At 37.9% G+C, this 495,718-nt stretch overlaps 2 protein-coding genes across 6 annotated transcripts; both read left to right on the top strand.

The window, feature by feature from the left end:
* Positions 1-82,505: 82,505 nt before the first annotated feature.
* LOC139698137 (soluble guanylate cyclase 88E-like) lies at positions 82,506-427,819 on the top strand. Its single transcript, XM_071597061.1, has 15 exons — positions 82,506-82,816; positions 388,058-388,265; positions 399,360-399,486; positions 400,885-401,039; positions 405,765-405,970; positions 408,381-408,504; positions 409,701-409,842; positions 415,732-415,858; positions 415,957-416,161; positions 421,084-421,230; positions 421,329-421,461; positions 424,465-424,572; positions 424,664-424,783; positions 424,907-425,284; positions 427,314-427,819. Exons 2-15 carry the CDS (start codon positions 388,098-388,100, stop codon positions 427,817-427,819), a joined length of 2,646 nt encoding a protein of 881 aa, XP_071453162.1. The 5' UTR covers positions 82,506-82,816; positions 388,058-388,097.
* A 1,279-nt stretch (positions 427,820-429,098) lies between these two features.
* Nf-YA (nuclear factor Y-box A) lies at positions 429,099-447,234 on the top strand. 5 transcript variants are annotated; one of them, XM_071596364.1, is made up of 10 exons: positions 429,099-429,167; positions 430,502-430,642; positions 430,749-430,904; positions 430,993-431,143; positions 431,843-432,021; positions 432,675-432,851; positions 438,689-438,783; positions 438,884-438,968; positions 439,159-439,211; positions 445,787-447,234. In XM_071596364.1, the coding sequence occupies exons 2-10, from the start codon at positions 430,544-430,546 to the stop codon at positions 445,812-445,814; spliced, it is 1,023 nt and encodes a 340-aa protein (XP_071452465.1). In that variant the 5' UTR covers positions 429,099-429,167; positions 430,502-430,543; the 3' UTR covers positions 445,815-447,234. The 5 variants fall into 5 exon arrangements, with proteins under 5 accessions (XP_071452465.1, XP_071452466.1, XP_071452467.1 ...); XM_071596365.1 differs by lacking the exon at positions 429,099-429,167 and adding an exon at positions 429,760-429,926 and having other exon boundaries at positions 431,843-432,023; positions 432,680-432,851; XM_071596366.1 differs by lacking the exon at positions 429,099-429,167 and adding an exon at positions 429,761-429,926 and having other exon boundaries at positions 430,993-431,134.
* Positions 447,235-495,718: the final 48,484 nt, after the last annotated feature.

Genomic DNA, 495,718 nt, shown 5'->3' with positions numbered 1-495,718 from the left:
CATTCTAAAAGAAACGTATTATTTAACACGTTAGGGGGAAAACCGCCTCCCTGAATCTAATTGTCACCGAGGGTTAAGCCTCTGCCCCTGTTACTATCATCCTTACCATTTACAGGTAAGGTAAATTTACATGTACCCGTCTACTATCATGTAAGGTACCTGTATATCATCATAAGGAGCATGATTCCGGCTCTGAATTGGTGGAGAAATATATTTTTTATTAGATCATCGGTAGCGGGTGTGAAAACGAGGCCCAATAGTGACAGATCCGGAAAGATAGCTGTAGCCAGGGTGCTTCAGTTTCTTATGTAATCGGATCCAGGGGGGCGAAGTGGGCTATAACCCCTTCGAGGCCCCTTCAGTGATATATAGTATTTCTTTCACCCGATTCCAGTAACTTTATTTTAACTGTTGAAAACCAAAAAATGAATAAATACTTCATTAACATATATAATACGAGTGGGTGAACCTAATATTTTTCGTAATTCATTCATGGAATTTAATCGCAATATCCATATTAATCGTTGTTTGTGTTTACGATATTTCGAAGTGAGAGAAGCTTCATAAATAAATTGGGACATATATCAAAACGTCGAGCGAAGCCGAGAGCGGACACCTTCGGACTAGCGAAATTCCGAGTTTTACGAAGCCTGGTATTAGGCGCGCATAACATGCGAGGAGGTATGCTCGTAGAGGGTGCCACTTGACTTGGGCTCCGGATACATTCCCCTCCTCTAATCCTCGCCGTCGTAAACCATTGGCCGGGTCATGCTGAGGGTGGAGCCATGCGAAGGAATTAATAGGCTAAGCTCATTGGCTGGGTGTTCTGACAGAGACTGAAGGCTCCGCGCGCACGTTACAGTATGGGCCAATGTGCGAGGGGCATGAGGGAACTTTCTCGCAGCTATGGTAACAGGAGTTAATGGGAACCTTCTACAAGGATACCTCCTAGCGTGTTATGTGCGCCTAATACCAGGCTTCCGAAACCCAGTTTTTCTCGCTGTCGCAGGAGCTCACAAGGCAACACCACCGCCAGGAGGGGTGAATACACACACCAGAATAATTTTTACCCGAACATAATACTACCGCGGTCGAACAATGTTATTATGATCCCTTCTAGTATTAAAAAGGACATCTTAAATATATCTGTTCTGCTCTAACTCTTTAATTTTATTGACATGATCTCTCCTACCGTAAGTACGATGGGTTAATGATACATTTTCAGCACCACTGCAAAAGAGACCTCCTTCCAATTGATGCAATAGCTTCAATATGTAATTTAACCTTCGCTCCGCGAGTGATTCCCATCCTAGCTGCTATAATATTTTGGTTACGCTACTAGGTTTATCACAACAACGTTTTACAAATCTAGCTCCTCTACGCTGCTCGCGATCCAATTCGGCCGAGCGAAAATTACCAATAAAAAGTTAAAATATAATGTATCTATAAATTACATTATACAAATCTCTGTACACAGCGATTTGTATACTGTTATTTATAGATACATTAAAGTGACATTAGTCGTTTGCGCAAAAGTATCAATAAAATTAATAATTTCTTTCGGAACATCTTTACAACTTTTTTGCTGCAATGTTTACAACGGCCAACTTACCTTGATCAGAGATTTCGCCATTATTACTAATAAACCAAAATACTAGGTCTAGAATTTCTCCGTATAATACTTGTAAGTAGTTAATAGGAACACTGCCAACCATGTTATTTTGAAGAATATTGGCATAGTTATTGGCTAGCGTTTACAAATAACCAGAACAAGTAATGGAATGACGGCACAATGACTAACCGTATAGCTTTGTCTTTGTTGAACCCGGAATGCTGCAATTTTGCCTTTGATGTGAAAGAAAATACTGTTTAATTATTTCCTAATTCCCTTCATGCTCATTATTTAACTGCTTGTCCTTCTTGTCACGATTCCAGGAGTGTGTGTTCCTCAGAGTTAGACGATTCATACGACGCCCTTTGCTTACGTTTGCATGTCACTTATCTCTGCTTTTTTTAAGTATGTTCTCACCGTTTATGTTCAATATACATTTGTCTCTGTGTTACGTAATATTAGTTCATACTCGCGCCATGCGTTTGTGAACTGATGAGAAAATCATTTGCGCTTATTTATCTTAAGGATTATTGCACATGAGAATATTATTTATCGTAATTAGCGTCATTGAAATTGTTAGTTGATATTTTTTGGCATATCTCAAAGGTACTTTCCCGTGGGAAGTCGACAAAAAATAAACAGTAAATAATATGTGGCCTTTATTTTTTATTGTTGATAGAAGGTACTACAGTACAAAGAAAGTTTCTAGAGTACAAAGAAACTGGTCGATATGCCAGCGGTTTTTCCTGAAACCATCACGCGCGAAAATAGTCGGACAACATGCTAATAAGATGACAATAGTAACGTGATGCTTGAATTTGTGGTGAGCGAGCATAGTGAACTCCAGCCCACCAGCAAGAGTCCCTTAGTTTGAAGAAGCATTGAGACAACACGACGATTCAAAGCTTGTCTGGAAGTTCTGACAGCAGTCGTTGCGTGGTGGTGTCCTCTTTCCACGACTCCGGAACGATCTTAAGGAGACGGAACTGCTTAAAATAGGTGTCCATGCACTGTAAAAAGAAGCCAAAAAGTAAGGGAGGATTCAGGTGATCGCAGACATCAAACAACATGTTTTAAAATTACCAAAAGAACTATCATCCTCGTATTAATAATTATTTGGGAGCTGTGACGTTGTGAAATGGCTAAACTGTTCGTGACGTTTGACGGCTCGTGATTTTGCATTGTGTAATGCTGGGCTGTTTGTAGCAATAAATGCATATTTTGTATCATCTTTGATTGTTTTTGTATTAATTAGCTTGAATTCCTTGTGAATGATATGCGATTATTTTGGTGATAGAAATATAGCATTATTTTTATTTGATTTCATTATCTTTTTACTCGTAAAGTAACAACTTCTTTTAGATGAAGTAAGATCTGGTGATTTCCCGGCGTATTTGCTTGATGAAGTTTTCTCTGGTTTCCCACTGGGTCAAGGGTTCCATAGTGACCGACGTTTCGATGCTCGACTCATGCATCGTCCTCAGGGTAGCGCCCTCACCATCTACCCTAAACCCGAGAAAACTTCATCAAACTTGTTTTAGATGATTGAGAATTTGTTTTAAGAAATTTCTTTTTGGGAAAGAGATTGTTGTTGAGATTTTTTCTGTTATTATTTAGATGGAAACATTTTATTGTAGTGATAACGATTCGTCTTCCACCTGGCTAACGTTTAGAGCAACATTTTTGGGCAAAGAAGACTTAAGAGACCCACTAATTGACTTACACGTTGACGTACACTTAAATCTTGAAAAGCCTTGCAGTACTCGAATAACCTACCCGCTACACACCTGACGGCCTCAGACGTGTAGTGAACACCAGAACGGTTCAGGGGTTTCCTACACGATTGGATCACCGGATGAAGCTCGACGAAGGACGCCTCGATATCACTGCAGGAATGGCACAACCACTGATTGATGCCTTCCACTCGGCTCCAAAACAGAGGTCCACGATCAATCCTCGGATCGAGAGCGTCACACTAACCCCATCGACACCACCCACCCGCTTCACTTCCAATGGAATAGGAGTTCAATTCCTTGAAGGAATTCAGAATCTCTTCAGATACAGGGTCGACGACATCGTTGACGCCAACATGAGCCACGACCCGCGGCCTGAAACAATTCGTGTCCGCAGCCGCCGTTCCAACCGCCTTCGTCACCTGGGGAACGCCACCACTAGGAGTGAGTGCACCATACCGTCAGGCGCTAGCTCACACCCTCATGGCCTGCCCTCCACCGCAATGGGAACATCACACGTCTGACGTTACTGCTGCCTATCACTAGAATCCCCCCGTCCTATTCTGACAGTTCCTTCTGGGTGGTGCTCTCATTGGGGCGAAAGTAAGGGCTGCAGATGCCACTAGGCTATCCTCCAATGGCACCTAATACCTGTTGGAGATAAGTAAGACCAATCCAAGCCCAATATCAAAGCTACGACAGGAAAATTAATAGCCGACGATGCAGGAGAAATGGAAATACCTATTATTATACAGTAGCTATCTGGGCAAAATATTTGGTCTGCAAGTTTTTACAAAGGAAGAGGATAATGCCAATGACATTTACCTATGTCCAGGTCAACTTCATTACCAGATAGAAAAGACAGTATTGGAAATGAAATCGCGCGGGGGTGGGGTGAAAGATAACATCCTTCTGAATGAAAGATGGCAGTTAAAAAAAAGAGTATTCTTTTTTACCGTGCACACTTTTTTCAGTCTATTTTAAATCATTAGATTTATATGTAATGCATATGCAATATAAGTTACACTGAGTGGACGCATTATTGCATGAGGGGCAGTCGTTGCAATTTGAAACATGTTCACTTCACCCTTACCTTCACCAGCTTCTAGTGATGAAAAAAGCTTTCCACGAAGGTGTTCATTCACACTAAAGAACAAAACAAAGCCAGATAGAGCTATTTCTGCACAGAGAGCACTGTATCTCATTGGTGGTGGATTGAGTTATATTCATTCCATCTCTCACGTCCAGTGTATTTTATGCATGTCTGCTCTCTCCATAATTAGCAAGACACCAGATGAGGGAAGTAGAGGATGAATATCAGGAATAATGAAGAATCAGCCAGAAATGAGGGATGAAGAAAATTAAAGCGAACAACATGAAGAATTCACCTGAAATGAAGAACCTGGTCATGGTTAGGTTTACTTATAGGATCAATGGAAGGAAAATGAAGCATGGTTGCAGTCTCATTAATGATATGCTTGGTTGTCCAAGACTCCTGCTTGTAAGTTCCCTCCTATTTGTAAGATGCATTTATTTCTAAGCCACCAAAACAACCTTTGCACTCATTTATTTCACCTAAAATTGATTGATTGAAATCTTCTCAATCCTAGTCTTTTCATCTGCAAGCACAAATTTAGATCTCATAATAAATATGATACGTTTCAATTCAAGACCTAAGAATTTATAAATTGTTTTATGAATACTCTTTTTATATATGGATCACCATTTATAATTAAATTTATTCATACCTTACATGTCAATGTATGACATATCTTTCCATGTTCTCTTGGGTGGAACTTTTTGCCTGTCATCTATTAAAATTTATTATATTATTTTTTAATGGAGTAATTAATGTCAGTTGGAGAACATTTTAATCTCAGTGAATAAGTCATCACTTTTTAGTGATTTTTTATTATCCTATATTATGACTATAAAATTGAATTTAATTGCAAAATAACCTTATTTTTCATGAACATATTTGAGAAGAAAGTTATATTACTATTGAATAATGAAATATTTAATCAGAGACCTTTTAAACTCCCATTTTTAATACTTTTTGCAACCACCTCAACTAATCCACACCCCTATCATTCACATTTTTTGTGAGGATATTCACTTTTAAAAATATTTATGTCATAGTATTCCCCACATTTGAATGGAAATTTTTGCTCGTTAGAGCCATTCAAAAACCATGTTTATTTCTATTCTAGTATCACCATGACATGTTTCATTATTTTTTATGAACATTTATGACATTTGAGTGAATTACGATATCTATGAAAAATTTAGTGCAAATTAAGACTAGCTTTTACACTCTGTTAACATGTTAGCATAATTAAAGCGCTTGTTTGTACATATCCAATAATGCAACGTGCCTTTACTACATTATAAAAAAAGTCTTAATGAGAATATTCATCGTTTTACATTTACAATGGGATATCATTGAATAGTTTGCATACTCTCTACACATTCTTCCCTGGCTATTTGAGACCATTTAAAAAATTATCATTTGGATCCTTATGATGAGTTTTATCATTGAGGTAGAGTACTTCACTTAGTGATGCAGGAGCTACTTAATTTAATACCCTTATAGTTTATATTATATTCAAAGTATTATCATATTCCGAAGAAACCCAAAAGTTTGACTTTCAATATTGCAAAAACCTGGGTTTTCTACATACCTTTTGGTAATTAACTTCTACATTCTTGCATGAGTATTGAAAAATCAGTGGCTTTGTCTTATAGTATTGTAGTAATGAATATTGGAACTAGCCAAATAAACTTGAGGGCTACATTCTATAAGGATAAAGTCAAGATTTAATGGTAGTCTACCAACTCCTCACAGACAACAAATTTTAATTTGGCAATATGGTGTTCATATTATGTGGTGGGGGATTGCTGGAAATTATATGAGCGGTGCTAGGAAATACTAATTAATCACATTTAAAGCATTTGAATAAACAGCAGAGTAATTCTGTGTGCTGTGCATAACAGACCAAGGCCAACGCGGTAAGACATATACCATGGACGCATCGTGCACAAGAGGGATGAACCCTCGGCTGGGGTTGAGATGTGACTGACTCCGCGTGGGTCAAGATGCCTCCTCCGTGGGCCATTCCTAGGGTGACATCTCACGGCACACCCCTGAATCGCACAAACAAATGAACCCCCACATGTGGCACTGTCAACTTATTTTAGGCATGCCATCATTTTAGGCAGGTGGCGCTGATGGGATATAATTGGCTTTAATGGGTGTGGAGAAGAAGAACTTAATCACAATGAACCTAAGAACCTGAAGAATTTGTACTTTTTATATATCTTGTAAATGAAATTTTGTACATGCTATAGTTTGTGTTAGATGTGAGGGTTCTAATTTTTTCATAATGAACACTTTCACAATTCCCAAAACACCGAGACAATCGCCATCACTTAGCATTAGGGAATCGTAGGGTATACTTTGTGTGCTCGGGTGAGAATATGTATGTAGGCATGTAGATGTGTTGGTGTATGACTAACAAGCAGAAATGTGGGTTTGATAGACATAACTACTGATTGTGTTTGTTATTAAGGGTTGCAATTGTAATAACTTAACTGTAAGAATGTTCATTGAATGAGTGATTCTCAGTGTGAGTGTGTATGAGTCACTTCAACCATAATTATAATTTAAACTAGTGACAAAGAGGTATTGACCAGTAGTCGATAGGAGATCTAGTAAACACAGCCGAGACACAAAAGCAACATACTACACATTGCAAATTGTCAGGTATGTAATGAGCTATGTACATTAATGACTATTGATGTTTCATGCCACCTGTGTCACCTATTTATGTGCACTTAATGACCATACATTGGGATTAGGCTCCATGAATATTCTATGCATGATAACAGAGATGCAGACTACAACAAATTTCCACTAAATTAAAAATTTTTTCACAATCAGTTTTGATTCACTGCATCATTTTTAAGTGAAGCTCTCACTGTACAGATCCAATATACTATATATACATTAAATATAGGAGGTGGGGAAATTAAGGTATCACCACGTGCTGGGAGAGGTTAGGCGAGTGGGAAAAAACCAAAGCTCTGGGAATGGGAGTAAAAGTGGGGGTGGAAGTTAAGGCTTTGTAGAGGAAGAGGAAAAGACAAAGGAATATGAAGACTCCACCTGGCCACAATATGATGATCACTTCTTCCCATCTGTACTTCCTACAGCATCCATCATCCCTTCTTCCCATGGTGTGCGGGGAAGGAGTGGCGGTGGCATCCCGTTGGGTGGGGTCCGTTCACCGATCGGTCTCCTCTGCTGGGGAGTGTCCGGGTGCAGAGAGTCAACTCCTCCATGGCTGCAACCAGTGGGAGGTTGGTGTCCTCCTGGTTGGGACCAAGCTGCTGTGTGAATGGCTGGTCTCAAGAGAGGGTCCACCCATGGAGGGGGATGGGAGAGAAAAGTCTGTCTTCCACTGGTGTAACTCCTGGCTTTTCAACGGTTAATTTTGTACGTTATTCTTTGGTTTGAGATGGGGTGAGGCAAGAAGATGGAAGGGGGGAGCCTAGGCCTTGTGCAACAAGGAACCTACACATACATGTAGGTTCCTTGGGGTGACAGGTGAGAGATGGGGCTTAATTGAATGTTATTGCAAGTAAAGGGGAGTGAGACTGAAATAAATTTTCATTTAACAACAGGTCATTTTGGATCTTGTGTTGAATTACTTCTAATTGTTCTATGGTGTCTCGTTTCTTCCTTTTCCCTTCGACGTGTAGAAATTTGGGATTGCAGTTGTATTCGTGATCGGCTTCAATTATGTGTGTCCTGACCATTGAAGATTTATCTCCTTTCTGTAGACACTTTCGGTGCTTGTTTTCTCTTGTTTTGAAGCAGCTGCCTATTTGACCTATGTATTTCATGGGGTAGGATTTACATGTCAGTTCAAATACTCCACTTTTCCGAATTCTATCCACTTTGTCTTTTGGATTGCTCAATAGTTTGGATAGGTTTAGAGGGGTGTAAAAGGACTCTCTGTACTAATCTTTGGGGAATCTATTGGCAATTTTATTTGACGGGTGGCCAATATAGGGGATCCTGTACCTACGTTGTGAGTTTTGGGTGGAAGGAGAGGCTAATGGGATTAAAGAAGTTATGCTCTGTAATGCTTTGGTTTTCCTCTTCTTGTATAATAGGGTGTCTGTTAGGTTTATACTGCATCCTTTGTTAATGGCTATACTTTTAATGGTATTTAGTTCTTTTTCGTAGTGGGAATTTTTAAAGTGGGATGTTGAGGAGTCTGTTTGGCATTGAGTGGAAACTGGCTGGTTTGTGTGCAATAGGGTGTAGGGAGTCATGTGATACAATTAGGTGGAAGTAGGCTTCGTGTAAATTGATAATTGGTGTTGAGCCCTCTCTTCTGATGGTTAGATCTAGTGCGTTAAATTATTCATTCTGTTCTGGTTCCATAGTTAATTTTTATTTAGTGGAAAATTGTATTAGTCTTCATCTCTGTTATAATGGACCAGTTCCACCACATCACACCTGAATCTGTAATTTATATTCTATGCGTGGTTATTGAACCTGTATGAAATTATGGAAATAATGGTAAACTGAATTATTAAGCAGCCTGTGAAGGATTTAATGGTTTTTCCTTCACCAAGGGCAAATGCCACTCCAGTTAAAAAGATAAAATTAAAATTCAGAAAAATGGAAACTATTTTCAATGACGGTTTTTTTCCTGACGCACATTGAATTTTCACTTTGGTTGAATTTATAGATATGATGACCAACACAATAATGCTTAAGGAGAGGTTGAAATATAGAAAACCATTTTAGGTAAGATTTAATATTTGTTTTTTAATCATTCAAAAAGAATTTCCTCACAATTAGAAAGACTTGGTAAACTAGAAACAAACTACATATATCAGATACGCAAGGTAAGGTTTATATACAATGATAGAGGAATTGAATTAACGTTTTCATTGTTGTTATTCAACTATATATAATTTACTTAATTTGATGCTCATCAAGTTGCTTGCTTGAACATTTGACAGAGTTTATTTGGTATCTGATTTTTATAGAAAGCATATTGAGAGTATAACACAAGGTATAAAAGAATAAGGCGACTTTACCCACTTGCTATATCATTCTTTAAAATAATCATCTCTGGATCAAGTAAATGTTTTGTGAACTTGAGCGAGTATTCCACACATGTTTAACACTAATATGAAAATATTCATGAATTAAAATTACTTTTAATTCACACCACTCAAGAAAGCACAATCACAAGGTTAATTTCCTGTTGCGGGAATCCACCTGATCATGACAATTAATGTTGGGATTCATGGCCTAATAGAAGAATATATTTATTTAATGAAAATGTAGATATTACCGGAAAGACAGAAAATTTTAACTTTCATTCATTTATATGGGTAAATGACAGTGATTGTTTGCAACAGCTCAGTTGGAGCAAATTATATGGATGATTTTATATCCTTTTGTTAAGCACATGATTAGAATGTGAAGAATTAATGCCTTTGATGCTTTCCTATAATGGTTAGTTCAAGACTGCATCAGTAAATGGATCAAATTAGTTCATGTATTGTTGATGAGTGATGGAAAGTAATGTAAAACCCATCCATGAGCATTTAGTAAATATATACATATAGCGTAGAAAAACAATTTTAAAGCAGAGTAAGAGAGTTTTATTAATTTTTAAAACATGCTCTAAAACTTATTTTGAACTATTTACGGATTGTACGCTGAGTAACTAGTAAGCATGACATAATCCATCTAATTTAATACATAGATATTACTGAAACAAATGCTTTAAGTGCTACTATTGTAACACTATTACAGCAAGTATATTTGCACACATTGTGTCAGTTTTTTAATGAGAACAACTTTTATTTCTGCAACATGTATCTACAATCCATATGCTGTTAGTCCCAAGTGACCAGAAGAAGATTTATAAAATCTTGGAGTTTCAATCTCAATTTATAATAAAACTAAATTTTCTACTACTACCGGCTTTTTCCGGCAATATTTTTTCGGGAAGTTGAAAATCCTATTCACTCATTTAAAATAGGCATCGAAACTTTCCTATTATTAATGCTATTTTTCAGATTGCTTTTTTCCATGTTATATTCATGTATATATATATGTTCAGATATTTGTAGGTGCATGTGTATCCTAGTTGCTAGTTTTTGTGTTTACATACCTGTATGTGTAGGGTGTAAGGGTTTTTGCATGAATGTACAGCATGTTTTGTCTATGGACTGTATACATTTGTGGCTTTTGCATGTGGTTTGTTTCTTAACTACTGGCAGTGCTCAAACACCCCCCACCACACGCCCTAGCGACAGCTTGTGGGGGATTAAGCAGATGTAGATATGTACTCAACATTGTTTCTTAGTTATGTTACTCTGTTGAAATAAAAATCAGCATCTGAACAAAAAATTAAATGTTAATATTAGTGTATCAATCAAACTTAATATTAATCTCTAGTCTCTATAGAGAAAGATCAATGTGCATCTTTTGGGAAACTTCAGGGTTTGTCTAAAAAGTAAATAGTAATGAGAACTCATCTCAAATGACTCAAAAGAGAGTTTTTATGTCAGAGACAGACTGTGAATGGTAAGCTTTTAGTAGAACTCCTTGAAAGTGTGCGGTAAAGATCGATGAATCAGGAAGGAGGTCTTTGCCAACTGGAGGCTGAACCATGACAACACATCATGCTGCTCCAGCCAAACACCCTTGACACTGATGTGGTTACTTTGGACTTATTTTTATTCCGAAGACTAAAAAAGAGCTTGAAAGGCAACCATTTTGAAATGCTGGATGATGCCAAAGAGGCTGTGATGAAATGCCTGAACTAGGTTCCCGTGAACTAATCCCATGAAGTTTACTGTGTCTGGCAGATACTTCAGTGTGTCATCGATTCACAAGGGTGATATTTTGAAGAATTTTTATGATATATATTTTAGTATGAAAAACCATAAACACAGTAATCAACCCGAAGGTCAGTCTGGTATGCGATGGTAGAGTTCACTCAGTACTAAGCCCGACGGCGTGTGAAATTCACACATCAGGGTAGGGGGGCCAGTTCCTTTCTCTGTGCCAGTTATGGTTTCCCAGGAAGATCCGATACCCAAAAAATCACATAGCTTGGGTGGAGCTGCAGGTGCCCAGGAATTGAACCCGGGACCTTCTGGTCATTAGTCCAATGGTCTACCCCCAGGACTACCACAACCCACATTTTAGTATTAAATTTAGTATAAATTTTTTTCCCTGGAATGTTGGTCATAGTGAAATCCTACTATCTAATGTACCTATCTAAACATGAACAAGTTGAATGTGAAACTTAAATAGAAGAAAATTATAGATACAATGCATCAAGTTTGAGTTATGGCTGTCTAATAAATTTCTATTATATGATAAATACACTTAAAAATAGATAGGGTAGCCAGATAATTTCAGCCAAAGTTCCATAATATGAAAATGAAGTTATCGGAAATATTAAATACGCATCGTAAAATCTCAACAAAACCCCAGTGCAAAATAATGATTTTTTTTAAATGAAAGACACTTTTACAGGTATGGGTAAAATAAATATCAGTAATCATTAAATTTTTTATAACTTTATACCTATTAACATGACTAAATTCAACTTAAGTGATGACTTCATTTTGGTGTACGCAATTCTAATTACATGGAGTAATAATTTCTATTATCCATTCTCATTTTGCCTTATGTACACATTGGTGTATTGCCCATGATATTCCTAGATATCTTTCAAATCTTATAATGGTACTGAATGTATCCTAAGAGGCAAAATAAGTTTAAAAAACTAATGATGGTTGGATAGTTGGCTTCATAAACATTGGATGTGACTGGGATACGTAATATAATTAAAAAAACCTTGAATTCGAAAAATGTGTACATTTTTCAATTGTTTTCAGTTAGGAGAAAATTATATCACAATACTGGGATTATTGATATTGAAACAACATTTGAGTTGATGTTGAGCTGACTATCGATGACATGAAATCAGTATTACCAATAATAAAGTCCCAAATTTTAATTCAAGTAATACTAAATGCTATCTTTAAACTTCAGGCCAATTATGTTGGCTAACATAGCCAAAACACAATACAGCTAAAACACAAAACGCTAAGACCAGTCTAACATTGCCAGGCTGCCAGAAAATATTTTTGCAATTCATACGAAAATCAGATTATAATAGAAATTTCCCAAATGGAAATGGCAAGTTTCTGCGAGTAACTTCCTTGAATTTTGGGTGAATAAGGCATTAAAATACGTGAAGCCATTAAACCATTGAAATATTTTTGTTTTCTTCTTCTCATAACTGGCCAAAATCTATGAACCCCTTATCCATACCAATTCTTATCACTGAACGGCGCTCTTGTGATTAAATTCCAACCCATTGGACAGGGGAGCCATTAGTGGATAGGAAAGGAATATTTTCTTCATTCAACATGACCAAAATTTATACTCAAACAAATGGTATTTTCTGATTTTTCTCTCCGCTCATGCATAGCGGAGGAGTTACGATATTGAAAAAAATTATTATCATTCATACCCATCGCGAGGAATTTCTTTTCGAGTTCTGAATTAAGCAGTTTTCTCCAACGATGAAAATGAATTTGATGCTAAGGGAAACGTCCGGGGTTGGCAGAGAATTACAATGCGCCACCCGAAAAGAATTCTTTGTAGCCTAAAATGGCTTGCCACGGCAAAGATTTCACGCATTGTTCGCCATCCAAATGAAGGAGAATGCCGATCGCTCCAGTCGATATTCCTTGCCTTCTCTCCAGAATCCGTTCTCTCAAAGCTCAAATAGGTTTGGGATTAAGAGATCTTCTCCTCCACAGATCGAGAATTCCACTCAATCTCTCCCTGAGTAGTTCTCCGAAGTCAATCAAGGGGGAGAAAAATAAATTAGTGAAGGAGCAGGAATGTATGTGGATTTTCAACTTCCAATTTGTGTTGCTTAAGGCTCCAAGGGGGACACACATACTCGAGGCTTGTCCGAAAAGTTTCCGATCTAAAAAATGAACGAGACATTTTTTCTTCAAATTAATTTTTATTTTTCAGCATAGTCTTTTTTTTAAGTCGATAAACGTTTTTTCGTCTTCGCCTTTTCCGGAGTAGGATCACCCTTTTTACCCCAGTGCTTCGACAGTTCTCTCGTCTTATGATTGTAGTGTTGGATTCAAGTTTCATCTACATTAATGAATAGACGCAAAATATCTTACTCGCTCCGCATAAACCGATCCAACAGGGAATTGGAAACGTCCATTCGAATGCGTTTTTGGTCTAAAGTAAGCAAATGCGGCTCTCAACGCGCGGATAGCTTAAGCATGTCCAATTCTTCGGTCAATATAATATGGCAAAAGTGTTCTTTCTTATCGTCCATAATCTCTGCCATCTTTCTAACCTTAATTCGACGATAGTCCAGTGCCATTTGGTGAACTTTTTTTCGGTTTTATCGTTGATTATCACAGTTTTTGGCTGTCCCGAACGCTCATCATCAGTCCAGTTGGTATAGCAACGTTTAAATTAAGTTTCCCGGAATTTCTTGGTCGTAAATGATGGTCTGTGGAGTCACCGTACACAGCATCCAACTAGTCTTTGATTAGCATATGCCAATTACCTTTCAAAACCAAATATTTAATGACATCTCGATTCTCAAGTTTCACCATTTTCACTAACCCCTCACTCAAACGATTCCCAAGCAGCAACAGTGTGTCCAAAGCGACTAAAATCTTTGGAAGTACCTTTCAACGCATGCGCAAACACATTCCCTAACTATTGTTGAAGAGTGCTACCATAATCATGCTGAAGTCGGACACTTTTCAGACCACCCCCATAGATATTGCGTCTTGCATAAACTGGATTGGTTTTAGGATAAGAAGGGGTCTCCAAAGCGATTTAACGGTAATTTTACCATAATTTTTCGAATGAGCACATAAATTTTCTTACGGAAGGAATAATACTCGACGTATTGTGTGTCCGAGTTTTAATTTCGTAAAAGACAGCAATTTTTGCTGTCGATAAAAACCTGAACAGCCAAGTTTTTAGTACGCTTAATTATTTGCAGAAACTTTTAAATATTGATCACACGCTGCACTTAGGTTGATACTGACTAAAAGATAATAATTTGTATTCTCTTAGTAGTAGCAGTATTTTGGGGAGGCCACCGACAGCTGAGGTCATTTGCGCCATAGGGGATGGACAGGAAAGGATGAAGGGTAGAGAGAAACCCGGCGTCGGCATTAGCCTACTCTTTACGAAAGGCGCCAAGGGGTCCGCAGCTTAACGTCCCATCCGACGGACGGCGTACTCACTCAAAGTGCCCTCCACAAGTAGCACCTCAAGTAGGGATCAAGATTCGAACCCGGGCCCTCTGGGTGGGAAGCCAGTACGATAGCCACCACGCCATCTTGATCCCCTATACATATGTTCTCTTTCAAGACGTAATTTGGAGAAGCATTACATTAGGAACATCCTTTCTAGAATCGTACGTATATTCCGTCGGCTACCCCTTTTAACAAAGAGAAGAGGGGAGCGGATTGTTCCACCCCGAGGACCCGGGTACGAATCCCCATGGAGTTTAACAGATTTCAAAGGTTACCGTCGACGCCTTTCAGGTAGCGTACCGCGGCTGGCAGAGGCGCTGGCATCGGTGCGTCTACGCACAAGGGTGCTAGTTTGAATGATTTTAGTAATTTGTACTTTGATCTGCATACATACATTTTCCCCCTAATTTTATCTACTTGTTTCTAGGACAGACTACTAATTAATAATACGTCTAGTAGACTTTGAAGTAATAATAAGGAGGAGAAAATGAGAAAAAATAATCCTCCCGTGTCTGACCCCTCACTCCCCCGAGGAAGTCAAGAGAAACCTTATAAATCCCATGGACCATAAGGGTGGGGAGGAGAGTGAGAGGGAGTGATTACGGGGGGGCGGGAGGAGATGGGGGTTAATTCGGAGGAATAGGGAGGGACGCCCGCCGCCACACTGTTACCTTGGCGAGTCACCTTCGCTCGAACCGGAGGAGGGGGTATGGTTAGGGAGGAAAGATGGGAGGGGTTTGGTCTACGTGCCGTAGCTCGCGTACTCTCCGCCGTAATCCCTTGACCCCGCGGCGTCCTCGTGACTGGAAATTGGTTGTTCCTCGCACCCCGGAGAGGGCGAATATGAAGGGCGACGGATGGAATGATTTATGAAGGGGAAACGCATCGCAACCGCCACGTCAAGCGTGTCCCAAGTAAATGGAAAAATTATGTATTTTTTTAGCCCGCAAAAACCTAAATTAGAAACCTTGAGTCGTTGAGAACAAATGAATATCACCATTGCGCTCGCAAATTTTACCCAAGTACGAAATTCTATGCATTGATTTTTTTCTACGGTTGAGTTCGCGTAATATTATACCGTGTTTTACATTTAAAATAAAATCAAAATCATAATTAGAAGTCTTGCAGCTTAAGGGAGATTTTTGATGAATCGCTACACACTAAATCTACAAAAATAACCAGCGATCCACTAATAAGGTGTGTGGCAGGGGGTGGAAGAACCTAAAGGCATGGTTCAGGTATAAGGGAGTGGGAGGGTGGTTAAATGGGTTAAGAAAGGGGAAAAGCATTCACCGAAAAGCCAAACAAGACGTACAAATTCACAAGCATGCTAGAGGAAAGCCTATTTCAAAACAAGTGTCCATTTCACCCGCTGTCAAAGTTCTCTTTTTATGCCAAAAATGAAAACATAAAAATGAGCCACATACACTTAAACGACAGACTACCATACCAAGACAGGTCATACAGAACTGGAAAGTAGGAAAGGGAATGTTCTATTGACCCATGGGCATGCGAATTAAGATCCCCGTCCCTAAAGTCACAGGTACAGAATAACCCGCTGTTGGTAGCGGACGGCGATAGGAATTAACCCCATGGAGAGGGACAAGGGATGGAAAGGGGTGAGTGAAAAAAACAGGGTTCCAAGTGTTGTAATATGAACTAAATTAGTTGTATTTCAGTCCCATGTGGTCATACAAGAAGGAATTTGCCAACAATACGCATGAGATAAGTGTAAAAATGCATGCATCCAAGTAAAAATAATTATTCCCTGGACACTATGGGTGGCAAGTTGCATTACTGTTATTGCCAACCCTACAATTACTATCCCGTAGTATCTGGCGGCTAATTTTTCGAATTTTATTTTGATGACCCAAACGACCAAATCGCGACTACTGTACTGTACTTCACAATACCACACAAAAATACTTTTACCCTGTGCGCGATATTAAAATAACTCATTATTTACCTCTGCATATTTTCTAACTCCATTAATTCAACCCAATATGCCTACTTTTTTCCTCCCTCTTCCTCGCTTTACAGAATTCTCTCCTTTGCAACACTGTCTTCAACATTTCTTTCTCAGTATCTCCTGTATCCACTTTTTCTGCCTTCTTAGAATTTCTCTTAATAACCATTTTCTTTCCCTCAACATGCCAAGAACTTTAGAGTTGATTTTCCTTACTATTCTTTTTCTTTTACCCATTCTTTTCTACATCCATATCTAAAAATCATCCAATCTACATTCATCCTCTTGCCTCCACGACCAATTTTCCGAGCTATAAGAAAACTACGCTCCATATGTAAGTTTTCGCTTATATTTTCTTTACATCATTACGTATTGGTGCCCGTCATCAACAACCACCTTTTTGTAAATGTTTCCTCACCTAATGCGATTCTTCTTTTGATGTTCCTACTACTCTCCCCACCCTCTTCCAAAACACTTCCGAAATATCTGAACATATTTAACTGTTTCAGTTTACGCCCCTTTATTTTAACGTTTACCTCAGCCTTCATAGCCCTTTAAAACTTAAATACCTTCGATTTCTTATGATTAACCCTAATCTCATTCTTATCACTGTAATTCTGTAGTGCACTAAAAAATAATTGTAACACTTTGGCTCACTGCCACTTGATCATCCACGAATCTTTCAGTCCAGCCTCCAGAGGGTAAGCTCCTTATCTACAACCACACAATACCCCGCAAGCCGTCGCAAGGATGTGTGGTGGGGGGTGTTAGGTCACCAGCCATGCATGCACAATCCCAATCATGTTACCTTTACACAAGTACTAGTTTGATAATGCACTGGAACAAAGTTAATCACCCGAAAGAAGATACTCCAATGGAACAATATTCAATAACAGGATACGGATATTCAAATCATGCTGCAGAACTGTAAAAAGATGGGTCCATTCAATAAAAAATATAACATACAGGATATCAACAAAATACATACACTGCCAATAAATTCTTTGTCCATGAAATTTTTACCCTTCCAACACTGCCATTTTCATTTCCTCAATGATCTTTCCCTACGCTAAAATAGATTATAACTGTTCTGATATCTCATGAAGTGGCCTATGTATCGAAGTTTCTTTGTTTTGATTGCATTCGTGATTTCTCTTTCCTTAAACGGTATTGCGGTTTTACAGGAAGAGAATTTCGAGTAATTATTTTCAAGAAAGAAAAAATCCGAGTACAATATTAAAATAGGAGTTCATAAACTGGCGTCCAAACGCCCCCATCGTGAGCCCTTGCGGGGTGAAGGCGAATGTATATAAAATATACTGTATTTGCGCATTGTCCATCCGGAATATGAAGAATACTAGCCGGTAATAAGTGTCTAAATAAATAAATCTCGTTTAAATAAATCTCTAAATAAATAAGTCTCTTTTAATGTATTTCTTGTTCTCTTAATGTAGATCCAGGAAAAGCTGCTAACCATGTAATGCTCGTAATATATGTAGGCATGTTGCTTGATTGGTGTTCGGACATCCCCTTTCCACGAGGTTTTTTGGTGGATTGCGGAGTACCAGGTGCATGAGGAAATAGAGGGAATATATGTAGAATGGCTGGTGACCTACCATCCCCTACCATACGTCTTTGCGATGGCTTGCGAGTATTATGTAGATGTAGATCAAACTAGACTGTTTACTTCTCTCGAATAAGTTATGGACCAAAATGGTCAAATTAGTAGGATCATAAGAAGAAGAATTGTGTTGGGTAAAGTAGTTTTCACAAGAAGGAGGGAATTGAATGCAACATGGGTGTTGAAGAAGGATGTTAAGAAAAGGCTTGTCAACATTTTGACTTGAAGCGTGGTTTTGTACGACGTAGAAACCTGGTTGTTGAAGCGAGACAACAGGCGTAGATAGGAGGCTTTTGAAATGAGGATGTTGAGAAAGATGGAGAAGGTGAATCGCACAGAAAGAAAAACAAACGATGAAGAACTAAGAATGGTTGTGGAAGAGAAGGGATTGTTGGGAGAAATCCAGAGAAGGCAGGAAAGATGGATTCAGGACGTTTTGATTGGTGATGGGATGCCAAAGTTGTGATAAAGAGGAGCACATTAGGCAAAGGGTAGAAATAAAATAGGGATGCTGGACGGGATGAAGGGAGGAAGGAAGTGCAAGGAGATGAAGAGGGACTTTGTTGTCGAGTTGGTTATTGGGTTATGTTTAGCTAGGAGAGGCAAAGTAAATGTATCACTGTACCGTTGTGTAGTCTGTGTTAATCCAAAACTTACTTTGACCAGTAGAATACCAACAATAACAAGAATAATTCCAGTAATAATAATAATAATCATCATCATTGGTCGTTCAATCCTAAGAAGGGTTGACTACAGCTCTCCATTCTACCCTATCTGATGCTAATTGGATTACTTCATGGTATTTTTTGCAATGTACTTTCTTCTTTATTTGTCCCATGCATTTATTTATCCCTTGGCCTTCCTCTTGGAATTTTCCCTCTATTTTTCCTTTTATTATATTCTTCACGAATCCATTTTGCCTCAGGGTGTGGCCAAAAATAATAATAATTTTAAGCAGGCAGGCGTCGAAAAGGCATTGGATATGATAGAGGGAGCGATAGAGAACAAGTTGCAGCTGCAAAGGGAAAGGATAAGGGTGCCGCAATTGGCAGGTAATACTTTACTTTAAGTGAACAATGACCAGGATACTATCCTGTGTTGAGGAGAGTTCGAAAGAGTAACAGTAGAATGAAAACATTTCAAAGTAAACAGATGCACCAAATTGAGTCATTTCAGGCGTAATGTCGGGGAATTTGAACATAATAAAGAACAGATAGCAACGATTTCAACAAAGTTGGAGGCCTAACCACAAAAAATATACTAATTAATTCGAAGAAAAGAACGGTGAAGTGCTTTGTTCGGAGATTGGTTCTTTATGGGTCAGAGACTTGGTACTATTATGAAGAAATATGGAGGGTATCTCGAAAACTTGGAGATTTACCAGTGGAGGAAGATGGAAAAGAATCAAAAGGGTTAGGAAAGATCAATTATTATAGAATGATAGGAGAAGAAAGATGTCTGGCGACAATGATAGCCAAGTTGGGAAGTGTATAGTATATGCTAAGACATGATTGCTTAGTGATAGAATAATTGAAGGAAATAAACTGGAGGGAGTAAAGGAGGAGGAAAAAAGAGATATGGAATGCTGAGGGACGCGGAAAGAGTAAAGAGATAGAAGATACCTCGAAATGTAAGAAGAATTTACAGGACAAAGGAGGAATGGAGAAAAGTAACCATCTGATACCTCTCCAAGGTTACTTACACTCAAGGAGAAGACTTTGCTATCAAATGAGGCATGGATGGAGAAGTTAAAGACAAAATAAAGTTTAGTGCAATCTATTTGGTCCACTGGCGAGAAAGTCAAGTCAAGAAAGAGAACAGTTTCCCTCTAATCAATGATTTTTTTCTGCTTTCATCAGGCCTTCATTTCATTACCGCTTGAGCAAATTCGAAATGGGGGACGCCAGCTCGGAAAGCAAATATTTTCCTATTATTTTTCATGTCGGTTCGACAGTGCCTCTCCATCTTTTAATAAAGATTTTGGAGAGAAAGGGAAAAAAGAAAAATATTCACAAGAAAATCTCAAATAACATGGAAATTTATATAAAATGCTGGAGGAATACTTAATCCAAAACACTTGTTAATTTTACCCAAAAAAATAGTTTGTTAAAGTAGTCAATCTCCAGGTCCCGACGACATTTGCGTCTGCGTTCACAAGGCAATGGAAATAGCACCATACCTACTAATAATTTTTAGCATATCTTTGGCGGAACACATGGTACCGATGGATTAGAAATTAGTTAACGTCAAGCCTGTTTTTAAGAGTGGTGATCGGGTAAAAAACCCAGTTTTACAGACCAATCACTGTGAAGTCAGTTTCATCTACATATACACAATACCCCACAAACTACCGCAATGGCGTGTGGCTAAGGGTGTTAGGGCACCACCCGGAAAACAGAATGCAATCACATGGAAAACAAACAAAAGGATTCCATTTCACACCCAAAGAGTCGTGTATATTCAAGGAAAACCCATTTTAACTTAAACACATGTAAATACATATACTGGAAACTAACATACACATGCATCTATGAATGTAAAAAATGTCTACGTGGCGTTTAATCTTGCCATTGCTTGTAATTTGAATGCCATTGCTATTTCTATCATGACTTTGATTTCTTACTGTTATGAACTCTGATTGTCAGGGGAAAGAACAAATATTTGTACCTATATGTACTGGAATCTAACTCCCTTGTTTTATCTTTGTGGTCTGACCTACCGAAATAATAGTTTGGGGCCATAAATATTCCTCTTGTATCATTGTTAGAATCGTTTTTTTTGTACCGTGCTAAAAGTCTAAGTCTTGCTTGTTCTCTTCGAATCTCAAGCGACTCCTCGCCTGATTTCTCTAATAGGCCTGTCACAATCGTCGAAAACCAGCAGCAGCAGGACAGAAGACGCAGGAGAAGAAGACCAAATTAGTTAGAATAGGAACGTGGAATGTTAGGACAATGATGAGGACAGGAAAACTGGATAATGTTAAGCGAGAGATGGAAAGGGGAAATATAGATATTTTAGGTCTATGCGAGGTGAGATGGAAAGATAGCGGGGATTACTGGAGTGATAAGTATAGAATAATATACAGCGGTGGGGACGAGAGCCAACGAGGGGTTGCCATAATATTAAATGAAGAGGTAGGAAGAAGCGTAGTCAACATAGAGCAGGTAACGGATAGAATACTACTAGTGGAGATAAAAGCAGAACCGACGAACTTAGTTATTATTCAGGTATATATGCCACCGAGCAACCATAAGGAAGAAGAGGTCGATAGGATATACGATCAGTTAGAGGACATGATCGCGTGTATTCCTGCAGGGAAACATTTGATAGTGATGGGGGATTGGAATGCGACGGTAGGCGAAGGAAGAGATGGTGATGAGGTGGGCGACTACGGTTTAGGCACGAGGAATGACCGCGGGGAGAAAGCAGTTGAGTTCTGCAGGAGACAGGGGTTAGTCATCACCAACACTTGGTTTAGACACCACAAAAGACGCAGGTTTACATGGAAAATGCCAGGTGACTCAGGAAGATATCAGCTAGATTATATCCTGGCTAGACACAGGTTTAGGAACAGTGTGATAAATTCCCACAGCTTCCCGGGGGCGGATGCGGACTCTGACCACAATTTAGTTGTTATGAAATGTAGCGTACGTTTCAAAAAGATAAGGCAGGGGCGGCGAGTTAGAAAATGGAATGTAGAAGCATTAAATGGGTTGAAAAGGAAGGAATACAAACAAGTGATAGAGAAAATCATGGAGGATGGTAAAGGGCTTATAACTATCGAAGAAAAATGGGAAAGTTTCAAGAAAGGGTTGTCTACAGCCGCAAAAGACACTATTGGAACCGTTAACGCTAAAAGGACTAGGAAACCATGGATCACGGATGAGATGATTACAAAGATGGATGAGCGGCGAAAATGGAAGAATATAAATACAGAATTAGGCAAAATGAAGTACAAAGAATTGAACAATAAATTGAGGCGGGCTACAAATAAGGCAAAAGACGCATGGTGGAAGACGCAGTGCGAGGATATGGAAAGTCTGCAGAGGAAGGGTGAAATCGGTGCGCTGTACAGCAAAGTTAAATTGTTATCGGGAAGTAAGAAAGGAAGAGCTATGCTAACAGTTAGAGATAAGGCGGGTAAGGTAATAGTTGACGCAGGAAAGATCCAAGAGAGATGGAAGGAGTATATAGAAGAACTGTATAGTAAAGAACTCAGACCAACAAAGTTAGACATTGAAAAAGAAAATGACGTAGAGGAAGACAGCTTAGGTCCAGGCATACTAGACAATGAGATAGAAAGGGCATTAAGGGAGATGAAACTAAATAAGGCCGTGGGGGTAGATAACATTCCCGTGGAACTTTTGAAATGCTTAGGAAAAAGTGGGAGGAAGAGGCTATATGGGCTGATCCGTAGCATTTATGAGGAGGGAATCTGGCCGGAAGACTTTGTGAGAGCAGTTTTAGTTCCGATTCCGAAAAAGGTAAAGGCCACGTCATGTGAGGACTATAGGACAATTAGTTTGATATCCCACGCAGCTAAAGTTGTTCTCAGGATCATAAACAAAAGGATAGAGAGTAGGGCAAATGATTACTTAGGGGATGATCAGTTTGGGTTTAGAAAGGGGAGAGGTACGCGTGGTGCCGTTGCAGTAATGAGATTATTAATCGAGAGGAATATAGAACACAACCAGGAGGTATTTGCCTGTTTCGTAGATTTCGAAAAAGCGTTTGATAGAGTGAATTGGGAAAAACTAATGAGTATATTGCAGAAAATAGGAATAGATTGGAGGGAAAGGAGGCTAATCCGCAACCTGTACATGTCTCAGACTGCTCAGGTGCGGGTGGGAAACGGGGAGTCAGAATGGGCAGTGTTAGGAAGGGGTGTAAGGCAGGGTTGCCCATTATCACCGTTGCTGTTCAACCTGTATGCAGAGGAAATGATCAAAGAGGCATGGGAAGAACTCGAGGTAGGAATGAAAGTGGGCGGGGGATTTGTAAAATCAGTTAGGTTTGCTGATGACCAAGCTTTAGTTTGTCAGTCAGCCAAGGGGCTGCAAGCATTGCTGAGTGAATTGGAAATTCAGTGCGACAGGTATGGGATGAGAATCAATATTAATAAAACAAAGGTTATGCGATTTTCTAGAAAGAAAAAGGCCAAGCTTAACATTAAAATAGGAGGGCAAAAACTAGAGCAGGTAGAACAGTTTACGTATCTCGGTAGTGTTTTGGACCAACACGGTCAAAGTAGTAGGGACGTAAGGAGAAGAATTGCGCTAGGCAAAGAGGCTTTCACAAGGAGGAGGGAGTTGATGACGGGGACTTTGAGTAAGGATGTTAAGAAAAGACTCGTAAAAACTTTGATATGGAGCGTAGCTATGTACGGCGCGGAAACGTGGTCATTGAAGCAGGAGGATAGACGTAGACTGGAGGCTTTTGAAATGTGGGTGTGGAGAAGAATGGAGAAGGTGAAATGGACAGAGAAGAAAACAAATGAGGAAGTACTCGGTATGGTGGGCGAAGAGAGGGGTTTGTTGGGAGCAATCCTATGGAGGCAGGAAAAGTGGATGAAGGGGGTGTTGACCGGCAGTGGGATGTTGAAGACTGTGATAGAGGGTAGAATGTTGGGCAAAAGAGGAAAGGGAAGGAACAGGATAGGGATGTTGGACGGGATGAAGGGAGGAAGAAAGTACTCAGAGATGAAGAGGGACCTGATATAGAGTAGGATGATGGATTTTGTGTTTTGTTAGGAGTAATAAAATATTTGTTTGGTAGTTGTGTCCATCGAAAAACCTACCTTAACCGGTAGATTACCTTTAAAAAAAAATCGTGATAATTTTTGACGAATCTGGCGGATTTTCTATAGACTTTATCTTATTCTTTTAGCAACAATTTCTCCCAAGGATCCTATATACTTGCGACGTATTCCAAATACGGCATCAATATAAAGTGAAATAACTCCTCTCTTAAATATTATGATTGCATTACATTTTCCATTATTGAAAAAAAACACCGCGCAGAATTTGCCATAATAAGCCAACAATTTTTCGCTAGTTTATTGACTAACTTCAGGCAATTTTTTGGACATAACGGTGAGTGATTGGCATATGGTTTGGAGACATTTTTTCCTAAATGATATGAATACTTGAGTAATCTTTTTTCCAGGCTTAAAGTCAAATGTTATTCACAGACCTTTTCACCGATAATCCTTATGGACTTCATAAGATTAATTCGGTACGGATAAGGAATAAGAACAAATAAGTACTCGAATACTTGCATGTCTTACACCCTTGAAGTTCTTCACTTCGAATTGCAATAGTCAGCAAAAAAGCATTATTTTTTCATTATGTTCAATAAGAGAAAACTAATCTTTAAGGTGGAGAAGCTTAATATTATTCCTTCCAAAATATCATTTTTTATATCGGCGTATTATATCGGGGTTTAATCAAATAATATAAAATGGGAGGGATAAAACTAAGAAAAATCGAAGTTTTATTCGGAACGGACGTACTCCTTGTGAAGCAGGACATCCTGTTTCTTACAATACATTATAAAATGCATTTGAATTCAAACCTGTGAGTTTTTATGAATGTAAGGTAAACCAGGACTCGTTTATTTAAATTGAGAATTCAATTTAAAATGATTTTCAGATTATCATCAAGGGACTTCCAATTACAATGAGCCAGTTTATACCCTTAAGGTTTTTATAACACAAACAGGATGTCCTGTACAACATTTTATATTGCGCATATGATTTTCAACAGGACTCATACCTTTACGTGAAGATATAAGCCGATAAAAAATACCGCGTGAAATATCAAAGGCTAAAAAATCACTCGAGTTACGTCACCACCGTTGTCAATATGACATCTCCCACTAATTTTATGCATGCGGTTGTCGCCTGAATTTTGATTTCGGTTCGTCCAGGTCATTCCTGATCATTAATTGAGTTGAACACAAATAATTCAAGTTCAGGTTCATTGCAAAATCTCGTCCCATAGGTTCACATTCTCAAGGGAGGTCCCCCGACGTTTATTCGGCTATCACTTATTAAAATACGTGAGGTAATATGCTGACCTGCACGGCAGATCAAGTCTTGTTGATTTCGAAAGTAGTTTTCCGATAGTGACATCGCTGAGCACAACCTTATATAAGAAGTCTAAGAAAAAGCAAGTCACACTGATCCATTTCGACTCTTGGCAGTGACGAAAAAAATCTCGAAAATGATGTAAGTGACTAAGGGCCCTCAGAAAAAAACTTTATAGGCTCGCAGGACCCTATCCTTGCAGTCTTCGAGTTTCTCATGAGAAATTAACCGATTTTTAACCATTAAAATCAATTTTTATCCACAAATCGTCTTCAACAGGCAATGTTAAAACTTTTAAAGGGCGCAATTTTTGTCCAAAACTTGCGGAATACTTATTTTTTGTCGATGTATTTGTTCGATACCTCTTATTTATTCCTTGATCTCATTAATTTATTTCTTAATGCACACATTAAATACCGACTCTGTCTCACTCCTTTCTTTTTTAAGCTTCTTCCCTGCTTTTGCCACATCTCACAGCCACCTTCTCTCTCGTCTATCAATCTCTTGTCGTTGTAATTGATCCCAATTCGTTATAGGGCACATCCTGTTCCAGCCCATGTTCCCGAAAGCTTTCTACAGAGCAAGATATGCAATATGCGTCGCATAATCTATTGGTGTCCTCTAATTTATGAAGCTCCCTTTCTCTGGATGATATCTGAATTTCGCGACGACTTCAGATTCTTATTTTTAATGCGTGGCTAGTAATGATTGTTTCACCTCAAAAATATTAGCAGAGAATAACAAGATGAATTACGCTAGGGAAAGAAGCTTTCGCAAGAAGGTTAGAGTGATGAACGATCAATAAAGAGTATTACTTACAAGTTCAGCGCCGTTTGCGTGAAGCAATACGAACGAGTGGATAGAGATGGCGCGGTGGCTAACGCACAGGCTTCCCACCGAGAGGACTCGGGTTCAAATCCTGGCGGCATCGAATATTTTTCAGTGGTATTCCGATCCCTACTTGAGGTGCTTCGTGGACAGCACTTTGAGTCGGATGGGACGTTAAACTGCGGCACCTTTCGACAAGAGTAGGCTGATGGCGACGCCGGGTTTCTCTTCACCCTTCCTTTCCCATCCATCCCTAATGGCGCAAATGACCTTAGCTGTCGGTCGCCTCCTCTATACACTACTACAAAGAACTTGAATAGATATTTTGCACAGATGTAGGATAAAATAGTTTGGGGCATTATGCGTTTGCATCGATTAAGTAGTACCCACTATCTACGCGCACAGTTCATCTGGGAACTTACATGAACCACTTACAATCTACAGATCAAAAAAGTATAAAATCCTCAGTTTTAGGCTTAAATTTGTGGTAACTATTCAGTCTACTGTAATGAGACACAAAATTGGTTTTTCCTCAGAAAATGTTTTATTTCCTCATGGGGCTTGAATAAAAAATTAAAACTACATTTTTTAAATTTGGTATTTGTACCCAATTTCAATAAAACTAGTGATTAATTTGGACCACGAAAATTTTGAATGAAATGCGAAATGCTATCCCACGATATGAAAGAAATATGAAATATGATAACGATGAATGTTGCGGAGGAGTCGATATCAGTTTCCGAGTCAGATTAACTGAAGCATTTATCGGAGTTGGAAATAGATTTAAAGAAAATATGTCAACATTTTAATAAGTTATTGGGATGAGAAACATTTAGGCCTGCGGATGGTCAAGCTTTAGTTAGTCAGTTAGCCAATGAGTTACAACCATTCTTGAGCGTATTAGAAAATCAGTGTGATAGACACGGGATGAAGCTGAAAGAAAGAAAAACAATAGTTATTAGGTTTGGTAGAAAGAGGAAGTCCAGCGTTAAAATAGGAGGGCAAAAACCTGAGCAGGTAGAATAGTTTACCTATATTAGAAGTGTTTTAGATAAAGGTGGTCAAAGTAGTAGGGGAATCAGAAAAAAGAAGCTTTTAGAAGGAATTGATGTAAGGAATGTTGAGTAAGAACGTTGACAAAAATTTATTGCAATATTTGACATGGACTTTGTATTGGACAACTCAGAAACTTGGTCATTGAAGAGAGACTAGATTCAGTTCAGAGTCTTATGAGGTGTGGGAGTGGATAATGATGAAAAATGTTAAATGGATGGAAAGAAAATTCCAAAAAAGTATTAGGTAAGGTGAAAGGGGAGGAGTGAGTATTGTTGATATATGCTTTGATTGGCTATGGGATTTTGAGGACTGTGATAGATAGGAGAACGTTAGGCAAACAAGGCAGGGGTCAGAACGGGATATTCATGTTGGATAAATTATGAGAGGTAGAATGTACGTATACGATATCAAAGCAGGGTGTCTTATACGAAGTAAATAAAAAGTTAGGATACATTAAAAGGCTATTTAAGAAATGTAATGAGAGGGTCAAGGAATTTTGATTTTCTGTATTTCACGTTAATTAGGTCCCATTTAGAGTATTCTGCGAGTGTATGGGATCCTCACGAGGTAGGCTTAATTTTGGAACTAGATCGAGTGCAACGTCGATCAGCTAGGTTTGTGAAAGGTTCGTATGAACAAGTTAGTAGGGTCACGACAAAATTGGAGGAATTAGGATGGGAGCCACTAGTTGACGGTAGGCCGAAAAATTTAAATCTGCATCCCTTATGATCATAGTGATTTTAGGCTTTTTAAATCCTTAATGAAATGGGCGCACGAAATTTTCCCTTAATAAATTCTCACGTTAACTTCACCTCAAAGACTTGGATCACATCAAAAACATACTTCAGCAACGTCATGCGTGAAACCAAACGTGCAATCATACGCAAATCGGGACGTGGTACCGATTTCTCACCTCCATCGAGACAACCTGCATTTTTTTCTAAAAAAATATGGTTACAAAACCTTCTTGTACGCAAATTTGAATTTCCGGTAGAAGGTTCCCTCCCTGCCAAAACCAATGTAAAAAATTAAAGAAGAATATGTATGCATCAAATATGCACTCATATAAAGTTTTGTATTTCATATATATTTCTTATGAATGCTCGGAAACGTGGTCGTTGAGAAAAGAGGATAGGCATAGATTGAAGACTGGAGATGTGGGCGTAGAGAAAAATGAAAAAAGAATTGATGGAAAGGAAAATAAACAAAAGGTTCTGGGCATTGCAGATGAAGAGACACGGCTGTAGAAGGTTATTCGAAGAAGGCAAGACAAGTGGATAAAGGAAGTAATGACAAGTAATTGGATGCTGAAGACTGTAATAGGGGAAATAATGCTGGAAAAGTAAGGTGGAGGGAGGAGAGGGATACGTATTTTCAATAAAACAGAGAGGTAGAAAGTATAAAGAGCTGATGAACGGATTATTAAAATATGCAGTTAGAATCCATGGATAGGGTGAGTCATGTTTGTGAATTAGCATTATAGTAGTGTATAGTGTCAGGGTTCATCGAGAACCTATCCTAACCTGAAAAATATAAATTTCTTATTTTCTATGCGTATGAAACCGCTGATAAGTTACAAGGCATGTACAGCTGAGGTGTGGATTAGACTGCGAGCCTTGTGTGGTATTTTCCTGGAGTAGTGACTCGAATTTATGTCTTCTTCCACCGAGTCGTATTCTGTGACCGTGTGGAAGAGGATGAGACTAAGCCAATATCGCGAGTCTCGGATGCATGGCTTCGACGGTCCCGTGGGGTACCTTACCTATCGGCAGAGCGCCTCACGTCGATTGTGGAACAAGGGCATTAGGGTCACCCGGCGCATCGGGGCGAAGAGTAAAATGTCACGGCCGACGGAAGACCCCCTCGCCAATTCTTCTACTATTTCTCTCCCCCCACCCCCTACCCCTTGGGTCCACTTCTTCCACCCTCCTCCCCTCCTCCCATACTCCTCCCCCTCCTCCTACTCTCCACTCCCCCCCTGCCCCACCCCCAAAGCGATAAAAGTCACAAATACTCATCGCGCAAAAGCACTCGGGGAAAAGCGTCGCCCCAGCGGAATTCCATCCATTTCTCTCTCAGGGAAAAGAAGGTGGGATGGGAGAGAAGGGAGGTGGAAACGTACTACGGAGGGATAGCGGATCGTGGGTAGGTGGGTGAGGAGGGTGGAGGAGGGAGGGATGGAGAGAAAGAGAGAGGGTGAGGGGGACAAGGGGGTTGGGGCATGGCACAATGTGCGTCGGTTCATTGGAAATGACACTTCTGATCCTCCACCCGTCCTCCAGGTCAAAAGGTCATGACGAATCACCCCCCTCCCTTCATGCCCACCTCCGTATCAACCCTCACTCTCCCCGTCCCAAGCCCCATAACCATTCCTAATCGCGTGGATATGCAGTGTACATCAGATATCGCGTTCCTCTCGGGATGGACGGCATTTCGTGAGACAAAACCCTTCTAACTAATGCCCTCCTCCATTTACAAACCCAGTTTCAGGCAGTCCCACTCCTTCTTGCTCCACCTCCTACCCCTTCAGCTCGTCTCCGCCCCTTTCTCTTCTCCTCCGCACCCCTTTCCCTCAGAAGAGCGTCTTAATTCCCCACGGAGTGACCAGAAGGAGTGGGAGTGCGTGGGGGTGGGCCGGCCGCCTATTCCTTCCTTCCCCCTTCTCTAAATCTTCCCCCTCCCAATGCCATTGGGGTGAGGGGGTGGTGGAGGGGACGCGGGAACCTTTAGGGAGGAGGCAGTTGGAATCTGCAGAGGAAGAAAAGCTCAAATTTTCTCTCTCCGTTCAACCGGCGAAAAAGATGAAAACGCGACGGGAATGCTTTCAAACGATTTAGTGAGCAACAGTGGAGGAAAGAATAGCCCATGTCATGACTCTTTTCAATACTTACTATTTATGGACATTCGAGGTATGTCGAAAAAGTATCCGACCGTGAATTTTCCCGCGCACATCAGTGATGTTATGGCGGCGTCACTGCGCATAGTGGAAGGAGACAGCTTAATGTGCATTTTTGAATTTTTTTTCTCCACCTTCGAGTGAGCCGGTCACTCCCGGATGGCCGCCGAGGGAGGTGCTTTCATACAGAGTCTGTCTCATAAAAATAAATAGAATGAATCGGGGGAAAACTTAATCGCAGACCATAGCACAAATTACTAAAACTCATCAAAACAGCACCCTTGTGCATCAGCACACCGATGTCAGCGCCTCCGCCACGCTTCTGGTACGCTTCTTGTAAGGAATCAACAGGGCCCTCGTTCAGGCACCTCGTCGTGGTATTCTTGACATAACCCAGCGGTCAAAAATGGTAATGGAAGGGTTTGTACTTGGGTCGTACTCAAAGGTCCACGTGTCATCACCAGTAACTACCTATCCTAAACAAATAGGGTCACTGTATAGGATAGCGACGCGGGTCGTGTTGCTTTCCTAAGATCTCTCACCGTTTTTCCCGCTACAAATGGTCCAATTCCAGTCGTCCGCTTCGCCAGGAAATATCGTTTTACTTACTTTCTGGGACAGACCCTGTACATGTTCATCCCTTTTTGATTTCTCCCAAGATGAATGAACGAGTTGGTCAAAGATAATGCATCCAATTTTGTCAAAAGCTTGGCGATTGTCAAAGCGAAACAATGCCTAAGATTCAGCCCAAAATTAAGAAATTGAAGGTACCATTGGAATGATCCCGTTTTGAGAGAAGAGATAATGTAAATGGTGGAGACGAACACCATTCCAAAAGGAGCTTTTCAGAAGTGTTTCCGGAAGCGGAAGATTGGGCGCGATTAGTGTGGAGGCGCAAGTGATCTACTTTGGAGGGGATTAGGTCATCATCCCGTCATATAAGTAATATATTTTTCTCGACCAAAGGTCGGATACCTTTTAGACTACCGTCGTACCCATTATATTACGTTAGTTCATTTTCGACTTTTTTGCCTCCCCTTATCAAGGATTTGTGTGGTTTGTGGACACCCTCGCCGTGCATGGTTAGTGGATCTTACGTAGTTGGTCGCTTGGGTCATCAACATAAAATTCGAGAGGTAGATGTTAGAGCTAGCAAACTCAAGGACTGCTTCTTCCCACAAACAATACGGGATAGTAAATGTAGGGTTGGAGGTATCAAAAATCCCACTTGCCACTCACAGCTTCGATGAAATAATTACTTTTGCTTAAACGCACGCATTTTCATTAATTTCATGTGTTTTTGATGGCAAATCTCTTCTGTCATATAATTTAAGTAGTGTCCGTTACACCATCCCTACACTTTTTTGCCGTTTTTCTAGCTTTATCTTCCATGTCTCACCCCTCGCTGTATAGGTGATGCCTCACGATGTCCGCTGCGGACAGCGGGATGTCACATTGCCTACGTGTGACTTTAGGGGCGGGGATCATTAGTTGCATGACCATGCATTGATAGAATTTCCACTTCTTACTTTCTAGTTCTGCATGATCTACCTTGAAGAGTTTATGGTTCATTTGCATTCCCTCCTTTTTCGTACGCCAAAGAACAATTAAATTGGGTAAAGTTAACATTCGTTCTAAACCAAGTCTTTCGCGAATATGTATATAAATTTGTACGTTATTGAGGTTTTTAGTAATTATTTTTCCCTTATCCCTTACCCTTCCCACCTGGTGCCTGCATCCCCCACCACACACCTTTTTGGTGTATCGCGGAGTATTTATGTAGTTGTAGTTACCACCGCTATAATTGATATAATAAACACGCACCTTTTTCTACAAAAAGAAATGTAATAACATTTAGGTATGACGGCAGCGTTTACCACTAAGGACACCTACATTAATTTTTAAATTTACTGGATTCAGAATGTGCACAGTGAAATGAAAGAATTTTGCCTGCCTTCATGCTATATAAAAATCCTACTCTCTTCCTTCCCTTTTCATGCTTACCTAACATATAGTATTCTCCCATCTATATCATGGCCTTACCATCATCCAACAACCTAACAATATCTTCTCTATCCACTTCCTCTGCCTTTTCCGCATTTCCCACAGTAACTTCCTCTGTTCGTCGAACATATTAAAAACCACAGAATTTTTCTTATCTGTATACCTTCTTTTCTCAAATCTTCCCCACACTCATATCTCAAAAGCCTTTAATCTGCGATCATGTATGCCTCAAAGACCAGATCTCATATCCATAAAGGACTTACGCTCCAAATCGAAGCCTGTTCTAATCTTTTCATCACATTTTTACTCCCTTTGTCCCCATGATCTATTCTCTTATTCTCGCAAAACCCTTATTCGCTATCGCAATTCTCTCCTAATGACCCTATTGCAATGCCTCTTTTCTTCTAAAATGATACCCAATCATGTGAACTAGTTACTTCCTTCTATTTTAATGCTTGAGCGACATTTTGAATTGAAATTTTTATTAATGAACGTTTGCAGAATGTGGAACTTGGCGATTAAGGATATTTAAAATTCTTTTCGCGTAAAACATTGCCAAACTAATGTTTCTTAACTAAGATACAAATTAAGTAATCGAAAAAAATGTCAGAGAAAATACGATATACTTGTTCAAAATGGTGACGAGAAGAAAATAAGCCTGAACGGTATTTTGGAGGTATTAGGATGGGAACCCCTTTGATGTTCGAATCGGACACGCAAATCTACGCAACGTCTGTATGTCGGTACGTTACGCATGAAGAATACGATACTATCAATTTCAAAACTTAAAACTTAGTACAGAGCAAAGTTAGGGATTAGATAAAGTAAAAAAGTAAAAGTATTAGATAAATTAAAATAAAAGAATTAGATAAAGTTGAGAGAAAATCTACAGCAGTTGTTCAAAATTGTAACGATAAGAAGAGGATTTAGGCGGAGAGCAGCTTGAATCGCGAAAAGAACAAGCGAGCCTTCGACGTTTAGCAAGGTTCAGAACACACGAGTTTAATTATGGTACAAGAGGTATATAGAGGTACATAGTAATTATGGTATGATCCCACACTATTTGGATAGGTTAGACCACAAAGATAAGTTAAGGGAGATAGACCCCAGTACATATAGATATAAATATTCGTTCTGTCCTCGGAAGATCGTTAAATAATGATAGTAAAAAATCAAAGTCATGATAAAAATAGTAAAAAATCAAATTTAAAGCGAGAACAAAATTAAACACTGCCTAGACATGTAGTGCATTCATAGGTGCACAAGTGGTTGTGTATACTAGTTGTTTTAAATTTATTTGCATGTTTGTAGGTTAAAATAAGTTTTTCGTGAATATATTCGTCTGAATGTGTGTCCATTAAAATATTGTTTTGTTTGTTTCGCATGAAGTTTCATTCTATTTTACGGGCAGTGTCCTAACACCCCCCTAGGGATATTGTGTAGACATGAGAACTTTCTCATCTTCAATTGGTATCTTTCCATTAGCGCCTCGGGTTCTGCGAAATTTATTTTACTTTCTCCGAATTGGCCTCAGTTTGCCTATGAACAGTTTCGTTGTTTCTATTCTTAATGTTGCCGTTGATTTCTCGTTAGCAGGCTCTGTATACTCATAGTTGGCCTTCTTGCACTCTCCAATACGTTTTATATGGGGATTGCTCAGTTCTATTGCTTTGATTCCCGTATTTTCTTATTGCCTCTTTGAATTTTACTATTTGATTGGATATCTTGTAGGATAACGTCTAATGCTGAATAAATTTGTATTGGGTGTACCCTTTAAACTATTACAATGTGAAGCCTGAAGTAGTAGAGTTTACGATATGTATCATATCGTGTGTTTGCTTACTTAAACGCATACACATATATTAAAACGCTGAGGTACGTACACACAAAGCCATATATATATATATATATACATATATATATATATATATATGTATATATATGTATATATATAACCATAAACACAGTAATCAACCCGAAGGTCGGTTTAGTAGGTGATGGTAGAGTTCACCCAGTACTAAGCCCGACGGCGTGTGAAATTCACACATCAGGGTAGGGGGGCCAGTTCCTTTCCCTGTGCCGGTTATGGTTTCCCAGGAAGATCTGGTACCCGAAAAATCACTTTAGCTTGGATGGAGCTGCAGGTGCCCCGAGTGCCTTGCCCGGGAATTGAACCCGGGACCCTCCGGTCAGCAGTCCAGCGCTCTACCCACTGGGCTACCGCAACCCACACACACACACACATATATATATATATATATATATATATATATGACCTTCGGGTTGATTACTGTGTTTATGGTTTTTTATATACAATTTTCGTGAAATCTACAAAGTTTTTTTATTCAATCTTCGCGAAGTGATCGATACACAAAATTAAGTTCACGGCCGTAGAATTGCATAATAATAGAAAATACTAAAAAATTATTGTAATGATTAAATGAAAAATAACTAGCGTTACCCTGAGAAAAAGTTCACTTATCATGAGTAACTTTCACAAACTGGAAAACCTTTGAGGATGACGCAAGTTATCATGATTAAATAATATCTAAACAAAGCACAAGGTTGGCAATGGAATACTGGAGAAATATGAAGAGAAAATAAGATTTATCACGTACTTACACTACTGGGAGCCACATGGGTAAGAACTTGAAGTTTATCGAGTGATACTGTATTTTTTTTCTTGCATGAGGAACATATGATTATTGGATGTTGTTTTCTCATACTCTAGTAGTAGGGCTTGTAATTAATAATTGAAAAGAAAATCTGCTTAATTACTTGTGCATACTAAAGCATAGGAGGACAAGTCATTGTCGGTATAATCTTAAATATACTATATGATATGTACCCAATAACAGATAAATTCTTTTTAAGGTTATCCCCAAAAAAAATAAACTGTCAAGCGAATACCGATTGATGAGGAAAATGAGAAAAAGAATAACCCAATTTCGACAGAAAACGGTCCCGATCGATGGAAAATCAATCCCGGCCCGTGAAACTAATTTGTTATGGGCAAAACCCACTCATTCATTGTGTTTCGCCATTCGCCAGTCGCCATTCTGTGTTTTGGAAGTTTTGTTACATAAGCATTGATAAGTTGGGAAATATGGAAAGAAATGACCCAGTTTCAACATTACATTTTCAAATTAACGAAATACGTTCCTATATTAATGAAAATTGTATTTTACCTGCATGCGTGCCGCGGCAAGACATAAGAGGGTCACCGATGGATTGGTTAAGCGGCTTTTCGCTGAATTTCCTGAAAATAGTTACCCAACCGGTGGTTAGTCAGGTGGTTATGCCATCAGAAAGGAATAACATGCTCCTTGTTTATTGCCGCAATCCTCAAACAAAACACTGAATGCTTTCGGTTCCGTGAAGGTTGCGCGTTACAAATATCTATTGTCAAAACAATGGACAATAGTTAATGGTTGACAGGCTATTACGCATTATTTAAACGTTGAATGTTGCCCAACAGTATAAATAAAGCAGAGGAATCTGCATTGAATGATAGATTCTAACCAAAGTTTATAAGGGAGCAAAGAACCCTGCGTAAAGGAGTACATAAACACGGTATTACCAGTCATACCATCCTTTAGAATAAGCGGAGGAGTAACTAAGGAATTGGACAAACTAATTTTCCATCGCACAAAGCAAATATAACATTTCAGTACGGCAAAGGTAGCATACTGTTTTACAATAGTGACTGTGATTTTGATTTCAAAACAATCAAATTTTCAAAACAATTTTGATTTAAAAAATCAAAATTTAATTAATCAATTTTAGTATTATAAACGCTTCTATTTTCAATTTCTTTGTACCAAGCGCCTATTCTTAGATATTTAGAGAGAAATTTGACTTTTTCTGGCTCACAATTCCAAAATATTCCGTATTCAATGCCTTTCCCAAAAGATTTCCCCAGCGAACAAAATACCAGCGAAACACTTGACATCCAACACCTATTGACCAGGTTCGAATCCCGATGGTGGCTACATTTTTCATTGGTATACCGATCCCTGCTCGGGGTGCTTTATGGAGAGTAGTTCACATGGGGTAAACCGTCCTTCGGATGGGACGATAAACTGTGGGTAAAAGGTAAATGTAGATCTACACTTTAAGTTTCTAATTCTCGTTGCATAATCGTAGTAACCTTTTTTTCTGAGCTACATGAGGAGAATATCCTCATGCCCAAAATGTTAGTCCCGGTATATCTAGATCTACTTAATACTTCGAAAGCCGCCGTAAGGACATGGGAGTGTTAAGTCACTACCAGTATATGAAATGGTAGAAGTTTTACTTCATATTGTTCTCATTGATAATGGAAATATGCGTAATGGAAGAGATTTCGTAGTGGAAATATAATATATGAAAATGCTCAAATTTGCGTGCATATCATAGGTTAATTCCGCTAGTGTTACTGTTGTGGAATTTCTCGGAGCTTCTTCGATTAAAAACATAACTATTGGAGAATTGGACGTTTTAACTTTGGGCTAAGGGTGTGTGACAATGTGACGCATGGAGATTTTTCCAAAGCAAACCACAGTGGTCAACCCTAAGGCTGATATTTAAGCTTACCAAGTACTACCCTGTAACGGCGAGGGAAGTTCATATATTAACAGCATAATAAGGGGGACCAGTTCATTTCCTGGGCGAATGTGGTTTGCCAGGAATAGTTTGAACCCGTCGAGGCCATGAGCCATAACAATCCGAGAATTAGCCCTTAAAGTCCGGTACAAATTCAGAATTGATACCAAACGGTACAGCGACAATTGTGTTGTCTTTTCTAACAAAACACGATCCAACTTCCAACACAATCCTCTTCTCAATTCCACATTCTTCTTTCCTCCCTTCATTCCGTAGTAGTAGTAGTATTTAGGGGAGGTGACCGATAGCTGAGGTCATTTGCACCATAGGGGATGGACAGGAAAGGATGAAGAGAAACCCGGCGTTTCTTTACGAAATGCGCTAAGGGGTCCGCAGCTTAACGTTCCATCCGACGGACGGCGAACTCACTCAAAGTGCCCTCCACAAAGCACCTGAAGTAGGGATCGGTAGCTTAAGTGGCTAAAGCACTCGACCGGATATTAAGGGATCTGGGTTCGAGTCCCAGTCAAGGCGAATGATTTTTACGCTCTGAAATTGTTGCATCTAATTTCCAATCAAAATGCTCTGCATTCATCTTTAATGTCTCCTTTGGATTTCTCCCAACAATCCCCTCCCTTCCCACACCATGTCTAGCACTTCCTCGTTTGTTTTCCTTTCTGCCCACTTCACCTTCTCCACACCCACATTTCAAAAGCCTCCACTCTACGCTTATCATCCTACTTTAATGGCCATGTTTCCGCGGCGTACTAAACTACGCTCGTTATCAAAGTTTTGGTGATCCTTTTCTTAAAATCTTTAATTTTAAGACTTTAAAAGATAAATCGCGATAGAAGAAGATCGGGGTCCGAAAATACTGAGAAGCGAGACCGACCAAGCATAGAAAGATTTGAAGAACAAAAAGGCACCAGCAGTTGACACAATATAGAGAGAAATAATCAAGCCACTCAGGGTCAAAGTGAAGGATACCCTCTTTGGGATAATCAAAGATAGCTATGACAGTGGGAAACTGAAAGAGGGTTTCGAGACGTGTGTGCTTATTATAATACCAAAGAAACTAAGTACAGATAAATACAAAGTACACAGAACATGAAGCCTGACTTCTCACACATCGAAAATATACAGTCTAATAATCAGCCGTAGAATAGAAAGAAAAATAGAATTAAGCTTTATGGAAAACCAATTTATGTTCAGAAATAACCGAGGAGCAATAAGAGGGAATGGCGGCAAGCTAGACGGCACTGGCCGAAAAAAATGATACGTACACGTAAATAAGGCAACAAACAATCATTTGTGGCCATCGCGAACTTGAAGGCCTTCGACAATATTGAATGTTCAAGGTACTAAAAGCTCTTGGACTGAACTATAATTACCGAGGAATAACCCATAACCTCTACAAGAATCATGCAACGAACGTGAAAATGAAATATGGAAGGAAAATAAAAGCCAAAATAAAGAAAAGAGTGCGTAATACGAGGTTTCAAATTCTCGCCTGCACTATTCAACGAATACCTGGAAACGGCAAGAAAAGAAGCACAAGAATCGGGTATCAAAGGAGTACAAGGTCAGCGGTGAAGAAATTAACATGCTTCGGTTTTCAGGTGGCATCGCAGTAGTAGCAGTAGCTAGAGAGGGCGTGCAACTAAATTCCAAAGAAACTCTTGCGCAACTAGGGCAAGTATGCTTATAATTCATCTACCTTATAGCTGTGTAGCATGGAATGGAAAATAATTCGACTGACGTCAAGTGAAGAACATCTCAGGGGAAGGAGTCGTTCAAGAAGAAGATGCAACTAATGTGTTCAAAGAATCTGAGGTTGCAAGCAAGAAAGCAGTTCATCCAAACGTTTGTATGGAGCATGGAACTCTACGGATCAGAGACGTGGAATATCGGGAAAGTGGAATTATGGAAAATAGCAAGAAGTCTTGGAAACATTGTAATAGAGTAACATTTAAAAGCCTAATGGACAAAAAATGTGAGGAATGAGGAAGTTTATGGAGGAGTAGAAAGGCAAAGGACCAAAGGGAGAGAAATATAGTATACGGCAAATACAAGAACTGTAGGCGGATTGGATACACTTTGAAGCCCAACTGCTCAGTTAGAAACATAATAAAAGAGAAAATTGAAGGAAAGATCCCAGGAGAATAACCTGGAGACATATACAGAGGCCAAATTAAGAAGGACGTAAAACAGAAAAGCTATGAGGGAATAAGGACATCAAAATAAATGAAATATAAAAAAATTGATGGCTGTAGCCCTTAGATCTTAGATCTTAAGATTGAAATACTGATGATGATGTCATCTAAATTTGAAAAAAATGTAAAGAAATATTATACAAGGTTTCCAGAAAATTTCAACACTTCATAGGAAAATGTTAATCAATGGTCTTCTCGTAACTGGTATAGGGGTAAAAAGAAAAAGAAACTGATGTCAATAATACTGTACGGAGAAGAAGAACTGGATGCGTTGGGTACACCTTGAGGTATAGTGTAGAAAAGCTATCAGGGGGTGAGAAACTTAACATTTAATGGGGAAGAATAGTGCTTAAATCTTTGTACCAGATGATTCCGTAAACCTGTACATGGCGCCGTGCCAATAAAATTTATTTTCTACTGGACAATGGAATAATCCTCTTTTAGTGATCAACATGCTTTCAGACGTGACTTCTCAGAATAAGTATACTCATTTAAATTATATGCTGTATTATTCCAAACTAAAGATATACTTTATTGAACTCTCAACGCCATTTGACCGCTTGAATTGAATAATATAAATTTAGTAATGGTAAATTACAATTTCATGCATCGTAAATGCATACTTCATTTCAAATGATTACTTACAAATATGAAAAATCACGCAAAATATCGGTTGTTTGGTAATTGATTTATTTCTTGTAAAGCTAATGTAAAATATTTATCCCATATACTTGCAGCATATTCCAAATATGGCCTAACTAAAGTGGAACAACAAATCTCTTTTACTTTCGAAATACATTTCCCCACTCCCCATTTAATGAAGTCATGTTCCTTTAAGGCAGATCCGGATATTCTGGGTGGTGTTGGGACACTGAATCTTTTATTCTATAATTTATGTCCTGATCATCTCTTATGTTTCCTCAAAAGTTCAAAACTGCGCATTTGCTTATGCTGAGTAATAATTCCCATTCCTTAAAAGAATCCTATATTTTGCCTAAATCGCTAGAGAGGAGACCCGCATTCTGCTTAGGGCCTTATCTCCCCTTGTACCACCGTTTCGTCTGCACATTATCTAAGGTTGACAATAATGCATGAGTTTAAGTCAACAATGCACATGAAGAATAGAAGCGAACCTATTACGCTTCCCTGAAGGACGCCCGTCAACTTACTCTCTGGCCGCATGATTATGACTGTCATGGCATAGCGATGTCAGCAAGGTCAGTTTTGAGTAAGATACTACCTCAAGAACTGAAACCGTGCCCTCCTTCCTACACGTATCTGAACCGGGATCGGACGACATAGCCTCTTCGCTTAGACTTCCCGGAAGAGGGACGTTGGCTGTCCGTCAGCTCCGGCGTAGTCGAGGTATGGGATGGCAAACGCACGTATCGCTGACCCCTTAGAGCGTAGTAGCATTCGCCGCCCGTCCGAGCCATTAAAACACGCACGGAGGTGGCGACCGTGCCCAGAATCATATTAGGAAAGGCGCCCCTCTCTTCTGGGAGGAGGGGGACGAGGGGCGGGATCGGGGGGGAAGGGTAAGGTACCAGGTCGCACGGCTGATACGACGGTAGTCGACGCCGCAGGGAGAGATAGGGGAGCGTCTTTATTAAGCGGGGAGAGACAGGGAGAGGAGGAGAGAGATATAGAGAGACATCTGAGAGCGTCTACCGCCAAACCAACCCTTTATCACGAGATATAGTATACTAAGTAATCAAGTGGAAAACTGGGAAAAGACGCTTAAGTACAGAAATTAAGATTCTCTAAGGAGATTAGGAACGTTTATAAAAAGCAATATCCATTTTAACATTTATGAAATTCTCCATTTAATTAAATAAATGAAATGCCAAATTAAAAAATAGGCAATTATATATAAACAATTACTACACGTGTATAATAAATACTGACATACTAGCGGTAATGACCTATTTCGCCGGACCGATTTATCTGTGGGTGACTTTATTTTTTCAAAATGTCGATTTTTTCGATCTCAAAAATTTCCGGAAAAGTGTGTATGTATATCTAAAGCGGACCTAGCCGATGTTACTCAAATGTATGTTTGCCCTATTTATGCAAAACATTAGAAGCCCTAACCACTTACCGTCTTGGCGTGATGTGTCCCTAAAAGAACAGACCATCGAGTTAATTTTCAGTTTTATAAGTAATTAGGATAACATTTCATTTCGCTATAATCACCAGTTTTTAAAAATATCAGTGTTCTTATTATTTAAAAAGGTAAGTTTTAGACCGTCCCTAACAACTCTCAATTTCTAGTCCACTTCTAAAAATCATTTTTATCTTTTCTTATGTAATGAAACAAAGAAATACAAACAGAAATAAAGAATAAAATCGAAATTCCTTTCTTACTGAGCCAATCAGATGCTGGATTAACAGTGGGTGCCATATAAACAAGATGACATTATTACAAGATATTAAAACATATATGTATAATTACATATTTTTTAAAACATTATTTAAGTCCAATCCATTAAACAAAAGCATATCTACTTTCTATTTCACTTCATTCATAGAATTTAATGGTTTTTAGGATAAGCAGAGTACAGGTAATTCAAATTTTCTATTACCATGATCTTTATATTATTTGTTCATTTATAACTTTTTATTATCTCGCATAGTTAATTGACGTTTTTGCGTTCCTTGTATTTTATATTTATCATTGAATTAATTTACTGTTATAATCACATATACTACATGCATACAGTCTGTCAGTTAATACAATTCACAATTATTGAATGATATCTCTCATATCTAACATATTTATATTTTTTATCTTAGCCTCTATCATTATTCTTCAGGATTTTACTCCACTTGATTTTTTTAATGTACATTTTTTTAACCAGTAGATTTCATGAAGTTATATTGTATCATAAAATACTCTCAACAAAAAAATTACACACTACTTTAATCACATTCAGACTAACAAAACTAATAATGCAGTGAACTTGACAAAAGGATGTAATTTATATTCTTATTTATTCATACGATATGTTCACCAAAAGTAATACCTTGATCAATACTGACCCCAAAGTAATTATATTCTTTTACTTGTTCCATTACCATTCAAGAGCCATGGGCGTGGTAGTGCAGGTAGTATGAAAGTACGCAGGCAGGCTCAGAAGAGTAAAACTGGAATTTTATGCGAAAGGCACCTACGTGGGTAAGAGTAAGTAGGAGGATTGTCTATGGCCAATGAACGTAGGCAATTATTAATTTAGATTAAATGCACGTACGAGCTTGGCGATAATACAATCACTAAAATCATCAACATTCCGGTACTCTACGCTTCTCTACAATCTTAGTGTCATTTTTGATGTCCGTTGCTCATTATCCATGAGCAACAAGTTATGAAATCTATAAAAGCTATAATGTTTGAGGCAGCTAGCATATAAAAACCATTATTGGCTACTGACAACCCATCCCCCTAAACTTATTAAAATTTTAATTGAAATGATATCTCAACATCATGTCATTCCGAAGGAAGTTCCTTGAAGATTAGGACGTCAGTGGGAGGGATCACGGAGGAGAAAATGACGGAGGAATAGCCTGAGCTCCGAATAAGCCATTCAGGAAGGTTATCGCGGCCATTACATCCTTCTTTTATAGAGTTCCGCAGGAGGAGGTGGCGTTTGCAATCGCGCGCGTCGCGTCCACTTATTAATCGCTATTGCGATGACCCATTTGCTAATGGTATTGTTACCTGAAGGTGAGCGAGTCTTTTACGTCCCGGCTGGCCGGCGGAATGACTAGCTGGCTCCTAAGAGATCGTCTTTGGTCGGCCGTGCTTCCATCTATTATCCCCTTCGGTTTTAATGGAGACGATAGAGGCAGGCGTTCTGTTCAGGGGTTTCGGCGGAGGGGGTGAGGATATCAAAAGTCGGAGAAATAGGCTCCCGTAGCAGATTAAGTGGGTGACTTATTAGGGAGTTGTAAAACTGTTCTTTTCATTGAAGCCGGGTAATTAAACTGCGTTTAACAGGACCACAAATTTCATTAATTCCCACGCGTCTCAAATCACCGGTTCCAACAAAAGGTTAATTTATTATGATACAATATGGTTCAGGTGCTAGTCAAGTTCTTCAATCCAGCGCTAAAAAATTTCAAAAATGACGCGAACGATCAACTTCGATCATGACAATGTGCACAGGAAAATTTTTTATCTCTACATTTGTCCGAATGAAAGTTTTTTCTATTCTTTTCCTTTTCTATGAGTCAATCACGACGGTAAATTGATTTTTCCAAGGATTGAAATTTATCGACTTAATCCCTCGCCAAAATGAAAATTACAGTTCCCTCTTCAGACATAGTGGCATGTCTCGTTAGAGCAAATGCCTGTGAAAAAGAGTAAAGTAAGGAAATAAAAGGTTCACGGGAAAACGGTATTAATTTGGAGTTTTATTTTCACTAGAAAATGTTTCCAGAGCGCCATTTTTACTTAAGATGCAGTTGCCAGGAACGTCGACACGGTTAAACATAAAATAAAGTAAAGCATCTTAAATTTCATTCAAATATAATCATTAAACCCTTAAGATATGCATGTACACCAATTCAACAAATTGATATATAAATATCCATTAAATGCGTCAATGGTAACATTGTAAACGTGCTGATAAAAGTACAAAAATAACAAAAAGAAGGCTAATATGATGCCTTAGCTGATTATTACAATTAAAAAATGCCCAAAGACTGAAAAAATGCTCACAGAAACATAGAATCTGGAAAAAACTAGGTTTCGACCCAACTGAATGTAAAGAGTTCAAATTGTATTGGTCTACTTTTATCACAACGAGCCGTAAGTTATTATGTGCAAAATGACACTTGAGTATGAACTCATTTTACCATCTTATCAAAATCAATTTAGAGTCTATGAAAAACCTGATATTCTACGTTTCAAGTAGGTAAAATTACCAACGCAACACCAATATTAAAAAACGGAAACAAGCAGGAACCGAATAATTACAGTCCTATTTCCCTCACATCCATTCCGTGCAAGGTTATGGAACATGTAGTTGATAGTTCGATCGTGAGACACCTCGATAATCAGAAGTTATTAATTGAAAAACAGTATGGTTTACCAAAGGGTACATCCTGTGAGACACAATTTGCACTTTTTGTTCATGATATTCTTATTTAGGAAGAGAACAATGTTCCAGTGGAAGCAATTTTTCTAGATTTTAAGAAAGCCTTCGACAAAGTACCTCATAATCAACTACTCGCAAAGCTAGAAGTATAGAGAATAGATAATAATATCCTGGGTTAAATTAAAGACTTTTTGAATGGTCGGGTTCAAAGAGTAAGGATAGATGGAATTAGCCCAAATGCAGTAGAAGTTACTTCAGGTGTTCCCCAGGGAAGTTTCATTGGACCTCTTTTATTCCTACCTTACGTCGACGACATTGACTCCGTAGTAACTAGTAAGATACGTTTATTTGCTGATTATGCAGTGATTAACCTTGATACCCGTGATCCTGAGGACACAGCAGCTTTGTCAGATGACCTTAATGCTATGCAACGCTGGTGCAATACTTGACAAAACTTATAAAAGAGCGTAGTAATAAATTTTTGGGAAAAGAGCAATTCCCACCCGAACGCCTACTGCATTGGAAACATTGAAATGGAATGTGTAGACTCAATTAAATCCCTAGGCGTTACCCTCACTCACGACCTCTCCTGGGTGAAATACATACGGGGAGTATGTGGACAAGCTGACAAAATATTAGAATTAATTCGAAGAGTGCTGGATAAATTTGATGGAAAGGTAAAAGAGAAATGTTATCTTTCGCTATTTAGGCCTCTTTTAGAATATGCTGCAAGTTTATGGTCGTCAGTTGGCTACGCGACGCGGCGGGAGAAAGGTACGACGCCGGTATTAAAAAGCTGCTTACAAGGATGCAAAAAGTGATTGATCGTCATGGCGACTACGTAGAAAAATACGTAACTGCTCAAACTTTCCAATGATATACGCAAAGTCGAAAATAAATTTGATTTTTCATGAAAAAAATAGGAGACCTAACTTTTCGAATCGCCCTAGTATAACGTTGAAACTACCGTAGCGTATTGAATCAAGTGCCCAAATTGGCTGATTGTCGTTCTACTGAAATTAAATACTGTCATTATAATGGTAATCAAGTATTTTTACCGCCTATCGCCCAAGACGCTATGAAGATTTTGTTGAGTATGCTCCAGAATAAGAAACACATACGCACGAAGGTTTAAAAGTGTTGTATACGTAATAACTCAGAAATAAACAACCAATTAATTAGTTTGGATGCAATGGAATCTGAAATCATAAACTAATACTTCACAATGCGTTTTATGCGGCATCAGGGTCGTTCTTGTGTGAGGATAATCAACGGAGTGAATCAAAAAATCAATTTAAAATTCTTTCCATTGGTCATCTCACGTAAATTTAGAGCAAGATAACTTAAGTGCCTTGTGAACTCCCTCGTGCTATCTAGTTATGAAGTTGGAGTGTATGTACACAGACGACTTTAAACTAATATGAACCATAGAAAGATTACACGCGTGCCGGCTAATTATCCGCTAGCAAGGGACTCTTCAAATGGTGCTACAAAACCATTTCATGGTTAGGTTTGTAAGAATCCCCAACCTCATCAGAGGAGGATTTATTATCCACGAAATGAAAAAAATAGCATGGGTTTTGCTCTCCTTCCCACTCCCAAGGGAAGAAAGAAGAAGATTCTGATAAGAAACGTGAGTTTATTACCATTTCTTTTTCTTATTTTACCAATGTCCTCCTCACCTTAGAATACCAAAGAGGTTGGAATTCACAAATTTTCAAGAAATTTGAGAATAATTCCTTTTTAATCTGCTGTAGTTAAGGAACTCAAAAACAGACAATCCAATCTCTTCGCTTTCAGTTCTGGTAGATCACGTCTTAACTTCACAAAATGAGACGCGGATTAAGCAAAGGTTAATGAATGCAGCATAAAAATATTCAGTATTCATATACGATATCTAAGCGATATATTTAAGCCCTGTACCAAAATGGAACAGTTAAATTTTACATTACATCGATGACAAAAGTTATTAAATTTTTTCCCCTCGACTCCTCCGATGACCCATGAGCTCCTTGGGATTACGAAAAGGTTACTTTTTCTGCGGTTCAACTAACATTAGCGCTTAAATCGTAAGTTCTATCAGCAATGTAATGATGCTACAGTGACTTCTGAGAATTGCTGCCCATTGCGAGGCTCAAAGGTGAGTTTTCTAGGAGTCATTAACTCCTTACCAAATACTACAAAGACTCAGGATAACGGAATTAAGACAAATTAGTGGATAATCAAAAATGGTACTGTAAATACATAAATTAAAATTTAATTCAAAATAAATTATGTCAGTTAATATCAACATCTTAATTAACATATATGCTACCATACAAGTTACCGGTACGGTATATGGCAGGAGGTGATTACACACCAGACAAATACTGACCCGAAATACTTTTCCCTCCTAGCACGGTCGGACGAACGTTATTTTATTCTGATTTCCTATCATTTGTGGGACAAATGACATCTGTCCTACTCATGATCTCTCTAATTTTATTTGCATTATCTCTTCTACCGTGGTACGATGGGTCTAATAATACATTTTCAACATCATCACTAAAGAGATATCTATCCAATTTACGAAAGATATTTCATCTGGAATTTAATATTCACTCCGTGAGTGATACCCAACCTAGATTCCCTTATAATTTGTATACGCTACTAAGTTTATCATTACAACGTTTTAAAAATCTAGTTCCTATCTACGCTACTCGCAATCCAATTCAGAAATTAAACCAACTTCATGAGAATTCCATATATTAGAAGCATATTCTAAATGAGCCCTAACCAGCGAAATACAACAACCTTTGGTTTCCCACTCCGAGGTCCCTGATTCTAATCACGGAGGTTTTGGAAATTTCGAGAGGCATCCCGATCGTTACTTTACACTTACGAGTATCTCTCCACCCTTACCCCATACCATTAACATCCTACCTCGTCCATCATAACTATACCTAGAGGCACAAATAAACTCAAAAATCTGTTTGTCGCCACCTCTAATGTTTGCTCCTAGTTTTGCGGCACATTTTCATGGCAATACTTGTCTGCAGTGAAACAAAAGTAGTCGTCTCCGAGAGGAGGGCGTTGACATTCGCTCCTCCATTATGACAGAAGTTGTCTTAAAATCTTTCAAAGATTACGTCCAATCCATAATTTACGACTGCAGCAGGAAGAACCAAGTTAAACTTATTATTTTATTTAGCATTCGTAATCACTAAGAAAAAAATATTATAACTTTGGAAACATTACACTCCTCTTTGGATGGATCCCTCTTAAGTCTTCACGATTCACAAGATCAAGAACTGTATTCTTAATTGCAACGCTTGAGAGTTTAAGATTTGGACTTTTAGGAAAAGGAAAGGAGAGTAAATGCTACCAGAAATAATTTCTGCCAGTTTTCATTTAGCCTTTTGGTGAAGGCCATTGAAACAATCGTTGGACTAAATGAACCACTCACTGTTGAATTTTTTGCGACATAATTCATTGTCGACATGAGAAATTTATATCGACAATATACATGAGCACTTCTATAGCGTGGATTTAACCAATCTCAGAGGTCGCACCTTTTACTTCGTCCAGGTGGACATAAAAAATTCTATAACAAGAACCATTGCATGGGAATGAACGTTTTAGTCCCCACGTCCCTCGATAACTTCTCGTCGCAAATTTTGAAAAAAATATAACAGCTCCAAAAAAGGATTTCCTCCAAGAATAATAATCATATCCTCTTTGATCGTCATACGAGAGGGAGCGGAGACACCACCTTCCAATATCATAAAAGAACTAAATAGCGTCTGTAAGGGCCTTTGGATTACCCTTGAGAATAGGAATTGCCCCATCAAGGTCGATGAACCCTTGAGCCCATTCACTTCCTGGAAATACAGTTTTCTTCCTGAAAATCGGGCCGGAAAAAATAGGAGGGGATGGGAATGGTCAGGACACTGTAAGGAGAATGGGAGCTAACAATTCTGAGAGGAAGATTTTTCTTTGGCTAAAATATATGGAGATAAGATGGTTAAGCCAAGCGTGGTGCTTGAAATTGCTCAGAATTTCATATTGCGTAAAAATTTCTATTTTTCACGACGGTGGTAAAAGCTCAAATCCTCTACACTCTGCTATAAAATTTACTAAATTCAGGCTGAAATAGCTGCCTAGGTTTGCACCCTGTGGGGCAGTGCGCGTCTCGAGTAACCTTCACGTTCCAGCCATGACTATGAAAAACCACGGACGCTACAAAAAACACTCTGAATAACGGTGGTGAAATTAAACGATCTCACAATATTAATTTTACTACTGATATGGCGTGCGAAATTCAAAATTTAGATGAGGGGAGGGTTAAGTTCATTTCCCTGTGCTGCTTTTGGTTTCCCGAGAAAACCTGACACCTAAAAAATGACACAGATTACATCTACATCTACGCAATACCCCGCGATCCGCCGCAAGAGTGTGTGGCCGAGGGTGCTAGGACATTGCGCGTAAATTAAAATGCAACCACATGCAAGGGCAAGAAAAAATTAATAATGCACACCCACACAGACATAAGTTGTATGTATATATATATATATATATATATATATATATATATATATATATATATATATATATATATACACACACACACACATGTACAACCTATTTACTTATTTACTTATTTTAGTTTACACAAATGCAAATGCATATACAAGCAACTAATATACATGAGCAAACGCACCTACGAATGCATATCACTAATGTTTATTAAGAATAGTAACGGCCCTATTACCCTTCCCTAAGGGACGTCCTCAATTACACATACCTCAGTTGAACACAACCCTCAACATATTGATAGATTATTCTGAAGGGCTTAATCGACGGCTTTTTTTAAATCCAAAAATACTGCATCCACCTGTGTATTGCTTTCGTCCGATTTAAGGATACTGTGGATAAAAAGACCCAATTGGGTTTTGCAAACTGTTCCTCCGTGCTGGTCATGGCTTATTATCTTCTTGCTGCCGAGAAACCTCAAAGCGTTAATAGCTGTAATGTGATTATATATTTTGCATGAAGTAGGCGTTAAACATAGTACGGGTTATATGTAGGAAACTCACTATCGCCGTCTATATAGATAGGAGTAACGTGAGCTAGCTCGCAAGGTATTGTCCAGCTAGTAGTCAAATTCTCTACGCACTCGAAAACTAGACCCCTTTTTCATCAATTAAAAATAGGTTCTCCTTTAATCCTAGGACACGAGTGTCTTTCACGGTTTGCATGGTACTACGCAGATTTTTTTATGTGACGCTCAACGCCGGAGATAGTTTTGATAGAAATCATTCTAATCATAGTTCCGCTAGGTCAATTATAAATCAACAATATCAACCGATGCAATTACAGGATACCATAAAGCAACGAAAAAAGGGGGCGTAACTCAGAGGGTGGTGGGGTTAGACAAGATTTGTGGGCTGAGAATACGTAGAGGCGGAAAGAAGAGGTGGAAAGAAGAGGTGGAAAGAAGAAGGGCTAAAGGGATGAGGGAAGCCATAAACGAAAACACGCGTCCGCTCGTAAAAGCAAAAAGGAATTGGAGAGGATCGGGGCTGAAGAGAAGTATGAGGGAAGGTTTTGAAATGAGGTGGAAGGGTTAAGGGTGCCTACATATGGGCCGGGGGTTAAATTGGGGGTTTGGCGTAGGGTAAACCCTTTGTAAATCGAGACGACCCTTGGATTCCACTAATAAGGAGGAGAAAATTTGCATCCAAGGGTTCAGCGGTGGACATCTGACGACCTTCAGAGAAGAGAAGGGGTGAGGGTGGAGATGATTATGTCGCGAAATTTCTTTTTATTTGGAGTAAAATTTTTCGGAGCACTTTTGATAGAAATTATGATATTGAGATACAAAATCGGATATTTTTTACAGTAGAAGACAATTTGGCACACGTAAATATTGCCGAAGAACTCAAAGTGTCTTTGAAATGTTTATCTAAGAAAATTCCTCAAAAAACGGCACTGTGCTCTGCAGTCATTATTGTAAAATGGGAAAGAAAAGAAATTATATTTCGATTTAGAGGGGAAATGTTATGGGGGAATGTAATGAAAAAGTTAAAGAGAGGTGTTATTTTGCTCTAGTTAGACCTCACTTGGAATATGCCCCAAGTATTTGGGATCCTTGGGAGAAAATTTGGCAAAAAGAATTAGATAAAATTCAGAGAAAATCCGCTAGATTCGTTAAAAATTGTTATGATAAGAACACAAGTGTGACAGGTCTTGTAGGGGATTTAGGCTGGGAACCACTTGAAGTGCGGAGAGAACGAGCGAGGCTTAGGCTTTTAGAAAGATTCAGAACAAACGAGTTTAACTATGACACTGAAGGAATTATAATGGCCCCCACACTACTTAGGTAGATCAGACCACAAAGAAAAAATAAGGGAGATAGATTCCAGTACAGATAGATACAAGTACTCATTCTTCCCCCGAACAATCAGAAATCATAATAGTAAGAAACAAAAGTCACTTTAGAAATATTAAAAACATCGAATTTACAAGTCGGAACAAAATTAAACACTGCAAAGCTGTTAGGTATACTTTCAGGTGCATGTGTATGTAAGATTTAGTTTGAGTATTTGCATGTGTGTGGGGTGTAAGTGTTCTTGCATGAATGTATGCCATGTTTTTTTGTGGATGTATGAATTTGTGGTTCTAGCATGCGTTTTTTTTCTTTTCTAAATTACGTGTGGTGTCCTAACACCCCACGCCACACGCCATTGCGACGGCTTGCGGGGTATTTAGTAGATGTAGATGTAGAGAGAAGCAGACAGCAATCATAAGGGAGGGATGACATTTTCAATTTCACAGCCATGCGGTGTTATCTCAATACATACAGTTTTCCATTTCCCACCCAAAGTCAGGCATTTCAAACCGCACGCACACATCTAAAAGTGAAGTTTCCAAACAGTTTTGAGGTTAAAACCTAATTCTTATTTCATTATATATATGGGCTAATCCGTAGTATTTATGAGGAGGGAATCTGGCCGGAAGACTTCGTGAGATCAGTTTTAGTTCCTATTCCGAAAAAGGTAAAGGCCACGTCATGTGAGGACTACAGGACAATTAGTTTGATATCCCACGCAGCTAAAGTTGTTCTTAGGATTATAAACAAAAGGATAGAGAGTAGGGCAAATGATTACTTAGGGGATGATCAGTTTGGGTTTAGGAAGGGGAGTGATGCCATTGCAGTAATGAGATTTTTAATCGAGAGGAATATAGAACACAAGCAGGAGGTATTTGCCTGTTTCGTAGATTTCGAAAAAGCGTTTGATAGAGTGAATTGGGAAAAACTAATGAGTATTCTGCAGAAAATAGAAATAGATTGGAGGGAAAGGAGGCTAATCCGCAACCTGTACATATCTCAGACTGCTCAGGTGCGAGTGGGAAACGGGGAGTCAGGATGGGCAGTGCTAGGAAGGGGTGTAAGGCAGGGTTGCCCATTATCGCCGTTGCTGTTCAACCTGTATGCAGAGGAAATGATCAAAGAGGCATGGGAAGAACTGGAGGTAGGAATGAAAGTGGGCGGGGAATTCGTAAAATCAGTTAGGTTTGCTGATGACCAAGCTTTAGTTTGTCAGTCAGCCAAGGGGCTGCAAGCATTGCTTAGTGAATTGGAAATTCATTGCGACAGGTATGGGATGAGAATCAATATTAATAAAACAAAGGTTATGCGATTTTCTAGAAAGAAAAAGGCTAAGCTTAACATTAAAATAGGAGGGCAAAAACTAGAGCAGGTAGAACAGTTTACGTATATCGGTAGTGTTTTGGATCAACACAGTCAAAGTAGTAGGGACGTAAGGAGAAGAATTGCGCCAGGCAAAGAGGCTTTCACAAGGAGGAGGGAGTTGATGACGGGGACGTTGAGTAAGGATCTTAAGAAAAGACTCGTAAAAACTTTGATATGGAGCGTAGCTATGTACGGCGCGGAAACGTGGTCATTGAAGCAGGAGGATAGACGTGGACTGGAGGCTTTTGAAATGTGGGTGTGGAGAAGAATGGAGAAGGTAAAATGGACAGAGAAGAAAACAAATGAGGAAGTACTTGGTATGGTGGGCGAAGAGAGGGGTTTGTTGGGAGAAATCCTATGGAGGCAGGAAAAGTGGATGAAGGGGGTGTTGAACGGCAGTGGGATGTTGATGACTGTGATAGAGGGTAGAATGTTGGGCAAAAGAGGAAAGTGAAGGAACAGAATAGGGATGTTGGATGGGATGAAGGGAGGAAGAAGGTACTCAGAAATGAAGAGGGACCTGATATAGAGTAGGATGATGGATTTTGTGTTTTGTTAGGAGTAGTAAAATGTTTGTTTGGTAGTTGTGTCCATCCAAAAACCTACCTTAACCGGTAGATTACCTTAAAAAAAAAATTATGATTCAATCAATTATATTTTACTTCAAGAAGTCAAATTCTCTGCAAATAAGTATTCGGGAGCATAAAACCAGAGGAAATTTTAATTTAGGGGACCTGAATTCAAGTTTAAAATTTGTTAAATTTGGCTGTTTAAACAAAACCTACTACTACTACCCATGTACCACAACCTTGACTTGGTGCGGTAGGGTTTGCGTGTTCTGAAGAACCTTAGTGCAGCAATGGAAGGAAAATTGATAAAGGCTTTTGGTAGGGTCATCCATGCAAGACAGGTCGAAGGATACGAGAAGCAGTCTGCGCAGCGTCTGCTCCTCAGTGAAGCAGCCGTGAAAGCGTCGGACTCCAATGGCGCCATCATTTGAGTGATGGTGTCACGTTAAAATCCCAATTGAAGCAGGCAATCAGGAAATTACCTTAATTAAATATCCCATGTTTTTATGATAGACAAAGAACAGAATAACCAAAAAGTGAACTATGGCATAATTTCAAATTTCTTAAATTAGTACCAAACGATTGCTTTATGACTTTTGAGGATCGGAAGAACAAAAAAATGAAACGTATAATGCAAAAAAGAAATCTAAATGTGCTTGGACGATTTCTTTCGCCAAAAATTAGCATTTCAGGGCTTGAAATTAACCGCCTGGATACATTCTTATCCATTTTGCACCCTAAATTCAGACTTCAACATCATAGAAGTTGAAAATATCTATAGTTAAAAGACGGAAAAACGTAGACATAAATACAACGTTACTATTTGGTCACAATGCAACAATTTTAGAGCGTAAAAATCAATCGCCTTGACCGGGATTCGAACCCAGATCCCTCAAATGCCCGGCCAAGTACTGAAGCCAGTGAAGCTATCAAGGCCTCGATAGCTTAACTGGCTGAGTGATTTTTACGCTCCACCAGTTACCGGGATCAGTTTCTTGCCCTGTGCCGCCTGCAGTTTTCCTGAAAGGTCTTGCCCGAAAGACCATAGAGCTTGGACGTTTTGGGGGAATATGATAAAGAGAAACAGGTGGTGTGCACAAGATATTAAGACGTGAATAATACCTAAACTGGTCAGTCTTGCAAAAATTACGATCAGGTGCTTATTTTATCTAGAATATGACTATTTGCTCCTTTAGTTCACCAACGGAAGTGAAGCTAGTTTCTGACTGTAATTCAGTTTATCGGCAAATTCTCCAAAGTTTTTATTTGCTATGATCGGAAGTGGGAGTTAAATAAAAACGCGTAGAGGACTGGTTTGGTAAATCACCTCGGGGAGTTATATATCGTAGTATATAAGGATGAGAAATGGGCAGGGACTGCAAATTCTTTTAGAAGTTTTTCCTGTTTTTGACCAATCAATTTTAAACGTGTTCACGTGATCTAATATTGCACGTCTGTTTGGTCAAAATTATTGGGATAGGCAATTGATGGTGCTAAACTTTGATCTATACAAATAATCCTATTCCGTTAATCGAAGTTTGGTAGCAATATTGTTTTTCAATCCATTAATGTATAGACCAATACTTTAAACACAATATGTTTTATTGAAAAATTACGAATGCTACTGAACCAAATAATAAATATTATGACAACCTTTTGTAAGATCTACAACTACCTCTCACGCCGCCGCAAAGGCTTGTGGGGGATTTATGGCCCTAACCATTCATTCACAAATTTTAATCTGTACATAAATATGAATGTGTATATTTGAACAGATGCACAAACATTTGTTCGCATAAACGTGCACATTTCTATATGAATCGAGCAATAATAATGGGTGAGTTTGAGTAAATCATTAAATTTTATTCATACGGGAAATATGTGCTTCGATTTCCTTGCAATTGAATATCGGGTGAGTATTTGAAAGTGTCAGTGACAGCGCCTATCCCACTTATTTTTTCTCGGTGGTTGAATACATCGTTGTAATTTTGGTCCAATGATAATTCCCTGGGTGACTTGGTGCTCCTTGTGTTAAAAAAATAGAAAAAACTTTGCCCAGGAGTGGATTCTTATTCTGTTTTTAAGTTCAGAGCACCACAGGGAAAGGCATGGTCCTTGATCTCCAATTGTCACCTTCTTAACACAAGGGTGATTTTGTTGAAAAAGTTGAGCCAGGTTTGAGCGTGGGTTCTCCATGAGGGAATAGAAAACAAAGGCGAAGAAATACGAAATAAAGAGGGCACCTTTCGACACTGTTCTGGCCTCGCATGTCGCGGTCTATCACCTCTCTCCCCTTTTGCACCTTACTCAATCTCATCTCATCCATTCCTAAACTCCCCCTCCCCGCGCTCCCGCGCCTCCTCTGCCTGCTTGAGCAACCCCCTCCCCTCCATCGATCTACTGAGAAAAAGAGATCCCCGGGAACTATGGCATGCCCTATCAGGGGAATATACGAGGATACGAATTTCCTCGTAATCCTTTAAAATTAGGAAATCAAGAAAAGTAAAGCTGGAAAAAAAACTTGTCTTTTCACAACAAAAACAGCCAAATCAATGAGAATTTTCATTTTTATTAAACTTCACAAGAGGAGAAAAAGAATGACAGTTTGAATCTCGTATATTTTATTTTAGACAGCCGATACAGTCAATATGGGTTTCATGAACGAAAGACTTCGTGTTAAATGGTGTTCCGAAAGCTATCTATTAGGGAACTTATTACGTAACTTACTTTTGGCTCGAAATCAATCCAGTTTTATCTTAAACTAAAACGAAGGAGCGTTTGGTTTCTGATCTCAAAATCTGGGTGGTGTCTCTGGTCACTCAAAATTCAAACTAAGCACGGTGTGATTTTAAGATAACAACACTTTTTGCGAGAAACTGAAAGTGATAAAGGGGAAGAAACTGGTTCTCCAATCCTGACCCTTGTGCATTTTAGGACTCTTAAGGAATTAATATGGTAGGGGGAGCATCATGAGTATGAGTATCGACATCAATTTCGTGCTTGATTACAGCTTTGCATTATGGTCTATGCTATAAAGACCGCCAAAATAAAATATACCAATGTTTGCTCTGTGTATATGTTATCTATCTATTCAATGAATAAAGTGCGCAAATAAGAGCAATGTCACGAATATAACTCAAAAGCCCTGGAATGAAAAAATTAAGATGAAGTATCATGCATAACTAAATAACCTTTAAATATGTTTTATAAGAAGGTCAAATCACACCAATATGTTACGTAATTTCGAAATATCCGTCCAGGTTTGCCAGTTGATTAACGTATCCGCCTGTCAATCGGAAAGCACGTTGTGTGTTGTGTAAACTCGAGTGGTTAGGTTCCTTGAAATTCCAATGAAATTTCATTAGAGGTACTCATCGGGAATCCAGGGGGCCCAGTGAGATAACATGGATACCTCGAAAGCAAAACAAAAAGATTCATGGAAAGTTAAGTGCACTATCGGAACTTAACCGGCTGGATATTTCGCGAGCGCCTTGACACGCGCCTCGTGGACACGAGAGTCTTATTTAACTTAAGAAGAATCTTTGTGAGTCACACTTCTTTATTCAAATTGTGCAAAGGTTATATTTCGTAAGACCATGATGGAGTACGATAGCCAAGAAAAAATTGAACTCCGCAATTACCCAAGGGCTGAACCTGATCTAATTGCAGGTATGAATGCTAATCGTACCCGAAAAATGTGGGATGGCATGAACAGAGTAGCCAATATAACACATGACACTTACTTTTTTGACATGTAATCATAAAAAAATGATTCATGGAAAGCTAACAGCACTTTCGAAACTCGTTCTATCTTCCTGATTCAACAACTGCTCACTGGTTTTGCGCCAGCACTACATACATTTTGCGAAGTCCTCACCGTGCTATGTGACGGTGCAACTTCGGGTTAAAAGGGACGGCGAGGGAGAAGGAATATCTCTCTTGTCACGATCCTTCCTCCACTCTTCGTTGATGGATCGCAGGAGGGTGGATGCGGTGGAGGGTCTAAGGGGGGATGTGTAGTGGAAGGAGGGTGGTGTTTTGGGCGGGGCGCAAGAGAGATTTGCCTGTTGAGCGACATTCTATTATACTCGAATCTCCTCACGCTGCTGCTGTCACGTCACACGCCCCTGAGGCAAAAAAAAAATATTGTGGGTTGGGGAAAATGGGGGGGGGGGAGAGGAGCGCACCGGGGGCCAAAAGGGTCACCCGATAATAAAAAAAGAGACCCCCCCCTTAATATGTCCCCAAAAAATGTTAATAAAACCAAACCACAGCTATCTATCCGAAATCCATTCGTTGTGTTAGGTTAGTGTTAAAATTTGCACTAACCCTCTTACAATATTGTAATTTATTCGATATATTCTCGTGTCAACAAAAATTTATACATCATTTTGATCAGACAATTTCCAAATAGGGTGTCTGCCGCAACTATCCTGCACTGTTCACAGAAATCCAAAAACATGTCACCTCATTTCGGTTCGTGAGTTTCATTCCTATCTGTCTTCTTCTTATGTGTCAACCTCTGCAGGATCATACGAGTATCTCCGTTATTGTTTGGTTTTCCTCCCAAGAACTTCTTCATCCTTTTCCCTCTCTCACGTTCTTCCTCTTTGAGATTTTTAGTTTCCATTTCTATTCTTCCCCAAACTGGTGTTTCCCTAACCTGTATCTTTTTTGCTTCCGTTAAAAAATTCCAATATATCAGGAATATGAATTAGATATTTCTCTTTTAACATTTCCACGGTCACTTCTTGATGTAATCACAACGGTTCAACCTCGTTGGCTTAGTTGCAATTTACAGGCCTTTCGGCATATATAGCAAGATTTTTCAAGAGTTAATTGCGACATTCACCATGAAGATTCTTCAGGTATGTCGAATAAGCTTCTCCCTTCTCTCACTGTTTTAATTTTCCACCAATTTACCACCAATATGTGGCGTCCACTTTATACAGCGGGTTAAAAAAATCCATCGCTTAAGTAAGGCCATTTCAAAAGGCAAAAGCCACCAATGATCGATATGATAAATGTGAAAACCCTTAAATTAACATCGTAATCACGGGTTATTAGTCTAAACATTGATTTATAGTAGCTCTCCAAAATGTCCTGTCCCCTTCAAATCTCTTCATTTCGTCATAACTCCCTTGAACTGACGTTTCCCATCAAAACTAACCTTTCCAAAAATCAAGCAAAGCCAATTTCAAAAATTGGGGAAAACATAAATGTGGAGTGGGCAGTCAATTTTTGTGTACCACTAACTGGTTTCTCTTAAAGATCTGGTGCTCATGAACCCACCCAAAAAAGAGATGCCAAAAGGATATGAACCCCGAACCAGGGTTATACCTGTAAGCCTAACGATCTACCGACTGGACTACCAAGCCGCTCAAAGATCTTTATATATTTCAGGTAAAGTTAATTCGTATAGATATCTCTAGCAACGGACATGGCTTTTACTTCCCTATTCATCCCACAGGCTCTTCCAGCGACATCTGAAAGTGGACGCCTTCAACTAATACAACGCAAGCATTCATCTTCTCACCTTTTACTATTAATCGAAAGGTATCAATATTTCTTTTTCTTCATTTTCTTATGTAGTTAAAATTGCTTTATTTGCTGCCTTGTATACTGGTAACCTCTGTTTGCAATTAGAGATTGCACAGTTTTTCTTTGGTTGCATAATCTCTCTGTTTTGCAATGATCCTTTTTCAAAAAATATTGCGCTCATACGTATTTTAATTGGATGGAAAAAGGTAAAAGGCATGAAAAGTAAAAAAAACGAAGATACATTAGAAATTGTGGAGGAAGGATATAGGAATTGAGAGAAGCAGGTAAGGTGGAAGAGGATGCTTTTGATAGGGGATGGTATTATAAATATAGAAAGGGGAGAGTGTAACGCAAGGGAGGAAGAGGGAGGAAAAGGATAAGCATGTTGGTGTAAATGAAAGGAGGAAGGCAGTATGCAACATTTAAGAGGTGATTAAGGTAGCGTTCGAGGTCAGGTTGTATCTTGGATGAGGTTAAGAAAGGTAGTGGGGCTAATTTTTGGCTCCACCCATAATCTATCATAAATGGTAGACCATTGAATATTAATATTGATTTCATTGCGTAATATGGCAGAAGTGACTACCTGAAGTTCGCGTAGGGCAAGTAAGAAAAATGTTCGTGCTTTGAGAATGCATGGTGTGAATACACCCCCCTGCCACATACCATACCAGTGGTTTGCAGGGAGTCATGCAATTTTAGATGAGCGGGAGTAGCCATTAGCTATCTATGCACAAAAATACTAAGCATATATGCACCGTGCCCTGCATTGTCCACCTCCACATGTGGCAAAGGCAATTACACAACATAATACTTATGACACAAAGTACTGGCGAAAAGGTACACAAAAGGAACGCTAAAGAAAATAGTATTTTGATCTCTTGTTTATTTATCACCAACCCCCGTTTTCTTCTTTGAAAGAAAAAAAGTTTCTGATCAATATTTTTTATTAATTATTTTTTAGTGTTAAATCTACCATTCTCAATTAGTTCTACAAAGTGGGCCGAAATAATTGAAGCCGTATATTATCGTTATCATATTTTACGATTTGGATTCAACCTGAATGAAACTCTTTACTATCACGAATGAGAATGTTCTCATTACATTGGGATGTTTTTTTACTTAGTTGGCTGAACGTTTCCTAGTGAGGTTATTCTCGAGCATGAACATGTTGAAAGTATCCATAAAATGTCTTAGAATTGCAAATCTGAACGACTTACTAGGTTATGAGGAAGAAATCAACAATTCGTTTACTAAAAACCTGTACTGGCCATTATTTGAGTTTACAGCTTATGCATAATTTCAAATAAATTATAATATCATGTTGGCATAGAAATATGTTCCGTACAAACACATATTTTGCTACGAGAGGGAAGGATAACCTCCTTATCTTTGTTGCGTTCGTACATCTCCTGTTGTCATCGAGTGTAACGCGTTTTGCGTAATGTGTATTAGCATTAAACTGAATCGAGGCAGCAGTCATATATGCAAAATACTACTTTAGATCATGATGGAACCGTTAGAGAGATTGAGAATACTAAATAAAACAGTTTCTGGCGTGACTTGGTGGAAAATATTCATATGTTAAATTAAATATGTTAAATTGAACAATTTGGCTTTTCCACGTAGAACTCTACGTAGTATTTTCCACGTAGCATTCTACGTGTTATTTTCAATTTTAATTTTCAATATCGAGAATATTATTTTCCTATCTTTAAAACCGCGGATTTTCTCTTAGCTTTTATGTCCCCGAATTCAAATGAGAATGCAGTTGAGAATACGTATGCAACATATTAAAATGTGTTGGGAATGAGCCAACGTGTGTTCCCGTCACCTTATGCGCTACTGAAAAGTGAATAAATTTCCTAGAATCGCATTGGCTATTTAAAATAATCAAACCTAAATGAACATTAATGTTAACCTATTTAAATACTGCCGACAAAGTTGCAGACTTTCAGCATCTCCCTGTTTCAGAGTGGCAACATCAATTTTGGTTGCATCAGCCACATTGTTGAATGGAGTAGAAGAAGATCGTTCCTTCGTCTGATTAGCGAAAGCTTGAAGCGGAAACGTTTTCGCATATTGCGAGCCAAATACTATTTATAGATGATAGAGGAGGCTTCTGATAATTTATAACGCTGAACACATTGAAATCTCCGCGGCTATAATCTCTCAAGAGTTTCCCCGATTATTTCAAGTCACTATGGACATTAAATGCAAGTAAATGTGTTTACTCGAGCCACAAAGACGCATAGGATATAATTATTTAGCACAATTTGTTTGAATCAAAACTTTAATTGATCCGAAAAGTAGGCTAAAAAATGAAAAAATAAAATAATAAATAATACAGTAATGAAGAACATATCGTAACAATTTTCCACTAGATATTCTTACTATCAGTTCTTTATTGTGTTCTAATTCCAACAAATCACGCCTGAAACTACTCAAAATTTTAATAAACTAAGATAGTAAGTAAGTTGATACTTACAAGCTAGAGAAGACGAGAGAGAATTTTCATTTATTTTTTCAAAGTCAACCCAACAGAAAAATTTCCATCGACGATAGAGCCGGTTGTATATGAACTTGAAAAATTATTTAGAAAGTGAATTTTGGATTTGAATGAGGAGAAGTAGATTAGGGGAGAGGAGGATGGATAGGGAAATAGTAGGGGCGGTATAGGGTAGGGATATGAGAGAGGTAGAGACGGGGTAAGGGAGAAAATTAAGTATAATGTAGCATCCAAAGAATTGATGAAAGGGTGAATGCTGGGAAAGTGAGAATCAAGGTTTTTACACTACATAGAAGAAGACGGGAGATACCAGAAAGTACGATGTCGATTGTACAAGTGCAAAAATGATAGGTTGCTGCTGGTTATTGTATTTTTTTAGGTTCAACGACTTAAAAAAAGTATTTTCTCATCTCAAAAACAATAAAGTATCGAACAAAATTACCAATTACAATTAATGCAATGGGACACAAGAACTTGAAGATTTTAAGCGAATCTTGAAAACCTCTAAATGTAAGGGGCTATTTTCATATATAGCTTACAAAACATGTTAAGCGAACTAATCACACTAATTTAGAGACCTACAACACAATATTCGGAAAATAATTTGATTCTCGGGGAGAGAGGAGGTATTCAAAGTTAGTTTCAGGGGCATGGGCGATAGTTATTATTTTTTTAATTTTATTAAAGCCAGAAATGTTCCCCAGGGAGAACCAATGACCCTCCTAACTTCTCCATCCGTACCTGTTTGGACGTGACCTTAAAGCGTGTTTCCTTAGAACTGCTGTGGTTCGTCAACTCTGTTAAATACGGATACTTCGGTATTTTGTATTCTCTACATTGCTGATTATAACCTAAAAATAAGATCTGTAATTGCTCTAAAACAAACTGTTTTCTCTTTTAGGAACACGAAATCAGAGAATTAAAATATGCAGTAAACAGACCAGCATTAATTGATAGCGCTACGTAATTGTGGTAATCCTGCCATACCCTTCGGTCGCGCACATTTTTACTCCGAAAAGTACTTTCCAATTTGTGGAAAGGGAGGAGAGAGGTACGACTCTTCCGTCGTTGGGAGTGAGCTCTTCGCCCAACTGAGTTGATTTTCTCATGCTTTTATGCGCCATGGTGGGGTACACTTTAGTACCTCACGTCCGCTTTAACGGTCTCGCGCTTAGTCGGATCTTGAAATACGTCCCAATAACATCCTTTTAAGGGTGTATAGACGATGAATTACGTCTGACGGGTAATATCCTCTGCACTAATCGAAACCTCCAGAGTTCGAACCCTCCAGATGCGGGGATGTAAAGAGGCGGTCCAACGTCTCCATTCCGGAAAACATGTTCCCATGCCAACAACATTATCTTGGTCATAGGCAATCTACTCATTTCAAGGTTAAGTATCGGACGCTTCCGAACAACTATCGCATATTACACGTCTATCGTCTGCTTCTTTAGTCCATATTTTATCTCCCTCCCTCCATGGTGTCCAAATAGCCCATTCTCCTCCTTAATTTTTACTTTCATCGAGGCCTTCAGAAGCCCAATACATTTCTAATTATTTCCTCCTCCTCTTTTAATTTCGCCTAGCAACTTTTTATATTCCTACACAATCACATTTAATATTCCATCCTCAAGTTTTCAATTTCGCCCATTTCATTTTCGGAATTCGTACTTTCACCCGCATTCATTAGCTTCTAAACAGCGCTCGGTATTACAAGCAAAGACTTCGGATCCATGCCGTGCAATGTTCCATGTTGCATTGTTAAGAAGTCTTTCATTTGCTCCTTTAATCAAACCACCCGCCATTAAATGCCTTGTTTTTGCAAAGTCTCTTTGTACAACCTATTTTGGTGTTAATTTCATCACTAATAACCTCATTTTTCCCCAAAACACTCCCGTAATGCGTCAACTGTTTCACCTGAACCACTTTATCCCCTTGTATTTTATTTTTTAGCTTAGCCTTTCTTGTTTTTGAGAATCTCGTACGCTTGGCATTCATATACATCTAATATCTATCTACACAAATACCCCGCTATCCACCAATAAGATGTGTGGCAGGGGGAGGTGCAATCACCAAGTGCCATAAGTGCAATCACCAAGTGCCAAGTACCAATAGGCATAAGAGGGAGGGAGGGTGTTTAAGGGGGGAAAAAAACCTTCAATTAAAATGCTTGAAAAGGACGTACATGTAGGCACACATACCATATTCGTTAGCGAAAAACATTTTCAAAGAAGGCTTACTTTTACCCACTACCGAAGCTGCCTGGTGTATTCAAGGGGAGGGAAAAAAATGAACCAATTATAAGATACCACCACACAAAGACGGGTCATGTAGAGCTGGGAAGAAAGAAGGGGAAAAATTCTATTTATCCACCGCCACGCCACTTAAGGTCATCTCCCCTGATGTCACAGGTAAGACAAGTGGTACCGTGGTGATAGCAGCTGATTGCGTGAGGAATCACCCCCTAGGAGAGGGACGAGGGGTGAAAGGAGGAAGATGGTACGTGTGACGGAAGAGAAAAATTTTTTTGAGCGTGTAGTAAAAGATGGATTTATGCTGAAATGCACTCAACTACAACAGATATTCTTTGGTTGTCTGATTAGGTATTGCTTGGCCATTGGCAATTTAAAGTGACTTAATCACCACGTGGCACACTTTCATTCCCCACTCCATTCATTTCAATGCAACCCTTGATATATCCCCAGCATACCTGTTGAAAAGCCCTAGTGATAACGGGGAAACCTGTCCACCAATACCAATCCCGAGTGTCCCTCCGCTACCATTAGTCAGAGTAGTAATTATTAGGGGATGCGACCGACAGCTGAGAACATTTGCATCATTAGGGGTAGGTGAGTAATTCGGTGGGGGTAGAATGTTCAGGAAATGGGGATAGGTGGAGAGAAGCTTGTCACCGGCATACGCCAAGGAGTCACACAATTTAAAATCCCATCTGATGGACTGCGTACTTCACTTTTAGTCCTCTCCATATACCCCTGCCCCTAGACCCCTATTAGCTGGCCCCGGTGGCGGCGGGGTAACGTTCTCGCCTGCCAAACCAGAGTTCGTGGGATTTATTCCCGCCAAGGTGGATTTTCCTCCCCTTAGGGCTGGGATGTATGTAATTGTCTTCAATGTAATGTCTAAGGGTAAGATGGAAGAAGGGACTATTAGTCTCAATCTCGCCCATCAAGTCGATAAATAAATAAATTAAATACCCTGAAATTCTTGCACTCAACTCCTTCTCCCCCTATTCTTTCTAAACCCAAAATGATTGTTTGGATAGTTTCATGTTTGATAGAGCTAGCCGCATAATGTAATATCCTAGTGATGATTCTCAGTAATGTCTTTGTCGCATGAAAATACCTGTAATATACCTAGAGTTAAGTTGCTTTACCTTTTTTCTGGATGGGGATCAAAACTGGCAAAAAGAACCCCAACCAACCTACTTCCTCATAACACATTCATTCAAGTCTATATTTCATATCCTATTTCATAACAAATTCATATCCTACCTTAAATTGAACCAAAGTCTCAAACTTGAAGTGATCGGCGAGATCTTCTTCAGCCATCTTATCCGCCTTCTGATCTATGACAAACTGGTTGAGAGATTTGGGGTGAGACCACCTGCAAAAACGAAAATTAATTTTTAGACTGAATCTCTTTATTAAATTGGAAACCGATCAGTTTTCCGAAGACGTCCAGCACATTCTAAAAATATCATATTTCTATGGAAGACACGATCATTCATTCAAGATTAGAGAAATTACAGGAGAGAAATGTTTAAGATGTTTTTTTCCGAAAAAATTAGAGAAGATAAAAATTGCTACTCACATCAACTATCGCATGTATGGGCACATATACTTAAAGTAGTTGAGGCTTTAAATAACTATAAACATATCACTTCTTGCATGATTTTACTATAAGTGCTGGCGTTACAATGCGCATTCCTCTTTGGTTCCGTAAACCGTTATAAGTTCATCTGTATTTCGATATAATTTTCTGAAGTTGTGTCTAATGCATAGTGCGTGACTTAGTCTGTTCGTGTGGTGTGCATGTCTAGTTTGGATGCATCCCCTGCCAAAAACCTTCCCGGTGGCTTTCAGGGTATTATGTTGGTGTATAAATCCCGAAAAACGTTTTTATTATGTTACAGAGCATTTCAGAACCAAAGCTATGAACGAGCGCATTGCATTTCCTTTGATGTATCTAACATAGCTCTCCATCCTCTTGCCATAAGGCTCTTTTAAAGAAGTTCTATTTCTAACTTCCAGGAGTCTCTTTCGGTTCCAGTAATAAGTCCTTGTCTTATCTCACAAGGGCAGTATAGATTTTTCTTTACAGCATCCTCACAATCCTCATATGAGGAGCTTATATTTTTCCTTCCCTTTATATTCCTCCCCATTTTTTTACACAGCTATTTCCACAAAGTTTCCCTGGATCTAATAGTTTTTTGATTGAGATTTTCATTTAGTTCTCCGTTCATGTTCTTCTCGTCTCCAATTTAACTATCTTCCAATTGTTTCTCTCCTCTGTACACACAGTCCACTCTCATTCGATCGATCCGTGCTTTCCTGATTATTTTCATATTTACCGTTTCTATTGGTTACTCGGAGGATCTTGTTATCCTATTTTTCAATATCTACCCACGTTTTCCCACCCACAGTTATATCTAAAGTGGTAATTGGTGATTCCATTCCATTCAATTCGATTCCCGTTAGCGTTTCCACATTCCCTTCGGCACTTTGCCACTTCATCTACCCAATTCAAGCTTTAAATACATTAAATAACAGCTAAACGATGGTTTAAAACAGTATCAAATTACGGAAGACTGTGAATTATTTACGCTGTTCTTAAAACAACATGATGCAACAATAACGTAATCTAAATGTTACCTACCTGATTCTCCCGGAATTTTTCATGAGTGATCATTCCTGCGACGGTGTATGAACCCGGTGATCTACATATAATGCTACATAAAATTTTGCAAGCCACCAGGTAGTTGTGTGGCAGATGATGTACCCACACCAGGCATGCGCAGTATTTTGCGTTAATTATTACCAAACCATTTCTCCTAGTGTACTCGACTCTGTTCCATCTCTCGCCTAGCCTACAATCGCATTCCAATCCCCCATCGATATTAGGTGTTTCATTACCTTGCATGTTTTCAATCATTTCTTCTAATTGATCGTACAAACTTTATAATTCTCCCCGAAATTACTCTTTGTCGGAATTATTTGCACCTGGATCACCATTGAATAGGTCGAAAATAAGTTTTGTCCCCAAAAAATAAATTATATCACTCATCAGTTGTACACGGGGTCTGTCCGGTAACTATCCATCCATGCAATATTTTGAAAAAAATATCCTACGGAGAGCAATGAAGCCTTAGTCTCCATCGAAGTACACCCTTTGGTACCTCACACACTTATCCCAGTGTTTCTTCCGCTTTTCAAAACAATTGGTTAAGTTCTTTTTGGGAATGGTCATCAGCTACCTCGTCCCTTCATTCTCCTTTATCTTGTAGTATTATTATTTACGGGAGGTGATGGACAGCTGCGGTTATTTGCGTCATTAGGGAATGGACAGGAAAGAATGAAGGGTGGAGAGAAACCCGGCGTCGGCATTGGCCTACTCTTAACGAAAGGCGCCAAGGGGTCCGAAGCTTAACGTCCCATCCGACGGACGGCGTACTCACTCAAAGTGCTCTCCACCAAGCACCTCAAGAAGGGATCGGGATACCATTGACAAATATCGACCGCCGCCGACATTAGAACTTGAGCCCTCTAGTTGGAAGACCAGTGCGTTATTTGTTTCAGGATCATAGCCGCAGACTCATAACTCAACTCCAGTTATATCCTTTTTTTGGAAAACCTGGGTCATCCTTTGCGGGTTAGAGCAAGTCCCCTGCAACTGCAGCACGACATTATTGACATTGATGAAATTAAAAAGAATGCGTCGAGACAGCTGATGACTATTCCGAAAAAGGACTTCACCGATTGTTTTGAAAAGTAGAAAAGACGCTGAGATAAGTGTGTGAGTTCCCAAGGGAAGTATTTATAAGGGGACTAAGACATTATTTATCTAGGTAGGCTATTTTTCCCAAAGTATTGCATAGCTGGATCTTTTCCGGACAGACCTAGTATACACTATCCACCCTCCTCCAAGTGCTTATAAACCACTACGGTAATCCTCACTGACTATTTTCCACCTCTGGAATTACTTAGTTTTTTAGTATTGTTAAAGTAATCACCAATATCTTTCAATTTCACCTCTCAAACGCCAAATATATCTATTTTTCTTATATTGATGTCTCTCTCTTTTCTACCTAGCTTCCATAACATTTGCAATCTCCAAAAATTCCCATGTCTCTACTCTCAAAGGCTGCGTTCTTCTTCTGTCATATTTTCCACTGCTTTCAATACTGTTGAACAACTTTTACGCTATACGTTAACAGCTGTCACTTCCTTTTAGAAAAATTAAGGTTAAGTCAATGAACGACAAACTCTTTCTATTATTCTAAAAGACTGCTCAAGAATATTTAAATAGAATGAATTGTAAAATTAAGGATTCAATGATTTTAAAACTTTTGACCCAATGATACTTCGAGGCAGTGAAACCATTATCGGTGATAACTTAATTGTGAGTTGTGGATTTGCAGGATTTCTTCGAACAATTACTTGGAATACGGAAAAATTTCACATAGTTTAGCCTAACACAGTCCTATACCCTATCCCCCACAAACTAACTGACCTAGATATTCTTCAGAGAATCTCTTTAACAAGAGCCCCTTCAGTATGGCAACGTGAAGGCTACCAAAAAAAAGGTCATTCACATCTAAAGAATACCTAGCCATTCGCCGTCGAGCGTATGGTAGGGTGTGCTGGGGCACCAACCATATGTGCAATAATATTATTTCATGCATGCATTTGAATATATATGTATATATAATTGATAGGTATTTATAATAAAAGGGCCTGGTACTTTTAATATGGATATGAAATACTTCCACGAAGTGAAGCCTGAAACAGTAGAATTAAATTAATAGGTTATATATCGGATAAAGTAAGTTTTTGATGGACACAACCTGCCAAACAATTCTCTTGTCTCTCCCAACAAAACACAACCCTACATCCTGCAACACTGCATAATACCTTCTTAATTTGTTTACCTTTCCGTCCTCTTCACTTATTCAATTCTTCTCCGCATTCACATTCCGAAAACCTATAACCTACGTCCATCGTCTTATCTATGTGACCATGTTTCTGTGCCGCACTAAACCACGTTTCATACCAATGCTTTGACAAGCCTTTTCCTCACATCCTTACTTTACGTCCCTGTCATCAATTTTCACCGTATTAGCTTAGGCTTTCTCTTTCTGGAAAACTGCATGACCTTTGGTTTATTTTCATTTATCCTCTTCCGTATCTATATCATTTAATTTCCAATTCACTCAGCAATGATTGCAACCCTTTCGCTACCTGACAAACCAAAACTTGGTCATCAACAAACCTGATTTAGATTCGTTTGATAGGTGATGCTCACCTAGTACTAAGCTCTATACTGCGTGTGAACTTTCACTCACCAGGGTAAGGGGGGGGCATTTCCTTTCCCTTCGCTGCATATGATTTCCCAGGGCGATCTGGTACCCGAAAAATCACAAAGCTAGGGTGAAGGTAAGAGTACCTAGTGGGAATCGAACAGAGGACCCTCCGGTCCGCAGTACTACGATGAACCCTGTACTGCCACGTTCCCATATAGCAATCTATATTTTACTAAAAAAATATTTACCACCCACAGATATAGTATCTAAGACAAATAGTTACCTGGGTGCTGCAAATCCTTTGATCAGTAAGGAGATGAATAAAGTTATCTTTCGGGCAGGAAAACTACTCGACTTAGCTAGAATGAATGGATTGTGGGCCCGCATTAAAAGCGGAAGAGGTATTTTACCCAGCTTTAGGGAAAAGTACCATTTTTCCTCATACAATATTCTCAGGAGAACCCAAGTCCTTTGCCATGTAGCAAAAACATGAACACCCGGATGACATAGAATGAGAAAAATATCACGCGAGTAGGGCGGCCCGTCGCCACCAAATTAAAAAGCATGGGTAGTCAAGAAAAAATTATTGCAAAAAACTAGGCGCAGTTATAAAACTCCATGGCAACGCCCTAGAGCTCTCGTGCCGAGTAACCTAAGCAAAATGGAAGAGCAGATATGTGTGGGCACGTAAATATAGTTAGGGGATGGAGCACGTTTACCTTTCCCTTCGAGGCATTCGACCTATTAAGGTAGAGGTTTAGGATCGTTCCTGACGACTATTATTTATTTTGCATTAGTCCTAAAACAGTACTTCGGCCTTTAAACAATGATATAACAATATTAAAATTACATACACGCAAGCCCTAGGTGTAGGAAAAATCACCTTGGCGGGAATCGAACCCGCGACCTCTGTATTGGCAGGCAAGGACGTTACCCCACCACCTCCGGGGTCGGCAAACTTTAACCTGAACTAATCAAGAGACCTTAGTTTTGATTGCCCTACATTTTTTCCTTCTTAATTTCTTCTAATCTTCTAACTGTCTTCCTTTTATTTATAAAGCCTCTTCCTTTCTCTACCACCATTACCAATCAGTCTCCCCTTTTTATTTTCATTAATTAAGTAATTATGTACAAAGAATGCACCCTTGATAAAGAATGACTTTGAAGAAAAATGATGATAAAAGAACCAGTTGTGTGAAGATATAACAAAAATCAGGATTATGCGACTGAAGTAATGAATTATTAATTGATATGACCTAAATAAATTAATAAAAATATTGTGTCTGCATACTAGTATATCCACCGTTTCCTATCATCGAGAAGCACATTCGAGCCCGAGTTTTTAGCGCTTAAGTTTGAGAACGCTGATAGTTGAGCACTTTTCACTTAAAATTCCATTTTTTTCACAGTAATTCGGCAAATAAATTCTACTATGAATCACTAGTCTCAATTAAGAATACATTCGAAAATTTTACCAGATTAGAAATATATACGGGAAAATACTAGAATCAGCCGGAATCCAAGCATTTGCAGGCAGACACATCTGATGACTAGCAGAGATAAGGCGAACAGTTTTCGTTGATGAACGACTCTGCGTACGTGCACGGCAGAGCGTAGACCACCGGAACCAGAAGGATAAAAAGAATCCAGCCATTCGGATTCGATAGAGTCGAAGGGGAGAGAGAAATAAGACACCAAGAGGGAGAAGGCGAGACAATTTAGCGGACGGGACAAGACTGCAAAGATGGGAGGTCACGGAGGAAAACAAATAAGGTATAGAAAAATTAAGGATGCGTGTTGAAAAAAGAAGGCCGATGGAAAAATGACGCCGCGGGTCACTAAGCAACGACTTACTATTATGCTACGACCCTTTAAAAAAATAAATCGACATTCTTTAGGGATGGTGGTGGCATTTGGACGAGAGAGGGAGTGAGAAAGGATAGCTTGAGGCATCGCGTCCAGTTTGACGGATCTCATCAATTCCAATATCGGGGTATCTCTCGAAAAAAGCAACCACGACACACGCACACAAACACAATATACCCCCCTTCCCCCATCCCTTCACATAATACCGCCAACTCTACCCCCCCCCTCTATTCCCAGATGACGAGAAACCCTTCGCCCCCTCGAATTCGCCACAGGAATCCATCCCCCACCCTTTAAAAACGGGGCTATCCGGGGGAAGAATGGCGTATTAATTAGGATGATGAAGGGTAAGGGATGTTGATACGAGGGATGACGGAATTGTAACGAAGGCGGGTATCGGCGATTGCGAGAGCTGAAGAAGGGGAGGTGGGGCTTAAGGGGTAGGGATGGGAGTCTCGGGAAGGGGGGCGGGGTGAGTTGGGAAGTTTTTCGGGGTGGGGGAGGAAATGAAGGACACGAGGTTATTGGGATCAAGGGGGTTGGTTGCGAGGACGGACAGATGAACGAATTTGCCTGAGTGAGCGTCTTAACGTCAATTTCTTTATCTAACCTTTCGACAAAACGATGAAAGAGCAAGATAGAAATATCGCAAGGATTAGTCCAGCCTTAAGTTTTGAGTTAACGCAGATGACATGGAACTTAGCTTGATGTCCAAGGTGAATACCCAAATACGAAAACAACAACGAAGATAAACACAGAAGAAATCGATTTCTTAGGAAATACCTCCAATTTTGGACCTTTGTTTTCAATCAATTCTCAGAAAGCATTTGCCTTTTTGTTTTAAAATTTGTCTTGTCAGCAGGTGATGTAAAATTATGTAAAAGAAATAATGTTCTAAAGATTGCATCAACCTAAGGAAAACCAAAATACGAATATATAAACTCGTAAAACATGTACTCCGAAAGCCTCGGAAAATATAAATTAAGAAAATGTCCAACAAATAATGAACTAGTTTTTGGAGCCAGTGCTACATTACGTTACTTATGAGAAATAAGTGGTTGATAATTCTAATATGTCATGCAAGATGCAGTTCTGAAATTAGTTTTCAGCATTAAGGCGTTAGTGTCGATTCTGACTTAAGCATGGATTTTATACAAGAAATAACAAAAGAAAGATAAATTGCGAATAATAAGTGTTTGAAATATCATCACTGTCAGTTTTACTGAAGCTATCCATCCTTCTCCATTCAATTTTAATTTTCTCACCTTGATAGCTTCTCTGTTATAAATCCTTATTAATTTGTCTTAATCAATTTGTCTCATGGCCTTTCGCGCGGGATCTTCCTTTTAAATTTTCTACCTATTATGTTTCCAGCTAATCGATTGCGCCATAAATGAGTGTCCAATCCATTTTTTTCTTCTTTGCTGCCTGCGTACTGCTTCATATATTATTTGCTCTTCTATATACTTCCTTGATCCCTACTTTTTCATTTCATTTGACCTAGGAAGTTTAACGGGACTGGCAGATGCACTGGCATCGGTGTGTCGATGCTGACAGGTTGTATTTTTTTTAACTTTTGACTTTTAATTTAACTTTTCATTTATAACTATTCATGTATAAGTTAAAAGTGTAGTATAATCTTCATGATACATAACATAAAAATAATTAAGGCAATCAATTAAACATAAAATTACAGACAATTTTTTTCATATAGCATTGTGATAAGCATATCATATATATCATTTAAGCATTGTGATCTTCATAAGATACAATAGTAGTCAATTAAAAATTGATTAATGGAATACTCTCCTTCGTCCTGCTAAGCCAGTCAGTTCTGGCTTGAAAGCAGGTGCCACATAAATAAAAATGATAGCTTAAATTATTGCAATTATAAAGCTACATATATTGTGTCACGTTTTGTTCTAAACCATTATCAATTCTGTACAATAGCCAGTCTTTCATTCTCCCTAGCATACGCATTTACTGACTGTAATATTCTTAAATCTTTAGGCATTTCATTAAAAATTAGAGGCACAGTAAACTCCAATTTTCTTTTAACTTGATTCGTATGAAATTCGTTTGTTACATACTTCATATTGTCCCTTAATTGTAATTAATTTTTGTTTAAATCAGATATTCTATATTTTGCCATAAAAATAGTTTCCTATTATGATGGCAAATTTATACAGCTTGCCTACAGACAGAATCCTAATTTTTGAAAGATATTTCTTCCATCTAGTATTATGAGTAATTTCAGTAATTTTTACTTTGATCTGCTAATAATCGTACACTTTTTCCCGGATTTATTCCACTTATATTTGGGTCAAACCTTGCATTTGCATAACGAGGATGAATTGCGCAAATTTGTTAAATAAACGTATTTTATCCCGAAGGTTCAAGATCTAGTAAATACAGACATGATTTATATTCCCAAGTCAAAGCCTATTCCGCGCCTTCAGCGTAAATATAAAAACTGCTCGACCATCTCTCTCTCATATTTAATTAGACTTTCGACCAGGTAAGAATGTAACTCGATCTCAAATATATTGAAAATAGTCAAATTATATTAACTTGTAATACTATTAGCCTCGGATCAACCCGCAAATTAATTGGAGCAAAGAACGGATTTATTTAAATTTCGAAACTCTTTCATTAGTTAAACCTCTGCAGGGTGAGAGGAACAACGAAATACCCTCGTCTCTTTCAATTTCCATTTCAAAAATATAGATTGTTCAAGACGAATTTATTGATTATTGAATGAATCAGTTTTTTCATTCAAATATATTTCAGCAAACCTTATATTAAGTATACAGAAGAAATATCCTTTCTCTCTCACTCTCTCAAACTGCCTCTCGCCACAGTTCAAATGGCCATTAAGTTAAAGGAATTATTTTTTCGTTTTAAATGCCTCAAGCTGTGAGGTCAATCTCCTGAAATGGACATTAAAAGATCCGAGGTGAAGCCGGCCGATTACAAGGATGATTTTCTCAAGTGGTTAAAGCAGAAATATGCAACCTTTTTCTACTAGCAGCCCCACCACAACATATTATATGACTTATCGGGTAGTATTAGCAAAGCTGTAGTAAATATAAATTTGATTCCCCAATTTGAATTATTTTTCACACCAGTTAATACAATATAAAGTGACTAATAAACAGATATTTTATTTAATCTGCTTATATTTTAATCCATATTTATATAAGCGTGAATAAACTAGTAACATTGATGGAGACGTTAGGAAAAGCTCGGATAATACGAATTGTGTTCAAGGTGGTCACCGAAAATGCTTAAAGATCAACACAAAGAGCAAAGAATGTTAAGTGGACTAGTGCTTTTGGACCGCTATTGACAAGACAAAGATGAGTTCACCTCGCACTTATCAACCATTTTATCTTCGGGCACTTGAAACTATGGCTTGGTAGACAAGGGTTTAAAGAGGAGGAGGAACTTAAGACCGCCGTTGTCAACTGGTTCGATTCCCAGGCGGCGAACTTCTACACTGAGGGATTAAAGAAGCAGGTGCAGGGTTACGAAAAGTGCTTGGAAGTGAAATGCGATTATATAGAAAAGAGTTAATAATAGGTTTGTAAAATGAAATGTAGAAAAGAGTTGATAACAATAGGTTTGTAGAATGAAATGTAGAAGAGAGTGAAAATAGTAGGTTTGTAAAATGAAATGTAGAAAAAAGTTGATAATATGTTTGTAGAATGAAATGTAGAAAAGAGTTGATAACAATATGTTTGTAGAATGAAATGTAGAAAAGAGTTAATAATAATAATAGGTTTATAGAAAACTAAACCCGACAGTAAAAACGTTCACTAAGGGATATATTTTTATGACCAAACGGCTCTTACTTTTTGAAATAAGCCTAGTACTTATTTTTAAATCGTTTTTTATCATTTCTTTTTGATACTTCTCCGTTGCTCGGCTATTACCTCTGCAAATTATGTGGAATGTTTTTTTTTTAATATCACAACCTTCTCCGCCAAGCAAGTGGAGTACAAATTTCAAGTTTCAAGTTTAACTTTGGGTAAACTGTTAATTCTACCGTGAAGGGATACAATAACGTTGTTGTTCAACGCACAATGTTTTATCCTCGTGGTCAAATAAAAAGATAAAATTATTTTTGATTGATGAAGTTTTTATGCCTGATTTAAATTGAGCTAGCAATCGATATGGACCGCGAATATTTTAATAAAATTTAAAATGTTATCCTACTTTCTAAAATAAATATCAAGTGTGAACACGGTGAATTCTATGAAGGAATTAACACAAATTTCCAAGTCAGATTAACTGAAAACACTAGTTGGAGTAGAAATAGAGTTCAAGACATAGCTATAAAATATTAAATTAGGTTGTGAGATCAGAATAATACATATTTACGGAAGATCAAGTTTTCGCTATCCAGTCAGTCAAGGGGTTAGGCTAATTCTAACGTTAAAATTGGAGAGCCAAAACATGGGCAGTTGAAAAAGTTTACACATCTTGGAAGTGTTTTGATTTAAGATGGTCAAAGCAGTAAGGACATCAGGAGAAAAATTACATTAGGGAAAGACGTTTTCACAAGGAATCAATGACAGGAATATTGAGTTAGAAAGTTCAGAAAAAATGAGTGAGAACTCTGCTATGTAGCGTGGTTTTGCACGGGTTGGAAAATTAGTCATTGAGGCAATATGATAAGGGTAATATTGGAAAATTGTTAACTGTGGGATTGAAGAAGGGTGGACAGAAGAACGATTCAAGAGGTAGGTATGGTGTGGGTTGAGAGAGGAATATTTAGAGAAATCCAAATAAGATAGGAAAGATGGATGCAGAGCATTTTGATTGGCGATGGGATGTTAAAGACTGCGACAGAGGAGAGAGTAGGTTAAGCAAGCGAGGAAAGGCAGGTATAGGATATGTATGATGGGCGAAATGAAGATAGGTAGAATTTAGACGAAATTAAAGAAGTATTCATTGCAGTGTGGTGTTAGGTTAAGCGTAGGCTAGGCTAAGAAATATATGGGTGTTACGTTTGTGCCCATTCAATATCTACCTTACTTATTGGCAGACTACGAAACAATAATAGTATGGTTAAAATACGGTCAGAGAACTTTCGGTTTTACGGGGCTCGCTGGTATATGGACGGTATACATTTCGGTAGCGTTCAGGTTTTGGAGAAAAATTCACGAAATAATAGTTTACGTCGAAGCAGGATAGACCAAGTACGCGACAGTCAAGAGGATATTATGCTATCTCAACTCTTAGCTGCCTAGTTGAGGAAACTCCTGAGTGAATTTCGTGATATTTAATATAAAAATTCCTATCGGTTGAGTTTTATGGGATCATCAATAAAATATTAACAGCAATACGAGAAGAAGTATCGGCGTTAAGGTGTGCAGTGAATTTTATAACTTTTTAAATTAGTATCTATTAATGATACGATTTTTCATATTTTAAATATCATCGTTGGAACACTTTTAATTATCCGTTAGCTGCATATTCATTCGTTATGTTGAATGAACAATAGATGACTGTTTTGTAAGCATAGTCTTACACAATACTCCGTTTGAAAAATCATACAACGCCGATTATCACGCCAGGAAGCATTATCATTCAAAATATTCAGCAGTGCAATTTTTCGTCGGGCGAAAGGATGGTTTTATCGCTCGCAATTGAATCAATACTTGTGCTCTTCCCCGTTTTCTTAATACTCGCCTTAAACATACACTACTTTGGGCATCCATATGACGAATGGAAAATCTCTTTTCGAATCAGTTCAACGAATGTGTGGAAGGAATTCCCGCTGGCAATGGAGTGCGGATTAAATTTGGTCCAGAGATAAAATATCACTCCCCTCCTCTCAAGACATCTATTCAGATTCCAAAATTTTGGCTCATTATTGTATGCTCAGATTTCTTATCACCAGTCTTTTCACATTTTAAAAAGGAAACTCGATATATCAAAATATTGATGAGAAAAGAATGTAGGAAAAGAATAGGATTTAAGGTCAATGTATGATGACGACTTAAGGAGAGCCTAAATCTCAAATCTGAAGTACAAAGAAGAAAGCTTAGCTGAATTCAAAATAACAAGCTTTCAGTTCAAATATAGCAGTAGTTTTTTTTTTTTGAAAAATCAAATAATAATGAAAAATTTATCTTATCATTTGTTCTTGTGTTTCGCTCCTGATGGCATATAGGATCGTGGACGGAGAAGATAATTTACACATTAATACAGGCTATATACATATATATATATATATATATATATATGCATATATATATATATGTATATATATATATGTATGAGGAAATGATCAAAGAGGCATGGGAAGAACTCGAGGTAGGAATGAAAGTGGGCGGGGAATTCGTAAAATCAGTTAGGTTTGCTGATGACCAAGCTTTAGTTTGTCAGTCAGCCAAGGGGCTGCAAGCATTGCTGAGTGAATTGAAAATTCAGTGCGACAGGTATGGGATGAGAATCAATATTAATAAACAAAGGTTATGCGATTTTCTAGAAAGAAAAAGGCTAAGCTTAACATTAAAATAGGAGGGCAAAAACTAGAGCAGGTAGAACAGTTTACGTATATCGGTAGTGTTTTGGATCAAAACAGTCAAAGTAGTAGGGACGTAAGGAGAAGAATTGCGCCAGGCAAAGAGGCTTTCACAAGGAGGAGGGAGTTGATGACGGGGACTTTGAGTAAGGATGTTAAGAAAAGACTCGTAAAAACTTTGATATGGAGCGTAGCTATGTACGGTGCGGAAACGTGGTCATTGAAGCAGGAGGATAGACGTAGACTGGAGGCTTTTGAGATGTGGGTGTGGAGAAGAATGGAGAAGGTGAAATGGATAGAGAAGAAAACAAACGAGGAAGTCCTCGGTATGGTGGGCGAAGAGAGGGGTTGCTGGGAGCAATCCTATGGTGGCAGGAAAAGTGGCTGAAGGGGGTATTGACTCTTCCTCCCACATTTTCCTAAGCATTTTAAAAGTTCCACGGGAATGTTATCTACCCCCACGGCCTTATTTAGTTTCATCTCCCTTAATGCCATTTCTATCTCATGGTCTAGTATGCCTGGACCTAAGCTGTCCTCCTCTACGTCATTTTCTTTTTCAAGGTCTAACTTTGTTGGTCTGAGTTCTTTACAATACAGTTCTTCTATATACTCCTTCCATCTCTCTTGGATCTTTCCTGCGTCAACTATTACCTTACTCGCCTTATCTCTAACTGCTATCGTTGATCTCCCTTTCTTACTTCCCGATAACGATTTAACTTTGCTGTACAGCGCACCGATTTCACCCTTCCTCTGCAGACTTTCCATATCCTCGCACTGCGTCTTCCACCATGCTTCTTTTGCTTTATTTGTTGCCCGCCTCAATTTATTGTTCAATTCTTTGTACCTTATTTTGCCTAATTCTGTATTCATATTATTCCATTTTCTCCGCTCATCCATCTTTGTAATCATGTCATCCGTGATCCATGGTTTCCTAGTCCTTTTAGCGTTAACGGTTCCAATAGTGTCTTTTGCGGCTTTAGACAACCCCTTCTTGATCATTTCCCATTTTTCTTCAATAGTACTAAGCCCTTTACCATCCTCCATGATTTTCTCTACCGCCTGTTTGTATTCCTTCCTTTTCAACCCATTTAACGCTTCTACATTCCATTTTTTAACTCGCCGCCCCTGCCTTATCTTTTTGAAACGTACGCTACATTTCATAACAACTAAATTGTGGTCTGAGTCCGTATCCGCTCCCGGGAAGCTGTGGGAATTTATCACACTGTTCCTAAACCTGTGTCTAACCAGGATATAATCTAGCTGATATCTTCCTGAGTCACCTGGCATTTTCCATGTAAACCTGCGTCTTTTGTGGTGTCTAAACCAAGTGTTGGTGATGACTAACCCCTGTCTTCTGCAGAACTCAACTGCTTTCTCCCCGCGGTCATTCCTCGTACCTAAACCGTAGTCCCCCACCTCATCACCATCTCTTCCTTCGCCTACCGTCGCATTCCAATCCCCCATCACTATCAAATGTTTCCCTGCAGGAACACACGCGATCATGTCCTCTAACTGATCGTATATCCTATCGACCTCTTCTTCCTTATGGTTGCTCGGTGGCATGTATACCTGAATAATAACTAAGTTCGTCGGTTCTGCTTTTATCTCCACTATTAGTATTCTATCCGTTACCTGCTCTATGTTGACTACGCTTCTCCCTACCTCTTCATTTAATAAAATGGCAACCCCTCGTTGGCTCTCGTCCCCGCCGCTGTATATTATTCTATACTTATCACTCCAGTAATCCCCGCTATCTTTCCATCTCACCTCGCATAGACCTAAAATATCTATATTTCCCCTTTCCATCTCTCGCTTAACATTCTCCAATTTCCCTGTCCTCATCATTGTCCTAACATTCCACGTTCCTATTCTAACTAATTTGGTCTTCTTCTCCTGCGTCTTCTGTCCTGCTGCTGCTGGTTTTCCCTTGCAAGGGTTTCGTGGGATGACGACCGCGGAAGCCTTGCCTCCCCCGCTGCCGGGCACGACACACGGCCGATTGGGCCGAGCCCCGTGGTTGCCAGGACTCAAAATATCTCTATTGTCCATCATATTTTTCTAGGGATTGATAATTGAGGTGGTTTCCCGTTGCCTTCCTCAATAGTGTTTTTAACGTGACACCATCACTTACTGGCCGCCCCACTGGGGTCAGACGCCATTGCAGCCGCCTCACTGAGGAACAAACACTGCGTGGACTACCTTTCGTCTGGCTCCTAACCTTCGACCTATCTGGCATGGGTGACCCTACCAGGAGCAATAATTATTACTCCCGCCAGCACAGCTCTAGGGGTCATCGGAACGCACAAGCCCTTCCACCACGTCAAGGTTGTAGTCCGGGGAGGGATATATATATATATATATATATATATATATATATATATATATATATATATATATTTGTATATATGTAAAAGCTTTGATATGGAGCGTAGCTATGTACGGTGCGGAAACGTGGTCATTGAAGCAGGAGGATAGACGTAGACTGGAGGCTTTTGAGATGTGGGTGTGGAGAAGAATGGAGAAGGTGAAATGGATAGAGAAGAAAACAAACGAGGAAGTCCTCGGTATGGTGGGCGAAGAGAGGGGTTGCTGGGAGCAATCCTATGGTGGCAGGAAAAGTGGCTGAAGGGGGTATTGACCGGCAGCGGAATGTTGAAGACTGTAATTGAGGGGAGAATGTTAGGCAAACGAGGAAAGGGAAGGAACAGGATAGGGATGTTGGACGGGATGAAGGGAGGAAGAAAGTACTCAGAGCTGAAGAGGGACCTGATATAAAGTAGGATGTTGTGTTTTGCTAGGGGTCACAAATTATTAAATTACTAATTATGTCCATATAAAAACCTACCTTAACCGGTAGATTGCCTTAAAAAAATAAAAAAAAAATATATATATATGTATATATATATATATATATATATATATATATATATATATATATATATATATATATATATATGTGTGTGTGTGTGTATGTATAACTATTACTAATCTTTTGAGTCTAATATGAAAAAATAAGTGAAATAATTTTTTAAAATGTTTTTCATGTTGTTTTATGGTTGGTATTGGATTTAAATTTTCCTTAGATTTTCTCATTCATTCGAGACAATTAATTTTTCAATTATCAACTTGAGTGATTTTTTGAACAGCATCTCTACAAAAAATAACTTTCTATTCATTTTATTCCATGACAAATGGGCTTGAATCCAGCACTCTTAAGATATTTCAATTCGTCACATCCCAGTTAAATACTCCATCCATGAAGTATTTCGGGGAAGTATTAAATGATTAAACTTAAACTTTGTATTTGCCAAATATATCACCTCGTACTTTCTGTATCTTTGGGTAATTTCCGATTCTCATCACTGCATGGGCTAGGATAATTACTGCTGACTAAACAAAAAAGCCTTGGAATGTCAGAATTAGTTTGAACAAAGTCTCCTTTCTTACTCCCTATGATTATCAAATTTTTTTTCACAAACGCCATCTAAATATTAAAAATTCACGTAACTTGGTTGCGATTAAATATTTATTACGTGGATACTGCAGCTTTAATTAGTTAACGATGAACGTATTTTTGTTATAAGAAGAAAAATTCTTAAACGACATGCGTAGTAAGAATGCAAAGTAGGTTAATTTAGAAATGACTTAGCTTTTAAGCACAAATGGAGTTTGGATCAAGGCTTTTATGACTACCTCTCCCTATTAATACGTACCCTCGTTGGCTTGGAGTCCTAACATAATAAGTCCACTACTCTGCAAATCATCAAGAGATAGTAAAGAGATAAACCATAAAGGAAAACATATAGTGCCACATTAAAAGTTAAGGTAGCTTAATTGGCTAAATCACTCGGCTTGACATCGAGGGATCGAAGTTCGAATCCCGGTCAAGGCGAATGATTTTTTAACTTAAAGCTTTGTTGCATTGTAATGCGCAGTAGCGGATAGCTACGTGTCGCGACATCTCCTACAGTTTATTTGAGTTTCTTTGCCGTATGAACGTATTTCATCCAGTTTTTTGACATATTTCATTCTGATTTTATAATTTGTGGATAAAAAACTAGAATACATTTTATCTAGTGAACACAAATACAAATTTATTGTTAATACAAGATGAATGTTGACTTATTAGACTTTAATTTCCACGTTCACGGCAGAGGCAAGTTAATCGGCATTTTTATTGCAAAAGTTATTTTTCATTTTTATTCCCTCCCCTAAAGTATACCCGAGAACTTCTGCAGTCGATGAAATTAACCCTTGTTTATAACTAAGTTTTTCGCTAGCATAATAACAACGGGTTTTTGCCACCAATCACGTCTTTACACGAATTTTGAGTGGATGTTTTTAACCCTTTAAACACTTTTCTTCTCCCTTATCTCTTACCATTCCTACCTAGTGACTGCACTCCCTGCCACACATCCGTTTGGTTGATTGGGGAGTATTTATGCAGCTGTAATATTATTTAAATTTGAATCCCAAAATAAACGGGATAAAAATACGGAGAACCTACTTGAAGGTGGCAGCAGTTTTTTTCTTTTTATTTCCCTCCGTCTTCTATTGATCTGCTACTATATCCATATGCTTTGCTTGTTGCCACTTGATAGGTCAACTCATTTTTCACTTCATTTAGATTTTTCACAAATTATCCATACTTGATAATGGTTCTCGGTATTTAGAAATTAAATTACCAAATCAGAATTAAGGTCAGTGGGTCGCGGTAGTCCATGGGGTAGAGCGTTGGACTGCTGAACGGGCGATTCCCGGGCGAGGGCACTCTGGGCACCTGCAGCTCTACCCAAGCTAAAGTGATTTTTCGGGTACCAGGTCTTCCTGGGAAACCATAACCGGCACAGGGAACTGGCCCCCCCTCCCTGATATGTGAATTTCACACGCCGCATGGGGCTTAGTACTGGGCGAACTCTGCCATCACCTACTTAACCGACCTTCGGGTTGATTACTGTGTACATAAGGGTAACCCTAGTTGGCTTCTAACTGAACTCTATGAGTCTATCCATTCAGTCCACTTATGCCTTTTTGCATCCATCAACTTTATTCCCCAAACCGTGAGAGTAAAACGATCTGCTTTCAACCTGAATGACGCAAAAATTATTAACGTGTGTAATTCAGGAATTTCCGACTGTACAAACATTTCGTATAACCTATTTATATCTATCCCATTCCAAATATCCTACTACAGGTATATTACATTGCCGCACCGTGTAAAACCCACGCTCCATATCAAAGTTTTAAGTGATCTTTTTTAACACCCGGATTCAACTCAATTTGTCATCAACTTGCTCCATCCGACACATGCAATACCAAATAATTGAATGACGTTACCAAATATTTTAAGATATTTAAATGTACTTTCCTGAAATCTGAGAAGTAGTTTCACAATCTTTACCTTTTGTGCTATAAAACATAAAATATTGTGAATTCATGCCCTTGCATTCTCTAGTTTGATTCGCATAATATCAAATACTCGGTTGAAAATCAACTTTAATTTAAAATCACAGCTTATTTCAAGAAATAAATTTTTTTTGAGAAAAAAACTGAAAAGTAATCGTATTTGGTACATTTATAAATACTTCATTCTTTCCCACACTTTAAATTATCATCGGGCCAACAAAACAAAAGGTATTGTTTCTCAATCCAACCGAAAATTGGCTTTTATCTCTTGGTAACTACGCGTGTCACTGCCCTTCTTCCGTCAACCATTTCGAACCGTGCCACACATGACCTCGCAGCCATTCTTCTCCACCCAAACGTGGGTCAACACGTGAAGACAGTCCCTTCTAAACCTTTCGAGAAAGGGTCCGGTGGATACGATCCTCATGGAGGTATGAAAATGAAGTACTCCCGCGAAGAAACGACAAACGGAGCTGCGATAATGCCGCGGACGATGGAGGAGAGATGAGATAAGAGCACGAGGGGAGAGAGGGGGTTATAGGTTCGGGACTGGGATGAGGGGCAGGAGCTCGGAAGCAACAGTTACCGAGGAGAGGAGTAGGAGGGGAGGGCGGAAGTTGGAGTGGAATGAGATGTGACGGGGGTGGGAGGTGGGAGGAGGTGGAGGAGGAGGGAGGGAGGGATAGGGGCGGAGTTTGTTTCTCTCGCATCGGATCCTCGCCAGTCGGCAGTTCACTCTCTGTTCAGTTGGTGACTATGTGCGGCAACGGAGCGAAAGCGATCCTTAAAACACACTTCTAAGGTTCCGTGGCTCGAGGCACCCTTGACCTAACCCCCTTCTCCATTAGGGTGATCCCTTATTTATTACACACTATCCCCCAACTGGCATCGGACAACAGGTCACCGGCGGCAATGGGATCCCAGCTGCTGGGATAAGCGGCGGCTGAGAGGGCGACGGCCTGGGATAAATCTCCCGCAGGAAGGAGCCGGAGAGACCGCAAGGGAAGCGGCTAGGACCCCGGAGTCTGGTGATTGGGAAGCTGTTTTTAAAGGTAGGGAATTCATTCGTCTCAGCTTGAAACCATCACATTCGTCGCTGCTCTTTCTCGTATGACTTTGTTTTTTTCTATTTTTCTGCCTTTTCTAATTGAGTAAAATATTTATACGACTAGATCGGCGTTTAGATACTAATCTATTAACGTTCTTCCTCGTCATCAGCAATATAATTTCTCCATTGTGCGCCCAAGGTGTAATTCGTTAAGTTATATTCACCAGGCGCGATTTCACTTCAGAATTGCGTCGACTCGCTTACTTGTCAAGATTTCCTCGGAATAGTTTCAATGTCCTGCATTTATGTTTTCAATCACTTTAGACACATAGCTGCATAATAATCTTAAAAAATGATTCGACGAATGTATTGTTAAGTATTGAATTTACAAGCGGTCCGGCTCGTTTGATTAATTTACCAACAGGTTCATTTGCCAAAATAAATAAAGATAAATTTTACATAAGTTTCACAATTTTTTACATAAATTACTGATTTCGTTTAACGGCCGTCATTTACAGATTATTCGTATTTGTACGTTTTAGAGAGAACGAAATAATTAAAAAACCGGTGTGTTGACGGATATTTTTCCTATAATATTTTTTTGATATGGAATTCAATGTGATATTCTAATTTAACTACTTACCACCGAAGAAAAATTATGCGTGAATGCAAAAAACATAGAAATTTTCAATTTTTAGAAATAAGTGTTCTTTTCAGCCTTACTTTTAGATATCCATATTTCTATCTCTCCAACGCTCACATCGGCCATTAAAGACTTTCAACTAGTTCTAGCTGACTTTCAACCCTTCGCGCTCATACTAATACTCTACTTATATAGGTAGATTACCCAAACAAGCAGATCCCGTCCAACTGCCAGTTTATTTAGGCAACGTATATTAACTAAACAAGCAGACCCACTTTTTAGGTAATAATTATTAATTCGTTAAAATTATTATTCTCATTTATCATCACGCAAATTCAATTAATAAAATTGCTATAACCATTAATACGCAGAACGATTTCTATATTTCGGAAATGCCGAGGTTGAATTCAACATACTTTTCTTCCCGATGTGTTTGAACTTTGCTGTGGTTTACCTGAACATGGGTAGGTTGAATGAAGAAATAACTTTTCCAGGTATTTCCTCTCTGTGTCTTTGTATAGTGAAAACAGTTTAAAACACTCTTCCGATTGAATTCTTCAAATATAATGCCATTAGTTTCTCGACATAAGTGCTCACCCTACCAGTTGAAAAACTATTTAATTAAGTGAGTAATATAATGTCAGTTCTGTCAACTAAAATATAATTATGGACTGACTGTGAAACAGATCCATCGATGCGTACATTAAAATATCCACAAACTTACCAAAAAAGGAGCAAATATGTGCTTTTTCGTGAAGTATTTAACAGTGGTAGTTTGTATAAGAAGAATAATAAATTTAATGGTAAAGGCATCTCGATTTTCTCAATGAAAGGCTGAGAATAAGCAAAATAAATAGCCGGTTCCCACCATAAATACACCCGTCCCCGCTTGTCACTAATCCCTCAATAGAAATTGTTTTAATTTAGAATCAAAACACAAAACATCGATTAGCGTTTCTTGCATATCCTGCCACACGCTTTTCGGTAGATCGCAGGGTACTTATATTGATATAGAAGAGTTTGCTTCAACTGAACTTGAAAATATTCAACTCATCAGGAGAATTTATGTCGTAAAAATATTTATCGTCCTTTGTTAGAGCATCTCATTAATTCTCGTTACACACACGTACCTCTTATTCAAATGGTTTGAACGATAAATGTTATCATCATTACGGATTGGAACTGTCATATAATTCTAAAATTGAATGCTCGGCGTTTAAATTAATTTTTAAAAATCAAATGTGCTTTCAAGTTTTTCCTATTGTATCTTTACAAAATTATAAGTTGTTTCTCGAACACCAATAGGAATTACATCACAGGAGTAGGGGCAACATCAACGGATAGCATTTACATGAGGTATTTTAAAAGGACGAACACCTGCAAAATATTTTTACTGCGCATTAATATTGAGTCCACTGAGCGTAGGGTCATCTCCTCTTTAGTGCGCTTCCACGTGCTCTTTAGCGCGGAATCAACAAGTTCAATACCTGTTAACTCTTAAGCCATGTAATGTAGATATGCATCTAATTACGGAGGTATATTTTATTTTATAGATCATTTCCGCATACAATAGTAGAAAAGTAAGATGTCCATTTCCAATAAAGTGTCAAGAGGAATTCATGCAGCTTTTGCTACAGTTTTCAATTAATTCACTCCTGCGTCAGTTTCCGATATAAAAAAACGGTTGCCGCAACAGCTATAACACTCCACTTCAACAGTAAAGAATCCGTACTCACGCCACAGTTTCGGTGGTAGGCTTCTCTTCAAGTCTTTAATTTATGCAGCATATTGTATTATTATTATCCATGGTATTAATGCGTTCAAGTCAGTTGTTGGATGGACACAAGCTATACAGCCAAAGAAAGATACACTTTTATTGATATCATTACAAAAGCACAACCTGACATCCCACGCTACATTTAACCCTTACTCGATTTCGCACACTTCCTTCCGAATTTAATTTCATCTAACATATATCTTCATATTCCCACCCCTTCCTCGTTTCTCTAACGTTCTCTCCTCAAAGTCATCAGCAGTACATCACCAATGCACTCTGAATCCATCTTGCATGCCTCCTTTGGATTTATTCAAGCAATGCTCTCTACATGGCTTGAATGCACTTCCTCGCTTGTTTTCAGTTCCGTTCACTTCACCTTCTCCCTCCTCGGCACCCACATTTCAAGAGCGTCCAATCTAAGCCTACTGCCTTGATTCAACGACTATGCATCAGTGCCGTCAAAACCACATCTCATAGCGAACTTCAACGATCATTTTCATTGCATCTTTACTCAACATCCATATAATAAATTCTGTCCTCCGCATGAAGAAAGATTCTTTGCCGAACGCCTTATTTTAATGCTTCCACTAAATAGGCCATTTTGGTTCAAAACACTATAGAGATAGGTAACTGATCCACCTGCTTTAGCTTATAGGGTCTATTTCAATGCTTAATTTGGTTTTCCTCTTGCTCGAAAGCTACAATGATGACGATGGGCAATAGATGATGACAAAAAACAATGCTGAAAATTGGTCTGAGTATATTTTATAGCTACGATCAAGTAACAGGAACAGTTGTTTATTACAATTAGTCAGTTGTGCAATGCATTTTCCAGAATTGGCTCGGCCGCCGGGTTAAAGATCCTGGTACTTTCAAATTACACACTGGGCATTATATTCGCTGCTGATGAGAATTGTGTAGAAAATTGCATTTCCTGACAATTATTATTAACGTTGGTATACTAGGTTACATGGTAGTCACACTTCACACATATCGACTTACTAACACCCTTCATTGATCTTCTTATACAAAAGGCTCTGATTACCGGTGATTTAAAAGTTTTTAGAGTTGATGGTCATGCTATATAAATCGAATATGATGACAAACCAGACTAATCATGGTGCTATTGAGTTCTTTCACAAAACAACCACTGACTAAAATATCCACTATCCAAGTACAATGCATGCTGTTATTACACCCTTCATTTTCATTTCACGAATGCTTTTACAGTCTTGGCATTTCCGCTAATGTGATTTGCTTGTTGAAAATTAAACTGCTATTCAAGACGGAACTGACTCTTTACTTCATGAATAAAGTTATGCTGTCACTTTGAAAAAACGAAGCAAGGGTAGATGTACCCACAATTACATGATGCACTATAAATATATATATATATATATATATATATATATATATATATATATATATATATATACATAATTATATATTAATACAATGTATAACACTTAGCACTAGTGGGCACAGACAAAAACAGTGCTCAGTTCTGTCCCTCTCTTCCTTGATAAAGGTGGCCACGGCGACCGAAAATTCGAAAAATAGTGAGTCTCTTTTTGTGTGTTTCTGTGTGTTTTTGTCATTGTCCACTAGTGCTACGTGTTATACATTATTATTCACGTCCATGAGACTTTCAAAAAGTATTATATATATATATATATATATATATATATATATATATATATATATATATATATATATATATATATAGTGTATGTATATACATTTAATTATATACATAAATCGGCCTTCTCTTCATGCATATATATTTTTATATAAGTATATTTTAAATATGATATTATATAAATATATTATAAGAGAAGCACGAAAGCTTAAAGCATCTTAAATGTGGGTGTCTCTTGCGTATTTTCTATTCGTATTTTTGTATTCTATAATGCCGTCCAAGTGTTATATTACTCTAATGAGTAATTCTAATATATATTTTTAATCACTACAATTCCGCAGAATAAATTTTGATTTTAAATGTAATTACTAGGCAAAAACCCGTACGAAAAATCAAAAACTACTACCTCCCCAAATTTTTTCGAAACATGGGCGAAGAAAAAACAAAATTGATCGTTCGGGCAGCTATTAAGCAGGAATTCACCGAATTAAATATGTTTTCAAGGATGAGGCGTCACTACCAATCCGCCTGAAGTGAGCTGATAACCTGTCTCTTCAGACTTTAACCCTAATTTTCAATTAGAGACGTCATGATTTATCACATCTGATCTACGCATTAGCTATCAAATTAAGAGGCTGACAAAACATGAATAGACACGGTTGCTGGAATCACTTCAGACAATGATACTGAGCCATGAAGAACGTTTCTTGAACCTTAAACCTGAGACAGAGGAGAGCGCGAAGGCTGCTGAGGCAAGAAGAATGATTTCCTTTAAATCCTACTCACTAATTACAGTCTTCTAGAATAAATCTAAAAGCAATACCCCATAAAGAGCGAAAATGGCGTGAGCGGGAATATTAGGGCACCAACCTAAAATACAAAAAATAATCAATTAGGCTAAATATATTTGCATGCTTTGGCACTTTTACATGGAACAATAATACAAGCCTACGGTAGAGTGCGCGGCAGTGGGTGATTCACCACCAGGTATTTCCATATATATATATATATATATATATATATATATATATATATATATATATATATATATATATATATATATATATATATGCGGGTGCGGCAACGTGGCAACGCCGTATTTGGCCAGGAGCTGCCTGACGACGAGCGCGCCATGGCAGAATTTTCGGCACCATCTTGGCGCACACCTTGCGCATGGCCAAATCCTGTGAAATAATGCGTTGGACGTTGGATGCAGACAGACCCAACTGGTCTGCAATTTCTTCACTGGTTAAGCGTCGGTCTGTGTTCAGCAGTGTCCTCACTCTGTCCACATTCGTGTCGGTTCTTTCCGTCGACGGCCGTCAGGAGCGATGGTCGTCTTCAACGAACTCCCTGCCCTCTTTAAAAAACTTGTGCCACTCGAATACTGTGGAACGGCTTAAGGCAGTGTCCCCATAAACCTGCTTGATCATATCGAGGGTCACAGCTGCCGTCTTCCCGAGTTTCGCACAAAACTTCACGGAATAACGTTGCTCTAAATTCAGATTCATTTTGTTTTTCGACGCGGACAAAAAACTTGTTTCACCAAAAACGGTGTCCTCACTCAACGACAGCCCGCAGGCGACTGAGGTTGGTGTCGGTCTGTTGCTAAGAGCCCCCTCCACCTTACCCTGCCAGGCAGACCCCCCTCCACCGCTCCGTTCGCACTTTGGCGCGGGTATATATATATATATATATATTATATATATATATATATATATATATATATATATATATATATATATATATATATATATATATATATATATATATATATTCATATACCTTTTCAAACTGTTTCTATTTTGAAAAATTCAAAGAAACTGCGGGAAATGCCACGACATTAACTTTTAAAGGAGGTATCCGTTAATGCGCATTGCAACGTAAAATTTTCAAAGTGGAAAAATCATTCCCTTTAACCCAAAGCGAATGATACACTTTGAAAAGGTTTCATTTTCTTTCCATTGTTTTTATTAAGCATTTCTGACTATGCCACTGACTCTATCACTAAAATTACTGCCACGCAACTTATTCTGGGGAAGCGGAACTCTATACGTATTATGAAAAAGTTAGCGTAAATAAGCGCTGTGAGTATTTGGGAGTAGCTGAGGAATGCTTTTGGTAAAAACGTGAAAGATAAGGTAGAGAGCCGAGTGGTTCGCAAAAGAAGAGTAATAATTAGATGTACTGGCTTTTGGCAAGACAGGAGGAAGCCTAAACGGATATGATCATGTGGAGAGAATGACTGGCAGTCCATTCAACAAAAATATATACGAGGGTATATATTTTTAGAAGAGAAAGGAATAAAAATAAAACCTAAAAGTTCATGGATGAAATTGGATGAAGAGGTAGTTAAGAGACAAGAACACAGAAAGATTGATTGTGACTAATGCGACAGAGGCGAAAAAAGAGACTATCTAATGAAAGTATGGGAGAAATTATTAGAGAATTATACTTGAGTGAGCTAAAACGAGGATTTTCTTGAGAGATACATTAATCTCAGGAGTATTAAATTTGTGGAATATAGGTGGGAAATAAAATGAAAATATTTTAAACTTTTACAAAGTTTACTTTCAAATGCACCTAAACTGATGATTTTTAACGCTTCCGTATCATTATCCGCCTACCCTTTCTGTAACGAGCTGTTTTTCTGCCAACCCTGTTTTCCCCCCTCTGGTCTCCTTCACTTAACCAACCCCACCTCTTAATTTCAGTATACTAATACGATATTCCCGAAAATACGCATGTACACCTCTTGATAATGACGCGGAAGCTTGGAAAGCGATTGAGGAATATTAAAAGTGAAGTGTGGAAATTAACAAAACATATTTTATTTTATCACTCATTTCAAGCAAATGTTAGTTTTTTAGATTTTCGTTTCATCAACCGTTCTAGGATTGTTTTCGGCAGGTTTTTGCGACGACAAAGGAATGAAACTAGGCGTTTGTTAATTCTTTGATCGTTTTAATTTAGATTTTGTCTTTCTTCGAATTATTCCAATGAGCGTGTCTCCGAAATCGGTGCCTAAGAGCAAGCCTTGTAGAGAAGACTATGTTGGGGTGTTTTTACCCATGTTGCCAACTTATAGTCCTTTTTTTTTTGAAAGGATCCCGCAAAGTTAAAACGCCAGTAGACGGATAATGGGAAATAAAATATCGGTTTAGATTTTCTCTGCGTATATCCCAATTTCAATTCAATTATTTTGACTGATTAGGGGTAAATCAAAATACAATAAGCCTCCATTATCCGTGCTAAGGGATGCATAATGAATCACGGGTGATCGAAAAACACGGATAATCAAAAACACGAACAATCGAAAAACACGAGTAATCGAAAAACAGGACCAATCGAAATACGCGAATAATCGAAAAACACGGATAATCTAAAACACGAACAATCGAAAAACACGAATAATCGAAAAACACGGATAATCGAAATAAACAGATAATTAAAACTTGCGGAAAATATGGTTAGGATTATTAATAAATTTAATTTGAATGAACCAAAAGAGTTAAAAAAAGAAATGAATGCGATAAGTTAACAAATAAACTATTATTTTTCATTGCTCGCGTTGATTTTGAGTTTTTTTTGAAATGGTAAATACAATTTGTTCCATTTTTCAGTCATTTTCCTAAGGGTAGAATTATATTTTTTACAAGAACAGAACTATCATCAAATTGAATAGCAGAGCGCATTGTCATAAAGCTAAAGCAATCACGTAGCCAGGAAATAACAAAAGACTGACGAAGGGCGCATATTGACAAATGATTGTTGATACGTAGTCATATGTTACCGATTGAAATAATGGAGTGTAGACAATTAATGACTTATTTGCGGCATAGTAAAACAATGTACGAGTATTTGCTCACCTTGAAGGAGAATATGGAATTCTAAGGGTTAATTTATGCAAGGAAAACTACTATGGGAAAGTATGGAGAGCGTAAAGCGTTGAAATTAAAACATTAAATACTATTAACAACTTTTGATTTTGTGATGAAAATGAAAAAAAAATTAGTAAAGCCTAGGTACTTCAAATATTTATTAAAAAAAAAGTATATGGAAGTTATAAGAAATTAATTATTTGTAGGATTGTAATTGAATTAAACTTTGGAGATGCAGGCCAAAGAGATATACTCGGATAATCCACAAAACCGAAAATTCGCACTAGTATAATCGAGGCTTAACTTTTAATAAAAACCTCTTCCTTAGAATTTTATATGTTTAAATTACCTAGTTTTATTGAAAAGTCACAGAAGGACTTCCAAGGTCAATTAGGTATCGGGATATTATGAATTTCTAGAAGCACAAAAGGAGCCAATAAGAGTGAAAATAAAACCAAAAGAATTGATAACTACGTATAATGAAGACCGTAGAATAGTCAACGATCAAATATTACCGTGAATCATATTTCGTGTTGCCATTTTTAAATTACGAGATAAAAATGTATTCACCCATTTAATGTTCAAATGAATTTTCTCAAACGTAGTTTGGTTATTAATGTAAAGGTCTTCCTCGAGAAACTACAACTAAAGTATGCATCAATAATTAGCAAGTAAACTCAAGTATTGCTGGTAACTCTCAGGGTAGGACTGGGTGGTAAGTTATACAGGGTTCTGTTTATTCGTTGAGTGTTGCTCTGTGGCTATGGCTCCAATAACCCCTGCCATGATTCAGTCTTATTTGTTCCAGCCCTTGGTTGTCTATACTACCCCTTACCATATCCTGCTTGATTTTCTACTTTATTTCTTCAACGCCGTCCGCACATTTCAAGACTATATTTTTACCATGTGCTCTCTTCTGTGCCTTTTGCTTCACGTTTTCCAACACACTGTGTACAGATTTCGTGAAATGACGAACATGGAGGCCTTCCCTATTCCTTTATCATCAATGACCAAAGACTTAGTCACTCTGTTCCGGTAGTCATTATCTATTTTATTTACCTTCCACCATGATATGGGATGCATACATATATATACAGGGTTCGTCCGGAAAATAAATGTACTGAGCTCAGGAAAAAAAATTTATTACACTTTTACATATCTTAAGCTAATATTCCTCAAAATAGAACCCTTGTGAGTCGATACACTTGTTCCAGCGGCGTTCCCATTCCTGGAACGCTCCCGTGAAGGCATCATCGGGAACCTCTCGAAGACACGTCGTCACGGCCTCTTTGACGGCGTCCAAAGTCCCGTATCGCGTTCCTTTCAAACTCCTCTTTATCTTCGGGAACAGAACAGTTCTCTAAAAAATGTGGATCATTTTGCAGTGATCCGCAAGTTGTGTCGCGATTTCCAAACGATTGAGTCTTTGATCATCACTGAGCACTTTCGGCACCAACTTTGCACAAATTTTTCGCATCTGTAATTGCTCCCTAATAATCTCGTGAACTATTGTTTTTGGCACATTACACTGCTCTGCTATCATCCGAACACTAAGAAGACGATCAGAGTTCAGTACATCGCGAACTTTTCGCACATTTTCGTCGGTGAGTGTCGTTGATGGGCGTCCAGGCCGTGGTTCGTCGTCGACCTCTTCTCTGCCTTCCACGAACATCTTGTGCCACCGAAAGATCATGTTTCTGGACATGGCTGACTCCCCGTAAGCCTGGTTAATCATACCGACAGTTTCGGTAGACGATTTCCCAAGCTTTACCGCACATTTGATGGAATAACGCTGCTCCAAAAACTTCGGCATCGCGTTCCGTGACGTGGGTCGAGCGTGGAGGTTCGCGTTAACAGAGCTCCTCACTACACCACAGCTCAGAGCCGACTGCCTTTTTTAGCGTCGCTTGCCAACATACCCCCCTCCAATCGCAGCCCGTCAGAGCGGTGCTGGGCGCGCCTGGAGCGGCGGGGAAAAATCAGTACACTTATTTTCCGGACGAACCCTGTAATTAGCTTCATAATATTCCATGGAGAAAGAGGAGGGAAACTCGACGTCTAATTAAGTCTCATTGTTGACATCAATTCCATCCGATGGACGGGTAATGGACCAAACCCGAAGTGATCTCCACCATGACAGGAGCCGGTATCGATACTCGGGAAACTAATCCAGGAAAACGGTCCACCAACAACTCCTGGGGGAAGATCCAAGAGGAAGCGTCGAGAAGATTCTTAGTACGACACCCTCCATACCGGTGATCGTGACGCTGGAACCTCACTTCCGCTGATAACAAACCGTCCCTACACTATTGAACCTCATGCCCTACCGGATTAAGAGCGAGGCCGGATCCTCGAGTTTATTTTCGAATCAATCCCAGCACCCCACTTTTATTACACCTCCACACATTATCCCACGTGAAGTCATCGCGCTGAAATTTCGATCAACATAAAGCGTACAGGTAAACTCCCTTCGTTGGCACTAGAATACGTGAGGGGGAGGCGAAGGTCGTAGATTTTAAAGTGTGATATCCCATCCCTCCAAAAAAAAAATGAATTTTCAAAATTCCGCCGTAGTTCAAAACCGTGACACACTTACCTATAGTAAGTGCCTCCCGCCGTCTGATATACGACGTGAATATAGACAGGTGTCTTCCGGAACCCTGTCCTGTTGATGGGAGCACTCAGTATTCTCCGTCCATCGGATGAGACATCAAATATCGTTCGGAAGTGCTTCACGCTGAGAGTGAGCTGTTTTCGGTGTCCTCACCGTCCCTGAATCTCCTTCTTTCCTCTATTCCCACCCGGTCTCAAGTACGAGGATGCGCAGGATAGACATAAAGCAAAATACGGGTCAAAGGTAAAGCAAAGAAGCTTTTATTATATCTGTGGCGGGAATATGTGACGAAAGATTAAAAGAGATAGATCATACTACTATCAAGCAAACTTGATCGTCTTTTATAACAATTGATCATAGTAACAAAACAGCGTGTGATTATCTGAGTGGAATTATTTGTTTTAAATAATTTACCAAAATATATTACCCGCGCTCTCGCGCAAACTGTTACCACTTGTTTTTCGTTTGTGCCCAACTGAAATAAGGGTGAGTCTCGTGTACCGCCGAGTACGGTATTTGTATTTATGTGTGCAGGTGAATATTTCTACCTGAATAGCTAATACCCAAGCGCGCCCTACCTTACTGCTGCGTGTAGGGTGTTGTATAAATTTAGATGTACCATTGTATTTTTCCTCGGTGGCCATATCGGACAAGATTAGCGGGAGGGAGGGACAGCGAGACGGGCATGCGAAAGAGAAAGAGTTGGCGGAATAGCTCAAAGTCGCCTGGTTGGGTCTTAAAGACCGCGAGGGCCTTTCTCTGCGCTGGCTAATTTGCGTCTAGTACCACTCTCGCCGACCGACCACCCCAATTCCCCTTCCTCGCGTCACGTAAGTTAATTTTGGAAGGCAGAGAGAGAGAGGGAGAGAGGGAGAGGGGGGTGGGAGAAGAGGGCTTGAGCCAAAGAGGTGCGCTTTTCCCTCACGGTCCAAAACTTCCTCACCCCTCTGAGCCACCCTTACTGGTCCATCGCGAACCGCTCTCCGTCTTTATATTCTCAATCGCCTCACACCACCCGCCATCACTTCACCCTCCTTTCCGCCCACATCTGGTTGTCCTCCGCGATCGTAATTTCTTCGGTAAAGATTGAATTCCGGTTCCTGCTTTCTTCTTTTTCTTTGGTTTCTGAGAACCGAATTTCATTTTCTTTCCCCGAGATGAAGTTGTGTTTCACGCAGAGGGACTATTCGCTTCCGCTTGTCAGACACACGACTTGAGAACCGTTTCCATCAAAGTTACAAGTCGGCTTAAATTTTCTTTGAATGATTCGTACAGAAGTACATGAGGGACCTCGAGAAGCAATATTTCACAGCAGGATGGCAAAAGTGTGGCACGCAGAATAAAGAAACATTGACCACATCAAAAAAATTCCTTTTTTGTATTCTCTGTGTTTGTTCAGAGAATCTCGCTTCTTCCATCCAATAATATACAATTATACAGTGATATATATTTATATTGACCGGTAGAATACCTATATATATATATATATATTTATACATATATATATATATTTATTTATTTATTTACTTATTTGTATTTGTGTTTCCAATTCAAGAGAACAATTTATCGTCGCGTTAGGAAGTACTCAGATTGTGGATTCATAAAAGACCATAAATCTTCATCCCTAAGCTACTCTCATTGCTAATTATAAAAATAGTGTTTTGATTATTTTCGTAAGAGTATTTCAAGAATGCATATCATCTCATTTTTCATGATCCATTGTTGCATCTATGTTTTCACATTCAAAACTCACTTATTTTTAGGAAGAGTCTAGATAATTCCGTTCCTATATTTAACGCAATCTTGTTTGTCTTAATTGCTATAATGCTCGATAAAATCTTAATGAAAAAAACAAGAGAGTAAATAATATTTTAACGAAGCATTACCCTGACTTTCAAAGACAAATTATTTTTACCCACATACAAAATATTTTATAACATACAAAAAAACGAACTATTTCCGTTAAATCGACGTGTTAGGTAAAACAATCGTTAATGATGCAGTATTAAAGAATAACTTCCTTAAAGTCTGTGGTAGAGCTATTGAAAACCTCCAGGCATGCGAATGCTTGATAGATAATATGGAGTGTATATCTCCATACCTGTGCTCTAGTGGTGTTTCGTTTTCATTTTGTTGGGTATTACTGCACAGGAATTTAGAAGTGAGCAAAAAGGAAAATAAGAAATATTTTAAAAAGAATGAAAATGTGTCACGTGAATATACATATATACTTAACTATACAACCGCTTATTACAAGAATGAATATTAAAGGAATGTTAATCGTATTAATTGTCAGATGGAATAATCAATTCTGACCAATTTTTTAAAGACTTTGCCAATACAAAATTTCACCCTTAATATCTCTGTCAATTTTATCCAGCTTGCTGGCGGTTAAAACTAATAATACCTTCATCTTTGCCAACAGCCAAGGTGAAGAAGTTCGAAAACCTATTTGGCTAACAGCCCAGTAACGTTCCCCAATTCATTTTTGGTTACCTCGGTGTAGTCAGAGACAGAGTCGGACCCACGCAACAGTGATCTTCTTGGTTAATGATCAGCGTTTCAAAGTTATTTTTCCAAATAATTTTCTAATATTGTGAACACGTCGACTTTCGATTCACTTGTGTTCATGGGCATAAATTTGCGTGATTAACACAGGTTACTTTTTTAAAGGGATCCGTACAGAAACCATCAGTGCCAATAAAATATTCTGTTTAACTGGAATTTAATTATTTAAAACCTCAAAGAAGTATATTCATATTTTTTTAGCATTTAAAATATAAGAAAGAGTCGCCGATTAAATGTGATATCATGGTTGTCAATACATTCAACAGTAAGCCAAAAACTAATTCAAATTCGAGTACGTATAAATAATGAGATTCGCGAATAAGATAAAAACTGAATTCAGAAGAATTGCTGAGAGAGAGTACTCGAAATGATCGTGGCCCGCTACTCTTTATTCCTCAGCGGTTCTGGCTTTCTAATCGATTGATCATGAAAACATTTTTCTAACATCCGATATCCCTAAAAACTATATTAGAGTAATATTTCTCTACTCATTTCTTCTTCCATTCAAAAGTACCTTGTTTAATTGCTCCTTTAAATTAAAAACATCTCGCATTGGTGTAGGTCATGACAGAGTTAAAACGGCAACACCTACACTAAGTAAACAATTTCGCCTTGTTTGATCGCTTTTAAAAGTTCAAAAAATAACATTCGGCAGTTACTAAGAGACGAATTTTTTAAATGTTAACCAAAAGATGCCTTGGAATTTTCCACAAGATCACACATTTTCGGTCAACCGTGGTTTAAACGTATGCATGTCATTTCCTGTTTTCGATAGTGACTTCTAAACATTGAAACCGCGATCGAGTGCATATCATATTCTGAAGAATCAACAAATAAATTTTATTTAAAAACATGAAATTCCACAAAGTTAAGAGAGAAACCAGAGATGCTTTTAATGTCCATAATAATGACTGTAATGGGTTTCTCATTTTAATAATTTTTTATCGTAAATTCATATCATAGATATTTTTTTATTTTACACAAAATCAATTATATAATTAACTCAGTAGTACATTAATTTTCCAAAATTAAGTACGATTAATTGACAAACCAAAACGTAATAATGATAACGCAATGATGGAAGAGAATTTACCGAATGTACTCAATTTAATGTCAGTCGTATACAGGGTCTAACGCAAATATAGGTAAACTTTTTCTCGTCGTCATTTTGGACTCAAATGGCGTTATTCAAAAAGAGTTTATGCCCCAGGGACTGACAGTATACTGTAAGTTATACGCAAAACTCCTCAAAAGTCTGCGGATGAGAGTGTGACAGGTCAGGAAGGAGATCTTTGCCATGGCTTTCCCAAGGCTGCACCACGACAACGGTGAGTTTCACACCTCCTTCCTCGTGACCAAGGACCTCCCTCTAAAAACATGGTGGCACGCAGCCCCAGCCGCCCTGCTAAAGAACCGATGGGGCACCAAAGGGGTTCTCTGTGCTCCAAAGAATAAACAGGAGCTTGAAAGTCAACCATTTTGGAACGCTGGATAGTGCCTAAGGGGCAGTGGTGAGGTGACGAAACGAGGTTCCCGTCAGCGCTTTCCAGAAAGCGTACCACGACTAGATCAGGTGCTGGCATTAGTGCGTTGTTGCACAAGGCTGATTTTTTGAAGAATTATAGTAATTTATACTTTTATCTACAATAATTATTTTTTCCACCGAATTATTCCACTTATTTTTGGGACAAACCTTGTATTTGCAATCAAGGATGAATTGTACAAATTTATTACAAAAGTGTATTTCATCACGCAAGTCCAAGATATAGAAAATGCAGAAATCATCTATTACTCCGATTAAAAGCCAATAGCGCGACTTCAGCGTAAATATAAAAACTGCTTGATCATTCTCTTATATTTAATTAGAAAGTTGACCGAGTAAGACTGCGTCCCGAACCCAAATATATTGAATATAGTCAAATTCCATTAGTTGATAGTAAAAATAGCCTCATATCAACCCCGAAATAACTTGGAGCTGATAACGGATTCTTTAAATTTTGAACCTCTTTCATTAGGCAATCCTCTGCAGAATGAGAATAACAACAGAATATTTCCGCATCTCTCAATTTACATTTAAATAATTCAGATCTTTAGAGAGGAGTTAATTCAATATTGAATGAAACAATTTTTATTAAATAGAAAAAAAATCAGCTAACCTCATATTACGAAAAAATAAACAAAAATTCTTTCTCTCTCAATCTTCCTCTCGACGTATTTTAAATGACCATTGACTTAAAAGAAACACAAATATTTTTTCGCTAAGGATGCCTCGAGCTATGAGGCTACTGAGTTAAAATGGACATTGAACGTTACGAAGTACAGCTGGCCTATAAAAAAGCCATTGTTCTTGCAGGAATGATGACGAGAAAAGATTACCTTTCCATGATGGGTTTTTTTCTGTCAACAGGCCACCACAACTTATTCTTTTTGCTGCCCGTGTTAAAAAGCTGCAGTAAATATCAATTTAATTCTCTCATTTGCATTATTCTTCAAAAGAATAAATACTACATAAACTAACTACTAAACAAGAATTTTATTGACTCGATTTGGTTATTTATTTATGTTTTAAACATTTAAAACTATTTATTTATTTTATTTTCATTATTGATTCATATGTTTTAAACATTTAAAAAACTTTAACCTGTTTATTAACATTTGCTATTTTTATACGTTGCATTTCACTGGATTCGATGCAACTACTATTTTAAGAAATGTACTGAAACTCCTATTAATAATATATTTTGATTCGATTTTTACTAACATATATTTAAGGCAACAAATGGTAAGTAGAACATTTTTCAAAATAACGAGCAGGCAAGACAAATCCGACATGCATTACCACCAATTGCAAATTTATTTAAAAAATCGCACTTATAACGCAATACTCTCGTCAAAATAAAATGCAGTAGATTTTATGCGATGGATAAAGAAAAATAAAGGAAATCAGTACGTATTTATATGATTTAATGAATGAAAGAAAAAAAACCTTGCGATCTGTAAAGAGGAAATCGCTTGGAGGCGTATGATATATTCCTGGATTCAAACTCAGGCTTCTACGGAAACAAAAATAGAATTCTAAATACATCATAGCATGCTTAAAACAACGAGCCAATTAATTTATACCATTAGATCAAACCTTTTCTGATTTTATTGGGGGGGATGGGCATGGACAGATGGGCACTTCAAAAGATTATTTTTAACATTGCTGGAATTCCAGCTTAAAATTATTTTTACTGTCGTGAACATTCTAATTTTTTCCAATTATCACTTGCGTTGTAAAAACCAAGAAAATTTAGTACAGAAGTCAATCAAATTAGATTTTTTCTTTCCGTTGTGAAATCCAATGGAAATGGTAGACGAGATGAACTTTTTTAAAAAATGAATAAAGGTTAATAAAATTAAGAATACAAAGTATCTTTCCACTGTCTTTTATTTGCGTACAACCGGTTTCGGTACAAGCGTCATCATCAGGTACCTGATGATGACGCTTGAGCGTTGAAACCGGTTGTACGCAAATAAAGGACAGTGGAAAGATACTTTGTATTCATAATTTTATTAAAATGAATTTCCACAAGGTTGAGCCGGGAACAATTGAATATGAATAAAGGTTGGTTTTTGATGAACCCTGCTACACTATTTCACTATTTATTGATCTCACTCTTAATAGTGCATCATTTGTAAGTACTGCTTATGGTACACCAAACACTCGTAGTATAAACATTCGTATTTTAATACACAATTTTCAGTTTCAAATCAATTCCAAATAGCGAATATATATATATATATATATATATATATATATATATATATATATATATATATATATATATATATATATATAATGGGCTGACACAATATAACACAAATAGAATAGAATAGACACATTTAAAAGAACACTCACACGGTAAATTGTTCGAGCTTTCGGCCCTCTCAGAGGCCTTCTTCAAGAGAGACTGACATATATATATATATATATATATATAAATCGGCTCCTTAATAAATTAATTGATACGACAAGACAATTCAATAGAGGGAAAAAAACATTCTATGATATACCTATTTGGACATTACTAGGCGGGTGTACGTCTGTGCGTATACACAAATAATGAAGTTCTAGACATTGTGAGCGAAGGGGAAAGATGGCTGTTCCAAGAAATTCGAAGTAGAAGGAAAGGGTCGACATTGGTGATATTGGAAGGCAATGGAAAGCTAAAACCTGTACTACTAAGGGGAGAATTATGGGAGAGAGAGGTTAGAGGGTGGGAAAGAGTATACATTTTGGTTTGAATTAAGGGCAGTAAGAAGTATGCAACGCCGACGAATGAGTTATTTTAATGCATTTTGCGTCGTTTTTGTTCAATGCACTTTTGTGTGAAGATAGGGTTTACAAGTACAGTATTATGTAGTCCCAGGGTATATCAAAAACCTAACCTAACCCGGTAGGATTTTGATAATAAAAATAATATTACTTTGTGGTCATATTCCCCCAAGTTAAGCTCTCCTCAGTGAGTTTAACATACGTGTAGGCTACATCTTTAAGGACTCATCGTAGAATTCTTCATTTTTCGTCTATTATTTTCCTTATTCCTCATATAATCTCCAGATCTTCTGTATTTCCCCCTCACCCCGCAACACGCCATTGCGGCGGTTTGTGGGGTATTATGTAGATGTAGACTTCTTTCACTTCCACCCTGTGCTGTAGCCCTCGCTTCGCACCTGCAATTTACCATATCTTCCGCACTCCATTTTCCGACCAGAATCGAAAATTCTCTCGTTATGCATCCCAGAAAGGAGTAGATGACCCCGGAGTAGGACAAGATAGAGGAACCCAAACTCAGCCAACGTACCCGAAGCTGTTGTCCTTTCCCCCTCTTCACTCCCTTCGCCCTACGGCCGCCCTCAATCCAATTCCCCTCTCAAAGATTTCTCCCGCCTTCGCGATCCCTTAAAAATCCTCCTCCACCACGATCCCCCATTACTCTTCCTTTTTACGTCTCCCTCTTTTGTTTACCCTAAGACGTCGCGGAAGGTCGTTCCCCTCCTACCCTCATACTGCTCTTCACCCTTAATCCTCTCCCCATCCCCATCCTCCCCCTAACTTCCTCTCCCCTCTTCAACCAGTATCACCCCCAACCTTTTCGGAAGGTGCACCCCTTGATTTTGCTCCCTCCTTACTTCGATTCTCGTCAATTTCCCATATCTCTCAATTCCCCCGTCCCTCAGCACTTTTTCTCCATCGAACCTATCCATTTTCTTTTTGAAGCATAGAGCATATTGATGGAGATTACTCCTCAGATTAATAGAGAAGCGAAGAAGTAAGTGAAAATCGAGTTTTGGACCAAAACCACTCGTGCTGAAACACAATTTTTACTTTCCGGGATCGTTCAGTCAAATAAAAAGCGTTAGGATAGAGATTGACCCCTAAGGGGTAATATTGGCTGCAATACAGGTACACATATGTGTTCCCATCCCTTTTCTTTATATCTATTTCCACGTGAATTGAATATTTCGCCATATAGCGGGTTTTCGGGGTTTGAATGAGTGTGTGAATGTATAGATATTCTTATATTATAGCCTTACCCCTATGACCACTTTTACGAGCCGAACAAAAGGACCATCCAAACAAAAGTTTTCGCCAGTACTTTCTGAACATTTATAATTAACATCCCTGACATAAATTTGCTCTTTCTTGTGAACGTTTATTTCCCTAACTCGATTCTAATATGCGAAAATTCGCATTTAGAAATCACAATAGAAGAAACATGTTTCGGTGACACCGTCTTCACATGCTACGACTGTAATTCCACATGCCTTTTCGTCACATCTTCTGGACCGGAAAAAGGCTTATTAATCTGAGCTTCAGAGACGATTTACTCTCAAGCAATTGGGTGTTGGCCCATATAAGTTTGGGAAGGATTGTTGAATCATCAAATAGCGACTCCTCACTACAAAACTCCGCTTCCCTCTCTTTCGATATCTATTCCCTCGCTGCCACTCCTCGCCTCGGTAACATCACCCTTTTCTCCTGTTGGAGGCTAGAATGCAACAAGTGTCCTTCAATTGACTCGTTGCCGGAGCGGCTAGCGAGAGGACGCATCAAAATGCACCAATGCTACATCCCGCGATCGAGTGCTGAATAGATAATGCTAATGGATGTGTATCGGCTAACACCTGGACACATAAAACACCATTAAGCACATATTGCCGATACCCTACCTACGTCATTAAGTGTACGGACAGGAAATATAAGTGGTGTTTTATGGACCTCGGATGATTCCCTTAAAGAATCTACAATCCATCTTGGACAAGAATTAAAATGGTTAACTGGAGAAATAAAAACTCCATAATCCGTGAACACTGGCAGGGAATAGTCACATGATTAATTATTCATTAGAAATGGAATTGTGTACAAAAATCATGCTATACGAGGACGATTCGAAAAATAAGGTCTCCTGTTTTTTCATGAAAAATCAAATTTATTCTCAACTTTGCGTGCATCGTAGGAAAGGCTGAGCATTTAGCTTTTTTCCCACATAGTCACCTTGACGATCTGTCACATTTTGCATCCTTGTTAGAAGCTTTTTAATACTGGCATCGTACCTTTCTCCCGCCGCATCACGAAGCCAACTGACGACTGCTTCTTGCACTTCCTCGTCTGACTTGAATTTATGTCCTCCAAGGTGTTTTTTCAAAGCAGGAAAAAAGTAGTAGTCGCTGGGGGCAACATCCGGGCTGTAAGGAGGGTGTTCGATGATATTCCAGCCGAATTCATTGAGTAGGGTGGTCGTTTGATGTGACACATGTGGACGTGCATTGTCATGATGCAAACACACTGCTTTAGTGAGACACCTTGTAGTAACCGAGGACCACCAACACAATATTCTGCACGGAGAAGTAGTCACTCTCTTCATTAAGGCCTTCCTGTATCTCATAAAGGGTAATTCTCCAGTTATTGCGCAATATCTCGTCAATTGGAGCCACTGCTGATTCCGGCAAACTCGGCCGCCCCGAACGCTGCTCATCATGGACGTTTTCCCGGCCATCAAAAAACTCTCTGCACCACTTCCGCACGTTATTGATGTCCATACACTTCTCAACTTACACTTCCACTAAATGTAGATGAATTTATATCGGGGGAGCAGTCGTCAGTTGGCTTCGCGACGCGGCAGGAGAAAGGTACGACGCCGGTATTAAAAAGCTGCTTACAAGGATGCAAAAAGTGATTGATCATCAAGGCGACTATAAATTAGATTTTTCATGAAAAAAAGGAGACCTTACTTTTCGAATTGCCCTCGTATATCATATATATATATATATATATATATATATATATATATATATATATATATATATATATATATGCGTATGTATCGATGATGTAGAAGCACTGACGAGAGCAATATAACTTTTGGACTGCACAAGCGAACATAAAAATAAAATAGATAACACGTAAGAGGACACTCAAATTTTAGAAAGTTTGAGCTTTCGACCTTCTTTAGGTCAGACCTTAAGAAGGCCTCAGAGAATGCCGAGACTGACAACATACATAAATACTACCATAATTCGCGGGACTTATACTCATGAATCTTTGTTCCTGAGACAATCGTACGACATGACCTTAATTAAATTTAAAACTGTATGAAAATCACCAAAATTTCAAACAATTGTCTTTATAGGCAACATAATATATAAAAGGTGTCTGTCCATTTCAATAATCTAGGCATTATATTGACGGCTTATCAAATACATCATCTTCCTTTTTCAAAAGTGGGATGGATTTCAGTCTATAAAAATCTCCTAGTCAATGTAGTTAAAGATAATGCTCCGAAAATGAAGTACTTTTTTACTAAACTACTCCTGATTTTCTTTGGAAGATTTAGCAGGGACAGTAACGCTATTAATGAAGAAAAATCAAAATCTTTACTCACTGAAAGGTTTTAAGTTTTAGGCGATGAAGGACTAGATTTTGAAGGACTAGAAAAACATTTCTGTGTGAACATTTGCTCCATTATCCAAATCATATGAAAACTTATGGCTACAATGCATCCAAGGAGGATGAGAGCATTATCCCATCCCTACCCACACTGCTTCCCACGACCAATATTTCGATGACTACTTCTCTGTTTCGGTGATGAAAACCCTTCCCAAATCTGCAAACAGCATAGAGGTGAGAACCCACGAGATGGTGTGTATCTGGGTTCTGCAGTCATTTCAACCTCCCGGACGGAGTTCAGCCCACTGAAACCATTCAATAGTCGCCTACACATCCCCTCCCACCCCCTTGTCCGTTTCCTATTCATCCCTTACCTCTCCTTACCTCATCCCCCCACACACATCCTCTCGCTCTTCCCTCAAGAATGACATTCGGATGATGACGGCCGTGCCGTCGAAACGTCAAAACTACATATTTGAGGGTCCTTTCTTTGTGTTTTTAAGTTTAAAAGTCTTAATCTGAGTTTAAGTCTTTAAGGCCACTCGTGTGTGTGTGTGTGTATATATATATATATATATATATATATATATATATATATATATATATATACACACGAGAATATAATTATTCAATTGGAGAAGTGAATTATCACCAGCGAATAAAAACACAGAGAAATACATACAAATGAAACTCACGCGTATTCAAAATGTTCGATGGCTAAACCCCCTTCTTCTAGGGACAGAAGGAACTCAGAGGTGAAGTGGAAGGTGCTTTAGCCACCGAAATACGGAATACTTGAGAGTTACATATTTATGTGTTTTCCTGTGCTTTTGTTCACTCAAGCTATCTCGCTTCTCCGTATAAATTGTTAGTCACATCCGTGAGTCTTTTCTTTGAGTGAGACTGTTATTTTTCTGCAGCTTAATCATAGTTCTTCAGCGTCGGCATTTAAATTGGCTGGAACCTAACACATCTCAATTCCGTATTCCGTATAACCTCAATAGAAAATAGCTATAGCTTTAAACAAAGTACGTGCGCGACAGTCTAATGTTCTAACGTCCACCATGGTGGATCAACCACAGCTCTGTATCGAGGTCACTGGGATAGGCAAATTGAACGCGAGTCCGCGGTTTTGCCAGGTCTAACACCCTCAACCCGTCCATTCCGTCATGTTCCCCCATTCCTCCCCGCGGGACTCCTTACACGCTTTCCCCCACCCCGGACAGCCTCTCGCCCGCCACTCCAAACCTCGCCCACATGAGAAGCGAGGCTCGAATGCAAATCGGCCACTGTACCGCGCGGCGTGATATAAATAGTATCCCGTCAGTGGCGATTGCCGGGTGGGGAGAGGGAGGGCTAGAGAGGTGGGAGGGCGAAACGACAATGATTCCTTTAGAAGATCGCACGTGGGCGCACGCCCTTGATCCGCGCGGTCGAACAATTTCGTATTTCTGATCCTCTTTTGGACATGGAACCTCGCTTTCAGCCGTGGCGGACGCGACAAGTAAAGTAGCTCCCTCTTAAGCCATCCATCATCGATGTCCCCTTCTTCCATTATTGCATCTTCCCAAGATTTACATTAATGTGAAATGACAGATCTCTCCATCACTGGAGCAGTATTTGTTAGTATTATACTTTTCCATTGCATTACTCACAGAGAAAATCCAAGTATATAAATATAAACACACATATATCTATGTATGTGTCTTCGAAAAATACGCTATTCAGGGACGAGGCAAAAATATGTAAAATTTCATCAAAACATTTTAGCACAGAAACACAAATAAATGACACATTTGGTTTTCACTTTTAGACGACACGACCGTTATCATCAGATTCAGAATATTATTTATATTCATGTATTTAATTTAATAGAAGGAGCGATTGCGGTCGTCCACAAAAATAAAGAAGAACATATTAAGAAATAACACTAACGTAAGAGTGTTACGAAATTTTCGATGGCAAGACCACCTTCCTCTGAGAAAAGAAAGAACTGAGAGGCAATACCACCTTTCATTGAGGAAGATTATCCTGCCACCGAAAATTTCAGAGTGTATTTGTTGTCCTTTTTTGGGTTATCTATATTTTTGTAGGCTAACGGCATCTCTCTCCTTCATTTGACGAAGCCCTTTCTCTAGCAAACAGAATTATTTCGAGAAGTCATGAACTGAGTTATTTCTGTTCGCAGATGAAGGTGGTTAGGCCACCGAAAATTCCGAAATATAGTACGAGTGGGAGTCATTTTTTGTGTCTGCCCTTAGTTATGTCAGCAAACGCCCTCTCGTTTGATTTATAAAATAATTATATGTATATATATATACAGAAAAGGAAGTACAAAGAGATAAGCAATAAACCCAGGCGGGAGACAAATAGTACATAAGAAGCAAGGTGAAAGATAAAGAAAGTTTTCAGAGAAAGGGTGAAGGAGTCAGGTTATGTTTTGCTAAGGGATAAAAAAGAAATTTTCTCTATACTTTATGGAAGCTTATGCCCATCTAAAGTTACATTAACTGGTAGATTACCAATTATATATATGTTTATATATATATATATATATATATATATATATATATATATATATATTATATATATATTTATATTAATTGTTACGACATCCCACTGCACTGAATCGAATCCGAAGTCATCAATTGATTACAATTTTTTCAGCTTTCATATCTGTCATATAGATGTAGAAATGTTTGATACTCAAATGGCTCTTCCATTCTTGTTCTTTGCACACTTATAATTCCGCAACTGTTACTATTGACCGAGTTACGCAACCAGATAGCGTGACACCGACAGAAAAAATATCGTGGAAGAGAATTCCAGAATTGGATGTGAAAGGACCGGAGGGAGGACCGTGGTGTGTGTGTGCCCGCGCGTGTGTTTGCGCGTTGGTGCGTGAGTGTGTATATATATATATATATATTTGTATATATATATGTATACACACTTGTATATATGTGTGTATATATATATATACCTATATATACCTATATATATACCTATATATATATATACCTATATATATATAGTATATATATATATATATATATATAGCAGGAGTCAATTGTTGAAGGTCCGTTTTGGATGGACATACAGAGTAACCACTACTACATTTCAAGCTCACATAACAAGACAACGCGACCACCTACATTAAAACAAATCCTTTTACAATTACATATACTTTCTTCCTCTCTTAATTCCGCCCATTGGCCTTTTCCTTTCCTATTACTGTCTATTTCAACTATTTTTCTCCCTTTAATCAGTCTTCAATATCTGCTGACCAAATTCCCCGAATACTTTTTTATTTCCTTCTTTGGACTATTCCCGAATATTCTTTCCCATCCCATGCCTAGTAATTTTTATTTTGATTTCTTTTTAGTCCTTTTTAATTTTTCCATCCATAGCCACACGAATATTTCAAGAGCCTCCAATACACTCCATCTCGCTTCAAAGTTTCCACGACGCACCGAACTACGTTTAAAATCGGACTTACTATGAAATTTTCTGAGCACCTTTTCTCAGCGTTTCTGTTATCAAGTATTTTCTTGCCAAAGGTTGGTTAGTTGAACAAGTCATGATAATTTCCTTGAATGTTGGGAGAATTTGCAATCATAAGAACCGTTCCTCTACCCTAAATATATCATATTCTCCTTAGCTATTCAATTGACCAACACAAACATTGATTCAACCATATTTATTAAATGCCTAATTATTTTTTTGAAATTCATGTTTGAAATGCTAAATGCTTTTATTTATGCTAAGTAATTTTACATATTTATTTTAAATTTATCCTCCACTGGGTATGAACTATATATAACGATTGTACGGAAAAACTCACACGAGCGGCACAATAATGGGCTGACACAATATAACACAAATAGAATAGAATAGCAACATTTAAAAGGACACTCACACGGTAAATTGTTCGAGCTTTCGGCCCTCTCAGAGGCCTTCTTCAAGAGAGAGACTCTCTTGAAGAAGGCCTCTGAGAGGGCCGAAAGCCCGAACAATTTACCGTGTGAGTGTCCTTTTAAATGTTGCTATTCTATTCTATTTGTGTTATATTGTGTCAGCCCATTATTCTATATATATATATATATATGATAAATAAAACCCTTAATTCTCCAGATAAACCCCTGAATACCCAGATAAAACCGTTAATTCTCTTTAATAGTTCTATAATGAAAGATAATTTTTCATCATATAATTTTGAATTTAGGAAAAACTAAAATGTGCTTCCTCACACATAATTCAAAATTGTTCCTGTAAATTCAAAAAAGAAAGAGAAAAAGCCTTTTCTGACTTTTGCCATGTTCACACTACCGTGTTCAGTCTAGTTCGGATAGTAAACTTTGTACGCTGCTCTGAGGTTCTATGCGAAAAGGCAAGTCACCTATCGCAGTTCAAATGAGCCAGCGTGCCATTTGTTAGTGACCCTGTGCGGATTTCCATTCGAACCAGTTTCGCTCGTGCTTTTCTTGCCATGCTTATCAGAGCTACGTACCGTTGCCAGGGGAAGATCTTGCCTTTGCTGACGTGAACGAGAGCAATGTGTGCGCGCGCATCAAGTTTCGCAATAATTTCCGGAAATCAACAACCTAAAATCTTGGAAGGCTTCATTAGGCTTTTCGGAAATAGAAAATTTGGTCGTATGCAGTGTTTTGATCGTGATTCGTGCAGCAGTGGCGATCACACCAGGACGAGTTCTGAAAATTTCCAAAAAATTCGATAAATCTTTTCGAGTTTTCATTTTTTCCCGGCGCCGCGGGCTCTACCCTTACATAAGTCTTCAAAAGACTCCATGAATTACGGTCGCCGACAAATGCTGTTACCCCTTATATATTTTGGAAAGTGTTCTGAGATATGAAATAACGTTATAACACACTGAAAGATAATTATGTGGATTTCAAATTATTTATTGAATAATCAGCAAATAATTGCGGGTATATATAGTATTTAGGTAGTTTCAATGATGTTCAAGGTTAATAGCCAAATGATATCCTTAATAGGAAATCTTTCAAAAATGCTTTTATAAATTATTAATGACTAATATTAATCCTCAAATTCATTCACAATTTTTAGGTACTCAATGTCAGTGGCGGTCTCTTCTATCTGGAATATATTGTTAAGTACATAGCCGTTTTTACAATAATAGGTCAGTCAGTTGATGTAAAAGTATAAATGCCATTATTTGTTCATTGAAGGTGAACCTATTAAAAATACTAAGGTAATGCTATTTAGCAGGCTAATGCTTCTCTTAGTTACAACAAAGAGCCAATGTAGCAATCCTATGAGCTTACACAGAAATAGTCCCAAAGCAAACGAACAGAAATGATGGAACATGCGTCTAATTTCATAACCCAAATTGTATCCTTTAAAATTAATATAACTTAGGACACTTCATTGCCAGGTTATCAGGTGTTTAAATTTACTTTAGGAAGGTGTTTTTTGCATTCCGCAAACCGATCGGCAATTAACCTTCCTGATTTACAATCATTAGACATATCTGAGAAAATCTGGCTTGCATGCTTATCTTACGCTTAGCAAAACGAATTAAGACCCCTTTTAAACCAATCAGCTCCAGCACTGAGAGCAGGCAGGTAAGGGGACAGTGATAGTGTCCCATATTCATTTAATATAAATGCCTTTGAAAAATTAACTTAATCGTCCGTAGATAACTAATCTTAGCTAAACTTAATCTGTTTTAAAATTTGTTGTCTCAGGCGTAACTTTATGGAATTTGTACAACATATTGAAATGAAATGAAATAATTTATTTTGTAATTCCACACATAATAGCGTAAAATTACAAAGTAAATTATTTCATTTAATTTCAATTAATTTATATTACTTATAATATAAAATAAATTTAACCTTTATGAAATAGGGACTTTAACATTTGCGATATAAAAAGCCCAATAGCAAGAAATATTCAGAAGAATACATTCAGAAAACAACTCTCGCTCATCTAAAATCATTAGAAAGAGCATGGTGGACTACAGATAAGATAGTAGCTATAACTTAAAAAACAATTTTAAACAGCGACTTCGTACAACAAATCTAAACCTAAACCTGTTTTCCTAAAACATGGAAAAATGAAAATATATCAAGAGAAATTAGGGGAATATCCAGTTATTGCCCCGGAAAATGGAGGAGTTAGTGTAGGAAAACTTTTACACAACAAATTCCAAAGAAATAAATACACTCCACCAGGAATTAGTGAAACACGCTGTTTCATTTTATCATAATCTCATTTTGAGCCGACAAACCTGGTTTGAAAGTGTACCATAGTGTTAATGAAGAGAGACAGAAGGTTTATAAAGGTAAAGACTAATTTTGGGTAACTTGAAATAGATTTCCTGTTATTTGAGAAAGTATCCTGATTTGAATATTTCCTTTACTACCTAATTTTCAGACATCAGACCAAAGGAGTTCTTTCTTGTGCAGGACCGATTACAAATAGGTTTTTTCGTGTACAACTATTGCGTGGGTTTCCTAAGTAATTCCAATAACCATAGTTCAACTGCACTTTACTACCTTATTCGGATATAAAACATTATACTCTTCTCAGAGCAGTCCAAACTATTTAATTCCTCTTCATCTCATGCTCAAACTATCTCTTTTGTGTAATGTTTTAGTATCCCACTGTCTATCATTAAATAATCTTGCTCTCAACACATTTTTCATATTTATAGATGAGATTATTATCATTAATAACGGTCCACCGGTCAAAATAGGTTTTAATTAATTCTTTAATTAAGCATTGATACATTCTGAGACCCCAACTCAGCATTACACTAAATACTCGTAAATACTATCAATAATAGATTACAATGAACCAATATTCATCTCTATATACTTCATTCCATTCAGTCAAGTATGCATATATTTTTCTTGCTTCTACTTCGTTCACCCAACATTCTATCCCTACTACAGTCTTCAATATTCTAATGCGAGTCAATATGCCATGCATCCACTTCACCTATATATTTCTATTTCTCCCCACCACATTCTCTCCTCTCTGCTTTTCGTAGAACTACTTCGTTTGTTTTCTTTCCGTCTATTTTACTTTTATCATTCTTCTTTAAACCCATTCATTGAAAGCCTCCAGTCCCAATATCAATTGATATTTTTTGATTGCACAGATCCTTGTTCTATTGAAAGAACTAGAGATTTAAGTTTCTAAAATACTGAAGAGCGATATCCACTGACTGTTAAAAGTAGTCTTCGACCATTGAAATAAGCTTCATTTCCATTTTCTCTCCTCCAATTTCCGAGATATGCTGCAATCAGTCAGTCAGATTTGGAGTAATACATAAATATTGGACGATTACTCACGGAAAGAAGTAGTAATTATGAATAACTTATTGAAAAATATAAGTAGAGCAAGGAAAAGGAAGAATTCACGAAAATTAATTCATAATATTTGTGAGGGACCTAACTTTAAAAGGTAGATGATGATCAATGACGGTGACGAGAAAACAAAAAGGCATTGATTTAGTTTCCAAATAGTAAAAATATTTACGTCCGTTTCATTTAATTAGAATATAACTATAAGCACGTATTAAAAGAATAGATGACAAATATAAAAAAGACATTTCATCCCATAGCTCTTCCACCACATTAAAGTATTTCCGTAAAGTCTCAGGAACACGTGCCCCATCCATTTTGTACAAATTTTCAGTTCTCCTTTCCTTCCTCCCTGAGGTATCGTCCCCAAACGCTGATAATTTACACGAAAACAAGATTCACAAGCGAAAATGAAATAAATGAGCGGGCAGCAAGTGCGGGTGCTAGGGAGCGAGTTGGTCTCTAAGGAGACCGCTCAAGCTCTCTCCAACCCTCAATCCATAGTTACGCGGACGGCAGACTGGCGGACCACTTTCCTTCCCCACTAGGGTTACTCACACCCCACCCATCGTCTACGACCAGCTCTTTCTCCGTTTTGCCGTGGGACGTTCTCCCGACGGAAGATAACGAACGGGAGCGGCTGCAGGAATTGCAAATTGGAGTGAGAGGAGAGACGAAAGCGAAACGGGTGAGATCCATACTTAATTTCATGAACCCTTCCAGTTTTACGGCATAATGTGAAAGACAGCAGTTCAGTACTAGGCATCATTTTTGCAACGGTGGATGCGGAAGTTTCTGCCAGGGAAAGGTACATTCAATCCGCAGAAAAGCACACCACAGGCTGCACTATAAAAGTAATGCGCATTATCTAGGAAAAGTAGATTTATTGAACGTACTTGTACAAATGCTTAAAATTATTCAAAATACGCTCCACCTGTATCAATAAACTTGCGGAGACGGGTCTGCCACTCCTGGAAGACACACTGAAACTCCTCGAAGGGAGTGCCTCTCAGGAACGTTGTAACATACTTTTGTTTTTCCCCCAAGGTCTCCGAGTGCTTTCCTTTCAGTTATCAATTTAGTTGAAGAAACAAAAAAAGTCTCACTGAGCCAAGTTCGGACCCTAAGGGGGCTGGGGGACAACCGGGGTGGTGCCCCGAGCAAGGAAGTTGGTAATAATGAAGGACGTGCGGCTGGGCGCTACATCGTGCAGTGTTACAAAGCCGAAAAACACACTTCACGCGGAGACACGTGCTCAGACTGCTCGGAGCAACCTGGCGACCGGTCGTGTTGAAAGGGCAGACCCCTAACCACATTTCCCAATCGGTTTCACCATGATGCCATGGATAGTAGCGTGGCAATAAAAGCATGCGCGCTACTGCCATAATGGGCCATGCATGTATAACTCTGAAAGAATCGCTTCCTAATGTTTATGTTGGGGTTGTTTGCCGTTAGTGGTTGCTTTTCATAATAGATAGCCTTATTTGAAGAGTAGGCGAGTATGAGTAACCTATAGAGGGACCTTAAAAGAATAACATTAAGAAGAGGGAAATTGATTGCAAGACATCCTGAGACATGATAGTGTGCTGAACACCATAGTGGAGGGAAACATAAGAGAGAGGAAGCATTACAGAGGAATGACTAGGATGAACTAGGGGAAGTGCATCACACAGTAGGGAGAAGAAAATAGAGGAACCTTTTCGGAAACATTTGAAAAAGCAATACAAATGCTTTGTTTTCTCTTATGCTAGTTTCTGTTTTTGAAAATTTGAATGACATAATGCACGTGGCATTGAACGTGAATGACGGGCCACGGAATACGCTCGACAAAGGACTATCTTCGTGATCAAGATTTAAAAAAAATTGCATAAATAATATATCGTCTTATATACGTGTATATTAGGACCACCTTGATTTATTTTTTTGGAAAGCACTTAATATGTTTGGGGACGTAAGTAGAGAGTTATTCACTCGCAATCAGTTATAGAGAGAATGGAATACTGAGCGGAGAGCCCGGATTCGATTCCCGGGCACTCCTCTGGGCAACGGCCGTCTCACTCAATCTGTTTGATTTTTTGGGCACCAGACTTTTCTGGGAAACCATAGGTGGCACAGGAAAAGGGACTGGCCCTCCTTCCCTGATGCGTGGATTTCACACGCCGTTGCACTTAGTACTAGGTGAGCTTTTAACCAACCTTCTTGTCGATAACTCTTTTTTTTGTGGTAATAGGTATATGAAAGGAGCCGACTGAGGAGAAAGACTTGGGTGAATATGACCAAGTATATTCTCAAAACAAGACAAGGATAATTGAAAGTACTGGAAACAGGAGAGAATGTATGAAACAATATAGGAATGTGAGAGAGGAGAAAAAATATACGGGAATAGGGCATTAACTTTTAACATAAGCTAAATAACTAGCTTTTAGCATATGACACTAAGTTTCCTTTCGTAACATAAAACCAAGTTTTTCAAGAAAGTGCGCACGTCGAAATAAAACTGCGTCAAGGATACTTATGCCTGCATGTAACTGAAACATCCTACATGTAACTGAATCATAAATACTTTTTTCAGTTACATACTAAATTTAAAAGGCACTTCCTTAAAAAATTAAATTACGTGCTATGCGTATCATAAAAAATGTAATGTCCAAAACAAATACAAATCTGCTCCGCCTTAAAACATTCATCAAGAGTATGTAAAGGCACTAATAATAACGTCGAAAATTAACATTCAAAATATTAAGTGCCGTAAAAAAGTAACTACCTCAAAAGAAACCCTTTTCCCGAGAGAAAATAATAATATGAGGAACGAGGTTTCCTTTTTCTTCATTACATTCGTTCTTCTGTTTCGTGTTGGGACTCACTACACGAGGGCTAACACTTTCCATTCCTCAATTCCTAATGGACAAAATATATCACCATATATGGTCGTATGCGAGGAAAGCTTGATCCACCGGCGACTCACTGTGTATGGATGGCTGATGCAGAACGACTTTGACAAATAAGCGAATTTAACCCGGAAGAAAATATATCAATAATTTACGCGACCTATTACGTTATTAATAGCAATTAATCGATCAAGGATTGCTTTTGATCAATTCAGTATTTAAGACCTTTTACATTTCTAAGCCTCGCGTAATAATCAGTAATGAAATATTATAAAATTGCACTACTGTAAGCCATTTTAAAAATCCGCATTCATGTCTGTCTTCAATCTCAAACAAAATACTTATTCATTTAATGACTCCACATATCATACCTAGCATTCTCCACTCTATATCACAGGTTTCAAGAACCCATCGCCAAATAAATCCCTCTTAAGCCAACTTACCTGCCTCCTTTAGATTTCTCCCTACAAAACTCTCTTTCCTCCCCGACCATGCCCAGTAATTATTCGTTGGTTTACATTACGTCCATTTCTATTTTGTAATTCCTTTTCACTCCCACGTCTCAAAGTACTTCATGGCAGACATATCCTTTCGCCTATACGACCTAGTTTCCGCATCGTTTATTACCACGCATCCACATAAGATTTCACTATTTTTTTACCTTTTGCATTGGTATAAAGGAAGGCAGGAACTGTACTCAGTACCTGTATGCCATCACCTATCCCTGGATTTTGTAAAATCATACAACCCATACGGGACAAAATAAATATTTGGATAGAAGTCGGAAAGGTTTCTTACACAAACGCTTGCTTCTTCCCGCAAAGCGAGCTTTGTGGACGAACGAAGACCAAGTGAAACTGGTGGGACGGCTGGGAGGCCGGGAATAGTCCCGCACGTATGGCAGAGTACTAAGGAAGTAATTCAAGACAGTTTCCACCTCCGCAGGTTGGGGTGTGTTTACGGTTATAGCTTCTTGGAAGCGCATTCGAAATTCCTTCCGGAGAGTCGGTGAGAGGTTCTGTGAATGAGACGCGCCGCGAAGCGACGGACGAACTTCCTCGATAGTCGATTCACCCTTGAAGAAATTTCGTCAGAAGAACTTACGACGGCGATCTGAGTTAACCAACCACCTCGCGAGAGAGTGTCTCCTCTCATAAATGACTGCTCGACAATTTCGTAAAAAGATTGCATCGAATCGAAACGGGGTCACCGGTGAAATCGCTCCGACGGCAATTTCCATTCGTTTTTTCCGGCATAGGATTACACCGACCCACAGGTGGTATTCTAGCGTCAAATCAAAACCTATCATGGAAAATGAAACGAAATTGCTTTGAAATATATTTAAAAGCGTCAATTTCCGATCTATGATACCGTCTTATTGTATGTAGTATGTGGCGAAAGGACGAAAAAAAGAGTATGGATGGCCAAATTAAAATAAAAGAAAGTATACCGCAGAAATTCAATCCGGGTTAGTCGTCTAGGTAATGCATTTTAAGTTACGTAGTGGGCTATGGATGTTTAATGAATCCTAATGCTATTCCAAAGACTCTTGGAGAGCAAAATATACATTGACTCGTAGAAACTCATAGCAATACGCGTAGTAAGTCCATTATAAAGAAAAAATGTAAAATTTCAGTTTCGCGAACCACGAGGAATGGAAATTGATATCATAAGTTATATCCTCCCACACCTGACCTGGAATCTTGGGTAAATCTCTCATTCCTCCCTGAATATCTAAGAACCTATGCCGATTAATGACCAAAGTCCTCGTACTTTCCTCATGCCGCGGTCAGATATATATATATATATATATATATATATATATATATATATATATATATATATGTATATATATATATATATGTATATATATATTTATAGTATAGATACGTAAACTGTTCTACCTGCTCTAGTTTTTCCCCTCCTATCTTTATGTTAAGCTTAGCCTTTTGCTTTCTAGAAAATCGCATAACCTTTGTTTTATTAATATTGATTCTCTTCCCATACCTGTCGCGCTGAATTTCCAATTCACTCAGCTATGCTTGCAACACCTTGGCTGACTGACAAACCAAAGCTTAGTCATCAGCGAACCTAAGTGATTTTACGAATTCCCCGCCCACTTTCATTCCTACTTCCAGTTCTTCCTATGCCTCTTTAATCATTTCCTGTGCATACAGGTCGAACAGCAACGGTGATAATGGGCAGCCCTGCCTTCCACCTCTTCCTGACATTGCCCATCCGGACTCCCCGTTTCCCACTCGCACCTGAACAGTCTGAGACATGTACAGGTTGCGGATTAGCCTCCTTTCCCTCCAATCTATTCCTATTTTCTTCAATATACTCATTAGTTTTCCCCAATTCACTCTATCAAACGCCTTTTCGAAATCTACGCAACATGCAAATACCTCCTGTTTGTATTCTATATTCCTCTCGATTAATAATCTCATTCCTGCAATGGCATTACGCGTGCCTCTCCCCTTCCTAAACCCAAACTGATCATCCCCCAAGTAATCATTTGCCCTACTCTCTATCCTTTTGTTTATGATCCTGAGAACAACTCTAGCTGCGTGGGATATCAAACCTATTGTCCTGTAGTCCTCACAAGATGAAGCTTTACCTTTTTTGGAATAGGAACTAAAACTGATCTCACAAAGTCTTCCAGCCAGATTCCTTCGTCATAGATCCTACGAATCAGCCCATATAGCCTCTTTCTCCCACATTTTCCTAAAACTTTTAGTAGTTCCGCAGGATTGTAATCAACCCCCACGGCCTTATTTAGTTTCATCTCCTTTCTATCTCATCGTCTTGTATGCCTGGACCTAAGCTATCTTCCTCTACGTCATATTCTTTTTCAATGGTTAACTTTGTTGGTCTAAGCCCTTTACTATACAGTTCTTCTATATATTCCTTCCATCTCTTTTGGACCTTTCCTGAGTCAAATATTATCTTACCCGCCTTATCTCTATCTGCGAGCATAGATCTTCCCTTCTTACTTCCCGATAAAGATTTGACCTTGCATATATTATTTATATAAATAGACACAGCTGTAGATTTTTATATATTTTTGCGCCGCCGAAGAGCGTTCCATTTCGTAGATATATATATATATATATATATATATATATATATATATATATATATATATATATATATATATATATATATATACACGTATACATAATGGAATGTGTGCTTATATATATATACGTACTCATTCACATGGAAATAGATATAAGTAAAAGAGATAGGAACACACATTAAAGACGAACACAAGAGAGGTGGAAAGGCGTAATCGGGCAAACCATACGCGCAAAAATATTTACTCTAACCATTTTAGCATCGGCCCGGCAAGTTGATCAATGGTTTAAGTCCCGGTAGTGGTAGTAGTTTTAGGGGTGCGGACCGATAGCTAAGATCATTTGCACCATTAGGAATTGATGGGAAAGGAAAGGTGGAGAGAAACCCGGCGTCGGCATTAGCCTACTCTTGTCGAAAGGCGCCAAGGTGCCCGCAGTTTAACGTTCCATCCGACGGACGTCGAACTCGCCCAAAGTGCCCTCCACGAAGCACCTCAAGTGGGGATCGGAAAATATATTTTTTTTCTCCAGGATTTGAACACGGGCCCTCTCAATGTGAAGCCTGAACATTAGCTACCGCACCAACCCGTCAAAGAAATATGATACATCCCTTTACCTTATATCTATTTCTATGGGAATGCATATATGTTCGCCACGTGATAGGTTTTCGTGTTCGAATATGTATGCATATTTATATTCACATCGATATAGGTATAAGGAAAAGGGATAGGAACACATAAAAGACCATTACGGAAATGGTGGGGAAGGCAGAATCGAGCAGATCACAAGCGCAAAAAAGTATCCTTGACCGAGACTTGAACCAAGGATTTTCGACTTACCGGGCCGACGGTCTTGACCACTTAATCTATCGAGGAAACGTAAATTACACTTGAATCTGCGGGGGGGGGGGGGCAGGCTACCAACTGCCCCAGATTCTTTGGGAAGTAGATGGCGTTCGGGAGCAATTTCGCCCATGAAAGGAGAAATGGATGCGGGACAAGAATAAAGAATAGCAGAGAAAGCAATCATAGAATGCCATAAAGGATAGAAACAGTCCGCTTTACGGCACTCAGAGCCAGAAGAAGGAACCGAGCCATATTGGCCAGCGCAAACGGATAAGTGTATCAAACTAATCGGGAATTTCACATGCACTCAAACGGTCATAAGGTACTTATGACACAAAATCAAGGGCATCTCTCGATGGATAGCAGTCGAAAAGGTATCCGAGGGACTCAGATCCCTCGGATACGAAATTCGTAGCGTACGTCGCCTTACGGTCACGGAGGACGGAAAACCGGTCCCCATAGATCGCCACGTACCGAACGTGGTAAAGACTCCATCGGCCATCGCCCCCGGGGACATCCGCCAGCTCTGCCACTGCTACGTCACTGTGGAGCGTTACCGTGGAGACAGAGGTCCACTCCTGTGCAGCAACTGCATGCGGTTTGGACACATCGGCATAGCTTGCTGGTGTGCGAAACGCTGCGTGCGCTGTGCTGGAGCACACGCAGTGGAGGAATGCTCCCGAGGAAGGGGAGATGAGGCCATCTGTGCGAACTGCGGAGGACCTCATACGGCCGTCTCTCGCCGGTGTCCCGCCTTTCAGGAGGCTGAGCGGCGACAACACGCCAACGCACGCAAGCCAGCACCAGGGAAGCAGGCGCCCAAGAAACCGGCAGCGGAACCGGGACAAAAACCATTCCGACAAGTCGATCACGCTACAACCTACGGAGCAATCCTGAAGGGCCCTTCTCAGGACAAGGTTCAGGCTCTCTCCGGAGAAGAGGGGAACATGGAGGTGGATATTACAGATCCACCCAGGGATGCTTAGGCGGTCCGAGAACCACCACCAGCGCCAGCCGTAGGAGAGGCCAACAAGGGGAACTTGTCACCTCCCGACAGCCTCCCTCCGAAGGAAGCGACCCTTCCTTTTTCTTCCGAAGGGAAGAAGAAGAAAAAGAAGCAGAAGAAGAAATCCCCGATCACCACTGGGGAAGAAGGAAAAGCCATTACGAAGCCAACCCAGAGGGCGCTTGGGAACACCCTCCGAACGGCAAGTGAAGAAGGCGAAAAACCAAGCCAGAAACAGGAAAAACGGAGAGAGGGGACATCAACTGATAAGTCTCTAGTTTCCGCAGAGTCCTCGCTGACACCAGACAGAGAGGACCAGGAATTATGGCAGACCATTGCCGTTATTGCATGCACCTTGAAGAAACTCGTCACCTCGACGCAGGGCAAACTTCTCCTCTCACTCCTGGAAGAGCTGGTGCGCAGCAGAATCGGAAATTCAACCAACCATGGCTGAGCGACCCGTCCTGCTTGCGCAATGGAACGCCAACGGAATTCTTCGCCGACGCGAGGAATTACGGGCGTTCCTCCAGGAGAAGGGAGCCATAGTCGCCGCTGTCAATGAGACGCACCTTCGGCCAACGGACGCCTGGAGGTTACCTGGCTGGACCATCTATAGGGCGGACAGGGATCCCAGGCGACAACGACTTAGAACATCAGGAGGTGCGGCCATCCTCGTCCACAGGTCCATCGAGCACCGAGCATGTAGAGAGATTTCTCACCCGCATGCGGAGGCTGTTTCGGTGGACGTACGGACAAGAGGAGGATGGCTCCGGGTCTCATCTCTGTATTTCCCACCCGGGAAACCTTGGGATCCGGATCTCATCCAGTACCTTGCAGGGGACAGCGGACCATCGGTCATCTTGGGGGACCTGAATGCCAAGCATCCTACTTGGAATTCACGGTCCTCGAACCCGAGAGGAGAATCCCTGAGTCAGCTAGCAGATGCAAAAGGCCTAACCATCTTAGGACCGGCGATACCCACGCACGAACGAGGGGACGTTTTAGACATTGCGATTGCTCACAATGTAAGGACGTCCCTGAGTTTGTACACATGCGTGGAACTGTCGTCGGACCACAACCCGATCATCCTGGCAGTGGGGAGCCGAATCCCAGTGCTGTCTTCCACCCGGCGATTGGATCTGTCGTCGGCCGACTGGAGCAGTTTCCGCAACGTCGTCGCTGAGGAGCTGCCAAGAGAGCCACTAGAGCCGACTTCACCGGAGATGGCCGATCAAATGGTCAGCCACCTCACCTCTGCAGTAGACGGCGCAATGAAGGCCTCGATACCGCTAAAGGAACAACGGAACTCGTATCTTCGGGTTCCACTTCCAGCGGCGGTTAGAGGCCTCATTGCGCGGCGAAACAACGTGCGGCGCCAATGGCAGAAATATCGTACAGCGGATGTGAGAAGGCAGCTCTCAGAGCTCAACGTAGCGGTACAGGATGCCCTCCGGGAGGTCCGATCGGACCACTGGGAGGCGCACCTGCGGGAGGAGCTCCTTTGGGAAGACGGCAACGAGGACCTGCCGTCGGTGTGGAAGATATGCCGGAGGCTGCGGGCCCCTCAAAGACTGGACCCGATTATTACCGACGGAGACAGGGAGGCACGATCTCCCATGGAGAAGGCGGAACTGCTCGCTGATCACTTGGTCTGCAGCTTTTCACCCAATCCTGGGAATTCCGCTTCTGCCGAGATTGAAGAAGAAATCGAGGCGTTTGAAAGAGCCGGAGACGCCGATCTGAAAGACGCCTCGGAAATTCCGAGATTCGACGAGAAGGACGTCAAAGAGGCAATACGTCGCCTCCGCACGAAGAAGGCCCCCGGAAGCGACAACATTCCCAATGTGGTCATTCGGGAGCTTCCAAAGGCGGCGGTGAGGTACCTGACAAAGCTCCTAAATGGCTGTGTGAGGATTTTCTACTGCCCGACCACTTGGAGAAGAGCGAGAATCGTCTGCCTACCGAAGTCGCAAAAATTGGAGGTGGGTCCCGGAGAATTCCGGCCTATCTCCTTGCTCGACGGCTTCGGTAAGATATTCGAGCGACTGCTGCAACAGCCGCTGACTGATTTCATCCGGGAGAATGACATCCTCCCGGAGGAGCAGTTTGGTTTCCGTGCGCAGCATTCCACAGTCCATCAGCTGGTGCGAACGGCGGATTTCATCACGGACAGCTTCAACAGGAATAGGGCGGTTGCTGGGGCCTTCTTCGACGTCAGTAAGGCGTTCGATCGCGTCTGGCATCCGGCTCTCTTGTTAAAGATGAGACGACTCCATTTCCCACCTTGGATTGTTCGGATGGTTCACTCCTATTTGAGAGACAGGACATTCACCGTGCAATGGCTCGGGGCGAATTCAGGGGTGCGTCGGATCTCCGCCGGCGTGCCCCAGGGATCAGTCCTCGGACCACTGCTTTACAATATCTACTCCCACGACATTCCAACTCCACGTGGGAACCTCGAGATCCTGTCTCTCTATGCCGACGATACGGCCCTCCTGTGCTGCTCCTGGCAGAAGGTGACCGCGGTGCGAAGACTGCAGAGCGCTGTGGCGGATCTCCTAGAATGGTACCGCAGATGGCGCTTTGCTGTTAACGCACAGAAGACGAAGGCGATCATCTTCCATCCGGGAAATGGTCGGCCGCCAGGAGTGAACCTAACTGTGAATGGAGTCGCCCTACCGTGGGAATCCGAAGTTACCTACCTCGGAGTGCTGATGGACCGGAAACTCCTTTGGAACGCCCAAGCGCTTCGTGTACGCAGAAAGGCATTCGCGGCGCTTAATCGGCTCCGGCCGATTATCCGCCCGCCGGTCCTGAGTATGGACACGAAGCGTAGACTGTACCAAGCGTGCGTGCTGCCTGTCATCACGTACGCTGCTCCGGTATGGTCAGGAGTGTCGCGAACGAGTCTCGCTCAAATTCAGGTGGTGCAGAATTCTGCTCTTCGTGACATCATGGCACGCGGTCGTTACGCCCGCGTTTCCGAGATGCACGAGGACGGAAAGCTGGAAACCCTGGACGTCCTTCTGCCTAGAATATCTGGAAAATTCTTCAGAAAAGCGGCAGAAGCGGAAGTAAAAGTAATTCGCCGGGTTGGCGACATAAGGGTCTGGCCATGGGACCGCTACAAGCGCCCCATAGCATCCCAAGACGAGCAAGACACCCTTCCGGCAAAGAAGAAGCCAAGGCTGCTCTGAGCGGGAATAAATCAAACGACTGACAACGCAGAAGAATTCTTCCCGCCTTAGTAGCCTTGGAGGCTGGAAAGGCGCAGTGTAAGGGCTACGCAAGAGCCCTTGCAAGAAACTGCTCTAATAAAGCTTACAATTTGAAAAGTCTGAGTTCAAAATACATGCCTGCTAGGTTATATACTTGAGTAACCTGATTTTGGAAGTCTCCACGACGCAAAGTATTGAGTGTTGCTCAATATTAACAAATTTTGCACAAGTTTGGAAAAGAAACTCATACGTTTCCGAATTTTTGGTGGTCCAGCCACCTTTCTCAAGGAAGAGGAGGATGGAGGTGAGCTCATCAGTTACATTATTATTCACTTCCGTGAGACTTTCACATTAGTTATATAGATATGAGGGAGTCGGAAAGAAAGCCTAGAAATGCTAAGTTACAAGTTTAGAGGGTTATGGGTAACTGACCCTAAGGGAAATGGAATCAAGGTAGGCTTTGATTTTGAACAAACTTTCAGGCAATAATCTCACAAAATTCCTGGATTGTCTAGCTTTTCGCTACAATCCGGCCAGTAGCATTATTCTGGTAGAAAATGTATGTTAATCGAACCCATACAAACATTAAGAAAGTGATTGTTAAAAATTAATGGCAGTTATTCAAATCATTTTCCTTCCCATTTATTTTTCATCATTGTTACGTAGTCATTTCTAACATAATAGAGGATAGAGGCTTCGACTAAAACACGCTATATATTAATCACGCTGATTAATGAATTAACGTTTTATATTAATGACGATGTATAAATGAATGGGGTAACTGTGTCAATACTTCAAATTAATTTAAGTATTAGAAAAAATAGGCAGAGATAAATTAAAATCATTAAATTGGAATAAAAAATAAATTTAAAAAAAATTGGCCTGTGAAGCGCCATATGCACATAACTATTTTATTCGCATACATTTTAAGCATTGAGCATCCTTTTTCTCGGGGTGAAACTGTGAAATAATTAAAGAAGAGCTAATGAATGAACGACATTTAAAATAACGAAGGAGATAGTCGCAGAAGACTTGGAACGAGAGTTACCATGAATTATTGAAAAAAAACGTCCATAGCAAAGTTTCTTCTGAAAAAATTCCTAATGAAAGTTAAGTACAAATTTAGTTTCATCAGAGATCATGATGAGCATCCACTCGTTCATATACAAAATAGGAACGAAAGCTATAAAATCCATATAAAAATACATTAAATTCAATGCTGACTGTTTGCTACCTTTAATTCTAAGAATTTCCTCGATATTTTTCTCATACTAGTCGGACACCACTCTTTGATAACTATGCACATTTTGTGATGCCGTCAGGCAAAGGCGTTCCTTGGTTCTACTTCGTAAACAATAAACAAACCTGTCATTTTTTTCGAATATATTGAAATTATTCCATGTGACATTTACGTTGCCCGAAAAGTAACATTAAAATTAAAAAATTCCTTTCACGTCTGGCTTAAGATGCTTTTTCATGAGTTTTTCTGACTTTTGACGCCGGAAAATGGAATTTGGTCTGTCATCTTACATCAGATTCTGGTCGCTTATGAGACCACATCAAAAATACTTTTCCAAAGCATTTTCATTTCAGTAGGACTGCGATCAGCTCGTGTTTACCCAGTCTGTCGCTGCTAAGTAAAAATCGGACATTCCTTCGATCACGAAAATTTTAGTCAGTAACTTGCCGTGTTCTTCGTGTTTCATTATTAACCGACTAAACGGAATTTGGAACCACCTTTACCGACCGTGAACCATGACACTATGATGAAGTTGGAATAAAAATAGAAATTAAATAAATCTAAAGATATACATGTTCATATATATTTATGTTTACATATTGGGATTAAGTTCGGCTTGGAGTATGATCATTCCGCCGATGATATAATCTTTCATTCCAGCTTTAGTGAGAAATGACATAAAAATCAACGTCAGACAGTCTCAACTGCTGCTGGTGAATTCCCACAGAGTCAAAGTTGCGTAAACGAGAGGAATGGGGTTCGATTGATTTCTTTGGGTAGGTTTTCGTGCCCCAGTATTCCTAGAGGTATTTTAAGCTGTTCAAATGGAAAAATATTCAGGGTATATAGGATACAAATCAGTAATTGCCCTTTCTCGTCGAGCCTTGAGCACTTTCGTTCCAGCCTTGGATTATATAGCAATTACACGAGACTTCAACTGCCTCTCGGTTCAAACCAAATTTCAAGGTCTTATTAGAGTCGTCATTTTGTTCTGTGCCCACCATATCACGCAACAATGAAAGTAGATGAAACACTCAGATGGATGTTTCATGAAGATTCTCAAAATACTCAGGTGGGACTGAGATAATCAATGAAACCACAGTAATCAATCAGCCTAAAGATTTGTTCCTTAATAACATTTCATTGATACCCGAACTTGGTACGTTACAGTGAAACGATATGCCAGAACGATATTATCTTTTGTACTAATGGCATAAAATCAAGAAACCAAGAATTTTTCAACTGAAAAAAAGTATCCATATTCAAATATTTAGCACTTGTCCAAAGAATTCCAACTCAGTGGATAAGTACAAAATCTTTTAATATGGACATCACTCAATTCCACCAAGTGAAGTCTAAAACCGTTAAGTATTGAACGAAAGTACGACTCGTACTTTACACTGAGGTAATTCCTTATTTATACTTTTAAAATTGGCTTTGCTTTGATTTCATTGGCGAGTTGATGAATAATTTTTATCCTGCATAACTCGGGAATTAGAGTTTAGAAAGGTGAAGGTAGAGCTCATATCATACTAATCCCACAAGAGGTGTGAAATTCCCAGACATTCAAAGGTAATGAGAGAGGCCAGTTTCTTCTTCTTTATGTAACCTGCTTGACTTTCCATGAAGATTCGGTACCCGAAAAATCACTCACTTACAGCTTGGGTGAAGCTGTATGTGAGATGCTGTATGTGATATGGGCGTCCAAAGAAATTACTCGGAAATGAATCTGTGTGCTCCAAATAGTAGCCCGGAGCTCTATCCCCTGGACCTCCACGCCCAAATTAATGAGATATCTTTTAAAATGATGCCGATCTTCGCCGAAGAGAAGCTCTTTACATCAAAGTGGTCCATTTGACAAAGCACTACGTGAACTCGAGAGGAGGTTGCTTATACGTGTTTATACCCAAGACTTTAACCCTATCGATGAGGGTTCGACTCAGACTAATGAACGGTATTTTACCTAGGCAGGCTAGATAGTTGAGCTTGTGAAACATAGCGGTCACACCATCGGACCTAGACTCTTCTACACATGCTAAATGATTCTTGGAATTTTTTCTGAATAAGAATATTTCGCGAGATAGAAAATCAGCATATACGGAAGATTAGGGTTGCCATGCTTCTTGGAAAAGTAATTTAGAAAATGTTACAGTCTCATGATTATTCGAGCTTTGTGATTTTCATTGTTTTCGTAACCCGTAAGTCACTATAACGTAGTTTTGCGGTTGTTTAAAAATTATTACCACGCTCGTATGACATGTTGATATTTATTTCACTAAGACAATACCGAGAGAGAATGATATCACAGCTTCCTGTTACTCTTATCTCTCAACCTATGTCACGCAGTAAGGAAGCACATTTTGAGCATGAATTTATGCAGAAATTCTAACTCAAATATGGAAATGTGGGATCAATATGAGAAGTTAGCAAATCTTTGAACTGAAAAATATGGACTATAAAAAAATAATTTTCCCATATTTTAATGAGTCCTAGCATGGGTTTTGTGGAGTTAATATTTATTGCGTACTCATTTTACGCTATTGCCGCAATCTGGACGCTTTCAACCATCTGGCTAATCAAATTATATTTTTTTCGAAATTTAATTTATGCAATGTCCGAGAAAAAAGGGTACCGTTTTCATCATAATTCTAAATTTCAATTTTCTATGATGTGTCCTCACAGAATTTTCCTTTGGAGACTCAAAATTGAGAAAATCATGAATTTATTGATTTGAACTCATGGATACAAAAAAATTAATGCCTCACGGAATATTTTGTGATGAAAAGGAAAGGTTTTCGAAATATTACTTCGTCATAATTGGGTGAAATAGGGATGGAATGGGAGGAGAGGCTAAAGTTATCTTAAGTAATTCTTAAACGACCCCAAAAGATAAGAATTAATAACATATTTATGATATATTATGGCATCCAACAAAACTATACTATGTACTGTAATATGGAGCGAAAATGCTCCCAAAATCTCTCCTGTCACTTGGATGCAATGTTGGAAATATTTGCAAGTATGCAAGACTCTTAAATTAAATTCCCGAGAGCATAGTACTAGTAGTAGTATTTTCCTTTGCGCGCTTCTAATAAAAACATTTACAGATTCATTCCTTGACTCAGATAATGTGAGTCACGAAAAGTGTCGAGAGGCTTACCCGGTGACTAAACACGTCCTGAAACAATAAAATGCAGAAGTCATTTCCTCGGTGTCACAAGTAAACAAACGTGTCAATTATCTTTCTATAAAATAATCTAGCCTTTCTTCTTCTTCACTTGCCCTCTTCATTCTTTGAAAACCTCCCATCCAAGTTTACCTCCTGTACTACGTGAGGGACACGTGATTGCTGAGATTATATCATGAATTAGGATACACTGAAAATGTATCCGTAGTTAAGATGGACGGGAAGGAAACAAGGCTTTCGGTAAAAGAATTATAATGACTTTGAAAAGTGAATTTAATTTCTGCCGAAGAAAATAGGTTTGATCTATCTACTATGAATATACTTTACACTTGTTATCCTACCTAATCCACACCATAACAGGGTGAATTGAATGATGCCAAAGGAATAATATTTAACTAATATTGCTGCTCCTATTTATTCCCGACGTATTTCATTTCCAAAAATGAGTGGATTTCAGCTCCTTGCTGTCCCTCCACGCCAAGCCAAAGGCGACATGTTGCTTATCCACGTAAGAGGCACGGAGCGTTGGGATGAGATAAAGCAATCAATTTGCCCGAAACCACCCGGGAAAACCCATTCCCTCTCACCTCCCGCTTGTCCTCTCCCACCCGACCCCTTTTGTTTCCTGACCTAGCCGTGCTCTCCTCAGCGTTGACCCAATCCATTAGCCCCTCCTCAATTTATCATCACCGCCAAACTTCGTTTCGTCACCAACCCAAAGCTCTCCTCTAAAAGTATTCCTACGTCTCTGCAACATATCACTCTTTCCCGAGCAAAAACGCCATGGAAGCCCTTAGCCAGTCGCGGGAGCGGGAGACCGTCCGCAGCCCACCGCAGAGCCGAATTTTGTTCGCCTTTCCCCCAAAAGGTGAGACACCGCGTCGGTAATTCGTCGTCTTTCTTCTTGGAAAACCTCTCGTTACTCCCGCGCATGGACCTGGTCTCTTCCTGTGTTCTGATAACAGAAGAGCAGCGAGACGGGAATATCGTGAAAATTACGTTAAAAGTAAAGGAAGACCGATGTGGTCATCAAGACTACCTTCCTTACACTTTTCGTGTTTTTATTTCATACTATGATCCCACGTGAATAAGCAATGAACTAGTGGAAATAGGCTACTTTGACTGAATAAGGATAAGTGCAGTACTTTTGATAAATCTATCTCATCGAACGCTTTGTAGCTCGTGCTTAGAATCGCCGTTCAGAAAATTTAATACTATTCCATCTGGATGAAAAATAGCATGATTAATTCGGTTCAAAATGTATTCCCATTCCAAAACTATGCAAAATAAAAATGAAGGAATGTCCAAGTTTGAATTTTCCTTAATCGAATAACGATTATGTGATTGATTCTGGAAAAGAAAACTTTATAAAAAACAGATGATGATGAACTGACGTATCATTGAAAAGAAGACGTTTCATAAGAGTATATAATTGATGAAACAGTTTCAGGCGTAACATGGCGGAAACCCTTCATGATGAAAGAAGACATTTGGATTATCCGGCAACCAAAGGATAATTGGAGGAGAGGGGAGAAAAAGGCTGGGTCGGAAGACGGAAGTAAAAGGTTAAGAAGTGAAGGGAGGAATGCTCAAGGAATGTCATAGAATGGTCTACCAGCATGTGATGGGGAATTTCTGAGTGTTTTTCTTCCTAACTAGTACTTCTTACCACCATGTAGGTTGAAGCCAACAGAGACATTGACGAAGAAATGGCCGACAAAATGAAAGGACTTAACTTTAGTTCAAGGAAAATTTTAATAAAAATATTTTACCTAAGATTCCCGGACGAAATGATAAAATATAAAGCGATAAGTTTCAACCAATGCCATAAATATAATTATTTCATGATCTTCAGCAAATTTTCGCTACTAATTAGCTGATTTTGTGGGAATTGAATTGTGGGAATTGTTCCTTCATTTTCTGGTAAGTTTAAGCATAAAATTAGCTTTTAATCAGGTTCTTTTGATTAATTGTGTCAGATATTATCAATTGCACATACACAGCCAGATATACACGGAAAGTGATCAAAATACGGGCACGAAGACCATTTATCAAAAGGGATTGGGAGCAGAAGAACTGAATATTGGTGGTTTAGGGGATAACAAGACAGTAATCCTGCCCCTAGGACCAACAAAGAAATTAAGTAACTTACCAGAATTTCTAAATAATGTTACATTCGGAGGTTATAATGTGATTTTTTTCATGTATGCTTATCAAATTCATCAATAAAATATGACATTAATTGCCAAAAAATATGTATTAAAAAACCCGATGGATCAAGGAAAATCCAAAGGCATTTAAAACTAAGTATCTTATCAAATTCTAATGCTATGTTCTAATAATTACTAGAGTTAAAGTTTGGCTTACCAATATTCCGAAACTCTCTTAGCTCAGGCGAGTGCTCTTTATGGTGTAGAAATCACCGAGCCGATGGAATGTCTTCAACATTTATCAAATTCTGGAACAATGAACCTGTAGACAATGAGAAAGATACTTTAGGGATAGATAATTAAATAAATATAGACCATGCTTTAATGATTATAAAAATTCTAACATTAACAAGGTATTGCAGAAAAAATACCAATATTAAAACGGAATATATTATACAGAGATACGAATGAATAAACAACTTTTATTATCACGTAATTATTAAATAAAATATAGGGCAAAATGTTTCCACATGAAACAATTCATAATGTGATGAAAATTGGGTTGGTGACTATGTAACACTTACTTGAAAATTTTACAAAAAGGTTAGAATTGTATTAAGATAAATATTAATAATGATTGACCAAGTTGTATGGCATTTGGATGTATGAACTCTGAATATCGTTACATTAAAATCTGGGGAAAATAATTTCAAGTTAGTCTACTGATATTAAATATTTACAACTATGATAAGAATAATTAAAGGTGGAAACAAAAGCTGTGGCACACGTAAAAGTATATTTGTAGCTATGATCGATTTTTTGATATTCTAAGATATATAAAGAGCATTTTTACCTCCCATTTCGTTTTGTTACCTTGCAACAAAATGACAACGTAGAGTCAAAATCAAGTTTTATTTATCAGGAGAGGTGACCGACAGCTTGGGACATTTGTGACATTAGAGATAGGTGCATTATTTGAGTTAGGATGCTCAGGAAATGGGGATGGGTTGAGAAAAATATAGCGCCGGCATTAACCTATTTTAACGATAGTCACCAAAGGGTCGTATATTGGACCAAATTTGAGATTTTTTTTCGCTTTACTATATCTTATCCACAGTAGGTTTTGTTCGGAAACTTCGTATACTGCGTAGTCTATTTTTACTTATATTACGAATTAATTTCGTATTACCGCAAAAATATACCTAAATTACATGATAGGAAATCCTTTACATGAGTTTCTTATAAAACCTGAGTCTTTTTTAAGAAGGAGGTCCGGTCTAAGAATCTTACATCATTCTATCTATCATATATAATGGATTATTACAAATGGAACACGGGATTCGCGAATGAGTTAAATATTGTACGCAAAGATTCCCATCAAATAGGAGACAGACACGGTCACATACACTAAAGAACTCTTTCTTTTCTCAGACAATGCGCAATGATACCGAAATCGAACCCAGGCGCCCGCAAAAATTAACTTAATGACAGAAATTGAATGATTTAGTCGAACGCAATCATTACTTCATGATGTTTATACCAATTTTTATGTCCATGCATCCGAGTTATTTTGCATATTAGTTGACTGTGACATTTATTCATAAGGATGTATGAACAAATATTTGCAATTGCATGACTGGTATCCTAACATCCCCTGCCACATGTTCTTGCGCCGACTGGTGAGATATTGTATAAATATATTGATATACGAGGTGTGTCCGAAAGCTATCTGATCTGCTTTCATATCTCCGTATTGATGCTATTCTTAGTCATCCGCGCCGTGGTATCCTTCGAAAGTAGTCCCCATTCGATTGAACCACACGCTCCCAGCGGTGCTTCCACATCTTAAAGCAGTACTTGAACGCAGATTTTGTAATGGCCTTCAGCTCACGCGTCGCATTACTCTGAATCGTCTCGATGTCGGTGAACCGCTTTTCTTTAAGCACCATTTTCAATTTTCGGAACAGTAAAAAGTCGCCGGGAGCTATGTAGGGACTGTACTACTACTACTAGATTTCACGGCTTTCCTAATCGGGGAGGCGACTACTACTACTACATCAATACCCTGCAAGCCACCAAAAAGGTGTATGGCAGGGGAGGCTGAAAAAGTTGTACAATCTTGTGTTTTGCCAAAAATTGCTGCACAAGGTTCGATGAATACGCTGTCGCGCTATCGTGGTGAAGAAGCCAGTCACCGCTTGACCAGAGACGCGGTCTTCTCACGGCTTCACGCAATTTTTTCAGAACTTCAACGCAATATTCTTTGTTGATCGTCTGACCTCTTGGAACAAATTTGTAGTGGACAATACCCTCACAATAAAAAAAAATAATTGAAAAAAAACGCAGGCCGGATACTTTTCGGACATATATCGTGCGTAACTACTGACTGGCATCTTGTGGGACTAAGAGAAGTGATCAATTTCGTGATTTTTTGGCACACCTAAGTTCTATTTTGAATTTTCGGTGGCCATAAGTCTCTTGAGTCACTCCACGTAATCCAGCAATAGTTACTCCGCATTGACGCTTTTATCTCCAATGACCATGGCCAAATAAAAACACATGGAAAGATAATGGACGTACAAATAAAGAATGCTCAAACGCTAGGGTGAAGAGGGAGTCAGCCGTAGCTCTTAGAAGGTGGAATGCTTTGTCATTTTTTTTTAAATCGATTTCTCACCTAATACATCCCGTCCTCCAGGATGTCCATTATCTCTCGAATCGGTTGTATGTGATTTACGTCACTGAGTGTCCGCGGAACAAAAGTGAGATAGGGAGAGTATGAGAGGAGAGTCCGTACGCGAGTTTAATGCGGGACATAAAAGTCAAGTGTTCGGTTATAATTATCTCCTTCTATTCCCACTTCGAAGTTTGGAATTGCCCGTCGGGGCACGGCGAGCGATGGGCTGAAGTTGAAAATAATGGGCCTGCAAGCACCAAAAAACCCCACGCCACTTCATTTGACCGGAAACGATCCTTTCAACGTTCATACGAATTCAAAACGTGTCCTCGGCAACGAAACTTTTCAGTCGCGCTCCGACTTTCTTTCGCAGGTGTAGCGGTGTCTTACCAGGTGTATCCCTCGCGCGTTTCCTGCCGTGAGACGAAAAGGCTGATTCGCATGTTATATCTAAGTGGAATTGGACGCGTAAGCCGTCGAATTGTCCACAGAACATCCACCATTGAGCAGAATTAAGGGAAATAATGCTGTTGAATTAGCACAAAAACATTTGGTTATTTTGCACAATATTTTTAATTTAGAACACGATCTGCTTTTGATGTAAGATATCATCATTTGTCAAACCCGGTTCGTATTCTAAACAAACGCACTCTTTGAAACAACCAAGCATTCGTACCATATTTCATTATGAATGGATTTCAAATAATTACGCCAAAAACCTTGAATGCCACAATTAGTACTAAATCCTAAGTTGTAACATTGTAGATGTGTTGGAAAATATCTCTAGTAAGTTAAATTAAAGTTTTACTCAGGGAACATTACGTTTAATCTGGAATTACTTCAGTGTATACCAGAGTAATTATTGGAGATAAATGATTATTAACAGTTGTCATTCCCACTTTATTAATTTTATTCATACGGCCCGGATTTCAACCTTTCGTGTCATTTTCTGGCTCATTTTAATTATGATAATAGGTAACTTAAGATGAACTTTGGTGTTAAATTTAGAGATATCCCTTTTATTTTTGTCCGCCAAAGAAACAAGTATTTTAGTAATACCATGGATGAATGTTAGAATATGATGAAGCATGTTATGTTTGCATCACATTTTGAATCAGAGTCAATCACGGTATATATATCACGGAATAATTATTACTATCACGGCAAAATTATTATATCACGGTAATAATTATAATCAGGGTAACTATTTTAATTTCTAGATTTCATAAGCGCTAATGATTTAATTTGTTTACTGCAGCATGAGAGCCAAAAATAATTTTCTTTAAAGATAAATCATTCTTTTACAAAGGTATTTAGATTTTAAAGAAATGAATTAAACTTAGTGCATTTTATTCAAGGAAATTAATTCATGATTTAAAAACTGTAGACTCTTTATATGTTGTTATGTGTAATTACTTTCTTTCTGTGAGGATTAGGGTTAGAATAATCCACCATTGAATTACATATCGCTGGACAAAACATATAACTACGAAACTCTTCAAAAAAGCGGATGAAAAATAATTTATTAATCTAGGGACAAGGCAGTGTTAAACTTACCCCGCTCTGACAATCCGCCATAAAATAAACCATTCTTCATCAGAGCATACCTATCGCTTCCGTTCATTCCGTCCAAAATTCCCAATAATTTCATTTCGCCACCTACCTTATCGAAAACTCAGAACCCTATCACAGTCTTCAGCATTGCTCAATACGGTCGACATCTTGCTTCTTTGAATTTATTCTATCAACCATCTCTCCTATACCTTAACTCGCGTAGAACTTCTTCGTTTGCTTTCCTTCTGCCATTTCACTTACCTCACACACCCAAAACTCAAAATCGTCCAAAACATGTATTATACTAATTCCCTTGCCTCAATAACCACGTTCTTTCGAGCTGCTTAGCGGTATATTTATTTATAAGTCTTTACTATGATGCAGACAAGTATTTTAATGATATTCTCACGAATGAAGAATGCACGCAGTAAAAATTCAAGCGGAAGAAAATTCATCCTACATAATTAAAATTAAAAACGTTCCGACGCATTTATTTTCCATTCTATTAAGTTAAGGTGGCTTTGAACCTGTGATTCCCACGGCCACGAATAAACATTATGACATATAGTTCCCTCCTTGCTCGAAGAATGATCCCACCGGAGCCAAATGACTGTAAAAATATTCCATAAAAAGATTGAACATAATTTTGAAACAGCTTCAAACTTCCACTTATATTTTCCTTTTTCCTCCAAGTCTAATGTGAAATTTCTAGTATGAGCTATGAGAGGGAAAGGATAACAGTTTCACCCTAGAAGTATTTGTCTTAGCAGTAGGTGCCACATAAACAAGAAAAAAATCACAGGATGCTACATGGTTTATAATTACAAATTACGTGTAGGAAAATTTATTCAACCCATTACTCCCTCCCATCTAACAAACAAATTTTCACTTTTTAATTCTTCGAATATTAACCCAATAAAATATTAATGAATTATTTCAATGATCTTTCTCGTGTATCTGTGAACAGAAAGATGGCTGTGGTGTTGGGAAGGCAAAGCGAAAATATTTGGCATATTGCACGACGGTATATCGAAAAGGACACTTACCAACAGAGTACTTAATGAATTAGGCGTCTCATCTCTGTGTCCTGTATCCATTTAAAACAAATTCCACTTCCTTAAACTAGCTCACATTAAGGGCTAACATACGTTATACTTTCTATATGCTATAACGCTATACGTTATACTTCCACGCGGGCCATCTGATACCATTAAGTGGCCAGAGTTCAGGGTCACAGAACTGTAACTTATTCAGCAACGTTCATGAAGTACGAACCCAAGTCTAGCTCCTTTCATTCCACGACCAGTTTCAAGCCACGTTTAACCGTTAGATCATTCTGAACATATCGTTTTGGAGGGCACGAGAAACAACTACAACACCGAAATGATACATACTTTTGGTTCAAAATAATATTTAACACGACAAAGAATACTAATTTAAGAAATGTTATACCAAATATATATCCAAGAAAATGTAAAAATTAAAAGATTACAATAAAGTTCTTCACTAAACACAGCATGGCCGGGGGGTTTTGAGCAACCCAATTCCTTAAATACCTGTATGAAGCATTTGAAGCATAACTGTCACATAACGGTGTCACTCATACACAAAAACACGTTCATTCATGTCTATCCACCACTTCTTTAAATAACGGATGCTTGAATTAATCGTCACATTTTACTTTTTTAATGAAAAGTTCTTCGGTTCGACTTTATTATGATTGCTCCGTGCAAGGGTAGGCCGAGTATTGGAACTTGTCGGTGATGTTGTCATCTCTCTTATTTTATCCCGTAATCCAATAAATTTTTGAATCAATTGGGCTATCAATCTAAGTCCTTCAACATACTCGCCACGCTTACTCTCATCTCAACGCAATTTTGAACAATCGACGGCGTCGCTCATTCGGTGGAAAGGTGAACTTTTTAGAGGAAAAAGACAATTAGCATGGATAAAAAAGGAGACTTCCGTCAATGACTTCGCTCATCTGGAAGAAAATCAGAGTGGCATCTTCGGAGGCTCACCCTTATTCTTTCTTTCAACCCCTATCTCCAAGATGCCACAATCTTTCCCTCAAACGTTAAGTGCACATGACTTGATGGCTCCACTTTTTACGTACGTCTTCACTTTCCCCGCTTTCCCTTTATCGTCGCTTACTAAGACTACTTTTTGACGTCCTCGTAAGATCTTTTCCGAAAGGAATGATCAGCACTTGATTTCCTTTCACTCCCCTTGAATCGAAAAATTTTCCTATTCAACTCATCCTAGAACCTAAAAACCATTTTACGTTTCATCAATGGTATTCCTTCCCCATCGAATCTCACCAGCCGTTCCGTGACGTTCTTCAGTGAGTGAACTATATTTCCCTCCCTTTTCTCTTTCGAGAGATCTTTGAAATGCTTTTCCTCTGAAAGCTTTCTCCTTACGCGTTCCAATAAAACGTATGGGTTCCGATTATCCATTCGTCCGAGAAACGCGCGTTGTAGACGTGAACAAGACTCAAATGTTCCGAATTGTTAACAGAAACGTGAATCGAGTTTGACTCGCTGTAAACTTCCTCCATTCTTATCTCATTGAACATTATATTCCGAGGATAATCTTGTATTCGTGAAATAACTCCGGGAAGTGCGACACATTTTTCGACTGATCTAATTTTGAACTAAGATTTCCTGCATATCATATTTTAGAAATTCTCTTTTTTATCATTTGTCACTGCCTGATGCCCAACTGATCTCCCCGCCTTCCGATTGGGTAAAAATACTGACGAATGAAAGCATTATTTTGTTGTCCACAGTTTTAGGTAGTTTTTGGATGGACACAGGCGTAAGACTCCCACATTTCTAAGCCTTGCCCAAAAGAACTATCCTCACACAACGATACAACTCTCCTATAATTCCTCATACATTTTACCTCCTTCCATTTTCACCCGAACATGTTATCATTTTTCCCCTTCTCCTTTGCTTGCATAACATCCTCCCCTGTATCACAGGTTTCAACATCCCATTGCTAATCAAAAAACTACTCATCCACCTTTTCTGCCCTTTGAATTTCTCCCAATATTAATCTATCTTCCCCTACCTAGGATAATACCTCATTTACTGTTTTCCATACCATTCAATTTGCATTTTTCATTTTCATTTACACTCTAATCACAAAATCTGTAATCTGCTTCTATTATTTTGATTGAATAATCAAGTTTTCACGCCGTACAATATCAAGATCCGTAGCCGTATACTCAACATGAATGTTTTAACGATTATTTCCTTTACCTATTCACTCAAAGTCCATGTCATCGATTCCCTTCTTCTTATATAAGCTTCTTTACCTCACGCAATTCTTCTTCTGATATCTTGACTATTTCGACCATCTCGATCCAGCTCTCTACCTAAATGGGCGAACCGTGCCACCCGGACTAGTTTACGCTATCTAATTTTAACGTTCAACTTAGGCATCCCCCTACTCCAAAACCTAGTTATCTTCGTTTTATTAACGCTTATTTTCATCCCATAACTATAAAATTGATTTTATAATTAGCTTAGCGATAGTTATAATATACATTGGCTGAATGATAGGCCAAAGTTTGATCATCTGCTAATATAACTGAATTTATGAAATCCCAATTAATCTTCACTCCTGACTTAGGTCCTTACCAGGAAAGTACGTGTTACTTCACATAACTATGCGATTGATTAAGTGATTCAGCAAAATTATAAGGCGCTTTATTATGCATCTATGTCTTTCTTTTAGCAATTAAAATTTAAATAATGGCCTAATACACTTCATGGATTAAGAACGCCTAGAGAGTACGACATAAATCACTTTCATGACGTGTTTTGGTGAAAGGTGTTTTGATGACCCTTAGATCTTTGCTGGGGGAGCAGGAATAAATACTCCTAGTGTACAGAGTCCGAAGGTAATATGACAGACAAAAAGGGGTCGGAGCTTCTATATTCAATGCCGAATTTCATTTCAAATTTTCAAAATTAAAAAGGAGCCTTAATACTAGGTAATTTGAATTAATGGTACCATGCAGGGATGTCTATCATACACAACACCCTACAAACTGATATAAGAAAAAAAGTAAACTAGAAAACTCAATAAAAACATAATATAAACACAGGGTGCGGCAACATAACTTCTTTTTTTAGGGGTTTTGTTTTATAAAAAAAGGAAGTTATGCTATCACACCCTGTATACATATACATACGTATGTATACATTCAAATACGAAAATTCATTCCCATTGAAATAGATACTAGGAAAGGGGATAGGGACATTTATAAAGACGATACACATGTATATATACACACATATACATATATATATACTCGTATGTGTGTGTGTATGTATATATATATATATATATATATATATATGTATATATATAGTCTCAGTCAGTATATAGCCTCAGTCTCACTTGAAGAAGGCCTCTGACAAGCTCGAACAATTTACCGTGTGAGTGCTTTTTTAAATGTGCCTATTCTTTTCTATTTGTGTTATTTTGTGTCAGCCCATAATTGTGCCGCTCATATAGTTTTTACTTACAATCTATATATATATATATATATATATATATATATATATATATATATATATATATATATATAATAGAATACGCAGGGTTCGTCCGGAAAATAAATGTACTGATTTTTTCCCGCCGGTCCAGGCGCGCCCAGCACCGCTCTGACGGGCTGCGATTGGAGGGGGGTATGTTGGCAAGCGACGCTGAAAAAGGCAGTCGGCTCTGAGCTGTGGTGTAGTGAGGAGCTCTGTTAACGCGAACCTCCACGCTCGACCCACGTCACGGTACGTGATGCCGAAGTTTTTGGAGCAGCGTTATTCCATCAAATTTGCGGTAAAGCTTGGGAAATCGTCTACCGAAACTGTCGGTATGATTAACCAGGCTTACGGGGAGTCAGCCATGTCCAGAAACATGATCTTTCGGTGGCACAAGATGTTCGTGGAGGGCAGAGAAGAGGTCGACGACAAACCACGGCCTGGACGCCCATCAACGACTCTCACCGACGAAAATGTGCGAAAAGTTCGCGATGTACTGAACTCTGATCGTCGTCTTAGTGTTTTGATGATAGCAGAGCAGTGTAATGTGCCAAAAACAATAGTGCACGAGATTAAAAACATCTGGCGAGCGATCAAAAACATCTGGCGGCTGCATCACGACAATGCGCCGTCTCACACCGCGCTTGTCGTGTCGGACTTCTTGGCCAAGCACGGCGTGGCAACGCTGCCGCACCCGCCCTACAGCCCGGACTTGGCACCACCGGACTTCTTTCTGTTCCCGAAGATAAAGAGGAGTTTGAAAGGAACGCGATACGGGACTTTGGACGCCGTCAAAGAGGCCGTGACGACGTGTCTTCGAGATATTCCCGATGATACCTTCACGGGAGCGTTCCAGGAATGGGAACGCCGCTGGAACAAGTGTATCGACTCACAAGGGTTCTATTTTGAGGAATATTAGCTTAAGATATGTAAAAGTGTAATAAATTTTTTTTCCTGAGCTCAGTACATTTATTTTCCGGACGAACCCTGTATATATATGTATGCATCCCATATCATGGTGGAAGGTAAATAAAATAGATAATGACTACCGGAACAGAGTGACTAAGTCTTTGGTCATTGATGATAAAGGAATAGGGAAGGCCTCCATGTTCGTCATTTCACGAAATCTGTACACAGTGTGTTGGAAAACGTGAAGCAAAAGGCACAGAAGAGAGCACATGGTAAAAATATAGTCTTGAAATGTGCGGACGGCGTTGAAGAAATAAAGTAGAAAATCAAGCAGGATATGGTAAGGGGTAGTATAGACAACCAAGGGCTGGAAAAAATAAGACTGAATCATGGCAGGGGTTATTGGAGCCATAGCCACAGAGCAACACTCAACGAATAAAAAGAAGGCTAGTGAGGGGTTGCAGTGTTATTAAATGAAAAAAGAGGAATCAGAGTAGTAGAAGAGGAGGTGAATTATAGAACACTATTGGTATAATTAGAGAAATATGCAAAAAATATGGATCTTATTTGACATTCATGGTGATCATAGGGAGGAAGATGAGAACACTGTTTGCAGGCAATTAGAGGAAACTATTTCTAGTTTTCCAACCAGGGAAACACGTAATAGTAATGGAAATCCAGAGCACTGAAGTGAGAGAATTTAAGGGTGAGATTGAGATAGGAGAGTACAGTTTATGAATGAGATATTCCAACGGAGAGAAAATAATGAGTTTTCCGAGCAGCTTCATAAATTCTCACATTTTCCGGGAGAGGATGAGGATTTGGGGCATAGTTAATGCTCGTAAAGAACAAATTCCAATTCAAAAGGGTAAATATGGGTGTATGAAAATGGAACAAAGAAACGTTAATTGGAATGAAAAGAAAGGAATACCGGGAAGCAGTTCATAAAAATACTGAATGACAACAAAGGGTTGGCGGCAAAAGAAGAAACGCAGGCTTTCCTCAAAACATGAACGCGCAAACGCAATGCACAATGGTCGCTACAAACGAAACAACTGGACTGGCGTTAGATTAAGTTTAGGAATTCAATTATTACAGAGGAATAGACGAAGAAGAGGGATGGGAACAGGAAATAGAAGAACGTAAGGAAACAATTATGATGTAGAAAATACAAATAGACTACTCAATAAGCTATGAAAGAAACTAATAGGGCGATATAAACGTTTTGAAAGAAGTTGTGTGAAAGTATGGAAAGAATTTTAAGGAGAGGGTGGAATTGGTGCGCTGCATAGGAAGGTAAAAGAACTATAGGTAGTGAAGCAAATAGCAGACGTACTGCAGGAAAAAATATTAATCTAATGAAAAGAGAGTTAGTGAAGATGGAAAGAATTCATTGGAATAAAACTACATGGCCAAAGCATTAGGCTAGTAATATTAGACATAGATTGAGGGAGTTATGTCAATAATAACAACTAAGGCAAGGTATACTCAAAATATGAAATTAAAAATAAATTATATGACAAAGCTGTAAGGATAGGCAGAAGTAATAAATATAGGAAAACGTGGTGTAAATATGTTTTATGGTCTCATCCCTAGCATTTACGAGGTATGAAGTAAATTCAGGATGAAAGGAAAGAAGTCAGAATGGAATTGGGATTATTTGTTCGCTTTGTAGATTTCGAGAAGGCATTTGAAGGAGAAAATTAGCTGTAATTATGAAATTTTTCCTGAAGATGGGAGTACAGAGTGAAGGGATAGGCGACTTCTCCGAAAACCACACGTCTCATGATTCACAGAATTAGATGGAGAAGACCAAAATGGATAAGATAGGTAGGGGAGTAGGAAAAATCTTATAACCGTGTTTTACAAAACGCGGAAGCGTAGAGGGAGATGAAATATTATAGCTCCTATGCATGTTCGTGACTATGAATAAATTACATTATTCTCCCCGTTCATATAGGCAATATCACGACTTGTATAAACCGCGTGTTGCATATAGTTTTAGGATAGAACATCTCGGCGTGACTGTGTAATCCGCCAAGACAGGATACGAATCGAATGGGTGAATTAAATCCACGAAATCGAATCCTCATCAGAATACGTTATTTGCATCTCAGCTTACCTAATTTTAAGAATATTACTGCTCTTTAAAGAGTCTAGATTATGCCAAATTAAACAAATCGGGATAAAACCAATGATTAAAATTTTAATTATTACCAAAATTCAACCCCGTTCACCCCCTACTTGCACCACAATACTATCATCTCTAAAATTCAAATTTTGAATTGAATTTTTGAACGTCACCAGGAATGCATCAACAAAAACATCGCAGTTCCCTCACAAAATTTATGGCAAACTTTTCAAGGCGTAATGACCACATAGTTCTGTTTGGTTTTCATTTAATTTCATGTCAAAGTTACGCGTTCAAGTACTTTTATTACAAGTATTAGATAACCTATTTTACAACCCATTTTTTAACACTAAAAATATTTTTGCATTTTAATAGTGCTAACAGGCCACTTGCTTGTGTTGAAGAACGCGCTAAGTCCAATTCTTCTTCATTATACAAGAATATTATTTACCATTATCTCCCGAACGATGTTTCCTGAATTGTCCTTGATTCAATGCCTCGTGAAGGCATCCCATAGATTTTTGACCAGAGAACTTAACTCTGCCACAATTAAACAGGATAAACATGACCTTGATTATTTACTTGCTCGATAATAATTCTCCGGAACTGTGCATCAAGAATGGTGATTTTTGCACTCAACAATAAGCATTTTGAAATTCACTTGTCCTACAATTTTACGTGTAATGCCCAAGGAGGTAAGGCAAGATTAGGTTTGCCGCCAACAGTAAAATTAATACGGTGTTTTTACTGCCTGGAGAGTTCCTGAATCACTCCATCGACGCTCACCCAATTCCACGGAGTAACAGCAGTTTCGATTTATATTTCCTCAGCCCCTTACGTGAGTTTTCACAATCCTTTTCCTCTCTCAATTCATGCAATAACTCCGCCGGCTTATTTTTTTATGGTCACCACTTCCTTCGTGGCCAATTTCTAAAAGACAGAGAGGCCCAACTCCCAAAAGCGCTGCTTCCAGAGGCACGCGAAAGAGATCAAGCAATCATCCGGAGTCTCTGTCCCCTGCTCTCTTCCCCTCTTCTCCCTCCCTATTCACCCTCTAGCCCACCCTCTACTTCCCCCCTTGTGCATCGACTGATCCCTACTCACCAATCCAATGCTACCGATTGAAACACATTCTCACAAAAACCTGAAAGGATGTACATACTTGCATACATATTTACTTGTGAATATTTAATGTCCTCTTCCTATCTCCCGACATTTCTCAGATACAAGGCATATTTGAGAATTAAAGACTGTTTGGTCCTGATAAAATTATGTTCGAGAAAAAGTTTTTTAATAGAAAGTTTTAGTTTCCTAAAAAGCTACTTCGTTTTTCTATTTAATCGTTGTTCACTTGAAAGCAGTCTTTGTAACCCCAGAACCAGCTTGTCTCAATTTTTTAGCATTGAGTATATTCTCAAGTATTAAGTCCAAGCCCAACGTTAAAAATTGACGTAATGAAAAATATGAATACCACTATTCACTAATAAATGCCTATTCACTAATAAATAAACATCTTTCGAGAAAGAATAGACCAATACAGAAATTCCACTTTAAATCAGCTATCGCTTGTTTAAATCGTATTTTTCTGGGGTAAGCAAAATTAACCCCAAGCAGTGTGCATTATTAAAAAAAATGCGTTTAAAATATAAAATGAAATTTTTGTTGAAAGAAGAAAAAACTACATGCTCAAGTGTATTTTTACAAGGATAAAAGTTAAGATCCATAGAAAAAACTATTGAAAACCAGCCTTTGGGTCGATTTTTATGCTGGTAGAACCTGCGATCTTCAATCTATTGTTTTAAATCTATAGCAATCAAGTTCGCTTGTAGCTATTCCATATAGAAACTTATAATAATCTTGTGTTAAGCAAAATAAGCAAGTTTTTTAAGATTGAATTGCAAGAGTACACGTAAGGTCTTGATTAATGATTCTGAAGCCTTTAAATATTTGGAGATTCAATTAAAATTGAATTTGCAAGGAATCTTTGATGGATAATTTATTAACATATTTTTTTACTACATAATAAAATATGAGTGAATAATTATCGATAACCTGGGATTAATGCTAACTTTGATTACTTAAACGAGTACTAATATTTTCCCGTTTTCGGATATTTCGCTACGAGTAAAATAAAAGAGATGACTCATAGCTCTCTACTGTAAAAGCAATTTTATAATTACTCAATATCTTAACCAAAGTTCAACTTGTGATTAATTTTCCCTACTGCTTTAATAAACTCATCAGTGCAATTTCAACGCTGAGTAGATAGTTCAAGGGTATGAACAAAAGTAAGCAAAATAGAATTAAAAAACTTGCGATATAAAAAACCTATCAATTCCGTTATTTTTGCGAAAGTTAATCATATAAAATAAAACTTCATGAAACCGCTGCATAAATAAGCAGGGTTAACGTGCGACAAAGTCATTTAGAAGTAAATACCATTCCTGTCTTCAAAGTTATTTTTACTCAATATTTTTTCATATTTATTTCAAAAAAGCCTATTATTATCCTCCAAAGTTTTAAGAAGAATAATCATGATATAATTTTTACGCTAATCATTTGAAAACGATTTTCAGAAACTTAACAGCGTAAAAAATCATTCCCCTTGGCCGCGAATAATTTTCATGGGGTAAAATCTTTGCAATTCGATGGGCATCAGCACATAACACAGTTGAAGTAACCATCGTGGCAAATCCAGTAGTTATTACCACTTGCAGAAGGACAGACCGTGTTCCCGAGAGAAGGATTAAAAAAAATCATTACGACAATTTGATCTCTATGATCTTTTTATGTGACTTTTGGATCAATGCCAAAGTCCACTTAAATAATTTGAAACGCCTGGCCGTTCATTTCAGAAGGTAACGCACCTACACCCACTGCCAGCTCGCGAAAGAGACTCGGCCTATATTCTCACGTCTTCACTCCCACCCCTTTTCCCGTATTATCCCACAGGATGTCCTGCTCTTCTCGAGAGCACTCTCGAGGGGTATCAGTCCGTCAAAAAAAGACACAGACGGGATCGACACAAACGCGAGTGTATCAGTAGCGTCCGCTCCGTCCAACGACGGAGGTTAACGTCCGATAGTCTAATGATCCTCCCCAGTGCATTCGAGGACCGATCATCCGTGTGACTTTTATTGATAAGCCCAGAGAGAGAGGACGCCGGCGCCTAATTCACCCCGTCTCTGTTCCGCCGCAGCCGTACCGTTACTCGAACCATTCGATCATAGAAGTGAATCCGTATCGCCCACCCTTCTTTTCTTCATCAATTAATCCTGTATTGTCTCTACGCACCCAACATTCCGGATTACGTTTAGAACTACGTACAAAATCCTGATGTGGCTTTTACAAAAATTTCCTTTGAACTTTGGTAGTTAGAGGCAGCTGTTATTAAATAAAAAGATATTTGTTTAGAGACAAACGTTCAGTCTCTGAAACTAGTATTGGCGCACAAATTCTAATTTAAAGAGAGAAGATAAGCCAAAAAGATAAATACGAAATTAATTAAAAGGGTAACTTGCGTTAATTACATTAGGATATCTCTCTTCTCTCCAAAAGGGTCACCAGGTGTCAATTGCACTGCCTTTCCCATTGTTATTTACTTTTCTTCGTTTATTTTGCCATGATGCCCAATGAATCTTTTTTTCTTGCTTCGGAACACCTCGGTTCTATTCTTTTATCCACCAGCTATTTTAGAATTCATTCAAATTCAATAGTTTATCCCTTAAGGTTTTCCTTTCGGGCATATCTATTTATTTTCTGTTATTTTTCTCGAGACCTTATTTAATTCTAGGATCCAATTTGTTGTGTTTTCTAATTTTCTAAAAGATATTTGAAGACTCATTTTGTTCTCCTGCATTCTTCTATTCTTTATAGATTCACAAAATATATCAATAACTTTGTATTGCCACGTTTTAAAAAATATATTTTAGTATAATTCGTATTAATACTTATTTTCAACACTTCTGTAGTTTTTAGTAAACGCAGTAATTTCCTTATGATCCATCTTTTTAGTATTTCTAACTGGTCTAAATTAGAGTTAAATGCTATAAATTTCCTTACACATAGGCCATATGAAAAAAATACTGCTTTATAATGTCTTAAACCCGCACTCTTTGTTATACACTTTTGGTGATGAATGCTTGTAAAATATTCTCATTGAATTTTTTAAATCCGTTTTTCAATAGAAGATTTTGCGAAATCAGTTCCTATTCTTCTACATATTTGCGATTTATAATTCTCTCTAATTGTCCGATGTTTGCTATTATAAATTTTGTAGAATTTTTAATGATCGTATTCAATTTTTTTTCTGCGGAAATTCTTCAACATATCTTGCTACCTATCTCCTCTAATTTGTATTACTTTATTTTTCAGATTTTCAGTAATAATGAAAAAATCATTTGCAAATGATAGGCAATTTATTTTCACGCATTTATTATTATTTTTACCAAAATTACTGTGGATATTTTGTTTCTCCTTTAATTTTCAAAGAAAAATTTCACTAATTGTTCAAAGCAGCGTTGAAAACCATAGTTAAAAAATCATTAGTTTTTGCTTACACCTGCGTTTATTTTGAAATAATTAGACATTTTGCACATGAATTTTGCTTTCCAGAAAGCTAGCAATTTTATAGAATTTTTAGAAATATAAACTTTGGTAAAAATTCATTGGGGTTTTAATTTAATTAAAAAATTAGCTCTCTCGAAGAAATAGATAATTCACTAATAAATATTGAAGAATACCTCCGGTAATAATATCCGGTATCTTTCTTCCATATCACATAGGCATACATAATATAATTTTTATACAGTACCTATCATAATGCCTTCTGTTAAAACGGTGAATCAGAAATGCGAAATGTTTTGTGCTTTTGGTGAACTGGATGCCAGATGATAAAAAATTCTATCGGGAATCCAAAACGATAAAATAATGACCGCAAATTCTCCAGCGGAAAGCAGTTACGCTAATCTATCTGAGCGGGATAGGATATATAAAATAGCATATAAAGTACATATCCTATTTTATCTCAAGATCCAATCTGACGAAATGTTCAATGGTTTCATGATTTTATCGTCGCCAGAAATAAACTGAAGTCACCGTATGGTTCATATGGTTTTCCTTCTTACCTAGATCTTATAGTGAGGTGGAAACGTCCATCCCAGTAGTATAAGTATAAAAGTATAATATTAGTATAGTACTGTATAATATTTCATCTTTTTAAATGACCTCTGAGTATATATTTTTAAAATACTGCTACAAAATCACATAAAACTCAGGCACAAAATCTTTTTTGAACGTAAATTGGTTGTAGTCTCTTCTTCGCTTATATTATTCTAATATTATTAATTTTTCGTTTTTGATAAGTAACAAATGAAATAAATTGATATTTATACTTTCATTTTCCTCTTTATTTACCTATCACAAGTCAAATAAAGAAAATATTCTTTGGGTAGCTCCATATAATCTTTGCCTTTCTGATTCAATGACAGTATGAATAGTGGTTCCGATTTGAAAATATTAAATCCCTATTTACGTAGGTTCATCACCTTGAACCGTTTCATCATAGTTCTTAATGAAAAACCGTTTCGCACCCCATAAATTCTCAAGCAAGGAATTCGGATTTGAAAATTTTTCTCTTTTTCTCTTTCATGACTGAAATTAACTTACTTTCATGACTGACTCTGCATTGAAGTACCACCATTTCCTAGGGCCAAAGTAATTACTCGAACTTGTCGTATAAAGTCATCTCAGTAGAAGAATAAAACAAAAGAGTTGATGAGTGGAAGGGTTTTCATTAGAAATAATCTTCAGTTTAAATTTAATTTTTACTTAAACGATTAAGAACTATTTTCCTCCATGACATTTGAATATTCTTCAAAATATAACCATGATGAGAACTTTTGCAGATATTTTGCGGAAATAAAAACAATTACCAACTTGAGCTTAGATTTTCATACCTCTACCCAAACCTCGCCAAAAGAATTAGCAAAAAATTAGCATATTTTGAACTGTGGATTTGTACCATAGATCCGTAAGAGTTAGTAAATGCGGTGGTGTTTGGTGCCAGGATCCATTAAAGGTCTGCCCTAAGCCAGCCGACTAATACAAATAATAATCTCGATACTAAGCCTATTAACAATATGCTGGAAGCAAAGCATCTTGTGTGTCCTATGTTCATTCAAATCTCGAGTTATTTTCATTATCCTTTTCTTTGCTTAATCTAGAATCGCGCACCCTTTCTTTCAAGATCCAGAGGCTTCTTGTGATAAAGGCACGATTCATCGCTTCAAACATAAAGAAAGCTATTTTCCTCTACTGATAATAAAGAATTTTCCTCGGATAATCTTCCAACAAAATTTCACAAATGAAGCATTGAAGCACATTAGCAAATATAGAATCATTCACAATGGAAGAAGATTAATTCGTCTTATAAAATGCGCAGTTCAAAGGCTCTGGGGATTAGGGAAAATTCGTATGCATTATGAAAAGTAAAAAATACATAGCTTCCAATTGTTCACTGTAAAGCTTCATCTATCCACATTACTGTATTAAGTCATTCAGCCCCATTTTATATCTTCGGGCATTAATATTTTTCTATCCAAATTTGAACGTCCTTTTATTCTTACTCTAAGTATTCTCTCTCTGATGTACGACTTCCTCTTCTTCTGGTTATCTGTTCTTCGTCTCTTTTCTTTTTATTTTACATTAATCCAACCCTCCATTTTTTTAATTTTTAAGAGAAAAAATTCATTTTGTTATAATCTTATGTTGTACATTTCTGATTCAGATATTTCAAACCAATGTTTATGTTCGTTTTGCGGACATTTCAAAATATTTAATGAAAACGTTTGCTTGGATTAAAAGAAATTATCTTGAATGTGAATTTTAGGTGATTTCTATCTTATTATTTAAAACCGATCAAAAGAGTTATTTAAAATTATTTCAACAAGGTTTTTATACAAAAAAATATTTATGCTGTATCTGTTTTAACATATTCAAATTATGCTCAAGGTTTTCTAATAGAAATTTCGTATAAAATCTTGAAACAACGTTAGGATCACAGCCATGTTCAATTTGAAACTATTTGAACGAATCATTTTCCAAAATATTTCTCATTCAGTATCCCGTTCGAAAATTTCTTGCGATACATGATGCCTTTAATAAACAATAGACAATCAGAAATCACGTCCTGGCAGCACGAGTAGTGATACGCAAGTGTAGGAATGGAAATGCATGATGGTAATCAACATTAGCTCTTTTCACATCGTTAAATCTTTTACTTTGGGACACATCCAAACTAAATGAATAATTCGTCAATTATTCCCAATGTTAAAACAGCAATTTTATGTAAAGCGTGAGCTTAAAATTGTTTAAATCGAGAATCATCACGATTTATTACAGAATCCATGAAATTACATATCGTTTACTGCGAACTATTGGTAGTTTTAATGATTGAAACAAGAAAGTTATTGAGAACGATATTATATTTTCACATTTTTCCCTAAAGCTGATGAAGGTCCAAGTAATAAGCAATCTGATGAAATAGGTTTTCCTCATGTCATATCCTATATCTTGTCAAAGTGATGGTTCAACATGCTAAGGTAAAACCTTTTAAACTACATTTTCCTTCGACAATTTTTTTACAATTTTTCTTATCAAGGTTTCATTCTGTCGTCTGAAAGGTTGAATCGTAGTATTTTTAATTATATTTGAAGGCATGGTGCCAACGTGAATAAAGGAAAGTAAGGAATAGAAAAAATCAAGGAACGTAAATTTTCCTCATACACTTCACTGCCCTATTGCCATCTAATGACAATTACGATAAAATTCTTTGCCATGATTAGGCAGACTGGTAAAGGCGAAGATATATATATATATATATATATATATATATATATATATATATATATATATATATATATATATCTTCGAAATGGAACGCTCTTCGGCGACGCACAAATATATAAAAACACGGATGTAGATTATTGGAATATAGAGACACAAAGAAAGGACACTCACAATATGTTATTTGACGTTTCGACAGCTCGGCTGTCGTCTGGAAACGTCAAATAACATATTGTGAGTGTCCTTTCTTTGTGTCTCTATATTCTACAAATCTACATCCGTGTTTATATATATATATATATATATATATATATATATATATACACATAAATATTTTCATACATATATCCTTTTTGTGAAAAATCTCTATCAGTGTTTTTATATATTTGAGCGTCGCCGAAGAACGTTCTACTTCGAAGATATATACATATAAAATATTGTACAGATACGAGAAGAAAACAACATTTTTAAAAAAGGTTAACTCAAAAGAAACTAGCTCATTTAATATTTCAGTGGTTCCAGCCACCTGTACAAGGGCACGAGGAGTCACTACGAGTTACCTCGTTTGAGTTACACCTCGTACCCTGATGAAGATGCCTGGGAAAATCGAGTGATTTATTTCCTTTTGACTTATTCTTTTTTCAAGAATTGTTTTATTTCATCTATATAATATATATTATAGAAATATATGTATTTATATATTTATTTATATTTATATCGGGTATATATGCCTCGGCTGTCCTACCGAGGCTTTAGATCGGTCTTTGAAACCCTTTCACGTTAGACCATGGAATACGCATGCGACTGTTTTTACAACGATTTGACCCAACATCTTTCCCAGGAATACCGTTTCCTTATTTTGCATTCCTAGTGCGTAAGGATTCCGTAACACGTTGGTCTTGGCCTTCAATACCCTTCTCCGCTGGATTTGTACGAAAGTGGAAATGAGTAGGCATAGCACGACCATTTCTTTCCCTGCTACGCCCTCCCTGCGTAACGCGCGCGATATAAAGATAGAAACGCTTCCCAAATCCTTCCCTTCACCAACCGAACCGATTCCCCATTCCTCTCCCGCCTTTCAATATTCCCAAGGTCGTTCGTATCCTCGCGTGACCCGAATGGGTTCAACATATGCGGAGTGGACGGTTGGACATTTACTGCTGGAGACCTGTGTTTCTATCACGCACCACGCACCTCTCCTCTTCCTTTTCGTTGCCTTCTGTAGTTACAATTATCTTTTGCGTTTTTCAAATAGCCTAGAGTTATCAGTTTTTATGTGATTTCCATTTACTCCAAAATTATATGACAAACAAATTTACATAATTGAAGACATTACAAATATTGGTAACCATATTCAAACGATAATTAAGACACTAGGTTTTTGATTTAATTTTCGTTGTTAAAAAACTGTAGACTTAGCATCAAAAAGAAATTTGACTGATACTATTCGACCTAAATTACGGATTCACTGATCTGAAATAAAATATAAAGTGACCGAACGATAATAGTCAACGTGAAAACAATACTCGAAAGTAATGAAAAATAACATCTATTTGTAGGAAAGTATTACACGAATATGATACTTAAAATTATTAATTAATACTTCCCTAAAACGTTCCTTAAAAAGAAATAGTTTACCTCAATGACGCTACAGACTTCTTACCAACAATTTTCGCCACTCTGTTAGTAAATGAATGAAAAAAGTTTTGAAAACACTTCGCAATGTTTTTTTAGTTTTTCTATGTTTATTATTCGTATATTATATCAAATTTTTCTATAAGCTACGTTGCAAATCCGGAATGTTGTATCCCTTCTTTGATGTTTAATGCAAACTGCGTTCAATGATTTGTATTACTTGTTAATATATCTAATCACACTCAAGAATTTTAAGCATATACGCAGAAAAGAGAAAATACATTTCAATGCCTAATTCTTAAAAAAAGTCATAGTGGTAGAGTGACACACTCTCTCTTTCAGCCCAAAGTATGTGCAAAAGAAAACTTATTATTGCTGCGAATGAATGAGTAGTCAAGATTGATTAATCATTTCAAAAAAAACTAATAAAAATAAACTAACAATAAAACTAATAACTAATAAAACCCTTGAAGATTTTACGATCCAGGTTTCGTTGCTATGTTTCATTCAGGTGAATTACGGCAATTTCAATAAAAAAACCTGGGTCGTGTAATTAAGTAATTTATGCGGACAAAAAAAATCTGTGAGTTGTTTTAAATCATGAAGCAGTTCCACAAAACCACGTCTGATACAATTTCCTAATTTCAGTTAATACTTTATCACACTTGACGCATCAAGTATTTAGATTTCAGTATATGAGTTCCATCGCATTTCCTGACGTGTTTACAATCAAGCAATTGAAAAAATCCAATGCAGGTCAACGTTATCATGTGAAAAATGGTTCTCAAATAAAAAAATTATATTTGGAGATAAAATACCAAAACGGATCCCGTCAAGATGTTGTGGCATTTTTATCATTCAAGCACCTAATTAATTTGGCAACACAAATAAATAAATCACATCGTGATGAAAAAATCTGTTCCTGAAGAAATTTACTGTATTTACTGTTCTTTTATTGAGTTTAGATAATATACGTCCTTTCAGATTCGAACCGGAATACATGGATTACGCAATACAGACGGTTACTGCCTATTTTATGATTACTGAAACGTAAAGCGTTTTAGCACCGCGTTTCACATATCATCTCCATGGTTTATCGATCAGAGATTTGGCTTGTCAGCAGCTCTTCTGTTACCTGCTAATCTCTTTGTTTCCTCATAGCTCCCGATAAGACGTCCTCCATCACCTGTTCCTCTCATGCGTATTCTTGGCCTTCTTCTCAAACTGTGTACACACTTCCATTCTTCCTTCAATCATGGCCTTCAGTATATCTGCTAACTATCTTCTGTACTAGGTATTGTGCCTCAGGATTTTTCTAACTTAGCTCACCTGTTCAGTTTACAAGTATCCTCTTGGTTCGGCTTCACCGCAAATGGAACATGTTACCTTATTTTTAAACCTGTCCCTTTCAATTGAGGAGGTTGAATCGAGATGACAAGTATCGGTGATCTTGAAGAAATTGCCTGAATATGCAGTATTTATAGTGCACTCAATTAAAAACCCAATAAATTTCTATAAAAATTTACACTTATGAAAATTCTATGAAATTGCTTGCTTCCTGGAAAGCAAAATTCATGGTTAAAATATCTAAATATTTCAAAAATAAACGCAGGAGTAAGGCAACGCTAATGTTTTCTTATCTATAGTTTTCAACTGTGCCTTTGAACAATTAGTGAAATTTTTCTTTGAAAATTCAAGGAGAAACCAAATATCCACGTTATTTTGGAAAAAAAGAAATAAATGCATGAAAATAAATTGCCTATTATTTGCAAATGACTTTTTCATTCTTTCTGCAAATCTGACAAATAAAATAATACAACTTAGAGGAGATATGTATCAAAATATGTTGAAGAATTTCTACAGAAAAAAAATTGAATAGGATCATTGAAAATTCTGAAAAATTTATAATAGCAGACATAGAATACATTCCCCGTTTGCTTTCTCATATATTTCTGGAATTCTCTTCCATAATCTTGTCTTCTTTCGTTGTCACGCCATTGTCGGTTGTGCAACTCGGTCAATAGTAATAGTTGCGGAATTATGGGTGTGTTATGAACAAGAATGGTTGAAATGGTGTCTCCATTCGAATTTCTACTATTTCTGTATGTGTGCAACATATTCAAACTGTGGGAATTTCGACTAATTTATTATTTTGGGCAGGATTCAGTTACGCAATGAAACGCAGTCAATTTCGAAATCGAAAACATCAAAAACCTCTCGTAGTGTCATTCATTTACTTACACTCATTTAAGGTATCTCTCGCATTGCCGATGCTCAAACAACTTGAGCTATCGACGAAACTTAAATTACACTGAATTCTGCGGGGGTTTTCTGCAACAAAGCGCCCCGATAATATGACCAGGAGGTGGCGTTCTTTTCCTGATATCTCTACCCATGTGAATGAATATTTGTTCGCCAGATGACAATTTTTCGAGTTTTGATGTGTATTTGACCAAAGTGTCTTGCTTCCTCCTCATGGCTATACGAAACCCACTATTCCTATCCTTTATGACGATTTATGATATCTTTCCCTACTATTCTTTCCTCTTTTGTCCTCGTCCAATTCTTCTTTAGTAGGTTAAACTGCTCCCGAATGGCATCTCCTGGCCATATATCGTATATATATACCATAAACACAGTAATCAACCCGAAGATCAGTTTGGTAGGTGATAAAATAGCTCTTCCAGTACTAAGCCCGACGGCGTGTGAAATTCACTCATCAGGATAGGGGGCAGTTCCTTTTCCAGCGCCGGTTGTAGTTACCCAGGAAGACTCAAAAAAATCTCACACAAGTATGTATGTATGTATATATGTATATATATATATATATATATACGTATGTGTATATATATATAAATGTATGTATGTATATATGTATATATGTGTGTATATGTGTGTATATGTGTGTGTGTACATGCATTGATCATATGTGCTGGTATAAATTACGGCGATATATAATCATTGAAAATCCGTGCTTTTCACGGAAGAGAAGATGTCATATTGTATAAAGTATTTAAATTACTCAAATAATATTCATCGATAGTTACAGGGCAAGAATGCCGAATTTTTCGATTTTATTTCAATTTTTTATATAATTCAATTAACAGGGCGCTATTTCAATTTTCGCTTAAAGGGAGGCTTTCTGGCCTTCAGGTTCTCAAGTCAACAAACCGCAAAACCCTTGCGATACGACCCTACATCGAGCATATTTGCTTTCGAATCAATCCCAAGGAAGCATTCTCTCCAGCCCTAAGGTCAAAGGGCGGTTGATGAGCACCACCAAGAGTTTCAAAATGAAGATTCCAAAATGAAAACTTATGCGTTGAGTTTTCACTTCAAAGCGTTTAAAACAAGAATCGAAACGCAGGCGTCGCCCGTAGCATTCATTACTTTTTTTCCCTCATAAAAATTTGTATATCATACAAAAGGTTGGCATGGAAACTTTGATCCTCAAATATTCGCAGAGAGCGGGTGTTGTACATTTTTTTGCAATGTAATTATTTCACAATAGGTTACCGTATAAAATAAAATAGAATGTACATCATACGCTGACGCATAAGTCTAATTTATTTTAATACCCTGCTATAGCAATCTTTTGCTGGGATATTTTTGATCGATTTACATATAAGCTCATGAAAAAATATGCATCAGTCACAAATCAAAAAAATGTTTATATCAAAGATCTATGTGCATTTTTAATTAGTTTTATTTAAATGCCACGTGTTCGCACGAAGTAAAGGTGAACAGAAGTAAAACAAACAGATTGTTTCAGAGAAATATTTTCAAAAATGTAAGGAGATATGCAATATGGGATAACGATATGCAATATGGGAACGCTCGGATAACGACCGAAGGACCCTGGTTCGATTTCATGCTATCCCTCTGGTCACAATCAGCTTCACACAAGTTATGCGAATTTTCAGGTACGAGACTATTGTATGGGATAGCTTATAGAAGAAACGGGACAGTTGGAATGTTAAAGAGAATATATGGATTGTGCGTGGTGAATGAGGCATGGTTGAGATTTATATGTAAAAACAAAATCCAGATACAAGAGAGGAAGGGATATTATGCGCACAAACTAAAATGGCTCACTTAAATATGGGTCATTAGTATAATTTCCTTTCTAAATATATGAATTATTATTTGTAACAAATTAACTTGATGTACCTTTTCCTGTGAGCGTTGGGAACTTCCAAGGGTTGGGAAGAATGACTGGATACCTGGACTAAATTACTATTTATTTCTGTTACTTCAATTTGACTGGTTACCTGGCTCATTTCCATTCATTGATTTGTTTATCTGTACCTTACCACCTGGCTAATTGTTAAATTTCATTGTAATAATAATAATTGAGACAAATAAATATTATTGTGAAACTTCAGGTGGCACAGGATAAGAAACCATTACCCAAATACCGATAAGTAGGTTTTAAATATCTCAGAGGAAAATTATACCAAAGGGAGGGAAAAAGAAAGCGCAAGTATTTCTTTACGAGTAGTAAAAAGATTTCATTGAAAACAATCTGTATACTGAGATTGGAACGCCGAATTGAATTATTTAGATCCTTTCGTGAAATAATTTCCCAAGAGCATCAGGCACACAGGGCTCACTCATAACTAGACGAGGGACTTAAGTGATTTCAGGGAAGGGAGCACATGAAACATGTTATTAAGAAGACAACCTCCAATATGTAGTGCCTATAATGTTTAATTCCTAATACCACCCTCGGCACTAAGGTGACATTATAATACTGGAGGAAGAACCAATCGAGTCTCTAACATGAGAAGACCAAAACCTTTATAGAAATTGCCACAAATGAGGAAAAAATGGAAGTTTTCCTTATATTTATATGACGTGATATTCAAGAAGTCTGGTAACAAAAAAAAACAAATCTTAGAAAGCTGGCGGAAAAGAAAATTCGCTGATGTCCCAGCAATCAACTTAAATTTGTCTCCCATCAATGTTTTTATCCCTTGCCCAGTAAAACAAAGTTTGATAAAGGTGACTAGGGCTTTCATCGGATCGTAAAACATTTATTTCCAATAAAACCATGAGGTGTGATTCCTTTCACTATGCGTTTAGATTTCCTCTAAAAAATTGCAAATGGTGAGGAGCCATGTTTTTCAACAAAAACACGTTTGTGTATATATCCCCATCTTCACACTTTGAGCATTTAATTTAGTTCGATACGACTTAATGGAGCACTATTGATCTTCTGGTACTCCCAGCGAAAAGAAGTACGTCGGTAATCATCTCTATACAACTTAGTGGAAAACAAGGTTGCCGCAGAACCGTCACTGGGAAGTTTTTACGACTTCCGAAGTTGATTGGATTACTGTCCACTATAGCTGACTGACCAAAGGCATCAGAAATGTGAGGAAATCATCGCAGGAAGACATCCAATTCCGATTATATAAATGCTTATTTCCTGAGTTTCCCGGGAAAAGATACATTTCACAATATGTTGACCCTGTTACACACAAAGAGTTTCCTTTAGACACGCACCTAATGAAAAAATTATAGCTTCATCTGATTGAATTAAATAAATGTTTTACTTTGGAATAAATAATTACGTAATGTTTGTTAAATACTTTCTAACGCAGACAATACATTAGGTAGATATTGATATGAAATCGTTAAATTCTCATTCACACACACATATACATACGTTGTGTTTGTGCGTATACATTAACAATTTCATATCAATATCTACCTAATGTATATCCTTCATTATAATATATTTAGAAAATTTTACGTTATTATTTATTTTAATGTCTGTATGTATGCATATATTTGTATTTTTATACACACATCCATATAATTATATATATATATATATATATATATATATAAATGTGTGTGTGTGTGTATGTATGTATATATAAACTTATAAACCGTTCAACAATTGAACTAACGTTCTTTTGATGAAATTTGACGTATTCTGACAAGTAATGCAAAAGGGACTCATTACAATCAACTCGGCTGTTACATTCTGTATTCAAATATTCCTCACAGGATGTTGATGTAGAAACCTTTGCATTGGATTTTTATTTCAATCTACCATAAGAAATGATATTTATCATCATGTAATGACGTTGTAGATATAGATGACCGTTTTTAATATAAGTTTTTATTTTAGTGTTTGCCATCCGTAAAGAAATATGATAGACGGCCGAAAAAAGATTGGGCAATAAAACTGCCTCCTGGGAAAAGGAGGGCACATAATAAAACACCCACAAAGCTTCAACATCCGTTATAACTTCTGATGCCTGCTACTACCGTGGTGAATCAGGATATTTTATTGCAATGAATAAAGTGAAATGAAATACCTCTTACCACCATAAAAGGAAAGAGCTTTCACCCAATTTCTTAAACCTGTAAGAAGGTATTTAATGATCTGTGGCACATAAGAAGCACACCTCTACTATCCAACCGGATTTATTATGGTTGGGTTTCAAAGAAATAGATGGAAAAAGAAGCCAATCGGGATGAAACCGAAGGCTATACATGTATATATATATATATATATATATATATATATATATATATATATATATATATATATATATATATATATATATATATAACTTGGACACCAACAAACAATATAAGAACAAATAAAAAGAACACTCACACGTTATTTCTTAATAATTTCGACGGAATTTAGCTCCGTCTTTCTCGGAAGAAACGGGTGTACTGACAGTAGTTAATTAAAACTTATTCTAATATAGAAGCAAAAAGGGAAGACAATCATAGATGTATGTGGCGTTTCGACAACAACGATGCCATCTTCAGAATGATGTATTCGGGGAACGAGCGCAGATGGAATATCGGGGTAATTGCCTTCAATGGATATTTTACAATTCATTTTAATGAATTGAAATTGTCAACAAAAAATTCAATGCTGGTCATTGAACCATATTTTGTTATTAAAAGCGTTACTTGGAAGCAATCTGCTTACATACTAACAACAATACTCCAGCAAGTACTAATTCTAAAAGATTATACCGAATTATATTCTCGACAAATAAGTTTCGAGCACCACAATATAACCAATTCTAAGGAATTACTCGTTGAAGTTTATTGAAGTTTAACTGTGATAACGTGCAATTCTCTTTGTAGTTGATTAAGTCTGTGATAATATCTTTGGGTTTCATTTAGCCGCGAGTCTATAGGCATATCTTCACAATGGTTTAGGGCGCCGACCTCTAAGGATAGACATCAAAGGAAACGAAGTAAACATCAAAGTTGTATCCTTTTACCTATCTCAATCATAGGTTTGTATGAAGGGCAAGAAATTATCTCTTGGGAAATCCTATCATCCAGAGAAAGAAAAATGCAAGATTTTTTCGTAATCAGATAGCGGGAGATAAATGCTAGATTTCAATTTCATGACATGGTTTCCAAGAGAAAACAATGCAAGATGAAACTTATTACTTGCTATGATCAAAACCTTTTTCTACTTTATATCACTATTATTGGAAATAACAAATTAATTATATCAAAAATTGAGGTATCTCTAGTAGAAAAATCAAAACTTGTGAATGAATTTTTTTTTCTTCATCTTTTTTATCACAATTAATTCACCTGCGTCATCAGTAATTATACGAGATAGGTATGAATATTAATTTCTCGGAAATTTGCATTCCTAACGGCAGATAGGTCAGAAATACTCGATCGACCTTTTTGGTCTGTACCTTTAAGTGACAACGAGCTTAAAGTGGAATGTGATAAGAAAATTATTCATAAGCCAAATAAAGAAATTTAAACTTTTTTTGATCTAAAGCAGGAATGAAGAGCTCGAACAAGGGAAATTAAATTAAAAAAGCAAACACCAAAGATGGATAATTACCATTAAGGAGGTTGCATCGAGATGCCAAATATTGATCACGTTTCCGAAATTCGTGGTCCTTAGCGGGTCCAACGTGTTCATATAGCAGCAACTATCAACCATTGTTTGATTGATATTAAATAATTTTAGGAAGTGCAGTCTTTAGCGCATAATGTTAAAAAATGGAACCTCGGAACTGGACCAAAATAATTTTAGCACTTTAAAAAAATCACAAGAACAACTAAAATATATATTCGTAGCGTATTAGTTTAAAAAACTACGCATGAATGGATATTAAATTAATCTTTATCAATTGACGTCAATGTATGAACTAAGGTGACAAATTGAATGGTGAAGTCATGATCGAACCTTCAACACATCAATTAGAACTATCCTGAATTTTAATGAGAAATCATACAATCTTGCGCTACAACTTTTTTGCTATCCTCCACGTCAGTTAGTCTTTTCGAATTCAAGACGTGGGAATAGCAAAAATGGAGAAGATAAAATGTGATGAGTGAGCAATATGATGCTAACCCATCTGCTAGCTCCCATGGCCACGCATGCTTGCTTACTTACAATGGATTAATGTGAATACTTTTTTTTCACATACCACTGAAGTATGTTACTATATACCCAGAAGTTAATACCTATCTACCCATCTACACAAAATACAAACATGAAAAGATGTAATTCGGATTGATTTCCGAACATAAATAACCTTTCGGAGATGAAATCAACTTCATTTTCAATACTCGTGTAGACTGAATTAGAAAGTAACGCAAAATTCATCTTTTCCGAAGGCATTTATCAGGTGACTACAAAACATTTATATAGTTTTATATTATATGGGCTTGTATACTGCCTACTGAAATAAAACTAATGAGTATAACCTCTGAGTTCTTAAATTGAGAGTTTTTAAATATCGTTTCGTTACTGTGCGAATATAAAACTCATAATATCCATAATTTATGCTATGTATGTAATGTGACTACGGTTCATTTACAGCTATGTTCTATGTATTCATCTCTTTAGAACCTCTCAGCTATTGGTCTTGGTTTTATTACTTAGAACTATTTGTTAAATGATAAACATAAAATAATAACAGATACTGTATATCCTGTATACCCTCATTTCGTATTTGTATCTACGGAGGCGAAGACGTAAGTTTAGTCGAATGATACACAAGTAAATTTGTAAAAAAACTACTGAAATCTGCCTCCCAAAGGTCCACTTATAATGTTGCAACATGTCGCGAATTACGCGAAGGAAATTTGCGATCCGATACCTTCATGTCAATAGCTGCCACCCATCACATACAAAACGCACCATCACTCCTCACTCTCAGTCCATGGCCTCTTTCTCTGCAACAAAAATCCTTACCAATAGAAATACATAGACCAGCTATATAACTCTCTCAGGAAACGCGGGTACCATGAAAAACTACTAAACAGTCAAATTCATAAACTGTTAACCCAATAGACTCCTCTCCCCAAAACATCCCGCCCATAATAACCTAACCTAATCAGCACTTTCTTCCCCAGAACCCACAAAATTAAACATATAATCCGTCAACTCTTCCCAATTATTAATAAAATTCAGCCACATCACTTTTTTTCCAACATTCTCCCTCCGTTTCGTTTAAACGCCCTTCGAACTTGCGAGACATGTTAAAGTCCACAAGACCACCTGTGGGAACCCCTGTCCGCACCATGTAACCGCCTACGCTGCAAATATTACTTTCTTCTCAGATCCGCCACTTCTCCTATACCAATTCCCAACCCCACGCCACCTGCACCTCAAAAAACATTACATATCGCATCTCCTGTAACTTCTGCCCTGCCTTCTACGTGGGTGAATGCACCGCCAACCTTTCCCTCAGCATGAAAAACCACCGCTATTCCAACTAATCTCGCATCTCCCTTAAATATCCCATCCCTACTCACACTGATTCCCTCGACCAATCTTTCGATGACTACTTCTCTTTTCCGGTGATTGAATCCCTTCCGAAATCTGCAAGTAGCATAGAGGTGAGAACCCGCGAGATGGCGCATGTCTGGGTGCTCCAGCCATTTAAATTTCCCAGGTTGAATCAAGTCCACTGAATCCATCCAACAGCTGCCTACATATCCCCTCCCACCCCCTTGTCCGTTTCCTCTTCGCCCCCTACCTCTCCTCGCCTCGCATTTTCCCCACACATATCCTCTCCGTTCTTCCCGCGAGAAGGTATTTAGATGATGTAGGTCGTGCCGGCGAAACGTCAAAGGTACTTATATGTGTCCTTTCTTTGTGCTTCAATGTTTTAAAAATCTAAAACAGTGTTTTTATATATTTGTACGTCACCCAAGAGCGGACTATTTTGAAGATTTTTAAATCAGCAGTACTTTTTTTCTGCCGAGGAAGACGGAGTTAACTTCCGTCGAAATTATTAATGTTTAACGTTTGTCTTCTTTTTCGTGTACCTATTTTGTTTGTTGCTGTCCGATTTTTTCATTCAACACTTCCGTGTTACTTCAACCAGATCATACGCTCATATGCATATATATATATCTATATATATATCTATATCTATATATATATATATATATATATATATATATATATATATATATATATTTTCACGTATTTGGGTGTCAGTGTAATAATTTACGATTATGTACTTAATGCCGTCTTTTGACCCGAAGTGGGAATTTCTTATATCAGCCTCACGATGCCATGACGAGTTGTATGGGTGGTTTTTTTCAATAATCAATGTAATTGTTGAAAAACAAATAAGATGGATTTTGCATGCATACAACTACTATCATCGACTGCTTTGATCTATGTATCCGTATATTATATCCACACGAGTTTTCCAGGTAAGTAAAACGTCGCGTGCTTACCCAAAGTACACGAGATCGAATCTCCTCTAGGGCATAATCCTGTTGTTAATTCTGGGAATTCAATCCTAGAGAGTCTTGATTAAAATTTAAGGTCTTATCAGGGTCAAAAAGGGTTCACGGGACACCAGGGACGTCTGGAGAGCAGAAAAAAATCTTTACATTTCCTCACGGCGCTCATTACAAATAATTATTAAATAAGTGAAGCTCGAAATCTTGCTTCCGTTTCAGCTACATCCCTAATCAGCAAAATAAAGTAATGCTATAGGACCACTAAGGTTCCAATGACCATTTTGTTCCCTTGAAAATTATAAACACGCCATTTGTTAACGGCCGAGCAGAATAAGTTTCAGGGATTGATAGAAGCTGCGGACTGGCAATAGAGATCGTAATGATGCCATCTGTCTTAAACATTGCTTAAAAGAGTTTTATTTTCTTTAGTATGCATTTATCATTTTTCATTTCCATATTTTCGATCAATTATGGTTTTGATTAATTCATTGCGCGTATTTATGTCAATTTGGGAAAAAAACAAAGCACCTCACTGAATTATGGTTAGTTAACCTGAACTCGGATGGGATGAAATTCCATTTCTGGAACCCTACATCCAGCCTGCCCTTCCCATTAGATCCGCCATTAATTACTTCCCATCCACTCTCCTGCTCCTCTCCTACTATGTTTAATGTGATCTCACCCTTTCTCTTCCTCGCAGCCTCTAATCACACGCAGATGGACGGGTAGCGATTTGCTCCATCTGACGGGACTTGGGAGAACTTCGTCTGGAACCCCCCCCACCCATTTTTCCTTGCCCTTACCAAATTTCTTGACCTCCGAGACTTGCGGTAGAAGCGTACATTCAAGGTGCCCACCCACCCAAGTTCCATCCCTTCGCAAAAAAAAATTTTTTTTAATTCCTCCCTTCTGATATGCGTTACGTATGACTTTAAATTTGAGGTACTCGCAGTCTCGGAATACTGATGAAGGCTGGCTCGAGCGGCAGAAATAAAATAGGATATTAAATTCACGATATATCAAAATTAATTGAATGAATGAATTATTCTAGCTAGGAAGACAATTAGAAAAAAGCCTAATTAGGTCTCAGTATATATTAAAACAAAATAAACCTTGATTATTTTGGGAGTATTTCTCACTATCACCATGCAACCACACAGAATGTATCTCAATGTAAAGTTTTCGACTTTAGTCTATCCTCTTTAATATGACCGAACCAGAGAGGTTCTTTCATATTAACACACTATTAAATCCTCGTACTAAAATTATATTATTCACCAGGAATTAAAGTAGGTTTGAAATTAATGAAATCAGTTGGGTTTGCGCATGATCAAGTTTGTCTGTCAACCAATGAGTTAAAAGCACTTCTGAGAGCACTGTAAAGTCAGTTCGAAAAATATGGAATGAGAACAAAATTAAAAATCAAAGGTTATGCGGTTTTCCAGAAAGAGAAAGGCTAAGGTCAATACTGAAATTGGAGTTCATAAACTTGAGCAGATTGAACATTTAACGTATCTCAAAAGTCGTACTGACCAAAATGGTCAAAGTGATTCGGGCATTAGAAGAATTGCATTAAGCAAGAAAGCGAGTAGGAAGGAAATTACGAAGGAGACGTTGAGTAACGATGTTGTGAAGCGGCTCGTCATAAGTTTATTTAAGGGGAAGTTGGGCATTCTGATTGATGATGGGATGCTGAAAACTATGTTAGAGGGGAGAACGTCAGATAGGCGAAGAAAGGGTAGGAATATGATTTTTGTTTGTTGGACGGTATGGCGTGAGGTAGGAAGTATGCATAACTTAGTAAGTTTTCCATCCCTGAGTGAGGGTTGTCAGTTTGAGTTTAGTTATGGTATTCAAAGAAATACATTTTTTTACGGTTGTTTAGTCTTTGTTAATTAAAAACCTATATGTATAATGTAGGATATCGTTTAATTTAAGGTTTTCATCGCGTCATTTGGATTGGAATTATCGGTTGAACAGCTTTACCTGCATTTCAGCTGGTCTCTTCAGGTCGAAAGAAATTATGGCTGGAATGCTGGCAAAACTGTTGGCAATCCAAGCCAAAAAAAATGATGAAAATCCAAGAAATATACAGAGTTCAACAAATACACGTGGCGAAAAGCTCTAAACGAGCATTGGAACATGGAATTTGTGAAAGTAAGAGAAGAAGAGAAGGGTGGAGGTGTAACTCATATTAAGAGTGACCGACTTTAGCTTTGGAAAAAAGAATAACGGATAATGATGCGAACAATCGCTCACCGAAGGCTAAGAAGATGGAATTAATCTACATGAAAATTTCCCAAGGTACCACACCAAAGGAGGACCAAGACTAGCCAAAATAATTTGAAATGCCAGCACAAAACTGTAGTAGTTTATACAGCTGCGATAATTCAAGAAATGCATGCAATTAGCAAATTTTCCATTAAAACCAATCCTTATTACATAACCATAAAATTTCCCACCCAGAACTTCTGTTGAGTACGTGAAACCCTGTATTCTCGATTTTTATCCTTCCGACGAGCCGGATGCTCAGTGATTTATTCAGGTCTTGAATCAAAAACTTTCTGCAACCCGTGCCAAGTTTTCAAGGAACGCTCAATTCGAAGTCCAACCGATGGAAAATACTATCTCTCCTCTTTCTACCCTTTCATTACCATCTTCCACAAACTTGAGGTGGAAAACTTGGGAGTTTATTTCTTAGACCTTAGATTCGTCTGCACCGCAGCGCGGAGAATGGACCCGCCGCGTTTCCGAGTCAACGAACTACTCTCCGGAAAAAAAAGAAAGATGTGAGGAGGGCAGTGCCAGAGACGCTTTGGTCAAAACAGTCAATTTCACTCGTGCAGTAAGAGAAATAGAGAGAGAGAGAGGTGTAGGGAAAGAGAAATGAGAGGACGGCCTTTCCTTTGCTACCCTTCCCGATTTTTCTCCCATATCGTCCGACCCCTTCAGCCCACCCTCGATCGCCCCCTCCTCCAACTCCGATTTCTTTCGCTTGGCCGGAACTGATGGCTCGTGGGTGGTCAAACTGCGCAGACTTCGTCCACAAACGCGTGGGCATTGAATCTATCGACTATCTGTGACTGCGGGTGTCCCTTGAGAACGGAAGAGTGGGCGGAACCGTGGCCACTCAGTGTCTTTCTTCGAAGTATAAAAAAATAAGATATAATATTTACGTGTTCACATCAAAACTGAACTCGTTCGCGAGAATCTTGGTTGATGCAAATGAAGGCAGCATTGACCGGGGAAAATGGTCGACTTTTTCTGCCTCCGTGATTGGTTCCATAATGATGGAAGGAGGAAGTATGTTTCTGTATTAGAGCTGAATAGAAAGGCATCTAAAAAAAGGACGAACATGAGAGAATTCTATAATAATAGGATAATTCCGGAATAAAATAACCGTTATTTTCATGATATTACTGACGTGATTCTCCGTAGCGTAATTAATGAACAGTTATGTAAGCAGTCCTTGGACATTTGAAAGAAATTGAAGCAACTACACGAAATGATAAAGAATATATAAAGAGATGTCATAGCCAAGGAAGGTCCTGTGTAGATGAAACTGTACGAATGAGAGTGACATTGTTCCTTAATGAAAATAGAACTATTAATCTCATGGCAATAAAATCCTAGATATTACAATCTCCTAAAGACATAAGCAGAAACAAAAATGAATGGGATGAAGAAAAATTAAATTTTAACCACATTATCCTACGCCCATACTAGCTTTTAAGTTTTGACTTTTCACAATCTTACATCTGAAATTGAGCCATGTCCGTCTTGCATTTGCCACCATAATAATATTCTTGGAAGAGACGATTGCGCGTCAAGCATTGATGCCTATGACATACAAATTGCCATAATAATAACTATAGTGTCAATTGACGAAGGTGAATGTTGATATTTCTAGAGATTATTTTAATCATTCCTCGTAATATCGTGGTAAAGGGTACTAATTGTTGGGAAGCATTATGTTATTTGGTTCATTTATGAAATTCCGTTGACATCTTTTCGCGTGAAAGCATGTGGATGTTTTTGATCGTTCTTCAGGGTCACTGCTGCTGAATTTGTGAAATGGGACTCCGTTATATATTTATTTTGTCAGTATTAATGATATCCGACGACATGTTTGACCATGTATGTGATGAGCGATGGTGATTTTTAATCTCCCTGTGCCTGATTGAGAGCGTGGCTACTGCTTGAATACGTTTAGGGGGAATTTTGGTATGGGATTTTGAAATTCCGAGCAATTTGCAAACCTTAAGGCAGTATCATTGGATTAGCTTCGGGACGGAGAGAGAGGAATGCGACTCATAACCCAGGCTACCACCATTTGACCGGGAGTGGAACTCGGCCAACTTAACAGGCTAAATAAAAATAGGGGAATGCTGCCACATTCACGGTCACCTATTAATTAGGTTGCAATATTTCTCTTACAGTGAACTCAATTTTCAAAAGCGGAAACACCTCGGTCATGTACTCGTGCAAGTCTTTAACATATACCAAGAAATGGGAACTGATTGGAAATACATGGGATACACATACACACACAAATATGTATATATATATATATATATATATATATATATATATATATATAGCCTATGCCCTGCCTTTTATATTGGACAGTGTACCATACCCCTCAATATTAGAGTCAATAACCACCGGGCCTCAAGCGAAATTTCTTCCCTGATTGGAATGCTCCCTATCCGAAAACACGCCTCCGAACACAAAGATCCCTTTGATAAACGCTAAAGTGTATCCATTTTATTATCCTTCCCACTTTATGATCTCCCAGTCAAACTGAAAACAATGGAGCAGACGTTTACCTGGCTCCTGGATTCCTGGAATTACCCACGTATTAATATTAGAACTTAATTACTCCGATCTTCACATATTTTCATCCCCCCTTCGTTCCCTACACCTTTCCCCAACTTCCCCTTCCATCCAGCGCATCCAGCCCCTTCTGTTCTATCCTCTTCCTCAGTTCCTTCCTTCTCTTCCTTGAAAAAGGTGGCTTGTACCAGCGAAAATTCGAAAACTAGTCAGTTTATTTTTTGTGTGTATTTCTATGTTCTTGTCTTCGTCCGCTAGTGCCAACTTTATTTACAATGGTATTCACATCAGCGGGAATTTCACATAAATTAATAATACATACAATAGACTACATAGAAGGGACTGCTAACACCTCTCATAATTGGTTTCAAAACTGAATAAAAATATCAAATTTCTGAAAAATATTTCACCCTCTAATTGCTTATAATTATTATTATCTTCTCGACGATAATAAAAGAACAGAATGTCGGCTTCTCCTGATAGGTCTCGAAGGGCATATTGTTGGTGCATACGATGATGCCCTAAGGCAATGAAATTGGCGGATCGGGAGGAGTTTCAAAATCAGAGACCATCGATCATTCCCTGAGAGCTGACAGGACGCCCTACGTGCGCTCCTATGCTTGATTAAACAATGCGGACCTCTCCCGTAGATGGGCGATTAAAAAAAAAACTTAACCCTTCCAGTTACTTCGGGGAAGAACTCCCGAGATTATGAATGGGATCTTGGCCACGATGTAACGGTCTTCAAACCACCCGGAAACGTCTCTTCAGGGCGGCATTCCCATCATTTCTTCACGCTATATTTCCCCGAATGATCAAACCTATTTTAGCTCGCTGGAAAGTTTTGGTTCACAAAATAATTCCTTTTACATCCTGCAAAACTGAAAGGTATGAATGGGAATCTCGCCATCGATTGTTTTACGAAATAACCTTGTTTGCAGTTTGCATCAATAGGGATGCGGTCTAATTTTGGAAAGGTGATTAGCTCGGAGATAATGCTAGAAAACTAAGTTATGTCACAAAATCGGTATTTAATACATTTTCAAAGGTTTTCTTTCTTTTGATAAGAGCTCAGGAAAATAAAAAATGTAGTACCTACCTGCATAGAAATCTATGCTAGGTAGCAAATTATTTACAAAGCTTTTACGATATTCATTTCACACATATTTACATCTTCATCTAGAAATCCCAGTCGTAAATCTCTTCCTTTGAATGATGTGAATGAGATCAAACTATGTAGGTAGTAAGAATTGCATACTGAAAAGTTTATATTGACGTCACTTTACTGTTTAAAACGTAGTTTTCTATGGGGAATAAATCCATTGATTCGAAAACTCTCTTTATGAAATATTTCACATAAATTTTTATAAAATATTCTTGCACTGGTCTACTTTGCTTCTTGAATTCATCAAAATATTGACACATAACTATCTGTCATATGAAAAAATATTTACTCGTATACTTATTCAAATTTTAAGACTTCAAATCACATACAAGTACTTGTAGATCTGGCTGAATATAATTTTTACACGTGTGTAGTTTTATATTTAGACTACGAGAGGGGAATACTAAACTGTTATGAGTATCATCATTTAGGATATCAGATTCAGGGATTGATTCAAAGTAAAAAGATTGAATTATTAAAAAATGAATAGAACAAAATGTATGCCTTTTACTGGTTTATTCAATAGACCAGATTTGAATCTATCTGTTTCGGGTCCAGCTAAGGAAAATAAAAAAACTCAAATTCTGGAAAAAGGGGATATTTTGTTTGATTAAATCAGTACGATAAACCTGTAGACCCAAATGAGAGAAAATAAGTTTTTTGTCGTTCACAGCTGATGATTCCAGTAAAAAAAGACGAAACGCCCCGAATAAACCTATGAAATTGTAAATCACGCAAGTAAAACGTTAAATGCGTAATATTTACACTTCTGTTGTCAATTTAATCTCACCACAGAAAAAAAATTAGATCATTTAAATCTAATGTGGCAATTACTAACTCATGGAAGTGGTATTCATCCTCTCATGGGAGTTAAAGCCTTGTAACTAAGCACCTTTTTCTCTATGAAATATTTTAAATGCATTTTTAGATGATTTCCTTAATACCATATTATTTTTGAAGAAAGCTTTTGCCCGTGCATCACGATTATACGTTCAGTAAATATTTTGTGTCACGATAGTTGACGAATAAGATAACTTTAAGCCACGTCTATCATTTTACCGCTTTTTACTCTACAAAATATCTTTATAAGTAACTTTCTAAGAAATTATTTTAGCAAGGCTGCATCGAAATAAATAATTTTACAGGTTCTATCGGTTTTTCACTCAATTTCTGAAGCCAAAACTTTGTCTTTAAAGGAATAGCCTGAGCTGAAAAGAGAGGAAGAGAGTATTTAAAAATAAGGCAATGGAGACAAATGGAGAAAACTTGGATAGGGAGGAAGTTAAAGTTTATTAAATCGTGGGGAAAGAGAAGAAGTTTCTCGGTGAACTTAAAAGAAAGAAATGGTTGGACCTGATACTTAGAAATAGAAGGAAGTGAATTATAGAATAAGATTTGGTACGCAGGGAGAGGATGAAAGGATATACCTGTTGGATGGCACGAATAACTAAAGAAAATATAAAGAACAACAGAAGAAAATAATGTAAGGCAAAAGAGATGTTAATGCGCAGGAAGCCCAGGTTATACGAGTATGTAAAAGTTCTAAAGGTCCGCATGGAAACTTCAATTCTTTGGTATACTGCTCCTGACAAGAAACACTCACAGCAGAACGGAGAATGGAATTGACACATTTTATTCCCTGTCTGGTGGCAAAAAACCTCCCGCTACAATCCCCTGCGGCGGCATGTGGGATATTTACGTAGATGTAGACATTCCTGCAAGTATTAGCAGAGTTTATCACTGACTAAAGTTTGGAGGTTCTATTTGAGATGCCGTACTTGTCTTTGGCTCAAAATTTGTTCACTACTGGACCATAGAAATGATAAAATACTACGTGACGCATGACATCACCCGAAGCTAGAGCAACATAATTTTCGAACGGTACAAATGCCACGTGACATATGTTAATTAGTGTACGTGCGTTAAGAAGAGGAAAGGATACTAGGGAAAGCAATCATACAATGGCATAAAGGATAGGAGCAGTGAATTTAATGTTACGTATAGCCATTAGAAGGAGACGAGCCATATTGGCCATATAGACATTCAAATAAAAAACCCACCAAATAGGGAACACATTCATTCACATTGAAGTAGATATAAGGAAAAGGGAATGCAAAAATGGTGGGGAAGGTGGAATTGAATTGAGCAGGCATTGTATGATTGCTTTCCCTACTGGTAATTCCACTTGTGTCCTAGTCCATTTCTCCTCTAATGGGATAAATAGCTTCGTAACGCCATCTCCTGCCCAAAGAATCGGGGCTGTTGGTTGCATAAACCCCCTGCAGGTTCTAGTGTATTCAGATTTTCCTCGATAGTACAAGCAGTTAAGAGCTTCGGTAAGTCAAGTTCCATTGTTCAACTCCCAGTCAAGGAAAATTTTTTTTGCTCGTAAACTGGTCGACTCCACCTTCCCCACCATTTGTGTTCGTCTTTGTATGTCCCTATCCTTTTTCGTTATATCTACGAGGGTCATCCGGAAAGTAGTACCCGTTCGTGAAATAAAGACACAAAAGTAAATATTAACAAACATAAAAAATTTTATTTGAAAGAGGATACTTTAAACTACTTCTCAACATAATCTCCAAGCAAATTAAGGCATTTGTCATAACGTGTGACAAGTTTCTGTATTCCTGCTGCATAGTCCTTCGCCGCCAGCTCATTGAGATACGCGAGGGACCCATCTTGCACAAATTTTTGCATAATGCAGATGGTGTTTAACAATTTCATGAACAATTGTTCGAGAAACATTGGGAAAATGCTCACAGATGTCATCAATTGTGACGCGCCGATCGTTCCTCACGAATTCGTCAACTGAGCTCACCAGTTGGTCTGTAATGACAGACGGTCTCCCCGAACGCTCATCGTCGTGTGTGTTCCCCCTCCCCATGTTGAAGTTGCGACACCACCGCCGAACAGACGACTCGTCCATTACATTGTCTCCATACACCTCCTTTAATTGGCGATGAATATCACATGGGCGAACGTTTCTTGCATTGAGAAATTTAATCACTGCCCTCACTTCACAACTGGCGGCGTTCTCAATTTTTTTAAACATTGTAAACAATCACAGAAACAACACAGGCAATGCTAGCGTCACGCAACTTGGCTCAGAGAAGGCAGACAAGCCACTGAAGCTATCTGACCTCGTCCAGCGGCTACTCGCGTCGTCAGCACTTCATGCGGCACGAACGGGTACTACTTTCCGGATGACCCTCGTATTTCCATGTGAATGAATATGCGTTCGCCATTTGGTAGATTTAAATGTTTAAATGTGTTTGTATGTATATTGTATTATCCTGGGTAAGTGGGAGTAAATATATATATATATATATATATATATATATATATATATATATATATATATATATATATATATATATATATATATATATATATATATATATATATATATATATATATATAAATGCACGTATGCATGAGTGCGTACATATTTTAGTGCTGGAATATGCATGCATGTATGCATCTGTGTATGTATAAGTATACACACATATGCGTACATATTTTTAAAGTATTTGCTGCTATATATAAAAATAAATATATCATTCCAGTTGCATGATGATTTTACTAGAAATGATGGAGATAAAATGTACATTCCACTTGAGTCCGAACCATTCCACTTGTTCTTGGAAAAAATGACCATTTAAACCTCTCAGTCTTGCAGTCAATCTCTCTAATCTTATATTCGTGATCCCTCCACCCGTAATACGTAGGGGTTCGTATTATGTTCTTGATGTCATTTTTCTCTTCCCTAACTCAATGCGGAACGGACACCTGCCCCCTTTGGCAAGTCGTAATGCGTGGGAAACCCCTAAAGAATGCGCACTATATCTCTCATATCGATGGTGGAGAGGCCAAGGAGTCAACATGTCCTTTGGACCACCTGACCAGGAATACTGCAGACTTCCGCAGTTGGAGGAGGTGGAGTAAAGAGAATACCTCGGTGAGGCTGTCACTACGGTCACCCTTGGGGGAATTAATTCGGAGTTCGGTCTGAATCATTGAGACAGTAGGGCAAGCGGTTGCGGAAGGTGGGAGGTGTGGTGTGGGGGTTTGTCAGTAGGGTCACTCAGGGTTGCGTTCACGGTTTACCCCCCCCCCCCAACCCCACTACCGTCCGACTCTGTTGGGCAAGCGACCCCCAACTTGGGAGACGGGCGGTGGATTTATTATCATTGTAATTGTATTTCCTGCCGAACCATTTTCCCTCAAGGAGTGTGTCACCCGAAAAACCTTGAAAACATGAACTACCGAGTTGAAGTGTTGCATGATTTTTTCCCAGGTATTCTTTCGATCGAGGTCACTCAATCGCTATCCGGAAATTCGGTTTTCGAGAGTGATGAGTCAGATTATTGCGGAATCTGAATTGTTTCGCAATACATCCTCTGTCGTGTGAGTTTGAATCATTCGAAATGAGAACGGACGTATTTCTCGTATTTATTGAATAATTTCTTTCCGCGTGTTGCTGCGATTCTACCTGGAATTTCTGGTGGTAGTCCTCCAATGACATAAGAGTTGGTATAAAATTAACGGTATGCGATGTCAATTTCCCTAAAAAATAACGTGAGAAGGTCATATTTCATCATCGTTATATTATAGAGTGCACACCGGACTACAAGTAGCGGACATTTCATCAAAATTATGTATATTATACCTATCGATGTGACCTCCTTTATGTTCATTCGGTACGCTGCAAGCCACCACTAGGTTGTGTGGCAAGAAGTGACGGGAATACACCGTAAATACTAATTTTGCTTATTTGCTAGGGGACGTGCTATGTTCTGCACGCGAGAAGCGCTGCTTACTGCAAGAAGCGCTGGTTACCACAAGAAGATAAATAATATATGGAAAACGTATTGAAAACATTCTAGCTTACTTGGAATGAATAAAAATGTTAATTAACTCTCTGGCAAGGTCGTTTACAGAGTTTCTCATCCCTTATATTTCGCGAGAAATATTGCTTATTACGCCTGTTGGCACTTATACTTGATCCATATGATCTAATTTTCATGATATCTCCAACCGTAGTATTGAAGTGATGATAGCATATTATCAACTTCATCGCTGAAGACATGGGCAACATTTTAGACGACAATTGTTGGAGTGGTAAGGATATTTGGAGAAGTATTGGTAAGGTAGTATTGCAAATTACTTAAGGTATTCAGTGACGAAGTATGGAATAAATGGTCTAACCTCATAAGTATTGACTTCAATGAAGATAAGCAAAGGCTTAGGAGGCTCTTAAGAAGTTTGCTCTCTAAGGAGGTGAAACTGGAGGCTTTTAGGACGTGGATACGCAGAAGAATGGATGGCAGAATAGAACGGAGGACAAAGAGAGAAATGTTAAATTGAGTTGCGGAGGAAACCAATCCGAGGGAGAAATTGGATCAAGCGAGAAATAATGAATTTGAGGAGATGCTTGGAGGTAGTTGGATATTCGGGGTAGCGATAAAATGGAGAATGTCAGTAGGGCGATGAAGAGATTGAATGGGAGATTTAAGTCAGAACGAAATGGAGTAGAAAGTAAAGAGAAACGATGGACGACAAAATATTTTCATGTCCTGAAAGAAAAGTTATTCCGATGTCTACATTGCTAGATAATAGTTTTCATGATATCCCCATCAAACCTATAATCGGTAAACTGCTTGCAGTAAAAAAATAATATTCATAAAAAACAAATTTAAAAAAGAAGTTCCTCGAAGCTGTAGAAGTTGGGTCATGAGGAACATGAATGGGATGCTTACGTGAATAAAGGTGATAAACTCAGCCAACTGTTCAATGTCAATATCACTTTTCCGTCCATGGTGGATAATCAATATGAGTCTCTGCAATGAACATTTGATATATCCTTTCCATGGGAAAATTGATATTGCAAGCTCACCAATTCACAAGGCGAGTGTTCATCAAAATCAGGACGAGAGAACGTGAGCATTAATCAAGCTCTTCCTTTCGTCAGGGGGAATAGTGGGATGAGCTTCCGGTTCATTGGTTTACCCCCTCCGGGCGGATTAATTGAAACTGAGCGTCGTTACGAGATAATTTCAATGTTCAGGGTTAAAATTCCCAATTTACACCTCAAATATCTCCCCATGCGTCTCATAATACTCAATTAATTTTATTTATTTACGCTGAATATATAAGTATTACTATTACTGAATGATATAAAAAATTATGTGGTAGGTTACTTTAACCACCACTTACTTCGTAGTGCCTTTAGCCGAACCAATGATAAAAGTTTAGAGTATAAAGTTTAAAGAGTAGCGAAACAGAAAAATCATTGAGAAAATTCGTTGTAAAGACAAGACCTATTGCGCGAAAATGTGTTTCCTATAACTATTGAAGCAAGTAGTTTTTCTCTGAAGGCATAGTTCGGAGTTTGGACACTGAAAATGATATTACATTTCATTTGTGGACCGCAGAACTTTAATAATTTGTGGACCGCAGATAATTAATTTTCTTTATCCTTCATCCTTGGAGAAAAATGAATTAAATTAGATATAATGATATGATTTTTTAATTGTAAATAATGTATGTAAATACGTACATTTTATATAAATATATATACTATTTGTGCGTGTGGTTTTATAAATAAATAAATATATATATAGATAATATATGTACACGTATAATTATTGTTATTAGGTAATCCACCGCTTAAGATAGGTTTTGGATAGACACAACTACCAAATAAATATTTTGTTTCTCCTGATAAAACTTAACCCAATTTCCTCATCTATAACAAGCCCTTCTTCATCTCTGTATACTTCCTTTCCTCCTTCATCCCGTCCAATTTTAGCTGAAGTAATATAGAAGACTGATAGAGGGGAGAACCTAAGCAAAGTATATTGAGGACAAGTATGGACATGTTGGAGGATTAAAAGGAGACAGAAAATAAAAGGAATTCAGGAAGGATAAATTGTAGTACATAATGACAGGCTTTATCGTACTAGGTGAAGTTTGCAAATGTAGACGTGGTTATTCTTTAACGTGTATTCTAAGCCCTTCCCTAACTGGTAGATAAGCATTGATAAAAATATATTAATATGTATATTTATACTCTTTTCACTTTAAGGGAATAATAAAAATATTTAAATCGGGACCAAAATTTTCAACTGCTTCCCAACTTCAAAGGTCAAATGGGAAGGTCGCATGGGATGGGAAGGCAGCGTACAGTTCACAGGACGCCCACACGCAAAAAAAAAGTTCTCGTACAGTTCAATGGGATATTTTGCCAGTCATCCGGTACCCGCTTCGGCCATTCACTCCTCTTCCACTTCCCTCTCTCAACTGCTTTTGTCAGCTGTTCATTCTAGATCCCTCCACCTATTTTCGTCTCCCTTCACGCCGACCACATTCTCCCGCAGTCTCTTTAGAATGTAAAATAGGGCGAGAGAACGGAAGACCTTGTCAGGAACGCACTTGGGGAAGGGATAGTGAATAAAGGACGGAGTAGGAACGCAAATATTCCGGAGAGAGAGTTCGTTGAAGAACCACCGCAGAAATGTCAAGAAAAGGCCTGATCTTTTTTAGGAAAACCTCAAAAAAAGAGTTTAAAGGATGGAGTTTACCTCATGAAGATAAATTCTGGTGATAACGGTGAATTTTTGAGGCAAAAAATTTAAAAATATCAGTTGAACCGGAAAAAATTAACAAAAGTTACAGCACGCTGACAGGATTAAACATGGTTTTAATAATTATTCGCTTTAAAATACTTATGTAGTAGAATGAAATTCAATAATATTCATTACTTAAAATTCGCACGCACATTTTAGTTCAAACTTTTCTCAGTGCTAATGAGACAACGCCCGTTATGATTCCAATGCAAAGTAGTCACGGCTACAAAGAGAAAAAGTTCATCTGTAATAAGATTACTACCTTGATCAAAAATTTCCCGGAATTTATTCAGAAAATTAAAAATACAAGTTTATTCATCTAAATCTATATTGTCCCCTTCAAAGTAATCCCCATCGACTGCAACACACTTATGCCAGCGCTTGATCCAATCCTCGAAACATTTTTTATATTCGGTTTTCGGTATGTCCATCAGTGCTTCCTGCGATTTTTCCATTACTTCCTCTCGGCTGCTAAAACGCGTTCCCCGTAATGGTTTTTTAACTCGATTGAACAGAAAGAAGTCACAGGGAGCCAAATCAGGTGAATTCGGTGGCTGTTGGATGGTATTTGTTGCATTTTTCGTCAAAAAATTACGAATAATGATAGCACTGTGCGACGGTGCGTTATCATTGGTGCAAAATCCACGAGTTTTCTGCCCACATTTCTGGTCTCTTTCGGCGAATTGCTTCACGCAAACGTCTCATAACGCCCAAATAATACTCTTTGTTTACTGTCTGGCCTTCTGGCAAAAATTCATGATGCACTACACCGTTGTAATCCATGAAAACCGTCAGCATTGCCTTCTTTTTTGACTGAAAACGACGTGGTTTTTTTGGTCTCGGCTCATTTGGTGAACGCCATTCACTTGCCTGATGTCTGGATTGCGTGTCGTACTCATAAACCCACGTCTCGTCTCCAGTAATGATCCTTTTGATGAATGTGGGATCGGATTCAGCCTCGCAAATCATGTCTTTTGCGACGTCAACACGGTCTCTTTTTTGCATGAAATTGAGGTCTTTTGGCATGCTACACGACGGAAACCCAAATCATTAACCACAATGTCTTGGGCGGATCCATAGGCAATGTTCAAGTCCTCCGCTATTTCTCTGATGGTTAATTTGCGGTTATTGACCAACATTTCTTTTACTTTATCAATTTTTTCACCGACTTTCGATGTCGATGGTCTGCCACTGCGTTCATCATCTTCGATTGACTCACGACCACTTCTGAACCGCTCGTGCCACTGGTAAACGACCGTTTTTTTTAGAGAATCGTTGCCGAAACACTTGTCCAACATTTCCAACGTCCGTGCGCCACTAAATCCGTTTTTTACGCAAAATTTAATACAAGTTCGTTGTTGCAAATTTAAATCCATTTCTGAAATTGTAAAAAATCGCCAACACACACAGAGATAGATGTACTCTTGGCTACGTAACTTTTGCAAATGTCAAGTTATGACACTAAGATTTAAAGGGAATATCAACAACAGATGTACCAATTTAACAAAAAAAACAGAACTCAAATCGGAACGATGGGAGCGCCACACGGTGGTTATTCCGGGAACTTTTTGATCAAGATAGTATATTAAATCCTTGTTTTTACCCTCGTTTGAGTTTGAAAGTACCTACCATAAGCCGAGTAATCAGTAAACAACGCACATTAAATTAAGTGTCGTCCATCTATATATTACGTGGAACATCTAAGAATATAAAGTTAACATTTTTTACGTCAAACTAATAAAACTGGCAGATGCTGTAATAAAACGCACGCGCGAGAGAAGCTATAAAAAAGGTGCTCGGAATGATCTGAAAAAAGCAACAGGAAATCTCGGAATTGAATGGAGGAGAATAAAACTGAACTCAAGTTGATGAAATCGAGTACGTTAGAAATCTCGTAAATAGAGAGTATGAATTCAATACGAAGTACCCATAATGTTCTCTAAGATACGAGGCATTGTAAACTTCTCAAGACTTTTGACCATGCTGAGTCAACCCAACCTCTAAGGGGGGACGAGTAAAACGCGCATAAAGGAAAATAAGGACTAAGGTAAGGTGTGTTTCGCGTGACATCTGACCCACGTAAATCCTGCTGAAGGGAAGAAAGGTGAAAACCGCATGTACATCGGAAGGAATTGAAGAGGAGAGTAAAGCAAAGAATACTTAATATTCTCAATGGATGTTAATGATGAAAAAATCAAGGAGAAATATAGAAGACATATTTGAGAAATTGAATGATACAAATTAACTCTACTCTCAGTATCACATTCGACTATCACCTTCTAAGAAGTATCCGAGCCCCTAAAATGCATGTTTTTGTGATTTTTTCAGAACAGTCCTGTTACGTTTTCTGGCTTACTTAACAAAAGCCCCAGGAAAACGTTATCGAAAAACTTCATAATAATTAAGATCGGTAGATACATTTTTACAAGCAAAAAACAAAATAAAGCAAGCCGACATCACTTGACGAAGGAGCGAGGAGCACTGGAACATTAGTGGACTCCAATTTGAGTGTCCTTTCCACATGATTTCGTATGAAAACATTTTTCTCCAAATGTTTTGCGTAAAATTTTCCCCTCTATCACATCTCATTGTCAATCAAAATGCTCAGCATTCATCTTTCTTGCCACCTTTGAATTTCCCCCAACAATCCCATTTCCTCCTCTCCATAACTAGTACTTGCTTATGTGTTTTCCTATCTGTACACTTTACTTCTCCATCATTCTCCAAAATCACATTTCAAAACTCTTCAACCCACGCCTTTCATTCTGCTTCAGTGAATATACTTCCATGTCGTACAAAACCACGTTTCATATTAAATTTTTGACGAGTCATTTATCAGCCTCCTTACTCAATGTCCTGTCATCAATTTCCTCCCACTTTGCATGTATTTGTGTATTTATTTAAATATATGTCTATAGAGGGTTTGTATAAAAAGTGTCGGGAAAATAAATTTATTTCAGAAATTGCTACAATGCCTCAAAATTCTTCATAGTGTATTAGTTGAGCTTCGAAACACTTTTTTCAGCGGCTTTTTCACGACCCGAAGGCTCCCTCGTAGTCTGATTCCAGATGGTCCTTAAGAGTACGCGTGTAAGCCTCTTTGATGGCACTTAGGGTCTCATGGTGGTGTCCTTGGAGGGAGGATTGCATTTTTATGAATAGCCTGCTGGAGCGGAGGTTGGGTAACCCATAGCGACAACGAAAACAATATAAAGCACGTCGAATTCAGCTTTCGAAAGAGACCGATTACCAAGGGAATAAATGAAAATTCTACTCACTGGTTTATCATTAATAGGACGATCCTCCAACTTCCCTATCCCATCCTCAACCAATCGCTATGATTCACATCTTCATTCTGATTCAGCATTCTTTCTCTCTCGGCGGTGTCCCGGTGGCATCACCTGATCCATCGGCCAAGTGATGGCTTCTGTTGGATGTAGTTTCTCTTTCCCACCCACTCTGCGGGTCCCAACCCATAATTCAACTCATTCCCACACCTTGGCCAAATTCAACGGGAGATGGACATACCCGCTTTAAGTGTGTGTCTTTAAAGCTGAAATACTGCTGTTCCAGATTTGAAAGAAATCAAAATTATTAAGTCCCCAGTCTGCAAATGATTATCACATCTGACATCTTTTGTCATGTGCCAAATTAATAGCTTTTTTTCTTTAAAGCTTCGAGTGAATCATGTGAACTGTGGTCCGTAAGTGAATAACATCTTACAGAACAAAGGATGCCGAAATCATTGGACTAGATGAAGGTGACCCCATGGAAATTAAAATTCTAATTTCTCAATTTTTCCGTTATCGACTGATTTTATTTATTTCAACGAGAGTATCAGGGAACCAAAATTGCAGACCGCAGCTCAACATGAAAAAATTTGTGATTATTTGATTTAAAATAATCATCTGGAATGCGGCTCGTTTCGGCATGAGAATTTTTTTTGTAAAACAAAATCAACTTTTAACTCCAATTCTTAATATTATGAGATATTTAGAACATTTTAGCTAATCTGATCGTTAAAATTGTTCATGTTACTCAGCCAGAGTTGGTACCATTCGCGTATTATAATGCGTTTCCTTAAAATGTTAAGTACTTCACGAATATAGGCATGAAAATTGTTATCGACTTATTCGAGATGAAAAATAATTAACTAATGATCGGAAACACGAGTTTCGAAAGGATATTTGGTCTCCATCCCACGTCTCTCCAGAATAAATATGCCACCTTATTTTCTCTTTCCAACTCCACTCAGAATCACTTATAGTAACTCCTTTTCCTAGCTATGTCGTCTTTTCTCCAGAGGTTTACTCAAACATACTTTAATGCTTGCCAAGCATTTATATCGCGCCTCTTGGAAAAGTGTTTATCTTGGTCTCTATCGGAACATCACAGTCGCAAACAAAAGAATATTTAACATAAAAATATTTATCTTTCTCCACCTCCCGTATGGTGTATATTTTACATAAATACCCCTTCCCTTTTTATTTGGGTTATAATCAGCATCCGATCATTGCTTCAAAATTTCCCTTAAACTGTATCATACGTCATGGAACCGCCTTCCCTGAATGCGTTTGTATATTGTATAATGTATAAAATCAACAAACGTCATCGACAAAACGTCTATCGAATGGCATAGCAAAATTAAAATTTTAAAAATTCCAACAAAAAAATACGTTAACCCACTCATATTGCAGCGAATGACTATTGGATCCATTTTTATAAACCCAATGGAATTTCATGTAAAACTGTCGCAATTTTCTTTGATTTAAACAGAAATGAGTGTTTTATTCACGAATTCCCATTAATGTCTCGAGAAGGTTTTCAGTAGGACTTGTACATGTAGATTTTTTCAATATTTCTCAAATTGGATGGAAGTAACTCTTAAGTATCAAATTATTTTGAATGGCGATGGATCCTTTCCGATTATTATATCGAAAATTATAATATCAATTGCTAATTTACTTGTAGATAACATAAACTCTAAAACTGTAAATTAACTACAGTAATGTCAACGGTATACGCCATTAAAACTCTCGGTGTATCCTCTGCATCCAGAATACACCATTTTAAAACTTTAAAAATGTAATTGTACTTGGCTAATTTCTCATTCATACAATTGTTTTCCATTAGTTTTTTTCTTTACAAATAAAACCACTGTTGGTTTTTTTACGCTCTCTTGGGGGGGGGGTCATTATCTCAAGACTTTGATGAAAATTCGTTGAAATAAATCACATTTTTTACATAAATCAATGGAAAAACTAATGTATTGATAAATAATTTTAGCTTAAAATTCTTAGAAGATCTAATGAGACAATTTGCTCTACGGTATGAAAGGTAAAGTTTAGATATTATCTCTCTCTCTATTAATCTCGAATCACCTTAATATGAGACTTTAAAAATAGAACAAATAATGAGGATTGAAACTGGATTTAAGAATTCACTCAGCTATTTAACATGCTAGAAATGATATACTGGATGGTGGCATATAATGACATCATTGCCAATTTCATATAAGCTTCAAACAAAAACAATTTTTCTTAGGGATTTAAATTTAAGCACCAAACAGCTAGTTAACAAGTAATAAAAATGTAACCTTTACATTCTGCCAATAGTTTTACGGTTCAGGAAGTCTACGGAAACAATCCGGTATAATGCGATTACCAAACCCGCTGTCAACATCGAGTCCGAAGTTAAGATGAGTATTTTCTTTTGAACACTAAGACAGATTAGGAATTATTTGAGCTTTGAATAGTAAAGTGATTCCTCGCAGATAGATGAGACTCCTAGCAGTGGGTGTTCTTCCGTCCTACCTTTCCCTCTTGTGGTACGAACGAAGAACACCTTGAACTTAAACACTGATCTTAAACCATAGAGAATATTTCAAAAGCAACCTCTCCCCTTCTTTCCTACCGTTTCCGTACATCATACCGTTTCCTTTGACTAGATTCCTCCCACTCACTTCGCCTCCGGCTCTTTCAAAAATAATTCCCTATTCTCAGTATTAATTAGTTTCTAAGCATTATTCCGATTTCTTCCCTCATCATCAAAATTTATGACTGTTTTCTTTTTTAACAGCTCGTTCCCCAACGTTTATATCCTTGTGCCTAGTTACTTTTTACGCATTAATTACAACTCAGCCAAGTATTAAAAAATCAAAATTAACAGGGAAATATTTTTTATGTTGATCTTGAAAAATGTGTATTCAATCCACATTCATAGCAAGTGATAGCTGGAAATATTCAATTGTGTGGAATGCAATGTAAGCAGGCTTGCATACCAGTGGTTCACGAGAGCAGTTCAATCAACTTAGTACCAAGGTTGAAATTTGTAAACGAACCACGAATGTCTCCGTCTCGCCTTGAATATTGATATTCATTCACCTTTCCACCTCTCTTTCTTCCTCTTCTTTTGTCCACCCCTTCTCCACGCCCTTCACATTCCCCTTTCACTTCTCTTTCACGGTGAGTTGTCGAATATCTCTCAAACTGTTGAATGGACCATAAATTTCACAGCACCCAACCTCCACGACTTTTCCTCTCAATACCCTCTCTCTTTGCCTCTCACTCTCTGTGTGCCATCTAAATCGCATCCCCCAACCCTCTCGAATCCCTTACTCTACCTCTCCAATCCCAGCACTCTTTCTTCACTTGCTCAACTACTCCTCACTCATTCCGTGAGCTCTCCGTCATCCCCTTTCTCCGCCAAGAAGCTCTTTCCTCCGTATCCTTCTCTTCCTCTCTCTCCCAGACCTCGATCTCGCCGACCCGACCATTGCCAATCCGAAGGTGCGGAGAGGTGGCGGTCGGGGGTGGAAGGGTGAACCGCGAGGGGAAAGACCCTCTGCGGAGGGGAAATCACTTTGCGGAGTAGTCGGCGTACTTGTCCCCCAACGTTGGCTGGGATCTTGGATTTTCTCCTGTCTCCTTCTTCAGCCCCGTCCCTTTCCCTCCGGGCGAATATTGCCCCTTATTTTCTTTTCTCTCTCCCTATCCCTTGTCTGTGACCTTCCCCTGGATGTGGAGAGGTCGTCCATTCCCTCTCTCTGTCCCAATCCCCGGATCTTAATCTTACCTCGGGAACTCGATGAGTCCGGACCTTTGTCGAAATGCGAGACAAATCAACCGTTGTGTATTAACAGGAACGGGATTTGAAATCTAAGAATTCATTCGTGATTTTGCGCGGATTTGACTTTAAAATCAAACGTCAGCAAATCAGCCGAGGGGACATTTTGGCAGGCAAGTAGCAGTAGTTTTTAGGGTAAGCGACCGACAGCTAAGGTCATTTGCGTCTTTAGCGATTGTTGGGAATGGAAGGGTGGGGAGAAGCCCGACGTCGGATTGGCCGACTCCATTCAAAAGGAGTCTGCAGTTTAACGTCCCATCCGAAGGACGTTGTTCTCATTCGAAGTGCTCTCCACAAAGTATCTCAAGTAGGAATCGGGATACGGCTGAAAAATATTATTTGTCCAGGATTTGAACCCGGGCCCTCCCGGTGAGAAGCCAGTACGATAGCCACCGCACCGAAGGACCCCGTATTGAATGCTCTGGATTAAGCAGTGGAAATGGAAAATAAGGAAGGAAGAATGCTGCTTTTGTCACGTTGAGAGACTGGGTGAGAGTTGAACCATCAAACCGATGAAATATGAGAGAAGAATTAATAGTTTGAGGGGAAGGAAGGGATTGACCGAGAATGTATGGATGAGTGCGACCGAAGAAACTCTTTAAGGCATTAGTTAGAAGATGGTAACAGTAGCACACTAGAATAGGGCAGTTTGGAAGGGAGGGTGTTACCTCTCGTAAATTAAAGCCAAGCTTTTATTGGATTTCCAGAATCAGAATAGAAATGAGGGGCATCATGCATGTATGTATTATTCTTAGTAGTCTATTAGTAAGTTTTAATTGGACCCTGAAAGTGGTTAAAAAATACCGTTGTCTTTCTATACCTTTCTAAGCACCTCTTAGCCCATCCAAGAACTATTTATTATTTACGCCAAACCTATGCTTTACAGTAAATTATTCTTCAGATCCAGTCACATTCCTTTACCTTTCTCCATGCCTTACAAACAAATATTTCATTTTAAGTTCCGATAAGAAAACAAATGTTTACAGAGGTTGCGGAGTGTCCAGATTAGTATGTCTAAAATTGTCAACAATAAAGTGCAGGTTCGCAAGGCAAAAGGCACCGCAGTCAATATTTGATGGAAAGAGAAAGTTGAGTATAGAGGTGTTGACAGTATGAGAGTTTATCTTAATTTGGAAAGATAAATCAACTAATTTAAATTTCACAATATATTTGCAAGAACGACAAATGTTTCAATGTTTAATGACATTTGATGTTTATGGTTAACAAGGAAATTCGTGTACTCCTTGTAAATAAAATGTGAAATGTTACTTAATTATAATGTCGGTTCGTCGGAAGAATTATTTAGACCATAAGTTATAACAGCCGGTTGGACCATCCAGTTACGTACGAAGAGGAATTCACACGAACTGAAAAATAATTTGTCAATCGGTATATACATGATTTTTCTTTCTCAGAAATTGTCATCGTCATAAATACTAAACTATATACGTGAGTATGTACAAATATTCTTTTTCCATACAAAGACACTGATTTCAATTCAGTTATTCCCTAATGTATCATGAGCTGAATTTCGTCTTTCTCATTAGAAGGAAGCCTTTAACAGAATGGCTGTCATGTTTTCGTTTTAGAGATACAATGAGTTATACCTTGTAAATAATATAGAAGGAAAGTGTGTAGCCAAGAACATTTTACCATTTATTTGGCGAAAATTAAACAGGTAAATTAGGTTAATTGCAAAAATGGTTCACATATAGTTTACGTTAACAAGTATACATAACGCATTCAACATTACAAAGAATACGTTATTTTCAACATGTTCATCTCAAAATTGAAATTTGGTGTCTTACGTGCCCATCCCCGTCAAACATCTTTCCAAATATTCAAGAGGCATGAAGGCACGATTAATTGAATCATATAAATCCCTGTGCTTAATCTCATATTATCGTGTATAAAACCATTCACAGCAAAATAAATCACGAGAATTGATATTGAAACCACTGTTATTGGGCATCAATACGCATGCAATGATATCAATTAAATAATATTTAATAAAAAAATATCAATTTAGCATTTAATGCAAATAATGACTTAAACGGTGATATGCTTTTAGTTATTAGCTCGATTGATACGAATTCGTAAGTGATTGAAATTGCTCCCAAAAATGGTCACGATTTTTTAAAAAGAATTTCGTTCACAAAACGTCTCAGCAAATCATCTTTGGTGAGAGAAGGGTCGATTGAAAAAAAGCTCTGCTCTAGTCGCGACATGAAGCATTCCAAGTTTAGCACGCCATATTCATGGAGTCATCCTTTAAAGATCTGCGTTGTAAAATTGAAAAAGTGGCCCCCAAAAGTATTATTTATAGCATTAATATTTTACAATAAAAAGAAAACGTTAAAGAAAAATGAACTCCTGTATTCTGGTATTAATGTCACTACAACCAAGACACAACCTTTAAACATTTGATCGACACAAAAATTATATGTCATAAGTGTGTGAAATAATTCCTTGCATTTTGATATTGAAATCGATAACGGAAAAGCATAGATAGGATCATTTTCAAAATGTTGCCTAAAACGCATTGGAAAAAGTTAAATTGACTAGCATCAATATTTTCTAACTCCAGAAAAAAACATTAACAGAGAATCAACTATTACATTGGCCAGTGTCGGGGAATATAATTTTGAATCTCTAATTTCTCTGATTATTAGAATTTTGATGGGAAAAACTAGACCAGATTGCAAATGAGCGCACAAAATAGTCGATTGATCGACGATCAAAAGAGTTTTAAATGAACATTCTCAGGTTTAAAAAAAGGCTTTGCTTTTTTCCACAGTTTTATTTAGACAACTCCAACCCGCTCCACTCAATTAGAACTCAAATTGAACATTTTCTAAAGATAAACTTTCAATGAATGGAAAAACAAGAAGTTGAAATGGAAGAAGTTTTTCTTTTTGAGGGTATGGTGAAGAAGAAGCGTATTAGGTGTGAGGGTGTTAGGGAACGGAGGCACTAAAAGACTTCGCGCCGAAATTCCCCTTGCCTTATACCTTTACCGCTTAAAATAATACCCTTCCCTCCTCTTCCAAGGCACTCTTTCGCGTGTATTTTGATGTAAACTTCAAACAAATTTCAAATTAAGCCTTGCAAGAGTGAAACCAGTCTTGAATGTGATGAAATAAAACTATTTAAAAGTTTCAAGACGCGCTTTTCTGAATAAACGTCACTTCCACAAGGTTTCGGCTTAAACTCTACAAATTTCCATTTTTCTTAATAAATGTAAAATGTCTAAAACTGTCACTTAGTCTCCCTTTCTCTAAATGCTTCAGACTAATTTGTGCGGCCGAGATTTTACTAAATCTCTTTCGAGAAACCCATCCCTTCTCACGAGGTCGATTTTCCCACCCGTTTCCAAGTGAATGCGGAGTTTGACGTTAGATATATCTCCCTGAGTGCATTCATCTTCGCTGTTATTGCCTCCCATACTGAAATATATCCCAGTTTACTCCCTTTACTCCTTGTACGCTCGTCACTTCTCAGATTTTCAGCAGGTCAAGCCGGTGAGACAAAGGGCAGTAAATTAATGTTAAACGCCAAAGAAAATGAGGGTCATATGTATGGAATGAGAATTACACGCAAGAAAACGATGACAATAAGTTTCTTAAGAAATACGAAACCTATGACAAACATTAAAATAGGTGTACGTAAACCATTACAGCTAGAACAGTTCATCATTTTAGCAAGTGTTTTAGAAAACAGCGAACAAAGTAGTACGAAAACTTGAAAACTTATTTGGTTAAACAAAGAAAAGTTTACGAAGAGGTGGAAATTGCTGAGAAAAAAATTGAGAGAGATGTATAAAACAACATTTTAAGACCTCAATATGGAGCTTAGTCTTGCATGGTTAGAAGACATAGTCGTTGCGGGAAGAGGATAAGCTTTGGGATTTACGTATGGAGAAGAATGGATAAAATAAAACACGCGGAGAGAAAAACCATCCAATACCCAGCCAGCTACCGTCAAGGCGTGTGGTGGAAAATGCCAGGGCATTTTCGTGGAAGTATCATATCAGTTTAAACATTCACTTAAACATACAAGTCGGTACTTGGCCAGATAAACAAAAACATTCGTGCACATATATATATATATATATATATATATATATATATATATATATATATATATATATATATGCATAAATATATAAAACGTATATCTAGATAGCAAGGACGAAATAAAAAAAACCCAGAAACACACAAAAAGAAAAGAAACTAAAAAAACTTCCTTCTCTCCCTATCTCAAGGGGAAGAAGGAAAGAACTAAGGAGATGATTTTAACATAAGGGGCAGGGGACGTTGGATGGAAGAGGGAGGTGGAGAAAAGAAAGCAAGGGGAAGAGTTGGGAGGGGAGGTTTTATAAGTGTGGGAATATTATGGAAGGTTTTGGTAGCGGAGAGGGGATGAAAATATCTTAAGATTGGGGCAATTAATGTCTAAAATTGTGCTATCTTGGTATGCACTATTATTCATACCCGTGAGACTTTCACATAAGTTTTATGTATAATACCCTGCAGACTCTTACGTGTGTGTGTATATATATATATATATATATATATATATATATATATATATATATACACACACATATATATATACATACACACACATATATATATATATATAGTATATATATATATATATATATGTATATATTTATGTATATATATATACATCTATATATATATATATACATATATATATGAATAGATGTATATATAATTTATTTTTATGCCTATATTATTTAATTTAAGTTTTTAAGTTTATACATTTGGGCACTTGGGTTCGGTGTTGTAATTATTGAGTTGCGCGTAAGGGAAAAACGAGTAATTGATTTTGTCTGTGACAGCACTATCTCTCTTATTCTATCCCGATGATGGAATCCCCCAAAATTGTTTGGTTCCATAATGATTCCCCCGGTTTTGAAAGAACAATCAGGCGCCCTAAACCTTTCAAACACCTAGCCAACTCTTTTTATTCATCCGGAGACTTCCAACATATTTCTTTCGGGATACTCGTGCTGTTTACTCTCTCATTGCAATACTTTTATCAGACCTAATGAATTTCCTATTGGAACAATATCCAATTCCTGTATTAAAGTTTTCTCCCATGAATCCCAAATACTTGCCGCATATTCCAAAGGTGCCCCTACTAGCTAAGTCAATGTATCACCTCTCTCTTACAGTTTATCTCGTTTTCCAGCAAACCGTCTAATGAAAAATGGGTGTATAAAGCTGAACTAAATATTCTTCTATGATTATTTCATCAAACACTTGATGTTAGCCTAACACTCGTTATGTTTGGTGGCAGAAAAGTGACGGTTGTTTGGAAAAATTTGAAGGCAGGAAAAGTGGATGAAGAAAATATTGAGAGGCAATAGAATGTTGTGATATATTGGGGAGAATTCTGGGGATAGCCAAGAAGAGGAAGGAAAAAAACTAGACATTTTGGATAGAATTAAGGGGTTTTAAAAAAATCAGAGCAAAACAACGAGTATTTTTTTAAATGGGACTTAAGGATACCCTGCCAGCTACTCGGTAACGAGGGATGAGGCGTGAAACAGCGCGTTGTCTTGGTGCGGCCACCAGTCATTTAAGGTCTCCTTCCTGACGATTTGCAACATTTTCCGAAGCCTTTTGAAGACTTCCTCGAAAAACTTGTCATTCAATGCCCATTCCTAACACAGTCTTTGTCGATAATGCCTTTTGAGTCGAAAAAGACTACTCATTTTTGGGACAGACTCTATAATGTTTGGGCCCATCAAAATATATTCAAACCAGGTAAACTGCTCCTATTAATCATAACCCATTTCCACTTTTCCGTTCAGATTTCTATTCGAAATCAACATAATGCTATCATTTCGAGCTCCGATCAAAAAATAATTTCTAAGAGAGGAATGCGAGAATTCCTTACTTTGGCTTCGATGAAAATTCTATCCATTCGTTCACGGCTTTAATAAATTGAAACGCGAGAAACCTTTTGACAATATTTACTGGAAATACTCGCTTCACATATTTAATTTTTTTGCCAATTTAATAATTGGAATGCCACATCTTTTAGCTCCAAACAGCGTTAGACTTCAGAGACGTAAATATAATCGTTCGAGACTTTTCCCATGAAACAACTTTTTGAAGAAAAAATTTAATACCATTTCAGACGCATATTACCCTCTTATTCCTTACCGATTCTGTTTATTGTGCAGGCTACAAACACCTGAACGAAACCACGGACGAACAAGGTAGGTAGAGAACTTTGGAGAAAAAGCTTTGAGGGTTGAAGTGGATGGAAAGTGTAGTTAATATTTACAAAAGAACAAGATTGAGAGAGTGACATTGAATAAAATACCGTTCCATATTTCCCACACCCTATATTGGTGAAAGCATACTGGCTATAGAGGTAACTTTATGATTCAAATATCTTAGCCTTACTCGGGAACTCCTTAAAAACGTTTTCTATTTCAGGCATAAAATCTGAGGTCACCTCTGATACCCATGTAATCTTTTTCTTTAAACCATCACTTACATAACTGAAGTATCTTTTCCGAATATTAACTATTCTCTCCCATTTTCTACTTTAAGTTTTGCTAATATTTCTCTTGGAACGACGCTATATTTTCGATACAATTTGAATGGTTTCAGCCAATGATATAAGTGCTTGAACAGATGGCCGAATAATGATATACAATTCATTCAATACCTCCGCAAGCATATGATAATGATTCCACCCAAAATAAATGGGCATTCTTCACTATTATTGCAGAATAAAAAAAAACAATTTTCGTTTCCATTAAAATAGTTGAGCACGGGTAATTGCCAGTATATATGAAGTGGATGTTATATATTGACACTGGGGGGTATGAAGTCGATTTATTTCCTCTGAAACACTAACATAATTTAAATCTATATAATATAATTTAATATACAAGTATTTGTCATGAGTGAGCAAAGCAGATCCACTGCCATTTGTTTCACTGACGCATTAAAAAACAAGTCAAAAAAATATTCAATTGTTCTCGGCTCAAATTTTTGGAAGTTCATGTTCATTAAATAAAGAATACAATGTATCTTTCCAATGTCCTTTTATTCACGTAAAACTAGTTTCAACACTCAAGCGACATTATCAGGTGGACAATAAAAGGGCAGTAGAAAGGTTGTATTCTTCATTTAATAAAGTAAAAAAAATCTGGAAACTTATGAACAACATATTGAACTAAAACGCTGTATGTAGGTTCCCGAAAAAGAAGGCTAAATAAGCTGCTCACCTCGTTATTAGCAAAGTGGAGGTCCACCGCGTTCCACCACATTTCATTCACTCGCCTAAGTCCAACGATTTTTCTCATATGTCACCAAAGGCGACGGATTTTGAAAAATTTGTCCCGAGTTGAGAAAAGTTGACCTCTTCCTCGAAGATCACGGCGAAAGATATTGTATTTCTTTCATTCCCCAGAATGACACGCTCCATCTCCGACTGTAAGGGTATTTAAAGGATCGAACCCAAATGAACCCCCCCCCCTTCCGAGTTCGGAAGCAGCAGATGAACTTTGTTCACCCCGGATGCAAAATATTCTTTATGAATGTTTCAAATATTTAATGAACCTTTCTCGCACGTGCACAGTTGGCTGTCTGGAAGGGATAAATGAAAGATTATTTTAGTATAGTTAACCTGATAACACATTAGAAATACGTAAATCAGCAACGCCATTTGATTTTGAAAATGCTTCTCACTACAGTGACAGCTATACAAAAACCCTATTGACTCCACGGTGCGACCATCTATACCTGCCATTTTTAAAACAAAGTCCTCATATTTTCACCTCATCCACATAAATATTTGCTCCTAATCCCTGAATAAAAATTGAGTGAACTTAGTACTTTAACGTGCATCGAATATGCGATAATTTAGGCATATTTTATAATATGCGTTTAGCCAAAGGCTAACTGAATGAGTAGAGGGAAGGGAAGGAGATCCGAAGTGGGCGCTTTTCGATGCTCGTTTGAGTAATAAAAAAATAAATTATAAATAAAAAAACAAGACAAACGCTTGATGTATGGGTAAAGGGAACTGAAATATAACAGTGTCTACGAAAGGTGGGAAGCGTGGAAGACTTGACCATTATGAATCAGGTTCAAAATTTGTATAAAACCAGGGATTACAAAGGGAAATAGCCAAAGAAAGTACTTAATGAGAAGAGAAGTCTATTAAAAACCCTCCCACTACATGCATTCGGAAATTAGTAAAGGCTTCATTAAAATGTCAATAAAATTTCCATTGCCATGAGGCGTAAAGAAAGTAAAAAGAGAAAAATTATGACGTTAATTCTTACAATTAATACAGGAGAATGCTTACGCAAGTTCAAAAGGTCCTATTCGATCAACGAAAAAAGAGAAACTACGAAAAGTGGGAGAATAATGAAGTCCGGTCAAAACTCAAAAATGAAAAGAAAAGACAACCATAACGAACACATTTTGAAACACGTAGACTTGATGAAGCATGCCGTCGGGGAAAGAGTGAACGGTAAAACCCTCAAAGAAAGAACCAGGAGGCGATAGTTATTATATTATACTATCGGCCTGGTCTCTTGGGGCTTATGTACACACAACTCAAACCATTATTCAACTACGGATACGTATTTTCACCTCCTTTCATGCCGTTTCAAATACTTTATATTTTCCTCGCTCTGCTTTGCTTACCCAATACTATCCCTTCTAAGCGTACCTCAGTTTTCAACGTCCCATTACCTCTCAACATCTCTACGTCCACATTTTCCGCCTTCGCATTTATCACAAAAAAACCTCCCTTCCACTTCCGTTCCTAGTACTCGTGATTTCATACGTTTTACAAATAATAGTAGACTAATAAATTTGAAGAACGGAAGAACTAACCGATAGGAGAAATACGTAAAGCCAAACCAACTCTATTATTGTTATTTATTCATATAAAATTACATTTACGTAATACTCCTTAAGCCATCGTAAGGATGTGAGGTAGAGGGGAAGGTCTCACCAATATTTAATGCATAAATATTCACTTATGGATGTCTTTAAATATCTACATCTACATAATACCCCGCAAGCCGCCGCGAGTCGTGTGGCGGGGGGTGTTAGGTCACCAACCGTAAAAAGGAACAATACCACATGCGAAACAACAACATGGAAAATTACAACCACAGCAGCGCACAAACTCATGCAAAAATCCCTTCATACAATACTCATGCAAACATATATGCCGTAAATCAACGAACAACTGCACCCCAGGATGCAGCACGAAAGCCATCCAACAACACGCAAGCCAGGACACAGCAAGCAAGAATGTGAAACTCCAATACCACATGAACATGCACCACAATACACTCTACCCCCCGAGGAGACTGTAAAAGCCAGGGAATGCGACCAACGTTGAAGGTAGCAGGAATTTCCCCCGGGGGATTTAAAGAGGGACGAGGGACTGAAAGTACACTTAAAAACAAATGAACAGAACACTAATGAGAATGATTAAAATTTTAAAAATGAGTGGTAACGTCTGATTTTGCCATGAGCATATAGCCGCTGATGACGATAAAGCATTACTCTATTGTTGTAGCATTTTTATCAAACCTAATGAACTTGAAAATAAACGCGAGAGCAAGATAATAACGAGAACGCACTAACAAAAAAATTGTTTTTATGACAATTAAATGTAATGTCTTTTGGCATAGATCACCATTCAAAAGCTAAAAATACCACCTCTCTGTTGTGTGAGGTAAAGTTTGACTTTTCTTTTTATTTTCACCACAAAAATCGACAAAGTGCATGATCGCGTGCGGTTTTACAGATGCTATTGCGTTTGTTTTCCACCACCTTGCGAGCCAAGCAAATCCCTTTTCAGCCCCCTGCTTTTAAAATCAACGTCCGACATCGTCGGGTGGGAATTCCTTTGATGCGCCGAGAGAGGATAAATTACAATCAAAAAGGTTGCCTCGAATATTAAAAAAAAAGCTGACCCTTTAATCCAAGAGCTCGTAATTATGGCAAGGGTAAACTCAAGCCAGGGTAAATAAATAAGGGGGTATTTCTTTCACCCTGATGCCGGGGTTAAAGTTCCCAGAGGATTTTGGAAAGGGGTGACAAAATCCGACACCTCGTACTTCGGTGGGAACGATGCGATGCGGAAGGAAACCCTTAGCGGCGTGAAGATGGAGTTCAAGCGCTAGAGTTTTAATAGAGACGAGGCATTAAGCATGAATCAACGTGAGAAATGTATCTCGTTTTCATGAGAGACTAGTTTCCTTCCCCCATTTCTTCTCCCGAGCCGTGAAAGCTGAGTGCGAAATTGATTTCTCGTACCAATGAAAAACGTGAGGGGACAAAGGTCAGCCATTTGGAGTCGTTGTCAAAAGGTGATCTAACTATTTCATTATAATTAGCGTCACTTGAGTGTTTTCCTTAACGTACTTGTATTGATCAAACGAATTTTAAAGCAGAAACAACCCTTTTTCCTATGAATTCTAGAGATTTTAGCCGAGAAAGGTGGATATATAATTAAGAGTAAGCAAAACCAATTGATTAATTAATACCAATAATAAAAATGAAATTTTTAAAAACCAATATCTTACCAACAAATGAAGTATTTTCCACTGAAAGGAGTGGTAACATTCCCGTTAATTATTATCTTTGTACTACCAAAAGTTTGAATGAGTAATTATGGCTGCCTTTAATGATTAGCAAACAAATAGTTGATCCCAACATAAATCAAATAAGGAAACCCAAGCAAATGAAAACTATTTTTTGGGAAGTCATATTTTCGTACGTATCCTGATTTTTAACTTCATTATAAATGCAAATTTATATTTCTTATATATAAAGTAGTATCCACGATGAACAAGTGATGCACTGTGTTGATTTTCTCATGGAAAATGTAACCGTTTACGTTTTTTGGAATTACAAGTCGCTCCTTGGCATTAAACCCACCCTTATTCAAGTTCAAGTAATAATAAAAATGTTACGAGTGCTTAATGCCCAATTATATTCATCCCACGGAAACCTGTGTCAGGCGGATAAATATGCAATTATGATGAAGATGATTAATTTTATGCATGAAAACAAGGTTGCTCTTTACTTCCCAGATGAGTAGGCTAAACATACGTCTGATCCCATTAGCTTTTATGGAAGAATAAAGATTTATGGACAAATTTTCAAAGGAAAAAAACGCGCCAAATAAACCGTCATATACGATACAATAAAGCGTATTTTTATGGCAAGTTTCACACGTATCTGCAGGAAATTTTCTTTAAAATACATGGAGAGGTCATAGAAATGAGAACGATGATACCCAAAATTAAATAAATTATTCTGAAGGATGAAACTTATATCAATATTATTCTAATTCTACACTAAGCGACATGATGAACGGCATAGGAAATTTTTCTGTTAGTGATCTTGCGTTTTTGAATTAAAAAAGTAGCCATTGAATGGGCTTTTGCATATATTTTTGCTATGAGGAGTCTCAAGTTTTCGAAATTAAGGGATATATATATATATATATATATATATATATATAAATAAATATATATATATATAAATATATATATATATATTATATATATATATATATATATATATATATATATATATATATATATATATATATATTTCAGGTACATTCATGGGTTTACTATAATATGCCAGAGTGAATTAGTTACGTCAATGAACATTTATAGAATATTCGCAACATTGTTTTCGTGAGTTTTATTTACCTACACATAATTTTAAGGTTGAAATTACAAGTAATTACATAAAAAAGGAACCTTTCGTAAGAAGAGGATTATTGATGACGGTTACAATGAGTGGAGTTGAGAAGAAAAATTAGTAAACACTTACATATGGAGCGTACTGCTTTATGGATGTTAGAATTCGTATTTGAGTCAAGAGCTTGACCTCGGATTGCAGGTTTTTGAAATGTTCACATGCCAGTTAATGGATTAAATAAGTTTGATCGAGAGGAAGACAAACGTGGAGATTTTTAAATAGGGTGGGCGAAGAGAGAAATTTACCGGGGGGAATCTGAAAAAGGCAGAGGTAGAAATAAATAGTCGTCAGGGACTGTCCAAAACCTATCTTGAAAACAAGTTTATTAGGTTACCTTAATAAGAGCACCTTGATTGGTTTATTAACAGATAGGTACTAAATTTAGCTTTTGATAGGTGACCTCTGTCAAAAGGGATTACCTTTAATTGACAAAAAAAACAATTTTTTTCTTTGTGCATTCTCGTTTTTATCTTGCTATTGCGTTTATCTACAGTCAATAGAGAAACTATTCACCATAGATTTACGCAGTTTTCAGCATTCGCGTATTCATAATTGTTTAACATGACAGGAGATAATATTCTATGATGTTTTAGAGGGAAGGACTCCTGCATGGTTTTCAATGATGTCCACATCAATTCCGATGACGTTAACATCCGCTAACGATGTAGGCAACAATGAAATCCCGAAGGACGAGGGAAGGAAATATAACCAAGGAGGTGGAGACGTGGGAGGTGTCCGGGGGTGAGGCATCCCCGTCATTGCCTCTGACGCCCACGATCCTCCTGAACTTCGGGGAATCATCGACTCCCCACCCACTCTCGCCCGCAATCCGCTCTCAGTCTACCGCACACTGGAGCATGCGTAAGCTATTTCCGTTCAATCCCCTTCTCCACAACATCCAACCCCACGCCCGATTCGTGTTCCCGCATCCCTTGGCGGGGAAGTAAACAGTTCCGACCGAAATGTTTCCCGCCGACTGATTTACGACGGATCTCTCTGTTCTACCACCCCTTACCCTACCCCACTTCACGCGCACCCTTGGACCCCTCTTAAGTCATGCCTCCGTCCAAAACATATCACGGTGCGCGGATCACCGCCTCACTACTTCACCGAGTGTGCTCAACCTCTAGGGACGGCTTCCGCCAATCTTGGTTTAGCTTGCCCGAACAAATATTCTCCGCACGTCACGAATAAGCGCCTGCGCTTGCTCCTGGGACTAAAGAGGGAGGCACCCACCTCTGAATTCCATCGCGAGAGGAATGAAACTCGAGGATGATACGTGGCTCAGGTTTCGTTGCGCCTTTTACAGTTGACTTTACGGAAAACGAGACCAATTATTGCCTTAAAGTCGTGCGAGGGCTTACTCCACGAAAGAAAATGGATGCATAGTCAAAGGTTATGTTGAGTTTGTTAAATCAAAATGTTTACGTTTTTTTTCGTAAATGGTAATCAACTTGGACCTGAATAATGTCGCTAAATCTTGAAGTCACTCCTAATTGCTAAAATATTCAGTAAACTATCCGCGCTTCATATTATTAAATATAGAGTCATAAAAGTTAAAATTTAAATGCAGAGATTATACACTAACATCAGTATTTATTTTATGCTTATAAGCAAAGACTACACAAGTTTTGTAACATTAAATAATTAATATGTGAAATCCACTAAATTTGTCACTTCCAATACAACAAGTTTTCGGTATAATAAATAAACTATTACTTCTGCCACCATGTTACAAAATCAAATAATTTTATTCCGTCGCGATATATATTGATATCGAGAAAAATAGGACTTAAGGTTCCTCGACTGATATTAGTGCCATATTTTCTTGATTAAAGTTTTTTATTTATAAATACACTTCCAAATCTACAATGTTTTTATCAGTCAAAGACTAGATAAGTACAAGGATCGAATTACAATAGAGAAAGCACCGTTTAAGATTTCCTGGTTACTCAAGTTCACAATTAATATTCCCAGAGAGTTTAACGTACATTCCACCTCCATGTCTACCAAATATAGCTAAAAGATGAACTAGGGAACATTTAGACTCGGGAGAAATGTACGAGCACTTAAAGGACATTATATATTCCCCAAAATGTTTTTTCCAATCTTTGGGCGCAGTAATTCACTTATAAATCTGTCTTTTTATTGAGGAGATTTGCTCCAACAGATTCTACGGAGATAATTTTACTTTGAAAGATACAAGTATCCACATGCTATTATACTTCTCCGCTTGTTCCCATCTTGATCAATTTTAATGGAATGCGAATTGAAAGGGTCTTCTCACCGCAGTGCTCGTACTTAGTCAGCTAAGAAAGCGGTAAGCGGAGAATGCAGTGTTATTTCATCCAAAAGCAACGGCACTCGAAAGAATATGTTGTGTTTCTTTTATGTGATAATGATAAGTATATTTCATAGTCCACTGACCATACATAGGTAGGTAGGTAGGTAAGTATAGCATTCGTCAAATACAAAGAAATGTACAAAATACAGGTACATTTTGACAATATGCTTAAAAAAGGGTATACCTATTGAACGGTAAAATAAAAAGAAATTGCATTATAACTGCTTGTCATTTCAAAATTCATTCAATGAATAATAACACTTTATTAGGAGTTTCCTGATTTTCAATGCGAAATTACATAATTTATCACTCTTTTTTATTGCATGTGGTAATTTATTATAAATTCTTACACCCATTGCCATTGAGCTTTGAAATAAAATTGCTTATTTATGGTAACTTGAGTGGATGTTATTATGATTTATAGTTGAATAAAAGTGAATAGTACTATTTGCGTGAAAGAGATGCATATTATTTACGATGAGGATAGACCTGGAAAATATATACATCGATGGAATGTTAAGAACAGTTAATTTTTTTAAATAAGGGCCTAAACGCTGTCATATAAGTAGCACCAATAACACATCAAATAACTTTTTTTTAATTAAGAAAACTTCGTACAACATGTACACATATGATCCCTAGAAGACTCTTCAATTAGATGCCCTGGAGAAAACATTAGACTAATACACGAGTGTTTATACCTCTAGGGACACTATGCTTTGCAAGAACCGAATAGTGTAAATCACAATGTGCAGTTTAGAACACATTATTAACATGAATATTCCGCCCACGAGTTTGTTGAACATGTGGACCAAGGAAATTAGTGTTGGATGTATAAATAATTCTTGAATTGTAATAATTTAAATTAATATCCTCTTGTAATATTGCCCTATTAAATGCGTGGACCTGTGCCTTTTTGTAATTTAATTTAAGCCTGTTGTAACAACTCCAGTTCCAGACCGTGTCTAAGACCTTTTGCGTTGTAGCCAGAAGCCTTTGAGTAATTTTGTCAGAAATCATAAAGTTTGAATCATCAGCAAGTATTAAGTAATTAATTATTTGATTATTTTTATTTATTATCATAAATAAATTGCAGAACGAAACCTGACTGGTTTATCCAGACTGTCTAAGGTTAAAGTAGTTGCCAGAATATTATGGTGAGACAGTCCTGGATCAGAAACATGTGAAATACATTTAAAGGGATTGCAATTTGTAAGAATATCGTCAATTTGTGATGTGGATATACTTGTTGTGACCTAGATACACTCTATTGGGCTTTAAAATTAGCGTTTTCAGGCCATAAGAGGTAGAAGCATCGCACAGCTCTAATTTTTGGATAATTTGTTCACTAATTATCATTAAAGCCAACTTGAAAGCGAAGTATCACAAGGAAATACGTTATATTTATTGTCAGTTTAAGCTCAGTTAATTTGAATTACACATTTTATAAAATCATGATTTCAGTGGAAGTGTGAAGGCAGCCCAGAAAGTAATTTACGTTTTGAAATAAAATATGAACCTGGTTACAAGCCAAAATTTTACTATATTAATTTGAAAGGCACATTCTTAAACTTTTATCCTACATAGTCGTCATTCAAATTGAGAAATTTATCATAACGGTAAAAAATCTTTTCAACCTGTCTTTAAAGAAATCTGCCGTCTTACACTTTAACCAGCATGCAATTCTACATCACTGTCAAAAGACTGTGCTGCAAGCCAAGTCTTCATTGCTAGAAAGAGGTAACTCGACGATTTTTACGAATATTTTCGATGAATTTCAACATTAGTTCATATTTCAGAAAGCTAGGCTGGCCACTGCAATCCTCGCAGTAAACTTTGGAGCGGCTATTATTAAACTGAATGCCTCACTGCCGTATCACTCATTAATCCGTCTCCGCACATTTAACAAAGTTGCTTATTAATTTCAATTTCCTTGTACTTTTTCGCCAGTAAAAACCTAATCACAGACCGCACTTCACTACTCGCGGGATTTTCTATTGCAGCGCACATTTTAACAGTTCACAGTGAGCAAAGTATAAGAACTACAGTCTACCCACTATTACAGCAGGGTGCGTACTGAGTATAGGAACATTTAGACACCAAGATGGTGGCTTTAGCCCTTCCCACCGCCACGCTAGGCCGAAACGTAAATTACTTTCTGGTCACCCCTCGTATATCCAGTTTTTGGTTTCTTGAAAATCGTTACATTTATTTTTTTAAATATATCGTTTGTTACAAAATCCAATGTTCCAATGGATGCAAAAATCTGATATGTAACTTATTAAATGTCTTCTTTAAGGATACAGAGAAAAATCCAGGTATATCTACTCCGTGAAGCGCCTGCTTTAAGAAAATTGAAAAGACTCTAAGTGGCCAGGCGAATTGGATAGGTTGTCAAAAGTAGTTCAATATTATTTCTTTCCGATAAAGGTAGATAATTGGTGGCCAAAATTAAAATGGTAACCAACAAAATAAAATGTTGGTTCTTGCTTCAGAGTGTTGTCGATATTATACTTGATATTTCTGGCTAATTTTCTTCAATTTCAATCGCTATTGGAATGACTTACGTGTAGACATTATTTTCAGTGTGCCAGTTTAATCAATAAATTCTCTTAATTAAACCTTTTCACAGACTATGCAAATTTTATTGGGGTCTTTAAAACACAATGCAGTGAGACTGCATTGCGTTTTCAGAAAAAACCGTGAGTCCGCATGGGGAAATTTATGCTAATATGAAAACCTATCTCAAATTGCTGATCTTTTAATGGTCACAATATTTTGTTGTACTTTTCTATCCAATTGTCTTTAGTTACTTCATTGACTTGATGCAATGGAGATTAAATGAATTATGTCCATGCCTTCTAAGGAAATTGATGATATTGTAGAAATCAGACAAATCAAATTTGCTCCAGTCCATTATTGAATGTATGATATTTGTATAATTTCAGTTGTTTGCATCAAAAATATATTTTACTACTGTTTTAACGAGCGATCTAATGTGATAATTTAATAGAATGTGTAATCAACGTAATTAATTTTATGATAGCTCATGTTGCACAACCATGTGCATGAACTCTTTTTTGTGGTCGGATTGCATTATCATGAATTGACCCTTAAGACAAGCCTTCGATTTTAAGACACCAGGACGCTAATTTGTAAATCTAGGCTGTTGATTGAGGTAAATAATAATAATTTAATTTAGAGGAGAAAAAAGTACACAAATCTATATTTTTATACCATTTTTAAAGATTTTTCGATCAATTTTCATAAAAAATTCGTTTCAGTTTTAATAACCCATCAACATTTACTTTCTGAATCAACTTCTTTAGTTTACTTATTTTTCTGAATCACAAATTTCCATACGTAGCTTAAGACAGAGGGAGAAGGACTAGGGGTAGATATTTCCAGAAGAAATTAAACCATTTAAAAATAAGCCTGAGATATAAGAAACAGGGATTTTAGCAGGAATAAAAATGATAATAAATTATAAATTACAAAATAGCATATTTCCGCTGAGAACAATACGCAGGTTTTAATGGCTACTTCTGGAATTAGTTTTCATTAAAAATTCCAGGCTACCTTCTGAAGTAATTGCAGATTACCATAATATTTTTAGTTAAATACTTAAAGCAATTTATTCCCGAAATATATGAGATCCAGAATTAATTTTGATAAGAATATAATACTAGGTAGACGCTTCAAATAATGGAGAAAAATTTGGATTAACTAATAATTGCGCAAAAATAAACAATTGGGCGAATTATGATGACCACTGAGACTTTGATTCTCTAGATCCACCTGTTTAATTAATCACACCCATAGAATACATCAAGCTTTCCCTATGACACTATTGGTTTAGGACTTACTTCAAATAAAGTTAAAGCAAATCATAATTATTCTATATGATCATGAGTTCAACTCCTTCTTTGCAATTGAGGCCTCATTACGTAGCAGCGAAATTGATGCACAAGAAAATTAGCCGAGGTAAAAGGGTAAAATTAGCCGAATATTCCATAAAACTTTGCGGGCCAGATTGCAGCGCAAAATCTCATATCTCCTCGTCCGCTGTGAAATGTAATAAATACTTGAAATTTTAACTTAGAAGAGGAGTTTTTATCCTTATCATTTTTACTTGAAATCGAGTACAAAAAATCAGAAATTAGTAATTAAAATAAATAAATCTATTTATAATTTTTTTTTAAATGATAAAGTGAATTGCTACATTAATATTAAGTTTTGAATTTCATTTTTGTTTATAAAAAATACACCAACAAGTTCAATATTCTTGACAAGTATTGCGATTCTACACAAATGCTACGTAGTTTGCACAAATCTTATATAAATTTTTGGTTATCTCAAGAGGCTCCCTTTGCTTGCTAAGTGGCTTTACCCATAAGATCAGGCCCTTCAACGTCTTTTCGCGTCTATATAGGAAACGTATTCGCATCCCTTTTTCCAATTGACTGCACGACTCCGACAAAAAGTATCCGGACGATGTTTACAGAGCCAGAGAGCTCCGAAATTCAATCGGATGGAATGACTGTAAGGAGCAAAAAGTCGGTCTTCTCCCCTGTTCGTCAACTCCCTCCCTCGTGCTTTCTCACCATCTCCACCGGCTTTCCATTCCAACCACCGGATTCCCAGGCCTTGAGGGGCGATAAGGCGGAAAATTTGAAACAGATGCCGGCCATTCCAGGGCGGGCATCACTTGGGTGCTAGCGCGTAAAGGCCCGGTCCTCTCCACACCCTCAGACCATCCTTCCTACACCACACCACCATCAGTCCCTCCTCAGCATCTTCAAGCTCCAATGCCATACGAATTCATAGTAAAATATCCTCGAGAAAACATTCGCTTTTGTGTTTAAAAGTTCAGTTTTTTCTGTGGGAAGTCGTATTTCTTGTTTCCCCTCCACTTATCTCAATCAAGCGGATTTTCGTCTCTTGCTAAAACAAAAAAAAAGTCGGAGGGCATGAAGAATCAAAACTGTACATCCTAAGGCGTACACCACACGCGCGTTGAGATGATAGGTGGTAGATGCACGAGGTGAGTCCGAAAATTACGTTGCGCACCGCGAATTTGCTCCAAGAGATCAGACGATCGACAAAGAATATTACTTTGAAGTTCTGAAAAGATTGCATGATGCCGTGAGAAGAAACGACCGCGTCTCTCGTCAAGCGGTGACTGGCTTCTTCACAACGATGACGCGCCAGCGCATTCATCGAACCTCGTGCAGCCATTTTTGGTAAAACACAAGATTGTACAGCTTTGCCAGCCTCCGTACAGTCCCAACATAGCTCCCTACGACTTTTAGATGCTCCCAAAATATAAAATGGCACTCAAAGGAAAGCGGTTCGACGAAATCGAGACGATTCGGCGTAATAAAACGCGCGAGCTGATGGCCATTCAAAAATCTGCGTTCGAGTACTGCTTTAAGATATGGAAGCACCGCTGGGAGCGAGTGGTTCAATCAAATGGGGACTACTTCGAAGGATGCCACGGCACGGATGACAAAGATTACCATCAATGCGGAGATATGAACGCAGGTCGGGTAGCTTTCGGACGGACCTCGTAGTTCTTTCCGAAGAAGTGGGAGACGTAACACGACCGTATGTCCAAGCAACTTACTTGCTCCGTCCATCACCACCCCATGGAAATCACAATGAAATCAAAGGCATCATTTATCTCCGAATCATGTCCGACGTGATTTCAAAATACATAATTTTTCATAATATCGAAGACGGTTACGAAGGGTTGAACGATAATACAGCGAGGTAGAGGAGGAAAGAAAAGAATTGGCAATTTGGATTGAAATAAGGGAGGTATAAAATATGCAGAGGGAAAGAATAAACTATTCTAACATCTGGGATGGGGTCTAGTCCCTTGGGTTTATGGCAATTACCCTAAGTCATTAGATTACTACTAATATGTAATCATTCCCATAAGAAAGATAATGGTCAACTCATTTTTATTTAACTTTTTAACTAAGCAAATTCAAAGCTATTATAATCAACTCTAATGGTGCAATGGCGCAATAATTGAAAAAATATCTATTAAGACACACTCAATATCCTATTAATAATCGTCATAGATAGCGCAAGTATACAGAGAGAAAAAGATTGAGGGACCTTCTATAAAACTAACACTGCTCAGGATACTTTCGCTGTAAAAGATTTCCTACATCTATGAAAATATATTTGGTCCCAAACTCGAAAAGAATGGGCTCCAAATTATAGAGTTCGATTGGAAAGGCGTTTGGATATTATCCACGCGCCCTTGAATCACCAAGTGGCATCGACAAACGAGAGGCGGTAGCCTCTCTAAATGAGGGGACAGTTGGCTGGTCCTTTTATTCACGAGTCGCCGCTGGTCACCAATTTGAACCTTCATTTCCTTCACAATTTCCATGAAGGTGACATCAGCAGTCGCTGTGAGATATAAGTCGAAATCCATCAAATTTACGAATCACATTCAGACTCTGGGGGTCGTCCTTTCGCATTGGAAATCTTCACCAAATTTAAGTGGAAATCCAAGGATCATATGAATATATATATATATATATATATATATATATATATATATATATATACATGTATACACTTATATAAGAAATTAGAAATTTATACTTGTATAAGAAATTAGGTATTCTAGGTACTTCTGTTTCTTCCGAGGAAGACGGAGCTATATTCCGTCGAAATTATTAAGAAACAACGTGTGAATATTCTTTTTATTTGTTATTATATTGTTTGTTGCTGTCCAAGTTATATATATATATTTATATATAATAATATATATAATCGTCCTTTATGTGTGTTCCTATCCCTTTTCCTTATATCTGTTTCTATATAAATGAGTATTTGTTCGCCATTTGGCGGGATTTCGTGTTTGAATACATATATATATATATATATATATATATATATATATATATATATAATATATATATATATATATATTATATATATAATATATATATATTATATATATATATAATATATACATAGTTTGCACACAAAACTCCGACATCCGACACATTTTTATGCAGTTCTACGTAACCAGCAGAGTGATTTCCGTTAGGCTATTAGCGACATGTGCCAATTAGGAGCTAGAAGAAAAATTAAGCTCACTCCCTAGAAATGTTGTGGTTATCCCTTTAGAATTGAATCATGTCTGAAACTCTTACAGACCACAGTTTTAATAATACCCGACCCAGATCCCAATGAATTAGCGTCATAATAAATGGACATGATTATTATGCTATTTCATTAAAAACTCGGGTCGTGAGTTAGACCTGAACTGTAAGAGTTTTGAGCAATGAATCAAGCTTTCAAGGATCAAACCAGTTTCCCTACCCTTTAACCCAATTAGTTAAAGGGTAGGGAAATTTTAAAAGTCCATTGAATGCCAGTTTACTTAATTATTGTACAACACACAACTGAATGTTTATGTCTATAAAATTTCATGGAAGTCAATCGGGTCAGTCAAACCACTCTTTGAATGCAGTTACGAGGTGAAATTTTGCTGAATATTTGTTACCCTTATCTACGAGAGAAGTTTGAAGTTTTTTCATGACGTCTCCTCCACGAAACTTCCCGAAGTCCCGTCAACTCTCATATCTGGAGGTATTTTGCCCATCCTTCTCTTATACTCGTCCCTCTCTCTCTCCCCCATCTCTCAAGTCCCTGAGCAACGGAACACCCGATTCAATCTCCAACTCACGTCGCCTTTGGTTGGTCGCCAATCGACATCCGAGTCCACCCCGCCCACTAACTATCGCCTCCGCCCCCAGACGTGACCTAATCAGGGGGCATTTATTCCAATGTCTCCCTCACTGCCCAATCTCTACCCCTTTATACCAGGTCTTTTCTTCCTCCAATCTATCACCATCTCACCCGCTCTATAATCCTTGGGCGGCGTCGAAAAAATACGCTCTCATCCCACCTTACCCTTCACTAGCATCTTTCACTTCTCCCTATCACTTCCACTCTCCCAATCTCTTCCAGCTCTGCCCCTATTTCACTGTGACCATACGTTTCCGGTAAAAGATCGCACATTTTCAGAAACCGATTTTCACCGAAATGTTTCGGAGAATTAAAATTTATATGGTGCACCTGTACAATGTGAGCAATAATGATGTTGAATAAAACATCAGGGCATATGTTCTACCACTCAGAAATATAGAATTCGTCGAACTTCTCCTACTCTTGAAAATATTTATCGGTGATGATTGTTTTCGATTTATTTGACATTCTCTAAAAACGAGTCAACCAATAAACCAATAAATCAACCAATTCACTCATTTAATCTCCATTCCGATCCAAAGCCATTCAAATGTCTTGCAATACGTAAACCAAGATGCATAGCATGTCCTATTTTCAAAACCAGAACCGCTTCCCTCCCCCACCTGCTTTTTTAACTCTCTCCCAGCAACTCTCTACTTCTCGTGCACCTACAGTATTGTAGTTTACCTTCTGAAGTGCCAACTATGCCTTTGCCTTTTATATTGGACAGTGTACCATACCCCTAAATATTGGAATGAATATCCTCTCTACCTCCTGCAAGAATTTTCCCTGATTGGGACACTTGCAATCCCAAAGGACCCCTCTGAACATAACACTCTATTCGATAAATGCTATAGTGTCTCCGTTTTATCAGCCCTCCACTCAAACTCAAAACAATAGAATAGTAGTAGTAGGTATAGGGGAGGTGACCGACAGCTGAGGTCATTTGCGCCACAGGGAATGGGCAGGAAAGGATCAAAGGTGGAGAGAAACCCGGCGTCGGCATTAGCCTACTCTGTACGAAAGGCGCCAAGGGGTCCGCAGCTTAACGTCCCATCCGACGGACGGCGTACTCACTCTAAGTGCCCTCCACAAAGCACCTCAAGTAGGGATCGAGATGCCACTGAAAAATATTCAACACAGCCGAGATTTGAACCCGGACCCTCTGGGCACAATTAAATAGGCATACATCTGACACTTCGATTCCTGGAACGAGCCAGGGTTAAATATCATGTATTAATTACCCCAACTTTCAGATATTTTCATTCCTCCTCCGCTCCCAACATTCCATATCAATTCCAAACCTTTCCCTCTCAACTCTTTCCCTCCCAAACCTTTCCCCGCTTTCCCCTACTGTCCAGTGTCCTCGTTCTCTCATATTGAAACTTTCTCATCAGTTCCCTCTCTCCCTTGAGAAAGGTGGTTTGGCCACAGAAAATTTGGACTACTTGTGAGATTCATTTTTGTGCGTTTCTCTGTGTTTTTGTTCGTTCTCGCTTCTTCGTTTGCATTATTATTCACATCCCCGAGACTTTCCTTCAAGATATACATTTTCAATATCTTGAAGGATATGTATAATATATAACACACACGCAGAAGGTTCGAAGTCCGACTATTCATAACAAAGATAACAAACTTTAAAATCGGTTGTCTTAATGTCTTCTTTAATACATTATCATTTTCTCTTTATCATTGTTGACTAATGTATTCCATGGTGGACAAGGGCAATTACAGTTTATGCAAAACAATAAAAATTTAAACGTATACACTGAGGAAATTAACGTTAAATCGAAATAATTAAACAATTTGGGAACATTTGCGAATTAAATGATTACGTTATACATCCATGTATACATGCAAGGTTTTGATAATATTTTACTAGAGTCCTTTAAGGTTAATAAATGGAATTGTGTTCATGTAGTCGAGTATATTGACCAAAATATTTGCCATTAGACAAGCTGTTGGATTCCAAATATTCGTTAAAATTATTAGGCTTATTGAAAAATTAAGGAAAGTACTTTTTAATTAAATTTAAAGAAATAATTATCGTAATTCCGTCACAGACTTCCACCAAACGTGACACCACAGTCACGTGTGACGAAAGTTGAAAAGTCTCTGATTGAGATTTTCTTATTTTCTTCTACCGTGATCTCGGGTTTGTGCAAATGAAAAAGAAATCCCGATCTAGACTTGTACTACAGTCAACTGAAAATGTTCCCTGACCACTGACAGGATGGAAATTTTTTTCTAGAATCCTAATTTCATGCATATTAACATAGATGAAGAAATAGCGTAAGGAAAGCTGAGATCGACTGGATCTCTCTTGTGGATGGCGCGATTATGACCTGCCAACCAAAATATTATGGCATGCTTCAGTGAAATCTAGATTTAGATATGGTTTGACAGTATGGAGCCACACAAATTTCATATGCACATGGAAACATCAAAATGGGTCGATGAAAATTTTATATGGTTGTTGCAACTGACCAGGAAAAAACGAATTTGGATCAATGGGCCGTCAATGTTATTTAGAAGTACAATGCAGTACAATATCAAGTACAATTTTAAACGGTACATCTTCATCATGGAAAACTATGTCGGAAACAAAAATAAGAAAACTCATTAAAAACTACCTATCATGAAAACAACCATTCTATTTTTAAGACCATAAAATATTAAAATTAATACGGTTACAGTAAATTCAAAACTTTTTCCCTAAATTAATGAATAAATAACATGAATAACATACGTATTATCCAACAACATATATCAATGGATAAAATTTAATTGCCTGAGTTACAGACATCAAAAATATTTTTTAGCAAAAAGGGTTCATCTATAATCAGAGCCGCGTTTGATTATTGCTTTGATGGCTTATTTCCTTTGTATCATAGCATTTATTTTCTTATTTATGCCTAATTGCGAAGGTTTTTTTTAAAGATTTATCAATAAAAATACTGATATATTATTCCTGGAAACTGCTGAAAATACCTATAGTTTAGGAGAAGGTTAGCGACACATTAATTTGACTGCATAACAAAAATACGGTTCGGAAACATTGCCGTCAAAGCAAGATGATGGGAGGATTTTGAAATGTGGGTGCGTAGATGTACTTTAAGGTGAAATTGTACGGAAAGGGATACAAAATAAGAGTGACTAGGCATGGTGGGGGAGGAGAGAGGGTTGTTGGGTTGGGACCTAGGGAAGCTGAAAAAATGGATGCAGATTTTTATTGGCGGTGGAATGCTGAAGACTGATATAGAGGGATGTTAGGCAAGTGAGATGAGGGATGCAGAGTGGGCATTTGAAATGGAACTTAGGGAAGAAGAAATAATGCGTAATTGCAGAACTGTTCAGTGTACTCGTAGGTAGCTAACGTGCTGGCTTTCCACCCAGAGGGACCGGTTTCGAATCTCGGAGGTGGCAGATATTTTTTACTGGTATCCCGGTCCCTACCTGAGGTGCTTTGTGGAGAGCACTTTGAGTGAGGACAGTATCCGTCGGAAGGGACGTTAAACAGTGGACCCCTTGGCGCCTTTCGTTAAGAGTAGGCTAATGCCGACGCCGGGATTCTTTCCACCCTTAATTTCTTCCCATCCATCCCGAATGGCGCAAATGACCTCAGCTGTCGGTCGTCTCCCCTAGAAACTACTACTACTAGCTGAGAAGTGTATATGTAGATATGCTGAGTCTGTATCCAATAAAACCCTCGTTAAACAGCAGATCACCAATATCAATGAAAACAATAAAAATATTAACTATAGCTGATAATATCAAAAAAGGTGGCGGCGTTCCACAGGAGGCATGTAACTGTTTTAGCGGTTCATACCGTGGTAAAACACAATTATAAGTAACGGTTTAACGGGTCCACAATGGCCATACAATCACAGATGTGGCGTTTTGAAAGTTTTATTTTTTACCTGGCCATTTGATCCAACTTCTCATTTCAATTTAGGTCGCTAAATACGTCTGAATTGAAAACTTTGAGGAGAAAAATAACCCGTAAAAAATATATAATTCTTCGCAAGTCAAGTGTGTGGTCATTTCGAGTGCCAGGACATCAATTGGACCAGAATTGCCACTGAGGTGACCATCAAGACTTTCATTATCCACTCAGATCGCAAGAAACTGCAAACTCGGCAGCCTTACGGTGCACTGACCATTGTTAACAAAGTTACCACCGAGGGATTTCTTCATCGATGCCCGATATTCCTCGACGTGACCGAGACTAGCGTAGAGTTAAGGATTTATATAGAATAGAATTTAGGAGAAGAAGGAAATGGAAATGGCACCTTTTGCACAAACTTTTCTCGTGAAACATTCGAGGACGGAGAGGTGGAGAGAACGGTAGCCTCCCATCCTCCCCGCAACCACAGAGGTCAGTGCTTGTTTACCATCCCGCGATCTGGGAAAATAGGCGCCAGGTCCTGAACCTCCTATCGTTTGAATAAGAGGGCAGGGTGGACAATGACGCTGCAGATGCTGGGTCACTCCCCGTTTGATCCCAGAATGCACCTCAAAACAGTCTGCTACCTCAGTCAGCCTCAGCGGTAACTATAAGAAGCGAGACGACTATAAGAAGTTAGTAACGATCAATCCCATAAAACTCAACTCTCGGAAATGAAGATAGCGATAGTTATATCAAATTTTTTTAAGTTGCATAACGAACTTTTAATTTATTTTACGAACTTCAATACCCCAAATACGATTTTTTTATAACACTTTACCTTCTCAGGGTTCTTCGTGCTATTAGAAATCCATATACTTAATAAATGGATGGAGCCTTTCATTTGAGAAGATAGTATAAAATTTTTGCACGGTTTTAAAAGAATTCATGTTATTTTAATCTATTGAAGGACATACTGCTCCGACGTAGAAACTATCACCCTTGTGGCCAGTCAGTTAACTACCTCGGTGACATCTCAGTTGGCAAACATTCGATTAGTGGAACTGGCTATTAAGTGTCTGCTCGAGAGGAAACGTCCAGCCCATCCATTATCATTTCAATCAATAAATTACTCCAAAATGAAGCTACGCTAGACTGAATGGGGACTGGTAACTTAAAGTTTATCAGGCGAATTCACTATTCCCCATACTCTCTAGCCTGAACAGTCGCCCAACATTTTTTTATCTTTTCGCAACACATTGACCCATTAGGCTATCCAAATCTACCTTCAATTTCACCGCAGATGCATAGAAATATTAAATCAACACCATAGAACATATCAAAACAGATGCGGTTGGCAGCAATGGATCTGGTAACTGAGATGAAGGTATTACGAAAAAAGTTTTTATTTGCTTTATTTTTGTAATTAAACTTTAATTAACTCTTCTGAGTAAACTCACAAAATCAAAAATAAATAATAATCAGTTATATTTACGGAAACTAAACCTCAAACTAATGTTGTCAGTGAATAAGTTGACACACATAGTAAGGTAAGGTTGACCGTCATTCCAATTTTGCAAATGGCAAAGTAAGAATTAAAATAGGACAGCCCATAATAGGCTGTCTATTTATTCATAATTAGACTCCCGGTTTAAGTGACAAATATCTATGGCAACAACCATCAAGCTAGTTACAAAACAGACGCAGATACTCGATCTGGTGGATTACTTCGGAAAAACTTGAACAAACAAATATCCAGTCAAAACTATAACAACCGTCATTTTTTTCAAGAATATGATTTTTCGTCAAATCTATCATCTTGTTTTATAGTTTTGTCCCCCAAAAACGTTTTATAAATTTTATCAACAAGACGACGAAACACACAATATTTAGGAAAGGAAAAGCGATACGAAAAATATAAAAAGAAGAAGTTGGCATATAATTTTGACAACACGAAGACACGCGGTAAAAGTATGCATAGAAGCGTTGCAGTAAAACAGAAATGACAATTTGCTATGATGTTTTGCAATGTAGCATTTTATCGTTTGGCTTGACTTTAGAAGGTCAACTCACCTAAAGCGTAACTATAGTGAAATTATATTAAACTCAACGAGTGAAATCCTCGAGTATCATTTAAAGCGTCATGATACCAACTGTAAAAGTTTTCTATTGCGTAGGTAAAAAAACCTTTTAAAGTGAATGGCGATACCCATTGTCCCCTCCCTAAGCAGGCTCTCCAACTATGTACGGGAAACCTTCCTCAATCTCTCAGTGATCGTGGATTCGACTTCAGTCTCGAGTTTTGCAGGGTTCGTGATCAGATTAATTGGCGAATGCGCTGGGGAAAAATGTATTAGTTTCTAAGAATGTCGATACTAGTAAAATGGTCGCTTCCACTCCATCGAAAACTGCATTCAATATTACAAGATGTAATGTTTATAAGGGGAGGCGATATATACCTATTCTCATATGGATCATTCGGAACACAAAGGTAATTTGCTAGATGGGATATTCAAAAAATAGGTGATGAATGGATAGAGAGAGAAACCCAGTATCAGCCTACTCTCTTCAGGAAAGGCGTCGGGGTGGGAGGGTCACAAGGTTTAACCTCACATCCGAGGGATGGCTTCTTCCACTCGAAGCCCTACTCTCCGCATGGCATCACAAAGAGGGATCGATTTACCACTCAAAATTCAAAGCGATAAGGAAAAGAAGAACTCCGCAGGGATTCAAACCCGGGTGCTCTTAGCTGGGAAACCATTACACAAACCACCACACCAACCCAATCCCCTTCAATATGAGAATTTTGTAGCTCTAGGCGTGGGCATGTTTTGTGCGCTATTGATCTTCCACCGTGCCCTTTTTGCGTTGATATTTTCCACGACCTCTAAACGATCCCCATATCCCACGCCGTTTTAACACGACCCGCCCCAAGCGTCGGGAGCTCAGGACCTCCAGCGCGAGACCAATATATTTCTTTCGCCTCCTCCGTAAATTCCACGAATGCCGTCTAAAGCCGCTCGCTTCCTCTCCCACACCCGCTCACCAACCGCCTTCCTCCCCCTCATCCCCGGCTCCCTCAAAAGGTTCCTTTCCCCACGGTTGGGGTCCTCCATCGGAGTGCGCTTCGGAAACAAATATCCCATCACCCGCGGTATTATGAGCTCCTCCCAAACGACGTCCCCGTTCCCATATTTGTCAAGGGTGATTAAGCCGACTTCCGCGCGTGACCGCAGAGCGGTCCCAATATTGGATTGGAATCGTCACTTCGTGACCAGACTCGATCCGCGGGGACTCTTTTATGACGGCTCTGTTTAGCTTTCACTCTCTTCAACCGGCCGGTCAACACGCCCTGTTTGCAAATGGGCCGCATTGATTGAATTGCTCTTCGTTAGGGACCAGCCTTTCTCTCGGCTTAATGGAAGGGAATTTCTTGGCGCAATTCCCGGTGAATGTCACGTCTGATTGCGCTCCGATGATAATCAGTGATGAGCAGGTATAGTTGTGGGTTATTTGGAGATGCAGTCGTGTCACATTTCGTTCAAAAAGTACATTTATCCGAATATAAAGTATTATAAACCCAGCATTTGTGTATACACGTATTAGAGGTGGTGCAGTTATTAAAAATAAGGATACCACCAATTACAGAGACAAACACTTAAGAAGGATATGAAACAGGAATTTACACATTTCGACGGTCCATCTGCTTTCTTTATTAGAATTTATTTTTTAAGCTCATTTATTTATTTATAAGGATAGGAATGTGGGGACAAATAAAGGAAAAAAGGAAGCATTCATGGAAGAGTTTACTATACGAGGTGGCTCGTAAATTTGGGTGACAGTTTGTGCTTTGCAAGGAGAGGCGAATTTCTATTTTACACTGTTCAGTTTGTGTTCATTCAAAAACTAAACGTAAAGGGTAGAAAAACTATTGATTTATATAATATATACTCAATATATATATCAAATGTATCTAATATAAATATGCAAAAAACCATAAACATAACAATAATCAACCCAAAGGTCGGTTTGGAAGGTTATGGTAGATTTAACCCAGCACTAAGCCCTATACGGCATGTGAAATTCACACATCAGGGTAGGGGGGCCAGTTCCTTTTCGTGTTCCGGTTATGGTTTCCCAGGAAGACCTGGTACCCGAAAAATCACATAGCTTGGGTGGAGCTGCAGCTGCCCAGAGAGGCTTGCCTGGGATTCGACCGGGCCCTCCGGTCGGGCACGCCCTACCCCCTGGACTACCGCGACCCACTAACTGGAAAATATAGTTAGCGAATTCGAAATAGTGTTCAAAACAGCATATATATATAATTATATATGTACATATAGACATATATATACGCACATATGTTTTTTGTATATGTGTATATATATATGTGTATATATATATATATATGTATATATACATTACTCTGACGTAACTCAAAGAAATTATTTCACGCTAATATATAAAAACGGTAGCCAGGCTCTTTCGCCTAAAGGAACTTGAATGTTCGTGAGTGCCACGTTTATCTTTCGTCTTGCCTTCCACGAAAACTATTTTTTAACGAGTAAAAAGGATGTCGAGAGGAAAGTTGAGGAGGAATTGTGAAAGAGAGGGAGGAAGTCTTTTAACTCCAGCTGCTAACCCTCACTGTGAGTGTTGGGAGGAGGAGTTAAAAGGTAAACGTTATGTGAGTGATTGGGCGGAATAGTTATACATGTATCCCGTCCGTGAGTCTCGCGAGTCTTTTTCTAATTACTTTAGTGTTCCCGTTTCAATAAACTAATCTAAATGTTCGCTTGGGTGAAACTCTGTGTGAACACGTTTAAACGTGGGTGGTTCAATAACTCCTTAGACAATCTAAGAGATGGTGATCGCAGTATCGGAAAAGGTTGGCTTAGTAAGAATCGTTTCTCAATAGACTGATGCTGAAGCTACATCCATCACGTGGTTTCAATTTTATTGTCGATTGAAGCAAAAAAGTTTGCTTATTTAGAAAAATGTAAAAACTAAGTTTCGCTCAGTTCTTAAAAACTTATATCAAAAAGTCTTCATATCGAAAGATATCAAAGCCGAATTAGCCGATATGGATGAAGTCCATGGCAGATCTGTACCTGTGTTTGCGATTGTGTGCAATTCGATAAATGAACTTAAACTTGGTCATACTCGTGCTTCAAAAAATGATGAAATTCGTTCGGAAGGTCAATTAGAAGTGACTTCCTCCGAAATTATTCACAAAATCCACGATAAGTTCTCGAAATTTTTGATACCACAGGTGTATTATAAGGTAAATACAGCGTTTTAAATTTCGCACGAAAAGTTGGAGGTGAAAAAAATTTCGCCAAAATGGTGTCACGTTTGCTCTTAGTGGAGAATAAACGGACGGGCGGTGGTCAATTTGGAAGTTAATTTGGCGTGCGTCCGTCGAAACTCTAACAAACATGTATCTGCGCCGAGGCCAGGAGATGTAATTTTCATCAGAAGAAGAAGAACCATGTGCGATGTACATATTTATATTAATATACACTCACAGTAAGTCTGCAATTTTTTAATTGTTCCTAGGTGAAGATGACCGTTCTACGACCCTATTCCATTATGAACACCGACTCGTATTTTTACTATGCATAGGAAATACAGCAACCCGTCGCATCTTGTCGAACTACATCATCCATAAAAATCATCACTATTGACAATCAACCAACATCAAGAGATCTCCGATCATTCAGCGGGCGGACGAACTGGTCCTCATCGATTCAACCACTGGCATACGAATATATCTACTTTCACCCTCCATAGTTATTTTCTTGAACCTTTTGAACCCAACAGAGTCAAAAGGAAGCGAATTTCCAACACTCACAACCCTAACCCTGTGTCCTTCAATATCCAATCTGGTATTCCTTCTAGAGAATACATAAAATTGAGCGCATCTGTGGTATAATTACAAAAACATTGTACTTACCCATTCCTCTTCGCCTTCCCAGGAATCCGCATAGCGTACCATGGTAGCAATGACAGGTATCTGTCCTTGGGGCACAAGCCTTGAAATAAAAGGAGGTCAAAGGTTAGTCAATAATAAAACCAATCAACTGCATTGATCACACAGAAGGTTCGTTTCATAGGGCAGGGAACACTTCACCTAATTTATAAAATCATCCATATTCAACTGGAAAAATGTGCAAGTTAAATGGATAATACAGATTGCTGGACATGAAGATGGACGAACAATGAATAAAATTGTGAGTTAAAGCACTAGTTCACCACGCCCCACTCCAGAGTGCCCAATAACTTTTGCTCAGAATTTGGGGGTGCGATTTTTTTACCCCTTCCTGTGCGAATATGTCTCATACCAAAAACAAGGGCACAAATGACCTCATTTGTCGGTCGCCTCCCCTCAAAACTACCTACGTACCAAAAACAAGAGTTGGAATAGCTTTAAATTCAATTTTTACTATCGTCAGACCGCCAGTATTTTTCATTGAAAAATATTATAACGAAAAAAGACATATATAAAAACATGGAAATTTGCATGAATTTCCGCTCGTATATATACATATATATGTATATATATATATATATATATATATATATATATATATATATATATATATATATATATACATATATATATATATAATGTATAACACTTAGCACTAATTATTCACGTCCGTGAGACTTTCAAATAGTGTTATATATATATATATATATATATATATAACGCAACATTCTTTTTATAAGGCTGATAGTTAACTATTTTTTGAATATTATTATGTAAGGATTTGATGACATAACGGGGTAACTCCGAAAATGTTCTCAAAGTTATTGTGAAAATATTAAAACGAACCTGGTGTGTATTTCTGCAAAGGATTTATATTGCATAGGAAAATGTTTTTTGACAAGAATTTTGAAAGTTTGAGTAAATATTTTGTTAATACGAGAGATTGACCTGGTGATGTCAGACTACCATCCCTAAATAGTAAATTGTATACAACATTAACCTACATGATGATAAACCTTCATTATTCTTGACATTCAAAAGGTGCATCAACAAATCTTCTGGAATTTTCTTTACAAAAATTAAGCGTATTCACGCAAATTACGAAATAAACCCGATAAAATAATTGCGTTGCCATAGTACCGAAACTAAGGGGTACTTTATGTGTAAAAAATTTTCAAAATCACATCCTCTATTGCCTCCAAAAATATTGCACGTTCCTTCCTGTTTGTAAGCCAAATGAAAGAACCATTCTCCCGATATTCATACTCAGCCCGGTCCCAGTAGGCGAAATGCCCCACATGTTTCTGTTATGGCGACTACAAGCTGTCCTTATAGTTTTTCCTTTACGATCGAAGGAGTGATCACCTTCAATTGGCAGTAAACGTCTTTCATACTACTGCACCCTTAATGTAGTGTTTTGTTTATTTCGCCGGAAGTAAGAGCGATCAATAAGTACGAGATGAACCTACCGCTTTGAAAAGTCTTCCCATTAATTCACAGATAAACTAGCTACGTACACGCACAGCCCCTAATAAAAAATATTCCTGATCTCCCTTCCGTGCTGTTCTTTAATAATAAAATTATTGTAAATTTGAACAGCATTCGTGCGGATATTTTTCATTATAACTTTGAAACTTTCGCATTACGATTTCACGAAATTTAAAATCGTAAATAAAATGCACGAGAAGTCGAATCACATGAAGTTTGCATTAATCCTGTTTCAGAATTTAATAATTTTTTCTCAGAGACTGAAGATGTAAAAACAACACTCCCATCCCAACCAGGCTCAGCATATCTTCATGGACATCATGGACATTTTTTGTGATAATAATGGCTCGTACTAGCCGTGGCTCACAAAGGTAATGGACAGAATGTATAGAAAAAAAGGTCGGAAAGACCATGAACAAGTTAACAGTATTTTCCCATTGTTTCGCATATCTGTTTCGGATGCTGACTATTACCTTCCCTACGTTACTCGTATTAAATGCCGCTTGAAAAGTAACGAAAATTATATGGAACAAATTTGTTCCGAATACATAGACAATTTGTTCTGTGCTTCGATTAGAGCTATTTATTTTCAATAAAAGCTTTCATTAATTTCACTAGTTTCTACCAGTTGAATCCATGAAGAAGGATTCATGCTGAATTAAAGGTCCTTTGTAGCGTGATAGGCTGGATTGTGTCTTGTTAGTCGAGGGTTAGAGATGTAGGGAAATTCAGTCTGTGTCCATCCAAAACCTATCTTAAACAGTAGTTTACATTATAATACTATTCATTTGTCAACGCATCCGAAAGACTCCAGTGCATGCACATCCTCTTGGCTCAAATATCCAACGTAAAGAATAATATCCAAGGTATCTACATCTATATAATACCCCGCAAGCCGCCGCAAGGACATGTGGTGGGGGTAAATGGGGGCATCAGTGTCTTCACCTAACTTTTCTTCTTGCCCTCAATCACGATCCCTGTCATGTAATATAAGACTGTCCACCATAATTATCTTACTGCCAAGGCAATGTGCGTAAAAGATACTTAAAATATGCGTGATCCTTTCCATCTACTCCAATTGAAAACTTCGTGTTTCATACATTTTGATCAAGAGTCTCAGGCGTAGCCCGGTGTTGTTAATTTTTAATTTTGGAAAGTGTAATTTATTAACTATGCACATTGAAAGCCGGCACGACACTGAATTTATATAGGTCGTAATGTCGTCCAGATTTGGCATCTTGCCAGAGATAAAAATAACGCTCTAAATCAAAAGAGTGTCAGCCAATGAACGATCACACGTCCCCCTCTCCATTTGCCCTGTCCGCCTTCATTTGCCGATTGCTTGCATTGAATCTTCTCTACCCGCTCCACACATTAGCCACCACTCCATGCTCAGTCTCAATTCTGGACCTTGGCCACCCATATAAAGAGCACCGCGCCCTCTTCATGACTTAACCCTCGCAAACCCTTGCACAAATGCCGCCAAAGCCGTCTCTGACCCAAAGACAACTTTCGCTACCTCTCTTCCTACTCCCGTATCCCCCCTCTCTTTTCCCATTCCATTACCAGGTGATAAATAGAGACAATGCCTTGCATCATCATCTGTTGACGTATTCTCGAATGATAGCTACGGTCTTGAGAAATAAAACTTAATTGTGAATGTTACATTATTTTCCATTTCCTTAGATACCCTGGGACCTCAGTAACTTTTGTGTCCTCATTATTGCAATACTTTTATAAATAGAAGGTAGTTGATGACTGGAAGACAACATAGTAGTTAGAGAATGCGGGTCCTGAAACAGCGAAAACCGCGCCACCTGGTGGCAAAAATCGTAACTAAAAACAAATGAATATCGAAACAAAAGAGTCGCGCGATGCGGCAAACAAATGAATGTCGAAACAAAAGAGTCGCGCGATGCGGCATGAAGCACGCCACCTGGTGGTAAAAATCGTAACTAAAAACAAATGAATGTCGAAAGAAAAGCGGTGCGTGATGCGGTGAACAAATGAAGCACGCCACCTGGTGGTAAAAATCGTAACTAAAAACAAATGAATGTCGAAAGAAAAGAGTCGTGCGATGCGGTAAACAAATGAAGCGCACCACCTGGTGGTAAAAATCGTAACTAAAAACAAAATGAATGTGGAAAGAAAAGAGGCGTGCGATGCGGTAAACAAATGAAGTACGGTTGCGTCGGACGACAGGAGAAGCACGCGATGCGCGTGTGCTGGTGGTAGAATGCGTGACTAGTTGATTTACCTGCCACCTGCGTGATGCGGTACGCAACTCAAGCACGGTTGGCGTCGGATGACGGAAGAATGCTGAAAAAAATGAAGCGCGGTAGGCGTTGGTTGATTGCCCTGCCGCTTGGTGGACTGAAAGCGTATGAAAGTGAAAGAGGCATGTGATGCGTCGGGCGTCGAAACAAAAGAGACGTGCAAGGCGGTATTGTGAACAAAAGAGGCACGGCTGGCGAGGAAACAAAAGAGGTATGCAATGCGGTAGGCTGTGGCGCTGGAGTCGCGGGGCCGGACCGGGTCGGATCGGGTCGGGTGACGTTCATAAGAGGATGACTTTTAGAAAATCCAAGATGGCGTGTTTCAGGAACGGCTTATCCTATCTCTTCTGTAACAGGATGTCATGAAAAGCGCGGAGGTTTCTGTTTCGAATTAACGTCACGATATTAAATGGCGTGTTTCAGGAACGGCGGTTGCTATCTACTATCAACAGGAGGGAATGAAAAGCGTGGACGTGTCTGTTTCAAACCCACGTTTTGATATCTTCACACAAACTCTCAGAGGTGTATAAATGAAAGAAATACCTTAGAATTCAAAATTTGTTTATTTATCCATCTGCATTAGGTCCATCATTAAAAAAATTAAGAAGTCTATTGCGTAAAAGCTCTCTAGGTACTTTGTTGATGGATATTATTTCTTTTAAAATTTGCGAACGTCGCTCCGGTCGAACAAGTAAATCCACTCGATAACCTTTGCAGGTGATGAACTCGTCACATTTCGGACAGCTCACAACTTCGGACCATCTGCGATTACGAGAATATTGAATAAAGATGCACTGGTCACAGATAATCCACACACAAAGTTCGCGAGGACACAAAATACCTCCACCTTTCTTCATGCTCAATTCTTTACGCTCTAGGTTAGGGAGCATAGGTTTGATAATCTTATTCTTCCGAGAGTATCTTTTTCCAATTTCACGGGAATAGAGAATGAACACAATAGAGTCTGGAAGCTGTGACATTTCCGTTCGACAGGACAGTGGGGAGTAGACTCCAAACGCTTCCCGCGAACGGATGACGCTGTTCTGACCAGATGTAACCATTTAGCTGCGTTGGAGACGCATATGCACGCCAACATGTGGTAAAATGATGAATTTCATATTGTGAGAGCACAACGAGCCTATAAAACACCCCTCGTTGCTCCCTCACCAACACTCGTTCTGCGATGAGTTTAACGGAGCTATACTCCTGCGTGAGGTATGCTATATTTCGGGTGCACGGTAGATTCATAAGGAAAAAGGAAAGAATACTGTGTAAAAGAGTCGAAGACCTCTGCATCGATTGTTTTGTGAAGTTAAACGTACCTTTCATGTCAGTGCGTCTTTCACACGAGACTGTGAAAAATAGTGCGATCCATCCGGAAATTGACTTTTGCTGCCTGTGTTGCCGTCAAGTCCCCGCAGATTGGAGACCCGCTCACGAATGTAAAAGGTGTTCCAAATGTGTTCCGAACAAGGCGGAGTATGCCGTTTTGACTACATTACCTCACTGCGGATTAAATACTGAGGATATTGGATTATTTTCCGAGTTAAGTGAAGATGAGGAGGAGGAGGAGGACGACGACCTTGATTCCCCGCTTCGTTCATGATTTAATCCATCGATATGTGATGTTTGTTGTATTTTAATTGCTTAAGAGGGTGGAAGTAAATAATATACAATACTGCCAGCATTAAAAATGTGGACAGTACTTTAGATGATTTGGAAATTAATATGTAAAGTTTTTTCAATAAAAAAAAATGACTGAGAAATTGTTCTTTTTCATTGTTTTTAGAGGGTAAAAGTAAATAAAACAAACAAGGATTTGATAACACATTTCACAATATATTTTAAGCATATTAAGAACAAGAACAAGTATATTGAGTATCATACAATTTAAAAGGATTTAATAACACATTTCACAATATATTTTAAGCATAATAAGTACAAGAACAAGTATATTGAGTATCATACAATTTAAAAGAAGTGTACATTTTCTTCTTTTTCTTCAGCTTCTAATTTTAACAACAATCTGTTCTTAGAAATATTGCTACAAATCCATCTTTTCAATCTTGAACAATTCTTTACTGCGCACGTGTACTTATCCGTCTGATGACATGCTAATGAGCACTTACCTCCCAATGGTTTAAGAAACCTTAGAGAGGGTACATTAAATAGGTTTCCAATTTCGAACACATCGCGATTTAAAGCATTAGAGAGGAATTTAGATTTTTCAATACCTTTTACAAAGAGATATTTATAGGACAACGTATTTTCTTTAAGAATTTTTTGCAGCTCAATGTATGGCGTTTCCCCCACATTGGGAGGTATCCCATGGTGATGCTCTTGCACCCATGTATTTTCACAGTTCATAACATAGTCAGGAGGTATCTGAAACACCCACGACTCGCGCCGGTCATGTTCGAGATCCTCGATGGCTAGTTCTCTGACTATGAATTCATTCATTACACCATTCTTCCACACCAGAGCTTGAAAGTCCAATATCAATGCATTGATTACGACTGGTCCTAGTGGGTAAATTCTAGAACGGGAATACATTTTATCCCACTGGAAATTTCACTCTCAGGACGTTGTATTGATCGTCGTCGAAAGTGATGCACAATTTCTCAATGCCAGTAACTTTCAAAGCGTGGGTAATATTACTCAAATGATTAATTACCGAATGACTCGATTGAGTAGCTACTTCAAGAGCTGAGTCAATCGCTTCGAAAGAATTTATTAATGCTTTCCAATCTTCAGCTTTAAAAGCAACGCAAGTGTTCTTACTTCCTAAATTTACATGAGGTTTACCAAAATATTTAACAAAATGGACGGATGAATCCACGAACGGAGGAATGACGGACGTTTCAAAATAATCTGTGACGGAAGCTGCGTAGTTTTTTAGGCTGTTCCACTGTTCCGGGTGGAGTCTTGAAGTTTTACCCGAAGAGGAAATCACCACGCACGGTGTAGTTGACTCCGACAACCAACCGATCTGCACACTTTTGCTCTTGGTTAGTTTCAGGGATGACCTGAGCAGAGCAGGGGAACTCGTACGGTCAGAGGATGAAGACCTCCTCCTCTTGATCGGCTGCAGTTGCATTCTCGACTGATGCTTGTGAGACTATTACCCTGCTTATATAGTAGAGGATGCAGGTTGGTCCTCAAACATTTCATATTACAGGATGCATCCATTCATCGCGGTTATAATCTTGTTACAAGAAAATTTCGAACACCTTTCATCGTGTAAGATACATTCTAAGAAACAAAAGTTTAGATGATCTATATCTGAATCATTCAATTTACTGACTAAATTAAAAGATGAATCAATTGACTCGAAAGAATTTACTAAAGCTTCCCAATTTTCAGCTTTAAGAGCTACGCGATTGCTGTCACAACACAAATTTACATAAGGTTTTCCGGAATACGTTGCAAATTGAAGGTATGAGTCCACGTCTGAAGGAATCACTGATGTTTTGAAATAGTCCGTAACGGAGGCTGTATAGTTTCTAATCCTGGTCCACTGACTCCGGTCAAGTATCACAGTTTTTCTCGAAGAGCAAATTTCAACGCAAGGTGTTGACGACTTCGTCAACCAACCGACGCGCACACATTTGTTCTTTCCCAGATGTTCAACTGTCCAGAATAAGGGGAAAGAGGTGAAGAATGAAGATCTTCTATTTTCCACTTGAGACTGTGACATAGTTAACTGATTTCTTGAGACTGGTTCATTTGACTTCTACCTTGATTATATATAGTGAGGTTGTTCTCCACTAGAGCACAACACTTCTGCGATGTTGGGTGACATTTTCTTCCTTTACGTCCGCGTCGTCCAAACTCTCGTCTGAAAAGCTTAGCAGAGATGCAGTCGTTGAGGGTGGGGTTAGGAAATAAGGATGCGAATTTGGAAATAGGTTTACGAGTGATGGATCGGAAAAGTACATACAGACAGCAAAACTCCCCACAAAGATCTGATTGGTAATTTTGCAACCGAACAGGATTTACTATGACTTTGAAGGGTTTCAGAAAAGTGATAATATCTGTGACCGAGGGAGGAAAAGCATAGGAGTCGAAATACTCTGCACGTTTTCTGTTGAATACGCTTACTGCAACCCAGTGAATTCCCGGCTCGTGTGAAGGATCGAAATTTACTACATAAATTCCACGCTTGGGATGGACAGGTAGTCGATCCGATGGAAAAACGCCTCTAAACTTACTTTTCGTTCTAAGATCTCCTGATAAAACGTCTTCGATGTCATCTGTTTGCATGATGAATGTCAACTCAAATTATCTAAGTACAGCAAGTCTATTTTCATCAATTCTGAATTGTGCATTGTATTCGGCATAGCTGATGAGAGTGACGGAATTTGGAAGATTAACTGCAAAGTTAGCTTCAAATCTCACATTACCATAAACCGGTTTAGAGACGTGACTTTCCTCACCACTCCTATCTGGAGTGAGATCCCACGCTAGTACTGTATAGCCGTGTTTGAACATGTCCATTGTTATCTGATTACCCCAATCACTATGGTTCGTACCTAAGGCTGAATAGAGTTGAAGGAAGGCGCGAGTAGCAAAACTATCTTTCTCGCTGTGGAATTTCGTTTTTACACCACTCAACGGTACAGCAGTACCGTTTACGTATAGGTTGAATCCTGTCATCGAATAATGCTTTAGGTTAAATGGATTTTTCTCTTTTTTCCCCGAAAATGCGTCACCATCTACCATTATTACTAATAAACTGGAAGGAATTTGACCAACTATTAAGTTTTCATTTTTGATTGAATCGATATTACTGGAATAGGTGAAAGTCTTAACTTCCGTCCGCTTATATGGGTATATGGCTGGTTGTTTTTTCAATAGGTATTCGTGTGATAATAACACTGAAGGGTTGATGTCATGATGCGGAACGAAGAGTGTAGCGTCTAAAATCTTAAGCGTTGATGAGGTTTCACTTTCCTTGATGTAAAACTCTGAATCTTTCATCGTCAGAACGATCTCAACGTTCACACCAGTAAGAAGTTTTCTTGCAGTGTTGAATATGTCAACATGTAATCTTCCTTCCAACTCTACAACATTGCTATTTTCGAACCATGTCTTTCTTTTCTCGAATCCTTTGTTTGGAGCGGTCTGAAGGTCTAAATCGTTACCAGTATCCAAAGCCCACCCGTTACACTCGAGGTGAGTGCGCGAAGCATCAACGCCGTAATTTAACAAATTTTCCAAATATGAACGATATGGATAATTTTCTGAGGAGGTCATTCGAACCCCATTAAAATAAACTTGACATTGATCGAACATTGAATGTAGAAGGTTATTAACCACTCCAGGCTGTTTATTATCACTTTCTCCATAATTGGTTCCATCTGACTTACACAATTTAACTTTCAAATTCAGAGTTATTCCACCTAAATTTCTGTATCGATCTCCGCTATCCTTAACTGAAAAACGAATCTCGCGGGAATTATCAAGAGAGGCGATTGGTTTATAGGGTACTACTGTACAACCATCAACGCTCGCTTGCAGTGCTGGTTCACTAAATAGGTTCAAAGAATCTGGAATGTATTCTTCCATTCTTAAAACCGTGCTAACCGTTCGGAGGCGAAGCTTTTAATAAACCAAACCCATCTACTACTAAACTATTTATCCGTATATATCCTTCACCACACGCTTTCGCCTTCGAGGCTTTTTTCGCTTTCCACCTACTTGCACACGCTTTTTATTTCGTTTTTTTGTTTTAACACGACCGATTCTAGCTCGCTTCGGAGCACGTAAACCTGCCCCGGTCATCCTTTTCATTTTATCCTCTGCCTTTCTTTTCAAATTATTAACTGCCTCTAAAGAACGCGTTTGTAAAGCTTCCCTCATTGATCTACCTTCCCCTATATCTGTAAGAGTTTTTATACCCGTATCCCTAACTTCTCTACCTACAGCCTTTATTCCTTGCGTTGTCAAAGGTTTTATGAATTTCCATATTCCTCTGAAAAAATTCCCAAGCCCTCTACCCCGCTGTTTAAAATGACTCGCTCGATATACCTGATCACCGCCTCCAATCTGAGTAAAATATCGGCGGTAACGATCTACGTCCTTCGACATTCCGTTAATGAATGAATCATGTACATTTTATCCATGTATATATCATTCAGTTTTCCTGATAAAATGTAAAACGATAGACGACGGGTTTATACTGTCCGCAAAAGGATAAAGGTCACCCATTTTATTCATCAATTTAACTTCCATCGTGTCAAAGTCGTTTTTTTCAAGTGACATATAATAGGGGTGGATGAAAATTTGATGATTTCCTTTATCACCCATCACGACCCGTAAACATTTAACCATCGTGTCCCCAAGGAATTGTGGTGATATTACGTCTAGGTATACGAACACTTGACTCGTTGGATGTTCCGGCTCATCAGGTGGTGTTACTACCTCCATCACCGCGCTTGGAATGGAAAGTTTCGTAAATACGCTCATGAATTGCATGTCGAACTCCGCCCTACCAAACTCGTTACCAATATCTGTTCTGATCGTAGTAAGCAGTTGTTCCAATGTGTATTCGGTATGTGTGAGTGGTATAATCCCGACAATATCTATGAACGTATTGGGACACGGGGACTGGGATTTTTTAACAAGGGGTATACTCTTGAATGAATTGGAAAGTTTCTTTTGAAACCAATTGTGAAGCTCTGTAACATACGTCCATTTTTTTTCACCCGGCATTGCTTGATGAATTTCATTTAACAACTCTCTCAAAGTATAGGTCTTAGCTTTCAAATTTATGACTACATCTTCGCAAACTCGAACTTTGACGACTGGACAGTTTGGTAGAACAGGTAGAGACTTTTCTTCTGATGGTATGGAGTTAGCTGAGTCAGATTCGGTCACAGACTCAACTTCAGGGATTATTGGGATGTTAAGCTTTGGGAAATATATTTCAGCGAGACCTACCTTCCACTCATCTCCCGCAGATATACGTTGAGCTAATTTTGTTCGAAAGTGTGCAATAGTGTTATCGGGGAAAAACTTCCCAGAGCTATCGCTTAACAAAGTTATGTAAAAGTCACTCATTTCAACCGTCGCACTTCAGAAGCTGAGATCCAAGTGTTGAAATCATCACCGTACCCCTTCCATTTAACTAAATATTCAAGATTTCTGCCCTTTCCTCTACGTTTTAAAATATTCTCAATCTGAAACTCTGTGTTTTCACTAACAGCTGAAGTTTTAACAAGCTCTTCTCTGTAAAACGAGCCTTTAATACGTTCCCCGTTGAGATCCTCTAAACGGAATGTGGGAATTGGTGAGTAATTTATTTTCCAAATTTTGAAAACCTCCTTGGAAAAATTCTGCGTGTATCCTTTAGCGAAAGGTAATCTTTCCTTCGATATTCGAACAAAATCTCCAGTGGAAAATTTCGATTTCTGTGGTTCAATTTTCGTTAAACGACGTGCAATCGTAAAGGCATTTCCCTCACCCACTGCTGATGGGGCAACTCCCGTGCTGGAATGTTTACGATCATTATATCCTCTCATTAATTTTGGTAATACGCTAACATAATTGAGCGTATTAAATTTTGTGAAATATTTATACATACGCCCCTTTAGAGTACGATTGAATCGTTCCACCACAGCCGCTTTTACGTCAGGATTATTAGTGGTAAAATATTTTATTCCACGTTCAGCAAGGAAGCGTTTAAATGTTTTGTTAGAAAATTCAGTTCCCTTATCGCTTTGAATTTTCAAGGGTTTTCTTTTTTTTATAATTGCTTGAAAAGCTTTAATAACGTTCTCGGCGGACTTACTCTTGAGTGGAACAGCCCATGCATATTTGGAAAACACGTCAATGACAGTAAGGAGATGTGTATAGCCCTCATTGTAAATTTTCAACTTTCGCATATCGTTAAGATCACATTGCCAAGTTTCATCTATATACGTGGGAGTATATTTATTCCTAGGAAATTTCTTCCTCGTAGGCTTATGTAACGTATACGATTCCTGATTTTCCAGCCATTCTCTCACACGGCTTTTGCTTATTTTCTTTCCCACTCCCTCCCATAGTCGCTCGACAGTAGAAAAGCTGTAGGGATTCTCCGGGTTGAAAAATATAGAACTTAATTTATTGTTTTCCATTTCACGTACCCTAGAGGCTTCACTTTTCTCAGTCGATCTTTGAGAGGTGGAGTGTGCTTTACTATTTTTCTGCTTGATTCGACAGGAGTGTGCTTTGCTATTTTTGTTCTGCTTAATCTTACAGGAGTTTCTTCCGGTGATTTCCCTTCCTCGCTTGCCTTGATTTCTTCCGCATACTCTTCCAAGATTCTCTCCATGTCTTTTCCCCTCCGTTTTACCGCTTTTGCCCATGATCTATCTATATTACGTCCCTCACTCAGAAGGTTTTTACCAACTGTTTCTAACTTATTTTCCCCTCTCTTCGTTTCTTCTTCCACCTCGTACGATACTGGAATGGGTCCGCTCATGTTGTTAACGGTACCTAAATACGCATCTAATATCCTACGGTTATGATGCCATTTCTTTGAATCGCTCATTTTAGTTTTGAGAACTTTCTTCATTTGCTCATCCAAACTATCAATATCACGCGTCATTCTTTCCCTCTTCAAAATCTGAGGATCGATAAGTAACATCCGTTTGAGGCTCATCCTATCAGGTTACCCACTAAACCACTCAAAAGAGATCCTAAAAGTATTGGTAAAAATCCTCCCTTTTGCTTAAGTATGTGACGTTTTTTCTTAATTGATATTTTAGGGCAACTCAGCTTTCTTAGCGTATTTTTATAACGATGTAACTTCCTTTTAACAGAAGGACAAATTTTATGATTTCCGTTCAATGTATTTAGACAACACTCACCGATTGCGTTTATTCCGTCAGCGCTTGCGGATTCTACGATCGATCTTCGCAATTTTGGACCGGCAGTCTTTAATAACCCAAGAAGGTGTTTGTTGCGTTTCAATTTCCTCATAGTTTTCCGTGCTCAACGGTGTGAACACCGATGTTATTTCCCCTGGAAATATATCAGTTCTAAATCGCAGTCGGTCGTCCGTCTCCTGTGATAGGTCGAGAACTAAATAAGTGAAAGGCTTCGATGTCACCTCTTTATAAACCCTTAGAAGTTCACCGGAATTCTCTGGACAGACCTGTGCAGCTAGGTATCGGAACTGTGACCTATCTCTAGGATTTTTGAAAACTGTTATATATTTTGCATTTAGAGAAATATTTCGAGACTGAGGGTTCTGGTAGAACACGTTTTGTGTGATGAGTATGACTGAGATGTTGGAATGATGTGATCCTCGCGTAAATAGCTCACTGACGTCTTTGTTATAACAATCGTGCATTAAATCATCTATCACAAAAAGAGTGGGTATCTTGCGGGGATTTTCAAAAGTTGGAACCTTGTATTGATATTCTACACCTTCTAGTTCCTCATTAGGTCTACTATTGGGACTGCAACACCAAATGACTCTTTCGATTTTTCCATTGACTAAGTTGTTTATGTTCCGTAAAAATCTTACAACGAACGTTGTTTTTCCACAGCAGGAGGGTCCAGCGCAAATGCACGTAAAAGGATGTTTCCACATCAATGATGCTGACATGATTAAATGTTTATCCGACATTCGGCTGAGTTTATACGATATTCTCCAGCTTGGAAACTACTCCTTTTAACTCATCTACTACATTTGATAGAATCGATGCATTGGAGCACTGGATTTCGAAGAGTGATAGGTCTATCATTCCAGCTCTTAGCAAAGTGTTGTTGAATTCGCTATATTCATAATAGTTTTTCCCTTTAAAAAAATATATTAACCCATTTGTATACCTGAAAGCCGAATTAATATTTGTGGGAATGGGAGGAAATTGAGTACTTACATATTTATGCTCCTTCGGCTCGAACCGACATTCATCCATTTCAACGACGAAGACATCACCGTAAAAAATATACGTTCTACCAGAATACGTGTTTATTGCTGCCTGAATATTTGAATTGCGGGGGATACGGACGTCCTCGGTGCTCTTTGGATATCCGTGGACGGGTGCTAAACTTGGATAATTGATCATATATATTCGATTCCCTATAAAAAATGTGATTTCTCCTGAAGGTCTGCGGTAAATCGCATCAATATTTTTCATGTTCGATGGGAGGAAAGGGATCCAGTCCGTAATGACTTGTGAATTCAGTGATGACATATTTTTATTCTTTAAATCTATCATCCAAAATAATTTACCGCTAAACAAAAACAGCATATGATCAACAATGAGAAAGTTATCAATATATTCAACGTCACACACAGAAATCGACTGCTTTTTCTGAGCACTTCCCACTTCCTCCTCATCAGCCTCCTCCCCTCCTCCATCTTTATCATCTCTATCACCTTTAGATTTTTTAGGTATACCATACAGACTTTGTAATGTGATTATATCATCCTCTTGTAAGGTAAATGAACCATTGTGCGAGTAAAGCGAATACATAATAGCTCGACTATCTCGAGAATGTGATATACCGAGAGTGTGTCCTATCTCGTGAAGCAGAACCCTGTATAAATTCGAGAATTCATATGAGTGGTTCGCATCTATGCCTAAATACCAATTTTCCTCGATATCGATATGAATCTCTAAGGGGTGATTACCAGGAGCTGGAAACTCTGCATGGGCTAAAACCTTTCCCGGTCCATCCAGGGGAGATGGACATATTCCAGATTTAGCATAATATCTATGTTTATCCCGAGCGTTAATGATTACTATGTCAGGATTATGGAAATCCTGTCTGAACTCTAAATTTGCATATTCACTCCAAGCATTAAAAGCTGCCTCGGCTAACTGTACATGCACATCACTCACCATTGGATAGTGCCAGACAATTTCCTTCTTTTCCCATTTGTGGTTATAAACGGCAAAACTAGTATCATCCTGTACCCCACATCGTGGAATTTTCGTTAATTTCAATGTATCCTCATTCAAAATTCCATCTGCCTTCAAATTAAAATATTCCTGAAATTGTCTGAGTGATTTTGTAAACTTATCCTCTGTTACATTGCTAATATCATTGTCGCTCACGTGTAGGTAACCGTATTGTTGCAAATAATTAGCAACAAATAAGTCTACATCACCCCTGATTGGGGTGATAAACGAAATTAGAGCAAAGAGGAATGGTGACATACCTCACTTCAGTGTTCACTGTGCGATTATCAAATTTCAACTGACTTAAATTTATCACTTTCAAATAATTTATTCTCCTCATGGAGGAAACACTTCATGCTCTGATCTATTCCTATCCAATTTGAAATGACCCCACGCTAATGTGTTTATCCCATTTTCACATATGTAACGTTTGTCATCAGCAGAGCTTAAAGCAATTTTATTCATCTCCACTGTACGCAATTGATGTTTCTGGGATCGGAATATAGTCATTTTTCTAAAGGCGAGAGTATTCTCACGTAGGCAGGTAACATAGTCGTCAAATGATATAGTTTTATCAACTACGACCTTTTTCACACCTTTTGCTCGTTTACCTACACCCCCACCTTGCATACGATACGAATAAAGTTTGCTTCGCAATCCGACAAAATGGGTCATGATCTTACCCCCACATTCATCCTTCCATTTCCCTACGACTTTAGCATTAAGTTTCGAATAGCACGGGTGGTCAGTTGGGTAGTTTGAAGTATCGTATAATGAACTGTTAATTTTTATGTCCTTATAAAAATCTTCACGCATTTCGAGTATGAAGCTGTCAGTATCCATGTAAAGTATTGAGGCACCCTTATTTTTAATATGTCCATAGAAATAGTCATACATTAAATTTTTTGAAATATCCAAAACTGCTTGTCCAATATACAAAGGCTTGTTCATTTCGATGAAACTACGTCTTTTGTGAACAGCAACGAGATTCTCTGCGAAAATAGTGCGATCGAGAAACGAAGAACTAGCGATTAATTTTTCCAATCTTTTTTCATTATTTACGAGTTCGATATTGATTCGTTTACGCACATTCTCTATGGGCTTGCCAAATACTGCATTGTTCATAAGCTTGTACATTTCCTTATCAAAATCAAACTTTGCCAATTTACGTTTTTCCGAATTGTGTTCAATGTAAGACTTCATCCATGGAGATTGATCAAACTCGATTACTCTATGAATCTTTTTCAATTTGAGACCTGCTGTCAATGCCTGTTTCAATGCTCTGTAATGGATGACGTAACGCTCCTTATCATCCAGAGTAGTCAATAATTTAGGTTGTTTTCCCCCTGGAGGAACCTTTGTTTCGCTGCAGAAAGGGAAGTCTGAGTGTAAGTCGTGCAGCTGCTTCGGATATTCTAAATCTACTTCCAATATGTAACCCTTAGGAGAATCGTCAGGGATAGACATTACATCAACATGTTCTTTCCATTTGAATCCACCCGTTGGAAGACATTGTGACAACGAAAATCCGTACATATTATTCTGATCTACATAAGCCAAATATACAGACTCCTTTTTCGAGTTATAACCTTCCATGCACTTGTTGTTAGCTTCCGCATATCGCTTCACACACTGACTGATTCCCCCGCGAATACCCTTTTCAAACATAAGGATCATATCATAGTCAGTCAACAGTTCGAGCGTTATCGCTGTATGCTTTAGCATTGCGTCGAAAGATAGTCCTGGTATTGTAAAATACCAAGCAGGGTCTAACCCATACGTAGTCATGCACGAACTTCGAAAATTTTCAAAGACATCAGCTAAAAGAAGAACGTCTGTTTTCAAATAAATATCTGAATATTCACCTAAATTTCGGCAATCAAATTCATCCCATACCTTTTTAGCAAATTCATAGTCTTGACTCGTAATGGTGTCATCATTCAGAGTGCTAAAGAAAAGTTCAATGGGGGGAAGGCTAGTATCATTTAATTTTTCCCAAGAATTTACGTATTCATATGGGAAAACACCCTTACGCGTGACGAGATCGAGTTTATCTCTAAATACGGACGACGTTTGTTTGAATGCATCCTTGGGGAGACTATCAACCAATTTTGAAAGAGAGGTTGATAAAAATCTAAAGCTGTCGACGAAGCGGTAGGAAAAATAGGTATCGACATGTTTTGAGAAAGAAATATACTTTTCCTCGTTGTTCGGGATGCAAGTTATCTTCATGTTATCAGATCCTAAGTGTGGTACAATAATGTGAGCGTCGTAGTTTGATAAATTATGGATGAAGACTGGAAGGAAATTGGGAACTTTATAATTTACATTGCACGCCGCGTGGGCTGCACCTCTAAAGTTACCTGATAAGTGATCGTGATCCTTAACACGATCTTCGCCCAACTCGAAGCCGCAGATGTGACATAAAAAGGCTTGATTAAATGCATGATTTTCCTCATCAGTCAATTTATGCATCGGCACAGCATTTTTATACACGTTTTGTACATAGAGTGTCATTTCTTTGAGTTTTTCAAGGAAGATTTGCACTGCATTTCTGCCTCTGTAGAGAATAGGATCGAATTTTTCCCCTGTTTCTGACACCAAAAGAAGACAGAAAGATATCACTTCATGTTGTTGAAGTGCTAAAGTATACGAATGCTCGTTCTGAGGAGAGCAACCTGCGATTTTTGGTAGTATACACTCAAAATCCGCATATGCGACATATGGAAGTCGAGCCGATCGTGAAAAGTTTTTGAATTTCAAAAAAGCATCATCACCTTTAGGGAGAATTATTTTGCTTGGTGAATTTCTAGCACAGTCGTCCTTATGTTCAGCAAGAGCTTCAATTGTGTAGTAGTGATTCAAACAACGTTTACAAAAATATAATTTTGATTTATGCCTAGTCATCTGACTTCCCACCAATTTATCAAAGTTTTTGATGTAGCAGTAATGCGACTTATTTCCCTCCACTAGGTAAAGAAGATCGCAGTGATCCTCGAGCTCCTCATCAACAATTTTGATGGGGTAAACGTTATTCTTTTCATCTAGACCGAAAACATTGATTGAAATATTATTTTTTCGTTCAAATGTTGAAATTTGGGAAATTTCCACCGGGTAACTGATACAACTCCAATCGTAGGTTGAATGAAACTCTTCAGTATCGTATTTAGAAACACGGTGAAGGTTTTGATTGATTTGTTTTGACCATATGGCATATTTAAAACAGAAATCATCATTATTTTGTACATTAATTACACTTTTTGTTTGCGTGATTTTAAGCGGTAGCTCTATATAGGAGGATCCTCTGAGTGGACGATACCGATTTATCCTCAGTTCCAATCCTAGAACTTTTCTAAGAGACCAGCCTGAACCTTTTGCGGAGCTTTCAGATTTTTCCTTCAAAATATTAGCGAACAACCTATCTAAAATCCCATTTACATCGTCCGCCTGTAAAACTCTAACGTTTTTCGTCTTAAAACACCTTTCCTGTTCCTCAAAGTCAGTCGCTTCTTTTTGAAATTTAGCTTTTACTAAAATATTGATTTTAAGGGCCTGGATTTCCACCAAACTATCATGAATTTTTTCATTTAGCAAATTCTTAACCATATCCAAAAAAGTAACTAGGTCTGTATGACTTTCCCCACCACTCACCCAATAGGTTTTCAGACGGCTGCGAACTGCCGACTCTAACTCCAGGATAGTAGGTCCTCTTCCTCCTCCTCCTCCGAATTGGTTTCCACGAACAGCATGACGATTATGAACCTCTGACATCTCGTGAGCAGTTGAGTATTTCGGGTTATAGTACACCCAACACGTTTCACACAAAATCTGCATTTCTCCTCCGTTCCGAGCTCTACAAACAGCATGGCGGTGGTGAACTTCTGACATCTCGTGGGCAAGTAAGTATCTTGGGTTGTAATACACGCAACACGTTTTACACAGAACTTCCTCCATCGCGATGAAATTTTCAAGTGAATTTCTCTTCGAGAAATGGTAGCTTTTATTTAAAATGCTATGTTCATGTTCGTTGATTAAAACAATCGAGAAACGTAAAAGAAACAATTGAGTCGTCATTCAAACATATTCTCTAACTGTAAGGATTATGAAATAATAATACATTATTCATATTATATATGTATATGTTTTTATTTTATTTTTATTACATTTTTCTTTTTATATAATTTAACTTTAACATCCCATGCCGTGGCATTGAATTCTTTTATTCCTTCTTCAGATAATTTAAAATATTTCGGTAAATAAATCTTTCTCAAAATCCCCTCGAACATAATTGTGGCAAGGATGACTTTCCCATATTTGGTGGTGCACTCTTCTAATTTTTCAACCTCATATTCAATGCCGTCTTTCAAATCATCTTTGGCTAGCGTTTCCGCCTCCCTCTGCTGATGCAGCAAAGTTGATTTAACATCCATCTATAATAAAGGAATAAAATGTATAAGTATGAATTTAAATGTTTAATGAATATATTAAATTTAAAAGAAGAATTCTTACGGTATGATGTATGACAGAAGAGGAAATAACAATGTAGAAGTAAACAAACTATTTCCAAACTTATCTCCTGTGGTTCCTTCAACTGCTTTCTAACTGATGTGTGGAAGTTGAGCTTGCTCGGTTATATATATACGGTATCCCTCTTCATCCAGTTCCAGGGTGGGAATGACTTCCCCTATTTGATCACGAGATCTCTCAGCAGTGTGAATGAGTTCATCCAAAATCCGACAGTTGGTTTGCTCTGCAATATTTTCATGTCGACTGGTTTAATTGGGTGATTGGACGACTGGTGTAATAAATCGTTTTGGTGGGAAATGCGTGATAGAAAGGCGCACACACACAACCTTTACTGTATAGACAGCTGTCACTTTATTTTCTTATCTTGTGAGAACGGCGTACGCGTCTTCGTCTCAGCGGTTAGGGTGAGGACATCCGCATGCGCTCGCGATGAGATCATTCAAGCCCATCTGTTCATGTCGGAGTCGAGTAACACTTTATTTTCTAATCTTGTGAGAACGGCGTACGTTTCTTCGTCTCAGCGGTTAGGATGAGGTCATCCGCATGCGGTCGCGATGAGATCATTCAAGCCCATCTGTTCATGTCGGAGTCGAGTAACACTTTATTTTCTAATCTTGTGAGAACGGCGTACGCTTCTTCGTCTCAGCGGTTAAAATGAGGTCATCCGCATGCGGTCGCGATGAGATCATTCAAGCCCATCTGTTCATGTCGGAGTCGAGTAACACTTTATTTTCTAATCTTGTGAGAACGGCGTACGCTTCTTCGTCTCAGCGGTTAAAATGAGGTCATCCGCATGCGGTCGCGATGAGATCATCCAAGCCCATCTGTTCATCTCAGAGTCGAGTAACACTTTATTTTCTAATCTTGTGAGAACGGCGTACGCTTCTTCGTCTCAGCGGTTAAAATGAGGTCATCCGCATGCGGTCGCGATGAGATCATCCAAGCCCATCTGTTCATCTCAGAGTCGAGTAACACTTTATTTTCTAATCTTGTGAGAACGGCGTGTGCGTCTTCGTCTCAGCGGTTAGGATGAGGTCATCCGCATGCGCTCGCGATGAGATCATCAACATGTGGTCGCGTGATGAGATCATCCAAGCCCATCCGAGTAACACTTTAATTTATAATCTTGTGTGAACAGCGTACGCGTCTTCATCTCAGCGGTTGGAATGAAGTCATCCACATACGCTCTCGATGAGATCATCCAAGCCCATCTGTTCATGCCGGAGTCGAGTAACACTTAATTTAATAATATTGTGAGAACAGCGTACGCCTCTTCATCTCAGCGGTCGGAATGAGGTCATCCACAGCTGTTACTAACACATTTCCGTTCCGGCTTCGGCGGAGTTTTTTTTTTTCTCACGCCTCTAGTCAGTCCTCTCGTTGACCGCGAGCGTCGCTCTGCTGCGTGTTCATCTTGCTCATTCTCCTTATAAATACGGCTGAGCGGAAAGAGCAACCATTCAACATCATGGAGTACATGTGCTTGGATATTGAAGTGTATCACACCAGGGAAGGGGTCCGACTCTGCAGGACCTGCTCTGTTGGGAAGGAGATACAAGTGAGGGAGGTGGAACATGTATGTTCCAAACACGTCGTAGGAACGGCCACTTGTTGGATGTGTGGAGGACCGTTGTCGGTGAAAATCACCATCGTTCCTCCTCTCCCTCCGAGTGTATGTCAACACTCCATACCTCAGCCTCAGATCCTGTTGAAGGAGGAGAAGCCTCTGGACCTATCCCGGCAAAGCCAACGGCCATCGTCTCAGAGTCTCTTGCGGGCTGCGTTGACCGGACCGATACAGCGCAGTGTCGTTGGAAGGGAGGTTCGGTTGACATCTGCATACCACCACCACCGTCAGCCTGCTCTTTCCTCTTCGGTGGATAATACGCTGCCCCTCTCGGGACAGATGGAGACATATCGCCGGAAGCCTGAGCATCCCTCTCCGACGGCGGCGGATACACCACCACCACCCCCTCTTATATATTTAGGGGATATTAAAACTAATTGTGTATTAAAATAACACGTGTTTGACGGAAGTTTCAAGAGCTGTCTGGATGGATATTGCGGAAGGAAACGACAAGAGTATCCTTGCTTTGCGGAAATTATCGTCCACCGGACCATCATTTCCACAAAGCAAGGATACTCTTGTCGTTTCCTTCCGCAATATCCATCAAGACAGCTCTTGAAAGTTCCTTGTCTTTTTTTTTTGTAACAGTTGAAATTTTTGTATTTAAACTGTGAAATAAATTTAAAAAAACGGAAAAACTGTGTACTTATTAATAATTTTATCAAATTTATTATATCCATCTAGTTTATATCACATACCCATGAAATTTTAAAACAGTACAATTTCAGGTGATTCAACAACTTTCATTATGAACGTAAATGCTCCCAATAGTCTACCACGTTCCTCTGAGCACACGCCATAGTTCACTCTAGATTTTTTACCAATGGTGAAAGTCACTGGAGGAGTGGAAGCTCCCTGTCCACCGTCTGTTTCAGTCCGTCGTATGCCTCTTGATCTATCCGTTATTCCGTAAACGTGACACGTTATGGATGGATCTTGCCGCTCAGCCTTTTCCAACATCTCCTCTCCCAATTTGAGGTTTCTTATCGTGGAGACGTTGAAACGTTCAACCTGTTTTGTGGTAGGATTTTCAAAACCTGAGAACGTCACCTTCCGCGAGACGAGAGAAATGGATTTGTTCATATGTCTGAATTCCGCGATGCACCGTTTGACTAATTCCACTTCCAGAATGAGATCATTCTTTTCGTTATCAATCAAGAGTGGTAGAGGGAGAATAATCTCATACACTGAATTCACACGATCGTTTACTTTGCGAACAACGAGCGGATGCTCGCCTCCGAGTTTGGCAGTAACTGAACGTATCACAGACATTTTCATTCTGGGTGTATTACACGATGGAGTCGAGTATTTATACACCAACGTTCATATGTGCTGACTTCTTTGGAGACTTTTATACATCTGCGCATGCGCACAACATCATGAAGAGGGTGTGACATGTTCGAACTTGTTTAGAAGCCTCTCACGCACATGTCACGACTCGTTCAGGCAGAGACGTTCGCCCGACCCGACCCGGTCCGGCCCCGCGACTCCAGCGCCACAGCCTACCGCATTGCATACCTCTTTTGTTTCCTCGCCAGCCGTGCCTCTTTTGTTCACAATACCGCCTTGCACGTCTCTTTTGTTTCGACGCCCGACGCATCACATGCCTCTTTCACTTTCATACGCTTTCAGTCCACCAAGCGGCAGGGCAATCAACCAACGCCTACCGCGCTTCATTTTTTTCAGCATTCTTCCGTCATCCGACGCCAACCGTGCTTGAGTTGCGTACCGCATCACGCAGGTGGCAGGTAAATCAACTAGTCACGCATTCTACCACCAGCACACGCGCATCGCGTGCTTCTCCTGTCGTCCGACGCAACCGTACTTCATTTGTTTACCGCATCGCACGCCTCTTTTCTTTCCACATTCATTTTGTTTTTAGTTACGATTTTTACCACCAGGTGGTGCGCTTCATTTGTTTACCGCATCGCACGACTCTTTTCTTTCGACATTCATTTGTTTTTAGTTACGATTTTTACCACCAGGTGGCGTGCTTCATTTGTTCACCGCATCACGCACCGCTTTTCTTTCGACATTCATTTGTTTTTAGTTACGATTTTTACCACCAGGTGGCGTGCTTCATGCCGCATCGCGCGACTCTTTTGTTTCGACATTCATTTGTTTGCCGCATCGCGCGACTCTTTTGTTTCGATATTCATTTGTTTTTAGTTACGATTTTTGCCACCAGGTGGCGCGGTTTTCGCTGTTTCAGGACCCGCATTCTCTAACTACTCAACATTAATATAAAAAAATTGGTTGAAACAATAATATGGAACAAACTAAGGTGGTAATGTTCAATACACATGTAGTGAGAATAAAATTACAGATTTATTCCCTTTCGTAAGTCGTTGGCAGATCTCTTTTGCAATTAAGCTAATATATATAATCACCCACGTCTTAATAGGATTTGAGATATCATAAAAATAAGATGCGTTCAAGAATAAGATGGGAGTTCAAGTGTAAAAAATATTTAAGTAGTAATTTTCGCTAGACAGATAAGGGACGAGACTAACTGCTAACGAACGCCCTGGAGGGAGAAAGTATTTTTTTTTATTCCAAATAATGCATGTATCCCAGTAGGTCCTCATTATTTTTTCCATTTTTAATTTATTATTCTTAATGTTACTTACAGACCGCCTCGTATGCGTAGCCATTTTTTATGCTTAGATTTCAGAGTGAAAAATATTTCTAGCGACTGAATCATTTCACATTTCTATTAGTAACTAGTTATGTCGTAACGCATAAATTTGACGTTGCATTCCGAGTTTAAAGCCTCCCACGACCACAAACCCTCACGGTACCTTGGAAGGGCACAAGGGTATCCGTGTATAATATGAGGAAGTTACGAGGGTAAGGTAAAAATTTCTAGACCTAATAATGATAGACTGCGGTTTTCAGTTTAAAAATGATTTCATTTTTCTTCATCATCTCCTTGGAATTCAACACTTTGGTCCAGCATTTCCCCAGCATCAGTATTCCTTCCCGGAAGTGAGAATCTGGAAGGCTGTGAAAATATCTGCCTGCGCCTCTCTCAACTTCTTCATTGACAGAATATTCAATATAAGCAGAATAGAGAAAAACTCGAGGAAGTGGCATGTGATGGGAAGGGAGGGGAATTAATAGAAAAATTCGAATACGGCAGGACAAAGCATGCAGGAGAAATTGAGAGGAAATGGGATGCTGAATATGGTAATAGAAGAGAGAATGCTGGGAATGCGAGGTAAATGGAAGAGGTGATTAGTCCTCTAGGACTGGATGGAGGGTGGTAGACATTATGAAGCGTTTAATAAAGGTTTATTGTGGTGTGCAGTTTTTTTATGGCATTAAGTATCTTTTATGGCATTAAGCCTTTATTAATTTGAAAAGATGTGACTACTTCATGTATCCACGAAAAACCTACCTTTACCGGACAGTTTGTATAATTAATTCACACTAGTCTATGCCCTTCGGGTTGGTTCGGTAAATTGATAACCCATCGTAACCATACGGCTGACTTTCGAATTTAATGTTTATTACCAGCAATTTTAACGAGAACATCAATGAGTATTTCTTCTACTTCATTTACGCCCTTGCCTCACATGCTATTTTCACTGCTTTTGTATTAAGTAATAGGAGTTACACGGGAGAGTCCATAAAATATACATTCGGTAATCCACTTCTCTCCTCAAACTGCCAACAACCGATTAACCTGAATTGGAACGCGCGGAATGTATTTGGAATGCACAGGGGAAAACGTTATTTGAGAAACGGGATAAATTTAGAAGAATAAAAATCCTTTTTACAAAAAAAAATTGACCAACTGTTACTCACATCAACTATGTAATTGATAAAGAGAAAATCAGAAAACCATACAATCAAAAAATCTCAAACACTACTCAAATCACGGTGCTTAATAGTGTCATTCCATTCCTCTAATTATCTTCAACTGTTATCATTTACTATTTACTCATAAATATTTTTTTGAGTCATGCTCTTAGATGATTGATTACATCACCTGATTAAGATATAAATTTGGTAATATTTGCGGAAGAATCGAACATGTATAATTTTTCCTCCTTTACGTCTTAGAGTAATCAACAAAAGTAAGAAACATACATGTCTTACCTCAAGCCAGGGTATAAAAATATTGTTCCCAACCTAAGTGACTTTTATGGAAAAATATATACTACTGCGTAGTGACACAGATACCTTTATTTCAGTCGGGTCGTACAATTATCCCACAAAAAAGATGATTTTCGATCCTCGGATTGCCGAATAGTACTGGAAATAAATGCAAAGGTGAGGGAATAAAGGGAAAGAGCCGTGAGAGGAGTGGTAATTAACGGGCCCACACTCGGTAGTTTACTAAATAGGGTATGTACTGCTGGTCGCTTCCAAATGAACTTTTCAGAATTAATTAACGGTGCTTTTATAGCTTTGGTAGATTGGGAACACCAAACAAAGAGTAAGCACATTTCTTGAAAACTCTCGTATTTGCACATGATTCAACTGGTATAAAGCGGTGCCACTGTTAGTGAAAGGAAATTTAAAAACCTCACCTTTCATTTTTTTTGCAAAATATCAAATGCAGTAATTCCCTGTTAATCCCACTTTTTTCCCAGGTCCTCAATGACATTTGGACTACAACAGGGTCTTAAAAACTAAGACCCGAATAGCGTTTTATTATCAACCATGTGGAAAGGAAATTATCAACCAGAGGAAATTGGTGCTATATTTCTCTACGCTAAATACCTTTCTTTTTCGGTTGAAAAAACATGAAATTACAGCAACTTTCTAGCTTAGTAATCCTGATAATACAAATTTCAAAACCCATGCTTACCAATCAAATATATGATACAACATATATTATTTAAATGTCAAATTTAAGCCGGTAATAATACACTATCGCCGAAAAATACACAATGTGTATTACTGCCTCATTAAAAATAGCAATCCTGCCTACATTTCATTACGTATAAAACTTAAAGAGGAATATAAATTGAATATTCATTAAGTTAATTATTCCAGTGTTAAAATATATAAAGGTTATTTATTCATTTTATATGGATTTATCTGGAACGCAGCCTCATACGCCCGAAAATTTGGAAAGTGATATGAGATATTTAATCGGGGTATTTGTTGGGCAAAGAGAGTCAGGCAAGACTGTTCAGAAAAGCTACGTGAGCCTGTGGTAAGGCTCAAGTAAGTTTGGTACTGCGTAGTGAAAGGAGCCGTGCGGTAACTCTAAAAAAATGTGGCCATCATCACGTCCTTTCTCGTTACGGATATTCATTAAATGACAATGGCACGAACACACCGGGGCGAAGCGAAGCGGCGACGTTACCTCATGTGATGGGTCACCATCTAAAGAAAAGGCTGAGAAAATAAGACGAAACCCTCGTCAGAAGAGAAATCCTCCGCTTGCTCTATTGTTTTGAGTTAGAGTGGAGGGTAAGAGGGTGGGAGGGATGCTAAATTGGATACATTATGGCACTTATCAAAGGGAGAGTTGTGCTCGGAGGCGTATTTTGGGATTAGGAGCATCCGAATCTGGGAAGAAATTTGGTATGAAGCCCGGTGGTTATTGATTATAATCTCTAGGGGTGTGGTACACTGTCCAATATAAAATACAGGGCATATTTGGCACTTCAGAAGGTTAACTACTTTGCTGGAAGTAGATGAGGGTTATGAATAGGTGGGAGAGGAATGGGATTCGGGTTTTGAAAATAGGACTTGCTTTGCATCATTTCCTATGATATCCCTGGAAAATCTAGTTCCAAAGAAGTCATAATATTTTTTAATTAGCATCAATTTTTAATTAAAAAAGACAAGGAATCTTAATTCTTTTCCTCCATCCATTTCTTTGGAAAACAATGAAAAGACAGGCATTTGAATCCCCCAAAAGCTTGAACGAGAGCTTACCCTTAATTCGGCTTATAAACCTCAAATATGAATTTCTTCCTCTCTATATCGCCCTTCATCGAAGAATACCTTTTTGTTCAATAGGAGCCTTTTAAATGACTCAATACAGCTTTCCACCGAAGATAACACCCTCTCGCTCCTCCCGGTGGACTGCTGCCCCATTCTCTTCAAATGAAAACAAAGTACAGTGCAATGTACAGTCCTTACCTTTCTATGAAGGCGAAGAAAAAATTCGACAGCAAGGTTTAACTTCTTTTAATTTAATGGGTTTGATCGAGTTTGGAAAAATCTCGTTTTAATACATGCTCTTGGCGACCTTCAAATTTCTCTTCCTTCTTGCGCATTCTCATTCCAAATGATAAAAGCATTTTCATTAAAAAAAACCCTCAGAAGGTATAATGATACCTGACTATGTTAAAATGCTCTAACTGGGATCTAGTTTATGGGGAGAGCATCCAAAGTTTGACTTTCATAAGAAGAAAGTTGATGGAGGGCTACTCTCGGGTGACTCAGTCAGTGCCCTGACTCCGTCTGAGGTTACAAGCCACTAAAGTTGCTTCTTCTGGTCAGGAATGAAGCTTAACTCATATTGGGCAGGTTTCACTTCTGCTTCTGATTTTATATAATTATACAATACATAGCCCAATATATCAGGTAAACATCCAAATTCAAGGAAAATATCTGTTAAATAGACGACTAAAGTTCTTTTCCATCCGCGAGTGGAACTTTGGAAATAATAAGTTGGTCTTGGACCCTGAAAAAGATATTTTTGAAACATGGAAATGAATCAAGGAAGGTTAAAAGCATCAAAATTATTGGTGCAATCAGTTATTAATTATGATCGCTAATTGGTAAAAACAGAAGAAATTTTACGTACCACTACATCTTTAAGGGGTACTAAATTACATTTACTTTTTGATCATCATAATGACAGAGGACGCTTAAAGCTATCATTGGTTGAATAGCTGGGTAAAACATTGCATAATAATCACTTTATACCTTATATATCTGAATTAGTTTGAAAAAGAGGAAAATTATGTCGGAGAGATGAATAAATGCGCTTTTGCTAAGCATTGATCATGCCTGAGTTACGACCGAAAAAACCGTAGATTGGATACTAAGCCAGTGGTGGAATCAGAAGGGGAACTGAGTCCTTACGGCAACAGCAGCCTTTCTCTCCAAAAACCGAACACAATACGAATAAGGGAGCAGTCTTAGTAATCTGGTCAATTTCTTTCACGTTCCTATATATTTTTGCAGATTTAGAGGAACCATTCTGAAACGTACTTCCTCTTTAATCCCTTTTTACCTTAACTCCCTTTCCCTCTCGAAACAAGCTCATTCAAATGTGTTCACGCCATTTCTTCAACGTCACTAGATCATATTTAAGGGACTCGGCCTTTCAACAGCTGAGCCCTCTACCGTGTCTTTTTCTCCTCAGTTTCCTCCTCCTTTTATTCTGCCTATCCTTTCCTCCCAGTTCAGGGTTCCCTCTCCAGGGAAGCCATAGGTTTCATACGGTTGCCAAAAACTTTCCTCCTCCTAACAAAGAGATGGTGAAAGGCGTCCCACGTGATGAAATTGAGGAGGTTTCCGCGATGTTACAAGGACGCAAACCAAGAGTACGCTCATGTCATTCAGATGAAACGGTTTGGCCTTTGGTCAAAACAGTCTCATCGATCACTAACACAAAGGGATGAAACATATGTGGCCCTTGTCCACCTAATGGACAATGATTTCTTTCGTTCTGGTCCACGAGGGGACTTTCAGGGTCAATTTTGCCCCATGAAATATGATGAGAGATTTAGATGCAAATTCTAGTTCCCTGTGATCTTCGCAAACTCCATGAGGGAATCTGAATGCAATCAAGAATTAAAGGAATTCTAACTATACATATTAATGATACCCTGGAAGATATTGGCAAGGTGTATAGCACGAACTGTATCCACAACCCGTGCAATCTTAGGGTCACGCATCGTACACGAAGGCTAGTAGTTAAAAACTTGTTAATATTATATAATTCAATATTACATGCGTGTATGTGTGTATATAAACATATATATATATATATATATATATATATATATATATATATATATATATATATATATATATATATATATATATATACAGGGTTCGTCCGGAAAATGAGGGTACTGAGCTCAGGAAAAAAAATTTATTACACTTTTACATATCTTAAGCTAATATTCCTCAAAATAGAACCCTTGTGAGTCGATACACTTGTTCCAGCGGCGTTCCCATTCCTGGAACGCTCCCGTGAAGGCATCATCGGGAACCTCTCGAAGACACGTCGTCACGGCCTCTTTGACGGCGTCCAAAGTCCCGTATCGCGCTCCTTTCAAACTCCTCTTTACCTTCGGGAACAGAAAGAAGTCCGGCGGTGCCAAGTCCGGGCTGTAGGGCGGGTACGGCAGCGTTACCACGCCGTGCTTGGCCAAGAAGTCCGACACGAAAAGCGCGGTGTGAGACCGCGCATTGTCGTGATGCAGCCGCCAGATGTTTTTGATCGCTGGCCGGACGCGGGCGACTCGTTTTCGAAGCCTGTCGAGCACTTGGACGTAAAATGCAGCATTTACAGTTTGTCGTTCAGGTACAAATTCGTAGTGGACGACTCCCCTTTTGTCAAAAAAGACAATGAGCATCGCCTTGATCCGAGATTTGCTCATGCGAGCTTTCTTTTGACGGGGTGATGATGGGGTGTGCCACTCCGCACTTTGTCTCTTCGACTCCGGGTCGTACTCAAAGATCCACGTCTCGTCACCCGAAACAACGTTCTCTAAAAAATGTGGATCATTTTTGCAGTGATCCGCAAGTTGTGTCGCGATTTCCAAACGATTGAGTCTTTGATCATCACTGAGCACTTTCGGCACCAACTTTGTACAAATTTTTCGCATCTGTAATGGCTCCCTAATAATCTCGTGCACTATTGTTTTTGGCACATTACACTGCTCTGCTATCATCCGAACACTAAGACGACGATCAGAGTTCAGTACATCGCGAACTTTTCGCACATTTTCGTTGGTGAGTGTCGTTGATGGGCGTCCAGGCCGTGGTTCGTCGTCGACCTCTTCTCTGCCCTCCACGAACATCTTGTGGAAAAAACACATCCTTGTTGTATTCTATATTTCTCTCAATCAATTACCTTCTAACATTTACTCCAAATACAAACATATATTGTTTTAGTCAATTAATTCATGATTCATAAAGGAATATTTGTGTGGATGCGTATGAAAGTATATGAACGATTTTTTTTGCTTATGAAATAATATATATTCAAATGCAGAAGTGAACTACGAGGAGTGCTTGTAATAGTTGTGCATATATGGCTTGTCACCTAACAGCCTCCGCCACACGCCCTAGCGGCGGTCTGTGCAGTACTGTGTAGATTTAGATGAAAAAGTAAAATTAATTATGCAAGGGGGAGGAAGAGAGGGGATGCGGGAGATTTTTTCACGATAAATTCTGTGACAAAAACCTTGGCGCAAATGCAGCAGTCTCCTAAGGTGAGCCGCCTGCCTTAAATAACGGAAGTACATGTTCCCTAAGTAGCAGTGCATCCCGCCTCCCGCTCAACTCATCGCTTACCCACTCCCTATCCTTCTCTTGGGCGGGAGGAGGGAGGATTTGTTCCTTCTCCAATTCCCCTTCCCGTTCGTCTTGTGCCTGAGAATTCTCTGAAGAAACAAGTTGGCAACGGTTCAAGCCATTAACGACATAAAAAACTCAGTCCACCGAGAGTTCAGTTGCTTTGGAAACTTCGAGAGGCCATGGGAATATCACCTCAAATTAAACATTAATATAAGAAAAAATAAAACATATTTCCCTGTTGAGTAAAGTAAATTTTATGACTTCGTGATGAAAATTTGTTCTCTATAGAAGCATTCCCTACCGACATGCTGGAATATGCCAGTTGCTTCATTAAAGGCTTGCATGAAGAGCATGAAAACTTTTTCGTCTTAATCGAAAATGTATGCGCCTTTAAGTAAACAAAGCAGGTTCATCAAAGCTGCCTATTTTATTGGAGCAGAAAGTTTTCTTTGACTGCAAAAAAATTCAATCAACGAAATTATGAAATGAGCACTATTTTAAAAATGTTCATTACTTTTCATTGCAGTATATCTAAAAACTTATCGGATAAGAAATAAGTTATTGCAGTCAAAGGAGGGCCACTTTTCTCTACAGCATACGAATTAACACTACTCTACGCGAAGAATTATCGCCTATTTTCCCATTGATGTCAATGATGAAATTGTGTAATTTTTGTGTATCAATACTATTTTCCCTTTTTGTAAATATTAAGGTTGGTCATTAGAATCATTTTTTCCACCGCTCTTCAAGGAATACATGGCAATATTATATTAAATAATTATGAAAAGGAAGTAATTTCTACCAGTCAATGATGAGTACAGGTTGGCATTATGAATTATATTTCCAATTTCCTCACATTATCTTCACCGAAGTCATGAATATTAATTTTGTTAAAAACTTAATTTTTCCTTAAATTCAGTAGTATTATCATAAGGAATACGACATTTTCTCAAGCATTTGTTGTATGTATACATTTCCACCGGAGAAAAACAACTCATTAACGACCTAATGCAACGTGATGAGCACAGAAATTGAAAATAGAGCGTCACCAAGCAAAAACGCCAATATAAACTTTTTTTCATCGGCGATATATTAAAATAGCTACCTTAAATGTGGTTACTAAGTCCGCAGGATAATCAAATGCCAACCAACTGCTTTCAAATTATATTTTAAATATTTCGGTGAGCATTAATTTTAGGCGGTGGGAATAAAAAACTGGCTAGAACAATAACCGCATGATATTAAATATAAACGTTTTTTTTCAAAGCCGTTCCCAGATTCCCGGAAGTGAGCTCGTCTCGATTTTTCGATATTCACATTATACCCTCTAGTATCGTCGTGAAGCAGCTTTCAAGCACATTGAAGGAGGGGCGAATATTATTCTTTCACTAGGCCACTCAAATCGTCTGCTCGCGTCCTTCGTCGGAGGGCACTTAACTTTTGATGAACCCAAACTCTTCTTTTCCTTCTTTCCTGCCGCGGGACTACGAGCTGGAAGGAGACAAAAGAAAGCGCGGAAGAGTGAGGCGGGAATACCTCGCATTTCACGCCTCCTAAATGGGCTGCGACGGCTGAAACCAGCTTGTCACATCCTTTTCTGTCTTTCGGTTAAAACTCCCCTCGGTGCCCAAACCCTCGTACCTCTTCCACCCTGCGACGCTCAATGCCACTCACGAGCAGGTGACCAGCGTGGCAGATCCACTCACGTTCTAAAGGCACAAGTCAATTATATAAGCTTAAACTGAATTTTCAGCCCAGATCAGGGGTGTATCTAGAAATCATCTCAAGGGGAAGCCATTTTCACGCACGAAGAAAATAACTTAATAAACTTTTCTCCAACAGAGGATGTTTAAAATCAAGTTAATCATTTGTTGATTGAGGATTTTTAGATAATATTAGTATATTGACTGAATTTACATCTTATCGCTATTTTTCGCACAGTATTTTTTTGGGCTCATCACGGCAAACACGCACATATAGTACACTCATTTGTTTGTGTTTGTATGTATGATCAAATTTTTATATATATACATATATATATATATATATATTAATGTATATATATATATATATATATATATATATATATATATATATATATATATATATATATATATATATATATATTACTTCTCTCTCTTCCGATGGAGACGGAGCAGAATTCTGTCGAAATGATCAAGAAATAACGGGTAAGTGGTGAGTGATCTTTTATGTGTTTCCATATTGTTTGTTGCTGTCCAATTTATTATATATATACATATATATACATACATATATTTGATCATACATATGCATACAATACAATTATGTATATAAATATATACAATCATATTTATGCGCAAGTGCATTTGATGCTTGAATGGCAGGTGCTTTAATGTACCGCATGCTCTTGTGGTAGATGCTGTGTTCTTCTGTAGTGGGTAGATCTAAATTTTATTCAATATCAATTCAATTTATGGTGGTGCTTTCACACCTCCCGGCAAACGCCCCTATGGTGGCTTGAGTAGATGTAGATCCACATCACGATTTTAGCGTTAAATTCATAGGTATGTTAATGTGAACTTAAAATTTCTTGGCAAAAAACACCCTGGAATTCACCAAAGTATACATATAACCTGTGAAAATATATTCATAGATCCGCCGATTATTGATAGGTTCTCAATAATCATTGAACACTATTGCAATGGCTCTACACTTCCTAGTCTTTGCCCTTATGCTATTCTTCGGGTCCCAAAACTGGCACACGTGGCTCCTTTTCCTTTCCTCCCCGCCCTCCCTCACTCAACATTCCTCTGCCTGACTCAGAGCCCTTAGCTTCCCATTACTTCCAACTATTTCGGTTGCCCACTTTTTCATCTTTCCATAGCCACAGTCTTTCCCGTATATCCTTAAGCATTCTCGTCTCTTTCTAAGGGACATAGTTTGTCTGCATTTCTCCCCATGCTAGTTGACTTCATTCTTCTTCAAACCCAAATATTTAAGTATACCTTCTACAAACATCTACATAATACCCCGCAAGACGCCGCAAGGGCGTGTGGCGGGGGGAACTCATTCGTCAAAAGGCAGGCTTCGGAATCATATAAAGCTAAATGTTGTAGTATTTTCCCAGCGTTTACTTTGGGACAGTTCGAATTACATGCTTACTCACTTCTACTCTTCATTTAAATCTCCGATTTGCGGAATTCTCATCCTAACTTTCTCAGTCAATGGTCATTTTCATGAATAACTACTATAGTCATACGTGAATTTTCTAGCCAGGGTAATTTGCATTCGACTAAATTGATGTTTAACTTAGACTTTTTATGCAAGATTTTCTTAATTATGGCCTTGGTGATTAATCGTTATCCTAATCCTTTTGCGTTGACTTGGTACTCAGATCGACAATGATTGAACCCTTTTGCTGGCTTGTTAACTCGAGCATAACCATCGTTCTACCTTAGTCATTTCCCAGAATACATGCCGCACATACCCTTTCCATATACTTTGTATCTTTTCTATATTATCTTCACTGAAGTATGCTTTATCTACTGTTTTGAACACTATTTAGAATCCTATTCTACTTTTGAATTCGCTTACTATACTTTCATGTTAATCTAAGTAATTGCAGTAGGTTTTTGTAAAGCCATCAAATACAATTTTGGCCTACGCATTACATGGAATTTCTCATGTTTGCCTAAATAATTTCCTTCTTAAGTTCCTCGTATCGCTGTCATGATGTCTCAAAGTCTTTTCTCTCCATTTCCCTTCTCCGTTTGTCCAATTTTCTCTCTCTTACCATTGCGTTTAACAACCTACTACGTCTCAATACTCCCTCTCTCCACTTGTTCCTTCTTCTTTGAATGTAATCTAGCAACTTCTCAGCCTCGCCCAACATATTGAAAAATGTACCATTTATTTCCACCTCTGTCCAACTTATTTTCTTAATTCTTCTCCACCCACTTCCAAACCTCAAAAACTGCAATCTACACTCATCCTTTTACTTCAAAGTCAAAGATGTTTTAGAGCCATAAAAAAATGTGCACCACATTTTATATATTTTTTAATACTAATCTGTAATTTTATACTCATAGTAACTGCCACCAATCTCCTTGTTTCTCAGACATTTATTTTGTTTGCGAACATGTTTTCATAGTCTCCGTACTACTACGCCAATTATCTTCCATATTAAAATGAAACGTGCGGATTTATTAAACGCTTCAAATTTATTTCATTGTATAAAGTTTGATAAATATATCTTCTTTTTCTCTCTAAATTCTTGTTTATATTGTGGGGGATGTTTAGCATCATATCTGTTTTGCATGCATCGCTGGTGGGCCCGTCATAAGCCCTTGCGGCAGATAACGGGGTATTATGTAGAGGTACATCATATTTACCAAAACGGTCTTCTTCCACTTCTTATCCCAATGTTTTTTCTCTATTTTACTATTTAGTGTCTTCATTTACTTTGCATTGGCTAATTATCTAAGCACGCCGACCTAATATATTTGTTACAAGTCGCACCACTCTTAATGCTTCCTAAATATAACTGCCGATGATTCCTCTGCTATGTACTTATAATTGTATCTTGTCCTACCTTTTTTTGAACCAACAGTAATTTCAATATCCCGTTAAGCGCAACCAATTATCTATGTTTCTGCAATTTCTTCCAATCACCGATATTTTTGTCACAATCTCTTGGCCGTATTATATTCTTCTTTTATGTTATCATTCAATTCTATGTTCAAATGTTTCTACCATTTCCTTTCTACATCCAATTTTCTCTTGCATGGGCTTTACATGGGTCACCTTAATTACATGTGCCTTGTATTTTTTCTCTATGCATCCAAATTACTCATGACGAATGCTAAAAATACCAGCGAATGAGTGCAAACCACAAAACCATGTACAGTACGTGGTATGGCAATGGAAAAACCATAAGTCCATATCCAGTTTCAACGGGGAGGTTGGCAGAGTTATTGCCGAAATTACGGAGTCCCCCAACGAATGCGGAAGAGTTGGAAATCCCTTCTCCCATTCCAAGCTTCCCTTCGAGCACTGCCCCCTTTCCTCACACTCCAAGCCACGTTGTAAAAGTGATTCAAGATCGGAAAAGCCATGGGAGAGGCCTTCACCTCCTTTCCTTTTATTCCCATTCAACCACCCTCCGCCTGGGGTAGTGGGCTCTCTCTCACTCTGCCCTAACAGTCTCCCAACTCCACAAGAACCCGAAAGATCTTCTCCCGGATCAAGTGAAGAAGTCGACTTGGAGAATTTAAGTTTGTTTAACTCCGCGAAACAACGGCGGCGTTCAAGACTCCTCATTTAAAGTTTCCACGACTTTCGTTTTCCATAAGAATAATTTGAAACTCATTCGGAATAGAATAGATTACTTCACTAGGAATCCTATGATATTCTCATGAATATTTTAGAGTATTTGAAGGGGACAAAAGAAATAGTATTATTGGCAGCGAATTCGAGAGGCATACGGAACGATTTTTTCGAAGTACGATGAATTAAATCATTCTTATCGTTCACGTAATTTAGAGCTCTTCATTTTTTTCGTCTGCATCTACATCTATAATAATACCCCGCAAGCCGCCGCAAGGGTGCGTGGCGGGGGGTGTTAGGCTACCACCCGTAAAAAGGAAAAAAACCACATGCAAAATCAACACATCCATGCAAAACTATACCCTGCGGTGATGGTAATGTCGATGTAATTTTAATGAATGATTAGTAAACCAGTTTTTACCTTACACATGACTCAATCTGTTAAATTCCCGTGTTTTATAGGGTACTTAAACCCAAGACCTTCACCTAAAAGGAACAACATTATTTGACTTGAAAATGGTGAAGCTTAAGTTGATTGCAACTCAATTTCATTTTCCGTCAATTCTTCGTTTATTATAACTGTAATTTATGGGAAAACTAGCCAACGTTTTCAACATTTTTTGTCTTTGAAACCTATTTTGCATTCCAATCATCGGTAACTGCTTTAAAAAATGAAGCATTCATTATAACACTTAAAGCAACGAATCAGTTAACGGGAGATAATTTAAGCAAGTTAAAGTAACATATTTGATGTAATGGCGAACTAAAAAACTACTCCAGATATAATTCAAATTTTTTTTATAACACTCCTTCCTTGGCACAGAGATAAATCCAGGACACATGCAAATTAGAGAAATTCAAATAATTATCCAAAATAAAAATATAAACTCATATAATAAACCTAAATACTTTTCCTGTAAAAAATACACCCGTATATTTCATAAATATTATTATTTAATTAATTAGTAATTCATTTCCTTCAGTTGGTGTCATAGCTAAACCTCAGCTTCATAAAAGAGAGGTGAAAGAAATAAGGTTTCCGCGTACGGGTAATTTGCTAATTTGGACACCCATCGGAGCCCCGTTTTTGAAATAGCGAGATTAGAAAGGAGCGAAAAATACAGCTTGATTAATACTAAAAACATAAATGAAATAAATGTACCAAAGCTTCCTCATCTCTTCCATTTCAAGCAATTACATATAATTAACGATTGCTAAAAGCCATTGGTATCGTAACAGACGGAATAATAAAATATCACCAAGGGGAAAAATGCAATATTGAAGCTCTAATCAATAGTTTTTAAATTAACCCTAGAATCACCTCAACAATTTTAGCCCTCATCCCTCTCCCCCTTGAAGCAGTAGGAAATATAGATTAAAAAAATATGAAATGATTACTCAATAGCGGAAATATATAAGGGAAAGTATCCTCGTGCAAGCAATATTTTGCGTTTGTCTAGTTTAATATTTTTGAATGAACTATTAACAACGAAAGGGGAAATCATTTAAAAATTAAAAGGGGCAATTGGAGTTACAAATTTATTTTTTAGGGGGCCATAGATCCTCTCGTCCGATGGACCAGCTCATGGACGGCCCATTTCTGAAAGATATATTCCCTAGATTCATTTTAAAGAGATCAGTAAGATCTTCTCGTAAGTCTGAACCTGAATTATTCAGTCGACTAAGTGACTTACTAAGTGATTTATTTACTGAGTCGACTGGCTATCTTCTACCGTGTTCCAAAGTCAAACACTCGAACTGGCAAATAATTTATGCGGGTATTAAGAATTTCGGATAGGTTAACGAAACTCATCGATTTTCCTCGGTAAAAAGGGGGTAGGGATTCAATTTGGATTACTCCGTCACAGAAAGAATTTAAGACTAATTAGGACAAATTTTTTTCATCTATCAGCGATCGTATTCCAAGAAAAAACTTCGAACTTTCTCACCCTTGATAATTAAGCATTCGTTTTTAAGTATTTGATCTTTTTCTCTCAAAAACATGATAAATATTTTTTTTTATTCTGACGAGCGACGTGGCGGTTCAGTGGGTTGAGCGCTGGGCTACTGAGTTGAGAATCGATTCCGGTAGACACCTCGGGGCACCCACAGCTTCGCCCAAGCTTCGCAATTTTTCGAATGTGGAGATCTTCCTGGGAAACCACAGGTGGCATAGGGAAATGAACTGTCTCCCACTTATTTTTACCTAATGTATGAATTTCACTCACCGTTGGGTTTAGTATTATTTGAGTTTCACCCTCGCCTATCAAATCAACCTACTACATCTACGCCACACTCTGCAGATCACTCAGGAGACGGATGGAAGGAAATGTTGATTCCCTTCTTTGTCAACCTTAAGGGGAAGATTTTTGTGATTTGAGTGATGATTAATGTTTGTATCGTCTCAGTATTGATGAAGATGAACGTTGAGATAAGAAATTTTCGAAGAAAATTTTAATAAATATTTCCTCTACTACGAGTTGACATTTTAGAAAAACATCTAAGACAATAAGATATCTTTTAAACAAAAAAATCATTTTCGACTAAAATCAACCCTATACCCTTTAAAGCAATCCTTTATAACAACCCTTTATAGATACCCTTTATAACAACCTGTGCTGAACGCACTTCTTCTCGCTCTTCACTTTTCTCTTCAGTTTGAATTAACCATTTAATAAAATAAGACACAAGGAAAATTCCTAAAAATAAATTATATGAGAGCAGCTCTTTAGTCTAACGGTCGTATGAGGGGACTACCATTATCTTGGCCGACCAAATCGATACTCGAGGACTACTATGCGTGCGGCTGGAAAGAAATGACTATTAGCTATGTAAAACTTTGAGAAAAAAATTACTTAAATTTGAATGGAAAAAAAGGTTGAGTTGAATTTTTCTCACGTCAAAAACGTGAGGTTTCTCTCCAAAAACCAATACAGAGTCCGCCATTACTTCATCGTATTTCCAGCTTTTTTTTGGAGTGATCGGACGCTCACGGAAGCGTAAGGTGCCAAATGAAAACTGCCTGAACTGATCCCGGTGCGCAAGGGGAAATGCGATAAAGGAATCGAAACGAAAGCGATTACGTCAATCCTCCGCCAACGGAAATTGAATCCAAGCTTTCTTTAATAGCGGAAAACAACCTATAAACCGTGCCTGAATCGATCGACATCCGTCTTGTATCGAAAGTATCGGAAGCGGCGATGCGAAAAAATAATATCCCCACTACCGAATATAAGTTTTCTGTTGCTGACGTAGATATTGGTAGTAATCATTGGTGTTTTTGGGACACTCGGGCTTGGATATATAGTTTTGTGAACTCAATTCAACAAAACTTACCCAAGATACAAATCGACATACAAATTTACACAAAATCAACGTCCAGGCAAGAGTTGGAAGCATCAAACTTGTAGCGTTAGTGAGTTAGAAGGCGATTGAATCACTCCACGAAGTAGGAGGGCTGGTGAGCATGTCATTCAGGATCGAATCCAAGACAAATGGAAGGAATACTTCGTGGAAATCACTCGAACCACAAGCAGTAAATTACGAATATTAATTGAGTTTAGTCCCATATCGCTTGAGAGACTCAGGGAAATTAAAATAAACTTAGGTATTTAGTCTCTGGTGATAAACACGAGGGTAAACCTAAATCAATTTTTTCAGATGCTTCAAGTCAAACGGAGAACATAAGATGTCAACGAAAAAGAAGTCTCACAAAAACACTCCATATAACTTACACCCAATAGAACTCATATGAGTAATGGAATGGAACTAAAGGGGCAATGGTTTTTTTTGAGACATAGAGGCCACGACTACCACCACACTGGCCATACTTTTCGACTCAATAAAATTAAAAATTAATATTATTCACATTCTCGACCCTGCTTTCCAATGCCCAGTGTCTCCTAAACTTAAAATTATTTACTGAACGGTCCATTGCGTTTTCTAAAATATTCGGATAAATTTCAAATAAAATATGAGTTTTAACTTTCTTTCTAAGAAAAGGGTTATAAAATTATTTTTGGTCACTTATTAAAATAGCCTATGGTGGATCAATAAAACCCCATACATTTGGAGTTTTTTTTATCTGCTACTATAAGAGTATGGGAATATCTCTTTTGAACAACGTTAAACTACAGTTGAATGGCCTTAACAGAACTTCCTGGTTGTATAAAGTTACAATAAACAAAGGCAGCAAAATATTCCACGACTCCTTCCTTTTCTCTGCACTATGAAAACATGTTAACTAAATGAGATGAAGTACTTTGAGGGGGAAAAGGTAAATAACGAATAATGACTTATTGACATTTTGTATGCATTTTAACAGGAGAAGAAGGGCGAAGCAGTAAACGAGGTTGAAATTCCATAGCATATTATTTTAAAAAATGAACAAGAAGAAGAATGGCTGCGAAATTCCCCGAGGACGAAGCAAGAAAGACGACGAAGACAGAAAGGAAAGGGTTTCAAAAGCTACAGAATAAATCGAATGAGGTTTTCTCGGCGGGGTATAAACACAAGGCCCAGGGAGACAAGCAGAGAAGGGAATTGGGATGAACACATAAAAATACGACGCCCAGCTTTGTGAAAAAATATGAGGAGTGGGGGTCAGTAACCCTCAGGTTTTTACCTCTGTAGTCGGATTTGGTGACTTTCACTCCAACGCACGGACGCTCAACCTGACACTGAGAGAAATATGAATGAATTCTCCGTCATAAATTTCACCTAAGACCACGGAAACAGTTGAAGGTCACGCGGAAACAGTTGAAAAGTACGAGATTCCTGTACACCAACATCTGATGAAATATACATGTACGTAATATCCATGTACTTACACATCTACTCGATGACACGCAAGACGTCTCAAGAGCGTACGGCGACTATTGTTAGGGCATCAGTGTTTTCATTAGTATAAATATATATTTGCCACAGAAAAACACGTGCGACATGTGTATGTTTAAGGGTAATGTATGTACATGATGCAATAATAGGTATGCTCGAGTGATGTCATCAAGTTTTCTTTTTGTCTGATATTTGGTGATTATGCATCGTTCGAGGGAAGGACGAGCACTTCAATTTGCGGTGCTAGTGGCATCTATCTCTGTCATTTTACCCTGCTAGTCCAATATGTAATGCGGGAACATAATAATTCCCCCGGTGTAACTGGTAAAATAGAGTTTCCAGTACCTCTCTTATAGACTTAAGTCATGTTTACTCTCTCAATAACTCTAGCGTCTCCCATCTTCTAAATTAGGGTAAAATATTCAATGACGCGACAAAATTAGAAAACAATCTTATTGCACTGAATGGTTAAGGCCTTAACTTTGTAGAATTCCATTTTTAACTCAGGACAAATACTATCTTTGCTTTCTACAAAATATTATTATTTTGTAGAAAGCAAAGATAGTATTTGTCCTGAGTTAACAATCTTATTAAAATATTTCCATAGCTACGATTTTTTCCACGAATTCATACGAATGGAAAGACATGTAGTGAAAATGGAATTGCTATTTCTAACGCTGTGTTTTCCCTCGACGGTTCCTCTTAATCTTATTGAAGAGCTTGTTTCTACGTTGATCAAATTCACAAATATCCTACAATTCCCATCAAATAACAGTCACATATATTCCAGAAAGCTTATAATGAACTGTCTAAGGTGCTTCTCGGTGGAAGTATTTCTTACTAGATCTAAATAAAGGGAGACTAACTTTGCAGATCCCAACACAATTTTCATTAAAAAAAATAAAATTTCTAGTGGAATCTGCAGAGTTTGCCTTCCTGTATTTACTCCTAGTCCAGAGAGATCTTCATGTAAAAATTATGATTATCTAAGTATGTGATATTTTCATTTTGGAAATCCATAGACAGAATAATCATCAAAGGAATTGCAAGTAAGAAGAATGATAAAAGAAATGAGTCCCTATTAATTGCCAGCGAATCACATACGTACGTTAAATATAACAACCAATGAATCAAATTCCAAATTTTTGGTACCTGGGAGAATAATGCAGAGGATGTATCCTCCGCTCAAATTGCATGGATGTAAGGGAAACATGAGTACTCAAGCTCCCCATTCGTGCTGAAATCATTATCAACTCCGGGATGAAAATAAAAATTCACTGTCCGCACGTTACACTAGTATCATAGAAAGGGTTGAACGCACGACATCTGTCCGAATACATTGGCACGTAGTCCGTCGTTATGCGATCGATGACGGGAACCATTCCGACCACTCAAACTTATTGTTTGTCCCGGTAACAACTCTCTGAAGGCTGCCTGGAGCCAGGAAACAAATATCAACACCAGTGCCCACCGTAAAGGTCAGAATTCTTAGAGTTGAGGGCTTCGCCAGTAAGAGAGAGAGAGAGAGAGAGAGCGAGACCGAAATATTTTACCTTATGAAATTACTCCGACATCAAGAGAGACGCTTTGGAGGAATGCACGGTTTACAGCTGGGCTTGTAGATCAGTGGAATCAGGGAAACAAATCAAAGCTAGTGGGCGACGGGCGAGAGATCCTTCCGCGCATCTACATGAATTGTATAAAAAGTATCGGGAAAATAGATTTTATTTCAGATATTGATACATTGCCTCAAAATTCTTCAAAGTACATTCCTTGAGCGTCGACACACTTTTACCAGCGGATTTTTATTTTATTTATTCCAGTACCCTTCAAGTCGCCGCTACGGTGTGTGGCAGGGGGTGAATACACACACGATTTGAAGTCTCCCTGGTAGGCAGATTCCGGTCCTCAAGGGTACACGTGCAAGCTTCTTTGATGGCACTTATGGATCCATAATAATTTACTGTGAGGGAGGATTTCACTTTAAGGAATAGGAAATTGTCTACAGGTGTCAAGTTGGGACTGTAAGGGGGTTGGGGAATCGTCGCGATGTCGTTGCAGATTGCCTTTGCTAGCAAACACTCCACTCTGCTCTTGGTCGACGCGGATCTTTCGCATTGCCATATTTTAAGCTATAATGGTGTGCATTGCCACTATCAATGCCAATACGATCTGCGATCATACGCAGACTTAATCCATGGTTTATATTCAGCACTTCATGCACATGTCAGGGACAAATTGATACCGATATTTTTTATACAAACCTTATACGTCTCACTCTCCACGATGGAAACTTTCCTCAAATGCCCTTCCTACCAACTTCCTCATTCCCGCCAGCTCCGCGCCATTTCCTCCCTATAATTTTCCTCCTTCTATCCCTCTCTCACTTTTCCCACAAAGCTTCCAACGCACCCGCCTCACGCTTGAATTACTCCTCACAAAGAGGGAAAGCTCGTCCAGGAAGAGAGGAGGGGGAGAAGGGAGATGGAAAAGAAAAAAAAACCTCACTACTCCCACAGGCCAATGGACTCCGCCCACTCGGAAGAGGCGTGGGAAAGGGGGGGGAGGAGGAGGAGCGACGGCGAAGGGGGGGCGATGATACGGCTCACGTAGGCCTTTCCTTCCCCTCTCTTCCGTGCCCTTCAAGAGGCAACAGGCGCTACTCCCCCTCCCCCACTCTTCACCCCATCCATGACGACTGTGGAAAGAGAGCTACGCAACGGGAAGACGATAACCAGAGGACCCAATGTACACCTTGATTTTTTCCGAACATAGTGCGAGTTTCTTTTTTCTCATATTGTGAGCTCAGGAAAAGGCTCGGAGCTCACACAAAGAATGGTGAAAATGAGACATTCTTTTTCTTTCCGAAAGGAAGTTTTTCGTCTATTTATTGCTCGTCAAAAGTGGTCCTGAACCAGCACCAATGATCCGTTTATATCGCAAACGCTAATAATCCGCATTTGGCGTATCACATTGAAATCATAACTAACGCAGTTTTGTACGACTCGGGATTTATAGAAGAGGCAAGAGAATTGTCGGAGATTGAAGACGTCTGAAAGGTGCGAATGATGAAGGATTGGGGGGGGGGGAGCAAAAAAATTGAAGTTCTTGGGCATTTTTAGGGAAAAGAGAGGTTATTGGGATACATTCAAAGAAGTATTGCAACATAGTTTTAAGACATTTCTTGTTTTGTCAGTCAGGGATTAGTAGTGAAAACCCGTCTCTAGTGCCTGGGTCCATCTAAAACATGGCCTACTCCGGTAGAATACTGCTGAAAACAAATAGGTAATGGGTCATTTTTTTTCGGTTTTTCGGTCGGTAATCATCCACTTCATCTTGAATATTTTAGGCAAATCGTAAATAAAATTCGTCCAGATAAGAAGTTGCCACTTTTATCCAAAAATAACGGTGTAATAGTAAAACATTCTACATTTTTTCGAGATAACCGCGATTCAGACGAACCCTCCGAGCTCACTGTCTCGATTGCAACTATTCTGTTAACAACGTGCGAAACTTTCCCAAATGACAACTTCATCAAATGAAACTTTCAATGTTCCTCATAGTTAAGAATCGTTGTTCGTCCAACTTTTGTCACAATTGCCACAGTGGTGTGAATTTTTACTTCTGTAAGAGCAGTACTGGAACTAGGTTTCTAATTCTCTTAAATTGGTCGTTTCTTTTCTTCATATATTTTTATCTATCTTCAAGTTGTGCTGTAGGAAATAACAGATTTTACATAAGCCTCCGAGAGCATTAAATAGGATGAAAAATTTTCATACAAAAGAAAAATTTCAACGTAGCATATTGCTCGTCTAATATCAACTCCATCGTTACCATAGGCGAACTGAAAATGTTTCAAATTTCAACGGCTGCCGCTGAGGTAATTCCGGTGGCAAATCAATGAAACCTGCGCCACATTTACATTGAAAATGAAGCCAACGGTACATATAATATAAAATTAAATGTTTATAAATTAAATTATGCGAATAAAAAATACATAATCACTCCTTGTTGATATCCCTGTCAGATAAAAATAATACCAATGGTCATCCGGGGCTTGATAACTTTTATTCCAACAACATGAAACTGAATATTACATTAAGCTAAGAATTTAGGACCCGCTAGAGTTTACCTCGTTGATGTCACCTCTCGGAGATCAATTCCCAGAAGAATGGAAGGTGAGAATAGAGGTGAAAAATAAGGATTGGGAAAGAGAGGGTACAAACAGGTCGTTTTAAGAGGAAAAGGAGGGAATTGAGAGGAAATAGTTAACAGTACGTAAAAGGGACAATTTGCCATATAAAGGAATGAGAAGATTACTCCGCTTTGAAAAAAACGAGTGAAATACCAGAGCATCTAAAAAAATATTTTCCTCCCTTTATATTGAGGGGACACGAGAAATGTTTTCCTGTGAGTCAGAAGGAACTCATTCAAATGGAGACTTACTGTAGCCTTGATGTGGAAAGCGAAGGCATTTGAGCGCGATAGAAATAAAAAAATTATTGCCAAGCGATGTAAGAGGATCAGTGGATTTTTTTTGGTTGATTCCGTGTCATGTTATATAAAGTAGATTTCACATTGTGAGCATTGTGATGACAGAAAACGAGCGATTGGACTTTTTTGTGATATATCCTATTACTAATATCACGAGATATTTAATGCGCAACATAAGCCCTTATATATTTTTTTTTCTAAAAACCACCAGTTTACCTATATCATTTTCCTTACATTTAAATTGATGAAAAAGCTAATCGATCACGAGCTACACAATGCTTTAAAATTTAGTCAAAAAATCACATAATATTATTAAAATATTGCCAACCCAAATATTATAATTATAATAACACTTCGCTTAACGCAATAAATTGAAAATAAATATTAAATGAGTTCTGGATTTAGCTCTAGAGGGACTCATTTTGAAGGAGACAGTGGACTAATTTTAATAATTAATCATGAAAAAATTAGTAAAAAAAGAAAACTTGAGGCATTGTTATTATTATTTAACAGTCTGCTATTAAACGCAGGCTTTGGATGGACCCAGACTGAACGCCCCCTTCATTTCCAAGTCACCCCTAAGAAGACGCAAACTGACACCCCACGCTGAATTACGTATACTGTTATTCAAGTTCTCGTTCTTTCTATCTCTCTTCATTCCATTCTACATGCCTATCCTTTTCCTAAATCATCCGCTTCTTCATTTAATCATACCTATTCATGTCAAAAGACACTGTATCATACGTCACTTTCTGGAAATCTTTCATACTAGGCATGAATGAGGGAAGACTAATTTTACAGATTCGATTACAACTTTTAGTACGACCATAGTACGACCGAGGAGAAGAAACTCGTCCTTATATTATAATTTAAGATATTAAGGGAAAGCCTCTCTGAGCACCCTCAGCTGCACCCAAGCTGTGCTATTTTTCGGGCACCAGATCTTCCTGGGAAACCATATCCGGCCCAGGGTAAGGAACTGCCCCCCCTACCCTGATGTGTGAATTTCACACGCCGTCGGGCTTAGTACTGGGTGAACTCCACCATAACCTACCAAACCGACCTTCGGGTTGATTACTGTGTTTATGGTTTACATATAATATGGTAATCTACCGGTTAAGGTAGGTTTTTGGATAGACACAACTACGTAATAATATTTTGTGACTCCAGACAACACACGATCCAGCAACATAATCTACATCAGGTCCCTCTTTATCTCTGATTACTTCCTTCCTCCCATCATCCCGCCAAACATTCCTATCCTGTCCCTGCTCTTCCCTAGTTTGCCTAACACTCTGCACTATATTACAGTCTTCAACATTCCACTACCGATCAATTCGCCCTACATCCATTTTTCCTGCCTCCGTAGGATTTTTCCCAACAAACCCCTCTCTTCACCCACCTTACCAAGTACTTCCTCATTTGTTTTCTTCTCTGCCCATTTCACCTTCTCCATTCTTCTCCACACCCACATTTCAAAAGACTCCAATCTACGTCTATCCTCCTGCTTCAATGACTACGTTTCCGCACCGTACATAGTTACGCTCCATATCAAAGTTTTTACGAGTCTTTTCTTAATATCCTTACTCTATGTCTCTGTCATCAACTACCTCTTTGTGAAAGCCTCTTTTCTCAGCGCAATTCTTCTCCTTACGTCCCTACTACTTTGGCCGTGTTGGTCCAAAACAATTCCGAGATACGTAAACTGTTCTACCTGCTCTAGTTTTTGCCACATACATATGTATGTTTGGAAAAGGACACTCATATTGAAGAAGCTTTCAGCCTAGTCTTAGGCCTTCTTAAACTTTCTTTAATATGAGTGTCCTTTCACGTGTTTCCTATTTATATTTTTGTCTTCTATTGAGCCGTTTAAGTGTTATATTGTTCTTGTGACTTTTTCTACGAGCAGAATGGACTCCCGAGTTTCAAAAAATCACTTAGGAGGTCGCAGGTCAAATAGCGGAGTGACATTAGTGGCGTTACCTGGAGGAAAATACACCATTTTTAGCAGCCACCATGCAGTGCTCTGGTGATCATCGATGCTTTGCCGTGGAAGCGTTCTTTAAAAACAATGATAGTGTGGTGGCAACAGAGAGGGCTTTTCGTAGTTGGTTTGGTTGGCTGGTCATGACAGGGTTGCTGATGCGAAGACCATTAGGAAATGGATTACTAGTGTACAGGCGACAGGAATCTGCACTTCCTAGAAAACCAGCTGGGTGACCTAAAAGAGTGCGGACAACTGAAAACGTCGTGGCTGTGAGAGCATTCATTGAACAGTCTTCAACGCGCTCTTTGCGGAAACATGTTGCTGCAGATTGGGAATTCTTCGTATTCCCACTCCTTACCCTTCAAAGGCAGAAAATGTTACTTATATGAACAGGAAACTATTCAATAAAGCAACAACTAAAAAAAATGGATATTTTGGTACAATACGTTTTTAAGAATTGCCAATGACTCTTTTGAAATAAGCCAAATAAGAAAGATCCTAATGTACAAAGTTTATTTATCTTATAGAACGTTTTTTTTATACAAACTCTATCTTTGCAGCATATATTGACCAAAAATAGATATAGATATGTATTCAAGCTATTTCTAAACAGGGCTTTTCATATCTTCTATGCAACATGAATCTCTGGCAAGGCACCGTGAGAATTGAAATCAAAATGAAACCACGGGATTGGGGCTATGTGACAGTAGTCGTGACGTGAGGGAAGAAAATCATGAAGGGAGGCGTGTTATGAGTTGGCGGGTGCAAATGGAAGGAAGAAATGCGTTTATTGGGTCATAAAAGGTCTGGTCGGACTGCATCTCGAGGAAAAATTTGGCTCTAACCTCAACTGGAAAGAATAAACAGCAAGTGAAACGGGGAAGGTCAGAAGAGGGGTAAGTTGGAGAAAATAAGGTAGCTTAAGGGGGTCAGGCCTCCAGGAAAAGCAAGAATTTGAATACCTACCCCCTTCACCCACCCCTAACCCTCACGACAACTCTCCCTCCCTTTCTTACTGAGCTTTTCTTCTCAAAATAAGACGAAAAGAATGCCTTCGGAAGAAGATTAGAGAGAAAAACAACAATAAACCCGGGCGATCGTGAGAAATAAGGAGAAGAAACATTTTTTTTTGTTTGAGTGGTAGGATCAGCGGCGATGGCCGACATAAGAAGGAATGAAAAGAGGCCACCTAGCGGCAGAAAAGAGAAAAATGTACCAATGACTAGAAGAAAAGGCCCTGGGTGTAAGGAAAAACAACAATAGAATGCTTGTTTGGCGCATATTTTCTTCAATGACTTCGAAAACACGAAAAACTTACCACAGCAGATAATAGAATATCGGCAGCAATAGAAATCTGGTGCTAATGAAGATACATTGAAAGCAAAATGACAATGAACGAATTATTAATAATCCTCAAGATAGTCCGCGATGGAAGGAGTCAGATGAGTACATATAGAAGAGACAGTTGAATTGTGTAGACTCTGAGGGAGTTTAGGCTATCTAGGGCTGGGTCGTAGTCTACCAACAAAAGATTTCGATTATGCTTCCCGCAAAGAAATTCTCCATTATAATATATATCCGGACCATTCTTATAACGGTAGCGAGTAATGAACTGAGACAAAAAAATGAGATATTATAAGCAATAGAAGATTGGTACTCGATAAGGCGTTGGATACCCATTGAAAAGGTTCTATCTTTCATGGAATAAGAGAAAAGAATTATGAAAAATCTACAATAGTTACGGTAATTGAAACAACATGGTATTTTTTCATATTGCAGTTATTCTACTGATCAATGTTAGGGCACTATTTGCTAGTAACCATGAGCTATTGGAATTGTAAAAGTGTACAATATACAATGCACACATACCAGTCAATGTTGGGGAGAAGTGAGGGTTGTCGGGAGAAATCCCAAAAATCCGAAAAAAGTGGATGCAAAGCATTTTAATTGGTGATGAAATAATGAAGACCATGATAGAGGGGAGGATGTTAGGCAAGCGAGGTAGGGATATGAAAATATTTGGCCAGTTATACGGAGTGGAGGAAAGCAGAAAGTATCCGGATTTTAATAAGGTTTTAATGTCAGTGTTGTTTTTGCATTTCATTGTTGTGTCTTGTTAGGAGAAAATTTGAAACGTGACGATGGAAATTCTATGAGTCTATAAAAACCTACCGCAAGCCATTAACTGCCATTAAATAGTAACTGATATATTTGTTATTGTCAAGAGAAAAAGCGGCGAAAACGCGGTATGTTAAATAAAGAAAGATTAATTATTGAGCGAGGGATTTAATTTTATCACGATGAATTACAACATTTACACCAGGTAATACCTGACACGATATTTTTTAAACTTATAATCTATCGTATAGGATGTACTTTTGGGACAAAACGAAGCGCTAATCTAAAGAGAAATAGTTAGATGAACTACAAAAAATGACTATTGATTAGATGCGTGTCAAAAACTAGCAGGCTAGATAGGAACGGTTTGGAATAGGATTTCGTTTTGAAATTAATATTTGTGCCGAATCAAGGTGTAAGCAAGACAAAGGTAAGATTTACGATCTCTCGTGATAATTCTGCAACCCAGAATATCCTCGCTCTTTCATTCTCGTTACTAGGAAAGTATTAACTCGAATATTAAAGCAAGTTTAACTAAATCGGAGGCTGAGAAAAGTAAACAAGCAGATGATGAGATTTAATAAAAAAACTGGTGAAAAAAGTTAACGAGTTTACATCGAATATTTATAAAAAAGAAAAAGTATTGATAGGGACTCTGCTTCATTAATGTAAACATCAAATTATTCTGTGTATGCTGCAGATTATTATTGATCCTTTTCATTGTAATTTATCAAATAAAATGCAATCATAAAACGATTAAAAAATGAAATAAATATCCAGTAAGATGCATATGACTTTCCTTGATCATTCTGTAATGGTATCATTTGATAATAAAACTGATAGTTCATCTTTCGGAGCGAATTGAGATACATTTTTGTTTCGACAAAAAATATTAAATTTAAGGAACGTAATCTATTCATATGAATTGTTCGAAAAAATATCACAGAGCTGCGAGCGGTAAACATGCAATATGCACTGAGGAAATAGATATGCTACGGAGGCAAAGGAGGCCGATGAAATATTTCGGGTTTACATGAGAAAGGCGGAGAGGTGTTTAGCAAACGACGAGAAAATTACCTATTAACGTTCTCTCGTTATTTCCATGAATTTAGAGATTGTTCTTTCCTCCAACAGAGAAATTATCTCAAAAATTAAGAGAAACATCATCTTAGGATCGCAATGAACTTTCTCTACAATTTGCGAAAGATAATGTAATCATAACTCCTAATTTCACGTTCAATTATGAATTTTCCCCCCTCTTCTAAGCATTATTTTCATTGAAAACTCTAGGGGCAACCGTTCATATTTCTGATTGTCCACCACTTGCTCCGGTTTCGTCTTGACGGTCGGTATCCGAACTCTAGTCTTAGGGACGAAGAAATTTTCGAAGGGAGGAACGCAGAGGAAATGTTCCTTTAGCAACCATGTGCCTAAACTCCCCACCCCCTTTCCACCCGAAATATCCACTCGAACTCTTCCCGGGAGCTGACCACATATTGAGTTTCCTAGTCCTTGCGGCAAACATTGAAAATCCCTCATTGGAGCTCCCGTTTCCCGGTATCCTGAAAACAGTGAGAGGGGGAAGAGGATAGATGGCTATGCTACAATAATGTCCCACATGGTATCTTAGGAAAGGGCATCGGTGAGCGTATAAACTCATCCAAAATCCTCCTCTCTGATTCAGACAATAGACGACGGGATGAATAAAAAGGGAATCCATGTGGAGGGTCTTTGCAGCTAGCTCTGTTGGATGAGGACGCGAATCCCAGCCGATCCATCTTCCCTCCCCAGGATTGGGAGGGAAGAAGGATGGATCTCCCCCTTCCTTCTTTCACCTTGGGATACTTCCCTCTCATCAAACATAAAACCGAATATGATAAAAACGATAACTAAGGTAACGATTACACAACCAGTGCAGCTTCCTAAAACCCCGTTACGTCTCTCAAGTCGCGGTACGTAAAAGACGATATTCGAAGCAAAAATAACATAGATTCTACATTTCTAATTAAATCACATGCTTGTAATCGCGTTCCCATTCAAAGTTATTTCGTGTATGCGATTAAATTCAGACCCAAACCTGTCCGCTCTAAGCATTTTCATTGATCGCTCACTCAACCGGTCTCAGCTAATGATTCCACCGAGCTCCAATCCATTGCTTGAAATATGATAGTTAATGTAATTTAGCATAAAAATATTAACATGTTCCCTTCAAAAGGGTGACGAACGTTTTCTAATCAGTAGACAGCAATCGCCACCTTTCAAGGTAAAACTGCATAAATTCGTTTTCGAATCATTTGATGCATGATGCGTAATTTCTTATCGCACGGATGACCTCGTATAAGGTGCTCTTAATGCGAGGCTTTTAATAGACGTGCTGTCGCAATTTCGTCTGAGGCATGATATATGAGCATTCATGCATAAAGTATCAATTTCATCAGCTTTTCCCATTTTTTAGGAAACCGGGTTTGGGTATCTTTTCTATGTAAATTGGCACTACACACTACTTTATACTCTGACTCATAGGACAAAATATCCTTTTATCCCATTGTGTTCACATCACCAGAGCTATTTTTTTTAGCACTGACTTCCATTCAATCATACACGTAACTTCTACCTCCCTTCATTCCCTCTAATATGCCTTGTCTTTTCCTCCATCCTCTACCTTGCTTTCCCAGAATTCTGTCCTACTTCCATCTATCCTACCGTCTTTAATATCCTCCCTAAAACTTTTGTTCCCAGCTACTACGACGAAAATGTCTTCGTTTATTTTCTTTTTCCGCCAATTTTATCTTTTTTTTATTACCCTGCACACCCAATTCTCAAAATCCACTGATCTATTCTTATTCTCTTGCAGCAATAACCAATCACTAAGGTTATACTTTGTAGTTACCTTAAAGTAAGATTAGGGCAAGCGAGAAACGTTAGAACACGTGGAAGAGTTTTGCTTAATAAACGGCAAGATCACCAATGATGAAAGAGACAAGAGGGGTAATAAAAAGCAAAACACAACACTCTTACAAGCTAAACTACTTTCTTTAGCTCTCCATACTTTCTCTCTCTTTTAATTCCGGCCAAGATGTCTTTCCATTTCCACCTCCGACCTCGCTTTCCCAGCATCTCACCTCTATACCGACCCCAGCATCCAATTGGATCCTCTAGTATTTACTTACTTCATTCTCTTGCCCGACCTTATTTTGGATTCCTCAAAAACAAACTTCTCTCCCTTTTCAACATGTCTGGTACCTCTTCGTTTGTTTCCCTTTCCATCCATTATATCTTTTCCATATCTTTTTTCCACGCCTACATCTCAAACCCTCCCATTTACGCCTAGCCTTTCGCCTCACTGACAATGTTTCTGAGCCTTACCAGACTCCAAATTAAGGTTTTCGTTGGTCTTCAAATAATATATATTTGATCCTAGTGACAATTATCAACTCCCGCCTCTTTGTGAAACGTTTTTTATGGTGCATTCAGGAAAATTATCGCCGGATTTGAGTGTAAAGAATACGCGTGAACGCAGCTCTTAGTCTGAGTTATGCTTTTATTGAGATTTTATATTGAAATTAATTATTATTTCGGAGATAGTATTCTACGCAGTGCAAATAAGTGACTATCGCGAAATTCGCATTTTTTCACGTAGTAAAATCACTTTGCAGTAAGCAATGAAAAAACTTAATTGAAATTAAGTCAATTACGTGTTTGTATAAATAATGATTATTAATTCCCTTTTACATTGCATTACATACATAAATTGACCTCAATTATCAACAGTATAATTAGAGGGTAATTACTAACTGATTATTATTAGAGGATTTAGTACAACTCCCTACCCTATCGATTGATAACTATCGATCAAATCAACTGGATCTTCAGTGTTTTAATTTATTCATTACATTTGGACTTAAACGAAAGGCTCCAGGGAAAAACTCCTCTTTACTCTCCTTAATGAGTTTTAAGATTCGTTTCTAATTCCATCCTCATCAATGTAAATCTTTTAACGGTAATGCGACTAATTCTCCCAATGGGTAAAAATCTTCACCATGCCCGATCCACCTTTCGCCAATTATTTCCGCCAATCAACTTTCAAATCAAATTGACCTCCTTTCGTGAGAACGTAAGTCGTTTTTTTCCACGTCGATTTGGAATATCATTAAGAGGCCAATTCAACATTAAGACTATTTCCCCAAAGCGAGGAAATTTTTCACGAGAAAACGATCAAGTCATTGCAAGAATAAATCTACATGCTGAATGAATCTCCAGGAGTTCTTGGACGAAAAATAAAACTCTTGTGTGTCGTCGTTCCGGAAAATCTTTAGGAATAAAGCTCGAAGGTTCTGTTCAATACTAAGAAGCGGAAAAACTCTAAGGAGGGATTGACGAAGGAAGTTCAAAGGAGTGGATACGACACTTCGGACATTTATCAAGAAAAAAGCTCGTAAGATGGATTAGTGCAATATTTTTGCAAGTAATCGACGTAGAGAACAAGAAATGCATATGGTTTATTTGTCCAAAGGTATGACGATTGTTTCAAAGCTTTCTTAAATAGAACATAAAAAGGCGGATAAACGCAACATTGTTAGAGCAATAATGCGTCCAGCTGTGATTCGTTGCCTTAGCCCAAATACAAGTGAACAGAAAGCATAGTCATAATAGTTAAAATTTTATTTATTTATTTATTTATTTTAGTACCTTACAAGCCATCACCAGGGTATTTGGCACGGGGTGAATACACACCAGAATAATTTTTGACCGAATATGACCCCACGGCCTTCGGAAAATTATTCTGATCCCTTATTGTTCGTGGAAAAAAAAATACATCTTAAATCATTCTGTTCTGCACTTAATTTCTCTACTTTTATTGACATGACCAATCCTACCGCATTACGATGGGGATAATAATGCATTTTCAACATCACTGTTATAAGAGAATCCCTTCCAATTTATGTAACAGCATCAATCTGTAATTTAACCTTCGCTCCGTGAGTGATTCCCAGCCTAGCTCCTCTAATATTTTGGATACGCTACTTTTTTATGAAAACAACATTTTACAAATCTAGCTCCTCCACGCTGCACGCGATCTAATTCGGCCATTAATCCAACTTCGTGAGGATCCCATATTTTTGCAGCATATTCTAAATGAGGCCTGACCAACGACCGATAACATTTCTCTTTGACCTTTTCATCACATTCACTCAGTACTCTTCCAATAAACTCTAATTTTTTGTTATCTCGCCCACATAGTCCCCGCATGTGTTATCACATATGCCTACATTTTCCAATGGAAGAGGCTTGGAGAAGGAGAAACACACATAGCGAGACCATTAGTAGATCATTTTTTTATTTTGCTATCGCCTACAAATAATTTCACCTTTTCGGCGGGAAAATATAATGCATTTTCCTTTTCTAACAACACAATTTGTCAATCAGGGTCATAAACCCTCTTCCCTTTAAAGGTAAAAAAACAAATGACCAATTATTACAAGGCTGACTGTACCCTAAAGAGCAGCAGCATGACTACGACATCAACTGCAGGCGCGAATTGTTTATTTCCCATTGGCTTTCCTATGCTTGAAATAATCGATGGTGAAAGTAGATTATATGAAAAACGTAACTAATTAGTGATATGTAAATTATTAAAAAGAACATCACATCTCAATATCTGTTAGTGGAGGGAATAGATTTATATATATATATATATATATATATATATATATATATATATATATATATATATATATATATATATATACTTTCGTAGACGTAACACGGAAGTGCCGAATAGTACAATACACAGTAACACACAATATAGAAACACAAAAAAAGAAGAACACTCACACGTTGTTTCTTGATATTTCGACGGAAACAATCCGTCTTCATCTGAAGATATAGAAGTAATTGATTACTTCTATATCTTCAGATGAAGACGGATTGTTTCCGTCGAAATATCAAGAAACAACGTGTGAGTGTTCTTCTTTTGTTGTGTTTCTATATTGTGTGTTAGATATATATATATATATATTTATATATTTATATATTTAAATATACAAATGTATGTATAGGTTATATATACACAAATACATATATACCTTTTGTTTTGTTTCATCTAATATTTGGCATGATGGCTTTCTGCAGTTATGTTGAATATATATATATATATATATATATATATATATATATACACGAGGGTCATCCGGAAAGTAGTACCCGTTCGTGCCGCATGAAGTGCTGACGACGCGAGTAGCCGCTGGACGAGGTCAGATAGCTTCAGTGGCTTGTCTGCCTTCTCTGAGCCAAGTTGCGTGACGCTAGCATTGCCTGTGTTGTTTCTGTGATTGTTTACAATGTTTAAAAAAATTGAGAACGCCGCCAGTTGTGAAGTGAGGGCAGTGATTAAATTCCTCAATGCAAGAAACGTTCGCCCATGTGATATTCATCGCCAATTAAAGGAGGTGTATGGAGACAATGTAATGGACGAGTCGTCTGTTCGGCGGTGGTGTCGCAACTTCAACATGGGGAGGGGGAACACACACGACGATGAGCGTTCGGGGAGACCGTCTGTCATTACAGACCAACTGGTGAGCTCAGTTGACGAATTCGTGAGGAACGATCGGCGCGTCACAATTGATGACATCTGTGAGCATTTTCCCAATGTTTCTCGAACAATTGTTCATGAAATTGTTAAACACCATCTGCATTATGCAAAAATTTGTGCAAGATGGGTCCCTCGCGTATCTCAATGAGCTGGCGGCGAAGGACTATGCAGCAGGAATACAGAAACTTGTCACACGTTATGACAAATGCCTTAATTTGCTTGGAGATTATGTTGAGAAGTAGTTTAAAGTATCCTCTTTCAAATAAAATTTTTTATGTTTGTTAATATTTACTTTTGTGTCTTTATTTCACGAACGGGTACTACTTTCCGGATGACCCTCGTATATACACACAAATATATATACTTATATTCATTCACATGGATATAGATATGAGGGAGAAGGATAGGAACAAATATGTTTTTATATATGAATACAAAATGAACGTACCTACATGAGACAATGAAAACGGGATAGCCGAGACCATAAACTTGAGTTTTACGGTCTCGGCTATCCCGTTTTCAATGTTTTTATATACACACCCACACATTCATACATACCTTTTGTTTTGTTTTATCGAATCCATGGCGTAATGGCTTTCTGCAGTTACACTGAATACATTTGAACAGACTTCTCATAATTAGTATTTTACCCCTAAGGATGGTTCACTACAGTATTCCATTCTTCTCTATTCAGTGTCATTTCACTCACCGTCTTATAAATGTTTTTTTGACCTCCTTAATTTGTCCTTTGAACTTGTAACGTGGCATTCCTCGCCGGATCTTCCCATCAAATTTCCCTCCTATTACATTCCTTACTAAACCATTGTGCCTTAAGGCGTGCCATCCACCTAACCAGTTGTTCTTTTCCGCTGAGTTCTCTATACACTCCTTTCCTCATATACTTTTCTCGATATGACGTCGTTCTTCATTTTTTTGTCCATTTAATCTTCAGGATTGCCTACCAGCACCATGTCTCAAATACTTACATTCTTCACTAATCCAAGTTTTCTTATGTCCCATATTCCTCTTCTGTAGAGAGCCATTTCCTCCATACGAACATACGAACGTTTCGTCGTACTGCTTCCTTGATTGCGACCTGTGGGATTTGGAATATTGTAGCTCCCTCTTCTTCATGAACGCCTCCTTAACTTGAGCTACAGCACACATTGTTCTGCGGCCTCAGTCTGGCGTACTTATGAGTGGATCCATTTTAGATAAACAAGTAAATCTTGAACTCACATGAATCAAATAGAAGACATTGAGAAAAAGGTAAATTCAATAGAAAAGTTACGCTGAATTTGTAATAAAAAATACAAAATTACTAACAATGAAACTCTTATAGGTACTGCTCAATTTATATATATTTTTATTCTGACTAATGAACCTGATTCATGCTTTTGAATGATTTTTCTCATCAGAATTCATCCAGTATTAGCGGAAAAATATAAACTATACCCTGGATGTTTTCATAAAATTTGCTCCTTCAATTGATGATGCCGTTTTTCTTTCAAATAAAAATCAATACGGTTAAGCGGCCGAGTACACAAAGCGTACATAAAGCCTTCTTAATGACAAATTATGCGAAGGAAGACATTTGAAGCGATATGACGGTGGTGATATAAAGAGGATTTTCGCCATTAAAATGGAGGATCAAAATACTCCCATAACAGCGTGTACCAGAGCAGAAAAGTGACAATTTGTTGTTTTTGATGAGCATATTAGCTAAGATGGAAGGTTGATACTCATTTTCCAAAAGTTAAAATATAAATTATTTTCCGCAAGAGCTTATTCTTTCTGTATCTTTGCAGTTTCTAAAAGCCAAAAAATATATATAAAAATTTCTTTCAAATGTAGGGATTTTCAGAGGGGTATCGTCTTTAAGATCTTTCGTACCTTCGTAACACTAGAAATAATACCAATACAGCGCAATGCGTCGGATTAAATATGTTCCTGAATGCGAATAAACATGACCAGAGGGATGAATTCTCATCTTCGAACGCCAAGGCAACGAACATATTGCTGCCACAGTGGTTGCTTCTATTTACGATCGCCGCTTTTCCCGACGCGCCCAACTTCCCAGCCACATTAATATTTTATAACGCGTTAGCTGGCTGGAGCATCTTTCATCGCCCCTTTCTCGCGTGAAAGAAAATAGATTTTTCAAATGCTATTCGGGTTCCTTTAGCACCCGTAGAAGAGGGCAAAACTTTTAGTGTGTCGCTCGATACAAAACCTAGTCGCCTTGAAATATTTCGATAGCACACTCAATGAAAGTTGATGGAAAAAAATATCGGTTCAATAAAGTGTAAGATTGAATTAGAACTGAAGGAACAGGTAATTCTCACAGCACATTTTGCTGTGATCTTTTTTTTGGGTTGTCAAGTGACATGCGTTCATTAACTAATCGCGAACTGAAAGAAACAAACAACGAGATGATGCACATTTAAAGCGGTTTCGCATACTGCTCATCATTTACTCTCAGCCAGATTAAGAAAGTTTTACAGTCATATCCGGTCCGAAGAAGTTTTCGATCCGTTAAATCATTTTTTTATTAAGTAATCTACCGGTTAAGGTATGTTTTGGATGGATCCAACTACCAAACTATCAAATAAATATTTTGTTTCTCCTAGCAAAACAAAATTCAACATCCTACTCTAAAACAGGCCTGTCTTCATCTCTGCGTCCTTCCTTCCTCCCTTCATCCAATCCAACACCCCTATCCTATTCATGCCCTTTCCTCCTTTGCCTAACATTCTCCCCTCTAATACAGTCTTCAACTTCCCATCTGCCAATCAATACACCATTCATCCATTTTTCCTGCCTCCTTATGATTTCTCCGAACAATGCCCTATCCTAACACTTCCTCATTTGTTTCCCTTTCGGCCCATTTCACCTTCTCCATTCTCTTCTACACCCACATTTCAAAAGCCTCCAGTCTAATCTATCATCCTGCTTCAGTGACCATGCTTCCACGTCATACATAACTATCCTATTCTTTTAAGCATATTTTATGTAACCGTGCTGTGAATAATTAACTCAATTCTTTTTTACCTAAGCAGAGTGAAATTTATTGATATAAGAATATCAAGTACTTAACTATGGTGCCACATAAATAATTAACTTTTTGACCGTATATGAGACAGTAACTATGGTGGTTTTCTCAGCCTTAATACCACTATTAGTCATGTTCAGTTCTAAATGAGCCGCTTCCTAGTGAGCTGTGTCTACAATCCTGAGCGATTCCTCGCCGTATCTCACATGCATAGTAATTACATTTAAAAATAAATATTGAACAGAAAAAATCAAAAATAACTAAATCGAATAAATTATGTCGTATTTTCACCGTTTTAGCACTTTAAGACATTTCTCGAGTGTTAAACAATTTTTTCATATATTTTAATACGTAATACGCAACCATTGTCTATCCTTAGATAAGGGTGGATTTTTCTTAGAAATATCACGAAATTCTCTTATTCCTCTAATGCCAGATTATAGAAATTATGTCCAAATTTACTATAATGCTTTGGCGCTTGTTTCAGATTATGAAATTACACAAAGATTAATCTTTGAGGAAAATCCTAAATGTTTAATCTAAGGGGATCGCAAGAATAAGAATATGCAACAATGTCAGAGTGTAAAAATCATTCTCCTGGACCGGGATTTGAACCCGGATCGAGTGCTTTAGCCAGTTAAGGTGTCGCGAAATTCGTAACAAAATAGCTCAATTTCGTCCAAAAACAGCAACGTATTAACATAGCCAATGAGGACTCCTGCGACGTCCCAAATTTGCTCCAGAGGGTTATAACTGGTAACTAATCATGGGTCAATGGGTATGATGTGGAAACTAAAGCTCAATCATCCCAATGGAAGCTGCAGCACGAGCCAAGACCGAAAAAAGCACGCCAATTTCGGTCGAATGTGAAAGTTTTGCTTGCAGTTTTCTTAGATTACAGGGGCATGTTGCGTAATGAGTTCTTGCTTCAGGGTAGAACGGTAAATAAGGAATATTACCTACTCGTTATGTGCAATTTGCGAGAAGCAATCCGCCACAAACGCCCGGATTTGCGGAATAGCAAATATTGTCTTTTGCACCATGACAACGCCCCTGCTCACACAACGTTACTTGAGCGTGAATTTTTGGCCAAAAACAACACACTAATGATGCCATAGCCACCGTATTCCCCAAATATGGCCCCCAGTGACTTTTTCTTGTACCCGAAACTGAAGAGGCCCATGAAAGGACGACGCTGCCGTACGGTTGACGAGTTAAATACTGCATCGAAGGAGGAGCTGAACAAGATCAGAAAAAATGATGTTTTGAAGTTCTTCGAGGATTGGAAAAAACGTTGGCACAAGTGAATAATATCTTATGAGTATTACTTTTAAGGGGACAAAATGCATATTAATGAATAAATAAATAATATTTGAAAAATTACAAAAGTCGTGATACTTTTTGAGCATACCTCGTATATACACACAATATTATGTGGCAGTTTACCAATTAAGAAAAATTATGTTTCGATGGAGATTAACTACGGCTACGCATTAAAGTCTCTCCTAACAACAAAACAAGGCAATCTATACTGAGAGGGGATCGAGATGGTGCGGGGGCTAGCGTACTGGCTTCCCACCCAGAGGGCCCGGGTTCAAATCCCGGCGGTGTTGAATATTTTTCAGAGGTATCTCGATCCCTGCTTGAGGTGCTTTGTGGAGGGCACTTTGAGTGAGTACGCCGTCCGTCGGATGGGACGTTAAGCTGCGGACCCCTTGGCGCCTTTCGTTAAGAGTAGGCTAATGCCGACGCCGGGTTTCTCTCCACCCTTCATCCTTTCCTATCCATCCCCTATGGCGCAAATGACCTCAGCTGTCGGTCGCCTCCCCTCAAAAACTACTACTACTATCTATACTGAGGTAAACCCTCGAAGTTCAGCATATTTTCTTCCTCCCTGAATTCCATCCAACATTACCATCCTATTCTAATCCATTCCTCATTTGACGAACATTCTGCCCTCTATGACAATCTTTAACATTCCATTGCCAATCAAAATGCTCTGCATCCACCTTTCCGGCCTCCTTTGGATTTCTTTAAACAGGTCTCACTCCCTCCCAGCACCTCTCGTTTATTCCCTGGTATTCATTTCAACTTTGCCATCCTTATCAACAACCATATTGCAAAATAATTCAATAAACGGATATCAGATTACTTCATTAGCCATGTTTCCGCGTCATGCAATACCACTTTCCATAATGAATGTTTTAACGAGCCGTTTCTTAACTTTCTTACTGTCTCTGTCATTAATCCCCTACTACTTTGACCATTTTGGTCCAAAAAACTCACGAGATGTCATGAGAAAAACAAAATTTGCATTTTTCCACAGGTTTATTTGCAACGTACAACGCGTTTCAGTTCATTGAACCATCATCAGGTACAAGATACCTGAAGTACCTGAAGATAGTTCTTGTAACTGAAGATGGTTCGATGAAATTAAACGCGTTGTACATAACACATAAATCTGTGGAAAAACGCAAATTTTGTTTTTCTCATAATGACGAACTTCCACTACATCTAGCCTGAATTTGTTGATTATACTTCCGAGATGGATACGATTCTCAACCTGCTCTAGATTTTTCCCTCCTGTTTCAACGTTAAAATTGGCTTTCCTTTTCCGAGAAGACTTTAAACCTTTTTTTCTAGTTTCATTAAATCCCTTCCCGTATGTTTATTTCATTCATTTCAGATATTAAATTTCGTTAAGGAATTAAGAAACAAAGTTTATCACATCAAATCAAATGAATGGCATTATTAGATTAAAGAGTTACAAACATACAAAATTGATTCCCTAAATCCAATATTCAATTTCGTTTGACTTGTTCTCGTTTTTCTTCATTTCAAACAACTTTATTGGTCCATATTCCTTAGGAGAGAGAATAAATCATATTTTCACGGGGGAAATTACTTTATTAAACAATTTGGTAAGATTTTAACCCAAACTTTGCACGATTAGGGTCCAAGTTATATCTAATTTATGTTCTCGAATAAGCCATTAAACGTTGAAAGAGTAAGCACCATTGGCAAAATTTATTATCAGCCTTCTACCACCATTTTCGCAATATGGATTTTAGTTTCAATGCTCTTGCTGAAGGAAATGATTCGGGAAATGAGAATTTCGCGTTCTCATACATCATTCAAGACCGAAAGTCAAAGATATCAAATCATCCAGCCTTTTGTTGAATTGATTAGTGAAAATATGGAGCTTTTCTTGAGTGTTTCGACGAACTGGGGTTACTTTATCCCCAGGTAGCTGCCTTACCGACAGGTTAATGACTGCTGAATCAAAACAATAAATTCAAAGCCTTCGGAAACAACCGCATATGGAATGCACACAACATTGTATTGAACAGCCAGTATTTAAATATAAGAAAACATCCTTTCCTTACCGAATACGTCTTGTGCATTCTTTGTATATTCCTTGATTATTCTACCTTCTGTACACCCATCTAAATATAGTCACTTGATTTGCCCCAAAACCAGAAACTTAAATAAGAAACTTCGAAAAGATTGAACGTATGCAGAGTTGAGACGCCATCGCGTTACACCACTCCTAATTGAGTGAAAAGCAAAATTCACTTCCGGCAAGTCAGACGAAATATTATGAGATCCCCCGGCAGTGGAAAGAGGGGGCGGAAGATACATGTACTTCCCCCACCCCTTAGCGCCTAGACGGAAACAGATACCTCCATTAAATCAATTAGCGCGCTTGAATTCGACTCGTAAATGAGCCGCCATTTTCCCGCATTCCCCCTTAATCAATTCGCGAACCCTGCCCTATCCACCTTCCCTCCTCTCTTCGAACTCAATGTGACAAAATAGGTATTAGGTGTTAGTACTAAGTGTATTCTTGCGCGCGCGCATAGAGCAAACTTAGCTACATCCTGACTTGATAAATCATTTCATTTCCATCCGTTGAGCATATTCAAAATAAAGAGGTCACGGGGAAATTATAAGAGCGATCAAACAGCGAAAAACATTCATTAAAAACACGCGCTAAGATACGGGTACGTAGCCAATCATATTACAGGCTGAGTCCCGGTTTCTTCTAAAATATTCATTGAAACAGGCAGAACACCATAGAACATAATCAATAAATTCCCACATTAACGACGAGAGACATTGAAGTCTCCAATATTTTTTAAAAATATTCTTACTCTTTCCAGTGATTTATAAAAAATCAGATTCATTCGATATCATTATTAACATTGGTATTCTACCAGTAAATGTTGATTTTGAATGGACAAAGTCGTAAAAACGATACATTTCTTTGCCTCTTCCAACAAAAGACAACTTAATAACGTATCTGACACTACAGCCGTCCATCGGATGGGACGTTAAACTGCAGACCCCATTCGTTAAGCGTAGAATAATTTCGACACCGGGTTTGTCTCCACCCTTCCCCTTTACCTTCTTTCACTTTACTTTCTTTAGAAGACCTTTACTTTCCTGTCCAACCCTAATGGCGCAAATCACTTCAGCTGTCGGTCGCCTCCCCTAAAGCTAATACTACTATTTAACACTACAATAGACCTTCAATTCTGTGCACGTTTTTTCTACCTACTATCCGTCCAACATATCCATCCTCTTACTACCCCTTCCTCGCTTGTCTTAATCCTGCCCTCTATCTCAGTCTTCAACATCCCAGTGGCAATCATAATGCTCTGAATTCTTCTCTCCTGCCTCTTTTTGATTTCTCCCAACTCTCCCCTCCCCGTCATCTCCTGCACTTCCTTGTTTGTTTTCTTCTCAGTTCTCTTGGCTTTTTCCGTCCTTCTCCACAAACACATATCAAAAGCCTCCAATCTACGTCCATCATCTTATTCAATGACCATGTTTCCGCTCCGGATATAACTACGCTCCACATCAAAGTTTTGACAAACCTATTCTTAAAGTCTTTACTCAACTTCCCTGTCCCTAATTCCCGCAACTTCGTGAAAGCTACTTTACTTCATGCAATTATTTTACTGCTGCGGCCTTCTTGGTTCAAAGATAAGTGAATTTCTTCCAAGATAGGTAAACTATTCAATCTGCTCTAGTTTAGGAACTAGTATTTTGATATTTAATTTAGCTTTCCTCTTAATACAATAACTCATATCCTTTGCTTTTTTTATTCATGGTCCTCATTCTATACCTATCACACTGATGTTCTAATGCACCCGGCGATGCCCTTATGCCCTTGTCTGACTGACGATCTATGCCCTTATGCCCTTGTAAGCCCTTGGCTGACTGACGAACTAAAACTTGGTCATCTGCAAAGCTGATTTTGCGGATTTCAAACGGACTAGAATTTCTATTTTCAGCTCTTTTCCATACCTTGTTTATTATTTCATCCACGTATACGTTGAAAATATAGGTGATATGTATAAAGTTGATAAAAACCGCTTTCATAGGTATATATGGAGTAAAGATGTAGTCGATGCATACACAATGTAGTGGTTAGAAAATAATGGCTATGCTTTATATTCAAACATGTATTTATTTGAAGTATATATTTTAATTAATCAATTTTCATATGAATGCGTCATTGCTCTTTTCCCCATTAAAATCTGCCATTCTTGTAAATGGTACCCTGTAAGCCACCGCTAGGATTTTGCACGGGGGTACGTATATCTAACACCAGTCGTGCAACTTCAAAAATCAATTTATTATCAAATTGTAGTTACAATACATATTTAAAGTAATTGAAACTATGTATATAAAGATTACTACAAATATATGCACAACGGTATCTAAGTAAGATACACTTCTCAGCGCATGATAAATGGCTTCTGACCGATTAGACTTATGAAATTGAGGGACTAAACTCTCTAATGGCATTCTAAGCGTGTACCTACTTCCTCAATCATCAATTGCGAATAATTTTTTTCATTAAAATTAGCTTGATAGAAATCAGTTAGTGGTTTTTTAAAAGTAAACAAATAAAAACAGCTACTCAAAGGAGTTGCACTAAAATATAGGTTTTGCTTGAGCAATATGTTTTTTCAACAATTAATTGTCTCATTAAAAACTCCATATTGTCTTAGATGAATGACTTTGCGATTTCGTTGTCAATCCCAAATGTACAGAGGCCCATTATCCGATAGCTTTATTCATCACATTAAATAATTTATTTGCGTATGTCCTAGGCAACGTTTGTAAGCCCAATACCATGAAAATGGTTTTTACTTCAATTCTATTATAGTATATCCCTTTTAAATACAATTTTAGTATTATTTTCAGGTTAGAACATTTTAGAGTCGGGAAATTTCGGGAATTGTCTGGGAAAATATTTGGGATTTCGATCAAATAATAGGGATTTTGCGGATGAAAATACGCTCGCGTGCATGAGACAATCCTAACGTTTTCATATTACCCAATCTAGTCCACAAAGTATGACAGGGCATTGAATGTTTCTCAAATTCCAAAGAGAACCTATTTTCACGCTTTTAATTCAAATGCACACTGTGAGGTGAATGTTCTCTCTCAGGGAAAGTGGTTCTCCTTAGCATATTGGTCTGGCAGAGACCCTTGCGAGAAAACAGTAAAAGTTAAAGTGATTGTGGTCTGTGGTTTCCACTGGCGCGGAATTAGTTATCCCATAAACAACAGTAGAAAGTTTATGGGTCATCCGTTTGTGAATATTTTGTGGGTTAATACCTTACGTGAGTTGATCCCTGGATTGGGGATCCTATTCTCGTAAATCACCAGGGAGGATCGAGTCTATTTTCTCGTTTTGTTGACTATGTTTTACGATTGGCAGTAAACAATTTTACGACCTTTGGAGTTTATTACCACATCTATGATTAGTATATTTAAAATGATAGCTACTGACGAATTACAGTATAGACTAAGATTTCCTTTGCTGGTGAGTAGTTTTCACTATATTCAGCAAAATCGACGCAAACATTTGTGGACAGTCGCGTAATAGGGATTGCTGAGTGGTAATAGCTCTCTATGAATATCTTTGAAACATTTTTTGCTAGTATTTACAAGTAAATGTCAGTAAATCTGACAGGGTATATTATCACTGCAGATTATAGGTTACTCCCTTCATTCTTATTCGATTTCAGCCTAGTATGAGGCAGGGCTTTTGCATTTAGGATTCATTTGGTTTATGAGTTCTTCCACTGTGCGGACACCCTGAAAAAAATGCAATTCCACAAATTTTATTTTTTATCCCACTTTCACGACAATGGTCCCACAATTTATCTGTTGGTAACTCGCACAATTACATCACACAGTGGTGAAACCATGGACGCAGAAGGGGTGAATTAAAAATTAAATTGTGGAATTGCTGTGTTTTCATTCTGTCCGTATGATTCGCTTAGTTTAAAACACTAATGAATGACTAACCGACCCTTATTTAAGCATCGGCTGAGCGTACAAAATATAAAGCCGGAGAACATTTATCTGAGGTCAAATTCTTATCATACTTCGACTACTCAAATATTACTAGGAAATTTAAAAAGCTATTTTGCTACGAACAAGTACAGGATGTGTTCAAAAAGTAAGGTGAATTTTCAAATTTCGCGGGAAGCATATGTTCGAGTTAAATTATATATATATATTTCTCTATAATATATATATATATATATATATATATATATATATATATATATATATATATATATATATATGTACACAGGGATCGTCCGGAAAATAAGTGTACTGATTTTTTCCCGCCGCTCCAGGTGAGCCCAGCACCGCTCTGACGGGCTGCGATTGGAGGGGGGTATGTTGGCAAGCGACGCTGAAAAAGGCAGTCGGCTCTGAGCTGTAGTGTAGTGAGGAGCTCTGTTAACGCGAACCTCCACGCTCGACCCACGTCACGGAACGCGATGCCGAAGTTTTTGGAGCAGCGTTATTCCATCAAATTTGCGGTAAAGCTTGGGAAATCGTCTACCGAAACTGTCGGTATGATTAACCAGGCTTACGGGGAGTCAGCCATGTCCAGAAACATGATCTTTCGGTGGCACAAGATGTTCGTGGAGGGCAGAGAAGAGGTCGACGACGAACCACGGCCTGGACGCCCATCAACGACACTCACCAACGAAAATGTGCGAAAAGTTCGCGATGTACTGAACTCTGATCGTCGTCTTAGTGTTCGGATGATAGCAGAGCAGTTTAATCTTCGAAAACGAGTCGCCCGCGTCCGGCCAGCGATCAAAAACATCTGGCGGCTGCATCACGACAATGCGCCGTCTCACACCGCGCTTGTCGTGTCGGACTTCTTGGCCAAGCACGGCGTGGCAACGCTGCCGCACCCGCCCTACAGCCCGGACTTGGCACCACCGGACTTCTTTCTGTTCCCGAAGATAAAGAGGAGTTTGAAAGGAACGCGATACGGGACTTTGGACGCCGTCAAAGAGGCCGTGACGACTTGTCTTCGAGAGGTTCCCGATGATGCCTTCGCGGGAGCGTTCCAGGAATGGGAACGCCGCTGGAACAAGTGTATCGACTCACAAGGGTCCTATTTTGAGGAATATTAGCTTAAGATATGTAAAAGTGTAATACATTTTTTTTCCTGAGCTCTGTACACTTATTTTCCGGACGAACCCTGTATATATATATATATATATATATATATATATATATATATATATATATATATATATATATATATATACGTATATATATATATATATATATAATTTAAATAACAATCAAGAAAAAAACTAGTTTGGTGTAGCATGCCTGGTGTGTAATCACCTCCTGCCATACACCCTAACGGTGGCTTGTGGGGTACCTAGTTGATGTAGATGGAATGACTCGAGTTTTAAAATGAAGGAATAATTCTTGCCAAGTAGCACACGAAAGGGCGCCACTGTAGCAATAATAAGTTAGGGAAAATTGGCTGAATTGGGATCAATATGGAGATTCATTTTTCCCGGTCACAACCGAGAGTACATTAAGAAAGATTATTTACAGCAACTCAATTGATAATTACTGGAATAGCTGGTTAATAAAGATCTACTGCAACACTCCTTACGTAGTGGCTTGCTGATTAGCATGAACATGGAGATTTATTACGTTGAACTTGAAGTCTCAGATTAATCTCAACTACGTGAAAGTTCATGCTCATGAAATAAGGAACACATTGTATTCGTTACTTTAACGATGCGTCTTATATGTCTCAGTACAATTCATGCCCAAAGCCGGTCATTTCTTGAACAATTCTTAATAATTAATCCCGATTAAATCTTTCTCCTTCCATGTGGTGACCAAATTTTCCTATACGATCTAAATAAGAAACACCATTGGCCGTGGGACATTCAAGCAGTGGATTTAGAGGTCAAGTGCACCTTTCGAAAGTCTTTCAAAATTAGCCAAACAGCTCGTTCTAAAATGCCACCTAAAAGAAAATAAAAATAAGCCGCATAAAACTTACAACTGAGCCAATTGGCGAATGCGGAAGTGCCCTCGGCTGGAAGTTAAAGTTGGGCGGCAGTAAAAGCTTAGCAAGTGGTCCACCCTTCAGATACTAAGGGACGCAGCTTCGATGGGAAGATATGGATTTACGACGCTTCTGTGGTGGCCTTAGTCGACGTCTGGTTCCCATGGGTTTATTTTCACTCGGTTTGGATATTCACCCTGGTCATCAAACAAATGTGACCAGGGGGGCGGGTAATAAAACGCTAAAAACAATTGGTTAAGGATAACGAGAGGCATATTTATATATTTGAAAGGCTCTGTAAACCTGCCAAAATTCATCAAATGCTTTTCGTAGATGTCGAGAGAGAAAGGATAATTGTGGTTTCTTGTTGGACCCCCTTTTCAACAATACCGTCAAATGCGCTCTTTGTAGGTAGGCAACAGGATTCGGTATCTCAACAAAACTAATGAAAGGATACCATAACCGCATACTGAACACGTTATAATAATGACAGCTTTAAATGATTGATGGAAATAATTTATACTGACCAATATTGTTGAAATTTCAGTAGGGATACCGTAAAATTTTATCGAAATAATTTCTCTCAGCAGGTGAAATTTCTAAATAAATATTTACTGCTTATGCTCTCCACGAATAGTGATTACGATTGCACAAGAAAAGCACCTGTAATAAGAAAATACTTAAGAATAATTATGATTTATGATGACCTGTGAAGTATTAAGCTATGTATTTAACGTGGTTTTGTTTTTATTCAACCTTAGAAGGACTCCATCATGAAGGCGGCATAATGAGCGACAACATTTTATAAATTTGATTTATTAATGATTATGTGGATAATTCTCTTTAATTACATTCATTAGTTGAAACAAAGAACGGTGAGTAACAAAGCTCTGCATAATAGTGCAATTCCTTTCGTTTCTTGAAGAGATTGCCATTTACCTATACTTCACTTGCCTACGACGATATAGCAGGCTGGGGATTTGCTTCACACTAACTGATACTAATGAAATGGTCTCTCCTCCGCCTCATTTTTAAGGATCCACACTTTACTCTTGTATTCGAAAAGACGTTAATACATCCACAAAGGTTTCAAACCGAATTCTTTATTTTACACAACGGTAAAACGTTTCCAAAAATTTATGTTTTCACATTTCCTGGGCACGAATTTTGCGTGCGCAATCCACTATGAACTCTTCTTAATGTTTCAAAAGAAAGCCCTTCTACGGGGATATCACGTGTTTTTCTTACCTTCTTCAAACGTATGATTAAGGTTCACGCGCATCCAATCAAAGAGTACCAAATTATCAGGGTAGGAGTGAGCATTAAAGACAATTTTCTTTTTTAAAAATCAACTGTAACAGTTCCAGGATGGAGTCACCATGAAAGCTGAGCGTTGATTACTCAAAGGCAAATGCCTTTTCCCCCTACTCGTTCACCACTCCATTACGCTATCATTATCGGTAAAGAGTGCATTGCAAACCTATTTCAAAAACATTCTGTTGATAGCCAACGCAAGCGGATATTTCCAGGCACAGATAAGAGAGATGATTGCATTTATGATGTCACCCAATAATTTACTTATGGCTTACGGTTGCACGTGACGTTACCGTCTTCTGGAAAAACAGATAAAGAGCTTTTAAACTAAAACTAGGAAAACGGTCAAGGCTGGTCAACAATTAGTATACGAGTGCATGGACTGACTAATAAACGAAACGCTGCATTATATTGGTGGACGAGATGGCAAAGAGAAGAAGTTGAGGGAAATTTATCTTCTGAATCGATCAATGTAAGGAATTGTCTAGTGTATAAGTCAGCCCTAGGTTTTTTCGTAGTTATTAAATTCTGGTAAGTTAATTTCGGTGAATTAATTTCACTTATTACTTGTAAAACTTTCTTAAATGCATGTTCTGTTTGCCAATAAATACTATTTACTCTGATTTGTAACAGAAACTAGTTGGCAATAAAGACTGGGGTTCAACGAAGCTTCTTTGAAATAAAAGCTGGTTGACAGCAAGACTTGGTTTATAATAAAGGTTGGTTTACAATGAAAGCTTATTTATAATATAATAAAGGCTGTTTTGACAAATAATTCAAAGTTGTTTGACAAAGATTTACAAAAAACGCTAGTTTGCAATAAATAATGATTTATAATAAAGGCTGGCTTGTAATATAGATTGGTGTATATCAAAAGCTAATAGACGGTGACGACTGCTTTTTGATGAAGACTGGTTTAACATAAAGTCTAGTTAATAATTAAGGCAAGTGGCGTAACACTCCTGACTTGCAGAACGCAGGCGGGGCTGGGAGGGCGAATACCGCCCCAATAACTACCTACAAAAATAAACGCACACGAGTTGCTCATTTCGGCAATCCCCATGGGCAACCTGCTCTATGTAGGGATCGGGAAGTGGGATGGGACGAGGGTGAACGAGTCAGAGACGAAGGGGTTACACAGAGGACGACCGGGCATTGGGGATGGGCGGGAGGGGTGGCTGGAGTATTGCTGGGGGTGAGAGGTGTGCGAGTCTTCTGCTGGTGAAAGGCTTGGTCAGACGAGTGATAGGGATGGAGGGCGTCGATTACAGGGTTAGAGGGGAGACGAAGCCTTTCCCTCACCCACAAACTCACTCCCCCATATTGTGTTGTCTGGCGTCTCCAGCCACTTACTTCCTCTTCCACCCTCTCCCACTTCCGGCTCCCGCTCCACCCTATCGTTATTAGCACACTCCCTGCATGAGCGTTGACGAGTTTTTCACGCTCACTCCGCAGTTTATATAGTTATCCTTCAACCATTCCTGATTTAAAAAAAAACATTGGACTTTTGTCGAAAAAAATGTAAGAGGTATATTCGAAAGGTAAGGACCATTTTCTTATATTTAAATATTGCCGGATTGGAATAATAAGCATTCAGACTCATCTGTTGATTGTTTATGATGCCGCTAAGGTTTTTTTTCGATTCAGTAGTCCTTTTTGACTGTTCGCAAACTCAGATTACAATGACAGCGAAAATCGTCGCTCCAGCCAGTTGCGAAGTGAATGCTGCGGTTCGATTTTAATGTGTGTCCCAAAAGTTGATCATCAGCCACCCAAATTCATCAGAAGGTGTGCATAGCTTGTGGATATATAGTAGCTAGGGAAGGAAATATTAGACAATGGTGTTTATATTTCAAATATGACCGGAAAAACGGGCATGATGAGGAGCAGATGGCAGGCCCAGTATCCAGACCGATGAAACCGTTCAACAAGTGGACCAAGAACTGCGACCAGATCGAAGATTGACGATTAGTGCTTTGGCTGGTAAATCTCCTCTAGTTGGATGCACCAATATTTACTCTATTAAGGTAAAGCTCTGGTATTTCAAATTGCGTGCAAGATGGGTGCCGAATATGCTAATTGACCGAAAAAGTGCCAAAAATATTGAGTGGACGAGCGTTTTTGGATCACTATCCCCCGTACCGAGCTTGCACCTATCGACAATTTCCTATTCTTTCACATAAAATGGTGACTCCCATATGATTTCATTCATCTTCACCTTCCATAATCCTCCATTGAACTGAAGTCCCTTTATTCAATACGTCGGTATTCTATAAAACCCATTAATCTGGATGGAAAGAGCGTTTAAAGGTTTAATGGTATCAGGCAAAGCGTGATGGAATTCCTTCTTGAAAAAAAGAAATGCCCTTTGAGACTTGAACTAACCTCCCGATGTGAAAACCCTTAGCAAAGAAGCATTCTGGGTTTAATTAGTTTGCAGTTTGAGTGAGTCGCTTTTCTGTTACGAGGTTTATTTCCTAGCAAGCTACATCCCCTGCCAACAGATTACAAAGCAACTGTTCTAGCCCTAAGGCAAACATGGATATTACAGTATTCCGCAAAGTTTTGCATGGCTGACTCAATTATATTGTCTAATTGTGACCTATGCGTTTCGTTTCCTTAACGGTGTCCGCACAAAGCCCGAGTTACAGCTACCACAGCCAGTTTGCGTGTTTTTGAATCCTATGGCACTTCGCGGGAATTAATTAATATTCCCGAAAGGCAACAGTGTGTGCTTGCAGTACAATTGTTTGAAAGCCTTTTATCTCGCGAAAAGTCGCCCCTTGCGGGAGAAATTCGTCTCCCTGCAAATGAAAAAAATAAAGATAGGTTTAATTTCCCTTTTTTACAAATGGTCACTTTGATGTCAAACCTCAATGGAGCAAATTAGTTCACTTCTCATTTTCTAACTCTTTCAAGTACCTGAAAGAGTACTACCGACTTTAATTAATTGTTAAATTAAGGTTTGAGTTAACTTGGTAAATGCTAACAGTCGAAGTATGAATATTATCAAATAACATCACGAAACAACTTAGATTTAATTATGTAATGGAAATTCATCTTCAAGCAAACACATTTTGTAAAGGTTAGACGACGAGAAACCGTGAGATACCCTTAAGAACATTGAACTGTGGAAACATCCATTCACGCGTATTTCACGAAGACATATGATGTGAATAAAGAGTTTGAAATAACCTTAAGAATTTCAGGTTACTTTTTCAGACATGGTGTCGAACGTATTTTGGATTAATTATTAGGCAACGACTTCTTGAAAGTACTCATATTGTACTGTTTATTTTGAACAAATTAATCAATTTTTTTCAAACCAAGGTGGGAAGATTGGTTTTCTAGCACTATTAAAACTGCTACGCACCTATGATCTCAATTTTTGGGTAGAACGACATTTACATTACGGAGAAACAATTGGTTAAAAATAATTTTTGTGCGGTAATAGAAAAGGGTGTGAGATTGGTTAGAAATGCTCGCTCCTGGAAACCATTGCAAATCACTGTTTGTTACATTACATGAAAATATACAGCAAATAACTCTTTCCAGTGCCTATCCATGTGAAGGACAATTTAAATAATCCACTATTAAGATCCGATGTCCATCATTATCGCCCTATAATATCGCCCTATCGCCATAAATATCGAGTCCCTATCGCCTTGAAAGATTCCCAACTACTTTGGATATAACTATTCGTATAAGCTGTTTAACAAGTTACCAAGGCACCAAGAGATACGGAGTAATCTTAAATTTTTTAAATGTAATACAAAAATGGCATACTGATCAAACCTTGTTACTACGTATAGGAACACTTATATTCAATTTTAAAACATTTTTACCTAAATGAAACTTCTTTTTGACGCGCTTTTTTCCTTCTTTCTCTTTTAACTAATTTTTCTACTCCAACTTGAAATATTTGCTGCAGATTGTACATTGCATTTAATGAAATATAAATTCGACAGCTGTCCAGAAAATAACTTACGATTCGACCAGGCGTAGCAGTGTGTACGGTAGGAGCATCACCTTGGTGTCTAAACGTTCCTACACATAGTACGCATCCCTTTGTGCTAGTCTGCAGACTGTGCTTCTTCTACTTTGCTGTCTACAAACTGTTTAAATGTGCACTGCAATAGATTATCCAGCGATTTTTGAAGTACGATCTGTAATTAGTATTTTACTGGTAAAAAGCCCCAATCCAATTGAAATTCATAGGCAAATTTGTAAAGTATACGAAGACGGAATAATTAGGGAAGTCGAAGTGATGAAATGGTGCATATAGTTTAAAAGTAACCGCACCAATGTTTACGACAAGGACCAAAGTGGTCAGCCTAGTCATGGGAAAGATAAACTGACGGTGAAAATCCACGAAATAATTGTGAAAATCGCCGATTTACCTCTTCCTAGCGATGAAGACGTGGCTAGCAATAGAGCCCTTTAACAGTGACGCAGAATTGCATGCAGGGGCAAAAAAGTGATTAAAATGTAAGGCGCCAGATCTATGCAGAGACGGAATTGAAAAGCTTGAGTATCGTTAAGATAAATGCCTCAATTTGAATGGCGACAAGCAGCAGAATAAAAGTTTAAGAATGTGCCTTTCAAATGTATATATTAGAATTTTGTCTAGTCACTAGGCTCATATTTTATATTAAAACGTAAATTACTTTCTGTACAGCCCTCACATATTATTTTTTATATTTATTTTTTCCAGAGTAATCCATCTTTATTTTGGGGATAGTCAGCCGTCACGCGCCATGCAAAAATATTGAATTCTTAAAGCTGATATTTAGGAAACCTAAAGGGGAAGATCCTGTTTTATAATCTTTATTTGATAAATCATAACTAATGTTACAAATTCATATAACTTCATCAAAATCTCATTTTTTTGACGCTTCAATGCGCTTTCCTCAACACATTCTCAACTAATCGTCAGAACAAGCATTCAAATAGCCGCAATGAGGCCACTGCATGTTTAATGAAGATACCTAAAATGACTAAAATCGAGAAATTACTCAAGGAAAAATATTAAATGCAAGCTTTTAATGGAAATAGTATTAATAGCTCCCGGTAAGGGTTCAAAATTAATTACTTGAATGAACAATGAAAAACTAGTACGTCAACACGGATGATACATTTCTAAAAAGAATCTCACAGCGCCCTATGTACATTAAAATCAGCATGCCTTTCGGACACCTAATAAAAAATTCAAAATCGTTTTAGGCATGCGCATAGAGAAATGAAAGTGAAAAAGTAAAGAGGTTCTTTAAAGGGGATAATGGCTGAAACTTCACGAACCGTTTCTATGAATGCAATATTTCAAAGCTAATTTGAAAAACATTCAGACAAATAAATTAATAAATACGCATACATATAATGTGTATTTATATTTATATTTATATTTATATGTATATGTATATGTATATATATATATATATATATTTATATATCTTCGAAATGGAACGCTCTTCAGCGACGCACAAATATATAAAAACACAGATGTAGATTTTTAGACTATAGAGACACAAAGAAAGGACACTTACAATATGTTATTTGACATTTCGACGGCTCGGCTTTCGTCTTCAGGAGACAATCTACATCTGTGTTTATATATATATACATATATATATATATACATACATATATATATATATATATATATATATATATATATATATATATATATATATATATATATATATATATTGCATATGTATGCATCACCACACATCGGAAAAGAGGCCCGGGGAACAATTTCCCCGGGCTAAAATTGATACCACTGGAGGTAAATCCAAATAATCAATTCCCCGCCACAGTATTGCCCCTAATTGAGATGCTGATCAACTGCTTGATATCCCAACATGGATCACCATATTTAAGGGTGAAAAAAACACATCGTACCTTAGCACTTTCCGTTGTTTCTAGCTCTTACCATGGAAAATCTAAACAGCTGCCCCTTCCTTTTGCATCCTTTCCCATTCTGTCCTAATTCTTCGACTGCTTTATATACTCTCCCTTTTCTCCAATTTTCTCTTCCACATATACTATATATCTTAATTTTCCCGTTGAGCGGTCCATTTACTTTTTTCTTGCAGACTTCTGCTGTACCGGACCCTCCATTATGCTACTCACGTAAGTTCCTTTTGCCCGTCATGGTTTGCTAATTTAGTTCTTCATTTCCCTTTCGTATTTCTCATTGTTTACTCCTTTACTAGTTCCTCGGTTATTCCTCGTTTCCCAATTAAATTCTTCCATTAAAAAACCTTCCAAAAATTATGTTAGCGAGACGAAACTATTACGGGTACAAAAGCTAAAATAACTGTGGAAGAAAAAGAATAAAAATGCTTTTTAATTTTTCACATTTAAAATTTTTGTACCTCCCAATCGGTTTCAAAGCTCTCGTGACATTATGAAAAGGTCTGCACGCGTACATAAGTGGCGAATGCCACATTCGTGAATTGAAAGATAGAATTAGGAAGAAGGGATTGGTAGTAAGTGAAGGAGACACGAGGAAAAATAGGGAGAAGAGTAGAATTAAACCATTCCGGAAGGGAAGTGGAGCATTTACGTGGATAGCACCAATGTCAAACTGAACCAAAGCCGCGGTCATGGAAAAATCGGTTGTCTAGGTGGTGGGAAAGACACCGGAAACAGAGATAACTGAACCATTGGTACAACCTAATTTGACAATATTGGGCAACATAATTTAGAGAAGGCCAAAGTATTAAATTTTTCCATAAAATCCGCATAAAATTCCAAAACATTTCGAAAAATTAATACATTGCTAACTAAGCATTTCTCTCCCAATTATTTCTTACGTCGCGTCCCCATCACCTAGCCAACCACTCACACCTTCCCCCCTTCTAGATTCCTTTCAGTTTACATTACGAATACTACATCAATGATGCTAAAAAAAATATAAGGTGTATTTATGAAATAACTATTACGAAATAAACTAAAATATCCTTTGCTCTTCTCCCACCCTTGAACTATACAAATAATATTGAACACTTTCCCAGTTTTCCGTATTTTCAGAAAAACTTTTGTAACCAAAGCTGGCGTAAATCATAATAAATTATTATAAAAGAATGAACGAAGAGATTTAGCGATACGTTGACGCATGAAAAAAAGCGGGCCCTTAAGTGTGTTCCAACGAAATGATATGGAGAAGAAAAGGCGATATAAAGAAAGAAAATACAACCAATTTGCACCAAGGTGGCCGCATTTCTCAGAGGTTTCCTGTTTTCAACTTGGGGTGCTATGTGGAGACCACTGCAAGTGGAGTCAGCATATCATCAGATTGGAAGTTAAACTCTGGAACTCTTGGTGCATTTCGTTGATAGAGTAATGCCGACGGACGCCGAGTTTCTCTCCACCTTTCCCCAATTCTTTTAACATCCTACTCATCCCAAACTACCTATCTACATCTAATGGCAAGAATTACATTAGTATTCGGTCTCTTCCCCAGATAACTACTGTCATTGTAAGTCCCTACTTAGCCCGAAAACAGTTAAGCTCGTCTTATTCGCCTGGAATTTTTTCTATATGGCAAGTAATGACCTGATCAAAATCAAAATGCCCGCAAAAAGGTGTTCAGAAGAGTCTCGGTTTCCTTGAGCGCAATGATTAAATCCTCTCTTTCAAGATCGAGTTCTTCATTAGATGCATCTGAAGGAAAATAATAAATCAAAATCCGTCTTTTAGAGCATAAGGTTTTAGAAGGCTTGAGTTCCAACGATAAACAACAACGGTGATAGAAATCTAAAGAAGCGAATACAATATTAATATTTCATTCTTTCTGCTTGCGACGCATTCCCGTATTGAAAAGCAGATGGGGGGGAATTAAAAGATCATATTAACCTTCTCTTCTATAGACCAGCTTTTCTCATTCTATTTTCTGACTTGTCCTGATACCCAACACTCGAAGGTCGTATTTCGGAACCCGAGATTACGAAGATCCCCAATCCCCTCGCGAGAATAAATCCCCTTCTCGAATTTCCCTCCTTTGATTTATGAAAATCCTTTGAGTGCATGATTCGCGTTGATCTTCACTTCAGGTGCTCATTAACCTCCCACTCATACGAATTCCTGAGGTAAGTCGCAGTCAGCGTACGCACGAGAGAAAAGAGCAATCCGAAAATATTCCCAGCCAACGGAGAAATCAAATGAAGAGGGAAGGGAAATGGTACGTTTCCCGCCCGCTGAAATGAATCCACCGGGGAAATTACGTGAACGGATTAGCATAAGTTATGCCCCTGTCAAAATGGGTAGGGAAGAGTCAGGTAATTGTTCAAAAACTTATATTTTCCATGAAATGTTCCTCCTCAATATGCATTCACGATATGAAATAATATCCGCCCGAATGCATAACCCGACATTAATACTAGAGCCGACACTATCTCGTATCACAACACAGTTTAGGCTCTCCTTCCCAAACCAACCATTCAGTTACATTAATCGACCTCGACCCAATGGTTGCCGATCCCTGGAACGGCTCGTCCTCCAGACTCCCAGAGATCTCCGCCAACACGTCTACCGTTGTACTCTTCACTCTTTTTCGTACCCGACTTGATTTCGTATCGACAAAGAGGTATCTAAGTCTTTTTTTCAAACCAAATACACTGTATTAACTAATTACATACCGTTTTTTCCAATTTTCTCATAAATTCTCACTCCCCCCAATCGTTTCGAATTAACCAAACAGGACTCATGAACGAGTCATACCGTGTTTACACGAGTTATCATATTATTATTTCATTATTTAAGAATTACGTTGAAATTAGGTGATTGTCCTGGTGGCAACGGTCAAGTTTGGTCAATTATCACTCTTGGAAACGAAAAATATATGCATACACGCACTAGGAAAACAGATAGGAGACAAAATATTCTTACATACAATAACACTTCCACATCACATGCAAACAAACTTTCACATCACCTACAAAATGCCGTCCACATCACATGGAAAAAATATTTTTATAACTACAATGAATATTGAAATGTAATGAAATAATTGACTTTGTAATTCCACATACTTTATTTAAAAACACGACCCAGGTTTCGACGTTGAACGTCATCATCACCTGATGATGACGTTCAACGTCGAAACCTGGGTCGTGTTTTTAAATAAAGTGTGTGGAATCATCACCTGATGATGACGTTCAACGTTGAAACCTGGGTCGTGTTTTAAATAAAGTGTGTGGAATTACAAAGTCAATAATTTCATTACATTTCAATATGTTATGCAAATTCCATAAAGTTACGCCTGAGACAACAAAAAAAACTACAATGAAGTTTATCACCCAGTGGCTGCTTTACATCAATGCTTAAACTTCTAAATTGGATGGAAAAGGCTCAAAAAAACCTCCAGGCAGCAGGTTCCAATCAACAATAGTTCTATTTAAAGAAGAGTAGTTTTTATTATTTGTTTTTTGCGTTCTTATTTCTATTTTGAAACTATGGTCGTTTTTTCCCTTGAAGTTAGGCTTTTCTATCTCTTTCCATAAATCTTCCCACGCTTCGTATATCGTGTTAGATGTAGGGGAACGATGCGAAAAGAGATGCGTCTTACATGAGTAATTGCATGCACATAAATAGCGTAATGAGATCCCGAGCTGACGGACGAGAAGGGAGTATAACTGCAAAGGCGCAATTTTGAAAATTTGGGAGCATTGAAAGTGATGAACAGGGCATAAATTATGAAATAGAGTGTTCAGTGATTACCATGGAAGATCAAGTTCCATACTTATTTGATGATAATTCTAACAAGACGCCTTTCATGAAGAGCACATACCAGGACAATATGCGAATCCGCTTTAAAGAAACTCGACTTCATTAAACGGGCGATGAGGAAATGTAGTGAAATAGTTAAAGAGAGGTGTTATTTCGCCTTGTTTAGGCCACGTTTGGAGTTTACTGCAAGTATTTGGGATCCTCGGGAGAAAGCATTCATAAAAATATTAGATAAAACTCACAGAAAATACGCTAAATTTTTCCAAAATTGTTACGATGAGAAGACGAGTGTGACAGGTCTTTTAGAGGAATCAGGAAGGGAGTCGCTTGAGACGCGAAGAGAATACTACCTTGATCAAAAAGTTCCCGGAATAACCACCGTGTGGCGCTTCCATCGTTCCGATTTGAGTTCTGTTTTTTTTGTTAAATTGGTACATCTGTTGTTGATATTCCCTTTAAATCTTAGTGTCATAACTTGACATTTGCAAAAGTTACGTAGCCAAGAGTACATCTATCTCTGTGTGTGTTGGCGATTTTTTACAATTGCAGAAATGGATTTAAATTTGCAACAACGAACTTGTATTAAATTTTGCGTAAAAAACGGATTTAGTGGCGCACGGACGTTGGAAATGTTGGAAAAGTGTTTCGGCAACGATTCTCTAAAAAAAACGGTCGTTTACCAGTGGCACGAGCGGTTCAGAAGTGGTCGTGAGTCAATCGAAGATGATGAACGCAGTGGCAGACCATCGACATCGAAAGTCGGTGAAAAAATTGATAAAGTAAAAGAAATGTTGGTCAATAACCGCAAATTAACCATCAGAGAAATAGCGGAGGACTTGAACATTGCCTATGGATCCGCCCAAGACATTGTGGTTAATGATTTGGGTTTCCGTCGTGTAGCAGCAAAGTTGGTGCCGAAAGACCTCAATTTCATGCAAAAAAGAGACCGTGTTGACGTCGCAAAAGACATGATTTGCGAGGCTGAATCCGATCCCACATTCATCAAAAGGATCATTCCTGGAGACGAGACGTGGGTTTATGAGTACGACACGCAATCCAGACATCAGGCAAGTGAATGGCGTTCACCAAATGAGCCGAGACCAAAAAAACCACGTCGTTTTCAGTCAAAAAAGAAGGCAATGCTGACGGCTTTCATGGATTACAACGGTGTAGTGCATCATGAATTTTTGCCAGAAGGCCAGACAGTAAACAAAGAGTATTATTTGGGCGTTATGAGACGTTTGCGTGAAGCAATTCGCCGAAAGAGACCAGAAATGTGGGCAGAAAACTCGTGGATTTTGCACCATGATAACGCACCGTCGCACAGTGCTATCATTATTCGTAATTTTTTGACGAAAAATGCAACAAATACCATCCAACAGCCACCGAATTCACCTGATTTGGCTCCCTGTGACTTCTTTCTGTTCAATCGAGTTAAAAAACCATTACGGGGAACGCGTTTTAGCAGCCGAGAGGAAGTAATGGAAAAATCGCAGGAAGCACTGATGGACATACCGAAAACCGACCGTAACTTTTGCAAATGTCAAGTTATGACACTAAGATTTAAAGGAAATATCAACAACAGATGTACCAATTTAACAAAAAAAACAGAACTCAAATCGGAACGATGGGAGCGCCACACGGTGGTTATTCCGGGAACTTTTTGATCAAGGTAATAAGCGAGACTCTTAGGAAGGTTTAGAACATAAAGAGTTCAACTCTGTCACAAAGGGAATTATTATGACCCCATGCTATTTGGGTAGGTTAGATCACAAAGATAAAATAAGGGAGATAAACTAAAATAGAGATGTGTTCAAATATTTGGTCTTTCCCCGGGAAATGAGGTATCATAATAGTAAAAAATCAAAGTCATAATAGAAATAGTAAAGACATTCGAATTACAAGCGAGGACAAGATTAAATGCTGCGTAGGCATCTGGAACATTCGTAGGTGCATGTACGACTCGTACTTATGTGTGTTAATTACTACTTTATGTATTCGCATGAGTGTAAGTTAAAAAGGGTTTTAATGTAAATATATTCCCCTGTATGGGTGTGAATCGCCATACTTTTGCCTGTTTTGTATGTGGTTGCATTCTGTTTTACGGGTGGTGTCCTAATACCCCCACCACACGCCATTGTGGCGGCTTTCGGGGTATTGTATGCTGACGTAGACGCACACGTAGGATGTACCCATGGGGAATTTAATATCCTCAACTTAGGTAACGTTGATCTCGCCGAAATGCATAAAATATTCTTATAAGGACGCACTACTGTACCGGATGATGTAGTCATAGGAGGCGTGGAACGATATTGATCAAGAGATAAGATCAGATAATATATCTACTTCATTCTAAACGGTAATAACAGAAATACAAAGCTCTCCTTCACTGCAAAGAATAAAACATGTCTAGAAAACTCAATCCTACTAAAGGAGATAACTTCAGGCGTCACTTTGTGGAAACGATACATATTGAAAAAGAAAACTTGGTTTTTCCAAATAAAATATTTATTCACGACCTAGGTTTCTACTGTACAAGCTAACCTGTGAATGCTCCGCCGTCTACGTAGGTCAGACGGGAAGGAAGTTCCGAGAACGAGTGAAGGAGCACCAGGCCTGCCTGAAGAACGGTAATGGAAAATCTCAATTTGCCAAGCATTTGATTGACCAGAACCATAAAAGTGATTTTAGCGTGGAGTTTCTCCATTTCGAAAGAAAAGGCCCCCGGTTGGACATTTTGGAAAATATGGAGATATTGGAAAGAGCGAATTCTACCTGTAATATAGTGAACGACGTGCTATGTAACTCCCGGTCACCCCTCCTCAACCTTAAACTCCCAAACTCTTTGTCCTTTCTCCACTAACCCCAAGGCGGACCCCCGCCAGGCAACCCTTTCCCTACCATGCTTCCTTAACCTCCCCCACCCGGAGGCTAACCTTGACTCCTCCTTCACAGTAATACCCCAATCCCGCTCCTTTCCCTCCCCCATTATCTCCTCTTCCTTTCTTACATCCATACACCCACCCCCCACCTCCCCATTCCTTCTGTTATATAAAGAAAGATTTTGGCCTGTATTTCACCTGAAGATGACGCTGAGCGTCGAAACCTAGGTCGTGAATAAATATTTTATGTGGAAAAACCAAGTTTTCTTTTTCAATATCAATCCTACTAGGAAACCATTAAAGCATTGGGCATGATAGGATTAGGTATGATAGGATTGTGCTCACTGCGCATTCAGGCAAAAGACAGTGATACGAGAAAATCCTATATCTTCACCTCGATCAATTTCTACCTAATAAAAGCAATCGGTAAAATAATACAGCTAGAGTGAACCCGGAAGATTCAGAAAACCTGTGGCCATTGGCCTTTCGATACGTGGCTAATCGCTCTAACACTACGATGTTAGAGAATTTATCTTACATGAAATTACGTCTATTATCATTTAACAGTTGATATTAATGTGGTGTGTCAGATTGTATCTTCTTGGTGAGGTTAACCAATCCAAAACCAAGGGGTTAGTTATTTAGATAATTGATTTTGTGTCCATCCAAAACCTACCTTAGATGGTAGAATACCAAATAAAAATATTAAAGATACTTTCAAAAGGAAGGGGGTGTCAATGACAAGGATATTTATTAAGGGTTATTATAAAAGATTAGTTAAAACTTTGACTATTGGAGTGCAGTTTTGTACAACGCGGAAACTTGGTCTTTGAAGCAAGACGATTTGGATGCTTTTATAATGTGGTTGTTAGTATTATGTGCGAGTTTATTTTTAATTTCTGATAATTCATTTACGTTATCAATTCATAGTGTTGACATTTTTAAATATTGGTAGCTACAATTCCATGTCCTGGAGAGATAATTGCCGGATAAAATTTTCGGTGTTTTTCAGACATATCCTAAAATTACATTAGAAATATCTTTTCCGTTCCGGGGTGTAACATTCCCATGGATAAACCCCTGAGCCACTGACCGACGGGTTTGTTTTCGGCCCTGTTGACGCCGCTGGGCAACACCTCAGCTTCTATCTATCTACGCAACTGCTCGTCACTGCTAGAATACATGCTATTGGTGATTACACGCTAACTATGCGGCAACAAAAATTAAATCTTTCTAAATTTTTAACAATAATATATTCCTGTAAAAATTACGTGGAAGCATGACCATTGAAGCTAGACAATAGGCGTAGATTTGAGGTTTTTGAAACGTTGGCCAAAGAAGAATGGGAATTAATAGGATAAGCATGGGGAGGAATGAAGGGAGGAAGGAATAATGAAAACTTCGTTGCAATTTTCCACAGTTAAAACTTTATTGCCGACCATGGTTTCGATACACTGTATCATCTTCAGGTGACCTGAAGATGATACAGTGTATCGAAACCATGGTCGGCAATAAAGTTTTAACTGTGGAAAATTGCAACGAAGTTTTCATTATGTCTCGATTCCACAATATCACGCCTGACTCTTCACTTTTCGGGAGGAAGGAAGTACCATATGCAGAATTGGAGATGGATAAGTTGCGGTTAGTTGTAGTTTCAGGTTTTGCTTCATTAGGAATGGCAAAGAAATGTATCGCTCTACAGTTTCTGTCCAGCCAAAATCTGCTTTACATTATAGCCTACCTAAAACAATAATAATAAACGCTACCACGAAGACTTGAAGAAGAATATTGCTATATAGAAGGCGCTCAGTGAAAGTCACTTTACAAGGTGCTTATTTCCGTAATGAAATTAGGATACTTCAAGTTGTATCATGTATGAAGGGAAATGGCGATCGATTTCTAATACTGAAAATGAAATAAGACCGATGCTTACTATCTATCCAATCCTTCAAGCCAACTAACAATCATAGATGAGCAGGGACGTAGCAATAAACTGCCAATTGCTGTGTTGGAATCAACATTTTTTTTGGAAACCATCATTCAAGATTTCACCAATAAAAATTTCATCCCAGACGAGAAAGCCGCACAAATATTGGTGCAAATTTATCTCCCAATTTACAATTTGGAGACATTCGCGAATGTTTTTCGTAACTGCTTAGGTCATCAGCTCCAGGCGATCTCCAAACTCCAGTACCGTTCTCTAGCTTTCTCCTTCGAAACAAATTCCTCGCTTGTATTTCTCTTCTTTTGTTTTCTGGATTGTAAATATTTTGGCTATTAATACTGCCCCTTGCACGAAAGTCGTTTTCTCATTCGAATAAGGGATGGAATCGGAAATGGTGACTAAAAATAACTTGATTGAATCCAAGGGTTGAAAATGACGTGGAGGAAAACAAAACAAAAGCATTTGCTTGTGCGTTAAAATCGTAACAACAAAAGACAGTTGTGATTTTGTAAAAAAGTTCTTTATAGGCTTTAAAATCAAGTTCAAATCCAATATTGAACATTTGGAGTATACGTAGTATTGATTTCAGTAAGTATTGTGTTAAATGGGCTTAGAAGGCCTCTAAAAGAATCATTTGTCTCCATCCCGACTAAGGTCTATTTCTTTTCTTCCCCTCCACGATGAACGATGAGAACCTGCGATTTTCCTCAATACTTTCTTATGATCGTTTATTTAATGGGCAAGAAGGAAAACTTCGAAATGAATCCGCTTCTGCGTCCGGCGATCAGAAAATATTTTCGAATCTTGTCACCCTATTTTTGGCCTCGATCTGAATAAATATGAGAACGGTCCTCAGAAAGGGTCGCTCGAGCCTGTGGTTCCCGATGTTTACGGTCGTCCTTCGAATGAAATATTCACCACGTCTCCTTTAAATCCATGACAGTTTTTCGCATTTGCTATACTGAATCAAAACTTGATCTTGATTAGAACTGGATTTCCTCGCCCTTCTACGGACTTCTCTTAGCATGTCATATGTAATATTTTGCATTTTACTTTCTCGGTGTGAGTAGTCCCGCTAATTTATATTATTTTCCAAACATGTAAAATAAAATTAATCTCGTCCTTTTCATATTAACCATTTTAAAATCATTTGTCTAATTACATTTTATCATACTGTTTTTGCGTGCGTATTCTCGAAGGAATAAAACTGCCGATAATTTCTGGAATTCAATGGTAATCAGAATTATTTTAGTGCAATTATTAAAAAACACCATCTTTTCGAAAAATAATATTTTTGCTACATTTTACAGCCATATCAAGAAATGACAGATAATTTAAATATCCTCTCAATTCCTCACTTCCACATTCCTTCCTTCAACAGTATTTTAAAAATAATTTACCAAAATCTATCTCTCATAGTCTATTATTACTATGACTACACGTTCCCATGGATATAATCTGACAAGGGAATGAACGAAATAAGGTATACTGCTTCACTTAACCCCGATTAAACAGATATCAACTCGTATCAATCGTTCTCCGTTCCTACGCCTTCCACCACAATTTTAGTTTTGACAAAATATTCCTGTCTCACGCTCCTTTTGTCCCTCCCTCAATCAAACCCATTATCTTTTCACTCCCTCTTTCACACTCTACAGCATTCCTATCTTAATATCACTTCAAGTCATCGCCTGTCACTATAAGGTTCTCATCATTTATAATCCTCCTCTTTATCTCTCACCACATCAACGTTTTCCAGAGGATTTTGGCAATTAATCTTACTTTTTCCATTTTCGTCTCAATTTCTTCCACCACACGCCTGTACCTCCAATGTGTCCCATTTAGTAAAAGCTTACATAAGACATCTCTTTTCCCCCATTAAGGACACAGTACATGCTTAGAAGGGAAAAGCTTAAGACAGATATCACAATCCAAGGAGTGAAACTGGTGCAAATGGAATCATCTAACAGGGCAGCAGTATAACATGAAATGGGAGAAGTTTGACCGACATCAAGGAAAGAATAGCTAAATCTAAAGAGGCATTCTTAAAATGGGGGAAGCTGCTATGCCCTAAGGACCTGAGGTTGAAAACAAGGAAGAAATTCGTCATAGAGTTCGAATGGATAATGGCACTCTACGGATCATAGACATGGAACATTAGAAAAGAGGCCTAGAAAAGAAGAGAAGTTTCTGAAACATGGCCTTGGAGAAGAATACTGAAGAATAAATGGACTGACCAAGTGAGGGAAAAAAGTATTAAAAAGGCCAGAAGAGCAAATTATCATATGGAGTATGAACCCTATGGCAAAGAAAAACTCGATGGATATCACACACCTTGACATACAATGGATCAATTATAAAACCATTGGAAGAGAGATCCCACGAAGAAAACCAAGAGGCAAAAGTACATAGGACAAATTAAGATGGAAATAAAACAGAAAAGCTACTTCACGCTATCAAAGTGTGAGGAAACGAACACGGAATACAAAAGAATGTAGGACTGCATTAAACCAATCTTAGGATTGGAATATTAATGATGATGAATAGAAAATAATTTGGAATTTATTGGACATAAATGAATGAAAAATTGTGAAAGGCTGGAAGACTGCGTTTCAAGTAAGATTCTTGAAGAACAACTAAGATTTCTCCCATCTGTTGTTAAAATGCCCTAATCTTACGTGATATTCTATGTAGTCGCACTTAAATACGAAAAACACCGAACTCTCAAACGTGTCACCTTAAATTATGAATGGTGCCCGCAAGAGTTAATGTTAAAAAAATTCCAAGGGATTGCCAAAACTGAAATATTAATCGTATATTAACTAATTAGAGTAGAGAGTACGAAGTAATTGAGGATCGGTGTCCATATTTTTCTTCATTTTTCCGTTCAAAAGAACATTAATGCGATTGTATGATCAAAATTGAGTTTGACTTTAGTCCTAATTAAAATAATGCATCTCAATGAAACAATTTCAGGGTTTAAGAATCATTCGCCTGGACCGGGATACGAACCCGGATCCCTCGATGTCCGGTACTTTAAGGCAGTTTAGCGGCCAGTTAAGCCATATAGACATCCTGATAAACATTGAAATTTTGGAGGCTTTGAAGGAACAAGATGTTGAGATGAAATACCGTACAATAGCACAATGTTACGGGCATTCGTAGTCGTGCGCGACGCGCCACAGTCCACGAGGTTAAAGCCAACTTTAAACACATAGGCTGTCTTTACCTTTTACAAATTCCAAGAAACTGCGGGAGAATTGCCGCAACAGTAATTTTTAACGGAGTCATCCGCTAATGTGCATTTCAATGCAACAGTTTCAGAATGTAAAAATCATTCTCCTTGACCGGGATGAATGAATCATTCGCCATGACAGGGATCCCAATCAAGGCGAATGATTTTGACACACTGAAATTGTTGCATTGAAATACATATAAACGGATGACTCCGTTAAAAGTTGCTGTTGCGGTATCTCTCCCGCAGTTTCTTGGAATTTGTAAAATAATGCAATCACTACCGATGAAAGCAAAATAAAAATTGGTGTCTTATCCATCCACAAGGCTGCGGCATTATTTTCACTCTTCCGCAAATGTGAATGTTTCCACGCCGAATAAATGGGCCAGACACAAGTGCGTCGAGAGCTAGTGAGACCAGGCAACATTTCTTCACCCATTTTATGCCCCCCCCCTATACGCTTTCACCCTTTGTGGCCTCGTTACACACCCTTATACTCCCTCCCCTGGCGTCACATAACTCCCGGACACCCTTTCGACGCTCGCCAGCTTCCCCGCTCGACACCCACACGCATAACACGTGACTCGCCATCTCGCTTCATCCCCCCTCCTCATCCCAATCTCTCGTAAGCTGACCTCTGACATCCTCTCATCCCTTCCCTCCCTCACCTACATCCTTCCCTCCTGGTCGATACGGCCACAAGCTCTTTCAATCCCTGAGCCATCAAATCCTCTCTTTCCCTATCCTTCCCCGCTTCCCCCCCACACTACGCCCCTGTTCATCTCTCGACCCTCTCTGTCCCGTCCACGTTCTTCCAATTTCCTCCACTCTACCATCTCACCCCCCACTCTCCCATAACTCTCCGCCCACCCATCAACATCCTCTCCTATCACCAGATCTCAAATCCCACCCCTTCTATCTCATTCCCATAGCCCCAAACTTCTTCTACCCCGTTTCCCCTATCTGGTTATCCATCCGAATAATACTCTCCTTTCCCAGTCAGTCCTAGGGTCTCATCGTCACCGAGTATCCCTCAAAAACCTCTGCATCTCCCTCTACATCCTACGCCAATCCACTACTTCCTGCACCCTACCCTCGCAATTGTCTCTCCTTCTTCCCTTTACCGAAAATACGACTTCAATGAACCCTCCCCTTTGCCTCAACTGTATCCCTATTCTCTTCCCTTAAATCTCCGCTCGAATTATTTTTTTTAATTCACGAAGTTATCATCTGAATTACCCTTAACATAACCGTATAGCTCCATTGTGTCAATAATATTTATTAAAGTGATGGTCTACCATTTAAGGCATATTTTTAAAGATCATAGTTTAATTACCACTACCATTCTAATACTCGCCTAACAAGACTCAGCGGGAACTCATGCCTTAAAATACTGGTACAACCATCTAATCCATCCAAAACGAAGAACTTTATGACCGCACGAAATTCAAGTTGTTCTAGTTTAACGAAAAACACGAAAGACGCCTACTGCAATGATACGTGTAAACAGACTACCTGAAAGAACAAGTTGAAACTTGTCTTGCGAACTAATGATATGTGCACCAATGCAGGAATCATACAGTTTTGCTGATTGGAACGCCATCTTCGTCAAGCCGACCTTTCACCTTACCCTCTTAAACCCTTCTTCAATCCCGCATACTTTTTATACCTCCCTCTAATCCGTCCAACGTGCCTATCCTTTTCCTCTCCCCAGCTCGTTTGACTTAAGTCACACACAGTCTTAAGTCACAGTTAAGACACAGTCTTCAACATGTCATTGCCAATCAAAATATTGTTCACCGTCCCTGCCTTCATTAGATTTATCCAAAAAAAAAACAATTCCTCTCTAGGCCTAGATCTTTTCAGTCTATTTTACCCTTCCCATCATTCTCCACAACCACGCCTAAAAAGTTTTTAATCCACCCCTCTGTCACCTCGCTTCAACAACCATATTTCCATGGATGCCAATTGCATCATCACTACATTGAAAAGAATCAACATTTTTAAATCTCCATGAGACACAAGAAATTCCACGATGCACGAGCAGGCAGCGTGATATTACTAGTAACACTCTCTGCTCATAGTAGAATACTAGTCTTCATGGATCGTTCCAAAACTATTTCATTTGTAGAATGCCTATACATCTGCCTGTATATCGTAGGGTCATCTACCCAACCATATTTCCTCTTGAAGAACGATTTACAACCACTGTTAACCAACTAAATTTTATTTAAAAGCACTATCGACCAAATTATCGCGGGACGCTCAAGCAAACACATGGGTCGATGATCGATTCAAGTATTTATGTGCACTTCATAAAAGTCTCAATTTAATCGTCTCTGTCGATTAATATGTGCCGCTTATCTGTTGAAAATACATACACTGTAGTTTTCACGAAGTCAACCTTATATTCATGTTCTAAGACCGACAAACTTTTTTATCTTTTCAGGTAGGTGCCCGGTGACTGGTCGTTTGGTTCCTTGAATCTTTTGCTACGTAAGTATTCGTTCTTTCCAAGCATTTCATTCGGCCAAACTGTCACTCAGGATCGCTAAGAGGTCAATGCCAGCTGATCCGAGTTTGACGCCATACTGGTAATATTATTTACACCATGGAAAATTGTAATGGCGTACTGCTGTGCGCCTTGATCGTTAGCTATTTCGTTTGATTTGATATGATCCATTCAATTTTGTTTTGAGATTTGTAAAATTCTTAATTTTTGGATGGAATAGCGTTTTCGTCCAAATGAATTTAACTCAAATACTATGAAATGCGGTTGATTGGTAAACATACTAACACACTCTATCCACATAGAATGTGTTCATCTCGTTGCCTATTTTCAAATATGCTAAAAAGTATCAATTTCTGGTTTCACAATAATCCTAGGGATGAAGTCTGTATGAGGCCCTTGTATTTGAGCTCGCGGTAACTTGTGTAACTAGTCAATTGATAAATATCCAAAAATTATATCCATTACATAGACTGTCACCCTGTATAAGATGTTAGATGGGATGAAATACCGGCTGGTTGCGAAAAATTTTTGGATAACCATATTCCTAAATTTTTCTGATTCTGAAAATGAAAAATAACACAACATTTCGATAAATTAAAGTGAATTTTTACTTAGATTATTTTATCTTTATTATTCACTGAAAAGTCTGGCCTCAAAGTTTTTTTAAACTTCTTTTGGGTTAGGGTGATGACTGAAATTGCTAATACGAAGTCTCATTGAATATCCGCACTTTGTATAGATTTCTACACGTTACCTCGCAAGCAACCATTAGGATATATGGCAGGGGTTGATTCCACTCGAGGCGAACAACATTAATACTAAATTTTGCATAAATTTTAAATATCAGTAAAAAAGCAAAATATTTCAAATAATGGACGTAACGTTTACTTCAGCTACCTTAACTACGTTATCTAAGTGTATAGCACTTCCTTTTGTACGTAAGACAAGCTGTTAGTACCAAGATGAGCAAAAAAAAAACGAGTTAGTCATCGAAAACCGTCAAGGATACTGGCAATTTTAAAAGTAACACTGTCCCCTTTTGGGCAGTCGTTTGCAATTATTCTATTTCTTTATCTTTCACGGGAAAAATGGCATCTTAAATGTCTATTAAAAAATTTATTTCTCTAATTAAGGTATTGGAAAAGGATGTACAGAAACTCCGATAGCTTTGTTTAAAATTGCTGTAAAAACAGAGCAAGCGTGACTGGTATTCTAGAGGGACCAGATCTTGGCTAACCAAGAGAGCTCAATACTCAGTCAGATCCAGATGGCAGATGAGAAATCAATGACATAATACGTAATGACAAATAGTGCTGCGGCAACCCTGCATTGTAGTCGAATGAACTGCATACTTTTGAGCTTCAAACAAGAAAAAAAAATATTCATGCTAGGAATTTACTAGTATAATAAATTTAACTTTCCAAAATATATGAGGAGCTAATGGCTATGGAGGTACTAGAATGTAATTTCGATATGTATGGAATGATAATGAATGTTAAAAACAAATGTTTTACGGTGTTCAGGAAAGAAGAAGGCTAAATTAATTATATGAAAATAGGAGTAGATAAACCAGAGTAGGTGGAACAGTTCACCGATCTTGAAGAAGTCTTGCTCAAAACTGGTTAAAATGCACGTAGTAGGGACATAAGAATAATATCGTTAGACCGCGGAAATAGTTCAAGGTTTGGAAGGACGTGGGAGGAAAATTTTTTATGGGCTAATTCATAGGATTAACGAGGAAGGAATTTTCCCGGTAGATTTCGTCAGATCAGGGTTCGTTCCTAACACAAAGAAAGAAAAAGCAGCCATATATGAGGATTGCGGAGAAACAAGTTTGATTTCACAAGTTGGAAAAGCGGTTCTCAGGATAATCAATTTGGGGATAGAGAGCAGTAAAAATGCTACATCTACAAAACACCCCGCGAGCAGCCGCAAAGGCGTATGGTGGGGGTGTTAGGTCACTGGCCATGCATTTACATTCCCAATCATGAGACCTCTACCAAAATATCAGCTTGATCATGCAATGGGTGGACGTTAATCACACGAAGGAGATGAAATCATATTACGAAGAGCCGTTTGAAGGAGTGAATTGGGTGGAATTAACGAATACATCACAGAAAATAGGAGAAGATAGGAGGGATAGAAGACTTATCCTTTATCTGTGCCTGTCTCAGACTGCACATGTGAGTGTGGCGTATTATGAAGAGATGTGGCGTATTATTATGAAGATAGTTTCTGGCAAATAAACTTTCACAATGAAGAGGGAATTGATTGCACGAACGCTGGGTAGGGTCTCTAAGGAAAGACTCGTCCCAACTTTGGCATGAAACCGGTTTTGCACCGCAATGAACTTGGCCGTTGAAGCAAGAGGATAGGGGAGTAGATTGAAGATTTTTTAAATGTGAGCGCGGAGACGAGGGGAAAAGTGAAATGGACAGGATAGAAAACAAAATAAGAACTGCTAGGCATGATGGATTAGGAGAGGAGTTCTTTGGGAGAACTCCTAAATAGGCATAAAAAGTGGATGCAGGGCGTTTTGGCTGGCAATGGAATGCTAAAACAAATGTGATATATTAGGGAGGAATTTTAAATACAAGTGAATTAGGGAGAGGAAAAGGATTGGGATGTTTGACGAAATGAAGAAAGCGTAAAGAATTTTGGAATTGAAGAATAGTTTAATGTAGTGTGGGGTCAGGTTTTGTCCTGGGCGAGGATAAGAAATGTAATGCTGTTGAGTTTGTGACCATCCAAAATCTACCTTAAACGATAGTCTACTGAAGAAAAATAATGAAATTAAGTCATATTACTTTACGTATGTGAAGGGAATACTCCAATTTGCACTCGAGTCACCTAATTTGTAAGTAGGGGTAAGTGATGAAACGTTTCTATTCTTTAATTAATCTGAGAGAAGTGGTACCGCGATAAAGGGGAGGTCCCTTACTCGGGCACCCTTAGGGGTGGGATCAAATTTGCTCTAATTCGATTGTTTCTTTCTCCAAGGCCACCCAAACCCACGTAAAGTCGTCTCGCTTGATTTCTGTCTCTCCTTCTCATTAGATATCAGTACGCCACACTTTCCCTGTCAGATCGAACTAAAAGTATTCCTCGGCAAATGCCTACAGTGAATGCCTATGTTGCATACCATCATTTTTGTTTAAAAAGCGGGAATCGTAAATGCGCAAATATTAGATTATACGTCACATATATATATATATATATATATATATATATATATATATATATATATATATATATATATATATATATATATATATATATATATATATATATATGGGTCGCGGTAGTCCAGTGGGTAGAGCGTTGGACTGCTGACCGGAGGGGTTCGATTCCCGGGCAAGGCACTCTGGGCATCTGCAGCTCCACCCAAGCTAAAGTGATTTTTCGGGAACCAGGTCTTCCTGGGAAACCATAACCGGCACAGGGAAAGGAACTGCCCCCCCTACCCTGATGGCTTAGTACTGGGTGATCTCTACCATCACCTACTAAACCGACCTTCAGGTTGATTACTGTGTTTATGGTTCAGCCCATTATATATATATATATATATATATATATATATATATATATATATATATATATATATATATATAATGGGCTGACACAATATAACACAAATAGAAAAGAATAGACACATTTAAAAGACCACTCACACGGTAAATTGTTCGAGCTTTCGGCCCTCTCAGAGGCCTTCTTCAAGAGAGACTCTATATATACACATATATATATATATTATGTATATATATATTTTTTTAAAGTAATCTACCGGTTAAGGTAGGTTTTTCGATGGACACAACTACCAAATAAACATTTTATTACTCCTAACAAAACACAAAATCCATCATCCTACTCTATATCAGGTCCCTCTTCATCTCTGAGTACTTTCTTCCTCCCTTCATCCCGTCCAACATCCCTATCCTGTTCCTTCCCTTTCCTCTTTTGCCCAACATTCTACCCTCTATCACAGTCTTCAACATCCCACTGCCGGTCAACACCCCCTTCATCCACTTTTCCTGCCTCCATAGGATTGCACCCAACAAACCTCTCTCTTCGCCCACCATACGAAGTACTTCCTCATTTGTTTTCTTCTCTGTCCATTTCACCTTCTCCATTCTTCTCCACACCCACATTTCAAAAGCCTCCAGTCTACGTCTATCCTCCTGCTTCAATGACCACGTTTCCGCGCCGTACCTAGCTACGCTCCATATCAAAGTTTTTACGAGTCTTTTCTTAACATCCTTACTCAAAGTCCCTGTCATCAACTCCCTCCTCCTTGTGAAAGCCTCTTTGCCTAGCGCAATTCTTCTCCTTACGTCCCTACTACTTTGACCGTGTTGGTCCAAAACACTACCGAGATACGTAAATTGTTCTACCTGCTCTAGTTTTTGCCCTCCTATTTTAATGTTAAGCTTGCCCTTTTTCTTTCTAGAAAATCGCATAACCTTTGTTTTATTAATATTGATTCTCATCCCATACCTGTCGCACTGAATTTCCAATTCACTCAGCAATGCTTGCAGCCCCTTGGCTGACTGACAAACTAAAGCTTGGTCATCAGCAAACCTAACTGATTTTACGAATCCCCCGCCCACTTTTATTCCTACCTCGAGTTCTTCCCATGCCTCTTTGATCATTTCCTCTGCATACAGGTTGAACAGCAACGGTGATAATGGGCAACCCTGCCTTACACCCCTTCCTAACACTGCCCATCCTGACTCCCCGTTTCCCACCCGCACCTGAGCAGTCTGAGACAAGTACAGGTTGCGGATTAGCCTCCTTTCCCTCCAATCTATTCCTATTTTCTGCAATATACTCATTAGTTTTTCCCAATTCACTCTATCAAACGCTTTTTCGAAATCTACGAAACAGGCAAATACCTCCTGGTTGTGTTCTATATTCCTCTCGATTAATAATCTCATTACTGCATTGGCATCACGCGTACCTCTCCCCTTCCTAAACCCAAACTGATCATCCCCTAAGTAATCATTTGCCCTACTCTCTATCCTTTTGTTTATGATCCTGAGAACAACTTTAGCTGCGTGGGATATCAAACTAATTGTCCTGTAGTCCTAACATGACGTGGCCTTTACCTTTTTCGGAATCGGAACTAAAACTGCTCTCACAAAGTCTTCCGGCCAGATTCCCTCCTCATATATGCTACGGATCAGCCCATATAGCCTCTTCCTCCCACATTTTCCTAAGCATTTTAAAAGTTCCACGGGAATGTTATCTACCCCCACGGCCTTATTTAGTTTCATCTCCCTTAATGCCCTTTCTATCTCATTGTCTAGTATGCCTGGACCTAAGCTGTCTTCCTCTACGTCATTTTCTTTTTCAATGTCTAACTTTGTTGGTCTGAGTTCTTTACTATACAGTTCTTCTATATACTCCTTCCATCTCTCTTGGATCTTTCCTGCGTCAACTATTACCTTACCCGCCTTATCTCTAACTGCTATCGTTGATCTCCCTTTCTTACTTCCCGATAACGATTTAACTTTGCTGTACAGCGCACCGATTTCACCCTTCCTCTGCAGACTTTCCATATCCTCGCACTGCGTCTTCCACCATGCGTCTTATGCCTTATTTGTTGCCCGCCTCAATTCATTATTCAATTCTTTGTACTTCATTTTGCCTAATTCTGTATTTATATTCTTCCATTTTCGCCGCTCATCCATCTTTGTAATCATCTCATCCGTGATCCATGGTTTCCTAGTCCTTTTAGCGTTAACGGTTCCAATAGTGTCTTTTGCGGCTTTAGACAACCCTTTCTTGATCATTTCCCATTTTTCTTCGATAGTACTAAGCCCTTTGCCATCCTCCATGATTTTCTCTACCGCCTGTTTGTATTCCTTCCTTTTCAACCCATTTAATGCTTCTACATTCCATTTTCTAACTCGCCGCCCCTGCCTTATCTTTTTGAAACGTACGCTACATTTCATAACAACTAAATTGTGGTCTGAGTCCGCATCCGCTCCCGGGAAGCTGTGCGAATTTATCACACTGTTCCTAAACCTGTGTCTAACCAGGATATAATCTAGCTGATATCTTCCTGAGTCACCTGGCATTTTCCATGTATACCTGCGTCTTTTGTGGTGTCTAAGCCAAGTGTTGGTGATGACTAACCCCTGTCTCCTGCAGAACTCAACTGCTTTCTCCCCGCGGTCATTCCTCGTGCCTAAACCGTAGTCGCCCACCTCATCACCATCTCTTCCTTCGCCTACCGTCGCATTCCAATCCCCCATCACTATCAAATGTTTCCCTGCAGGAACACACGCGATCATGTCCTCTAACTGATCGTATATCCTATCGACCTCTTCTTCCTTATGGTTGCTCGGTGGCATGTATACCTGAATAATAACTAAGTTCGTCGGTTCTGCTTTTATCTCCACTAATAGTATTCTATCCGTTACCTGCTCTATGTTGACTACGCTTCTTCCTACCTCTTCATTTAATACTATGGCAACCCCTCGTTGGCTCTCGTCCCCGCCGCTGTATATTATTCTATACTTATCACTCCAGTAATCCCCGCTATCTTTCCATCTCACCTCGCATAGACCTAAAATATCTATATTTCCCCTTTCCATCTCTCGCTTAACATTCTCCAATTTCCCTGTCCTCATCATTGTCCTAACATTCCACGTTCCTATTCTAACTAATTTGGTTTTCTTCTCCTGCGTCTTCTGTCCTGCTGCTGCTGGTTTTCCCTTGCAAGGGTTTCGTGGGATGACGACCACGGAAGCCTTGCCTCCCCCGCTGCCGGGCACGACAACGGCCGATTGGGCCGAGCCCCGTGGTTGCCAGGACTCAAAATATCTCTATTGTCCATCATATTTTTCTAGGGAATGATAATTGAGGTGGTTTCCCGTTGCCTTCCTCAATAGTGTTTTTAACGTGACACCATCACCTACTGGCCGCCCCACTGGGGTCAGACGCCATTGCAGCCGCCTCACTGAGGAACAGACGCTGCGTGGACTACCTTTCGTCTGGCTCCTAACCTTCGACCTATCTGGCATGGGTGACCCTACCAGGAGCAATTTTTATTACTCCCGCCAGCACAGCTCTAGGGGTCATCGGAACGCACAAGCCCTTCCACCACGTCAAGGTTGTAGTCCGGGGAGGGTATATATATATATAAACTATATATAATATATTTATTTATATATATTATATATATATATATATATATAATATATATATATATATATATATATATATATATATATATATATATATATATATAATCTGGTTGATTTAAGCGCACATGAAGTTCATCTTAAATCCCCTTAAGAGAATTCAATTTCCATTGATTCTCTCAATATAATATACAAATTTCATTTTCAATACTGGGACCGAACGTGCTATCGATCACCTTCGGAAGAGGCACCAATAATGTTCACGGATCGTGTATGTTTTGGAGAATGTGGATGCCTCTCTCAATTTCAGGTTCCTTAATATTATTTCACTGACCCTTCTCTTCATTTCCCTTTTCCTTAATACCCATTCCTTAAGAATGTTGCATTATGACTTCACAAATCAAAATTACCTCTTTAGTTGAATGATTAATGACGAGTGATGAAATTAATACAACAAAATTTTATGAATAGTACATAGACAAGTACTTTTTGAACGCACATTTTTCAAGTACCACATGTGTCTCTAATTATTTTTTTGTAAACTTGCTTTAAAACTTATTTTAGACTAGTTCTGTGGCATCAACATTTGAAACGATGAGATTTCGGCAATTTTTTCATCACAAATTAATGAATATCATTGAAACAAAGGTGGAGAGGTGCTGATATGTTAACACTCTCACAATTTGTAATTCTTTATTCGTACTGTGCCCATAATATAAGTTTTTCGAGAGAACGACATGCATGTTGACACCATTATGCCAACATAATTATGCTGGCAGTCCTCAAATGCAATAAGAGGATGCAAAATATCTTTGATTTTCGATGTCAATTACCATCAAAACTAACATGGTCGCACTGTTTTCTCATTTCCATCTTATAGAGTAATCTTAAAACTATAAATTGAGGGCTTCCATAAAATGGTATATACTTTGACTCCTTGATGCAACTTTCTAAAATTACATCAAGTTTTTGGCTGGGAAGGAGGGCGGTGCTCATTCTCTTTATTTTTTTACAGCATAATAGGGTAGAAAGTGTAGGAGGAAACTTGCATGATATTTGTTATGTCAATATTTAAACAATTTCGCTGAAAAATAATTTTAATTATCCTTGATCACCAAAGGACATATAGTGCTAATGTTCACCAATGAAACAGTCGCTTGAAAATTTATTAAAGCATTTATAAACCTGTTAAGGGAGTTTCGAAATTTTTTTCCATTTCACTCTATACTCTAAAACACCAAATTGAAAAAAACCAGTTTCCTTCCTAGTTGCCTACTAGGATATGGGGTGGAATAAGCCAAATACGTCCTATTTTTTTAAGGTGGGCGTAAATTTTAAAAATAAATGCATCATCCATTGACAAAAAATCCAAAGGTCGAAAGAATTTAATACCCCTACTTGACTACCATTAATGTGATACAAAAATAGTCATAAATAATTATCTAGTAGATAAACAAATATTTTTGCCTCTAAGGATAAAGTAAATGATTTTTTAAGGCGTCCCACTACTCATCTGCACGCTCTTCCTTTTTTCGCATGTCCCTAGACTTCCTTGTAACCTCACACTGCAATGGTATGTGATTTTTCATTATATTCACCGATTCCAATAATTTACAATAAATGTTGAATCAAAAGCCGCCTTCTCTTTAACCTCAGAGGTTTATATGTCGGTGTAGTCTTCTGCGCTCCCCGCTTTTTCATTCTCAATTACGCTCCCTTCGTCCATATCATTTTATAATTTAGGGAACAGGGAGGGAGAACTTTTCAGCGAAATACAGGAGTTTTATAGTGTTAGAAATCACTGTGCCCTGGTATCGAACCCGGATCATTCGATTTCTATCAAAATGCTTTAACCAATTAAACAACTGAGGCGAACTCTCGCACCGTGCATTATTTCTGCTTCAAAATTTCTGAGTAATATTGATGGTGGTCCTCCGTCTCATCTCCGTTAAGTTATCAGAATTGTTTCTCTATGAATTAACGATTTAATTACATTTTTTTAAACAATTTTATTACGGTTCATCCCAGATTTATCCACAAAAAAAAGTAATTGCTACAGCATTCCAGATAATTATGATGATAAGTTTAAAGGACGGTATTTTTTATACACATAGTCCTCCGTACTCGCGAGCATGAAGTCACACAAAATACTGTGGCGGAATTGCACCAAGTATTATTCATCAGCTATCAATTTGGCCTCATCTTACGAGTGGCGTGGAAGGTTTTTCGATATTGCATATAGATATTTAACGGAGAGCCCGGGTTCAATTCCACTTACAAATAAACCACATTCTTCCAAGATAGGTAAATATCCGGAAGCAGATCTTACGAGTCTTCCCTGGTTGGTACATGAAAGAATCTGGCAACCTTATATTGGCATGTGGATTCCACACGCCGTAAGAATTAAGGCGTGCATGTTAAACCAAAACTTTAGGCTAGATATTATGGTAGGGGGATCAATTTTAAGTTCATGAAGGTCTTACTTTCCATTGAGTTTCCCCACAAAGTTTCCAAACAATTTCTTTCCAATCATTAGACTCTCAATGGTCTTCGGCAAAGGAAGCTATGCATAACGATATAAAAACGAAAACTGACTTTATTAAAAATATGACTGAAAAATTTTAAAAATATTTTTCTCAGAAAAGATAAATCCAGTCTTATTATTATTAAATTCATCCATCAATAATATTCTTCATATTTTCTGATATTAACTAAACATTACATTTGAATAGAAATTGCTTGTTTTTAGTTCTCACCGAATTATATAGTTTGCGAAAGATGCATCGTATCAACATAGCCTCATAAAATTCGATGAAATCCTTCCATGCAGGAGTCCACTAAATCAACTCTGCTTTGGTCAACATCACATTCACGTCAAGTCTATGACCCTAAATTAAGCTGAAATAATAATCTATTGCACAAAATGCAGACCATATAATTCATAACAGTAATAACTGAAATCTTACAGCAACATAGGCTCGTCACGGTATACTTTAATTTTAACGTATTACTCTGTAAATTTGAGCGTTTATCGATCGCGGTGTAGCTGAAATGCGTTCGAAAATTATGATAAACTTCCCTTCGCCAACCTTCTTCACCAGAGCGATCCATTACATGATTAGTGCCCCTAAGGGTTCTAAGATTCTTCAATGCTCTCTTCCAGCCCCTCTTCCACAAATCCAAACACACGGTCTACGTCTCATCGCCCACGCTAACCTAATGACCCGCCCCCGATCCACCCCCCAGTGTGCATCGCTCACCCTCCCGCCAATATCCCATATCCGCCTGGTACGTAACTATGCCTTCAAGTCACCTGCTCGCCCGGTATTCGTATTCTGACACCCCTTTCGTCAGGTCCCGTATTTCAGTCTACTTAAAGAAAAAATGTATTACGGTCGAGTAATTTTTTCCCCGATACGGTCACTAAAAAGTGTTACCACTTACTCAGCAGCATCACATATCCGCCAGATGAGACGTATCTTGAAAGCTTCATTTTTATGTCCGCTAGTTTAGCTACACTTTCCCAAGAATCATTTTGACTGGCGGTAGACAGTGAATAAATATTGTTTTTTTATCCTGGGCTCAATACACTTTAGAGCTAGGAAAAATATACACAATACGACGTGATTACTATAGCTTAGAGCCAATTTCCCATCACTCTCTCATTCTCAATCGCTATACAATACAGTGGGCAGTTTTAGGAAAATTTTAAACTATTATAAAAGATAAAATATATAGCGTAGAGAAAAGAGAAAATAATTTAAATTAAGTGAGTGAGAAAATACGTAGAGAAAATAGATTCACGTATGCATAATGAAATATTTTTAGGATTAAATCTTTTTCAGCATCTGACTTTGATGTACATCACATTTAAGAAAATGATATACATCATGCATAATTCATGAATGGAGTTATATAACTCTTGACTAAGTTATGAGCAACGAGAGATGATTTTTTTTGCTCATCTATGTAAATCAAGATGTTTTAAGCTTTTCTCCTCAAACTTTGAGTATGTACTTTCATGACCAGTAGTAGAGTTCAGTATGAGCTGACCTTCAACTGAGACAACCTTTCTAATGATGGGTTCATTGAACTTGTAACAGCCATCCGAATCAACCCGATGATGCTAGTAGGGGAAATAGAACGTGTGTGTGGGTTTCAATATTCCTGACAGGGAAAAATAAAACATACGACGGTAAATATAACCGACGGGTAATATAGGAAGGATATGAAGAATCAAAATATAAAACTTTGTCCTAACATTAAAGAATCCTATTCGGTAAAAGTTTAAAAATGTATTGTTCACATCATTTCCATTGATTATAAGATAAAAATTTACGATAAAAATTCATTTACGACACTCTTGATTAATTCGCCAAAAATTTTCAAAATGGATAGGGGATATTGTTGCTGTTAAAAATAATATTTCAGCAAGTAGAGCTCCCATCACAGAAATAATTGTTTAAGTGTTATCTGATGGTGAGTGAGAATGATGGAAAACAGAGACCATTAACCCGTTATCCTATAAACTTGACAGCACATGAAAGAAAAAGAATAAATGTCTTTTGCTGTTCCCACCACTTCTAATTCTCCCCAGGGAAAATCACGGTGATTCACGGAGTTTTTTTCTCCATCGAGGTACTTTTCATGGCAATATATTTTCAGAAATTGCATTAATTTTTTCATTGCATTATTGGCATAAGAATTTCCAATCCAAATATTTGATACCACCATACGAAGAGCTAATCCAATTACCATGATGTAAACTCGCATGCTCTCAAAAAAGCTTCCCATCGAAGATACACTTTTAAGACTCCTTCTATTTCCGTACGAAAAACGTATCCGTGATTTATCTATCTTCTGCTCTCCGCTATTTTAAGCTCGCCATTTTAAGAGTGCACGATGAAGATGCTGATGGAAAGAGTACATAACCCCGCAGTTCACCGCAAAAAAAAGGCACCTCGCATTACAAAGGATTAATTGGCGGTTTTGATGACAGCGAAATCTGACCTCGATCGTAATATTTATGGGGATATTATTTTTTCGTTCAAGGAAATCAGCCGTCAAACAGAGGGTCTTAGCGTAAAATAAGTCTCAAAAAGCGTGCGAAGCCTTAAAATAAGGCAAAAACTAGCATCAACCGAAAAGGCTTTTTCATATTCAATCAACAAACACACAAATGATCATATACATTATGATTTAGGAAAATGTCAACCTTAAGATATATTTTACTAAAATTTTAAAGATTGATTAAATTAACAAAAATTCTAAATATTAGTTCAATAGATAATTAGATAATTGATTTCCGTGAGCGCTGAAAAGGCTGAAAAGGTCGAAATACTATATGTAATAAGCATAATTAGTGATTAACCAACCAACCATCCATCAGTGAATAACCGTGATGTGTGTGTGTGTGTGTATATATATATATATATATATATATATATATATATATATTTATTTATTTATTTATTTGGGATACATTGCTGTTAGGCGATAAGCCGGGTGGCAATGACATGATATAACAAACAGTAGTCATTCTTAAAACATATCACAGTGTCATTAAATAGTCGCCATTAAATAGTGTCATTTAACAATCCCATCATGTATACCTTTTGCATTCACGCCTAAATGATTTAATGCTTTTGGGTAAGGGCTTAAAGAGTTCATCAGGCAGCTGGTTCCACTCTTTGATTCCCATATTTAGGAACGAAAACTTGGCGGTGTTTGTCCTTTGGGGCATGTATTTGATTTTAAGCGGGTGATCATTCCTGCCGAGATAACATGGCTTATTTACACTCTCGTTCAGTTCTTTCCAGCCTCCGTCAGCTTTCAATATTTTAAAAATGGCACACAGTCTATTCAGCTTCCGTCTGTTCTTTAGTGACCCCCATCCTAGTGAGCCTAGCATGTCACTTACACTGTCGGTCTGCCTATGTCGCCCTAAAACGTACCTGGCAGCCTTCCTTTGCACTGCTTCTAATTTTTTCACATGCCCTATTTCAAAGGGATCCCATACTGTGGTCGCATATTCGACAATAGGCCTTACAATTGTTTTGTAGGCCAATTCTTTAGTTGATTTAGTGCTTCCTTTGAGGCTCCGCATGACCCAGTGGAGCGATTTAAAGGCCTTGCCTACCACATAATCTGTGTGAAGTCCCCACCCTAAGTCTTTACTTAGGTGTACCCCTAGATATTTACAATTATCTTTTGTTACAATCGTTTCTCCCATTATTTTATATACCCTTCCCTCACCTGCCTTCCTTTTGGAGAATGAGATGTGGATAGTTTTTGCAATGTTTATCTCCATTTTGTTGATTTTGATCCAATTAGCCACGTTATCTATGTCACCCTGCAGAACGTCGCGATCACTGCTGCTGCTGATTTCCCTATAGAGTATACAGTCATCAGCGAACAATCGTATTTTGGAATTGACACATTCCGCAAGGTCATTCACGTAACAAAGAAACAGAGGAGGACCAAGCACGCTACCCTGAGGTACTCCGGATGTGACGCGGGTTTCTTCTGAGATTTTGTGCCCAACACGAACCTGCTGGGTTCTATCTTGTAGGAAGGCCTTCGTCCATAGTAGTACTCTTTTATCAATATTTAGTTTTCCAATTTTATCTAACAATCTGTCATGGGGAACCCTGTCGAAGGCTTTTGAGAAGTCGAGTATAACTGCATCTATTTCTTTACCTTTGTCTAAGCAGTCTGATATTTCCTGGCAGAGTCCAAGTAGTTGGGTTTCGCATGAGTACCCTTTGCGAAAGCCATGTTGGTATTTAAATAGCCAGTCCTTATCCTCCCAGAAGTCACGTAGATATTTTGCGACCTTCTTCTCCATTAGTTTACAGGTTACAGACGTTAGGCTAATCGGGCGATAGTTCTCTACACTGCTATTGGTCCCACCCTTAAAAATTGGTATTACATAAGCCTTCCTCCAATCATCGGGGATTTGATGATTATTTAACGTAATGTTAAAAATGGTGCGCAGATACGGTATCATTGCCTCTGACCCTAATTTGAGTGCGTCTCCAGAGATGTTGTCAGGGCCAATCGATTTGTTGACTTTAAGCTTTTTTACTTTGTCCATAACTTCGCGGTCACAGATCTTCATATACTTAGGAATAACAATATTACTCTTTGAAGGTGTGATGACTAGTTCGCCCGGACATAATACGTTCTCCCCTTCACAAACATGAAAAACACGTGGGGGGAGGTTTCCACTGAAATCCTTGCTAAACACACTTCCATACCACTTGTTGAGCTCATTTGCTTTCCCTTCATCATCTGTTATAATGTCCCCCCCTTGGGTTTGGATCACGCCTACCTTCACCTGGCTGTTTTTTCGTCTTCTTAAGTATTTGTAAAATTTATTTGTATCGTTTTTAGTGAGAATGTTCACTAAGTATTCTTCTTTTGCTACCCTCTTTTCCCTATTCAGTTCTTTTACTATCGATTTATATTTGCACAGATATGGGTTCCCATACTTGATCATAGAGTGACTCCTCCTAGCCTTTCTCTTTAGTTTTTTTATTGCGCAGTTATAGTACTCGGGGTCGGTGTTACTTTTGAGAGTCATTTTTGGAACGAATTTTTCCAGCCCTTCGTTGACAATGTCTTTGAAACTGTTCCAGATGTCGTTTACAGTTCCCCCTGTACAAGCCCAGTCCTGAAAACGTTCCTTCAACAAGGTACGAAACCCATTGCTATCTCCTTTGCTGTATCTCCACACCGAATTTCTTACTACCCTATTCTCGGGTACCCGGAATTCCCATTGAATACTACCTTGATCAAAAATTTCCCGGAATTTATTCAGAAAATTAAAAATACAAGTTTATTCATCTAAATCTATATTGTCCCCTTCAAAGTAATCCCCATCGACTGCAACACACTTATGCCAGCGCTTGATCCAATCCTCGAAACATTTTTTATATTCGGTTTTCGGTATGTCCATCAGTGCTTCCTGCGATTTTTCCATTACTTCCTCTCGGCTGCTAAAACGCGTTCCCCGTAATGGTTTTTTAACTCGATTGAACAGAAAGAAGTCACAGGGAGCCAAATCAGGTGAATTCGGTGGCTGTTGGATGGTATTTGTTGCATTTTTCGTCAAAAAATTACGAATAATGATAGCACTGTGCGACGGTGCGTTATCATGGTGCAAAATCCACGAGTTTTCTGCCCACATTTCTGGTCTCTTTCGGCGAATTGCTTCACGCAAACGTCTCATAACGCCCAAATAATACTCTTTGTTTACTGTCTGGCCTTCTGGCAAAAATTCATGATGCACTACACCGTTGTAATCCATGAAAACCGTCAGCATTGCCTTCTTTTTTGACTGAAAACGACGTGGTTTTTTTGGTCTCGGCTCATTTGGTGAACGCCATTCACTTGCCTGATGTCTGGATTGCGTGTCGTACTCATAAACCCACGTCTCGTCTCCAGTAATGATCCTTTTGATGAATGTGGGATCGGATTCAGCCTCGCAAATCATGTCTTTTGCGACGTCAACACGGTCTCTTTTTTGCATGAAATTGAGGTCTTTTGGCACCAACTTTGCTGCTACACGACGGAAACCCAAATCATTAACCACAATGTCTTGGGCGGATCCATAGGCAATGTTCAAGTCCTCCGCTATTTCTCTGATGGTTAATTTGCGGTTATTGACCAACATTTCTTTTACTTTATCAATTTTTTCACCGACTTTCGATGTCGATGGTCTGCCACTGCGTTCATCATCTTCGATTGACTCACGACCACTTCTGAACCGCTCATGCCACTGGTAAACGACCGTTTTTTTTAGAGAATCGTTGCCGAAACACTTTTCCAACATTTCCAACGTCCGTGCGCCACTAAATCCGTTTTTTACGCAAAATTTAATACAAGTTCGTTGTTGCAAATTTAAATCCATTTCTGAAATTGTAAAAAATCGCCAACACACACAGAGATAGATGTACTCTTGGCTACGTAACTTTTGCAAATGTCAAGTTATGACACTAAGATTTAAAGGGAATATCAACAACAGATGTACCAATTTAACAAAAAAAACAGAACTCAAATCGGAACGATGGGAGCGCCACACGGTGGTTATTCCGGGAACCTTTTGATCAAGGTAGTATTGATACATACCGCTGAGTGGTCGCTTATACCAGGAATTACCTCTCCTTCCGAGAACATATTGTATGGTCTAGCTAGAAACACATCAAGGATGTTCCCCTCCCTTGTGGGCTTGTTTACAACTTGGGTAAAACCCTCTCTTTGAATGAGACGATTAGCGAGCTCTTGGGCTTTGCCACCTCTTGCCGTGGGGCCACTCCAATGAACGTTGGGGAGGTTAAGGTCCCCCGCTATTAGGGTTCGACTACCTGGGTTTTCCGCGCACGAGGCGGCAAGGGCCTCTATTACCTGGAGGCCATCGGTGGGTTTTCTATAAACGGCAATGATGTTTAAGAAGTTTTTGTTATTCTCGCTTAATAATTTTACGCAGATCATTTCATGGTCCTTATCGGACCATTCTAGTACATTACGAAGGCCTTCCTTAACGCAGATAAAAACACCCCCTCCTCTCGTATCTCGGTGGTATATTGTAAAGCCTTTCGGAAAGATTTCATTCGAGAAGACGTCACTACTCAACCAAGATTCCGTTCCTATTACAATGTCAGCCTCGCTGACCTCAACCAAGGTCTGAAAATCATCCCGCTTATTGATTATGCTGCGACAGTTGACCTGAAGAACTTTTAAGCCCTTACCTTGCATGAACCCATTACTGCCTGGTATGTCACTTCCTGGATCGGCATTTGGCTCAACTCCGCTCTCCTTGCAGGTCCGGTGAACATCTCTGGTTTCCTTTAGTAGTTTCCCCGTTTGGTGATCTTCTCTACAACTTCGTTTAACAATTCCGCGAATAAAAATGATCCTTTTCTATTCAACTGAATACCATCCCGTCCCAGGTGATAGTCACTTATTCGACAATTAGGATCAATGAAGGTAACCCCCATTTTGTCACACACCCATTCTATGCCTTCATTTACGTATCTGATTCTTTTGTAGTTCACGTCTCTTCTTTGAATAATACCTGTCACTACAATTTTTGCATTACTAAACTTTGATTTGGCAGCGGTACACAGGTCCCATATATAACCGGTTACGTGGTCATCAGATTTGGCACTTTTGATGTCTTTGGATCCAACATGTAAAATCACTACTTTTTCTTCTCCACTACTACTCATGTTATCGATTTGCCTCTCCAATTGTTCCGTTCCAATACCCGGAAAACACTGAACGGAGGCTCCCTTCCTTCTGCAATGGTCTCCGGCAAAACGTATAAGGGAATCCCCGATTATCATCGCCTGGGGTGCTCCCGAACGTCCGCCATTCGCCGGGCTGGCCGCCTCCGTCGCTCCGCCAGTGGCCCCTCCGCCGTCTCTCCTTTCTCGCTTGCTTCCACTCTTCGTACGCGGCGATCTCCACTCCGCCGCGGCGGCTCGTAACCTCTCATTTTCGGCAGTAAGAGATTTAATTCTCTTATTCGATTCCTCCAACTCGGCCCGCAGCTCAGCAATGGTGATTTCCCTCTCCTTCAAGAGTCTCCGGCCCCTCTGAATGTCGCAATCACAGCACTTCCATTCCTCTTTTACACAATCCTCCAGCTTGGATTTAGTACATTTAAAATGGTACCAGCAGCTGCATGCTTGGCACTGGACACCATTTTTCAGTTTTTTACTGCACACTATGCATTTAACTTCAACAGCGCTTCCCTTACCCATTGCACCTCGCTCTGGGTCCCACGTACGGATGCTTTCACTACGGGAGGAGCGGTGAACACGACCTTTCTCCTCGGCTGACCAAGGAGGAATGAGTATATATATATATACTCATTCCTCCTAGTATATATATATATACCCGGTCCCGATCAAGGAAATATTTTTACTCTTGTGATCCGTTCGATTCCGCCATCCCCACCGCTATTGTGTTCGTCCTTTATGTGTGTTCCTATCCCTTTTCCTTATATCTGTTTCTGTATATATGAGTATTTATTCGCCGTTTGGCGGGATTTCGTGTTTGAATGTGTATATATATATATATATATATATATATATATATATATATATATATACACACACACATCACGGTATATATACACACATCACGGGCCTTGTGCGTAATGTTTGATTCCTCTTTCTCGTCCGATACCGCAATTAAAGTAATGTACACGTATCATTGCAGGAATTAAAATCGTCATTTAGATTATCAGGGGTAAAACCTTTGAATTAAAGCTTATTGAAGGCTTACTGATTAAGAGCTATCGAAATCTGTTGTATGGCTACATTTTGAGAGCAATCAGTTATCGCAAAATGATATCATGAGAAGTTCACATAGTCGGAAATGCTAGCACTAAATGCATCAATTAAGCATATCATATTTTTCGTTCTTTGACTCGGCATTTTTATTGACTAAATTTAGGAAATGATTTCAATCAGGATATTTTTGTGAATGCTTAAACTCTTTGGAGTTGAAATATGAAAGTAAGTCCTACGGTGGTCCATAGCGTTGAAAGCTTTTGAAGGCAAACGTTGAAATTAATGCGAAATCCATGAGCTTTTTTCTTTAATTGGACCCCTTTGTTAGCGGCCTCATCATTTCAATCTTGTTCACAAACAGCATCTAAAAAATGCATTTCCTTACGAATTATTTTTGCCTCGATTCATAGATTTAAAAACATCCTTTTTTATTTCAATTGTGCATAGTTTCAGGAGCTTAAAATTGGTAAACAATGATTTTTTTACTATCATTCAATATTGTACACAGCCCGGGTAAATGAGATCTTGAAAAATTAAAGCTTTACGTACCAAGACTCCCATGAAATATAGAGATATAATTATTTCTGCAGCTATTACAGTGTACATTATGGAAAACTATGAGGGTGATACAATAAGTCCTTAGCAAAAAATAGAAAAAAACATTTTTTGGGGAAATGTTTTTTATTTTTCCACACAATCTTCTTTCAAATCTACACATTTGTCTAATCTTTTTTCCAATTTTTTTGAGCCGTCTAAAAATTAGGATTTTTGAAGCTCCTCAAAATAGGAATTTTTTTGATCGATTACTGCCTCGTTAGAGGTTAACCTTCATCCGCCAAGCCATTTCTTCAAGTCTGGAAATAAGAAATAGTCACTGGGGACCAAATCTGGTTAATACGGTGGATGTTGTAATAATTGGAAGTTTAACTCCATAATTTTGGCCATCGCAACTGTGCAGGTGTGCACCCGTGATATGTCTTGATGAAAGAGAATCTTTTTCTTTTTCAGATGAGGACGCTTTTCCTTAATTTTTTTGCGCAGCCGTTCCAAAAATGACGCATAATACTCTCCTGTTATTTTTGTTCCCTTTTTCAAGTAATCAATGCAGATGATTCCGCGAGCATCCAAAAAGACCGTGGCCATAACCTTACCGGCCGACTTGACCGTCTTCGCCTTCTTCGGAGCCCGTTCGCCTTCAAAATCCACTGTTTTGACTGTTTCTTTGCCCCTGGAGTGTAGTAGTGTATCCAGGTTTCATCAAAAGTTATATATCGACACAGAAACTCATCAGGATGCGATGGAAAAACACCAAAACAACCTCAGAGTCGATTCGTACTTAAAATGTAAACATTTCAGTTCAATTTTTTATCTCTAAACTTTAATCCGCAACCGTCTTGATATCATAGCAGCATTGTTTGTATTCTTTTGTCTACTTAACGAATAGTTACGCAGTTCTCTGAGCCTAAGCAACTTCTCCCTTAAGTACGAAACATGAAATTTCTTCCTCTTAAGAACATAAAATGACATAAATAGAATGGAAATACTGACGAGAGGGCTAGAGTGTTGGATATATAGTAAGTCATAAAGGGGGCGCTGACCGCGCGCTAAAATTGCCGGGCCGTCAAAAAAAAAGCAACAGCGTGGATTTTTGAAAGCATTTTTTTATCCTCATCCAGCCTCGAGATGAGAGAGAGAGAGAAAGATTGCCTTAACTCGAGAAGGCCCTTCTGGTTACGAAAATGGAACGAAATACACTAGTTGCTTGTCGGAACTTCTGCATGTCTTTCATGGCCTTTCTATTTTCCCAATGCTCTAAAATGTAAACTGAGGAGTTATATCATTCAGGTTATGCCCAAAAGGAAAGGCAACTTCATCTCGAGTGGAAAGCCCTCGCAAAACTTAACGACTTTCGGTCAGCTTTATTAGGGCGGAACTCAAAATTCAGCGAAAAATATGAGTAGCAATACCTAAGAGACTAAAAATAAAGGTTTTATTCCAGTATTCACAAAACAATGGATGCTAATCTCAAGTTCATTGACCCTGAAGAGTTTTACTTGATGCCTAGTGGTAATCGAAAACTTGAACTTATTATATCCAACATTTTATGAAACAAACTTCGAATGATCAATGGAGCAAACTCAAAGTAATTAGGAAAGTTAAAGTTTTCAAGTATCTGGTAAAACGAAGTAGTTGCATGATTACGGAGCCAAGTTGTTAGGGAACTGATAGATATGAGTATCTATCAGGGCATTTTCTTACATATTGGGACACATTCATTCTATTCACCGTGTTTTTAAAGAAGATATTCCCAACTCGTCAATCTTAGACAATCTGCTAATTTTCAACTGCAAAATCGAACTAAAAGTTTTTGATTTTAATTTCTTTGTCAGTGCACTTGATTTTCTATCGAGATAGGAACTCATTATTTATTGCCTTCAAATTACTAAGTATTTTTGTCATTGTTAGAGAAATCGTAAAATCATTGATGATCTATTTTTAAGTCATAAGCCTTTATACTTACATAAATAATAAATAAATGTGAATTAATGCGTTAAACAATTATTTCTGGTCTCGTACATTTAATAAATTAAAGATAAAATAAATTCGAAGAACTGCAGGAGATGCCGTGGTAGTAACTTTTAACTGATCCATCCGCCAAATGCGCACTACAAATGCAACAATTTTTATAATTGTAAAAATCATTCGCACATTGTATGGACGGTATGTCACCATAACAACTTGTTCCTTTAAAGCTTCCAAAATTGTGCGAGGACGCCTCGGAACCTTAACTGACTAAACCACTCAGCCTATCATCGATCAGAGTTCATATTCCTGTCGAGGCGAATGATTTTTACAATTTGAATATTGTTGCATTGTAAAAATAAAGAGCTTGGAAATGCAAAACGAATTTTCTGCTACAATGAAAAACAATCCGAACATTAAACGCAGAAATAAATTTTGCTCACCTTAAATAAATGAATTCAATTAATATTTCCTTTCTTTGAAATGGGGGGCGGGAAAAAAATTCACATCGTTTACATTTCTAAAACCTATTTCCCAAGGTAAACGCATCCCATGTGGGACACCAATCTCATCTCCATATTCTTGGTAAAGTTCTAAACATCGGATTTTGAGACCGTTTCAAACAAATGTGATAATTTATATACACATCTACATCTAAAAATTACCCTCCAAGCCACCACAAAGACGTGTGCTGGGAGGTGCTAAAGCACCATTCATTTATATACAATTATTAAATTAAAAATTCACTTCAATATACACTAGCTCAAATACAAACAGAGTCATGTACATACGTGAGTCGTGTACTATACATCATGCGATAACCACTTGAAATAACTAATGGGATTGACAACTAATTATTAAATTTTAGACCTTAAGTTAAGTAAACATTTTTGGTCCATTGGGTTAGAATGTGTCATGGACGTGTGTCATGCGAGGGAATAAAGATTACTTGAATCTGACTGGGAAGGTGTCTCTCTTATTTTATTTGGAAGATCAAAACTACCAGTACTAATTGATGCAACAATAATTCTTGCTCTGTCAAAATTCAGGTATCTTGTACCATTCTAAAAGCCTTAGTCTTGCCTGCTCTCTTTGATAATCAAGTGGCTCCCAGCCTAATTCCTCTAGCTTACCCGTCAAGCTTAAACTCTTCTCGTAGCGATTTTGGACGTACTTAACGGCTTTTCTCTGTACCTTATCTCATTCCTTAAATAGGGTTTTTTCCCATGGATTCCATATATTTGCCGCGTACTGCAAATATGGTCTCATTTAAGTGAAGTGAAACCTCTATCTTCCTTTTTCATTAAAATTTTTAACAGTCCGTCTAATGAAACCTATCTTCTTTAAGACATAACCCATGTGCGTAACTCTTTTAAAGTTTGATGTTAGTGTAACATCAGAGTATTCGACCTGTTCTGAAATGCTTAAATAATTTACGTCTTGTTTATTTTTTCTTTCATTCCAAAACTTCAGTGCCCATCATTTTCTGGTATTTAATCCTAATCCCCATGTTATACATGACTCCGATATTTGGTCTAAATCGTTTAAGAGTAGAACGCTACCTTCCGTTGTCCTTATTTCTCTGCTACTCACTGTGAAAACATTCTAAGATTACTGCTAAAGTGAGAGAGAGTATAGCTCGTTACAGGAAGAGTAGGGACCCTCTAACACTTTCCTGCGGCACTCCTGAGGTTAGTCTGTCTCCAATCAACTCAACCCATCGATGCCTACTCTTTTTACATGGTTAAAAAAGAAATCCCTAATCCAGTTCCTCACTTTCTCGTTAATATCATAATATCTCAGTTTGCGCATCAATACATCGTGAGAGACTTTTGTCAAAGGTTTTCCTGATATCCAAAAACACATCATCAACTTGGACATTTCCTTTCTACTTTACTTTATAGAGGAGTTCATTCCGAGACAAACTGGTAATTAAAAGTCTTTGCAGAAAGTGCCTAGGGGTCCATCATTTAACATCCTGGCCAATGGACCGAGTAGTGCACTTAGAATGATCGTCGTACATAACCCATAACCTAAGTACAGCAGACATCGGAACACCGCTGTGACTACACCACCAATGACATTCAAAACTAAACCCTCGGAATTGAAAGCGTACACAGAAATGAACGCAGTATCAATCCAGACGCATTTTTGATTTTAAATTTTGGAAAACGTGAAAGGAACGCTCGATATGAAATCGGAAAACAATCCCAGTGACAAAGGATTTAAACTAATTCTTCCAGAATCAAGTTTTGATTGAGATAAGAGCAAATATTTCTATCGTTAAAGGGTGGCATCCCAGGAGGAAAGCGGCTATTTGGGCCCCGGATCACCCCGGGGGGGGGGGGAGGAGAAGAGGATGTTTTGATTTCGTTGCGACTCGCACGTGGGAGTGGGAAATGGCTAATAAACCAAGTTGAGAATTTGCTCTGCTTCTCTCATCACAGGAGCGGAGGGCTGCAGCAGCCAACTGGGTTATGTGGGGTCAGGCAGGGACGTCAGGACTAAAAAAAAAGTATGGTGATTACGAACAACCCCCTACCCTAATTTTCGTACCCTCAACTGCCCCGGCCCAAACTTTAGACCTGAAGCGCGAGAAAGGGAAGGATCACGTACATAACAGAAAGCAGATGGCGCTCACGATCAGCGAACTTAGCTGGCAGGCACAGCGATAGCAAGACCTATCAACGTAATTTTTAGCGCTGGATCTTAGTAATCGAGTTTAACCTACCGCGTGCGTTGGCTTAATAAAGAAAGCAATTTCAAACCACTCGACAAAGCTATAATATGTAAATGACCACAAGTAAGTATGCTGAAAAACAAAATTTTTTATACTGAATGATGAAAAAGGACGCTTTGCTTTTCTAGATCGAATTTTTTAATTACGGCCAAGGTTTCGTTGCATCGTAACATCTTCAGGCTCTACCAGAAGATGTTAAGCTGTAATGAAACCTTTGTCATAATAAAAAAATTCTACGTTGAAAAGCGAAGTGTCTTCTTTCATCTCGAAGAATTTACAGCATGTTACGCCTGAAACCGTGCCATTTTACATTAAAATTTATTTTTACGGAATACATGGCATTAGGTAATTATATTTGAATATTTCAACGATCAGTGGCTACAGAATTAATTCCTTGAGGAAAGATGAAAATTAAATCGTTAGAGTACATCTTCAAACATCGTTCTTTGGGCATTGAGAAATTCAGTCAACAATGTAGTAATTCAATGAATATTTTGAAAGACTACATTTTGAATAAGGATGCAATCATAGTGTTTATATACTCTCATTCTTTTATGGGTTTCAAAGTAAATACATTTTAAAAAGAGTAACTGTCCTTCTCATGGAAAAACATCTTCAGATACATAGTATTCATCACATTCATTATTATCATAAGTAACTCCTTTCCGTTTATTCTCTTGGTATTAGGAAAAATGTAGCCTCAATATCAGTTACGTTTCCATTTCACACGAATTAGTTTTATTTCTTTGATAGATGTTATTAACTCATTAATACACATTAGTAAATATGTGTATTACTTATATTTATATTGATATATAAGTCCATCATTTGAGTCATCACAATTTTCTAGATTGAAAATCCCTTGAAATTGCGTCATCTCTTCTGTGCTATGAGTTCGTTTCAATATTTAACACCTTCAACAAACGGCCTGCCAAATTCATCACCTAAGACCGTTGACTCAAAGTAAATGCAATGAACTAAAAGTTACCTGTACCCTTTGACCATCGTGCCTTTCTTTACCATCACCGTAAACTTCGCAAAGGATTTTAGGAAAGGGAAAATCTGAATAAAACTGTCTCAGAAGGTTCTGCTATTAACGAAAAATAAACTGGTTTCCAACCTCCTCCCGTGCACACGTATTTACTCCGCACTCATTCAAAAAGGAAAATGGGAGAGAGAGGTAGGGAGGGGAGTGAAAGAGAGAGATTTGTGGGTGAACGAGTCCTTTGTCGCCGGCACGCAATCCAATTACCCTTACCCTTGTTCCCCCATGACGCCATTGAGACCTCCACGCCCATGACGTCTTCGTCCGAAGAGAAAGGATGGAGAGAACCCGACACGATATTCCTCCCACTCCACCCAAGATGTTCCCCTTGCCACTGAAAAATTTAAATATTTTCTCTAAAATAGAACCCACAAAGAAGTTCTCAATCTCATCATTCCCTTCTATCCCCACAACTGCAAGAAAGTTTAGGAATAGATGGAAAATTTAGAGCGCATTTAAAAAATGAATTCGATCGATTTCTTCGACAAAGATTCGTTTCAGTTGTAGTTTTAATGAGAAGCAACCGACAGCTGAGGTAATTTGCGCCATTGGGGATGGACAGGAAAGGATCAAGGGAAACCCGGTGTCGAAACGAAACTTTTAACGAAAGGCGCGAAGGGGTCCACAGCTTAACGTCCCATTCGACGGACGGCATACTCACTCAAAAGTACTCTCCACAAATCACCTCAAGTGGGGATCGGGATACCACTGAAAAACATCTTCCGACTCCTGGATTCGCACACTCTGGTCGGAATTTAAGTGCGTTAGTTACCGCACCATCCCTATCCCCGCAAAGATTCGTCCAATCCGAGTAAGATATATAGTATCTGCATATATAATGTATCCTAAAAATTATCCCATTAGAGTATGTTTAGCGGCTGGGGATTCCACTCCGGACATATTTTTTAATTATTAACTGCAGTCTACCGTTTAATGTAAGTTTTGTGTGGACACCTAGACTAACCACCATGACACTTAAGAGCCTCGTCAGCATAGGCACCTCACCGTACGCCCTTCCTCAATTTCGAATATTCTCCACCTCTCTTCATTCCGTCCAACATTCCTATTCCATTCTCCTGCCTCCCACATCGTCTACTTGGAATTCTACCCTAAACATCGCAAACTAACTTCCCAACAGAATGTCCTTCGTCCCCTTTGGATGTATTGTAATAATTCAATCCCATCTCTCACCATATCAAGTACTTCTTCGCTGACTTTCCGTTGGCAAAATCCGTGAATTTGACTTTTTTCCAAATTTACGCTACCAATTTTAAAGAAATCATAATTTATATTTTGCTTTTTTCTTCGACGACGATGTTTCTATGCCGTACAATACTATGATCCATATAAAAGTTTTAATAATCATTTATTATCATCCTTAATCAACAACTCTGTAAGGCCGCTCTAATGCAATTCTTCTTCTTATTTCCCTTGCGATTCGGTCATTAGGTCAACAACATTTTCAAAATAAGTAACCCGTTCCACCTGTCCTACATTATGCCCTTTAATATTAGAGTATTACTGGCTTACCAAAGATTAATCATCAACAAAAGTAAATGAATCTATGGCGTCTTGGCTTACTTTCATTCCCCTCTCCCGACTTTCTCCTATTTCTCCCGAGTGCATGCCAATTAAAATCAAATTAAAATGTAGGTAAAATATTAAAAAATATTTTAATTCGATCATGAATGTTCCATTGACCAATGGAGAACAGTTAATTGAGCCAAAATGTGGAAATAATTATTACAATAGATCAAATACACTACGAAATCTCAAAAATATTGTTCTGCAAATGCGAAATGAGCTTCTCGTAGCAAAGGGTCGTAATTCGGTGAAATTATGCAAAATTAATATCATTGTGATTAATTTGAAGTATGTATGCCGTTAAGGTATGTTTTGGATGGACACAGACTGATCATCGCTTCACATCTTGCCTTCGCCCAGCAAGGTACAACCTCACTACCCACACTCAATAAACTCTACTCCACTTTTTTATACCTTTTGACGCTCTTCATTACGTCAAACATTTCTATACCCCTGCCTCTTTTACCTGCCGTTCTCCCTTCCATATCATTCTTCAAAATTCCATCCTCAAATAAAAGTCCTCTGCATCCACATCAAGTGCCTCAATTACGTTTCCCCAAGCAACTCTCTCTCTCCTTCCCACTTATTGCTCCGTATACTAGCCGTCTCTGTATCCACATCTCAAAATTAAAGTCATTTTGATGAAACTAAAATAATTATTAGTGTTCACACTGATATTTCAAATAATCTATCATGGATTTAAACAGTATAATCATCAATTTGTTTAAACAAAATTTCTGAATACATTTTATACAATGGTTAAAAAAAATTATATTATTATCCCTAAGATTTGAAAGAATACCGCCGCACAAATAAGAAACACTATGTAAACATTTTTTTGAAACTAAATTTTATGTATTGTGCGCTCCAAAAAAAACGCTCCAGAAGAATGTTTGAAAAAAGTATTCGGACCATTCCCCTCTTCCATTTACTCCCCAGCGGTCATTCCCACCCGAGAAGATATTTTTCGCCAGCTATTTTCACTGTCACGTACTCGGGAGCGAAACCTCTAAAACACTCCTGCGCACGTTCACCCTGATGCGTCGACAGGCGTGTTATTGAGGGGAGAGCCTTGTTCCCGCGCGAAGGGTCATTTTATGCTGGCAATGTCGCGATGGAATCATTCTCTCCGAAGAGACCACGCTCCGGCTAAATTTGCTGCGATCGCCGGTATCCCTGAGGTTAAAAATACTCGAACGATGGGTTCAACCCCATCGAAAAATTTTACCATCGACGTACAAAGCCGAAGTGAACGCGATTCGTGCGAAAGGCAAACTAAAATAGAACACCCAAGTTTACTAGTCACACTGAGGCATTTATCATCAAGGCTCCACATTACATGGGCAGCTTTAACAACAAGTATAAGATAACATAGACACAAGAACGCTGACCGAATCAAGAACTCACTCTTCCCTTATACGAGTATTTGACCTCTGCAGGCAGAATTGTAGCTGAAATAATTGAATATGTGTTGACACCGGTTGAATTGTAATAAAATTTTGTGAAATCTATGAGTACTTGAAGTTTTGAAAGAATAACATGCCCATACCCCCACTCCCGCTTGTATCCATGGCACCAATGACGGCTATAAAATTATAGAGAAACAAGATGGTGCCTTACAAGAACAACATTTTTGACACAAACAAAGTCGTTCAAATCGTTCCTTAAACTTTTCTCTCGAAATCGAAATTCACCGAAATATATACAACATACACTTTAACAGAAAATATCATAAATTAGCCACCTGCGAGCTCACCGAGTAAAACAGATGTGAAATACTCAATTAAAGCATCGAAATCAACTGTATAAAGAAAATAACCATACGAGTACATTGTGATTTAAATAAAGTATTCTCTTCTGCATCACATATTCCAATCTCACGGTAGATTAATTCACCCCTCCTATTTTGTTAGTCATCCCTCCATCATAATATTCCTCTTTGAATTCAAACTGTTCCAACTCTCAAATACATGCTTTTGTAAATAGTTTACAAATCCACAGCTTATAACCAGCTCGAATATTAATCTTTCCATTCAGTATCCATTTTCATTTTCCAATCACGAAGTTCCTCCATTCCCGTACATTCCACAAGTTCTAAAGAGAACTCTCCCTCCATCCCCTTCCGCGTTCTAATCTCACCCAAGCATTTCCCTTTAATCGACCCCATTTCACCTTCCTCCATCCTCCTTAGCACTTCCCCAATCATTCCACGAGGCCTCCCATCCGAACTTTCAAAGGGAACTAACTTGTAACGCACAGGGCTGAATGAGTCCCTGCAAATGCGAAGCCATAAATTAAGCTTACTTTACGGGAAAACCTTCACCATGCTTTGCAATGCCCAATTCTTCAGTCCAATGATTAATAATTGAAAGCAAGGATAAACACACCAACACATTCATTTAAATATTCGAAAACAAAATTATGCCCTTAGGGGTAAAACAACAGAATTTGTAATGGTGTTTACCTTCGGCAACTGATTGGGTTTACGCCAAAAAGTGTTTCCAGGGTAAAAAGAAAAATATTAAGTCCAAGTAAGCTGAATCTCGTAATTACCTAAATCAATCAGTTTTTTTATACTTTGCCCAAAAAGTATATTTTAAAATATGATATAGGGGAGGAGACCGGAGACTGAAGTAATTTCCAAATCGTGGGTAATTTGGTAGAGGTGAATTTTTCAAGGGATAAGAGAATAAAGAGGGTAAGAGAAACCATATTTCAGCATTAGCCTGCGCTTCAAGAATGGTACTAAGGGGTCACAAAATTTAAGGTTCCATTCAACGGACGGCGCACTCCACATGACATCCCGAAATTTGATCGGGATATTTTTGATCAATTGTGTTACCTCCGGGATTCGCATTCATGACCACGCAGTGAAAAACAAGTATACTAATTAGTCATCACAACAACTCATTTCTCGATTCATCCATTTAATTCGACAATGTTGATGAAAGTCACCAAAAATAAAAATTGTGGCTATCCTTTTATTTTGTGTTTCTTTATGCCCAGCCCCTCTCATGGACTACAACCTCGAGGTGGTGAATATTTATGGGGATATCATTTTTTCGTTCAAGGAAATCAGCCGTCAAACAGAGGGTCTTAGCATAAAAAAGCGTTCGAAGCCTTAAAATAAGACAAAAACTAGCATCAACCGAAAAGGCTTTTTCATATTTAACCAATAAACACACCTGATCATATATCACTATGACTTAAGTAAATGTTATTTTTCAACCTTAAGTTATATTTTACTACAAATTTAATAGATTAGTTTAATTAAAAATATTCTAAATATTAGTTCGTTAGATAATTGACTTCCGATTGAAGAGGTCGAAATGCGTGCGCAATAAACATAATTATTTAATAACCATTATATTATATATATATATATATATATATATATATAATTATATATCTATATATATATAATTATATATATATATATATATATATATATATATATATATATATATATATCCCTCCCCGGACTACAACCTTGACGTGGTGGTTGGGCTTGTGCGTTCCGATGACCCCTAGAGCTGTGCTGGCGAGAGTAATAATAATTGCTCCTGGTAGGGTCACCCTTGCCAGATAGGTCGAAGGTTAGGAGCCAGACGAAAGGTAGTCCAAGTAGCGTCTGTTCCTCAGTGAGGCGGCCGCAATGGCGTCTGACCCCAGTGGGGCGGCCAGTAAGTGATGGTGTCACGTTGAAACACTATTGAGGAAGGCAACGGAAAACCACCTCAATTAGCATTCCCAAAATTTACATGATGGACAATACAGAGATTTTGAGTCCTGGCAACTACGGGGCTCTGCCCAATCGGCTGTGTATCGCACCCGGCAGCGGGAGAGGCTTTCGCGGCTATCTCACGAAACCCTTGAAAAAGAAAACTAAAAGTAGCAGGAGAGAAGACGCAGAAGAAGATGACCAAATTAGTTAGAATAGGAACTGGGAATGTTAGGATAATGTTAAGGACAAGACAGTTAGAGAATATTAGGCAAGAGATGGAAAGATGAAATATAGATATTTTAGGTTTATGCGAGGTGAGATGGGAGTATAGCTGGGATTACTGGAATGATAGTTATAGAATAATATACAGTGACGGAAATGAGAGCCAAAAAGAGGTTCTCATAATATTAAATAAAAAGGCAGGAAAAAGCGTAGTAAATATAGAACAAGCAACGGATAGAATATTGCTAGTAGAGATAAAAGCAGAACCGACAAACTTGGTCATTGTTCAGGTATAAATGCCTCCGAGCAATCATAAGGAGGAAGAAGTTGATAGGGTATCCGATCAGTCAGAGGATATCGTAATCGCGTGTGTTCCCGAAGGAAACCATTTGATAGTTATGGGGGAATGCAATGCGACGGTAGGCGAAGGAAGAGATGGTGATGAGATAGGGGACTACAGTGTAGGCTCGAGGAATGACCGCGGGGAGTGAGCAATTGAGTTCTGCCGGAGACAGGGGTTAGTCATCACCAAGACTTGGTTTAGTCATCACTAAATGCGCAGTTACGAGATAAATATTTCACTTTGTGAGTTTAGAAATGGTTTTTAACTTACCCAAAAAGTTACAGAGAAAGTTTGAAATACTGAAAGATTAATTAAAATCTTTGTCCTCTCATAAAAAACTCCATTAATTTCCTGAAACTTTCTGTAATGTTTTTAAATTCAAAACGGTATTGTGATACATTATTTTTGAGCATTTAAATATCCCTCCCGATCCTCTCCTGAGCTTTTACTTAACGCACTCTTACTTCCTGATCCAAATTAACGCCGCAATTTTAAACCCAGCTTCTGAGAGTATCATCATCCAACTGGATCCTCCATCCTATCCTCACAAACTCCGCGGTCCCATTCTTCCCCTTTGGATCCTCCACAAAGGGTTCATTCCATTCAATTTGGCCTTTTTTTCGATTTTCTTATCACTCCCGACTTTCGCTTCGCTCCCTCACGCGTTCGGACGCGTTCTTTTCAAGGTAAAGAAACTGTTTTCCGGGCGAATTGGCGCCGTTTGTTTGTCACTAAATATTTAAACTTATTGTAGTTTCCTAAGGCGTCATCCACTCTTGATTTCGAGAATAATTAAATTTGAGAACGGTTACGCTTAATGAAACCCCGACCACCAACAGCAACACTTTTTAGAACTGTTTACTTTCGTAGTGAAAGTAAACAGTTCTAAAAAAACCCACTCCTCCGCCCACCTCCACTTTCAAAGGATCCGATAATTATGCCTGAGGGTTTAAACGATAATTATAACCCAATCACAAAGAGTATTTCACAAGAAACATTTTGAAGAAAAAATAATTTTTCGACAAAAGCTTAAGGAGAGGAGTAGAATGAACTTTTTGAACGACTACAAAATGACTAAATTCATCACAGAAGACCGAGAAGATATCGTACAAAGGAAGAATCAGTTAAGTGCTTGTGCTGGTGCGTAAGAGATGCCATTCGCGAACTAAATTGTGACGCCTTCGTTCATCGGAGAATGCTAAAGACTCAATGAACAGAATTAGTGTGTGACTAAAAATTATATGGAAGAGCAGAAGAAAGAAATACCACATGGAAAAATTTACGACAAATACGAAAAAGTGAAATTGCAAAGGTCTGAATGCACGGTGGATTATTTAGAAATATAATATAAGGTAAAATTGAAGGAAATATCTCTCATGGAAGACCAAGAGACAAGTAAATAGGAAAAATCATGAAGGACGTATAACTGAGAAGATATCAAGATGATGAGAGGAAATTAACAAATAGGGAAAATAATGGCGTGTTTCAGTTAACCAATCTTAGGATTGAAATACTAATGATAACGATGACACTATTTGTAGTAATATAATATTTCAACCAGAAGAGTGGAATAATATAGCATAATTGTGAAGAAAAACGCCAATAATAAATCAATATAAGAGTTAGATGCTGTCTCAGGCGTTGCTTGGTGGAAGCCTTTCATACTTGGTGAAAATTAAAGAACAATTTGACAGGTTTCAATAGAATTTTTATTTTTCACGACCATTTTTTCGTCGCAGGGTAACTGGAAAGAGGAAAAAAATCTACTTGCTGAAAGACTTTCATGGATATGGGGGAACTCCATTGGATAAAGAGAGTTTTATCCCAACGACGAAGAACGCAAAACAGAAAATCTATCAGGGGGTGAGAGGGAACGTACACAATTCAGGAGAAAGGAGGGCTACAGTAAACCAGTCTTATGATGATAATCGCGTATCGGAGTCAAGTGCTCAGTAGGCAGATCCGGCCTTCGGCGTATGGATTCAACACATCTATTTTTAGATATTTTCCAGTTATTCCCCCACCCTTAATCAATTTTTTCCTCGAAAGATTCCTAACGACAGCGCTGAGAATTAAATTACCGAGAGCAAGAGAGAGAGAGGGAGGGAGGGAGACTGCCTGTAGCGTTAAAATAATTAACTGTTCATTCCTTAAGCGAAGGAAAACATCTTTGTTAATGTGAATTCAAGTACTACAACGTTAGTGAGACGAAACGTGCGGAAAATGCTCGCTGAATGAAGTGCTCTCACTACTGAGAATGGGACGCCCCACTTTCCAACCTTACGCAATCTCTCTCGGCAGAATCCCATTTCATCCGCCGGCGGTGGGATGCGTTGCGAGTGCCAAAAATTCCCTTTCGCCAGAACGCGCGTGCACAAGCTCACGCACACGAGAACTCTAGCGTGTCTTTCATTCCGGTGAGTGAGTTCAGCTGGATGGGGACCAAATTTCATCCGTGCTGCACATCCGTCACAGCGTATATAAATGACGCGAAGATTGATGAAGGCTTGATGCAGCTCTTTTTTATAGAAATTTCAAAGGCAGGTTTTGAACGATCTATAACCTAATTTATTTCTAATTGTCGCTGGAAATTTCTATTATTTTTTCAGTTATGCTAATAATATGATTTTTTTTAATCCATTTTTTATTTTATAATAATAATATAAATTTAAAAAAACTGTTCAAATGGTATGATAAATTTTACTTTAAAATAGTCTTAAGCACCGTCACTATTACCCTTATATCGTATTAAAGGATCAAAGTAAATGAAAAAGAATCAGGTAGCGTAACGTACATTAAAAGGGAATAATTTCTCCTGGATCATTCAGTACAGCCAGCCGGGTAATACGGATAATGCACTTTCTGACCAGCCGGAAGGTCGTAATTGGTATCCTCCCTCGGGTACGGATGTTATGTCCTCTTGTGAACGTGATGTTTTCCCGTAATTGAATCCAAGGTGTATTTTAGCACCAAACATGACTCCGCAGTCCAATTAGGTCGATTTATTGAATGAAATACGCTCACTCTAATAAAAATTCGGATTACTTTCGTGAGCATTAATGCATATACTTATTAGAAGTAGTTTACCGGCTTCGGGTAGGTCGTTGATGGATCCTTGGACCACAAACAACTGTGCTCCTACGCCCTAACTATCAGGATACAAAATATCCTTAGATCCAATTCTTAATATTAAAATTACTCATTCTTTAGCAGTGCATATATTTTTAACTTCCTGGATTCCATCAAAAATGCCAATTCTTTTGATCCCTCTTTCTCGCTTTTCCAGGATTCTACTTCGTATTACCACCTTCGGCATACTATTCTCTCTCTCTCTCTCTCAGTTTACTTCTGCACCCACTTGTCCTGCTTCCTTCGCATTTCGCCCAAAAAACCTTTTCTCTTCCCCCATTGTGCCCAGAACTTCATATATTTTTTCTCTCTGTCCACTTTATTTTTTCCATTCTTCTCCACTTCAACATCTCAAATGTCTTGCGTTTCTACGCCTACCTCTACAAGCAAGTTTCCAAGCCATGTAAAATTGCATCCTTTATCATAAGTTTTCTTAAGTCTTTCCTTCACTTCTTTCACTAAGGTGCCTTTCATCAACTCCCACCTGTTTGTAAACACTTTTTTATCAAACGAATACTCCTTTTTGTGTCCTCAACACTCTGCAAAACATTTTACAAAGAGGTGAACCGAGTTACTTTGCCTTTTTTATGTCCCTAAACTTTGATAAGCCTTTAATGAGTGAAACATTTTTACCCTTCCAATTTCTATAGAATCCTATGGATAGAAAAATTCCTATTTTGTCTTTTTACCTCCATTTTTTAAAGTTGATTCTCACTCCTTACCTATCATATTAACTCTGCGATGCACTAGGTAATGATCCTAACCCTTTGCCTGACTGACTAAAACTACTCTTGATCAGCCGTAAATCAATCTGATTTAAAGAGTGTACCACCTACTTTCACTATTCCTTCCAACCCTATAATTTCCTTCACATTTATACAGAAGAGAATAGATGATAGTGGATACCCCTGTCTCATCACCTTGCCTAGGACTGATTATCCTGACATAAGTCTCTTTTGTGCTCTGTTTTGCATGTTTGCATGTTAGCCCGCTCTTTTTAACGGGATCCCTCGTTCGTGCCCTCAACATTGTCAATGAGGCAGTTGCAAACACTACAGCATTGGTAGTGTCTAACATACTGTATGTTACATGTGGTTACTCCATTCCACGTGCCATGTAAGTGGATCGCGGGGGGGGGGCATTTATTTGTGAAAGCACTGGTGATGTAACATCCTCTTCCTCATGTACTTCCGACGGCCCCTGGGGTGGGGTACAGGATCAGATCAGATTCTTTTACAGGGTGTTTCTCCCTCCATTGTAAAGGACAAAGATATAGTACGCAGAGGCAAGCCAATGTTTTAAGGTGTAATGAAACTTAGTCATAACATACTTACGGGTCTTGCCATGCAATGATATTTCATTGCAGTTTTAATGTCCCCGACGGAAAATGTTACGTCGACTTTAATCGGAGTCAACAACGACATGTTTTCCACCCGTGTTTTCGGAAAACGGATTGTGCAAGATGGGTCACTCACGGCATTTTTTGACTCTTTCACGATCGAGTCCATTAGCCGATTGATTAATGCGCCGTCAGGCAAAAGAGAATACCCACTGCAGATGCAAATAAAGAAAAGCGGCGGATATCTCCTTCAGTGGTCATCGACAAATCAATACAGATCTTTCAGTCCCGAGTCTCCTACACGAGTTTGGCGACGAAAAACCTCATTCGCGTCATGCGATGAAATAATTCAATCCGCCATCGTTTAAACACGGCTAAATCAAACTTTATCCTTTTGTTTTTGCATTTATTGTGCCAGGGGGTGGCACTGTAAGACGGAATGGGCGTCTGTCAATGCAAATTTTTACTGTACTGGAAAAAAGCTGTAATCCATTGTTTGTTGCAAATTCCCCACCATATCCTGCCATTGTCGGTAAAAAATCAAAATTGATCTTTATCCTGCACTCTTCCTGCGTGAAAATAATGAAAAATCCTTAGTTAACATAATGATTCAAAAATTGCAATGCGATTCAGTGGTAATTTAAGAAAAAAATCAAGGATACGAAATACATTTTGATAATGCCATAGGCCCAAATTCCTTCTCGTAAGTGGTTTATCATCTGGTACAATCAGCAAATAGAAGGGGGAGAATAGAGGTTAAATTGATACGCAAAGGATGAGAAAGGGGCATTAGATAGAAAAGAGGTAGAATACCATTGGTTAAGAATTAATTTGGCATGACATAAATTATCATAATTTAGCATGATGTGCAAATTTTTCTACTGATGTGTGCGGGATCACCTTTTCAAGAATTTAAACCATACTATCTTAGCAAGAATATGTAGTAATAAGTTGTAAAAATCTTTTGATCATTTAGAGTTTGGACTATTGTCCAATGTGAGTCGTAGGTTGAGAACCATTGATTCGAATTACAGAATTAAACCGTTTAAAAGTTAAATTTGTAGTATTTAATAGCAAAAGATACAATAACTCGAACCTACGGCCATCCGTGTCTTAGAGAACACTTTGACCGCTAGAGACGTTCATGAATGACCGCTGACTGTACAAATGGCCCACTTTTTCAAAGACGACCTCCGTTTCGTGCCCGCTGGGCCTTTAGGTGAAAGAAATGCAAATTGGTCCCATTTTCCAAGGAAAGATCTTCTGAAAATAATACAAAAATTTTCCTTCAACCACTCAATGTTCTTCCAGGTAAAAATAATCAAATACATTACAACAATGATACGGATATAACTTTTAACATTAAAAGAATCCCTAAGAAATAATAACATTGAATACGTCAAATAATGCACATTTACCACAGGAAACATCCCATATAGGTTATAGTACTTTATTAAAGTACTAATGTTGGGCTCCTGGAGAACACTCAAGAGAAAACTTCATTCAAAATTTACTTTGTAGCAATACCCTTCACTTCAATGAAAGAAATACGAGTAAGTAAAGACATTCACGGCTTCGTACTTTAAAAAATTTTAATGGCATCAAAATTTTCCTATTTCTAATAGTGCAAAATCATGCTAAATTCTCATCCATCGATCAATTTTTTGATGCTGGCCTAATTTTAAAATTACGCATGTACTCGCCAATGAACGTTTGTTTCAATAATGCGTTTCCTTACAAATCTCTTTTTGTCGAGAAAGATGCTCCAGATGAGTTCGAAAAGTCTCGCGTGCAGCTGGATGATTACTGCCAAAATTAATATTACAACACAAATATAAGACATTGTATCACTTGTTACTTTGTGGAAAATATTTACGCTCATTATGATGAATGAAAATTTCCTGGAAAATGTGAACACTTATCAAACTGTGCACATTTTCCAGATTTCGCTACAGCATGCAAATATAATTCCCTTGATACACAGTACCAAAACCATTATGAGATAAATTATTGAAGGATTGAAATCCATGCAGTTATTTTAATTTAACATGATTGCAAAAGGAATACAACTAGTTCGTAGCAATTATTTGTCGCTATTAGGGATAATTTATTTTATTTTAAATAGTTTTTTCATAATAAGTCATTTTCACCAAACCAGTTTTAAATGTAAGCATACAAGTTTTATTAAGCAGGGACCCCGGACCTATAACGGACATATGTGGTCTCAGCTAGCTACCTAGCAATTAACTAAAGAACCAGAAGACAAAATCCATAAAGTAACCATTACATATAGACACTGAGAAAAGGATGATGCATATAGGTACCACTTTGAATCCCCTCAAAAATTGATTGATTATATTAAACCGTTATGTTTTTATTCCAAGTAGCTAAAATAATAAGGAAGGCTTCATGAATAAGAGCCAACAACAAATATTTCCTGCTTTTGGTTCCGAATCCTGCTTTTCATCCTTTCTCGGAAAGAAGTCTTAATTGATGCAATTCGTGAAACTTCCGCCGACCAATATTATCTGCTAACTCGTTAGCAGAAGCGTTTATTTCGGATTCCGAGAAAACTCTACGGTACCACAACTCATCAGCGAATTTTAAATTGCTTTCAAAAGAAACAAAATCCTACCGCATATCATTGACAGGAGGCGGATTGGAAATTCAGCGAAGCTGTACACGATTAAAAGTAACAAACATGGAATTTAAATTTATTTTCATATTTCAAAAACATTTCTGGGGTTAAACTCAGCCTTGGTCTGAGGGAAGTTTAAACCGGATTAAAAGTTACCTCCGACGGGGGACTAAGAGCTTAGGACTAGCTTATGGCTAGTCCAGTTCTAGGCTGCTGGCTGAGCATACCAAGTATCGCAACCACGTAAAAAATTGCATTTTTAATTAATATTCTTAATTAAAGAACTACTTAAGCGCGTGTATCAGATTTGGTCGGGTAATACAGAAATCGCTCATTCCATTTAGCTGTGATATTATTATTATTCTTTTGTATTGAATACTTACCGTGATAGTTTTACATAGTTTAGTTAGGTTAGTTCATTTTCATAAGCTATTGAAACAAAATTTAGTTTAAAGGGCACTTTAGATGCCCTTAGGAGGGAATCGCTCCGCAGGAGTAATCTCGATTGCATTTATTAATAAAAATTTAGTTTTTGTTTTAGGGAAAAGTGTTAGCATTAGCATTTCGAAATTGAATTATGCGATCTGCCGTTTATTTCTTATGTCTATCAATACATTTTTACTTTCCTCAAGGTATTTTATTAATCACTGAAAGTCTAGTGTAAGGCGCTTTTAATCTACTTCGTTTAATATTCTGTTTTCTTTATCGTAGTTTAGTTTATGTTTTATTGTTCGGTCATTGTGTAGTCTTATTGGCTGTTTCTTTGACGATTCAGTGTTTACTTTAGGTTATATTTCCTAGATGCACATGATACCATTTTCTATTGTGAACATCGTTTTCTTCTTCATTTTATAAAATCGTTTTAGATAACTTACCCATTTTTACGTCATTTCTTAGTGTTTATTATTGATTTTGAGATAAGGTTTTTATTGAATTTTTGTTAGGTTATTCAATGTCGAGAATAATGGAGTGAGTCCTGGAAATTGGTCAAACGAAGAGGAGAAAATTTAACTACGATTAAGTTTACATAAAAACGTGGCAAGGGAGAAACTAATTTCCCAAGGCGCATATCTTAACGGGAATCTAATATCCTTTACCCATATCTCTCTCTCTCTGCTACTGAACTTGGAAAACTTCGGCAAACAAATGCACGAATTCTAATCAGAGCCTTGTCTCTAACAACATATCTTGTTTTTCAGCACAAAAACAATCTCTCAAGCCAGCGGCTCCGTATATGAAATACCGAAATTTTCAGTCGCATTTTAATGAGCTAAAATTACTTTTAATTAAGCCATGATTTACATTTCCGTCTGCGGTGACTTCCTTTCTCTCACTTAATAGCCATTTGCCATCACAACAGAGTAGGGTTGATGACACTATCCTCTGATTCCTTACTAATCGAAATGAAAAATCTTATTCTTCATGTCCCGTTGTGGTTAGTCTACTCCTTAGACACGATCACGGTGTCTCGCAAAGTTTCCCTATTTCTAGACTACTTTTCAAAACATTCTATCACTAATAAATGAATGCTCTATTGATATTAAATGAAACATTCTATTAAAAGAATGTCATAACAGTTGTTTTCCAACGCAAATCCCAGCTGAAAAACGTTAATATGGTCCTTAAATCTCAGAAGTCCTTTTAAATATTAATGTTAATCTTCATGATAATCGAAAATAATTTACTAATTGAATGAGCGGGTACGCGAGTCTTTTGTGAACATTCGACTGTAGGTAATGCTAAACAGTTCGCTCCTTAGTCTGAATCCTATTTGTTCCTTACACAAGATTCACAACACAAGAACACAAGATTCAATTACTTTCAGTTTCCAACCCGTCTCCTTCCAGCCGTGTTTCTGCTTCCTCTACGTAGCTGGGGACAGTGAGCCTACTGTTTTCCAACAAATCCACCGGGAACTATGGATGAGCGAATGTGACAGAAATCCCATGGTATATTAACGAGGGATTTGAGAGATTAACGAATTACAACCATGACTAGGTAATCTTGCCTCCTACTCTCTTGCCTTGTCCCCCCCCACCACCTCCCGCCTTCTTCGATGATTTCTTCATTCAAGCATTGGAAGGAATATCAAATCATCAACTTGAAGGTCGTTCAATCATATTTCTCTCGAGTCATATAATTTGACTGAGCCATAATTTTGTCCCTTTGCAGAACTCTCATCGGTCTCCTGAAACTTCCTCGGAGACATCAACCCCAAAAGTTTTTGAAATATGTAGATGTCATCAAAACTTAAAGAGTTTCAATATGTCTGCAAACTAAATTGTCATCAAGAGAATCATTTAAGAAAAAGGAAATGTCAGATTGATTTAAATTGTATGCGTCGGATGGAACAAGTGATGGCAAATTGAGTTGAATCCGGGTGTTAAGAAGAGATTTAAAACTTTGATATGGAGCGTAGGTTTTACACAGTGCGGCAATATACATAGTTGTAGAACCATAGGCGTAGATAGTAGGCTTTTGAGATGTGGGTGTGGAGAAGTTTGGAAATGGTAAAATGTATATAGAGGAAAACAAGGGAATTTGAAACTATAAAACCAAAGGAGGTAAAAAAAAGGTGGATAACTTTGTGTTAAGAGCATTTTGATGAGCAATATTCATTTAGGGCGGGAATGTTTTTTTATACTAACGCATGAATAGCAGACATTTGTGAAACTTAACTCAATGTTTCTAAGGAAGATCTGTGTCGAGAAGGAAGCAACGTTACTTATTAAAAAAAATGAAATGGTAAAAAAAATTGTTCATAAACTTCAATATAAATTTTCCACACAAATGACTTTGATAAATAACAATAAACATATCGCTGAGGTTTGTTAAAATTTCCAATTTTCCGAGTCAATTTTCATATTTTCAATAAATTTCCATTATCTCCCTGTTTAGCCTAGAACGGAAAAAGTTCCATTTCACTCTATAAATATATATATATATATATATATATATATATATTTATATATATATATATATATATATATATATATATATATATATATATAAAGTGAAATGGAAATATATATATATATATATATATATATATATATATATATATATATATATATATATATATATATATATATATACACACACACACATTCAAACACGAAATCCCGCAAAACGGCGAACAAATACCAATTTACATAGAAAGAGATATGAGGAAAAGGGATAGGAACTCACATTAAGGACGAACACAGGAGAGGTGGGGAAGGCGGAATCAAGTTTATCATGAAAGTAAAAGTATTTCCTAGACCGGGACTTGGATTCCGGATCTCTCCGCTTGCCGGACGCAGGCTCTTAACCACTTGAGCTATCCAGGAAACGTAATTTACACTGAGATCTGCGATGCTTTAAGCAACCAAGTGCCCCGATTCTTTGACCAAGAAATGGCGTTAGGGAGCTGTTTCACCCACCAAAGGAGAAATAGACAAGACACAGAGGAGAGGATAGTAGTAAAGGAATCATACAACATCATAAAGGATAGGACCAGTGCGTTTCGTGGAACACATGTTTTCTATTTCTCCTTTGGTGGGTTTTGACCAATCCTGACCAATGATAATGACAATTCCAATAGAAATACTCCCAATCGGGGGAAGAAAAAATAACTTTTCAAATGATGTGAACAAGTCCGTTGAACCCAAAACAAGGGAACAAAAATTGCTCTACATTTTGCTAAATGCACATCCAACCACAACCAAAATAGTGATTTCATTGCTACAGCCCTACATAGTGTGACGAAGGGCTGTAAGATGAATACGCTCACATAATCGCCACACACAAAATGAAAGAAAAGTATTCAATTGTTTCTGGCTCAACCTTGTGAAAATTCATTTTAATGAAATTGAGAATACAAAGTAACTTTCCACTGTCCTTTATTAGCGTACAACCGGTTTCAACGCTCAAGCATCATCATCAGGTACAAAAAAAAATTTTTTTGTACCTGATGATGACGCTTGAGCGTTGAAACCGGTTGTACGCTAATAAATGACAGTGGAAAGTTACTTTATATTCTTAATTTCATTAAAGAAAAGTATCATATTTTGCAATGGTGATACTTTTGGAAACCTTACATCCCTACATTTTAATTCATATAAGCGGATGACTCCATTAAAAGTTACTGTTGCGGCATCTTCCGCAGTTTCTCAGAACTAGCCATTACAGAATGGCCTACTTCCTTTTCCCTCCACGTACCCATAACTCGCGTAATCTATAGCAGCAGACACTTCCCTTTCCCGCCTAATCGTAACCAATGCTCAGCATAACGTTATCTAGGGCGTTGATTGGGTTTGCAAGTCACAAACTCACATTCCTATCCCTCTCGTTCACTTCTTTTACAACTCCACTTCTCTTTTCCTTCCTCCGCCATCTTCATTATTATTCATACATATACCTTCGCGCTTAAGTAAACCACATTCTATTGAAACGCATCTTCCCCCTTGTTCAACATATTTGTTAATTACAGAAAAAAACCCTATGTTAATGCCATTTAATTTGCTCAATTTTGCTACTCGGGTTTTATGATACTATGTATTAAATCTACATAATACCCCGCAAGCCGTCGTAAATATGTGTGGCAGGGGATGGTAGGTCACCAGTCGTTATATACATTTCCTCTATTTCCTTCTGCACCTGGCACCCTGCGATCCACCAAAAACCGCGTGGAAAGAGGGCGACCGAACACCAATAATGCAACACGCCTACATATATTACAAGTGTTACATGGTTTGCAGCTATTCCTATGCCTACACAAAGAGGACAAGAAAATACGTGAAAAGAGGGCAGGCACACATACAATTCAGACATTTATTACCGAATAGCATTCTACACGTGCCGGACGGACATTCACAATTACAATAGATTTAATACAAATTCACCTACCCCTTGCACAAGGGCACACGGCGGGAGGTGTTAGGACGCCAGAATTGGAGAGTGTTTCGTGGGAATTTAATCTTGTATACCCCTATTTTAAAAAGCGCGTATCTATTATTTTCATTGGTGTTTCCACTTTTATTGTTGTCGCGAATAGTATGTGGAAAAAACGAATACTTCAATCCATCAGTGCGACAGTCTTAACTTCCTAATTTTGTGACAATTGTCTACTCTGGGAATGTAACCAGAGGGTCTAATTGTATCTCCAAAGTCAGATGCAAAACAGCACCCTATATATCTTTTTAATAATTTAATTTAGTCTTCCGCCTTCGCAATACTAAGATTCCCACCCCAGATTCTATATCAAATGTGTGACGCCTTTCGCCCTTTGGTACGATTTTTCACGAACCTAGCGGCCTTTCTCTGTACCCTATTCAATTCTGTAATTATTGTTTTTGAAATGGATCCAAAACGCTCAACGCATACTCAACGTGAGGCCTTGCTAAAGGAAAAGAGCAAGGTTCCTTCACTCTTTCGTCGTTACACCTTCCGAGTACACGTTTGACGAATGCCAGCTTTTTAGCGCCCCTTATGAATTATTCTATATTTGAAGGATAATATGAGTTGATGACCGATGATGATACTATGCATTAAAACCCCGGTAGCGAGGTTAAAAAATTAAGTGGCATACTGTTTTTTTTCCGTAATGGATAAGTTTCACAAATTCAATCCTAACTTATCATGATATTCCCTAAATAAATCGTCGTGGTGTTTACGTTTCCCCCTGCCCTCTCTTGCCTTTATTGCCAAAATTCTCCTCCAGATTAACTCAAACTGGACGTATAGTGATTAATTGCAATCGGTCCAGTCGAGGAGTGGTACTAGTTCAGCGGCTAGAGTGACGAAATACTAACCGGAGGACTGGATGCGTTTCCGGATGTCGCCTCTAGGCACCCAACCTAGTAATTTTCCGGGTAACAGCTTTTCCTAGAAAACTAAGGGCGACAGAGGGAATATAACCCTGATGTGAGAATATCACTCGTCGCTGGAATTAGTTCCAGGTGAGCTCTACTCCCACCTATCGAACCAACCTTCGGGTTGATAACTGTCTGGAACCTCCACTCAAACTTCGGTTGGCTCAAACCACTTACGCCCCCGGGATCCTGCGCAAATTTAACAGACCTTTATATTTCATATATGAGCCACTGCGTGGAGTGAAACAAAGAGTACTCAAAGATCTCTTCGGATTAAAAAAGGTGGAGTTGGCTTGAAATTGATGTTGATATATTGATGTGAAAGAGTTAAAAAATCAATGCAAACGACAGTGTTTTTATAAATTTAGAAATACAAAACCGAAATCGCGATTAAGTCGTGACACAGCATCTGACATATATTGCAACAAATGCTGTTCATTTTAGTAGTTTTAATGATCACGAATCAGCGAATTTCATTTTCAAATCTCCTAGGTGAATATCATTTCTAAATACCTCCGTAATAATTGGCACCGACTTTGAATGTCTTGCGTCGATAAAAATTATATTGCCGTCATGTAAGGAGACATCTGGAAGGAAAAATCTGAGAAATTTTGGCTAAATTCTTAGTAAAAATGCAACTCCAATCACATGAATGGGTGATGTAATCTTAGAATGTCACAAAGGTTAAATGAAAAAAATGTTTTTTCTGAATATTAAAATTTTGAGTCGGGAAAAATATTGCTTCTATAATCCAATCTTGGTCACTTCTATTCAGCCAATGGAGTCTGTGCAAAACCTCAGTTGGTCCAGCAACCTAAAAAGTCTTGATTAGAGGAAAAACACGTGTTTCTCAAATCGGTTTTAGTCTTTTTGGTGGAAACCAAATTATCACTTAAGTGCCCTTCTTCCCGTGGCCTGTGATTATTTTATAGCATGAGGAAGCCACGCATCCCGGTCCCCTTTAGAAGGTACCCTTTCCACCCCACGTCCACTCCGCCGAAATTGTCCGTGTTTGACCCCAATTCTCCCATTTCCAGTCCACCCTTCGTCAATCATCGGCACAAAATAAACACCCATTCGTACTCACGCTTATCGATCTGATCTTTTCTTTTTTCCAGTATATACTATTAATACCATCAGATGTGCCTTGAACACTGCTTCCTCCACTCTTTGGCATTCTTATTTTTGATACCATTGGCACTATAATATATTTAATATTAATGATAAACTAACGATTGACATACATACAAATATACCGTCGATGTCAAACTATTCCCATCAAGTCCAACTGTAGCTTTGTCGGTTTAAAAAAAACTTCAGTTTATTTGCTCGTGAAAAACTATTTTTCTTCTCAACGTATTATTGATTCACTAAGGCCAGGTTTCATAGTGTCTCGTCAAACTGAATGTTAAATTTAACCTCCGGTTTAAGCCAAAACTAAGGTTTATAACCGCCGGTTAAGTTCAAAATCGAACATTAAATAGCTTAATCAATGGCGGACATTTGTTACTAAGGCTACTCACATTCAATAATGCGCATTATTATCTTAATCTAAATTCTAATAAATCAGATTTATATATAATAATTCATATAAATCAGAAAACTAATATATTTGTTCTTTTGTTTGGGGATACATCGCGCCTCGACGGTACGGGGCAAGGACATGCTTGCATAAATCGGGGAAAAATACACAAAATATCATAGGCTATGTCCGATTTGGATAAACTCTTCTGGAAAATATTTAGTACGAAAAAATCGATTGTTTGAAAAAAAAAACTTCCACAAACACAAAGAGATGGTAGCACGTGCTCCACATAAAATTAAGAATCCAATTCGTTCACTTCAATTAAGAGCGAAAATTAAACCGTCACAATCTTCCTTTAGCTATTTTATCATCTATGAACATTTATTAGGATTTATACCTTAGGTTTTAAAGTGAATCAGCTCGTATCATTGCATACAGTGTCTATAATGACGGGCAGAAGCAAATTGCATTTGCCGAAAGCCCCTGCAAAATCGCACGCCCACATACGTCACCGTGATGCGGACTCTACCAAAGTACATAATTAAAGTGGTAGTATTTAAGGGAGGCGACCGACATCTGAGGTCATTTGCGCCATTAGGGTTGGACAGGAAAGGATAAAGGGTGGAGAGATACCCGGCATCGGCATTAGCCTACTCTTAACGAAAGGCGGCAAGGGGTCCGCAGCTGAACGTCCCATCCGACGGACGGCGTACTCACTCAAAGTGTCCCCCACAAAGCACCTCAAGTAGGGATCGAGATACCACTGAAAAATATTCAACACCGCCGGGATTTGAACCCGAGTCCTCTGGGTGGGAAGCCAGTACGATAAAGTGGTCTGTAATACCAATTAAATCTAGTTACAGCTATACGGATGAAATGTTCCAGCAAAGCCGGGCTTAGCTGCTAGATTGTTTGTGAAATCTGATTTTTCGGTAATATTCTGATTAAGTTCAGTTACCTTAAGTTAAGTTCACATTAGCTTATGCTTGAATTTAATAAGACATCATAAAATTAGGCTTGAGTATAATAATAGCCAATATTATTGCATCAATAACAGAAAATATTATATGATACTAGGAAAATTAAGTTTACTGTCTCATGCTAAACAGAGTAAATTTATATGCATAGAATTTGCTACGATTTTTTAAATTTGAACTGGAACCAAAATTTTAAGCTTTTATCAATTAGTAGAATAAAATTGTACTATGATTTAATTAAAATAACTTTCATTCCTTCAGCAGTTAATAGAATCGGAAAAAAGTTCAAAAATCAACTTTTAGGTAGCGCAAAATTCCTTGTTTTCCACCATATCTTCTGCGTCTGATGTGCCCCGATTCTACATTATGATGAATGCGTAATGTACGGGGAAGACGGGGGCAAAGGTTAATTGTTTTCCCCTCGACCCGAATGATTTACAAGAAAAGGAATTTGAGGGGAAAATATGCTGCAAATATATCACCCGTGCATAACTGCGCCAAACATTCCTCTTTCTTCTGAAGAAGTGTATATTTCACAGAGGCATTTTGAATGCACCGGAAACAATTTATTTGCATTGTCATTTGTCAATTTACCCATTCATTTTACACCCAGAGCATATTTCTTTCATTCTATCTAACACATTTCCTAAATTGGTACAATTTTAACTCATTAAATACCGGCTAATTTTTTCCAACTTACCCCTATGGCCTAATACTTTCCCGGCTGGTTGTTTTTTTGGTAATCAACTATAAATTTTTTCACATCTCATCAATTTTTATAATATTATTCTCAAATTTTAATTTTTTAATATAATACGGTATTTCACATAATGCAACAATTATGTACATTAAATGAATGCAATCACTACTCTTTCTGAAATTATTAACCTCATGCAATTGTTATCAAGATAATGCAAAATAATGTACCCAAGATCAAATTCAGTATATAAAACAGAAAACTAATATTTTTCTCCTTGTTGGAGTCAATTTGTTTGATTTTTGCCTTTTTAACACATTAAGGCACATATTATGCATAAGCTATCCCTGATCCATATAGTTTGATTCATCAAGGGAACCCAATATCGAATTATTCATATTATATGTTTAGCATAGAGTTTATGCATCAAAATGGCCCCATTACGGTTTATATGGTACTGATTAAATTATTAACCGCTCTGCAGAAGAAAGATCCCAAATTGAGGGCTTCAACACTCAAATTTATCATTATCATTTAACAGAACTCCTCCACTCTCCACTACACAATAAGAAACGCGAGCAAATCTGAAAAATTCTCCATCAGTATCATACCTAGGAAGTTTGCCACAGAAATATGGAGACAGAAGACTACTTAGATTAGATATGATTTGTTTTCTCAGGCGTAGCGCATGGAATTCACACTACATACTGAAAATTAAATAGGCAACTTGGAAATTCCGAACAAAGAAAATTCCATTGCAATTACTTCATTAATTTTAAATATAGATGAGACATTTTATTGCAACGGGGAAATTAAATAATATTTTTCCTACTATGTTATTAGTAGTATACCATTGAAGGTAGTTTTTGGATAGATGCACAATTTGAACACCACTACATTTCTAAGACCACCATAACACGTCACAAGGTAACAGCTTACACTACAATTATCACTTCCTTAAGTTTGCATACTCGTTACCTCCCACCGTACATACTTATCCTTTTCCTCCTCCTACCTCTCTTGTCTAAGTTTATTCCTTCCGTCAAACCCTTCAATATTCCACCGCCAGTAAAAATGCCTTATATATACCTTTCCAGTCTCATTTTGATTTCTCCCAACGATTCCCTCTCCTCCCCCCCATGCCTAGTACTTATTTGTTTTATTGCTCATCTGTTCATTCAACATTATCCATCTTTCTCCAGCAATCTCAAAATCGTCCAATCTACGCCAATCACCTTGCTTCGACGAACATTTTTACGAGATGTAGATAAACACTCTCCGTTCCAAAGTTTTAGCCAACATTTTCGTAATATCCTTACTCAACGTATCTGCAATCAACTCACTCTTTGTTTCAGTTTCTTGGCCTAACGCGATTTTTCTTCTTAGATCCCTTCTAATTGAGATCGATATTTTTTTTGAAAGATTCACCAAAAAGGAAGACGAAGAACGAAAACAAGATGTATGAATGATTAAAACACGTGCATGTAGCCTTGTATATGACGTAATAACAAAATTCCCGATGGAAAATCAAATAAGAATTTGAATCTATTAGCTCGGGGGGTCTTACTTATCTCAATTCCTCCGGGAGTGCTGAACTGTTCCACATTAAAGACCTTCCAAGAGATGCAGAATTAAAGTCATGCTTTCTTTGTGACTAATAGGGATCGTCACATCATATCTTACAACAACCATGCACCTAAAATTTACCAACTTTCCATTCTTAGCATCGTTCAATAAAACTATTGGATCTAGTGTAAGGGCTTAAATTCGTGGAAACATCGATGAATCTCGACCAGTACGCCCCGATCGGAGTTGGTAAGTTCTAAAGCGACCCGCAGGTAGACATAGCAATAGGTTGTCTCCCCCTTTCTGGAGGGGGATTCATGTCCTTCCACCGGCCCCCTGGGAGATTCTGTGTTGCCCAACCTCCTCCTCCTACCCAAGGTATTCATTCCCCTCATCATATACCTTGTATATTCTTTCCTTCTCTTCCTCACGCACCCTCTGCTATTTCCTTCATCCCTCACGAGACCTCCCGCTCTCGCTCAAGAGCAAGGAATAAAAAGAGACGTAAAGACGAGTTTATTTCATTCTCATATAATCCAGAGACCCGTTGTCGGACGCGGAAATATATTTAGAGGGGAAATTGTTCTCTATATGAATCCCCTGCCGGGACGGAGAAGAGGGTGCGTCATCTGATGTATTTTGTTTTCCCGGTATCGATCCTTTCCTTATTAACTACGAGTGAAAGAATTCCTAGGAAATTTTAAGTAGGAAAAATCTTGCAAACAGACATTACAAACACAGGGAGCCCTTCAAATGAAAATGACAACTTGAAAAAAAAAATGTTTTCTACCAAATGATAAAAAGGCAGGAAAAAAATGCATTGAGTTCATCGTTTTGTCTGTGCTATATTATATTCTCCAACGCTCTGCTGTGTTTGACTGAGGTATCATAGTCACTCATGCCGGAGATTTCGACATTAACAACCCGGTTGATATTCTAGCTTCGTAATGAAAGTAGAAGCAATTTAAAAAAGCAATATCATCAGCATGTGAAGTGCAAGAAATTGGATTTATAAAGTAGTTTTCAAACCAATATTGGGATCCGAACGCTAGAAGAAATTTAAGTATCGAATTAACATCCAGTGAGAATACAACACACCTCAATCATTTTACGAATTCAATATTTAACATGTAGAGTTTTTCTAATTTTATGAATCAGTCAAATTGGAAGTCAGTTTCTATTCTACAAAATTGAATCATATACTTCACATTGATAAACATGACAAGTGAACATGTATATTGTCTCATTAGTTATTGATATCAGTCATGTTTTCTTAAGATAACTGTCTTTTTCATTTTGAAATAGTGATAGCCAAAGGAAATGGGGAAATCATTGGGAAAAGCACGCTTAAGTTAACCATGTATGCCTTTTGGTCAATAAACAATACATATTCTAAGGTAAGAAGCGATAAACAACATAATCGATGATGAAAAGAGAAAACGTGAATATTTAACAATACACATATGCATATCATATGAACTAAAACATGAAACAGTAAAAACATTAATTTCTCCTTTAAAGTTGTATACAAATGTAACATACGATGAAAAGTTTAAATTTCAAAGTTTGATTCGCAAAATTACAAGGGCAAGCCAAATTCATAAAACTTTGTTTCATGTTCATATAGTTAAAAACATTTTTGGAGCACATGAAACAAAGATAGACGCAAGACTAAGAAAAGATTGACAGAAATGGATATTTTACAGTTAAGAATGATGACGACTCTTATATACCAGAGAGGAAGCTCTTCGAAGACTCCTAAGCAGCTATTGAAAAAGAAAATGCGGAACACTCACGTATTAAAATGAAGATATTAGGTGAGATATGACATAAATGTAAAAATGAAATAAAATACATACACATTGGAAGAATTTCATAGGAATTTCTTCAACGCAATAAATCCTCCGCACTGATATACATATATTAATGAAATAGCAGCAGCAGAATGGGAATTATTCGATTTTTATCGAATCGAATACTTGATAATCTCTCTTTGTTAACAAAAGTTTGTCTTCTACCACTCAGATCCAGATTCGGCCAAAATACGGATCGAATTCAATCTGAAGGCAACTAGGCCAATAGGTATTCAAGGTGTGTACTTGGCTTCAATTGACAACAACATAGGATCAACTATAGAACATAAAGAAGTCACATTCCAGATACATGCAGAATTCTTTACGAGTTCGGTGTTTTTCCCGCCGCTTTGATTCCACTACATACTATATGTTCACTCTGGCAATCAAAAACTAATACTGAATGTTTCTTGACGTACATAATCCTGGAACAACCCAAAAGAAACACTGAATATAAGTAATTATCTTTGCTGTTAGCAAGGTTATTAGCACGGAGTAATTTTTGAATTACTTAAACCGAAAAAGAAATTTTAAATCCAAAATTTAGTACGAGATGTCCTACTCATAGTCTGCTCTCCAGAGTTACCTGACGAGTACATACACGGAAAAGGTCCACGAAAATCCCCCTCACGCATTCTGCTACGACCCCCCTTCTCAGTTTCCGACCATACCGCCACACTCCCTCGCCTTTCCGCCGTCTCCTCTCCACTCCCAGAAGTCCCTTTAATCCATGGAACAGAAACAACAATGCCTTTTATGCTCAGTTACAGCCGGACATGGACTTTCTTGGGCTCGTCTTCCTTCCCTTGGTGACAGTTATAATAAGGGAAAACACCCATTTTTCCTTCTGCCGTGCATCTGTTGCGTGCGGACGAAGTTTCCATTCCCCCACTTATATTCATCCCCCCCCTCGCTTGATTCATTCCCTTCCTTTTCAAACAGAATCATCCCACCCTTAAGTCTCCCGGGATATTCGAGTTTGCTTATGAACTTCAATAGAACGACGTTCAAATTCTCCCGTCCTTCGCTTTACCCAGGATTCAGATTCATACGGTCATTTTCAAGAACATTTTAATACACACCGTAGTGCTCTCTAAACTATTTACTGCATTCGTAACAAGCAATCGAGAACACTAAAAGAATGAGAAAAATGTCGCGCCAAAAGGGAAAATACAGGTCAGATATATTGCACAAAGCTCAGCTAACGTTTAACGTTAAAGTAGCGGTATTTTCTTGGTATGAATAAAGGTTTATTTCTTTGCCTTTATAAGATAGTTAAATATGAGCTTAAGTCAAGATGGTGTGTTTAGGTCTAATTTAATTAATGTTAACTCAATTAAGTTAAAATCAAACGTAGGGATTCTGTTATTTGAATACTCAACGCAAACAATTTACTCCAATATTTGGAGAAAGTAATTTTTATTCTGTATGCAATTTCGGGTACGCTACACCAACGTAGTTATCATTATGAAACTCTGTTTGGATTCTAATGAATAGCGCGATCCTCTCAAGGCAAATGTTGCTACAAGAGGATTCTAAAAACATGACGCAGTATATACAGGTACTTTTAAACACTGATCTTAGGTTTGATAAAACGTGATAAATGTATCTATGAATAATTTCCACTCATTTCTCCTATCCTCCTCGATTAGCCCTTGGATTTTATAGTATACCCATCTTGATTTGAGATTCCCTTGGTTCTCTATTATTTAACGGTATTTCTATATAGATAAGCTTACCTATATTATTATATCATATGTTATTATATTAATTATAGGTATTATACCTATAATTTCCTGTTCTTCTAAACTTCACACTATGGATTATGAGAATGAATTCAGAAAATCATTCAACTAAACTAAGAGAAAATATGACGTATGTGAATCCATGTAAAATTAATCAACAAAGGTTTACTGTCAGTTAAAATAAGGGTAAATCACCTCCCCATATTTAAAGAATCCACTATCATTTTATGTAAGGTGGATTCAAATCTGGAGAGTTAGCATTGACTCTGTTTTCCATTTAATTTCCAATTGGAATACCTTATAGCGGTATTTTTAAGACAATATATGAAGTTATATTGAAATCACTTTAATGAAATAAATTAATATAATATTTTTATTGATCTCGTAAGCAATGCTGCATATTTTTTAAATAAAAATCGCATCGATAACGATTTAAACGCTCTAAATATGAACATATGCTTTTCTCTCGAAGACGTGGATTACCAAAAATGATTAATTCCGAGGATATAAGGTTTTCTCAAAGATACAAATCCGTTAGCTAATCTGTGAACCCGACTCGTTTTTCTCCATGTCAGCGTATTGTGTCCTTTTAGAGAATGTGGAAAAATTGAAGCTCCAGTTTCAGGGATTTATCATTTCAGAGTCGCGTCTTTCCGGTGTAATCTTTCCTTGTGATTTAAAGTCAGATTGAGCACAGTTTAGTTTTGCAAGTTGTAATAACTTACCTCGTCTTTAAAAGTCTTACTTTAGTTAACACAACTACTCACGAATGTTTGATTGCACAGGTAGAAACTGGTCCTATGAATTACTTTCTTTTTGCCCGTTCGCATACCAGAGATGACAAATGAACATTGGTTTTATGGTATTGAAAATTGTCATAAATAATAAAAACTGATGAAATAACGTAAGTGGGGGAATACTTCTGATAAATTTATATGCGATATTTAGTAATAATATTTTTTTAAATTTCCCTCACATACATAAGATGCCGGAACTACGTCAGCCATATAATATCATTATACCTAGGGGGTTAAATTATTTAAAACCCTTTGTTTTCATCAGTTTGATAACAAAACTCCTCTTCCCTATGACTGATAAAAAAATCAGAGAAATAAAATATTCGACGTTAGTAGAAATGTTTCATCACAGGTTACCAATCCAAGTTATATTCTAAGTAATGTACTGGTTTATTGCAGGTCTCTGAGCCATCATGTCACCATCCCATCTTTTTTTTTTTTTAGTCCTCTCTAGTTTCCTCACATTGACACCGATCTCCCACTTCTCAGAATTCTACCTCGGTCTTTTTCCTCTGCCATTCCTGATTCTATATGTCTACTTCAATAATGGTTTACGGTAAACCACCACGTCTTACAATGTGTCCAATTAATTTTTTTCCCTTCCTCTTGTAAGTGCCCTCCACAGGCTTCACTCTTCAACGTACTTATCCATTTGCTCTATGACTATCCATTTACTTGCTGTCATTCTTAGGTGACTCACATTTTCATCACCTCCAATCTTCTTAACTCGACTGCTCCTGTCGTTCACGTCTCACAGTCGTATCAAGAGAAATTTGCATATAAGTTGTAATGAATCGCTTCCTTAAACTTCGGCTAATACAATTTGCCGTTAGTATTTTTTCTTAAGAAAAGCCTTCTTAATTTCAATGTGTATTTCTTGAACTTTTCGTACCTAGTAATTTTCCTGGCGACATTTAAAAAATGTTCTTCCACTTGTTCCACAGTCTTTCCTGAGTCTTATTTGGAAATAATCTTCTCATATTCTAGTGTAGACTATTATCTTTAGTTTAAGTCATGTTTATGTTAAGATTGTTCCCTATTCATCCAATTTTGACGCAGGGCATTAAAGCCTTCTTTTCTATCTTGCAAGTAATGCAATATCGTTGAATAACCGTAGCATGCTTCTCCTTAATCCAAATATTAGTACGCCACCCTTTAACTTTTTCCTTTACCAGGCTAATTGGCTTCTCAACGCACACACTAAAAATCTGCAGCATTAATGAGCTTAAAGAAATGTTTAAAGAGACGCTATTACTGAAATTCAAACTACTTGAGGTTTGAGTAAAAATGATGCCGATGGATGCTCAAACTCATCCAAGGAAAAATATACTAATTTACTGTTGTGAGACTTTTTCTGGCTACTCCGACTACTGGAAGAAATATTTCCCTAGACAATGTAAAAGTTGGACAAAACAGAGTCGACACACTTTAAGCTGCAATATAAATCGGTCTATGCATGCCTAACTCTTGACTCACAAAATGGGAACGAATATTAAGCATCCTTTTGGATTTTAATGAAAATAATAAATACGTCTCGCTTCCAAAAGACCGAACAAATACGTCGCACCAGGAGGGAAAAAGGGTAGAAGGGAAAGAAAAGGAGAGATTTTATTACGAGGAAATGAAATTTCCACGAAGGCGGAGGGAAGAAGTGAGAGGAAGGGGTGGGATTTTTGCGAGGCAAGATATAGTTGATGGTGTAGCTCACTAGTGGTGGAATGCTCCCCATACTGTAAGGAAGACATGCGAAGGAGCGTCTGTCATTCTGCCCATGAGGTCATCTTTCTCCGCTCACCTTCATCCGCCGTCTTTGATTCCCCAAACACCCGTAAACTCGGCCCAGCTGACCAATTTTTCTCTCTCTCTCTCCGTTCCCTACCCCTCAATCACATCTTCCACGTGTTTGACCTTAATATCCTCACGCTCACCCAGCACAAATGAGAAAAGTAAGACGATTATGATGTTAACAAAATGTAAGCTTCCTTAAGGAATGCATACGTTTCGTACTTTGGAATTTCATCGCCAAATGGGCAAATTCTTACTCCTTGGCTCCTCCCTTAATTAAGGAAAATACCTGTTACGGAAATAATAGAATGTGTGTGCGTGTGCATACATTAGAAACATATTCGAATAGTAAGGGTGATTTCCTCACATTTAAATATTGGCGGGTCAGAACAAATTTTTATTGCCGTGTACTGACTACTTCCAAATGCATTGAAGTTATTGTTTTGATTAAGTGGTCGTTTGTCCCTGCCCGTGAATGTAGATAGCAATGTTCACGAAAATATTATCTCCCATTAGTTTGCGAAGTGCGTGCTTTAGTTTGATTTTTGTGTGTGACAAAGAATGATCATCAGCTGCTCAAACTCATGGGGAGTTGTGACTAGTTGATGAACCTTCAGGAACACGTGAAGAAAAGGTTAATAAGATTTCAAAAATGGCCGCAAAATTGTGCTTAGGGAAGAGCGGAGTGATAGGTCCAACACCCGGACCGATGAATCATCCAAGAACTCGTGAAGGATTCTCGGGTCTTCCACCGGGTCAAGGGTTCCATATTGGCCGACGTTTCGATGCCCGACTCGTGCATCGTCTTCAGGGTTGAATCAACCCTGATCAACCCTGAAGACGATGCACGAGTCGGGCATCGAAACGTCGGCCAATATGGAACCCTTGACCCGGTGGAAGACCCGAGAATCCTTCACGAATCAAATACGCCGGGAAAGCACCAGATCTTACTTCATCCAAGAACTGCGACCAGATTGACGATTAGTGCTCTGGCTGATAAATATACTCATATTGGACGCACCATACGATTGTAACGGAAGAGCTCATACAAACAAGGATCACAAATTGTGTTCTAACTGGGCACTAAAATGCCTGCCCAACTAACACACAGAGCAAAGAATGTTGAGTGGACAAGCGTTTTTGAACAGCTATCGACAGGACGGAGATTGAACCTAGTGACTATGTCATCTCATTTCACTTGAAAGAGTGACATGGTGAGCAAAGGTTTGTAGACGAATAGGAACTCAAGACCGTCGTGGTCAACTGGTTCAATTCCCAGGATCAAAGAAGCTAGCGCAGCGTTAAGAAAGGTGCTTAGAAGTGAATGGAAGTTTTGCAAAAAAGTGAAGTAGGTGTGTAAAAAATTAAAACCATCAATAAAATCTTTTGCTAATTAATATATTTTAAATGATAAAATTCCTCAACAAGTCTCCTTTCGCATGAAGTATTTTGATGATTCCTAGAATTTTTCTATCCTGTCTTCTCTCCCCAATAGCCACCCCCCTCAAATTCAAAATGTTGGAAAAATACTGAACCTATTTCCTATTAAACAGCATTTTGTTTAGTCCTTCATACTCAAAAATTCATCTGGGCTCTTCGAGAAAAATTACTTTCCCGTTTCTCCCAGCAACCCCTCTTCTGGGCAAGGAATACAGTATGTTCCTTATCTGGCTACAGGGTATTGATTCCCATAAAACATTCACTCCCTCCCTCAACGTTTTATCCTTCATATCCTTTACCTCCTCTGCATCATACTCAGAAAACCCCTTCCTCAACAGGAATATAAGTCTTACCACTAAAACATTCCACACCTTCGTACGCATAAACCCCACAAACAAACAGCAGTACCATCACTATAACAGCTACCAACCATTGCACACTAAACGCTCTCTTTCTCACTTACAGGGTCGGTCCCAAAAATAAGTAATCTTTTTCTCGTCGTCTTTGTCGACTCAAAAGGGGTTATCCACACAGATTTTGTGTCTCAGGAACAGCCAATAAACAACTAGTTTTACGTGGATGTCCTCGAATGTCTAATGAAAAGAGTGTAGCGCGTCAGGAAGGAGATTTTTTTCCAACTGGAGGTTGCACCACGACAACACAACCTACCACCTTCCACCTGATGGAGTACCTGGCCAAGTACAAGGTGGCAACGCTGTCTCAGCCGCTCTAAAGCGCCAATGCAGCGCAGTTGGACTTCTTTTTGTTCCCATGAATAAAAAGGAGCTTGAAAGACAATAATTTTGTGACTCTTTATAACTTCAAAGAGGCCGTGGCGAGGTGTCTGAATGAGGTTCCCATCGACGCCTTCCAGGAAGCGTACCGCGACTGGCAGAGGTGCTGGCATCGGTATGTCGTTGCACAAGGGTGCTATTTTGAAGAATTTGAGTAATTTTTACTTTAATCTGCTAATAAATTTTTCCCTGGATGTATTCTACTTATATTTGGGACAATAATGTACTCTCTCTCTCTGCAGTCAACGAATCTGTAACGATTCCAACTCCTATGATAAATATCTCGCCATTTTACATAATAATTTTTCTTAATCGCAGATACCCATAGATGCTTATAGACAATAGAATCCTCCGAAATTTTCTCGCAAACCCTTTCCATTTGAATGTCTTACTTTCCAGAAATCAAGTCAATCAAATATATACTCGAAGACTTTTCCCCATTCTGACTAACCTTAAAACAACATATTGCTCTAATATTTTGCCTAAATGTCACTTTTAAACGATCAATCAACCTATCGAACATATTAAAATCTACTAATCCCTAAACCTAAATCCTTTCTCACCCAAAAATCAAAAAAAAACACCTTATAATCGACACAAATGCAAAATAAGTCCACCCCTCCTCCACCACTCTTCTTTCACAACTGACCAATACTCTCCCATCCCACTCTATGCCCATTCACACATCGTGATATACGAGGGTCATCCGGAAAGTAGTACCCGTTCGTGAAATAAAGACACAAAAGTAAATATTAACAAACATAAAAAATTTTATTTGAAAGAGGATACTTTAAACTACTTCTCAACATAATCTCCAAGCAAATTAAGGCATTTGTCATAACGTGTGACAAGTTTCTGTATTCCTGCTGCATAGTCCTTCGCCGCCAGCTCATTGAGATACGCGAGGGACCCATCTTGCACAAATTTTTGCATAATGCAGATGGTGTTTAACAATTTCATGAACAATTGTTCGAGAAACATTGGGAAAATGCTCACAGATGTCATCAATTGTGACGCGCCGATCGTTCCTCACGAATTCGTCAACTGAGCTCACCAGTTGGTCTGTAATGACAGACGGTCTCTCCGAACGCTCATCGTCGTGTGTGTTCCCCCTCCCCATGTTGAAGTTGCGACACCACCGCCGAACAGACGACTCGTCCATTACATTGTCTCCATACACCTCCTTTAATTGGCGATGAATATCACATGGGCGAACGTTTCTTGCATTGAGGAATTTAATCACTGCCCTCACTTCACAACTGGCGGCGTTCTCAATTTTTTTAAACATTGTAAACAATCACAGAAACAACACAGGCAATGCTAGCGTCACGCAACTTGGCTCAGAGAAGGCAGACAAGCCACTGAAGCTATCTGACCTCGTCCAGCGGCTACTCGCGTCGTCAGCACTTCATGCGGCACGAACGGGTACTACTTTCCGGATGACCCTCGTAATTTACCTAAATTGGTTGAGAAATTCTTAAACGAAAGGATACAGTTAGAAACTATTTGTCCAATGCCTTCATTGGAGATTGAGGGAAATTTAAAATTATTTCTTCACAAACAAAACTGAAATTTTGCAAATATTTATTTACCCTACTTCCAGAGAAAAAGAAATAAGTTTACGGTATTTGGAAAACTAATATCTATTTTGCATTTAAACTTTTTGAGTTTTTGAAAAAAAAACTCAAGTTTAATGGGATTGCATGACATTCAATAGCAAAATAAATCAATCATTCAAGGACTTCAGAGCCATTCTGCCAACGTTTCGATTACGGGCAGAGGACGAGCCAATTCGATCGCCTCGTTGGCGTCAGGGTAAGACTGATGAGGGCCTTAATCGCTTCCCGTGACCTACTCCGTATCTTCCACTTCAGATTTGTTATTGCGTAGGATGTATAGAACTTCTCGCATTTCGACGCACCCTCATGCTTGCGTCTCAAACGATGACGACCTCAAGGAGTTTCATGTTTTATTGGTTTTAAGATTATTTATGTCCGTTAAAAAGTAATTAGGGTGGAGTTCAATTTTTTATTATTTTTGTCATGCTATTCACCTTTATTGATGCATGATTTGGTCTTTGAGGCAAGTGGATGAGCGTAGATTGGAGGCGTTGGCGTCGCGGAGAACGGAGAGAAAATTAGTGAAACGGAGGTGAAGAATATCAACGGGGTGTCAACAGGGTGGTCAAATAGAGAAAGTTACTGCGGTAAATCTTCTTGGACAGCACGAAGGAATGCAGAAGTTATGAAGAAACTAAGAAAAACCTAGGAAGTTCTCACGATTCTTGGTAAAAAGTTGTCATCGGACGATCCAAAACCTATCTTAAAAATAGTTATGGTAAGTTTAAATAAGGACGAGTGGCCCTGGTACCACACTCTGCAGTACTCTTTTTAAGCCCTGACTAGCATGAGGCAAAATATTCTTAAACTCATTGCTACATATTACAATAAATCGTTCTTCACCTATGCATACCGTCAGCTCCCCAAATTTTCCAAAAAAAATCTTTTTTCCCTCTCTCTACATCGCCTTCCTATCATTATCCCTTTTAATATCGTCTTAAGCATTCATCCGTTGCCTCTTCTTCCTCTCATTGCAACCACTTCCTGTCTTCTTCGAACTTCACCTATACCTGCAAGGAGCTGAGTTACACCATTATAGCTGTTAATAAATAATAATACTAATACTAATAAAAAGTTGTTACTGTTAACAACGCTCTCTGTATAATTTTTGTACAGTACTAGAGTAAAATAATTTTTAAACCAAGCGTAACAAGCCCTCATATCCCGCTCATTGAAATTTAAAAAAAACATGAAACGAAAGATGAGTACACCTCGTTTTATTATAATTCTTCACGTCAGTCTACAAAGTTAGGGTAGGTTTTCGATGGGCCAAGGCACTTCATACTAATATACTAACAATTCCTGGCCAACAAAATATCCTTAACACTACACATTACCATAACTTGTTTTTTGGCTTTGCAGCCTTATTGTTTCCTGTATTTCCCAACAAAATACCTATTGTTTTCCTCCCTCTTCCTCGCTTTAAATTCATCCTTCCATTGCCGCTTCCATTATCTCCGAAATCCAATTTTCCTGCCTTCTTCGAAGTTCTCCGTTTGCATTCATTTCTGTGCATATCATGTTTTCCATTCTTCGCCACACCTACTCTTCAAATCCTTCAATCTATGCTTAATCTTCTCACTTCAAAGATATAATTTTGGTGCCATGCGTTATAAAACTACGCTCCATATTAAATCCTTTTCCTTAAGTCTTTACTCCAAGATATCTGACAAAATTTCAATCCTTTTGCAAAATACTAAAATACTCTTCGCTTGATGGAATTCTTCTAATGTTTTTACTGCTTCACCCGATTCTAAAACACTTCCTATATAGGTGAACTATCCTACCTCTTCTAATTTATGCCCTCCAACTTTATTCCAATTTTTATCTTAGCCTTTCTATGAATTTCTTTTTCCTGATTTATTGAAAATTTTATAGCCTTCATTTTTTTATAAGTTCTTCTCTCCCCATACCAATGCACGAATGTACGGGTGTACCTTTTATAGTGGTTAAAATTAACACTTTTTTAAGACTAACTTTACCGCTAACACATATTCATACATGTATGCATATGTATATATGCCTCTCTATGTATATGAGTGCGTATATGTATATACTATATATATGTATATATATGTATATATATATGTATATATATATATATATATTTATATGTATATATATGTATATACATATATATATACATATGTATAATTTAATTGAAAGTCTCACGAATGTGAATAATCATGAACTCGTATACCAAGATAGCACTAGCAAGTTTTTGTGCATTTCTGTTTTTTTGTTCGCTAGTGCTATCTTGGTGTAAATTATATAAATTTATGTATATATATATATATATATATATATATATATATATATATATATATATATGTGTGTGTGTGTGTGTGTGTGTGTGTGTGTGTGTGTGTATATATCGGGGATGAGAGGATGTTTTCCCCTTTCTCTTACCCCTGGAAAACTCTCATTTACCCTTAACCTTTCCACGTGGTGTTTGAACCCCCTGTCACACACCTTCCCGGGTACTTATGTAAATGTAATTGTGCAGACCCATCACACTGATTCTGCAATGCACTAAAAAATAAAAAAATATGCCATCAATATATATATCATATTGTGTTACTATCTCAGTCAAGGCGAATGATTTTTACACTCTGAAATTGTTGCATTATATTTCATATAATTTTTATTGAGTATTTTTGTAAAGTTACCCGTTCTTGTAACGATGTGAATACCTTAGGAATAAATCATGGAAAAAACATTTTCCTGGCAGTGTTTCCTTAATCATTTGAAGTTCCAATCTCTGATTGCGACTGACAGTAAAGAGTAGTATCCACGTGCGGTGGGAAACATTCCAACTTCGGCTGCCTCAAGTTTCTGCCTAGTGCCTTTTAACCCGAGACGAAAACTCCCTCCCTAGCGCCTAGTAACTCCGGCCTCAAATGCGAAAAGTCTAGGTGACTGCGGCTTACTGAAAAGAGAACCCTGAGTGTGTGCACACCAACCCTTGGGAGGAGTAGGTCTCACCCCTACCGACATCCAAGACACCAAAAAGTCCTTTCACCCGGAACCACTGCGATCCCCGCAGTCAAATCCCACTCTCTCCACGCCCGGAGGACTACTTCTCTTTAGTCCCCGAAACCAATCCCTCGTTCGTCACAGAACACATCTTGCTACGATTCATCCCAGCATCCCCATTGTTCCCCACCTTGATCCCTTCCCTTATTTATCCCCTCATTGGATTCTCATTTGATTCAATTCCACCTATTTCGCTCGCATACCTTCCCACTCTCTCCCCTCCAAAGCCCTTCCAAGACGTCATCAGTAGTGAATCCTCCCTCTATCCGTTTTGGTCTCACTAATCATTTGATCCCATTCAAATTTATTTTTAATTATAAGTCACTGAGTACCTAATGTCACATTTGGTCTACAGCTTATTAAATTTCTATAATTTCATTGATGAAAGATCTGGTGCTTTCCCGGCGTATCTATTGAGTGATATCCTCTCGGGTCTTTCCCCCGGTAGATATCTACATTGATGCCTTTTTCAATCATAATTTTTCTTTTTTCACTTATTTCTATAATTTCATTAAATATTAATGTTCACATGTTCCTCACTGAGACGATGGGTTAGGTGGGAGAGAGGAATAGAATTCTCAATCTTGCTCCAGATAAGGACGAATATCTAGATATCTTCCCTCCAGATTTTCCCTACACGATGAACTAGAGCTCGCGGGGAACTTCGGTTGAATGAAATCGCTTTTGAGTTTGAGTCGGAGGAATCGTGTCATCTAAACAGGGGCTGATGTCGGAGGTAGAGAATGAGATGCTCGGGAATGAAATGCCGGTAAAATATGTGGGTCACCTGCTGCGTTTCATTTTCGTGTTAACTTCGCTCCCACAAATTGTTCCTGAACTTCTGCACGGATGGAAAATGTCGCCTTCATCGTTTGATTCATTTCCACTCCGGAAGAAGTTCAAGGTTTGAAATAATCAGTCTTGGAAGAGGTGAGAATGTCGATTAAGAAACTTTTATTCTTATCCTTATCTATGGGAAAATATAAAATTTAAGAAACATTATGAGAAATAATACTACTATTATTTTTCATTGTAATTATTAAAAAAAAAATTTTTTTTATAATTACACAAAGTTTTTGAACCCATCGGTACCATAGAGTCTCAAATATAAGGGATAAGGTAACGAATATTATTTTTAATAAGAAATCAAATAAAAAGTGACCAACCTTTTTGGAATAGACAAAACTATATATTTTTCTATTTTCCACTATTCTACGTAAGATGTAATAACAGGCTGGGAATTTACGCCATTTTTGCTTTAAAATATATTAACTGAAAGAGCACTTCAAAGAGGGGAGCTTTTGGTAAGTCCCTGAATTATATGGATTTAAAAACAATACCCAATGACAATGAGTGTAAGCAATAGATGTTTATCGTTGTCCTTAGAAATATGGAAATGGAATATCATTCTTAAAATTCCTTCCATTTAGTAGGCAGGCCTGTCTTTCCACCTCACTCCACCTCTCATACTAAATGTCCAACGTTAAGAATAGCTCAACAATCTTTTTTGGTCATGCTAAATTTCTTTTTTCCACCGGTAACTTGTCTCATGTTATATTGTGACGCGGTATTTAATTCATAGATAAATTTTCCCCGATACCGCGAGACAAGGGAGGCCGCGACTCTACTTGTTTTGAGGGCGCCAGGCTAGCCGCATGGCTAGCCGCAGAGTCACGCCGCTGGCTGTCACCTGGCCCATCACACTCCTCGTCCCAGGGGAGGGCTCGCTCACCTTTTATGTGCCCCGGGGTGGGCAGCGGCTCTTCAGCTGAAATCACGAGGGACGCAAGGAGGCGCATAAAAATGGACTCCGACGAGTAAACTTCATAAGAACTATTTATTATCACAAGAAAAGGTGTGGGCGCTCCCAAGCAAACATGACGCGCGGTGCCGACGCCTGCTGGGCCACGATGTTGGGTGGCCGCTCGGCGGCAGCCGAAGATGGCCGCCTCGCTGTCGACTGCTGGGTCCCGATGTTCCGGTCGGGGCCTGCGGGGGGCCCACACGGCGAGGTCGGTTGCTGGCACGCGCACCCCCGGTGTTCGCAGGCTGTCGGTGACTCGACGATGATAGCACACGACCTTCTCTCTCGGACATCTCACAACGAACTCTGCTTGCCACGTGTTGGCCGTCACTCTCCGCGCGCGGCGCGCTCCGCTCTTCTTTTTTTCTTACATACATTGTCGGCGCCCACAAATAGCGCCCCGCCGTTCTACGGCTCGCGAGAGGGGCGCGCGTATTCGAACTGGGCAAGTGACGCTGCGCCAAGCACAACGTCACAATATTTTATTTCTATTTCTTGCGCCCATGAGTTTTATGCTATCATTTCAATAGAGATTTCTATTCAAGGTCCACACGCACGCGTTAACGTTTTTACTTCACAAGTTTTTCAGATGTACGCGTTTGATGAGTAATGATTTCCCAATGGTTTTCCGTGCCAGATTCACCTCACCAGCCTTCAGTAGCCTTCTTATTTTTTCTGTATCTTGCCACGTCTCCACCATATTGGTCATTATTAGTCTTACATCATCTTGATACGACATATCCTCGGGTATCCAATAGTTAACTTCTTCCTCTAAATGTCTCTCCTTCCCTTTAGTTTCATCCAAGTATCCAGATATTTTAAGGCTGTTTTTATTTACTATCTCGCTTCTTATTTCATATCAACATATCCAAACTATGCCAAGATACTAACATTTCAGTTAGTGCCAAGGCGTTTAAGTATACGTGAGCATAAGTCGTATTACCTTATGAAAGTTATGCAAAGTTCTGACTGCCTAAGCACCCCGCTCACTATATTATCTTGGTGACAACTGCATGTTGCATAGAATGTCCGGAGGTACTGCAAATACATAAAAATTTCACAAACATTTTGCCTGTTCATGATTGCACACTAATAAAAAAAAGAACTGATGCATAAAAGTGAACCAATACATGGAAATGCCTGCTTCAATTTCTTTGAATCTAAGAAAAAATTTCCAACGAAAAGTACGTTTTCAATTCTTGATTACTTTTATGTTGGTGTACTCTGGCAGTATTTCTGCATAAATAACATAGCCTCAGAACAATTCACTTAAGTAATTAATTGGTAATTTAAAGCAAATTGCAGGTTTTGGATGGGCAAAAACTTTAACAACCCTAAATTTATTGGACTCACCCAAAAGACTCCACCCAACAATAAATCATTCTTCAATTCTGCAAACTTACTTCCTCCCTTCATTCCACCCAACATGCCTATGCTTTTCCTCCCTCTTCCTCGCCTACCTTACATTATCCTCTCTATTGCAGTTTATAACATTTCATGGCCAATTAAAAATCTCTTTGCATTCTTCGGATTTCTCTTAACAATTCTATCTTCTACACAATCCTATCTCCACCCAATTCTAGCACGTATCTCTTCGTCTGTTTTCCTTCCCATCCATTTACTTATCCCACCCTTCAATACACCTACGTCTCAAACGCCTTTAATCTACGCCAAAAGTTTTACTTCAACAACCATGTTTCCACACCGTACAAAACCACGTTCCATATCAAAGTTCTCAGTAATATTTTCTTAACATACTTAGTCAACGACCCTGTCGTCGACTTAATTATGCATTTAGTTCTATTTCCATGATGAAAGGAATTAAACAAAACGCATATATTTTGATTTTTTTTCATATCTACAACGTCGTTTTATCAATAACGGTATTGGTATTCTATCACGTGATTTCTTTCCTTAAGACCACCTTAGGATATCCACTAAAATAGCATTTCCGTGGACAACTTAAACAAAATGTAAAATGTTTATCGGTGCTTTTCCATACGTATCTCTTAAAACTGAAAATAACATTCTTTTGCGAACTTCCGAAGAATTAACTTTGAGTCGAGGGTGTTTCTGGTTATTAACAACTGTATACCGAAAGCGACTCGACCACCAATAGCCATGAGTGAAGATCATTCGACACTTAATCAAAGAATTCAAATGAATCCCATAGACGGAGACCTTGTAGACCTTTGCTCGGTTACTCATTCAGCCGAGACAAGCGGGCTAACTAACCGAGAAAAGAACGATTTTTGAAAATACTCGATTTTGGCTTTTTTCCCACATTGCATTTAATAAAATCCAAACAAAGGTGGGTGGAGGCTGTTATGTTAAAACTGTTACAACTCATATATAAATATGCAATTTTTATTAGCTGATCGTTATAACGACATTTATTTTTTGCATCATTCATCATAATTCTTCAAGGGTTAATCCTCCACTGCCATAAGAGCATGTATTAAAATCTCAAATTTTCAAAATCAATTTATTTCAAAACCAACATGACATTAAACTATTTCATTGCTGTATTTCGATAGAGTGCATTTAGGAATAAAAATTTGGGAAATTTTATCAATATGCCATGTAGTCGACATCTCAATTCAACCTCGTTATTAGCATAGCTACATCCTTACCTAACTTCAATATTTATTTGCACTCATTTTGTTTCCCCATTTCATTCGCAAAGTAGTGCTTTGTGACGGCGGCAGACTATTCTTATATCCGAGGGTGCCCAGAAATTTAAACATTTGTTTCTCTTCAACGCTCTTAAAAACCATAAGAATTGGTTCAAACGTCGCTTGGTACGTTCATTATAAAGGTTAAAATCGCTGATGCTGGTTTAATTACTCAGAACAATTTGAAATACTTAACATCCCGGCTTATAATTTACTTTTTAATGACCAGGAATTCCTTCCCACTATCCACTCCGAAAGTCCAGATGAAAGACATTGACCTTTTAGTCAAGCTGGAAGGTCATGAAATATAAAAAATTTCATATGGCTCAATTTTCGAATTGCTTAATATAACTAATTTGTATCCTCTCAGTTGCCCTTATTCCTTGCTGTATCCCTCAAACGCACCTTAATCAGAAAAACAAGCTCCCTTCCCCAATTATATTTAATATTGGAATCATACATTTCTTTGTAATGGCTGTGTTTTACCGTCCCACTCTCCGCTTCTGAAAATTCTCCTGCGCCCAATACCATGATCTGTTTTGGTTCCCTGATGAGGGGTGTCATGTTTTGTTTTCCATTTCGTTTGGTTTTGATTACAAGTTGCGTAACGTAACCAATTTACCCTTTCCATTGTCCTTATATTTCGCTGTATATCTACAACGCACTTTTATAAGAAATAAACCCTCCCATCCCCAATTATATTTTATGTTACCATAATAGTTTCTTTTGATGATCCACCATCCACCCCTAAATATTCTCATACTCCGAGTGTCAAGACATTTTTTTCTTCTCTGATTATGCATATGATATTTGAGTCATTCGTTATTTGCAACTACGCTTGATTTAGTTTTCAAATGTGTAATTTAATCACTTCGAAGCCTATCCAGAATCCTTATTATACCTAGCCCTATCTATCCAATACCACTCCAATCAAGAAACTCACCCACTTCAAAATGGCCTGTATATTATGAGAAAACCATAATCAATAGAATAAATTATGTTTGAAAGCACCTCTAGTGATTTTACTAATTCATTATGAATGTAAATAGCCATCTCCAATTCCATTAATAATACTTTTAAGAATTGTCGATCTGCATAATTTTTTTCAACTGATATTGATAATATGTCCTCCCAAATTATTTCTAAATTAAATATTCGCTTCAGTACGGGGTGGACTCCGAACATTGCCAGTGCTCTTATGGAGACAAAAATTAACGCTGCGACTGGCATTACAAGAAAATGTCGTTGAATAACAAAGAGCACTGAATAATAAAGAGTATTATCAGAATCATGAAAAATTTCAACGGGAAAACAATTATTTACAAAATAATTTATTAGAAAAATGAGACGTGTTTTATCGCAGGGGATAATGAGAAATCCACCACGAAATCACAATTATCGCACCTTGATGAAATTTATGTGAAGTGTGCCCCACATCCTGCCTACAGTCCATACCTGGCCCAACGTGACGTTATGCTTTTCCCAAATGTAAAGAAACAACTTCGTGGGAAGAGAGTTTCCCAAACAGAAGCAGGTATTGTCAAATTGAACGTGTTTAAATTGAAACTGCGGCATTCCCATGCTGCTAACTAATCCTTCCTTATTTTCTAACATTCTCCCCTCTATTGCAGTCTTCAACATCCCATTGATAATTAAAATGCTCTGCATTGATCATTCCTGCCTCATTTGAATTGCTCTCAACAAATCGTTCTCTCTCCTCCAACCCCATGCCAAGCGGTATTTTTCTTGGATTCTGTATTGCATTATGCATTGCATTCTGTATGGTACATTACATGCTTGATTCTGGGAAATGGAACTTTCAGGAAATCCATAGGGGGCACTGAGAAAGGGACTGGCCCCCATACCCTGATGTGTGATTTTTACATATCGATGGGCTTAAAGGTGGACAAAATTAGCATCTTAATTTTAAAGTAAGTTTTAGATGGATTGATGTTAGATAGAGGTGAAAGATGGAGAGATGATTGGGGCGAAATTGAGACCAAATGGTCCCTTCTTCCATTTAACCCATCGTTTTGGATGGACACAAACAAGCAAATAATTCTCTTGTCCCTCCTAACAAGACCTAGCCTAACATCCAACTCTACAGAAAGCCCCTCATCATCTCTGTATACTTCCATCCTCCCTTCATCCCTATCCTATTCCTGTTCTTCCTTCGTTTACCTAAGGTTCTTCTCTCTATCACAGTCTTCAACAGTCCATTGCCAATCGGAATGCTTTGCATCCATTTTTCCGGTCTCCTTATGATCTCTCCCAACAACTCCCTCTCCTCACTACCATGCCTAGCACTTCCTCATTTGATTTCCTTTCTATCCACGTCCCCTTCCCCATCCATCTCCACACCCAAATTTCATCTTCCTGCTTTTGTGACCATGTTTCCGTGCCATACTTAACTACGCTTCATATCAAAGTTTGAACGAGCCTTCTAAATATTCTCACTCAAAGTCCCCGTCATCAACTCCCTCCTCGAGTAAGTTTCTTCGCCTAGCGCAATTCTTCCCCTTGTGTCTCTGCTCTTATGACCATTCTTGTCTTAAACACTCCCGAAATACGTCAACTGTTCCATCTGCTCTAGTTTTTGCCCTCCTATTTTAATGTTTCACTTAGCCTTAATCTTTCCGGTAAACCGCATAACTTTCGCTTTATTTAAATTTATTCTCATTCTATACCAATTGCACTGAATTTTCAATTCGCTTAGCAATTTTTGCAACCCATTGGTTGACTGATAAAAAATTGTTTTTGCCGATTTCAGAAAGTTCCTGAAAATTAAGTCAAAATCGTACCTAGCCTATGTAACTATCGGAATTTTAACCCTATTATCTATTATTGCAAAAAATTTGAACCCTCTATTCCTTACCGTCTTTGAGTGATAATAATGTCCTGAAACAAAAAAAATTAATTTTCAGATTTAAAAGACTAAAAGTTAAACTAAATTGAAATTAAAATTAAGAAAAAGTTATTTTTTTATTTCTCATATAAGGCGTTGCATAACCCCATGCTACACACCGTAGCGTTGCTTACAAAACACCAAGCAGAATTAGAAAAGAGTTAGTTAAACCTTGGGTCGCTTTGATGATTTGGGCGTTGATTTTGTCAGCCCTGGCGCATTTTATTTCTCCACAGATTAGAATAACTTGCAATTACGTAAGAAGCAGAAGAAAATAGTGATATTACTACAGAAGTCTATGCCTTCTTCCTTTACTCTTGTCTTCAAAAGATGCCCTTTATACACCCACGCTGCAATATGAGTGTAATACAGATGTAGCTGACAGACATAGTTTGACGTAAGTCAAGAAACTTCTCAAAAAACAGATCTACATATATTCCCATACGACTTCATGAGCAGCGATTACTGCAAATGTGAAAATTTTCTCATTATTCAACTGGCATCGAAGCTCCACCTTTGAAGTAACTTCAGTTCTCTTGGAAAACACAACTAATTCCATTACAAGTAAATTTTCTGCGACTCAGCATTATAATTTATGCCCTTCCATTTTCTTGGAGCTATATAAATTGGAGATTTTATTATAGCCAATCATTTCCATTATGCAGTGCACGTATTCACCATAACTGTATGCATTATCAAAGTTTTTCGTAAAGTTACCTCGTGTCTCTGAGTATAAGAAAAATAAATAATGAATAATTTGCAAAAAAAACAGCGAACGTGATTTTTTTGAATGTCCCAAACGTGCGTATTCGTGCATAAGACGGTGTGTTATGAACTTATTTATTTTAAAGTCAAGCTCTTTCTAAAAATTATCATAACTCACAGTCTAAGTTTCATTCTATATTAATAATGTTTCTCTTATCTTTTATCCTGTTACATTGTTATTTCTGCAACGTTCCGCAACAACTTCAACGCTCATAAGGCTTTTTTTAATGGAAAAGTGAGATAGGAAGAGAGAGGAAGAGCTTGGGCCGCAGGCACGTAGGACATCCTCGCTATCTTAAGAAACCAATTAAAATAAACATTCTCAGTTCTTCGGGAGAGTGGGGAATATCTTTGAGTCAAGTTTAACGTAAAGTAAATATATCAATTCTGAGTTGATGAATACTTAAAAAAATATGGCTTGTGTAACTACTGATTAATCATGATATACTAGTAATTTCTAATGATGCAACAACTTTTACACTAATATTTACCTAACAGCATTTTAAGAATAACTTATTTTAAGTTAATCCGTTGATTTTAATCTTAATATCATCAATCTAATTTTTTTCCAGAATATTTTATTTTTCTATGAATATATTTGGTCATTCTAAGCTTGCATGATGATTTTTGTAGTATAGTTACGATAAACCTTAACTCTATTGGCTTTAATTATTAAAAAGTGACCTACGCGGCCATTAGTGAAAAGGAGAGTTAACCCCTTAATGACGTTCATCTTTAGTTTAGACGTTGTTATATTTATCTACTATCCAATGTTTATGTCTTTGTAATGAGAGACTGCAGTAGCGACTCTAATTGAAAAATAATAATAAAAAAAGCGGAATTTTCTACGACCGTATATTTCTCGAAGACTTAAACATATGCATGAACAATTATTCTAAATTCGCACAGTGAACCTCCTGCGTTAACATACCTGAATTTTAATATACTGAACGCAAATGTTGTGATTTATTTAAATGCCGTAACTTTCTGAAAACCTCAGACAGCACAAGTATAGAAACCCTCTCCTATATCCTGAAACTGACAATTTCAAGTGCCTTAGCGTATTCACACGAGATCTACCCTCATAAAAAACCTCCCCTCTTGTTTAAGACTATTACTAAGCATTCATATAAAGCGATTTTTTTATTTTCCCCAGTACATAAATTCATTACCATCGTCAGCTTCTTATAAGATAGATAAAAGGATACAAATCGAAATACAGGTAACTTAGACTCACCCATCGTTAATTATCTCAATTGCGACGTTGCATTTTGGGATAATTTCAGAAGGTTATTTTTTTTCTTCCAAACTTATTCCAGACAAAATAGCAATTTTACTATTGACTCAATAACTATACCTAGAATAATATCAAGTCATACTGCCTAGGTAAAAGCCAAATAATGGCAACAGGATGAAATAGGATTTTTGGTCTTGAGTGTGGCATAGTTTTCCTCGTCTTCTCCTAAGAAGAATCCTTTTCCCCAGAAAATATCACAAGTAAGCAACACACACCGCTGGGATAAAATTTTGGACCCTGCAGTAAAGCTGTTCCAGGCAGAAATGGCTTCTCCTCATCACTAAAACCCATGAAAAAAATAAAGCCGTCAACTTCAGAGTAGACAACAAGAGAGATGAGGCATGGTTATGACTTCCTTCCTGAATTATCCACCACCCACCAACGACGAAGGCTGGAAGAGATTACAAAAAAGCAAAACTGGTTCACCAGGTGTTAAGAATTTTTCTAGTACCAGCCATTTGGGAACAGACTAATTAATGCTATAACTATTCTCTAACTGAAAGCTGGAATAGGCTGAAAAAGCAAACAAAAAAAATCTAATAATAATAAAAAAATCTCGCATTAAGCATGTATAAAGCATTTGGAGTCTTTCGCTGAGAGATTTAGTTATCGATTAAAGAAAACATAAAAGATAAAATACCGATTCTCGACAAAAAGGTTTATGAAAAATAAAATAAATTCACGGATTTTAGAAGACATGGAAGGTATTGATTCACGAACAATAGATTAAAGAATAATAATGTTAAAAGCATGCATATATTTATTCATCCATTCCAATTATATGAAAGGAATTATATAAAAGTCTGGTTAACTTGTAATAATCATTACTTTTTTTTTAATCTCTCGCATAGGGTAGATTTTGGATGGACAAACTTTAAACCCCTACATTTTAAGACCTCGCCATAAGACCCAACCTGAACCTGCAATATAATTAACCCTTCCTCAATTCCTCATACATTTTACCTCCCTTTAGTCCAACGTACATATCCTTTTCCTACCCCTACCTTCTTCGCCTGCTTTCCCTCCTGCATGTATATTACAGCCTTCCAAATTCCATCTTCAATTTAAACTCGATGAAATGTTCATGGAATGGAATGCATTAATCTCAGTTTCAGCCTCCTTTGGATTTGTTCCGATAATAATCTCTCCTTTCCATTGAGTGTTCCTCATTTGACTTCCTATCCACCATTTATCACTTTCTATCGTCCTCCACACTCACAGCTGAAAATTCTCCAATATATACCTATCATCAATGACCAAGTTTTCGTGGCGTACAAATCCACGCTCCGTGTAAACGTTGTCACTGATCTTTTCTTAATATCCTTACACAAAATCTCTCTCATCAATTCTCTCATCGTGAAAGCTTCTGTGTCTAACGCAGTTCTTCTTCTCCTCCTTCTAATGTTCAAATAAATTTGGCGATCTTTGTCCAAAACATTTCGGAGATAGGTAAAGAGTTCTACTTGGTACAGTTTTTGCCGTCCTATGTTAATAACATTTAGCTTAGTCTTCCTCCTTCTCGAAAAATTAATCACGTTTGTTAAGTAATAAAGTCACAATGCAGTTCTTACTTGTCATATAAATAGGTATGTTTGGCATGTGTATTGGAAGGCAAAGAAACAACGATAAAATATTGAGCATAATGTTAAGTAAATCAGAGGCTAACGCACAATGTTATAAATTAGAAAAAAGTGAGAGCAGTTATGCCAAAACTATTAGTTGCATTTGGATTACTATTTTTTTAATCAATATTTCCAGTATGTTTGGCTTTTAACCATCACAAGATGGACATGGTCGACATATGATGAAAATAGGGTGTAAAAGACGGTCTGACCCCTCATAATTGTCGCGCGGTGGGATGCTCGACAATTTAATACTGTGACTACGCTGAATCAGGGCAATAAAAGATTTCATTCTGACTTAAAAGCAAAAATCTGAGAATCACGAAAACTGCTAAAAATACCCGTATGACCACGTGATATACACGATATCTGACCATTAAGTTGCAAAGGAGACAGTAGAAAGACAATGTTTTATTCACATACACTTAGAATAAATTGAACTTGGGTCAGGAGGAGTATTTGAAAGACAAAACAAGAATGGAAACAATTTTCCCCTCAAACCTTCGCGTGAGGTCAACATATAAATGGGGTAAAATACGGATAAACCCTTAAGAAAAGTTGGTTTTATTTTCTTTTCTTTATTCTAGAGAATCTAAAACTGTCAAAGTATTCATTTAGGCCAATGAAAATTCCCACGTCCTCGAAATGAGTTCATGAACACACACATACGAGCAAGATTAAAAATCCGCCTTGCGTTAAATTCCACAATGAACAACGGATCTCTCCACCGTTCTGGGATTACGCCCAGAGACAGTTTCCCCGACGATGCGTCCTTCACTTGCGGGATGAGTGAATGCTTCGGCCGAATCCATTTTCGGAAATTGATTAAGCACCGCGCGGACGCCGGGCCAATCCGCGAGGAGATCCCAAAACCGCATCTGCGTCCTGCCTCGCTTACTACTGATCAAAACAAGCGGTCTACCAGTGAGAGTCTATTCGGAGAAATTAATTGCCAGTTTCATAATTTTATGGCCCAAAATTTTCCATCATTTTTTAAAAACATATTTCACCCTTCCTTTGCATTTCTTACCCTGCATATTCCTTTCGCTTATGGTCTTCAGTAAGCTGTCGCGCCTCTCAAGACGTGTCCAAATAGTTTTCTCCGTCTTCCTGTTAGTTTCCCGATAAGTTTCGCTCTTTCTCCGCCGTTCAATGTATTTTTAATTCAATATTCTGATGATATCCATCAAAATGCATTGAATCGGAACAGAGGTGACATTTATTACAACGAAACATGACGAAAAACTGAATAAGTTTTTATGTCTTTCGATGCAATGAAAATCAACTATGCAGGTCTAATATTTTCCATAAAGCTCCTTCGATTATCGGAAGCACCTTTCTCCGCTATTCATAACTTGCGATACATAACGTCCCGAGGCATTAGGATGTAAAAGCACGAATAGATGAGCCCCGAATAGAAGAATCCAATCGCGTTGTTGTTCTCGAGCTTCTTCTCTGTGGAATGTTACGTGCAATCAAACCAAATAGATGTACCAGTTGGATCTAAAGGGTTTCTTTCCTTTCTCGGAGCACGTGGACCTGTTACCCGGGGGAAATTCGAGATCCTTTACTCATTGGTCATAATTCTTTCGGGGTATTGGAAGCCGCTCAAGGCTCAACTTTCATCTCCCTCTTCCGTCATTTAATCCTTCCGTTCTCTCTCTCCCACCGTCTCATTTCGTCTTTTATCTCTCTCCCTATCACCAGCAAGAAAAGCTCTCTTGAAGCTCCGAATGTAACATATCAACTTTAAGAAACTTCGCCGCACAACGAGCAACTGAGGGTCTTCACAACTATGACTTCTCTAATATACCATACATAGTATACTTTTTAAGTTTTATTATACACTCATGAAATACGATATTAAGACTAGTTTTGATGTATCCATTCGTATTTTAGTTCCATATATATTAGATATAGAGATTAAGAAGTGAATGACGATTTCAATCTTCCAAATAAATAAATAGTACTACATGACCTGTTGAGTATGAAGATTGGAAGCATTGAATTCAAAGCGCCCGGCTTCTCATATAATAGTCATCATCAGACTTAAACATACCTTCATCATTTCATCCCCTGAGTCAATTCTTTCACTAATTCCGTAAACGAGTACTTCTCCAAAATACTGGACTACCGTTAGCTGGTTTTCATACAAATTCGTTAAATTTATATCAGAATCCTTGAGATTTTTGCCTATGTTCTTCACTTTTTCGTATCTTATTTGAATATTTTACAACTTTTTTAATTATTACAAAGTTCTACCCTTATCCCCCCTATGATTAAAAATATATTAACGGTCAGCTGGTTTTAGAATCGCCCATTTGTATTCATTAGGCCGTTTGCCTCTTAAGACGCCTCTTTTTGAAATTTCATAAAATATTTATAAATGGTTGTCGTTTCGTCAGCTATCGCAACTGTAATCTTTCATTCAAGTGCGAAACACGCTAGAATATATACAAAGACAAACGTCGTGGTATAAAAAAGAGGTAGATATGAGGATATCCGAAAGAGGCAGAGAAAGTGGACAGAGGGAATAATGAAAGCAACATGACCAAACTATCTAATATAATCTACTCTGAACATTGTTTTTAACTGTTTACGTTGAACGCCGGATTACAAGGGAGTATATTAGGTCAGGTTAGCGGACTAGTGCAAGGACGAGGTTGGAGTTTTTAAACAGTATAAAGGCAGGAATGATTTAAGAATAAATTATAAAAATAACTAGGGCATGACAGTAAAAGAGAAACTTCTCATGATACGAAGAAGAAAACGGTCGTTACGGAACGTATGAAACCTACCTCCAAGTAAAACCCCTTGAATGACATGGCAGGGGGATTTAAATTTGAATCTCAGCACATTAGACAGCTCCTGCAACCATTGCCTCTCCATCAGTTCAGATTAAAATCTAAAGCCAATTCGAAATCTGTAAATCATTTATATCTGCGGAGGAGTGCTGCTGTAAAATAAGAATTACATCGATAATTAGACCATTAAAAAGTTAAGCATCTTCATTTTTTTATTTTACTAGTATTTGTAACACAATTCTCAATTAAAAGGCGATATTTAATTAGTTCTAAGATTGTACCTTTTAATTTTCATGGCCGTGGGGGTAGATAACATTCCCGTGGAACTTTTAAAATGCTTAGGAAAATGTGGGAGGAAGAGGCTATATGGGCTGATCCGTAGCATTTATGAGGAGGGAATCTGGCCGGAAGACTTTGTGAGAGCAGTTTTAGTTCCGATTCCGAAAAAGGCAAAGGCCACGTCATGTGAGGACTATAGGACAATTAGTTTGATATCCCACGCAGCTAAAGTTGTTCTCAGGATCATAAACAAAAGGATAGAGAATAGGGCCAATGATTACTTAGGGGATGACCAGTTTGGGTTTAGGAAGGGGAGAGGTACGCGTGATGCCATTGCAGTAATGAGATTATTAATCGAGAGGAATATAGAATACAACCAGGATGTATTTGCCTGCTTCGTAGATTTCGAAAAAGCGTTTGATAGAGTGAATTGGGAAAAACTAATGAGTATATTGCAGAAAATAGGAATAGATTGGAGGGAAAGGAGGCTAATCCGCAACCTGTACATGTCTCAGACTGCTCAGGTGCGGGTGGGAAACGGGGAGTCAGGATGGGCAGTGTTAGGAAGGGGTGTAAGGCAGGGTTGCCCATTATCACCGTTGCTGTTCAACCTGTATGCAGAGGAAATGATCAAAGAGGCATGGGAAGAACTAGAGGTAGGAATGAAAGTGGGCGGGGAATTCGTAAAATCAGTTAGGTTTGCTGATGACCAAGCTTTAGTTTGTCAGTCAGCCAAGGGGCTGCAAGCATTGCTGAGTGAATTGGAAATTCAGTGCGACAGGTATGGGATGAGAATCAACATTAATAAAACAAAGGTTATGCGATTTTCTAGAAAGAAAAAGGCCAAGCTTAACATTAAAATAGGAGGGCAAAAACTAGAGCAGGTAGAACAGTTTACGTATCTCGATAATGTTTTGGACCAACACGGTCAAAGTAGTAGGGACGTAAGGAGAAGAATTGCGCTAGGCAAAGAGGCTTTCACAAGGAGGAGGGAGTTGATGACGGGGACTGTGAGTTAGGATGTTAAGAAAAGACTCGTAAAAACTTTGATATGGAGCATAGCTATGTACGGTGCGGAAACGTGGTCATTGAAGCAGACGTAGATAGGAGGCTTTTGAAATGTGGGTGTGGAGAAGAATGGAGAAGGTGAAATGGACAGAGAAGAAAACAAATGAGGAAGTACTTGGTATGGTGGGCGAAGAGAGGGGTTTGTTGGGAGCAATCCTATGGAGGCAGGAAAAGTGGATGAAGGGGGTGTTGACCGGCAGTGGGATGTTGAAGACTGTGATAGAGGGTAGAATGTTGGGCAAAAGAGGAAAGGGAAGGAACAGGATAGGGATGTTGGACGGGATGAAGGGCGGAAGAAAGTACTCAGAGATGAAGAGGGACCTGGTGTAGAGTAGAATTTAGGGTTGTGTTTTGTTAGTAGTCACAAAATATTTGTTTGGTAGTTGTGTCCATCGAAAAACCTACCTTAACCGGTAGATTACCTTAAAAAAAAAATACCCATTTGCAAACGCTTTAAAATCGGACAAAGCAGATGAAACAACTGCTACACTCACTATGCTCAAATAAAAACTATAAAATCAAAATATATTGAAGAATCCTACACGCAGAGATCTGATTTTCGGATAATAAGAAAATTTTCATGCCTGAAGTTACCTTAGCCATTAAACTTTAAAGTATCATTAAAAAAATCTTTGTCTCTTCGATTCATGCTCGCCAAAATTAATTCGAATGAGATTCCAGCATAAGGAATCCTTTTCGTCCGACTTAATTCAAATTCTGAACACTACCCTGTGTAAGTGATTCAACAGAATGATGGACTAAAATGATAAGTAAAATTATCATAACTCTGCCGAAAACTTAACAGGATGTAGATTTCTTTCCCTCCAATGAAATGGGGAAAAGATGACTTGATTTCGTCCGAGTTTGAAAAAGAAAACAATCTCACCCGTCCCAGATTCGAGCGTACATTGAAAATGACTCGTAGACGTTGTGGAAGCAATTCAATCTTTCTTCTTCAATTTCGGTGACTGCAAAGTCTAGCAAAGATGAATGATGCATTAAAACTTTTATACCTTCATCCATTGAATTTTATCCTCGTCCCTTGAGTCTCTCTCCGAAGACTCTCATATCCCACCACCCGCCACGCAAAACGAGAGAAAAGATTTTCAATCACCGCGTAAGACTATTCCTGCCGGAAGTAAACACAAAGAAATTTGACGCTTGAGAGATTAAGTTTCAGGAGGTAAATCTCAATTTCCAGCTGGTATAAGTCTCAAGTCTCGTAGTTTCCGTTAAGACATGTTGTGATGATTAAGTGATAACAGATAATAGGATACCAACGCAGTTGAAAAGAATGCGACACTAAGGCGTGCAATAGCATATTTAAAAAATGCGCGATTTATATGCCATTATTTCTGACTTGCAAGTCAATTTTGGTATTTGGCGCCCAGCCACAGTTCTCTGAACCTCGAATCACCTTTAAATAACAAGTAAAGTTAATTTGAAGATTGTTCTCACGTGAAAGGTGTTCTGTGACATCGAAATATATTTTAACCAGGTACTCACTTATCTTACAGAAAAATGTCAACTTGAACCATCTGTCATTCAGCGTTAGAAACTTAAAGGAAAGCGTAAAAGAAAATAAGACTTAAAAAAATTGTTGTAAATTCATCTATTGTTAGACTTTGAAGAAAAACTTAGACTATGTTTACGTCAATCTACGTGATAAACTTAAAGAAAGTAAAATTGCGAAAAAAAGATGAATTATCACGCATTTAATTAAGGCCAATATTTTCCAACATTTCAATAACGTTATCTGCCACTTTACGGAATAAAAATTTAAGAACATTATCTGACAAATGTCACCCAATGAACTTATGTTTAGACGTAATTTTTAGGAGAGTAAAAGGCGGAACTTTACGCACTAATAATGTCAGATTTGTTGTGGAATTGTGGCCATTTAAAAGTTTTAAAACTAATTAAGATACAATGCAACAACTTCAGAGTGTTAAAATCATTCACTTTGACCTGGAATGATTTTTACACTCGGAAATTGTTGCATTGAAAAGCATATTAGCGGATGAATCCGTTAAAAGTTACTGTTTTGACATCTCCCGCAATTTCTTAAAACTTAATTAAGATACGCTCATTGCAGATGCGGGCATGAATAGCTGAAATCTAGCGAAACGTGTGGATAAAGTTTTGGTTTCATATGCCTGCTATATGTACAGTAACGTGATATTTTAATGAAATGATTCGTCTTTCACTATCCGATGCATTCTGATCAGTCAACCTTTCCTCTTCCAACTTTTAATACGATTGAGGGTTCTTTCCACATATCTTTCTGTCTGGAAGCGTCTCGAAGCGGCCTTTCTAGATACGGGTCACCAATGTCATCCACCGAATTTTCCTTTCCTAAGAGAAATACGAAAACGGTTAAGCTGTCCCCGCCACAGAAACGCAATCAGAGTAAGTGATGCTTCCCCATTCCCCAGTCCTTTCTATTGGGACTCACAACCCCAACTTTTTACGCCGTTGGGGGCCTTTCTCTTGGCATACGCTTTGATGCAGAGCAGTATCAGCAGCAGGGTCTGAGAAAAGTCTTTTCTTATACAAGTTTCCGCTAGCCTTTCTTTCCTGAGGCAATTTTTTCTATGTATCGACTCAACAAATGTTTTTCCTTCTTCAATGAAGCCACTATTTTCTTCACTAAAACTCTCAATAAAAGATTGCTCTAAATTTTCCCATGACTTAGGTTATATGAACCTACGAAGCACAAGTTGATGAGATGAACACTTAATATTTGAAACAGTAGTAATGGATAAAAATAAACTGGTATCTATTTCCACTAACATACTTAATGCAAATAAATAAACCATTTAAAAATTTTAAATATAATAGTGTAAATGCATACCAAGTCACTTTTGCCCAAGATCCATTATGTTCACCAAGTAAATGTCGTGTGTTAGTCTATGAAGTAGTATATAGTGTACGAAACAATACCAATTCAGCAAAAAATGGAAAATGTAAAGAAAAATTACAAAGTTACGTCGCATATAATCAGTGAAAAGATCGCCAGTTATAAAAGGAACAAAATGTGCGCTCTATCATGGTATATTCCATAAATGGGAATTACAAACAAAGAAGAGATAATAAGAACTATAGATTACCTGAAATGACATAATCAGGAAAAAACGCCAAGCCCAGATGGAGTTAATATTTCCGTCGATTGATTGCCTGAAAATGGACGGAAGATTCATTCGAATAATACAAAATTAATAACATTCTCAAAAAGCAAGAAGCAGGAAGGTTTAGATAAATAAAAATTACAAACAATTCATATATTGTGGCAGCATTTTGGAGAATTGAAATAGTATTATTTGACTCTATTGCTTTCCGTTTTGCCCTAATGGTCTAATTTGCAATTGCAACGTGGGGTTACAATAATTCCCTCGCTGTCACAAGTATGAACATTAAGTGTTCTGTACCTTTATAAACCTCTTAATCTTAGCTAAATTCGTCCTATTGAAAGAAGAGCCAGCCGGGGAAAAATTATTACTAAAAAACTGTATATTTAACAAAAAACCCAAGAGGAGATCATTTTGAGACACTTTAATTTCGCCTTGAAGTGTCAGAAAGAAAATGTTCTAACATACTTCATCACCTGATTAATGTATGCCTGGAAGTAACCATCAACTTATAATGCCGGCCTTGTCTTTTGACATAGTAAAAAATACACATGGAGAGGGTAATGAGCTGACCTAATCATAGATTTTTTTAAATGACTATTTGAAAGGTATTTACCGGGTGACTACCAGCTAATTTCTATCATATGCGTTCCTTTTACGGTACCAAAATACAAGAATATCAACAAGTAATCACTTTTATAGGCATCAAACCATTCTATCGTCATCACAAAGGCGTGGAATTTTATTATTAAAGAATCAAACATTTTAAGTATCCAACATGTTAATGGTGCCAATGTAATCCGTGTTCTTCAATTTACTGGAAATGAAAGTATTAGCATTGCTTCAAACTTTCTTTGGTTTTCTTTTTAAGTTTAGTTATCCATTTACAGAATTAATACACATGTATTGAAAACGTCAGCTACACGAATCTTACCGTTATTTTGAGAATTCTATCCCATTTCAACGGAATAGATCTATTCTTAGTCTACCACTTGTTCCTGATATAATGGGCGCCTATATTGAAGCTCTATTGCATAACTTTGAGCTCTTCAGGTACCAAGGTATGTTAAATTCCTGAAGTTTACTGGTCCCCTCAAATTCTAGCCAAAATAAACACAAAGGCGACGGGAATGAAAGAAATAGTTTTATATCAACGAAAGGATGTTAGGGAAGGCCAATGTGGAAAAAGAACAGGCGTCAGGATATAAAAATATCGTCACAGTATAGCCATAACTATAGTTATCAGCTCAAATATGGTTTTATATGAGGAAAGAGTCATACGGTGTGTGAAATATACGCAACATGGTAGGGGGGAAGCAGGTTAGAGCGCCGTTCCCCGTGCCCCCTGATGATTCCCAGAAATATCCTGGATGCTGCTAAAATCACAAAGCATGAGAGAAGAAGTGGAGAGTGCCCAAATTTGTCACCCGGTATCGAATCCGGGTCCTCCGTTTAGTAGTCCAGCAATCTACCCTCTGGGCTACCACATCTCCCCTTCAGAGTACAAAGATGACTAAAAGATGAACGCCAAAAATGCACGCTTGACAGATAGTGGAAAGGAAGAGAAGGAGGGAGAGGAGGTTTTAAGAGCGAGGATGGTAGAATGTTGGGAGGAAAAGGGTGGGAATGGCTTCGATGGATGAGAATCGGTGACGCCAACTGCAGGCGACTTCCAAGAACAAAGTAGGGAACGCCATAATAGTATCTAGAAAATACAGAGTAATAAAATTGGGCTAGTAAAAGATTTTTTACCGCTGAAAAACAAAAAAATATATTGACCAAGAGGAAAATGGGAGGACTGCCGTCGTCTGTATAGAATTGATGAAGAGAAATTGCTGGAAACGAGGACGCTTAAAATATCGATCACAGATCACTGCCATGAGAAAAAGTATTCTTCACTGACAATTCTGTCTCTAAGGGTGCCTTAAGCCATTCTGTTTCGGAAAACGAACGAATGAAGCGACCTTTTTCCATTAAAGTTTCTTAAACCTGTCACGCTATTTACTCCAAAGTAAATATTAAATACAATTCTTTTTAAGAATCATACTACCAAAAGGAAAAGGAATACATCATTCACAAAAATATCACTTAAACTATTACAAAGTTCATTCTGAAGTGTATTAGCTCACCGTACAGGAATTTTCAAAAAATCAGACACAGAAGCAATTATATTATAAAACGAAGACATTAAGATTTCAGTAATCATACACAATCCGTCAAACCTAACATACTCTTCCTGTATTTAATACCACTTAAACTGATTATGAGTACACCACCGAGTCAAAGACATCATCTGCGACATTTATTTTCCCTCTTAGCTAAAGAAGTAAAGAAAATAATATATTTTGAGTCTTCCTTTTATTCTTAGCAGAAGCACCTACAATTTACACCATACTGTATAATTATGAATTCTGAAAAACTAAAATAATATTTGTCTCGAATGATCTGGTGCTTTCCCGGCGAATAATGTTTTCCAAGATTATTCGGGTCTCCCACCGGGTCCATGTTCGTAGGTTTGCCGACGCATGGACATGTTCATGCCCCGAAGACGATGGACGACTCGGCCATCGAAACGTCGGCAAACCTACGAACATGGACCCGGTGGGAGACCCGAATAATCTTGGAAAATATTTGTCTCATTTTAATACAATGCGTTTTTTTACTCAAATATCTAATATCCAAATATTCATGATAATACGATGCTATCATATTACCAGGTATAGAATGGACATCCTTGTAAGTTTTCATGTTTGTATTTTCAACTTCACTTGTACCATGTTTCAACTTGTGCCATTTTCAAGGTATTATTTGTAACTTTTTGTCACCCTCCTTCTTCCATTCAATTCCGCCCCTAATATATGCTAGCGCGTCCTCATTGCAATTATCTTGTTAATGATACGTTTTTTCGAAACCATGTTCAGTCAAAAAAGCAGTGTCAAAATTTGAAAAGCTGTTTTTCGTACTATCATAGAAATTCTCCAAGAATTAGACAAGTAAGCAGATAGTCAGAGATTGGAGACTTTTGAAATGTGCGTTTGGAGAAAGATGGAAAAGGTGAAATAAGCAGAAGGGAAAACAAACAAAGAAGAACTAGAAATGGTTGTAGAAGAGAGGTAGAGATCGTTGGGAGAATCCAGAGGAGGCAGGAAAGATTGGCATTTTGAATGGCCATTGGATATTAATACCGTGATAGATACTTAGATAGAATACTAGAGGAGGGATAACATTTGGCAAACAAAGAAGGAGTAGGAATAGGATTGGCATGATGAACGACATGAAGGAAAGAAGAAAGTACGAGTATACGCAACTGAGGAGGGACTCATTTTAGTAGCTGATGTCAGGTTTTGCTTTGCTAGTAGAGCGGAAAGGGAAAGTTTACGTATCTTTCTATACTCTACGTCCATCCAAAACCTTTCCTTAAGCGATTAAGTGCCTAAGAATTATTCAGGTACCATAATACATGACAAATTTCACGTCCATATAAATTGATTAGCTTCAAAATCAAAATTTCTAGGCGGCTGGTGCTGACAAATTGAATTTAAGTCAAGGACTACACCATGAATATTACAAAAGGAAAAAAGGGTGTGCAAACTCGTTTTCCGTTCAAAATAGGTTTGACGTGGTTTGGAATCCAAAGATTCAGCAATTATTTTCACAAGCGGTTGGTGATACTATGAATAAAGGAGGACGCCCTAGGAAGGAGAGATACAATGAAAGATGGGACCATAGATATTTACTGGTTGTGGAGGAAATGGCTCGGAAGCGTGGGAATCGCGGTGAGGAATGGGATGATGTGGTCTGAGAGAAGAGGTCTGGAGGCCGTCGCTCTAGATTTTGAGGCGTATAAACACCCCCGGGATGAATGATAGGGAGGAAGGGCGTGACGTGTCCGACGGGCTTGGGCCATCCCTGTCATCACGACAGTCTTTTATCGGAAAACTAAATGAATGGGTCGCCCTCGATCGACGAACTCCCACACACGCTGGCCGAAAGGAATGCTCGAATTCGAATGTGACTGCGGAGCTCTTCCCTGAAACTCGGTCGATCTACAATCATTTTAGTTTATGGGAACAGTATGGTTCCGATGATTGGCGAAAGAAATTCACGTTCTCCCTCACTTCCATAAACATCTTTTAAATTTGAATTAAGATAAGAGTGAATTGAGAAAAGCAACCACAGAAAAAACACACAAACAATAGTGAAGAATTCCTAACGCACTTCTGCAACGTTTTACAAAACCTCAAGTATGCCTTGAATGCATTTTTTTAAAGTGATACAAACGTTTATTATAATCAATGGAAGTGAAAGAAACTTAAAACATAATTACTTTTGCAACTCTATCCGTCAACGGAATTTGTTTATTTTGATGGCGCAACTAAAACGTACGCTAAAAAATGACAATGCATTAAAGTAATACTAAAAACAAAATATTTGCAGCATATAAATGTAACTTAATGAAAGTTTTAAGGAGCTATTTCAATTTTTCTTTTAATTATAAATACTTACGTAACTAGAATACGTGTAAAAGGTGAAATGGACGGAAAGGAAAATAAATGAAACAGTTCTAGGCACGGTGGGGTAAGAGAATAGATTGTCTTGAGAAATCTAAAGAAAACAAAAAAGTTGGATGGAGATTTTAATTGTTAATGGGATGTTGACGATTGCAAAGAGAGGAAAAGTAAGATCAGCTAGGAATAGGGATGAAAAGAATAGGCAGGTGAAATGGAATGAAAGGAGGGAAAAGCATACGGAAGTGAAGTGGAACTTGCCGTAGCTCGGGGGTTATTATGCGAGAATAAGATATGTATTAGTTCAACGTGTTCTTCTAAAACCTACCTTAAATGGTGGATTAACAAATAAAAATACCAAATATATGACTTCATGTTTTCAGATCAATATCAAATGTGCCCAAGGATCTCGTTTCCGTTTCAATTCTCCTAGGTTTTTAGTTACCACCTGGCCTATACGTAAATCCCGAATAAGTTTTGAATTTAAACCTGCAAAATTACTTTTCAATAAGAATCTCTTTTCATTGAACATAACTAGAAATGTTTCATTTCCCTTACAAACGGTACTGAATTTCATACCAGTTATCCCTTAAGATAAAAAAAATGGTTCTCACTTATAACCCCGTGTTTTATGTTCCTTTCTTGACAGATAAAGTCGGCGGGTTGCCTGACCTACAGGACCCAAGACAATGTATGGACTGCTACTGGAGAATCTGTCCGAATTCATCAAGGCTGCATATGGCGAAGACTCATGGGAGGAGATACGGCGAATGGCCTCCGTGGACCAACCCAGCTTCAGTATTCATCAAGTTTACTCCGAGGGACTCATTCCAAAGCTGGCGAAGAAGGCCATAGAGGTATCAAAACGCGTGCCTTTGAGCACGCAGTACGTAATTCACTTACACCTAGTTTAGAAAATGCAATGAACACTCAAGTATAATTAAATGCGGTTTCTTTTTCGCGGAAAACTATACTAATTCCCTCCATTGAATCATCTGTCCTTAAAATGGAACATTTAAATGCGGCTGATATTAATATGTATATTAACACAAAAAATAGCAATTTTTCGATAACTCTCACCAACTTATTATGTTCGGTTTCTTTCCATTCCAGTATTTCAATTATTTTTATCGCCATGCATTAAATAGTTGAGATATCTTTAAAAAATCAAGCACATACTCTGTTTCAGTCGTTACTTAGTTTTTTTAACCTTGATATGATATACAGTCCTACTCCGCTTAACATTTGTAACACAAAAATTACCAGTTTGACCGCAGAAGACCAACAGTTAAATGTTTAAAAAAGTATCTGCCCTTTTTCCACGTCATAGATGTCTTCAGTATTATCCCTGACGTTATCGGTCCAATCCAAATCCAAAGTTTATTTTTTATGCTTTTTTGTGTCTTAATTTGTGCTGATATTGCTGTGACATTTACTCGTTAACGGTGTTAACAATCCTCTACTAAAGTAATGGCTTCATATACATAGTTGTTTTTAAAAATATTTTTGGATATTTTTTTAAAACTATTCGTGATGCTACAAATTACGTAATTTTATAAACATGCTAGCATTCGATAGGGAGATATCTACTGTAATAGCAATCAAAACCTTACACGGGTTTTCCCTACGATTTTCTCTGTTTAAGGAAATTTTTTGGCAACTTGAATCACATGATTTCTCTGGGCATCGTAAAAAAAGGAAAGGCAACTGTGGCAAGCAGGATTTTTCAAGGTGCTCCAAAAAGAAAAAAAAATATTAATGCTCAAAATGCAAAAATACCTTTTAACTGCGTGTAATGTCTGCTTCAATTTATCAAAGAATACGATGTCATCTACGAATCGGAGCATTATAATTTATTCGCAATTCACCTTGACCCCTTTGCCCGAATCTTGTGCAGTTATTATTGCCTCTTCTAGATATACGTTGAATAGTGTTGGCGAGAGATTACATCCTAGTCTAACTCCTTTGTGTTTTTCCATGAACATCAAAGCAGAGCAAAATCAACCATATAAAGGTATCTTTCTCATATTGTTAATCTATATTTTTCAATTACGATGAACATATAGCCATCCTACTCATTTTTTTCATGGCTATAATCTACAAAAGTAAGAATCCAAACACCAGATATTTTATAAGTCACTAGGTTCTTCATATTGAGGTTCATTATAATATTCCTCCTCATTGCCAGACTTCCTTTGACGTTCATTTCGTAAACTCTTGGAAAGATAAAAGAAAAAAGTTCACGTTCCTGGAAATCTTTGAAAATCAGCGAAACCATTGTATTCAGTGGGACTCAATTGACATGGATACTTCTAAAATCAAAGTGGTTATAAATGGGCAGAATAGGAATTCTCGATATTCTTCCTTCATCGTTAACACTCTTCTTTCGACTCTTTAAATCCCCAATTAGCTGGCTGCAATGGCTGAATCAAGAAAAGGGAGTGAAAATAAAAGGCATTAGATGAAAGGAGAATTTTGAGTGAGGTTTCCGCATCGACCCAAATCATCCGACGCGTAATCCTTAAAGTTCGAAACGCAGTTCCTATCATCCGAAGAGTGGAGAGGACGACATCATCAAGTTAATATTCCTCCAACCCCCTTTTGATCCATTTCCTAGCGTTGTACCCCACTTCTCGAAATTTCTCTTCCAGCAGAGTCTCAGAGTATAGGAAGCCTCCCCATTTCCATATTTCCTTCTCCAACCGACGGACAACCACAACTGGACCACTATCTCCCATATTCCAAGAAGTGAGAGCATCAAAACTTTAGAGTGTGTGTACGTGTTTGTGTACGCACTCGAAAACGAAAACCTACTAAACGGTGAAAACATATTTATACAAATATATTCAGGGAAAAAGGGATATTTACACCAAAAAAAAAGGCTAGTGGTGAGGTAGTATGGTGCAGATACCAAACACAAAAATTACACCTCTACCCATCGGTCTATGAAATGTTTGTTTACATTAAATCGGTACCCTTCCTCTTCCTTCACTAACTTTGTGTTCGTCTTTTGTGTGAATCTACCCCTTTTTACCTAAATTTACACCTGTGTATACATATGTAGGATAATTGAAACTTCATAAGCTTTGTGTCCAGGGTAATACCCTCAATAACGATAATGAGAAAAGCATCTTTTTTCGGGAAATAAATGTCGAGATCTAAAGACCAATGACAACTGGAGCGAGAAGTAAAAGAGGGAAAAGATCTTTGGAACGAGAGAAAGAGAGAGCGTGGGACAAAGTGACCCTTATCAAACATGATAATACGCTCCCGTGCCGACGGGTAGAGTTATAAAGGTTTATTAGGTCTTCGCCCACTCAGGGGTGATTAACTTACATTAAACACGAAATCAAATCCTCGGTGGGATGGTGAAAATACACCCCACGGCTTCTCCGTCAATTCTAAACTTGTAACTATTTTACTTTCGCTCCCTATTATCTCCTCAGGGAAAGAGCGGACATACGAGTAAACCAACACCTCCTAAGATGCTTGAATTTTAATCCGCCAAAATATGCCTTGAAAATGCGAGCAGTGGGACACGAAAAGTAAGGCGGCGTGGTAGTTTAGTAGTTATAGTAGCTAATGGAAAGGGGGGGGGTCTCAAGGTTCCAACGTAATCCAAAGTCATCTTTTTTCTGGACGCTGGAACTTAACTGAAAGCCACACAAGGAACGGAAGAAGCTCGCATAATTATCTAAGTACAAGATGTTGTAGGAATTAATTCTAATGAATGCATCAATCCGACATTCGGGTAGAAGACTATATTTGTTACGAGTATTGAAATATAATGCATTTATTAATAAAAAAAGAGCGGAAGGCAGTGGTTGATTTTTAATCGTCGCAAATTATTATGTTATAAAAAAGATGCTTTTCGTTGAGGATAAAATTGTTCACACAAATTTGGCTATTTCAACCTCATCTTATTCGGGAAGTATTCAAGATAGTCAAACAGTCATTTTATGTTAACTGGAAGGATTGTTATTTCTTATCGCTCCGTGCACAAAAGATACCAAAACGTAAATGTGTAATAAGGGATCCCTTGATGTTTCGCAATATTTTTGATATGATGAGAATTGGTCTAAGAGGCGAGGGACACAAAAGAGCAACGGATAAAACAAGCTCTTCAGCCGGTTCCTAATGATGTTCTCAGTAGGAAGGACAAAACGTTAAATCTTTCAAAAGTACGCTCAATACGCAGCCCAAAAACATTATGCAGCAAATCCCAAAATCCCCAAAAAAAACTATACAGAAAATTTCTAATCGCTGAAAAACTCTTCATCAAAGACTATTCCCATTGTTACCCGACAGTGAAGTGCATACACAATAAAATTCCCGCAGTTGAATCATTTCCTTTCTTTCTTTCCCACCCCTTGGGCAATTATCCTCAGAATGAGGACCTGGAACTTATTTGGTAGCCCACAGCACATTCTTTTCGTCCTATTCACCTTTACCACCATTCTTTAAAAAAATCGAGATTTTCCAACGCAGCGAGAAAACATCTAACAAATGTTAAACCGTTTTTTAAATAAATCAATTAAGTATCAATAATGAGCACAATATCATAATCATTCAGAAACGTCGGAGAAATAATATGAACTACGAAGCCCCTTTAAGATAAAAATATAAGAGACAAACTCACGAGGTTCATCGATAAACGGCAAGAGAGAAGCAATTGGGCCAACCCTGAATGGAGATGGTAGTTGAGGACAACGTGAAGAGGGCAGTTACTTAGACGTAGTAATAAGAGAAAATCGTGAGAAAGAGAAATCTAGACCCGGAAAAAGCCATATATTACGGCGGAGATAAGGAAGTATAGGAAAAGAAAAACCCAAGGAGTTTAGGTAAGGAAACCCTCTAAAGAGTTAAAAGTTACGGAGTTGAGTCAAGGAATAATGTATTGAAAACTGATGAAAAGGAATCAACGCGAAACATAAAAAAGGTAATACATTAACGGCTAACAGGTTTATAAAGGGGCGTTCAGGAACGTACGAAGGAAACAGCACCGATGCCTAAAGAAAGGATAGGCTGATAAAAGTCGAAACCATGGAAAACAGATGCTACAAAAAAAAATGACGGAAATTTAATATGATTCTTCCGATCAAGAAGATAACTAAATGAAAGATAAATGCAACTTAGGGAAGTAAATCAGAGATCAGGATATTAATCATTTAATCCGTAAGAACACAAAAATATAAGGCGTCTGGTGTGAAAAATGAACGGAAATGTTACCAGACTCTCGTAGATAATTCCAAAAATTAGTTTAATGTTTTGTGAGTTGGCAGGGTGATATGGCAGGAGTGTATCAAACTTCAGCCTGTACCCATCCGAAAACTTCCTCCTGCGATCGAATACGGATAATGATACACCTCCTCGGATGATTCCGCAGTTCACCGCGCAATTACCACATTCATTTTCCAAGGAAATATTTCCCGATATTAAAGGAAGTTTCCCATATATCACATTATACATCTACATACAAGCAATATTCCATAAGCTGCCGTAAGGATGTGGGGGGGGGGGTTTGTTATGACATCAGCCATATATATATATATATATATATATATATATATATATATATATATATATATATATATATACAGAAACAGATATAAGGAAAAGGGATAGGAACACATATAAAGTACGAACACAATAAAGGTGGGGAAGGCGGAATCGAACGGATCACAAGAGTAAAAATATTTCCTTGACCGGGACTCAAACCTCGGATCTTTCCACTTGCCGGGCGGATGCTCTTAACCACTTGAGCTATCGAGGAAACGTAATTTACTCTGAGATCCGTGGGTCTAATATGTCGCCCAGCGCCCCGATTCTTTATCCAAGAGATGGCGTCAGGGGACTGTTTCGCCCACCAAAGGAGAAATAGACAATACACAAGAGGAAAGGTCAGTGGTTTTAGAATTCATACAACATCATACAGGAAAGGAACAGTGCGTTTCGTGGCACGCATAGCCAGAAGAAAGAGATGAGCCACATTGGCCAAATACACATTCAAACACGAAATCCCGCCAAACGGCGAATAAATACTCATATATACAGAAACAGATATAAGGAAAAGGGATAGGAACACATATAAAGGACGAACACAATAAAGGTGGGGAAGGCTATGCGTGCCACGAAACGCACTGTTCCTTTCCTGTATGATGTTGTATGAATTCTAAAACCACTGTCCTTTCCTCTTGTGTATTGTCTATTTCTCCTTTGGTGGGCGAAACAGTCGCCTGACGGCATCTTTTGGCTAAAGAATCGGGGCGCTTGGCGACATATTAGACCCACGGATCTCAGAGTAAATTACGTTTCCTCGATAGCTCAAGTGGTTAAGAGCATATATTAAGCATATATTAAGAGCATATATTAAGGTTAAGAGCATATAGTTAAGAGCATCCGCCCGGCAAGTGGAAAGATCCGAGGTTCGAGTCCCGGTCAAGGAAATATTTTTACTCTTGTGATCCGTTCGATTCCGCCTTCCCCACCTTTATTGTGTTCGTCCTTTATAATATATATATATATATATATATATATATATATATATATATATATATATACACATAATATACATATGCACACATATATATCACCGTTGCTGATCAACCTGTATGTAGAGGAAATGATTAAAGAGGCATGGGAAGAACTGGAACTAGGAATGAAAGTCGGCGGGGAATTCGTAAAATGAGTTAGGTTTGCTGTTGACCAAGCTTTAGTTTGTCAGTCAGCCAAGGGGTTCCAAACATTGCTGAGTGAATTGGAAATTCAGTGCGACGGGTATGGGATGAGAATCAATATTGATAAAACAAAGGTTATGCGATTTTCTAGAAAGAAAAGTCTAAGCTAAACATTAAAATAGGAGGGCAAAAACTAGAGCAGGTAGAACAGTTTACGTATCTGGGAAGTGTTTTGGACCAACACGGTCAATGTAGTAGGGACGTAAGGAGAAGAATTGCGCTAGGCAAAGAGGCTTTCACAAGGAGGAGGGAGTTGATGACAGGGACGTTGAGTAAGGATATTAAGAAAAGACTCGTAAAAACTTTGATATGGATCGTAACTATGTACGGTGCGGAAACGTAGTCATTAAAGCAGGAGGATAGACGTAGATTGGAGGCTTTTGAAATGTGGGTTTGGAAAAGAATGGGGAAGGTGAAATGGACAGAGAAGAAAACAAAGGAGGAAATACTTGGTGTGGTGGGCGAAGAGAGGGGTTTGTTGGGAGAAATCCTAAGAAGGCAGGAAAAGTGGATGAAGGGGGTGTTGACCGGCAGTGGGATGTTGAAGACCGTAATAGAGGGGATAATGTTAGGCAAACGAGGAAAGGGAAGAAACAGGATAGGGATGCTGGACGGGATGAAGGGAGGAAGAAAGTACTCAGATATGAAGAGAGTTCTGATATAGAGTAGGATGCTGTATTTTTTGTTTTTTTAGGAGTCACAAAATTTTTTTGATTAATTTATTTAGTACCTAGGTTCATCCAAAAACCTACCTTTACCGGTAGATTACCTTAAAAAAATATTAAAATATAAATATAAATAAATAAATAAATATATATATATATACACACACACACACACACACACACACACACACACATACATGGGTAGTCTGAAAAATTTCCGACCTCAAAGATTTCAGAAAAAATTTGTTGTGTCTTTGTTAGATCCACCCTCGTGTATATGTGTAACTGTAGTTTGCCCCTCTTGACAGTTTTTGGACAAGGATGGTGAAAGTAGTAAGAAAGCAGGAAGAAGAATCTAGGCTAAGGTAAACCAAGATGATAGACGTTAGATTAAAGGCTTTTGAGATTCGCGTCTGGAGGATGGAAACGGTAAAATGAACGGAAAGGAAAAATACCAAGAACTAGGTGTCGTGGAAGAGGATAGAGGATTGTTGGGAGAAAGCCATAGAACGTTGACGGCTGTGATTGAAAAGGGAACAGTAGGCACGCGAGGTAGGGAGAGGAAAATAAAAAATAGGTTAGACGTGTTGATCGGAATGAACATATGAAGGAAGTATGTAGAATTATAGAGGAACTTACAGTAGTGAGGGATACCAGGTTTCGTCTTGTTAGCCTGGGATAAGAAAAGTAGGCATGTTCTGTCTCTTTCTATGCAAAACCTACCTTATACGGTAGTGTACCAAATAACAATTCCCTTTTTCGAATAACAGCAGCTCTCTCTCTCTTTATATATACATATATATATATATATATATATATATATATATATATATATGTGTGTGTATATATATATACATATATATATGTATATACGAAAAGGCCACGTCATGTGAGGACTATAGGACAATTAGTTTGATATCCCACGCAGCTAAGGTTGTTCTCAGGATCATAAACAAAAGGATAGAGAGTAGGGCAAATGATTACTTAGGGGATGATCAGTTTGGGTTTAGGAAGGGGAGAGGTACGCGTGAGGCCATTGCAGTAATGAGATTATTAATCGAGAGGAATATAGAACACAACCAGGAGGTATTTGCCTGTTTCGTAGATTTCGAAAAAGCGTTTGATAGAGTAAATTGGGAAAAACTAATGAGTGTATTGCAGAAAATAGGAATAGATTGGAGGGAAAGGAGGCTAATCCGCAACCTGTACATGTCTCAGACTGCTCAGGTGAGGGTGGGAAACGGGGAGTCAGGATGGGCAGTGTTAGGAAGGGGTGTAAGGCAGGGTTGCCCATTATCACCGTTGCTGTTCAACCTGTACGCAGAAGAAATGATCAAAGAGGCATGGGAAGAACTCGAGGTAGGAATGAAAGTGGGCGGGGTATTCGTAAAATCAGTTAGGTTTGCTGATGACCAAGCTTTAGTTTGTCAGTCAGCCAAGGGGCTGCAAGCATTGCTTAGTGAATTGGAAATTCAGTGCGACAGGTATGGGATGAGAATCAATATTAAGAAAACAAAGGTTATGCGATTTTCTAGAAAGAAAAAGGCCAAGCTTAACATTAAAATAGGAGGGCAAAAGCTAGAGCAGGTAGAACAGTTTACGTATCTCGGTAGTGTTTTGGACCAACACGGTCAAAGTAGTAGGGACGTAAGGAGAAGAATTGCGCTAGGCAAAGAGGCTTTCACAAGGAGGAGGGAGTTGATGACAGGGACTTTGAGTAAGGATGTTAAGAAAAGACTCGTAAAAACTTTGATATGGAGCGTAGCTATGTACGGAGCGGAAACGTGGTCATTGAAGCAGGAGGATAGACGTAGGTTGGAGGCTTTTGAAATGTGGGTGTGGAGAAGAATGGAGAAGGTGAAATGGACAGAGAAGAAAACAAATGAGGAAGTACTTGGTATGGTGGGCGAAGAGAGGGGTTTGTTGGGAGCAATCCTATGGAGGCAGGAAAAGTGGATGAAGGGGGTGTTGACCGGCAGTGGGATGTTGAAGACTGTGATAGAGGGTAGAATGTTGGGCAAAAGAGGAAAGGGAAGGAACAGGATAGGGATGCTGGACGGGATGAAGGGAGGAAGGAAGTACTCAGTGATGAAGAGGGACTTGATACAGAGTAGGATGATTGATTTTGTGTTTTGTTAAGAGTAATAAAATGTTTGTTTGGTAGTTGTGTCCGTCCAAAAACCTACCTTAACCGGTAGATTACTTAAAAAAAAAAAATATACATACATATATATATATACATATATATACATATATATATATATACATATATATATACATATATATATATACATATATATATACATATATATATATATATATATATATATATATATATATATATATATATATGTAAAACCATTCAAAAGCATAAATTCTGATCTTATCTCGCGCGTATAATTTTGTTAATGTGGTACTTCACATTAAGATTTTCTAAATGAAACCATAGGGGTCAGAGTAACTAACACGAAATTGCAGATGCCAAAGGTTGCAAGCACCTGTTGTTCGTAACAAGATACTGAACTAATATAATCATTATTAAAACGTACTATATGGACTCAAGCCATTATACAAAGAGACAGTTCACATTAAACTCTCATCAAATCGATATAGCCTTTATGATCACATTGTTCATAAGAAGTAAATGCTCGAATACGTTTTCTTGAGACTGCGCCATTTCCCTTCCACTGACGTCAACCATTTTCATCGTACATTCTGGAGTTAGGAAAGCCCCCTCATCTTCCCTCCCTCCCTCCTCTTTACCCTTTCCGAAGCAAAGAGCTTTCGTATTAACTCTTCCACCCCCTCCTCTCCCCCCTCCCGGCAGCTTGTCGCTCTCTAACCTGCCAGAGGTCTTTTATCTCCACACACTACAATTTCCACAGCAGGATTTGAATTCAGCCGAGCTCCGGGTAAAATTAAAATTTCTTCGCGAATCAAGTTGGACTAAATAGAAGGAGCCCCGCCCCGCTTTATGATTTACAACTGGGTTTACGGAGATCGAAGAGAGACCGCCGCCACCCCCCCTTCTCTCGTTTGTCAAAGCCAGAGAAAACGTTAAGGGTAAATAAAAAAAGTCTTTGGGAAAGAAACCTTACAAATGATTTGCGTATTTCCAATTCGACGATGGATGCCGGCCGCTGTGACTTCAAATCGCGTGCGTATGGTGTCCATCATCATTTCGATCAATTCTCGCTCATTTATCAAAAAACAATTCACGTAGGTTTTATAATTCCCTTCGCTCGCCTATGGCAGATTCCGTTTTTTTTCTCTTCCCGTCATTTAGCCTCACCCTTTCCTCAATCTCCACCCCAAAACTGGAAATTGAAAGGCGAAGGTGCTCGTGTAATATAGTAATCAGGTTCGAACATTTCACTGCCTTCGTTGACTCTTTCGTCCTAAATGAAAACAAGCGTACTTTTTGGGCGAGGATCACAAAAACAATAGGCATTAAATATTTCGCTTCCCCACCTTCCCTTTTTTCTTTCTATTCACTTTTCCTCTCCGACTTACCGCTCACTGGAAGACGGACACGGGAGAGCCGGAGAGGCGCGCTTCTCCCCCAGATATCGACACCCGGAGCGATGCGAACGTCAATCATCCCAATCCGTAACATTTCCCGCATCGGCTCCTCCGCCAGGAAATAAATAATACGTAATACAATGTCTTCTCGTCTTTCGTGATTCGCGCGACTATTCTCCGCTTTGTTCTTCCATTTTGTTTTTTTCCACGATTTTACGAATACGAAAAGACTCCAGGTTTTTTTCCGAACGCCTTTTTTTATAAATTCGAAAACAATGTGAATTCATGCTAGAACAATCAGCTCTTGTTGACGGGCAGACATGAAGTAATTTGCTGTTCGACAGGTCTAAAATGAAAACATTTGCAGATAAAGGTTTGTCAATTTTCTCTTTACGCGAAGTTGGCAGACTAATAGATTGAAGTCACACAGTTGTGGGAACAGTGAGAAAATTTTTTTTTAATTCGATAAAAACGTTCTCCTTTGAAATACCTCTCCGCGAGCCCTATATGCTTTCAAATGTATTCAGTTTGACATCCTATGTACCCCATTTCTAATCAAAGATACTTTTTCCTATTTTGTCGGAATATTTATGTATAACATCTTGCGATTGAAGATGCTGTACGAAGCCTAACATCATGGATAACTCGCCAAAAATCCGCGACATTTAAGAAATTCTAAGTTCAATTTTTTTTTGGAGATTCACTCATTTTCTATTGATTAATTTCACTCGGAAAACTTAGAATAAAAATGGATTTAATCAAAGTAGGAAGTTGATGAATTTTCTATGTTTTTCAAAACTCAGGACTTTTTGCTGTTTTTCCACGCGTACGTTTCAGTATTGATCAAATTTTTACTTCATTTTGACCGTATGAATTCATTTATTATGACTTTAGTGTTTTACTCATTCTTGTCGTCATGAATCCTTTTCTTTCTGGAGATACATACCGCTAATAAGTTAGAGTTTCCCCATTATTATTGTGTCTTATTCTCACTCAATGTACCATCTAATCACTCTTTTCTTTTCAGGTCTTGGGGATAACGGAGAAGGAGTTCTTCGATCAAATGGGGGTTTATTTCGTGGCGTTCGTCGGTCAATACGGCTACGATCAAGTACTCTCGGTCCTCGGTCGCCAACTCCGTGATTTCCTTAACGGTAAAGAAAGTTGTTCATCGGCGTCCGTCGACGCTTAAAAGTAGACCATCTGCATTCAATTTTACATTCACTGATTTTCTTTAAATGTATAAAGGGTTAAAAAATAAGGTACATTCGGTCAATTACTTTGCAAAATAAATAGATAATCCTGTGAAAAAAACTGCGTATCAAATATCTGGCCTCCATTTTCAAGAGAAGCTTTAAAGGTTAAATTTTTTATGACTTTGCTAATCATAAAATGGAAAATTTCGTGGGGGATGAATTTTTTGAGAAAGCACGGAAGCGTAATGTTAACGAACTTTGTTTTCTATCAAAGATTCAACAGAAATGTACTATATTTAAATTTTAATAATTCCTAGAGTTGAGTATGATCAAAAATAACTTTGCTAATCAATGGCAAAAGATGATTTCATTTTTTAAATTCTGTTGTTTCAACTGGAATGACTTACCCTTCCTTCATAAATCCACTTTGTTTCCGATCTAGAGTATGAATCCTTGATACAAATTATAATAATCATTTCATAATACACTCAACCTGTTTTAAATATAAATCCTTAAACCTTAATTCTTGAGTAATGAAAAAGGTGATCCTGCTAATGGGCACGATGAAAACTCTCTACACTGAACTCAGTTCACAGAAGAAAATTGTTCATCACGGAACGATTTACTCGTTCCTATCTGCGATTTTTGGATTGCCAAACATTCGAATAAGCATGCATGAAGGTCCTTTGCTGACGCTGTATCGGAGAGATATTTTGAAAAAATTGAGTCACCTGTAAATAAAAAAACTTTGTTTGATGATGAGAATTCAACTTTATCTTAATATTAACATGTAGACACTGAATACCCCCGACCGTTTGTACAACAATGCTCTCTCTAAACATAATACCAGATATTAGAGTAATTACTTAAGCACAATTATCCGAGAGTTAGAGTCCATTTGAATGTTTTTCAGCGAAATCTTTGAAATTAAATAATTCTTTTGCTGTCCTGATGGCAAACATGGATGATGGAATAATAGATCGATTCGTCTAATTAAATATTGGTATTTTTGAGCACCGTACGGTATCCAGCAGTTAAACATTTTGAAATATTATGGGAAGCCTCATTATACTAAGGAAAGCACCTTCGGAAAATCTGCATGTAACAATAATGTTTATTCCCTATACAAATTCGTTATAGAGAGTCTCCATCGCATTTATTTACATGTGACTAATTAAATATCTATAGAAGAAAATTCTTTTGAATGAGGATTGAATGACCTCACTTGTTATCTTCAACTTCGCTTAATTTGAAAAACATAACCATTTTTTAAAATTCTAAATCCAGATTCCTTTCTAAAATGTGACTGTCAGTTTATTTTTGATACTTTTCATTGATGCGTTGTTCCATTTACAGGATTAGATAACCTGCACGAATACCTCAAGTTTTCCTACCCTCGAATGAAGGCGCCGTCATTCATTTGTGAGAACGAGACCGAAGATGGTCTTACCTTGCACTACCGAAGCAAACGAAGGGGATTTGTATTCTACACCATGGGTCAGATAAGAGAGGTAAAGTTTTCTTGTTATAACATCCATACTGTTAACCTCAAACTGGACGATTGCAAATGTTTCTAGCCTTACGACTAAACGATCTGATTTGTTCCACCAGATCATTTTTTTAAGGACATAAAATGAAAAGTATTTGTTACAAATTGATATTTACATAAGTAGATGAATAATGTTAAAATAAAACTTTGTAAATTCACATGGAAAATGAAATTAATTGTTACCCAGGTTTCACTGTTGTGCAGCATTATAATGAAAATAAACTTTAATGCACCTCAGTGGTACATGCCTTGCAATAAAGTTTATTTTTTATATAGATTAACAAGTTTATTTTGGTATCATTCATCATGAAAATATTCCACAAAGGTATACCTGAAAGTATTAATTAAATTAGTAGACGCACAATATGCATGAAAACTAAATCGAAATAGATTTGTTCAAAGTAAAATATTAAGCATTAACCATTGCATTTTTAATTGAAAACTATTTCCTAGTTGCAAAACTGTTCATTATTCAACTTTCAAAATACAAAGTACAGAGTTTCGACTGATAATTGGTTTACCAAGTGTTATATTAAAACGCACCATAATTATTGGGGGCGTGTTGGTCCAGTTATTTAAGCGCTGGGCCACTGACCGAAGGCGCCATTCGTTTCGATTCCGGGTGATGCCTGCGGGCACTCTGTACTTTACTCAAGCTTTGTGATCTTTCGGGTACCAGATCTTCCTAGGAAACCATAGTACGTAATATATAGTTAACCACTCGGAAATACTTTGCAATGAAATATCAACAGTTAATGGTTAATAATTCGCGTAAAGCAATTTGTGTACCCTATGTTCAATCGTGAATATATGCACTCGTAACATGAAAATGATAATTTATTTCAACAAATTACCTGTACTCTTGAGTTCACACCTTTGTCAAGGAGCTCAATTTATTATTTCTAATGTTTTATACATAGAAATTTTCCCAAAGTGAGGAACCTACTCGTAATTATGGCCAAAATTTAACTCGAGTTATAGAAGTCGTTAAAAACGCGATAAGCATCAAGTAAAATATGCCCGGGATCACATTTCTACAGCGAACAAGGTTAACACAAACGAATTTAACCTTGGTAAACAAATAATAAATATTTATCAACTTGACTCTAACACGCCTGTACGGGTTGAATAGAAGGAGCCAATAAGAAGAAATTATTTAGAAAGAATTTAACCTTGGTACACAAATAATAAATATTTATCAACTTGACTCTAACATAAGCCTGTACGGGTTGAATAGAAGGAGCCAATATGAAAAAAATATTAACTCTGTGCAAAAACACAAGCTGATTATTGCGAAGTCGTGGACGAAATATATAAAAAAACATTAATTCGTCCAAAACAGCCATTTGAAGAGAAGGAATGAAGAAGGTCAGCGAATGTAATTGTGGGAGTAGATAGTAGACTTTTTTCCGCCATAGAATAACAAGACAATGGAGAACTGGAAACCGGAATTGGTGTATACATTAATGTTACTCTCTGCGTAATCCTCCGCAATTTACCTCAAAGGGCGAGGGGAAGCACAATAGCAACAAGCAATAATTACTACGACTCGGGCCTTGGATTTTAAGTATGCCAAGTGTGACTACATTCTTGTACCATCAAGGGTTTCCAGAGTAAATAGATTGATCATGATTTCAATTGAACGGATGCGTATAATTTAAAACCCTTTAATCTGAGTGATGCTATTTAATATTTTTATGGAAGAAATGAAGTCAGACACGGAAGAGTGGTAACAGACTGCCTACTACGTACTTTGCGGGTCTACTATGTTAAATAGTAGAACCTCAATCTCATATATATATATATATATATATATATATATATATATATATATATATATATATATATGAGATTGATTTCGTCGAAGTAACACGGAAGTGTTGAATAACAATCTTTGACAGTAACAAACAATATAAGAACACTTAAAAAGATCACTCACGTTATTTCTTGATCATGACTGTAGTCATTGCTTCTATTTGTTCCGATCGATGAAGACGGAGCTGAATTCCGTCGAAATGATCAAGAAATAACGTGTGAGTGATATTTTTATGTGTTCGCATTTTTATAGTATTTTTCCACGTTTTACCCAAAAATACATTAACTTCATGAGGCAGGTGTTGGTAACGTAAATCATGGTTTCTTCTAATTTTATCCACTCAAAAAATCAATATGCAATTTAAATTCATCACAAAGCGAAAGATGTACGAAGAAAAATGAGGGAAAGTTTGATAATTAGTGATTTTTTCCTCGTCATAAGAAACATTTAAAATTAAACTGTGCGAACGTGGGTAAGAAGGCTGAAAAGAGACATCGAGTGGCGTTACTCGTTCGCTCTTTCGCCGCTGGGAAAATATTAAACTCGAGCAACGAAATTAATGGGTTACCGATCTATCAGAAAAGATACAAAAATATTTTTTGCAAAACTTCGAAAGATATGTTTTGCTTAGCTTACTAAAACTTCTCTTTCAAGTGGAGCATATCTTCAAGAAGCCAATATTATACTTACAAAAGACTAAGTATACAGTATTAGAGAAGCCATATCAAAACACAGGTAACTTAACTGAGTATTCTATGGTCTCTTTGTGGATTTTAACGAAGCCTACAACAGCGACGACAGGGGAGAAAAGCGAGGGATATGAAAAAGCTACGGCATATCAAAGAAAACTAATAGGATTATCAGAATTGACGGTTACGGATTCCAAGTAAAACTTTAAAGTTTAAAACAAATATTTTTCATCCTTTGAAATAAAAACTGGAATAAGACAGAGAAAACATCTCTTTTCCTTACTTTTTTAACCTTACACTAGAAAAAGCTCTAAAAAAGGAAGGAGAACTGACTTTTGTTAAAAAATTGGACAAAATAAAACAGTTCTTACCTATGCAGATGACGTGGTAAGAGTTAGATAAGGAAAGAGGGCCAAAAAAGGGGACAGAAACACTAATTAAAGAAATCCAGCTAGTAGAACAAAAAATGAATGACACAAATACCACATTTATGAATTTCGGACGCAACAATGATGAACGTGAGGCACTTATTGATTTTCTTTGATTTGAACCGTGGAAAATATCCCGGGCCTATCATCAATTCACAAAACAGAACAACTCGAGACACAAAATAGAATAAACAGAGAAAATAAAAGTCTCTACGCTCTGAACAGTTTGAGAGTATCATCGTTATAGCAATACCATATAAAACTTGAAACTCTGCAGAACCATAAGTAGACCAGTCCTTTTTCATGGATCAGAAGCAACGAAAATAGATATAAGTACCGTGAAAAAATAAATACCAGGGAAACAGAAATCTTGACAATGTCATTTGGAACAAAAAAGGAAAGTAAGCTTGAAGAGAAAACCCAGCAATGAAGGAAACCTCGGGGAATGCCTGGAGAACGTTAGAAAGACCAAGTGAACTTGGACCTAGAGAAGATGAAGATCACCGAGGAAGATGCTGTAGACAGGAAGAAATGGATGAAGGCTGTGGACTTTTCCAAATATCACTTAGGGTATAAATGGCCATGGGGGTGAATGAGGTTGACTTAAGAGAGATTGGCAGTAGACTTTTAGTAAAAACAAATATTTTTATGATCAGGAATATTTTTCCCAGTTGAGGCGATCTATATATGGGATTCTAAGTGCATAGTGAGGACTACTACTCATGCTCAACCACTTTTTAAAGAAAGAAGCTGAATCTAATTGTTATTATTATCGATTAATTGCTTAAATAAGATAATTAACAAGCAATCAGTGCGGGAGAACATTCAATTCGTGTGTGCGACGCTCTTTGAATAACATAAGTGAGGATAAAGAAAGCAGATGAGGATACTAAATGCAAACTAAACAATATTGTTTTCCCAGATTTCGGCTCAACATATGTAAACCATCATGAGAGCAGAGTTTTGCACACGTGGTTAAATCTCGCCATTTTAATTAATATTTTTCTGCTTTTCCAATTCAGCGCTTCACATTCCACAAATGGTACCATTAGGCATTAATGATACTGCCGAAGCAAGCCTTCTCTCATCGTCAAATGCTACTCACATACAAGTCTCAGTTTTTGTGTGGAACATAATTTATGATCACGTTGTTGATATTATAGACATAATAAAAACTCCATTTAGGCGTCTGCTAGTTGTTAATCTATCATTACCTGTTTCAAATACTACATATTTTCGATAAGTCATCAGAGTAACTGATGTTCTTTAAACATTGTGCTTGGGGATCGAGATGGTGCGGTGGCTATCGTACTGGCTTCCCACCCAGGGGGGCCGGATTCAAATCCCGGCGGTGTTGAATATTTTTCAGTGGTATCTCGATCCCTAGTTGAGGTCCTTTGTGGAGGGCACTTTGAGTGAGTACACCGTCCGTCGGATGGGACGTTAAGCTGCGGACCCCTTGGCGCCTTTCGCAAAGAGTAGGCTAATGCCGACGCCGGGTTTCTCTCCACCCTTTATCCTTTTCTGTCCATCCCTAATTGCGCAAATTACCTCAGCTGTCGGTCGCCTCCCCTAAATACTACTACTGAGCATTGTACTTTTCCTATAAATCCTCCTTGAAGAATTTATCATGATCGACAAGGCTGCCACTTACATCTGGCCCAATTAAATGGCACGAAAATGGTGTACAAGTGTGTGTGTGTGTGTACAGGTGTACATGTTAATGCATCAACACACGTGTATTCCCCAAACAGGTGGCCAGGCATTTCTACCACAAGGAAATGGTGATCGAGTTGGTGAAAGAGGAGAGGGTTATGGACACGACGCACGTGACGTTCCAGCTCTCTTTCGACAACCGCGTCTTCTGCCAAACTTCGCTCACCCTCATCCGAGATGAAAAACATCTGCCCATCAACGCCTCTGTCATCTTCGAAATTTTTCCTTTCTGTATAGTTTTTGGGTGAGTATGATGGACAAAGAAACCATCCCTTATTTATTATCCTATTGGGGTGTCATTTTGGCGAAAGGTATGGCACGATGTGCTAGTGTCACGCCAGTTTATTACCAAAATAACAGTCACCAGAGAAAACACAAGGAATATACGCCACAAAAAAATTGAAATCACTTGCTTGGGCAGGCGCAAATATCGGTTTCGTCCCAAAGATAGAATAGACAGGGAGAGAGTGAGAAGAGATGACACCTGAGGAGGACGTCGATTACGAAAATAAAACGTTTTTATAGAAAAAGATGAGAGAAAAATTTTTTGAAAGTACTCGAACACTGGAAAGAAGTTTTGGTACCTCTGGAAAATTATTTTTCAATCCTCCATATTTTAATTATTAAAGGCAATGAAATTGAACAAGGGCCAGCCAATAATAAAACTACTACATCCCCCCACCCACTTGACCCTTTCGGCGAAAAATCCTGCTGATGTCCACAGCATTGCTGGGGTATTTCTGGAATCAAAGTTTTTCATATGCCCATCATTCCTATTTCTGAATTAATATTTGTTCCTAGAAATTCAGGGTTTTTAGGGCGATAGAAAAAAATGTTGGAAAGTATTTTCAACTAAAAGTATCCCATAACTTCATCCCCACAATAGAAACGCAAAACAAATTGGAACCAAATAAACTAGAACAATCAAAGTGAATAGGAACCTACCAGATTACTCAGCAGACAAATTAAAATAAGCGTATTCCGAATTTAAACAAATAGTTTTGAGACATTTTTATGCAAAACAACGAACATGATGCCTTATTTTATTTCAGTTCTTAAGGGCAAAAATATTTTTTGCAATACACCGGCCAATTTACAGATTATCCCACAAACCAGAGCATATGCAATCTGTCAATAAATTAGTTTTCATTCTAAGTTGCTCAAGACATATATATTTTCATAGTATTAAAGTACCAAAGTAGATCTCAGGCATTATCTCGCACTAATTCCCAGAAATCATGAACAAATACCCTAAAAATTAGTTGCACAAAGAGCTTAGCATATTTTGATGAATGCTTAACTTGCATCTGTTACCATAGAGCTGTGCTTTTTAATGAAAAGGGCTGTGGAAAAAATTAAATCATCCTCAAATGTATATAGCCTGACTAATTTCAAACTAATCAAAACAAAGTTAATATAAAAAATAATTCAAATATCCACTACCTCAAATACTGATAGGCTTTCTCAATAGGTTCCTCTTGTACACTCAGCCAAATTCACTTTTACACACACTCTCATCCTTTGATGAATCAAATTTTCCATTTAGTGGACAAAGAGAAATTTCAAGCTGCTCGTTGTGAAATTTTTAACTATCTAGAGACAAATTTTAATGATATGAGGTTATTAACAAATGAAGGAAAATCATAAAATTAATGTCATATTAATTATATTCATTGCCTGTCAGTTTGAAAAGGAGTGTGGATGCACCACAGTACTAGATGTGAGTAGGTGTGTGTATTTATGCAATATATATATATATATATATATATATATATATATATATATATATATATATATATATATACATTTATCTTACTTGAGAAAGGCCTTGGAGAAGGCCGAAAGCTCAAACAATCTACAATGTGTCCTCAATGTGTTATATGTTACCTGATTTATTTTGGTTTCTATTGTGCTGTTTTATATATATATATATATATATATATATATATATATATATATATATATATACACATATATATTTATATATAGTATATACATATATATATATGTATATATATGTTATATATATTATATATATATATATTTATATACGGTCGCTGTAGTCAAGGGGGTAGAGCGTTGGACAACTGACTGGGTCCCAGGTTCAATTCCCAGGCAAGGCACTCTGGGCCCCTGCAGCTCCACCCAAGCTATATGATTTTTCATGTACTAGATTTTCCTGGGAAACCATAACCGACACAGGGAAAGGAACTAACCCCCTACCCTGATGTGTGAATTTCACACACCTTAGGGCTTACTACTGGGTGAACTCTACCATCACCTACCAAATCTTGATTTTGTGTTTATGGTTATATTTAAATATGCACATTTTTTTAATGACACTTAAGTTTTAATATGTAAGTACACAGGTTTTTATTGTACCTTTTTCCAAAATATACAATGGAAGAAAAATGAAAAACTGGCCTCAACAGATTATTTTATATGCAGCCATAATGCATACAATAAAATTTCACATTTATATGACTTTTTATCGTTGACATTTTGGAAAATATGCTCCATAACACAAAAGCACAATTAGTGAGATAGAATAAAAACCATGTATTAGTAGAAATAATTATAAGAAGGGTATGGAATGGCTATGAAAAAATGATGCAATTAAAATGATAAAATGTATGTTTTAAACTCTCTTTCAGATCTGACATGGTCATTCGAAGTATTGGGATGGCACTGATGCAGATTTTACCGCAGCTCCTCAACAAGAAGATCACAGACAAATTTGACCTTCTCAGACCTCTCATTCCCTTCGTTTTCCACACAGTAAGTTAGAATAAATATAACTCTCAATCATCATCGATAATCTAACATAAGATTCTCTGGATTTGACTCTGTCACTCACAATTATCACCTCAACACTTGAGGAAGAACACATCACCTTATATAATATGCACATGTGATTGTCATTAATCTCTCTAAAGGTTTACTTACATATAATGGTATAGTGTAATGATTTATCTAGGCTTTAATCTTTGAGGATGTACATGTCAGATTGAAAGCCCACAAGGGTCACTGTGTACCACAAAACCAAGTAAATGAGAGTAACCAATTGCCTATGGTTGGGCACTTTTTTCACATTCCAATACCTCCTCCCCTCCCCAATGATTTTAGCCAAGGGATAACATCCTAATTGTTCATATTGTGGTCAGAGTAACATTCTACCTCTTCTAAAAAGAGAGGATGCTCATGAATTTAAGTATGACCAATGGCAGGCCCGAAAATTATATTAAATCACAATTAATAAAAAATGTAATGAAAGATGCAAGCATTCCAAACTGTCATTTTCAGCATGTGAAAATCTTTTATTGGAACATAAGCTTCTATCTATAAAAAATGTCTTTGAAATAGTCTAAAAAATATCCTATACTCTGAAACATGAGTTAATTGCTGGAGTTCCACTGTAATATCATTTTACAAATATCATATCTTATACAATTACTGGGATTAAGAAATGTATTTGGTGGCTATTTTATGATATGATTGGAATGTAACATGATATATTTTCACATGTTCCAAATAATGTATATCCTGTCTCCAAGCTTGTCAACCATTGGAAAATGTTAAGCATGTATTCGTGGGCCAGATGAAAAATGTATGTTACAATTTTAAACAAAAATTGTTGCATAATAGTTTCCTACATGCAATAACAGCATTTCACCAAGTTTATTGTACTGATAATTTTCTTTGCATAAAAAATACCTGATAATGAAATAACAGCATTTAATTTTGGGTAGTAGGTATTACATCAATGAACAATAATTGGGAATATGGAAAGGATTAATGAAATGACAGCAAAAATTAAGCCCTACTATTAATAAAAAACAAAATGATGATGAACTTGAATTTCTATAAACCAACCACTAATTTTTCATTCATCCGCTTTCCATTATAAATGGGTTGAAATGTCTAAGAAATATTAGGGTAAACAAGATCTAAACACTTCTCCTTGTATATTACAGATCCTGAATCGCACAAATAATATATTTGAGATAATCACAACAGACCCCGTCATGCCTGATTCATCCCGTGACAGAAGGGAGGAACTTATGTCAACTATGGACGAGCCTGATGAACAAACTGAAAATAATTTACGTCTAAAAGGTGATGTTTAAAATTAGTGATGTGGTAAATCACTACTCAAGGGTATGTTTTTAAGTTTCAAAATATGTATAACCTAAGTCATCAAGGAAGTTAAGTTAACCTGGTTTTCCACAGATTGTTTCCATCATCTTTTCATTGATTTCATTCTTTCATCACCATTTATATGCAAGTATAAGACAAGTCAAGGTTTTCTTATCAGAATGAAAACATTGAAAGTTTGAAGCCTGATATAAATTCCTTGATAAAGAATAATGAATGGAATTATACTTATAACAAATGAAGCCATTCAAAATTTGAAACAAGTCTATGCTGATGTTTCAGGGTAAAATATCATATTTTCCCATTGATAAAGCATGCATTATCTATACAAAAAGGTTTAGATGATCGAAAAAATGACAATGAGCAATCTGGCAGTATCTGTCCAAGCACAACTTTGCTCAGGGCTGCTTCAGCCTCTCTACAGTCCTGAACTGGCCAGAGCAGGCTTTTTCCTGTTCCCAAGAACCAAGAACGACCTGAAAGGAGTCCATTTGGGACTATCAAAGTGATCCAAACCCACCTCACAAAGGCTTTAACCTAGGTTAACATAAACTCCTTCCAGGATTCATAGTTCATGGCTGAATCACAGGCAAAAATGTGTAGACGCCTAAGGGAACTACTTAGAAGAATTTTACAATAATTGCAATACTGGAAAATAGGTAATTAGCATTGACATCATTCAAAATAATGGATCACCAAATCTTGGTAACAACCTATGGAACTATGAAGGTGCCTAGAATTTATTATGGGAGAGGAGGGAAATCAACATCCCTGATTGCATTACTCCCATGCTTGCTGTCTATCATAAAGACTTAGCCACTGACCAGGGTAGTATTTCTTGATTTAACAAGAATTTCTGCATCCATGACTCACTTCAGGAAAGCATGTTCTATAATGTTAGTCTCTGCTGACTAATGCAAATGACACAGCTGCTTGAACCTAATGGATGGAGATGCAATCAGTGTTGTAATGTAGTAATTATAAAATGCAAAACGAATGAGGCTTTGGTCACAAGTTAATAAGTACATCTAAAGCATGTTTCTTGCATGCTAATGATTAAGTTCATAAAGTGCCAGTTACAAAGGGTTGAAATGTCCACAGAGGGAAACAGCAGTTTCCAAAATAAATGTCACTCATGGAGACATGCATAGTATTATTAATCATGAGAGTATTGGTCAATTAACCAGAGTTATAAAAATGACCATTCTGAGGTGGCAAAATCTAGGTTTTGGTCTGCAAGTTAAATGCAATCCAATGATCATTAATCATATGGGAATACATATCTGTTACAAAAATATAATCACAGCTCATTTAAGACCTATAGGGCTACATAAAATACTAAACTGAAAAACTACTGAAAGAATTAATGAAAAAGATTCACACACACAAACTGGGGAAATTATAAATATCAAAACTTTCAATTATAGCACTCTTCTGAGGCAGTTATTGCCTTTCTATTTGGACATGTCATTATCTTGTTGTGGATTAAGAAAATAAAATCAGAAACCTCCAATATTTACGCTCAACATCATGGAAGACATCTGGGAGGATTGGAGGCATAACAAAATTGTTTTTAACCACATCATTCAACCAATGCCCAATGTCAGTAAAAAAAAAGGCAGGTTTGGCAGAAGGATTACTAATGGTGCATTAATATAAATATAATTTATGAGCAAATTTTATTTCTCTCTCTCGGAACGTTTTATCAAAATACATATCAACAGCACTTTTGGGGACAAAATATTTTACAAAATACTCTTAGACCCAATACCATACGTACATTAGAATAACTCACACTAACTTTGCATACATTCTAGGTTTCTGAATACCATCCATATGCCTTTTCTTTTCCTTGCTTTCCTAGCATGCCCCTCTCTGCTACTGTCTTTAGCATATCATTGCTATTTCCTGCATTCTTTGAAGTTCTCAAAACAACCTTCTCTCTCCCCTATAATGCCCAGAACTTTGTTTTTTCCTTCCCGCCCAATTAATTTTTTTCCATTCTTCTCCACACCCACGTATCTCAAAAGCCACCAATTTACATTTATCTTCCTGACTCAATAACCTAATTTTCCAAATAAAAAAAATTTTCATTCCATAGTATAAGTTTTCACAGGTCTTTTCTTGACATATTTACTTTTTGCGCCTGTTATCAACTCCTATCTCATTGTAAATTCATCTTTACCTAAGTAAATTGCTTGTTTGATGTCACCACCAATCAACCCACCCTCACCATATACACTTTCCAAATTGATATAATGTTACCAGTCCTAGTTTTTGTCCTTAAGTATAAGTTTTATATTTGCATTCTAATATCTTGGGAATCATTACCTTCGTGTTATTATTATTTTCTCTTGCTATACCTATCACACTGATTCTGCAATGGGCCAATCCATTAATGCAACCCTTTGGCTGACAGACCACCTAATTCTTCATTATCCACAAATTTAAATCAAGCTCTCTACCTACTCTCAGTCCTTACCATGTCTCCCTGACATTTCACCCATGCATATTATATTTAAAATAAGCAATGGAAATGGATATCCTCATCTTCCTCCCTGCCTACCATTTTCAATTATGAAGCTTCAGTCACTATTCAGTTCTAGATAGAAAGTCTCTATCACCTGTCTTCTACTATATTCCATAAACTGTTCATTGATGGTACCCAGTTTACTCAGTTAAATGCCTTCTCAAAATTTGCGGTGTATTAAAACATGTCCTAGTCATATTTTGTGTCCCTTACTACCTATTCCCACAGCCTCCTTCAATTTATTTCCTTTGATGAATTTTCAATCAAGCAGCCAAGTACTTCTGTCTTAGCTATCATTATATCCAATAAATAATCCTTTTCAATATCCAAACTAACTGACCATTTATCTTAATCAAAAATTGTTCATCTATGTATTCTTTCCATATTTTAAGAACGGTTTCTTCTTTATTTAATATTTACCTGCTGCTTCTGTAATAGTGCAAATGAAAATTCCTTCCTCACATCCAGACAGTTCCCTCACTTTCATGTATTGCACACCCATTTCTCCATCTCTGTGAACTCTCCATATCCTCACACTATGCTTGTTCCCATCATCCTTTGCCCAATTAGTTTCTCAACTCAGGTTATTGTTTACTTCTTTGTACTTTCTCTTCTCTAATTCTACATTTATGTTCTCCCATTTTATTATTTCACCCATCCTCCAAACCCATGGAATCCTAATTTTTTTCCAATCCTATCTTTTCATTTGCCAATTTCATTCATTGCTTACATCATTCAAATCTTTCATCAGTTGTACCCATCTACTCATCCTCACACAATATTTCATCAATTGCCTCCTCGTACTCCTTCCCATTTTCCACAATTATTCTTCTACATTATATTTTCTCAAACTTCTTCCCTTCCTCATTCTCTTAAATGCAATAAATTCTCTAAGGTTAAAGTTATGATAATTATAGCATATGAACTGCAAAAAATATCATTTACAAAAATGAAATTTTGGCTAATCCCTGCAGGAGATGCAAAAATAATTTTTTTGTTCAGAGGCGATGAAATTGGAGCATGGATCATGTGAAGTACCTACCAACAATACAAATACACCATGGTGTTAAAACCACAGCAGTCTTTGAGATATTCATGCTACTAATTGATGTCTCTGGTTGCTGTGACAAATATTATGACATGGTTATTTCCACACAAAACAGACACGCCCTTAGGAGGATGGATGTCAATTTAAGATTTTCCACTGTGACAAATCTCTTTGCCATCCAATCAATCCCATGAAACCATTACTGTAGCTTGAAACAAACAAATATAATTTGGCTTCAATGAAAAAATCTCTCCCACATTTACACAGGGTAGAAGAATTTTTTCCATTTTTCGATTTTTCTCCACCTGATATTTATTTTCATCCAAGTTGAAACGAATTCCTGGGTAAACAGAATCAACTGCTTCTGGTATGCATAAACAGTGGCCGTGTTAGGCTCCATTCATTCACTTGCAATACAAAGGCTTTTGTTACATTGATATTCGGCATATTCAATTTTAACAAAGAAACAAAATAGATACAAGATGGCTTAGGACTTCAACTTTCTCAATCAAGTGGCATGTCAGAACACAACGTTACCCATGGTGCTTCCATTATATTTTCTTGTACTGCCCCGCAAAATAAACAAAACACAAAATTGATGCAATCATTCAACAATAGTGGCGGTTTTCTTTTCCCCAGATCTCTGTTACAACTGGGAAAAAGAAAATGCCAAGAGGAATGAAAATATGTAACACGCATTATTTTTTATGAAAATTAAAACAAAAACAAGAAGAATTGACAATTTCATGATTGTAAAAATCATCAAGTGGAATTTGGTCAATTGATGTCACTTTCACCATTATAGCCAAAACATTTGAACATTTTGCATGGATTGAATGAGTAAAATGTACAGCATGTAAACCACAACATTAAAAAGGTTTATCGAGTGCAATGGAGAATATCTTTGGGCAAAATTTCAAATTGTAAGCTCGCCTCAAATTTCAGATAGTCGCAATTGAAATTCTTTCAATGTCAAAATGTTTGAAGAAAGGAATTAAAAATTAACAAGAAGTACAAGAAACTTTAGCTTTATTTCATTAGTAATGGAAACACACTAAGTCATGGGTTTTTTAAATGGATATTACGATTTACTTTTTTCATTCTACACTATTAAAATAGCTATTTCCTTATCGCTTTGGCCACCTTCAAGGCCAAGAAATTGTTAGCACACAGTTAGTGTATGTTACTTTCAAACAGTTTTAACTATAAATACTGGCTTGTGTAATTATTACTCAGCAAAATTTCTACAACAAATCTTTATTTTAGCTAGCTGCAGTGGCAAAAAATGAGTCTAAATTCAATGGTCAAAACACCACCTTGGGGTGATTTTACTTAGAATGACTCAATTGTAACCTTACCAATGAATTAAATGAATTTCCTCTGATGTATTACATCTACCTAAGTTTTATTGATATCATTTATAACTATTTGATTTATATCCTAAAAATTCTTCTGTTTTAAAATGCAATATTAAGGTTTTAAATACTCATGGGATTTTCACAGCAAAAATGAGAAAACTAAACTAACACTTTAAAAATACATTAAAAATTCTTTTAAAGGTCAATATATATTTCCATATGCAGCCAAATCAATTGCACAAATTAAAATTATTTAAAAGAAAGGCTCACAATGGATGCAATGAGACTTGCAATCACAGTTATACTATTTAATGCATTAAATGTAAAAGAAACCATAAAACAGCTTATGGTATCAATATGTATCATTTCATCTCAGAGATTTTTAAATTAAAATTTTCATGGGTCAGGCTGAAAATTGCATTTTCTCAAAACTTTTCCTTGATTTTGTTTCCTTATATAAGTAAGTTGGTGCCTCTAAATATATGCATTTTTGTGAGAAAGATAAATTTAAAGGGACCCCTTTAGGATTTTCCCTTCCACCCCAACATTCAGAGATTACGCCCATAGTACTATTGTAAAGGCTTAAATTAAGCTTACATATTATAGGAATACTTGTCAAGCAACCCAAGATGATAAATATAGATTTATAAATAAGTTTAGATCATTAATCTCAAAATATTCTTTTACATTCACCAAAATATTATATAGAATAATTCATATTTAAAATAGGACAATTATGTTAATAAAGTACTCTATACTTAACAAGTGCAATTGCTTTATAACAAATTTCAATAATCAATACATGATGATCATGAGTAATTGGGCATTTTTTCTGTTCTCATGATATTTCAGTCTATTTCACAGTCATATATTAGAATATATATTTAATAAAGCAACCTCTGTGCTTTCTTCAGGACAAATGATATACATGGAAAACTGGAAAATGATTTTATACCTAGCAACGCCTGTGATGCCAGACTTAAACAGTCTAGTGTTAAATGGACTTTTCATCAATGACCTCTCCATGCACGATTTCAGCAGGTAAATAGTATCACTTACAGGAATCACTTTAAAAGCTCGTTTTTTGCATTATCGTTTTGATCTGTACTAATAATACATCTATGAATCTTTCCATCCAGAGACTTGATGCTGGCTGGTACTCAACAATCGGTAGAACTCAAGCTAGCACTTGACCAAGAGCAACAAAAATCAAAAAAACTTGAGGACTCAATGAAAAAATTGGATTTGGAAATGAAAAGAACAGATGAACTTTTATATCAAATGATACCCAAACAAGTTGCAGACAGGCTGCGCACTGGCGAGAATCCAATCGATACTTGCGAGGTAATTAATGATGACTGGTTCAGGCATTATCTGGTTGATTTGTTTCATGTTTGTGAGTAAATATGCATTAAGTTATTCCACAAAAACTTTTGTTTATTACAATCAAGGCTCTGTTGCAGCACATCATCACAAGGTAAAAGGGGAAAATAAAATTTTACCAAAGTGCACCCAGACTGCTGGGGGCATTGTCAATGAAGAAGAGATGAGGCTCACAACATTGCTTTTTTCTTTCACTGATGACAAGGTGCTGAACCAAAATCATGGTCATAACAAACAAAATTTGATGTGAAATAAGTTTTTTTTCATAGAAATGCTCAATTATTTCATAAAAATATTTTCAGAGAATAATATAAATAGAAATAAGCCCTAATATGCAATGATAGGATAGTTTCCAATTTTGCCACTCTGGATTATTCATTTTTGAAGCACACCTTACCCAAGATTTATCCAATCACAATCCATTTAAAAACTTACATTAAGCAGGAAAATAATTTTAGCATGTGCATACTACAGCATAAGTATCACCAAATTTTGATGCATTTGAAGCAGGTAACTTGAATGAGGAAACCTTTGTAAAAATAACATTTTTCACATTACATAGGAGAGGAAATGAACTAACACTTCCCTCTCGAGTTAACTACACCAAAAAGATTTATTGTATATATATATTGTATATATATATTTATTATATACCACACATTTATCCCAAGTCATGATGTCAGAGTGCTTTAACATTGAGGGTGGTATTTTTCATTATCCCGAATGATGGACAGCTTCCAAGTTCATTTTTGAGACTTGAAGTAAAACAATGACAAGAAAAACTGAATCGCTGGTTCACAATGATGGTCAGAATATATACCTATATCAAGTACATGAAGTATATTCGAAAAGGAGTTATGTTCCATATGAGCAGAAAAAATCTGCTGTTATTGGTATCAAAGTATGACGTTTATAACAACACCGATAAAAATACTGGTAGCAATTTCACAGACTGTTTCCATCAAGCACAGTACTTTTTTAGGAGGGCAAATCAAGAACACATGTTTTTCTAAGTGGAAAAAGTAATGCTCCCAGAAATAATTCAATTTGAGGCTTGAATTAGGATTTGACATAGCAGAAACTTAAGATGTTCAACACTACACTTGAGACTCAATTGTGATGAGTGAAAGGTAACATTAGTAAATTAAAATGATTTAGGTTAAGTGGGTAATTAAGGACTGACAGGCATTAGAAAATGAGGCAACATAATTAGCTGACTATTTATGAAGAGATATTTAAGGGAGCCATATTTTAACAGATCACCTATGAATTGTGATTCCTTGGTCATTGTTTTTAATGGCCAAAGATTGTGAGGTGAGAGAATGCCTTGATAATGGGCAAATTCAGAACTGGGTAGATGTTGGGGATATTTTCACTGTGCCCTAATGGACAAAGTAGCGGGGGATCACCAGGGTAAGGAAGTGGTGTAATGGACGGATAGAGTCGCTGTGAGGGACAAAAAGTATTTTAGGAAATATCTGCAGAAAAGGCTAAGAAGAGAGAAAAACAGGGAGTTCCAATGCTATTTCAATGACAAAGTCATCTTCATCAGGCAAAAAATGGTTACCAAATGCCTACATTACAGATTGTGGGGAAGTAAGGCAGAACAGAAAAAAAGGCAAGGTAGGGGTTGATGTGAAATGGGGTTATTTGAATTTATAAGGATATTTAAGAGAATTGAGACAGTGGGGCCTCAGTGTGAACATAAATTGTCAGATTTGTGTATGAAAATGCATTCTTTAAGTTAAATAGATGATTAGGTGAAGTTTTTAAGACAAACAGGAGTTGGAGATATGGAGTGCAGTTTGTTGCTATTCGATGTTCAGCTGTGCTGGATTTTTATGGTCTATAAATAAATTAAGGTGCAAAAAAGACAAAGTGCATAAAATAAGAATCAATACAACTGAATTGAATATAAGAGGTCGAAAACTAATGGGCAATTAAGTGTCTGAAAAAGAATTAGGCATGTGTCTATTGTTCCATTTTCACTGGCCAATATTTTTCTTATTCGTCTTTAGAATAGGATTAGTGAATCCTCACTAAATGACAAATGCCACAACATACTTAAAATTTTAAATATCCAAATGCTATAAAAACAATAATAAAAACACAACTTAAGGCCAAAGGGAGACAGTGTGGAAGCCAACCACACTAAACACTACTGGTGTTAGAGCACTCAGTTGTTCACGAATCCTCTTTCAACTTCAACCTATATTACAATGGAGCAAAACTTGTATTCTGAAAGTCACAAAGATCCTCCCCTTCCCGATGATTTTACGAGACACCAACACCATTGCTAACATTTGAAACTTCACTGATTTGTCTCATAGGCATAATGGCCCACACAAAACATTCATAGGTCATCAGTCACAAATAAATATGCAAAATAGGATGAGGAATAATATTTTAATCTACTGTCACATTACTATGTGTTATATGTCAAAATTAGCATAAAATTCATACGTTATATGTTAAAATGTGGTACCTTCAACACCAGGGTCCGTTAGCAGGTTGAGGAGATGCCAATAATTTAGTTTAATTACCCCTACTACAATGTCAGATAACTAACACCCCAAGCTTAATCTAAAATATCATGTTGAGGTAAAACCTCTCTCCTGTAAAGTGTATAATACTGCTAATTGATTACTACAGTGAATAAATTTTGAATTAACTAAATTAACACATATTATAAGTGAATTTAAATGAGCAAATTTATTTTAATTCGTAATAAAATGCTCAAATATTTTGCTAATTGTAAGGCTAGCATAACATTTGAAAAGAGGATTCTTAATTTATTAGTAAATCCAAAGTTATCGATCCAAAGGTTGGTTTGATAAGTGAGCCCATCCAGAACTATCCTCAAAATGGCATTACAAATCTACATATCCGAGGAGGGAATGAAGAGGGTTGCTTTCCATATTTCTCAAGATGATCAGGCACCCAAAAAATCACATAGATTAGGTGAACCCAAGGTTGCCCAGAGGCATCACCTAGAATTGAAACCAAGCCCTTTGTTTTTGGTAGCCAATGGCTCTACCTACTGGACTACCACATCCCCCAAATTCATCTATATATATATAAAGGAGAGTGTTGGTTTGTATGTATGTAATTTGTTTACTTTTTTGCTGTCATAGAAACAGCATTTTTCCAACTATGCCAGCAGGATACTTTTGCAAGAACACTATTGTATTCAGAATTGCCGAGATATTATACGTGGAATACATCAAGGAAAGTCTTTTGTAGAAGAAAAATGGGCAACTTTGATCCTGAGAATAATATTTATTCATGTGACGCATTGGGCCGAGTCTACACAGTCCATCCTAACAACGCCGAGTGTTATTTTTTAAGAATGCTTCTACATATCATTAGAGGACCTCGCTCATTTGCAGAATTAAGAACGGTAAACGGAGAAATATGTGAGACATTCAGAGAAGCCTGCCAGAATTTAGGGTTGCTAGAAGGAGATCAACACTGGGATGACTCATTGCGAGAGGCCAGTTTGATTTCTCTTCCAGGACAAATCCGAATTTTGTTTGCCATCATAATAACCTCCTGTAATCCATCTAACCCAAAAACATTATGGGAAAAATATAAAGAATCAATGAGTGAGGATATACTGGCTAAAGTTCGAAGTGAAAATCCTACATTGGATATTACGTTTAACTCTGACATTTTTAATAAAACTGATTATTTTGGAGGAAAAGTGTATCACCATGGTTAACAAGACTTAAGTGGAACTCGGTCTCTTTGCACCTGTACAAGATCAACAGGGTGTATTTTATCCAGATTATATACGTGAAACTAGCTACAATGTCTTAGACTTAGAAGCATACATCGCGGATAAAAGCCACTTCTTAATGAAGATCAGAAATTCGCGTACGAAACAATAATGGATCAAGTAGATAAACAAGAAGGAGGTATCATTTTTCTTGATGCTGCTGGTGGCACAGGAAAAACATTTTTAATTAATTTAGTTCTCGCTGAAATCAGGGTTCATGGAGAAATTGCTCTAGCCGTTGCATCTTCAGGTATTGCAGCGACATTAATGGAAGGAGGGAGAACAGCCCACTCTGCCCTTAAGTTGCCACTTAATATTTCCCGACAAGAAAATCCCACATGTCATATAAATAAAACAAGCGACCAGGCACAAGTTCTTATAGAATGTAAATTGATAGTATGGGGTGAGTGTACGATGGCTCATAAAAAATCTCTTGAGTCCCTCAACACAACACTTCAGAATCTTAGAGGAAACTGCAGTTTAATGGGAGGAGCTCTGGTACTCCTGTGTGGAGACTTCCATCAAACTCTGCCTGTCATTCCAAAATCGACTCCAGCCGATGAAATTTATGCCTGTTTAAAACATTCTGTTCTATGGAATCATGTCCAGGAAATTAGCCTTAAACCAAACATGCGAATCCTCTTAAGAGATGGGAATGCTCAAAATTTTGCAAATAAACTTTTGGAGATTGGAGAAGATAGATTAGTTATTGAAGCATCTGGTATGATAAAATTGTCATCAGATTTATGTGTATCGGTGAAAACTGTCCGCGATATGATACAAGCAGTCTATCCTAACGTTAATCAAAATTATAAAAATTTAGAATGGTTGCGAGAAAGAGCCATTCTTGCTCCTATGAACGATGATGTTAATGAAATTAACAAGGAGATACTAGCCATGCTGCCAGGAGACAGTAGTGTATTATTGTACTTTATAATTTGTTGTTTTTATTTATGTAGTATATTTATATTATTGTTTCTCCCTAACCCGTGCAAAGCCGGGTATTCAGCTAGTTGATACTAAAGACGTGGTTCATTATAGTTTTTATTGAAATACTTCAAAACACTGATATTAACTAATAATGTGCAATTTTTCTCTTTTTCAGACTTTCGATGAAGTATCTATACTCTTCTCTGATGTGGTAACTTTCACAGAGATATGCAGTCGTATCTCCCCTATGGAAGTGGTGTCTATGCTCAATGCCATGTACTCAATATTCGACACACTGACTGAGAGGAATAGAGTGTACAAGGTGCTGCTCAAAAAGATAATGAATTTAATATCCAAAATTTTAAAATTTACTCACACCAAGAACCCCAATTGATCCTCCACTGAAACATTTCCTTTCAGGTAGAAACCATAGGGGATGCATACATGGTAGTTGGTGGAGCCCCTGACAAAGATGAACACCATGGTCTAAAAGTTTGTGATATGGCATTGGACATGGTTGATGCTATCACTGACCTCAAAGATCCTTCTACAGGTGCCTTATATTTTAAAGCTCAACATAGACATAGCATATGTTTAGCTATTGTAAGAAAAAAATGTTTTATAAAAACTGAAAAAATTTTAATTGAACACAATTGTGAAAACTATTTTCATAAGATGATTTCAAGTATACATCAAATGGCTATGCAACTTTAAAAGACAATTCCTGAACAGTTCCATGATGAGAACTTAAAGAGGCAAAAGTCACCAAATATTTAAGGAAGAAAATATGACATGCACTACAATGGACTTATAGACATTGAAATTAAATGCTTCATTTCAATGATAAATGTTCTTAGCAAAGAGGTTAATCCGCTCTGAGACAGTAAGCCTCCATTTCTCTAAATCCATCTTTTTTGATTCACTGAGATCACTTGCTTACATAACTCTGGATGGGCCATACCCAAAGCTAAGTAATTCAAGTAATATTTAGAATAATTTCCACGGTCAAGCTATGCTTTGATGGATCCAGGAACTAAGCATTGCTACCCTTTAACCTTATGTGAAATTAAGTACCATTAACTACTAAACAAATCAACATAACAATAATCTATTCTTCCTTCTACACACTTCACCTGCCTCCCTCCACACCATCCAACATGCCCATTCTTTTCCTGCCTCTAACTCCCTATCCTAACTTTATTCCCTCTCATCACTCGCAGTCTTCAATATCTAAGTATCATGTAACACGCTCTGAATTCACTGCTCCTTCCTTCTTGTAATTTCTTCCAACAACCTTCTCTTTTACCATGGCTGACAATTTTTTTCCCTTCTGTTCATCCCTACCCTCCTCCTCCATAACCACATCTTAAAAGCTTCACTTTTAAGATCTGGATGTGCAGAAGGATAGAAAAAGTGAATTGAACAGGAATAAAAACAGATGAAGTGCTACGTATAGCATGACAATATTTAAGATTGTTGGAAGAAATCTAAGATGGTAATAAAAATAGATACACATCATTTTGAGTGGCATTTGAATATTGAAGACGGCGAATGATAGGAAATACTCAAACGGGCTGTAATGTCAAATCCCTCAAATTCAGAAACTTTGAATTCTAAATCCTCGAAGCATCAGAGAGCCCTTGTTGCCATGACCAATTTCATCAGTAAGTCCACTAACCATTAACTACCATAAAACTAACTTTAACTGAAATTATCGTTATGAATCATTTTTCCTTCATAAATATGATGCACCAACTTCTTACTCTAAGTGTGAATTCCCAAGTAACACATCTTCATGAATACTAAATTTGTTAATCATAAGGGCACACACCCTTAATATGAGATACTTGGTTCATATGCATTATACACAATATATGATTCAAGATGACTACTAGGGAAGTTAGTCTATTAATTGATTTATGATACTTCTTATGATGTAGTTATTGAGAGCTAATCTGGTCACATATTAAAAGAAATAATTTAAAAATCTAGCCAGATCACACGCCATGAAAGTGGAACACAGTAAGAAGAAGATGGCTCTCACATAACTTATATACAGGATTAAAAAACTATCTAGTTACAGCTAATAGTACTAATCTAGACACAAGGAATCAGTTCATAAAACCATATGTGCAGTTCAACTTCATACAGCTAAAAGACATGGATGATAGACTAAGTAGAGTAAAAAAGATTCACAAGCTAAGGAAATGAGGGGTTACCAAACAATGATAAAAATAAAATATCAGGACAAAATAACAAATGAAGCACTCCAAAGAGTGGTTGAGGAGAGCAATCCTTTGGGGCAAGGGGAAGAGGGAAACTAATTGGATACCTCCTGAATCAAGATAATATATTAAAGGCCATAATTTAAGGAAATATAGAAAGGAAGAATTACAGATGAGCACGAAGATTGATTAGTGAAAGCAGGAGGTGGAAAATTTCAGTACAAGGAACTATGAAGAAAGAAAAAGATGGACCTGTTTCAGGATATCTTGGAGAGCTACCACCAACCAATCCTCACACTGAAAAACCTTAATGATGATTCAAAAAACAGTAAAAACAGCAATAAAAGGGGAACAGTTTTCATTATTAACACTAGTTTTTGTGCTGAGGGTTGTTATATTTTGACATTTACTAGTGAACAATTTCAACTTTTATACAATTTCCTAACCAACAAACTACTAAGCTGGATGCATTTGTGGCAATAAATAAAAAGTTAGGAACATATGCAGTGACAATAAAATGTCTATATAGTGTAATTCTATTTTTTTTCAATGAAAGGTAGTCATTATAATTAATATAGACACACGGAAGAGCCAAAGGCTTGCCAATGGAAAATTTACAGAAAATTGAACCTGGGAGTTTTCCCAAAAGACTTGCAGGAATAAAATGGAGCCAAGGAATGCAATTCTGTGTAAAATTTAAATCACTATTCCTAAATGCAGCATCTGCTTTAAGTTTAAATAGTGGAATCAATAGAAATGAAAATCAATTCCAAGTCAAAACCAATCCATCACTTCATTTTAGCTTTTTCAGTACAAATGAGTGCATAAAATAAATAGTAAAGCAAAGGTGTATGCCTAAAAGCCTAAAACGTTAAGCACATACATCTACCTCTAGGTGAGAAAACTTGACTTTTTTCCTCGCACAACACAGTTATTAACCCAGAGTTTGGATTGATGTGCGATGTTAAAGCTCACCTAGTAGTAAGCCCAATGGCATGTGAAATTCACACATCATGACAGAAGGCCCAATTCCTTTCTATGCCACTTATGGTTTCCCAGGAAAGCCTGATATTCAAATAAATGTACACCTTGTTTGAAGCTGAGGGTGCCTAGAGGCATAGCTGGGAATCAAACCCATACCCTCAAGTCTATAGTCCAACTGGATGACTACATCCCCCAGATGAATATGTCATGAAAAAAATGTCCAACACCTCATATAATGAAAGTTTATACTTGAATAACCATATCAGCAAATTATGATTTTAAGTGCTGTTTTAAATGATGAGCCGGTTATCACATCAAATCAATTACAATTTTTTCTATGATTTCAGGAAACCATTTAAGAATCAGAGTAGGAATTCACTCTGGCATGGTAGTAGCAGGAATTGTAGGCCTAAAGATGCCAAGGTATTGCCTTTTTGGCGACTCTGTCAACACAGGTATATGAACACATTTCAATCCTTAATTAACATTTTACAATTTGATCTAATTTCAATATTAACCTTTTGTTTCCAATAATTTTTTAACCAGCATCTCGAATGGAATCTACAAGTGAGGCAATGAAAATCCACATCTCCCAAACAACCAAAACTCATTTGACTCCAGATTACAAAGTCTCTGAACGTGGTGAAATTCAGGTTAAAGGAAAAGGTAAAAGAAAATATTTTTCTCAGACCAAAATAACTAAGTACAGGTGCAGATATAAAATATTATTACACTATAATAGGTTTTCCTGCAGGTACATGATAAGTAATACAAATTTTATTCCTCCAGGTGCCATGAAAACCTACTGGTTGGAGAGTCGTACTGGGCGACCTCCTTTGCCACGATCTGCTATTCCACTACCAACCTATTACAATGACAAGTCACGAAATTCTACCCCACAGCCAGAAGGAGCAAAGAATGTAGAGGTAAAAGACTCCAATCTGACTGTATCAAATTCTGTAACTGCTGCAACACCAGTCACTGCTAAGGGAGATGGTGGTGGAGGAGACCTTACTGTTGAGATACCACCACCTGGGAGAGGATCTGGTGCTTCAAGTTCAATGAGCTCAAGGAACAAAAGAGGTGTTTACTCCCCAGTCACATTTCAAGATGTAGCAAGGCACTCAGTCGCAAACTCTCCGGTCAAAACCCCGCCATCCTCACGAGGTGAGTACTTGCTGCAGTCCATTAATGGTGAGCCAGCTTATCGTCTAGCATTCCGATGAATCTAGTTGATTTCGGATAATTAAACAAGGGGAGATATACGAGGGCAAGGTGAAAAGTTCATGGCCTGAAAATGAAAGACTGCGATTTTTAGTCAAAAACTTAATGTATTTTTCTACATAATCTCTTTTGAATTCTACACACTTGGTCCAGCGTTTCTTTCTCCAACATCAACATTCCTTCCCGGAAATGAGAGTCTGGAAGGCTATGAAAATATCCAACTACAGCCCTCTCAATTTCTTCAATGGATATGAAGTACTTCCCAGAAAATTTATTCACGTTTGGGAATAGATGGAAGTCCGAGGATTCTAAATCAGGAGTATAGGGGGGGGGGGGGGGATGGCCGAGCAAATCAAACCCCAAATCCCATAGTTTTCCCATCACCAATCCAATCCACCTTTAAGAGCAGGTTTTACAAGAGAAAGATGATTTTTTTTTCTCTTCTTCTTCTCGCAAATTTTGGCATCCAGCTGGTTAAGAAGGTTGGAGTAATATTTGCCGGTAATTGTTGTCTTTTTCAAGGTAATCAATCAACAGGATCCCTTTTGCATCCCAAAACACACTGGACATAACCTTTCTGGCAGATGCAATCGACTTTGCCTTCTTTGGCACTGAATCACCAGCTTCCACCCACTGCTTTGACTGCTGTTCCATTTCTGGCATGTAGTGGTGAACCATGTCTGATGGTGACAAACTACCACACAAAATCGGTCGGTTCCCTCTTGAATCAGTCTAAACATTTCTCGTGCCTTTGCTTTTCATTGGCATTCAGCAAATGCAGCACCCACCTTGCGCATCCCTAATTCTTTGTGCAAGATGTTTTGAACCCTTTCTTCTCGTATCCCCATGGCCTTAGCTATCTCACTCATTTTTAACTCATCTATCGTCCAACGTGATATCATGCTCCTTTTCTATGATTTCTGGTGCAGTTACGGTTTTCGGCCATCCTTAACGTGGGTCATCCTCGAGAGATTTGCAACCATATTTAAATTTAGCAGCCTGCTTCTAGACGGTTGACATTTGAGGAACAGAGCCCTCGTACATTTCTGTCAACTTGGGATGAATTTCCTAAGGGATTTATCTATCCAAAACGAAGAACTTTATGGCCGCACAAAATTCAAGTTTTTCCATTTTAATAAATTTTATGAAAAATGTCTACTGCAACAATACATGGGAACAAACTTACTTGAGAGAACAAGCTGAAACTTGTCTGTCGAACTAATGACAGGTGTACCAAGGCAGGAATCATAAATTTTCAGATTGGAGCACCACCTCCGTGTTAGGCCAAGAAATTAATTTTCACTTTACCCTCGCATACTTACTCAGAAGGGGGATATGTACTAACAGCAACAAAAATTAGAAATATTATAAGGTAAGGGGAAAAAGGCCAGTTTCCAGGTAAGCTAAGTTACATCTGCTTATGTGACAAAGAAATGTACTCCCCACAATGGGCAGCTTTCTCAGCACTTGCCAAACAAAAATCTGACACAAAAAATTATTCCTTTGTACACGTATCCCTTAATTTTTTTTCAACCTTGCCAGCACTTATTTTCCTTCTCACATAACACAATGACCAGGTTAAAATCCAAAACCTACTCTCTGATTAAAAGAGTTCACAGCAAAGCATGGGTTCCAGTAGCCTAAAGGGAGAAATTGAGGATAATGCCTCCCCACTAGATTATCAGTGCCTATATAATTTGGCTACACTGTTGCATTTTTCAACACCAAACCATTAAAACCCTTCAGCGATATTCGCTGGAAGAAAATAACATCCCCCTGAAGGAGGATGGGGAAGGGATGAAAGGTAATAATTGAAGAGGTAAATTCATAGGTATTCACTCCTCCTCTCCCATGGTAGATTTCACCCTGTCAGCACCGCACAGCAATAATCTGAAGTACATTTGAGCGGGAAAATTGTAGTTTTAGATGTGCTTACATTTACTAATGAAAATAATGTATTCTTCTTTCACAGAATCGCGCTCGAACTCGTTTGAATGCGGGAGACTAAGTCAAGTCAACCTCTTGAACGACAAGATTGCATCCTTGAAAAAGGATCCTGCAGAGTCTGGTGTAAATAAAGCTCCTAACATTAAGAGCAGAGGAAAGGATGATGCACGCCCACGTCTACAGCACAGTGAATCAGCAGATAGTGCATCAGCATTGCAAATTGGGAACCAAGTCGATGAAAACACAAAGAACTACCATAAATCAATTGCAAATGATGTAAAAAAATCTTCAAAAACTATAGGAAATGACATTTCTGTTACAAATAAAATTAAGAACTCAATATCCGAGAGTAGTATTTGTTTACAGCCTCAGAAGCTTATGGAAGACGGCACAGAAAAAGCACCTAACATGGATGGCATGGGAGGCGGTGGCGGAGGAGGGACATATGGACCCTCTTCCAATCTTCAACAGTGCTGTGCTGGTTTTGGGACCAGAACCGGTGTTCAGAGTAACACTTGTGAGCTCGTGTGATTATTTAAATTATCAGTCAATTTCAGTGAAAATCAGTGTTAACTTTCTCGTCCACAGAAATAACATTACTACTAGAATAGTGCTGAACACTCAAGATTGTTAGTCTCTGTGGCAATGAATGAAAGAGTGAGTGTTGAGAAATCACAATATCGAATGTGTAAGAGTGTGATAAAAGTTGAGTATTAGTACTTGCCAAAGACGCTGAATGTATAAAATAGATTTTAAAAATGATACAAAATTACAAGCCTTAACTTGTAATGCATTTCATAGATTCATAAGCACCATAAAGCACTAAAAACTGTAAGAACCAAAATTGAAAGTGATTTGGGCATTACCTCGATTTTCCTGTTACACAGACTAGGCATGGAGGAAGCATTAAGTAGAGCATTTTGATTTTTATGCAAATTAAAAATTAATACATGAAAACTCACTTGAAGACTACATAGGCACATATCTTGTGGTTTGACAATAAACAAGATCACAGAATTTATTGCAACCTACACCTGTTAAACACGTGATAAAGAGAGCATGCACTAAGTATATATTTTAACCACTAAAACTTGTGAACCAAGTGTTTCAAAGATCTTATGTAAACCAATAGGCCAATTCAATACTCGATACTAATAAATAAAATACGCACAGAATTTGTCGAATTTATTTAAACCCATTAAGCCTCCCATCACAGCTGTAAAATATCGTCAAAAAATTTTCATAACTCACTTTCATAAGATATAATAAATTTTAAATGAATACGAGTAAGTGAAATATTGAGTCACGAGTAAGAAAATCTCGATTTAATTAACAAATAATATCCTGACTTGAACAATGATAATTTCTTGATTCAAGCATTGGGTTTAGCAGGTTTCACGCGACACCGAAAATGTGTGCTGCTTAACACCAAATCGGAAATCCACTAATGATCTGCTGAATAAAATAACTGTAACCAATTGCAATTGTAAGGTGTTCCACAACTGCTTAACATATTTGATATTAAATCTAATGAATCTGAACGAGATTATTATGTGTAGATGGAGGATTTCAAAGCAGCCATATGAATGATTCGTGGAAAAGTTATTGAAAGAAACAGTATAAAAGAAGTGGTATTACAAATGTATGGAGACTAATTTAATCCTATCGTTCACAATACCTGGATGAAAGGTTGAGTTTAAAATAAAACAAAACCCGACGACAAGTAAATTTCTTTTTTCATGCACCAATATAATGAGATGTGTATAATATTCGGTATGATTCATTAAACAGTTAAGAAAGTAAAAACTCTTTTCACCGGACTCTAAAATACACTGTGAAATCGTGTTTAGAGGAGTACTTGGTATAACCCTTGAACAGTGTTAGCCGTGAAAACAATACTTATATCCTCTTTAGATGTTATAGGCATAACAAAATTTATCTTAACTATAGGAATTTCAATCTTTTCAATTGCAGCAACAAAACGTCATGTGCTACCTTAAATTACACACAAGTGCTACGAAGTTCACTTCAAAATTTTAATAACAAATAAAGCCTAGCGTCGTAACTTTTTCGCTTTAGTCTATGGAGTAACCTTGAGATAAAATCGCAGCATTTCAATGAACATACCTAATTAATGTTAAACCATAATGGATTTTTCGAAAGAAAACTAACAACTGGTTTTTCTCAACACAGTCACCCTTCTCACAAGGCGCTTTCTCAGATTTTCGCAGCCAGCTCCTCGTTCGATTGGCTGACACGAGCAAACGCACCCCGTGAGAGGCTAGCAAACTCTCTGTAGCAAACGGGGCATCGACCGCCTTGCCGAGCCGCAACCTCGCCAGGGAGTGGTAGTTGGGAAGCTTACAGCACCAATACACTGCAAGGCATTTCTTCGTATCGCTGGTGATTCGCCCACCATTGGTGTACAATTTGCCGACCAATCATTGGGAAAGTGCTGTCGAAAATATCCAATGTAAGTCCACAAATTACCAATGTTCATTTCTGTCCGCGGTTTTGTTGTCCTTTGATAGTACTTCAATGTGTTCGATCGTTTTTGCGTTATTTTCGACGGAGAAATTACCTCACAACGACCAACAAAGCGAGGAAGCCATGTTTGTTTCAAGAAATATAATTTTAGGTTTGTATTGGCGATGAGATTAAGCCAGCCGTGTGAGGACTTGTAAATTCGGCATTGTGTTTGCGCAAGTTCACGTTTGCCTGAAATAGCATTTAAAATTTGTCATGAAATTTTTATAAGCTTGATATCGTAGTTCTCAAGGTCACTTTTTTGGGAGCATAGCTTTTATTTTCATGGTGTTACACAGCGTGGGGTACTGAAAGTTAGACGCTTTAGGCGTTGTATATTTCTTTCGTCAATATATTTTTGTTTATGAAACGGTTGAATAATTGGTCATCTTAAATGAGCTTCAAGGGTTGACCTTATACGAGTACAGCATTTCTCGATTGCAATTTTTCCTTTTTCGTTGTTAGTACAATAAATAATGTGAGCAATCGGTTTTGATGTGTGGTTTTTTATTAACCCAGTAATCATAGTATTACATCATCCAAAGCCTAAAATTTAATGATTTTAGTTGGATTAAATGAATTGGTTATTTTCCGGAAAAATGAAATTATTTTGTTATCGTTAATAAATGTGTGGGTGTTTAATTCGATGCTGATTGCTTATACCTTCTCAACACTTCGTTTCTTCAGTCGGGAGACGTAAAATCGTCATTAGACGGGGAGTAAATTATTATGGATCAACAGCTGAATCCAGCTGGTGGCGGAGAAGGACAAGTTACCGTCATGCAAGTTCCAGCGACGGTTTCTACTGCTGGAGGACAGCAAGTTCAGGTGGATATAATTTTGTGTCACATCGCTGTATTGACATATTAAATTTCACAGTTTTAGTTCATTTCGGGATCTTCGTAGGTTAATACTAAGCATTCTTATGTTGAAGGTTGTGCAGGTTAGCAATGGGCAAGTTTTGCAAAACGCTGGTGGTCAGCAAATAATGCTTCAAGCAATACAACAGAATGGGCAAACTATACAAGTAGCTGCGCCAGGCACCCAAGCTATTCCTCAAATTCAAGTTGTACCAGTATCTAGCTTACAAGTAAGTAATTTCAGAAGGAAGCATATTTAAGTTATTGCTCGGTTAAGTGTAATATTTTAATTCGAATCTCTTTGTGTGAATTGAATAGGGAGCATCTGGTCCACAGCAAATAGTCATTCAGCAGCCCCAGCAAGCCCAAATAATCCAGACTGCAGATGGTCAAACATTTATTTATCAACCAGTTCAGTTAGAAAGCCAAGGAAATGTTGTGCAGCAGGCTCAGCCAACAGGTGATTACTGTAAATAAAATATTTATTATAATCTTTTGTCTTATAACTTGCTTGCCACAAGTAGCTAGCATAACCATATTGCATAGTAGACTTGTAGTTCAATTTCCTTCAATGGTTAAATGTACTCCTTTTACTCTTCATAGTGGTAGTGCTGCTAACACAGTGGATTGCATGGGTGTGGAACATTTTTGTTTATTTCATTGTATATCAGAATGTTACTTCTTTATGTAATTGACTGGCCTTGTGTCAATATTTCACTATTCATGCTGTTGTTTGAAGGTTCTTAAGTTTCCGGAAATCTGATCGATGTTTTCCATTCTCAAACCAAGTTCTACTCTTACCAAAGTAATTTATAAAATACTTGACAGTTTGACAGTATCAATTTTGCATACTTCCCTCACTTCATTATATCAAGTGAACTACATTATGCAGCAAATCATAGTTAGTTACTATGTGAATTGACCAGAGAGGAAATTTTAAGACTTAAGTTTAAATCAAAACCATCTATAGATTTAATGCAAACACTCTGAGAGAACTTGATTGAAATCCTACTGGTCCACCTGAGGGTTATACAGAGATAATCTTATAATAATTGTGTATGTTTATTGGGCTACCATGAAATGGTAACCTTATGTTATATTAACATCAAGTGTTTTATTTTGTTATTGGAAGGACAATGATATGTGTCAAATGGATTTTTTCTTATAGTTATCAACTTATCGGGTAATTTGGTGCAGTTGGCTGCAAACACTGCGACTCCCAATCCAACACAGGCTGCTGTACCTCCACAGGCTGCCACCCCTCCACCACAGCCTGCTGCCGCTGTTCCAACATCTCCCATGTCCGTAGCACAAAACATGAGTGTTAATGGAACCAACATTTTGATGGTGAGGAATGTCAATTGCATCATTATTGTCATTCAGATCTTGATTTTTCTATCAATGGGTTTTGTTCAGGATACGTTTTCAATTATCTTTATGGCCAACACCATCATTCTTGCGTTCACCAATTTAAACTGGCCAGGGATATAATGCATAGTATGTGTGAATTTTGCTTAGTTGTATTTATTTTGCTGCTGCCTGACCAGGCATTGTATAAGTTGGTCATTTAACATTATTTGGTTAAAAGCTATCATCTCTTCTGCTAAGGTAACTTTTATTGCTGTACATGGTATACACTAAACTTAATGCAGAGCCATATTCTGACTTTTCAGCTTGCTTCAACTTTCTTTAATTATAAAGTAAATTTCTTGTGTGGTGAAAGATGGTGGTTACAAAATTTTATCTTTTATTTTTATTTAAATTTAAATAAACTCTTGGATGAATGTGTTTATTGCAATCAATTATGAATAGTGAATCTCTGTAAAAAGAAATTTTAGATGGGGTGAGGATACTATCGATTAGTGTTATACTTAAAAAAAAAATAATTTGAGTTTCTCTCTTTGTCATATATCCTCAATTGCTGTGCATAACGTTTGCCATGATAACCATGTATGTACACAGGTTTGCATGTACTTTTTATTTTTTGTCCTTTATTAAAGATGGTCCCTGGGTCTGGAGGCGTTCCACAGTTTCAGCGAATTCCCTTACCTGGTGGGACAGAATTTTTGGAGGAAGAGCCACTTTATGTCAATGCTAAGCAGTACAGAAGAATATTAAAAAGACGGCAAGCAAGAGCAAAATTGGAAGCTGAGGGTCGAATACCAAAAGAACGTCCTGTGAGTATGATGATGGTTGCTCATTTTTTTCGTGCGAGGAAAACTAAATAAAATTTCACTTGCGGGACTGCAAATATTTACTTGAATATTCATCTATAATCTGTAAGGTTGTAATTTTAGTTTCTCAGTCGTGCATATTTTCCCTTTATCAGACTAAAGTGTAAAGTGGAAGTGTTTCTGATAGAAAAGGTCATCAATGCATTTGGAGTAATGTAAAAGGTTAAAAATATTGTTCGTGCTGCTTGTTGTCCACTGCAGCCAATTCAAAAAGTTCGTAGAAAAATTGAGTAGCAGCACCTGCCGAGGATACCAATAATCTCTTAGTCTTTGTTTCTTTGGTTGAGTGAGATGGTGAGGTGGCTAGCGTACTAGATTTCTGCCCAGGTAGGGCCCCCAGGATCGAATCCCGTAGATGGCAGAAATCCAGGTTCATAGGTACCCAATCCATTTTTTAGGGTGCTTTCTGTAGAGTAGAAGTAATATATGCTGTGATTTAGATGAGCTTTTAAACTGTGCACACCTTTGTATCTTTCATGAAGGGTAGGCTTATGTTGACACTGGGTTTCTTCCCACCTTACCCTCATTCCTTAGAAATTCTGCTTCTACCAAATTAACCAACTATCTGTCCCTAATGGTGTAAATGACCTCAGCTGTCTGTCACCTTCACTAATAACTGCTACCGCTTATTTCTTCCTCCGTAATTGCATGATGGAAATACATATAAATTCCTGAAATGTATTAATTCAAAAATTGTTGCTTAATGTCTTTAAGTTTTGGAAAAAAACTTGCATTTTTACTATAATTAATATGGGGAATCTATGAGTTAAATTATTAAAGTGATATTCATTGGGTTAATCATCATATTGAATATACTGACATGTATTGGGAGGTTCTTGTTAGGGTAAAGTGTAATTCAACAAAGTTTCAATCAAACTGCAATAATGTTCCATGAGCTCCCCAATCACAGAAGTCTTTCCTTTTGCATCTCTTCTTGATGGTTTTCTATTTTCCAGAAATAAATTGTAAATGGCAGGAAACAAACTCCAATAGCCCAGGTAATCTGGAGTTTTGGTGTATGTACCAACCAAGATGCCTCCCTCTATGTTATATTCATCAGCTTCACTTCTTCTCGTCTTTTGACGATCTTAATTTCTCACCTTGTTAATGCTATTTTCTCTAATCTTCTCCATAGCCTCAATTATATATGCTTCCTTTTTTTTGTTATTACCCATGTTTATCAGCCATTTAAAACCTCAGTCTAATCTAAACATACGGCAAACCTCTTGAACTGTTCATTTGAAATTTTTTGCAGCTAAAAAGTAACCCCATTTTCACCTCACATCCTTTACTTAAATATCCTAATAGTTTTTATGACTTACCTGTTCTACTAGCTTTCATTCCATTGATAAATTATTAGCTCTTTTAATCTTGACAACTCATATGGCTTTTTATGCATTCACTTTAATCTTCATTCCAAAATCTTTACCCTCGGTAGCAATTTTTGGCATCATAGAATTAAGTTTTTCTGATCCATTACTGCTCACCAACTTGTATCACATATCTCAACAGCTTGCGGCATTGACGCCGCAAGCTGTTGAGATGTGTGGTACCATAAAATAGTCTGTGTAAAATTATAAACTCATTTAATGTGGACATCAAACAATTCCACTAAGTGAAGCCTGAAAATGTAAATTATATTCACTCTAAATATTCCTGTAGTTAGTAGTCCTGGAGTTATACAGCAGCCTTGCATTGCCCCCTTGAAAATTCACAGTTCTTGTTTCATCTTCTTATGCTTGAGATACTATTTTTATGCCTGAATATACAACTCATTAATGTCTCCCTTTATCCACCATCTACAGCGATGTCTTTCATAAATTTTCATCACCACTTCCCATTCAACTCTATTGAATGCTGTTTCCCTGTCAATAAACTCATGCACATTTTCCTATTCACACTTAACGCTTTCATTCAGCATGCAAATGCATTGAATTTCACGTCAATTTCATCGTTTGGATTTTGATAGATTTAGAGAGAAAATCAAGGTCAAATGCTGCAAAACTTATTTCGTTTGGTTATTCAAATCAAATCATTTATTAGCACATTACATGTACAAAGTTTCTGTAGCTGGCAGCTACCCGCAAATGGGTGCCTTGTCCAACACGTTTAAAAATAGAACAACAAATTACAAAAACATACATACAAACACATATACAATATTTTAACATCAATTATCTTCAAAAAATTCCTGTATTGAATAGTAACACTTTTCAATTAAAATTTTCTTTATTTTTTCCATAATACTGTTTGTAATTATACCATCAAAGTGTTTTAATCTTACCCTGAACTCATTATTAATCTTAATGCCCATATAATATGGTGAGTTTTCTAAAAATTTTAGTCTATGGGTGGGGATGTCTAGCAGGTGTTTTTTCCTCGTGTTGTGGTGATGTTGGGTTTGGTTGCTGTAGAACATATCCAGATTACTATTGACATACCGCAATAATTCGTATATGTATAGGGATGTTAAGGTTAATATTCTCAGTTTTTTAAATAGAGGTCGACAAGTTTCTCTGTAGTTGCTATTTGTTATCAGGCGGATGTATTTTTTCTGTATTTTAAAGATATTTTCCCAGCCAGTTGCATTTCCCCACAATGTTATTCCATATTTCATAATGGGGTAGAAATAACCATAGTATACAGTAATATACAGCCATAATACTCGCTGTATAACATAATACTGTACACTTGTCTCATAATACTGTTGTTTTATCAATGCTGCAATCTGTAATATTAATTTGGGTTTATATGGTGAAGTCATAGTTGAAGACTGTCACAGTATTCAGCTGTGAACACTAAGACTGTGAGGGGAGGATGTTGGGCAGGCAAGATAAGAGTGAGGGGAGGAAAAAGATAGGTACGGTGGGTGAAATAAAGGGATGAAGGAAGTTTGTGGACAAATCAAAGAAGGATAGAAATGATCTCTGGGTCCAACCAAAATCAAACTTAAACAGTGGAGTACCACTAATGATGATATGATGATGGAGCTGTTTTACATCCGCAGCAACATAACTTTCTGTTTTGAAAGCGTGTTGCATTTGAAAAAAGGAAGTAATGTTGTCGCATCCTGAAGAATGACCGCTGAGAGAAATGTAGGGATATGACTTGCAAATGAGGAAATTTATAGGATACTGTTTGTTGCCTTTGGTTGCGAGGCCAGCTAGGTGTTTGGTATGAACCATTGCATGCACAGGCGCTGTCAAAACAATTTCAGTAGGGGTGATATAAGTAATGTCATGGGCACACTTCACAAAGTGCTCATAATAGACCTGCTTGTTACCTCGGAGCACAATTCAATCAAGAAACTTTAATTTCTTTCCTTTTAGGTTTAATCTTAAATCTGCAGTAGTCCCTCTCCCTCTTCCATTGAACCCCATCTGTCTTCTCTTTGATGGTCAAGTTTCAATGGCAGAGTGACTTTGATTGCCTTTTCATTTATCTTATCCACTGATCAAGAGAAAATAGGAATTAAACAATTAAATGTTTTAAAACTGAGCGTTGGACCATCCAACCAATAAAGTTAGGATGCAAAAATTCTTAATAGGTCTATTGCTTCAAGGAAAAGATGCCGCTTGTATTTTTTTTATCCGTTATTATTTCTAACTGACTGTTGAACTAGCCAAATGAAATAGTGTGCATTGGCAATGGTGTTTCTTTTTACTGAGAAGTGAAATGCTGAATCAAAATGCCTTTATAATGTATATGGCATGCAAAGTGCATGTAACTTTGCAATGGTGAACGCTTCTTTGAGGAAACTGATGAAATAAATGATTAATTTGTAAATCACAGGATCAGGTCATTATTATATGGGTAGTCAACCAGGTAAGGTGGTTTTGGATGGACACAGACTGAACACATACATTTCTTCGCCTCATGTAACAAGGCAACCTGAAAATCAGCTGTTCTTCAATTCTGCATGCATTGTACCTCACTTCATTCTATCCAACTTGCCTATCCATGTCATACCTCCTCCTTACTTGTTATACGTTCTTACCTCTTTCACAATCTGCGAACATTCATTGTCAGTGAAAATACTCTACATCCACTTTTATATCCTTCTATTGGTTTCACCCAACAATCTTCTCTCACAATACCCAGTACTTCATTTGTTTTCCATGGCATCCATTTTACCTTTTTCTTTCCCATTCACGTCTAGATCTTAAAGCCGTCAAATTATATGCCTATTATCTTGCTTTAACAATTATGTTTCTATGCCATGCAAAACCATGTACTTGTAGTTATATCTGTCTGCATTTTCATGAGTATTTTTCTCAAAATCCGCACTCAGTGTCTTTATAGTCAAGTTCCCGTGCCTTGTGATCAGGTTATGAGTTATAAGATTGACTTCCTTTTTCATTATTGATGTAATTCATTTCATCCATGCCCAAAAGCATACAAATAAGCGCTAAAGCTAAGCTCTATTAACCTGGAAATGCTCCCAGTTTGTTTTAATTACTCAATGATTTGAATAAAGCAGGTTCAAAGTCATTAGGTTTTATTTTTATACTTATGTACACATTAATAAAGACAATATCTCATATGTGGTTCACGAGATTGTGCGTTCTAAGGTTATATCAAATGATGAAAATTTTGCTTTAAAATTTGGTCTAAATGATGATCTAAGTGCATTTCATAATTTAATGTTACAACTTCTCAGGTATAATGGTTGTCTCATGCATATTTTGTCAATGCCCATTAAAATTGGTGCACCTTTTATTTTTTGGACTTGGCCAAAGCTTCCATGGAAGCAAATTATATTATTTCGGTGACTTTCACGAAACAATAAATCAACATTATGTGGTGTCTGTTCTCATTGATTTTACATTTCTATACAGGCTTCATTTGTTCTTTCCTATATGTCACACTTTAGTGAATTTGTTCTTATTTTAGCCTTATTTTGCGGCATGAAAGTGGAATCTTCAAATAAGTCACAGTCAGTCATTTACCGTACATGTCCTGGTCAGTTATTTGTGAGATAACATGCTGCATTGCCCCAGAAAATACAACTTAAATGAAAGAAGTTAACTTTTATGCTAAAGGAAATGATTCATTAATTGGATCATTATTAGTCAAGGTCAAAATTGAACTTGCACCAGTGAAAAAATGTGCAATATTTAAAAAATGAAAAAAACTCCTAACTCACCAAGAATCACCTGAAATTTGTAAAAATTTTCCATATAAGTAGAAAGTCTATGAAAGGAAATTATATCTGGTGATTATCAAATCTCTAAAATACATAAATCTACTACCTGTTTACATAGCTGTAAAGAAAATAAAGCAGTGAACAGCTCAAGCATGTAATCTATTCTTTAAAGGAATAATTAATATGTTAAGATAGGAGGTTAAAATGTTGAACAAAAGTGATGCCATTTGCTCTTTATATCATCTTTCGAATCCCATTGAACGAAATGCATCCTTTGTAGAAAAATGTAGAATGAAGCTATTGATGGATGATTGATTCCGGATTAGATTAAGTTGAAATGCAATCGCTTGGCAATCGAACCCGTTGTGCATATTCTAGTCATGCCTGAACACTTAATATAATCTGTCTCTTCATTTCATTGATTATTGTTTTACTTTTTCATGCAGATAAAATACACTTCTTACTCAATTTTAGAATGGATTGGTGTGCTTTTTTTTTCAAATAACTTCACTAATAATAAATGTATTCATGTAAACTTCTGATGTGCAAAATTAATTCTTTGAATGCTTCTGCTATAATTTGTATGAGTAATAGACCAATGTACTAGAGCTTATTTAGTGTATCATCATTTCAGAAATATCTTCATGAATCAAGACATCGACATGCAATGAACCGAATCAGAGGAGAAGGTGGACGTTTCCATTCGGGTTCGGTGAAAAAGCGCAATTCGTAAGTAAATTTATGAATAGAAAAGTTTGTTATTATGGTGCTTTCAAGTTTGTAAGAGTTATGCTAAGGATGTTGATTGCAAATTATGTATGTTTTGCAGCCATCATGCGAGAAGTATAAGTATACCAGTGACGTCAACTAGTGCTCAGGTTGATACAGACATTGCATCAGCGATTGTGATTGAGGTGAGTCATTGTGTGAATTTTTGTTGGATTTTTTTGACTTTGAAATGAATGCATTCAGATGGTGATGTGTCATCATTATTGATTGCATTCACATATTTTATGAAGGGTGCAATCATGAATACTGTGAATTTGAAATCCCCAAGATATAATGAATGTTTAGTTAACATTATATTTATTTGAATTTACATAGCACACCTTGCAATCCAATCTGAAAATGGAAGGAAATTTTCCTGACTGTGAAAGGTAGAATTTTAATATTTTGTCTTAGTTTTGTAAGGAAAGTGAATTTATATCTCTTATGTGTGCATCACTCTTAAACTAGTGGAAAATGATGGGTTATCTTTTTAGTTCTAGATTAATCTCTGTAATTTGATCATGCATGCCTTTTTGTCATTAATATGTCTATAGTGCTTCAAAAGGTGAGGGTTTCCACATAAATGCATGTCCTGTCTATTATTACTTGCGATTAGTTGATTTTTCTCATTGAGATTGATGTAATGGTATTAGCATGGTTGCTGTCAGGAAATTGCATTGGTGGGTGTATGATTAAGGATTTCTATCTGCAGTGGCAGCCATTGGTCATACTGAAGGCTATGGTGGAGTAAGCATGGCAAGGTTAGCATACTTGCTGCAAAAAATGTCTTGTTAAAATGTTGAGATGCATTGAGTTTTATTCATTGAATATAATGGTTTTAAAATGTTTTTTTTTTCTAATTAAGTGCTTGAGCATTGAATTGCTACTCTTATGTGTATCACTTGATATTATTTTCTGTGCACTCTCTTTAAATTTTGTATTTCCATCCGTGAAAGTATTCATTTGTGCCATGTTACCATCATTTATTGACAGATGCATATTCTCATTGGTGCAGATCCGCAGGTATTTTATAAATAGCATAGTATTTGTTCATTATTTGTCTGGTAGGGGTCAAAATTTTCATCTGTACACCAACTAATTATGTTCACATTGCATAAATCTGTTAAAGAAAATTCTTTGTAGCTAGTTAAACAGATAATAATGTCATTGTAATTTATTGCATAATAAATGTAAAGGGAGTAACTAATAAAATATTTTTAGTAGCAATAATGGCAAAATAGATGAGAAATAGGAATGGAAGAATTAGAATACTGAGACAAGTAGAAGGAAGTATAAATAATTTAATGATAAACCAAAGCATTAAAGAAGCATGTTGGTGAAATGCATTGCAAGAGTAAAGAAAAGTTTTCAAAGAAAGTGTGAAATTGGTGAATTGTACCAGAAAGGGAAAGTATTATTGGGTAGTAAGAAGGGAAAATAATTGTTATCGATCAATCAAAATTGGGAAAAATATTGATTGGACCAAGGAAGATTCAGCAGAGATTTAAGGAATATATATAAGAACTAAATGGTAAAGACAGTAAATCAGAAAGCTTAGGTATAGAAAGAGAATATGATATAGATGAGAATAGCTTAGGTCCAGGCTTACTGGATGGCAAGATTGAAAGAGGATTAAGTAAAGATATAAATCAAATTTATCCGTGGGGGTACATCGGAAAGGCAGCAAATGATAACTCTAGGGATGACCAGTTTGGATTCAGGAAGGAGAGGGGCACGTGTAATGCCATTGCAGTAATGTGGCCACTAATAAAGAGGAGTATCAAGTCAAATCAAGATGTCTATGTTATAGATTTCAAAAAGGAATTTGTAGAATGAAGAGGATCCAATCAATGAATTTAATGCAAAATAGGAGTAGAATGTGGAATCGGAGACTTAAATCACAACCTCAAAATGTCAGATCGCTCGAGTGCAAGTGGCAAATAGTGAGTCCAGATGGGCAGTATTAGGAAGAGGAGTACGATAGGGGGTTCATTATCACCTGTGCTGTTCAATGTACATGTGGATAAAATTGTTAAAAAGATATGGGAAGAACTGAAGATAGAAATGAAAGTTAGTGGGGAATTCTTAAAATGAGTTAGGTTTGCAAATGATCAAGCTTTGCTTTGTCAGTCAGCCAAGGGGTTGGAAGCTTACGTGAGAACACTGGACAGTCGGTGCGATAGGTATGAGATGAGAATAAATGGAAGCAAAACAAAGGTTATTTGGTTTTTCAGAAAGAGGTAACCTTTATACACGGTTTTTATGAAAAGTATCGTTAACAATATTTTCCTGAGGTGTGCATTAAGTGCTGGATTCAGACCATCAGTTAAATGTGCACTTGATTGCAGTTGGGATTGGCATTGATAAGATGACAGTGCACACCATTATCACTGAAATTTTGGTGATGTGAAAGATCTGTGCTAAACTTGTCCAGGTGGCATGGACGGACGACCAAGAGCAGAGTCTAGTGTCTGCTTCTGAAGACCTTCTCTGCAGCATCATGACAATTCCACAACCCTATTACAGTCCCAAATCGGCACTAGCAGACTTTCCTATTCCCTAAAGTGAAATCCTTCCTCTAAGGACGCTAAGCTTGAATGCATATCCTTAAGGACCCTCTGGAATCTGCCTACGAGTATACCTTCAAGTCATGGAAACCCCCCGGAAAAAGTGTGTTGATGCTCAAGGGATATACTTGAAGAATTTTGAGATATTTTAGCAGTATCTGAAATCAATTTTTCTGATACTTTTTACACAAACCATTTACAGGATGCAGCGCTTCAATCCGGATAAATTTCAATTTGAATTTCCCGCTATATCATAGTTCCACTGGCGGTTGCGATTGGTGTTCTTGAAAGCTATATGCATCTAGTAAACAGTCATAACTTCAAAATAGCTGACATGTTATGTACGTGTGCATAGTACAATCAAAGAGCCCCTATCAAAAATATTTGTGCTGGGTGTTATATTTCAAAATAGTTCAATTCTTCTGGTGCCCTAGATCAACTGTTTATGATAATGTGGCTAAGTATAATGCTTTGGAGAAGTCAGGCAAAGGTTTCGTTAACCCGGCAAGGAAACGTGCTTGTCCGAATTTAAGCATAGTACCCTGTGTATTGGGACATGGTAGGTCATAAACTAGAGCAGGTGGATCAGGTTGACCATCTCAAAGTTTTTGGACCAAACTCTTAAAGGAGTAGGGGCATTAAAAGTTTTGTGTAAGGCAAAGAAGCTTTGAATTAGAGGAGGAAATTGATGACATGGATGTTGAGTAAGGATTTTGACTTGTTAAAACTTAGAAATGGAGCGTAGACATGGTCACTGAAGCAGGAGGATAGAGACGTGATTGGAGGCTTCTGAAGAATGTTAAAGGGCATGAAGGGAGGAAGAAAGTGTTCAGAATTGAAGAGTGGCTTCATGTAGTGTCCGATGTCGGATTAATAATTCTTAGCAGTGACAAGGGAATTATCTCATTACCATTATGCAGATTATGTCCACCCAAAACCTACCATAGTTAATAGATTACCAATAATATTTTTACATGTATTCATTTTTTTTCAATATCAAAATCGTTATTTAAAATTGCCATGAAGAAAAACTTTTTAACCAATTTCTTTGTCAAAATTAGTGTGCGGAGTAAGTTTTTTTGTTATAATATATTAACACACACACACATGCAATTTTTATAATTTGTATCGTATTTTGAGCAGTGACCATGGTAGAATAGGTCGTTTTTATGCATAGATATTAGTACACTTTTTAGTGTATTTAGTATTTAAATGAATTTGTAGTTATGTTTATTTGAGATTGGTGAAATATGTCATTAGGCTTAGTTAATGGTTCACACACTGGATTGATCAGAATTAACCGTAATGTTTTGTATGTTGTATAAAATACTGTACCTATGGTAGCCCAATGACAATCTGAATGTAAGTTGCGCTGTTATCAGATTCAATATATAATGTATGCCTTTAATATACCGATGGACAATACTTCTACAACTTTCGTTTGTTAAAATTATAGGTTAACATTAATCAAGAAATCTTGATGTTTATCCTAGTTTTGTATTGTTATTTCCTTATATATTTTAGTGTACTTCGAAGCACTTTCTGTGGCAAGTACATTGTGGTTTAAAATTCATTATTTACCTTCTTTTTTATAATTCCATAAATGTTTATGAACCTGAGTGACGAGTGCCTGGAGCTTAAAATAGGTTTTTTCCATGAAATATATCAAGTTATTATGTGTGTAATAAGCAAGGCATTTTCATTCATGTTTTGTTTGTACAAATATGTAAGTGCATTTGCTAATTCCCTTGAAATTAGAAAATTGGATACAGTTTTAAATCTTAAGCAAAACTTAACTGAAAGACAGAGGAATAGAGGCGGCATAGAAGAAACAGTGAAGGTTGACTCAGTTTTTGTGGAGTGTCTGAAGAAAATTTTTTAAATAAAATGTGTACTATGGATGAGAACGTAGTAAATTATGCATGCTTTATTAGAATATATTCTTGGAGGCTTTATGTTCAGTGTTCATTAATCTTACCTCATTTCAATGGTTATGGTAGTGTTTCTCTTAGTTTAGTTGTAATACAGTTGTGTTCCCAGAGTGGCAGGTTCATATTAAGTACGAGAATGCAAATAATATTTTTTTTACTTCTTTAAATGCTGAAATGTCATGAGAATTTTTCACCATGTTGGCCCTTCAATAGGTACCATGCATAATAGGAATAAATGTGTCCAGGTCCCCAAAGAGTGGTTGATAAAAAGATGTCAGTTTTGCTTCTTCAGCGATTTTTTGTTCATGATTATTAAATGTGAAGCATTTTAATGAATGTATTCTGCTAAAAATGAGTTTTATGATTGAAAATTTGTGCTCAGTAAACTCTGGATTATCCATGCTAATGTATGGATGGTCAAAAAATACAGATAACCTCAGTGCATTGGACATTTGGTCGTGATATAAATGGATTCAATTCGTAGGAATCAAAATAATTTGAAAACAGAACAAGTGACCGAGGTTAGGAAACAAATGAACTCCTTTTTTTTCATTCCATGTGAATTCCAAGTTTTTTAGCAATGAAAAGTACATTTTTTTCAGTTTTTCAGCCTTTTAAATGAGGATGGTATTATAGTTTTATAAGAATGCAAAAAATGTCATCAATTGAATAGCAAAACATATTGTCAGATAGCTTAACCAATCGCGTAGCCAGGGGAAAAAATACTTGGTAAAAGAATGTTGGCAAAGGATTGCTGATATGGATTCATATTTGCTGTATGATACCGAGTAAAATTATATATTGTTGATAGTAAATGACTCATTCGTTGCATAATAAAACTATATATTTGCTCACTTTAATGGAGAGTATGGAATTCTGAGGGCCAATGAATACGAGGGAAAACGAGTGTGGGAAAGTACAGCTTTTACAAAAATGTTAAAATCAAAGCATGATATATTATTGACAACTTCAAATTTTATGGTCAACATTTTTTTTTAAATTAGAGAGCCAAGGTACTTCAAATTTTTGTTTTAGAAAACAATCAGCACATGAATAATCAAGAGTTTACTGAACGTTAGGTATTCAGTTTGTGCTTCAATAGAAATTCCAAGAAACCGGGAAATTCTGCAACAGTATCTTTAAATGGAGTGATCGGTTATATATGCCTTACATTGCAACAATTTCAGAGAGTAAAAATTGTTTGCCTCGACCGGGACCCCGGCCAAGGTGAATGATTTTTACACTCTGAAATTTTGGCGTTTAATAGAAATATTTATTGGTAACTCTTCAATCCCAAAACATCATAGATTATGAAATTTATGCATTTGGTGACTGAAGGCAAGGGAGAACATGAATTTTACTTAGTTTTATCTTGGTAGGATTTGTTCAGACATATTATGATAATGATTACAATTTTAAGCCGCTGTAAAATGTTGGTCCCATTTCACTTGTGTGAATCTTATCAAACTTGGAATACTTAATACTGATATGTGTGTGTCATTTATTAGATAGGTATTCCACACCATCCATTGCTAGGTCACATGACATAATAAAAGAATAGGTAGTGCATTACAAATTGCCTGTGATTTTGTAAAATAACCAATGTCTGAATGGAAATAGCATAAATGAAGATGAACTGTATTCTTCACATCTAGTCACCAGTTAGTAAATTTATGATTTAATATGGGTACTTGACATCCTGATGAACTTAATATTGTTGTTCTTTTAAAAAACGTTCTTAGGGATTTGATCCGAGCCTACTCTATGTATAATTGTAACCTACTTAACACAGATGAGTTGAAAGATCATTTTGTTACACTATTCCATGTATGTGTGTAGTTACCAATATGAGCTCTTATTTATGCATAGTATGACATGCTCATTGCATTTCAAAAGTTAGCTTTCCTTTGGCATACATTTTTAATAATGTAAATTTTCCTAAATCCATCAGAAGTTCCTTTGACTTCTGGTTTGCCTTTTATGGCAACTTATTGTGTTATCAATCAAGATATTGACTGCTGTAAAAGTTTACCTTGATGCAAGGTTTAGTGCCTTATCTTCATTGGTCACAGTATTTTTAATTTTTAATCTCCCTGTATATCAGGCTAACCTCATTTCACTCCATGTAATAGATAAATGCTGGTTTGAGAAAAAGTTTGCTCTTAGCACTCAATAACTGATGGAAGCATAACTTTCAATTAATAGTAAGGCAATTGGTGATATGCGGCTTCAGACAAGTTTTAAGCTGCGGACTATGTGTGATTAAGAGAAGTTAAGTTTTATCAGAGTGGTGAAACAGATATATGCCTGGCTAACTAATGAAGTGTGATCTGCATTTGAAAAATATGATCTGCATTTGTGGTATTCTTGTAAAAGTAGTTTCAGAGATTGCATTTTCTCTCATTAGTTCTCAAGAGTTGTGTCTATTGCTATGTTTTGATCCTCCTGAATTTTTATTTTTTGCAGGGCTGACATTATGTTAAGTCTGGCATAATGTAAGAAGGCCAACCCTGGGCAGTAATTAGAAACGGCCAACTCTGCAGTTCATGGAATTTGCCAGAGACTTGAACTGATAAAAATATGTGCCACTTGAAAATGTCCATGACATTTAGTGGGCCCACCAGTAGCCCCTTGTGTTTCATGCATATTCTACATAGTTCTTCGTTTGAGCTCACAACCCTAAGGTATTATCCGGTGAGAATCCTGTGATTTAACTTGAGTGGCATCATACCTCGTATTATCCAATCGAGAAGACTGTGAAGAAAACTGGGAAGAGTGATTTTGTATATTATGGTTTTTTTGAGCTGATGAGTGCAGTGTTAGGGCAGTTGTTTGTCAACTGTTGCATTTTCCGCTACGTGATTATTTTTATTGGTCTCCAGTGTGTGTGTAAATGTTTGAATGAATGATAAGAATGAGTCAAGAATAAAAACTGTTGGAAGAAGTGCAACCCTTCGAACAATATGAAAGAAGTGAATATTTGGAGAGTGCGTCCTGCGTAGAAGTTGATATTTCCCTTGATCTTTCAGTTAGTTGCTGTAATGCAGAGTACAAGTTCTGAGTTCTAATTTCATTTATTGGCATGAACTTTTGGTTCTGTTTGTCAGTGGTGAAATGTGGGGAGATTTTTTTTTTTGTTCAAGAGTGGAGGAATTCTAGATACTTAAATGATTTTGGGACATATTTGCACCTGTTCAAATGCTTGTATCACATGATGATTTCTCGGTACACCTTGTGTAATGGAACTCTTATTTTACATAAGGTTACATTGTGGGTATTACTTTCAGGCTGTCATAGGATAGGTAAGAAGCTTTAAAAATCATTTATATGAAGCCACTTTTTCCTTTTCTCAGTCAGTGCAGGAAATTCCATCTTCTAAAACAGCACTTGGAAAATGAAAAGATTTCATTTTGAAATTATTTTTTAAAGATCTTTTTGTATTTTAACTATATTGATGAGTATCAGCAGCGTTCTCTCGTTCATTTTTGTTTGAGGAATTTGCTGATCAAAACTGAGTGGTATTTTTGTATGAATGTGGTGTCAATGAAAAATTCCATTGTGTGATTTAACAATAGCGCTTTAGGATGGAATTTTGTAAAGCTCGTTATGCATGAAAGTGTGAATTTTCACCAGTGCAATTAAAGATCTAGGACTTAATTATTTGCTGATTGGTTTAGTTGATAGTTCAGCAATTCACGGCAGCTCATGTAAAAATATTGAAATTTCTGTGTCAACATGTGCATTACCAAGTGAATATTAGTATATTTGATGATATTTTCAACACTTGCATATTCAGTCATAAAAAAAAGTGTCTAGGGCACTATCTAGGGAACTCCATCATTTTCTTATAGTTGTTTCATAGGTTAATGTTTTTCGACATTGCAAGTTGGTCTGTCATCAAAAATTTTCATGAATAAATGAATATATTTATATTTTTTCTAATGTCCACTTTGTGTCATTTCATGCTCATCAAAAAATTTTATTTCTATTTGTAGCCCTACATTTTTTGTGGTAAATGTGAGAAGTAACCCCTTCCGCATTACTATATTATTAATAAAACGCCATAGTGGTCTTTAAATTCAATGCTGGAAAAAGTCTTGAATTCATCTACAGCAGTAAAGAGGGGTAGCAATTGTGTAATGTTATGATATATGGTCAATTGCATTTAGATGCTGAAGGCAAGAGGACTATTTTACATTAAAGATCCCCAAGATTTTCCTATTACCATTGGAAATAATCTCTCTCAGATGTGCAGTGCAGTTGATTTAAAGAAATTTTCCTGGGTAAAATGTCCATGCTGTGGGTGAACAGTATCTGAAGAAAGTCAAATGATCATTTGAGGCATGGGTGAAGCTTGATGGAAAGGTGAAATAGAAGCTGGGAATAACGAAGTGACATCCAAAGTAACTCTCCTCTTGGATTAAAACCTTGACATGGTGGAAGGTCTTGTACATTCTGATGACCCCTACAGCTGTGCTGGCAGGAGCAATGATATGTCCTCCTGGGAGGATCATCCCTGCTGGATGAGTCTAAGAGCAGGAGCCTGGCAAAATGTAGTTTTTGAAACATCTGTTCTTCAGTGATGTGGCTGCCAAGGCATCTGACCCCAGTGATGTGGGCATCGAGTGATGGTGTCTTGTTAAAAGCAATATAGAGGAAGACAATGGGAAACCAGCTCCATTTTTTCCCAAGAATATAGGAATGGACACCATAATGATAACGAATCCCTGCAAATAAGGACCTGGCCCAATGGGCCCTGTTTTGTGCCTGGCAGTGAGACGGGCAAGGCCTCCGCAGTTGTCATCTCATAAAAACCTGGCCAAGCAAAACCTACAGAAGACAAAGAAATGGATGGCATAGTTAGCATAGGAGCTTGGAATATAAGGAAAATTATGAGGGTATGGAAATAAGTGGATATAAAGCGAGAGATGAAGAGAGGAAATATATATATACATATATATGCTCTATGTGAGGTGGCATGAAAGGATAGCGGGGAGTGATAATTAGGAAGTACTTAAGCAGCGGAGGAGAAGAGTCATGAGGGGTGGCTATAATACTGAAGAAAAAGGTTGGAAGAGGCTTTGTAAGCCGAGGATACAAATTTAATAGTTAAAACAGAACCAAAGAACTTAGTCAGTCTTGAGGAGGTATTCATTCCACCAAACAATGAAGTCGTCTTTAGGGTGTATGATCAGTCAAAGGACATAATCGCCTGTGTGTCTGCAGGGAAACATTTGATTGTGATGGGGGACTTGAATGCGAAGGAAGAGATGGTGATAAGGTGAGGGAATATGGTGTTGGTACGAGGAATAACCGCTGGGATAAAGCAATTGAATTCTGCTGGACACAGGTTAATCAGGCAGACTTCAGAAAAATTAAAAGCTTGAGTGAGGATGGGGAGCTAGGTACTAATGAGGAAAAATAAAAAGAAATGAGTATCCAGGGCCACAAATAAAATGACAGGAACTGTAAATAGGAAAAGGGCAAAGATGGCTAGATAGAATGGGAATTGAAATTGAATTAGGCTGTAGGTAGTAGTAGTCACTGAACTACTTTCAAGATTAGGGAAAGGGTGGCAGGAAGAGTTTTTGGACTAATTTGTAGTATTCAAGAGGGAGGAATTTAGCCAGAAGATCTTGTTAGTGACTAAAGACTAATAGAGATAAACATAGAATGCAACCACGTGTATTTGTCTGTTTTGCAGTTTTGAACAAGGCTCACGATTGAATGAATTGGCTAAATTAATGAATAAGTGAAGAAATTATGAGTAGATGTAAGGGATAAGAGCTAAGCTTATCCCTTGGAAACATAAGATAAGCTTCAAGCTTCCACAAGGAGGAGGTGATTGATGACGGGGACGTTGAGTATCTTAAGAAGTGGCTCTTAAAAAATAAAACTTTGCTATGTATTGTGGCTTTATATGGTATGGAAACATGGTCATTGAGACTATGATAAAATAAAATTGAAGGCTTTTGATATACGAGTTGGAGAAGTTGAAGTGGACTGCAGTAAAAACATTAGAGTAAAATCAGAGAGTCAGGAAAGATAGGTATACTCTGTGGCATTATGATTGCCAATTGGATGTTGAAGACTGTAATACAGGGGAGAATGTTGGGCAAACAAGGAAGGGTAGGAACAGGATGAGTATGTTGGATGGAATGAATTGAGGAAGGAAGTTCAGAATTGAAGGTGGGTTTACTGTCATTTTGATGTCATGTTTTTCTTGTAAAAAAATAAATGAATTTTCACTACCATATGGTAGTTTGTGTCCATCTAAAGCCTACCCTAACCAGTAGATTACTAATAGTTTTGGATCGAAGGAGAAAAGACTTGAAGAAAGAGGTATACGAATACAGAAAAACATTGGAAATATCTAAATGATTCCTGAAAGTACAAGAAAGATACAATTAAGATATGAACATTATACTGTGACTGTATTAACTGTGATTTTCAAAGGTTGAAAGCCAATCAGTAGGTGGGGAATGAAATACCCGAGGAGAAAGTAAAGGCCATAATAGGGCTTTTGGTGCTAAGCAAAAATTGTAGGTAGTGGAGGGTATGGTGATGTGAGAAAGTGGATTAGACAGTCTTATTGAAATGGAAGAGAAGTTGATTGATATCTTTGTGGAAAACCACATGATAACAAATACAAATAGATTATGAAGGAAGACATGTCTTTGCTTGATGATTCATTTTGGTGGCTGAAATTTTTCATCTGTTTGAACTTGTGTGTATACTTATGCATAATGATATTCATCTTCTAAAGTGAAAGATATAACCTTTAATTGTTAACCAATTTTGGTATTCAACAGAAAATATTGATTCAATATCATTTGCGCCTTGTCAATTATTATTAGGTGTTCAAAAGCAAAAATAAATTTAAGTTGCATTTTAATAGGCAAAAAATCAATGCGAATGGTAATGCTCAATTCATGAAACATTCTACAGAAATTAAAAACTACTCCAATCAATTAGTGGTTTCATTCTATCTTTTGTGTGACACTAAATATGTATCTCACAGGAACTAGGACTCTCTCAAAAGACCAAGAGGGTTGACCAAATTTTTCTTGAGACAGACTTTAACTGCCGTTATAATCTTGGTTGACGTCCCACAAGTTGCCAAAAAAACCAATCCGAAGGTTGAAATAAGTTGATGGATTAAGGTAAAATTATGATGATGTAGTTTTTTCAAATCCAAAAAGATGTAGTCTTAGAGGTATTTGTCATATTGGACTTGGTTTTTTATGATTGTGATCCTAACAGTATGATTCAAGTAACTCCTTATTTTAATGTTCTGTGGAAATTAGTTCGTTGTTCAACAATAGCCTCACCAAAGTGATTATTAAATCTGATCATACATATTCTTGGTTAGGTGCTCGTTACTAATTGCCGATCACTCGGTGAAGGGAAAAGAAAAATTCTTCGTTCAGTTGGAAAATATTCGGCCGCTATTGAATTAAGTTCTTTTATATAAACTATATATCTTCGATAGTACACTACTAGGATACGAACCAAATATACGTATAAAAACATTTAATACAGAAACCCAAAGAAAGGACCATCGCATACATGTATGTTGTTTCCTTTCTTTGTTTTTTGCTCCGTTTAAATGTTCTTATATAATTGTCTATGGATAAACAATCACAGCAGTCAAGCTGAAGGTCGGTTTCGTTGGGGATGGTAGAGTTCGCCCAATACGAATCAAGTAGGGGGGCCAGTTCCTTTCAATGTGCCGCTTATGCTTTCTCAGGAAGATCTTGTCTTCAAATAATAAAAAACACCGTAGGTGTACCTGAGTATGCCCAGGGAGTCGTACCCGGATCCATGCGATCAGTAGTTTAAGGCTCTATCCCTTGATTACTGCGAACCACGATTATATACATATATATATATATATATATATATATATATATATATATATGTGTGTGTGTGGGTCGCGGTAGTCCAGGGTGTAGAGCGTTGGACTGCTGACCAGAGGCGCTGGGGTTCGATGCCCGGGCAAGGCAGTCTGGGCACCTGCAGCTCCACCCAAGCTATGTGAATTGGAAATTTCATAAAGTGGGTTGCGGTAGTCCAGTGGGTGGAGCGTTGGAATACTGACCGGAGGGCCCGAGTTCCATTCCCGGGCAAGGCACTCTGGGCACCTGCAGCTCCACCCAAGCTATGTGGTTTTCCGGGTTCCAGAACTTCCTGGGAAACCATAACCGGCTCTGGGAAAGGAACTGGCCCCCCTACCCTGATGTGTGAATTTCAAACGCCGTCGGGGTTAGTGCTGGGTGAACTACCATAACAGACCTTCGGGTTGATTACTGTGTTTATAGTTTATATATGCTAGATATGCCAATGTGCCAAAAATAGGATTTAGCCGTGTCATTTACAATTTGGATTTAGTACATGCATACATCTTAAAGGAAGGAAAAGTTGAATATATTATTAAGCTGAAGATGATAGTGAACCAGTCACTACCAAGTTTAAAAAAATGAAACCACCGTTGGAAATTGTCCTTCATTTTAATTATGAAAACTTTTAAAAGCCTTTTTTATTCCTTATAAAAACGCATTAGATAATTTTAGTATCAGATTCATTTGTGTCTGTCTTCATAGAATTTGGGCTAATTGAGATTCATTTAATTTAGTTTATGCAGATGCACCTTTAATAATTTTTTCTTAACCGTTCGAAGTAAAATGTTTCCTGAATTAGATGTCTAGTTATTTGAAAAACACAACATTGGTAAAAATTCTGTCATTTTCATTTTGAAAAAAATCCTCTGTTAGCATTTAAGAAGGCACTATTTTCAAAAGTTAAATCGATGAATACAGCTAAGGGAATTTATTTGATTGAGAATGGTATTTTTTACTGATATCAATCATTACCTCACTTCTAATGTGAGTAATAGCACCCGAAATACGAAATATTTTTTAAAATAGCGGTAGTTAACATTCGTGCTCTCGGATTTAAATTTGATAATCAAATTTAAAAATAAGAGTCTAAACCGAATAAAGCGGCATATTAAGTCAAGGTGCCCTCGTGGCGACTTCATCCTCACCATTCCTTACAAACTTTCGGAGCGCACTATAATTAAGGACGAGCAGTTTACACGGAATATTTCTTGATCATCGCAATAGAATACTTTATCCTTTCATAAAAGCGATGAATCTCGCTCGTGAGGGCGCCGATTCCGACTTACTTTTGTTCATTCTCGTTCGTATCGATTTTGCACGTTTCCTTTTTGCCTCCGTAGATGACGGTGGTGTTAGGGGGACAGTGAACATGGCCGAGGGTTGGGTGTCGGCTGCGTCCATATCACTCGTTCTTTCCCTTCTATCAACCTACGGCTACCTGGTCCCTTCTGTCTTAGCCTTGCCCGGAAAGAAATGTGAGTATTCTCATTCAGTTTCCGTAAAACATTCACCATCTGTCATTATAGTTTTTTTCCGCCTTGGCAATCTTTTCTATGTCAACCCATGCACTGCGAGTGCTAAGTTGGCCCCTTGTCAGCAGTGATACGAGATCATCGTGTGCACGGAATATTTTAATATTTGTCCTCGAGTATTAACTCATATTATAGTTTAATTTCTCATCATGAAGTTGCACTAGTCATTAGAAAAATACATTCCATTGATTTACCAATTTAAATTGGAGTAAATATGGAACGCATTCCTGCTTCGACACTGTTAGGTATGCGCGGGTGATATGAAAGTAAATTCATGGTGTAACTTGATTCGCCAAGGCAGAAAAAGCGTAAATGATTACTGAAAAAGTCAAGTGTAGAATGCTGTATTAATATATAACCTTGCTCTGTCAAAGTGTTTGAATTAAAGTATCTCATTAAGGTATCGTATTATTTCACCCGCATGCATTTTAGGTTTCTGTTAAAAGAGCCGCACAAGGGAATCATAAATTCATATAGCCTTACCTATCCAATGAAGTTTTCGCCTTTTTTATGATTGTCTCGAGCATATCACCTAAAGTCTTCCTAAATTTAGAACAGCATTTTGCGGCTAGATGTTTGTATGCATTCTTGACACTTTATGGGACATGCGAAACTATTTTTTTTGTCATTTGCGTATAAAGATAAACTTTTGAATATTTTTCGCGAATGTGGTCATCCACTGATCTACAGATTTCAAGTAATTCCACAAACGGGCAAGTCATATTAGATTCCTTTAGTAGGTAATATATCTGCTGCAGGAATCCATTAGTAATAGACACCTAAAACCGGCCACACAGAGGTAGGAAGTTGGGTTGGGTACATAAATGGTATATTTTCTTCAGAGCTACGACTCCGTTCCAAACCTATATCAGTGGCCTTATACGTACGTGTTCTTAAGTTGATCTCTTAACGTAAGTTCAACTATTCTTACACTCCTTCGCGTATTAGAATAGCTTGACGCATGTTTATCTCATTGTTATTATAATAAATGCATAAACACGACAAATACAATATATTCTATTGTTTCAGGCTTCACTTCGTGGAAGTATTTAATATCCATACTAAAAAGAAAGACTTGTACTTTTCCTTGCACTCGTACTCGTACTTTATAATAAAATCTCTGGAAAAGCACGAGTCTTTCTTTTTAGTAGGGACGACAAATACACTTCGTCTAATATCATATCGCGTTATATTTCTTTTCTATCGAATGATTTCCGATCATACCGCCTATCATCCGAGTCTTGTATTTACATGAAGCGAACTCGGATTTTAAACGGCATATTTATTTTACCTGCAAGTCACCGCTAGGGTTTGTGGCAGGGGGTGAATACACACCAGACTAATTTTTACCCGATCATGACACTATCGCGGTCGGAAATTGTATCCATGATCCCTTATCTTTCGTGGAAAAAATTAAATCTTAAATCTATTTGTTATACACTTAATCTATCTAATTTTATTGACATGATCTCTCCTTCCTTAGTACGTTGGGGGTATACATTTTCAGCATCACCGTCAAAGAGACGCCCTTCCAATTAATGCAAGAGCTTCGATCTCTAATTTACCTCTCGCTCCGTGAGTGATTCCCAGCCTATCTGCTATAATATTTTGGATACGCTTCTAAGTTTATCATAAAAACGTTTTACAAATCTAGCTCCTCGACGCTACACCCGATCCAATTTGGCAATTAATCCAACTTCGTGAGGATCCCATATACTTGCAGCATATTCTAAATGAGGCTTAACCAACGACATATAACATTTCTTTTTGAACGTTTAATCAAATTTACCTAGTACTCTTCTAATAAATCCTAATTTTTAGTTAGGTTTTCCACTTATTTTCCGTATGTTTTTCACCGAGGAGGGATCGCGAGTAAGGGTAACGCCTAGGTAGTTGAAACGCTTCCTGTAGTTGAAACTTTAATGAGAAATTTTGCAAAGGTAGTATCTCTTTAATCATGCCTCTGCACAATATCCTATTGTCAATTATAAAAAATAATAGATGGTGATATTTTGCCTCCTTATAACATTATTCGCAAACTTGTGAGAAGTTTCAGCTGTCGTTACATTTGCGAGACTCGCCGTTAAGCGTTATTTGTTTTGTATTCATGGTCAATTAAAATGACAATTTAGGACAAAAATGAATCTTAATTTTTTGAGGTAGTTAGTCATATATTGTTTTGGGAAACATGCTTTAAAAATTTAAGTTTGGAAAATATGTTATTGTGTGGTATACTATAATGATTAAGTACTTAGTAGAAATGGTAGTGTATTATCAATTGTATTAACTTTCCTAGCATCATTTTTAAACGCTAATATCATACATTCTCAGCTACTTCTGTGGCAGAAATAGAAACTTTTGCGTTAGACGGCAAAAAAGTTCTTCATTGCCCTGCACCCGACCAATTTGATCAGAATCGGCACCCATTTATGCTGCTCTCTTTGTCGCAATAACTGGTAGATACTGATAGTATCTCAAAATAAAATTAATGCCAAAAGTATGTTTTCTACTTTTTAACTGAGAATCAGACGTTTTCCATCGTGTTGCTGAGTTTTGTTGAGATTCAATGATACGCTGCTCATTTTTCATTGGCGAAAACTTTCGTATCCGATAATCTTTTTTCATCGACAAGTGCCTATTCTCATCTTCTACCGACAAATAAAATTGCCTCGAGGAAGTTGGCTCAGGACCAAAACTTTTGTTTCTTTCTTACAGAGAGAAATACGGAAAGCTTCTGAAATCCGATGTGAAACTTTTCGAGTGTTGGTTACCACTTCTTCCCAAAACCAAATGTGTTCCGACACGACTGATTCACTTGGGCGTATCTTCAGCCAGGATTTTTTTTATAAATGCCATAGGCTATCCTAAAAAAGGAACGTACACGTATAGTCAAAACATTGAAAAGACAATTATATCGTCTTATTGTCGAAATACGTAGCAATGCTTTTGTTTATGACTCGACTTTGGAAGTTAACTGATAGTATTTTATTTTAATCTCATTTTTATTGCGTTTGGTTTCGTTTGAGAGAGGTTCTACGGTGGATGTAAAGGGATTGACAAAATGCCAATGTGCGCCACATTCATTTAGAGGTCTGGAAGAGTGTGCGTAAGTATGAAATCGGAAAATAAAAGCATATAGGTGAAGGGTTCGTGCGTGATAGATGGAAATATAGCAACCATCGTTCGTCAAAACAGAACAAATGGCGGGCTATTTAATAACTATTATAACTGTTTGATTGTTTTTCACTCAAGGAATATTATTCAATTATGGCTATAAGAAATGCATTTAATACGAGGATGAGCACTGGTCATAAGAAAGTGGTAATATAACTTCTCCCAATCGGTCGAGATTCTTAAGGCAAACTCCAATCAATCAGGTGAGAATGCTGCAATCGCTCGATTTATTTAATCGCTTTCACTAGTGACTAACTTTTGCTTCCCCGAAATTACCGTCTTATCCGGAATGATTTAATCAGAGGATCGAGATCTGAATTGGATTGAAATGGGTTGGCATGGCAACTGTGCATTACTAAATACATTATATGAACCATCTTTCAGCCAATATCCAACTTATTTTTCGGAAATAGACGTATCCTTCCCAGCATTTATTTCATTTTAAGTAATCCAAGAATACTACTCAACTGCTGAAAGTAGATTTAGGATGTTATTGATTTTCAAAAATAAAATCCCATTGACGTTATATTTTGCTAAAAATGAATTCAGAGGGGATTTTTTTTCGTAACTTTTTTATAGTGCCAAAAATTTAATGAGTGTGCTCGTAATGTGTGAAGGCAGTGTTCGATCCCACTTACTCTCACCGAGAGATCCATATTAAAAAGACTTTGTACTTTTCCAAAGTTTTTATTATAAAGTACAATGTTTTTCACGGACTTACGGCATCATCAGGTACCCAATGATGCCGCAAGTCGGTGAAACGCGTGGCACCTTATAATAAAAATCTGTGGTAAATTGCAAAGTCATTTTAGTATTGATAATAAATACTTCCACAAAGTGAAATCTGAAACAGTAGAATATACTCACCGAGAGACTTTCTTCCCAAAAAAAAGTCGCTTGTCGTTAATTTCCACTTCGGCCAATCCCTACGAAAAGGTCTTTGAGTCTCGAAGGGAGCAATCCTCAATCTTGGAATGGTGCAAGATACAGAATTTGACATATGAACCGGAGGTTTGCGCAGGTAGCCACGCAGCATCCCTGATCCGTACCTTTGCCCGGAAATATCAAGCGTGAAGAAGCATGCTTCGATGAGGGTAACTGAATTTGGCTTGACAAAGCCCTCAGTACTTAGATTTACATCAGTCTAAGCGCTTTAGTATTTTGTTATTTCAGAAAACTCTGCTGCACCTCTCTGGCCGTATCCCTCGGGTATGCAACAGGCGGGAATAAAATGTCCGAATCCCTATTTAATCCCTTTTGTCTCTCTAGGCATATTTGGCAATGCACGAAGACTCAGATTTATTCTACTAAGCAGCACGTTTTCGCAAGGATCAGCGGCGTAGTCGGATGCCCTTTGACAGGACCAAGATATGTGTTCATACTAGTTATCCTGGAGGAGGATGTGACTAACTCCCATTACTCGTAGCATAACGCCCACACCACTTCGCTCATTATTTTATGCGAATGGCTTGCAAAAGGACAATTACAGTCAGTTCTTGTAAGAATCACCAAATATTCCGGTAAGTGGTCAATTTGCAAACTTTAGAAACAACAAATTTAGAAACGATCCGCCAATATTGTCTGGTTTTGATTAATAAATCGTTTTATAATTGTTTTTACATAGTCCGAGAAAGTTGGGTTTTTTTAGCTTGCCTGATGTCTTTTCTAACGGTAAGCAACTCTTCTCCTTTAAGTTGACTCTGAGCTGTCGAAATATTGAAGGTTTTTGAGATGTGGATGTGGAGAAAAATGGAAAAGGTAAAATTGTCGGCAGGGAAAACAAGCGGAGAAGTACTAGGCATGGCTTGCGAGGAGAGAGGATTGCTGGGAAGAATCCAAAGGAAGGAGGAAAAGTTTATGCGCAGGATTTAATAGGCGATAAAAATGTTGAAGACTGTGATATAGAGTGGAGAAAACCAGGCTGGTAGAGGAAAATACAAGGCACCTTGGACGGAATGAATGTAGGCAGAAAGTATCCGGGATTTAAATTAGGGTTTATTTTAGTATGGAGTATCAGGTTGCGTCTAATTAGGCGATGCTTAGAATTGTCGCGATGTTCAATCTGTGCCCATCCAAAACTTACCTTGAACAATTGACTACCAAATAAGAATAATATTCGTATGAAGGATTATTCTATTGCCACCAACCTTCACGTATCCTATGCGGACGTAACTCTACGTGTACTCTGCACGCCTGATGTAGACGCACCTCCTTTTACACACATTTTCGGAAACTTTCGGGTTAACACGTAGATGTAAACGAATTATTAAACCTCAAAAGCTTTTTTTGAACACCTGCAATGAAAGTCACCGTCTCGAAGAGATCAATCCTCACGTTGGCGCTCATGAAATTTGGCAAGGTGGAGAATTAAAAAAACTGAACTTGAGTTTATGAAGGGAAATGTATTATTCTGGTGGATAGAAATACCATGCCTGAGCATGAAAGAAAAACAGCACTCAGTCAAGGGGTTTTACTAGCATCTATGACAATGGCTAGTTCAAACAGCAGCGAGAGGGTTCCAGAGCACACGGCCGCGGTGCCAACGCTGGCGGCGAGCTTCCTGTTTTTATCAAATTTAATCAGTCTCCACGTCTTTGTGGACCGCGAAGAAAATTAAACCACGAACTTGCATTGAATAGAGCAGTTTTTTGTTACTCAGGGAGATAGATAAACATTGTTGGTTCAACTAAATAAGAATTTATGATCAATTCCGTTGTTTCACTTCATTTCATCCGCAGGATATAATGTTTAGGGGTTTGTGATAATACTACTCCCTCATTCAGTGCAGCTAGCAACATGAGTTTTTACTCTACTTTGCATTGATGGAGGATATTTCATGATCCTCCATGAATGTAGAATAGAGCAGAAAAGGCGAAGCTGCAAACCAAAGGTTGGGTCAATTCTTTTTCGCCTTTAGCTATCGAAAGTTTAGGCGTGGTACTCTTCGCAAAGGTAAAATTCCAGGTGTAACAAAATGGAATAACATGAACCAAGTGAATTTTTTAAAAGATAGAAGAATTTAATACCTTGTTTGCTAATTCGACAAAATCTGACAGCCCACACTACTGTAGACTCTTTTTCAACGTTGTGTACTTCCTTCCTTCATTCCATCCAACATCATCATCTTCTAAAGGCGGAGCCTTTTCGTTGCAGTCATTGGTCTCTCTCCTTTGCCGTTCTTTTCAGTTCTGGGTATATTGCTACTCTGTTAGTACTTTTTATATCATCCATAAATTTCTTTCTTGGCCTTCCTCTTCCTTTTTTCATATTATTTTCCTCTCCATCATATTTGCCAGGAAGTTGTAATGTCTGAGAACATGTCCAAGAAATTTAATTTTCCTTTTCTCCATCTCTTTTGTGAAATTCCTTTCCTCTTTAATTTCTCTCAAAACTTCTATGCAACTTTTCTTGTCCGTCCATGTTGTTCTTCTTATTCCTCTACAAATCCGCATTTTGATTGCTTCCAACTGAGCCATTTCCCTCTTTCCCAATGTCCAAATTTTGCATCCATACAATATTGTACTCCAAACGAACGTTTTTGCGAAGGATTTTCTACTTCTCAATTTCATGTTTTTTTCCATCCAACGTACCTATCCTACTCCTCCTCTTTCTCGTTTGCTTAGCGGTCTCCCTATGTATCGCTGTCTTCAACAACCCATCGTCAATCAAAATCCGCTGTATCCATCTTTCCTGCCTCCTTTGGTTTTCTCTCAGCAACCCTCTAATCCTCAACCCTCACCCACCATGACCAGTACTTCTAGATTTGTTTTCCTTTCCATCCATTTTACCTTTTCCTTTTATCTTTCTCAACATCCTCATCTCAAAAGCTTCCAATGTGCGCCTATCATCTTGCTCCAACGACCAACTTTTCCGCGATCCTTTCCGCAAGTATTCCATACAAAACCACTCTCCGTGCCTCGAAGTTTTCACGACTCTTTTTTTAACATCCTAGCTCAACTCCCCTGCCATCAACCCTCTCCTTGCGAAAGCTTGTTTGCCCAACGTAATTCTTCCTCTTATGTCCCTACTATCTTGACTATCTTGACATCTCAAAACACTTCCAAGATTGATGAAATTCTCTTCCTGCTCTAGTTTTTGGCCTCATGTTTTAGCGCTGAATTCAGTGTCCCTCTTTCTCGAAAATCGCATGACCTATTCATTAAAATTTCAAATCCAACAACTGAAGGAAAATGCATTTGTTTAAATATTTTCCAGAATTAAAGCAATGAGTGAAATACACTGCTATAAGTTTCAAGAAGGGAGGACGCATGGGTTGGTAATTTTCTGCGGCATGAGGGGTTGACGAGCACAGTGCTGTAAGGGATTATAGAATGTAGCAATCATTGGAATGACCTAGATTCGAGTATGTGAAACAGATAACGGAAGATAAGGGATGTAGTAGGTACTCGGAACTAGAGAGGATGAAGATGGATAGAGGACCGTCGCCAACCACTGTTGAATTGATAACTGGGGAAGAAAAATAGCAAATGAACTTTTGAAATCATTTTCAGTGAAAAATCAGCGAAATTTATCAGTATACTAATCCTTTTGCATTCCTTGACAGATTTATTGCTAAAGATTGTGTTGCACTTGAATTTTATGGCAAAGATTCGTTTTTACTCGCATTTCTCCCTGCAGAATAACAGAATAAAGTTTGTGCATGCAAAAAAATTTAGGAGTCCATTACATAAGATTACAGCTATAAGTCTAAAAGTCCTATTTATCATTATTTAATATCTTATGATACAGAGTAATATTTTTCTATAGCTGATGTGAGATTTCACTCCCAACTCCCCAGCGAAGGCGCTTGGAGGTAAAATTACCAGTTGTCGTCGGATAAAATCTCACCGTTGTATAAAGTTTGGGGAGTGTCGGAATGCTCATCGGAGGGATATAATATTCATCTACGTAATACTCCGTAAGCCGCCACCACGGCGATAAGGGGGATGTCAGCCATACGTGCAAAACGATGGTTCATATATACATTCGAATTTATTATTAGCTCATTTTCACAAGCATTCGTGCGAATACAAATGTAATTGCCTACATAAATCATGCAATAATTGACTAAATGGTTACATTTTAGTCTATTAGTTCATATATCCTGGCACTTGGGTTCCGTATTGTCATGATTGTGTGTTTGCGATCAAGGAAAAACTTGAATTTGTCGGTGAAGGTACTTATCTCTCTTCTTTTATCTTGGTGGCTGAATCTCGGTGATCTATGAGAGCAATGGGAGCATTTATTTTTAACTAACGGCAAGACTGAAGAATTTTAGAAGTTCACAGTGCAACTGAGCTTTCTTGCGACTCGAAGGTATACTCTTATACTTTTATTATGGCGCGAAATTATTTTGGTAGATTCGGCCATTGGGAGGAAATAAGCGAGAAGCGACGGATCCAAATACTCCTCTCGTACGATACGCAGTCATTACAAAATTGAACCCAAGAGCTCGAACAATTTTGCATAAATTCTAAAATTTAATTTGATTTAGCCAAGCACATCAATTATCGCATAAAATAAATAGGCATGTATGTGTGTGTACTTGATTTTTTTATACTGCCTAAAATATATTCTGCCAATAATTTTGCGAGTAAATCTGGTTCCCTAACACGCACGTACGATGATAAAAACCTAACCATGGGATTTCAGCGAAAATCAAAGATCTTATGGGCCGAAATACGATACTTGAGAGCAGATGACACGGTCCACACACAGTATTGGGGAATGTTTGGAACAATGCCTCGGGCAGGTTGGACAGCACTCGACGGTGGTTTGATGCAGCCAATTAAACCTCGCCTCCTAACCCTACGAAACACGTCCATGAGTACGAGGATTCGTCTTTCAAAGGTAAATGGGTCACTGAGGTTGCAGGAGTCAAGAAGCACACGAATTCCATGACGTTTGTTGTCACAGGAGTCGATCGTTAGCTTGAAGTGCTATTCGGGTTATGCACTAATGCATTACTTGTAACAATCTACTTTTCGCGAACCGCGAGTAGATTTTTTATGGAGGTAGAGCTGAGAAACGTAGCATTCATCCACACAACGTTCCCTGCTAGTCTTCTCAAGGGCGTGTGACCGAAGAGGGAGTGTTATGGGACCAGCTTTACTTGCAAAAGTCCCTTGATTAGGTTTTTACCATCGTGCATGCGAACAGTAGGTTGTAAGAGACTGGTAACCTCTTAATATTACATGCAATTCCGAAATGCGGGAATTCAAATAAATCTGGACGGTTTTACCTCAAGAAGTAGATACCATTAATAAATGGCGTTTCGACTTATATATATACACACGCACACACACATATAATTTATATTGTCATATAATGTATTGGCCGCAGGACTGCGATGTGGAAGGGAACGGGAAACCACCACATTATTCTCCTTAGAATAGGTAGCCTTGTCTTGCATTCAAATACACTAGTAGAATGGAAAGACATGTGGGCTGCAGTAAACCAATCCTAGGATTGATATACGAAAAAAAATTATGTATATGAAGTTAGCACTAGTGGATAAAGGCAAAAACACAGAAACACAAAAAAGAAAAGAAACTCAATAGTTTTCAGTATATATACAGGTATATATATATATGTGTGTGTGTATATGTATATATATATATATATATATATATATATACATATATATATATATATATATATATATATATATATATATATATATATTAGCCGTCGATATCGATATAGTAATCCACCCTAAGGTCGGATTGGCAGATGATGGTAGAGTTCACCAAGTACTTTTTTAGAGTGAATTTTTTTTAGTTGGTGCGTTTGTGCGTTGTTTGGCACACAGCACACGCCCTCTTTACATCTTTTAAAATATCCATACTGCTTTTTGTCTCTGGATTGAGAAATTTCTTTGTATTATGACCCTCGTCGTTTATATAAATGCGCATAATAATACATGGTACGTTCCAATGCCTAGGAGTACTGAAAGCTAATTATACAGAAATAACTTTTGGTTCTGTCTCTCCTCTTTTGATTCCAATCTTTGGATAAATAAATAAGTATAAGGATAGCCATTTCGCCATCGCCATTGTAATTCTATGCCTTTATTCTCCAAATTCAACCCAATATGTTGAGCATCATTCAAAACAGGATTTATTATCCTGATAGAATCCACCTGATCTATTCTTATTCGGTCTATCCACGCGGCGTTATATCATCGCGACTGTGTACAAATAACGGTATGTACAGCGATTTGTTGGGGGCATAATATATTTTTGGGCACACTTGGAGTCCCTATGGGAACTTTTCCCACGTATCACATGCCCGTCGTCTCTAGGGACGCAAAACTCTCTTTTCTCATTATGTCACGTACAGAAAGCGAAATTATGGTACCTTTCAGGTGAATCTCACAGACCAGGATCGTGCCTCTTAAAAAGGTGTGAATTAACGTGTGCTCCTATAAATATCTGATGAGCTTGGAGCGCGGGTCTGAGTCAAATCAAGGGTCCCCCCTGGGCAATGTGGTAATTACCTGAGAGCCCTAGGGAGAGACAGTGGAGGGAATGTGCGGAATTCAACCCGGCATTATTCTGAAACATTTGAAGTTCAAAAGCTACATAAATTATCGGGGTTGGCCATTCGGACGGTTCTATGCAACTAAGCTCCCTTCTTGTGATATAAATATATAAACATATACATATATATATATATATATATATATATATATATATATATATATATATATAGTAGGCTCAGAGGACATTTTTTGGCATCATTGATTTGAATACATTCTAGTAGTTGACGACGAGTATATATATAGATATGTATATATAGTATATATATATGTATATATATATTATATATACACATATATATATATATATATGCCTGTGTGTATATATATGTATATATATATATAGTATATACATACAAACACGAAATCCCGCCAAACGGCGAATAAATACTCATATATACAGAAACAGATATAAGGAAAAGGTATAGGAACACACATAAAGGACGAACACAATAGAAATAATAATCTATGATAATAGAATAAATAATCTATTGTGTTCGTCCTTTATGTGTGTTCCTATACCTTTTCCTTATATCTGTTTCTGTATATATGAGTATATATACATATATATATATATATATGCCTGTGTATATATATATATATATATATATATATATATATATATATATATATATATATATATATATATATATATATATATATATATACAGGGAAAGGAACTGGCCCCACCGTTGTTATGACAAACTGAGTAGCGTATCTGAATCAAAATTATTTGAGGAGCTAGGCTGGGAATCACTCACGGAGCAGAGGTTAAATTACAAAATGAATCTCTTGCATTAATTGGAGGCGAGTTCTCTTCAGCGAGGACGTTGACACTGTATTAGTATTAGCCCCATCGTACTACGGTAGGAAAGATCATGTACAGAAATAAAAATGCAGAGATTGAGTGTAGAACGGATAAATTTAAGATGTCCTTTTTCCCACAACCATCAAGGGATCAGAATGATTGGAAAAGACCCCTCTAGAATAAAAAAATATTTTCCCTTTATCATTCTAAGAAGCCTTTAAAAATTGTCATTTTTTTATCCGACCTTTATTTTATTGTCCTTGTTGCTAGAAACTTATCTCGTATGCGTGGACGAGTATTTCACCTTCACGTGCCGTAGCACATGCAAGTGTATTTAACATCATCTCCATTTTTTCGAATTATTTTACATTTTCATGGTAACAGACAATGGAGAAAAACTTAATTTATGAACAATAGCAGTGGCATGCAGGATATCACGTGGATGCCGCGCGAAAGGGCATCATTTTAACCCGCTCTCAGCCGGTTGCGAATTAAAATTGTGTACCCACCTAAGCCTTTCGTCAACAGTAGCTTTGCTGATTCCGATACAGGGTTCAGCTCCACTCCAATTTTTTTATTTTTAGGAGTGTACATAGCACGGAGACCCCACCCGTCGTCCCTAGTTGCGCAAATGGTAAATGACCTCGCCGATGGCACGCTCATTCACAGTGGTCACTCACCAAATAATCGCTTTTAACTGCGAGGACGAAAGGAAATGACCGGAAGGTCATTGTCTCTTTCTCTCTCTCTCTCTCTTTAATTATTTACGCACTCCCCAATGAACGAGGTCCGCTCTACAATATGAACGATAACGACGCTCGAATTTAAACGATAAGGCTCGCTTGGCATTCCCGCTCGTGATGAATTGCCTTACCCTCCCCTCCGTACCCTTACCATCCTCCCCTTAGACATTAAAAATTCATCGACGGTGCACAGGTGCATGCGTGCCTAGTCACGCCGGGCGCGTGTCGCGGGCGTCGACTCGATCCCGTGGGGGAAGCCATTTCGACGGTGTCTGGGGATCGAAAGCCGAGCACGGCTCTTTTGAGTTAACGCGCCTTCAGATCTCCTTTATCCCGCAAAATACCCTTTATCCCCTCGGCACCGATTTATTTTCCTCGTGGAAATACATCAAGGCGTCAGACCCTTTTACCCAATACTACCCCGAGGGTGTTGGGTCGCCAGCGATTAATGTTGTGTAACTTAATAGTGTGTCGAGTGTTCCTAAAAGAAGGAGACAGGTCAAACTAAGGTCAATGCATAGCAAACGTTGTTTGTTCCAATCAATGAAGGTTTAGCATTAAAATTTCGTTTGTTTTAACATTAACCATTACACCATGAATAAAAATTTTAATTATATAAATCTGTTAGTTCAGGGCTATATAATTTATCCGGCGTGTTTTGATAAAGAGTGTGGGTTTTAATTGAACTGCCCAGTGAATTGGTACCCTAAACCTTCAGTCAGCGAAGTTAAATCGGAAGAATATGGCTCCGGTTTTACAATGTGGAAATACTATATTAAAGAAGAAATTATGTCAACTTTGTTGCGTTGGTACAGACAATGTTAGCGGCAGAATAAAAATGAGAATTTATCATTGAATCGCCTAGTCTTAAAATTATTTTCTCCCCAAATTATATGGATAATAGACCACCGGGATTAAATTGGAGTATTTAGGCACCGTAAGTAACATTCAAGTACTCGCGCTCTTACCGGTCAGAAGAAAAACTTAACCAAGCGCCTGGGTATTTTTTATTTAAAAATCAAACTCTCGCGATTTAGTCAACAACACATAAGAGGTACGCATGTATGATTTTATGTGTTCGTGCATTTATGTATGCGTGCAAAATGTATTTATATGCACTCGTATGCATTGTTGCGCGTCTATGCGAAAATATCTGGAACCCTAAAAAACCTTGCCATACAACCTTATGATGGCTTGAACTGAGTCTAGAATTTACACAGTTTTCTTTCTTTAAGGCTAGATTTAGGCTGATGTTCACCTATACACATCGATAGGGAGGGGTCTCGTTCAATTTTTATTGTAATAATCCTTAGACCTTGCCATAAAATTTTTATCAAAGTACCCTTTCTTATCAAGAGAATAAACAATAGGTTGAAGTGCCGACGAGAGATGGACGTATTAAAATAAGGGATTAATTTCTTAATGAATTATCTAATTTCTAAATGAATGCTTCTTTCAGTGAATCCCAAAAATCCCGCAGAGATTTCAAAAGGTTTTCTAACTCGTGTGAAATAGCACTTCTACTTTCCATTTATTAATACAAATTCACCACCTCTACCTTCTATTCATCAATTTCAGTTTACCTGTCATACGTATAGTGTAATCTTCGAGGGGGAGTAATCACGTTTGGCTGTCACGAAGTTTATATGTTGAAATTGAGACATCAAGAGGTCTCAAAAATACCGTCGATGATTTTCCTCTAATAACTCCCGGGCGTCTTTACCGAGAAAAATATTTATAGATTTTCGAAACGAGCTGTTACGTTTCTCAATGTTGGAGAGAACCAGCTTGAGGCTTCAAGTCATGTCTTCACGACCGTAAGCCTGTAACTAAACCTATGATGTTGCATAAAACATGCGGTGCGGTTGCTGGTTATCCTAAAAGTAACCTCTAGTTATCATTATACACATTATTGGAATTATTTCACGGATTTATTTGAACTATATTTAAAGTTAAACTTAATTTTTGATATTGCATACCTGACCACCCCCTGCCACAGACCCTAGCGGTGGTTTTCGGGACACCATGTAGGTGTACATTTTACTCTGCAAACAACCACGAGAGGGTGTGGTAGGGTGTGTTAGGTAACCAGCTATTATACTTGGCCTCGCCTATTAACATAATCAACGTCTGCACAATGCAACACAAGCCGGCGCGAGGGAGTATGGCGGGGGGTGTTAGGGCACAAGCCATTTAACCAAAACAATGGGTTCATGGATGATTTAAATATAATTTGCTCAGATATGCCAACACACGCACAAATTAATGTCTATACACTAATGAAATTATGAGTGTGTTTGTCTAAATCGTAGAATTAGTCTTTTAAAATCTAAACCCATTCAAGTGTTTGGATTGGATTTTGTTTTGATTATGTATCGTATTGTGAAAGAAGAACGAGTACCTAATTCAGTGTGTGATGATGTCCATCTCTCTTATTATATTCCGGTGATCAAATATACCAATCCAATTTGGTGCCATAATAACCCTCTCGGTGTCGAAAGAAAATTGGTGTTCTGTACCTTCCTAAAAGTCTTGCCTGCTCTCTTCCAGAATTAAGGAGTCCCAACTTAATTCCTCCAGCATACCTGTATAGGATGTTCTCTTCTAGCAGCTATTTAAACAAATATACGCTGAGAAATAATATATACCAGTGTTATCGTAATTCAGCTAGATTTCCTGAACTACATGTCTGCCAACTCTGAAACAACTCCAGAAAACTTCAAATTTTAAGCAAGAAAAACTTACCTGAAAACTTGAATTTCAAATAATATTGGCTGAAAATTATTTTCATGAAATTCAGTTCGAGTCTCACTGTTGAAATGAAGGGAATTTGAAAATAAATTGCATTTTTTTCTCTTCATGTCAATCCTGAATGCTTGCTAAGTTCTTGCTAAGCTAAGTTAAAATATTTGGCTGATTCCCAGCGAGTATTTTTCTGAAAATATCCTTGGTATTTTAGTCCTCAGAACTTGCTAAATTTAAGAAATTTCGCTGATTTTCAGTAATTTCGGGTTTGACTAAATATTTCTATGCATTGCATTGTTGTTATTGAGGCCAAGAAATTTGCCTGATTTTTTGAAAGCTTAGTCTTAAAAACTGAAATTATCTAAGTTTTGCAGAGTAGCGTTCTCAAAACCATTCCCTACTCTTTCACCGGCGTCTTATCCCATGGATACCAAATCGTCTGCGTCCTTAATGCGTCTGATCTGTTTTACATCTGAACAAATAACCCATAATATTCTTGGTGCAGGCATCATGTGGAAAGAGTTGGAGATGAGAGATAGGATGGGCTTTTAAAGATTTAGTAAAAAGGAAAAAACATCCACCTAAAATCCCTGAAAAAAACCCGAATATTTTAAGCAAATTTTAATTTTACTCACAAATTAAGTTTTGGGATGCATTAAAAAAAGGATGGGGTAAAAACGATCAACAACCACTTAAGCGATAGAAGACATACGATCTGTCCTACATCTACATAATACCCCGCGGGGGCGTGGGGCACGGGGGGGTGGGGCTCTTGTTCCTCTAGCCAAGGGCCGCGAGAGGTGAAATTTGACGACAACATCACGTTCTCTCTCGGTTATTCCCCCAAAACAGTTCCGTAGTGGACGAAATACCCAGGTTTATTCTTCTGCTTTGCGATAACGACGTCCTCCTTCATCGGAAGCGTCGAATGCGTTATTCTCCACCAGCGAGCGCCCTCCTCATCGTTCCCCGAGTCCCGCCTTGCACACTATCGTTCATCAGGAGGGGGGGGGTTGTGCGTCGTGTACCATGCACTGGCTGGAACCCCTTCTCTGGTATTCCACCCCTGCCCACCCAACCCTCCAACCCTCCCACTCGCTCCCCCCCTACTCCTTGGGAAGGCCTGAATACCTGCCCCCTACCTGAAAAAAGGCTTGCTTCGGATCGACCTGCGTGTGTTGTAAGGAACAATCTTCCTCCCATTGCGCTGCCCCCCTCCACCTTTCCCCGCGCTCCCATATCCAAGAAGAAACGAGCAAGCGTGGCGGATATGCTGTAGGAATTAGGATGTGAGCCTATTGAGTCACGAAGAGAACAAGAAAGAATAGTATGGAGGAGATTATTTAACACTGACCAGGTACCGGTATTCCCCCAACACGCTCTTGCATGTTAACGGACAGCGTCCACGTTGTCTCATGTGAACCCTCTCGTAATAAGGCTCAGAGAATATTTGCTTGTTGTGCTAAAAATTGCTACGAGAAGCAATTAGAATTCACCAGTACTTAAGAGGAATTAGGCTGGGAGCCCCTTGATTCACGAAGAAGGCAGACAGACCATCGCACTTGAAGAAAGGTAAAGGTAGCTTGAGTTTTCTTGCGACGCCGAGCTAATTATAATAGAATCAAATTGTTTTGGTTAATTCGACCACCGGGATTGAATAAGAGAAATAGACCCCGTCAAATATAGATTGAAGTACTCCTCCTTCCCTCGCAAGATTCTCAACCATAACAATCTTGGGGGGGGGGGGTGGCAGTTCCTTTCCCTGTGCCGGTTATGGTTTCCCAGGAAGATCTGGTACCCGAAGAATCACATAGCTTGGGTGGAGCTGCAGGTGCCCAGAGTGCCTTGCTCGGGAATCGATCCCGGTACCCTCTGGTCATTAGTCCAACGCTCTACCCCCTGGACTACCGCGACCCACACACACACACATATACATATATATATATATATATATATATATATATATATATATATATATATATATAATATATATATATATATATATATATATATTTATTTATTTCCGAATCGAATCCGGGCCTTCCGGTCAGCAGTCCCGGAAACTATCCAGCCAAGCAATATTTTGAGAAAAATAGCCTGCGATGAGACAATCAGCGGAGTCCGAATGGAATCCGGGCCTTCCGGTCAGCAGTCCCGGAAACTATCCAGCCAAGCAATATTTTGAGAAAAATAGCCTGCGATGAGACAATCAGCGGAGTCCTTTTTCGGTATGGTCAATCAGCTGCCTCGTCGCATTCTCCTATATCTCGTCAACCGAATGTTGGGAAGACTGGTTTTTTATTTTATGGTCATAGCTGTAGACCCGTGACTTATTTCCAATTATGACATTTTTTTAGAAAACATGTGCCTTCGTTTTCGGCGTGGAGGAAGTCCCCTGCAACTGAAGTACGAAATTCTTGACGCTGATGAGATTAAAGAGGGTGTGACGAAGGAGCTGATGGCCATTCCGAAAAAGGACTTTGCCGATTGTTTGGAAAAGTGGAAGAGAGGCTGAGATAAGCATGTGAAGCCCCAAGGGGAGTACTTCGGATGAGACTAAGGTGTCATTGCTCTAGATAGGATGCATGGCTGGATCCTTTCCGGACCGAATTCGTAGAAGAGAATTATTTAGAGGAACATACAAGGTCTTCACAAAAAGGGATGAGTCTGGTCTTTCTACTCGCGAACTTCTTGACGGATCATAATCAGTGAGGTGTCGCCTTATACTCGTAGCGGCGTCTATGAGAAGTAAAACACCGCCTTGCTCGTGGACTTTTCTCGAGCTGTCTCCGCACAACTGCGATTCTTGTCTCAGCTCGCACACGCTTGCCGTACAAATTCTTTTTTCTGTGCGAATGAAAGTGTTAGAGAAGTATGGGCACCACCAAAGACTGGTTCCATGAACACCTAGAGACATGTGCTCGGTTGTGGAGTATTGTAGATGTGCCCCCGGTGGTCCTCTTTCCCATCCTCCCCTTCCGCGCCCTCCGCGCCGGCGAAGTGGGAACGGAAGGAAAGGAGAAATGGAAGAGGAGTGGTCACTCCCAGGTCCTGCTACCACTCAACACGCCCCGTCCATCGAATTAAGAGAACCAAATTGCGTGGACCATCCCGTGGTGCATTCCATTCGGCAATCCCCTCTCCTCCTCCAGCCCGCTCTCCCGCATCCGCGGCCTGTACACAATCAGCGAATGAACAAAGGAATTAGAGGGAAGAATGGAGGGAAGAGAAGGAGGGGCGAGAGGTGATTGTGACGAGTGCGAGCGTGATCTGTCATGGCTGGCCAACTCCGCAAGAGTCGGTTGCGGAAGGAAAATCCGATGGGAAATTCCGTTTGAATATTTCGTGAAGTCCTCTCTCCAATGCGAATTTATTACCATTTGGGATGAATATACTGTGGTAAGGACTTTACAGCCGCTCGTCTCGCACGCTTACAAATATGTTAAGGAACGGGCGGAAAATCAAAGAAAGTCATTTGGGAACATTGTGTGAGAACGAACTCCAGAAGCATCAGCCACGAAACAACCAGTTTTTCCATTGGTTACAGAGAATCATTCTCGACGGCCATGTAATAATGGCGTCGATGTTGAGAGAAATGTGTACGTATACAGAGAGATTATGTCTATATGTAAAAGAAGTTTCGACGTTCTGGTGCACATTGTTGATCAGAAAATGAGGAGACTAGGATTTGAAGGCAGTTCTTCATTCCTTTCATTCGAGGTCTTCGATATTGAAATTATTTGTTAGGGTAGGCTGCCGAGAGCTAAGATCATTTACACGGATATGGGTATACTATGGATATTTGGGTGAAATGGAAAAGATAGAATGTTCAGGGGATAAGGGGATGTGGAGAGAAAATCGGTGTCAGTATATGCCTGTTTTAACTAAAAGCACCCAGGGATCAGACATTTCAACGTCCCTTACGACGGACGACATATTCCACTTGAAGTGCTCACCACACGGCACGCCTAGTGGGGATCAGGATACCTCGGGAAAGACTGCTGCTGCCAGGATTCTGTATATGTAGACAGTAAAGCGGGATTTTGTATTGACTAGTGGATTGACTTCCCCTCCCGTGACCCCTAGATGTCTTCGCAGCTTTTAATCTTGTTCACGGTTGTTAATGTAACAAAGAAGGCTTCGACTTTTAACAAAGTTTAGAACACACGAGTCTAAACAAATTGAATTATTATGGTCCCATGCAATTTCGGTAGTTTAGAACACAAAGATAGGGTAGGCACAAGATGTAGACTCTAGCCAAATTGGGAAATCGGGATAGTGCGGTGGCTAACGTACAGGCTTCCCGCCCGGGTTCGAATCCTTTAGCCAACAAATATTTTTCAGTGGTATCCCGATCCCTACTTGAGGTGCTTTGTGGAGAGCACTTTGAGTGAGTACGACGTCCGTCGGATGGGACTTTAAACTGCGGACCCCTTGGCGCCTTTCGACAAGAGTAGCCTAATGGCGACGCCGGGTTTCTCTCCAACCTTCCTTTCCCATCCATCCCTAATGGGGAAAATGACCTCAGCTGTCGATCGCCCCCATAAAAACTACTACTCCAGGAAAGATAGATAAACACATTCGTCTTTCACTGGAAAATCAGGACTCATAATAGTATTATGAAATCAAGGTCATTATAGAAATAATAAATACACTAGATTTGTAAGTTAGGACAAGATGAAACGCTGCGGAAACATAAGATATATTCGTGGGTTCATTTGTATATTAGTGGCTACTACATTTATTTGCATTTATGTAAGTTAAAATGGGATTTACATGAATATTAGGGGAGAATATACCTGTGTGAATTGGTATGCTTGTTTGTTTTTTATGTGGTTGCATACCATTTTACGGGTGGTTTCCTTACATCCCCCGCTACTTGCGGCAGCTTGCGGGGCATTGTGTGGATGCCGTTAAAATCCGATTTTTTTGCAATGATTTCGGTTTTTTACTGTTACGATTCCTGATTGTCCGAGGAAAGAACGAATACCTATTCTCCTTCTCTTATCTTTGTTGTCTAACCTACCCAAATAGTGTTGGGCCATAATATTTCCAGTTGTTCATTGCTTAAACTTGGCTGTTATGAATCTTGCTAAATGTGATAAGTCTCGCATGTTCTATTCGCATCTCAAGCATGTTAGGATTGCATATCATACGAGAGTAGAACGAATCACTGATCCTGTCTAGAATGGTGTTGATTTCTCTTCATTTATCCCGGTGGTCGAATCTACCAATATATTTTGGCGCCATTATAATTCCCTTGATGTCACCAAAAAGCTCAGGTTCCCTCTACCTCCTCATAAGTCTTGCCGGCTCTCATAGAGTAAGAATCCTCCCGAGGCTCCCAGCCTAATTCCTCTAAAATACCCCTAACGCTTATTGGCTTCTCGTAGTTATTTTCTAACAAAAACAAAAAGAGGATTTCCTCTAAATATTATTGAATTCCTTCATTAATGTTTTCTCCCATGGATTCCAGATACTCGCAGCGTATCCTAAATTTGGCCTAACTAAAGCGTGGTAACACTTGTCTTGCGTTTTCATTAAATTTTCCTACAACCCATCTATTGAAACCTAGAGTCTTCAAGGCTGACCAGCATATTTTAATATTGTCTTTCTATCCCATGGAAGATTTTATGCTGAATTCCTACCTTCCACTTATCTCTCGACGTTTGTTTTAATTAGTGTGTCAAAATTGGCACGTTAAAAAATTCACACGTTAAAAAATTCGCACGTTAAAAAATTCGCCAACGAATTAAAGGAAAAAAGGGCCACAATATTGCAGAAGCCGAAAGAAGAAAAGCTTGTTGAGTGAAGACGGGAGGAGAACACATCAAATCCATGAGAAGACTTCTGGATTGTCAAAACTCTCTGAGTGGGGCGGGGGGGGGGGGAGGTGTCGGTAAACCGTATCGTGATCACGCACCGAAGTGGAGAGGTTTTTTATTCTCGCCTCGTCCCTTCGATGTTTACCTAGCTTGTTTATTTCGTCCCTCCATCCCAGCCCCTCTCGCCTTCCCACCCAACGGTCATTCGCCCGACCCGCCCTTGACCGCAAAACGTCGCCCGAAATGCTCTTCCGAAATGGGTTGGTTGCCGCGGCTTGCGACCGGCAGATGTCTGAGGGGAGGGGAGAGGGGGGGGGAGAGTCTCGTTGTTTGTTTACCTCGCCTCGCAACCAGGCACCGAGAGCTCTTTCATGATTTTGGGTCAGGTGGAGATATTCGACTCCCCATCCTCGAACAGAGCGCCCAGTCGAGTGGTCACACCCTCCAAACCTCCCTCCCTCCCCCTCAATCTCCCTTCACGCCCACCCTTTCCTACCGCAAACAATAGGAACTCGTTCCCATTCCTTCCCACCCCACACTCTGGTTTCTTTTAACCTCCCTTTCCTTCGACCTCCTCGGAAAACTGCAGCGTTCTCATTTACGCTTTCGATGGCGCATAATCCGACTGCTAATTGATTCATTTTTTTACATCAGTGATTCTATGCTGATTCGGAATGTTTTAGACGACATTTTGGACTTGTGTTTCAATTTTTGCATAACCTGAATGATCTGGAGTTCATGTCTACCACTGGGAGAAAAAATTAAATGCTCGGAACAAAAGCGTCATCTTCGAAATGTTCTAAAACTGTGGCATTGCCAAAATTAATAGCGACCCTCAGGAGCTATGCTTACCTACAATTCCTAGCAAAGTACCGATTTAGATCCAGAAAATATTTTGCACTCTCACCAGAACTACGGTTACACGAATGAAACTTGCAAAATCATCCGTGCCTCATTTACTGGTTGAAAATGTGTGTTGCAACGGTGATATGGGGTGACATGCATATCTACCGGCGAAGAATATGAAATACTTGAGCCCAAATCGTTAACTCCGAAGCTAACCTAAAACTGCTTATAACCCAAAAACTATACCAACCCGCCGGAGATATACTTAGCTCCAGTTTCTAACGAAGAAGATAACATTAGCTCCGGAGAAAAAGTATCTCCCACTCTTTGCACCCACTATCCTACGGCCTCCTCGGAAACCTGTACAGTTCGCTTTTATAATTTCGATGGCGCATAATAAGAGTTAATTCATTAATTTTTTCCATTATGAATCCATAGTTCACCCTGAAAAGGTCCGGGCTCAGTTCAATACTCGCGGTTTAATTTATGAGTGCCCGCGTACTAAGTATGTACCTGTAAAAATTACGTGCTCAGGTACCAGTGCATCTAAGAATTGCATACAGATTGTTGCATATCGCAGTGGCATTCAGGATACTATGCAGATGTAGATCAACAGATTTTGGAAAACTCTTTCAAAATATTGGCATTTAAGTATTTCATATTAGTTTCCTTTGCGTGCAAACTTGGTTGATTGCTGGCCCCTTGACTCAAGCTTCAAGATGATTAGGTATTTAATGCTCGGAATTTACCTTCCAATTCATTTCTCTCTGTTACCAGTATTTTAACTTAGATTTTCAACTTCAAGCAAGCTGCACCAGCTTACGACTTCATCTCGGTTAAAACGTCTCAAGGACTGTTCTTGAATGACGTAAGTCATTTAGTGGTAAGAGGGAGTGCGAATCCTACGCATGGCTTATCAATGTATTATTTCATCAATTTTTTATGAAAAAACAAATATATTTATCCTTGATAATCATATAAAACCTGCAAATTTTCAATTATGAAACTGTTCATTCATAATAATTAAAGCATTTATCAAAGTGTATCGGAAAGGTTATCAAAAGTTACGAAATATTTGTGTCATTTCATTGAATTTAGGCTGATATTACTAAAATTAATAAAAAATTGACATTAATGGAAATGCACTTTGGAGATATTTGAAGAGATCGGAATATAGTCTTAAAAAACCACTTTCGTCGAACCTAAATGCCATTCTTTTATTTTTTTAAGGAAAAGCTACCTGTTTGGTTTATTAATGATAAACGTCGGGCAGTGGCGGCAAATAGTGACCGCCTGGCGGTCACCCTTTTCCGCCTATCTACTTATACACGGCATGCTGCTACTTACTTGGCTGAAACGTTCTGTGTGTTCCTTCAAGAAGTGCCATTGATAGAAAATTCTTTGCTACGCACCGCTCTTTCTTTTCGCGTACCTTTCAGACTACGCTGGTAATTATTTTCAATGCTTAGTGTGATAAGTTTTTCTAATTACTAGTCTTTCTTTCTCGGTACGAGACCGCAACTCTTCGCTTCCCATACGTGACTCTGTTTTGGATTCACATCCCTGCCGCGCAATTTGCCGGTGACTTGTAAGCTATCATTGTAGTACATATACTGCCAGGGATCAGAAAAGGTTCAGATGAAGCCAATCAGAGTTGCTAAAAAAAATATTGAGACGATAATAAGCGTGATGAGTACGTTGGAGGACTTAGGTTGGGAATACAAAACAGTCACGAAGGAAAAAGGTTGGCTTTTAGAAATGTATATTCGACCATCGAGATAAAATAAGAGAGATTAACACTGTTTTCGACAAATTCAAGGTCTCGTTCTTCCTTTGAACGATAGGCAATATTAAAATAAGTGAATCACCTGAATATATTTGCTTTAAACAACTTTTATTTAATATAGTCATTTCTTGTGGGATCTTTATAGGCATGTGTACGTGAACATGGATGTGACCCGAGGGTCGGTTTGGTAGGCGATGATAGAGCTCACCTCGTACTAAACTCAACGGCGTGTGATATTCACACATCAGGGATATAGGGTCCTGTTCCTATTGACCAATTCCGGCTCTAGTTTCGCGGGAAATTCTGCCAACCGAGTATTCACTCAGGTCCGGTGAAACTGAGGGTGCCCGGAGGCGCCACCCAGAATGGAAAGCATGCTATCCCTCCGCTCAATAATCCAGCGCTCTATCCACTGGACTGGACTTGGTATTCAAATGAATGTATTAAATAATAGCTGTACATTTAAGACAGGTGTCTTATCGTCTCCTTACATATGTCATTTTGATGGCATGTGCGATATTTATATATTTTACTCACACATCTACATAAATACCCCGTGACCCACCAAAGAGGTTTGTGACAGGGGGTGCAAGCACCAAGTGGGAAGGGTAAGGGATAAGTGAGAGGAAGGTTGTTTAAAGGATTAGCATAAGGGAAAAAACAATACGTGCATGGTCGTGCTAACCCATATGCATTTTTAGATGCAAGCATAGTTCCAAACCAGGGTTGATTTCACCCACTGTAGAAATTTGTTCATAGACATTCGATGCACGAGAGGGTGCATGGTAGAGCGTAGATCTTCACGATAAAGTGCTGATGGAGACCAGTGTGGAATCAAATGTAATGAATCCATCCATCAAGTGGTTCCCCTTTGAAAGTCACTCCACCTATGGACAGATTTGTTCCCCTCACGTCCTAGGTACGTGTGGGCTGAATGAACGACTTCTCCTCGGGTGGTCGATAGTAGAGCAAAAGGAACGTTTCGATGGCAGGACAATCGACGTCCGCGTGTGCCGAGAATGTGGGAGTTAATATCCTTCGGCCGACACCCTGGAATTCTCCGGATTCTCCGGAAAAGGGGTCATTTGGTTTGCAAAGGGCGGATTTCATTGCGCCTCAATGCCGTGGAACGAACGCCATTCCCCCCCCCCCCCCGGGCGCTCGATGAATTCCCCACGCATTCCCGTATTGGTTGCCTACGTGCCATCACGGAGGCATTTCTTTGGAGCTATTTTTTTTTAATTGGTGTGATTTAATTCCTTTAACCCGAATATATGGGTCTAAAAAAAGAGAGTTAAGCATGTTCCACCACTGGCAGATTCCAATACTCATTCATCCCCCACACGATCACAATAAATTTGAACACAAGCATCCCATATAATTTTCATGTGAAAATAAAAATTTAATAATTCATTCAAACACACACCCATTTCTGCCTGAAATATAGAGGCATTTATGGGTATTTTGCGTTTCTATGCTCAAAATATGTTTATATATATATATATATATATATATATATATATATATATATATATATATATATATATATATAAGGATTTTTCAAGCACACCCATTTCTACGTGAGATTTTTAGGCATTTACGTGTTTGTGTATGTATATGATCAAATGTATATGCATACGCTCCCCAGCAAATGGGCACGTGGCGGATTACATGGTATTTCGCAAATGTAAACACGAAAAAATAAACGAGGTTCGAGTGATAAACGGTGAACATTATGTTTTAAATTTTAATTTTTCCAGCAAAGGATCAGGGTCAAAACAATTGTCCGTGGGATCCCTCAGAAAACTTATTTTATACTAGGCAGCGTAGTGTGAGGTCAATATTCTACCTAAATTTAATCGTATTTAAGCAATTATCGGCACCACTTCCAATCTGTGTGGAATGGTGCTTAAAACACCAGCCCGCAAGCCGCCGCAAGGACGCTTGGCAGAGGGTATTAGGTCACCTGATATACTCCACCTACCTCTATACTTCCGAACTATTATTTCACTAGTGCAGCAGTGGACTTGTAGTGGCACACCGTGATACTCTTAAAGGTTAAGTGGAAGGGGTCATTGGGACATCATCCATCCAGCATCAGTCATGCACAATACGATTCTTGTACTGTCAATCACTAATCCACTGCCTGCATTAAGATTACTAAAGTGGAAACTCACTTAGAAGAGTGAGCACACGTGCAACGAAGTCACTAACTGTCAGGTAAAATTCTACTCTGAGCTCAGGGGATAGAGCCCGTTATTGTCATATTCACTCTTATTTTTAGCTTTCTTTGCATGCGTACCTTAATACTTGAAACTTAGATAGCTACTGTATTGTGGGTAAAGCTTTTCTTAAAATAATATTTCCATCGTTTGAATTATATAACTCCTCTCGCTAAGACATCATTTGGATAGAATATCTCCCGGTGTTGAATAACCCCATGCCACACACCTGTGCAAACTTCTTTTTCCAAGTTTAATTTGTTCCCAATAGAATCAGGCATTTACGGTGTTGTTATCAGATTTGAACTAGTTCATATCTAATCGGGGGCCGACTCCTTACCCTGCCGCTTTCTGTTTGAATGTATTTATTATTAATATTAAATTAGAATTTTAATGATATATTTCAAACTGCCATAAGTGCTTTTTGCATTCTATCATTTATTCCATCAATCTATTAAAAAACCAAGTTATCAACGATGCGTTCCTCTGCATTTCCTTTTCAATGATGGTGAAATACGTATTCCCAACCATCACAATGTTTATTTTTTTCTTTTCATTTCCATTGTTTTTTCTCACTGGTTTCTTTACATCTAATTTCCTTTTCATGAAGGGTAACATAACCGTCCTCAAACTGGTGATATTTTCTGTGACTATGATTTATAAAAATTGTCTTTATCGTTTTTTTTGGGGTTTACATTTGAATTTACGCCTAGTTTTCATTGTACCCTGGAAGTCACTGCTTAAAATGTGTTGCAAGGGGTGATTTCACACCAGGACCACAACATTTTGGTTTTGTGAAAGAGATTTGTGTTTGGAAGTTTCCTTCAAGTGTACTTTTGTTTTACTGACAGATTTTACCTATTATCTTTTGTGATTCCCTGCGACTTGTGTGCCACCTGGCATTGTCTATCTGCATATGTAAATTTTAATAATAATAATATCAAAGTTGTTTCTTTAATTGTTAGTTACTGATAGATACAGTTGAATAATCCATTTAATTGGAAATAATTTTAGCAAAAACTACAATAGCTATGTTACTTACGTGTAAAATATTACCTCTCTGCGCATATGAGACGCGTTATTAGAAACAATAATAACAACAAAATAAGGGTAAGATAGAATAATGACTACTTGAATAGGGTACTAGGGTACTTTGGATAATTTTTTCCTAGCGCTGTGGATTTTATTTATTCCAATTCCTTATCGTTTGCAAGAAAAATTGACATTTTCCTTTCAAAGAATATTCCAAAAAAAATCAGATCGTGCCTACAATATACCATATTCCTTCGGTACCTCCACCTAATCCCTAGACACAATCTAGACACAATCTAGGCTGTTAAAACGTAAGTTAAGGAACGAATTGCGATGAGGGTTGTATCCTAGTTTTTGATTTAACGATAAAAAATAAAATTTGTAAGTAAAAATGTAGTTTGGTCATATCAATTTGTTTATCGATATTGATTCGACTTATCTATTGTCAGTAATGTTTGAATCAAATAATTAGAGCCACAAATGTGACCTTTAACAATATGATTTTTCGACTTCAGCTCAGAATGCTTTGTTTGAGCATGGCACGTATAAGTGCACGAGAGATTCAATTAGAGCACTAAAATATTTTAGGGATAATTTTAACATATAAGCGTTTAAAAAAAATGTCATGATAAGAAGAACATTATAGCCATTTGAAATAAAAATTAAATACCCTGCCGTAGCAAGAGATGCAAAATTCCGCAGTAGAACTATTTCGTTTTTTTTAGCACGGCAAGTGTTTCAATGCTTTACCTCCCAGTCAAGGCGAATGATTTTTACACTCTGAAATTGTTGCATTGAAATGCACATTAGCGGATGACTCCGTTAAAAGTTACTGTTGCAGCATCTCCCGCAGTTTCTTTGGAATTTGTCCATCATAAAGGGTAAAAATGTCCAAACGTTGGCAAAAATGTCGAGCCAAAAGGTTATTTAATACATATAAAAACTAAGAATGTCTCTAATTCGTCGAATTGAGATGAAATTGCACTATTTCATAGCTTTCGTAGTCAAATTTACCCCGAACTTCAAAACACTTCTTCAATTCATGCTTGTTAATAGCACCTTCGAGAAATTTCAAAGAAAATGTTAAAATCCTATGGGAGCACATTATATGAAGTGCGCAATAATGTATTTTCACAATTTATAACGCTAAACGAAGTACTTGATTTATTTTGAAAACATGCTCTATCTAATAGTTAATAATTCATGCCACAAAATGGTGATATATTGTGAAACTATATTTATTTAGCATAGCTGGTTTCTGAGTATTGATAATTCCTTCATATGAGCAAAAATGTTCTCAGATGGGATTAATGGTATAATTACGAAAGTAATGAGAGTAAGGGAATAAAACTTCTTAGACTTTTTACCCTTAAGTTTTCGTTTATGTACTTGTATTCATTTGAAGATCAAGTACGCAGCAATCAATCAGATGACAGAACGAAAACTCAAGTAGTAAAAATGTTGTTTTTTTAACCTTTAATGCTATCCATTCTCGTTCTGTAGTTTCTCCAACAGCCACGGTTTACGCATCAAATAAGTGAGGGCGACCCTGCGCCGAAAAAGAGTGGCGAGGATGTGAAAAGTCGATGGGGAAAACTTAGATAGAGGGTTCCCTCTTTAATCTCGTTACCTTTAATCCCATCTCGAAGAGGCGGGAAGTTCTCCTCCGCCATATCTCACATCAGAGGAGTCGGGACGAGGGAGAGCCGTATATCCCTCCACAATTCGCGACCACTACATTGCAAAAGCATCGCCTACGATGGTTCGGACTTCCAGGAAATTAAATTCCATTCCACGGTATGCCAGTGATTACTAATTAATATTGCTTGGTAACTCCTCCCACAAACCCCCTACATCTACACAATAACCTGCAAGAGAGTTTGGTCGATAGGTGTAAGGATGATAGCCATTTGTGCATGAGTATGTACTCGCAAATACTACTTCTTCTATGGGTTAAATGGAAGAAGGAACCATTTGGTCCCAATTTCGCCCAAAGAAAGAACTCTACCTATCTATATATCTTCTGTGTGATACCCGATACTCGGAAAACCACCGCTAGAGTGTGTGGCAAGGGGTTGGTTCAATGTCACCCATAAAACTTGAAAAAAAAAAGTTTTTTTCAATTGAGAGTTTCCCATAAATATGTGAAATATTATAATTAATGTAGAAGATGTTACCTAAAGATACATTTTCTACGTCTTCTAAATTTGAAATGCTTCTCTATCAATGCGAAACGAAATGCTAGTAACCCGGACAAATAACTAAGGAGAAATCCGTGTTTGAAGTACAGTAAGAGGATAAGGGAGCATATTCTGTGCCGTTGTGCCTTTTTCGGGTTTCCTTGGTTTAGATAATCTAAGGAAGGTTTTAAGTCGCTAACCCGGAGTATAGAAGAATCTACATGATAGATAGAGTCTACATGTACACGACGTACGACGGGGTGAATGATAAAGTATTTTAACATCATCAAGAGAGAGAAAAGAGAGACCTGTTTATGGTCATACTTTCATCTTAATTAATTTATTTTCAAGATCAGTGCTTTATTCAAGTTCAGGGTTTTTGTCTTTCCTTAATACTTAATCAATATGTCATGTGTCTTTCACACCAGGGTTAATTCATCACGTGAGAGCGACAGGTGCATATGACCCTAGTTTCTCTTATCCAGCAGCGTTATTTTCTTTAAAATTTGCGATGGAGATCAAAGAAAATCGTTGGCCAATCACTTCAGGTTTCAACTAGAACACAACGAGATACATATCTTGTATTTTTATTCAATTTTTTTGTTGAAAGAGATATTTGAGTCCTGCCCCAAATTACGAGCGGTAGCACGAAAGTGGGAAGCAGGCTAAACGCCTTCACACCATCCGTCAAACCATTTCCATCATTGATTCCGTGATTGCCTTTCAGATGTTAATGTCGGAGGTTCCACCGTGGTTAACCGCAGAATACGGAAGGAGTGAGTTGGAAACTGATGTAGGTACATGTCATATTTTGCGGTTCGAGTGATGAGGATAGCGTTCATTTATTAACGCAAAGGAAAAGACAATACGAAAGCAACAGCGATCGGGCAGCTCAGGGAAGCAATAGAGAATAAATCTGAATCAAAATATTCGTGGATTCACAGGAAGTCATGTATTTCCAATCCGGTTTCGGCTTTATTCATGATAAATGTGGTGCCAAATCATAATCATGGAAGGTTTATCTAAAGACTGTTTTCTGCTATATGTTGGGGTAATTTGAAAAGTTCTCGGAATAGAATAGGAATAAATGACTTACCTCGGTGAAACTTTTTTTTATTTTTCAATGCTGTCTCACTGTACACAAATGCACTTGGTCCAGCAATGTTCCAATGTCTTGATCCCATCTCGAAAATTAGATTCCTTCAGGCCTGAAAAATACCCGTCTACTTCGGCTGTTAGTTCTTTGTTATAAGGGAATCTCCATCAGCCGAGCAAATTTCTGAATTTGGCAATGAGATGGGAATCTGACGAAGCCAAATCAGGTGAACAAGGAAAGTGTTGTGACAATTCATATCTCAGTTCACATATTTTTGCTATGGGAGTGATACTTTTATGTAGACGTGCATTGTCTTGATGAAAGATGACTTTCTTCCTTACCAAAACTGGCCTTTTTCGTGTATCTTTTGCTGTCGTTGGTCAAGAAGATTAGTGTAGTGTTGCCGTGTAATTATTTGACCAGTGGGAAGATAATCTGTCAGCAGAATCCCTTTTGCATCCCAGAAAACTGAAGGCGATTTATTTCCACCCGACCGAATTGCCTTTGCTTTCTTCGGTGGTGGTGAAAAAACATGTCCCCACTGCTTTGACTATGGCTTTGTATGAGAGGTATAGAAATGGAACCAAGTTCCATGTATGGTCAAAAACCGGCGCAGAAAGTCTTGCTGGTTACTCTTAAAACGGGTCAAACAGTGTTCGGAAATATTCGTTCTGATGCATTTGTGATCCTATATCATGAGTCGCAGATCTAGCAGATAATTTCCTCATATCTAATTCCACTGCAAAAATGTGATATGTCCATTCAGATGACATCCCTAAAACTTCAGCAATTTCTCACACTTTCAGTCGGCGATCCACTATGACCATTCTGCGCACTTTTGCATAAATTTCTGTGGTAGTCGTACGTTTGACCAACCACCACGCTGATCATCATCTAAACTGTCCCGACCAAACTTAAACTCGTTTGTTTTATCCACCTAGAAACTGTTGAATACGAAGGAGGGGAGTCCCCCAGAGTATTCTGAAAGTCGGCATAAATTTCCTTTGCTTTTATACCTTTCTTTGTTAAATATTTAATAACTACTCGAATCTCATTTTTTTCCATCTTCACAAATCACTACACGGGAACAATAAAAGTGGCATCCGCACCACATATCTCTTCCCAGAGCACTGACCTGTTACGTGTTTACTCATGAATGATTACCTACGTGTATTACTTCCCGGGAAACTTGTTGCGTTTGCGCTTACATCTAGTGGTGATTCCGAGAACTTATCAAACTACCCTCGTATTTGTAAAAATATCGAAATACTTGAACTTTAAAAACCACCGCAATTATCAATCCTGAGTTTGGTTTGGTAGGTGAGAATAGAGCTAACCTAGTACTAATCCCTATAAAACGCGTGAAAGCACATCAGGATATGGGAGGTCGGTTCATCTCCCGGCCTCCATTATGGTTTCCTAAAAAAATCTGGAACCAGAAAAATTATACAGGTTGAATAAAGCTGAGGATGTCCAGAGATGACTCCCTGAATCGAACCAGGGCCCTCCGGTCAACATCTCATCGCTCTACTCACTGGACTGCTAGATTCCAATTGAAATTTATTGCGGTCAACATCTCATCGCTCTACTCACTGGACTGCTAGATTCCAATTGAAATTTATCGTGGAAAATTAATAGGACGTTACATGATGTGAGTTGAATTCCGTGAAAGAAGAGAGAAACGGGGCGAATGAAGGAAGAGAATGGTGTTTCTTGACTGTCTGAAAGAAGGCTGAAGTTACGGATATTTGTAGAAAGAAATGCCCTAAGGCAAAGAAAGAGAAAGTTCTCACTGTACTTTCAAGTAAAGTAGTCGTTATGGGCCTTCCAAAATCTACAATTAAATACGTAGAATATCTTAAATGAATTTGTGAAAGCCTTGGAGAAACACAAGCAACCATCTCGCCAATGGAGAGGCTAGCAGCCACTCACTCATGCCGATCATGAATAGGCTTGGCCAAAGGTCATTATTATACACCTGATATTTCTATTGCCTATACGTATTTTATATGGTTCCTAGGAAGTTGCCGCTAAGGTGTGTGAGAAGGAGCGATTCAACCCCAATCAGGTTACATTAAAAATTAAGTTTTTTCTATTATTAGTCTCCCAAAAAATGTAAAATATTTTAATAAATGGAGATGAAGTTGACCACAGGCACATTCAATATGGTATTTTATCCTTGACTACTACTCTGAACAAACTAAATGAGCTATTTGTAACAAGAAATACAAAAACTAAAAGTTAATTAAATTAGATAAAATAATGACAACATGCTAGGATAGTTAGTATCAAAAAATACCTTTTTCCCCTTGCGCGGTGGTTTATATTTATTCAATAGCGGTTCAGTTATTTAAGAGAATTGAAACATATTGTTTTTTAGAATATTCGAAAACGGTAATAACACTAATGAAAACTAGATTATTGAAAACGCTAAATTCCCTCTTAGTTAATCGTTAAGTTTCCAAAATCTGAATGATCTATATTTTTTGTCAGGATATATTTTTTCCTGGACCATCCTTAGTTTTGATTCAACGATAGGGTAATATGTTCAAAAGCCGGCCAGTTCCTTAGTCATTTAAATGCATATGTTTTAATCATGAGATCAGGCCATTGGCATTATTTACTGACTTTTTCTTGTGCATTATGTTTTTCATGTTGAACATTATGATTCATAATTACAATTTGTATCTTAAAAAGCTTCGCTTATAAAAACAAGAGACACAAACAGTGCTCTTTGTTCTAGTTTGCTGTCTCTCATGCTTTGACACTGCTCGCTGAATTCCTTTGACGTCTCTGATACTTTGACCTTTGATAGTAACTCCGATAACTTCAATAAACCACAGCACCAAAATCTCGTAGAATTGACTTATTCGAAAATCGAATATAGCAAAAATCGCATTATTCCTCAATGAAACCGACAGTTGTTGTAAGAAATCCGAAAATCTGCAGAAACTGTCCAAAAGGTTGGAACTTTGTATAGTTAGGTCAAAAGTTCAGGTTTTTCGAATTTTTTATAGAATACATCCGAAAATCCGGTTCTTGGAAATACGAGACGCAATCTCTACTGGGGCATTTTCATTTCGTCCTCTCCTTTCAGAAATATTTTAAGTAATGACTCCATGAAGTCATTACTTAAATGAGTAAACTTTTCTCATTTTGGATGTCTCTTTTGAAATATCTCTTGTGGAACCGGTAGAGTAAAGATGAAATTAATCCCGCGAACGATATGCTATCAGAATAACTGCAAATGACGTCGCTGGGTAAAGAAAATATTCTAATGTTTTTATAATTTAAAAATTCTTGTTTTATAATGTCTCATTCAATCCAGTCATTAGTAAATGTGAACGTTAACTTAACTTGGAGTTTACCGACAACACCGATTATATAAACAAATAAGACTGCTCATTAGTAATATATAAACATTGCAACCATAGTAACATTTTTTGCCAGTGTTGAGATGTTTAACAGTCGGTTTCGAACCTAACGAGCGGTCATTAAACTGAACTTTGGCCTTAAGCGGAAGTTAAAGTTAGCCTAAAGTTTAACGAGACATAATCAAACCTGGGCTAAGTATACTTAATACCCCATTACTTTATGACTACTATATTTGAGCCTTACTTTTTTGCTCTTCTTATTACTGGCAGCTCGTCTTTTAAGATATTTTATACTTATTGTTTTCATTATTTTAATTATTGCTCATATTTACTATAACTAACAATTAGGGCAAGGTTAGATTTGTTGTTGCATACCTGGGGTGGAATCACCCCCTGCCATACACGCCGGTAATGACATCCAGCATGCCAAGTCACTAGGCTTTGAATCCCTTCATGAGTTCAATGAACATTAGTTAAATCACCCAAGCACGAGGAATTTCCAAATTCAAAGTGGAGTTTCATAGAGAAATGATTGGTCTTAATTCAATTGAATGTTCAATTTTTACCAATAACGTTGTCAGTGAAATTGCATCATCGCAACTCACAAGTACGAGACATCCTAGATTGCTCATATTTAATTGAAAAATGTAACTCTCAGAATAGCTAACCAACATAATGTGAGGGGAGATTAAAACTCGGACAAATCATTTAAAATGAAATGTATAATGTAGTGTGAAGTTTTAAAATTATTTTTTAAATAGTTTAAATAACATTTTAGCTATGAGGGATCGAAAAGAAATAAAAATTCTGAAGTGGCGAACGTTAAACAGGTGCTCATACAGAAAATAACTTTGTATGCATCATATATATATATATATATATATATATATATATATATATATAAAATATATAAATGTATATGTTTATATATATATATATATATATATATATTTATATGAAATCAATCGATATTTCTAGGAATTGTCGTGGAATAGCGAGGCCCAGCGAAAATGTTCCCCTAACTGAATGCAGTCAAAACGATATGGTGAGAGTTGTAACATATCCTTGAATCGTCACCACAGGTGGCAATTATTGTGAAGAGTGTATAAATAGTTTCCAGTTTTCAGTCTAATTTTGAAGTCATTACTTGAAACGTCTCCCTCCCCCTCTCTCTCTGAAACCCTAGTTGGTCCGACTCATTTGAATGAGAAAATTACCGAAAAACCATTCAGGAGAACTCTTAGAGGTTAATAATATCTTTGTCTCAATTTTGGCGTGGTTCGTGAAATTTGCCCTTCGCGTGTGAACTGACGCGGGTAATGGAATTTAATTCAATGGTTAATGTATTCACTGGAGCTGAAACATTCAAGAGGAATTAATACAAAATTCACTTCATATGTTTCAGTCGGGTCGAGACGAAACGGGAATGCTAATCAGACTCTTTCATTTTCTCTCACATTGCTTCCAAGCCCCTTATCAAGGATTCTCATTCCGACGCCTGAATTTTATACTAATGGAACATTTAATACTTTTTTCGCTCTTGTAATGAAGCGATTTTTTCTTCCTTTTCCATTCATTTTTTTCGTTTATCTGACGAATATTTTATTTTAAGTGTTTCAATATCCTTGTAGATAACAACCAGGAAAAGTGCCTTTTCCCATGCCCATACCACTATGCCCTACCCCTTTCATTGAGTTCGCGATTTTTCTGTTCACGGAGTGGCGTGCCAATCTGAAAAGCCAGCACGACGCCTCCGTGTTATGAACAGGTTTTTTATTCCTTCTTGTTTCTCTATGTCAGTAATCCTCCAATGCAAGCAAGAGAGAGATAGAGGGGGCATTCATTCCCTGGCCGAAGTATTCGCCTTTTATTTCCCTTTCCTTCCGGGAATGCGCTCGGCTCGAAGTGTAGAGAGACTCGCTGAGTAGAAGAAGCATTTCTTTTGTGTTTTTTTTTTTAATTTCTCGAAAGGAACTTCCTCACGCGAAAGTGAGAAAGGTGCACGCTTCATAATCTTTCGAGTTAACGCTTTCCAGAGGAGGAGGACATGCGAGGGTTGTTTTGAAATTTGCCGTCTACTTCTCCGAGGTGAAAAGTCACACATGCCGACCCGAAATGCCACCCTTGCCATCACTTCAGGCAAGTCCACTTTTTTCTTATTGTACCATCTTTATCTGTCTCCTTTGTGGAAAAAAATGGTTGAACTAACTCAGAAAAGGATGAGTCAATATCAATCTGCGCTTACTTTACATGCGATGGGCGCCGATAAATCGAAAATTGTTTTTTTTTCATGCAGACCTGACCAGCGCTAACTCTTCGCACTTTTTGTGTCCATCGAGTAAAAACTAATCAACATCAAGTGAGGTTTGTTGACCAAAACACCGTTAGTTTCAACATGTTATTTTGGCAAGCCGAAGATAAGCGTAACGAATATATATCGTCGTTGCTTTATTGTTCTCTTTCGAGTATCAATTCACTGATATCTCTTACCACTGGCAATTTCAATCATAACTTTATCAAAAAATATTTGCGTGCCCATTTTTTCAGTCCATTCAATGAAGGAAAATAATTTAAGGGAATGCTTTCAAAATATTTAATGAATTTTTTCAGACATTTGCGTAGATTAAATTACATCTCGATTTTTTTTCTCCTTTCATTCACACTGTTTGGATTTTTTCGTAGTTATTTTTCATCGTTTATTACTTAATTATTCATGTTATTATACGAATTTATAATGTTGGTTCGAAATATTTTTTGAATGAGATAACCTTTCGAGAAGAAATTTTGACAATATTTTAAATTTTAAGGGATGGAAACATTGAAATAAAAAATTGTTATTTTAATTTTCAAATTAAAAGTTTTACACACTTTGAACCTTTGACGGAGAATCTCTATAACATTGGAACATTGAAAAAAACTGAGCAAAAGCAGAGTTTCACTTCAGGTGGAGTAAGCTTTGGCCAAAATTTAATCAATTATTATATTATTTTTTTAAACTCTAAAGGCTTTGGATTTACTAAAAATAGTATTTGCTTATCTCAAATTATATATTTTATGTTTATCGTTGCATCAAATGACCAACGAATGCACGCAGATACTCGGAGAGGCATGATCGGGAAAACTGACAAAACGAATTCGAAGTTTATCAAAATGTGCTGTTCCGTTGAACATTTTTTTGAGGCTAAAATACATTATTCTATAATATGAGCGATGAAAGTGAAATATTTACAAGATACGTTTAGCGATCCAGAGCAAGTGCAAGTGCAGAATAATGCATTTAGCTGGCCTTTAATTTCAGATAGCTTTCAAAGTGAAGCCAATAAAAACAATGATCAACTCCCTATCCAGAATATTACGTTTTTTATAATGATAACACTAGAAAAATTATGAAAGTTTATCATTTTCCATAAGTGTCAAGTGACATCGTGAATGAAAGTAAGAGGGAGGTTTAGGTCGCGGAATAAGGGAATCATGTCAGCGAAACAACTCATCTCACCCCTGAGGAATACACGTATCAGCGGTGCGGCACCTAGGACTCCCTCCATTGATATCCCGGCAGGACAACCGAAGAAGCCCCATATTTTGCACTTCGAATTTCCCCTCAAATAGCTCTAGGGGGAGAAACTTGGCGTGAGACGGATTTCCTAAGGCCAGACCTTGTGTTCGATTTGCGACCTTCGCGGTTCGATGAGACAGTGACTGTGAACGAATATAAGTCAATTAAATATTTTTATCTACCTTTGATCCCATGTCAGTTCACCTTTTCCCGAATTGTTGAGTGAATGCTTGCATCAAATGCGAGTTTGACTATTCAATTAGTGGAGACAGAATTGTCCTTCCTCTCGATAGACTGGGAATAAATGTGACTCTAGCATATTTGTGATCGGTTCCGGTTATAAACTTCCACTTTATATCTCGGTTTCATTAATTGTTTACTAACGACGCCGCTTCCTCCCTAAATTGTAAATAGGATGAGCGGACCTTGTTGACAACAATAAGCTCTTGTTATGGAATCAACAACTTGGAATTAATGGAGGTGTAGGTATTGGAAAAATAGCGTTTTTATTTGCGTGCTTACTTCATATATATATATATATATATATATATATATATATATATATATATATATATATATATATATATATATATATTATATATATATATATATATATATATATATATATATATATATATTATATATATATATATATATATATATATAACACTTTTTGAAAGACTCACGGACGTGAATAATATATATATATATATATATATATATATATATATATATATATATATATATATACATATATATATATTGTGTTTTGCTATGGGTCACAAATTATTTAATTAGTAATTATGTCCATCCAAAAATGATAATATACTATATATATGTATAAAACAAAGATGTAGATTTTTGAACCAAGATTTGATCAACCAAGAATCATCTGTTCTGAAGACGACGGCCTTGCCGTCGAAACGTCAAAACTACATATGTGAGTGTCCTTTCTTTCTGTTTCAATGGTATAAATATATACATCTGTGTTTTTATATATTTTTGGGCATATATATATATATATATATATATATATATATATATATATATATATATATATATATATATGTCCGGGGGGAAAGGGTTCAGATTTCCTCGACCCCCCAACTTACATTCAACCCTGCATAAATGTGAATAGTTTATATTTGGGCGTATACACAAGCACACGTTCACATGCACAAATGCGTGAATATTTCTACATCTTGCAATGACGGGAGTGTTCAACTAAAATTATCCAGTTTTACCGTTGAAATGAAAAACATTCTGGTGCTTGTATTCATTAATTTTATGGTTGTGTATCATTCTAGGGAAGAACTAGTACTGGAACCTGTCGCGTAAATGTGTTTTTTCTTCTTAATTTATCACAGTACTCGAATCTATTAATATTTGTAATTCGGTGTCGTAATAATTTCCTCGGTGTCACTGGTAACCTCGCTAGTCCTGTAGCTACAAAACAGTCTTTGTCTTGCCTGCTCTGTTTGTGGATCAAGGGGCTCCCAAAGTTATTCCTCCAACATGACATTCACGATTTATTCTACTTTTTACTTAGAGCTCAGGCCTGTCTCGTTCTTTCGAGGATATCTATTTGGCGATTAAAAATCTCATAACGTCTTCACGAAGTTACCCCGATTACACACCATCTGATGACGGGATGAACAACATGAACTCCAATAAATCGTGTGAGGCATAGTACATTTCTTGGAAAATTATTCAGAGTTCAGTTTTTTTTAACAGATTATATAAACTTTTTCATTAAAAAAATTCTGCTCGTATATCTGTTTTTTGTCAGTCTTTTTAATGTATTCTTCTGCCAAAACGTTCTTTCAAAAATCTCCAGGACGGAGGATCACCACATCATTTTGTGGCCATCCTTTCACCTCTAAAGTTCCTCCGGATAAATTGTCTGCCTCCTTCTCATGAAAGCGCAATCGTGTGCCTTCCCCACGTAGACTTCTTGACGGAGTTTTCATATAGCAGCTCGCAACGGTCTGACTCAGTTAACGGCCCGAGTCGATAAGTTTTGAAAGTGGATAAGTTTTCCGGGACATAAGGTTACCGTGGGAATAACGAGTTGGAAACTTTTGGAGAAAGGAAAACAATCCGATCATAAATCATCTAATTCCATCTATTACACTCCGAAAATAACACTCCGTCGATATAACGATTTTTTCTTGGCCTAGTCTGAATGCTCCCTCTGCTTCCGGTTTCTCGTTACTTCTTTTTTTTTTAAGACCCAGATCTTATGTATCAATCCGCCCACTGCACAAAATTTTGCCTCATTTGTTTTTTTTCGTTCGCTGCTGATATTAAAAAAATGAAAGTGCGTAGATGGGAAGAAATCGTTTCTGTCACGCGCCGCCTTGACTTCTTTCGTTCACTTTTATCCTTGTGGGATGACTACATACAGTACGGAAACATATAAAAATTACGTAACTATTACTATTCAAGAGAATGTAAAAGTCATGTTCATGTACGTATGCCTCAAGAAGAAGTAAAGCTAAGTTAAGTATTGAAGAAGCACGGAATATACTGAGAGAGTAGGTGGATTAGTGTTTTTATTTTTGTAATATTCTATAGGAAAAGGGGACTTGTAATGTGGAATATTAGGAGAAGAATTGCAAAAGAGACATTTTCAACGAGGATAGAATTGATGAAGGCTACACGGATTGAAGATGTGGAGAAAAGATTAGTAAAGACTTTAAATAAGGGGGGAGGCGCATCATGAACGTGAGACCTGGTCTTTGAGGCAAGAGAATAAGCGTAGATACAGGATACCTGTATCAGGCTCTTAAGATAAAGGCGTGGGAGAAAAGGATGGAGAAATTTAGTTGGACCGAGACAAACGCCGAGGTTTTTAATAGAGTGATCGAAGATAGGAAATTGCTGTGGGAAATCCGAGAAAGGCAATGGGTGGAGGAAGTATTGAAAGTTAGAGGTATGTTGATGGCCATATTAGAAGGGAGAATGTTGAGTAAACGGTATAGAGGAAGGAAGAATGGGCATTTTAGATAGCATGAAGGCAGGTTAAAGTTAGGATATGATATTGGTACGTTGAAGGCCGTAATATAAAAGAGATGTCGTAGAGTAAGTCTGGTAGAGGAAGGAAGAGAGCTGACTGCATTAACAGCATGAAGTTAGTAGAAGTCAATGTAAGTAAATGAAAAATTAAATACGAAATTACAAGAAATTGAGGGAGATGCCGCAACAGTAACTTTTAACAGAGTCATCCGCTAATATGCATTTAAATGCAACAATTTCAGTGAGTACAAATCATTGAGGCGAATGATTTTTTCACTCTGAAATTGTTGCAAATAAAGATGAAATTCCTACGATGCTTTGAAATAATTAATCATCTGTGACCATCCGAAGCCTACCTTTAAAATAGGAAGAATACCTTGCTTGATTAATCGATTGAATGCTTACAGATTTGACTCATTGGGTGGATAACTTGAGGCTCTTAAATCGATAATTTTACTACCTTCACCGCCAGCAGAACAATTCCATTCCAAGTGGGAGAAAAGCGAAATTAATCGACACGATCGCTGTTCGTAACCAGGATTTAATTCCAAGACTAAAATTTCGAAAATATAATACGTAACATCTTTTACCACTGGCAATTCCATTCATAATTTCCTCCAAAAGGATTTCTGATTTCATGCCGAAGCCCGGGAAAATTCATGAAAAATACATGCTTGTGCACACTGCTTACTAACGTGATTCCTTTCCCTTGCATTCTTGGACCAGCGACTTCCGTTCGTTGAGTACTACATACTCGGTTTACCCCTAAATACATGAAGTAAAAATTACTTTGTCCCTTATGGCCAGGTTCATATTCATTGACAATAAGTAAACATTATAATAGATAATTTCCGGAAATTATGTAAAAAAATGAATTCATTTTTTGTGGCATATTATTTGCACATCATATTGCATATCAATATTTTTCTTGATTCATTCAGTTTGAACGCATCTCCAAGCAACTATTGTTCATCGTTTTTGAGGATTATTCATTAGATGGTACACGTATTTTACGAAATGATACAGTTACTAGGTAACTGCACATATTTTAAAGATTAAGGTTTTACAGCTTTCGTAATCAAGGAGAAAAAATAATTCGTACCCCGAGTGGTAACCCAGGGGAAGTGAAAATTACCTGATATTTAATCCAACGTGAATATATTTTCCCAAAAACAATTTGCTACATTTTTTTATGCTATAAAGCCAATATAAAATGTAATGTGTTATCATATGCATTAATGTAAACTGAATGTAGGTTATATTCAACAGATTCAGGCGAGATGTGGTGGAAGGTCGTAGGTTGCCACCTGGATAACCGCCAACTTGTAACACTTTCCTGTGTAATAATTTATAATAATAAATCTAAATTAAAACATTAAAAAAATGCCCTGGATAAAATTAAAATAAATATATTCTGAGAAAAGTTGTGCGTATGCGGCTATTATATTGGATTTTCATCACAAACTAAGACTTTTACGAGAACATATGATAATCATTTCAATGTTTTTCGAATGTACTACGTTGAATGGTCGAGTACCTTTTTTGAACAACATATTCTTCAATATTTTCATAATCCTCCAAATAACTTTAACTCAATCCAGCCGTGGAGCACACCGAGTGACAGATCGACTAACCAACTTTATCGAACTATAACGCTTAAATTTTATTGACGCGAAATAGATGCCGATATTTGAGCGTCTTCTCATCCGGAAAACCGACCCACTTCCCTCGAAGTCTGGCAAACGTTGGTAGAGCACTCACCGGATGACTGGCACTCTGCGGTCCCGCGTTGAGCACGGATTTGATTTTTATGACTTGATTTTCCCGAGCCTCGAAAATTGCGTAATATAATCTCACGCTCAAACCAAGTAATCATTTCCGACAGCAGTCCAGCGGTCATAGGCGGGTTCATGATGGTCACTTAAAAACTAACCAGTGCCTAACTCAGCAATATAATTTACCCACGTAATTCCGTGTTCTTACTAGAAGTACGTCTCTCTTGGGCTATGAAGCACACACTGCCTACCAAATACGTAAACCACTTTTTTTGTTGTGGTTTTTTTAGGGGAGGCGACCAACAACTACGGTCATTTGCGCCATTAGGGATAGGTGTGGGTGAATTGTTATGGATAGGATGTTCAGGGAATGGAGGAAGGGTGGAGAGAAACTTGATGTCGGAATTAACGAAAAATTAAGGGTTAGCACATTTTAAAATCCCATCCGACTGTTGGTGTGATTCACTTGAATTGCTCATCTCTACTAGGGATCGTAATACCAATGAAAAATTTGTACCCCCCCGGGTTTCGAACCCGGACCCTAGAGGTGGGAAGCCGGTGCCCTAGCCACCGTTCCAATCCGATCCTTTTCTTTTAGGGTACCTTTTCTCATTTAGTAGTCCACCGTTTAAGGTAAGTTTTTTGGGCACATACGGAATAGGCCTAAATTTCTAAGACTCTATTAGTCAAAGCAAAATATCCTACAGAGCAATAAATCCTTCGCATACGTGCATTCTTCCTCTTTTCATTCCCTTTTCACTTGATTATTATTTTCATAATCCTAACTCACATCCCCAGAATCCTGCCCTCTATCACATTCTTCAACATCCCACCGCGAATCAAATTGCTCTGAAACCATCATTCCTACCATCTTTGAATTTCTTCCAACAAAAATCATATACTCTCTCCTCAACCGTGTCTAGTACTTCTTTGTACCAGTTTAACTGCATTAAATCATATTTATGGCAGTATGCCATCCGCCTCCTTTATACTATCCGAATTTTTCCATTCTTTTCCTCTTCTTGTCGCGTTTGCAAAGAAAGCATTTGTATCATATATTCCCAAAAAGAAGGAATTATATTTCAGTGCTCACTTGATATGAAGGATATTTTTGTGCTAAATTCTCTTTACTTATACTCTTTAAGTGAATTTTTGAATATTTTAATCTTGAAATGAATTTTTTTCGAGATTTCCGAACGAAGTTTCAATTGAAAAATCGTTTCCTTATCTTTCACTTGAAGTTCA

Source organism: Hetaerina americana, unplaced genomic scaffold (genome assembly GCF_022747635.1).
Source record: "Hetaerina americana unplaced genomic scaffold, ioHetAmer1.1.p SCAF_8, whole genome shotgun sequence".
NCBI classification, from domain to species: Eukaryota; Metazoa; Arthropoda; class Insecta; order Odonata; family Calopterygidae; genus Hetaerina; species Hetaerina americana.
Note: the sequence above shows the minus strand (reverse complement) of the source record. Positions and strands in the feature narration are given on the sequence as shown.

Excerpts from the sequence above, each read along its gene's own strand:
- LOC139698137 (XM_071597061.1), top strand. The coding sequence starts at position 388,098 with ATGTATGGACTGCTACTGGAGAATCTGTCCGAATTCATCAAGGCTGCA. Across the intron at positions 388,266-399,359 it reads TGGCGAAGAAGGCCATAGAG|GTCTTGGGGATAACGGAGAA; the intron begins GTATCAAAACGC and ends TTTTCTTTTCAG. Across the intron at positions 401,040-405,764 it reads CCATGGGTCAGATAAGAGAG|GTGGCCAGGCATTTCTACCA; the intron begins GTAAAGTTTTCT and ends TTCCCCAAACAG.
- Nf-YA (XM_071596364.1), top strand. The coding sequence starts at position 430,544 with ATGGATCAACAGCTGAATCCAGCTGGTGGCGGAGAAGGACAAGTTACC. Across the intron at positions 430,643-430,748 it reads CTGGAGGACAGCAAGTTCAG|GTTGTGCAGGTTAGCAATGG; the intron begins GTGGATATAATT and ends CTTATGTTGAAG. Across the intron at positions 431,144-431,842 it reads TCAGCCAACAGGTGATTACT|TTATCAACTTATCGGGTAAT; the intron begins GTAAATAAAATA and ends TTTTTCTTATAG.